Raw genomic sequence first — 537,321 nt, 5'->3', positions numbered from 1 at the left:
AAAGAGCATTTCCACACTGTTCTTTTATTTAAAAAAAAAAAATGAAAAAATCACGTGTGTTGCACCCAATTAAGACTTTTCGATGTTTCTTTTACCCTTTGTCCCAAAAAATCGGTTAAGCCAAGAAAACTTGCTGATAAATAAATGATGTCCACTGCTTTCTCCAGCATGGCTAAATCCATTCTCACCATGTTCAGCTCCCAGCTTTGTGTTTACTTCCCGAAGGGTTTTTTACTTTATATTTTGTCATTTCCTTCTTTGTGGTTTAAAATTTACAAATAAGAGGAAAAGTATTTGAACCAAACTTTGGTTGGTTTGCGTCATGATCTGTGTCTGTGTTGCCATTTCCCTCAGATGGTGGATTCACAAGTGCATTTCCATCTCTTGTAAACTTGAGGTTTTGGAAAAAAGCTTTCACTACGGGTGGGCTGAGTGCTTGGTAAAAACAAGAATGAGCATACATGAATTTCATGACTTTTGCTTTAACAATACGAGTAATTAGGGCTATGATCTGTACTTGGAAAAAGTTAAAGAGCTTGACTGTGACATCAGTAAAACTATTGGCTCTATGGAAGAGCTTGTCTTTGTTGTCAGTGGAAACTTGTTGGCTGTATGGAAGTAAAATCGCATTGAGTGTTTGGTAGTACCTAAACATAAAGTTGCAATCAGCTACAGCACATAAATCCTGTCAATCAAGCGGAGAGGACAATCTTTTGTAGGCAACATCATTAAACTGAGAGTATAACTGAATGACGTGAATTAATTCAATTTAGTATGACAATCTGTGATATTATACTGAAAAACCTGTACTATTACTCCAGTCTGTAGCTGGGAAGGGTAACCCTGCCGAAGCAGGTGTTCAGTTAAAGGTCACGCGAAGCAGCTTAATGAGATGAGTACGGCAATATGAATAATATATGAAAAATTAATAATATGTGCGCCATCTGAGAGTACAGGATGCCAGTACAAGTCATAACTCTGCACACCTTAGTAGAGACAATATATTGATTTACAGCATTGGCTGTGTGATATATTTTATGTAAATTCTTTAATCAATTGATTTTATCCCAAAAGAACTAAAAAAAAAAAAAATGAATTCGCGAGCAGCACTGACTGAAATAAGTTCTTCTTCCTCTTCTTTCTTAGTGCTCTGTTTTTGTGTTTCTACCAAGCAGGAAAGCCTGTGTTCATCTGCCCAGCATGTTCCAGAGGCTGCTGTTTAGAAACTTGTCTGGATTCGTCCGGATTTATTAGTCCTGAATTTCATCGATCATTTTGATCCAGTGTTTCAGACAAGGGCAGCACCGGGTTAAATTTACACAGCTGTTTTCACGGTATCATCTACGGTATCGACCTCGTGTCTGACCGTTTATCCTGAGGGTTTGAAGAGGCACCAGGGTGTTCGTTTTGTTTGCACAGCTCTGCTAACTCTTCAGGGTCTGCATGCTGTGGGGGGCTTGTGGGGTCCTGTGGGGGCCCTGGGCCTGCGGGCTTTGTTTGGGCAGCGCTGCAGGGCTGTGATGAGTCTGCCGGCAGTGCTGTGAGGTGTACCTGCACAGCCATCTTTAACCTGCACTGTCACACGGAGCCTGCAGAGTAATATGGAACATCACAGCGCTCAGATCGAGAGACAGCAGCAGTGAGACTAACTCTGTGTGTGTGTGTGTGTGTGCGCGTGTGTATGTGTGAGTGTTTGTGTGTAGCTCATAATTCCTTCTCACTGTAAATTGAATGAATCCAGATTTCTTCTCCTCTTTCTGAACCTCCGTGTGGTCAGTATTTTAGGAAAGCAGGGGAATTTCATATGGCAAATGGGACCTCATTAGGGCCTAATGACTCAGTCCTGCGACCCAGTTTAGTAACATCCGTTCAGTTCAGCTCTCGGTTTCAGTGAGCGGATGGGCACCATAAGCAACAGGCTGAGCCATGCCCGTGCCGTGAGACCACACTCGGTGATGCCTGCTCCATTCATTCTGCTTTTGAAAATCATGCCATCCCGTTGCACTGTCTGTTAGCCCTCAGTCTTTGCATTTTTATTTTCTCATGGTTCATTTTGTGGTTTGAATACTGAGTGTCCCGGTGAGCCATGATAGCATTCTATACCGTTGTCTACTCACACAGAATAGAGGAATTCTCCTCGACTGGACTCTGGTTTTTTTTTTTCAGTCCTGCAGGGAGCACTGTGTTCCCATATGCTCAGAGGACATCTGGAAGAAGGGAGAGACTGCTCTATAAGGCTTGGTCCAATACCTTTGAACCTTCAGAACAGACACAAAGAGGAAGAACTATGGGCAACTAAGAATTGCCAGTGTAAATGCAGTTATTTTAGCATCCACCATAAATGTGAGCACTGAACAGTTACCAGGGACATGAATGATTCCATTGCAGTGAAAAGTTGACTTGTAACTGGAACATCAGAATTGTGCTTTGAAAGAGTTATTTTTCAAATGCTTTGATTGGTCAGAGGTAAATATTGTTTTAATTCAAAATAAATGTAACCCTGGAGCATCAGTAAAATATCTCTCACCACAAAACGTGGGCCTTTCCACAAATCCCAACTTCAGATAAGCTTCCACCTACTTCCAAAGGGTGTAAAAGACTTTGTCTCTGTGGCAAAAATGCAACTTGTTACCCATTCTCTCTTTTGTACAATATGATTGCACAAATTAGATCCTTGTTGTTTTCATATGTTTTTATATGAAAATAAATTTTCAAACTAAGTACAAAAAATCCACTTTGTCATTTGACCTTGTGTAACGTGATCTCTTAATTTCAGTCTTCACTCATCATTACAGCATTATCAAAAAAGGTCACAGACAACCACAAACTCACCATACAAAGCACATCCAAGATTACCAGTCCCATAACCCAACCCCAACCCCCTTGCCCCCACGCCAAAAACAGACAAATGGAGAATACAGAATTGTCCCAGAAACCACCAGACGCCATATATGTCAACCAAATTTCTAGTTGTGCCTGACTATACAAGACATTAATCAGAACCACTCTGTAATACTGCCTAAAGGAGTGTGGTGGTCTAATGATAAATGCCCTAAAAAAACATCTCCCAATTTTAAACAGATGTTTACACACAGAGTAAACACATGTGGAACATCCTCGGGCAGAGCACAAAGTGGATACCCCTCCGTCACAGTCGGGTCTAAATATGCCAGATGTTGGTTTGTAGCCAGGGCTCCACACATGATCTGGCACTGCAAATCTCCCAACCGTTTTGGAGTAGGGAGCTTATAAAGAACCCTTCACCTGTACCCTGAAGAGGTCTGATCCACAAGCTCACACAGCCACTGGTGTTCTCTCACCTCCCATAAGGCCCACATCTCATGTACCTTAATGCAGACAGCTTACCCAAAACCTGTTTTAAGTCCCCAACTAATGGAGAAGCAAAAGATAGTCTCCCCCCACCTTCCTGCAATTCCCTTCCTGTAAAGAAGCGGGGATGGGGGAGGTTCCAAACTGGAAGCAGCTACCCCCTTTTAGCCGAAAATGGTACAGTTTGAATAGTCTAGTCTTCACAAACCTTACTAGTAAGGTGACTGAGCTGAAAGACTTCATCTGAACCAGAGGATCATGGTAAAGAGGCTCTTAAGAGGACCTAAAGGAGAGCACCTCACCCTTCCATCCCAGGGTGTCTAACCTATGTGGCATGCAGACAGAAATGATCATTTATCACACACCTTAGTTAAAGAGGTCCAGCAGGGATGTGGAGATATGTAATACCTTGTCTGATTTGGTCTTACTGTATATAGTTAATCACAGCCCAAAGGCCGTGGAGACAAGCCATCACTGTTCAATATACCATCCAGGGTAAAAGGTTTATTTTCAGTTTCCAGAGTTCCAGAGAGGACTGGTTAGTGAACCTCACAATTCATCATAAGATTACTATTGTCCATTAAAATATATTCATTCCTGAAAAGTCAGTATGGTCAGATATCCCACCACACTTCAGAAGGCATAGAGATTGTTTGTAGAACGATCATGAACTACCTGTCCTGAAAAAACTACTCCCAGCATCCCCCAAGATACCTACCCTACCACCATCTCCCAAATTTTCTACCCCTACCACCATACCCCAGGGATATATACTCACACCACCATCCTCCAGAGATATGAACCCTATCACTATGCCCCAAAGGATATCTACCTTTATTGTGAATTTAATACCAACAAGAGTGTGTGGAACATGCCTACATACTAAACACGCAAACATACATAATCATCACATTTACCCTTAGGATATCTACCCTCATCCATCACCATAACCCAAACTGATAGATAGATAGATGAGTTGATGATATTGATGATATTGGTGTTCTGAAATGCAAACAGTGAGGGTACATGCCACTGGTGTAAAATAAAATCAAAGTCAGATATACAATGCCCAACTCAGCACTAACAACCAACTGTTTTATATCCAGCAGGTCCAACTGGCACCAGGAGACAGAAGCTCTGGAACCGAGAGTGAAAGAACTGATTGAAACACAGAAAACATTCCTGGTGCAGAACACGCTGTGAAACACCAGGGGAAACTGTCATCAACATTCCTGTTCTAGAACACTCCACGAAACAACCCTGAGAATGTCCGTTTCCCTGCTCCAGACAAAACATCCACACACAAAGAATGTCATCAAAATTCCCCTGTGAGGATTTATGAAAGCCACACCAAGAGTGAATTCATTTCATACCAAGCGTTAAGTATGTCTCTTTATCTGTTTCCTCACAGTTATCAGATGGTGGAGCTTGATGGAGACCACAGCTGGGGAATCCTCCTGCGTCCCTTCACTCTGTGCCAAGTGGTCTGGTGTCTGATGGACTGAGGACCCCTCGTCTGCTGTTTTTTTTTTTTTTTTTTCCCAAATATCCACCTGTGGCCAGAATTTTTTAATTAATGAAGTTCAGGGAGCCCTGCTGAAGCTGGGACTGGGGGCAAGAGGTTAATGCTCTGGCAAGCTGAATCACACTGCTGACATTTGCAGTCTGGCATTTGGTTTTCTGAGGCCAATCTTATGCAAGCTTGAATGTCTCCCCCAGCTGGTAATGAGCTAGAACTGCATCAAAACACAGAAGCACATCCATCATGATGTCCACAATGTTCTTTTGTGACGGTTTGTTTTCACCTCACAGTTGAACAGGTTCTTCTCACGGGAAAAGCCACTCCCAGGTTTTTTAAGTTAAGGACCATCCATCGGTCTCCAGCCACATGTTGATCACATCAATCTTTCTCTTTTTTATGCTGCCCTGTATTGAATTTCCTTACTGTGGCAAATTAGATAAAGATATTGTCTGTATCGCTTCCTGGAGAATTTTTCCAGTTCATTATTCCAGATGCAATGCTACTTTGGAAAGAGGCAAAAACCCCAAATATTTCAATCACAAAAACACAAATAATTGGTAACTACAACATTTCACAGCTGAGTACAAGGAGACAGGGCAAGTGTGTACATGAAAGACTGAGTGCACATGTGACTGAGTGACGGAAAAGGTGAGAGGGTGAGCGTGGCGGTGTGTTGTAAACATGCAACCCAGATCCCTCAAGGAGCGTAGAGGAGTCTTTTATGCCAGCAGGGCTGAGGCCGAAAATAGAATATTTTTATTCTCAATCTCTTTTTGTACAGCAGAAAAAAAAACATGAGGAAGTTATTGGAGAGTTGGAAAGTGTTGGCAGAGGAATCAGCCTTCCGTTTCCCTTCATCTTTCAGGAGACGGCGTTGATGGCCAAGAGCGAGGGTGTGGAGGGAGGGACTTACGGCGGTCATCGTACGACAGAGAACGAGTCAGAACTGCTGTGGCTGTGGCTCTGCTCCGCCGTGTTTATGGGAGACCCATCAGTCCGTAAGGCATGTCTGTCTGCGCTCTCGATCACCTCACGCCAACTCCAGCTGTTCTACAGATCTGTGGAAGCTATCGATGCAGCAATTCACCTGGGATTCCCTCTACTGCTAACTGTTCCCACCTGCCACTTCGACAACATACACCTGTCAGTCAAGACTGTATGAGTCTCGCAATTCCCGTCATAAAACTGACCATCACTCACTCACCTGTCTGTCACTCTCAAACTTACTTTTATAGCTCGTTTACTTGTTCTCGCTCAAACTTGTTTATAATTCGCTCACTTGTCTGTTCCTCAGTAACCAGTCTGTCATTCTCTCACCCGTTACACATCTCATCTGTCACACTCTCACCCGTAACTTCTACATATGCCTGTCACTTTCTCACCTGTCTGTCACTGTTTCACCTATCTGTCTCTCTCTTACCTGTCTGTCACTCTCTCACCTCTTGTTTTGACTGAGTGCAACTATTTTCCTTTCGGTTTCTACACCTTGAAATTGTAACTTTTAATATCTTGCTTGAACACAACACTGTTAAAGATCAAGCTGGCAGCTTCTTAAATATCACAGGGCAGGCAAAATTTTTAAATCTTTTAGAGATGTACTCTTTCTAAATCTGTTTTTAATATTTTAATACTGTTCTGTCCAAAAGAAATAGACTGGAAAAGTAGAAGAAAACAGAACTGCATGGATCCACCTTGTTCTGGTTCTGACAAACCACCATGGATGAAAAATATCCCATAGACATGGGCGTCTACCAGGTAAACAAATAAAGTAAAAAAAAAAAAAAATGTAAGCCTACAGTAGTCACAGACATAATACTGTATGGATGGATGGCCATTCTGGACCACTCAGAGTTAAAGCGGGTTGCACTCTAGAAAGACATTTCTCTGGAATGAGCAACTTCCTGTATCCCTTTTCACAAAACACCACCATAAATCTGTGTCCCGCCCCCTCTCTCCTTCTCCAGCTGCTCTATGTGAGATAGAGAGACCACAAAAAGAGAGGGGGGGGGGGGGGGGTAGAAAAAGACATAGATCAAAATCCAGCCAAAAGGTTAAACAAAATTTTTAAAAAACCTAATGAAAATGAAAGATGTTAAAAATGAAAGAAAATGACCAAACATAAACACTGATAACCAAAAACCCCATGTGAACTATAATAACACAAAGAATCTAACATCGTGAAAACTCACACACCAAGAAAGGAGCAAAATGCCAGCAAGCACATACAGTGTACATACAGTGCACATACAACTGTAACTCAGGAATTCGCACACTGTAAAACGTAAAGAAAATCTGAACAAGGGTCAATAAAATGACAACACATGGAAGGCAATGGCCTTCATGAAAATCAGCATATTATTTTCGTTAAATTGCACGAGCAGATTTAATGGTGTCATAGTGCAAAAAGACGTGCTAAGAGACTAAAAATCCAGCAAAGCAGATGTTTCCAGTCACCAAAGAATCGCCACAAGAGCCATGAAGACACAGCTGGACAAACACACATTCATGAAACAGCTCTGGCATTAATCTTCAGGATTGCCGGTACTTTAGCAGACATTTGAAATGATTTAATTCAGAGAATTAACAGTCTCGCACAGTGATGTACAGGTATAATGTTGTTAATAAAACAGATGTATTGCAGAAGGTCACTTCATTATTGAAATGACATCATCAAAGACATATATAGGGATGCATTCTAAGACTTCAAAAAGGTTAATTAGGAAAAATATGAAGTACTAGAAGTAAGAAAATGCACTTTGATGTGTATTGAACAGATGCTGAGATGCTTGTATTTCACTTGGAGCTACAGCTGTGATTGCCACAATATTTGGGACAACTACCATGAAACACCTAACTCTTCACCTTTTATGCTTGATTTGAAACAGTTTTCAATGTCAACAGCACTCACTTGAACAAATGCACCACTTAATGATTCTACTTTCCTTATGACCTGCAGTTTATTACCTCAAGAATTTGATTCACATTTCATCTTTTGCCTGGGGTGGCCACATGCAATTACATTAGATGGCCATTAAGATTCCATGCATATTTAATTACAGCCATTTGTGAGAAACAATATATGGGGCATCATTTACTCATTTTTCAAAGACAGATGTCTGCACCTTTATTAATAGGTGTCTCAGTCAGCAGGGTGTTCATCTAGAGATCAGGCTATATCCTACAGCCTGGGTACTAAACCAGCTGTGTCCTCGAGTGACAATGCCCAGCATCAGTGGCCTTGAGGGGCACTGTAGGTAAGTTGTCCAAGATTCCCTTGTCACACCTCTTAGATAATATCAATGGAGTAGTTTCTATCCTCCAATGACTGCCAACATCAATACAGAGTATTATATATAATAATTACTATACAGCAATAAAATTATATAATACCAGTTGAATTACAAATGTCCTAAAAATCTCCTTCTCTCCTCCCTCACTCCACAGGTTATTTAAATGGAAACACCTGTTCAGGTAACTAAAGTGAAAGTAGTAATAAAAGGACTTAAAAGCTTTCTTCAGACTTAAAGTCTTAAAGGTCTGGAGCTTGTGGTGACCTTCCCTGGAGGATTATTTACAGCATAAACGTGTGGATGGATATATGAGTTTCCCCTCTGTGTTTTACCTGTCTCTTCTCTTCTAATGTTCCCTCTCTGGCTGTTGTCTGACGGCGGTGTACGCGTAAAGCCGTCACCACACTCCCTGAGGTACTGAAAAGTCTGTTAATTGCAGCACTGTGTTAGAGGCTGGCAGCTCTGCTTACAGAATGTGATGTTTTCCAACTTTCTTACCGCGACTGTAGCGTGCTGCCCGCGCCAGGTCTGCTCCGACTGAAACCTGCTCCTATTCAATAAGCACAGCTTTATGGCTGTTCCCATTAATATTTCCCCCAATGCCAAACACACCATCGAACTGTATGAACGCAAATCTCGCCAGGCATTAGGACCTGAGGCATAGCCTGAAAACTATATCTCATTCCCAACACACCCGGACAGCTGGAGTGTTAATCGGGGGGAAATCATACAGTATCCGGACTGTTGGTGTGTTAATCAGATGAAATCACACACTATTCAGACTGCTGGAGTGTTAATCAGATGAAATCATTCAATGCCTATGGCAGCTGAGCACTCTTCTGAAAGTGATAGGGTTCATCTTACCCACGATAGTTAGTAGTTCTCCGTGTGTGTGTGTGTGTATGTGTTCCCAGTTTTCCCTGTTGCTCATTTAACTTTAATGGATACACTTATGTTCTATTGTGTTGGATGTGTTGGATAAGAGCGTCTGCTAACTGCATGTAATGTAATATAAGGTAATGTAGTGTAATGTACTTTACCCTGACAGAAAAACGCTCAGTTTGTGCGCATGCGAAACGTGTGCGTGTACAGTACATGTGTTTGTGGTGCGTGTGTTGCCTGTTTTGTATGTCGATCAGAGCATTTCCAACTGTGTGCCATGAAAAGTTCTGCTCTGCTTTAATTGAAACATTATTCTGAATATTAAGCCGACGGGAGCTGAATTTGGGCACTTACTGCCGTCTCCTACTGCTAGTTCATCTGGATCTTTTTCTGTGGGCTGTGACGTTATATCCTGTCTTTTAAGAGCGGGCACTTTGCCTGTGAGAGACTGAGGGACTTGCTCAAGACTCATTAAAGCAACATGAAACCACTTCTTAATAATGAAATGATGAAAAGTTATGTTCTGTTATTTAGCGTACTCAGAATGAAAACTATGTATGTGATGGTAGTTGTTACGACTAAAGTCCGATACGAACTGAAAACATTAACTTTTTGCGGGTGCGTGCTATAGCACTTTGTATGCGTTCGTTTTTTATTAAAGTTAACCCAATCGTACTGTATAATGATTCTGGCAGTATATGTTTACTGATTCAATTATTGAATTCATTTGATAAACTAGAAACACAGCGTTACAGCAAGGCGCACTGCATCTGAAAACAAATCTATAACACAAAAACGTACCACAACAGAGTGCCAAGACTTATTTCCCCTGTCGTCACTATATTAAAGTTTTGCGATAGAACACTGGTGCGAACAATTTAGATTGATTCATGTGAAATGTAATGTTCCAAGAGGGCACAGTGTTGTGAGCGTTCAGCCGCATCGCCTGTGCAACGAACATAAAAGAAATTCATGAGAGAACATCTAGAGAGTATTACGAGAGGCGACATGCGTATTACCGTGGGCAAAGAGCCAGACTAATGGTTAAATACATGACCGACAGCTAACCCTGTACAAACAGATGAAAGACTCCAATCGCCATGCACCCTGAAATCCTGGAGAAATGAATCAAGCTGAACACGCCTCGTAGAGGCTATAATAAAGCAGGAAGAAAGTGACGCCCGCGGCGTGTTTTCCACCGATCTACTAGGTGATGTCACCGCAAGTTTTACTAAAATGTCCTATCTGGGTAAGGCACGAGAAAAACACGCAGAAAAGGAGGTCTTTGGAAAGCGTTGCTAAACATCAGCGTGAGGAGGGGGGAGACGCTGGGCACGGCAAGGAGAATTTTTTATTTTTTATTGACTTTCAATCGTGATTACAAACACGGAGGATTACAACTTTTTGGAATTACTTTGGCTGCTGGGAGATACATTTCGGAGAAATGGATTCATGTGGACCTCCTTTGAGTCATTATTAGACTGTCGCAGGTAGGGTAGAATGTAATTTCTTTTCGTCTGAATTAAAGGGAGTCAAGAATTCTTCAGATTCTTTCAAAAAAAGAAACTTACAGTGCTGCGTGCCTACAAATGTGGTTGAAAATGTCGATGTTTCTCCAGTTTACCCTATATTGTTACACACCTGTGTATCTCATCCAGTGTATTTGCCACCTGCGGTAGTTTAAAGTTTTAAAATGTATACTGTTGATCCGTGCACGTGTTTCTAAGCGAAACCTATAGTGTCTCCGTCACTGGGTTGTTGCTGTCCAGTTATGCGAGTTCTGTAAGAGCTGAGTGCAATGATACACTGAGCAGTCCGAGAATTTCTGGATGCGCGCGAGACACTGTAGCCTATGGATCTCGCGCCGCATGGGTGTTACAATAAACAGTTTGTTACGTGCGCAGTCCATGTGTCCATGATGCTGCGCATTCACGGGAAGGCGCTGAAAGGATTAAAATAACAGTTAAGGTTATCAGCTACCGTTCATAACATTAACGTTCACCTGAGCTTGTGGTACGAGGCCTCTCTGGCGCGAGTCTCACCAGCAGTTGCGCAATTTCTGAAGAAGGCATGTAAATAAAACGCTGCCTGCGTCATGCTGCTGAAACGTAAATCGCCACATTCGTTTTCCTCACTCCTATCTAGGTCATCTGATAGTGTTATGGTTTGTAATGCCAGCTCCATCTGACGATAAGAAAACCGCGTTGAGTGAAATTTCAGTAAATAGGGTAGTCAGATTTTTTTTTTTTTTTTTTTTTTTTTTACTTATGTCACGGGTTTGCCGATATGTTGTCGGCTATAGGACAATGAAGCCCTGGTTAAACATGTCATGGATGTGATAGTGTCATCTGTATGCATTCCTACCTACAGCCAACTGGAGTCCATGCTCTCACCTGCCTGTCTGCCATGTCTGATTGCTCCCATTTTGACAGCCTTTTACATATGCTTCCTGTCTGTCTGTCTTTGTTTCTCTCACACACACACAGGTAGGCATTAGGTGTCACACCAGTGATGAGTGAGACCATGTGGATCGCATGGCTCTCTGCCCTGTCCATTGTGGTGTGGCTGTTGGACACCCTGTCTCTGTGTGCTGCAGGTGACCTCATGCACCTTACAGGTAAACCACCAGCAAACTCTCTCAGAGGCGGGACAGATTGCTGTCTGATAACCCATACAGCCATCATCCTCACACCTGGTCCAGTTTAGGATCACACCAGTCAGGTGATGTGTATGGTTACAAGGGGTTGTGGTTGTGGTCGTGGTCATGGACCTGGTCATGTTTTGGTGCACATTTCAACCTCTGTGCTTAATCTATGGTCAGAATGTGGTCAGGGTTTGGAGTGATTTGGTCAAGTGGTTTCTGGGTTTCATCAGCACTTTGGTGAGGTACTTTTCATCTCATTGCGTCAGTTTCTTCTGTTCATCCACCCTGGTCCGAATGACTGTATTGCAGCTCTGGCTCTTAGCACCCACACTGTGGAGGTTCCGAGTCTGAAGGGAATCTAAGGTTAATCTCTAGGGAGTGTGATGTGATTTTGATGTGAGTCTGAGATGAGTCTTTGGTGAGTCTATAGGCAGTCTGCTGTAGTCTTCCCTATGGGATACATAAATCCATTGTCCCAGTCATGGGAACACTGCTGTTCATTGAGACATCAAACCAAGGTTGTCGCTGTAAAAGAAATCTGCTTTCTCTGATCACCGTACTGGATTAATAAAGGGTGATTTAAATTCATTAGGGAGAGGGCTGCTTGCTCCATTCACAACCACAAGACATTAGCTCTACTCGGCCAGAAATCACCTGTCAGTCCGAGCTCTCCACTGTAGCTGAGCGCCAATGGCATCACAGGCCTCACAGGGGACCAGCTCTCACACACATTGGTCACGTACATTGGTCTGATAACTCCAACAAGTAACAAGACAGAGAATTTCAGCACACACACACACACACACACACACACACACACACACACACACAAACACACACACAGCATCTCTCAGCCCCATAAATGAGAGAGTAATGCATCAGGCAGCCAAGTCTATTTCTGTGCAGTAAGAGACAGATGAAGTTTAATTCCAAACAGAACAAAGCTGTGGAGCTAAATGAGGCCTCTCGGGTCCTGGAAAGACTCTCTCTCTCTCTCTCTCTCTCTCTCTCTCTCTCTCTCTCTCTCTCACACACACACACACAAACACACACTCTCATAGACTCTCTCACAGACTCATTCTCTCTCTCTTGCTCTCTCTCTCTCTCTCTATCTCTCTCTCTCTCTCTCTCTCTCTCTCTCACACACACACACACAAACACACACTCTCATAGACTCTCTCACAAACTCATTCTCTCTCTCTTGCTCTCTTTCTCTCTCTCTATCTCTCTCTCTTACACACACACACACGAATGCACTCTCTCTCACACAAACACACACACACTCACTCTGACATAATGTCTTTCTCTGACTGACACATACTCTCACACATACACATGTACACACACACTGACATACGCACTCTGTCTCAAACATGTACTCTTTATCTCTCTCTCTCTCTCTCACACACACACACACAAACACACACACTTGTATTCCACACACTTTCAAGGCTTTCACTTTAAAGAGAAAAGCAGGCATAGACGTGTGTGTCAGGACATACGCTAACACTTCATGAAAGTCTGTGCTTACAGTATTTGTCTTTGTCCATCCATCCAGGTGTTTTACTGTCCATCTGTCTGTCTGTCTGTCTGTCTTTCCATTCCTCCCCAGGTGTCCAGTGTCCTCCCTTGCATGTGGAAGGCTGGATGTTTCCTCAGGCTGCCAGAGGCAACATCACAGGTGCTGAGGAGCCGTCCACCTCACATTGAGCCATCCACCTCATCCCTCTTCATCTCTAGAAACTGGGCATGGCCAGAGCAATTCTGCACATCCTGTTCCTCACTTCTGTTACACAGTATCTTAAACTCTTATAACACACTTAGAGACCCCTCACCACACTTATTGTTCAGGACAGGCAGATTTAGTCACCAGAATTTAAATGCATTTCCTGCAAGAGATTATTTAAGAGTTGCTCCCTGCAAGAGCCTTTTTTTTGACAAAAAATACAGTGCTCATGTGAAATTTCTACTGTGCATATGGAGCTGTTGATTTGATCCTGACTGATTGAATGGCTGATTGACTGATTGGTTGATTGGTCTGTTGGTCTCTTAATTAGCTGGTTGTTTGATTGATCTTCAGGTCTCAACCTAGTACAGCAGTTCTCGCTATTGAAGATTCCAGAGGTGGAGCAGATTTGGAACGCACAAGGCACCATGATTCTGAGGCTGGGCAAGGTTTCGCTCATACAACCCACTGAGTAAGAGACCTCTCCCAGTCTTCCTTTCTCCTTCTCTCTTTCTCTCTGCCGCTCTCTACCTCTGGTCTTTCTTCCTTCTCCATGTCTGTGTCTCCAATTCCCAGAATATTTAGATGGTGTGTGGGTCACATGCATGTGCAGTATGTCTGCAGGCAAGGGTAGTGACAAGAGTTTGACTCAGGAGCATGTGATACAGAGCATCATGGCATGCTCATCCAACAGCAGAAGGTCATTGATGATCCCATTGCCCCGTGATTTGTGTGGTGTCACTGTGGTTGTTTTGGTTTGTTTGTAGTCAGATGAGTACTCTGTCCTGTTTCATTTCATTTCACTGACAATTTAATTAAATTTACCAAGGCCTTCAGAGAAAAGACTTTCTTGTATTGCATAGACTTTACCAATAATTATTCGGCAAATATTACGTACTTCTTAAATAAATGAAATTGATCTTTGGCAATTAGATTAAAGAAATGGTATTCTCGTGACCCTTATAGGTCTGACATTCTCCGAGGGGTGCAGACAGTTAGTTCCCTGGCCTTGATTTTATTTTCAAACGAAAGGCCTTTGTCCAAGAGATCTGCTTGGTGGAGACAGAGGAACAATCCTCAAGATGTTTGAAGTGGCACTCTCCCAAAGGGAGAGAGAATCCCGCCCTCTCTCTCTCTCTCTCTCTCTCTCTCTCTCTCTCTCTCTCTCTCTGAGTGCAGTCCCTGTGAGCAGCAGGCGTCTGACGTGCCATTGATTGGACTGTAAGGAACAAACACTTGTGAAATGGAAAATTCTCCCTGGCAGCCTGCTCTCTGGGAGTGAAGGATAAACAGAGGAAAGGAGGAAAGATAGCAGAATGACAGCTGTGGAAGGGGGAAACGACAGAGGACACTGAGGTTCTAGAACTGACCCAGAGGGTCAAAGGTCATACCTGGGCTCGGTCAGGTGCAGGAGCCACCGGTGTGCCCCTATTTTAAAGACTTTTTCAGGCAATCCTCAGAATATAACCACAAAAGAAAGGCAAACACGACGGAGGTGGACATGAAAGTGTTTCTTTGCATTATGTTTTCAGTAGATTCTGCTTTGTTGTGTGTGTGTGTGTGTGTGTGTGTGTGTGTGTGTGTGTGTGTGTGTGTGTGTCTCTCTCTGTCTGTGTGCGTATGGGTTCACATGTATGTTTATTTCTGTGTACTTATGTTTGAATACATGTGTGCACGTGTATGCGCTTGTGTGTGTGTGTGTGTGTGTATGCGTGTGTGTGTGCGTGTGCGGGTGTGTGCATGTGTGCATGTGTTTGTGTGTGTACATGCAGATATGCACATGTGGGTGTCCCTGTTTGTGTGCATCTCTGTTTGATGTTTTTAGTGCCCCCTGGTGGTGGAATGTGCTCAGCATGCCTGTCTGACTCTCAGCCAGGTGTTTCCCCATGGCCTGCCACAGGAGTTCACCTTGATTTTCACTCTGCTGCTGAACAAGAGGACGGTCCAGGATGAAGTACACCTTTTGCACATCTCAGACAACCTCGGCCAGACACAGGTACACTTCTATGGGCTGCCATATCTGCTGGTGCCATCCAGTCTGTATGGCCAGACTATACTCTCTGTGTGCACACTGATGGTATTATTCACCACAGTCAGATAGCAGTATTCTCGCTTTAGGGTTAAATAGCACTTCTGCTTTGTGCTTTTGTGTTTGTCCCAATAGGTAATATATTATATGGTATCTCTCAGTTTTTGCCAGAACTCTGGTTTTGGTTACTTGAGTCTTCAGCTTTTGCTTTTGTATTTTTGCTTCAGTTCTTTGAGTTTTGTAAAGTGTGTTTTTGATTCTTCCTTAAATTTTGTTTGTACCATTTAAGGGTTTCACAATTTCTCTCTCTCTCCCCTCTCTATTCTCACACTCATCTCTCTCTCTCTCCCACCTCAGTTTTCTGTGGACCTAATTGGGAGGAACCAAACTTTGTCGGTGCGGGCAGTGGGGGGTACGGCACAGCATGGCACAGCGGGCTTAACTGGGTGTGTGTTCAGTGGGGAGGGGGTGCGGTCTCTCTTTGACTCCCACTGGCACAAGATTGTACTGAGTCTCCAGGTGGGCGTGGCCTCCCTGTATGTGGACTGCACCTCGATAGAGACCAAGCCCCTGCCCCCCCGAGGAGAGCTGCCCAGACAGGGACACGCGCTGCTGGCTGTCCGAGCCCATGACAAAGGCCCCGCCCAGGTGGGACACATGATCTTAGATGCATCCAGAAGCACTCCTCTTTACATTACATTACTGTCATTTAGCAGACACTCTTATCCAGAGTGACTCACATATCTTGCAATTTTTACATGTTACCCATTTATACAGCTGGATATTTACTGAGGCAATTGTGGGTTAAGTACCTTGCCCAAGGGTACAGCAGCAGTTCTCCAGTGAGGAATCAAACTGGCAACCTTCTGGTTACAAGTCCCGCACCTTACCACTGTGCTACACTGCCACCCCTCTTAAATGCCAATGGATATTTAATGCCAATGGAAATCAGCCTAACTCTGCTCTTCTTGCATTTTTTGTAGTTCACCTTCATATGCATCCTATAGAAACCCTAGGGTTTCTTTTGGACTCCTGTCCCATTTTTTATAATTCCATATGTTGAATGGGCCCCATACTTCACTCCCATTTAAAACAGTGGCCAGGATGATGCTCATCCTGAATTTTCTTTTTATTGGATAGAAAGAACCCTTGGCAGGTTTTTGTCTCTTAATGCAATCACTGTCTGACCAGAGTTCCTTTGAAGCACTGATTTTCAGGCCAAGGTAATCATAATTTAGCACTGTAGGGCAGTGTTGCCTAGAGAGAAGATGTATCTGCTTTTCTGGGATCTAGGCTTGTTTTGGAAGATCATTATTATTATTTCTTGAAATTTACTGCAAATTCCCAGTTCTTATAGTATGTGTCTAGGTGTTGCTGTAGCCCTTGTGCTGTTGTTGATCGCAGCATAAACTTGAACCCATACATCACTCTGGAGAATTGTGTAGTACGTACCATCATGCTAAATTTAATCAAATGCTTTTTTTTAAATCAATGAAGCATGCAAATATTTTCCGTGTGAATATGTTGCTTTATTAAGGTGTGTAAGGTGTAGACAGGATCAGTTATTTGGTGATTTGATAGAAAGCCAATCTGCCTTGTATTCCAGACACTGTGTTCTGTAAGGAATGTCGGTGTTCGGATGCCTCAGTAATTACTGGGGTCTAAATTATCTCCACTCTTGTATGTTGGGGATATAAGATCTTGGTTCCAGATGTCAGGCAAGCAGACAGCTTGCACAATCAGGTTGAATAATTTAAGTAAGGCTCTCAGCAGCTTAGTGGTGCTGTGTTTAAGCATTCCTGTTCTGAGGTTGTCAGGGCCACATGCTTTTCTGGTTTTGCGGTTTTTGAGTTTCTCTTTCAACTTTGTGAGCAGTTGAGTTGTCCAGTGGATTTCGGTTGTCCTTGTTTGTTGATTCAAGAGTTTTCAGTTTCTCGTGGATTAGTTTCTGTTCCAATCTGAGGTCTTTCAGGGCGAATTCTTTATGAAGTTTTTTAAATAGCTTTTCCATGTTTTACCATTTTCTGTCACTAGTTCCTGAGTTGTTTTATAACTCAAATTATTCGAAAATTTTCCCAGAACCAGTTTTGATTAATAGAATCTTCGGTTTCTTAGAGTTTTATAAACGTGTTTTTGTTTCTTATGTTTTAAGGTTTCTTTATGTAATTTAAGGGGTTTACAATGTCTCAAGTGTAAATCTCCATCCTCTTCTCTCTCTCTACCTCTCTCTCTCTCCCTCCCTCCCTTTCTATCTGTTCCTCAGATTGACATTCAGCAGGTATTGGTGTACTGTGACCCCGCCCTGGCCATGCAGGAAGCATGCTGTGAGATACCTGGATCCTGGGTGAGAGTGATTATATCACGCCTCATGTACTGACACCAATAGAGGAAATGATTTAAGATGATAGTGGTGAACATATCTCTCAGCATGCCTCTGTGCCTCAACCATGCCAATATATGCATGCAATAAAAAAGGAAGGTGTGGACATGTTGTGTGTCTGTGTTTCACAGTTCACAGATAACATACCTGAAATTATCCATCCCGCTGATATGTGGACATTTACGCAGAAGTCGTTGTATTTAAAACACATTAAAACATGAGTTCTCTTCGGTGCGGGTGTTATATCTCATAGGATTCATAACACTGTAATGTTGCTTACCTCCAGGATAAAATTTTGGACCTCAGTAAAGGTTACATTTCCCGTAGTACTGAGACACAGTCTCACAGAGGAGTCAGACAGCGAGATCCAACTTCAGTCCACGCCTTTAGTTTTTGACTTGATATATTGGCTCACATGGCACTGAGGAGTCTGGGACAGCTGTGCTCCAGGCTGCTCGGTAGCCGTTCTCTCTCACGACTGTCTGGGGTGCTGATGACATTGTTCTATTGGACCCTCAGACTGGATGGTTTTCAGCCCGATATTCAGTAGTGTGAGGGAGGGATCAGAGCAATACATACACATACACTCACACACACACAAATACACACACACACACACACACACATTCACAAATACACACACACGCTCACAAATACACACACACTTATGTGCACTGATATATGCATACAAATATGCACAAACACACTCATACACAAACACTTAAACATACACACACACACACACACACACACATACACACACACAGACAAACACACACGCACTCATGTACACACAGCTGGGTTCGGTTTCCCTCCCGGTGCTCGGAGGGGGCAGCACAAAGTAAGCAAGTGTGTAGGAGCTGAGCAGCGGGAAACAGGGAGAGCATGCACACAGACGGCCCTGAGGGGACTCCAGCGACACAGCCCTGCTGCTGTGACGCTGTGGGTACGAGAGAAAGGAGTATTACGTACCAGGTCCCTGTGACCTCATCATGTGCTGGAACTGCGCGCGGGTGAAGGGTTGGGTTCTGCCCATTCTGGGACAGTCGAATGGAACGTATTTCTACACATCTGAGCCCAGCCAACAGGAGGCTGTGCTGGGGCCAGCTCTGCCTAAGGAAGTATCAGGTGCCAGGCGCGTGCGCGTGTGTGTGTGTGTGTGTGTGTGTGTGTGTGTGTGTGGAGAGAGAGTGAGACAGAGGAAAAAAAGAGCAGGAATCCTCCGAGGAGAGGAGAGGAGAGGAGATGAGTACTTTTGTCAGTACAATGCATGCAATCCAACACTGTGAAAGCGAGTGTGGCTGGACCAAATAAGTAATGATTTATTATTATTCATGTTGAAGTTATTTGTTATTACTAATACTGTTATCATCAGTATCTTTCTTATTATAAGGATAACAATTTTTTGTTGTGGTTATTATTAGTCAGCTTTGGCAGTATGTACATGTGCATGTATATGATGCCAATAAGCAGTCTGAGTGAAATTGGATTGAGAGAGAAAAAGTCTTTGTGATGTGACGGTTTGTGTGTGAATGAGAGGGTATTCGGAATAATGAGAAAGAGGTTAGAGGGAGAGAGGGGAGATTGAGGCTGTTTAAATGTGCAGGTCGCATATGTACCTCACTCAGGAATGTAAGACAGGCAAATCGCTGGTTTTAATCACTCTCTGTGCAGCCGTGAGGAATTGATGAGCGGCTTTAAGAGGTGGCGTTGACAGGTTTCTGGCTGTAACTGAAGGCTCAGTGTCTCCTCCAGTCTGCCTGTCTGCAGCATTCCAAACAAGCTCATCGCCCCCTGGTGGAGAACCGTGGGCATGTCAGGCTAGATGTCTGAAATGGCCTAAAACTGGAGAAGTTGGAAGGGGGATTTGCTGACATGTATTTTGATTTTGAGGATTAGGAGATCATCACATCCAGAACCTTTTAGATCATAGTGAACACATCTGGGAATGCCCTCTGATTTTCCAATTTTCCAATTTACCTGGAACACAGTGTTTGTTTTCCTGGACCAGTGTTTTTCTTCTTAATACACTAGCATTCCTCTTCCTAGAACGGGGCATTCCGCCTCCTGAAATATAGTGTTCTTCTTTCTGGAGTATAGCATTCCTCTTCCTGGTACACAGCATTTCTCTGAGACACCAACCTTGATTGGACAAGAGAGCTCCACAGATCATTGCATTGCATAGTTCACATGATTGCAGTTTGGGTAATGGAATGTATCTGAGGCATTGCCTTAGTGTATAAGGTTTAAATCACCAGCACTCTCAGGGATAAATGAAGACAAGCTATTAGTTACCTGAATGGACCACTGAGGGGGTTGTGTAGTAAAGGCTTGTAACAGAGGGTGAGGCCACTGCAAACATGTTAATGATTAGGTCCACATCTCTCCTTACAGTGCCCCCAGGAGATCCTCAAGAGCCGACGAGACATAGGCAGTGGTTCCCGCGAGAACCTGATTGATCTGGTGTTACATCCAGATGGCCAGGTAACCACACCCTCTATGTCTGCGTAAACACCTGTCCTGCAGGTAACCAAGTCCCTCTGTTTCTGTGTAAACACCTGACTGCCAGGTAACCTCCCTCAGTACACCTTTACCAGTTGACTGAAACTGTGCTCCTATAGCAGAGGGGTAAGGCATTACGTAATGAAACACACATGGCTACTGTCCCCAGCTCCCTGAGGCCAATTCTCTCTGAACCCCCTGGCCCTGCAGCTCTCCCTGCTCTCACACAGCACTAGTGCAGCAGTTATCACTGCCTGTTGAGGTGGTGGAGCATCCAGGTCTCTGTGTTTCTGAATGTCCTTCAATGTGTGATTTTACTCTGCTTCCTGCGAGAGGGATGAGTCTGTTCTTGATCATTACCCTCATAAACCCGCTGCTGGAAACTCACGCCTGCAGCACAGAGGTGAATGCCCACATTTGCCGCCCCAGTGGGACACCTCAGTTTTAATTTACTGCCAAACACCCGCAGGGCTACATTGCAACATATTAGTCTTCTGCTAAATGCACGTATATGTAAAGTTTCTTCCGTGCCATATTTTATCCCAGAAAATCCATTTGCAGTTACCTGTGGATGAATTGTGTGGTTTGAGCCGGGTCCAGGGCGGGCTGTGGCAGATTAATGGCTGTTTGTGGGAGAGGGCAGCCATCCAGGAGCAGGGGAGTTTTGCAGGGGTTCATGTAGCACACTGTGTATATGACAGCACTGCACCTGGCCCCAGAAGCTAACCTCATCCACTGTGTGAGGAACATGTGCTCCTAACACACTGGGATTAGCCTGTCTCTCTTTGGAAAGCTGTACTGTGTGGTTACAGGCTTTACAGCCTGTGCTCTGATGCCATATTTATCTCAAGTAGCACGGGGCTTTTCACTGCAGTTATGAGCCCCATGTTTCAGAGGGGAGGTTTCTGGCCATTTGATTTACGCTGCTATATTACAAGCCCAGATCTGCTACAACCACTCCACCCCACCGCCTTTGATTTAAAGGCCCACTGCCGTCTGCTGGAGGCGGTCATAGGACCGTGGCCTGGGTTTTGTGGCGAAGGTTGGAGTGATGTTTGGGCCAGAAAGGCTGACTATTTATGGCTTGTTTATTTATTGGTGAGCTGGGTATTTATACGAGAGTTGAGCATTTATTGGAAAGTTGGGTATTTATGAAAGATTTCACTCTTTCTGAATCTGTTTGTTTTTTGGTGTTTGTTCTGAGTGTGGGCAAGCCTTTGTCTGCATGTGTGTGCAAGTGGTGAATTCCTCTTCCAGACATCTGTATCTCTTAGTTCCAGTCCTGACAATAAAGTAAGTGAAGTAAGCAAAAATATGCTAGAAAAAACTGCCAGGAGAAGGGAATGATGAACTCTGACAGCACAGCATTCCTGTGCTGGTCACTGTGTCAAACATGTCTCTCAACAATCCACCTGTTTTGATGCCAAGGAAAAGGTTTACACCACGACACCACACTGCTGCCTGAGGGCTCATAACCAAAAGGTTGCTGGTTTGATTCCCCATTGGGGCATTGCTGTTTTATGTTTGGACAAGGTGCTTAATCCACAATTGCCTCAGTAAATATCCAGCTGGATAAAATAGATAAAATTGTAACCTGTGTAAGCCGCTCTGGATAAGAGCATCTGTCAAATGACAATAATTTAATATAATGTAGATCACAGGCACAGTCTTTGTTTCCAGTCTTGTTTTTTGAAGGCAGGCTGTTTGCTATAGGGGCAGGATCAGCAACTATAAATCCGGACTGCTGAAATTCATTGTTTTATTCACTCAGGTGTTAAGAAGGGTTCGAAAAGGTAGGAATCACCCAGGAGACAATGCGGTACCTGATCAGTTAGTGCTCTCTTCATGGACTGTTTGTGCTAACCCTGCTCATTCACCTCCAACAGATTAAACATGGACACTCCACCCTGCACCTCCAGTGCATAGAAAACACAGACGAACATTTAACAGTGTAACAGACTGTTAAACTGCATTGTGTGTCACAGGTTGAAACCGTGTTCTGTGTTACAGGTTGAAATTGTGCTTTCTGTGTTTGTTAAAGCTGTGTTTTGTATGGTTGGGTAACAGGTTAACACTGTGTTCTCTGTGTTTGGGTAGCAGGGTGGAAGAGGCCTGGTGTCAAGACTGCCAGGCATTAAAGGGGAGAAAGGAGACCAGGTATGCAGGGTGGGGCAGAGCTGGGAGGAGAGGAGTTGATAGATGTACGTGGGGGAGGGGGTGTTGTTTTGTAAGATCTATTGAATTTCATCAGAAAAGGGAAAATAATCAGAAAATAATCATATATATAAATTATATAAATGACATTACATAACAAATTGCAAAATAGAGGGACTGAAAAAAAGGTCAGTATTGTAATAACTCAACAGCGTGTGTGATATGTGTGTTGCTAATCCTGCCCTTTCTCCTCTCTCAGGGTTGGGGCTGTGCTGCTCTGCCCTCAGATACTGTGAGTATCTCTGTTTAAAGGCAGAAGCAATCACTCTACGAAACTCACCATTCATGTGGGCTTTTGTCTGTAGTCTCAGGACTGGATCGTGATGTGGGATTGGGGGAGAACTGGTTCTAACTGGTTCTGACTGTGTGTTTCAGTGCTCTCAGGGGCTAAAGGGCGAGAAGGGCGACAACGGCGACAAGGGCGACAAGGGCGAAGCGGTGAGTGTTGGACATGAGTTGAAGAACAGCCTTGATGATTGTACTCTCCCGGCTGCCATTTCTTCATTGGGGTCAGCAGTTTCTCAGTGACAATTTGTCAGCATTCTCAGCACTCTTTGCCTGTTTTTTTCCTCTTCTCTCCCAGGGAGGAAATGGATCCTGGGTAAATTGGTCTCTAAGCGAGAAGGTAATGAGGAGTCTGTCAGTCTGTCAGTCTGTCTGTCTCTCTGAAACCACTGGGGGCACTATGACTGGAGGTCTTTATCCGTCTCAGTTCAATTCACTTTAATTCAGTTCAATAGTTTATTGGCAGGGCAAACAAATTCTGTGTTGCCAAAGCAGTGACATGAACAATAAAATAAATGATCAAATGCAGCTATACAAAGTTAAAGAAAACATATAAACATACAAGTTAAATTGTTAATTAACAAAAAATTAATAATTAATAATTAATGTTACATTTTACATTAAAGAGGAAATTATAAATTGATCAATTATATTGATCAAATGTATATATTAATCACAATTGATCATTGTGATTGATACAGTATATACATTGCACAATTCAATATTGCTGCAGCAGCACAGGATACTCAGTATCTCTCTTTCTTTCTCTCTCCCCCTTTTTCTTTCTCTGTAGGGGGATGGAGGTAAAAAGGGGGAGAGAGGTCCTTCAGGTGTGCAGGGGGTTCCGGGAAAAGATGTAAGTGACAGACACCAGTATGGAAATACAGTAAAGTCGTGTTACGATTGGGTGCAAATCTGTATAACATGTAGAGGAATGCTCCAATTTGCTACCAAAACTGTATGACATGTACAGAAATTTTCCAATTGGCTGCCAAACTGGATAGCATGTACAGCAGTGTTCCGATTGGCTTCAAATCTGCATAAAATGTAGAGCAGTGGTACTATTGGATGCCAAACAATATAACATGTACAGCAGACACAGAATCATGTAGACACAGAGCTGTACAGTAGGGTTTTGATTGGATCTCAATCCGCAGATACAGTAATGTTTTAATTGGCAACCAGCCTGTGGATACAGTGTAACTTCCCTCCAATCAGCCGTCAGCCCAGTACAGCAATGATCCAATTGGCTGTAAGCCTGTAGACAGAGCATAGCAGCACTTGGAATGGGCTTCCGCGCATCTCTAAGCCCGCTAATCACTGATGGCTGCTCTTCCCTGCTTCCCTGCAAGCCGTTAGAGCTCCAAATCTGCTATAGATTAAGATGGACTAACCACATTTACGGGAATCGATACAGCTGAATTGGCTGCTTTAAATGGACATGAGAGAGAGCTCACTCTGGCAGATTTAAACCCTCTAATCTGCCAGCATTACTGAGGTAAAACAGATGCATCAGGGAGCGAATCAATAAGAACAACACAGTCTAGCTGGCGCTGTTTTAAATTACACGCCGTGCTGTTTCACCGCCGTGTGTTTAATTGGTCCACGTCTGAGCGCGGAAGAAAAGTGAGGGGTGTTCACTTTTTAAGATGAGATATGATAAGATAGTGCTTCGTTAATCCAAAACGGAAACTGCTTTGCCGACAGTCAAGCGCGTGGAAAATGGAAGCATGCAACATAAAACAATAGAACAATGAAAAATGCAGGTGCATGTATTTATGCACGTAAGAGTAAATTAAGTACTGCACCAGTAAAATAACATTGAAAAATTGTACTAAGTGAGCTTATTACACTTATATAGTCCATGTATGTAGTATATTTTTATTCAGTTTTCAAAACTTAGTGTATTTAGCCAATAACACTGAAGTAGCTGGAATTATTTAAGGGCAGTTTTGTCAGAGTTGCCAGTGGCAGTGTAGTAAGGAACACACAGGGGTTTTTGAAACTCCCTTACATACTCTAAACAGGGAGTGTAAATGGGCCATTCTAGTGCTTAGGTAATAGGAAGCAGTAAACGCAACCTTGATGTAACCTCCAGGGGCCTTTTATGCAGCTATTTTCAAGCACAAAAAGAGTATATTTAAATATCAGCGTTTCAATAGTTTGAATCATTTGAACACTCACACAAAATACAATTTGCAAATGTCTTCTTTTTTCACATTTAACTGAGTATGCATACAATTGCAGTGGTTTGGAAGGTAACCAGAATGTTTCATGGTTGGTTGATGATGTCGTAGCTCCACTTTATTGCAGGTGTGTGGTGATAATGTCATATCTCCACTATGTTGCTGGTATGTGGTGATGTCACAGCTCCCTGTCTCTCAATCCACAGGGTGCTCCTGGGTCCATTTGTGTTGCTGGGATAAAAGGCGTGAAGGTATGAGTCCACATACTGTTTAAAAAAGCACACAGTAACCAGCATCTCACTCACTGATTCAGAAGAAAAGATGTCATGGCTTTTGTATGTCAGGCCTTCCTCTAGTATTGTGGCTTTAATCTGTGCGGCTGTAGGACAGCATTAGTATTACAGTGCCTTTGTATGTCCAAGTTGTCAGCTTGAAACAGAGGAAGGAGAAACCTTTCCTTTAAAACGGTAAAATCTCTGAACACGTTTTAAGTTCTTTTGTTTGCTTAACAATCAGGACATTCATTATATGATTCATCTGATTCCATCTGGCTTTATCGTAACTGTATTGGTGTAGTAGTGTTCTTTTTCTTTACCATAGATAACCAAATTATGCAGGATTCACACATTAGCACATCCCCTGATTATCTGGACAAATGTGCAGATACGTTTATCCTTTTATTCTCCGTGCTCCACTCCACTCAGAGCATCCTGAGAAGGATCTGTGCAGTTAATTTGTGCAGACGCCCACACTGTAAATGCTCATACGTCTTTGTCTTGTAATTTAAATTCGCTGACAGCAAGGGAATTAGCTGACAATGGGTACAGATTATTCAGTTAATTGCTACAATTGTTACTCAGACAAAACAAGCAAAAACAGGTCAAGATGTGTTTACATGTTTGTCCTTATGTGTTTACCTGTTTGTCCAGGTATGTTGCCTGTGTGCCCAGGTGTGCATGTTATGTGCAGTGATAAAAAACAGTATGTGTACATATCTGTACCTGTGTGACAGATCAAGCGATTTCTGTGGCTCTCTGCAGGGGGCCACAGGCAAAGTGGGGCCTGAGGGGAAACCCGGTTCCCGGGGACTTCCAGGATTACCTGGAGTAGGGATACCAGGGCCGCCAGTGAGTACCACACTGCAGAATATCGAGAATGCAATGCTGTCTCTCTCACCCAGAATGCAACACCAAAATGCAACAATGTGTTTCTTATCCAGAACACAATGCTGTCTCTCTCACCCAGAATGTAACACTGTCTCTCTCACATGTGCTGTTCCCTTGCATGCTACAAAGGCATTTGAGTGTAGTCCATACACACAGTTAGCTCAGACCCACCCAGTGGCAAGGATACAGCATTTGGTACAACAGGCCACCACAATCAATATGGAGTCTGTTAATTAATCCTGTATGTGCAAAATAAGGTCTAAGCTATCAAATAATACAGAGGGACTCTTCTAAATAAAACAGCTTGTCATCATTGCAGCTAAAAAGATGCATATTAGATACAGTGGATTAGGTACTTGATATTTATGATTTAAATTTCTGGAAGTCTAAAAAATAATAATCCTGTTTTCTGCTCTTAATACAAGATACTAGATTTGCTGACGTTTTCTTGTTTTGTAGATGTAGCTTTCTCTGCAGGCAAGTCATCCCATTTTAACCTTTGACAGCCAGTGGAACACCATGTCTGTGTTTGAGTTCAGTTCTGGAATCTTGAAGGTCTACATGGTGTTGAGCTCTTGCACGCTCACTGCTTTGGGTGGTGACATCTAGCATTTGCTAAGTGTTAATGAGCTGTAACTGACACTGTAACTGCATCCAGGGACCTCCTGGAGGACCACCCGGACTGAAAGGGCACAAGGTAAGGAGGGTGGAGTGAAGGAGGAAGGGTTAAAACCCCAAATTTTATTGCATATTTACATGTTGAGATCTTCGACCAATATCTTATGATAGTTTTCTTGACATTTAGTCTGCAACGCATTTTTCATAAACTTAGAATCAACAAAAGTAAGTGTTGTTATGACAGCTCTATCAGCATTTGCTTTTGATTAGAATATGTGTGTAAATATTTGTGTCTGAGTGCCTAGTCAGTATTTATTGTTAACAGTATTGATGACATTGTCTCCTTAAGGGGGATGTTGGGAGTCCTGGCATGGATGGCGAGCATGGAGATCCTGTGAGTCTTCCTAACCTCACTGATCCTGCATACAGCACCTACAGTCCTCCTGCTTATGATCTCACACTGATGTGACCTCTTGAACCCACAACATTGTACTGCCACGACCCTGTAAACTCGTGACCTGACACTCACATGACCTCATAAACCCATGACATCATTGTACACCTTAGCCATTTTTTTGCATGCGACCAAGAAGACAGTCTTCATGAACAAGTGCATTTTGTCATTTTTGTGTCATGGTCCTATTGAGCAATTACCAGCCAAGCAGATGGTAAAAAGCAAAAGGCAATAGTAAAAATGATGGTTCTTTGTGATGACACTGGTCACTGAGGATCACTGATCACTGATTTGAGGAATGTTGAGCATTCATATGAAAATGTTAAGGTTTTCAGAACTGGGGAGAGGGTGTACTTTTCTGTTTGATGAGTTTTCCTCTGGTGCACATTTACTGACAGGGTCAGGAGAGTAGGAGTTTCTGCTTCTATTTCTGACTAATGATGATAGAAAAAAACTTTTAAAATAAATATAGATAGAATAAATGATTAATTGTGATTTGAGTCCTTCATAGAAAATTTGGCCTCAAGCAGCGACATCATCTTACATCATGTTAGACTGAGTGACATAGCGTCATAGGTATTGTAATCAGCGGTACATTGCTTCTCCTGAATGAAAGACTGAGGTAGAGTTTGTGTCTCTGCAGGGACCTCGAGGACCAGAAGGGAACAAGGGACAGAAGGTGGGTAAGAGGTCAGAGACAGAAGGATTGAGGAGTCGCTCAACATGTTCGTGTATCTCTGTGTGGTGGTATGCATTTTTGTCAGAGTTTTCTGAGTCTTCCTTGTGTATTTTTCAGTTCCGGTGTGTATATGTGTGTGTGTATATGTGTGTGTGCGTGTGTGCGTGTGTGTGTGTGTGTGTGTGTGTGTGTGTGTGTGCGCTCACGCGCATGTTTATGCAAGTTTGAGTTTCATTGTCTCTGTCTTCATGTCTGGCTGCCTGCCTCAGGGGGAGCCGTGTGAAGTGTGTGCAGCCCTGCCTCAGGATTTGGGCAACACTGTAGCCCTGCAGGGTCGGCCAGGGGATAAAGGGGATCCTGGAAGCCCATCGCAAGGAGAACGGGGTCCTATGGTAAGTCTGAGGGGTGTGGGCACTATTACAGAGAGACCATCTGTCATCGATCGGAAACATGATATAAAGATACTCTAATAGCGTGCTGAATTATGACATCATAGCCCGATCACACAGGACGCTCCAAGCGAAAACACTGCAGGTGTCCCACCAAATAGAGTGTGTGAGAGTGTAATAATGCAAACTCCTTTCACCCTGCTGCCAAGAGAAACAGCTGTCAGTGCTCTGTGTCTGCGTCAGTGAAGGTTTTCCAGTCCTGCACAGGTTTTTAGTCCTGCCTCAGTTAAAGCCTTTATGTTAGTTCAGTTATAGATCTGTCTACCTGCTTTTCCAATGTGAAAGTAATTTTTGGTTTTATTGTTATATATTGCTATATTGTTATATATTATAATATTATTATATATCAATTTGACGTGGTTTATATCGATTATAATATAATATGATCATATAATTATCACAATAGCATATAATTGAAATGATCATATAATTAAAATTCCATATGGCCCACCCTTACCAAGCACCAATGAACTATCTTGAAGTTTGTCAACAGCTGTTTTTGCACCAGCCATCACGTACAGTTTCTACCAAGAAGAAGAAAAAATGTTCTCTTTCTATGTGTATTATTTTTATAAAGGAGTGATCTAGCCCCAGTGTATGGTTTGACGTAATGTGGGCAGGGCCTCCACCGTGACTGATAGACCACCTTTTGAAGCTCTCTGTAAGATGCAGTGATTGTTGATGATGTGCTGGGGTACAGCTGCTTGGAATGTCTGTGTCACTCAATAGTTAAAAAAGTGTCTTTCTCAAACGTAAACCAGATTGTGGATAAACCTCTCCTGAGCGTATGCAGGTGAGGCTGTCCATGAAAAGGGCTTTCAAAAAATACTGTTTCCAAAGAAAACAAGTACTGTTGTGCATTAAGTCTGTAAACAATATGATAGATGTTTACCACAGTCAGGTCCACTTTAGGGGTGAGCAATTCTTTGCATGCAGGGCCTGCGCGAATGCTCACACCGTTTCCAGTGGGGACGTATCCTCCCACAGAGGAAAGGGCATGCTGGGACAGTTATGCCAGCCTCTTCTGTCACTGTCGTTACATTTATCATGGAGATGCAAATGACATACTAATATTATAATAATCCCTGCACAGCAAGCAATCAGAGTATAGTACTCACTACAGAGTAAGCTGTTAGAGTATACTACTCAATCTGTAGAAAGTAGTCAGAGTAATCACTGCAGAGAAAGCAATCAGAGTATGGTACTCACTCTGCAGTAAGTAGTCAGAGTATAGTCATTGCAAAGTAAGTCATCAGACTATAGTAATCACCACAGAGTAATTCATTGGGGTATAGTAATAACTGCAGAATAAGTAATCAGAATATAATAATCACCACAGAGTAATTCATTGGGGTATAGTAATAACTGCAGAATAAGTAATCAGAATATAGTAATCCCCACAGACTAATTCATCGGGCATAGTCATCACTCCAGAGCTGTAAACATGCACTAAGGGACGGAGCTGTGATGGTCATGCTGTGTATCTGTGAAATGCCCATTCTGAACTATAGAGATGGCAGAAGCTGTCTCTCACTTTCTCTCCCCCTGACTCTGCCTTTCTTCTTCCTCAGGGTCACCCCGGTCTGCCTGGGACCTCAGGTCCTAAGGTACGAATGTGTTCTCTTCACCTTTTCCTGGTTTTTTCAGGTGGAGTTATTTGATGTATTTTTACTGTGTTTATGGCAGCATAAGTTTTGTCGCACCACCCTTTTTATCAAGCAGCTGCCGTGTTCTGGAATTCTCTCCAAGCGAAGACCACAGCACTGCAGTGTTAATCTGTGTTTTTTCTGTTTTTTTTCTGAGTGGAGCAATTTCTCATAAAGTTACAGACTTGGCAAAGTACCCCCATTCCTCCTTCTCTAAGTCCAAGTCATCGCTTTGCTAACAGTCTAATTTTAGAAGTTTGGATGTATTCCTAGCTTTCCATTTATTTTGCAGGGAGAATCTGGGTTAAGTGGGGTCAAAGGCGAAAAGGTAGGTTTTCCATCATGTTCATCTGGGTGTGTTTAACTTTTTGCACTGTCCCGTTTGTATGTAAACTGTGAAGTGTCCAGGTGACCCCTATGCTCCTCTGTTGTATCCACACCTTGTAGCTGAAGTGTGGAATGTGATCCTACAGTATATCTACACCATGTTCCTGTTCCTGTGTCCAGAATATGTTGTCCCTGTGTTAGATATTTTAATACCATGTTGTCCAATACTTCTACTGTTGTCTGTGGGTTTATCCACCCTGTGTAAGGTGTATTTGTACCCTATTGCCCCTGCGTGGGATGTGTTTGCAGGGTGAGCCGTGTGCCGTGTGCCCAACGCTGGGAGATCTGCCGGCCAATATAAACCCCATCGCCCTGAAGATCAGCGTGAAGGGAGAGAAGGGTGACGTGGGGCTGGATGGAAGGGGTGAGAGGGTGAGTGTTCTGGACATGGGAGCAGGCAGGCCCATGTGACTTCCTGTGCCTGTTTGTATGTTAATACTGTGCACCTTTCAGTAATAAAGCTTTACTGTCCTGTTACTGCACAGGGAGAGCCTGGCCTCAGAGGCCTGCCTGGGATCGAAGGGGTGGCGGTGAGTCCTCTGCACTTAACACATGTCTGCTGATTAGCCTCTGCTCCGAACACATTTCTGCCGTTTGGCCTCTCTACTGAACAGACTTTAGTTTGGCTGCCATTTCAGTTGTTCTTTGAGCCATAGCCAATACACAGCCAAAAAAACCCTTGTGCTACACTAAATCCAGAAAGGCAGAGTATTCTTCAGACAGAGCTATCAGCCTAGCCCATTCATAAAAAAACTACCTTCCAAGCACTTTCAAGTCATGTGAGACTGAAGACCCATGCAGAAGAATTTATGGCAACTCCTCCATGTAGTACCTTGCAGGTCTACACCTCCCTCAGCTAATGCTGAATGATGCAGCATTTTCCATGCCAGGACAATTTTCCATTGCCCTGTCCTATCTGCTTATCTGAATGGACAACCTTAACAATCCCCTCCATCCACCGGGCCCTCCAGGAGGATGAAGGCCAGGGGAGACACAGAACAAGGGAGACAGAGATAGACAGAGAGAGTGTGAGAGTGAGAGAGAGTCAGAGAGGCTGAGGAGAATGTAGAGAGGAGTTTGTAACCTGTTGCTGTTGTAACTGGTGTCACTTCTATTCCCCCATATCCAGGGAGAGTCTGGTGACAAGGGGCCTTTTGGGAGACTGGTGAGTCATATCCCATTCCCACACCTCATCCGTTCTGCCCATACCTCATCCGCTCTTTTGAGTCCCCCTCTGTCTTCAAGAAACATCTGAAGACACAGCTCTTCCGCTCTCACCTGAGCACCTGAAACACTACCCCCCTATCTCCTACTAAACTAAAAAAAAATGTAATGGTTTGGTTGTAATGGTTGAATGTAATGGTTTGGTTGTAATGGTTTAATGCACCCGTTAGCTTTACCTGCTAGTTTGTATCTTGCCTGGCCAACCTTTGGAACTTTGTCATGCAGTACTTCTAATATTGTTGACTCTGTGTGGTTTTTCACTTGTGCTGTATTGTACCTCACTTGTAAGTCGCTTTGGAAAAAAACGTCTGCCAAATGAATAAATGTAAATGTCATATGGAAGATGGTTGACATGTGCTTGGCACATTTGAGCTGACCAGTTACAGACATGCCCTCTATTTGGCATAGCAATGATCCCTTTCATGACCGTTTCAGGGCAAACCTGGACTGAGGGGACCGTACGGTCTGGATGGGGCTGAGGGAGGCAAGGTGAGAACGGAGAACTGCCCTGGAGTGACACCACTGTCCATAGAGAATGACATTACAGAATTCTAATGTGCAAAGAATGTTCTAGATCTCTGAAAAATAAAGGGTGCTCTAGAACACCAATCAGAGACATTATTGTAGAAGTCTAAGCAGAAAACTGCTGGAGAAATTTTGACGTACGGCAGCCTAGAATTGTGCTGCTAGCACTGATAGGAAAGCAAATGTTTCCAGCAAACTAACCAAATGTCAGTCCAAGAGCTTCAAAGAACACAGTTACAGAGCTATAAATCTAAAGATCACACACTATTCCCCAGCCAGAAGAGTATGCAGTCATCACCCTTTCCTGGCACAGTTTAAATGTTTTGAGTTTTAAACTTAAGTTACTGAAGAGTTTAGCAGAGAGAGAATTTTTATTGTAAAGAATATGAATTTTTGAAAATTTTTCACTGTAGTCAGTCTTGAGGTGCTTGAGGAACACTGAACAGAGAAGCTTGTTCAAGAACTCAGAAGAACAATACTATAAAGCTTTGAAGGACTGGCTCTATGAAATGTGCAGAGAAAGGAAGCCAAGGCAGAAGTCACTGGAATGAAATCCTGGATGAAACCCCTGGGTTTGTGTGAACTGGTCATGGTTTTTATTGGATTGCATATGAGAATAGTCCCTCCTCTCTCTTTTAGGGGGAAGCTGGACAGCCTGGCCTGCAGGGGGCAGCAGGGATCAAGGGAGCAAAGGTAAGCACAGCAGAAACCACTGTTCATCCAAGAGTGATCAGCAGAGTTAAAACAGATCAGGAAGGACGCACATAGCTTGTACATAGGGTTCTTGTGTGTGTGTGCTTTGTGCTTGGATTGTATATTTGCAAATGTGTGTGTGTGTGTGTTTGTGTGTTTGTGTGTGTGTGTGTGTGTGTGTGTGTGTGTGCGTGCGTGTGTGTGTGTGCGTGCGTGTGTGTGTGTGTGTGAGCACCTCTGTCTTTGTTTATGGGTCCTTGTGTGTGTCTGTTCTCAGCTCTTTGACTTTCTGCTCTGCTCCCTGACAGGGTGACCCTTGTGACCGCTGTACCCCATCCCCCGCTGAGGTGGGGAGCAGCATGGTGACTGTCATGGTGTCAGGTGGCCCTGGGGAACCAGGCCCTCCCGGACCTCCAGGAGTGGGAATCAGCGGAAGAGCGGTGAGTAACGCAGGAGAGAGACAGTCACTGTGTGTGTTGGGGGTGTGGGTGGGCACGTAGCGAGGCCACCAGCTGCTTTACAGGTTTGGATATGCTTCTGTGCATGTTTCTCACTCTGCCTACCCATCTGTCTCTCTGCCTGCTTGTAGGGAGAGCCAGGTGCTGCAGGCCCGCAGGGGGAGAAGGTGAGTCCTCACCTGTGTGTTTAATCTTACACTGTGCCAGATAACCCGATGACTTTTTGCAAGTGTGATTGATAGGTGTCTGTCCCCAGGGTGAGCCTGGCCCTCTAGGAGATCCGGGGGCTCCAGCATCAGCAGGATCCCCGGGTCTGGCAGGGGTGCCGGGGAGAATCGGAAGACCAGGACAGAAAGGGCAGAAGGTCATTCAGGGTCACTGTATTTATCCATTCACCTCATTCATTCATTCACTCAGAGCATCTCTGTATCTTAGGACAGTCTCCATTCATCTACCTCTCTGTGCCATCCATCTTTCACTGTGTGAGTGAGCATGTGTTTGTCTGTGTCTTTATGTGTCTGTCTCTTAGAAGCTGTGTGTCTGTGTGCCTGTGACCATCTGTATGTCATTGTGTATTATCCCTCTGTCTTACTGTAACTGTAACTCCGGTCTGTCTGTCCATCTTCAGGGCGACTCCTGTGCCAGCTGCCTGTTTCTTCTTAATGGGATGACAGATGTGGTGGGGTTGCCAGGGACGAAGGGGGAGAAGGGGGACCTCGGTCCCACTGTCCTGGGCACCCCTGGAAGAGATGTGAGTTAGTCTTGTCCTGCACCCCCCACTGGCCAAACATCGCATCACTGAGCACTGATCACTTAGAAATTACATCACTGCACATTGGCCACTTATAAACTACATCACTGAGTATTGGTCACTTAGACTTTATATCACTGAGCAGGACAGCAGGACATTTTCAGTTTGTCTTCCCTGCTCACAGGTAAAAGCCTGGAGAATTCAAACCCTGACCACCAGTTTAATAGTTCTTCCAGTAATAATCCTAACATAACCGTGAATCCATACTGCTTGCCTTGAATGAAGAATCAGCATCAGTGTCTGTCCCTTTCTCTCCTCTTTTCACCCCCGCCCCCCCACCTCCTTTTAGGGCAGACCAGGTCCTCCTGGCATTCATGGGCCTGTGGGGCTGAAGGGAACACAGGTGAGAGATTTAATCTGTGTGAAAGCCACCTGAGAGACAGGCAGGAATCAGTTCCACCCATCACCTGCACAGGACAGACTGACATGCAGGCTGGTTTGAGACATTTTCAGTTGCATACCAATGGATAAAGCCAGTATGGCCATGCACTATGAATGTAGGAGAGTCCTGTGAATCTTTATATGGTTGGCTGGTAAGAAGAGACCCCACTGTAAAACAGACAGGTATTTTTAAGCCCATTTCTGGATTGTGCTAGGAAGAGAAAGAGAAAAGCTTTCAAGCAGTAGAATCTCTACTCAAATTTCACATTTTGGTTACCCCTGCAGGGTGAGAAGGGAACTGCGGGTGTGGGTATCCCTGGGCCTCAGGTAAGATGTGGATAAGATGAAGAGAATGAGAAACTGAATTTGCAGTTGCAGCAGGATGCTGGATTGTCATCTGACCATTTTACAATTCCAGTTCTGAACACTGAAACATACATGTCCCCCACCTAATGTCCATCACTGCCTTCCATCAAAAAACATCCTCTTGGCTCTTGTTTAAGTTTAATGAGAACACAATAAGGATTGTGTGTTAGCTACTTAGTTTAACAGAATTATAAATGTATTTTGTTTTAGCCAGTAACAGTAATTCACTGAACAAATAGAATCATCAAACATTTATCTCTCTCTCTCTATTTCTCGCTCTCTCTCTCTATCTCTATCACTCTCTCTTTCTCTCTCTCTCTCTTTCTCTTTCACTCTCTCACACTCAGGGTAAAATGGGACCCCCAGGCCTTCCTGGTGATCAAGTAAGTTTATGTCTTCATAGTGGGGATGTAGCTCAGTGGTAGAGCGCATGCTTTGCATGTATGAGGTCCTGGGTTCAATCCCCAGCATCTCCAAAGCATCTTTTCAGCCCTTCTACCCAGCTCTGACAATATGCTTCTGATTGCAGTAATCTAGAAACCGCATGTTACATGTATGCTGAGAAAAAGTTGAAAGAATACATGCAGTCCCTTTGTCATCTGTCATCAAATGCCAAATATTTTTCATTTCAACACTGCCACAGTCTAGCGCTTCCTCACAACTACACTGTCAAATGACAATCAAATCCTTTGCATGCAACAACCTCATTAGGGACCAAACAGTAAGAGTTGCAACTGCTTTAATATTCTCACAAAGTAGATTACCGTTAACAGACGAGTGCAATACACATATCTTCAAGTATTGTGTCTCAAACTCTTACACATCGCTTTGATTGTACCACAAATATGATCACAACTCTTCAAAGAAACCCAGAAGCACTGTGGGGATGTAGCTCAGTGGTAGAGCGCATGCTTCGCATGTATGAAGTCCTGGGTTCAATCCCCAGCATCTCCAAAATACCTTTTCAGCATTTCTTGGCCAATCAGATACCATAGCTCCACCATTTTTGAGGCATTCTCTCAGACACAAGCGGCTCATATCGGGTGGGAAATGATTTCTGAATTCAGTGTAAAAGCAGGCCTGCATTCGTTCTTGCAGAGATGTGGTGCATAGCTTATGATCAGGACAACCTTGCATTTGGGAGAATATGTTAAAATTACCCTTAGATCAGGGGTGTCCAAACCTCTCCTGGAGAGCCACTTGTCCTGCATATTTTAGATCTCTCCCTGTTCCAACACAGCTGATTCAAATGATCCCCTCGTTATGAACTCCTGAAGCTGCTGAATAACAAACTGATCATTTGAATCAGCTGTGTTGGAGCAGGGAGAGATCGAAAACATGCAGGACAAGTGGCCCTCCAGGAGAGGTTTGGACACCCCTGCCTTAGATAGTATTGAATGTCCTTTACTTGTTAGACAGACGTTCTTCTGGAAAGTCCCAAAAGCACCACCTGCTTCCACTGGGGATGTAGCTCAGTGGTAGAGCGCATGCTTTGCATGTATGAGGTCCTGGGTTCAATCCCCAGCATCTCCAAAGCATCTTTTCAGCCCTTCTACCCAGCTCTGACAATATGCTTCTGATTGCAGTAATCTAGAAACCGCATGTTACATGTATGCTGAGAAAAAGTTGAAAGAATACATGCAGTCCCTTTGTCATCTGTCATCAAATGCCAAATATTTTTCATTTCAACACTGCCACAGTCTAGCGCTTCCTCACAACTACACTGTCAAATGACAATCAAATCCTTTGCATGCAACAACCTCATTAGGGACCAAACAGTAAGAGTTGCAACTGCTTTAATATTCTCACAAAGTAGATTACCGTTAACAGATGAGTGCAATACACATATCTTCAACTATTGTGTCTCAAACTCTTACACATCGCTTTGATTGTACCACAAATATGATCACAACTCTTATATATATCAGGAAGCACTGTGGGGATGTAGCTCAGCGGTAGAGCGCATGCTTCGCATGTATGAGGTCCTGGGTTCAATCCCCAGCATCTCCAAAGCAACTTTTGGTGGCAATGTAACTTAGTGGTTAAGGAACTGGACTCATAACCGAAAGGTTGCTGGTTTGGTTCCCCACTGGGGCTCTGCTACTGTACCCTTGGGCAAGGTACTTAACCATTTCCTCAGTAAATATCCAGATGTATAATTTGACATTGCAAAAAACAGAACACTGTCACTGATGTAAGTCGCTCTGGATAAGAGTGTCTGCTAAATGCCAATAATGTAAAAATGTAATAAATTGTGTGATATGAGTATGATTACAGTCTGATAGCCATGTCATTTATCATATGCAGCATCTCTTTTCAGTCTTGATAAATGGGTGATCTCCACAGGGTCTCCCAGGGGAACCTGGTGTTCCTGGTTCTCTTGGATTCAAAGGAGAGAAGGTAAGTAAAGAGTGTAATCTAGTTTGAGGATTTACAGGTGGATTACACATGTATTCGTGAGCAAATGAGCAGGCTGGTATCAGAGCACAGAGGTGAATGGAAGGGGGTCTCTCTTTGGTCTCTGCAGGGCGCAAAGGGGCCGAAGGGACTGCAGGGGCCACGGGGGCCTGTGGGCATAGGACCAGCAGGGCCTCCGGTGAGCATCTTCTGGACAGAGAGAGAGAGAAAGAGAGAGTGCGTCTGTGTGTGTGTTTGTGTGTGTGTATGTGCATGTGTGTGTGTGTGTGTGTGTGTGTGTGTGGGTGTGTGTGTGTGCGTGTGCGTGTGAGCATGTGTGAGTGTGTGAGTGTGTTGTTTGTATTGTGTGTGTTTATGTGTAACCGCTTGCTCTGGTGTTTTAGGGTAAGCACGGTTCTCCTGGACAGCATGGTGTCCCTGGGAGTACAGGCCAGCTGGTGAGTCCAACCCCCCCTACATATACACACACACACACACACACACACGCACACACGTGCACACCCTGACTCACATCCCATCACGCAATGACAGCTCTTCCTCTTCCTCTTCCTCTTCATTCTTCTGATACCAATAGTTCAGGTCATGAAGAACTGGAGTCCTAGTGCATTCGAGGAATGGAAGCTGTCATCAGATGTTACTGTGTGCTTTTATCACATCCTGTATGCTGCTTCTGTATTTGACTTGCCAGGCCTGCCTTGTATCTGGGCTGATGGAGTGTGGATTCTGTGTGTTTCAGGGTGCAAGAGGACGCAAGGGGGACAAGGTAAAAGAGCGCGATGAGGAAGAGCATCAGAAGGAGGAGGAGAGGAAAGAAAATGGGAAGGAAATTAATAAATAAAAGATCACCATTCTGTGAAGATATGACACAGGGTTAAACAGTGCGTGTCCAATGTCTCTGATGCATTTAGAATGAAGAGAGGCATCTTGTCCATTTTCGGAGGGACAGCATTTTGGAGAGAGGGTTCAAGATGATTTTGGGGCACTGGGTTTATGGTGTAGGTGTGAGGTGCTTAAGGATTGGGGCATGACACATTTTAAGGCAACAGTGAGGATTTTTGAGATGATGTGATGCTGTAATGTGATTTTTTTTTTGTTCAACAGGGTGACCAAGGAGAGTGTAACTGTGAAATCCCAACTGACACTTTCACTGGAGGACCTGTGAGTACTCTCTCTCCATCTCTCACTGTTTTTCTCTCTATCTCTGCTTGTCTCTCAACCGTTATCTCTCTCTTTGTGTGCTATTTATATACCACACTGTGCTGTATGTAATTAACACTCTGTCTCTCTCTCTTACTGTGAGCCATTCTCTAGGCTAAATGGTTCAGTCACAGTGGTGCTCCAGTATTTAACACTGTGAACTGTGCTCTGTTACAGTAAATATTGAGCACATAGTTCTTGGTGAATATTGCTCAGGTTTGACTAGGTTCTGTTTGTTTCAGGGGCCCCCAGGGCCACCTGGCCCACCTGGCCCCCCCGGGCCACAGGGATCCGTAGGGATTCCTGGACCAGAGGTAAGAGCCATGCAGGGTGCGGTTCAAGCTGACATTTATGGGGGTCTTCACTCGGAAACTTCCCTACTCTCCTAAACCATGCTATATTCACGCAGTCACTTCCCTCATCAATCATGCTATATGCACACAGTCACATCCCTAACCAACCATGCTATATTCAGACATGCACTTCCCCACCCTCCCAAACCAGGTCAAATTCACGTCATCATTCATATAATAATACTGTAGCTTCTTTAGTATTCTACTAAAGAGGCATTTATTCACATGGTCACTTCCATACTTCCTTAAGTTGGACCATGTCCCAGGCCCTACACTGTAGGCCTTTCTGTGTCTGTTGTAATCTGCTAAGTTGCTTCTTTAAATCAGTATCTTTTACCTCCCTAGGTTTTCTTCATGTTTTGTGAATTCAGTTACATACCTTCATTCCTTCCTACAGTATACTCTATCAGTTGAAACATCTGTCTGGTGGAATGGCAGATATTGGTGAAGCTCTGGTTTAATATAGGACTGAAACCCATCCATATTAAAAAAGTATGGTGTAAGAGGTAATAGTGTCTCTGCAGATCTCTCTGCAGTGTCAGTGGGGTGTGACCAGATAGTCATGTTAATTTTACAATCCAAAATCGAAAAGCTTTTACTCTGGATACAAAAATGTCCATCCATTAATAAGGGCATGAATGAGGATAAAAAGCATAATCATTACCTCTCAGATTTAAGATTCTCCAGGGCTTATTTAGGCCATGCTCCTCTCAGTCATTTTAGTGGTCTTCCTCAGACATTAAGAGATGGTCTGCCTACTGTGGTCAAAAGCACACCGCTGACTGCCGTAGCAATCACATAATCTAATAATGTGCTGATAAATGGAGAATGTCCCCATTTGGATGTACACGCTCAGAAAGATGACTGATCGCCCCGCGGCTGAGCCATTCACTAAAATAGACCTCCATACTTTATCATTAAACTAAATTGGGTTAAAAGCACTAAAACAGACCTCCCTGCTACCTGCCTGTAGTATTATAATAATTATGGGTTATATGTTATAGGTTACATGGGTTATACAGGTATGTTTTACTATATGGGTTTATGTGTGGGCAGCAATGTGGTCTAGTGTTAAGGGGCATAAAAAGTAACCCAAAGGTTGCTGGTTTGATTCCCTGCAGGGACACTGGTGCTCTACCCTTGGGCAAGGTACTTAACCCACAAGTGCCTCAGTAAAAATCCAGCTATATAAATGGATAAAATTGTAACCTATGTGAGTTGCTGTGGATAAGAGTGTCTGCTAAATGACAACAATGTAATGTGTGGGCTAAGATAACTAATTCTGTTCTTCTTTTCTCAGGGCTTCCCTGGCACTGATGGAGAGTCAGGGCAGCCAGGTACACCTGGGAGCCAGGTGAGTAATTACATGTGGGTAACTAGCTGACCGCTTTTTGGTAGGCTAAGGTACTGAAAGACACAGTATTTGTAGGTAGTACCACAGGTACTGATTCTAGATCAGTGTCAGCCTTTGGCTCAAAATGGGTGGAGTTTAGAGGCAATCCGTTTAGCTGATTCTGAGCTACCTACCCGATGCAAAACATGAATCATAGGTAAGGTTTGTTTTAGGAGTGTTATTTTCTGCACCTGCTGTCCAAACATAATGAAGTATACTTTCCTTGGCTCAGTATAAGATAAAGTGATTACATTTGTCTTATGCTCTCATAGCTTTAATCGTGCCCTGCCAAAGGCACATCCCTGACGAATAGGCTAAGAATGCTTCCCATGAGTTTTTAAACAAGTGTTTAATAGCGTGCTCATATATTTTAAGGAATGTTTAGTTCATGGTAATGTGCTTTATCATGAGTAGAAAATGAAAGCGAAAATGATGGTGTTCACATATTCATGAAGGAGGAGAGGCTTAGATCAAACTTGCAGTGCTTGAGTTGGGGGGTGTGGGTTCTGTGATGTTATGTCATGCTGTCCCATTTAACAGTGGTGTTGTGGTCATGGTAAACTGTAGTTTTGTGATCACGATTATCTGTGGTGTCATTATCATGGCTACCTGTAGTTTTGTGGTCAAGGGCGCTCATAGTTTGTTGTCCTGTTTATCTATAGTTTTGTGGTCATGGTAACTTGTATTTTTGTAGTCATGCTTGTCTGTAGTTTTGTGGTTGTGGTTAGCTGTATTTTTGTGGTCATGGTTTCCTGTAGATTTGTGGTGATTGGTACCTGTATTTTTGTAGTCATGCTTGTCTGTAGTTTTGTGGTTGTGGTTAGCTGTATTTTTGTGGTCATGGTTTCCTGTAGATTTGTGGTGATTGGTACCTGTATTTTTGTAGTCATGCTTGTCTGTAGTTTTGTGGTTGTGGTTAGCTGTATTTTTGTGGTCATGGTTTCCTGTAGATTTGTGGTGATTGGTACCTGTATTTTTGTAGTCATGCTTGTCTGTAGTTTTATGGTTGTGGTTAGCTGTATTTTTTTGGTCATGGTTTTCTGTAGATTTATGCTCATGGTTGCTGCCTTCTCCCTCACCCCTCCACAGCCTTCCTTGCCACTTATCCAGCCAACCCTCAGGGTGAGTGATCACGGTTTCCATGGTAACCACTGTGCTTAAGTAAAGCACTTGCTATAGTTCAGATCTGTCAAGCCACATGCATCAGTCCTACAGATTTAACCCACACACACACGCACACGCACACACACACATACACATTCTTACACACACACGCACACGCACACACACACATACACATTCTCACACACACACACACATACACACACTCACATACACATTCACATTCAGGATTTTTGAATGATTTTTTATGTACGTCTCATTGTCTGGTGAAGGTGTGTTAATGGCTCTCCCTGGTGCAGGTGGTAGTATTTGTGAGAGTGTGTGTATGTGTGTGTGTGGGTACAGGTGGTGTGTGTCTGTGTGTGTCTGTGTCTGTGTGTGGGTACAGGTGGTGTGTGTTGCTCTGTAAATATGTTAATGTCTCTGGCACAGGTGTTATGTGGGGAATGCGCTTATGGTCTCCCTGGTGTGCCTGGCGTGACGGGCGGTAAGGGAGAGAAGGGTGACCCGGGCGATCCATGGGACCTGGACACAGGGCCCTCAGACAACTGTGAGAGGGTGAGAACATGGGCAGGTGGGCGAAGGGGTAGGAGGCAGGGGTGAGTTAGGGGGGTAGATACAGTGGTCAGTGGGATGGGCACAAGGTAGTGTGGGCTAGGTTGGATATGGGGCTGTGGGGTGGGGAAGGTTAGGGAAAGGGTTTTGGGGTGATTAGGGCAGAGTGGGGAAGGTTGTGTGAAAAGCTTTGGGATGATCATGGTGGTCTAAGGTAGGGTAGGTAAAGGATGAGAATAAGGGCAGCAAAGGATCATGGGGGTGTCAGAGTCAAGTGTTATGGCAGTGTGGGAAAGGAGAATGTGGGTATGATGGTCAAAACTCAGTTCTGATACACTACAATGCTGAAAGACCACGACTGGGACTCATAATGTCCAATGTCTCCACAGTGTTTCCAGGCATTCAACATAGAGGTATCGGAAAGGGTATGTATCTCACCTGCCAAGAGTCTCTGATCAACAATCTCAGTCTCTGAGTTCTACACAGTCAGCATGTGTAAGGTTGTGTGCACATACAACATTTTTGGGCACTAAAGGTGATTTAGTGGACAAAGCCCCTCTTCAATAGTACTTGAAACCTTAAATGTCAGCAGGTTTTGTCTGTTAGACACCTATTTTACACTAACTATTCCTCAGATTGACCCTGTCTATTTATGATATCAGTCATTTCTGGTATGTCATGGCATTAATGGGTTAAATACTGATAGTCATGGTATTGTGTGATAGTCCCTGCATGGTGTGATGGTACATGTAGGGTGTGATGGTCCCTGTTTTATGTGTGTCTACATGAGCTTTCATCTGTGTGTCTGTGTGTACATATATTTCCTACCATTTGTATGTGTATTATGACTTTGTGGAAAAGGACCTATCATGTGCGCTATCTTGCAGCCTGGAAGGAACAATGAGGGATCAGGGTGCCCAGGAATGCCAGGAACTCCAGGTGTACCAGGATACCCTGGCCAGAAGGGGGCACAGGTGAGCAAGCAAGGGGGAGGTGCAATGTAGGTCAGGAGGGGAGGTGTTACTCCAACTTTCACTTATCCACACAAACTTGGGGATGGTTTGGCATATCATCTAATAGTATTCCTCTCTTTCCTCCAGGGTCAAAAGGGATTCACTGGGCCTTCAGGAAATATTGTGAGTGATCAGTTGCCATCACGACTGAAAGATGCATCATCTACTACACTTCAGTTTTACTGACCAGTTGAGCTGGCTGCAGAGTAGAGTCCTTTTCATTGCTTTGAGTAAGAAAAAGAGGCACAGTTTGTGGCATATGATATTTGTGTTTTTAAATGCCTAGACTTCTGCTGCTGATTGGTGTATTGCTTTCAAAAACAGCAGTCATCATCCCAGAGGTTTTCTGTCTCTCGTTCATGAGCAAAGCTTGAGAATATCTGCTGTTCTCACCATATAATTCCATTTGGTCACCTGTTTCAATTTTAGTAAACATACTGTATACACAGGCATTTTCAAGTGCTTTTAATTTCAGTGCCAGGATTTTCAATCATAAGGTATCAGGAAACAGCATCTCAAAAACAGTGTTTTGCAGCTAAGTCAAAATGACAGTATTATATAATTTTGTTGCATTGTTTGTGGACGTGACTTACAGACCAATTCAGTTCTTCCATCACCCACACATTCTGATAGTGTTGTCTTGGTTACTGTAGGAAGGCTGTCCTTCTCATTGCCTGATTCTTTCCTCAGGGGCCTCCTGGGCTTCCCGGGCCTCCCGGATTACCTGTAAGTCTGTGGCTTTTTTTCTCACGCTCTGACTCTTTTAATCATCCGCACAAAGCCTTTCTGCCTACCCAACTTAAACCATCATACTCTACTCTCTCCATTCCCACATCCCTCTTTCTCTCTCTCTCTCTCTCGCTTTCTCCTTTCTCTCTTTCTCTCTCTTTGTGTTTACTCAGTCGGACCGCTGGTGTATCACAGTAGTTACCATCCGGAAGCTCCTAGAGCAGAAAGGACAGAAGTTGATCTGATTATTATAAAGAATAGCATCCTATAGCACCTCATTCAAATCGACTGACCTCTAAATCAAATCCGCTGTAGTGCAGCTGCATGTGGTGTGCTTTTGGTGTTTTAAGAGGATGCAGGATGGCTGCCTCTACCCCTCCCCCCCATTTCTCCATCATTCTCTGTCTGTCTGTTGTAGGGACTGAAGGGGGAGAGAGGAAGGGTGGGAGAAGTGGGAATAAAAGGAGAACAGGTGAGTGTATTTGTGTTCCTTCTATGTCAGTATGTCGACCTATAAGCATGTGTTGCGGAGTGCCTGCTCTGATGTCACTTCCAGGTGAGGCATTCCTGTGTGCTCCTCACCTTCCTCCGCACAGTGTGATCTCACTGATTCACCCTCTCACCTGTTTGCAGGGCTCTCCAGGGAAGCCTGGGTACCCAGGAACAGCGGGGCCTCCTGGACATTACGTAAGGCTTTGTCTCCTCCATGTACCTCCCATAATGCACCCCCATTCACGTGTTTCCCATGATGCACTCCTCCCCTTTTAGTGATTTCCCTCCTGCACTCAGTCTCTGCTCCGCTTTTAACAGCTGTTCTAGTGGACAGATAGAGTGAAAGGAGGGGATGGGGAGGGATGAAGCAGAGGGTGGAGAGAGGGAATGATGGATGAACGGATAGGGGGAGGGGTGAAATGAAGGATAGAGTGACATTTATGATTCAGTATATTGAGTCATTCCTTCATTGGCTCATTCGTTCACTGATTCATAAATCTGTTCATACATTAATTTATTCATTCCATTCTTCCTGGTAACAGGGACTGAAGGGGGAAGCTGGAGAGCCAGGTGACGTGGGACGGAAAGGAGAAGCGGTAAGGATATTCTGACTCACCAGAGTCCAACAGTAATGAACGTTAACAGGAATGTATAGTACTATCTGTCACTAACCAGAGGTGCTTACCCCTCTAGAAATAAAATGATGTTCATTAATGCTATAAACATACAGAACCTCATAAGATTTCTTAAATACACTATATACACTATATCCAGTAAAAAGTACACTAAAAAGCTTTTAAACTTTTCTGACTGATGATACGGTCACATGTATCTTAAGCTGTGCCTGTGGTAATGTATATATGGTGCTATCCCTGACTGATGTTGTGGTTTATGTGCATTTAACGATGTCCTAGACTGATGATGTGGTTATGTACTGAATCTATGGCACTGTCCCTGACTAATGTTGTGATTATGTACATTTAACGATGTCCTTGACTGACGATGTGGTTATGTATATATGGCTCTCTCCCTGACTGATGTTGTGATTATGTCCAATATATATGGCCCTGTTCCTGACTTATGTTGTGGTTATGTATATATGGCACTGCCCCTGACTGATGCTGTGATTATGTACATGTAACGCTGTCCTTGACTGATGATGTGGTTATGTATGCATGAAATTGTCCCTGACTGATGATGTAGTTATAGAAGTCCTTCTCTGCCTGTCTGCTTTCATCTCTCTAGGGAGCAGCTGGAGCTCCAGGGTATCCAGGGTCATCTGGGCCTGTGGTGAGAGAGAACCTGCGGGCCTCCACGCTCTTACATCACTGACAGAGTCTGATCACAATGCACACGCCTGGTGTAGCTCCTGTCTTCTTACCTGTCATACCTGGAGGTCCTTACAGACAGAGAGAAGGAGGTGCAGGGCAGAGAGAGTGAAATACCCAAATATGTTCATGTTCAATTTCAAGAGTTGATTTTGAATCATGATCAATCATTGTAAAAAAAAAAAAAAACTGGCTTCAGCCTCAGTTCCACTGGCTGCCCAAGACGTCACATCCCTCTCAAAGTCAAAGTCTACCCCAGCATCCTCTGTGCCTGTCCCATCCTATCGGAGCCCAGTGCTACCCCAGCATGCTAGTGTTTTTAGAACTGTGTAGGAATCATCTCTACTTTTCTGCTCGTGTAGTTCCATTACACTGAGCTGTGCAAACAGCCCCATGGCTATATGAAGGGCACATAGCTCAATAAAATAAATTGGATAATTCAGTAAGAATGTATTCTACAGATCATAATAACATTGTTACAAAATTACACATGCAGATCTTAATCAAACATGACTGCCAGGAGGGCCTCCTTAAACCAGCGGTTTCAATTAACTTCCTGAGACTGTTCTTTCTCATAGCATTTAATTTTTTATCTCTATTTTGCTAATTTTACTCAGTTTTGCATTGCTTTTTTGAAACATACTTTTCAATGATCTTTATTACTATGTTAAGTAAAATGTGACTGCTTTGATTGACATTTTGCGGTTAATATTGTAACTCGTGCCACTCGCAGGGACCCAAAGGTGACCCAGGTGTGGCTGGACCACCTGGACTGAAGGGGGAGCAGGTAGGTCAACATAGGTAGGTAGGTGACTGCTGGATACTGTGCAGTTGATCAGGTCACTTGTTTAGCTGAAGCTGAAATAATGCAGATGTCCATGCTTTTACAACATTTTTGATGGAGTCAGATCAGTGTGGCAGACTGTCACTGTTCCATTGACACTCTTTCACCAAAACCGGGGGCCTGGGAAAATTGGGGGTGAAAGCACACCACGTGATGCAGTCACAAAACAGCATTCATTACTAAAATGACCTTTAGCAACTTCACCTTCAGTGTGCACCGCTCCTTTATCCATAGCTTGATCGGCGGAATACGGTTTGTTTATTGTTTATTTGTGTGTATGTGTGTGTGTTTGTGAGAGAGAGGGAAAGAGAGAGAGAGAGAGAAAGAGAGTGAGTGAGTGGGTGAGAGAGAGAGGGAAAGAAAGAGAGAGAAATAGTGTGTGTGTGTGTGTGTGTGTGTGTGTGTGTGTGTGTGTGTGTGTGTGTGTGTGTGTGTGTGTGTGTGCTTCTCTGCTGTACCTACTGGGCCGCCTTTGTTTTCTCTGCAGGCTGACTGTGCATTTCATTTATTTGCTTCATTTCATTATGGAAGTAGCAATGGTACTTGAATAGAAATGTGTTTCTCATATTTAGGGTACAGGAGGACAACCAGGTTTCCCAGGACAGCAAGTAAGTAACAAAAGACAATTATGTATTTTTCTGTGTCTGTGTCTGTGAGAGAGAGATAGATAGAGAGAGAGAGAGAGAGACAGAAAGATTGGGTGTAATGAGGTAATGACTCTGTGTGCTTTTAGGGGCCTCCTGGACTCCCAGGCCCAGCAGGTCCTTCAGGGGTTCGCGGACCACCAGGAGAAAAAGTGAGCGTCCATGACAACCATCACCTCACCAATGTTGATCATTGACTTGCATATAAGCATATTTAATAGGATGTTACCAGTGTTACTGATGATGGCGTCACAAATTCTGATTCTACCTGTAATGATGCAGACAGCTATCTAAACACTATAAATGCATTGCTACTGGACGTTTTCCTGATGCAGAAAGTGTTACTGATTGTACTATCCTCCCTGTCTCTTTCCTCCAGGCTAAGGTGGGGGAAACGGGCTCACAGGGCCCCCCAGGACCGCTCGGCCTACCCGGAGTACCAGGCACACAAGTAAGCTGGGGGAAGGGGTGTCAGGGTATCCCAGAATCAACCTCCCTGATATCCGACATGGCGAAATGGATCAGGGGCAGAATTCTGTGATATCCAGGAGGATAAAGTAAGAGTTTATTCACGTGTTGCTTTTCACCACTGTGTGTCTGTGAACCCCAGGGACCTCCAGGGAGTCCAGGCACTGACGGGAGAGAAGGGAAACCAGGAGTCAAGGTAAGAGACGTGTTCTGACATTAAAGTAATTGAAGTTGAAGTAATTTAAGTCATTGAAGTAATGTTAAGTACACAAGGCTCCAGTAATTCTGTGCACTGTGTAAGTAGATGTACAATAATAACTGCATTGAACATGTGTGAGTGTGGTAGAGACTGTATGGCACATGCATATTTGCGTGGTATGTTCACAGAAGTATAGACAGTGTATACTAGTGTGTGTTTGAAAGACTGGATGATATAGTATCAGGTCTTCAGCCCAATCATCAAGTTTCCTCAAAACTCAACTGTAACGTCTTCCCTCCACTTCTCCCCCCTACCCCCAGGGAGATCGTGGTGAAGTCGGCCCAGTTGGACCCATTGGACTCCCAGTACACAACCCTCTTTGCTCTCTGGCATTGTTAAATTGAGACAAAATCGGTCATTGTTATTGTTGCTGTTGTTGTTATGTAATACACATTGTACATTATTCACATTTTATGACTGTATAAAAATCTTGGTTACAACCTGCAGTAAAATATCTCAATAACATATTTTACATGTTAAAATGAAGATGAAAGTAATATTGAAATAGGCTAATGTAAAGTGTCCATCAGGGAGGATTGCCACAGGTTAGATTTAAGAAATGTAGTCTGTTAAGATGTAACAGACATGTCCTTGACATGTCTGTTACAGACATGTCCATGATCAGGGAATGACTGCTCTCTCTGATCTTCCAGGGTCTTACAGGAGAAACAGGAGATCCCGGACCACCAGGCCTGAAGGTAAGTTTATGACTGAAGCCACTGCCATCCCAGCTCCCTAAATGAAGGCCTGATGAGATAGCCTGGGATATAGGTTTGCCAGGGAGACCACCTGTCTTGCTGCTTTTGAGGACATCCAAGGTTTTGCCACAGTAGAATATGATGGTAAATGGTGGCTAAACCATGTGACTGTGTTTTCCAGAGCACATCAGAGGTAGCAATGAGACTCCACCCAGCCTGGCCACCTCACTCATTCCTTTATGAAAGAACTGATGACACTGTTGTCATGTGTGGAAATACAGATCTTGATAAATGCAGACCATTTTTGCATCAACCGGGAGAACTTGAAAGATGTGTTATACCTCAGGTTGTGCATTAGGACAATATATTATCTCTCAGAGATCCAGTGAGAGTAATTGTACAGCTCTGTCAGTCATACTCTGTTGAGTAGCTTTGATAGTACCCCCCACCCCCCTCCCCTGGGAATTTCTTTAAAACTACATCAAAGCAGGAAAATTTCAATTTTTCATAATTCATAATGTTATAATATTCATAATAATTTTAACATTTAAAAGATTAATACACATTACACATTATTAATAAAGGGCCAGAAATGTATCCATAAATTTAAATATTACACCAAGAATATGACCACATTTTGTGTGGATTAAAGCATCAAGTATTAAAATATCTTAAAAGATGTCTGGGTAGGCATAAAAATCATAAACCATATCTCAAAAATTATCTGTGACATTTTGCCTATCTTTGAATCTCTTCAAAGAAAACTATATTAGCAAAGTCAAAATCAATTTAACCTTTGCATGAGATTTTTGGTGAATGCCCTAATTTAATCCAAATTGTCTGGGGAGCTGATTTTAGAACACATTAAATATAGCGTGTGCATTGTTTTTTTGTTATTTGATGCTCAGGTAATGTTGTGTAGATTTCTGTTAGATCCAGATCTTCTTTGAAAATGGTTATTCTAGTCTTTTCCATGTTGCATGCAAGGGCCTTTTTCTGACAGTACTGCAACAGCCCCTGCTCTGTGGGTGACAAGGGAACCAGGCCCTCTGTGTAAAGTACACATTCAACTTATTTATCATGAGAAGTGGGAACAAGGATAATTGTTCTAATGCTGTGGATCTGTGGATCTGACTCACTGATATTGCACAATGCTGTTCTGATTCCCCGAGAATATTTAATTTAAATTTTTAGCTATAATTATATCACATACTTTACCTCTATACCACTGGCAGTTAGCTTGCATAATCAGCCGTCATGCTTATCTGAAGCAATTCCTTTTGGATGTCTATAAAGCAAATAAATATTTTTTTTCCCATAACGTTTTCTCAGGACATTCTGCTCATTGGAAATGTCTGGTAGTCTTGTGCCGGATATATTCCCTAAAATTGCTCCTACATATGCTTCAGTAATTGGTGGTGCCACAGTTATTTCTTCTGTTAGAAAAAGGTATTACAGAACCAGACTACATTACATTACATTCATTTAGCAGACGCTCTTATCCAGAGCGACTTCCAGCACAACAGAACATAGGTGTATCCAATCAAGTTGAATGAGCAACAGTCTCAGACCAGATTCCCAGTCACCACCAATCTCACATTGGTCAATGTTTTATGAATGTCCTGTTGAAATTTTGCTCTGGTTTATATTTATTACTGCATTTATATTTTTTTTATAATGTTTAATGTTAATGTTTTATATTTACATTATTACTATATTTATATTTGATGTCAGGGCCACACATTTCTTGGGTTGAAGTATTAGCTACCTATCCTTTATATAACCTTAATGTCCTTAAAGTGAAGAGCATACTGTTTGTGTTGAATTGCTCTCCCTCCCTTTTCCCTTCTCACTGTCAGTGATGCAATGCTGTTTATGCTGAATTGCTTTCTCTCTCCCCTTTGCTCCTTCTTTCTGTCAGGGATGCATCGGTCCTCGGGGCCTGTATGGTTTTCCAGGTCAGCCTGGAGCAGAGGTGAGCAGCTGCTTTCTTTTTTTCTGTACTGTCACTGATACATATCATGCAACATCCAGACAGAGCAATTGTGAGTGTAAGTGTAAGACCTTCTGTGTCTGGCAAAAAGCAGGCAGGTTATGCAAAAATCACAGTCATTGATTTGATGAGGTGGGATAACATTGTAAAAATCACAGTAAAAATCAGATCTTCTTTTTGATTGTTTGATTTCCCTGTGCCTACAGGGTGGATCTGGTAGCCCTGGGCTAGAGGGCCCCCCTGGACCTCCTGGAAACCCTGTGCGCATCCTAACTACAAGGCTATTTGTCTATCTGTCTGTCTGTCTGTCTGACTGACTGTTTGTCTCAAGCTGCCTTTCTGCCTGTGTCTGTGTGTTACAGGCTGTTTCTCAGTCTGTATTTTAAGTGTCTGTACATAAATGGACAAGGACATGTATGAAATTATGACGTAGTATGTAGTATTATGAAGTAGTATTATGAGTACTGTGGGATGTATTGATCCAATGTGTATGTGTGTGCAAGTGTGAGAGCAAGTGTGAATCTGGCAGTGAGTATGTTTGCACAAACACACACATGCAAAGATAAACTTATGTTCTTCTGTTTGTGGTGCAGGGAGCAGAAGGCCCCTTTGGTCTTCCAGGGCCGGCTGGACCCCCAGGACCGGTAACAAACCCTTTCATTTCTGAATTACACTCTGCACCCTGTGCTGCACTGTTATGGAGGGTGTGTTCTTGGCTTTTTAGTGTCTGTCTATCTGTCTGTATCTGTCTGTCTGTCTGTTTAAAGGATGAGAGGGGTTTACCGGGTGACAATGGCGAGACAGGAGAGGCAGGACTGCGGGGCCTAGCAGGTCCACCTGGGCCACCGGGACGTCCAGGACGAGCGGTGAGTCCCAGCTGGACCCAGACAGAACCAAACAACCATCTTTCCTTGCGTGTCATTCTGCATTTCAGCTGTAGAGGGAGTGAACAGCACATGTTTAGATTGAATTTAAGGTTTGTGAATTAGAGAGCATTTGACAGTGTGTCGAGTATACAGGTATCTGCTAACAGGTAGAAATGGTCAGTAAATGGTTGGGATTTTTTTCTTACCTCCTCTGTCCACCAGGGGGAGGCAGGCGCAGATGGCCCTCCAGGGGAAGATGTGAGTACCACACAAGTCCACCCGTGTGATGGGCTGGCCAACGACTGCCTGCTTCTTATGCTGTATTTCTGTTCTCAGTGGTCAGATTTGCTTCATTTGTTCCATACCAGCCTGATATTTTTCTGAAATCTGTTTGTGTCCCGTTCTTTTTTTCATGATGTTTTACTAACCCATAAATGTTCTATGCAACTATAGCTGGATTTGCCATCTGTCTGAAATTAAAGTTACATTTGATGCATGATGGAGAATGTCAGTTGTGAATATTTGAATATTTTCCTGCTTTGCATAAAAGCATACACAACAGAAAGGATCAATTTTTCTGTGTTGTATGTCTATATATACATATATGTGTATGCAGATTTATGCGTGTTTATGTTTGATGTGGGGTATAGTTCATGTCTGTATTGTGCACTGCAAGCCTTCCCCATTCTGTAACTCTCTCTTTCAATTTCAATTCTAATATGCTATATAAGCATGACTGCTGGTAATACAATGTTTCAACTTAATACCATAAATAATACATCTATGAGGATTCATAACAATGAGTAAACTAAACAAATTAATGGTATCCTGTAAATAAGCGGTCTATCTGTCCCTCTTCTTGTAGGGATCTCCAGGTCACCCAGGGCAGAATGGACCACCTGGTCAGAAGGTAAGAGCTGCTCAGAGGATGAGGGTACAGTGGATGGTGTGAACAGTGCCCTCTGCTGGTGGCAGTGTGGCAGTAACTGGTTTCTAATGCTGTTTATGCATCTCTTTTTCAGGGGGACACAGGAGTCCCAGGACAGAAGGGCTTCCCTGGGGAGAGAGGCCCCCCTGGCCCCTCTGGTTGGAGGTCCACCTCCTGGAATGCTCCCAGTGTGGGAGCCATGGGGCCAGCAGGTCCCCGGGGGGAGCAGGGGAACCCAGGAAAGCCTGGACCCATGGGGGCCCCCGGAATACCAGGAATACCTGGGGTGCAGGTGAGGTTCACTATGATATATATCACTATTATGGTGGCACTGTTCTTCTCAAATGTGAATTTAGACTGTCACCTTCCTGACAGTGTGTTAAATTCAGCAAGAAAAGTAATAAGTGTAAGCATTGCTTAAAACCCCAGACTTAGGATTTAAGATTTGGAGATTAAAAATGTGATTTACAGGTGTGTACAATGTGTAGTATTGCCAAAGCAGGCTCTCTCTCTTCCATCTTACCCCACTGACACTGAAGAAAAGTATGTGATCAATGTGAGATGTGGTTGCATTGATTTCAGTGAAATGTTATTCTAAATTTTGCCATTACTGTAAGGAGAACATGTATTGAAAGCTTCATCAAATATATACACATGTATGACTGCATCAGAAACCCAAAATTTAAAAAATTGAGAGCCTGTGTGACCACCACCTTTGACCTGTGACAAGACCAGAATTCAGTCATAAAGATCAAAGGCCAATGTTGCAGAGGCTACACATTTTCAGTTAAAAGAGTCTTTTTACTTCCTCCACCAGCACCTCAGTGCTGTTAAACATGCTCTGTGCACATGCTTTGCTTACAGCTTCCATTTTTTCCGGTTTACATGAATTGTTTATTCAGTGCTGTCTGAATTTCAGAGTGCTAGTTCTTACTCTGTTCTTTTCAGACAGCTGGGTATCCACCCACCCATGCAGGACTGCCTCTGTGGAATAATTTCCATGTGTCAGTGGATAATGACTCACATCATGCTCTTTATTAAAAGCATAATATTATGTTAAAGCTTTTTTTTGCTTTCACATCCTTTCTCTCTTTCTCTCTCCTTTTTTCTCGGCAGGCTGCAGTCAACTATAATGAAATCCAGAACCTAATTCGTCAGCAGGTCACAGAGATTTTTGATGGTTAGTACACTGCGCCTACTTCCTGTTTCCTGTTTCCTGTTATCTCAGCGGGATTAGCATCCTCCAATGTGTAATTAACTAGACTGGCAACAGTGTTCCCCGCCCGTGGCCACTCCAATATTCCTTTTGGACCCAGATAGTCTTTCTTTTCACAGGGTTATCTTCGGAAAATGGGAAGCTTTTGTGTCAGATGATAGTGTTCTAGACACAATGTTGAAGATAATAGTCATAAGATTCTCTCCTGCACACATGTGCTTTGCATCTTATCTTTGACCCCTTCATTCAGAGTATTCTGTACTGTAAATTACACATTCTCCATCTCAGACTGTTCACCTCATCAAATGGTAATCACACATTTGATGTGACATACATCAGCGGTGTGCCCTTAAAAGCATGTCTTTACTGAGGTTGTTTTAAGCACAATGCCTTTTAGTCAAGTCTTCACTGAGGTAGTTTCAAGTGCCTTTGTCCACTGCTGCCTCTTCTTCACCCTGCTGCCTCACTGCCTCGCTTTGCTTCCTCAGTCTGCTGTTATCCCCATGTTTTGTCCCCGGAGTGTTCGTTGTGGTCATGTGACCCTGTTCTTGCTCCTACAGAGCACCTGGCCTACTACATGTCTCACAGACAGGCGCCAACGGGCGTGGCATCTGGGCGTGGTCAGCCTGGCCCTCCAGGGCAGGACGGGGCCCCTGGTGAGGATGGGTGCCCGGGCGTGCCTGGCCTCCCGGGGCTTCCTGGCCGAGAGGGGCAGCAAGGGAGAGTGGGTCCACCAGGTCAGAGATGTCAGCATTTCTTGTGTGGGAATTAACCACTGTGGGTGACTGTGGGTGTATGCACGAAAATGCCACATATCTGACCAATCAGATCATTATTTCCCATCACCCAATGGGATATTCAGATATTCTTATCCGCTCTGCATGTGCTTAAGACCAGACAGAGCCAGGTTCTTTCACGTAACATTTAAATGAGGAATGGGGGTGTTTTGGTCAGTATTGCCAGCTTTTATGTCAAATGCCAAAGCAGCCAGAAAGGATCCGTGCACAGTAAGAAGTGTGTCCTGGAACTCTGCAGGCTGTACACGCAGCGCCTGCAGTATGCTCAGTGCCAGTGCTGCTTTTCCCAAGTGTCCCACTGTTTTGGCCGGCATAATTTGAGTTTGTGTTTTTTTTTTTTTTTTCCTAAATGGCTTAAAACAGAGAAAAATTCCATTTTGCTCATATCCTTTCCCTTTCTGGAATTTATTAGACATCTGAGTCATGACAATCTGTTTGTCCAAACAGTTTCTGCTTCTTGTCCAGTAAAATTACTTATTAGAATGTCAGATCTATTACTCAGAGTTTTCTTAATGTATGAATTCAACTTTATATTTCACCGCATGTAGACGCATATTTTGTGTTGGTGTCAGGGGGGTGGTTCCAGGACTGCTAAGCACTGTTTGGGTTTGTTCTCAGAGGCAGGTCTTTGAGAGGCATGTTCCTGTAGCTGTCTGTAGCTGTCTGTACTTTATGTTTTTGTAGCTATCAGCTGTCTGTACTTTATGAGTCTATAATTGTCTGCAGCTGTCTGTAGCTGTTCACTGCTGCACAGTGATGATACCATCCTGTCCTCTGTTGTTGGGTCTCTATCCCTGCAGGTGTGGAGGGTTTGAAAGGGGAGAAGGGGTCACAGGGTGTGTCACAGACAGGTCGCGTGGGATGGCCAGGTGTTCCAGGTAAGATCCTGTTCAGTCACAGGAAATAACACATTTTTATCTCCATAAAGAAGTGTATCAGTTAATGTCTTTATCTCTCCTCTCCTCCTGTCATTTCTCATTTTCTCCATCCCTCCCTGTCTCTCTATCACATATGATACCCCTCCCCCTACACTGTGTTCACTTCTATGCCACCCACCCTCCCCCACCCCCTGTTCCTCTGCTAGGTGCTCCTGGGCCTCCAGGCTATGGCCTGACTGGTCCTCCAGGTCCAGCCGGACAGCAGGGGATGCAAGGGTCTCCCGGAGCCCCAGGTCCCCCAGGACAGGCAGGTGAGCGGGGCCCTTGTAACCCCTCAAACTGTCTGGGACTGATGCCCATACAATACATCCCTAAGGGACCCCCCAGGAGGGGGTGATTGGAGGGGGGGGGGGGGGGGTGTGGGAGAGGGAGGGAGGGGGAGAATGAGAAAGAAGGAGGGAGGAAAAAGAATGGAGGGGAAAAGGTGGGGGGGAATGATCACGCTTGCAACCCACTGATAATAAGAAACAGCCTGATAATGCACCCATTCACCATCACACACATGCAATTCACTGTCACACACAGGTGTGTAATTCACTGTCACACACAGGTGTGCAAGTCACCATCACATACTTACATGCAATTCACTGTCACACACAGGTGTGCAATTCACCATCACATACACACACAAAATTAACTGTCACACACAGGCATGCAATCCACCATCACAAACACATGCAATTCACTGTTACACACACGTGCAATTCACCATCACACAAACATGTACAACTCACCTTCATGCCCCCTACAGACAGGATCTTCACTGCTCTGTGAAGGTAATACTTCCACTGCTTCATAAAAGGGCTTGACTGATGAATTAAAATGTCAGTTTGGGTTTTCCTCTTAATTTCTCCCCATGAAGTCCTGCCAGGTGTCCCAAGTTCACAGTATGTCTGTAAAAAAAGATCACTGATAACTCCACGCTTTGATCAGCAGCTAAAGGCTTAGCATACTGCTAAAGCCTGTCCATCTATGCCTCACTAACTGTCTGTACCTGCAGAGGGAGAAATTCTGCAGGTGCCCAACTCTCCTGCCTGGTGGTAGAGTGTTTTTACCAGATATAAACTTTGACAGTATTTACCAAGCTCCGTGTTGCACTGTACATATTTATATATAAATATATATATCATTTTTTTTTTACTTTTAACTTTGTGAAAAAATCAACAGCAGTGTAGCATTTCTCGTGTACATCAAATTGGTCTTGATTTATTCAGGAAATACAGCTACCTGTTTTTAGGAATATATTTTTGTAAGCTTGTAAAGTTCAAGGAATTTTCTTCAAAAAGGTACATTTAATGCTAATAGAGCAGTCAATTTTTGTATTATTGTCTAACTGAATAACATGTTCACCAGGGAAGCCTCTGAATTGTGTTTGCTTGAAATCAGTTAAATAACAGTGCTAATTTTGTAATGGGAGGTATTTCTCAGAAGTCTGAGTTTAATTTTAGTGTTGTGATCCTGTGTGCATTCTGCAGGCATGTACTGTATTAATCATCAGATACTCTGACCTGAATCACGTTTCATTATAAAAAAGACTGTGGTTCCCCTCTCAACTTGTGACGAGCAGAGCATCTCTCTTTCTGTCTTTATAAATGTATGGTTGTTGGTTTGCACATCTTAATACTTCAAGAATCACAATACCTGCCTCCCAGAAAAAGCTTTAGCATAGTTAATGATCTGTACACCATGTATTGTGTGTGCTGCACTTTATATGTTGTCTGACTATTGGTACTGTCCTCATGTGGGACACATTGTGTTAAAGCTATAATTCACAGATTTTTTGTTTTGTTTTGTTTCATGGAAACTGGTAAAAATAAAAGTTTCTGAGACACATGGGGCAGCTCATCTTCCTCTTTTTCCCTGCAAAGTGTCTTTAATCCTAACGTCTTAAAAAGTGGAGCTGAGGTCAAAGTATTAATAATTATATTGCACAACAGTACAGACATCCCAAAGCAGCTGGCCTCTGGGAAGACACTGAAGTTGTGGAAAGATGGCATGTATGAGTGTAGCAGCTGTTCTTTTAAGGAATTAAACTTCAAAAGGGGTGTTAAGTCTTTTGATGCTGAATCCTGTTTGAAACTGGTAGGGCTAAGCAAGGTGGAAGTTAGACGGACCTGTATGTGTGCAACTGAAAGTAAGGACATTCAGTTTAAAACCAGCTGTGCTTATAACCAGCTTTGCATCATATCCAGCTTGCATTAATGGAAACATTTACATTTTGTATCTATAATGCAACATAGAAGCACACTGTCAATGCAATGCAAATCATTATTCAGTGCTATAAAACTTCTTTGTAAATGTTGTGCTCACTGCGGACAGTGCAACCAGAAAATCCCTTGATCTGCAGAAGAGTGTAAGAATCTCATAGTGGCAGAAAACATATACTACAGTGGGAAGATGGAAAGCGGCCAAGGATAATAATTGCACTTCTGTGGTAATGCAATTCATTCTCGTTTGTACCATTTGTAAAAACAACAGACACATTGCATTTTGTTTTGACCCCATTTACTGAATAACAAAGCTGAGAATAAACGGTAAGGCAACAAAAGCAACGCTTCATAAATGATCATTGGCAAGCTACCTATTCAATTGCCAATTTAAATACAGTACATTCTGTATCATTTTCCTGCACATTGCTGTAAAATGTGGCTATTGCACACTTTGTGTATGGATTAGATGTATCCAGCAGATGGTGTGGGTGTACATTTTTATAAACAGATTCTGCACAACAGCTGTTTTTGGAAGGACGGCAAAACATTACACAATGTACAGGGACAGGAAAGGGAGGAGGACTGTATATTACAATAGCCAGACAGGAGGATAAAAACCTGGAGAATACATTGAGGTGTATTCTGGGAGTTGTTAGCTTCATAGGATACCTATACTTGTATGTCACGACTTGTGCTGCAAGAGTTCACATTATAAAGAGATTAAACAGCAGGTTAATAACTGACTGATCAATTCATAATGCTTTGCCACCAAGAAAAACATGTCAAAAAATGATTTGAATGTTCCATAAAAAGAAAGATTCACTCTTTTTCTCACTGCATTTTTGTGCTTTATGTGTGAGTTTCTTTTTTATCTCCGTTTCTCCTGCTGTGGAGTTAAACTTGTGCTAAACTTCCTGTGCAGCATGCTTCTGTAAAACATTGCAGAATAGTCTGATTGAATATTAAATGAAGATATGGGAAAATATAAAAATCACAATATTTTGTAGCTTTAAGCAATATTTTATTTCAAGAGAAAACATTTTATCATTTAACTTTATTTTTGCTTTGCACTCTTGACTTGTAACCCCCTAAATTTATTCTTCAAGAAACTGAACAAAACATGGCATCTTACCCCACCCTACACAAGAACATATAAATAAATATTACTCAATTTTACTCTATTTCATTATGTATTCTTTACAATCAAACACACATTTGCTCCTGACGAATAGTGATGAAAATCTATTACACAAAAAGAAAGGAGAAAGCAACGTAGAGCCAGAGAATGGTGGGAAAAGGCTGTCAATCATTGCCTCTGCTGCACGGTATCATCAGCCATCTTTAGTTTTTCAAACCATCGGCACAAAACCCTTTGGACATTCCCTTTAATGGCATTTGTAAAGCTGCAGCCACTGAAATACTGGGTAACAACTTTGTGAACAATCATTTACAAAAGTTACAGAGGCAGAGACAAGAAAATATTATTCTCCTCGTGAAAATGATATGATTCTAGACTGAGAAATAATTTCTTTATGTTAATAAAGGAACCAAAGAAACGACGAAGAAGGAGAATTACATTCACAATTTCGTTTTGCTTCTGTGAAGCAATGAAATTACCTCTTATTTCCACGACACAGCATGACTGAGAGACAGGCCAAGAATTATAGGGCACACGTGTTAATGGGGCCATCTTTTGTGACACCACAGTCATTAACCAGAGCCCCAAAATCCATGAGATCCCCTTGTCTATGCCCACATAGAGGTCACAGGGGCTACCAGAGACGAGGGAGCATGTCTGAAGTGCCTGAACAGACAGGATAAATCGTACGAGGCCTCACTGCCCATCCAACGAATCCACTCCACGAACCCCTCGACTCGTTCTGCCCCGCACTGAGGAACGCCTTACATCTGTGGGAGGGCACACACTCGAACGTCATTAAAGAGCAGGCGTGAAAAATGGTGCACTGCCGGTGTCTCAGAGAGAGACTGAGTGGATGAAATACACTCAGCTCAGGAAACATTCATGATATTATTTTTACAGTGCCTTTGTATGGAATTATCATTGAAGATTTAGCGTTTGTGTGTGTGTGTGTGTGTGTGTGTGTGAGTCAGCACATGTAAGTGTGTGTAAATGTATGTGTATGTGCATATATGTGTGTATGTTTGTGAATGTGTGTGTGCATGCGTGTGCAAATTTGTGTGTGTCTTTGTGTTTGTATGTACATGTATTTGGGCTTGTACAGCATGTATCTGTGTGCACATAAATGTGTGCTTGTATGCGTGTGTATGTGAGGGTCAGGCTCTTACCTCTGCAGGGGTCGTATTTAAGTAGGAACTCGTTCAAAGACATCCAGCCCCCTCCCACCTGAACCACCACCGTGCTGCACAGCATCCTCAGCGTACACACCCAATCAGAGTCTCCGAACTGAGGCAGGGGGAGTTTCTTGTCAATAAAGCTTTGGAGTCCATTAGGAGGATTTTATGCATAAAGTTGTTGGGTTATGAATACATGTGGGATGGACTCACCCTGTACTGGTTCTGCCCAATTTGTTCCACCTGGAACCTCTTCATACATTTACACTGCACCACCTGTCTCGTCACCTAGATGGACGGACAGATAGACGGACTTAGTCTGACACTAATTGAGTGTGTATCTCAGTAAGTTGTGGTCATGAGAGACTCGTAATACATTACAACATATAGCCATAACAGTGTGTCTGCACATGCATGTGTGCGTGTGTGTGTGTGTGTGTGTGTGTTTGTGTGTGTGTGCGTGTGTGTATGTCCAATTGCGCATGTGTATTAGTACAGGTTTGCGTATGCATGTGTGGACACATGGACTTGTTGTGGGCATGTGCGTGTGCGTACGTATGTGTATGTGATTGTGTATGCATGTCTGTGAAGGTGTGTGTGTTCGGCTCACCTCATCTTTAATCCTGTCTGCCTCAGGGGTGGGCGCATATGCATCATTATTGGAGTGCAGTGCAGACACAAACTCGTAGTAGTCAATGTGTCCATCACCGCCAAAGAGATCGGCCACTGCTGCCACCTCCCTCTGGCTGGTGGGGAAATCTGCAGTGGAACAGACTCAGGTAAAAACGCACTGCCTATCCTTCCGGTAAGGAGCCTGATTCCCATAATAAGAGTGCAGAATAGAGGTGTGTGCACTCGTACCTGTGGCCACGATGACCTCTGCAAATTCGTGGCGCGAAACCTTCCCATCCTGGTCCTCATCGATGCGGCGGAAGACGTCCATCACATGACACTTCCTGTGGTTCACCCACTGCACAAATTTCCTCCTCCATGTGTCAAAGTCAAAGGCTGTGCATTCCTCCAGCTGGTCGACAGAGAGAGAGAGAGACAGTGGGAGGGATGGGAGCGAGGACCCAAACCCAGGAGGCCTTCTCACTGCCCGAGTAAATAAGCCCTTAATTAATGTAATTTAAACAGTGTCTGACTTGAAGCTGATTTGTCTAACCACCCCATTCTATTCTGAGAGTGTTGGTAATTGAAAGAGAGCTGACAGCCCAGAGGCCTTTCTCCAAGACCCAGACTGGCCTCCACTGATGAAAACAAAGAGAAGACATGGTAAAAATCCCAGCAGGGGTAGTACCTCTTCCAGCCTGTTGAGGGCAATGCTGAGCTTGCTCTGGCGGTCAAGAGAGAGCTGCCACACCTGCTGCCATAGGGAACACAGCTGGGCAAGACGAGGGTTACCCCCGGCAACCTGCATGCCTGTGGAAGGAGGCAGAGAATGATTGTTACTCCTGGAGTGAAGATAGCTTTGGTCCAAACTTTGCACAGGAAAAGCTGTGTATCTAGTGTTTAGTGAGACAGTGTTTCTGGGTATCTATGTCTGGGTGTCTGTGTCTGTGTAAGTGCTCGTGCACGCGCATGCGCGTGTGTGTGTGTGTGTGTGTGTGGGAGAGTAATATCCTTCTGACCCTCAGCTGCGTCCGCCTGCTTCCTTTGGAAGGTCTTAGTTAGCCTCTCCACATCTGTCTGCTTCTGCATCATCTCCTCCATAAACACCTGAGAGACAGCGGTCATGAGATCATGGAACAGATACAATAACCAATGAGGATTGAGGAGCAGGTGGCTCCACCCACCTGGTGTTCTATAATCAGTGTTTTGAGCTGAAGGTTGTCGTGGGGGAAGGGCACCGATTCCCGCTGCACCAGCGTGTTCTCAGCCCACAGTAGCCATGACAGCAGCTCCTCCAATAATATTGAGTTGTTCAGCAGCTCTGCCAGACTGCCCTCCAGCAATTGCTTGTGCTGTTTGGCCCAGGTCAGCACCTGTAGAAACAGCAGCAGATTGAGCTCGGCCCACTTTATGGCTGTATGCATATTAGTGTGGTCCCTCTACACTCCTTCACTGTACATTGGCCCTAATAATGTTCCTCATCTCCTCAGCCTTACAGACCAACACTTGTTTCCATTTTGATGTCACTGACCAAACCTCCATATATTCGGGCCTAGATTAAGTGAGCCTATTCCCTTCACTGCTCCAATCCCTCTATCACCTCCTGAAATCGCGTTCTCAGGGTGGTCACGCGCTGCCTGATAGCAGTGATGCCGTCCGGGTGACAGTCTGACAGTATGGCCTCTCCCAGGGCGGTGGCCCTGTCCACCTCCTCCTTCTTCTCCTCCAGGGCCTGCATGAAGGCGGCATGGGCGTGGACCAGCGCCTGCAGAGACTCCGCGTCGTCAGGGAGGGCGCCGCGGAAACGCGTCTGCCCCGCCCCCGACAGCCACACCAGCAGCATCTGCACCATGTTCCGAAACTCCTGCGCCTGGGAGAGGGACATTACATTACATTACATTACAGGTGTTTAGCAGAAACTCTTATCCAGAGTGACTTACATAGGTTACAATTTTTTACATGTTATCCATTTATACAGCTAGATATTTACAGAGGCAATTCTGGGTTAAGTACCTTGCCTTAGGGTAGAACAGCAGTGCTCCAGTGGGGAATAGAACTTGCAAACTTTCAGGTACGAGTCCTGCTCCTTAACCACTATGCTACACTGCCGCCCACTGCCAGTGCGGTGGAAATTATTCAAATCGCATTCATCCATCATATATTACTGTTTGCATGGGTGGCATGCAAATGAGTCCACCTCCCACTCCGTCTCTTTTTTCTACCACACTAGCGATGCGCTGCCTGACCCCCCTGCCCCCCCCCCCACCCCCTCACCTGTTTGAGCGCCTGCTGTAGGCGGTTCTGCTTGTTGACGGACAGCGTGCAGACCCTGTCCCAGCGCAGGCTGAGCTCCTGCAGGAGGACCCCGACCCAGGCGGCATCGCCCCTCCCCGTCTCCATCAGCTCCCCGGCCGAGCGCTTCAGGGCCTGCACACTGCTGGTCCTCTTCCACAGCTCCCTCTGGAACACCTGTTACCATGGCGACCGCACCGCTGTCATCACCAGGAAGTCATCGCTGGAACACGCTGCCGATCCCCCTCTCTCTCTCTCTCTCTCTCTCTGTCTCATTCCCTTGTCTTACGCCCACGCGCACGACAAAAGCACCAAAATCTCAACAGCAAATCACTGCTCCGTGAGTGAGTCACACACCGCTCTCTGCTGTTGCATTACTGACTCATATCCCGCTCTCTGCTGTACCTTGTGTGCTTCCAGTAGATGCGCTACCAGATCCAGGTCTCCGTGGATTGGCTGGTCTTCACTCAGCTGGGGCTCTGCCCGGCACAGCCAGTCCACCATCAGCTGTATGGCCCCTTCACACTGACCTGAGCACAGCATAGACTCCTCCAGGGCCTGCTGTCTGCAGGGGGGGAGGGACTGTTAACACACACACACACACACACACACACACACACACACACACACACAGAAACATATACAAACACACAGAAGCATATACATGGTCACACCCACTTACACACGCATGCACACACACACACAGAAACATATTCTAAGGTCACAGGTCACACACACAAACACACACAGACCCACTCTCTCCTCACCTCTCCATACTCTTCACACACACCCGGTCCCACTTGTCTCGGACCTCCCCCAGAAGGGTGTCCAGTTTCTGGGTGTCAGTGGGCAGGGTGGCCTTGTTCCTCATGGAGCTGCCAGACCGGATTGTGGAGTAGTACAACGGCTGCTTAGAGCACAGAGCCTTCCGGAGCTCCTGCAGAGAGGAGAGGAGTGTGAAGGACACCTAGTGATGGACGGGGTGCACTGCAGGTACTGGGAGCCAGTTTAGCACTGGTTTTAAAAAGCATGTCCAGAGCGAAATGGGAGAGATGATGTCTATAGGCGGGTGCTGCCAATTACATGAGAACAGGAGTGAGGCACCATCACCTGTTGCTTGGCCAGCTCTTGGTTAACCTTGTCTGGCTCGTCAGAAATATTCAGCTCTGAGTCAAGCTGCCTTTCTGTTTCCTCCAGCCAGGCCCATAGCGCTCCAAACGCTTCATCGAACTGAGAGAGAGAGAGAAAGAGAGAGGGATAGAGAGGAATAGAGAGAGGAAGGCAGGTGGGAGAGGGACACAGAGAGAAAGAAGAGAGAGTGAAAGAGAAATAATATAAACTCTGTTCTATACTCTTCATTGTATACTTTTCTGATGGTAAATGTGTATAATAAACATTATTAGCCATAGTAGACATTTAAAATGAAATTTCTGTTGCATGGATACTGCTGTAGAAAAAAGGGAGGACTGTATAATTAGGGGGAATTAGAGTCTCCCCTCCTCGTGGGTCAGTGTATCTGTCTCTCCCTGGGTCAGTACCTCTGTCCCCTGGATCGGCACCTCGGCCTCTTCGTGGGCCAGTGCCTCTGTCCCCAGGTCAGTACCTGTTGTGCAGTCTTGCGAGCCTCCTCCAGATGCTGCTCCCGCTCCATGGAGCTCTTAGCCAGCTGGTGCCAGCGGGCGTGGACACGCAGCAGAAGGTTGCTGATCAGAACCTCGTCCTGTTCCAGACTGGCAGAGCGGAGCTGAGACCCAACTTTCTCCAGGAGCAGAACCTGCTCCCTATGGGAATGAACCTCGTTCACAAATTCCTGCACGGAAGGAGAAATGGAGTGACATCATCACTCACCTCTGCACAGGCAGGGAGAGACAGAGCGGAGATCATCCAAACACCCATCCATCTATCTAAGCTATTAAGACCCAAATAAAGCGCGACCCCATCACTGCACTGTCGGCTTAATGTTTTCCTGATCCAAATTCACTTTTTAAATTAATTTGAAATAAATATACCTCTGAGACCAGACTAATGAGACATCTGGCATACAGTACAGAGAGAGAGAGATCAAATTAAAGAGTATGGTGGGGGGCGTTGTGAGACATCTGGTGTATAAAGAGAGAGATAGAATTAGAAAGAGCGGGGAGCGGGGGGTTTGCACAAACACATTGGAATGAATTTCAGAATTAGTTAAATAGTTTTTATGATTATGATTAAAATAAATATCACTCAGCTTCCATTTACTCAATTGGAAAAGTCTCCAGAGCAACTTAAAGAGCAAAGGCACACAAGCACACAAAATAAACCCACATGAACAACAGCACATACAGAAAATGTTGAAGGTCAAATTAATGTCATATAGTGCTACAAAAGCTGGCACCATACTAAAAATACAGACTACAAGTGCTACAATAATTCTAGCAAGTGTAGCACCATCCTCAGGTACAATACAAAAAGGCCACATTTAAGTGCTCTAAGAACTAAGATGTACCAAGGGGAGCCAAGATTGCCAGCCAGCGTAGGTAACTTCACATGCAGTCTTGTACTTGGACACCTCTAATATCCTATCCCCCGCTCCTTGTCATCTCCCCCATCACCCTTCCTCCCCCTCCTCTTCCTCTGATACCCCCCCTGTCACCTTGTGCTGTTCGATCTGGAGCTGCACCATCTCCAGGATGAGGCTGGGGGGCGGGGCCATGTTGAGAGTCTGCTCTGCCTGGATCAGCCAGTTGACACACACCTGCAGGGAGCCCTGGAAACCTGTCGCCAGGGCGACCGCCTCCTCAAGCTTCACCTTGGAGAGAGAGGGAGCAGGGGGGAGGGGGGGAAGGGGGAAGAGAGCGAGTGAGAGAGAGAGAGAGGGAGAGGGAAAAACAGGCACTGGATGCCTGTATCACTGGGAGAGGGAGGAAAAGTCCTGAGCAAGCTGCCGAGACGGCAGGCCACAGACCAAGGGCCAGACGCCTCCAGCTCAGGGTACAGAGGGAGGAAGCGGCAGGAAGGCGAAAACGAGAGGAAGGGTAAACCACGAGGAACAGAGCAGAGAGCAGGCAGGAGTGCAGAGCCTCGCCCCGTTCGCTCACCCTCCTCTCATCCATCTTGGCGCTGAGGCTCGTCCACATCCTCTGCAGCAGTGCCAGGTTCGGCTGGGTCTGGGCCGGCCCCGCCCCCGCCCTGTCCTCCGCCCCGCCCCGGGACAGCAGCACGGCCTGCCCCCGCTCCAGCAGCCGGCGGAACTGCTCCTCCCGCTGCTCCAGCTGGCCCTGAAGCTCCTGCACAGGAAGACAGAGGGAAGCAAGAGGGAAAGACACACGCGGGCACATATTAATTAATTTATTAATAACGTGCTGTCACACATAATCCATAGGTTAATTGATTAACTGGTTAATTAATTATTGTCTGTTCTTTATCGGTTTAACTTGTAAGTGTATTTGTTTTCTTTAACTCTGTGTGGTCGTATTTAGATTTTGTTTACATTATTGTTTACGTTATTGCTTTGGCAGCACTGCATTTGTTTTTCCTGCCAATAAAGCACCACTGAATTGAACTGAATTGAGAGAGAGAGAGGGGGAGAGAGTGAGAGAGGTGTGGGGGGAGTGAGAAAGATAGAGATATGGAGAGAGAAAGAAAAAAAACTGAAAGATCAGTTGAAGAGAATCAGATCTTATTTTTATTATTCTTATTTCATTCATGTTATATATTCTTAAGTACTTTTCTGATATCAGATCTATATTTGTCTATTTAATAATATTTTTAATCTTTAATCTACAATGGGCATTTTTCAACTGTTTGGATTGAAGAGGAAAGTTTTACAGGAAAACATCCACTGCAAACACCGAGCAAACGGAGTGAATGACAGCATTGTAACAACTGTAACTTTACAGCAGCCTTTCTGAAATTTCCTTTATGAAATGAGAATATCATGTACATTCATGAATCAGTGCTTCTGAAAATGATTTTCCCTTTTCCAGCTCATTTGGAGACGGCTTGATGGCGTGGCAGTATTTAATTGATTATTTGGCTATTATCTGCCCCAGAGACTCCATCACAAGTGCTGTTTCAGTGGCATGTGAAAAAACCCCTGAGTGTAAAAGACAAGGTTCTGGTAATTAGGTGAGATTGATACCATGAAAATGAAAACAATGGGGAAATTCTTCACGACTGCTCAATCAAGGATTTATATATAGTGACAGAACCTGGAAGGCTGAGATTTAGACAAAATAAGAACCTAGTTAAAATGAGTCATGAAATATGGGATGCTTGTGTGTATCTGAGTTGTACATGCGATATATGTGGTATGCATGTGGTGTATATAAAGGGTGTGTACTCTCTGGAGAGTGAATGTAGTGTGGGTATGTTGTATATTATCATGTGTTTCTGCAGTTGATACGTAAGGTGTTTAAATGTAATGCACACTGTATTACATCCTATATGAGGTGCATACATAGGAGGCATACTGTGTAGTGTGTAGGGTGTGTGTATACTGTATTTTGCATGTATACTGTGCGAAATGCATGTGTGACGAACACTCTATGAGGTGTGTGTATAAGATATATAATGTGTGAGGTGTGTGTAGACTGTATGAGGTGTGTATGATATATATACTGTGTGAGGTGTGTGTATATTATGTGAGGTGTGTATATACTGTGTGAGGTGTGTATGAGGTATACTGTGTGAGGCGTATGTATGAGGTACAGGGTGAGGTCGGTATACTGTTTGTTACCATGTGCTGCTGTAGTTGCTCCCGTGCGGTCTCAGGCAGCCCCCCAGTTGGTTTGGTTGCTGACAGCTGTCTCTCTGTGCACCTGAGCCACTGCAGACAGTCCTCCAGCTCGCTATAGAAACCCTGTGCCTAAAGAAACACACAAATCTCTATGGATGACACGTCACCTCATCACCTTCATGCTGCATCTCCATGACTGCAGCTTTCTGGATCATCTTCTGCCCTGCCAGCTTTTCTACGTGTGACACTGCTTTCTGATTCACTCTCCTCCATCCCTCTCTGTACCTGCTGAAGTGCGGCCTCTAGCATGTTCTGACGGTCCAGGGTCTTGAGTAGCAGGCTCTCCCAGCTTTGATTCATCTTGTCCAGCTGGTCTCGCAGGTGGATGGCCTCCTCTCCTGGGCTGGACTCCAGGAGCTCAGAGCCTGTGCAGTTCATGGCCTCCATGGTGGGACGGTGGGAAAACACTTCATTCCTCAGTACCTGGGGGAGCAAGGAGGGAGGATAAATAGAGGGATTTAGATGACTGGAGATATCATTTTATAATTTCTCTAAGATACAAGCATGTTTCTGAACAGCACAACTTGTGCCCGAAAGCAAACTTCTGTTATTGCTACAAAAACATATAATGTCATATCCTTCAAGTGTGAGTCATGCTATGTGAGTCAGAAGAGGGTGGGGCCTACTTGGTGGCTGGCCAGCTCCATCTCAATGGCTTTGGGGTCACAGCTGATTGGCTGTAAGGTGTCCAGCTTGACATGGGATTGGCTGAGCCAAGACTCCACCTCCAGCAAGGCCTGCTGGAACTGACCAAGGCAAAGGAGTGCAGCCTCCAGCTGGTGCTGGGAAACACAGGGGGAAGGACAGGCAAATTAAAGGGGATTACCCACCTGCATATATGCACTGTATAGACATTCATTTACGCATCTATATGTGCGGGTGTATGTCAGGGTGTACAGGTGTGCATTTGCTAGTATCGTTTATTTGTTTCGAAGATGCACTGATCCAGAGCAACTTAGGTCATCATTACAGGACACTGTGTATAAATCCAGGTCACAAGAGTAGTGAAAGCCATATAGGTGCAGAATACCGAATATCAAACTATTGAGCAATTAAGTAATTGAACTAATTAAGCATCATAGTGTACCTGCTATGTAGGTGTGTATGTGCAAGTGTTTATTAACCTGTCTGTGAGTGACCTGGTCCCCCAGGTTCTCCCACAGGTGTGTGAGCTCATTGAGGGGGTTCTGGATTCGGTCCCGTTCCGTCTGGTCTAATACGCTCCTCAGTAGCTGCTCCCCCTTGTGGCGGACATTCTCCATGTCTACCTGCTGCTGGCACATCGCTGCTTTGTACAGCTGAGAGCACACACAAAAGGAGAGAACAGCTGAAGGCACAGAAACACTCTCATACTCACACACGCTCACATCCACCATACACACTACAGTACACACGCATACACACCACTAACACTCACACACATATATACACCACTCATACACACAAGCACGCACACACACATCAAAAAACACAAAAAGATACATACACAAAAACTGAAGTCTGTCTAGCCTGTAGTGCTGCAATGTAAACTCTTAAGAAACTAACATTAGCTCTATACACACCATACCATTAACACTAACAACACATTATTAATAGAGCACACCATATCACTAACACTAACACATCATTAATACTGTACCCTATAACATTAACACTATCATTAACAGATCTTTAATACTGCACACCGTGTCATTAACATTAACATATAATTAATACTGTACCCTATACCATTATCACTAACATTGAGATGCCATTGCTACTGTACCCATGTCATTAACATATCCTTATTACTGCGCACCAATTCATTAACACTAATATTAACACATCAATAATACTGTCCATACTATTACTACGTCATTAATACTGCACATCACAACATTAACACTAAAATTAATGAATCATTAATACTGTAAACATACCACTACGACATCGTTAATTCTGCACACCACATCACTAATACTAACATTAACACATCCTTAATGCTGTACCAATATCATTACCACATCATTATCACTAACATTAACACGACAATAACACTGTACCAATATCATTACTGTGTCATTAGTAGTGCACACCACATGAATAACACAAACATAAATGCTTTATTACTGTACTCCACATCCTTAAAATTAACATTAGCAAGTCATTAATACTGTACCCTTATCATTAACCTATCGCTAATACTGTACAGCATATCATCATCATTATCACATCATCAATACTTCACACCATATTCTCAACACAAACACGTCACTAGAGTAATTCTGTACTCCATATCATTGACACTAACAGCAATACTGTACACCACATCATCAACAATAAAGTTAACACATCATTAATAGTGGCAGAGGGAAGATTTGAACCTTGAGCTCCTCGATCTGCTGTCTGACAGTGCAGAGCTCCGCCCCCACGGTGGGCGTGTCCCTCAGTTCCATCACAGCGCTATCTAGGTAGTCAAACATACCCTACAGAACACAGACACAGAGGGACCTGTCAATCACACAGCAGGATAGAGAGCGAGAGAGAGAGAAAGAGAGAGAGAGAGAGAGGGCTGTCATGTGACGTGTCAATCATTCACACTTACCCTGGGCTCGTCAGCATGCTGGAGACAGAGAGAGCTAGGCAGTGTGTTACAGCAATGCATGCTGGGAGACTGACCTGCAATGCATCCTGGTATTGCACAGAGACCGTCATCGCTTCCTCTAGCTTCTCCATCCTATCGCCCCACATCTTGCTCAAGCTCTCCCAGGCAGCCTGCATCTGGAGGACGGAAGACCAGAGACGAGACAGAAAGATCAAAAAGATGAGAAAAAAGTGGCTTATCTCTGTGGCAGAATGCAGGGCTGGGTCCTAGTTCATTATTAATGTTCCCTTCATCTCATTTCCCCTCATTTTTAAAGTTGAAAGTAAAACTGTCACCATTTTCAGGGTGTGTGTGTCAGTGTAGCATAGTGTTAAAGGAGCAGGACTTGTAACTGAAAGGTTGCTGGTTTGATTCCCCGCTGGGGCACTGCTGCTGTACCCTTAGGCAGGGTGCTTAACCCACAATTGCCTCAGTAAATATCCAGCTATATAAATTGATAATATGTGAAAATGTAACCTAAATGTAAGGTGCTCTGGATTGGAGGGTCTACTAAAATTACAATAATGTAGTGTAATATAATATGTCCCAACCATCTGTCCTTTGACCCTCAGTGTTTTATCTCCCAGATCCAACCTGAAGAGAATCTACACTTTATCAACAGAAGGCTCCTTATCTGATATTGCTATATTTATAAATGCATATTTAAATCAATTTAAGAACTTCTTCTAATTCTGGATTGGATGGATTGGAAGCATATGGTAGAGTAGCTATTCAACAATGTCAGAGAAGCATATGTGTGTAGCTAAGCGTAATAACAATATTTTTACAGCAACTCCACATTGTTAATTGAACACATGTCTGATGTATGGTCTTTGCACAGTGGAATGGTTTTAAATGAATCGCTCAAGTCTTTTCCACAGTGCGTCTCAAATTAAAGGCCAAATTAAACAGGTACTCAAACACATGAACATTTCATATGCGTATTCCTATTTAGAGTACAAAGATGGCAAAATCAGGCAAAATGTTAGATACTAGTAAAACATACAGCATACAGCTTCAGCTAAACATACAGCACACAGCTTCAGCTAAACATACAGCTTCAGCTAAAATCACCTGGAGCTTCAGAAATATTTTCTAATGGTGTAGATCAATCGAAGATATATATTACAACATGCTATCTAGATATACCCAACATTAAAGGCTCTTAATGCAGTCAGCCTTATATGTTTTAAATAAGCCCTGTGATCAAAAAGCTTTCTGATGAGGCAAACAGTGCTGTAATAAAGACACTTCCTGATGATGTAAACAGATTTATAATAAAGACGCTTCCTTAAGATGAAAGTGAGAGCAGACATACAGGGAACTGCTTCCAAAAGTGTGTTTTTCTCTCTCCAAGCCCACTCTCACCTCCTTATTCAACCAAGATGGACTCGGTGACATCAGTAAAGCATTACACAAAGGCTTCACTCTAATCGGATGTGAGGAGAACAAGGGAGTACATACTGCAAATAGGACTCAGCCTGCATGGGCTGTTTACTTCCCTTTAATTGCAATTCTCTTCTGCCTTTTCAGGGCTCCTTCTCTTTCTTGCCCCCCTTCTCTCACTATCCCTCCTAATACTCTATCTCCCTCCCTCACCCCTTCCCCCACCCTTCGGTCTCCTTCCCTTTCTTTCTTTTTCCTCCTCCTCTCTCACCTCGTCGATGGCCTTCTTGACGACCGTTTTTTCCGAGTCTCCGCAGGCAGAGACAAGGTCGTCTCCCAGTTTGCGCAATCCCTCCAGCTGCTCCGACAGCCTGTCCATGTCTGCCCTAAAAGCCTGCGGGAGAGAGAGTCACCTCTCACACACACGCTAATACTGAAACCCTGAAGTGAAGACACATAGAGATAGCTAAAAAGGAGAGAGCACACTGAGATTTTTGATTGTCGTTTGAGGCAGCTTCTCTCTCTGTCTCTCAGACACACAGGGTCAGCCCCCCTGCCCCCTCCCCCAGTGTGCCTGCCTTGGTCGTCTCCATCTGCTGTTTGATGAGGGCAGGGTTGACCGCCGGTTCCTCCAGGCCCCTCGCGACGTCCTGGGCGTCTCTGAGAGTGCCCAGTAGCGCCTCTGAGTCAGCCCAAAACTTCCCGGCCAGATCCAGGACCTCCAGCAGCTTTGCCTCACGCTCCTGCGCGCGCTGCCGGATCTCCTCCCACAGAGAGCACAGACGCCGCAGCTGGGAGCGCACCACTGCAGGGAAACACACACACAGGCCTTCACTGTGCAGTACTGTGCAAACACATGGACAAGATCTGGCATCTGCATCACACGCAAACATTACATTACATTATTGTCATTTAGCAGACACTTTTATCCAGAGCAAATTCATTACAATTTTTACATGTTATCCATTTATACAGTTGGATATTTACTGCAGCTGTGGGTTAAGTACCTTGCCCAAGAGTACAGCAGCAGTGCCCCTGCAGGGAATCAAACCAGCAACCCTTTTGGTTGAAAGCTCCACTCCTTACCAAAACACCACAGTGCCACCAAAACACAGAGAAAATCACCACTGTCCACAATTACTCATTAAGTGCGCCCTCTGCTCAGTGTCTTTACTATATATTCCTACAATAACACATGCAAGGTAAATAAAGGGTTAAAAAGGAGTGGGGCCCGCACCCTGAGCGGCGGGGTCAGCAGGGTCAGTGTGGGGCATGTGGGCGGTCGGGTCTTCGCCCTGGGAGCACAGGGCGTTGTAGGACGGCAACAACTTGTCCAGCTCCAGCCCTGCTGCCCGGTGCACCGCCAGCTGCTCCCGGATCTTCTCCACCTCCACTGCCACTGGGGGGCGCTGTCTCAGTCGCTGCACTGCCCTCTCAAGTGTTTCCAACAGAGGGTCCATCTTATCATGGAACTGCAGATGAGAAAGATGTAAAACAGAGAGAAAGGAAAAGTCACTGGACCAGGATAGGACAGCATGGAATGTACGCATGTCTGCATGTCTACTTGAATGCCGGCGTGTTTGTGCTTCCTAGGATGCTAGAATATTACAAGGTAATTTGGTGTACAATGAGCTGAAACAAGAAGAGACTCTGAGTAGTTTTTATATCCTGTTTTCCTTTCCTAAGGGCTTAAATTTCTGAAAACTACATGAAAAGCTTTGAAAGTACCACAAAACAATTTAGCCTCCCCTTAGCTAAGACAGTGGTCTTGCTGAATATGCAACAAATTCATGTTTTTTTTTTTTTGGCTGACGAATTTAATGACCAAACAGACAGACACCAAAGCCCTGAAGAACATCCAGAAAAATAAGAGAGAGAATGGAGGACTAAGGCAGCTTGTTTGTTGAATTAATGCAGGCTGGATTCCCTGCATCTACAGCAGGTGTGTTATACAGATTTCAGAATTTCAGAATGACGGCTTTCCATTCACACCTTAGGTGCGAAATGTTCAGTCTCACATTTTCATCCACAGGGTCCAAGCAGATACCGCTGAGCACGCTCCTCTTTCTGCCAGCTGTCTGTGACTGGCAACGAGAGCATCATTTGCTGGCTGTCTTATTGATGCTTCCAATGACTCATCGACTTCCTTATTAAAACCACGTCTTCCAAACTCGGCCTCCCTGTCCCAGTCCCTGTGTGTGTGGGAGGAGCCTTCCTGGCCAGGTGAACGGAAGTGGGGTCACCATGGTGACCGCGAAGCCCTGTCATACCATAAACTGTAAAGTGTAAGCAGAATGGCTGGCAGAGGCCCTAGTGGGCCTGAAGACAGTCAGTCACACCGTCAGTCTCAGCTCATTCCAACAGACAATAACAGCTGATGGATGCTGGATTTTTCCGCTGAACAGAACGACCCCTCTGTGTCCCCTCTCCCTTTATTTTTCAAAACCCACACACCACTGTTATGCTGATGACACCCAACAAATCCACACTTTTCCCTCATCTGACACACCTATCATCACACATGTCACCTTGCCTTGCTGATGTCTCACCATGGATGTCTAATCATCACCTGAAACTCTACTCGCCCATGACTGACCTGCTCCCCCTCCCACCAAGTCTTCTCCCTTCCAGTACCTGACAGCCAGACCACCAAGATCCTTTGGGTGACACTTGACAGATGACTGACCTTCACAAACCAAAGTGATGGTTAGTGGGGCTGTAGGGGATTCCTGTACAGAAGAATCTGCCCCTTTCTCACCACATACTCAACAAAGCTCCTCATCCAGGCCCTGGTCAACTCCCATCCAGACTACTGCAACTCTCTCCTTCTTGTCTGCTCTGCTTGTGTGTTCAGATCCCTGTAACTCATCCAGAACCCTACTGTTTGGCTGGTTCACAATGTCCCCGGATCCTCTGGCTACCGGTAACAGCTCACATCCATTTCAGAACGCTGGTGTTAGGCTACCAGAGGGAGAGGGAGAGTGGGACGGCTCCTACTTATCTTCAATCCATCATCGGAACCCACATACTGGACAATTTTCTCTTCTCCCCAAGCATGAATAGATGATGTTGTACCTTTTCTATTAAGTATGTTGTTTTGTACGTTGTCTTAGTATAGGATATCTTGCATTGCCCTTATGTATCAAAGCTTGTACGCACTCTCTGTTTGGGTCTGACTCGTGTTTGAATGTGGTCGAACGTAATGTCTGTGTCTCTATCATGCCACTTTATTAGATGCACTTTGTAAAAATGTCACAGCCAGTGGAATGTCACGACCAGATACAAGAGTGCTCTGAGCAGGACAATATGAGACGTATGAGACGTTCCCTTCTGGGACAAAAATCCATCACTAGAATTGGTTTCTGGAATTTGACAGGAACAAATTGGTGAGGGAAGTAAACCTAAATAGCAACACAGGGAAAGCACCACTAACACTAGCACAAGAAATTATAGTACTACTCAGCCAGAATGGATAGCCCATATCAACTTAGCGTAACACCAGTTAAATTTGCCATAGTTGCAATTTCAGAACTGTTACCATTAGATAAACAGCTTGTTTTCACTGGGTTGGACTAACTGCACTTCAAAGCCCCTACAAAATGATTTTGAGGAGGAGAACAAATCCATTTTCTGTGAACAGTTACACTCAGCGGGGGCAACAGTCACCAGACAACAGCATCTGCTACGCAGTGGCAGGCCCGGGTGCTAAAATAGAAAGCGGCAGTGCCAGGAGAGAGGATGACACGGGCAAACATCATTCAGCACAAACGGAAAGCTTTAGGCTGACTGCTGACGACTGAGAGGATGAGCAATTAGAACACTGCCTTCCCTCACAGCGCATGCAGAAGAATACACTGATTAACCCAGATGAACAGACCAAAATCCAAATAAACCACACTGCAGATAATGAAACAGTACATGGAGGAAATCGGTACATAATCCCTAAGTGAATTCATTCTGGTAGGGCTGAGTTTTGAAGTTGCGGTGAAATGAACCTGTCCAGCAGTACAACAGCGTGGAACTGTATGTGTCAATGAAGGTTTTGACAAGCTGTAACTTGCAACTCCCATGAAGGTTATTATTTTTTCTATTTCCAGCTTAAGTGAATAACTGAAAAACTGGACATTTTTACAGTGATTCAACAGTAGCCAAGTATCAGCACACAGTGAGAGCAGGCTGGAGTAGGGGTATAAGGCACCAGGGCCTGGAAGGGGGGCCAGCGAAAGAGTTCTGTTTCCGGAAAGATCATTTCACTAGAAGACAGGTGGGCTGGTGGCCAGCAGTGCAGGTGTGATCATGTGAGCAGGTACCTGTGAGGACTGAGAGATAGCCTCATCCAACGCAGCGCTGTAACCTCTGACCCCCTCCTTGATGGCCAGGTAGCGCTGTTCTGCTGCACTATAACATTGTCTCATTGTCGCCCCCTCCTGGGCATTCTTCTCCGCCAACAGGGGGCCGATCAACAGGAGCTTGTCAATATGGCACTGGTGGTCTGTGATGGACTCTTTCAGGACCTTGGGGAGCAGAGAGAGAGAAGGGGGCGAAGGAAATAAAAAAAGGTTATGCATCTCTCTGTTCTATATACAGCTTGCAATAAAAAGGAAACGATCCATCCAGCCAACTAAATTAGAAGCAGTTGGTACACACACACACACACACATACACACATAGATCTCCAGCACACTCACACCATCTCACCCTAATTTTATCCTGCTGATGTCTCAGTGTCTCCAGGTCGATAGCAGGTGGGGGTAATTTGGCGATAAGAGCCTCAGTCTCGTCCAGCCAGGGCTCCAGCTCTTTGTGGGTTTCCCAGAATAGTGCAATCGGACCCTGGGCCTGATCCGCTGCCAAGACCCTCTCTGAGTGGCTCAGACTGTCAGTCTGAAGCTGAACGACGCCCATGGAGTCCACGTTCAACTGCGGGGGCGAGACAGGGGTTTAGATCAACACACACCACTCCTCCTGCTATGATCCTACCCTTCTCCCTCCGCCTCTCCTTCTCTCCCTCCCTGTGCTGCTTGTCTAGATCTTTGAGACTGTGCCATTTTCAAAATCGACAGGTCTCAGTCAGCCCATGGGAAGAATGACACATTTTCATGTAATGACAAAAAACTTTTTAATTAAAGTATTTTTAAGCTTTTACCACACACAGAATCTGTGCACCCCTTCAAATGGCATTAAAGACTAATTATATTTTTATTTTTAGGTATTCTGCCAATTTCATGTTGAAGATCCAGTCTCTGGTCTCTGGACTCTCTCTCTCTCTCCCCTACCCTATCTCTCCTTCTGTCACTCACTCCCACTCTGCATCGCTCTCTTTCTTTCTCTCTCACCCAAATGCCACACTCCCAGCATCCTCTCCTCTCTGATATGTTCTGTCCGTCTCCCTACAGCTTGAACCACGCGCCTACACTGTTTCTCTCTCTCCCTACCCCCCCCCCCCCCACAAGCTCAAGCCATACACCCACACTGCCTCTCTCTCCCAAACACATTTAAATTAAAAAAAAAAACCTTTTATTGCCACTACACAGTCACACAGTTACATAAGCAACATCTCTTGATCTTCCACCTCTAGCAACCAGCTCATACACACCAGCTTCCCACTCCATCACTCTTTCCTACGTGTAATTCATTCCCTCTCTCTTCTGTTAATACTGGGTCCAACAGTTTAATTTCCGTCAACACACCAGCAGCATTCACAGTGCCATCTGCGGCGCCTTCTCACATCACCTAGTTCCCAAAGTACGGAGACAAGAAAGCCTCGGTGTGGCAGCGTTCCAGAGCATCGCTCAGGCACAATGAAGGCCTTCATTACACCAACCAGAGAGCACCGAGCTAGTATCCCGGCGAATGACTCATCCAATCAGAACCGCCTACAGATTTGACCCACGCACATGAAAAAACAGTCTGTCTTGGGCACAGGCATAAAGTAGACATAAACACCCTAGACTGCACATGCACTCACAGAATGCCACAGCGCAGGACATGAGTAATACATGCAAGTACACGATTATACACCTGACGAGGGACGCAAGCCAAAAACAGGAGACAACTGGCACAGTTACAAGTACAACACAAAGATACCAGGAACCAAACAAAAAAATCTATGAAAACATGGCCAACGGCATGCTCCTTTCCCGCAGGAACTCCACTCCTCCTCCTCCTCCTCTTCCTCCTCCTCCTCCATCCACCCCTACTGACCCTCTCTGCTCTTTTCCCTCAACGCAGTCACTCTCTCCTGGCTCTTCTACAGCACTCCGCTGTACGCCTCACTGGCAATGGTGTTATTACCGTTGCCAAAACACCAGAACGTATTTTATTATTTTTTATTTTCTCAGCTGAGGGCCCTATTCAGTGTGACTTAGCTAGCTTTCACATCACCCGCATAAAAAGCTGGATGTTTTACTGAAGCAGTTCAGGTTGAGGACTGTGAACAAGGACACAGTAGGTGAGTGCTACCACTGCCCCACATTGGCCCTCTACCAGCTCTATACATCTGTCCCTAACCCCATAAAAGGACTGCTTGTGTCTGCCTGTCTGTTGGTCTCTAAATGACCAGTCTGAGATCGGAAACATGAGAGCAGCAGTGATATGTAACATGGACAGAAATCTTCTGTTTGCATTTTTAACAATTTTAGAAAATCTCTGCATTTCATTTGGTATGACTTCATAAAATTATATGTAAATAATAATAAAAAAGAAACAAACTAAATATGCAGAGGATGACAATAAAGTATTTTGACTCATTTCCATTGTAGCCCTTGTGAGCAGACAAACAAAAACAAAGAAATAGTTAATACATTAATATAGAACAGAAAAACAGCCACAATTATTAAAAATGAAAATGTTCAAAATGAACAAGGGAATTTTGACTCTGGACAAGAATTTGTGACATAAACATAGACTGTGACATCATTTTTTAAAGAACCCTTAGTATCTGTGTTTTTTTAAGATGTGTTACTCTCAATAATTCCACACAAAATTGACCACACACTAAACATACACAAATTATCAATCAAGACAGGGTGTAAGTAAGACAGTAAGTCAGGTCTCTGAGGGATAAAGCGCTTCTCAGGATTGTACTGTAATCGCCTGGCGTTTAACTGGCAAATTACCCACCTAATTATACCCCCGCCCCTCTCCCCCTGAAACTCCCCAGATCCCTGGCCCAATTCAGACTGAACTAGTTAATTTCACCATAAATAGACACAGAGGCTCGATTCCATTAGTACGGCACTACTGCCCTCCCCATTCTCAATTTCCCCTTGCCTATTCACTGGAGATCAGCACTGCATTCTGGGAAGAGAGAGACAGATGGACGAGGAGAGAGAAATAGACTGCTGCTGCAGAGAGAGAGAGGGGGAGAGAGAGTACACGCATGCTGTGAGGAGAGCTTGAGTGGGAATGTGCCGGTATATGCTGGTTGCTAGAGGTGGAAGATCAATTGATATGACTCAGTTAAATGTATGACTGTGGAGGGAATAAAGATTTTTTTTTTTATTTAAAAGGGCAGGAGATGTTGGACGGAGTGGGGGTGAGTGGTAAAGCTGGGGGGATGGTGGTCTAGCTGAGTGCTGGGGGCAGGGTGGTTTATGCTTTGAACTGGAAGAGGAATGGAGAGAATTAGAGAACTGGTTAAACTGATATAAGCATGGGTTAAGTGCCACAAAAAAACACTCGAAAAATTACAGTATGATTGGTTAGATATTGTCCTGACCTGAGGATAAGACAATATGGTTAGTTACACACTGACTGGTTATACACTGACACTTAGCTGTTCTGAGATGAAGATTCAACTGAATGATTGATTAGACATTGCACTGGGATAGAAATATTTCCAAATGATTGGTTAACTAATGTCCTTATGAAAAAGTAGGACAGAACGATTGGCTAGATGAAGACTCTGCTGTATAGCTGGATGACCCTGATGGACAGATTGCTTGAGTGACAGGCCGAGAAACTGTCTGACCCAGACACTGACTGTACCTCTTTGTGGGGCTCTGTGTCCTCAGGATCGAGTGAGGCCGGACTGCCCAGGTCTGTCCCTTCCTGGTCAGGAACGATCTTGCATTCAGGCCCTCCCGGTGCCCACTGACTGGGCTCTGATTGGTCGTCGCAGAACAGCCCCTGCAACACGTCTGGCTCCAGCTCGTCCCAGTGGTCCCAGGATGGCGAGGACCGTTCTGCTTCCGATTCAGACCTGTCCGAGTCGCTGTCCCCGGTCATGGAGCCAAGCACGAAGTCCACCCCGGACTGACTGCCCTCTGAGTCAGAGTCCTGGGAGTTTCCACAGGTGGAGCTGCCATCGGTAGCCAGGGGGTGGCGCTCCGGAGCAGCCAGGTACACAAAGCTGTCGGTAGAGAGGAAGTCGCTCTCGCCGAGCTCCGGACCTGGCTGGAGTAGGGGGCTTCCAGGTGCAGACTCCGCAAGGGGAGACAGGGGGAGGCTCTGAGAGAACGGGGGCAGCACCGAAACCGCAAGGTATACAAAACTGTCCGTCACAACAAAGGCATCCGCGTCCCCGCTCTCCAGCCCTGACCCCCGCACCTCGTGCTTGGAGGGGGACAGGGGAAGGGGGGAGTCTGTTCTGGAAGGTGGGGTGTCTACCCTGGGCAGTCCCTTCTGGTCCCCCATCTCCAGAGTCAAGGCAGGGGCACCGCCCCGTGGCGCCATTCCTTCAGCAGGCTTCGGGAGTTCAGAGGTCCCTTCCGTGATCCTCTCACATGGCACAGAGCCGACCACCTCCTCCTTACAAGTCTGAGCCTCCCTCTCCTCCGTTTCATCCACTCTTTCCTCTGTCTGTTGCCTTTCTCCTTCTTTTTCTCCTTCCCTTTCACTATGACTCACCCCTAAGCCAGGGTGTGTCTTTGCAGGCTCTTCCTCTAGGGGGCCCTCCTCCGTTGGCTCCTCCCGGTAAGGGTTCTCCGGGGAGGGGGAGTGGAGGGGAGGGAATTCCTGCTGGATCTCCAGCCATTCTCCTCCTCCTCCTTTCCCCTCTTTCTCCTCCTTGTCATCCTCCTCACGGTCCAGAGACGTTGCGCTACTCAGGTCCGAGTCGTACTCCGGCCGCTCGGTGTTGGAAAAGGTGTCGGAGTGGGTGGTGTGGTCCGGGTTGGACACCTGGATCCCGCTGGAGTCCGACTCCCGCGTGCGGTCAGAGCTGAGCTCCTCCGTGTGGTCCGTCTCTGTTTTGGGAGAACTCTTGCTGTCCTCCTCCTCCTCCTGTCTCCTCATCCCCATGTGGCTCTCCGTATCAGCAAGCTGTTGGTCAGGCTGGGACTGGACCTGATCGTGTTGGTCCAGACCAGGCTGAGCTCCCTCTTCCCTCAGGCTTGTGTGGGATTGGGATCGACTCGGTCCCAGGCCGAGGAAGAGGTCATCCGTGCTGGGCACTGAGCTGAGGCAGGAGGGTGTGGTGGGGGACTCCGGGCCCCCAAACCCCGATGGAGGGGGCAGGATCGGCCAAGGTCCCAAGGAGCCTGTGTTCTTAGACTCCCACCCTGGCAGGTCGGCGTCTTCCACGCCCCCCTCCCAGAGAGCATTCACCTTCTCCAGCACCTCCTCCCAGCCTTTTTCCATGCTCTGCTCCCCCTTGCCCCCCTCCTCTCCCTCTCTATCTCTCACTCTCCCTCCCTCCGTCTCTTCCTCCTCCTCTTCTTGTTCCTCCAGCCCCTCCAGAACTTTTCGCTCATCCTCCTCAAAGCAGAGCTCCGACGTGGAGCGCTCACGCAGCTCCCCGACACACGCAGACCAGGCCGGCAGCCGCCCCCCCACGGTGCCCCCCTGCACTGGTGGGGCAGAAGAGGGGGTGTCCAGAAGATGGAGAGACTCCTCGTCCACTTCGCTGTGCTCCGCCAGCAAGGGGGGCAGTGGCGGGAGAATGGGCAGCTTGTGAAGCACGCCACCCTGGCTCACTGTCCTCCTCCTTCCCATCAGCCTCCGTGGCCAGGTGCAGGTGGTGGGGCTGGCCTCGGCCTCAGGCTGGGGGGACACCAGAGCGGGTAAGAGGGGGGCAGTGTCATTGTCCTGTTCCGGAACGGGGGAATCTCGCTCACTTCCTGAGTCTGTGGCCTTTGCAGATGAGACTCTCATGAATCCTCGGTGGTCAAGTCGAGCCAAGGGGATAGCCGCCACTCCTCTCCTCTCCAACTCCGCCAGGATGTCCCGCCCACACTGGGGCCTCTGGGAGGAGGGCGGCGACAAGGCTGCTATCGTGGTGTGAGGCTGGGAGTGTCTCTGGGGGATGAGAGGGGCAGGGAGCGGAGCCGATACTAGAGGCTGCGAAGGGGAACAGGACACGGGAGGGGTGCGGGGACCGGAGGAGATGGGCGAGCCGGAGTAGGGCGATATGAGGGGTGGCGTGTGGGTGCTGAGAGGCAGGGGCAGTGGGGTCAGCGGCTTCTCCACAGCCTCCCCAGGGGTGGCCTCCAGTCTCTCCGCAAACTCGGGGGGCATGAAGGTCTTCCAGGAGCGCCGGCTGGCATGGTCCTTCTTGTCGCTGCTTTGCTGCCATCGCTTGTTCACAGCTGCGGCGCCACCGGGGCCAGAGGACGTGGACGACACGCTGGGCGAGACGGACCCCACGCCCCCCACCGGCGAGCTGCTCTGCCCTTCCACCGTCAGCTTCAGAGAGTCGAAGATCACCCTCTCGTCCAGCCTCTTCGTGCTGGAGGAGGTGGCCGACCGGCCCTCGAAGGTGCCCCCGGCGCCCGTTCCCAGGGTGCCGTTGCTGGAGAGGGTGCTGTCCTCGCCGCCCCCGGAGCCCTGGTCGATCTGCTCGTTGATGCGCATGGTGTCGTAGATGGAGCGCTGGGGGACGTAGCAGTCCTCGATGTAGCCCTCCTGGTCCTCCCGTTTCCCCAGGCAACGCGGCCGCTTGCGCAGGCAGTCTGGGCGGCTCAGGGGCTTCCCCATGGCTCCCAAAACTGCCCCTCACCCCTTGTAAAACTCCGCAACACTCACACTGGGTCAAGCCCGGTGTGGTTTTATTCCAGAACCACTTCAGCGATTTCCTAACAGTGCACACTTAAGCATGATATCACTCACTTCCACACAATCTCCACACACACACAACCACTCACACACATACAATCTCCACTACAAACATAAAACCACTCATTTTTACACAATCTCCACTACACACACACACACACACAATCACTCACTCCCACACAATATCCACAACACACACAACCACTAACTCACATGCAATCTCGACTGCACACAAACACACAATCACTCACTCACACGCAATCTCCACAACACACACACAACCACTCATTCACACACAATTTCTACAACGCACTCACACACACACACACAAAATCGCTCAGTAACACACAATCGTTTACAGAACCGCTCACTCACACTCGGGCACAAATGCTAGTGCCTGAGTGCTGCCAGTCTGCCTGGTCTTTTTGTGTGTTGAATGAGAAATGGTTTTGTAATCCATAAGCGGGAGACGGTGGCAGTGAATGGGCGAGTGCCGTGGGGTGCCGCACACAGAGTTTCTACTGCTGTTTTCCGCCGATCAGAGGCACAAAGTGTGTGTGACACGTCGATCAGCTCTGAAGCGCTACCATGAGAGAGAGAGAGAGAGACGCTCTGTTCCAGAGTCCAGGCGAGGAGAACGCCACTCCGCTTCCATCGGAGAGAGACAGCAAGATTCTCCCACAATTCCTCACTCCACAATCTCCCTCCACCTGGCTGTTACCTCCGTTTTCTGACCCCTCTTTCTCACAACGGGAACATTTCTCCGGGATGCAGGCATTTGAAAGAGGAGCGACAGACAGAGAAAGAGATGGGCTGGTAACGGCTGACAGTACACATGCTCCTCTTGCTTCAGTTCTTATTGCTTTATCATTGACTCTGCCTGCTTCCCATCTCCAAACAGCGGATGGAGCTTGGAAGTTCAGGGAAAACACAGCGCTTGCACAGTCCAGTATTGTATGGAATTGTATTTCAAAAGCCGTTACATAAAAGCACAACTTAAAGGCAGTTATTTTAAAACTACAGCACGAAACTCACTGTCCCTTCCGGTCCTGAGTCCTTGCAGGGTCGCGTCTCCTTGTTGCTCTTTGTTTCCACTTGTATCTTTTATTTCCATTGCAGCGTGCGTTTGATTCGTTTGCCCTTGTCGCTGTCCGCTGCGCCTCTTAGTCATTATCATTGTGAGTGATCTCAGACGGCCCCGCTGTAAACAAAGGTAGAACCCCAAATTCCTGCTTCGCAGAGGCGGCCACAGAACCCCGGGAACTTTCCCGCACGGGGGAGAGTTTGTCTCTCTTCCCCCATTCCCGTTGCCTCTGATTCCTCCTCCCTCCCCAGAAACTGACCCTGAGGCAGAAGACCCGGATTATGCTGCTGGGGCATCAAGCCACATGCCCAGAAAATCCGGCCAGCTCAGCGACGGTAGACAGCCTGGACGCAGTCTTTGTCCCCCTCTCTCTCCCTCTCCCTCTCTCTCTCTCTCTCTCGCTGGACGCACTCCGCCACGCGCTCGCTCCCTCGCTACTCACACCAAAACACAAAGCTTCCCACCAGCCCGGCTCCTCCCTCTCTCGCTGTGTCCTTCCATGTTCTCACGCTCCTACAGAGCGCAAATGGTCTGCAGCTGCTAAAGAAATCTCCCATTCTAAACCCCCCTCTCTCCCTCTCTCCCTCTCGCACTCGCTCTCTCCCTCAGCTCCTCTCTCTCTCTCTCGCTCATTTGCTCTCTCCTTCAGTCTCTCTGTCCCTATCCCTCGCTCATTTGCTCTCTCCCTCAGTCTCTCTCCTCTCTCTATCACTCACTCATTCCCTCCCTCTTTCTCTCAGTCTCTCTCCTTGCTTTCGTTCACTCTCTCTCACCCGATCTCCCCCACAATATCTCCCTCTCCCCGTCAGCCTCTCTCCTGTTCTCTCTCTCTCACTCGCTGTCTCTCTCACTCAGTTTTTTTTTCTCTCTCCTGTTTGCTGGTGTGCTCTTTCTCTTCTTCTCTCTCTCTCTCTTTCTCTCGGTCTTATTTGCAGACCCTCTTTTTCTCTGATCTCCAGACAAGACAATCCCAGTTAAAGCATTATAATGAGAAAAAGCTCAGGTTCTCATTAAATTCCCCACAGCCATCAGTCAGATCCACACAACAAGGACAAAGGGCAACAAATTACTGAGTGAGGGTGCAAAATTTCGCGTTTGGGGAGAAGGGGAGGTGTGTGGTAAAGTTCAGTGGCTCACATTTTTGCTTATCCTCTCTATACTTGCAGCATATAGAAATGCTGACGTCCACAGCAAACCAGGCAATTAACACAGCACTCTTTGTGACATCGCTCTCTGCGAGACTTCTTTTGCAGGTTTGTTAAAGACAGTAGCACAGATTAAAAAATAACTTCCACACATTGGAGCTTGCAATATAGCACTGTGTTAAATACTGAAAAGAACTTGCTCAGATGGATATTAACAGATCAAAATAGAGAATGCCTGGCTTTTGATGAATTACAAAAAGACCATGAAAGCATCTGTCAAGCGTGAATTAAGTAAGATCCAAGTATTAAGTAAGTCTATTATTCACAAGTCAATTAAATCACTACTACAACTTTTTATTTCTGGATTTTTCATATGCAGCAGAGGAGAACGGTTGCGGTGATTGTACATCCTACATCCTACCCCCACCCCCCACAGAAACGCCTTTGAAAAGGCATAAGCTTGTGTGACATAAAATTATACTGGAATAACAGCGACCAGAATAAAATGAATAAATTTAGGGAAAACAGCTCAGTGGTTAAGTCATTTGCTTTCAGTGCATGCTGAGGTTTACGATCGACGTTCGATCCCACCGCGTCAGCACCTGATGTCGACCACAGCAACGGGACAGACTTGCTTGGACGACGTCAGTGAAGCCGCGCCCATCCTCCAGTTGGCGCGTAGCTCCCTGCAGTGTGCTGGGTGACTTGCAGTGTGAAAAATAGCCACAGTTGGCGTGTGAGTATACTGAAGGGGTTGCATTTGCTATTCCCCTGCACTTCTGCCACAGTTGTTGTCGTGGTAAGACGAGCAGGGCATATCCAATTGGTGATTCCAAAAATAGGGCTACACAACCGGGAGAAAGCATTAGAAGAAAAAAAAAAAAAACTTTATGTCAGGATAATAGGTTTTCAACAAATTGTAATTATTTTCTTTTCCAGAAGATGATGTAGGCCGAAACCATCCCAGCATCTTAGAAGGCACACTCAGAAGAATCTGCTGCACTTCCTATGCAGTGGAGAGTATTAAAAGCAAAAAAACAATAGGTGTGAACAATAAGACATAAGAAGTCAAAAAAAGATTAAATCACAATGAGAATAGTTTGTATTGTTCATGACTTGTATCTTTCAAGTGTTTTCAGTCATTGAATAAAATATAACATAAATAATTTTTTACAGCTATGCATCACAGTCTACATTCCTACTGGAAGGGGTCATGTAGTCCTGACGATCACATTTAGGATTCATGAATGCGGGAGAAGCGATTTTGCTGACGATTCGTGACCACTGGAGGAGTGGCTTTGCTTCATGTTTTCACAGTTTGACTAAGAAGCAGACATTCTAGCTGGCAAGGGATGAACTCATGTCAAAATTATTACCCTATACTGAACTGGCTGTGTGTTCAGCTGCCAAACTTTGAAACGGCACACTAGCCAATGTGTAAAGGATTGGAAGCAGAAACCATGGTATGCCACCTTGACTCAAATTGCTTCCTACCAACAGGGACTGATCGTATCAAATCAGTGAAGCCAACAGGCACTGACAGGCATGTCACACCAGCTATCATCCACATCTGTTTCGTTTAGGAGAAACTGTGTGCAATGGGCATAAGCAGAGCCCAGTCACTAGAACATTTCCTGTACCTAAGTACATACACCCAAATATTATTCTATAGAGAAATATGATAATATTGGAAAAGGTACATTATTAATAACAGATGAAATGTAAAAGAAAAATACAACAGTTTATGTTTAGTCTCTGCAGAGTTAGTGTGAGTACAGTGAGTGTCTTGCAGATCATGACAGGCTGGAGCATATGGTAATCTAAGCATACGTGCATACACTTGCATGTGTGCACATGTACACACACTCAGTACAGGGTTCACTCTGTTATCAATTGTACTTTTCCATTTGTGTGCTTGAGGAAATATCACCTGTTGCAACAGAAGTCTTCCTCAAAGCCCCCCTCCCCCTCTCTATCTCACTCTACAGTTCTGTCCAGCTCTCTCTCTCTCTCTCTCTGACTGCCCCATCCCTCGTTTTTTTCTCTCCCCGCCCTCGGTTTGCTCTCATCCCTCTCTTCCTCTGGCCTCTCTCCCACACACACTCTTACTCAGGCGGTGCGGACGTGCTCTCCCTCTCTCTCACTCTCTCCCACACACTCTTACATAAGTGCTGAGTGCTTACAAGTACTTACTCTCTCAGAGAAACAGTATTATCATTACATTTGTTTTTATAGACCGGACTGAATATCTTTATTATTCTTTATTCTGGCGAGGGGGTAGGACTGGCACAACACAAAGGACACCTGCATTGCTGCACAACAACGTAGTCATGCACTGGGAACACCAAACTGTTGTCCATCAACCCAGTCAGATACTGGGAATACCACCCTGTTGTCAATAAACCCTGTGAGACACTAGGAACACCACACTGTTGTACAACAACCCAGTCAAACACTGGGAATAGCACCATGTGACCGGTAGTTCTTCATGATATTACTGGAGTGCAGTGTAGTGGTTAAAAAATGAGCAGGGAGGCAGGAAATGGTTTCATTCTTAGTTACAGCACTGCTGTTGTACCCTGTTTTATACAAATTGTTTCAAAATCCAGCTGTAAAATGACAGGATAAATACAAATAAAGAGCAATGTCTTGATAAGAGAGGAGACTACAAACAGACACCTACAGTATGGTGAGGGCCAGGAATACCAACTACTGTTTTAAAATATGTTTTAAAATTTTTTTTACAATTTTAAAATGACAAATACACAATACAATGTAATAAAAATGATGGTATGTGTATGAGTGTGCTTGCAAGCAGGCATATATGTATGTGCTTTTGTGTGCATGCATCATGCATGTTTGTGTGTGTGAGAGAAAGATAGGGTGAGTGAGTATGTCTGTGTGTGTGCGCGCGTGCATGTATCTGAGAAAGTGTAAGTGAGTGAGCATGAGTGTGACACACTCGTGTGTACACTGACCTGCAGTGGCTGCTCCCTGGTATACATACTGTATGTACAGCATGTGCTGAGGTTGTGGGGCCACTCCACTTGAATCCACCTGAGGGCGCCAGAGTTTGGCTTGGACTGCACTGGGGCAGCTCTAACAAGAGAGCAAAAATCAGACTTCACATTACACCGATAAAAAGAGGATGAGGTTGGAACATACAGACTCTAACAGTTACAATCATTCTGCTCTAAGCAGCTCTAACCAGTATTGTAATGAAAAGCCCTTGTACCCAGTAGCAACAGTAAAGACCAGGCAATACAGAGACAAAGGAGGCACAGTCTATTTTTTAAAAATCCTTTAACAAACAATAATAGCTAAACCGTTCATTAGAAAAACAGAATATAGCATATTGCTTGGTGATAATACAAATATGCCTGTTGATCAGCACCAGCTACCGATCCAAGCTATGTTCAGCTGCACAAACTGGTACTGACCAGATGACTGCCCTCTGCAACCTTGGGGCAATTGACGCTGCTCTCAGGGGTCACTCCTCTCAGCCACGATGCCTGCCTGCCTGCCCTGATCCCCCACTGGTTAAAAGAACTTCCCATGTGGGTCAGGACAGCCGAATCACTGGCCACCTTCCAAAACAGACTGAAGACCCCATCTCTGGATAAGAGCATCTGCTGAATGAATTTAATGTAATGTAACGTAATGTACACTAATGTTAATGAGTAATGTTATGACTGTTGGCTCATTTGTCTTATGTTGATTCCTGCAAGTTTTCAAGTCTTACCAGCACTGGATCTCTGATGCATGTTGTGCCTTAGCCCAGTTTATATATAGGGCCAATATGGCAGTTTACAACGACTTGGGACAATATATAGATTATTAACATAAATTCTATGTTAACACTGGGTTTCACCTGGGGATTTCAATCAGGTCCACTGTCTTCTATTTGTATCATCTGTCCAGATGTAGTGTCAAACTATGAACTTTGCAGTACAGAAACCCCCCACCCCCAATTATATATCATTGCTAACCCCGGGGTTTTTTGCATAGAGAAACTGCCACTATCTCTATATTGCATTAAAAGTCTTCATGTAACCAGGGAGTGTATTACCAATAAGATATGACATGAATATAACAGGAAACAAAGGCAAAGAGGAGGAGGTGGTTGCACCATGGAATTGTCTTGATCCTCTGTTGGTGAGAAAAGTGTTCAAGTGAGAAAATTCTACCTAGTTAAACCTACTTTGCCAGAAGGTGCCAATTGCTTCAATGGATCGCTAAATGAGTATAATCGCCCTTCCACTCATTCATGGAGTGAATGCTGGGAGGGCTTAAAAACATTTTATATCTCACAATGGCAGCTCCTGAGCATACAATGTAAGAGGGATAAATCTTGCTGTCAAAAACCCTATTCTCACAAAGACACACGGAGTCACAGTCTCCCTTTCACAAAGACAGGGATAATGTCAGCTCGGACAGTGTGAGATCTCAATCTCTAATAATTGAATGGAATGGACTAGATATTCCATATCGAGGACCTTTTAAGGTTATCAAAGTGCTTTACAGTAAGGAGAGAATGGGGGTGGGGAGGGGATTTCACTTCAACCACCACTAAGCACCTACCTGTGTAATGCACTGACAAACATTTTGCACAAATCAGCTGACATCGGGGGAATTATTTAGCCATTTAATGGGGGGGGGGGACTGGAAAACCCCTGACTCTTTGCCAGAAGTTCCATGGGACCTTCAATGACCACAGAGAGTCAGGGCCTTCACCTCTCATCTGAAATACAGCTTCTCCGATAACACAGTGTTCCCATCACTGCACTGGGGCATTGGTCTCCTGTAAGGTCAGGAGGGAGGACTGCCCCCTACTGGCCCACCAGTACCACTTGCAGCAAGTTACACTTCCCAGGAAGTCTCCCATCCAAGTACTTCCTAAGCCCATCTTTGTTTAGCTTCAGCCATCAGGCAAGAGTGAATTTCAGGATGGTATGGCTGCTGGCCAAATAATAATCAATAACAGCTAATAAATTAGGACATCAGCGTCATCCCATGGATTTACAGCAATAGTGCGCATTTTTTGGCAGAGTGACCACAGAAGAATTATGAATTATACAGTAACTAAAGAGTGGGAAATAATGTTTATTCATACAGAGCAGTTCTGATGCATACTCTGTCTACAGTGCCTGCTATTTTTTTCTCAAGTCAGACGCACAAACTGTCAGTCCATTGCTTAACGGTATTAGACTGCGAAGGATGAATTATGCATGATCCTGCTGTAGCTTGCCGGTCCGCTGCTTAGAGACGGAAGTGAGAGCGTAGAGAAAATGAATTATGCATGAAGCTTTCGTGGTCATACAAAAATCGCCAACAGCTCAGAGACGCAGCCGTTCAGCAATTGGAAGCAGGGGGGGTGTATGGCTTAACTGCGCTTTGAATGTATTAATCTTAAGATGAAAACACAGACTCCAGTGGGCTTGCGGTCAAGCATGCCTTACTTGCAAAAGTAAGCAGAGTAACGTCTGCGTTGGGCAACAGGTGTAGCAGGCCCACGCAGGCCCACGCAGTACTTCTTGTTCAATGATTATGCTGATGTGATATTTGCTCTATTGTTGGTAGCGAAGCGCTAACAGTAACAGAGGTGGGACAGAGAACATTGAGAGGTCCATAAAAGTACCTGAAACGACTGTTTTCCATATAATACACAGATGGAGAAACTATTAGAGACACAGTCGATATTGTGAAAACAGAACCAACCGCTTCAACTCCTCATTTTGCGTCTTTACATTACGTGATGACAGACTCACTAAAACCAGCAGATCAGGACCCCTGGCAGATCTCCTCTTATAAAATGAATTTGTCATGACAAATAAATCCCGTGTATCAGCAGCCAATATACGCGATTCTGTAAAAATGAAGCTGCCGCTCTGAAATGATAGCCTAATGATCCTGGGGTGTGATTTTCATTGAAGTGCAATATATGACTCACACTGCAGAATGTGAACGTCATTACCTGTAACTTGCCGTGACGATTTTAACTCACAGTAATAACTGAAGTGATCAAATCTTTTGACTTTTGTCAGGATAAAAATTCTAATTTGACAGTTGCTGATGGAGCTCAATGATGTCCACTGTTTTTGCACTGCACACCAAAAAGCTACAAGAAGAATGAATAATATGTAGTTCCACAACTACACCAGTGTGTTGAATGTTGAACTAGTGATTCAATGACAGAATTCTGGACATACACACAAACATGCGCATATCTTTTAGGAGGATGGGTTCCACTGACCACAACATGTCCATATCTCTCTCACCCATTCCAAGACCAGCATGAATAATAACAGTAGTAGTAATACCAGATCATTAGCAGGTAGTTTTTCAACAAGGTAATGGAAATACCAAGCTCAGATTGTGCTCCAGTTCAGTCCATAACAACAGGGGAAAAAAACAGGTCACTGAACTGTGTATGCTGTCTGTAGGGTAACTGTACTGACCCCCCACCATGACATGAAGGGTGGAGCAGTGGGGCCTCTGGGTTTGGGGTCTCTGGGATAGCACCCCATCAAACACGAGCCTTGCAGAGTGGGACATAACTAACAGCAAGAGTGACCAACGAATTTGTTTTGGAAGACTGCTCTCTGAAATAGTCTCTAAAGCAGGAGCACAGACTATTTCCAATCTGCTTCCATCCCACCTATGATTACCCATCTTTACCAATATTTCCAAGACATTTTCAGTTATGGCAGGCAATGAAGACAAGAAGTGTCTCCTTTTCTTAGGGCACCATGAACAGTTACAGCATTTTTTCAGATTTTTTGTGTAGACATTTTCATCCTGTGAAGTTTGAGTTCCCAAATAAGACAGTGGAAAAAACACATCATAAAGGGGGTAAAAATGTATTTTAATAACAGTATATTTATTGTCTCTTTACTCTTTACTCTAATTCAGTGTATAAATGCGGTGTAACACTGTAAACCTGGTTTAACTGCAGAAAAATAATAGAAATTACAGTCCATTGCATTATCTTTATATTCAGGTTGAACTTACCATGGATGTTTCAACCTGTTACCACTCTTCAGTCAGATAAACACAGTAAGTAAACACGCTCTAGATTCATCATTCAACAGCAGCTGCAATATTCTCAGTATTTTTATAAAATCAAATACTGCCATTTGTTAAGCTACTTGTAATATTATGCTTATCACACTACATATGGTTACTAAGCATGATAACACCACTGAGCATGTTGATCATCGCCAGCTTAACTTGAATACCTTTATAATTTGTTCCTCCTGAGAAATTCCTGGTATAGATGTACACCTTTACCTGAAACTATACCCTTATACCATTTCTTGCATCTAAATTCTCACTCCTGAATCTGTCACTAGACCCTATTTGTTGAGACCCCAACTACTATACACTCATATTTTATCTGCAAATTCACATGTATGTATACACACACACACACACACACACACACTCCTGCACACACATATGTGCCCATATACAAAGAGGAATGTCTGGTGCACATGCATACCTTTATCAGATGTGGAGACAGACACACACTTTCACCACCACACACATGCACATTCACACAACAAAAGCAGTGGCAAATGTCACACATCAGTGTTATTTTCTAAAGGAAACTCTCTCATTCTGAGGTTGACCAGTCTGTCTGTCTGTCTGTCTGTCAGAGAAAGTATTTACCACCATGGACTTTTGCCACATTTTGTTGTGTTACAGCCTGAATCCTTGATCAATTTAATGTTTTTTTTTCTGCTGATCTACACAATGTCACACCTGCTCCCAGTCAGCCAGTTCAACCACGCCCAGTTCAGCCCAGTTCAACCTCACCTACTCATCACGAGCACATGTAACTCGTTACTCAGTCAGTTCCTGGCTACATAAGGACTCAGTTTGTGTTGCTTCATCGTGGGGAATTGTTCTTATGACTCTGCCAAGCCTGCACTTTGCCAAACCGTGTTTTGACCCTTCCCTGTTCTTTGGACTTTGCTCTTGTTGAATCTGTTCTGTACTGCTGCTTCCCCGTTAACGACTAGTTTACGTCCCTGACTACGCTTTGTCTTTGGAGATTAAAGACTGTTGACCGCACTTGGATCCAAGTCGGTTTTCATTACACACAACCTGATCTACACTTTCAATGTGCTAAAAATGAGGGCTAAAAAATAAATTCACTAAAAACAAAATTCCTCAAAATTAACATTGGAAAAGTATTCACCCCCTTAATAATAACTCTACCCCACATTGCCTTCAGGACTCACGCAATTCGTTGGATAGTATTAACCTGTGCGTATCTGAAATGGTTAACATTTCAGATTAAACACACCTGTTTTTGTAAGGTTAAAGCACCTGTCTTTGTGATGTCCCACCATTGGGCATTCCATACAAGGAAATGTGAAGTCAAAGGAGCTTTCCCAACAACTCAGGGATAGAGACGGGGACAGACACAGACTCAGTTAGATGCGTGGAAGCCTCTCAAACAATGTGGAAGAAAAGTTCATGGTGTGATGAAACAAAAATTGATTTGTTTGGCCTTAATGCTAAATGTCACGTCTGGCGAAAGAAGGGCACTGCTTATCACTCTGATAGCACCATCTTCACTGTGAAGCATGGCGATGGCAGCATTGGGCTGTGGGGTTGCTTTTCATCGGCGGAGACTGGTACGTTTGCCAGAATCAAAGGAAGAATTGATGGAGAAAAATATCAGCAGATCCTTCGTTAAAACCTAGAACAGTCTGCAAAAGTCCTGAAACTGGGATGGAGATTCATCTTTGAACAGGCCAACAACCCCATAGAGCCAAAAAGGGGGTGTCCTAGAGTGACCAAGTCAAAGTCCAGAGTTAAATCCAATAGAAAATCTGTGGCAGGAGCTTAAGGTTACTGTACTCTGCCAATGCCCACGCAATGTGGAACAACTAGATCAGTTTTGCATGAAAAAGTGGGCAAAATGTGAAAAGCTTGTAAAAACTTACCACAAAAGACTTGACACTGTAACTGCTGCAAATGGGGGAGTAACTACGTACTAAATGCAAAATAACTCAAAGGGGGGAATAATTATCCAAGCTTGATTTTTCCGTTTTATATTTTTCATTCAATTTCCTTTTTCAATAAAAATGACTCTCCTCCATTGAAATATTGAGTGTTTTGTATTGTTACTGTAAAATTGATGTTTTATTTATTGTAAAAAAAAATCATTCAGATGCATTATATTACATTACATGCATTTAGCAGACGCTCTTATCCAGAGCAACTTATAGCACAACAGAACATAAGTGTATCCATTCAAGCTAACAACACTCACAGACCAGTGAATGTGAGCATAACACCATTCAAGCCCTATCACAAGTGAACTTATCCAATATGACTTTGCAATGGAAGCCAAGTACTCTACAATATTAAACTTTAAACTTCCAGGTTGTGACATACCAAAATGTGGTAAAAAGGGGGTGAACACTTTCTCCAGCCACTGTATGTATGTGTGTGCCTGTGTCTGCGAATGCGTGCCTGTGTATGTCTGTGTCTATGTTTGAGTGATTGTGTCAGTATGTGAGAGTGTCAGGGAGAGTGAGTGTGTGTGTGTGTGTGTGTGTGTGTGTGTGTGTGTGTGTGTGTGTGTGTGTGTGTGTGTGTGTGTGTGTGTGTGTGTGTGTGTGTGTGTGTGTGTGCGTGTGTGCGTGTGTCTGTCCGTGCCTCTCTCTTGCTTTGGTCACTCAGAGTTCTCCTCGTTGGACTGAAATGTTGGTGTCACGGGCTGCTCTCCCACCAAGTGCACTTCCCGGACAGTGAGTATGCGTGTGAGCATATTTTCCAGCATGGCACTCTCTAGTGGCTGGGAGGAGTACCACAGACGGCTGTTGGGCATGCAGGAGCGCTCAGGCTGCAGGTAGAACAGGTCTGTCCGCTGCTTCACCTCATCGGGGCTGGAGAGAGACAGAGAGCTGACAGTCATTCTCTACACCAGAGAGAGAGAGCCAACAGTCATTCTCCATACCAGAAACAGAAAGGTGACAGTGGCTCCCTAAACGAGGGATACAGAACCAAAACAGTCACTTTCTAAACCAGTGACAGTGTCAATACAGTCATTCTCTAAACAAGAGACAGAGAGCCTACACAATGATTGTGAGTTGCCCTCGGTAACTTTTGTGATCTTTAAATTTCAACAAGGAAAGAAATCAAACAGTTTCATTGCAAACAACTTATCTAATGTTGGTGGTAAAATAAATATTACCGAAAAATCAGTAGAGAATTTTTTTAAAAAGGAGGACACTATTCTGATCAGACCAGGGGCATTTATTTATGTAATGTAGCTGGCTAGCAATAAGAAACACTACTGAGAAGTCAGTAGTGTTGCTGAGAAATATGAACAAGGTTTTGTTTGTGTAGGAAACAGCAAACTGTCATGAGCTTGAATTCCCATATATAAAAAAAAAACTGACAGCCAAACCCCATAAGTATCAATAACCCTGAGACTATGTGGTACATACTGTAAGTAACTGCATCACCAGAAAATGAGCCCTGGATGACTGGTGCCCACTCTCCCCTCACACTCCTTAGCTCAGCGGATCTGGGGGCTGTGTGCATTATTATGCAGATGGCTTTTCGGTTCCGTGAGAAAGATGTTCAGCGGCGTGTGGGTGCAGCACCACGCAGACAAACAGCTGCCAATGTCAGGTACGCCTGTGCAGAGCTGCAGGGTTTCAGCGCTGCGCCAGATTCTGAAGCGAAGAGGGTGTGTGTGTGTGCGTGTGTGTGTGTGTGTGCGTGTGAATGTGCGTGTGTGCGTGTGCCTGCGTGCGTACGTGTGTGTGTGCGTGAATGTGTGTGTGTGTGTGTGTGTGTGTGTGCATGTGCGCGTGCGTGCACTTGTGAGTGTGTTTGTGTGGATACCTGTAGGATTCAAATGGAACGCCCCACGCACAGCCTTGTACAATAACAATCTGCTCCAGCACATCCATAACATTGCTAAACATGTTATTTTGTTACGTAGAAGTTTATATTATGTTATACATTTATATTTATGTTTAACTTGTTATATTATATGAAGCTTTGTATTATGCTATAATGCTACCATTATTACTTTATTTATTTATATTTGTTATATTATGTGCTGCTTTTGAAAGATAGCAGATCTATCAAGACGCTACTCCTTTCTCTTGCATTTAACTCATATTGTTTTTAACTGGACACACCAGGGACGGTAACTTTACCTAAAACAGGAGGAGAGGGAAGACACAGGGGTGAGGCAGCAGAGGAGGAGGGGACAGGGGCAGAGGAGAAGGCGAAACTCACCACTTGGAGAGGTAGAATTCATACAGTCTGACGGGACATCGTAGAGGGTTGTCCGTATTCTCTGGCATTTCCAACACACCCTCCTCTTCATCCTCCTCTATCCTCCTCTTCGCTGGTAACGCTGGTGTCTCTATGTCCACAGGAGGCACACAGGATACTAACCACGCACACTTACTATATACACACACACTCATACACACTAAGCACATCTACGCCACCATATTCACACGCTCATACATGTACACCCATGCATACACACACAGACACACATAGACACACAGACACACAGGTGTTTGGGGAGCAGTCACCTGTAGCTGCAGGGTCCCTGTGGGCGGGGCAGAAGCGCAGGTAGGTGGACTTGGTGCTGGTGCCCTGGCGAGTGCAGCGGGTGAGGTTGGCGAAGGAGAGGCGGCGGTGCTGGGGGAGGGTCTTCAGGTGGAAGAGCTTGGTGCTGAAGAAGAGCAGGGTGTTGAGCAGCACGGTGGGAGAGTACGCGCCCAGCTGCTTACACGCCCACAGGAACTCCTCCTCCACCCGCCAGGGCAGGTAGCCTGGGCAACAGTGCATGTCACAGGAGAGAGAGAGAGTCTGTCTAGTTTCTGTGTCTGTTTAGTGTGTATGTATGTATCTATGTGTGTGTGTGTACATGTGTTAGCACTTGCGTCTTGTGTGCGTCTCTCACCACTTGGCAGTATGGTTGGTTTCCAGTCTCTGAGCATTTTGGTGATTTCCAGGGTGAAGTTGCTGTACAGCTGATCAGTGAAAAGGTTCTCGATCCTTCCATTCTCAAGCAGGTACTGAGATAGAGAAAGAGAGCACAGCCACAGATAATGCGCTAAGCACCAAGCAGGGTGCTGGCTTTGGGGTGATGGGGGTTTAGGGTACCTGCTGGAGCCCCAGGCAGAGGTGGGTGATGCCTCGGAGGTGGTACCTGCTGCATGTATGTCTATTTATATTTCAGGGATGTGTGATTAGGGTATACTTGCTGCAAGGTAGTGAGGTTAGAATATACTTGCTTCAGGGTGGTGTCATTAGGATATACTTGCTGCAAGGTAGTGTGGTTAAGATATACCTGCCGCAGGTAGATGTGGTTAGAGTATACTTGCTGCAAGGTAGTGTGGTTAAGATATACCTGCCGCAGGTAGATGTGGTTAGAGTATACTTGCTGCAAGGTAGTGTGGTTAAGATATACCTGCCGCAGGTAGATGTGGTTAGGGTTAGGGATGGTTACCTGCGGTAGGGAGGTGGGGTAAATGTAGATAGGATATATCTGCTGCAGGTGGGGCGTAGGGAGATTGTACCTGCTGGAGGCCCAGGCACAGGTAAAAGATGCTGTCGGGGCTGTACGGCTCGCCGTTGGGCCGCCTGACCTCCCTGATGAAGCGGCAGAGACCAAAACTGAGCTCTGAAGAACTGCACTGCAAAACATCCTCCTTCAGTGCCACAGACCTTCCTGAGAGAGAGAGACAGAGAGAGATTCTCCTTCAGCACCATGCCTCACACTAACAGAGAGAGACAGAGACAAAGAGACAGGTAGGAGAGGAGGGAGAGAGATGAGGGAAGTAGATGGCGGCACTAACAGATGAGGTGACAGGGCTACAGAAAGAGAGAGAAAACTACAGGAAGGACTACAGGAAGGAGCAAGCCACAGCAACAAGAGAACTACAGAACAGAGAGAGAACGGTGCAAAACCTTAAGGAGCAACTGGACTCTCATTCTGACACCCTTAACACCTAGCATAACACCTAGACCACCCACTCCCGACGTGGACAGGATGGATAAACCCAAAACATCAAAAAGGCAGACACAGCATTAGCAATTGACTCCAATATTAAACTCATTTAAGAGAATAATTATTTTATTATTACAGGGAAACAGAGATAATTTCACAGCTGGCTCTACTAACACAGAACAAACAACCAACTACACATATTTAGGATTAAAAATCAATTCAATTTGAATTTTTTGCTTGGCTGTAAATGAGCTGAAAGAGAAGGCAAGAGGGGCTTTATATGCAATAATAAGAACCATGGAATTTGATATACAAATTAGGATCTGGATGAAAAAAATTCAAATCACAGAACCAACTGCAAAGTGAAGTGTCAGGCTGGCTAACACAGCACGATTTTGCAGAATGGGATACACATGCAGCTGAAACCATAAATGCAGAAATTCCAGGGTACATAACACCAAATAACACATGCAGGGCAAAGTTATTCCAACACCCTTTATGAATTTACATCCAAAAAGAGCCATCCGATACAGTGATCATCTAAAAACAAGCAATTTCCATTCATACCATCATAAAGCCCTGCATTTCCAAAAGGTTAAAATCCCTGAGAAGTACCCTCAGCAGAGGTTCACTGAAATAACTCCTCCAAACCCCATGTAGCCTCAGAACAGCAATACTGAGAAAATTCAACCCAACCCAATTATAAAAAAAGAAAAATACATAACCTGTTTAACAGAAATCACAAAAATTCAAAACAATCACTGAAAAAGGCTAGGTTAGATAGAGAGAGAAGAGACCAGGAGGAAGGGAAGGAGAGGGAAGACATGACTGGCACAGAGATGTGAGGATGGCTTAATGGAACCGCGCACCAAGCCTGTTTACACAAAGGACAAAGTGAAACAAAGAACAGAACTAGACCAACCACAACCACAGGCAATGGGCCACATATTAATAAAGAGGACATCACAGTCGCTAATTATTCTCATGGAGAAATTCAGTTATAAGTATAATAAAAGGGGCATAAATGAGGCTTAATGTTTCATTCTCATTTCCAATGATACAATATCAATATGAAATAATGATACAAAACGAGTGCACGTTAGCGGTGTGTGTGTGTTTTAGAATTGATGTGCTGGTGGTGTCTGAGTGTACGTGTGAGTTGGTGAGACTCACCACCCTGTTTGAGCTGCTCCTGCTCCGATTGGCCGCTCATCCCCTGGACCCAGCACCTCCAGGCATTCACTCCATACATGTGGTGCAGCTTGGAGCTGCCAGCAGGGGGCATCGCACTGCGCGCGACGCCCGCGGCGACCACTGCAGCACCCCGTTTCCGACCCTGTAGCAGTCCCAAACACACCCAGAGACACATGCTCAGTTACTGACACGCCCCGGTTATTGACAACAAGCCTGTGGGGCAAAGCTGTCAAATGGGATTAGCACAAAAGTGGAACTGCAGTACAGGCTGCTAAGTGACTGAGTGCAAAGGCACAGTACTGCAGAGCAACCAGTGCCCCCTGCCCTCTACAGAGAACAGCTGGAAACAACAAATAGTTAAAATATATTCCCAGCTGATGAAACAGCTGCGTATTCCACTGCTTGATGTGTTTCTGTGCATCTGCTTGAAGCAGCAAATGGAGGTAACATGAGGTACTTTAACTTTTCATTTAAGGACACTGACCTTTTCCCATCTGACCTCCTTTAATTATGGACTTGTACATTCATGCGTCATAACCTCCTCTGCACTACGTAGCCATCTTTTGGCCTAAAATAGGCATTGGTCTTTGTTTTGTTCTTGTTCAAAAAACTAGCCAGTATCATTTATTTTATTTGCTCTCAGAATATTATGAATACTTGATTTATTGGTCTTGCATCTCCAGAAAACAATCTGCAGCATTTGCATTTCTGCAAACCATTTGCAGTGATGCATATTTAAGATTTTAATACGGTTTTTTTTTTTTTAATTTGTTGATTGTGTATGCTAGTTTTCCTTTTGAGACCACCCATTGTGAGTCATTGTGCAGATATGATGTAGAGCATTTTGAGAGGCAAGCAACTGTATGTATGAAAAAAAAAAAAACTACACACAAAGTAAATCACATGGTCTGGCATTCATATTTTATTTCAACACTGAGAATTTATTTACCAATTTGTCACAAAATTTACATATACTAAACAACGGCACAGAAATTCCAAAACAGACATATTAACAACAAGCTTTCACGGTACAAAAGAGGCTCAAAGTCCTTCAGGGAGCTGGTGTAGCACTTGTTTATCCGGTCCCAGATCTTACGGCAGTCCGGGGCATTGAAACGACTGTTAACCATGAGCTCCATGTCCCGTTTGACATTCAGGGGAAGTCTCTGCTTCCCCCACTGACCCGTCCAAGGTGACCGTTTCCGCCCACTCTATGCTTTGGTCTTGCCCCATCAGACGACTAAAAATAAGATGAGCGTATTGATCTGCTTTACCCCCGCAGCTGCGTAAGAGCTCCTGGTCTTCCCCCAGGGTGAAGACGTTGAGGGCAATGTTGGAGCGGCTGGTCTCTCCACAGATTGCAGTGCTTGGGGTGGAGGGGTTAGGGGTGACAGTGGGTGAAGTCGGAGTAGAGTTGGCAGTGGTGTCCTCCATTGGTGGGGTTCGGGCCAGACTGTTCAACCTCCTTCCCACAGAGGTCAGCTGCGTAAGGTGGTGAACCTTCGCTGGGAGTATGCCTTCTAGAAAGGAAGACTCTGTCGGCGTCTGCTGGTCTTCTGCTCCCAGCCTGGCCTGGGGCTCCTGATATTCTGGCCTCGGAGTCAGCCTTTTCTCTGTGCCAGGAGTAGCCCCCTTCAAAACAAATAAAGGGTTACATTTTCAAAACCTTAACCTTAATGCATGCATAAGCAATAAAAATTACTTCAAAGCATTTTATTTGAAAACACTCAGAGCACACGGCAATGTCATGTTAGCAAGAGAGGAACATTTAAAGCACATATAAACCTGTAAGGTATGCCCACCTGTTTCTCACAGACAGCGTTTCTACTGGGATGTGCTGCCCGCTGTGCTGTAGCTTCCTCCACAGCCCTTCTCTGTAAGGATGAAACTACTTCAGTCCAACTGCAAAATGTTTCTCAGCTTGTCCAGCTAATCTAGCTAGGTAGCTACATTTCTAAATGCCTTTAGTTGGACAGCATAGCTAAATGTACGTACCAGATAATTAGTTTTGTGCTTGCTGATTTATCCAGACTCATTTTCTCTTTAATATCGTAGCAAGTCATTTTTCTGTCCCATAAAATGAATTTCACAAAAACCCGAACCAGCAACTAGCAATCCAATGAGCAGATGACATTTAAAGGAACGTTGGCGTGAGAGAACAATCCATTCTACAGCACTTAAGGTGACACTCAATGGAAAAAGGTTCAAGCTGCAAAACTTAAATTTGGCTAAAATACTGCAAAATACTCTCAAGGGGCTCCGTGACTGCTTAATGGAAATACATTTGCAGTGCGAAAAAGCTTAACTTTACCTGACAATAACAGAGCTGCTGAAGGAGGCACAACCTTCAACATCACATTAGAACAATTTGCATTCATGTGCCATTTAAACAGTGAGTCTAGCAAGAGACCCAAAGCCCACCTTTAACAGTGACTACAAGAACAGGCCCTGGACTTTTCTCTTACTGTAGTACAAGGAGTATCTGTACCTGCAGTACAATGAGTATCTGTGGCAGTATGACTACTCATAAGGCTGACAATGAATCTGTACTCACAGGCACTATGAACAGGTACTTTTTCAAGGATTTGCATTATAAACAAACAATAATAAACATTTCATGTCTGCTATGTAAAAACTATTTCAGAAAGCATTGTTCCTTTCAAGACATTGTAAGGTCATCTGCATATTTTGTACATGCATGTCCAATACTGAACGCACAACATAAGGATGCAAAGGAATATATCTGTCGTTCCCTTTGCTCCCAGATAGAAACTCTAAGCACAGAGCTGTCAGAGCAAGTACTAGTGGAACAAGCATAGGGCAGAAGGAACTAACCAGGACCTGCAGAGTGATTTTGTTAAAATGACAATGTTCATATAGTTTGTGTCCGTATTACAATTAATAGCGACAATACCAGAACACTACTTAACACAGGCTATGAAGACATTAAGCCATCTCAAAAAGGACAACCTAGCTGAGGCAATGGAAGATATTCTGGATTAAGTGTCTGACAGTAGCTTAATGCAGTCTGAGCACATATCATTTCATCAGAGATCAGCAAGTTATATCACAGAGCAATCAGAAATACTTTACCATATGAAATTATTATTATTATGGATGTAGTGGCAAGTCGGGTATGATTGTTTCTGTAAAACACAAGACTGCCGAATGTAAAAATTTAACCACCTCATGTACACATCAGGCCTATTCACACATAGTTCACACAAAGCCTTCTTTATAGTACTGTGGTCTTTCCAAGTTTATATAATTAAAATAAGCTATTCTGGGATAATTTAATATATGCTTATTAATTTACTCAACCGATGACTTCCCTAAACACAGCTGTGCTCGATAAATAAATAATGTTTGTTGTTAGAGCAGTATAGCATTCGGATGTAACATTGCATAATTACACATGAAAAGAACAGGGTAGCAGTTCATTCCCTGAAAGGATTATTGAAAATAATATAAAAGCTATGCTTCAGAGATGCATTTCAGAAAACCACCGTACCGAAGCAAGAGATATACAGGTTGGTTACTCTGGGTTGATTGATTTAGTTACTATTTATTATTATTGTTCTATATATATATATATATATATATATATATATATATATATATATATATATATATATATATATATACTAGAATTATTATCAATAATAATTCCACATAGTTATACAACAAAAAACTGTTTCATTCGCATAAATGAAAAACACATTTGCAAATCATTTTTTTTTCTCAAATGACATTTACTTTTAAAGGTCAAGTGCAGTAAAATACAACATCCCTCCAAGTAACAGCAAGTAACAAGTAACAAGTAACGAAATGTTTTCAAATTCATGTAACAGTAATAGCACAGTTGTATGTTGTAAACACAGCCTGACGCTCGCGCGGCAGTAGCAGCTGACCCCATTTTTTACCGACCCCGTTTTTAATGACACAGAACAGAACAGAAGAGAGTCACGTACAGTGAGAATATGCAGTAAGCCTCCAGTGCTTCTGCAGTCTTTATTCGGGGTGCCATACTACAGAGGCATATGTCTGTAACAGACCTCAGCAGCCCATTCATTCTGTTCTCTTCCTTCTTCAGACAGGTGTTTAGCCCAGGTCTTCAGTTGCTCCATCCCAGTGGCTTAAGTGCAATGGATCTTTCCACATGTCGCTCTCACAAACACAAAAGGGGCACCCTTTTACAAAGAGGGTTCTTGTCACATCGCAGAGTTGCTCCGCCGAGCACTAGGTCCAGCAAATCGTGGCTAGCAGCTTGGCACTTTGTGGTCATTTTTGTCCAGTTAGCATGCTTCCAAGGAAGTGCTACCTTTAAAATAATAAAAAGAAGTACAAAAAGATATGCTGTGATGCTGTTTTCTTCCAACGAATACTTCATGGCTATGTAGTAGGCAGAGAAAACTGACCCAGCAATACTCACTGGATTTCACTGAACTTCTCTCGCCTTCGTGGTATTCAGAAAGGAAGCATACCACAGAAACCTGCAGCACCTCACGACTTGGAGCAGTACTCCATGGCTTTTATCTGCGAAAAGCTTTGGAGAGATGCACCCTCTGGTGGCCAATGCTGTAATAGCATTGTGAATGTAGGCCCAGAAGTGTCTTCCACCTCTGTCAGCCTCAATAAACATGCACAACCGACAGATTATTACGGAAATTTGCTCAGCAGAGTGATGAGGTACACATTTCTGCAGTCTCTTCACATCCTGTCCCAACGTTCCTGAGCTCCAGAGAGTTTTGATCAATGTCTTTTAATCATGGTGTGGGGATCTGGTAAGGGTGCATTTCATAAGGTGAAGTAAGAGGTCAAGGAGCAAAGTGATGTGGGGGGTGTCAGAGGTTTTCAGGGATTTGGAGATTTTGGGGTATAGGGGACCCGGAGCGTACCCGTTTCCTGGGGGGGAAGCCATCTCTGGGCCTCCTGCGTCCCCTGTTTCTCAGCGTCACGTTCAGCTCCTTTGTCGACGTCGGCTGCAAGGATTCTGCCAGAACAACCACAGCAAAACATCAGAAATGCAGCGCATGCAAAGAGCTGGTCAGAGCATCTATTGTTATGGGAAGTAATGGTATAAGGCGCTAACCAATGGGAAAGTCCGCCTCCAAGTCGAGCTGTGTGTGTGTGCCGGGGGTCGAGGGGGGCCCCTCGGGGTCAGAGGCGGGGCCCAGTCGTTGGTTGCTGGCCGCTGACTCCTCTTCCCAGCTGTGGGGTGTGGAGACCCCCTCTGACTCCAAGTCCCCACTGTACGTGCTGCCCTGGTCTGAGCACAGTGATACGACAAACACAATGTTACAACACCACCATACTGAAAACGTGATGGCTCAACACACACAGTCACTGCTAACTCCCATAACAGGCAAATTCATCTTTTCACCCTTCAACAACTTTCTCAATCCCTCTCTCCCCCATCCACCATTCTCAAAATGCCTCTCTACCTCCGAATGAGATGGGTTTGTCCCTCTCTTCCTCCTCCTCCTCTTCTTCTTCAGTTATGTGGCGGTCACCCTTTTGAGGGTCACGGGGCGTGCTGTCGCGGAGATCCTGGACAGCGCGTAGAATGCTGTCTGCGCTGGCTGGTGAGGTGGGCAGGAACATGGGTACTGGCAGCTGCACCCCACAAACACACAGACAGTGAGCAGGGGGGGTGGAGGCACAGACCGGAGGGCTGTGGGTGCGGAGTGAGACTACAGGGTGTAGAACTGAGTGTGCAGCAGACAGTGTAGGTTTCAGTTTGCAGGGGATGGTGAAGGTGTAGGTATACAGTACCAGACAACAGTTTTGACACACCAGATTGAGATAATGGTAAACATTGCAAGACTTATGCTTAAATACTTGAAATTTGTTACTTAGACAAATAAAAACAGTGAAGTTGATGTCTATGTATGTATTTCCGGCTACTTTGAAGAATCTAAAATACAAGAGAGTGTTGATCTATTTAGTGACTGCTTATTGTCACTCCATGTGTTATTCCAATTGTGCTATTTTTTGGTCACTGCATAATTCCATTTGCGTTATTTCATAGCGTCAATGTCTTTCTAAAACATGGAAAATAGTAAAAACAAAGAATAAAAGTTGTGCCCGAACTTTTTACTGGTACTTTATGTGTGTAGGATATGGTATAAGGGTGTGGGTATAAGTTTGTATGGATTTGTAAGATGGTGTGGGTGTAGATGTAGGTTTGCAGGGAATAGTGTGGGTCTGGTTGTAGGTGTGGGCATGTAGATGTTGGATACACTGACATACCGGCACAGGCAGCCCTAGGGGCAGCGGTGTGTACTGGGTGTAGAGGTGCATAGGCACAGGGATAAAGACCGGCACAGGAACTGGCAACACCATGATCTTCTGATCTTTCTGCTCCTCTGGAAAAAAACACACACAAACTATAAATAAATAATGTGGACACCTGTCAGTAAGTCCTTCACTCCGTGCCCACCTATTCTACTTGTCTGTATTTGTGTTCTCTTTCTGGGTTCTGTCCTCTAGGTGTTTTGTGGACTCTACCTGTCTGGGACTCTGTGCTCTGTAGGTGTTTTTGTGGACTCTACCTGTCTGGGACTCTGTGCTCTGTAGGTGTGGCTTGCACAAGGTGCCTTTGTTCTGGCTGATGGGCTTGCAGAGCAGGGCCTTGTTCTTCAGCACTCTGCGGGGGGCTGCGGGGGGCTTCATCGCATCCGTCTGTGTGCTTGCCTGGGGGCACACAAAGCATTATTACCGCTCACCCACAGACAACCACACCAACAGACATGTAGACACTCCCACATACAGCATGTCCTTGTACACAGACAAGACCTGGAACAGACTAAAAAAGCACCCTACAGAACTGTAGAGAGAACCCTGCCCCACACTCACATCTCCATTGATCTTGGTCTGGCTGAATGCAGAAGGAACAGCCCCTGGGAAGCAAAGATGGGATGTTGTATTAATAGGCGGATTCAATGATGGGTCGTTTGCTTCACATGCATACACTGCTTCAGACAGGCAAGTGAACCCAGCATTACCAACAGAATGGCCATTATTCCTTACTACTTCCGAAGTATCACCCTCTTCTCCGCTCCAATGTGGCCCCTCAGGGGAGAGAATGTATGTAGTATGTAGTTTCTACTAAAAGATGCCATTTCTCAGAAAACAGCTTCAGCAGCTCTGATCCTTCAGTCATCTGGTGTTCTACTAAGTTTAGTTCTTACATCAGTAAAAATGTATATAATTATTTTTAAAATATAAACAACTGAAGACTGCTGCTATTTTTCTGTAAAGTACCCCACACGCTCATTAACACACCGATCTGAACTTCCAGTCCAGGCAGGTGTGGTTGTGTTCTGCAGAACTAGAGTGGGAATTAGTTGGAATTATTAACTGATTAGCTCTTCACGGAACCAGCAGGGCTTGCAGCCTTTATCAGGACAGCTGTTCAGTTTTCCATGTGTCTGTCCTCTTTATGAGGATGCTGAATGTCTTAAAGCACTACTTGCTGGGTTATGGTTTGTGGAGCTTTAGTGTGTGTGGTATGGATGCATACTGACCATCCTGCAGGATGGTATTAACAATGATTATAAGACCAATTAGCTTATTTATGAAGAGATTAATGTAAGTATGGTTTCTCTATGCTGCAATATTAAGAGTGATAGGGCTACAATCAGATTACCTTGCAGGGCCATGTTGGCAGTGATATAGGGCTGCCCAGTGGGGGCGCTAGCGAGCGACACCACATTAGCAATGACAGGCGTGGCCTCTTTGGACACATAGGCGGGATGGTAAGGTGGAACAGTGAGGCCAACATTTCCCAGCGCTCCTACAGGTATGGGTGGGGGTGCAATACAGGCAGGTACAGTCCCTGTAGGAACTGGGGGGGCAGAGAGAAGAAATAAGAGGGTGTGAATTAAAGGATAAAATCGGTCTTCTCACTTCTGTCCCCACTGTGAATTACCCACAGTGCAAGCAAGTCTGAAGACATGGAGAAAGAGCGTTATGGTGCAAACAGCAAAGCCGTACTCTGGGGTGGCAAGGCACCGGAGCTGGGCAATGGGTCGTAGGAGGCATGTTGGCCTGCCGACGGCTGGTCATAGGAGCTTTTCTGGCCCACCGTGGGCTGGTCGTAGGCACTGTCCTGGCCTGCGGATGGCTGGTCGTAGGAGCTTTGTTGGCTGGTGAAATGCAGCAGACACTGCAGGTTACAGAAGTGCTTCACTTCTCCCAGCCACTTCTGGGACTCCAGCAGCTTCCCCTGACGCTGGCACCAATCACACTTCGCCATCTGCAAAGGCGAGACGTACCCTGAGCTCACTGCAGGCAAGGGCTGTAGCTGACCAGCAGCTACCCTCCCATCCTATATAGGTAGTGCTGACAGACCTTTCATAGCTACCTGATACAGGTATGTCACTGACAGACCTTACACAGCTACTTTAAACAGGTGTATTACTAATGACACCTAAGAACAAGTCAGACATACTACTCCCATCATCACTGATAGTAATGCTCCTCTCCCTGTTAATGCAGTAGTACACTAATGTTACACTATGGTACTGGAACAGGAAGCCCTCCTGGCATGAGGTTCTGGTCCTGGTTCTAGTTCTGACCTGATAGTACAGCACCGTGTAGAGGGACATGCACTCCTCCCTGCAGAACTCCTCCAGCCTCCCTCCGAAGTGGTTCTGGATCATCTTCTGGGACATGTTTGTGCAGTAGGCACAGGACCGGCACGGGGTTCCACTGCGCTTGGACAGGTCGTGCTTAAAGAGCAGCTTACACCCTGACCCACAGAGACACAGGAACAGACAGACGGACAGATGGTCAGCTAAGGAATGAGCCTGCAGGTCCACTCGGAATAGGCAGATACATTTCACATACATGTTATGCAGTCTGCATCAAACAAGAAAATCAGGCACAGAGTGAGAAAGAAGAGGGTGAAGTGAAATCAAGAGACAACAGAGAAATACTGGTCTGGCACAGGGCAGAAATCACTGACCAGGTCACTGTGTGCATTAGAATCAGCAAACCTACTGATCTATGTGACACACATAATTACCCGTGTGACAGTGATATATATGCCAAATACAGCATACTTAAAGATGACTGACAGACTGAGGGGGGGAGAGGGAGAGACTGACCTTCGCTGCAGAAGGGCCGGTCAATGCGGTTGAATCTGATCACATCCCTGACCATCTTCTCCAGTTTGCAATACTCGCACCGAGCTGTCACAAAGTTCAGCTTCCTAAACTCCTCAGAGCATGTCTTCCCACAGAACTGAATCATCTGACCCTGATACAGAAAAGGGGTTCAGACCCAAGCACAGGCACAAGAGACTCGGTCAAACACACACACACACACACACACACACACACACACACACACCACACTAAACCAGTGTCATTTTAATTTGTTCCTTCCTGTGAAATGAAATTTGCCAATCGTAAATTACCTCTGAGTTTGAAATTTACAAGCCCTTTTTCAGAAGAAGCCTCACAGGACGCATATGCACTAGCGGCAAATCCTCATTCGTCTTTAACAACTGTCAGTACCTTCCCAACCTTCCTGTTTATGAGCATCTTTAACATAAAACTTCTGTGTGCCATTTGGAACAGACAGTGAGCAGACATGGGAGCAAAGTTGAGCATTATTGGGGAACCCACAGACAGGAACACTTTAAAATGTGAGACACACAGTGAGGATGGTATATTTGAGTGTGACAGATAGAGAGGGGGACACTTTAGAGCGTGACACCAGACAGACTAGTACCTTGAACTGGATGAGCTCCGGTTTGGAGGAGAAGGGGTGAAAACACTGTTTGCAGGTCAGCTTCACCAGGCCGCGGGTCAAAGGGCCAGGTGGGACCATGGGTGGTCCCTGGGTCAAGGAGGGCGGGGCTTGAGCAGGGACAGGCCCACGGGATATGAGAGGGGGAGCGACCAGGGCGTGACCGTGTCCTCGGGTTGAGGGGGAGGGCGGGGTCTGTCCAGAGCCAGGTCCGTGCGTCTGGGCAGGTGTGTGGGGCAGAGCATGCCCGTGGGGAAGGGCTTGGCCATGGGGTGGGGCGGAAAGGGAAGGTAAGGCAGAAGCTCGAGGCACAGTTCCTGGTGCCTGGGAGGGCAGGAAAGGCCCAGGAGGGGGAACAGAGGGGCCCTCAGGAATAGAGGAAGTGCCATTCATCTGACCCTGAGGAACTGTCTTAGTGAAGGACGCCTGCAGGGACACAGACATGGACAGACACAGAGACACACCAACACAAAGATATCAGTTAATGTCACTGGCTGTTAGGGTACTGTTTTTCATGAAAATCAGTGCACATACAAAATTTAACCACTGGACTGGAGATATTTTACAGCCAGAAATTTGACTGGCTGCCAAACTATCTGACCTACTGAAAACTTCACAAAGGACATGCCAAAGTACACACATTATTCACATCAACCTCTCTAGTTGCTCATGACTAACACATCAAAAATTAGGTTGCAAAATCATGAAGTTGTATTGACTGTATTTCTTAATAAGCAGCCTAAAGGTGACCCACATGCAAAATTTCATGCTTGTATCACCATCTGGACAATTTTGCACTTAGCTGCCCCACTAGAGTGATGGACTGACAGACCGACAGGACTGGCAGACTGATGATAGGAGTGTTACCTGGAAGGTGAGGACGCAGTTGTACGAGCAGAAGTTGCGGATCGTGCCGTCATTCAGGGCCAGGTGGAATTGTGGGACAGCTACAACCTTGCAGTTTGTACAGGGGAAGGAAGCACCTGTGGCAGAAAGAGGACAGAGAGAGGAAGAGAGAAATCAAAGAGAGAAACAGATAGGACCATCAGCATTATACAAAGAAAGAAAGAGCACCGTCTGTGTGTGCGTGAGGTTGTGTGTGCAGGTGTGTGTGTCTGCTACCTGCAATGCCCGAGCGAGGTGTGGCACTGGCCGCACATCCCATGGAGCAGTAGAGATGAATCTTCCCATCAGCCCCGGTGCTCTCCACCATCTCAGCCGACGAGCGGGGGGTTCCGCACTGCGCGCACGGACTCACCTTCGTTAACTTCTGAAACACATATGCAGCATGGGCATGGCGTGCTGTGTTGGTTCATGGGTTCGTTCAAGCATGGATGTACGTATGCATGGGAGGTAGGTGTAACCTGCTTATAGGTAGTGAGGCAGACTGGGCTGCAGAACTTCCTGGTGGTGCCCTCTATCTGCAGCAGGTGGCACTGCCCGCTGGCGCTGTAGCAGTAATTGCCGCAGGTCTCACAGCAGTTCATGGTCAGGTTGTTAGAGGAGCGGAAGCGAGAGAAGCAGGTGTCGCTGCACAGTTTGTGCACTGCACCCTGGTAGTTCACCTCATGACGGATCTGCGAGAGAGGAGGGGGGTAGCTGCCATTAACTGAGGAGAAGGAAGTTTAGGTCAATTTTAACATTCAGAGTTAACGTCATATGATCAATGTTTTCGACAACAGCCCCCCCCAAAACACACACTCACACATACACACACACACACCCTTTATCCCTTTATTGCTACTAGAACTTCATATTCTCAAATTACTCCCAGCTCTTGTGTCCTCTCTGTTCCCTGATCCCAGCCTGAGGCACCTATGCCCTCTAAACGGTCTGTGTTCCTCTGACCTTTAACCCATGTGTCCCCTTATGCCCTCTGACCCCTGAGTGTGACCCCTTACAATGGCAGTCTTGCGGCACATGCTGCATTTAATGGTGACGCCTTCACCGGGCAGCATGGATGCCGTTGTGTTCTTCTTAAAATCGGAGAGACAGCCCTGGCTGCAGAAGTCCTTCATGTTACCAGCTGTGTCCACAGGAGCGATGATCAAATCTTTTGGATTCACAATCTCTCTGGATGGAGGACCGACACAGAGGAGACAATAAGAAAATGCAGTTTTTATTTACATCCTGTGTTTTATAGTAATAACATTATCAATACATTCTGTTTGTCACACTCCTTTCATTAAATTCTCATGCTGCTTGTATCAGCGCTAGATAAAGAAGCAATACAGTTTTACTAAATTAGATAAAATATTATAAAAGCAAAAGTAGAACACTGAGAACAGGGAAATTATGTTATGTTACCTGCTGAACTTTTTAAACACATTCAGGAATGCGATACACTCATGAACAAAACAATAGTGTTGCACGCAAGTAAAGAAATAACATCGCAAAACTGGTGGGTTTGTGCACTGAGACAGAAATACAGTCTTCTTCCATGGGCACTGCAATGCCTTTTGAAAGAGAAAGAGAAAACATTGCCACCTTTATTTCTAAAAATGAACTGCATTAGATAATGAGAAAGCAGATGGTGTTTACACATATTATGTGAAGGGAACGGATGGTGCAACTTGCCTTTCCTTTGCAGCTAAGCAAAATGAATGAATTAAATTCCTTCAAGAGGACAGTCCTCAGGCTTTTAACATAATTGTCATGCTTTATATTGATGGTATAAAATAATGCTTGCACAATATTACTTCTGTCTCTTTTGCTGTTATGATCACAAAAAATAGAAAATATTTTTTTGGTTGCACAAGGTAGAAAACAGTTGACCAAAAATACTAGCACACCAAGCTACACCTTAACTGCAAAGCATGCGGTACCTTAAGCAGGGGGGTCTGGGGGTCTGGAGGAGGAACATAAAAATGGGGGTGAGATGGGGCTGTGGGCGAAACTCACTTCAAACATGCGTGGCAGGTCTTTTTGGGCAGGCTCTTGGTGGCGGGCAGGGTGCAGCCTGTGAGGCAGACGGTGGAGCAGAAAAGCTGGGAGGAGCCCTTGCGCTGGAAGGCCGTCTGGCCCTTCTGCAGCACCTTGGTGCACCCTGAGCAGGACACGCGCACCGTGCCGGGAGGGGTGCCGCCGCGGGAGGCCGACGCGGGGGCCGGCGGCGTCACGGTCTGCGGGGTCCTGGGCGGGACCGGCATCGCCCGCGCCACCTGGCCGCCGCCAGAGGCAGGCCGGGGAGCTGCAGCAGGAAGAATGTGATCACACACACAAACGCACACATGCACAGACACCCACACACACCTGCAAACATACCAGCACACTACAAACCAACATCTCCAGCCAGTATCACTCTTCCTGATTCAATCACTTTTTCCCCACATGCACAGACATTTCTACATCCCCCAGTCTCTCTCACCTATAGCGGAGGAAGCTGAGCTTTCTCCCACAGAAAACACAGAGCTGATTCTCAGCATTTCTGAGGTCTTGTGCTGCTGGACCAGCTCCTGCAACATAAAAGCAGCATATCAGACATGGAACACCATCACTGCTTTGCATTGTACGTGTGGCAATGTATTGAAGAGCGAGAGCAGTCACCCCACCCGGCCTCGAACCTGGGTCTACGAAGTACCAAACTGCAGCTTTAACCGCACCGCCAAAGAGCCAGGCCCATTGGTATGGCAGTCAGAGCGCATACTCAACCGTAGTGACAGCACTGTCACAGGCAGGAACAAAAATTATCATGTGACAATGTCACGTGAAATGAAAATAACTTCAAAAGAGAAACAATGACAAAACAAAGAGTAGGACTGAAGGAGGAGAGATGGCCACAGACTGACAGGAGCAGGGTGAAGGGTCACGACCCCTGACTGACCTCTGGGGCATCAGGTTCATCCTTGATACGCCTTGGTGGGGGGTGAGGTAAGAGGGCGCGGTCGTACTCCTCATCGATTGGCTCGTCTTTGATGTCAAGTGGTGGGGAGTAAGGTGCCCTCTCACCATCCCCCATCTCCAACTCCTGTGATGTGCACAGCGCCTCCTAGAGGTAAAAGCACATCACACGTGATTGGTGGATTCCTTCCCCAGTGGGACAAAAATTGTAACAGAGCAGAAAACTAACACTAACCTGGGCGATGGCACAAAAGGAAAAATGTGGTGTGGTGTCAGTGGAGTAGTGAGAGAGACTATTTTAAAAGCCTGCTAAAATCTCATTGGCTCTGCACAAATTGTGGCAGGGTTTGAAAGGTGTTATGCTCACACTCACAGGTCTGGGAGTGTTGTTAGCCTGGTCTGACACTTTTGCTCATTTAGCTTGAATGGATACACCTATGTCCTACTGTGCTGGAAGTCACTCTGGATAAGAGCATCTGCTAAATGCATGTAATGTAATGTAACTTTAACATGTCCTGTTCTGCTCCCCAATCCCCATGGAGAGATACTCACTTGAGTCTCCTCAGACAAGCGTCTGCTCCCCCCTGAACCGGAGAGCTGAGGCACTCCCCCACCTGAGAGAGAAGGGGAGAGAGAGATTACCTCTTTTTCCTCTTAAATACACTAAATTATTCATTGGGTCATTCCATGACAGCTCACCCAGAGTTCAGAACTTTTCCCAGTTCATGTCATGGATTTTCTTGAAAAAATTCATGTGAAAACATTATCTATTAAATTCATGGGACCTTGCAAAATCCTATAGCTCTACTCCAAATATACCATACAATTTTTTAATTATGAATTTCTGAAGTTTGGAGCTAAAGTTCATCATTTTTGCAATTCTTTGTATGTGTATTATAAGCCTCACCAATTGCTTATTTTTCACTGGATTGGGTTGAAATTTGTCCTGAACATCCAAGAAACCCTAAGGATAATTTGCAGCATGTATTCATGCCAACAGTTGTCGCTGAATGTTTCACAGTAATCAAATTAATAAAAATAAATTTCTACCCGAACGAAGAGTCTTCAATTTTCAAAAATTAATATCTCCACTAATTTTCACTTTCTTGCAACCAAATTTTGATTCTGTGTAGTATTAACATAGTTCTATCACATCTAGAAGTTACTGGTCCTGCATGAAAACTGAAGAAAGGCCTGAATTGAACTGAAGAGGGAGACACAGAAACAGAGAGGCTCCAGCACAAGATGATGCATAAACCCCCACACGTACAGCTGCCCAGGGAACAGTCTCTCACTCTCTCTTCTCACCCTGGCTGGCGTCAGAGTTCTGCGTTTGCCTCTCCCCGTCTGGCCCGGCAGACTCCGCCACAACGCTCATCTCCACATCTGCCAGAGGGGGGCGCTGTGCATCCCACGGGGTGGCCACTGCAGACAGAAGGAGGAGCTGCAGTTTGTTTCCCCTCTGCAGGTTTCCGTCCACCTAACCCGTTTAACCACCTCATTACTCAGGCGGCTTTGCGTTTTTGCCTGGTGTGGATAAAGCCCAGAACTCGCAGCCTTAAAAAGCCTAGCACAGCTAAGGAATTTCCTTCAAGCGTTTTTTTCCACATCTTTTTACTCATTCACTCACCATCGAGGGGAATGCATGGTAAAAAGGCAAATGTATTTTTCCACTAAGCTATCAGCTAACAATTTCACTTGTCTACAAATTCACTTGTCGCTTGCTGTCAATCCACACTGAACATCTGACACTGATGTCCAAAAGAAAAGCAAGCATTAATCAATTAGAGTCTGTTTAATATATTCAATTTTAATACATTCAGCAACCAGTCAGATACACATTTCACATCATCCAGTATTAAGATGAAACGACCAGCAGGGTTTCTCAAATGGCTCAACCAGTGAAAGCACTTGCTGTCACAAGTGCAAGGTTAAGGTCAGTTTCTCCAATGCCCTCAGATGTGCGGGACACACAATACAATTAGCTACAAAGGCTGCCTCACATCTGGCCATGACAGCGAAGACTTCACGGATGAAGCCCCATGAGTTTTGAATCACTTTTGCCACTCTGCAGTGGCAACCTGCAAGCTGAAAAATGACAGACAGCTTGACGAGAAAGGAAAGAAAGTGTAGAACAGCTGCGCTACACGATGGAACTCTATACTGATCATGCTGGACCAGCTGTATGAACAAAAACTTCCCGTGCAAGCTGGGCTCACAGACAATACAGCTACAAGAGAGACAGTTCAAAATCTCTGCTCATGAGAAGCTAGCTCCCAGTGGGGTTTCACTGAACACTCAACAACCCATGCTGAGGCCACAGATGAAAGCATATTCCATCATGTGTTTATGCAGTACTTCTGAATCTTATGGACAGCCCCTGCAAGCAGTACGATAGCAACCTAAAAGCAATTCATGATTTCAAATCTGGTCCACGAGCAGCTTTCAGCTCACTTCAGACTTGAGATGGGTGGGGTTGCAGCGTCAATCCGTCTTACAGCACACCCATGGACCCCCAGACCACAAGAATGTGACAGCAGGCAGACTCACCTGCACCTGCACCTACACCGGAGGTCGCTGTTTTGGCTGCATCCGCCTCCACTTCTGCCGGGGACCCCTTCTTTTCGACCTCTGTACGTGCATCAGCCGGTTTGTCTGTCCTTGTGTCCATCTGTTGGTCCATTTCCATGGCGCTGTCCAGAGTCTCACTCATGTCCATATCCCAGTCGTCCTCTTCGTCAGCTCCGATCACTGGAGCACCGTCCAGCTCCTCGTCCGCCATGCCCAACCCAGACACTTGGAGGGGAAAGGAGGAGAGGGTACCATGCTCCCACTCTGCGTCACTGTCCCTCGACTCAGACTGGGACGCAGGCGCCTCTTTCTCTCCGCCTCCTCCCCCCTCCTCATTGCTGCTGTGTTGAGACAAAGCAGGTGTGGGGATCTTGGGGGCATCACCCTGTTCCTCTTTAGCTGAGGGCCTCTCAGAAGCCACTGCTGAGAGACACAGTTGGACAGAGGAACACAGATGGGAAGAGCTTAGGAGAGGAGAAGAGAGGAAAACTATGGTTTTGTATTTTTGGAATGGGAGATGGAGAGAAACAAATGTGAGTAATGTGACTGAGGTACCTTCCTGTGTGTGTCTGCTGTGTATCTCCCCATCATCTGACTCTGCTCCCCGGGAATCCTGCAGAGAAAACAGATGGACTAACACAATTAACACAAACTGTTTCTAAAACACAATCACTGGTAACCACAAAGCCTTTCTAAAACAGAATTAAACCCATCTACTGAGTGTTCCTGAAATCCACTCTGCTTTATATTGCAATTCAGTCATTATTAACAATATTAGAAAAACTACTTAGGAACAGTAACTTTTTCAGCACCTCTGATGAGTCATTAAAAGCAGTCATAGACAGTTATGTTGTATCACTCAGTGCTTCTTGTGGGAGGCTGCAGAAGGGGTGTGTATGTCAAAAACATGTTCCTGACAAAAACAACAAACCAAAGGCTTGCACTCCCTAGCAAATAAAGGTTTATCTTTCATTATAAATGTCTGACACTACCAAAAAAAACCTAGCCTGTCCGGCAGGATATTTAGGTATAGCACAACTGTAACATCAGGACTGCACCCCTCAAGGCATCGCTGCTTCATTCATCCAAATGTAAGAATAAAGGGGCTGTTTGTATTGTTTTGTGAATACACACAAATCCCACTTTTAAAGAATGTGCTCAACGTGAGTAACAAAGAAAAACAAGCTTTCAGGCACCATTATTACCCAGTACGTTTGTGCACTGTGGTTTTGTATAGGGACGTGTTCAGCTCTTAGCCCTCACAGACAGTGTCCTTACACATGTCAACAAATCATACGTACCCTGAATGTATTTATGCATTTTTAGATAATTTAATAAGTCATTTGTGCACATTGTATATCCAGGCCACAGTGCTGTGATTTCAATTTAACGCAGTTAGGGCAGGATTCAACAGTTTTTGAAAATATATGTGATGCGTTTCTACCTTTAGTAAGCATTCCACAGCAAGGAGCCTTTATTTTTTTATACAGCAATTTAAAAAGGTACCAGAGAGAACAGTGTTTCTGCCACATTAAGCTTGCTGCAGACTGGAAAGATGCATTGTTAATCGTGTCGCTGCTCACACCAGGTAAAATTTAAATAATATCCCCATAAAATGGGCTCATGAGCAATATAAAAATACTGACTCCTTGCAGGTAGTTAGAACTCCACTACCCACTCACGTCATGAGAATGGAACCTGTAATATGCTGATGCTTAGGCTTCCCGCCAGTCTGCATTTTGCTCACTTACCCTAAGCACCTCCCCTCAAAACAGCATCATTGAGGGTATCCCAATCCGCAAAATAACATCCTCTGGCCCTCTGTTGCTCCCTTTGAGTGAGTGTACAAGCAGTGTGGTGTGGCATAACAGGATCCCTTTCGATCGGCATCCCAGGGTGCACGTTTCGGCAAACAGCTTTTTGTGAATTTAACAGGAGTTTGATCCAACCACAGGGACACCGAAAACACAAATCTTAGCACAGATAGCATTGAATTTTACTACATAAATGAACACTTCTTACAGTCACAAAACAGAGGTAACATTCAGTAATGTTACAAATGATTCCAGTGTGCTTTAATTACAGGTAAACAGAGACTATGATAAACATTTTATTTACAGTTATTGAAGAACTACAGCTCCTTCCAAAATGTTTGTGGCTGGTATGTAAGGTTCAAACTAATCTGTATTACCATATGTAGCTATGTATTATCGCATCTGCTTATCAAGCTACAATATCCATAATTAGAAAACCAAAATGTTTCACACCAATCTCAAAACTTTTTTCACAATAAAGCCAGATTTACAAGTGACTGCCCTTCAATGTAGATAGCCCATTGAGGGCAATTACAACGTAGCATTTGAATTGTTAACACTGTTAGTCTAAAACTGGAAAATTAATGAGAGCAGGACTATTGTGCTTAAGACGTATTTTGCACATTTGACCATATTGATATTTCCCATTTAACATTACTTCCTGCAGACTGATCTAATTTTTCCATACGTGCACTTGTAAATAATGGGAAAGATCAGTTTGGGAGATGACAAAATGTTTGTATATTATGTAGTGGCAAACTTGCAGATAAAGTTTCAGGATCAGATTCAGATACTTTCAGTACAGTTTCTCAGCATTGTTTACTAAGAATCCAATGTCTTCCAGATGTCACCACTTCTGGCGTTTCCATGGTGTCACGTAATTTTTTTTGCAATCGCTCTTGTTTCATCACAGGCCACAGTGTGTCTCAAACGCACGAGATAATGCCCTTCCCTTCCTCCTCAAGTATGTGTGATGTCACGGTAAGTTTAGACTGGCTCATTCATTCATTGGCTGAATGGGATGCAGCCTTAGTGAGCAGAATCTGAGAAACCAGAGAGAGAGAGTTCTGCCCCTGAGACCACTCAGGGCTTTTCATCTACATGTCAAATAGTGTAGTGATACGATTGTAAACAGAGCCCCCCCCCCCCCCCCCCCCCCCCCCAACACAACTATGGACTATTTGTTTTCTTACTCACCCTAAACCCAAGCCAAAAATCAGAAGGTAACACCGCAATGCAAAAACAAAGACAAATTTAACCAAGAAAAGAGCAGAGACTGACAACAGCCCAAAAACCCCCTTCAATCCATCTCAAAGCACAACTTTCACTGACTCACAATAGCAGTGGCTCAGCTACATCTGACAAACAGCAGAGGCATTTCCACAGCAAACTACCCAGCTAACCTCACATACAAAAAAAAAAAGTAGTTTACCCTGTGGTGTCGTTTATGACACCCACACTCACCTGCCAGCACTCCAATACATTTCGATAAGAAGCTTGTGGATACGAGGACAATTATGCCTCGCAGCCATTTCAGGGTGCGCTGAATGCTGAGGGCAGGTCATTTGAAGCTTTAGCTATGCCAAAATACCGGATCAATGATAATGATTAATAAATCTTCAACATGTTCAACACACTGCCAGTTCCTCATTGCTTTCATGTTAGAATATACAGGCCAACCTCATTTCTGTTCCTGCCACGGGCTACAATACAAATATGACAAAATCGATGTGCCTGACACACAACAGTGCGCACACAGAATTACCACACTGAGAAGAAAAAGATAAACAACTTGTAAGATAGTCACTGTAGCCTGTTAGCAAGAACTCAGGTAGCGTTCAAACCTTGCTCTGCCTGCCAAACAAGTACATAGACATAAATGCGACAAATAAGTTGAAAGGAACATCTGGTAGCCTGGGAAACAAACTGTTTCCCCATAGGATGTCTGTCATGAAAGATTTGTGAGTAAAGCTTGACTCGTCTATACACGCATGAAGACTTCACTGCTTATGGCAGAAGACATGCTGAAGAACTGTAATGTCCTATAATGTGAAGACAGATTTTTTCAATAGCATGCATGTAATCCATACACACAGTTAATCGTAAACCCACCAAGCGGCAGGGATACAGCACTGAGCACCACAAGCCACCAGAGTAGATATGGAGTCTATTAATCGGTCCTGTATATGCAAAATAAGGCCTACTCTATAATGAAACAGAGGGACCTCCCTAAATAAAACAGCATGTCAACACTGCACCTAAACAGCATACAGTTCAAAAGCTCTGGCCAATGGAGCATGCAGGACTGCACCTCACATTTGCATTCAGTTACAGAGGGTGGACTCAGGCGACTTCTCACACTCGGTGACGTCATCATGTGTTTGCGGACACATTTGTAAGCAGCAATGCAGCTCTTCTGCAGCAGCTAAAGAGTGGACAGAATATTTATTCATGCAGAGCAGCGCCAACACCGGCTCAAGTCCATCACCAATAGTCCAATACTACTGTGCAAAGGACTGCTGATCTACTGCTTCGCGATAGAGGTGGCATCTAATCAACGAAGCACCAAGTTCTGGTTGTGAAAAGATGCAGAAAAGATCACGCAATTATCACTTATGGCCAAAATCAGGGTACAGAGGTTGTGAATTGCTCTGTGCGCCAATGCTTTCCAAAGCAACATCTTCTGTGTCAGGGTGCCACAGCAATGGATTTTTACGTCAAATTATCAAACATTTGTCATTAGGCATAATTCTCCAGAATTGGGGGAATAACACCTTGTGCTGAGCATTAACATGGACCCATGCAGCCTGTTAGCCAGAAAAATATGAATTACCAATTACCGCTGCTATTCCTAAAGCAGTGACATGTTATGCACAATTGAAAAGCTGGACCACCCTTATGCTCAGAAATTATGAAAATTCCGAGGACTGCAAGCTTATAGTTCTCTCGCAGAATGGCGCATTCGCCACACAGTTCCAGAAAAGCACTTATTAAGCCAATCAACGTTGAGAACAGAGAAAGCTGGTGTCAGGTGACAGTTTATTTGGAATGTTGCCAAGCAGCCAATCACGCACAGGTGTGCATAGCTGCTGACAAAACGAATGGGAAAGAGATTTTACCCCCGGCTTTGAACAGTACGTTTTTACGTAGCCGTATCTCCCTGAATTCTGGTTCCAGGGGCATAAATTATACATCGCATGCAGGAAAAATTGTGCAAATTGTCACGATGTCTTCAGTTCAGCTGTGTGATGAACGGTTTTTGAGTTATGAGCCTAATTAGTGGCGGACTTCAGACACCGCTCTAAGTCACGTGGCCACACCGCTTTCTCTCAGGCTGCGCAGCAGCATCAGACACAAAGGGAAGGGGGTAAGAAGGCAGACAGCAACTCCAATAGTGACATTAAGCCTTTTGCGCGTATGGTCAATAATTCAGACATCCAAGTGAATTGCATTTTCTTCAGGAAATGCACACAAATCTAGTTAGGCTCATAACTCAAAAACAGTTCATCACACACTTTTTTTCCTAGATTTTGAAGTATAATTTATGCCCCAGAGCCAGATGGCGCAAATACTATAATGTTCAGCACTGTATAAAATAATGTATTAAAAAAACGTACTAGTCAACGCCTGTAGTTAAATCCTCCCACTGTTCGCTCCTATACTTTATAATGGGGGTAAATTGAGTGATTTTTAAAAAATATAATATATTATATATAATAATATAAGTATAAAAGCACAAGCACACCAATGCTGAACGAGTAGGTCGATGTGGTGTTGGTGTCTCTTTAGTGTCTGTAGCTCGAACGGTGTACGAGGAGTTACGTCTAAAAGAATACTTATTTATAATATTATTATTATTATTGTTATTATTAACAACAACAACAACAAAACGACAATAATAATGCCACTCAAGAACAGTAGCGTGCTTGCCCTTTGGGCAACCAGACTAACTACAAGTAATGCTTCTGTTGTATTGTATTGCCCTCTCCTGTTGGATAGACCTCTCCTGTAAGCGATGCTGTTCTAGCACAGAAATGTTGCATGAATATGCATTACTTCCTCCATTAAACAGGTAGCTTACTATCACAATTAAACTGTAAACAAGCTAGTAAACGCACGAACAGCTGACAACTTCGGCTGTTTTGCAACTAACAATTTGTAACTGCTACCAATCACGCGCACACGTTCATCTGCTCCAACAACACGCACGATGCACGCTCTACACTGACTTTGCCATTTATTTATCTATATACACTACAGCCAAATAATGTACAGTTGGTTAAATGTCAACTGTCATCTACAACAACATACTATAAAACAGACACTACTGTCATGGTATTGGCTAACGTTACTACCTAAACTAGCACAAACACGCAATCAGTCCTCGATCACTGCCGGAAGAAAGACGTCCCTGGCGTCTCATGTCTCCAGTTAGCTAGCCAGCTACTTGCTCTGAATGTGGGTAGTTAACTAACTGCATTTCAAACTCTTGTGAAAGAACCCATGCTCACGTTAACACACGCACACACAAACACTCACACACACAGCCCCCAGCCCATCGCTCTCTCACCTCAGAGCGCTTCGCCTCCTTGGACTCCGCCATGTTTACGTCCCGTGCGTCCGCCTGTCTGTGCAGTAACTCAGATTCGGAGGGTAAGGCCACCAGTTATTCTGTCTGCAGGTCACTTGCACGACAGATGTGGAATGTTAGCGAAGCGAGTTCCTGCAGCCAGCTAGCTACGTCCATGCATCATCCCCCCTTCTGCAGCGGAGCAGTCGCAGTGTGGAAAGAGAGCCGGGTACTGGGGGTTTAAAGCTGAGCATCAACTACAGAAAAAAGTAGCTATATTTCTGCATATAAGTCCACTCGGTTCTGGATCAGGAACCAGTCCAATATGGAGGGGTTACGGTGTATTTTCAGTGAACAGTTATAATACTTTGTTTTGTTTATTGTTTACTTTCCTCGCTATTCACACTCTCCAGCCCCGGCTCTGCTGAGATAAAGTACGTCTTCCGCGCGCGTAGCGATTGCGCATGCGCTCGGCTTCGTAAAGACTCGCCTCCCGAGCATGCGCGTGGCACCCCTGGCCCCTCCCAATGAGCATGCGCCACCACGCCCCCAAAACCCTGCTGATTATAGATTCTATTAATCTGTAGATAAAGCTGCTTACAAAAGAATTGGAGGAAACGGCGCCACCCAGCAGGAAGTTTAGAACAGCGATCTTTTTTTGTTTTCATTTAAATTCTGCATGTACTGTGTTGTGTCAGGAGTGCCAGATATGGCGTTTACAGCCATAAGAGCCATTATTTACAGTGACCACGAACCAATCAATTATTTGCACTGAAATCACATAGCAGGCCATGTATCTTAGAATGCTGAAAGGAAACAACTGAAACATTGAATACACAAAGGCATACAAGATCACGTGGATAACTCACGCTGTATAGCTGCTATATTGGCTGTTTTTAATATTGAAATATCTTATTCAGCTTGTAGCTACTCTGATGATTATACTGGTATTAATAAAATGCACTTTTTTACAATTCATATCAGTTTTACCTCTTGTAGCATTTTTTTAATTCAGTGTTTTGGACAAATATTCAGAGACCATTCAACAAAGACTCATGAATTTTCATGAATATGTAGTACAAATAGTCTTTATCACTACCTTAACACATACAGAGCAACTTGCATAGATTAGATTTTTTTTCTTTTTTCTGCTGGAGGGCTTTAGAGGTCCCGGATTTGTCTCAGGAGGTTACTGTAATATCTTTGAGTGAGGTGCTTTTCCTCCTTTGCAGAATTCAAAATCTAGCATGGCTTATACAATATGTGAAATATAAAACTGTAAAAAGAGCAGGCCACCCTGGAAGAGTACATTCGTAGAATCACCATTATGAACTGCCAGACGAAAACAAACTGGTGAAGGCTTAATTATGGCAAAATACACCTGACCAATAGAGTGAAGTCTGACCTAGCCATAGGGCTGCACTAATTATGATACAAGAAGACAGCAGCATTAATCACTTTTCAGAACATTTTAATAACAAATTGAAAGTATTTACATTACATATGAATTTGGGCAGTGTTTAAGAAGAGCACTGTCAGTAAATGCAGTTTGAGGAAAAAAGATTCCACATGAGGTTAACTGAGACAATGATGAGCCTGGTCCATCATGACCATCCCTGATGATAAAAATGGTGAGAGTATTACTGGAATTAGGCCTTTTACAGAACAAAGCAGGCATATTTAAAACATTATACTGTATGTTATTCTTTCACATTTACAACTATTACTTATTTCATGGCCTTTTCCAGCAGTGTTGCTCATTACATAACTCCATGTAGACTGTTGAGCTCTCTGCTGCTTCTAAAAGCATCTACAGTATATTCAGTTATCAAACCCCTGAATCCCATGATACTGCAAAACACTGTATCCCTTTTGTAAGAAAAAGACGCATTTCCCATACAGATTTAATCCCACATGATATGTATTTTTAAAAAATGACATCGGACTGGGCTCTGTCCAGCCAATCGGAAGTCCTAACAGTCCATTGCCAGTTCATGTTATCATGGAATATGACAGCATAGTTCACCTGTCCTCTCACCTTTGGACGTGTGTGTGTGTGTGTGTGTGTGGGGTGTGATGTAAAAATGCGGTCACTGAGTCTTGCTCTTGGTGCGATAACCCCCACGCTCCCGGATGGCCAGTAGAAGTAGCAGCCCCAGGAACACAGCTGGAGGGCAGCACATGAACAGAGGCTCCTGCAGCTTCAGCAGAGTGAATATAGCCACTGAGGGAGAGAGAGAAGAGTCAGAGAGTTAGAGCAGACGCGCAGAATACAACCAAATAAGACCACTCGACTATCACTCAGAGGCTGCACACTAGACCTAGTCACTGGGACAGACCAGTTCATGTCCGTGGGATTAAGTCCTGGTGTGTAAGGGTGGTCATCGGTGTGCAGCACCAGTCCCAGGACGTGGGACAGGGACACGCGAGACTCACCCATCATGACGACAGAGAGGACAAGGTTGCTGATCTCCTGCAGGATTCTGGGTCCGAAGGCCAGCAGAAGCCCGGAAACCAGCTCGATCCAGCCTGTCACTGTCAGGTACTGCACAGGGTCCAGCTCTACACCCACCACCCGCAGCGGGAACACGGAGGCGAACTGCACAAACTGCGAACGCTGAGGGAGGCAAGGGGTGGGGGTTACACTTACATTCCTGCTGTTGGAAGGATAACACGGTTATAATAAGGGTGAAGAGCTAAGGAAAAAAAAAAGATGATACACACATTACTACTGAATTGCTATATGTGAACATGCCAGAGGTACAATTAATCTAAACCAGGTTTCCAGATACATGTGCAACGGACCTGTTTTTATGTTGAGCTTCTGTCTGGACTTGAAGGGCCTGTTATTTGAAAACTAAGGGTGCATTCTATACAGGAAATACATGCCTAGCATTGCCCAGCAAACGGAAACAGCGCTAATGGAAAGTCCCGTTGCAATACACTCAGTATGGCAGACAGCGCACTTGGAGTCGAGCTGCTTAATTTGATGCATTACCAAAGTATGGATAACACAAGAGCGACCTAGCTACAATATCGTGACAATTTAATTTTATATTGAGTTGTTCTGTTGCGCTATCTAGGAAAGCAACAAATGCATTCATGACAGACGTGACACTGACTCACTCTCTGTGGTTGCGAACATAAATATATACCCCACTGACAACGCCTGCCAAAAACTGCATCCGTTGTCGCAGCCACCACAAAGATGGCCGACCCAGCGGGAGAATCGCGCTCGCCATCTTGACACGCCCCCACGAAACAATACAGAACTACCTCCGTCGAATTTGCTGAACGATGCAACCAGATGAAAGGGAATCGTCTGTTTATCAGTTAAACGTTGCGAAGCGCTACAGACACACAATGCGTCCCCTGATCTCCATCTGAAATCTCCTTTTGACCTGCTGAAACACTCCCAGAATCTTTTTAAATGGTTTAACACGGACAGGTCTTAGCAGATGGCTAATGTGTCTGTGCATTAGCCAAAGAACAGCTCCTCAAAACTAGTTAATCCGAGATCAGTGACAACAAAACCCAAAGCATACACACCAGCATGTCTGGGTTGAAAGTGGGAAGCACTGGGGTAGGTGGCATCAAAGAAGGCATTGATTGCAAAATAGCTACCTAAAACCAATTCAGATTTCAGTAACACAGTGGCAACATATCATGTAGAATTGCGTGAGTGCGCAAGATAATTAGCTAAATCGCCCTCACAGTGTTACGCGTAGCGGTTACAAAACGCTGTTGATCTACCTGCGCTATGTTGGGCAAAGGAACCCGCTGCGCTAATTTAAGTAACTGATCATCCTAATTTTCGAGGTACCGCGCATTTATTTTTGAGCATAATATTAATCTGTATACATTTGTACAAAATCACACAATTTCGATAACAAGAATAATCTAACTACGCAAGCGGCGTAGCTACTTAGCAAATTATTAATGCTGAACAAAACATTGGCAGTCAGTTTAAAAACCGCGCTCAAACAGGGAGCACACAAAGCGCGACGCAGAAAGACGTCCACATGATGTTTTATATTTAATTGGTCGTGCTCTAATCGATTAAATGGTGCATCGCCGTACGAGGACCTACCATCTGAGCGTAGATGTCCTCCGATATCAAGTCTGTGAGTTTGACAGCTCCAGCGAGTGCGAACGCCAGTCCGAGCAGGACACGGAGAAGAGTGTATACCAGCGCCATTGTAGTAACCGTACGTATGGTCGGAGGGGGAGGGCGTAAGAGAGAGCAATGAGTGATGTCAAAATGACAGTTTGTTGCTGTGGTTGGGTCTTGTTTTGAACAAAGAGCGCCAAGCTCGAAATGGGTGCGTTTTCAGAATTGTTTGTCACTTATTTTGGCTCCTGATTGGATCCTATCTACATTATTCATGACACCCTTGCGTCTGAGGTCGTCCAGCTGCGAAAAAAATCTGTACGGATTCGCTTGTTTAGAAGGGAATCCGTGCTCTTGAGCTGATGGTGGATACACTTAATGGAACGAAATAGATAGAAAAACTGCATAATTGAGCGTGATTTCCACAAACACAGTCTAAGAATATGTATTATTCACTTGGCAAAAATGTATTCGCCTATCTTTAAGCTGTGGACAGGAACCCATTGTGGCTGTTTTTAATGGGTGACCAGCCGCGAATCGCGGTCAGTTTTGTAAGAAATAGTATTTACGATGACCACAACACTTCCGCAACAATACGACAGCTACGTGATATTAACGGATTCTTTCGTTAAGTGTTTTGTTGTAACACTGGCATCTCATGTAGTCAATAGGAATGATACTCGCTTTAACAATAAAGGTAAGTTCCACCCTTTAATACTAAGTACGTTCCAACCACAACGTACCAATGATCTTTATCCAAAATCTGATTTTGCAAAGATACGACAAACCTCGTTTTTCACGTGGTAGTCAATCATCAGTGAACACTGCAGTGCATTACACTAAGCGGAAACTCCTACTGCCCAGTTTTCTCTATTCAAGTATCCAAATCCTTTTGTTGAATTAAAATACAAATTGCTTAATGCATTTCAGACAATAAGTTTTAATCCTTCAGCTCTTAACAATGAGCTAACTCCTGTAATCATCTTGTGGTTGAACACTTTGTCAACATGGTCTACATGGCAGAAAAAAAATGACATTTTTAGATTAGCCTTGTGGACACTGTTAAGGACCATAACCTGCAGCTGTGCATTCTGCTATGACATTAATTCTTCCACCTGCATGAATCATGCCAGATCTACTTACACATTATATTACATTTTAACACAAGGCTTGGTTTCATAACAAATGTACAAATTCTAACGTCTGTGTTGACTTCTGTGACCTCTAAGTTGTTGATTTGTCTTAATATTTATGAACTATTTAATACAAGCATATTTTTTTGTTTCACTTCATCAGAGTTTATATAAATGTGTTTCAAGAGCATTGAGGTCACTGAGAACAAGGGTGGATCACTGAACTTACACCAAAGCAATAAAGAAACACTTTTTGAAAAAGGTTTGAAATGAAAAAGGGGAAAAAATCTGTTGCATTCAATAGCTCATCTTTTTTCAATCTGCTGATTTTTTAAAAAACATATTACCAATCACTGATTTTTGAAATGTTCATGAGAAACAAGAGTGAGCCCCTGTGCATCAGCTCATCAGGAGTGTTATTACGAGACAGAATAATGCCTTTCAGGTCTTCCTGGCAAATGTGCAGAAACTGCAGAAAATAATAGATGCCATTTTGGAGGTGGCAATAAAAAAAGTACATCAGGCCATTTAATTCTTCTAGTCCTTCACAACACACTCACTCGTCATTGAAATAAACTAAGTAATAATGTAAATATAGTTATTACCAAATGTGACCGTAATAGCAAATAAATCAATAGTTGCCAATATGAAATACATATGGACACAACACTAAAAAGCTCAAAATAAAGAATGCACAAAAGATATGCACATACCTTTGTAATACAAATCACAATACACAACATTCAAAGCAGAAATTATAACTGAGTCTTGTTCAAACCCTAGACTGACCCTTACCTTTGAACCTATACACCACCTCAACACAGGTAAACACCCATCAAATATGCAGGCTGTACACTAAAGCTCTTCAATCAAGGGGAAATCTGCATTGCATAATAGACATACAATATTACAGGGATCCGCAATTAGGAAATGAACAAATGAATTTTCTCACTCGAGTATGTATTTTCTGATGAACTAAGATTATCGAGCCGACCGAAACACTTCCGCACACTCCATACAACCATACGGTCTTTCCCCAGTGTGAGACCTCTGGTGACGGATGAGATTATTCAATTGTTTGTAACAATTCCCACAGTGTGCACACCTGTATGGCCTTTCTCCAGTGTGAACCCTTTGATGTGAACTCAGGTGATGTTTTAGGAAAAATGCCTTTCCACATGTTTCACAGTACTGACTGAATCAGGCAACAGTAAACGATCAGAAACTAATATGAGGAAAGAGATTGAACCTCTTCCCCCACAAGGGCCGAACCACTGAAGTTCTCCTCCTCCACGGTCAAACAGTTTTTTGTTCCAGAGGCATTCTTGCACGGTCCAGCACTGGTCTGTCTGTGTCCATCGTCTGCCATGAGCTGGCTCTCTAAAACCTGTAATTTCCTTTTAAGACTTTCATTCTCTTCGTGGCTGCAATGTATTTCCAACTGCAAAACGGCAGTTTGCCTATTTCAGTGACAGCAACGCATCTAATATAGACTGTAACTGTTTCTGAAAATAAATGCTGAAATAAGTCATTTTACTCATCATTCTATGTACTTAGCAAATGGTAAACCATGTTTTTTTTTTTTTTTACAATAGGAAGAAAGCCAATTCGCTACAAAGAAAAATTTCCATCTTCACACGTTTTCAATTTTATAGATATCTGACCAAAGGTGTTTTTCCATGTCCAAGATTATGCTCAACCGTTCCAAAGCGTGCTATTTTACATACTGACTCAATTGCACTTGTTTGCACTTCACTACAGATCACTGTCGGCTGCGTCAATCAGCGTGAAAATAAAAACAATAAGGAGTACTTCAGGGTTACGAAAGTCCGGGTTGCGATACGTCAAAATAAAAGTTATCATTTAGACGAGAGGTATGACACGTTTTACAACGCAGACAGTAATACGACAAAATGCACTGATCAAGGTGTTTGGCAGTGGAGATATCGAAAACATGAATAATTTAGTTTGAATCAAGGGGACAGGACACATGGATAAAAGAAGGAACAATGTTCAAACCAAGTTGTAAAGCACAAACTTCATCTCATGTATATCACTATAAATGATGTACATACAAACAACACTTGGTAAAAAGTAAGGCAATTACATTGGGCAATTATTGGGCACTATCCAATGCCAGCAGATCTATAGGTTACACACATAGGCTACACACATACACACACACACATTTTTCAGGTTTTGTTTATACTATAGGCACAGGTACAACGTAAGGACTAATAAACACACACACACACACATACACACACTTTTCAGCTTTTGTTTTTATTGTAAGTACATGCTTACTATCTGGGAACAAATTTAGATAAAGTGTATTTAGCTTATATCAATTTGTTTAATTGAAATTTTAAACATTCTACATGGATCCACACCATTGTACAAATTCATCAGCAGTCCAAGAGGTAAATACATGCTATATTTACCAAAATGAGGTAGTTGCAGAGTTTCATTATGCTCATTCAAGGGTTCTGCATGACATTTTGACAATGATTCTTCTACAAATTTAACAGAACATTTGAAAAAGTAGTGTATTAACAGGTTAAAGCTTCCTCTTAAGAGCAGTGATCTGGGTAATTATAAAACTGAGGAGCAGTCTCTGTCTTTACACGGATCCACACTGTTGTACAAATAAAACAGAAGTGTGAAAGACTTTTTTTTACTAAACTGAGGAAGGTGTTTGTATACTTTTGGCATGCTCATTCATAAAGGTTCTGCTTGACATTTTCAAACTGAGTACTTTACAAATTTCAACAGAATATCATTTAAAGAATACTGTAACAGTAAAAAAAAAAAACTTTCCTCTTAAGAGCAGTGAGCTGGTTTTATTTATGAAAAACTGAGAACCAGTCTGTCTCTGTGCATGGATCCACACATACAAATAAAATGAGTGAATGAGTCAAAAAAAAAAAAAAATAATAACCAAAATGAGGTAGGTGTCTGAATGAGCATGCCAAACCTATATGACAAATGAGTACCTCTGCAAATTTAACAGAACAACATTTGAAGAAATACTGGAATGACACTTTAAAGTTTCCTCTTTAGAGCAGCGATCCGGTTCTTTACAAAAAACTTAATGGAGATCCAGTCTCTGTCTCTCAGAGTGTGGGGCTCCGCACAGATGCACGCCTCACAGTCCAACTTTCCTGGCAATTTGTGAGTCGTAATGAACTTTCCCAGGTGTTTTTCAATTGCCTTAATCTCAGTGTCTTCCCACTTTCTCCTTTTCACTGCCTTTTGTCCTAAATGTATATAAATATCTGTGGGAAAACAAACAAAAAAAAGACATTATCACTTTTTACAGTAAAGCTGGATTTGCAAAGCAAGATTCATATGCTTGACAATATATAAAAAATAGACCATGCATCGCTATAATGCTCCCATGAAGTTTTTTTTTTTTTTTTTTTACTTTCACCACCGAGATGAACATTCTGATCCCAAAGGATATTACAAAGAAAAACATACACCTCTGGTAAGCAGGTAAGCGGACATCAGCAGGATCAGGGCAGCGGAATAAAAGGTCATGTTTTAGAAAACATTTTTCTTCAACAAACTAGAACAATTTTACCTCATAGAAAAGGCCAAGGGCATATCAAATTCCTCATGACATGACCAGGATTCATGATAACATTTTCATTTAGACAAAATAGTTCTGAATAAAAAATGTATATGGCTGTGTGGATAACCATAATCCTGAGTATCTGTCTATAACTTGAGTAGTCTCTAAAAATTCAAGAAAGATGATAGCGTTAAAAGGGTTAAGTGCCACACATTTAACCACCCTGTGACTGGCAAATCTTACAAAAATGTCATCTCCTGCTCTATACCAAACATAATTTACATGATCAAATGTGTTTGTGGAGAGGCTTACTTTGGAAAATCATCACCTTTGAAAATAAGCATCTTTATGGGAGCATTATAGCCACCATATATACACTATTCTATATCTTTTATGGATGATTTTTGTCTGTCTGGCACCTGCGTACACTAGTTGGATACGTGTGCTTTATCTTTTTACCTTCAGAAATGGAGGACACACTGGTTACGGCTGAGTCTTGCTGTGGTGGGGGTCCACATTCTGCTTTTAACACAAAATAAAAACATTAACATTTGGAAACCACAAAAATAAGACATTTAAAGTGAAATATACTTTGAGGTGTTCAGTCTTTGAATGTAGTTATAGGGTGGGAAATGCTCACCTTCCTCTTCCTCTTGCTCTTCACTTGACTCATCCTCACTTCCTGAGCCATAATCATGAACCTGAAGTTTTTCTTTAAAACATAATTAAAATATTAACAAATATTTTAATTAAGTCATCAATTTGCCTTGTGACTTTTATTAATGTATTAATGTAATGAAATTTAAATTACCATTGGGATTAATGTCAATATCCTCCAGCTTCTTTCCTTTGAATTCTCCAAGTCTTCCTGTCTCTAGAGCCATCAGTATTTTACTTATTTTGGCCAGCTGAAGTGTACCTTCTGGAAGTCGATAGTATTCTCTGTGTACTCTTATATCATGTCCTAAAAAGTCAGCCAGCTGATCCAGTTCGGTGTCATTTAAGTTAAGAACCTTCGAAAGCGTTGCAACATGTTTGCGAAGCTTTGTCGATGACAACGCTTTGGGATATTTTGCTCCACATTCCTTTGCAAACACCCAGAGACAGTCAGATCCACTATAGTGTGACAGTGCATTTGGCCTTGCAAACATGTAGATGTTTTCCGGAGGGACTTCACAAGCTTCCCTTTTTTGTTTGAGAAGCTCTATTCCTTTCTGCATTGCTGGAGTTAAAAGGATTGGGATCTTCCTCCCCCTCTTTCCTCTTATTTCAATTCGAGTGAAGTAATGGCACAGTTTTTTTTCAAGCTCTGAAAGTGCCAAAGCAATGTCTTCATGCAGACCCTCCGTCTCTTTTGAAACAAATGAAGATAGCAGCATCTTTGAAACTACACCCTTTCGTCTTCGATTAAAAAGAATGATCTGCGTGAGGAGAACCTTTGCAAAAGCTGTCCAGTTCTTAGAAGAAGCCTCTGTTGATAGGCTGTGATAGTGTTCGTCTTGTTTTTTGTCTAGATATAAATGGATCTTTTTCACATCTTCTGTGAAGGAAAGAACTTGAGGGACATTCCATTTTTCCTCTCGCAGAGTTTTGAGTGCATTTGCAAATAAAAGTTCATTCCATCTTGATTGGTACATCTCTTTGAATTTGCGTGTTTTTTCCACCTTCCCACTGTCACCGTCAATCGTTGCTTGAATTGCCACTAGACTGACAATCTTCTGTAAACTATGGCCGAGCGTCATTGCAAGGGTTGGACTCTGGAATGTGCATTTATCCTCATCATAACCACTAACCATCTTAACAGCAGTTACAACGTGCATAAAGTTTGACGGGTCAATAAAATCTTCCATTTTGCACAACGGAGTATGTTTCCTGGCTTGGATCAGCAATTTCCCAACGTCTCTCAGTTTCTTACGGATAGTTATGCTAGCACGTGAGTCTATCTTATTGTAAAAATGCTCTCCCAACTTTATAATGTAAGTGTCAGTTTTAATTGCCTGCAGAACCTCATCTTGAGCCATGACACTTAACACCTTCCACAGTCCAGAGCTAACACCATGAGGCGCAGGACCTGCAGAAGCACACACAGACTGTACTCTGTTCCTTCCTGGAGCGGGTGTGGAATTTTTTCGTCTGCACTGTTTCATGTGACGCCCCAACAACTTTCTTAAGAAGAAGCCTTGACAAATGTTGCAACGCATATAGTCTTTGGAATCAGATTTGTTGTTGGGTGTCTTGTAGGGAACAACATCTCCACTTCCACTCTGCAAACCGTCAACATTATGTACAAAGTTTCCTCCGTTTCTGAGACGTTCTAGTTGAATCTTCCTCTCTCTTGATCCTTTTGGTAACTGTAGAGCTTTTGCAGCTTCAGGTTGATTGCTATGGACTTCTTCCAGATGCCCGGCTATTATTGATAATGACTTACTGCAGAACATACAGTCGTGTTCCTTATTATACGCTCGATTTCCATTTGGTGTTTTAGAAATTGCTTGGACATAAACCAGTTTGCGTTCATCAGGTACTTCTTCAGATTTTTGGGTTTCTTTAGCAGTGCTGCTGTCACTGACAAGATCAGGGAAACGGGACTTTTCCATGACTTTATTAAATTTGCTTTTCTTAAGTGGTTTTCTTTCCTTAAGTGACCTCTCAGGATCGTAGGAACTGTCACCTGAACTACCCTCATCCGCAGTGTCAGTTTCAGAATCATCTTTGCGGTTTTCAATGCTACTGCTGGAGCGGTCATCACGGACACCAAGTATCGTCTCATCACACTACAAAAACACAAATATCAAATATTTAATATTTAATCTGAAATACAATTGGCAATTATATAATGATATGAAATTATGAAAATGTAACTTAGGGGTTAGATTACACGAGTAAGATGGACACCTGGAGGTGTCTGTAATACTCCACAATACAGCATGGGGACAAACTGATCAGAAAAAAAGTGACTTCACCTGAGTGGAACACACTTCCATTTTCGAACTGCAGTTCTTTCCCTCCCCTGTGACAATACCGCGTGGGCAGACTGTACAGACACACTGTGCAGCAGAAGTGATCGTAAAAAAGTGACTCTTCACCTGAGGGGTGTGTGTAGAGGTCTGCTGTGAAAGGTGTTCAGTACTGTGTCCGCTGGACATTTCATCTGTCCGCTCTGCAGTAGGAGTGTAGGCTTCCTCCTTGACCTTTGAAACAGAACATAGGTTGCCTTCTGCACTCAATTGATGCCTTTGGTTTTCACAAGCATGCCAAGATGAATATGGTTTTCTACAGGATAATTTTGGCATTTTACAAGGTCATATACAAGTATTGAGAAAACTGTGAAGTCCAATTTTAGTTGGCTTGACAGAGCCAAGCTATCTGTAGTATTTAAACAAAAGCAGTAAATACATAAATAACAAATATATATCTACTAAGAGCTATTGAGAGAGAAAGTGATTTGGTGATTGAGGGAAGAGGAATGCATGAGAGGTGGAAATTTTGAGGTATAGGGGACGTGGAGCGTACCCATTCCCTGGGGGGAAAACCATCTCTGGGCCCCCTGCATCCCCTGTTTCTCAGTGTCGCATTCAGCATCTTTGTTGACATCGGGTCCAAGGATTCTGCAAGAACAACCACAACAAAACATCAGAAATGCAGCACAAGCAAGCACATGCAAAGAGCTGGTCAGAGCATCTATTGTTATGGGAAGTAATGGTATAAGGCGCTAACCAATGGGGAAGTCTGCCTCCAAGTCGAGCTGCATGTGGGCACCGGGGGTCGAGGGGGGCCCCACGGGGTGGGAAGCGGGGCCCAGTCGTTGGTTGCTGGCCGCTGACTCCTCTTCCCAGCTGTGGGGTGTGGAGACCCCCTCTGACTCCAAGTCCCCACTATACATGCTGCCCTGGTCTGAGTACAGTGATACGACAAACACAATGTTACAACACCACCATACTGAAAACGTGTTGGCTCGACACACACAGTCACTGCTAACTCCCATAACAGGAAAATTCATCTTTTCACCCTTCAACAGCTTGCTCAATCCCTCCCCCATCCACCGTTCTCTCAATGCTTCTCTACCTATGAAGGACATGCAGTTTCCCCACACATACACTTTACTTGGGTGGGCCGCCCAGGTATATTAACAGCGGCCAAAGTATATTTGGCGACCCATTTTAGCATTTTTTTAATCTTCATGTTTTTATCCATCCGAGAGAACAACGCCATCCACTCTGTAGAGAAACACAGAGAGAGAGAGAGATGTTCTCTCGTATTACGTTAGAAGACACGGATGCAGACACGGTGGATATTTTACAAGCACGGAGCAGACAAAGCAACTCCTTTTCTCCTTATTGAATAATTGTTCTCTGACTTTGGTAGGACCTTCGAATTCTATGAAAGAAAGCAGCAACTATGCTGCGTTGGTAGCTACAAGACTCAAGAGTGTATTCGAGCACACATAACTAGACCATTGCGCAACATGCAGGACAACATGAGTTGTCCTGGCTAAATATAAGAAAGATTATAATTTGTTTTCTCTTCGGGATATGGCAGTTAGAAAGACACAGACTAACTTTAGCTAAGGTTAGACTACTAATTTTTCATGCAATTACTCAGCAGATATGAGTAATCAAAAATATTTGAGAATACAGCGTGAGGAAGAGAGACGCACAGCACCACAGGTAACTTAGTCAACGTTAGCATTTAGCGTGAAATGGCAAAAAATAAATGCATAAGCCTCAATAATTACATGTGAAATTAATAGAAATATTCAATAAATCAATATATTGTGTTAAAGGTCACACATATTTGTTGTTTCTCACTTAAAGTAGACCCTTTTTGTGCCGGCAGGTAATGCTGGCCTTTTCCGCTGGCTACCGCCACAAGTATATTTCAGACCTGTGGGAAACACTGAGATGGGGTTGTCCCTCTCTTCCTCCTCTTCTTCTTCAGTTATGTGGCGGTCACCCTGTTGAGGGTCGCGGGACGTGCTGTCACGGAGATCCTGGACAGCGCGTAGAATGCTGTCTGAGCAGGCTGGTGAGGTGGGCAGGAACATGGGTACTGGCAGCTGCACCCCACAAACACACAGACAGTGAGCAGGGGGGTGGAGGCACAAACCGGAGGGCTGTGGGTGCGGAGTGAGACTACAGGGTGTAGAACTGAGTGTGCAGCAGACAGTGTAGGTTTCAGGTTGCAGGGGATGGTGAAGGTGTAGGTATACAGTACCAGACAAGAGTTTCAACACACCATACTGAGATAATGGGAAACATGCAAGACTTATGCTTAAATACTTGAAATTTGTTACTTAGACAAATAAAAACAGTGAAGTTGATGTCTATGTATGAATTCCTTTTCAAAAAATATTGCATTTTTAAAAATATATTTTTGGCTACTTTGAAGAATCTAAAATATAAGACAGTTGATTTGTTTAGTAACTTTTTTCAGTCACTGCATAATTCCATGTGTTATTCCAATTGTGCTATTTTTTGGTCACTGCATAATTCCACTTGTGTTATTCCAGTTGTGTTATTTCAAAGCTTTGATATCTTTACTATAATTCTAAAATGTGGAAAATAGTAAAAATAAAGAATAAAAGTTGTGCCCGAACATTTTACTGGTACCGTAGGTATGTAGGATATGGTATGGGTGTGAGTATAGGTTTGTAGGGAAAAGTGTGGGTCTGGTTGTAGGTGTGGGCATGTAGATGTTGGATACACTGACATACCGGCACAGGCAGCCCTACGGGCAGCGGTGTGCACTGGGTGTAGAGGTGCATAGGCACAGGGATAAAGACCGGCACAGGAACTGGCAACACCATGATCTTCTGACCGTTCTGCTCCACTGGAAAAAACACACACAAACTATAAATAAATAATGTGGACACCTGTCAGTAAGTCCTTCACTCCGTGCCCACCTATTCTACTTGTCTGTATTTGTGTTCTCTTTCTGGGCTCTGTCCTCTAGGTGTTTTGTGGACTCTACCTGTCTGGGACTCTGCGCTCTGCAGGTGTGGCTTGCACAAGGTGCCGTTGTTCTGGCTGATGGGCTTGCAGAGCAGGGCCTTGTTCTTCAGCACCCTGTGGGGTTTCATCGCATCCGTCTGTGTGCTTGCCTGGGGGCACACAAAGCATTATTACCACTCACCCACAGACAACCACACCAAACAGACATGTAGACACTCCCACATACAGCATGTCCTTGTACACAGACAAGACCTGGAACAGACTAAAAAAGCACCCTACAGAACTGTAGAGAGAACCCTGCCCCACACTCACATCTCCATTGATCTTGGTCTGGCTGAATGCAGAAGGAACAGCCCCTGGGAAGCAAAGATGGGATGTTGTATTAATAAGCGGATTCAGTGATGGGTCGTTTGCTTCACATGCATACACTGCTTCAGTCCCAACTTTACCAATAGAATGACCATTATTCCTTACTACTCCCAAAGTATCACCCTCTTCTCCGCCCCAGTGTGGCCCCTCAGGGGAGAGAATGTATGTAGTTTCACATAATCTACCGAAAGATGCCATTTCTCAGAAAACAGCTTCAGCAGCTCTGATCTTTCAGTCATCTGGTGTTCTGGTATGTTTAGCACTTACATTGGAGAAAATGTAATTATTTTTGAAATATAAACAACTGAAGACTGCTGTAAATTGTACTTGGTGGCTTGTACCCATATTTTTCTGTAAAGTACCCCACACGCTCATTAACACACCGATCTGAACCTCCAGTCCAGGCAGGTGTGGGTGTGTTCCGCAGAGCTAGAGTGGGAATAACTGATTAGCCCTTCACTCAACCATGGCATTCTGGATTTTATCACAGAAAATATTATATTCATCATTACCTTCACACCAGGTCACATGACCCCATGTGCTTGCCTGTCTATGACAGGTTATGGGCACATTTGTAAAACAAATGCTGGGATCATTCGATTACTAGGATAAGTAAGATTAGCCGTATTTTAGAGGTTGCTAAGTATAATATATTATTGTAATGTACAACAATAATTCTACGTGAGGTTTTTGCAAACAGACAACCTCATGTCACCGCTATGAGGGGTGTTTTCATTTGACCAGGGGATTCAGATGAGTCGACCAGCAGGGTTTGCAGCCTTTATCAGGACAGCTGTTCAGTATGTGTGCAGTTTTCCATGTGTCTGTGCTCTTTATGAGGATGCTGAATGTCTTAAAGCACTACTTGCTGTGTTATGGTTTGTGGAGCTTTAGTGTGTGTGGTATGGATGCATACTGACCATCCTGCAGGATGGTATTAGCAATATAAGAATATAAGAACAATTATCTTATTTATGAAGAGATTAATGTAAGTATGGTTTCTCTATGCTGCAATATTAAGAGTGATCAGATTAGTAAACAATCAGATTACCTTGCAGGGCCATGTTGGCAGTGATATAGGGCTGCCCAGTGGGGGCGCTAGCGAGCGACACCACATTAGTAATGACAGGCATGGCCTCTTTGGACACACAGGTGGGATGGTGAGGTGGAACAGTGAGGCCGACATTTCCCAGCGCTCCTGCAGGTATGGGTGGGGGTGCAATACAGGCAGGTACAGTCCCTGTAGGAACTGGGGGGAGGCAGAGAGAAGAAATAAGAGGGTGTGAATTAAGGGATAAAATCGGTCTTCTCACTTCTGTCCCCACTGTGAATTACCCACAGTGCAAGCAAGTCTGAAGACATGGAGAAAGAGCGTTATGGTGCAAACAGCAAAGCCGTACTCTGGGGTGGCAAGGCACCGGAGCTGGGCAATGGGTCGTAGGAGGCATGTTGGCCTGCCGACGGCTGGTCATAGGAGCTTTTCTGGCCCACCGTGGGCTGGTCGTAGGCACTGTCCTGGCCTGCGGATGGCTGGTCGTAGGAGCTTTGTTGGCTGGTGAAATGCAGCAGACACTGCAGGTTACAGAAGTGCTTCACTTCTCCCAGCCACATCTGGGACTCCAGCAGCTTCCCCTGACACTGGCACCAATCACACTTCGCCAACTGCAAAGGCGAGACGTACACTGAGCTCACTGCAGACAAGGGCTGTAGCTGACCAGCAGCTACCCTCCCGACCTATACAGGCAATGCTGGCAGACCTTACACAGCTACCTCATACAGGTGTGTTACTGACAGTTCTTATACAGCTACTGGAATAAAGATGTGTTGTTGACAGACGTTTCACAGCTATCTGATAGAGGTGAGTTACTGACAAACCATACACAGATATCTCATAGAGGTATGTTGCTAAAAGACCTTTCACAGCTAGCTGACACAGATGTGCTGCTGACAGACCTCACATAGCTACTTTAAACAGGTGTATTACTAATGACATGTAACTGTTAATCCTTTGGATTAACAGAACAAGTCAGACATACTACTCCCATCATCACTGATAGTAATGCTCCTCTCCCTGTTAATGCAGTAGTACACTAATGTTACACTATGGTACTGGAACAGGAAGCCCTCCTGGCGTGAGGTTCTGGTCCTGGTTCTGGTTCTGACCTGGTAGTATAGCGCCGTGTAGAGGGACATGCACTCCTCCCTGCAGAACTCCTCCAGCCTTTCTCCGAAGTGGGTCTGGATCATCTTCTGGGACAAGTTTGTGCAGTAGGCACAGGACCGACACGGGGTTCCACTGCGCTTGGACAGGTCGTGCTTAAAGAGCAGCTTACACCCTGACCCACAGAGACACAGGAACAGACGGACGGACAGATGGTCAGCTAAGGAACGAGCCCATATTTAAAGAGGACTGACAGACGGAGGGGGAGGAGAAGGAGAGACTGACCGTCGCTGCAGAAGGGCTGGTCAGTGTGGTTGAATCTGATCACATCCCTGACCATCTTCTCCAGTTTGCAATACTCGCACCGAGCTGTCACAAAGTTCAGCTTCCTGAACTCCTCAGAGCATGTCTTCCCACAGAACTGAACCATCTGACCCTGATACAGAAAAGGGGTTCAAATGAATGCACAGGCACAAGAGACTCGGTCACACACACACACACACACACACACACACACACACACACACACACACACACACACATCACACTAAACCAGCGTCGTTTTAATTTGTTCTTTCCTGTGAAATGAAATTTGCCAATCGTAATTACCTCTGATTTTGAGACTTACTGGCCTTTTTTCAGAAGAAGCCTCACAGGACGCATATGCACTAGCGGCAAATCTTCATTTGTCTTTAACAACTGTCAGTACCTTCCCATCCTACCTGTTTATGAGCATCTTTAACATAAAACTTCTGTGTGCCATTTGGAACAGACAGTGAGCGGACATGGGAGCAAAGTTGAGCATTATTGGGGAACCCACAGACAGGAACACTTTAAAATGTGAGACACACAGTGAGGATGGTATATTTGAGTGTGACAGATAGAGAGGGGGACACTTTAGAGCGTGACACCAGACAGACTAGTACCTTGAACTGGATGAGCTCCGGTTTGGAGGAGAAGGGGTGAAAACATTGTTTGCAGGTCAGCTTCACCAGGCCGCAGGTCAAAGGGCCAGGTGGGACCATGGGTGGTCCCTGGGTCAAGGAGGGTGGGGCTTGAGCAGGGACAGGCTCAGGACCACGGGATATGAGAGGGGGAGCGACCAGGGCGTGACCGTGTTCTTGGGTTGAGGGGGAGGGCGGGGTCTGTCCAGAGCCAGGTCCGTGCGTCTGGGCAGGTGTGTGGGGCAGAGCATGCCCGTGGGGAAGGGCTTGGCCATGGGGTGGGGCGGAAAGGGAAGGTAAGGCAGAAGCCCGAGGCACAGTTCCTGGTGCCTGGGAGGGCAGGAAAGGCCCAGGAGGGGGAACAGAGGGGCCCTCAGGAATAGAGGAAGTGTCATTCATCTGACCCTGAGGAACTGTCTTAGTGAAGGACGCCTGCAGGGACACAGACATGGACAGACACAGAGACACACCAACACAAAGATATCAGTTAATGTCACTGGCTGTTAGGGTACTGTTTTTCATGAAAATCAGTGCACATACAAAATTTGCCACTGGACTGGAGATATTTTACAGCCAGAAATTTGATTGGCTGCCAAACTATCTGACCTACTGAAAACTTCACAAAGGACAGGCCAAAGTACACACATTATTCACATCAACCTCTCTAGTTGCTCATGAAAAGATTACCACATGACTAACACATCAAAAATTAGGTGGCAAATTCATGAAGTTGTATTGACTGTATTTCTTAATAAGCAGCCTAAAGGTGACCCACATGACTGACAGACCGACAGGACTGACAGACCGACAGGACTGGCAGACTGATGACAGGAGTGTTACCTGGAAGGTGAGGACGCAGTTGTACGAGCAGAAGTTGCGGATCGTGCCGTCATTCAGGGCCAGGTGGAATTGTGGGACAGCTACAACCTTGCAGTTTGTACAGGGGAAGGAAGCACCTGTGGCAGGAAGAGGACAGAGAGAGGGAGAGAGAAATCAAAGAGAGAAACAGATAGGACCATCAGCATTATACAAAAAGAGAAAGAAACCGTCTGTGTGTGCGTGAGGTTGTGTGTGCAGGTGTGTGTGTCTGCTACCTGCAACGCCCGAGCAAGGTGTGGCACTGGCCGCACAAACGATGGAGCAGTAGAGATGAATCTTCCCATCAGCCCCGGTGCTCTCCACCATCTCAGCCGACGAGCAGGGGGTTCCGCACTGCGTGCACGGACTTGCCTTCGTTAACTTCTGAAACACATACGCAGCATGGGCATGGCGTGCTGTGTTGGTTCATGGGTTCGTTCAAGCACAGATGTACGTATGTATGGGAGGTAGGTGTAACCTGCTTATAGGTAGTGAGGCAGACTGGGCTGCAGAACTTCCTGGTGGTGCCCTCTATCTGCAGCAGGTGGCACTGCCCGCTGGCGCTGTAGTAGTAATTGCCGCAGGTCTCACAGCAGAAGCAGGTGTCGCTGCACAGTTTGTGCACTGCACCCTGGTGGTCATGACGAATCTGCGAGAGGGGAGGGGGGTAGCTGCAATTAACTGAGGAAAAGGAAGTTCAGGTCAATTTTAACATTCAGAGTTAATGTCATATGATCATTGTTTTCGACAAACCCCCCCACAGACACACACCCTTTATCCCTATAAAGGGTCACCTATGCCCTCTAAACGGTCTGTGTTCCTCTGACCTTTGACCTATGTGTCCCCTTATGCCCTCTGACCCCTGAGTGTGACCCCTTACAATGGCATTCTTGCGGCACACACTGCATTTAATGGTGATGCCTTCACTGGGCAGCATGGATACCATTGCGTTCTTCTTAAAATCGGAGAGACAGCCCTTGGTGCAGAAGTTCTTCATGTTACCAGCTGTGTCCACAGGAGCGATGATCAAATTTTTCGGGTTCACAATCTCTCTGGATGGAGGACCGACACAGAGGAGGCAATAAGAAAATACAGAAAATGCAGTTTTTATTTACATCATGTGTTTTATAGTAATAACATTATCAATACATTCTGTCTGTCACACTCTTTTCAATAAATTCTCATGTTGCCTGTGTCAGCACAAGATAAAGAAGCAATACAGTTTTACTAAATTAGATAAAATATTATAAAAGCAAAAGAAGAACACTGAGAACAGGGAAATTATGTTATGTTACCTGCTGAACTTTTTAAACACATTCAGGAATGCGATACACTCATGAACAAAACAATAGTGTTGCACGCAAGTAAAGAAATAACATCGCAAAACTGGTGGGTTTGTGCACTGAGACAGAAATACAGTCTTCTTCCATGGGCACTGCAATGCCATTTGAAAGAGAAAGAGAAAACATTGCCACCTTTTTTTCTAAAAATGAACTGCATCAGGTAATGAGAAAGCAGATGGTGTTTAGACATATTATGTGAAGGGAAAGGATGGTGCAACTTGCCTTTCCTTTGCAGCTAAGCAAAATTAATTAAATTTCTCCATCTTCAAGAGGACAGTCCTCAGGCTTTTCACATAATTGTTGTCATGCTTTATATTGATGGTATAAAATAATGCTCTCACAATATTACTTTTGTCTCTTTTGTTGTCATGATCATAAAAAATAGAAAATATGTTTTTGGTTGTACTAGGTAGAAAACAGTTGACCAAAAATAGTAGCACACCAAGCTACACCTTAACTACACCTTAACTGCAGGGGGGTCTGGGGGTCTGGAGGAGGAACATAAAAATGGGGCTGTGGGCGAAACTCACTTCAAACATGCGTGGCAGGTCTTTTTGGGCAGGCTCTTGGTGGCAGGCAGGTTGCAGCCTGTGAGGCAGACGGTGGAGCAGAAGAGCTGGGAGGAGCTTTTGTGCTGGAAGGCCATCTGGCCCTTCTGCAGCACCTTGGAGCACCCTGAGCAGGACAAACGCACCGTGTGGGGGGGGGTGCCGCCGCGGGAAGCCAATGCAGGGGCCGGCGGCGTCACGGTCTGCGGGGTCCTGGGCGGGACCGGCATCGCCCGCGCCACCTGGCCGGCGCCAGAGGCAGGCCGGGGAGCTGCAGCAGGAAGAATGTGATCACACACACAAACGCACACATGCACAGACACCCACACACACCTGCAAACACACCAGCACGCTACAAACCAACACCTCCAGCCAATACCACTCTTTGTGATTCAATCACTTTTTCCTCACACACATAAACATTTCTCCATCCCCCAGTCTCTCTCACCTATAGCGGAGGAAGATGTGCTTTCTCCCACAGAAAACACAGAGCTGATTCTCAGCATTTCTGAGGTCTTGTGCTGCTGGACCAGCTCCTGCAACATAAAAGCAGCATAACAGACATGGAACACCATCACTGCTTTGCATTGTACATGTGGCAGGAACAAAAATTATCATGTGACAATGTCACGTGAAATGAAAACAACTTCAAAAGAGAAACAATGACTGAAGAGTAGGACTGAAGGAGGAGAGATAGCCACAGACTGACAGGAGCAGGGTGAAGGGTCACGACCCCTGACTGACCTCTGGGGCGTCAGGTTCATCCTTGATACGCCTTGGTGGGGGGTGAGGTAAGAGGGCGCGGTCGTACTCCTCATCGATTGGCTCGCCTTTGATGTCAAGTGGTGGGGGCCTCTCAGCATCCCCCATCTTCAACTCCTGTGATGTGCACAGCGCCTCCTAGAGGTAAAAGCACATCACACGTGATTGGTGGATTCCTTCCCCAGTGGGACAAAAATTGTAACAGAGCAGAAAACTAACACTAACCTGGGCGATGGCACAAAAGGAAAAATGTGGTGTGGTGTCAGTGGAGTAGTGTGAGAGACTATTTTAAAAGCTTGCTAAAATCTCATTGGCTCTGTACAAATTGTGGCAGGGTTTGAAAGGTGTTATGCTCACACTCACAGGTCTGGGAGTGTTGTTAGCCTGGTCTGACACTTGCTCATTTAGCTTGAGTGGATACACTAATGTGCTACTGTGCTGGAAGTCGCTTTGGATAAGAGCATCTGCTAAATGCATGTAATATAATGTAACTTTAATACGACCTGCCTCCTATGGAGAGATACTCACTTGAGTCTCCTCAGACAGGCATCCGCTCCCCCCTGAAACAGGGAGCTGAGGCACTCCCCCACCTGAAAGAGAAGGGGAGAGAGAGACTTTCCTCTTAAATGCACTATATTATTCATTATGTTTACATATATATATCTGTACACTTGTATATTTGTGGTCACTGTAGCTGTAGTGCCTGACAGCTCTGGCAATACTCCTTTAGTTCAGACATAAGATGGGTGGGGTTGCAGTGTCAATCCGTCTTACAGCACACTAATGGACCCCCAGACCCCAAGAATGTGACAGCAGGCGGACTCACCTGCACCTGCACCTATACCGGAGGTCGCCGTTTTGGCTGCATCCGCCTCCACTTCTGCCGGGGACCCCTCCTTTTTGACCTCTGTACGTGCATCAGCCGGTTTGACTGTCCTTGTGTCCATCTGTTGGTCTATTTCCATGATGCTGTCCACAGTCTCACTCGTGTCCATATCCCAGTCGTCCTCCTCCTTGTTAGCTCTGATCACTGGAGCACCGTCCATCTCCTTGTCCGCCATGCCCAAACCAACTCCAGACGCTTGGAGGGGAAAGGAGGAGGGGCTACCAAGGTCCCACTCTGCGTCACTGTCCCTCGGCTCAGACTGGGACGCAGGCGCCCCTTTCTCTCCGCCTCCTCCCCCCTCCTCATTGCTGCTGTGTTGAGACAAAGCAGGTGTGGAGATCTTGGGGGCATCACCCTGTTCCTCTTTAGCTGAGGGCCTCTCAGAAGCCACTGCTGAGAGACACAGTTGGACAGAGGAACACAGATGGGAAGAGCTTAGGAGAGGAGAAGAGAGGAAAACTATGGTTTTGTATTTTTGGAATGGGAGATGGAGAGAAACAAATGTGAGTAATGTGACTGAGGTACCTTCCTGTGTGTGTCTGCTGTGTATCTCCCCATCATCTGACTCTGCTCCCCGGGAATCCTGCAGAGAAAACAGATGGACTAACACAATTAACACAAACTGTTTCTAAAACACAATCACTGGTAACCACAAAGCCTTTCTAAAACAGAATTAAACCCATCTACTGAGTGTTCCTGAAATCCACTCTGCTTTATATTGCAATTGTCATTATTAACAATATTAGAAAAATTACTTAGCAACAGTAACTTTTTCAGCACCTCTGATGACTTATTAAAAGCAGTCATAGACAGTTATGTTGTATCACTCAGTGCTTCTTGTGGGAGGCGGCCGACATGGGGTGTGTATGTCAAAAACATGTTCCTGATAAAGACAAGAAAACAAAAGCTTGCACTCCCTAGTAAACAAAAGGTCAAAATGTTTATCTTTCATTATAAATGTCTGACATTACCAAAAAAAACCTAGCCTGTCCGGCAGTATATTTAGGTATAACACCAACTGTAACATCAGAACTGCACTGCTAAAAGGCATCGCTGCTTCATTCATCCAAATGTAAGAATAAAGGGGCTGTTTGTATTGTTTTGTGAATACACACAAATCCCACTTTTAAAGAATGTGCTCAACGTGAGTAACAAATAGCTCGAATAGAAACGAATAGCTTGCAACTCCAAACTAGTACAAACACGCAGTCGGTCCTCGATCACTGTGCCGGAAGAAAGACGTCCCTATCTCATATCTCCCGCGTCTCATGTAGCCAGCTACTTGCTCTGAATGTGGGTAGTTAACTAACTCGACTAACACCGTTTCAAACTCTTGTGCAAGAACTCATGCTCACGTTAACACACGCACACACAAACACACTCACAGCCCCCAGCCCATCGCTCTCTCACCTCAGAGCGCTTCGCCTCCTTGGACTCCGCCATGTTTACGTCCCGTGCGTCCGCCTGTCTGTGCAGTAACTCAGATTCGGAGGGTAAGGCCACCAGTTATTCTGTCTGCAGGTCACTTGCACGACAGATGCGGAATGTTAGCGAAGCGAGTTCCTGCAGCCAGCTAGCTACGTCCATGCATCACGCCCCCCGTCGCAGTGTGGAAAGAGAGCTGGGTGTTGGGGGTTTAAAGCTGAGCATCAACTAGAGGAAAAGTAGCTATATTTTGCATATAGGTCTATCCGGTTCTGGTTCGGGAGGCAGTCCAAAATGTTGGGGTTATGGTGTATTTTCAGTGAACAGTTATAATAGTTTGTCTTGTTTATTGTTTACTTTCCTCGCTATTCACACTAGTGTTGCACGGTAAAACGGTACTGAAAAGTACCGCGGTACTCGAGTTTTGAAAACGGTTCAATACCAGCATTTTGAAAAAATCGATACTTTTATTATGGGAATTGCTATTTGATCTGGCTAATAGGAATCTGCCTCTTTAAGCACAACGCTGACAGCGGTGACGTTGCGCTAGAAGTTGCGGGAAACAACCCTGACTGAGTTTGTAATATGAGCCGCAGCCACAGTTGCCAAGTCCGCTTATTATAAGCGACTTTGGGCTTCTTTTGTGTAAAGTCGCTTACAAATAGTTGTAGTCGTGGGTTGCGGTTTTTTGGGCTTGTTTGATTCTAAAGTGTAGTTGTTTGTTTGGGCTTTTTTTTCCTGTCTCTCTTTCCACTATACCTGTCCAATAAAGCGAAACTGCCTAGTTTGTCCTGTTGCAGGACCCGTCCACAACCCCGTTCCCTCTGCCCCTCCCCTTTCCCATACAAATCAAAACAAATCAAAATCGCGCGATTGATGGTACATCAATGATGGAGTTTCTTTAGCTAGTTCGCAAACATTGCCAGGGACTAAGTGGGCGAAATACGGCAAAAATACGACAAAGTGTGGGAGAAAGAGAGTGGATTAAAAGACTGGATTCTGTAAGTGTGAAATACGTGCACATCATGCAGATCTTGTTCAACATGCCAGCACATCCATTAGTTCTGTTGACCATCTCGGCGAATTAACTGGATCTACTTGTGATAAAGAAATCAGAATGCACCGGACCAAATGCACATTAGTAATCAACCATGCAATTGCTCCATGCATGTTCAAGATATCTTTGTTTTCACTGATATAATTACTTGGCCACTTCGTTATATGCAACTTATTTACTTTCATTTTCATTCATTTATTCATTCCTCATTTTTTGTTGGCCAGTTTTGTTCAACTTCTTTAGAGGTAAAAAGAAAAATGTAAAATTGAAGGAAGCCCTGGATGATATTGTCACAGATTCCTGGGGGCTAGATATGGTCAAAATGTCTGGTATCACAACATATAATGCTGCTAACAACCACAAGGCTTTTGCTGACTACACCTGGATACCCTGTTTTGGCCACAAACTGCATTTGTCAGTCAACAAAGCCATAGACATCGATCGTGTGGCAAGCTGTCTGTCCCGAATCCGCAAGACTGTCTCTGGCTTCTCAAGATCTAATAAGATGTCAAGACTGCTGGAAGACAAACAAAAATCTTTAAAGCTGCCACAACATACACTAATTCACGATGAGGCCACCCGATGGGGTTCCACCTATGATGGCGGAACGATTTTGTGAGCAGCAGCAAGCTGTCTCTGCTGTTCTGGCTGAGGACAGAAAGAAGTGACTCCTGATGCCCAGAGACACAGACATGACAACTTTGGAAACAGTGAGGGATGTCTTGGCTCCACTCAGTGATTTCACAGATGCCCTAAGTGGAGAGAAAGAAACAACTCTCTCATCAGTCCTGCCACTCATGTGGAAGATAAGAGCCTGCCTGAAAGATGACAGAGGTGACAGTCCACTGGCACTGGAAATGAAGCCGAGAACCAGAGAAGACTTTGAAAAGAGCTGAGATGAGCACGATCTTGACACAAAACATCTCCACTTTCCTAAATCCAAGACTTAAGAGTACTTTGGTTACTATGGAAGAGGAAGTTAAGAGGGAACTGCTCCTAAAGGCTGAGACGGTTAAGCTTCCTAGGGAGCACAGTCAGGAGCAACGAGAAGACTCAGAGGACAACAGAGAAGCAGCTGCTGCAGCAAAGAGAAAAAGAAGTGATCTAAAAAGTTTGCTCTGCAGTATCAACTCAGAAAATAAGGGGGCAGATAGTTCTGGAACAAGGCAACATTCTTCCACACCCACAACACCCATAGATAAACTAAATGGTGAGATCACTGACTATAAACCGTTAAAAGACATTAGCCCTGCAGAGGACCCCCTGACCTGGGGGAGTCAACATGAGGCACCCCTGCCCATCCTGGCTCACTCTGCAAAACAGTATCTGTGCATTCCAGCATCAAGCTGTGCATCTGAATGCATCTTCAGCACATCTGGAAATATTTGCAGTCCTAGGCATTCTAGACTGAGTGAGGAAAATATAGACACCCTTGTTTTCTTGGCCAAAAATCTAAACAAGGCAAAGGGACAAAAATGAAAACGAAAACAGTGAACACATGAACAGTTTGAGATTATGCTGCTATTTTAGTTAACACAGAATATTGTCATTTTACCTTGAATGCCATTACTTTATTTATTGTTCTCATTGTTCTAAAAAGTTTGTGTTTTGACTGAAAACGTTGTCCAGGTTTGAAATAAAGCACAATAATGACATTTGAGAGTGTTTCCCCTTTTTTAGGCAAAGTATCGAAAAGTATTGAACTTCATGACTTGGTATCGGTATCAAATAAAAAAAAAACATTGGTATCCTGATAACACTAATATGGACACAATAGTAAACAGCTCAAAATATTTTTTTTTAATAATAAACAAAATATATGCACATGCCTTTGTAATACAAATTACAAAACACAAAATTCAAAGCAGAAATTATAACTGAGTCTTGTTCGAACCCTAGACTGACCCTTACCTCTGAACCTATACACCACCTCAACACAGGTAAACACCCATCAAATATGCAGGCTGTACACTAAAGCTCTTCAATCAAGAGGAATCCTGCATTGCATAATAGACAAGTAAAATGTAAAATGTTACAAGGCTCTGGGTGAAATCCATTATGTGGCATTAACTACTTTGTATTACATGAGCTAGCTGATGATTTCTGAAAAGACATTTCTGATCAAAGCTTTCCCTGCAATTAGGAAATGAACAAATGAATTTTCTCACTCGGGTATGTATTTTCTGATGAACTTTAAGATTATCAAGCCGACCAAAACACTTCCCACACTCCATACAACCATACGGTCTTTCCCCAGTGTGAGACCTCTGGTGATGGATGAGATTATTCAATTGTTTGTAACAATTCCCACAGTGTGCACACCTGTATGGCCTTTCTCCAGTGTGAACCCTTTGATGTGAACTCAGGTGATGTTTTAGGAAAAATGCCTTTCCACATGTTTCACAGCTAAAACGCTTTTCTCTGTTCTGTCTGCTTTGGTGAGCTGTGAGGTTGTGCCGACTAGAGAATTTCCTCCTACTCTGCGTGCAGCTGAGCAATTTGTCACCTGTGTGACCTTGCAGGTGCATTTTCAGTGAAACATTCCGGATGAACCTTTTCCCACAATACGTACAACTGAGCGGTCTCTCTTTCACGCGAAGCATCTCAGATCTGGTCTCACTCAGAGCTGGGTGGGGGCTCTTTCCTGAGGATGCCTGGCATTGATGGCTATCCTGCAGCATCAAACACTCCACTCTCACAGAGCAAGGCTTCACAAGCTGAAGAACATCCTGCATGGTACCTGTGTTAACACCGTATTCACCTTGTGTTGTTGCATTCCCATGGTTATCTCTACATAGCCCCTGATGTGGGGTTACTGTCCCTGATTCACCCTCTTCAGGGCATATCAGCTGGAAGCCAGCCTCCTCTCTGAAAGGAACAGAACCTGAGAGACCAGTCTCGGTGCTTAAGGGTACAGAATCTGAGAGGGGACTGTCCGGAAATGTTTCGCACTCTCCTCGAACCGTCAGAGCCTCTGCAGGGTGAGAGAAATCGGAGCCATCATCGTTATCGCCGTCCCCGTGAATTACGATGGTTTCTACTTGACCAAGCTGCTTGGAGTCTTCTGCAGAGGTGGACTGAGCTTCTGTAGATGTGTCCTGATTCAGGCTGGAGCCCCATTCCACTGCGGTGGGCTCATCAGCTTCTGTTGATAAAGACAACAGAAATTATATGCATGTTATAGTTAACTACACTAAATGACAACAAACACTATTACTATGATTAACCACAACATTGACCATCATATTTTTATATTAGAATGAAATCAGCTGAGAGCCACATTGTCCCCTGCAGGATCAATTAAGATGTTTGCGAGTCCTTTCTTGTAGCAGTAATGCATGTTATACATTATTTAATAAAATCTCCTTCAACTTACTCTCGCCTTCACCCCCCCACTCCTCTTCCAGTCTCTCCGTTTTGATGAGTGCTTCAGACCAGGCCTCCTTCTGCTCAGTAGACTGTAAAAGAGGAGAGGGGTGACGGGTGAACCCAAGCACTGTCACTGTGGACAGCCAACGTTTTACCAGCCCTTTAAGTATTCTGCCAGAAGACCCTCTTGATCTGAAGACGGATGAAAAATATTTCTTGAAATTAGCCTGATACATTCTGACCTTAATCTCAGTTTAAGTAAATCTTAAAAAGAACATTTTACATTGTGGATAATTAAAACAGCAGAATATTCCAGGGTCATTCAGTCTCATGAGTTAGATTTTGAGCCCCAAAGAGTGATTTGAGGTCAATGGCTAAGATTGGTTAATGACTGGTTTGTTATGTGATTTCCTTAAGTCCTCTTCCTCACTCACCTGAACATCTGAAACACTACCACCTAAAGCAATTTCTTCTGTCATAAACTGAAACCTGAACCCCTCTTTTTCTACACTAGTCTTGTTGCCAGATGTAAATCTACATATGAAATCCTGCTTAACTTCCTGTAAACTTTATGTCCAAATTCATCTAAAAGAAGGTAAAGAGACAGTATTTCGAACAGAAAAAGCACACAAATGAACTTTCTGCCACAGCACTAACTGAATCAGGCAACAGTAAACGATCAGAAACTAATATGAGGAAAGAGATCGAACCTCTTCCCCCACAAGGGCCGAACCACTGAAGTTCTCCTCCTCCACGGTCAAACAGTTTTTTGTTCCAGAGGCATTCTCACTCGGTCCAGCACTGGTCTGTCTGTGTCCATGGTCTACCATAAGCTGGCTCTCTAAAACCTGTAATTTCCTTTTAAGACTTTCATTCTCTTCGTGGCTGCGATGTATTTCCAACTGCAAAACGGCAGAACCATCCTCAATGATTTTGCCTATTTCGGTGACAGCATCTTTCGTCAACGCATCTAATATAGACTGTAACTGTTTCTGAAAATCAATGCTGAAATAAGTCATTTTACTCATCAAACTATTTAGCTACTTAGCAAACGTTAAACCACGTTTTTTACAATAGAAAGAAAGCCAATTTGGTACAAAGAAATATTTCCGTCTTCACACGTTTTCAATTTTATAAATATCTGACCAAAGGTGCTTGTCCATGTCCCAAGATCATGCTCAACCGTTCCAAAGCGTGCTACTTTACAGATTTACTCAAATGCACTTGTTTGAGCTTGACTACAGACCACCATCAACTGAGTCAATCAACGTGGAAATAAAAACAATGAGAAGTACTTCCGGGTTACGATTTTTTTTTTTTTTTTTTGGCGATTCGTCAAAATAAAAGTTATTTAGACAAGAGGTATGACACGTTTTACAGCGCAGACAGTAATACGACAAAATGCACTAATCAAGGTGTTTGGCAGTGGAGATATCGAAAACATGAATAATTTAGTTTGAATCAAGGGGACAGGACACATGGATAAATTGGCAATTGCTTTATTTATTGGGGAATTATTGGGCATTGGGCATTATTCAACACCAGCAGATCTATAGACTACTCACACACACGTGTGTGTGTGTCACATGTGAAACAAAACTGAAATATAAATTCGTTAAAAAATCAACCATGCAAAGTTCTGAAAACAAAGAAATAGAATTAAAAAGTCAAAGTGGGAGCTTGCGTGCTGGTCATTACGACGTGTCGATGAGTTTAACTGCGGCAAAATAAAGTGCATAATCATGAAAAAAATTTAAACCGCCTTCTAAAACATTATGAAGAGTATGAATTGAGACTTCAGTATGTTACCCCACTTTGAAATCAAAACAATTTGAATACACTGACCAGATAACCAGAACCACGTAATAAATAAGAAAATTAAATCACTTTGGCTGTAAAATTACAAAAAAAATGTCTTTTTTATTGTGAAATGCACTTTGTTTAAAAAATTGTGGGCAGTATTAAGATCAACAGAAAATATGTTATCAATCATTGTCAGTCAATGACTCGAGTTATGAGAAAGATGAGGTCATGGGTTCAATCCCCAGCATCTCCAAAGTTCCACCATTTGCGAGGCAAACTCCAACATTTGCGAGGCATTCTCTCAGACACAAGCGGCTCATATCGGGTGGGGAATGATTTCTAAATTCAGTGTAAAAGCAGACCTGCATTCATTCTTGCAGAGATGTGGTGCATAGCTTATGATCCGGACAACCTTGCATTTGGGAGAATATGTTAAAATTACCCTTAGATCAGGGGTGTCCAAACCTCTCCTGGAGGGCCACTTGTCCTGCATATTTTAGATCTCTCCCTGTTCCAACACAGCTGATTCAAATGATCCCCTCATTATGAACTCCTGAAGCAGCTGAATAACAAGCTGATCATTTGAATCAGCTGTGTTGGAGCAGGGAGAGATCGAAAACATGCAGGACAAGTGGCCCTCCAGGAGAGGTTTGGACACCCCTGCCTTAGATAGTATTGAATGTCCTTTACTTGTTAGACAGACGTTCTTCTGGAAAGTCCCAAAAGCACCACCTACTTCCACTGGGGATGTAGCTCAGTGGTAGAGCGCATGCTTTGCATGTATGAGGTCCTGGGTTCAATCCCCAGCATCTCCAAAGCATCTTTTCAGCCCTTCTACCCAGCTCTGACAATACGCTTCTGATTGCACTAACCTAGAAACAGCATATTACATGTACGCTGAGAAAAAGTTGAAAGAATACATGCAGTCCCTTTGTCGTGTGTAATCAAACACCACAAATGCCAAATATTTTTCATTTCAACACTGCCACAGTGTAGCGCTTCCTCACAACTACACTGTCAAATGACAATCAAATCCTTTGCATGCAACAACCTCATTAGGGACCAAACAGTAAGACTTGCAACTGCTTTAATATTCTCACAAAGTAGATTAACGTTAACAGACGAGTGCAATACACATATCTTCAACTATTGTGTCTCAAACTCTTTCACATCGCTTTGATTGTACCACAAATATGATCACAACTCTTCAGATCAATCCAGAAGCACTGTGGGGATGTAGCTCAGTGGTAGAGCGCATGCTTCGCATGTATGAAGTCCTGGGTTCAATCTCCAACATGCCTTTTCAACGTGTCTTGGCCAGTCAGATTCCATAGCTCCACCATTTGCGAGGCATTCTCTCAGACGGCTCATATCAGGTGGAAAATGATTTCTGAATTCAGTGTAAAAGCAGGTCTATATTATTCGTTCTTGCAGAGATGTGGTGCATAGCTTATGATCAGGACAACCTTGCATTTGGGAAAATATGTTAAAATTACCTGTTAAATGGTATTGAATGTCCTTTACTTGTTAGACAGACGTTCTTCTGGAAAGTCCCAAAAGCACCACCTACTTCCACTGGGGATGTAGCTCAGTGGTAGAGCGCATGCTTTGCATGTATGAGGTCCTGGGTTCAATCCCCAGCATCTCCAACATGCCTTTTCAGCATTTCTTGGCCAATCAGATACCATAGTTCCACCATTTGCGAGGCATTCTCTCAGAGACAAGCAGCTCATATCGGGTGGGGAATGATTTCTGAATTCAGTGTAAAAGCAGTCCTACATTTGTTCTTGCAGAGATGTGGTGCATAGCTTATGATCAGGACAACCTTCAATTTGGGAGAATATGTTAAAATTACCCCTTAGATAGTATTGAATGTCCTTTACTTGTTAGACAGACGTTCTTCTGGAAAGTCCCAAAAGCACCACCTACTTACACTGGGGATGTAGCTCAGTGGTAGAGCGCATGCTTTGCATGTATGAGGTCCTGGGTTCAATCCCCAGCATCTCCAAAATGCCTTTTCAACAATTCTTGGCCAGTCAGATACCATAGCTCCACCATTTGCGAGGCATTCTCTCAGACACAAGCGGCTCATATCGGGTGGGGAATGATTTCTAAATTCAGTGTAAAAGCAGACCTGCATTCATTCTTGCAGAGATGTGGTGCATAGCTTATGATCCGGACAACCTTGCATTTGGGAGAATATGTTAAAATTACCCTTAGATCAGGGGTGTCCAAACCTCTCCTGGAGGGCCACTTGTCCTGCATATTTTAGATCTCTCCCTGTTCCAACACAGCTGATTCAAATGATCCCCTCATTATGAACTCCTGAAGCAGCTGAATAACAAGCTGATCATTTGAATCAGCTGTGTTGGAGCAGGGAGAGATCGAAAACATGCAGGACAAGTGGCCCTCCAGGAGAGGTTTGGACACCCCTGCCTTAGATAGTATTGAATGTCCTTTACTTGTTAGACAGACGTTCTTCTGGAAAGTCCCAAAAGCACCACCTACTTCCACTGGGGATGTAGCTCAGTGGTAGAGCGCATGCTTTGCATGTATGAGGTCCTGGGTTCAATCCCCAGCATCTCCAAAGCATCTTTTCAGCCCTTCTACCCAGCTCTGACAATACGCTTCTGATTGCACTAACCTAGAAACAGCATATTACATGTACGCTGAGAAAAAGTTGAAAGAATACATGCACTCCCTTTGTCGTGTGTAATCAAACACCACAAATGCCAAATATTTTTCATTTCAACACTGCCACAGTGTAGCGCTTCCTCACAACTACACTGTCAAATGACAATCAAATCCTTTGCATGCAACAACCTCATTAGGGACCAAACAGTAAGACTTGCAACTGCTTTAATATTCTCACAAAGTAGATTAACGTTAACAGACGAGTGCAATACACATATCTTCAACTATTGTGTCTCAAACTCTTTCACATCGCTTTGATTGTACCACAAATATGATCACAACTCTTCAGATCAATCCAGAAGCACTGTGGGGATGTAGCTCAGTGGTAGAGCGCATGCTTCGCATGTATGAAGTCCTGGGTTCAATCCCCAGCATCTCCAACATGCCTTTTCAACGTGTCTTGGCCAGTCAGATTCCATAGCTCCACCATTTGCGAGGCATTCTCTCAGACGGCTCATATCAGGTGGAAAATGATTTCTGAATTCAGTGTAAAAGCAGGTCTATATTATTCGTTCTTGCAGAGATGTGGTGCATAGCTTATGATCAGGACAACCTTGCATTTGGGAAAATATGTTAAAATTACCTGTTAAATGGTATTCAATGTCCTTTACTTGTTAGACAGACGTTCTTCTGGAAAGTCCCAAAAGCACCACCTACTTCCACTGGGGATGTAGCTCAGTGGTAGAGCGCATGCTTTGCATGTATGAGGTCCTGGGTTCAATCCCCAGCATCTCCAAAGCATCTTTTCAGCCCTTCTACCCAGCTCTGACAATACGCTTCTGATTGCACTAACCTAGAAACAGCATATTACATGTACGCTGAGAAAAAGTTGAAAGAATACATGCACTCCCTTTGTCGTGTGTAATCAAACACCACAAATGCCAAATATTTTTCATTTCAACACTGCCACAGTGTAGCGCTTCCTCACAACTACACTGTCAAATGACAATCAAATCCTTTGCATGCAACAACCTCATTAGGGACCAAACAGTAAGACTTGCAACTGCTTTAATATTCTCACAAAGTAGATTAACGTTAACAGACGAGTGCAATACACATATCTTCAACTATTGTGTCTCAAACTCTTTCACATCGCTTTGATTGTACCACAAATATGATCACAACTCTTCAGATCAATCCAGAAGCACTGTGGGGATGTAGCTCAGTGGTAGAGCGCATGCTTCGCATGTATGAAGTCCTGGGTTCAATCCCCAGCATCTCCAACATGCCTTTTCAACGTGTCTTGGCCAGTCAGATTCCATAGTTCCACCATTTGCGAGGCATTCTCTCAGACGGCTCATATCAGGTGGAAAATGATTTCTGAATTCAGTGTAAAAGCAGGTCTATATTATTCGTTCTTGCAGAGATGTGGTGCATAGCTTATGATCAGGACAACCTTGCATTTGGGAAAATATGTTAAAATTACCTGTTAAATGGTATTCAATGTCCTTTACTTGTTAGACAGACGTTCTTCTGGAAAGTCCCAAAAGCACCACCTACTTCCCCTGGGGATGTAGCTCAGTGGTAGAGCGCATGCTTTGCATGTATGAGGTCCTGGGTTCAATCCCCAGCATCTCCAACATGCCTTTTCAGCATTTCTTGGCCAATCAGATACCATAGTTCCACCATTTGCGAGGCATTCTCTCAGAGACAAGCAGCTCATATCGGGTGGGGAATGATTTCTGAATTCAGTGTAAAAGCAGTCCTACATTTGTTCTTGCAGAGATGTGGTGCATAGCTTATGATCAGGACAACCTTCAATTTGGGAGAATATGTTAAAATTACCCCTTAGATAGTATTGAATGTCCTTTACTTGTTAGACAGACGTTCTTCTGGAAAGTCCCAAAAGCACCACCTACTTACACTGGGGATGTAGCTCAGTGGTAGAGCGCATGCTTTGCATGTATGAGGTCCTGGGTTCAATCCCCAGCATCTCCAAAATGCCTTTTCAACAATTCTTGGCCAGTCAGATACCATAGCTCCACCATTTGCGAGGCATTCTCTCAGACACAAGCGGCTCATATCGGGTGGGGAATGATTTCTAAATTCAGTGTAAAAGCAGACCTGCATTCATTCTTGCAGAGATGTGGTGCATAGCTTATGATCCGGACAACCTTGCATTTGGGAGAATATGTTAAAATTACCCTTAGATCAGGGGTGTCCAAACCTCTCCTGGAGGGCCACTTGTCCTGCATATTTTAGATCTCTCCCTGTTCCAACACAGCTGATTCAAATGATCCCCTCATTATGAACTCCTGAAGCAGCTGAATAACAAGCTGATCATTTGAATCAGCTGTGTTGGAGCAGGGAGAGATCGAAAACATGCAGGACAAGTGGCCCTCCAGGAGAGGTTTGGACACCCCTGCCTTAGATAGTATTGAATGTCCTTTACTTGTTAGACAGACGTTCTTCTGGAAAGTCCCAAAAGCACCACCTACTTCCACTGGGGATGTAGCTCAGTGGTAGAGCGCATGCTTTGCATGTATGAGGTCCTGGGTTCAATCCCCAGCATCTCCAAAGCATCTTTTCAGCCCTTCTACCCAGCTCTGACAATACGCTTCTGATTGCACTAACCTAGAAACAGCATATTACATGTACGCTGAGAAAAAGTTGAAAGAATACATGCACTCCCTTTGTCGTGTGTAATCAAACACCACAAATGCCAAATATTTTTCATTTCAACACTGCCACAGTGTAGCGCTTCCTCACAACTACACTGTCAAATGACAATCAAATCCTTTGCATGCAACAACCTCATTAGGGACCAAACAGTAAGACTTGCAACTGCTTTAATATTCTCACAAAGTAGATTAACGTTAACAGACGAGTGCAATACACATATCTTCAACTATTGTGTCTCAAACTCTTTCACATCGCTTTGATTGTACCACAAATATGATCACAACTCTTCAGATCAATCCAGAAGCACTGTGGGGATGTAGCTCAGTGGTAGAGCGCATGCTTCGCATGTATGAAGTCCTGGGTTCAATCCCCAGCATCTCCAACATGCCTTTTCAACGTGTCTTGGCCAGTCAGATTCCATAGCTCCACCATTTGCGAGGCATTCTCTCAGACGGCTCATATCAGGTGGAAAATGATTTCTGAATTCAGTGTAAAAGCAGGTCTATATTATTCGTTCTTGCAGAGATGTGGTGCATAGCTTATGATCAGGACAACCTTGCATTTGGGAAAATATGTTAAAATTACCTGTTAAATGGTATTCAATGTCCTTTACTTGTTAGACAGACGTTCTTCTGGAAAGTCCCAAAAGCACCACCTACTTCCACTGGGGATGTAGCTCAGTGGTAGAGCGCATGCTTTGCATGTATGAGGTCCTGGGTTCAATCCCCAGCATCTCCAAAGCATCTTTTCAGCCCTTCTACCCAGCTCTGACAATACGCTTCTGATTGCACTAACCTAGAAACAGCATATTACATGTACGCTGAGAAAAAGTTGAAAGAATACATGCACTCCCTTTGTCGTGTGTAATCAAACACCACAAATGCCAAATATTTTTCATTTCAACACTGCCACAGTGTAGCGCTTCCTCACAACTACACTGTCAAATGACAATCAAATCCTTTGCATGCAACAACCTCATTAGGGACCAAACAGTAAGACTTGCAACTGCTTTAATATTCTCACAAAGTAGATTAACGTTAACAGACGAGTGCAATACACATATCTTCAACTATTGTGTCTCAAACTCTTTCACATCGCTTTGATTGTACCACAAATATGATCACAACTCTTCAGATCAATCCAGAAGCACTGTGGGGATGTAGCTCAGTGGTAGAGCGCATGCTTCGCATGTATGAAGTCCTGGGTTCAATCCCCAGCATCTCCAACATGCCTTTTCAACGTGTCTTGGCCAGTCAGATTCCATAGTTCCACCATTTGCGAGGCATTCTCTCAGACGGCTCATATCAGGTGGAAAATGATTTCTGAATTCAGTGTAAAAGCAGGTCTATATTATTCGTTCTTGCAGAGATGTGGTGCATAGCTTATGATCAGGACAACCTTGCATTTGGGAAAATATGTTAAAATTACCTGTTAAATGGTATTCAATGTCCTTTACTTGTTAGACAGACGTTCTTCTGGAAAGTCCCAAAAGCACCACCTACTTCCCCTGGGGATGTAGCTCAGTGGTAGAGCGCATGCTTTGCATGTATGAGGTCCTGGGTTCAATCCCCAGCATCTCCAACATGCCTTTTCAGCATTTCTTGGCCAATCAGATACCATAGTTCCACCATTTGCGAGGCATTCTCTCAGAGACAAGCAGCTCATATCGGGTGGGGAATGATTTCTGAATTCAGTGTAAAAGCAGTCCTACATTTGTTCTTGCAGAGATGTGGTGCATAGCTTATGATCAGGACAACCTTCAATTTGGGAGAATATGTTAAAATTACCCCTTAGATAGTATTGAATGTCCTTTACTTGTTAGACAGACGTTCTTCTGGAAAGTCCCAAAAGCACCACCTACTTACACTGGGGATGTAGCTCAGTGGTAGAGCGCATGCTTTGCATGTATGAGGTCCTGGGTTCAATCCCCAGCATCTCCAAAATGCCTTTTCAACAATTCTTGGCCAGTCAGATACCATAGCTCCACCATTTGCGAGGCATTCTCTCAGACACAAGCGGCTCATATCGGGTGGGGAATGATTTCTAAATTCAGTGTAAAAGCAGACCTGCATTCATTCTTGCAGAGATGTGGTGCATAGCTTATGATCCGGACAACCTTGCATTTGGGAGAATATGTTAAAATTACCCTTAGATCAGGGGTGTCCAAACCTCTCCTGGAGGGCCACTTGTCCTGCATATTTTAGATCTCTCCCTGTTCCAACACAGCTGATTCAAATGATCCCCTCATTATGAACTCCTGAAGCAGCTGAATAACAAGCTGATCATTTGAATCAGCTGTGTTGGAGCAGGGAGAGATCGAAAACATGCAGGACAAGTGGCCCTCCAGGAGAGGTTTGGACACCCCTGCCTTAGATAGTATTGAATGTCCTTTACTTGTTAGACAGACGTTCTTCTGGAAAGTCCCAAAAGCACCACCTACTTCCACTGGGGATGTAGCTCAGTGGTAGAGCGCATGCTTTGCATGTATGAGGTCCTGGGTTCAATCCCCAGCATCTCCAAAGCATCTTTTCAGCCCTTCTACCCAGCTCTGACAATACGCTTCTGATTGCACTAACCTAGAAACAGCATATTACATGTACGCTGAGAAAAAGTTGAAAGAATACATGCAGTCCCTTTGTCGTGTGTAATCAAACACCACAAATGCCAAATATTTTTCATTTCAACACTGCCACAGTGTAGCGCTTCCTCACAACTACACTGTCAAATGACAATCAAATCCTTTGCATGCAACAACCTCATTAGGGACCAAACAGTAAGACTTGCAACTGCTTTAATATTCTCACAAAGTAGATTAACGTTAACAGACGAGTGCAATACACATATCTTCAACTATTGTGTCTCAAACTCTTTCACATCGCTTTGATTGTACCACAAATATGATCACAACTCTTCAGATCAATCCAGAAGCACTGTGGGGATGTAGCTCAGTGGTAGAGCGCATGCTTCGCATGTATGAAGTCCTGGGTTCAATCCCCAGCATCTCCAACATGCCTTTTCAACGTGTCTTGGCCAGTCAGATTCCATAGCTCCACCATTTGCGAGGCATTCTCTCAGACGGCTCATATCAGGTGGAAAATGATTTCTGAATTCAGTGTAAAAGCAGGTCTATATTATTCGTTCTTGCAGAGATGTGGTGCATAGCTTATGATCAGGACAACCTTGCATTTGGGAAAATATGTTAAAATTACCTGTTAAATGGTATTCAATGTCCTTTACTTGTTAGACAGACGTTCTTCTGGAAAGTCCCAAAAGCACCACCTACTTCCACTGGGGATGTAGCTCAGTGGTAGAGCGCATGCTTTGCATGTATGAGGTCCTGGGTTCAATCCCCAGCATCTCCAACATGCCTTTTCAGCATTTCTTGGCCAATCAGATACCATAGTTCCACCATTTGCGAGGCATTCTCTCAGAGACAAGCAGCTCATATCGGGTGGGGAATGATTTCTGAATTCAGTGTAAAAGCAGTCCTACATTTGTTCTTGCAGAGATGTGGTGCATAGCTTATGATCAGGACAACCTTCAATTTGGGAGAATATGTTAAAATTACCCCTTAGATAGTATTGAATGTCCTTTACTTGTTAGACAGACGTTCTTCTGGAAAGTCCCAAAAGCACCACCAACTTCCACTGGGGATGTAGCTCAGTGGTAGAGCGCATGCTTTGCATGTATGAGGTCCTGGGTTCAATCCCCAGCATCTCCATAGCATCTTTTCAGCCCTTCTACCCAGCTCTGACAATACGTTTCTGATTACGGCAATCTAGAAACTGCATATTACATGTATGCTGAGAAAAAGTTGAAACAATACATGCAGTCCCTTTGTCGTGTGTAATCAAACACCACAAATGCCAAATATTTTTCATTTCAACACTGCCACAGTCTAGCGCTTCCTCACAACTACACTGTCAAATGACAATCAAATCCTTTGCATGCAACAACCTCATTAGGGACAAAACAGTAAGAGTTGCAACTGCTTAAATATTCTCACAAAGTAGATTACCGTTAACAGACGAGTGCAATACACATATCTTCAACTATTGTGTCTCAAACTCTTACACATCGCTTTGATTGTACCACAAATATGATCACAACTCTTCAGATCAATCCAGAAGCACTGTGGGGATGTAGCTCAGTGGTAGAGCGCATGCTTCGCATGTATGAAGTCCTGGGTTCAATCCCCAGCATCTCCAACACACCTTTTCAACGTGTCTTGGCCAGTCAGATACCATAGCTCCACCATTTGCGAGGCATTCTCTCAGACGGCTCATATCAGGTGGGAAATGATTTCTGAATTCAGTGTAAAAGCAGGCCTACATTCGTTCTTGCAGAGATGTGGTGCATAGCTTATGATCAGGACAACCTTGCATTTGGGAGAATATGTTAAAATTACCCGTTAGATAGTATTGAATGTCCTTTACTTGTTAGACAGACGTTCTTCTGGAAAGTCCCAAAAGCACCACCTACTTCCACTGGGGATGTAGCTCAGTGGTAGAGCGCATGCTTTGCATGTATGAGGTCCTGGGTTCAATCCCCAGCATCTCCAAAATGCCTTTTCAACAATTCTTGGCCAGTCAGATACCATAGCTCCACCATTTGCGAGGCATTCTCTCAGACACAAGCGGCTCATATCGGGTGGGGAATGATTTCTAAATTCAGTGTAAAAGCAGACCTGCATTCATTCTTGCAGAGATGTGGTGCATAGCTTATGATCCGGACAACCTTGCATTTGGGAGAATATGTTAAAATTACCCTTAGATCAGGGGTGTCCAAACCTCTCCTGGAGGGCCACTTGTCCTGCATATTTTAGATCTCTCCCTGTTCCAACACAGCTGATTCAAATGATCCCCTCATTATGAACTCCTGAAGCAGCTGAATAACAAGCTGATCATTTGAATCAGCTGTGTTGGAGCAGGGAGAGATCGAAAACATGCAGGACAAGTGGCCCTCCAGGAGAGGTTTGGACACCCCTGCCTTAGATAGTATTGAATGTCCTTTACTTGTTAGACAGACGTTCTTCTGGAAAGTCCCAAAAGCACCACCTACTTCCACTGGGGATGTAGCTCAGTGGTAGAGCGCATGCTTTGCATGTATGAGGTCCTGGGTTCAATCCCCAGCATCTCCAAAGCATCTTTTCAGCCCTTCTACCCAGCTCTGACAATACGCTTCTGATTGCACTAACCTAGAAACAGCATATTACATGTACGCTGAGAAAAAGTTGAAAGAATACATGCACTCCCTTTGTCGTGTGTAATCAAACACCACAAATGCCAAATATTTTTCATTTCAACACTGCCACAGTGTAGCGCTTCCTCACAACTACACTGTCAAATGACAATCAAATCCTTTGCATGCAACAACCTCATTAGGGACAAAACAGTAAGAGTTGCAACTGCTTAAATATTCTCACAAAGTAGATTACCGTTAACAGACGAGTGCAATACACATATCTTCAACTATTGTGTCTCAAACTCTTACACATCGCTTTGATTGTACCACAAATATGATCACAACTCTTATATATGTCAGGAAGCACTGTGGGGATGTAGCTCAGTGGTAGAGCACATGCTTCGCATGTATGAAGTCCTGGGTTCAATCCCCAGCATCTCCAAAGTACCTTTTCAGCATTTCTTGGCCAATCAGATTCCATAGTTCCACCATTTGCAAGGCATTCTCTCAGACACAAGCGGCTCATATCGGGTGGGAAATGATTTCTGAATTCAGTGTAAAAGCAGGCCTACATTCGTTCTTGCAGAGATGTGGTGCATAGCTTATGATCAGGACAACCTTGCATTTGGGAGAATATGTTAAAATTACCCGTTAGATAGTATTGAATGTCCTTTACTTGTTAGACAGACGTTCTTCTGGAAAGTCCCAAAAGCACCACCTACTTCCACTGGGGATGTAGTTCAGTGGTAGAGCGCATGCTTTGCATGTATGAGGTCCTGGGTTCAATCTCTAAAGCATCTTTTCAGCCCTTCTACCCAGCTCTGACAATACGCTTCTGATTGCACTAACCTAGAAACAGCATATTACATGTACGCTGAGAAAAAGTTGAAAGAATACATGCACTCCCTTTGTCGTGTGTAATCAAACACCACAAATGCCAAATATTTTTCATTTCAACACTGCCACAGTCTAGCGCTTCCTCACAACTACACTGTCAAATGACAATCAAATCCTTTGCATGCAACAACCTCATTAGGGACCAAACAGTAAGACTTGCAACTGCTTTAATATTCTCACAAAGTAGAGTACCGTTAACAGACGAGTGCAATACACATATCTTCAACTATTGTGTCTCAAACTCTTTCACATCGCTTTGATTGTACCACAAATATGATCACAACTCTTCAGATCAATCCAGAAGCACTGTGGGGATGTAGCTCAGTGGTAGAGCGCATGCTTCGCATGTATGAAGTCCTGGGTTCAATCCCCAGCATCTCCACCATACCTTTTCAACGTGTCTTAGCCAGTCAGATACCATAGCTCCACCATTTGCGAGGCATTCTCTCAGACACAAGCGGCTCATATCGGGTGGGAAATGATTTCTAAATTCAGTGTAAAAGCAGACCTGCATTCATTCTTGCAGAGATGTGGTGCATAGCTTATGATCAGGACAACCTTGGGGTTCAATCCCCAGCATCTCCAAAGGGTTTTTTTTTCAGCCATTTTATTGTCACTAGCACAATGCTGACTCCACATCGGGTAGATGGGCCTCAATCAAGAAACTACTCTGCCACTCCAGAAACACACCACCCCCTCCCATCACAGGGCGTTGCCACATACTGTACTGCATATAGATGTAATGTGAAACAAAACGGTTTCTCATTGAAAATCAAATGTTTCACTTGAATATAGCTATCATTTACAGTAAAGTCAGAGGATCCTTTCCACAACACTAATATTGTGTTTGGAGGTGTTCATGCCATCAACAATAATGTAATTTTTCAGAATCAAAAATTTTGTCAGTTATTTCAGTGTAAATCCAAATTCTTGACATTTGTAATGATGGTTTCAGACCTTTCAATTCAATTAACTGGTAGAGCTGCCATGTTAGATGATCAGTAAATAATTTACATTATCTGTCTCGTGTATACATGCTGTTAGCTGGTTTTCCCTCAGCTGGTTTATTGTAAGGAGTACTTTCATCCTCCCATTCACCACGCTCTATGGTAAATAACATGGAAACAGCTAAGTAAATTCAATCCAACATCGCATTTTTCAGAAACACTGGAATAAAAAAAAAAAAAATCAAGCTGCATATAGTCAATGAAAAGCAGGACAATGAGATCTGGATCATTCGTCCAGTCAAGTTTTGAAAAACCAGTCTCTCAAGCATGCTAACTGCCTTAGTGAAGGGGATGACATAAAATGAGCAAAACAGTGACGCCTGTGAGGAATTGAGCAGTTTGTCAAACCCAGCAGTCACGCTTATTCCGTTCAGGTGGCACTCAATATGGTAGCACTACGAGCTTTTAAGCTGAAGGGACTCAGATCAGGGGTGGATAAATAACCCCAACAGCCAGCAGGCCTCCCAGGTTCCGTGGACTTGACACAGAAATGAGAATACATCCAACTCAATAATTCCCCCTCCTCCCTCCCCTCACCCACCCCACAAAGGGACTCCTTAGTTTGGTCATATCCATTCAGTCACTTGCACACAATTTCAGGCTTTTTACACTTTTATTTATACATATTTTTACAAACAATTTCAAAAATGCCCTATTACTTTCCAGGGAGGATGATGCCATCGAACTGAAAAAAAGATGAGTGGAAAAAAAACAATTAGAAACAATTTTTCTTCATACTAATTGGAAGCATAACAGATCACAAGATCACTACATGCAGTTTTCCAAACATTCCATCAAAACCCAGCATGACATTACTTATAAGAGCCAAATGAGTCAGGAATCTTGTCCCCTTTTTAAACGCACATGGCTTCTACTGTTCAGTTTACGCTGAAAGTCTAGTAAACACTAGAGCAAAATGCATTCAATCAACGAGCACTGTGGCGCACAGTACGTGACCCCGTTGGTGCTGGTTCCGCAAGTCCCAAAACAGAACCCTACGCTCTGTGCCACAGAACCTGGCCTAGTACACACACCTTCTGCTGGAACCAGCGCATGGCCTCCTCCTTGCGGATCCTGTGCCGGAACCCAATGCGACCCGTTTTCTGTTTCTTATCTGCGATACTGAAACCGGGTCGGCCCAAGACCTGACGCAGAGGAAGACACAGGGGGAGATGATTAGAGGGAGAGAGACAAAGCAGCTGGAGACCAAGTGGTAAACGCCACCATGAACCCACCTGGTGATATTCACACAGCACAACGTGAATGAGAACATATGCTCACGTTCATACCATTTTCTTCCCTCATTCAAGATTGGAGATGTTGCCCTGATCTGACCGCAAATTAGAATATCATGCAACACGGCTATAGGCCTCCCCTAAACACCGTTTATGTCTACAGAGCAGATCTTGTCCAGGGTGCCCCACACACACTTCAGCACCTTTCAGCAGTGCGTCCAACACATATCAGTGCGTTTGAATGTGAGTGCAGCTGCTCACCACATAGAAGTCGAGGCCATAGATGCCAATGCTGGGATCGTACTTGATCCCCAGGTCAATGTGCTCCTGGATACCAAAGCCAAAGTTGCCGGTGTCTGAGAAGTTGTTCTTCCTCAACTCGTATTCCCGCACCTGCAAAGTGAACAGGCAAGAGACACCTATCATAGCAGACAAACACTTCTTTTATGTACACTCCAGCAGACTGTACATCACCCCCATGCACACTCCCATCACTTTGATACATAGTCCTGCAGACTCAACATACTCTCCTATACCCCTATTTTACAGACAGCTCAACACTGCATATATAGTGACAATAGAGTGGAGAAGACTAACAAACAAGTGGAATGCTATTATTATGAGTTCCTAACTCTGGGTAAGAGTGGTGATACCATGGCATTGGCAGTGTGATGCCATGTGTGCACTGAGGCTATAGTGCTGGTGCCATGATGCCACGCTGTACCCACAGTGATATCAAAGCATTAAGTGTGCATGTACAGGAATCATCTCAGAGAACAAAGAATTCCTGTTATTCCTATCCACAGCCTCACCTTCAGTCCCTTCTCCAGGATCTCATCAGCCTTGGCACCCCGGACAGTGCAGTGCACAGCGATCTTCTCATTCCTGCGGATCCCGAAGGACCTCACAGTGTAGCGCGCTGGGAGAGGGGGAGGTTCAATATACAGGAACCCACATTCCATTAAACTGCATGACATTGTTCCAGTGTTGCCAGGTGAATTTCTCCCTCTAAACTATCAGCCAGCTGAGTGTGACTGATGCTGCATCAAGGTCCGGTCTCTTTTGAATTAGGGTAGACATCCATCAATGCTCATGGACACACCCCATAATCATTCACATTATGCAATTATGCAACACAAATACAGGGGTTATCACATATTGTTTTGCTAGCCTTGTGACAATTAGAAAAAAGGGGAAACTGTGCGTGGCAGAGAGTGAAATAAATTTTTCAGGCAGCAGTGATGAGAGATTGGGGGCACAGAGCACTCACCTTTGGAGAAGACAGGTGTCTGGCCGGTGAGCTGCTCCAGCACCTTGGCGGCCCGGGTCAGCCGATCTCCGCTCTCACCCACGCAGATGTTCAGGCACAGCTTGCGGATACGCAGCTCCCGCATGGGGTTGTCCTTCTTCTCGCCCTGATCCTGAGACCACAGACACAGCTACTCTCTCAGGACTGCCCATGCCACGCCAACATCATGTGTAAACATCGCACACGCAAAGGAATCACACCGGTCTCAACATTTCCCATCACTTAAAAGACCAAAGGGAAGACTAAGAGTTGATTGTAAACAGTGATGGTAACATTGTGATTTCAACATGTCTTTAAAAACCTGCCATTTATGCATTCCTCTGAAATAACCGATCAAACAAAAAATCCCAAGGTCCCTCACTTCAAAGACAATACTCAAGAGTCCATACAGAAAGTGCAGTTTGCTCTAGTACAGGTCATTTCCCAGGACAGTTATCATCAAGTTCATGGCTTGCAAAGTTTTTTCTGCATTTAACTTCTTTAGCAAACATGTGTGACTTCTTACTTTTTTCCATTTCGAATGTTTCTACAATTATCGAGCTACTGAAAATTCACATATGCAGTTGACCAGGTATTTTAGAGCAGACCTACAGACTACACAAGAAACAAAGTAACGTTTTAGGAGTAGACGGGTATCCAGACAGAAATTGACGGGTTAACGTACATCTTCCAGGTGGATTGTCACTGAAAGACAATTACAATTTATAATCAATCATAATTGCTAGCAACAGGTCTGGCTAGCTAGACAGCCACCACTACTACGCTGTATATGGATAAAATGACATGCTGTCAGAAAGCCTAAACGCCTCTGATTCTGACTCTTCATAATGTGCAGTATGTAAACACTATATATTCCATTCAGGCACGACAGAGGAACACAGTACTGGGAAATCACTAGACTACCTGTGAGAGTAGTTTGCCAGCTATGGCTATACTTCATAATCGCAACACAATTTAACACCGAACTTATCACAAGAGTTGACACCAAGGATTCGTCGCAACGTACATCAGAAACGTCTACTACCCAGGCACCATTTTAAACCTCGATGGTTATAGATTGAAAGTGTACTCAGACCCAAACCCGTGATTCTACGGAAATCAACTCACCGCCATTTTGGGTTGCATAGAAGAGAACGTACCACTTCCGGCGTGGATATTTATATGGCAGTGTCACCTTTGCAATGTTCTAAAGGCAGCAAGATGTTAAGAAAAATGTTCCCGGTACGAAGTTCGCAGCGTCTCAAAATTTCAGTATCCTGCACTTTTTTAAAAAGCGTAATTAATTAAATCAAACAATCGTACAATAAATATTCATGTAGTTGACAATTAAATAGACCCCCCTCCTAAAAACTCTCGTGATTTTGGTTGGTTCCAGTCCCCTTTAGAAACTTGTAAATTGTTCCATTTATAAATATTAAACACACATACACAACCAAATTTATTTCAGTGTAGTGACCTTCACAGCAAGAATTGTCAGAGTGCTTAAGAAGATGTGTTTTCAAGAAATTACAATTTTTAAACCCGGCGGGTTTAGCCACGTGGAGTGGCAGCCATTTTTAACTGACGTTAAGAATTAGTCAAGAGAGAGATTGAATTAATAGGAAGATCAACCACATAGTGTGGTTATGAAACTTTTTTCATTGTATTGGTTTAATCATATGGAAAGGCTCGCTGTTTACAAATAGTCTTTTGCAAATTATAATTTGAAGCTTTTTCTTTGTTGTCTTTGCTCGGAGATACTGTCTTGTGTTTGATTTTACAAGGTTATTTTCTGTCTGAGCAATATTTGTTTTGTCTTTTGCTAAAATACAGACTCTTATCCTTTCTGAAGAAGAAATAATAATTAAAAGGTACTAGCACATTATTACTCAATAATCAAAAAATGGATAAAAAATGAATGAATGAATGACAATGAATGGAAAAAAGTGCTATTACACAATGCAATGACTGGTAACTGTATGGTAAACAGTATGAACTGTACTGCAGAGCATAAATAAGTGATAGTGAGTGATGGCATGATAGAGAACATTCAGACAAATGTGACCAAGGTGAAAGAACAGCCTGAGAAATACTAACAGAACAGTAAGACAACTACAAATACCTAATGACAGATAGACTATGCAAAAGCACAGGCCATAATGATAATCCTGCAATGGTAACTATGAAGTAGTTACCACAGCGAGAGCTGCAGCATGGATGCCTCCTGTTAATGAACCTGTTCTCATGTCAAGGTTCCATTGTAAGGAAGCAACATACACCACTGTGGGACTTCATGATGGTTCTATTGTCAATGGCTCCGCACCCATAAATCTGAGACAGGAGTGGTGTAATTGCCAGAATCAACATGGCAGAGGACCGCAATGTTGATGTGGGTCTTTTCCTTTCCCGATTTCTTGTTTTCTACTGGTTAAAATGTGTGCACATATTGGTTTTATTATATGGAGCATTACTGCTGATGTTGTTACTGGTGTTCAGCACCTGTGGCGAACTGTATGCAGGTATATTGCAAACGATTACAACATAAACCTGTTTTGAATTTTCTGTCAGAGACAGAGTCCTAGTTTTGATAACCTGCGACAAGTTGCGTCACCCCTTTCAAAAATGCTTTTTGAAAGCAAGTGAGGTGCTAGGAATCACAACATCAGCAATCAGAACATCAACAAACCACATCCATCTCAACATGGCTCAATCCCATAAAGGAATAAAACAGTCTGGAAACAGTGTAAATGCTGTATTGAGTACTAGAATATTAAGACTCATTTCATTTTAGGATTAGTAGTATAAACTTTTCCCTTCTCTTTGAAAACACTTGCTCTCAGATTGTCACTGACCACCAATGAAGGACCAAAGGAGGAGGCAAAAACCAGACACAGGATTCAAATTAAAGACCTTTATTGTTGACAGCAGCTTCGTTCCAATGCATTTTCTGGGACACAAAGGCCACAGAGCTTCTTAAACCAAATTTAAATGGAAAGGCACGTTTAGTCACTTTCACCATTAAAAACACAGGAATGTACTGTATGTTTGTCAAGGCTTCCTTTTCTGCGGAAGGATCTGTGATGAGTTGGTCCGCTTAGCCAGTCTTTCAGGAATGAGCTGAGGGTGTCTGGATGGGAGGGGCAGCACTGGTGAGGCGACTTATTTTCCCTTGGCGGCCTTCTGGGCGGACTTGGTCACTTTGCCACTGCTGGCGGTCTTCTTGTCGACACCCTTGATGACACCGACAGCCACCGTCTGCCTCATGTCACGCACCGCAAAGCGACCTGGGGGACAGGAGAAATGTCAGTCTCAACGCCATGGAAACCACTAAAAAGATCTTCCTCTCAGTCCAGTTCATGCATGTGCTCATGGCATGTATTTCTTACATACATCACTTGAACAGTGCTACATGCAGAGTGTCCTTTGAAGGACACATGTGACTGGTGTGTACCTTAACAAAAGGCAAGGTTCACAATGAGACCAGCCCAGTCTCATACAGGAACTGTCAACCATCACCTGCACTGATGAAAGAAAACTCCCTCTCTCACATGATGCCTTTCAAGCATTAAGATACAAATGAGCTGCAATACTCACCCAGGGGGGGATAGTCAGAGAAGCTCTCCACACACATGGGCTTCCCGGGGACCATGTCCACGATGGCAGCATCTCCAGACTTCAGGAACTTGGGGTTGTCCTCCAGCTTCTTGCCAGAACGGCGGTCGATCTTCTCCTTGAGCTCACTGAACTTGCAGGCAATGTGGGCGGTGTGGCAGTCCAGCACGGGGGCGTAACCCTGGGAGATCTGACCTGGGTGGTTCAGGACGATGACCTGCCAAAAAAAGGACATGGGGTTAGAAACTGCCAAAAGCAGAAGGTCTAATGCCAATTTGAAGGTCTGAAGCTAGCTACAAACGCTGGAAGATAAATACAATAAAGACACAGCGAGACTGAACCAGTAACACTGAAGTGACCATTCCAGTGTCCCAAGTTCCATGTCAGCCATGTTGGCCAGGCAGGAGGCTCACCTGAGCAGTGAAGGTGCCTGCCTCCATCGGGGGGTCGTTCTTGCTGTCTCCAGCCACGTTGCCACGGCGGATTTCCTTCACGGACACGTTCTTGACGTTGAAGCCCACGTTGTCACCAGGCATAGCCTCGGACAGGGTCTCATGATGCATCTCCACCGACTTCACCTCAGTGGTCACATTGGCAGGGGCAAAGGTGACCACCATGCCGGACTTCAGGGTACCAGTCTCCACACGACCCACGGGGACGGTTCCGATACCTTGGGGGGGCAGACAGACGACATGCAACATGAACTCCATAGTCTCATCCATTACAATGCTAACAGTATCTGCACAATGAAACATTAAACACATATCACACCGCTACCCATATCAGCCCCACAGCTGCCCCAATGAGAGCATTTCAACAGGACTGCCATGAAAAATTGCCTCACTTCTAATTTCTCATGTAGTAGTTTAAACCATCGTTGTTTGCGTTACATGTAGATATGTCAAAAATAATTCCAAATACCTGACAAAACTCTACATGGAACGAGAACAATATGTACATTACTGCGCTGTCCACCTGGCAACATTACTAAGTATCAGAGATAGACATGCCCCACGAAAACAGTCACATCTGACACATTCTTATGGCACCAGTCTGTCTATAGGAGCCCTTAATTTTGGGCTTTCCCCAGGCAGCCTGGACACTGCAGTGTTTGGGGCAATACCTCCGATCTTGTAGACGTCCTGCAGGGGGAGCCTGAGGGGCTTTTCGGTGGGGCGGGAGGGGGGCAGGATGGAGTCCAGGGCCTCCAGCAGGGTGGTGCCGCTGGCATTGCCCTCTTTGCGCTCAACCTTCCACCCCTTGAACCAGGGCATCTGGAAATGAAAGGAGCAGGTTAGTGTCAAACCACAGGGGGCAGCAATGAGACTTTGAATGGCCAATTGTAACACTGACTTACGTTGCTGCTGGGCTCCAGCATGTTGTCTCCATGCCAACCTGAGATGGGCACAAAGGCAACAGTTGTCGGGTTGTAGCCAATCTTCTTGATGTAGGCACTGACTTCCTTGGTGATCTCCTCGTAACGCTTCTGGCTGTATGGGGGCTCGGTGGAGTCCATCTTGTTGACTCCCACGATCAGCTGCTTGACTCCCAGAGTGTAGGCCAGGAGGGCGTGCTCGCGAGTCTGTCCGTTCTTGGAGATGCCAGCCTCGAACTCACCCACGCCACCAGCGACAATCAGCACGGCACAGTCGGCCTAAGAGAGAGCACCCCAGGAAATGTTCATTATTATTAGGATAAGGCCATCTCGGATTACCATTTCTGTACTTGCAAGCAAAATGCTTAGACATTCAGGGAATCCAAAATGCCATGGCAGTCGGGTCTTAAAACTTTTTGCACTTGTGCCAACCTGTGCCACACCTGTACATTAAGCAGTACCTACCTGGGAAGTGCCAGTGATCATGTTCTTGATGAAGTCTCTGTGCCCAGGGGCATCGATGATGGTGACATAGTACTTGCTGGTCTCAAACTTCCAGAGGGAGATGTCGATAGTGATACCACGCTCACGCTCAGCCTTCAGCTTGTCCAGCACCCAGGCGTATTTGAAGGAGCCCTTGCCCATCTGAAAAAGTTGGGACGTCATGAGCAATGAAGACCAGACTTCCACCGCATTAAATGAAACTAAAGTGTGCAACTGTTACTGATGAACTAGAGGAGCACCAAAAACTAACAGCTAGTGCACTGGACAGACATTCATTATTTATTCATACACATTTCATTAAGCATATAATCTTCTATTGATATTATAGAACAGCTATTCCAACTACACAACAGCCATACAGCAGCACTAAGAACAGTAATCTCTACACACCAGCTGAATGAAAATTAAGGTATGAAGGCTGGAGGCAATGACCAAGGAAACTAAATTCAAAACTGCTGTGAAAAACACCGGCACAAGAGCTTATACCAGAAACAACCATCCCACTGGAAAAAACACATATCCACCTCTTGCCCTACAGCAGTTTGATTCAGTGTGACCAACCTCCTGCATAAACTGAGCAAAACTGAGCACTTGACCATGTTCCTGACTTAATGTTGACACATCTATTTAAGAGCAAAGTTTTAATCTGAATATTACGATGTCTCTGCCCTTTAATCACTCCTGAATCCAAAGTGTAGAGTCCATCTGGATGACATTTCACACATTTTTACAGGCCCGGGGGTTGCATGCCAGCTTATGTGATCTCAGGATAAGAAAATGCCATTAAATCCTACGGGACGTATGACACACGGACAGGATATTTCGAAATGTCATATTTTCGAAGCTTAACCATGAGCCAAATTTCCTGAGGCCGTTTGTCATACACAGTCGTGAGGTATCGATTCCGTCACAAACAGGCCTACATCATGCAAACGCATCCTGCCTAGTCGCCATTACGCAGTACGCAGCGCCAAAAGGCCTTCTACCCGTCGGCGCATGCCCCACCCACTCTCCCATGCAAACGCGATTTCTGGGCCTAACATCCACGCTTCCTCCGCCATTTTAATTTCACACCATACTTTCCACAGTAAACTACTACTCATATCACAAGACCAGCCGTTTTAACCGTCTCCACATCTTATTATCTTACCTCAGCGGCTTCTTTCTCGAACTTCTCGATGGTTCTCTTGTCGATGCCTCCGCACTTGTAGATGAGATGGCCGGTGGTCGTGGACTTGCCGGAGTCGACATGGCCGATGACCACGATGTTGATGTGGGTCTTTTCCTTTCCCATGGTCGTTTATTTCCGTTTCTAAAAACATTTATCCTTTTTTAAAGCACCTGAAAACCCTTATTCACTGACCACAAAATTGAAACGCAAACGGAAAGTGCGCCACGCTGTTCCACATAGCACTGCGAGTCGACACAAGTAGCAAGTTCGTCAACTAAAACTACTTTGGAAACAGGGGAGTGAAACTGCAAACCCTTTACCGACACTTTGAACGGATTCACAAGGTTTCTGCGTGAATTCGTCGGTTCGGCAACTCGACGTAGAGTCGCACCAGCGAAGCTGAACAGACGCGTGTTAGACCACGTCGTATTAAGTTACATAAAGACTCGTCATTGCTCAGATGATGAGACATGTGGATGGAGCTGGCTAAGGGAAAAAGCCGCCGCCTTTGGCTTTGTTCTTCCCAGCCGCCGGTTCTCTAAAGAAATCCCAAAGTTTAGCCTAGATGTCGAAAAAGTTTGCTTCTGTTAACAAATCCGACATGAATCAACTTAACCATAATAATGACCGCTTAAGAGTATTATTTGATCGAAAAAGCATACAAAATCTGAACAAAAACGTGGCATCTAATTTTTTGGAGGGGTGTGGAAGTACTGATCTAAAGAAAATCCGAAGCTAATCATATGAAAAGTGGTCACTTACCGGTGTTTAGAGTCCACGCGACCTTAGCTGCTGTCCCTACCCAGGTAACAGAAAGAGGAAGCGGCGCGGAAAAGGCCGCCGGTTTTATGCAAGGGGAGGAGGCAAGGGTTGCGCCTCGCATCCCCCTCCCCGGCCGATCCGCAAATCCCACGGAATGAGTCAAAAAAAATGTACGCCTTTCGAGATACGTCATTGCTACGTCTCAAAAGAAATGAGAAACTTGTTTCCATATTTCAACTGTCGCCTGCTGTCAAAGAATGATAGAAATGTATGATTCTGCGCATGTTCAAGTCCTTACACAATTTTCTTACTTTTTCAAAGATTTTTGTACTCGGATTAGTTTGAGTCCTGATAAATTATTCTCCTGAGGCTGTCATCTGCCATATCTTTCGTTTTTCTTTTAGACTGGAGGGATCATAGTATCAGTGGCTCAGGTACTCTGACACGTTTGTGGAATTATGAATCATATGATACCTTGATACCTGATGATTACCTTGATAACTGAATGCTTAATTGATCGTCTGTATTTTTCCTTTTTTTCATGGTGCGGTACCCTGAAATAAATGCTTTCTCAAGATGCATTCAGATGATGGACTGATAGACTCGCTGTTGTGTTTATCTTTTTTTCTCTCCTATAGTACTGACAGACACAGCAAAAAAAAAAACAAAAAAAAAAAAACTGCGTCGTTTAGTTCGTTTCTCGGGCTTATTGCTATCATTTGACAATATTGATATAACATTAACATGTGTAGTTATATTTTGCACACCATATTCAAAATTATTGTACTTCTCACTTCAATATGAAATGTGTTCAAGGGTGTCTTTGCATTTTTTAACTTTGACACAACCATCAGTAGCATATCCATAATGAAGATTTTGGCAGCCATTGGACTTTTGAACTTTATCACACCATCATAGCAGAGTGTATATACAAGCTTGCACCCATTTCAAATAAAGAGGCTGAATTCAGACTGTTTCATTTGGCACTGGCCCTCCTCCAGGCCTGTGTCTACATAGCAGAATGTAGTTTTTTATGTACCATACAACTGATCAGCTAGACTTTTATTACCTGGCCAGTGCTTGCTCTCACACTATTCTCTGGCACCCTGACCTTGGTCAGGTGCCTGCAAGTTCCTCAAATGTCATCATCAGAGAAGCACCTCTCCCCCAATCACTTGCAGTGTGAAAAACAGCCATGGGCTACATTCATGCTTATCAGAGGATTGTATTTGTCCCACTTTGGTGCACCCGCACAGGTTTCAGTGGTTGTCATGGTGAGACAAGTTTAGTAATCAATAGGGTGTATGTACAAAATACTGTAAAATAAGTAAAATTAAAAAGGAAGCAAATATACAAATTATGAAACAATCACTGTTATCTTTTACTTTTTTATTATGAATTTAGTTACATTAAAGTAATAAAATAAAACAGGTCACACATCAGTTGTACTTCCCAAAGGATACCTGAATATGAAGGGTCAGTGCGTGTGTGTATGTAGTGTGCGCGCATAGACAAGTGTCAGTCTGTGTGCGTCCTAGGCTGTGTGTTAGCATGAGAGTGCGGTTGAGGTTGCGTGTCACCGTCCCGTGTCTGACTGTCGCCCCCACGTGGTAACTGACGGTACAGCTGGTGGAGGTGCTCTGCCCAGGCCTCTGCCTCCTCTGCCCCCTCGCAGCAGCGCTGCCAGGACTGGGGGATGGCGTCGCTGCCGTAGTGTGCCCCCGCAATGGCGCCCGCCATGCAGGCGATGGTGTCTGTGTCGCCACCCAGGGCCAGGCAGTACGCCACTGTCCTCTCCAGGCCACCATAGCGCTCCGGCAGCCCTGCCCGCGGCTCCAGGCAGTGCAGCACACAGAAGATGGCCGTTGGGACTGAGTGTAGCGCTGCTATTCCATTGCCTGAACACGGGGGGAGGTAATTTTAACCTCAAACCAATTTACCACTGAAAGGCAGTTTTTTTTTTTTTACTACTGTGTATTGCTGGAGACCCATTGAAACCCGGATCAAACAGCACTGTTGCACTGCAGCAGTGTAGCATGGCAGTTAAAGAGCAGGGCTTGTAACCCAAAGGTTGCCAGTTCAATTCCCCACTCGGGCACTGCTACTGTACCCTTGGGCAAGACACATAACCCACAATTTTCTCAGTAAAAAATATCCAGCTGTCTAAGTAGACGAATGGATAATGTAGGTCGGTCTGGATAAGAACGTCTGCTAAATGGCAGTAATGTAAATGTTTCTCACTTGTAAGTTGCTTTGGATAAAAGTGTCTGCCAAATGAATAAATGTAAATGTAAATGCACTATATTCCCTATGGCATGGGAGCTATGCTCCTAAGCTTGGCTTAGTCAAATGGTGATTGCAAAAAGGCTAGATAAACATGTTCAGTCAAAACATTCATATAACATAAATACTACACAGAAGTGTAGATTTAAATGTACTTAAAACACATGAAGTACAGTATTAATATTCACCATTGACATGTGCACTGTGTGACAATTTAGGAAAGATGGGTCATAGAAAGTGGTGTTACCAGTGGTGTTAAAAGTGGTGTTTGAGGGCAGTGAACGAGACAGCACACTCACTCAAATATTCAGCTCTGCCTTACAAATTCACTGAATGCAGACAGGAAACTAAAATCAGAATGACAACAACCAATCTCAAAGAAATGGGAAATGGATTTTTTTTTTTTTACCTTGCTGCTTTCATTGATTCTTTTCCCTCACTCAACTTGGACAACTTGTAAATCAGTTTCAAGTCATAAAACAATTAACAAGCACTTCATCAATGTTATAAATTCAGATTGTCGCAATGTAGTGGAATGTGGTGAAAATGTTCTCTTCATGTATTGACTACTTCTGTACGAATTGCTTTTGTACCGATTCAGAAATGCACTTTTGTGAAAATTGCAGATCGTCATTTTGTGAGAACCTTTGGTTAACAACCCAATAAAACGATTGCACTATAACCAGTATTGGCCCTTGACCTTGTACTGTCCCCCGACCCCATACTGACCCAGCTCAGAGATGACCTCCTCAATGCTGACACTATTCCTCTCCATCAGATCCTTCACTCTGTGTAGTCGGGCACAGAATGGAAAATCCGGCTCATTCAGCCTGGGGAGGGAAAGGGTGTAAAAATGATAATTCTGCAACTGTCTGCTTTGGCCACAGTTTCATGCTGTACCAATAAAACTCTTAGGTGCATAAAAACATGATGTACCAGTAAACCTCTTTGGTGTGTAAAATCATGCTGTACCCATGAACATGACTAACTCCATTTGCTGACCCCAATAACTGCAGAGGCGTTTGTATCATTTTCAATGGCTTTCCTTTTTAGTGAGAGACAGGGAGAGCGGGGAGAGAGAGAGAGAGAGAGAGAGAGAGAGAGAGAGGGAGAAGGAGAAGGAGAGGGAGAGGGAGAGGGAGAGGGAGAGGGAGAGGGAGAGGGAGAAGGAGAGGGAGAGGGAGAGAGAGAGAAAGAGATGGCACATAACAGAAGGAACCCCTGCAGGTATGGGCAGAAAGGCTGGACTCACGCCCGGGCGTCGCTGCGGGCACGGTCCTCGTTCTCCACACCCTCCATCTCGGAGATGAGCCTGTTGAGGAAGACCTGGGGCACTGCTAGTGCACCATGCAGAGAGAAGTGCACGGCCAGCGCCTGCAGGACCGCCCCGTTATAACCCAGCGAGCAGGAGTGCGTAAGCATGGCTCCCAGCTTGGAGTACTGCAAGGGTACACACACATACATACACAAACATTACATTACAACACAAGCAAAGCAGTCACATTCCCTCCAGTACAGAGAACCTTCCCTGTCACATGAACTAGGCTGCAGAATAGGTCCCCTGATTGCCTTAACATTTCTTCACTGTCTAAGGTACAAATCAGAGGCCGATCCTAGCCAAATACAAGGTTAAAGATTGGACAGTGGAAAAGGGTGACAAAAGCTGAAATGCAGACCTAAAGAAAGCAGGTCAGGAGACTTACTCATCCTTTGGGATGAATACACAGAAACTTCAAGGAAAAAATGTCCAAATAAGATGAAATCCCTGTATTAACAGGAACAAATGACCAATTCAGTGTGCGATCAGCACAGAGCTTGGGGGAGAGCAGAGAACAATCCATTTGTGTTACTACAGTTCATACTCAGCGTTCTTGCTACAGTTCATTGTGATTGGTCCTGAATATTGCTGCATTACTTATCTGCAAACAGACACTTTGCATGCACTTTTCATGATCTGCCAATAAGTACAAAGAGACAAGGAAAGGGAGAGGATATAAATGGCCTTCAACTCCATACTCCTGTCTCTCCTCCATACTTTTCCTGTCTCACCCTCTTGACGTCCTCTATGTTGCTGAAAGCCAGGGCAAAGGGCGCAGCCCTCATTGCGCCCCCATTCCCAAAGGAGCCGCGACCGCCGAACTGGGCGCGTGCGGGCTGAAAGACGTCGCTGAGGCGCGGGGATGCCAGCTTCTTCAGCACCTGGATCACGCCTGCGCCGTAGCCCCGTCCAGGAGCCTGACGATACTCCTCTGCAAACCTGAGAGAGGAGCGAAATGCACCCGTTTCCTCGTGTCATCACATTACCACGGCCTCCTCTGACGGGCACTCCCCTGCCCATCTCTGTCTCTGTGTCCGCTCCTGTCTCACCTGTGTGCCATGTCTTGCTCGTCGAACTCCCCCCGAGCAAGAAGGGACTGGACCACGCAGCGGGTCATCGCCGTGTCATCACTGTACTGCAGGATACCTGTGGCACACACAGTTCTATAATAACATTTCTGATCGCTATCATTAATATTACTGTTACCAATCCAAAGAACAAACCTTAACACGATCAGCGAACTCACGCAAAATAAAGCTAAATGAAAGGAAAGTCACACAATACATTCGTTTCCGAAATACCAGTCCACTAATGAAGCCTGCGGCGACCCAGCTAACGTTAGCTTGTTAATCACATTCTCCAGAAACACCATGCAGTCAGGCGTATAGCCTGCTAGGCCGATTTCTAAATGTTGCAGACTTGCTAACTGCTACAAACACAGCTAACTAGATGACTGCTATTTTTTTAAAAGCGCACATTATTCCAGATGCTAAACACTCAAAAAATATTAACCTTGACTAAGTGCGCCTAGCTAGCTAGCAAATCGGATGCATATTGCTCTCACCATCGCCGCGGGTGTCCTGGTCTAACCCGTTCAGGTGCTGCAGAACTCGCTCCATTGGAAGCTCCTCCGCTCCCTCGAACTCCCCGCCTAAGCAATCTCCCAGAACTGCGCCGACCAGAGCCCCTCGAAACCGGGCGAGCGAGGCAGGCGCTCCCGCGCCGAGTCGTGTTACCGCCGCCGCCGTCATTGCCCCGTGAACTTGGACTTGTTTTGGTTTTGACTGCTCCGTAGGTTGACTGCACGACCCACTTTCTCTCTCGTCTACCACCGCCCACTGCCCCTTTTCCTGTCCGTCCAGCGCTGTCACAGTACAACCCAGTGCCACATTACCAAGCAAGGGCGAATACACGAGCACAAAAATCACTTTCTGTCGTGAAGATGGCTTGCCAGGAGCCAGGACTCTGTTTACACGACTCTAGCCCGCCGATCTCAGTTCAATGAGCTAGGGAGCTCCTTGAGTTGCTGAGAGTTGGGAACTCCGAGTATTTGCAGGATCAAATGCGCCTTGATCTTTCCAACCAAGGCCATCGGCGGTGCATATTGGTTTTCTTTTCATGTGCGCCGCTTTATTCAACTATACGGTACATTCTCTTGCGTCTCTCTCATGTTGCAACAACAGGGAGGCGAACGGACTAAATGGAACATACAGACACAATGAGCTACTGGCCAGCTTTGCTGTGTCCGAGCAACGAGGTGAGGTGACGCTTGTCACAACCCTCTCGCTTTGCAGTTATCTTGCAAGTTGCAACACACGACTTCCTCCATGCGCTGTCTCATTTTTTTGTACTTTACGTAATACCGCCCCCACGTGTTTTCATTTAAATGGGAGTTTCACCCCAAAATTAAAAACGCAAGAGTTGATTCTTGGCATAAAAGCAGCTGATCTCTCATGTTACATTACATTATTGACATTTAGCAAACGCTAAATGGAGTGCCTTGCATAGATTACAATTTTATCCATTTATTTTATCCAGCTCGATATTTTCTGCGACTACCTTGCCCAAGGGTATAAGAGCAGCGCCCCAGCAGGGAATCGGACCGACAATCCTTCTGGTTACGAGCACTGCTCCTGACCACTCTCCTTGCCACACTGCCACCCGGGGGCAAAATCAAATGCTTTAGTCCAGAACCAAGCTTGGCCTAATCTAAACCCAAATATATTCCAAACTACACTAAAGTCCAAATTGCCAGGTTCTTCGGACCAACAGTAGACAGTAATGAAACACACACAAAAAAACTCTGGTCAGGAGCGAGTCCATAGTGCTAGTGTTAATGTAACTCTCAATGCATGTCTTTTTTTCATAAACTGACGTGATAGTTGTTGGAAAAACACAAAACTACCAAATGGCTGTTCAATCCTACAAGTCAGTGAAAAATCAGTGACAAAATAAACTTGGCAGGCCTGCTGGATAGTTTGAATAGAGTCATTAAACCATGCCCAGTCGAGTAGACTGGGCTAGCCGGTGTGTAATAATGTGCTCTTATCTTAAATTTAATATGAGAAATAAAGCAGACAATACACGGGGAGCAGTACTGAAAGAGAAGGCTACCATTTCAAGGTTCAGTTCAACTACTAAAAGTAGTTCAGTTTTCTTGAATAGTACCATTTCAAAACCATTTTATTGAATCTTGAAATATAACACAAACACTCCAGAATATGACTGACACCATATATGTACTACAAGCACAGAGAAAACATTAATAATTATTACACATTACAGGGTACAACTTAGATGAACATAGTCAGGGGATGGCTCTTTCAGTTATCTCTGATCGGGACGAAACTGCTTTTTGTTTTTGAGAACATACATTTGTGAGTTACTATTGTCCAATCGTTTGCTATTTTTGTATGCTGGCTGGCTACTAACCAGCGCTTTAACTGGGCACGCATGCGCAGTTCATATCTCGTGGATCCGCATTTAATCACAAATCAGAGAGACAACGCTCTCTTCACTTTCTCAAATTAGCACCTTTCGGCCTCGACATACCACCCCCAATTTCAGCGTCGGTACGGGGCCGGCAGGCCGGGACAGCGACGGAGAGTGATTCCTCGGCCATGGAGGCGCTCGGACCCGGTAAGCAGTCAGTGTGGCCTGGTGCGGAAGGGGCAGCGGAGCTCGTGTTATCTCACTGGGGGCCGTGGATTGTAAGGCCTCCACAACACAAGGATGTATACGGGACTGTCAGGGCCTGTTTGTGTAGATCGCCGCACAGTGTAAACATAAAGAACCGGATTGTAAAACGCGATGACGGCTAGTTAGATGGCGACCAAAATGTTTTCACTGCGGAAGACAACGCGATGGGTTGTTTATGTCAGTCATGGGCTTGTCATCGTCTGACGATATGCGAATTATGGGGGATTTAAAAATTTCTCTTCCGTGTCTGAAGTTAGCTAGCTAGCTCGCTCCCTGTCGAGTTTGCTAACAGCTATCCACGATTCGCTTTCAGAAAGCGACTTGTAGGTGCAAATATTTGTTTTCTGCTCTTTTATGTACAACGAAATGTTACCTTGTTAACATTAGCTGCTTAGTAGCTATCGTAGCCACACATGTCAAGGTTAAATTATGCAGAAACGTCAGCGCCAGTCAATGTTTTGATGCGTTGGCGCACGTGTCTGGGATATTACTTTGCTGGACGCTGCCTTCCCGTAAATTCAGTGGAAGTGTAGCCAGCTGGATTCCCTCCGTTTCTCACTTTGATCGAATTTAATCCGCTGTTTCCTGGATTTAAATAAATGTTTTTAGATTTGTGTACTCGGTCATATTGTGTCGGCAGCATTCAAACTTGTATATCTGTGCCCAAGAGCGAGGATTTCCTACGCTTGTCCTTTGCTAGCAACAGCGCTAGATCCAGCTAACTCGACTTGTTGTCATGTATTGAAAGCATTGATTATTAAGCTATTTAAATAACAGTTCATCTTAACTGAGACAGTTGTTTCAGATTTGTTCATGGTGCAGATAATTACAGAATGCGTGATGACACCTTCATTTTACGACTAAGTTATACCCGATTAAATGTAGAAATAAAGACCAGTAATCAATAACCTGCGTGTTTAAACATATCAGTACGCAAGCATTTCTGGTGCGTACGTGGAAAAAAATATTTAATAATTTCTTTGTGAAATACCCATTTAAACACAAGTGCAGTCTTCCAGATGTTATTTCTTCCAGTATCTGCAGTGGAATGTGGAGCAATGGATGGTGAGAATGGTTTGTGGTTATTAAATTGAATTATTATCGGTTTCATGTGGTGGTATGTTTGTTTTCCTGGCAGGCCCCCCCAACACCGCCGCCCTGTTTCAGCCTCCCCGTCGTCCCGGTTTGGGGACCCTGGGAAAACCCATCCACCTGCTGGCCAACCACTTCCAGGTGCAGGTGCCCAAGATTGATGTCTACCACTATGACATCGACATAAAGCCGGAGAAACGCCCCCGCAGAGTCAACAGGTAGGTGCTAAGTAAAATTACACCTCATTGATAGCATCGATTGCAATTTTGGGTAGCAACATTTTTCAAAATATTTTATTGTAAGTAAAGTATTTTTCAGTGTAAGCATTGTGCAAGTTGGTGCTAAGTATGACTCACATAAGCTATTGGTTGAAGTGTATATTTAAAATATTGAACAAAGTTTCATTCTGTAAACTCAGTTTCTTTTTATTCTGACTTTCCGACTTGGGTGAATGGGATTCCAGTGCACTGTGATTGGCCGAATGGTGTCTGGTATTGGTTTAGTAATCTCTACTGTTACATGATTCCATGGGCTGGTCTGTCTCTGTTGTGATTGACCGGTGTCTCCTTCTGCACTGTGGTTGGCTGATCATTTTCATCAGTTGTGTAACTGGCCCGTTCTCTTCAGTGGTGTGATCAGTTTCCTGATCTGTTTTGTGTCAAAGGGAGGTGGTGGACACCATGGTCCGGCACTTCAAGATGCAGATCTTTGGGGACCGTCAGCCAGGTTATGATGGAAAAAGGAGCATGTACACAGCCAACCCACTGCCAATCGGGAGGGACAAGGTGTGTGGGAGGAGGAGAGGGGAGTGTTGTCTTCTGTTTATCTGCTTCATCGCCATATATGGTGTTATTGTTTGTTACTTACTATATCTGTTATTTTGTATGTTGTACATAATTGTCTCTGATGCATGTGGTGTGGCCTTTTGTGCAGTAGTCCTTACTTTTCTTTGTGCTTGGAAGGAAGTTTTTTTTGTTGTGGCTTGCCAACAATCATGCAGGTAGACCTGCTTAGTGGAACCTTAAAGATGAATATGCAACCGGGCATGATCCGAGGTCCCAGCATGAGCGTTTGGAGGAGCATGCGTTTTCTTGAAAAAAAGCAACAGCCTGTTCATTCTGTATGTTTTGTTAAAGTCCGATTAATGTTAAATCAAATTATGCCAACATCAAAACACACAGAATATTTAGCACTTCATGACCACTTGCTCCTTTAATGACAACAGCAGAGAACAACAAAAATCTCTTTCCACGAGCAAAATGACATGACTTCTCTAAGTGGCAATAGGTGGAGGTGTGATGGGGGAGTGTCTTCCAGAACCTCTTGTTTTGTGTTCTGTCGGTCCATTTCTCACCGCCTTGTTTCTCCAGCTCATGTCTGTCTCTCTGCTGTGTTTGCATGCTGGTCTGTCTGTACCCCTCCCAGTGTCTCGTGTGCATGGCCTCCCCCCCGTGTCTCGTGTGTGTGCTTGCGCGTCCCAGACCGCCTCTGACTGTCCCTCGTCTCGCCGGGCCAGGTGGAGCTGGAGGTGACCCTGCCGGGTGAGGGGAAGGACCAGACGTTCAAGGTGTCGCTGCAGTGGGTGGCAGTGGTCAGCCTGCGGATGCTGCTGGAGGCGCTGTCCGGTCACCTGAGCGAGGTCCCCGAGGACTCCGTGCAGGCCCTGGACGTCATCACACGCCACCTGCCCTCTATGAGGTACCGCACTGCCCTAACGTTCACCCTTCCCGCTGTGGCTTTTCTTCTGTGAAAGTAGTTTACCGTGGGTGTTGCTGCACTAGAAGAGCAAGAGTGGAGTAAAACAGCAACTGTGGGGCACTTGCATTGAATGAGATTTTGTAGCTAAATCTGTGAATGCTGTGTCTTTACCAGTTGTTACCATGACTTTAAAGCACTCTCCAGCATTGTTGTCACAGTCTGACAAGGAAAGGAAGATCTGAAAAAGATATAATAACTCATTTTAAAACTCAAAATGTACTGGTTTTCTCTACCTTCTTCTCCTCCCTTCTCCTCTCTGCCCCTCCTCTACAGGTACACTCCAGTGGGTCGTTCCTTCTTCTCCCCCCCAGAGGGATACTATCACCCCCTGGGTGGGGGGCGGGAGGTGTGGTTTGGCTTTCACCAGTCTGTGCGTCCCGCCATGTGGAACATGATGCTTAACATCGATGGTAAGAGTGCTGAATTACCCTCGCAGTGTCCTGAAGTGTATGTGTGTGTGTGTGTGTGTGTGTGTGTGTGTGTGTGTGTGTGTTTGCGCAGGTCTGAGGGTGGAGGTCACACACTGCAGACTGATGAAAAGGGTCTGCATGTTTGTGTTTGTGTGTGTCCATGCACCTTTGTTTGTGGTTTAATTTGGGCTTTGGTGCGTACGTGCATGTCTGTGTTTGTGTGGGTAAGTTTATGTGAGTTTGGATGTGTGTGTGTGTGTGTGTGTGTGTGTGTGTGTGTGTGTGTGTGTTGGACAGGAGCTCTTCCTAATGCTGAGCTGTGACTGGTGAGTGTGTCACATGTGTGTCCCACAGTGTCGGCCACAGCGTTTTACCGCGCCCAGCCCGTGATCGAGTTCATGTGTGAGGTGCTGGATGTGGAGAGCATCACCGAGCAGACTAAGCCCCTCACCGACTCCCAGCGCGTCAAATTCACCAAGGAGATCCGCGGTGAGCGCCGGCCTCCTGCTGCAGGGGCGGAGGGAGGCGGGGGGAGGAGGGGGTCTGTTCTATCTGTGATCAATCCATCTTAACTACCCCTTGGTAGATTAGTTTTATGGTATATACAAATACAAGACAGTAGATGAATATATCAGCTTGTTCTTTACACGGCAAAACCAACATTCCATGTTAATTCCAGAAAAGCTACAGACAGATGACTAAAATGATTCACAGTTTTACCAACAGACATGGTCACATCCATTTCTTCTCATATTGTCTTCACTGTACCTAGATAGTTGTATACAGCAAATGTGTTTAACAAACAGTGTGTTTGTGTGTGTGTGCGCATGTGTGTGCAGGTCTGAAGGTTGAGGTCACACACTGCGGACAAATGAAAAGGAAGTATCGGGTCTGCAATGTCACGCGTCGCCCTGCCAGCCACCAGACGTGAGTGTGTGTGTGTGTATTTGGCCGCTTGTATACATGTGTGGATGAGTGTCTGTATATGTGTGTGTGGACATGTTTCGGCACCTGTGCCCGTATTTGTGCGTGCATGTGTGTCTGAGTGTGCGTGTGTGTCTGTTTCAGGGTTTAGCCCTTGTGTTGTTCTTTTTCTTATCTGCAGCCCCAGATTTTCTGTCCGTGTCTGTTATGTCCTGTCCACCTGTCTGCAGGTCACTTTGCTCGTCTGTCTGCCTGTTTTTGTCTGTCTGATCCTCTCTTTGCCTTTCAGTTATATTGTATTGTAAGTCTAGACCTGTCAGTCTGTCATTCCTTTCACCTGCCTGTTTGAAAGTGGTCTGCCTGTGTTGTTGGCAGGTTCCCTCTGCAGCTGGAGAATGGTCAGGCCATGGAGTGCTCAGTGGCACAGTATTTCAAACAGAAGTACAACCTGCAGCTGAAATACCCCCATCTGCCCTGTCTGCAAGTGGGCCAGGAGCAGAAACACACCTACCTGCCCCTGGAGGTTAGACACACACGCACACACACACGCATACACACACGCACACACACACGCGCGCACACGCGCGCACACACGCGCACACACGCGCACACACGCACACACACGCACACACACACACACATACATACATACTCACACATATGCTCACACATATTGTTGGAGCCATTTATTTAATGTAAAGATTATTATGTTTAGCAGTTCATAATGTTGTTTATTATCCTCCACTGCTTACTTGTATTCATGTCTAGTTAATCTTTTTATAGTGTTTATTGGAGTAACTCCCTTTAAGTTTATTAATGTGAAGTGATGATGCTAAGGTGATTCTTGCCTACCTGTGTAACAGAATTGATGTGATTCCAGTTGACTTGCATAACTAGCTTGATGTGATTCTAGCTTACTTTGGTAACAAGATTGATGTTACTGTACCATATGTGCCTAACAAGATTGGTGTGGTTCTGGTTTGCCTGTAGGTGTGCAACATCGTGGCTGGACAGCGTTGTATTAAAAAGCTGACAGATAATCAGACCTCCACCATGATCAAAGCCACTGCGCGCTCTGCTCCAGATAGGCAAGAGGAGATCAGCCGGCTGGTGAGTGTCTCCACCCAGTGGTGGGTGGGGGAAACACAGGTAGACTGCAGGTAGACTGCACTGATCAGGGGTCAGTGATGGACCCCCTCCCACAATATAAAGACACAGTAATTCTGACCGTAGCTGCACTCTTACCTTTCAGCCTCTTTAACTCCTGTACCTCTTTCTTTCTCTCCCATTCTCTCTTTGTCTTTACTACTCAAGGTGAAGAGTAACAGTCTGGTGGGTGGGCCTGACCCGTACCTGAAGGAGTTTGGGATCGTGGTGCACAGTGACCTCACCGAGCTCACAGGGCGGGTCCTCCCGGCTCCTACGCTGCAGTATGGAGGGCGGGTGAGTTACAGAGCTGGGTAGACTCATCCAAGATCAAACAGCATGTCATGAACTACAACGAAGAGAGGGATGACTTTGACCTCGTTGTGTAGACCTGTGAGGACACCTGCAGTTCTACCCATACACCATGTCAACATGGAGAGAGGGAGTGTGTGTGTGTGTGTTTGTGTGTGTGTGTGTGTGTGTGTGTGTGTGTGTGTGTGTGTGTGTGTGTGTGTGTGTGTGAGAGTGAGAGTGAGAGTGAGTGAGGGAAGTGAGCGAACAAGTCCGTGCTTCACGCTGAATCACACAAGTACATACTTGAGGAGGAAGGGGAAGGGTTTTATTTGGGAGTGCATTTGCGACACACTTCTCTGTCATCATCAAGCACTGTGGCTGGTGATGAAACAGGAGGTATGGTATTTATGATACGAGTCACCGTGACATTTGTCTGGTTATGAAGTGGCATTTGTCAGTGGTTAGAAAAATAGAACATTTTACATAAGTCACTAGTCTTTTTTTTTTTTTTTTTTGCAATAAATGTGGAATTACAAGTGACAGCCCCTTCGCTACAATATACAGCTGACCCAATGAGTTGTAAACAGTGTAGCATTTAAATTATTACATTACAAAAACTTGATGATTAACAGGAGTGGGAGTCTCCTGTTCTAATGTTACTTACTGCAGATGTGTTAAATATAACCACAGTCCCCGCGGTCCCTCTACCACTTCTCCTGTTTCCATGGTTTTGTGTTGATTTTATTTTATTATTTTTTTGCGAGTCACGAGTCGCTCTTGCTCTGTCACGAGCTGTGGCACTGGAATGATGACAGCAGGGAGTGTCCCAAATGTGCTCCCAAAATAGCACCCTTTTCCCCGTGATCAAGTATGTGCTTAAAGGACATTGCCTGAAGTATGGAGTCATTCACTCACACCTCCCTCACTCAGCTGCATTGAGATTCAGTGATGCGAGTCATTCAATCAGTTCACTCCCCTATGACTGCTCATAATGGGCGGAGCTAAGACATCCAATCAGAAATCCTATCAGATGGCCTCATTCATTTTGGAGTTCTCCCACCTCTACTGCTTACGTTGGAGGAAGTCCAGTGTGTGTTTGAGTGAGGAGGAGGGGCTGGTCTGTGATGTTGGAGGTATTTTTCATAAGTGGGGGTGTGGGATAGGGGCTTACTAAGAGCTCAGGGCATCTCTCTGCAGAATAAAACGGTGGCCACGCCCAACCAGGGGGTGTGGGACATGCGGGGGAAACAGTTCTACGCCGGCATCGAGATCAAAGTGTGGGCCGTCGCCTGCTTCGCCCCGCAGAAACAGTGCAGAGAGGATCTGCTTAAGTGAGTCCTGCTCGCTCCCTCCTTCCTCTCTTCTCTCCCCCTCTCTCTGCTTCTCTCCTCCATCCCTCCCACCCACAGTCACAGTGTAGGAATCTCCTGTCTGTTTCAGAGCCTCAGATGCTGCTACACAGACATAAACACAACTGAATACGGTACAGTTTTAGCTCTGGTAAATGAGAAGATCATCTGAAGAGAATCATTCTTAGTCTAAAAAGAAATTAAATCAAAACCTGACACAGTGAAGACATTCTTAGCCAACAGATTGTTAATCGTCTCCCTTAAAAGACGTTGCAATGCAAAACACTACATGTGTTTGTTACTTTTCACTTGTAAATGACTGGAATGTGTTAAATGCTGTACAAAACAATCTGCGCCTTATACAAAATGTTCCCTTTGAAATCTGTCTTCTCTTCAATAGTGTTAACCACTTTTCTCCTCAAATAAATTTACTCCAACAACTCAATATATGTTCTTCATGGTAGATTACATTGATCTTATTCCATCAATTAAACATAAGTCTGGCAGCAACCTTTTGGAGAGAGAGAAACAACCCTTTCCTTTGAAGTTGTTCAGTACCCAGGAAGAACCAGTGAAATGAAAGAACCAATTTGTTTTTGTCTACTCAAATGAATATTTCATGGTTGTATTGGTATTTCTTGTTTTGTATGTAGCATGTGTGGCAATTTGTATAATATGCCTTCCCCCAGTCACTTCATTCCCCCACAATCTTGCAGGAGCTTCACAGACCAGCTGCGGAAGATCTCCAAGGATGCAGGGATGCCCATCCAGGGCCAGCCGTGCTTCTGTAAATACGCGCAGGGAGCAGACAGCGTGGAGCCCATGTTCAAGCACCTCAAGCTGTCCTACGTGGGCCTGCAGCTCATAGTGGTCATCCTGCCAGGAAAAACACCTGTTTATGGTGAGAGGGAAGGGGGAAATTCCAGTAAAGAAGGGATAAATGCCCATAACCAAGGGGGACAGTAACTGTAAAGAAAGGGCTAAAAACCTATAAACTGAGGAGAAATTCAACATACAGAAAGGGCTATTTACCTCTAAGCCGAGGGGAAAGTAACTGTAAAGAAATGGATAAAAATGCATCAACCAAGTATGGAGATCCCTGTGAAAGAAAGGGGAAGTTTCTGGTATCAAGCCAGACTGTTCTCAGTGACCATGTTTACATGGGTATAATATTTCAGCATACATCAATGTTAACGTGTTCAGACTATGACAGGAGCCATGTAAACGCATTATTCTGATAAACACAAACCCAATAAAACCAGTATTATAGTCACTAGAAACTCAAGTAAGGCTTTTGGAATATTACTCATTTTAATCATATTAAACATGCCTATGTGATGTTTCCTGCTCCCCAGCGGAGGTGAAGCGAGTGGGGGACACCCTGCTGGGAATGGCCACTCAGTGTGTCCAGGTGAAGAATGTGGTGAAGACCTCCCCCCAGACCCTCTCCAACCTCTGCCTGAAGATCAACGCCAAGCTGGGCGGCATCAACAACGTGCTGGTGCCCCATCAGAGGTCAGTGGCTCGGGGGAGAGAGTGAGCTCTGCTGTGGTAAGGATCGTAACCCAAAGGTTGCAGCCTCGATGCCCAGTTGGATTCTGCTGTTGTACCGGTGGTCAAGTCACTTGACCTGAACTGGCTAAGTGAATATCCAGCTGTCTAAGTGGATAGCATGGAAAAGTTGTAGAGTATGTAAGCTATTATGCATAGAAGTGTTTGCTGTATAAATGGATCCAGCTGTATATCTAGCTGAAAAATGGATAATATGTAAAATTGTAACCTACGTAAGTCCCTCTGGATAAGACCATCTGCTAAATGACAGTAATGTCACTGATGTCTCATAACATGAACGCCCCCCTTCAACCCCCCAGGCCCTCGGTGTTTCAGCAGCCTGTGATTTTCCTGGGGGCGGACGTGACGCACCCCCCAGCGGGTGACGGGAAGAAGCCCTCGATCGCGGCGGTGGTGGGCAGCATGGACGGGCATCCCAGCCGCTACTGCGCCACGGTGCGGGTGCAGACCTCCCGGCAGGACCTGTCCCAGGAGCAGCTCTTCAGCCAGGAGGTGGTGCAGGACCTGACCAGCATGGTGCGCGAGCTGCTCATCCAGTTCTACAAGTCCACCCGCTTCAAGCCCACGCGCATCATCTACTACCGCGGAGGGGTCTCTGAGGGACAGATGAAACAGGTGAGGGGGGCGGGGTCTCCGAGGGACAGGTGAAACAGGCGAAGGAGGCGAGGTGTCTGATAGATGAATGGGGCGGGATCACTTATTGACAGGTGAAGCAGATGAGGGGACCTTTGTGATATGACTGGTTGCTGCGTGGCAAGGTGTATGAAGTTCTTCTCTGCTCTCTGTCTCCCACAGGTGGCATGGCCAGAGCTGATGGCAGTGAGGAAGGCCTGTATCAGTCTGGAGGAGGACTATAGGCCGGGGATCACCTACATCGTGGTGCAGAAGCGTCACCACACCCGCCTCTTCTGCTCCGACAAGGCCGAGAGGGTGAGTACAGCGTAGCAAGCTGCAAGGGTGCAGCTCATGCTACCTGGGGCGCGCGTGTGTGAGTGTGTGTGTGTGTGTGTGTGTGTGTGTGTGTGTGTGTGATGATATGTGTGAGTTTAATGGGTGGGTCCTCTCTCTTGCACTCCAATAGGTGGGTAAGAGTGGGAATGTCCCAGCAGGCACCACTGTGGACAGCACCATCACACATCCGTCGGAATTCGACTTTTATCTGTGTAGCCATGCTGGCATTCAGGTGAGTCCCACGTCCGCCACGCCTGTTCAAGTGTGTGGCCGCGGCACTCCTGAGGTCCACGGTGAACTTAATCCCCTCCCCCCTCCCGTCCCACAGGGAACCAGTCGGCCGTCACACTATCACGTGCTGTGGGACGATAACTGCTTCACTGCGGACGAGCTGCAGCTGCTCACCTACCAGCTGTGCCACACCTACGTGCGCTGCACCCGCTCCGTCTCCATCCCCGCACCCGCCTACTACGCCCGCCTGGTCGCCTTCCGCGCCCGCTACCACCTGGTGGACAAAGAGCATGACAGGTGTGCTGAGTAGGGGTATTGAGGGGTAACCGGGGTAACCTGGCCACAGCAGCGCTCTGTAGGAGTGCAGGAGTGTTCAGAGAGCTGAGAGCCAAGAGCTGTCTTCTGTCGCTATACTTACTGTATGCACTTTTGTACGTCGCTTTGGATAAAAGCGTCTGCTAAATAAATAAATGTAAATGTAAAATGTAAATGTGTTCAGATAGCAGAGAGCTGTGTTCAGCCAGCTGAGAGCCATGCTCAGAGAGCATAGAGCCATGTTCAGAAAGCATGGAGCCGTGTTCAGAGAGCTCTGATGTGTTCTGTTTGTTCTCACTGCCAAGGTTACAGTGCACTGACATCCCCCTGCCTCTCTCTTCCCCTCAGTGCGGAGGGCAGCCACGTCTCTGGGCAGAGCAATGGGCGTGACCCTCAGGCCCTGGCCAAAGCTGTCCAGATTCACTACGACACCCAGCACACCATGTACTTTGCCTGAGAGCAGGCGCTAGGGGGGCGCATTTTCCTTCCTCTCTCTCTCTCTCTCTCTCTCTCTCTCTCTCTCTCTCTCTCTCTCTCTCTCTCTCTATCTCTCTCTCTGCTCTGTTACTCTCGGCACCAAAGCGGTTCGGAAGCCAGCGGGTCGGTCCATTGACCCAAATCGGACCGCCTCATCCCAGCCAGCCCAGGCTTCCAGCGTGGGGAGAGCCCGACGCCTGGAGTCCTTTCTGAGGTTTATTTCGTTGAATGTCTTTTTTTGTACGATACACTGAGTGTGACGGCTGTTGCTCTCACAGATAAACCAGGTCTGTTCTTACCTCAAACCCCACCGGGGTGCAAAGATTCATATTTTACAATACTTGGATCAATTTGGATGTTATTTCGTGTTTTAATGCCATCCTTTTACAAGCTAACTTGGATCAATATCCATTTCTCTCCTGCAGCTAATGCTGAGTGTATGTGTGTGTGTGTGTGTGTTTGTGTGCGTGCCACGTGGCTGCGCGCGTGTGTGCGTGTGTGTGTGTGTGTGCGCGCGTGTTTGTGTGCGTGTGCATGTGTGTGTAAAGGAAAATGTAAGTGTTCAACACTGTTACAGATTTTGCTTTACACACACACACAAATGTATACATTTGTATAAAGTTTTGTTTTATACTCATCTATAAATATATACATCTCTATAAAAGTGTTTTATATACACGCATAAATATTTAGGTCTTTTGTGGATAGCTGGTTGTGAATAGCTGGGAGAGTGTGGTTTCATGAACCTCATTATGGTCATATATTATTTGCTGTTAATCACTGACTTGTATAAACCAATCAATAGAAGAACACCATGTTTGGTTTAAATCAGCAAGTTACCCTATTCTGGGGTTCGTGAAGCCTCTCTCTCCCGTCACTTGTGTGTAGCAGTATCTGCCAGGTGAGGCATCTGTAGGGGATATGGAGAACTCATCTTATGCATTTAATTTTCAAAATGAAATGCATTAAAAAAGAGTTTAATATAAGTTAATTTGGGAGTATCATTATCTGTTATTAGAGTAGATTGTTACCATTGTCATTATCATCATTGTTCCATCATTTCATCAAACTGTTGCCAGTCAAATCAGAGGTGAAGCTGGGGGGGGGGGGGGGGTGAAGCTGGACCGGTTAAACTGAAGTTCAAGGGAACGTTTAGGTCGTTCCTGAACAATCCCAGAACAGCAAGAAAATAAAATGTGGATCAAAGTTGGAGAGCATCAGAACTCAGTGCCGTCTGATCCAGTGCAAACATGTCTGTGTCAGTCATGAGAAACTCACCAGCAGTCCAACAGGGTTACAGTGTTAAGAGTCAGTCTTAGAGACGGTTCAGAAACACTTCAGTTTAACGCAGTTCCTTATACTAATAACTATTAAATATAATAGTTGAATATTAAAGTAATCCATTACCACTGTGTCACTTTCGGTAACTTTTTTTGCAGTTGATTTAACATAATTGATAAAATTGAAACTTAATACAGTAAAAAGGAAGGTATATTTTAAATCCCGTGACTGTTGTCTATGGAATGCAAGCATGTATAATGTTATTATATTAGTGAAGTGTTCAGAGTGTTCATTCATCTGCAGTTAAATTTGGATCGATGTTTAGCTGATACAGAATCACTGGATCAGGCTGTTGCAGGCAGTGGTCATATGTGTGCGAGCTCAGTGGCAATATTGCTCCTCATTCATTTTTAATCTGTGATAGATGCTGTTTAGGTTTACTTTCATTTTTCTTTCAAATGAGCTCTTTCAAACGATGCTTTCTGTTCTGGTCCACAGAAATAGTTTCGTTTCCCTCTAGTGGCAGTGGTAGTGACTGATTCATTTAGTTGGCTGGTCTGCTGTTTTTCTTCCTTGTAACTCGGGCTGTTTTTTTGCTTGACCAAAAACATCTTGATGACCAAATGCATTATTTCACATTTTTTGCATCACAATTCTGTTGACCAGCAGTCAAGACCAAATTATCATAAAAAAACCTGCAGGCCACTGTATGCCTCATGTAACATGTGGATAACTGGACGGCTTCTGGAGCTGTGCTCAAATCAGATTCCTCTGACATGTATTTCTTAACAATGGCTGCACTTAAAATTGACAGTGGCACTATTGGTAATAACATGACGTCCTCAGGTTAAGAATCTTAAAAAGATCCACGCGATATGATTGCCATATAAAAACTGTTTCGGCTTTCATTTCACTTGCTGTTGAACAGTGTTCAGTTGGTGAATTTGCAAAAACACAGCCCTGAATCCGAGTCAGCCGTGACTGCAGACTGCCTCCATGTTAATCTGCCCCTCATTGATATTAGCCCACCATGTCTACTGCCTCTCAGCAGTGGTCTGGGTGTCAGAGCTTTCTGTCAGTGTGTTGACATTTTGCTAGCACCCGCAAGTGTAGGGGAGGAGGTATGGCATGGTATACACCCTCACAGTGTGGCTGGAGGGGGGTGATGTGATACATGTAAATGAAGCACGAGTTGATACCCTCTGTGCTTCAGTGAGTGGAGTGTTAAGATCATTTCACTAATGGCCACAAAGGATCCAGCGCCAAACATTACTGTCATTTGCTAATATCAGGCCAGTCATCACTTGGTGAACTATGTCTCTCTTTTTTTTAATGTACCAGTGATGTTTTCGTAGCACTGCTCGCATGCATGTCTGTCTTGTAAAATGGTTAAGATGCATAATACAAAGAAACTGAAAGAGGAAAAAAAAAAATGTAAATGTGTATGAATTTAAGACCGTTTAGGATAGCAATACTGTTGTCTTTTAATGAGGTATTTTTAAAATTCTGTGTCAATCTTTGTGTAAAACAGAACTCAAAACGAGGTCCTTTTTAACATGGAATGTGATGGCAACCCATCACCTCCAGGGGGCGATGAGGTTCCCCCTGGTTCTTGGGCCCTCCTGCACTGTGGTGCCCGCTCCTGGCTCCTGTTCAGCTGGTCAGGACCTTCCCACAGGCTCGCAGTGGAGGAGGGCCACATCAAACCATTTATCCAGTCTTTTTGTGCTCGAGTCGTGGGATCATGCTTTTTATAACACAGATCTCCGATGTGAGCATTTGTTCGCTGTACATTTAACAATGTTTCTGATAATTTTGTTGCTCTACATGGTCTGTACTGTTCTGTAGTGTCTTTAGCTGTGTGACTGTCCAGGTCTGCCAGACCACCTAGGGAGGGGTGGGGCATTGTAATGTGATTTTTTTTTTTTAAAAGAATTTTCTTTTTATTCTCTTTTTAGCCTGCAGGGAATATTTGTGTTAATGTGCAAAGTAATAAATTGGTATTTTGTGGCCATTCTATATTTTGGCTATTGTTTTTTTTTTTTCTTTTTCCCCGCACAAAGGGTAGCCCTTTGTCAAGTTTAATTTCAGTGTAGGTAAAAGGACCACAGGGGACTGGTTAAGGCACTCAGGCTACATGGCCCGGGTCCCAGCTATATCATTTGTAAACAATGACTGGTGAACAGTCATCCCAAGATGGTGGAACAAACGAGCTTTGCTCTGCTGAGGAAAGGGGCGGGTAGGCGCTCTTTGTGCTCAGACACCCTATGACTCGCTCAGATGTCTGTCACAACACTCAGTACATGTGAACCAAGGAACAACCTATTTAAACAGCAGCCTAGTTAAGGGTCATATTCGGATCTGCATGCGGTGCACTGCAAAAGAGAAAAGGATTGGAAACTATTTCAACATACACAATGACATTTTTAGGTTTTTTGTTTCAAAATAAAGATCACACAATTTGTTTTAGAGACAATCTACAACAAGAGTTACAAAAAATAGTTGCCCAGGCAGTAAGCGTACACAGGATTTTGACTTTACACATGGTTACAAGTGTGCTCGCAAAAGTTCATTAGAAATATACACAAGGCTTCGTAAATGTACAACGTGATAGTGTTCCAATCCTGTATTTCAACAAGGAAACAAAAGGACAGTATGTTACAATCACTTACAAGGAGAGAGATGCAGGTCTTTCTGTACAAAAAGGGGAGAGGATGGGGGGTCAAGGGTCACCAAACACTCTGTTGAACATACTGTCACCCCCCAGGCAGTGGAAAACCATTACTTTTAAAAGATCTAAAAAAGTCACTTCTTAAACAAGATGTTCTTTTAACAGTAAATCGGTTTTTAAGTTGAAAGTAGTGACATGTTAAAACCATGAAGCATTTCTGTTCTTTTTACAAGTACTATGCTGTATAGAAAGGGCTTTCAAAACAAAATTTCATATTACAATTTACAATATACAACAACTATATGCCACGACCAAAAGTCTGAATATACACTGAAATGCACAGGTTTCTAACTTTTTTTGTATTTTCCTTTATACCAAAAAGCTTGTATAAGCAATTCCAAGTTCTCCACATTTACATTACAGGAGGTTTACAAATGTACAATTATACAATCAGAAATATGTGTTCACTACTGGGATACATTATAGATACAGATTGAACATCAAAACCCAGAAAAAACTAGAAAGGTTTTATACATATATGTATATATATATGCAAAAGTCTACACCAAGTATACACTATATATTTATAGAAGCAAGACCAAAAAACTTGAAACTTCTCTCTCATGCTAAATAATCAAAGTGTTACAGAGCTCTAGGCAAGTTGCCTTTAAAGCTCCGGATTCAATGATTAAGTGAACAAATTCCATCAGTAATTAAATTAAAACCATAACGAAACTGAAGTCTTCATTTGTTTGTGAAGGAGCAGTAGCAAAACAGAACGGCTTCTTTGCTTCTCGGGCTGCTGCGGAGCCTGAACTTTGACCCTGTGGCTTTTGCTCTGCGGCACGCTCCTGAAGACGCAAGGCCAGCGGCACACGAGGGAGCACGCCGGGGGGAGGTGCCCCCCCCCATACTCACACACCTATGCGCAATCGTCTACTCACCAGCGAGAATCACTCCACCACTAAAGATAGCAGGACACAGACAAAGGGGAAAAAACCGCAGGAGGCAATGAAAGTCTCTAAGAAAACTAGAGTAAAGCATCATGAACAAAGTCGTCACAGAAGGTAAACGATGACAAGGCTGCTCTCGTAAAGACCTCAGAGGAAGTCCAAGTCGCTAGAAAAAAGGCAAGGGGAGGGGGGCCAGGGCCTGTAGAAACGGAAGCTGTGTGCGGTGGGCCATTACATAATGCCGTTTGGAGGGCCACAGATTGGGCCCAGGTCCACCCCGTTCTTCATGTAGTACTTCTCCAGCTTGGCCAGGATGTGCTTGCCGTAGGTGTACTTGCGCAAGGTGGCGATGTGGGGCCGGATCTGCAGAGTGACATCACATGTCAGGTAGTAGGAGCACACCTGATACAGCACAGGACATGAACGCAATGCAACTCCCTTAATACAGCATACCCTAAGATACCTCAGAAACGTAGAGCAATCAGCCTCCTTTAAGTGTGTGAAAAAGCCATTTATCTAGATGCTAAAAACTTGACTAACTCTGACAGCACCTGCCCTATTGAAGCAATTAATATCTTTGACCATCCTGGATAACATCTAAATGATACTGCAAACTTTCAAAATCAATACTCAAAAATACTAAAAACCCCCTCCGGACTTAATTTTATCAATTGTGCCATAGGGGACAGAGAGGGATCCATCACCAGTCCACTAAAACATACATCTAGGGTCCCACTTTGGACTGTTACATCTGAGACTTTCTCAACATATTTTCACCTGGACATTTATGGGACTGGCTGACTGGCACAGACACACTGGCACAGACACACAGACACACACCTTATGCATGACGATCTTGCGCTGTGTGGGCTCGGCGATGTCGATCATCTTCTGCACCACGTAGTTGGCGTACTGGTCCTTCATCATGGTGTACAAGGCACTGTGGGGCCCGTCGTTGAGGCTGCACACCTCGTCTATCAGCATGGCGCGCTCCGCCCGTGACGAGTGCGTCACGCACTTCTCCACCACGTTACTGCAGGGAGGGCACACGGGTTACTTCACTGCGTCACTGTGCAGGGTGCTTATGTGTATTTATGCCCTGGAGCCCAGACGTGCTCAGGTGTGCTGCGGGTGAGGGTACCTGGCGAATTTGTGCTGGCTGAGCCCCAGGACGCTGCCTCGGATCTCGGCCACGATCTTGCTCTTGTCCTCGGTGCGACCGTGCTCCAGCACGTGCTGAATGACGTAGTTACCGTACTGGTCCTGGAACACAAAAAGCTTATCAGTGTGTGTGTGTGTGTGTGTGTGTGTACAGGTGAGAATGTGTGTGTCCATACAGGTGAGTGTGTCTATGTCTGTGTGTCTGTGTCCAGGGGAGCGTTACCTGCACCAGTTGCTCGGTGTGCTGGTGCAGCTCCTCCAGGATGGACAGCGTCTGCTCTGGGAGGCAGTGCTCCAGGATGCGCTGGATCACACGGCAGCCGTAAGGGTGGGTGGACAGAGCAAACACCTAGGGAGAGGGACACCTGCCTTTTAACGGCGCGACTCCAACAAGTACCCAGTTTCGGATATATATATATATATACCGTATATATAATATATATATCAAATATACCATGACCACATGTTCAGGTGAGTAGGGGAAACAGCAGACAGACTCAACCACAAGTACATTTGAGAGAAGTCAAAATGTGTTTTCACTCATATATGCACAGCTGTATTAGCAGTAATAGCAGTCAACTGGAGATACAGAGGTAAATTTCTGACTATTATTCCCGACCAGCCAGCAGCTGGCATTCCTGTTGGAGGAAACGTTGAAATCAAACTTGTGTAAGAGTATTTAAGGTGACATACTTGGCTTTGACTCATACTTGGCTCTGGTGTGAGAGGAGTGTTTAAGGTGACGTACCTGGCCCTTGAAGGCATCGATGATGAACTGGAGAGCGTGGGGCTGGACGCACTCGATACACTTCTGCACAACATGGTTCCCGTTCTGGTCTTTCACACATTTCAAAACGTGTCCATCTAACTCCCGCACCATTTCACTCTACGACCGGAGAGAGGGGGTCAATACACAGCCTACACACTTCCAATCACACACACTCACACTCGCGCACACACACAGAGGAGCAGCGGCGGACACTCACGATGACCTGCTGGTCAGAGGGGATGAACTCCAGGGCCTTCTGGATGACCCTGCAGCCGTACATCTGCAGCGCCAGAGACAGGACGTGGCCCCGAATCCGCTCAGCCAGCGCCAGCTTCTGATCCAGACTGCCGAACTGCACCATGCACAGAGAGACAGAGATTTTATGCTTTAGTTTTTCATTTCTTGATGATATTGCTCAGACTGTGTGTGCATGCACAAGCTGCTATTACGAGTCGTTAGCGCACCTCAAAGAACTTCTGGATGACGTAGTTCCCGAACACATCCACCATGAGCTGGTACGCAGCCTGCAGGATCTCGCTGAACACCAGCTGCCTCTCTGCTGGGGTCGCCCGCTCCAGCTTCAGCTGAATAAACCTAGGATGGAGGGGGAGGGGGCAGGGGGGAAAAAAATCATCCACCATCATCGTTATCATCAACAACATCCTCCTCCTCCTCCCAGTTCAACATATTCCTGGTGGGAGGATGACTCTTGAAGGTGACTGCAGTCCCTGGGATTAAGGGTAGGTAGTGTCTTCCCTGGTTTTATGGGTCAATGGTTGTGTGGTCTCTGGTACCAGAACCATGTGGTGCATGGGGTTAAGGGTTGGCCTCTGGAGCCAGAGGTTAAGAATCATGCAGTCTCTGGGGTTCAGGGCTGTTAAGGGTCCCACAGTGTCTGGGGGGGAGGGGTTGAGGATAATGGGGTCTCTGTGGGATGTCAGGTACCTGGAGCCATGCTGGTCTTGGGAGAACTCCATGATGTGGCCGGCGATCTCACGCAGCTGCAGGTTGGGGTAGCGGTTGTTGCGGAAGTCCTCAAGCAGCCGGCTCCGCCCCGAGGGCATGACGTCGGACATGCCGTAGCGTAGCCGCGACGACGGGAAGAGCTGGCTGCTGGGGCTGAAGAGGCTGGAGCCGCTGCTCGCGCTGCGGAATTTAGCCTCCGCCCCCGGCGCCGCTGAGATGTAGCGCCCGCTCCCATTGGTCAGGCCTCCTGGGAGAGACCAATCACCATCACGACAGGCAGTGACATAACTAATCCATTCAATCAGAGCCCTAGCAAGTTTGTTAGGGGTAGAAACATACCTACATTGCTGGCCTTGAAAGTACATGGTATGAAGTTAGTAAGCAAAAAAATTTACTTTTGTCTGCATGTTTTGTAAGTTTTGTGCAATGACTTTTCTGATTTTTGACAGAGTGAAATATGACCATTTTTTCAGGACAGAAATGTTTCCATGGAACTGTTACCATGGCTACTGCTGTGTTCACCTGCATGTGTGTGTCGTTCCATTTCTTCTGCACAGAATATCAGCAAACATAACAGGAACCCTGACGAGCACACCACGACGGACAGGAAGACAGACTCACCCAGATTGAGGCTGGAGGAGGAGCCGTGTGTGGAGAGGGAGGGGGGTGGAGTCAGGGAGTGGCTGGGGGGCTGGTTGGGGAGGGGCATGCCCACAGGCCCAGGCGAGGAGGAGAAACCCAGCCCATTGTAGAAGCCGTGTCCAATAGGAGTGAGGCTGCTAGGTGTGCGCTTGTACAGCTCAGTACCCCCTGTCAGAGAGTCTCGCCGAGAGCCACCGCCCGTGCTGGAGTTCGCAACTGGATGGGGACAGAACACACGAACTGAACTACAACCGCCACACTTCAGAGACTCTCTCCTGAGTGTCTAACCACCTGTGAGGTTACAAGTCAGAAACAGTGAAGCATTTACAACAACTCAATTATATCTTAGTGGACATTAATTTAAATAGTGATGTTTCATGTTCTCATATTCAAGACTTGATATAATGAATTAGAACTGAACTTTAAACACAGTAAAGAAAAAATAAATAACAGAACATGCCATCAGAGAATCTCTAGCAATCATGATCCAAGCACATGGTGTGATGTAGGGGTCACATGACAAAGGGACCTGTTGTCCTGAGTCATGATGATGATTTACCCAAGCACTTACAGCTACTAAATACAAAAGCAATGGAGACTGAAACACCACCTATCAGCTGAACTCCGGTATGAATGAGCATGTGTCTACAAACTTCATTACTTAGCCTTTCTGCTGTGAACTCATATGTGTACTTCATCTCATCAGGGTTTTTTATACAAACACACACAAACACACACACACAGTGTTGTACCTGTGCGCTGGCTGGAAGGGTGGGAGGGGCTGGGGAAGGCCCCTGCGGTGCCGAACCCACCCAGGGCGGCCCCCAGCGTGGCCCCCAGGGAGGAGGTGCTGCTGAAGCCCAGGGAGGTGTTGGCGTGCTGGGCGGAGCCCTGGGAGAAGAGGGAGCTGCTCTGGGAGCTGGGTGGCATGGTCCCCGAGCCGTAGAAGGAGCTGGAGGGCAGGCTGCTCCCAGGCTGCTGCTGGGCCGGGGGCTGCTGGGAGCCCAGGGCGCGGAAGGGCCCGCTGGCCCCTCCCCCCATCCCTCCCGCCGGCCCATTCGCCGAGGCCGCCGCCGCCGCCACTGCTGGGTACAGGGGAAGAGAGGGAGAGACAGGGCTGGTAAGCAGTCTGGCACTGTTTCAAAACTGTCCTCTAACATTACTGAAGGCGTTTCCTGTTACATTCCTCACTAACAGTATTATAAGCAAACACAGCTGCACATACATGTGAAGCTGCACTGTAAATGTTGACACCGTCTTTATGCAAATACACAGCAAGAGCATGACAGAAACATGGACACACACACACACACACACACACAGGCCTAACCTGCTTGAGCAGCAGTGGGGCTGATGATGACAGGGGCTGGGGCCATCAGTCGAACGGGGCCACTACGCGCTCCTGTGTTAACCACCAGCGCCCCCGTCTGGTCATAGTAGGCAGCGGGAGCCAGAACTGGGTAGCCTAGGACACAAGAGCCAGCATGAGAACAGGGCTCGAGTCTGTCTGCCTAGCATAAGAACTGTGCTGGGGGCCATGTAGGTTACTCACCAGGCACTCCAGCGGCCAGACCTTGGCCAAAGGCTAGCGCTGAGTTCACAGCTGCTGCGGCAACCAGCTGCTCTGTCTGCTGCCCCTGCTGACTCTGGTTAGGGGTCAGAGGTCGCTGGTTGCTCCCTGCACGCAGCACCTACAGCAACACAGGTGTCAAAGGTCAAACCATGACAGCTCGTGAGATCCAAAACAGGGACTTAATACATCCGGCTCAACCAATTAGTGAGGAGACGGTCTAAACTACTGCTTACCTGCTGCTGGCTCTGCTGGTTCTGGTTTGCAGCCTGCTGATTGGCTGAGTTGGAGGCAGCGGCTGCAGCTGCTGCCTGCTGTTGGAAGAGGTTAGCAGGGTACACGCCCCAAGGGGTCACCCCATAGTACTGATGGGGTACCACTGCCGGACCTTGAGAGAGAGACAGAGCTGTTAATGCAGCCGGCAGAAAACTGTAAAGCAAAATGTTAGAAAAACACTGAGAGCCCTGATTCACCTAAAGTGGCTGCAGCAGCCAGGCCTGCAGTGTAGGGATCCGTACCGGGCGGGGCAGCACTTATGATGTAAGGGTTTGGCACAAAGGCGGCAGGGGCGATACCTGAGGGGATGAGCCAGGCCAAAGGTCACTAACTGCCCCCCCCGTCTCACACTCACACTCTCTCTCACACACACACACACACACACACACACACACACACACACAGATACAGATACATGCACAGAAGCGCGCACACACACTCTCTCACCGATGTGCTGCTGCTGGGCTGCTGCCAGGGCATATTGCTGCTGCTGTGCTGCGGTGAGCTGCTGAAGCGCTAGGGCACTGGGCCTCTGGAAGAGCTGCAGAGAGAGGGGTCAGAGGTCAAAACAGCAGGGGTCAGAGGTCAACACTGCAGGACAATTACAGATGATTCACAGGACTTGATGGGACGTAACTGACATTTCATGCCGCTCTATTCCTTCAGACTGGCTTTCAGTTTCCTCTCTATCATTACTTGTATTACTTTATCTTTTGTTTATATTTTAATTTGTATACTTGAAATCAACATTTGTTTGTTTTTACTTTCACTTTGCCATCTTAATTCCTAATTTATGCATGTTCATGTGAATGCTTTATCCGCCCTCCTTTCATGTGTTGGTGTATGTTCATTTGCTTTTGGATGGCACATTCAACTATACAGTCATTAACAAAGAGTTGTAGTCCTGTGGAACTTACCTGCTGCTGGGAGTTGTAGTCAAACAGCCCCACGGTGGCAGCGGAGTCCATGGGCACCTGGTTGCCGGAGTAGTCGAACTGCAGTGGCTCCAGGCCCACAGACTCCATGTGGTCGAGCGGCACACTCTGCGACTCCACCCCTGAGAAGTCCTCCACCGGCTTGGGCCCGTTGCTGCTCAGCTGGGACAGGCCATCAGCGGGGCCCTGCCCGGCCCCCAGCAGGTCTACCTCCGTCACCGTGGGAGGGCAGCTCCCTGGCGTACGGCTGAGGGGAGGAGATGGAGCTTCAGCACTGCAGGAGGGTGCTGTGGGTGGGTGTGTGTGTGTGTCTATGTGTGTGTATATATTTTCCATATGTGTACGTATGCACAGAAGATTGTGTCCTAGGAGGACTGGGCATGGTGCATTGAGCTATCTGTCTTTTCTCTGCATTTCTCTTTGTCTTTTTGCATCCTGTCATTCATTATGGAAATACAGGTTGCCATCTATTACACACACAGACGTTATATGTGTATATGTATGTATACATACCTATTTAAGTCCGAAATAAGAGTTTCCAGGGAAGGCAGAAGTGTGTGTGGGCGTGTGCGCACATGGGTGTGTATGTGTGCTTGAGGTACCTGAAGTCTTTGACGTCCACATCAATGCCGTTCTGCACAGGAAGTCCGTTGGGTTTGTCGATGACATCACTCTCCACCTCCTTCAGCTCTTTCAATTTGTCTGAGTCAAACGAGGCTTTCGCCTTCTTCTCTCTCTTCTCTCCATCATCCACCTCAGGATCTCGAGAACCCTGGTGAGAGCCAGAGACAGAAACCTCATCCTTGCACATGCAGTCACATCTGCTTTAACCTTCTAATCCCTGTCCTATCACTATACAGACAAACCCCTCTACTGACACTGCAGCCAGAACTCCACACTGTGCAGACAGAGCCAATCAGACGCAGACAGATGGAGGGACTCACAAAGGCTCCCTTGCGCAGACAGGAGTCCAGTTTCTCTCCGGGGGAGGAGCTGAGCACGTACTCCACCATGCTGACGCCGAGCCCCCCGCTCTCCGAGCGCGGGGACAGCACCGAGCCCACCTCGCTGCTGCCGTGGAAACCCTGGCCTGGCCGACGCTGCACCATGATGGGCTGTGACACGGAGTGGTCTGAGTGTGGGGGGAAGAGACGGAAAGCCAACGTTAGCACAGCGTCCTCTCCCCGCAGTGTTGCGTTAGCTGTGCAGGCTGCCGGCAGTCACCTGAGGCTCCCCAGGTGCTCTCTCTCCACTGGTCCAGGAACAGCCCCTTCGGGCCGTCCTTACCGGAGTCGTCTGCGTCCCAGAACTTCCTCCCCGGGAGGAGCTGCTGCAAGACACAGAGCACAGGGGCGGAGTCAGACTCGTACCACCCCTCCGCATCACTCATGCGTTCAGTCCTGACCCCGGTCCTTCCCCTTACCTCTCCCATGGCGCGCCCCTCCAGTGCCAGCGCCTGGAAGTCATGGTTCAGCTCATCCATTGACCGCACCTGCGGAGCACAACCAACCCACCAGTTACACACCAACCAGCACAGTCCAAGACACACTGATCGGCACAGTCCATTACATTACATTACACTGCAGGCATTTAATCAGACGCTCTTATTCAGAGTGACTGACACAGGTTACAATTCTCATGTGTTACCCATTTATACAGCTGGACATATCCTGAGGCAACTGTGGGTTTAGTACCTTGCCCAAGGATGCAGCAGCAGTGCCCCAGTGGGGACTCAAACTACTAACCTTCCGGTTACAAGCTCTGCTCCTTACCATTATGCTACACTGCTGCCCACAATTAGGGTTGTCATGATACCAGAATTTTGAGTTTCGATGTACTATGAGTTCAGTGTCACAATATACAATACATTTTTCATACCATGATCAAAAAAGAAAAAAAAAAAAAAAAAAAAAAAAAAAATTTTCAATACCCCAGTAAGTGAATTTTGCTTTAATAAAGGTTAAGACTGGTCGGGAAATCTGATCCCTGTTCAGCACTACAACATGAGCTGTGTGTATGATGTCAATGCATGGACATAAAAGGAAGCCATTTTTGTCCTGCTTTACAGGAATGCAAATATGCAATTTTCATACACAAGTACAGATTACTTATTACTTACTTATTCCAATACTCCCACTATCTTTGCACCACCAAACGCATGATTAATGAAGTCTGGAATGCATGATTAATGAAGTTTGAAATTTTGTATGTTGGTACTATCAAAGTATTAGTATTTTTTACAACTTTAATTACAACATATCCAGCACAAGCAGTTTACACATCAACCAGCAAAGCCAAGTTATGTACTGCCATGAGTCGGGTCAGGCGCTGGCCATGAGTCGGGTTAGGCGCTGGCCATGAGTCGGGTTAGGCGCTGGCCATGAGGCGGGTCGGGCGCTGGCCATGAGTCGGGTTAGGTGCTGGCCGGCACTCACCTGGTTGTCGGAGTGGATGCTGTCTCCAGTGGGCCAGCGCTGTTTGCTGTTGCCGTAGCTGCCGCCGGGCTGCTCGCCGTGTTGTCTCTGGAAGAAGTAGTCCACCATGGCGTCGTCCTGGGACCGGCCAGCACCCCCTGTCCCAGACACCTGGCCCAGGTGAGCCCCGCCCTGGGTGGGGGTCTGCCCTGCGGGGGGTGCTCCCGATCCTGCCGTCAGCACCACGGGCATGCTGGAATGGATGGTCTCGAGGGGGGGCTGTTTGAGGTGGGGGCTGAAAGAGTCCTGCCAGACCACTGCTTTTCTCTTCAACACACAGGCAACGCTCATTCCACCAGCACCTGCAGCGAAGAGAGCACAGCATTACACACACACACACACACACACACACAAAGCAGAAAGTGCATAGTGCACCAGCAGCAGAGAGAGGGACAGCATCTCACACACACACACAGGCTTCTTTCAGCCCTGTGAAAGAGATCAGCTGAGTTCAGAGAAGATGTAATGTGCTGATATCATGTATGTGGGGCAAATAATCAGTTGATCAAGAGCTTACTGTCCCGTATGGTTTGAGCAGCGCCACCAGTAAGTATGCAAAGGGAGGTTTGCAACTTAACACAGCAGGTGTTGCTCATACAACCATAAAAGACTCAAATGTTAATGGCCTGTCATGTTTGAGCACGTTGAGCAGTCATCCAGTTTAGCTTTATACATTTGACATTTACGAGACCAAATGAGAGAGAGATAAAATGGCTTCAATAAAGCAAACTAAAAAGGAACAGGAGAATCCAAATACAACCACGCTTCACAATAATTACAATGCCTGGAGCTGTGGCCACAGTAAGGATGGGAATAAGGTTTTAGTTTGTATAGCAATTTCACAACATAAATTCTCCTTTGAGTAGCAACTGTTACAAAAAATATATCAATTTCCTGAATGCATTTTAATTAGTTTGTATTGCTTGAAATATCAAGACTACTGTTTTTAAATGGAATCAGCCAAAAAAAATTATGTTAACTACATCAGTCTGCAACCAGACAGCCCCTCAGTCACATCTCATCAACTGGGAAAGGATGGAGTGAGTCCAGCATTAGCCTATTTTTAAAGAAAATAATTACATAACATTAATCATTTTGAATAGTCTGTGCAACTACAGAAAGCAGAACTTAGAAAGTCACAATTCCCCGAGACAGGTCCAATGGATCTCTGCACAGAGAGATTAAATCACAAAGAAAGCACACAGGTGAACGTATGACAACTGTTATTTTTTACATGCTTTACACTGCAGTTAATCTTTGCCATATCCAGACAAGTAGAAATTTAGTTTAGGCAAGACTGCTAAATGAAAATAATGTTGATTTGACCCCAGTGCCTGACTGGGAAAACCTTAACACTGAAAACTGAAGCGTCTATTGTAAAGTGAATGTACATATGGGCAGTTTTCCGGGGTCTGAACTCCTCTGGTGGAGCCTCTTATTAGTGCCTTCTTCATCTAGTGGTGAAAGCAGGTCAAACAGTGCAGGTCAGTTAGACGCACACAGTAAATAAGAGCACACACGGTCCCAGGACTGCCTCAAACTGTGCACACCAAGTGTATTACCAGCAGTGCAACTCAGACAGAAGCTGATATGCAAAGCTGTAGTTTATCACAGCACCATCACCTGATGCAAAAGGTAGGTAACCAAAAACACTGTCCTGAAATCCCCTGAACCATCTGCAGTTTACTTATGAACAGCATTCAGCTGCCCTTTCATTAATCTAGCCCTACTCGGCACCTTTTACAGATGGCATCATGAATTACAGAAAAAGGGCTTCTGACTGGCAAGCAATTCAAATTAGCCTGCTGCTTCTCTTCAACAGATACTTAAGTCTGAAATTACTGACCAGCTGATAAAGGACTTTTGATTTATGCATCTTAATTCCTGTTACCAGCAGCTGTTATAAAGCAGGTTGGACCTGGCTTCTTTTCACAGCGATGGCATGTGAAGTGACGCTGCAGATGATAAGAGACTGCGTCTGTGTTAATGACAGTCAGCCACAGCTTTAGATCTGAGATTAGCTAAAAGAAAAACACAAGCCAAACTTACACTTTGAATTTCAGACACAATCAGAACCATCAACTGACAACAGGCACAAATTCACTGACACTACTAAAGGGATGTGGGTAAGCTGCACCAGTTTACTTCACACCCTCCCCTTCTAAAATCTCTTTAGCTAGCTAGCTTTTCTTACAAACTTAAGAGCTTATGTATCCAAGTTAGTTTCTGCATACTTTGAATACATGAAGAAGCAACTTTTATGAACATTTGATATGACAAATACAACTGTATGATGAAACAGTCAAGAACTGTTTACAAACAACTTAGACCAGCTGAAAACACCATTACTTAGCTATTCTGTGTTACATAGCGTGTTTTCGAAAAAACCTTAACGGTGAAATCCACTTCAGCCTAAATCCTTTTAGCAAGATACCTCAAAATTACAATACAACTATTTTATTCAACATTTACATGTTCACATGACATAGGTCATTATACAGTTGACATCATAATGTTTTAATCCTTTTCATTTTTTACTGGTGAGGGCCCAGTAAACATCCTTCTGCCTCGTCAGTCACTTTTTGATCAGTAGACCTAAATTACTGTCTCTAACAGGGTATGGCATTAAGTAAATATAATTCACTTTACATTTTAATAGATGTTTTAATAAACCACTGTTAAATATGTAGCAAACCAGCTATGTAGCTTAGCCAGTCCCGCAATGCTGTCCCTCTGTACAGCTAGAGGGTTAGCCAAACTCACTGTAGGTATCTACATTTACATTTACATTTATTCATTTGGCAGACGCTTTCATCCAAAGCGACTTACATAGGTTACAGTTGTTTTACAATGTTATCCATTTATACAGCTGGATATTTACTGAGGCAACTGTGGGTTAAGCACCTTGCCCGAGGGTACAGCAGCAGTGTCCCAGCGGGGATTGAACCGGCAACCTATCTAGCTAGCATTGTTTTTAGATATAAACATAAAAAATAAAAAATGTCACTGTACTGTGGAAAATAACTTCTCGTTGCAGCAGAATGTTGGACAGATCATGTTCCTGTGGATAAACAGTTAATTTACTGAAGGTTGAACTTCAAGTCTTGATCAGTTATAACTAACACTGCCTTAAATGAAGACAGGTTGGCAAAAGTAATTCAAAACATACCTGAGATTACCTGGGGGCTTTGTACTAAATATTGGTGTCATGAGCTCAACTAAAATTCAAACTAATTCAAATGCATTCAGAAATTTCCAGACATGTGCCAAGAGGTGGTATTCAGACACTGGATTCCAGTATTACAGGGCCATTTTGCAATGAATAGTGACTCAAATTATAACAAGATTATAACAAGACTGTAATTTAAGATCAAGTCTAAAACTGTACAATCTGTGCTGTTGCCAAGATAGCTACTGTAAGCATATCAGCCATATGGAAGCTTTTTCAAATGACAGAAAGTTTCAACAAAACCACTGCTTCCAACACATGTTCTACTGCTGTGCTGAAGAGAGATCAAGGAAAGAAACCTGGAAAACCAACTTAGGGAACAGCCCTCCATTGAACACCTCACATTCTAAAAAAAGTCAGTTACTGTTACTGTACAAAGAAAAGACACGCTGCACTGGCCATGAAGCAATCACTACCGCCATCCCAGAAATTAGAACAGACAAACCAAGGGGAAAAGAAACTAAAAAAAACAGTGGACTTACTGCATGAGACAACCAGCAACATTGTATTGAAAGTGAGAGTCTAAGCAGCCTTATCAAATACTCCCCACTACGCAACACTCCATGACAGGTCGTTTCCCTAACAAAGCACTTCCGACAAAGTGCCACATGATAAGCACCCACATCTATGCACTCACAGACAGTCTCTGAAAGACACGCACACCTGTGTTCAGCTGTGGGCTTATGCAGGCTGGAAAAACAAAAAGCAGGTACTGTTCCATACATTGTCAGGGTCTCAGCTCACAGGGAGCTAGCACCACTAAAACCTGCTTCTCCAAGAATCCAAGTTCACCATACTATATGGAGACTTTTTTAAACTGATATAACCAATCATGTACTATTTTGCTAAGTGCATATAGTCTACATCATATTTTGTTTGTGTAACTGGTGTCAATTACGCTTTACATCTGCTTGCTTACACTGAGCTTGCTCATCCACTTGTGCAATAACAAGGGACCTGAAAGCAATGTTTCATTTATTTATCACGTACCACCTTCAATTATATGACTGTGTCACTTGGAACAACACATGGCCGACAATTTTAGCAGCACTTCCATGAGCAACCAACTTTCTGGAATACTGACGTCAGTATCAGTAAGTTTGGTGGAAATCACCTACTGGTCCTAAATTACACCACTGGAGAACGAGAAGACAATTAGGTATTTACCCAATTACAGGGATTTTTGAAGAGGAAAAGAAGTGTGTTATTGGCATTTTAATTTATTTTTGGTCATATTACACTCTTAAGAGCGCCGGCTAAATGAGTGAACTCAACTGCAAATCAACAACTCCACGTCAAACCAGACAGCTGTACAGACACACCATGTAAAGTGAGCATGTAAAGGCACACGTGCGTAAACACACACTCTATGTATCCTAACTTTATCCTGTAACTGTACAAATAGTGTGTCGTGTATATGAACATAAACGCATAGCAATCGCGCACACAGAGCGCACGCAGCGCACGTGCCTCACGCAGGCAGCCCGGTGCAACGCTCATAGCGTAAACATACACACAGCAACCGAGGAGAGAGAAGTGTAACTGCAATCCTACCAATTAGACGAGTACACTGCTAGATAATCTGTACATTACAGATATAGAGATGCTAATAATTCCAACAACCTACACAGTAGCAAAATTATTCACTAAAACGGAATGTCAAAATCGCTTTACCTTTTTAAGTTTAGCTATCCATCTACCTAGCAACGTTACTTTGACCCGTCGTGATCAAGACAGTGGCTCCAAACAGTCGTGCAAGTCTCCAGAGACCGCCGAGCTGCCCAACACTTCCCCTTTACCTCTGAGTTAACTGAGCGAACTCGCCATTTACTGCCAGCTAGCCTGGTCACAGACACCCGGAACTCCCCACAAAGCCCCGCGTACGTACGGTCCCTCTTCCTGGAGAGAACTGCATTCTACATGTTACACAACCCCCCCCCAGAAAATATCCCGTAAACCTGCTGTTGCTATTTTTAAAATCAAACCCAAGCTTCAAAGTTTCCTTACAGTGTAGTTACCCAACTGCATCCACTGTCGTTCCAACTCGCAAGCTAGCTGAAATGAAACGCAACCTCGCAGCAAATAAACTAGCCGCAAGATTGCTGCAAAATGCAGTTCCCGTCAGCTAACAACTGCTTAAATCAGAGACGGTAACATAGCTGCCTACACACTATCCTGATGACTAAGTTGCCTGGTTAGCAACATCAATAACTACCTATTGCCACAGGGCCTTGTGTTTGAGACACCTAGCTAACTAGACTAGCTATCTATCGATAAATTCAGAGAAGCCCGTCTCCGACAACAATGCATGGCCTTGCTTTGTCGGCTGACAGCACAAACTTGCACACTAAACAGCTCCGACACGGATCCCCGTTGTCAGGCAATGTTAGAGCCGAGCCGAGTTAAAATGCTTCTTTATTGTGTTGCGAGCTTGTTAGCAAACCATCTACAACCTGTTCTGTTGTGTACCAGGCTCGAGAGGTCTGCGTGCGGCAATAACAATAGAGGCCCGTTCCGTCCGACAGGAAGACGGGATCGGAAAGGAGGAAGAGACGAGGGAGGAGGGATGAATGCAGAAGATGTTGCAAATAAAATGAATAATCGTCAGATCCTGAAATTAACCCAAACGCGAATTCTTTAACGGATCAGAACGCCCTCCCGCGCAAATCTGGGCAGTCAACTTACAGGCGGAGTAGGTGGATGGTAACGGATTTCAGCCCCAAAACTCTCCGGCTCCAGAGCTTTCACTCCGACAACATGGCGGCTTGGTAGGGGCTGGCACCCGCGCAGCATGATGGGAGCAAAGACTAAGTGGCTATGCGCCTCAGAATGGAGAGGAGCACCAAGGGTTTTTGAATCAATTAACGTTAGTCAAGCACAACCAATGTCACCTACATAACATACATGGCTACACTTAAGCTATTCGCATTGAATATATCAGTGCTTGATCTGAATTTATAGTGACCACTGCGTAATCCGCAGAGTTTATTTGGGAATTTAAAGACGCGGAACTCTTGAGCATCCTACTGGTGTGCATTGATTATTAACGAGATTTACAACTTTTTAAAATAGACTATATAAGTCAGAGGTCATTACAGTAGGTCACGTGGGAAGTTTGTTAAGTAACTAAATCCAAACGTACACGTTCTAGAGAAAGCGTCCAAAACCGAGGTTGCATAGTAGGATTCTGGAAAATTGAGTGAGTTTGTTGTGACTGAAACTGACACTTTGAGAAGGCCGCTGCAGAAAAAGGGGAGTGGGGTTGGCATCTGACATGAATAGTGAAATTGGAGAATTGTGACAGTGTCACTTTTCAGGGCTCATCAACAATTTCATAGGCCATGAGGTGCCACCCTTTGGTCATTGATGCCACCCTGTGAGGTTATGCTGTAGCCAACTGTTTCTATGAATCAATCTAGCTATTTCTTAGTTTTTGTGTTTTTTGTGGCTGTTTGATCATTAATGTTATAATGCTGTAAGATGTATAAATGATAATATTAATCATTAATGATATTATGTAGTCATAAGTCTACACAAATGTATCAGTTTATTAAAACTAGATAGCATGTAGCCCTTGTGCAAATGGGGGCATGAAATAACCTTAATGCTGGCAGTAAGCAACATTGGGGTAAAAAGTGTGAATGTTGCAAAAAATGTTATACAATTGTCACAATTTGATGTATTGAAAGTAATAGGGTGGAATGTATTTTGAACTATTTTCACTCACACACTTACGCGGTTTATTTTCCCTCTAGACGGAATGTTATGTCAATTTGCATAACAGTTAGAAAGATTTGTATGGATGTAGCTCATGTTCTCCACAACAAATTTTCTAGATTTACATGGCAGTCAGACTGCACAATTCAAAATACTGAGGAACTGAGAAATGTTCTCTGAGCCACAATGTATTGACATCACACAGCACATGCCCTTGTGGGCGCTCAGTTGTCAGACGTGCCCAGAATTGACACTAAATGTGATTTTACTCAGAGATACTGTTTATTCAGCAACATTAAGAAAAGAAACTATTCTTTCAAATTCATATCCAGTCTTTCCCAGAGAACAACTGCAAAAACATAATTTTTAAAATCTTTGTGCAAAGACAATTTAAACAAGCAAAATCCATTTATTCTTTTTGATTCATATCATAGAAGTTGTATTTAGTGTTCTGTACTAGCATTTGGCAGAGAAAAAACTGCTCTTTAGGAGAGCTTGTATTACTTTTTTCAGACAGGAAGGCTGTAGCCAAAATGACCATTTGGACATCCTTTTTTCTGCCTTGGCCAGCATTGATGAGACAATGACAGTGGCTCTCAACATCTCTTCCTGTTTCCTGCAACAGCTGACACTTCTTCTGTAGAGTGGATCAGTTACATCTTGAAGAGCTTCTTTAAGACGCTCTTGCTCTTTGGCTTCTCCTTGGTTGCACCCTCGAGCTGACTGGCTGGAGGAGGAGGCGGTACAGAAGTTGGAGGGGAGGGCCTCTGTAGAAGGCTTGGGTTCTGGGGTAGATTCTCTGGAATGAGAGCCCAGAACAGTGGGTCATCACATTGATCTATGTTTACAAACACTTACACAGGAGAGTGGGGTGCAGAGGAGCCTGGCCCTGAAGAGGTAGGATAATCACCCCTGTATATGTGCATTAAGGATGGACAGTTTGGTGGACAGTGTATTGTTCTGCTGTCTGGTGAAATAATTTTCATGGTTTGAAGTAGTATTCTCTTTGTAATGGTCATACATCGACCCCTCCAGTGTGCTGGGGACACCATGCATCTGTGTTCGTATTTGAGTTTCTGGTTGTGGAAGAACTGTATGCAGGTAAGGGCAGCTGATGGGTTGGTTGTGGATGTACTCAATGCAGGTGAAGGTACCTGATTGGCTGGTTGTCCTGGAGACCAGACTTCTGTTCTCGCCCCCCTCTGGGTATCGGTGTTTGTTGTAGTATGTGTGGGGAGGCTTTGGGGGTGGCCCCTTCCCAGAGTCACAGCTCTCAGCAGCAGTCTTCTGTTCTGCTGAAGGCATCAGCACCATTTGGTTCCACTCCAAATACTGACTACATGCATTTTCTCTGACCTCTGCCATAATGAACATCACTTCACTTGGTTATATTTCTTTGAGCTGTACTTTCACTTAGCACTTATCAACTCTGAACTAAATCTGAAATATATTTTGTTGTTACTCCAGTTCACAGACACAAATTTGGACTTTTTTTATCATTTAAATGGATCTAATAAGTCTGCTGCCTGAGAGTGTCTACAGGCCACTTAATTATCTCCAGAAAAAAACAGACCTACACTGCTAAATCAATGCCTTTGAGATGTTCAGTCTTGTTACATTTACAAATATGTACTTCTTTTTACTTTCTGTTCTCTTTTACAGAAATACCTATAAAACTTTACACTTGTGGAGCCTGTGTTAACATGTGCACATTCTGTTCTATCTGAAGTGTTCTTATTTTTTTGTCAAAAATAAAAAAATCATTTGGATGTTGCAATTAGGTATTTACATCTAGTAATGTAGGAGACATGTCTATCCAGGGATACCTACAAATTCAAGAATGTGCATATCATAAGGAGCACAAACATCAATATTAAAACAGGAATAAGCCAGCAAGAACTATAAAGAGCTGACAACACATTTAGGGACCCAAAACAAAGAATCTTAGTCTGTGCCATGAAGAATCATAATCTGTACAGATCTGAACTGACTATATTAAACAAATGTAATCCAAACTGAAAATCTCTGCACAAACTACCAATATTCACAAAGATCTCAGGGGCAGAAAGCAGTCTGTGAAAGTAATGCATGATTGTAAAATACATTTCTGGAGGGAGAACGCCCAGTGGTAGTGTGCCAGGGTGGCCAGGTATGAAAGGATGAAAACAGCTTCTCTTACTTGTGTCCAGGTGGGACTCAGGGATGGGGGGCTCTGGGGTTGACACCAGCCCATCCACCACAGTTTCCTTCACTTCTTCTTTCAGTTTGATTGGCTGCGGTTTCCTGAAGAGCAGAGGGCATGAAGCAGGGATGGTGAAAAGCCATGCAGATTAGTAGTATGTCCAGTTACCACAGGCTTTTGATTGCATTTCCCATCCACCATCATCAAGTGAGCTTGCCTACTGAATGGCTGACCAGCTGGTGTGGGGGTTTAGTGATGTGAGGTCAACATCAAACTGTAGAAGCGCTGCATGGGTTAACTATGTGGTGTCAGGCATAATAATGTTGCAAACCTTCAATATCCATAAAAATAACAAAACTTGGAGAATGCAGTTATTGATATATTATGATCATTCTAATAATTTTGCCCATGTAACAGATGCATTCAGATCAGATACGTACAGTATATATATAATACATGTATGTTCTGCTCAGTCCACATTGGAATATGTGAATATAACCATGAACTGCCTGTTCTGCCTGTCTGTACTTCCCTGGGATTCAAGGCCTCCAGGGAAGTATACATGCTTCCCAAATTTCCATGCTTTTCTGTGGACCCGTTCACACACGGATGAGCCCTGCTTGTAAGTTTTGGGTGTAAGCAATTTTTTTTTTTTTGAATTTCCAATCTGTCAGTACACCTGTTTTCTGGCCCTTTTTTGAATTGCCACCAAGGTGTAGAAACACCCCCTGATTCAGCGTGTCCTACCCAAGAGCCTGCAGCTCCTCCACCCAGCGCTGCTGCAGCTGGCGGCTGGGCGCGGAGAACAGGTACTGGCTTCCATCTTCCAGTCTGTGGGACAGAGACACAGGCACCTGTTTGTGACCTGAGAGATTTTAACTCAGTAGTCTGAAACCACAGGCATGGAATGATATACCCTCATAAGCCATCCAGGGTCACCTTGCCTGTTTCTGCAGTTAGGAGACCATAAGTAATTGCCACTCTATGGCAGAAACGCTAGATCTTAATTTGGAATCACCAGAAACATTTGACATATCAGATCATTATCATTGAATCCCTCTTAGGCTGTATATTGTTAATCTATTGATGTTCAATAAAAAAACAACATTTATTCCTTATGAGGTCTGAATAATCAAATACAGAATGTACTGGATCCAAAATTAATTCACTGAACCACTCATGAAGTAAATTTAATGCAGCTGGAAAGGACATAGCATCTCTCCAACTACTCCAACAGCAAAATTCAGAGAAGTCTGTAATACAGGCTACATATTGCGGTATGCATGTATGTGGTGTGTTATTGTTAAAAAGACAAAGGCAGTTGATATACTAATAGCTACAAATGTCTTTCATGGATTTACAGTAGGTGCATAGGCATCAATATACATAGTTGACCTGAGAGTCCCCTGTAACATGTGAACTGAGAGTACCATGTGATATGTGACCTGACGGTGCCCTGAGCAATCAGTTACAGTGAAGCTTTGACCTGGGATGGCCGCCTTTGAAGAGCCAGCACATAAAGCAGGTATAGAGGTGTCATAATAAATTAGGCTGCTGTGCTGACCTCTGTGCTGATTTGAGCCTAACGTGACACTGGCATGATAAGAACACACTGTCACGTGACTACAGTCAGCAACAGCCTTCCACGCAGCAGAAGAGGCCAGTAACAGCTGCTGTACCACAGACAGGCAGCTTGGTGTGCACCGATGTCTATGTCAAAATCCTTTGCGTTTCCATAACCTTCACATACTGATGGGCTGAGAGGCCTGCACTCAGAAGTGTAGCCGGGCACAGGGAGGTGGGGGAGAGGAAGGAAATGAATCTGGCTGCTTGTACACAGCCCTCCACAGCACCAGGAAGGGGAGGAGTCTCACATCAGTTTGAAGGTGTTCTCCTTCCTCCTGTAGCTGGAGTTATCCTTGCACACTGCCCCAGCTGTCTTGATGGGAGGCCAGCGAGAACAGCCCTGCCGCAAAGCAAAAGAGCAGTTACATCTTTACATTCATCTCATTCTGGACTTGTGTTGAAGGGGCCTGTGTCATCCCCACAAGAAACCCCCAGCTGCCCACGTTAGAATCCATGCCATCCTGCAAGTGAGCTTCACATTAAACTGTAAACACTTTAGAATGACTGCAATAATTGACATTAATTCCCACGGGATAAACAATTGTTGTAGGTGCTGTAGTTAAGGTGTGTGGGAGTGTGAGGTGTGTGGGGGTGTGAGGGAGTGTGAGGTGTGTGGGCAGGTCACCACCAGTCTGGGTAGTACCTGTGCAGCTGCAGCCTGGTCCTGGTACAGGTGCAGAGACTCCCTCTCTAGGACGGCATATACACTGTCCCAGTGATCCAGACCCTTTCAGATTCACACACACACACATTCAATGCAGCTCAAATGAAGCAGCCCTAATGTCCATCCATAACAAACCAATATTTCACCTCTTAAATGCACTGATCTCACCTGCATATTACAGATCATGTAACATCATAACAAGGTCGCTATTATCTATTCTGTGTAGTAACATTGTAATTGTTACATTACAACCACTTAGTAATGGCCACACTCAGATCACACAAATCTGTGCCCCATCAGTAACTTTGTGGTTGTTACTATATTTAATAATGTGTTGTTACACCCTCATTCCTAATGTCATTAGAATATGGTTACATTGGTATACTGTCACTTTAAAAAACACCAAAACAGAAAACTAATACTGGGCTAAGATGTAACATTTTCATAACACATTAATGTAATGCTGAAAGGGGGTGTGAAGGCTTACTTTTGTCCCGCCTTGTTTCAGTTTAATCTCTAGCATTCCCTCCAGCACAGGGCTGTCTTTCCCCTCCTGGCAAATAAACAAGCACAGCAACCACTACATTCAGACCCAATCATTGCACTAACTACCACATGCAGAAACAATGTCTTTTTTTCAAGCATTGATTGTAGCCTTTCTCTTTTTAAAATAACTTGAATTGTGAAGGTCTCAATGTCAGTAAACCAGTGATCTCACCTTGGGATCAGACCTCTCTGATTGATTCACTTGCTTCCTGGCTAACCGGATAGGAGGGGCTGGGAGATCTCTGGAGGGGGGACGCCGGGTGAAGTAATCAGATGCCTCAGAAGGGGCTGGTTCTGATTCTTCCGGGGCCGGTGTTGTGGGAGGCATTGGAGGGGCTGTTTTGGATTTGTCTAGGGCAGGTGTTGTGAGAAGCAATGGAGGGGCTGGTTCTGAAATATCTGGGGCTGGTGTTGTGGGAGGTGTTGGGGGGGCTTCTTCTGATTTGTCCGGAGCTGGTGTTGTGGGAGGTGACGGAGGCACGGGTTCTGATTCATCCAGGGCCGGTGTTGTGGGAGATGTTGGAGGGGCTCTTTTGGATTTGTCCAGGGCTGGTGTTGTGGGAGGCGATGGAGGGGCTGGTTCTGAAATGTCTGGGGTTGGTGTTGTAGGAGGCGATGGCCTCTTCTCCCTGAGTGACAGGTTTGGCCTGGCAGTGTGAAGAGAGCGTGGCTTGGATTGAACGGGTGATGAATAAGGCAACTCGTCTTCAGTTGTAAGTGAAGGGCTGGATTCTGTGGCACCAGGGTCTGGAGAGGTTGGGGGGAGGAGGGTTTGGTCTGTGGCATCTCTTTGGCTGGAGCCAGGTTCACTTTTGAGTGACAGGTTAGCTAGCCCATGAGCGGTAATGCTCGGGGCTGTGTGGTTCGTAGGTGAGGAGAAAGTTGGTGAAAGGCAGGGTTTGGGAGCTATAACAGGCTTCTCTGTGGGGGCAGAGAATGGGCTATGAGAGGTGCTACGGGTGGTTAAGGACCTGGGGGAGGGGCTGGGGGTGGGGCCTTTGGAGGTGGGGCTTCTTGAGGTAGGGGAGAGGTCAGAGTCCGTGGGGATTGGAGAGGAGGTTGTAGCAAGGCTCCTGGAGGTGAAGGTGGTGCCCTGGGACCTGGGGGATCTTATAGATCGTCGGAGGGGGGAGATGATGATGTCACTGCTGCCGCTGTTGGTCCTGCGGTGGCCGCTGTGGCTGAAATTCAGGGGTGGGGGTTTGGTTGCGGGGGCACGAGGCGATGCTATTGGCCGGCGGTCAGACGGGTTCCTCTTGAGAGAAGGCACTCTGATAGGCTTGTCACGTGAGCCCTCTCCCCGGCCCTGCAGCTGCTGCAGCCTCTGCTCCCTCTAGTGGTTGGAGGAATGACAGCAAGGAAGAGCAATAAAGCATGTATAAAGCCTTTTTACTATTTGACTTTCATTAGAATGTGCTTTCTTTTTGAAGGAGGTCAACTTAGGTACTGAAAGAAAGTTTAATGAGGACTGGGAGAATGCAAGTGCAAGGCTAGCGCTCTGCCTGAGACCCGATACTCAAAACTTACTGAAACTAACATGAGGTCATAAATAGCTACTCTGATGAATAAGAACACAGGGTAACAGGTAACACACAATGTCATTGTGATATTGTGCCAGCAGGAGAACATTGTTAACAGTAAGAGCGTTTGATTGGTGTTACCACAGTAACAGTGTTCTGTGTTTGGCCTTTGATGGGTTACCAAACAGTGCCGCTCCGCTGCCCTTACCTGGGTCCTCTTCTCCTGCAGCAGACTGAACCTCTCCTCCTGGGCCTGCAGCATTGCCTCCAGATCCTCCTGCTTCTTCATCAGCTCCAAAACATCTGGAACAGAGTCCTGTGGGGGAACCACATGCACCAGCAACATGAAAGGTCTGCTGGACAAAGGCCATGGCTCATAGCTCGCCCAGTAAATGCTTAATATGAAACATCACTGACATCATTCATACTCTGTTTCACTTGGCTAGATATACAGATTATGAACATAAATACTTATATAGATGAGACATTTATATCAATGCCAAATATATAAACATGAGAAGTATAAACAAAAAGTATGAAAAAAAGTCTGGACCACATAGCATGCTGTATATTTTGCTGGAGCATGATCCTCTCTCCCCCCAACTCACCCCATACCCCTCTGCTGTCAACCAGCTTACTACAGTACTCATCCAGTACTCCTACAGTACTCACCCCCTAAATCACCAGTACTCATCCCATATTCCTATAGTGTTCATGCCGTACTCTGACAATACTCACTCACACCACCAGTACCCTAACTTTACTTCATACTCCATCACTATAAACAGGGTTTCTACATGATTCACCCCATACTCCTACAGTACTGAAAAATCACACCACCAGTACTCTTGCTTTACTCCTGCTGTACTCACCCCATACTCCTCTGCTCTCAGCGCAGTCTCGTGGCTACTGAGCCAGTGCTCTGCCTGCTCCAGCTCCCTCTGCAGCTGCAGGATCTCCAGCTCCTCCTGGTACAGCAGCCTCCGCTCCTCCCAGCTCTCCTGCACCTGCTGCTCCAGCTCCTGCAGCTCCACCAGCCGCTCCCCCACCTGCAGGGGGCAGCACCACTCAGCTCTTAAATTCCACTTACGGTCAGGGTAACACCTGAGGGTGTTGGACAGACAAAGTGATGCCTGAGAGTTTCAGAGCAGTTTGGGCTTTTGATACATGATGTATCAACCTATAATATCAACCTATAATTTTTATTTTACAGATTTATCCACTTATATTACCGATGATATATAGAGGCAATACAGGCTGAGTACCTTGCTCAAACAGCAAGGCATTGCCACAAATCACACCTGCAGCCTCTGGGTTACAGGCTCAGCTCTATAACCACAACATCACACTGCCACTCAAAGGTTTTAACATCTCTGATTGGAGGTTACCTCTTGACTCATGAAATTCCCGCCTTCCACAAGGTGTCGGCCCTCCTCTTTCACAGCCTGCGATTTGTCGAGCTGCCTGTCAATCTGTAGACGGTACTCTTCATGGCGTTTGAGGATCTGCTCCAGGTCCCCACCCTCCCCTCCTAGCCCCTCCCCTCTGACCAGAGATAGGGTCTCCTTCAGCCACGCCCTGTAGAAGGTCAACAACACAACACAGCCAATAATCATTTCTGCACAGCTAATGATGGGAGAATGAGGCTTTATAGTCCTGAATATACAGACATCATATCAACCACCACATGTGATTTGAAGCAATCATAATATTTTTGCTTTTTAAAGGAAAGTATCTTGATATGTTCATATGAATCTGATATTTGTGATATGAAAGTGACAAAATATTTTGCCTCCAATATTAATACATTCATGAAAGGATGCAGCAGTCAGTTTAAGAATCAGAAATTCAGTGTGCAATGCTCTTCTTAGAAAATGTTTTTTCTTTCTGTTTGGAGAGCTCATCAGAACACCCTTTTTCTGTGATTACATTACTCAGTCACTTAGCTGTACTTTGCCTGTGGGTCTGTCTGATGGAAAGGAAAAGGGTGGTGAGTCCATTTTATTCTTGTGACTGTCCTTATTTATCCAATTATTCTGCCCTGTTGGACACTAGTCATGAGTGTGTTCATCTCTCTGTCTCTGTGTCACTCAATCAATCGGTCAATCAATCTATCAATCCATCAGTCTGTATTGGGTGTAGCACCCTTTAATTTCAGATTGTCAAACAACACTTTATAGGGCATAATGTAGCCATGCAGAATCAAAAAGGTGATGCTGAATGGGGAAAAAGAACGAAGATATACCCCTGGAAATATCTGGGGAAAGACTTGAGCCATAAAAATATATTTGTGTTGTATTTGTCATAATATGAGTCACTAATTGGCCGTTGCTAAGGAGATGAGAGAGGCATGTGTAAGTTCAGTTGTGGGTGTGTTAAACTAAAAACTGTACATATTTTTCAAGTTGGTGTGTTGTTTTTGTCAGATGTATATTAACTTGCTTATGACAACTAGTTTTGCGCAACAATGCCTGTGGGGCCATTTGAACTGGTGTAGAAGACTCACAGCAGCTCCCTGGATTCAGTGAGGTATCTCTGTGCAGTCTCTGCCTGGCTCAGTCTTGCCCCGCGCTGGGATGCCTTCTCCTGCAGGCTGGCCCAGGTCTCCTCCACCTCCTGCAGCCTCTCTGCCAGGCTCTCTTGCACCTGGGCGTATCTGCGGCCGAGGGCCGTGCCCTCATCCTGAATCCGGGACACCTCCTCCCCAATGGCAGCCAAATCTCTCTGCAATGAAACACACCGAGCTCCACCAATCACATGCCTTCCCTAGACAGAGGGCAGGACCTAACACAGCTCTGTTCCCTGGGATAGGCAGTTGAGGGTGTCATTTAGACCAGACTGCTTCAGCCCAAAGTATCTTTGAAGGATAGTAATCGTTTTTCACAAGCTGAGTATCTCAAAGTTATTCTCCTAGTAACCATGAAATGATTTACACCTTCACTTTGTGTACCCCTGATGCATTATGAGTGTTCATGGTGGCTGCAGTTTTTGCTGTGGGAATCATTCAATTTCTCTTAAGAGGGGCATGTCCCCTGTGTGCCCTTTGACCCTCCAGTGTGCCCCAGGCCTTATGTACCTCCAGGCTGGCGTGTTGCCGTAGCAGCGCCTGGACGCTCAGCAGGTCATGACCATGATCCTCAGAGTCAAGTGCAGCCTCTTTCTCAGTCATCCAGCCCTTCAGCTCATCCACGTCGTGGTCAAACTGGTGCACCTCACGTGCCGAACGCAGGTTCTGCCAGTAAAACACAGACAGTGCTTTTAGCTATTTCAATCCACAGTAGTGCAACTCCCTGCAGCATGTTGCAGTAAAAGTATTCAGAATTACCTGAAGATTTAAAGTTCTGATTCAAAACTGTATACCTGGTAAAGCGTGCATATATCAAGCGACTGTACTTTGTAATTACACAATTTAGCTCATGGGATCATAAAAGGTATCCATGTGTGTCACCCCCATCAGTTCACTGGGTGGGGATTTGCATCCAAACACCAATCAGAAGTGAAAGACTGAAAAAGAGCAGCTCTGACCCACAAAGCTCATTGGCTTCTGGCTTCATTGGCGATTATTACCTCTGCTCTGCTTTCCACGGTCTGGTGTAACTCCTCCCACAATCTGTGAAGCTCCTCCTCTTTTTTCTGGCCTTCGGCTGACTTCACTTCCTGTGCAAGCTGCAGGACAGAGCTGAGTTTGCTCTGTCCGAGACCCTGCACTTCTGACAGGAAATCCTCAAACTTTTTCTGCAACACCTAGATGAACAGTACAGAGAAATTTCCAGAGTGAAATACATGCTGTGTGAAAACCACAAAACAGCTTTTTTGCATTTCTCCCCTTTTTCACTCATAACTTTTTAAAAATTTCCTGTCGTACATTAGGTTTATCTCGCCACAACATCCTCTACACTTGCACAAGAGTGCTGGGGCGTCGTGAATGCAATCTTCTGATAAACATACGCATAAACATGGGACTCAGCCTGTGCCTAGAATGAGTGCCTTAGATGACTGAACCACTCATGAGTGCTTTGTGCTTAATTTTTCAGTTTTGACTGCACCACTCATTATTAGAGTCCAACCTGGGGACAAGAAGGGATGAGAGCTGGCAGGAAAACATTGGAAAAAATAGATTCTTTCATTTTGAAACTCCATGCCAGTATCCTTTCCACTAATATAATGTATATTAATTAATGTTCAGAAATAACGCTTGATGATATTTTGAATATTGGATTAATAAATGATAATAATAACAACTAATAAATTTAGCTTGCACCAGTGACACAAATTGTAATAACCTCAGGAACTGTAGTGCAACAACTCATTGGTAACAAATACACACATGACAAATATGAAGCACTGTTGATTGGATTGTGAGATTTCCCAGGTTTTCTGATCAACCCTTCCTTATCCAGACTGTGAAGTTGCATTCCTCACTATAAGATAATCTCTTGATTTTGTATAACCTTTATTTCAAGAGGAAGGTACACACACTTGTCTCTTCGTTGTGATTGAGGGGGGAACCAAATGAAAGAGATGGCTAAAGTATGGCCAAACAGCTGTAGGGAGAATGATTAGATGGCCTTGCGTAAAGAGGCAGTATAACTACTCTTAGCATAATCGTGCACTTATTTGGAAGTCACTCTGGGTAAGAGTGTCTGCTAAATGATGTAATGTAATGTAATTCAGAAAGGGAAAAACACCAGGAAGTAGAGGTTACTGACACTCTTTCAGTAAGTGCTATGGGATTTTCCATTTGCTCCAAGAGAAAACCCTGCCCCTACTGGCCCACCAACACCACCCAGTGTCCCCCCACACCTCCACATCCTCCAGGTCCTGTCCGTACTCCTCTGACTCCGCCATGGACTTGCGGGTGCTGATCCAGTTCTGGAGCTCACGGGCCTCTCTCTCGAACACGTACAGTTGGAACTGCTCCTCCAGAGCAGCTCTGCGGTCAACAGAGAGCTGCAGCAGAGTCTGGTACTGATCCAGCACGGGCTCAAGGCTCTCACTGACCAGCTGACTGAAAAGACATGACACACAATCCCATGTCAAAACAATCAGCATCAAAAAGCCTCCCCCCCCCGTCTGTGAAATATAGACTTCCCACATGCATACATTACATTACATTACATCTTGCAGTACATTAGTCTGAAGGGATGAAATGAATCATCTTAATAGTTGTAGCTTAGTGTTTTTTGAAAGGGCTCTGTAAGGTTTGAGGTTTCCTCAGTACAAGAGCCCAGTCAAAGTGTTTGGTGGACACCCACCACATAAGCTTGGTCCATGGTGTAGGCTTGGTGTAAACTTTCAATAAGCCTGGTCCAGTAAGTCCATGGTGACATATCTGTATTGATATGAAGGCAGACTGATCATATTTTGTGGGGGGGGTTCTGTGTCTGTACCTGTTGGGGTGTCCACAGTTCTCCAGCTTAGCTCCTGTCTCCTGCAGTGACTCCATTTTGGGTCTAATACTCTCTAAGTCCAGGTCCAGAGTGTCCAGCTTCCGCAGGAGGGCCTGAGTGGACTCTGCACTCTTCCCAAAATCTGAAGACTCCAGCATGGGGCGTCTCTCTTCCATCCACAGCTCCATCTCAGACAGCTGGGAAGAGAGAGAGAGAGAAAGAGAGAGAGAGAGAGAGAGAGAGAGAGAGGGAGGGAGAGCGAGGCAGGGGGAGGCAGAACACGACATAGAGTGAGGGAGAGAGAGAGCGTTATCTGTGAGTCCCTGTGATCATTTCATAAATAAGAAGAAATTTGCCTTGCTGCATGACTCATGGCATTGTCACATAATACAAGCCCACAATTATGTTATTTTGACTAACAGAGAACAGAGGAAAATGAAAGCCAGGGTGTGGTGGGATTCTGAGGAGAGGGTTCAGGAAGTGAGGCCAGTGGAGAGAGGAAGCTGGGGTGTACAGAGAGGCTAAATTAGCCCAGAGGAGGTAGAAGTATTGGGGTCGGAGGAGACAAATTTAAGGCTATGGTCATATGGATACCTCTGCTAAGTATGTCTGAATTTTCAGAGCCTCTTGCAGCAGGCGCCCTCTCCTGTCTGACTCGGTCCTAAGGTTCTCAGAGAGCTTCCCCAGCTCTGCCAGTCTCTCTCCGATCTCGTGAGAGGCAAAATGGACGCCCCTCACCAGGCTCTGCCCTGCCTCCTGCACCGCCTGCACCAGAGGGGCACGGCTGGCGATGTCCTGCATCAGGACCTGCACACACAGGGGCAATACACATCACTCCTACTGAGCAGAGTGTCAATGGAAACAATGCAGGTTTACAGGGAGGAGCACACAGAGGCTGCTGCAATGAATAACATCATTACAACACATTATTGGCATTTAGCAGATGCTCTTATCCAGAGCAACTTACTTCAGTTACAGTTAAGTAACCCAAGGGTATAGCAGCAGTGCCCTAGCGCGGAATCGAACTGGCAACCTTTTGTTTACAAGTCCTGTTCCTTAACCACTATGCTACACTGGCATCCTATGCCATATTGTGTAAGAAGGAGACTCCCGTCACAGTGCGCTCTGACCTGGTGCTTTTTGACCAGTGACTGTGTGCTGTGCAGGGAGGAGCCCCAGTCCTTGGAGTAGGCCGAGGGCAGCTTGTCCTGGATCCAGACCAGCTCGTCCTCCATGTCGCGGTAGAACTGGAACAGCAGCTGCCAAGCCTCCAAGGCCTCTCTCCGGCTCTGCAGCGGCTCTGCCAAACTGTTATACCTGCAGTCACCACAGGGGGCAGAGCTCATGAATTGGGGAGAGGGAGGTTTGATGTAAAATTGAGTTCGCAAATAAAGACAATTCCATTTCTGAAGGTGAAACAGCATGATCTTCTTTCAGTTTTTAAACTCAGTTTAAAAAAACTCCTCTTGATGCTTCCCAATTAATAGCTGAAGTATTCCTCTGCCATGGTGTCATTAAATTACATTTCATTGCGTTAGCAGACGCTCTTATCCAAAGCAGCTTCCAGCACAATAGAACAGAAGTGTATCCACTCAACTTGAATGAGCAACAGTATCAGACCAGGCTAACAACACTCCCAGACCAGTGACTGTGAGCATAACACTATTCAAGCCCTGCCCTTAAGTTAACTTGTGCAACCTGGCTACACAAGAAAGCCAGGTATCAGCATTCTCGGGTGGGATGTGATAGTGCTGGTGAGGTGTGGGGATGGAATCCCCTACCTGTGCACGGTCTCCCCCACCCTCCTCTGGATTTCCTCGGCCAGGAAATTGCCCTGGCTGCGGAACTCCTTGGCCATGTCCACCAGCCCCTGGATGCGGTCCAGGTGGGCCTCCACGGCCTCCTCCAGCTCCTGCAGGGCCTTCAGCAGCTGCGACACGGACGCCAGGTCTGTGCCGCAGTCCTCGTTAGCGGCCTCTGTCTCCACGGAAACAAGCCAGTCCTCAATGTCCTCCAATGAGCGCTGGAACTGTAAGGCCTGCAGATGCAGACGCAGAGATTACAGTGCTGTGAGTGTATGTTTTAAGTAATTTTAGAGTGATGTTATCAGATAAAGCTAAAATGATTTCCTACTCCTTCCACCATCTGGAAATCCAGGTATAGGCCAAATCCTACATATTTCTCTAATCCAACTGGATTCATGGTATTTGGGAGGGAACAGTAGAACTTTACTTCTAGTAGCAACTTGTATTATCACATGTAATCCTTTGTTTTGGTGTGCAATACATGACTGTCTGGAACCCAATCCTATAATCAGCTCATGTAACTGCACACACACTGACGCTTTGTGTGCTAAGAAGCCTCTGCTCTCTCACAGTAAATCATAATTCAGTTTTCACAGCTGTGAGATGCACTACCCATGCCCCCATACTACAGCATCAAACAGCCCCTCCCTGAGCCAGCTGTGTTGTCACTGGTCAATGCCGCATTCAGGTACTCACTTGATAGGCTTGCTGCAGACGTGACTTCTTCTCTTTGCAGTTGCTCAGAAGCAGCTCCCAGCTGCCTTTCATCTCCTTCAGTCGGGTGTTGATCTTACCAGGAGCAAAGTGTCCAGCAGACAGCATCTTCTCCCCTTCCTGTCAGTAATCAAAGGGCATGTTATCCCCCCATCTCTGACCCCGACCTCATAAACCCACTCCCCCCAAACAACTGCCTATCAGCAAGAACCTCAATCACTTGTGAAGCGGCTAATATTGATTCAAACAGGAGTGGAAAGACAAGCGATTTTGCAGTGCTGTTTAGGCATGATGTGACAGACGTAAGGAATATGAAGTGGGTCTGCGAGCAAGGTTCATAACAATGTTCTCATCACTCAGCTAAACTCCAATGGCCAGTGTCGTTACCAGTTGAGATAAAAGCAACTTGCTCCTATCTCCATCGGCAACAGTGCTAATTAATAAGGTCTCAGGGAGTGACATTACCGGTGAAACCGCTCTCCTACCTGCTACCCTTCTGGCTTCACGTTAGACTCACACAAGCTACTAATTTCAGTTCTGCTACACAAGCACCTTCGTCAGAGTCCCCACGCGGTTCCGATTGGCCAGGATCTCAGCTTCAAAGCTCTGGTGCTTCAGCAGCTTGGCCTGGAGGTTGGTGGGATCCCTCCAGCTCTCGTCTAGGGCCACAGTGTTCTTCTCGCTCAGCCAGGAGCACACCTGTACAAGGAGCAGGTACCAGCCCACAGGAACAGGTGAAACCGCAGCTGACAGACATGCCCATGGACATGCCTCACATATGAGGGGAGGGGGGCAGGAGAGAATTGGAGGTGTCCAGACAGCTGGTATAAGTGTTACCAAGTTAGAGGCAAGTGTTATGGAGCCAAAATCTGCCCCCTCACCTCATGGCTGCTGCCCAGGAACTTCTGAAGCTGCAGAGACTCTTCTAGCTTCTTCCTGCGAGCTTCACTCTTCTCTATTAACTTCCTTTTTCTGGTGAGAAAAGACGTTCAACAGATTTAACTCTGTGGAAGGTGTTTATGCCCAGCACACAAAGTCATTATTCTTATTCTTATTACTGTACTAACACTGCTAATGATATTAATAAAGATATTGTGCACATATAATATATACATTTGGCACCAAAATCTTTCCCTGGCTTTTTTCCCCCACAGAAACACTCTCTAGGTGCCTTCTGACATTTGCAGGGCTTCAGTTTCAGACTCTCCCTCCAGGGAATTTCCATATGGAGAAACTGTTTGTTAGTACAGACAGAGGCAGGTGCATTAGACGCATAGAACAGGCTCAGACAGCCTTTGGAAAGGATGATGTGGTCGGCCCAGTCTCAGCTCTACCTGAGAAGCACTGCCTGGCTCTTGTTGCGGATGTTGTCCGAGTCGAAGTGACGCTTCTGGATCAGCTGTTGGGCCAGCCGTTCCATCCCCTCCACCTGTTCCATCTGGGCATCCAGTGTCTTCTCAAACAGGACATGCTTCCTCTGAAGAGCCTCCACATCAGACAGGGAGCCCTGCATGCACATGGTTTAACCGTCATCCCCACAGCACTCATCCAGGGACTCCTCATACATCCTCACAGTCAGACACAGTTAGTCAGGTGATGGAGAGTTATAGCTATCAATATAAATGTCTGTAATCTACAGTAACTGTGATTTAAATGTAAACCTTACCCCCAGGTCTTCATTGGCCAGGAAAGCTTCTTTGTTGCTCAACCAACTCTCACTCTGCTCCACGTAGCCGAGGAATATCTGAAACCAGGAAGAGCTCCAGACTTTAATGACTCATGGGGCACCAAGACTGAAATTTCAGCTGGTGTGCATCCTTAGCTCTTACACCAAAAACTACAGGATTCAGATTCAGAATTCAGCTAAACAGAATGTACCTTTGCAAAACCAAAAAGAGCATTGTCTGTACATATATGTGGCTTTACCTGGAGCTCCAGTGCCTGGTCCAATCTCTGCTTTCGATCCTGCCAAATCTGGTTAAGTCTGGCCTTAGACTCTTCCAGACTGGTCAAGGCCTTCCTGATCTCTGGGGATGAACTGTGTCCAGACTTCACCAGACTCTGCCCAAAATTCTTCACTGAATCAAAACGCTCTCCACGGGCATCTATCTCTGCCTGTAACCAAAGACACCCGCCAATCACCATCTGTTTAACATGCAAACCAGCAGGCTTGTTTTATGTCTTGATCTGTTGTCTTTTGCATAGCCTATCTTGTTTGGATGAAACCGAAGTGCGGAGATTGCCTCTGGGGCATTACAAGGTATTTTTTGGGGGACTGTAATGGGGTATATGACCTTTCTGTCCTGATGCTCAGCAATGAAGCTCTCCGCCTCTGTCTTGCTTTTGGGCAGTCCACTCTTCTCCATCTCGGAGCTCTGCTTTAGGACCCAGTCCAGCAGAGGGCGCTGGTCAGCTTTGAACAGCTGCAGCTGATGTGCTGCTTGCAGTCTCTCCTTCCTGCATGGGCATTGGTAAATTAGTCCTCAATCTACACAATTTCACACTTCTACCTGTTACAATATGTGCACTGCACTACAACTGAAACAGCAAATACATGTTATGCGTCATCTCTCTGAAAACCTGAGGTCAGTTTAAATATATATGAATTCCTCTGAACCTGTACATGCAGATGTAAATTAAGTAATAATTAGATTGTGGCCAGGGGGTTATCAATAGGAGTCAATCAAAATTGACTGTAGGTGGACTGTAGGCACAACCACCCTGTAACGTGACACAGCATTGTATTGTGATTATTTCATCTTTATCCTTATTGCTAAGTTATCAGGCACAGAATGGCTGAGTGGGTGGAGTCTAGGAGGCCTTGCTGATCTCCCCACACATGCTCAGTGTCCCTCCTGAAACTACAGATCCTTACCTGAGGCTGACTTCCTTCTCCAGGTTCACCAAGGCAGTTCGCACTTCCTGCTGTTTCTTGGCGAGCTTCTCTGCCATCGCTGATATGCTCCTCACTCGCATCCTGGCCTCTTTTTCCACGGCCTGGTTCAGAATCCAGAGAGAGGCCAACATTGGTCTGATTTCCTGCTGTAAGTACACTGTAGAGAACCTTGTAATTTTCCAGTACCACTGACTGGCTACTGACAGCTGACTGGCTACTCACCGTTGCCCTCTCCTGGATGACCCTGACCTCACGCTCTGTCTCTTCGTGTCGACGCATCAGATTCTCTACACTCTCCACGTCCTGGCCGCAGTCTGGGCCACGCATCAGAAGCATCTGCGTACCCACACAGAGGAAAATACACCTCAGTGATTAGGGTGTCTTATGGAAACCAGCCAAACAATGTGAACTGATTGGCTGGGCTTCCATGATGGACTCTAAATAATTGTCACACATACTCCTAATCATTCCCCTGTCCATTCAAACTGAGCATCATTTCATTTGCATGAATGTTTGAAAGTCAGGTTTCTCATGTAACTTTTCAGTCTTCAAGCTGAACATTTTCAAAGGCAAGCTGCATATTTTCAATGAAAAAAAGGTAAATAACGACAAGAAATCATGAAAATGATAAGTGCGTTGCTGAGTTCTGAACTGTTTCCATTTACAGTTGATCAGAGTTTTTAGACGAGCAGCATTTAGTTTTGGCAGGGTTTGATGTTCATAATATTAACATTACATTTAGCAGAGGCTTTTATCCAGAATTACTTACATGGTTTACATTTACATTTTACAGCTGGATATTTTAACAATCCATAATGTATCACATATAATAAGATAGTCATATTTACCCATAATACTCTGCAATTACCAATGACTCAATTAGTCCAAAAGTGATTGACACTCACTACACAAAGAAAAGCAAACCTGCATTCCTGTATTTGAGCTAAAGAAAGAAAAGATTTTGAATATTCAAAATATAAAGACAACTTACGTCAAATAAGGAAAGGCTTAACATGCACTGTTATTGCACTTGTAACCAGCAAACTGGACCCTTTGGCCTTTAGCCATTTTTGGTCACATTCATTTGACAGCTGACTTGCAGAGCGTGAGGCAGCAGAATGGCTCCTCCCTCTCTCCTGCAGCACAAAGTTGAGCTTGGTCAGTGCTGAGGGCGTGGCCTCACCTTTTCCCCAGTCCTCTCACGGATCTCCTCCAGGTCTCGAATGAGGGAGTGGACCCCCAGGGCCGCCTCCAGCTTCTTCCTGTAACTGTTCAGGTTGCCGTGGAAGTTGTTCCATCTCAGGTAAGGAGAGAGGGACAAAGAACTGTGGGTCACCAACACTGTCACAGAACAATGAGGAACAGAAAACTCCCCTTGGAGCTAACAGTCTCAGATCAATCAGCTGTCACTGCCTCATGTTCACCCTGTCACCTATTAAAGAGATCCCACTGACCCGTTCAGAGGCAGGCAAAGTGGCACAGCAGTTAGGAAAATGATATTGTTACTGTAAAGCTGCGGGTTTGACTCCAACTCCACTGGTGCTGTGCCCTTGAGAAAGGGAGGAACACTGTACACTGTGAATGTCAAGCATTAGTGGACAGGTGAATGACTGCTTCTCTGGCTTAATGGATGGGGTGACCCAAACCTCTTTTATTCACTTCAGTGGATTTGCAGTGAATATTCAAGACAAGGCACCCCTTGGACAGAATACACAGCCCCCTGTTCCTTACTTGGAAAAAATGGTTGCATTACAGATTTAGATTTGTTTTTAGCAATGTTTGAGTATATCTGACTATATTTTCCTTTGTCATTGTATGATTTAAAGTATGTTTATTGCTCTCTAATGATGCCATTATTACCGTTTATCTATCTGCAGTTGTACTCATATGTGTATATTTGAATACATACCTCTCATTGAGCTGCTGTTTCCTCTGCTTCACTGTGGCCACTTCCTCCCTGTTCTGCCGCTCCAGCCGAGCGGCCATGTTGTTGATCGCCTTGATGTGGGCATCATCCACTGTCACTTCCTGTGCACACAGGAACTGAAGTCAGTCTTTTCAAAATACGTATAGTTCACACTATTGTTACTTTAATTACATTATTTTCAGGACTTGTTATTCTAGCAGTATTAAGTGTTATGTTCTCTCAGTCTTGTGACAACATAATACTTAGCCCAAACTCACCCCCCGATCACCCAAAACTCACCCCAGAGCCGGCACCCCTGAACTCATTGAGCTTTTTCAGCAGCTGTAGCCCATGTTCATAGTCCTCCCCAACATCCCCCACATTGATCATCACTTCCTGTTTGGGGACAGGGACAGAACCAATGTGTGTATTAACCTCAACACAGGCATTCTGAAATCATAGCAGGGGTGGTTTGAAGCATTAGGTAGGGCTGGTACCTTCTGCCTGATCCAGGCCTCCACCTGCTCCACCCTCTGAAGGAACTCCAGGAAGTCTCTGTTGTCTTCTAGCATTTTCCCCCTGGCTGCGACTGCCCTCTTCAGTGCCTCCCAGTGGTCCTTCAGAGCTGTGACACTCCTACGCACCTCCTGGGACTTGGGGTGTCGCAGTGACACAAGCTCCGCCCCCGCCTAGAGTCAAAGGCACTAACTGAGCAGGTTGTCTGGTCGACACACACAACATTGGCCTGTTTACATCACAAAACCGGTATCCTCAAAGTCTGAAATTCATCCTGCAACGAACACAATGTTCTGTCTATCCAGGCAATGCTCCATTGCTTTGTATTCTTCTTCCACCTCACCAATATGGGGATGTCAGCATTAGAACAGCAGCCTCTTGTACCCCCTCTTTGTTTCTACCTCCATCACTGCATACAATATTGTGTCACTGCCCCTAGAGTTTACCCCCAGATATTTTGCCTCGACTAACTATTAATGTGAAAATACATTCATTGGATATTAATTGTGTTTCATATCTTCTGGGGGTATTTCTTATTCTTATTGGGTCTACATTTTGAAAAATTGTGATTAAAATGCTTTGTAAGCCATAGGAGATATGCAAAAAGAAAAACAGTGATATAAATAATCAATATAACATTTAAGAAAGACTGGTTTTGAACACCACACCTGCTGTACAGAGTCAATGATCTCGTTGTGGGCCAGTATCTCCGCCTCAAAGACCTGGTGTTTCTGAAGCAGCTTCATCTTCACCTGAAGGTCACTCAGGTCCTTCTTGGAGTCCTCCTGCATCTTGTGCATCCTCTCTGAAACCCACTCCTCCGCCTGAGGAACGCACACACGGTGATGGGTCACGTGGCCCCTTGGACATTAAAACCATGTTCTAACCCCTCTCATTACCCCACTTCCAGGATGGGGTACCAGCCAGCTCTTGCTAACAATGTAGTGTGGGCTTTGCAACACTATCTACTGTATGATACCCCAACTTATTACAGTCTGAATATTAGCCAAATAGACATGATACTACAATTCCCAGGGGCTACAATTCCCACAGTGACTTGTCACCACTCAGTTCAAAACAAGGGCAGCAGGAATTTACATTCAGTCATGAATGACAAAAGTGCATACAAAAAGGTATTGCTAACAGATTCACAATTCAATAGAAGTTGTTAGATAACATATCACATTCTGTCAAGTGTAATAGCAGGTGCAAGAATGGTTTAGCAAATGTGTTTTGGGATATGGGGATGTTCGGTACCTCTGCCGCGTCGCGGTTGAAGACGCACAGCAGTCTGGATATGGCAAGCTCCTCCGTGCGTTTAGCGGAGAGCTCTTTGATGCGGCTCCTCCTGTCCAGCAGAGCCCGGAGCTTGCTCTGGACCTGGCCAGCTCTGTCCCTCTTTATGCCCTCCTTCTGGAGCCTCTCAGCCAGCTCCTGCAGAGCCACCACCTGCGGGCACCGTTACAGTCGGGCTCCAAGTTAAGCACCATGCTGAAGTCTAAGTCTAATGCATCAAGGGGGCTGAAACCTTTTCTGTGGGTCACAGTAATTTTTTTCACTTGTTCTGCAAATCGTATGAAATTACACTGATTTGTTTGTTTGCTCGGCTTGACACAAATGTTTACCACATGAAGAGATATCATCGTTACTCTCTGGGGAGAAAAACGATCCAATTTATATAAACTCATGGACAGTTCTAAGGGAAAAACATCCATATGTTGGATACTCTTTCTCCTGCATATTTCCCTGGTGTAAAAATCATAACCTATAAATAATATTTCTATAGATTAGCTTGTGACTGAGACTCTTTCAGAGAGTCTGAATGGGCAGTGGAGGATCATGGGTATTCTGACCTTTTCATCCTGGGAATGGAGCAGCTTCTCAAAGGCCTCATGCCTCTTAATGAGCACTTCAGTCTCGTCCACTGAGGCACCGAGATCGCTGCTCTTCAGGAGAATCTGAAAAACCAGAGGTCCCCATGCTGAGGATATGGCTCTGACATGTTCTTCTTAGGTTTCAAAATGTCTGGATCTACAATCACAATTAGTCTGCATGACTTCTCCAAACCATCAATGCATCTTTGCAAAATCTTGAATTAAGTACAGTTATGGCCAAAGGCCTGAAGAAGGCAGATGACTATAGGGCACACTTGAAATCTAATGATAATTATCTCAAGAAACTGGAGAAACTGGACAGAAGATTAGATTAGATAGATTAGACTGATATGCAAATACATGCTTCAATAATGTTTCAAAGGTAACATGGAGCACAGGACAAATTTTCACAGGGATAGTTAAAAAGGGCTCCCTTACAATAAAAAACCCTGACATTCTGAATGGAAATCACTCAACAATAAGGCTGTAACAGATACTGACCTCCTGTGAGCTGGTGATCTTCTCCATGTGTCCTGCGTCTCTGTAGAACACCTGCTCCAGGTGAGTCACCTGCAGCCACTGCTGCTTCTGCTCCCAGTGAGCGTACAGCGAGTCCCTCTCCTCCTGCAGCGCCTCCAACCTGTCCTGGACCTGGCAGAGTCCCCATCACACTCATTACTCTGTAGTGTGTCATCTTCCACATTTTAGGATAATATTGAAGACATCAAAACTATGAAATAACACTAATGGAATTATGCAGTGACAAAAAGTCTAATGTTTTAGATTCTTCAAAGTAGCCAAAAAATATTTTTTTAAATATATTTATTTCTTTGGAAAGAAATTCATACATAGGCATCAACTTCACTATTTATATTTGTCTAAGAAACAAATTCCAAGCATTTAAGCATTCATCTTTAGATAAAAATGGCTCTGAATGCATGTTTCCCATTATCTTAATCAGGTGTGTCCAAATTTTTGACTGGTCCTGTACACACACTATACACAGGTGCAAATGCCTGTATGCAGGCATGCACACTAGCATGCACACAGGCATACAGGCATACAGGCATACATGCACACTCACCTCCCTGCTGTGAGGGCTGTTCTCCTGCAGAAGCTCGTGGCCCATGGCCACCGCCTGCTCGAAGGCCTCTTCGCGAGTGGCGATCTCAGCCCGCAGCTGCTGGTGCTGGGCCAGGTGCAGGTCGCTGGTGGACACGTCACGAATGGACTCCTCCGCCCTCATGCCCCCCAGGACCTGAGCGCACCACAAGGAGTAGTCCTGCACCTGCTCTCACAGAACAGGGAGGGAAGAAAGGAAGGGCCCATCAGACAGGGAAGCGAAGACACCTACACAGATTACACTCTATTCCTGGACTTATTACGTCTGCATCTGTTATTTATGCACCTGGATATTTCATTGACGCAATTTGGTAACAATAGCAGAGGCCCACCTTGGAATCCTTCCAGCAGCGTTTGGGTCACAAGCCCTGCTTCTTACCACTATACCACACTGCTGCCTTGTCACACTCTACACTGTATACACTCTGCACATTACAGCATTTACATTCTTAGTTGATAGTTGGGGTTAATTCTAGCTTAGATGTCATTAACAGTGTGGAACTGAAAACTGCGGACTTGTAATTGAGTTGTCTGACATGGTAAAGTAAAGCTCCACAGCCCTGTATGGTTAAAGAGTTCTCATTAAGAGGTATCTGGATAAAACAGTATCAACAGGTTAGTTACCTTTTGTAAACTGTGGTACTAAACGAGGATCAGATGATTTTTTTTTCTTTTTTCCCTTCATGCAACCCTATTTTGAAATTGCCAATTATATGTTATGTGAGTCTCACAGCAAAAACCTTTGCATTTGCTCAGGAGCGCTGAGTCAGAGAGATAAATGCAGTCCTCCAGTATACCTGCACACAGCCAACAGCTATTTTTCACACCACAAGCTAAACAGCACACCGCAGTGGAGGAATAGGGAGTGCCACTCACGGTGTTGAGGAAGAGGTAGCGTTTGCGCGCTTGCTCCAGGTCATCCCCTCTCTGCTCCACACGCGCTCGCAGCCTCTCCCAGCTCTCCACCACCTCCTGCTGGCGGTCCTGGAGCAGCTCCTTCTGTCCCGGGGAGCACAGCTCCAGCACAGCATCGGCCGCATCCAGCATCTCCTGGAGCTGAGAGACACAGTGCAGCAGGGCTTAAAAGCACAGTTAAACACAGATACACAGGACACAAGCAAACAGTTCATCACAGCCCCGCACTTAAACACAACCACACAGAACAGCGCTGAAGAGGACACAGCCATACAGTGAGACGCAGTAAAACATAGCCACACAGGAAAAAAGTCCCACAGCTGAACACAGTTGAACACAGTTAATCACAGACACACAGGGCACACTGCGTTCATACCTGCTGCTCATTGCCTGCCAGCTCATGCTCCAGAGCCTCATGTTTACGCAGCTGAGACAGCACCCCCTGCAGGTCCTTAGCGATGTCATCAGGAATGCTCTTGTACCTCTCCTGGAGAGGAGGGATGGGCATAGGTAAGAGACAATTTAACACCAGAAACACATTTACTCATTTTGCAGACAATTTTATCCAGACCAACTTACAAGTGTACACAACAGGGTTATTAGTCTGTACCTATCCTCCATTCCTAAGTGAGCTGAGTGAATGTAATGCAGCGGTCATGTGCTTCTGCCCACCTCAATGTGTCCCAGGGCCTCGGTCAGGTCTCGGTAGATCCTGTGATACTCCACAGCTTTCTGAAGCCTCTCCTCGCGCTCTCTGGCTAGGTCCTGCATCTCAGCCCAGGACACCCTGAGATATATATATAGATGTATTGATTTAATCTGCCTGGGCCATGCGTGATTACAGCTTCACAAGAACCCTTTTCAGGGAAATATACTCATACCACATTTTACATATTATGTATTTATCAATATATAATATTTGCTAATGCAATTCTGGTATAACAACAATGCTCAATCTGGGAATTAAAGCTGCAGTCCTTGGGTTACAAGCTCAGCACCTTAATCATTGACACCCCAGAAACTACCATATTGATCATTTGTATCATATGTTTGTGTTCCAGGTTAAATGTTGTTTCAGTTGCTGCTTGTTATTTGTGTTGGTAAATAATACAGATTCTGGTATTGCATGTAGAGCACCTGTGGAGCACCTGTGGACCACCTGTGTGGCATGTTCTGTGTGGTCTCAGCTACCTGAGCTCATCCTGCGTTTCCTGGATGAACCGAGCCTGGGCGTGTCCGCGTAGAATGAGCGAATCAGCAAGCTCCTGGCAGCTGTGCAGTCTCTCCGCTCCCCCCTCCAGCTGTCTGAGGAATGCCTCGAATGTCCCCTGCAGGTGCTGATTGGAGGGAGAAGACATCTATCATTTAAGAGAGCCCTCCCTCCACCAATTACACAATTCATTGTTACTTTTCTTCAAGTCCTTCTGGCTATGTTATTATTTTATCTGTATTCAATAAGACAGAAAAAGTCATTTAAGAAAGTTTTTAATTTGACAAAACAATGAGAAAGCAAATATATGTTACTAAAACAAGACAAAAGGAAGCTAATGCGGACACTCTAATGTAGATCCTGAAATGACCCAAGAATCCGACAACGGCCCAGAGGGTTTCTCTCACCAGCACATGTTCATGGTCATTCCCATAATCCTCAGAGGCAGCGACCTGAGTCTTCTGAGTGATCCATTCCCTCAGCTCTGAGGACTCTCTGCTGAACTCATGCAGACACAGGGCCTCCTTCAGCCGCTGGGCCCTGATGGACGACAGATCAATCAGTCAGACAGCCACAAAGACAAACTGCTGCATGCACTCACACGCAAAGACTGACCCTCACAAATTGCTGGTGCAGTGCTAACATATTCAGTTTGCCCCAAAAGAAAACAAATGATTGGTTATGGTATGTAATGATTGGTAATGATTGGTTGTGTCTGCTCTCTACCTCAGTGTGGCTGAATGCTGCAGTTTACTGAGCTGGCTGCTGATGCGTTCATGGGGCCAGTCCACTTCATCCTTACGCCACGCTCTGGCTGCCGCCTCCACGCTGCTCCTAAGGTCCTCCACCTGAGCAGCCAGCACCTCCATCTGCCCCTCCAGCACCTGAAACACAGGTAGCCCAGCATCCATCATTTGACATCATATCCTGTCTTGCTCTGTCACTTCCTCTAAACCTGGAAGTGTTTCATTAGTCCAAAAGGAGCAGTGAAGGCATGTGCTGTGGTACCTGGTGTTTCTTCATGAGGATGATGGTGGTTGGCTCGTTCTTGCCGTAGTCTTCGCTGCTGACCAATGGCAGCAGCTCTGACAGACGAGTCTCCAACTCTGTAGCATCCAGCAAGATCTGAGGAATGGAGAGGAAGACAGACAAGCAGGGAACATTAAAGGCACAGATACAGTAAATATTCAAGTGTTCACATTCCAATCCCCATTTTGTAAGTGTGTTTCCTATACTGTGAAGACTTAGACAGAAATAACATCTTTCAGACCTTTGAGAGGCTATGAAATATTTGCAGGTGCTATGATGGATGTGCATGAAAGCCTAAAAAAGGCCATTACAATAGATCACTGATTCTCAATCCTGCTCCTGGGGCCCCCCTGCAATCAGGTGTGTTTGGAGCAAGGATAGATAGAAGATATGCAGGACAGGGGGGCTCCAGGAGTAGCACTGTGAAACACTGCAATAGATTATGTGAGTGTTGGAGTTGTACTGTGTCAAGGTTCTGACTGGCTTAGAGGAAGTGGGTGGTACCTGTTCTCGAGTGACAGCCCTATTGAGATTGGCTGCCCTTTCCTCACATACGCCCTCTAGCTCCTCCCACTCAAGAGTCAGGTGACTGCATCTCTCCAGTACTTCTTCCCTGTGGCCTTGCATGGAGTTTCCCATGACCCTCCCCTTCTCCAGCACACGCTGCAGATGCTTTCGGTGGGCATTGACCTCTGCCTGCAACTCCTGATTGGACAAATAGCAGTGGAGGTCATGACACATGGCTTCAAAAATCATGGCAATATTTTTCTCACCAGATGTAAGAAATAACTGTACTATGAGTATACAGCACAAACTGTGTTGGATGACACATTACACAGCATTGTAATATTTCACAGAGCCCACTAGACAAAAAAAGAAAACTTATGCATTAAAGTATTAAAGCATCAAAATATAATGTTTATTTAAACAGTGAGGTCTACTAACAGCTCAATTCTCTCTTTCAGTGATAACCTTGGCAAGCAAGATAGGAGAGGAATGTGAAGGATTGTGTTGTCAACCAAAAGCACCGGGAATGGTTAAGTGGTAAGATATAAAAAGCCAGTTTAGGAATTTGATCAGGAGACAATACAATTCCCACTCTTCATATACATTCCATTGTATCTTTAATGACTTTAGTGAATCAGGACTTTGATCCCATCAGGACTAACATCAGGAAGATCCAATCTCTTGCAGTACACTGTTTCCATCACTATCCTGGGGTATTTATTTTCTGCTTGGTCCAGGGGGAAGACTGCCCCCTACTGGCCCACCAACCCCATTTGCAGCAGCAACATGGTTTCCTCAGACACATTTTCTGCACTTTCCATTAGCAAAGTTGTCTTTGATTGGTAGAAGCTTACCAACAGAGGCTTACAAAAATTCAAAATGGATATGTCAAGTCTCAAAACTTCCAGCACATTAACTGTGTGCAATGAATGGCAGCCCCACAATGCTCATAGTGAGACCCTGTCACAATGATTCTTTTTCATTAAGGTTATGGTTTCTGGACAGACCAAGCTTCAGTACATCCAACGTGTGTAAACCTACACACACTGACACCTGTTTTAGCAGCAAATTTACAGTAGTCTACTATCTGGTGTGTCCAATCAGATCTACTGATGATGGCTGGGCAGTAGGAACTACTATGAGCTGATACTAAAGAGCTGATACCATGGGTGAAATAACTGGCTGACAATAAGAGGTGTTACTATGGCTGATATTCAGAGCTGGGCTGTTACCTTGTGCTTCTGGAGCAGGTTGATGCCACTGGCCATTGACTTGCCGTAGTTAGTGGAGTTCGCCAGCGGGCGGCGCTCTGATATCCAGCTGAGCTCCAGATCCACATCGTGGTAGAACCCGTACAAAGCGACGGAAGCCTCCAGCTGGGCCCTGCGCCGATCCAGGGGGCGCTGTAGAGACTCAAACCTGCTCAGTGGTAAACAGATCAACAATGAGGTGAAATGAAGGGAGTCTGCCAAAACAGCCACTTTGGGGACTTTCTGCTAATACATGTCTCACTAGTGCAACAAGAGATCAGGACAATGGGTACAACTTAACCACAAGGCCTTTTGTTTAAAATGTGTGAAAGAAGTGAAAAGGGTGTAAACCTTTCCAAAAAGCACTGCAGAACACTTCACAATTAAGAATGACTCCCCTCATTTATGACCAGTGTATAGTAACTAGCTGATAACACACTGTAGTGACAGCCAAAGGGGTAGGACTAGATTAGTTTAGGTAGTTAGACTGGGGGAATATTAGAAGGCAAAACTGAAAAGGCAAGATTGGAAATGTATGGAAAGAAGGAACAAACACTTGGTGTTATCCCAGGAATTTTGATAAACACAGTGAGCTAGGGCTAAATGCCTAGTTTGTCTCCCCAGATAATACAACATCCAGATCATTCATAATTTCAGATGGAAGAATGCCACCTGCTGACAGCTCAACAACAAATGAGGTTTCCACCAGCCAGGACCAGGTTCCAGTGGTTTTCTCAGGTGGTTAACCCAATACATACAGCAATTCACCAAGACTACAAACTGCGGAAACTCACAGCTTCAGGTACTTCTCTGTCTCCCGCAGTATCCTCTGGGAGTCGAAGTGGTTGGTGGCCACATGTTTGGCGCGCGTGACGATGGCATTCATCTTGTCGGCCAGTTCCCGGGCCTCCTGCTCCAGCTGCTGGTGCTCCTTCAGCAGCTGCCGGCTGGACTGCAGGTTGTGACCCTTCCCAGCATCCCGCAGCATCCTCTGGATCGCCTCCATCTTCAGCTTGGAGTCCTGAGAACAGGGTTATTTTACTTCCTGTACAGCTGCTAGGGTCATTTCCTCAGTCTGTGTTCACTCAAAGTAGCAGTGGGCACTAATATTACTGCAGTAATCTTACAATATTTGTAGTGTAGAAGATCGTACAAATCCAGAAATAGTGACTCTTTAGGAAGTTTTATCAAGACTTTAACTGGGAAATGGCAGCTGCATTAAACCTATTTAAATATCACTACCCAAAATTAATTAAACAAAATAAAATACATGGTTTGTGTATTTTTGCAACATGGGCATTTTCAACACATAAGAAGCCAGTCAGAAATGCATTTTGTTGCTACCCAGATGCAAGTTTCAAACCTTTTTATGTGGACAGACTAGATTAGGCTCAGTGCAGATTATGACTTCTTCCACTGGTGCCATTGTTAGAACCCAGTAATGTGCCCTGAGAGCACTGCCCTCCCTCAGGTCACCCACCTGCAGCAGCTCCATCAGCTGCTCCTGCTGGCCCGCCTGCCGCAGCTTGTCCCCTCTCTCAGTCATCTTCCTCTGCAGCTCCGCCCACCTTTTGCACACCTGCGCGGACTCTTCCCGGACGACTTGGCGGTTGTAGTGCCCCTCTGCCAGCATCTCCTCCCCCATCTGAGACAGGCAGGCACACAGCCATTGGCAACTACACACAAGTGTTTCAAAACTGATACAGCAAGGCTGACTAATGGTGTGAGGTATCCTGGGTAATGCAGTCTTTGAGACAGCAGGCTTCATTCAGCCTCCCACACACCTTGAAAGGCATGGAAAAGCATGAGCTCACTGCTCACACACTTAACTGAGCAGCCTTCAGTCATACACAAGAGCCATTTCCCCACAGCCAGCTATTTGCATTTGTATCTGCCTGACTTGGTATTTTACATTTCTTACGTGTGTGAGAGGATATTTGCATGCTTATTCACCCATGTGAATTCTGCTTTTTCATAATCCAGGGCTCCCCTCCAATGGGTGCCCCTATGTAACTTACAGTTTTACATACAGTATCTCTCTTCAAATATGACATAATGTTCATGGATACAGTTCAAGTAAAGTATCCTGCTCAAAGATACAAAAGTAATGCCCCTCTGGGTCTTGAACCTGCTGATCTCTGCTATGCTGGGTGTTCCAGCTCATGTGAAACACAGCCTCCAGCGCACCCCCAGGCCCACCTCTCTGAGGCGGTCCAGCCGCACTTGGTTGGCTTGCATCTCCCGCTCCGCCGCCTCGTGCCTCTTCAGTTTGCGAAGGACGTTGGTGGGGTCGCGGTACGATTCATCTTGCGCAATCTCAAACTTCTCGTCCATCCACAGGAGCATCTCCTCTGCATCACGGTGGAACTCCTGCAAAGACAGCCTCGTTAGCATGGGCTGCGCAGAAGAATGCAAGTCTTCAAGCAAGAAAGTTCCACAAAAAATGAATGCTGGGGGGTGAGAGGTGATCTCTACAGCCTCTAAGTAAAAGTAAGCATGAGTGCAGCTGATTTATATAAGAAAAACATTACAGAGGCTCCTGCACATTCAATTACATGAACAACTGTTAAGAGCAGCACCACTAATGCTAAATATAGTGAAATGATATAAGCAGTCAAGCAGCAAACAATACTAGTGTTCTTATACTGTAGGGCTGTAGTATTAGTCTGTTGAGCTCATTTTATTAGGAATAAGTATCACAATGTAACTGTGTGACTTTCAGATAAATACAATAAAATAAATGCATCACAACAATCACAATAACTGGTGTAACTGTATTTCAGAAATGCCTGTTTTGTGATGATCCTAAATGGACTGATATAGAGAGAGTACCAAACAACCATAAACCCAAAGGCACAGCACAGGTGTACCTGATACTTCTTCGACGCCAGCAGCAGCTTCCTCCTCTTGTCACTGCTCTCTGTCAGCTTTCTGCTGCGCTCTTGGACAGCCAGCGCCCTCTGCTGGATCCTGAGAAAGGACGAAACGAAAGTGAATTTGTATGAATGAAAGTAAGTAATGAAAGTAAACGATAGCAATTCATATTTTTATATTTAAATGGTAAAAACTGCAAGTATGCTGAGTGCTGTCCTCACTGTTTGCAGGCAGGGTGGCGCTTGCGGGTGAGATCGCTGCTCTTGTCCTGCAGGAGGCGCACTCTCTGGTCAAGCGCCTTCAGCAGCCCTTCCACTTCCTCCTGCCTTCCCAGCAGGCTGTGCACGCTGTCCACGGAGTCCTGCAGGGCCACATGATACCTGTTCATTCAGACAGGATCCTGCAAAGCCACAGGTTTCCTCCTCATACAGACACAGATTCCTACAACACATTGGTGCGGCCCCACACAGCACTACTGTGAGCTGAGCACTATGGGAAATCAAGGAGTGTGGCAATGACTGTAACATGGTGTGGTCCGCCATCTTAAAGAAACTTTTTTTAGTGTGTACAAGGCAGTTGGACTGGATTCCCCTCTCAGGAATATTGTGTTGGGGTTCGGCATTCAGCAGGCAGATGCTACTGGCTGTAAGGATTTAGCCTGGCTGATCTGTCATGTGTCAATCCTGCTTTGTTAGGCCAGCTGTACACATCTGGTACATACCTGTGTAGATACGCAAGTACAGACTAATCACTGAAGTGATGAGAAGCACGTCCTGCTGATTGAGTGGATGAATTGCTCAACATTTATGGATACATTATCTCAGTTTTGAGTCTTCAGACATATTGGAAAACCTAACACTGACTGGTAAATGAGGCTAGTGATGGTAGGACAGCCTTATAGCTTCAGAGATTCAGAGTGAAAAAAGGAATAAAGCATGCTTATAGGTTTCACTACATACTAAAGCCATGTTTCATAGAAAATACGCACCTAAAGACTTCACATTTAATACAATGGGCAAATCCGTCCATGGGCTTTTTTGCAAATATGCTGAACAAATTTTCTTATCTTGAAATACTTCAACCCATCCATGTAAGATAACAGTTGATGAACGCATCCCAGTATGTTTGTAGGTGCTGGCTGCATTTGTGCAGTGATGGTGGTGGTGGGTGCTGTGTAGAGTTGTTCATGCAGGCTTTCATCAATCACACAAATGCCATTATACTGGTTGAGTTTTGCAAAGTGTCTTTCAGTCTTTCTCAAACTCACCCCAAGATCTTTTACTTTCAGCCGGGCTTCGTGACTGGACAGCGCCGCGTCGATCCGGTCCGCTTCTCGGTTGAACTTCTGCAATTCCAAACTTTCCTCGAGCCGTTTCCTCCGATTGGCCCACAGCTTGTCGAGCTCCGCCCACTCTTGGTTCATCTTGTGGAGCGTCTGTTGTACCTCACCTCTGTTGCTAGGTGATGAGCTGGACAGCGACTGCCCCAGCTTCTCCATAGTCTTCACCCTAAAAAGACACAAACTCTTTGAATCTGGCCAGTCAATCCTCATAGCAATAAGCTTATACAGTTCTTAGGTAATTGATCAGTAAGTGAATTACTTACTAACCTTACTAACTGAATCTTGCATCTTCTCTGAAACATGCAATACGGTTTGGTGCCTGTTCACTCATTCGTTTGGTTTCTCACCTTTCTGAGATTAGTTCAGCAATAATTTCAAATGAAGAAAATTGTACATCCAAAATGTACCACTCATTTAATTTAAACACTGTGTGCAGACTGCTACAATGTGCACTGCATCACTTCAGCTCATGTTAAAGGTTAAGTCACCCATGTCACCTGTGCGTCACTCGCACATCTCACCCGCCCCCATGCCAGCGCGTTGCTCACGTCTCACCTGCCCCTCTGGTCCTCGATCTCCTGCCACAGGTCCTGGTTCTCCTTCAGCAGCACCTGAGCGGAGGCCACGTCGGAGGCGGTCTCGTCCTCTGTCAGCCTCTCCCGGGCCACACCCGCCCACAGCAGCAGGTCCCGCGTCTCCTGCTGGAAGAGCTGCCGCCGCCGCGCCTCCTCCAGGAGGGCCCGCCTCTGCTCCGCCCGCCCGCGCACTGCCTGCAGCATGCGCTCCAGGCCCCGCACCTCCTCCATGATCGCCGCGCTCTCCGCCGGGCTCAGGTCCTGCTTCCTGTCCCGGGACACGTGACCCTTCAGCTTCAAACAGCACCCTCTTTTCATACTCCAGTAGTCTCTGGCTCCCAAGAATACTCAGATAATATGTAATAATGTAAAAAAATAATAATATCGCTGAATGACCTTATTTTATGGTTCTTAGACTGCGCTCAAAGATCACTGATGAGAAAGAATAAAATTCAAGATTTTTATTTATTTTTCTAAATAGCATCAATTTATATTTATTAATTTATATTGATAGTATTGCTGCGCTTCACACAGTCATATGTGATGACCACTGTCCATAACTTTACTGTGGTGAAACTATTTTCAGCAATTTTCAAGCATCAAGGAAACCAGCAATGTCAGAGGTTGTAAAAGGTCAACTAAATTGTCCTGGTAGTGTTAGAGGCAGTAAAGTGTAAAAGTCCTGTAACTGGCAGTGTGAGAGGTTGTAGTAAACTGCAAAGAATACCCACATTTTGGCAATGCTCTTCAGATACTCTATCTTTCGCTCCAGGGCCTGGATCTCCCTCTCGGCCTGAGCCTGCCCACGCTCCTCAGCCTGCAGGGCGGCCGCACTGCTGCCCACCTCCGCAGTGCCCAGCTGGGCCATCTTGTCCTCCAGCTGTGCCCTGGCATCCTGGCAGTCTTGCAGGAAGGACCTGACATCCGCGGTGCCCAGGAGCTCGTGGGCTTTCTCATCCTTAAGACCCTGCAGATGCTCCCACCTGATAGCAAACACACCCAATCACATCAACTCTCTGTGCACAACAACATCGAAACATATATACAAAGTTCAACATGGCTCTGTCTCTGTCAAAAAAGCAATTTAATTCATACAGATTCATACAGATTCATACAGATACAATATATTTACATTGTATACACTATATTTATACAGATGGGGGGAACTGAATAAGTGTGTTGTATTTCCTTCTGAAAGTTAGTGTTTCTTCTCCTGTGGAAGGTGCAAAAATGTGCCTGTATTTCAAAGAGACTATTCGTACGGATCATTCATGCAGGTCATTCCTTTAGATGTTTTCTTTTTTTACCCACAATGCACTTTTTGCAGTTTTAGAAACATGTGTGTGTGTGTGAGTGTGTGTGTGAGAGAGAGAGAGAGAGAGAGAGAGAGAGACAGTGTCACATCACCAGCATTCGGCATCACTATGCACAATTCTCCATGTACCTGTGGTTGACCTGCTCCTGTTTAGCACGGATCTCTCTCTGTTTGCTGTGCCCGCTCTTTACCAGCTCTGCCCCCAGCCGTCTGATGTCATCAAGCTGTCCCTTCCCACTTGCTAGTTCTGTCAGGAAGTTCTGAAAGGTAAAGATGTATTTGAATAGTTAAGAAACAGGCAATTCTCATGGTTTCTGGGAAGTCTTCTAAAACTCCAATGGCTGCTATAGTATAGTGTAGTATAGTGATGTAGTATAGTATAGTAAGTGTTTAGCCCATCAGCCTGTTGTTCAGCCCATTAAATGAGTTTGAAGTCTCACCTCGTACTTTGCTTGCATCACCTCCACGTTCTCTGAGCTGGGCCTGAAGGCATTCAGGACATTCTCCTTGTCTTCCATCCAAGACTCAAACTCCTGGCAGGTGTTATAGAAGCGGTACAGCCTAAATCCCTCTTCCAGGGCTTTCTTTCTGGCCTGGGAGGAAACCAACACAACTTTACACCCCTGTAATATCTCTGCTCTGTCACACAAATACACACATATCAGCACAGACAGACCAACAGACCACCACTTCAACATCTCTGTAGGACTCTGCTATGCAGTACAGTACACATCAGACACATGTCTTGGTGTGCTAACAGTCAAAAGGTTTAATATCTGTATTTGATGCTGCTATAGCACACACACACACACACACACATACACACGCACAAACACCTGCAAGAATGGCAAATGGCAAAATCAGCCTGTCGTGTTAAAAGACATTAGATGAGAGCCTCTCTTCTAAGTTAATATTGCATACTGTTGACATTAAACAGACTGATGAGCAACATTTGGGCGTGTGGGCTCAGTACCTGCGCCAGGCTGAGCAGGCGGCTGAACTCGCTGTCCAGGTCTCTCTGTGTGCTTAGGATGGTGTCCTGCTGGAAGTGCGGGTCGGGCAGTGCGCTGGACGGGATCTCCGTGGTGCCGCGCCGCATGGAGCGGCTACGCCGCGGCCGGCTCACCTTGTGGGTGGGGCTCTGCAGCGTGCCGTTATTCAGGACAGGCTGGGGCGGAGACTCCACCTGACCACACAGAAGCAGATTGCTGTCACAGCTGACCTGAGCTCATGACATCAATCAATCAACCGATCAATAAATCAATTAACCCTCTGACTATACATATCCATCTGTAAATATGTACTCAATGTTACACTTCTGTACCAAACATTTAATGACATGTAAAACTACTACAAAATGACAGTTTTCTGTGTATAGTTGCTTTGATAAATATGCAGTAAGAAACATCATTAAAAAGAAAGAAGAAAAATCATTAAAAAAATCTTGTTTCTGAGTATTGGAAGTCCAGCAAGGGCAGGGTGGAGCGGTTCTTACCTTGGTGGGGAGCTCTGTGATGTAGGTGGCGGGCACCAGCTGTTCGATGCCTTTGCTGTCCCTAACCAGCCACTTATCGCCCTGCTCCTTACTGAGAAGTCTCACCATCTCCCCGCGGTCCATGGTCACCTTCTCACCTGAACACAGGGGTCACAATCACAGAACAGAAGTAAATGTGTTTGCTAAAGCCTGAATACACTCCAAACTACAGATGGAAGGGTGCTGGGCTCAAAAAGCATCAAATCAAAGCTCAAAAAGCAAATTGCACTGTCTCCCTACATTAAATCAAAACCAACAAGTCTGAAGGATAAGTAATATTCAATCAAAAAAGATATCCCTCCACCGATACTTCCACCACCATATTATCCTGCTTTCTCTGAAGATGGTGTGGTGGTGTTGGTTGAATCCAGGGGTCCCTTCATTTTAGAACAATGCCTAGGAGAATATGATTCTTTAACTGTGGTTTTGGCTGAATCTGGGGATCACAGTCAGAATACAAACTGATGCAGCTGGATTGAAATGGTGGTTGAGGGGTGGCCTGGGTAGAGAACTTGTAATCTGGTTAGTGATTGAAACACCTTTGTGGACACCTGCCATTGCAGCCATGAACAGGTACTTTACTATCTCACTACATATAAAACTGTCTGGAACTGGATAACACATCTATGTAATTTGCAAGCTATGGATGTTCTCACCGTCTGTTAAGACAATGAACATCGCAATGTGGATTTATTATGCAGTGTATTTAGCAACCTCCATTTAGTCCTAACGAAAGGAAATCGACAGTCACAAACAGCAATACACTTCCCGCCCAAGGCCCTGAGGCTGTGATTTGCATGCTGGTACATACTGCTGCAGCTGAGTACCCAGGTAGTTATGTGTGACTGAGACAGTTCTGTCAGCACGCCTGCAGGGGGAGCAATCCTGCTTCGTGTCACAGAAAAACCAGCATCTCATGTGGTCATTCCAGACCAGGTGCTGTAGAACCACTTCACTTTTCATTGCCTCACAGTCCTGCTGGTCAGCAGTAGGGGTGTAAACCATCTGTTTCAGTGTACCCATCATCCATCGCAGATTACTATGATAAAAGACCCTTCCATTATCATCAATTTCCCTTAGAACAGCTACATGTTCAATGGAAGGTAAATTTTAAATAGCTGTTTTTAAAAGCCATTCCAGAATTGTGCAGCCCAGGCTTGTAGTTTTGAGATTACAGCAGTACTACATAATTAAGACTCTTGTCTTGGTGTCTTTGTGGTGAAACCATTATGCATATTAACTGTATAGAGGTCTATTTACTGTAACTATCAATGCTTACATCAGGTTAAGCTGGAGACCTTGTTTGCATAAGGCTAGGAATATACGGTGCAATTTTAGAACAATTTTGCTATGATTCACAGACCATTTTTCAAGATTGTTGTACCCACCATCACGACAGCAGCACATAGGTTTGCCGGGAATTTGTTATTGCACAGTGTGGAGGTCTGTGATGTTAACATTTTAATGGTATTACAGTAGCCTGTGTTCCTGTATATCCTGTATCCTGAATATTTCAAAACCCTGGAAGTCAAAGCAGGTAAAGGTGAGGCGGAAAGGGTGGTGGGGAGGAATGAGCTACCACACAGGGAGGACAGTACTACCTCTGTACTTGAACCTGATCTTGCCCTGGGCGGTGGGACTCGGTTCCTGAGTCCGGGGCAGCGGAGTCGCCTTTCCTGTTCTTGGCGTGGCCACCCTTCCCCTCTCCTTCCCCCCTTCCTCTTCCTCTCCTGAGGAGCCACTGTCCCGCGCCTTTGTGTTCTCCTGGGGCTCAGCCTGCAGTCAGAGAAGTGCACTCAGAGAGAACCACACTCAGAACTGCACTCAGAGAGAACCACACTCAGAACTGCAGTCAGACAGAACCACACTCAGAACTGCACTCAGTGAGAACCACACTCAGAACTGCACTCAGAGAGAACCACACTCAGAACTGCACTCAGAGAGAACCACACTCAAGAACTGCACTCAGACAGAACCACACTCAAAACTGCAGTCAGTAAGAATGACATTCAGAACTGCACTCAGACAGAACCACACTCAAAACTGCACTCAGACAGAACCACACTCAGAACTGCACTCAGTAAGAATGACATTCAGAACTGAACTCAGAGGGAACCACACTCAACAGAGAGAACTGTGTTCAAAGAGCACCGCACCCACAGAGAATTCACTTCGAACACATCTTTGGATGCTTCTGCTCTGACCTTGTGCCAAGATGAATATATTTCTCCATAAATAATTTTACACACTAAAAATGCATGCCCATATTTATCCAGCCTATTTCCATAACCATGACAGCACGATACCAGCCCAGCCGTGACTGCCCTTAACCCTGGTGATGGTTCTGTGTGTTTCAGGCAGCTTAAGGCTGAACACAGCTTAGGGGTTTGGCTTTGACAGTTTGGCAGTCTGCCTGCTTGGTGGTTTGCATTCACTGGTGTGTGAGCTCCTGCCTCAGACATGGCCACTCTGACTCACCGTGAGAGGTGCCTGAAGGGCGGCATTCTTGGCTTGCTCCCCCAGACGCTGCACCTCGGAGCGGTACGCCTCGATCTCCCTCTCCAACCGCAAGTGGCGCTGCAGCAGGGCCTCCGCGCTGGACTCATCCTTCCCATAATCCTCGCTGGCGAGCAGAGGCCTGCGGTCACTAAGCCAAGACTCTGCTTCCGCCACATCCGCAAAGTACTGAGAGAGAAGGACAGAGGGAGTCATAGAGAGAGAGAAAAAGAAAGAGAGGGAGAGAGGTGGGGCAGAATGGGAAATACAGATGGCTTTGTGAATCACGTTCTCTGTGCCAGTGCAATAGCTCTGTAACCCAGGCCATTCCCAAGCCTCTTCGTGTGTATGTGGAGCACCTGTTTGATGACGCTGCCTGCGTGCAGCCTGGTCCTGCGATTGGCCACTTCGTCCGCCAGGTGCTGCCACTGCCTCTGCAGGGTCCGCACCCACTTCTGTATGTCCTTCTCACTGGGGTGCCTCCTGCTGCAGAGGTCACGACCCCTTCCCACTACGGCCGAGCACAGAGACTCATGGGACTGCACCTCTGCTTCCACGGCCTGCAGCACACACACAGACACACTCAGTATCCACACATGATGCACACTATACGCACACACACATACACCACAGATCACAGGAGTGTTTTCATATCATGGAAGATTTGGGTCCATTATGCAGCCTGTCATCCCATACTGAGTTTCTCACTGTGGAAAAGAGCTTAGCCTGATATTACAGTAAACACGCAGATGTGACTGTCTCTGTGGGATCAACGTGTCCTTCGCTCAGCCAAAGAATGGCGCTAACTTGCGTTTCTCCATGGCCGTGTGTTTATCCAAGGGCAGGGCCCTACCTTATGCTTCTGCATGGCCAGCTGGATCTGGTTGAGGTCTCGGCCCAGGTTGGCTGTTCTCAGCAGCTGCCACTTCTCATAGATCCAGGACTCCACCTCCTCACAGTCACGGAAAAACTCAAAGAGCTTCAGCTGCTCCTGCAATGCCTGTCTCCTGTCATAGGATGGAGGAACCATCAGCTACTCTGTTTGAGCACCAGAGAGTCAGCATTCATATTCACCCAGCGTTCTCTCAGCCAATCAGCGTTCATATTCACCTGGCGTTCAGTCAGCTAACTGAAGAGATAGGGATGGATACATTTATGTTCTGTTGTGCTGGAATTCGCTCTGGATACAATCATTTACAACCATCTGCTAAATGATTGTAATGTAATGGGCGGCAGTGTAGCATAGCCATTGAGGAGAAGGGCTTGAAACCGAAAGGTTGCTGGTTTGATTCCCCACTGGGACACTGCTGCTGTACCCTGTACTTAACCCCACAATTGTCTCAGTAAACATCCAGTTGTATAAACAGATAACATGTCAAAAAACTGTAAACTATGTATGTCGCTCTGGATAAGAGCTTCTGCTAAATGACAATATTGTAGTGTAATGTAATAATGTAATGCAGTTCTCTTGTAATGTAAGGATCACGAGGACACACCTGGTTTTACTCTGGGCCACCAGGGAGCTGTACTGGGTGCTGAGCGCTCTGACACGGCTCTGGACCTGCTGGCGGTCGCTGTGCTGGCCGGCCATGGTGCTTTTGCTCAGGGCGCTCACAGTCTCTCCGTGGGAGGAGATCTGAGCGTCCAGGAGGTCCTGTTTCTGCAGCAGAGATACCACGTCTGGGAGCTGCTTTCCAAGATCCTTACAAGCTGCCAGCACCTGAGAGAGACAGAGGGAGAGAAGTGGAGTTATGACTGCACCTGAGCAAAACTCTGCATGCGTCAGGTACAGTACAGATTAACGAATAAATACTGTATATAAATATAGCAGCTACAGCAAGTAGGTGGAGAAACCGTGAACCCCACAGCATGTAATAATAAAATCATTAGTGTAATAATAATATAAAATATGTAACATATAATCATTATATAAACTATATAATATATAATACACAGCACACAAATATATAGCATATAATAATGGTAATCCTCATCATCTTTGTCATCATCTTTGTCATCAGTACAGCATAGTGAATGAATTCTTGACGAAAATAAGATTAACCCAAAAGTTCCTCACCTGTAGCTCCGCCAGGTCCTGGGAGACCAGCTCAACGTCCCTCAGAACACCCAGGGTGTTGACAGCACCCCCCAGGAAGTCACGGTGGCGCTGCAGCTGTTGGAGCAGATCTTTCCAGCGCTCCGTGATGATCTCCTGCCTGCCGGACAAGAGTGACAACAATGCAGATAAGCTGCCTTTAATCTCAATTCTATTTCATTTTCTTTTATGGCTTTTAAAATTTACAGTTAATATATATCATATTATAGACTAATATCAACAAAAAACAGTACTGCTAATATTATTATTACCACTATGCATACCGCCACTACTACTACAAGCAATCACAGCAGCAGATTTTGTGCTGTAAAAGAACGGTAAGATGTTATGATGACTTTATGGTACATTCTGGGTTTTAATGCAATCATATAAAGTGCAGCAACATTAATTAGTTGCTTAAAACAATAACAGTGATGGTCACAATGTAAGAAAATGTGTTTTTTTTAGCTGAAAATCCTGTTAAGAGAGTACATAATGATCCCCTCTGTTCAGACTTTTCTTCTCATTTCTGCTTGCTCCATCTCTTAGATTGGACCTACTATCTTGGAATTACACTTGAGCAACCATTATTAAAACAGACAGCAAAAGAAGAAAAATACTGTTAATAAGTCACAATCAGTAGATGATGTGCCTTGTCATTTTCCCACTTGCTCTTTATATTTCAGCAACTCTCTTCAGCTCAATACATATATATTGCATTGCATTCTTCTTGTTTCTCATTTTTTCTCGGGCAGGGCACCATGGGAAAAGGTCGGTAACATTTAGAGAGGCGGGTGAGCCTCACCTCCGGACCACCTGGGCCTTGCTGTGGTAGTTCTCCTTCTCTATGATGGCGGCCATGTCCCTGAGGGCGCGGAAACGGGGCTCGCGGGCGTGCACGTCAGTGCTGAGGGCCTCCAGCCTGCGGGCGGCGGCCTGCACCTCCTCCAGGCGAGACATGCCGCGGAAGTCCTGGCGCTGGAGCAGCTGCAGGGTGTCTTCCAGGTAGGCCTCCCGCAGCGTTGCCTTGCGCCCGAACTTCTGCGCCAGCTGCTCCAGGCGCTCCAGCCTCAGCAGCGCCCCCTGCAGGGCGCGCTCGCGCTCGGCCTCCGCCCGCTCCAGCAGGGCCCAGTGCTTCTCCACGTCGCCCAGGGTCCGGCCCTCCGGGGGGACGTACGCGTGCTGGTTGTTGGCCCGCAGCTTGGTGCGTAGGTTGAAGAGGTGGGCCTCGATGGCCCCCCGCTCCTGGTACTTTGGCGGCTTCTCCACCGTGCGGTATGTCTTGAAGGCCGCCATCAGCCGCTGCATGTCTTGCAGGGAGTTGGGGAAGAGGCGGTCGTTGAGCTCCACCACCTTGGACTTGATCCAGTGGAGCAAATCGGACACCATCCTCTCGTACTGCACTGTGAGGTCATCCAGCTCCTTCAGGAGGCCCACGATCTGACAGGTGTGAGTGAAAATCAGACATTAATAGCAGGAGATGAATACAGATAGACCAGAATGTAAGGGCAGTTTAGTCTAAAGGAATAGAATGGAGCCAGCCAGCATGGAGCCAGGCCCAACCCTAACTCCTAACTCTAAACCTGCCCCTTACTCCTAACCATAATCAGTAGCCCTAACCCTAAACCTAACTTCTGACCCCTAACCCTAGCCACACCCCAATGCTAAACCTAACCCCTAACACTGACCTTACCACAGAGCAGGAGCTACACAGAATTCAAACTGGGTTTCTATGACAACGTTCACGCAGAAGACTACTTAAAAAAGCCAAGAACATTAATGGAGACAGCATTACCTGCAGGCAGGGCACATGAATACAGTGCAGAGCATTAAATACAATTTACTGCTAAAAGATCACTTATACACTATTACACATTACACATTATTCATGTTAGTGGATGATCTACTGAGGGTAAAATCTTTGCTCAGCATCTTCTTGACCCTGCCATCTGATACTTCAATAATCACATACAGTAACGACATGGATAAGATCAATGTATGAAAGCACATACACATACACACACATTACACATACACACACACCCACACATGCACACACACAGAGCACACACCTTGCTCAAAGCTGGGGAGCACCTTTCAGGTCTAACAATTCCTTCTCTCATGTGCTGCCATCTCAGCCACTGGTTACTGAAGTTCCCACTGAGAGACATGGTCACCTGATGGCCTGCTGTTTTCTCTCAAGAACGCTCCAGTGGACTTGGGGCCCGGCGTCCCACCCACACTCAGGCCCAACCACCCTGCCCACCCTCAGGCTCTGTAGCCTCCCCCAGCCCTGGGTATGATAGCCCCACCCACACTCAGACTTGGTTACCCATGACCATTGTTGGGCTTGATAGCCTTACTCACACTCAGCCTCAATCGGCTACTACCACCCTCAAGGCCCCAGTATACCCAGTAGTGCCACCCACCCTGGGGCCTGAAGGCCCCGCCCCTCTTTGTCACTGTCTGTAGTCCATGCTTTTCTTCGTCAACTGGCTACCCCTATTCTCCAAACGCTCTTTCCCTGCGAGTAGCAGCTCTGTGCTATCTGCCTGGCAGCAGGGTCCACTCCACACGCCTGTGTTTCCTCTATCCAGCCTGTATCAGTGTGCTTCAAAGCACAGTCCTCTCCCCTGTGCCTCCTGACTTCATGTGTATCCAGATAGCAGCATGCTAATGTGCTAATAGTATTGCCGTGGCCTGGACCCTGGTTGACACCAGCATAGCCACCAGGTTCTCTGCTCTTCGTACAATCCCAGATTTCCCAGAATGCCCTCTGCTCCCACGGCAGATCCAAAAGTGGGTTGAAAAAATGGACCCGGTCCAAGCGCTGACTTCCTGTTGTAGAGTGTATCTGCTCCCTGCCCGTGTATGTGTGTGTGTGTGTTACGTTCGTCTGTAGAAGGAGCCCTGGGTTTCTGTTGATCTGATTAGCGTCTCCCCCCTCCCTCTCCTCCCCTGCAGTAAATCCTAATCCACAGGAACAGTTTCCCTTATTAGAAATTTTTCTGGGATTAGGCCCCAGCAGTTCACTCTGAAGCCTGTAGGGGGAGCCTGGGGTCTGTCTGTCTGTTCAGGCCTTCAGTATGGCCTTTACAGTCATCTGGTGTGTCTCTTGAAGCAACAATACATACCGAATGTAATTTACCAACAGACAGTGAGGTTATCATTGAAAGGGGTGCAGTCTGTCTCTGCCCAGATATTGACTTTGAACAGCTAGATAACAGGCGCTACTACAGTCTGATGAGGTGGTGTGCATGAGTTACATCTTACGATTTACATCCGCTTACCCCTCCTCTCCTCATGACATCACCAACAAAATTCTGCAGACTGGCCACCCAAATGCTGTCTGTTCTGTTACTATATACAGCATAAAGGACAACGCAATTGACTGGGACCCTGGATTCATAATTCCCTTTAGACACGGTGACCATCTGGTTCTGTGTAAAACGCTCTGCAGAGTGTACCTGCCTCTGTTCTGTGCTCTGATTCTCACTGTGATATTCGGAGAGAATGGAAACTGGGCGGTGGCATCGCACACACCTTGGCGATCCTCTTCTGCACGGTCTGCCCCTGCTTGAGGCGGGAGAAGTAGTGGTAGTACAGGGACACGTAGGTCATGATGGACTTCTCGTCGGGGTGCGGCACGGCCACGTCCTCGATGTCCAGCAGCCGCAGGATGCCCAGCTGGGTCTCGGCCACGGAGAAGGCGTTCTCCAGGTTCCTGAGGGGCTCGTTCGGATTCAGGCGGCTGTAGTTTAACAGGTCAGGCCTGGAGACACGCAGCAAATCTTTCAGTAGTGTGACTTACATAGCTTACATTTTTTACATGATATTCACTTATACAGCTGGATATTTACTGAAGACATTCTGGATTATGTACCATGCAAAAGGGCACAGCAGCAGTGCTGTTGTGGGGAACCGAACCAGCAACCTTGTGGTTACAAGCCCTGTTCCTTACCACTATGCTACACTGCTGCCACTTTCATCAAATTAACCATGATTTTCACTTTTGGTCCCTTTTCACACTTTGAGATGAATCCATTACATTACATTACATTACATTACATTGCATTACATTACATTACATGCATTTAGCAGATGCTCCTATCCAGAGTGATTTCTAGCACAACAGAACGTAAGTGTATCTATTCAAGTTGAATGAGCAACAATGTCAGACCAGACTAACAACACTCCCAGACCAGTGAATGTGAGCATAACACTATTCAAGCCCTACCACAAGTTATCTTGAGCAACCAGATTTGACAAGGGAAGCCAAGTATACTACCATATATCCAAGTCAAACTCAAAGACAACAGAACCAGCTCCCGCAGGACAACATGTACCTGTACAGCCAGTTCTCCCAGCTTATTTGGGGCAGTTAGTTAATTAGTTGTTAACTACACCCATGCATTTTTCAGCACAGCTGTGGGGTGTTTCTTAATAATTTGGCATAATCACCTTAAGATGTTTGTCATTAATGGAGATAGAATGGACTGAGTTATGAAGTGTTAAGTTTGGACATAACGTTAGGTTTGTACATAGCCTTTCAGGACCTGAGTTTCCCACAGCTGCTCTGGGTTTTGGGGAGTGAACGGGGCGAGATGCAGAGGGGTCGGTGGCTCTCACCGGTGGGCGTGGATGAGGGCGTTAAATGCCAGGCCATCCCTCCAGCTGCTGGAGAAATCCTGCACGTTGACGTTGGCATACCCGGCTGTCTTGCGCTGGCACCAGATGAGCAGAGCCTCCTTGGCGGAGCGGCGGGCAGCGCTGGCACCTCCATCAGTCTGGAACACACACCAGGCACCTGAGCCACTCCTGTGCCACACCTGCACATACCTGTGCTACACCTGAGCACACCCGCTCACTCTTGTCTGTCTACTGAACAAATTTCCATATCCTTATGCCTTATGTCTTTCACCGGAAAAGTGAGCAGAATTCATTTCTGTAAGCCATACAGAAAGATGTGGCCATATATAGAGGCCTGAGCACTGGTTTTCAACAGAAAGCTTCTTGAGTAAACAAAATCAAGGAATGCATTACATGCATTACATTCATTTAGCAGACACTGTTAATCAGAGTGATTTTCAGCACAGAAGAACAGAAGTGCATCCATTCAAGTTGAATAAGTAACAGTATCAGACCAAGCTAACAACACTTCCAGACCAGTGAGTGTGAGCATAACACTCTTCAAACCCTACCAAAAGTTAACTTGTGCAACCTGACAAGACAAAGGATGCAGGTTGTGCTTATGGTTGTGTGAATACCTCATCGATGTTGATGAATCCGATCTGGAAGCGCAAGATAATGATCCAGAGGAGGCCCAGGATGAGAGTTCTGTCTCCATCGACGATGTTCTCCGGGCCAATCAGATCGACCCGGATCTGAGGAGAGAGACATGGCAACGTATACTATCAACATACTCAAAGTGCATTATCCAAAGTTAAGGATGACCTTTTGGATTGAACAGGGGCCCACTGGAAATGGAAAATTGCCTCCAGAAGATGTGCTTATTAAAAAAATATATTTATCGAAAATATGTTTATTGAAAAAAAAGCAGAGCGCACCCTGCTGGCCACACCTTGGTCTTGAGGAAGTTGATGGCAATGCTATTGTTCTCCAGGCAGTGCACTCGGAGGGTCCGCCGGCTCGGGGTGGGCAGCTTGGTATCAGAGATCAGCTCCAGCAGCCGGACCAGGTAGATCCCGTTCTTCAGCTCTGTGTAGACGTCCTTCAGCACCACTTTTTCCTGGACGCAGGAAGCAGGAAACGGGGAACTGAAGAGAGCGTCCCTCTTTACCCGCACGGTCGCTTCAGTTCATCCGCTCCCGTTCTTTTTATGGAATTGGCACATTGCGTTCAAGTGCACATTTTTCATATGTTCTATTTTAGGAGCAGTCATCCCCAGTCCTGAAGAGATGCAGTGTCTGCAGGGATACTCTACTGCAGGGCCTGCAGGCATTCTCCCTTGTTCATTACTTCCCTTCACTGGTTTATGAGCAGTGACTTGTTCACAAAGGTTAGTGGTTTAAAAAGAGCTAGAATAGACGCTGGGCTGGTTTAAAGTCTTCCAGGATTGGAGCTGACCAGCCTTGTGGTATTCATAATGCTCACTAAAATACAAAGGCTGTGTCCAAGGACCATAATACAATCCAGGGACACAAATGGCTTCAAAACTTTGTTGGTCAGATGTGTTTTCTGGCAACATAAATCTTTTAAAACACGAACAATGCTTGGGAAACAGCCTGTTACCCTTTGGGGCTGGGTGGGGGACACAGGCAGAAGGTTTCACATCATTTCACACGTTACTGCCGTTATGTGAAACAGCCAATTCCTGTCAAACCCCAACCCCCCCCCCCCCCCCGAACTGGCTGAGACTTTGGGGACCAAGCGCACGCTCATCTCTCCCCTTGCCTGGTGTTAGCTTTCAGAGGAGCGGGAGGAACTTGGTGGGGTTCTGAAATGGCTGGCTGCTTGGATCTCTGCCATGGTGTAACGTAAGAGGGTGACTCAGTGGGCCCCACCCTGGGACCCTGCCTCCTGTCAGCTGTGAAGGGCGACCTCTCTCTGGCCCCTAGTCTGAGGGAACCAGACTTCTCCCAGAAGAATTGCTTCTAGCCTTTATAAGGGTCTGGCACACCCTCTCTGCAGGCAGGCAAACAACTACCACAATGCCATATGAGGCAGAAAAGCTTTACATCCACTTCAGCACTGAACAATTCTCCAACTGCCTGGTCGGCAATGACTTTTTAGTGCAGATTTAAGTAGACATCAATGATGGTGTCTAGGTGACATAACCCAGTCAGGAAATGAAGCAGGGGGATAATAATTTGTTTCATTTGCATTTACAGTTTTCATGCTGTTAAAGTGTCCCAGAGCAATATGTTTCCCATGACATGGATATTTGGAAACCCTTACCAGTAGTGAATTGCTTTCAGATTCACAGCAGTTTGAGACATTACAGCAGCCATCAGTATGCATTTAGAGCCTGAGAGCCTGAGAAAACACACTGCAGGCATCCACATGCCTCATCCCATTAGCAAAATACTGATATCCCTGGTCTACATTCATCAGTGATCTACATTGCTGTTATTGATCTACATCGCTATAACTGAGAGTGATTGATACTGATATCACTGGATGTAATTTTAATACAATTTCTCAGAATCCTGATCTGTAGAAAGGTCTTTTTAACCCTGGGGTTCCCCGGGGCTGAAGGCTGGCAGCTCACTCAACGCTATGCTGAGAGTGGACAGAGAAAATATATGTAAACATATACCTAAAAGGTTTTGGGCTGTTCTAAACAGTAATTCAAGTGGTGTTTGCAGCAGGAAAATTGATTTTGATGTTTTTGAAGGGCACACATCCTGGTCCTCCAGTTTCACCAGGAAACGTTAACAGGTACAGAAACAGCAGCGACAAAATGAAGCAGAGGGAAATCCTCCCCGCCTGCCCGCGATGCAGCGGCGGCTCACCCCGCTCTTGGCGAAGACGTTGTTCATCCACTTGGTGAAGGTCTTCTTCTGCACGGCCATGCGCTGCTCCTGCAGCTCACGAATGCGGCCCTGCTCGAACTCCCCCCCGTCCATCGCAGCGGCGGCCTCTCGAACCCTGCCGTGAGACAGCACAACCGCGTCCTCTCGTTTACACTGATAGAACCTTGATTACGTCATTGACACACAGGTCTGCAGGTTCAGATTTCAAAGTTTCATGTGGAGACACGCATGCCACCAGACTTCTAGTCAACTGTGCCTCTATCTACAGTACCAGTCAGAAGTTTGGACACACCTGACTAAGATAATGGGGAAACATGCATTCAAAGACATTTTGATCTAAAGACTTATGCTTAAATGGTTGAAAATTTGTTTCTTAGACAATATAAACAGTGAAGTTGATGCCTATGTATGAATTTCTTTCCAAAAAATATTTTTAAAACTTAAAACTTAAGATTTTTATTATTAGTCTTTACTATTACTTTAAAATGTGGAAAATAGTAAAAATAAAGAAAAAGTAGGTGTCTCCAAACTTTTGACTGGCACTGTAAATATACAAAAACACATTCTACAGTCTTTCTTTCTGTGTTGAATTTCTGTTCCTGTCATTACAAAACACACGTGTAAGATTTAAAACCTCTGCTGCGAAGCATTAGCAGCATTAGCATCTGCTCTTAAACAGGGCCAGCATTCATCTCCTCAGAATCATCACACAGTTTCGTCTATTTGCTGATGTCCATGGCATCCCTTCCACAGAGGGACCCACCTCTGTATAGACTCATTACTCTGCATTAAAACACATATTTATGCACTGTACAGTTATGACGGGACTGTATTCTTCAACGCTGTTTGTGTCCACACCAGCGACGCTGATAATCACCATGGTGGGAATGTTATGGTTAGCACTAGGCGATGCAAACAACACAAAATGATGAACAGCACCATAAAGTCACCAAACGTACCCTCACGCTCTCACACACAGACTGTTAAACCATTAAACAGGTTTGAGTCAGACTCAGCTCCTGTCAGCAAATCCCTGGCTTTCTCACAGAGAGGAAGAAGGCTCAATGAGGGTGTGGCATGTACCGGCACCGAGGTGAGGGTGGCTGTCCCTGTTCCAGGTGAGCCATGGGGCTCCAGAGTGTTCACCTGTCATAAAATGAACCTGAGAATCTCCTGACAAATGCGGAACATGAGAAGCCATGTTCTGGAGCTATAGCTGTACTATGGCTATGCTTATCTATCATACTTTACAGCCTCATTCAGCCTCACAATAAAAATTCTTCTCATTTTAATGTCAGATGATGTCATTCAGTCTTGCCTCTTTCACTCTCCTTTTCAAATCATGGCACCTCCTGATGCACCATCTCCCTGTTAATCAGTTACTCTGGATGGCTGACTAAACCACAGTAGACATTAACATCTTGTCACAAATGAAGGGAGAAAGCCAACATCTGAGATTCCACATTCCACAGCGTAATGCTGACATCGACTGAATTTCCATGGAACCGTATAAAAGAGACCCTCTGGCATAAGTACAGAATGTGCATTATCATTGGTATGCAATAACTTGTGATTGTAACAATGTGAATTATTCTCCTGTACTTGATAGATTACTGTAACAATGTTAATTCTTCCACATGTGATGGCTTACTGTAACAAAGTCAATTCTTCTCCAGTATGTGATAGATTACTGTAACAATATGAATTCTTCTGCACGATAGGTTACTGTAACAATGTGAAATCTTCTGCTGTATGTGATAGACTAATTGTTTAATTCCTGCTGTCCCCAGAAACATAGTAAATTACAAGCTCTTACCTTCCTCTCCAAAGTAGTCTTTTTCAGATATAATCTTGATCTTCTATGTAATCCACTACAGAATCGAAATGGAGAACCAAAGCAGGCATTTGATTCACTTCAGATCTGCACCTACTTTCAAAGTCAAGGCAAACTGGAGTCAACGAGGGCGGGGCCGACCTTTGAAGCCACGGAGAGTGGAGGGGTTTACTGCGTGCGCGCTCTCCTCACCTGACGACGCCCCGGGGGCAAAGGTCAGCACAGGCCAGCCGCGGAGCAAATTTGCAGACGTGTGGAGTTTAGAGGCAAGTGGCTCGGTGAGGCTCCTGCCCCATCAACATGTAACGAGACCCTGTTTGCGTTCCTACACTCCTGTCTCCATCACCCCACTGGGCTGGGACAGGAGGGGTGTTCATTCCCTGTCCTGTTCATTCCACACCGCTGACCAGGGAAGCAGTGTGATGTATGAAGGTAATAGAGCACAAGTTTTACTCAGCTCAAAGTTCAGCCACTCAAGAAAAGCCGATATCAAAAGGGTTGAAATGAGTAGCTTAAGTAACTTACTTTCTGTTTTGAAGGTATTGCTGATAAACCACACCTGATAGCATAAATCATAAATCCACATATATTCAATTTTCATTGCAAACCAAACCTTTGAAGGCCATATTGTAAGAAAGCAATATATTTTCAGGCAGGCATGAAGAATCTTTCAGTCTACTTCAGCTTCACAAGTTAATGACAGTATAATATCAAAATCAAACAATGCAACTAATGTCATATTAATATGCCAGCATGGTGTTCTTCACGTATACGTTTAGGCTGAGAAACAGGTCATGAAGAATTTAAAACACAAAAACCGATTTACACGACATCATTAATGAGCAATTCTACAGTACTGGGATAGAAGTCATCAGAATCTTTCTCGACATATAGTGGTGAATGCACAGTGTGGTACCCACTGTTTTTGGTGTTTGTTTTTATCACCTGTTGTTTCCAGACCAGTAAGTTGAGCCAATTTTCTATTAAGTGTTTCAGTCTCTGTTATTACCATTTTAAAATAATGATTTCTGCAACTAAAAAGTGCCTAATTATTTAAAAGTTAACGAAGATGGGTCTTGGTGTTGACCAAAAACAAAGAAAAGGATGGGGCTAAGGCACGATTTGTTGCCAGTTTAATGAAATTCATATTAAATACATATTTATGGGTATATGTCTTTGACCTGATACCAGGGGGAAAATTCCACAATAATAATATGCTATAGTTATATTGCATACTGATGATAATGCACATTCTATTGTTGAAATGCTATAGTTATTTAATAAAAAAAGCACCCAGCCATGATTTTATCTAGTCAATCTTCTGTGTAGGGCAGAATTCCCATTGAATTTAGCCATCCACACAGACATAATCACATTTCCATTTAAACCTGCTGCAGATGGGTTCCTGGTCCTCCAGGGAAACTCCATCACAGTTTTATAAACTTTATTAAAGTATTACTGCTGGTTTGTAAAACAGAGTATGAAATATGAATTTAGTGTGTGGTATATTGCTTTTAAAAGGTTGCACAATGTCTCATCACATGATTAGAGTGTATCAAAGATTGAACCCCTCTTGAAGCATAGTTGTTGTTGAGCCGGTATGACATTTGAGGCTATTTAGTAACAACTTTATGGAGCACAAAGTCCACATTTGTAAATTGTTTTTACCAGATCTTGCAAGTATACAATGCAGGATGAACTTCTGGGTGTAGTGTCCATTAAAAAGAAAATATACCTCTTTATCAGAGTCAAATAAGAGTCACAAGTTTCACATCACAAGTATTTATATTAATTCATGTCCAAAACTGTGCAACACTGACAATCAAAGTTTACAGAACCAGCACCACCACATCCCAAAAACTGCTGTTTTCCATTAGATTTTGTTCCACCAATCTATCAGTCTCTAAGTTCTGCCCCCAGCCCTGCCAATGTTCAGTATGTTCTAACCCGAGCTGCAGACCCTGTAACCCCAGCCCACAGGGGGCGCTACCTACACTTTCACGCTTTCTATCGTGCCACATCTCAGGTGAATCCACCTGCCCTTCTTCCCCTCACCTGCCCTTCTCTCTTGGCCAGGACCTTAGACCCTGCCACCACTCCCCTCCTGGGAGGAGTTGGTTTACAGCTCACATGGGGTGATGACACATTTATATCCGTTTCCTTGAATTTGCCCCTCTTCTGCTTCGCAGTGATTCCAGACATTGGTGACAGTGTCACTGAATTAGCACACTTTGATATTTCGGTCACAGATTTCCCCCCTCTGTCAGAACAGCGAGCCCTTTGCTGTTCTGACTCATTATGGGTTATGGACCTGCTGTATGCTGCTGTATTGCTGACTGCTGCCATCTCCACCTTCTTACTGCGCTGTAGTTACCCTGCCCTGCGACAACGCCAACAGAACTGACTCACATCGCTGGTTTCTCATCATCTCCTCTTGCCAACCATGAGTCAACTTTCTGCTGGTGAGATGAAATGGCAACACCCTGCAACACATCACAACCAGCCAATATACTGCATCGCTGGGCACTACTGAGGTCTGTCCCTGTCAGGCTCCAAGTTACAGAAGAAGCGAATACCAGCTGTGACACCAAAGATGGAACAGAAGGCCAGTTCCTCCTCACAGTTTGTCCCAAGAGTGAATTTAGCTCAAGACTGTTTATCCATACACCTCCCATTCTCTGGGTGTTCTTTACACTGAATATAAGACTCACACAATACATATTTTATACATATTTTAATATATGAATTCACATTTTACAAACAAATTGGTTACAAAGAAAGTTTCTTTGCAGTATCTTAACGTCCACACACATCAGCTGTGAGGGCCAGTGTTAGCTCAGAAAGTTAAATCTGCACATCCATGGCATAATCTCCATCGTTACATCATTATTACAAGACATGAATTTACAAACATTAAAAACAAAGAAATCACGATAGTTTTTCTACTAAAATAACTAACTACTGCTACATATGCGTAATGGAAAAAAGTACTAGCAGGATGGAAAAAAAAAACCTGAAATGTCACTTTTTGATAGATCACTACTAAAGACCAGTGGTTCAAACCAAGCAGACCAATGCAGTTATTGAGATGGGATCATTCACAGCTGTGAGTTCAGCATAGAAGAATGGGATCATTGGTAATGTTAAATACTGGCCCCAAGATGAGGGGTGGGGCTGTCAGGATTGCAATGAGTATTTGCTGTGTTCTGTAAGGCACTCCATATTTCTCTAAACTCTCAGCTCCTGCTCCCAGCTTGTTTAAGGCATTTGAAAAACTAAATCAATGTTCACGAAAAACTTGGGAGCTCACATCATGACGAGTACTGCCTGTTTGGAGAGTGATGCATTGTGGGAAACATGTTCAGCTCTGGCATGCAGAAGGAGTGTGCTAAACACACTAACTGGTCATATGGCGACTTGCAAGTGAATCAAAAATAACCTGCATTTATACAAATTTTTACAAACTCTCTTTTCACCCTTTTAACTGAAGGCATGCTACTTGCAGAAACAAAAGCCTTCTCTGAGGATTAAAAGCTTAGTGTGAATGGGAAGGCACTACATAAGCAGTATGCTGGAGGAGAGCACTCTGGTCATTAACACAAAGCGGAAAAAATACTACCCATTTGACCCATTCTGTAACAAGCCATTGCCTTCATTTCTAAACCCTGAGTGTGGTGCTCTTCCTGAGATGAAGTACAGGCAGACAGTTGCCCAGTCGGCACAAACCTGATGAAATCTCATGGCTAATAAGCTCACACAGATGAAAGGAGTCTGCATATCTGGTCCTTTTTTTTTTTTTTCAGGAAAAACATGAAATATCATCCTGGTTTGTAGTGTCCCCTACGGTGGCCCTCGTCTTCTGTTGCGATCACCCAAGATGAACGCTGACCTTTCCCAGACCCAGCACCCAGGTAGCCTGATGAATAATAACCTGCCCCATGTGACACAAGATGCAAAAATCCTTCAAAACCCAAGGAACCCTTCTGGAGCAGGAGTCAGTTCTCAGGAGTCAGGAGTCGCTGGTTCTGTTGGGAGTCACTGTGCCTCTGTTGGGAGTCACTGCATGTGAATAAATTTGTGGTTGAAAAGTCATATATCAGGTTAAAGCACAGAGAGTGATTACAGCTGCGAACAAAGCAGCACATGACGGTTATAATGCTCAAATGTTCCAATCTTTTAAACGTTTTGTGAGCTTGTATTATTACATTCTACTGGGACTTTCCAAAAGTGCAAAAAAGGGAAATAGAGAAATCCTCTCCAAACAGATGGAAAAGCCCTACTCTTGGCAGTCTATTTTGGTTTTAAAGTAAAAGAAAAAATGTATTAAATATACATTAACCATAAAAATCCAAAGAAAATTATAATTTAAATAAAAGAGACATTCATAATCAACTCATGACAAATAGGCTATAACTAAAAAATATAAGATGAATAATAAAAATAAATGCGATATAAATGTTAGTTAAATCAATCCAACTTTTAAAATCGGACACACTGTCATCTCCTGTCCAGATAATCAGTGGGGTCAGAGTTAACATTTCCCTCCACAAACATTTCTGATAAATTTAAGAATACATTTTTGGTCATAATAAAATAGGTTGTATCTCTCATGAAAAAAAATTATGAATGCAGCAAGGCAGGCAGAAATTTATAAGGCATCAGGTTTGTGTGAAATTAACATCTATCATGTCTTAAAGGAAGTCAGGATAGGCACAATGGTTAGTACAGACAGATAAAATTATTCACCTCAATAAACCAAAACATGGATTTAAACCCCAAACGGGTAATCAATTATCATCAACAGAAGGAATATATGTGCCAGCTTTAGAGGAACTGAAAAGGACCAGTTCAAAGTGGAGATGATGTTACACAGAACAACCCAGGTCTGCATTTTCCCAATGAGAACCGTAACCGTATTTATTTTAAACAATTCACACATTCCTGAAAGAAACGCATGTATTCAACATTTTAATGGATGCCACTGATATAAATCCTGACTTTAAAAAGAAGATCAAAATATGAATTGAAAGGCAATGCAGGCAGTGGCGAAGAAATACCGACAAACTGGTTACATTTGATTCATCTTTCTGGTACGGCTAGATTTGCTTTGGCTCGATTCAGAAGCAGGTCTGGACAAAAAAAAGAATACAGAAAGCGAACACATTTGGACACCCCCTAAAACAGATATTCAAAATATATTTATTAATTTAAAATTGAAGTATATATATTTTTTTATTTCTCTCATTTGACATGGATACGAGTAACCTGACTGCCAAATTCAGGGCCCCTGGGGTTATGATCTGAAAGCAGTAAGCACACGGAACACACCTGGCTGGATCTACACCTGTCTCATGAAACACTGATCTACATAATCATCTGGATAGGCTGAAATGACCCTCCTGCTGTTTGGAGAGACTCAAACCCATGGGAAGGGTTTTTACTGAAAGCATTAACCTGATAACATCCTCTCCTCTTAGTTTTTTTTTTTTTCAATTTACACAGTCACTAATTATTTACAAAATAAATAAAGTTATGCTCACTGGTAGAGAGCAGCCAGCCTATCCATCTATTACATATGGCAGCTCAGCCGTGTAAAGATTATGTACAAGCTCATTATGTGAGCTCAGTCGTAATGGTAAGGAATATCACTGATACTTCTTAAGAAACACAACCCCTGGGTTCTCCTCAGTGAAGCCACAACCCCATCCACCTCCCCCACCCACCCCCAAGGACACCCCCATCACTGTTTGACTCTTTCCCATCCTGCAGTTCTCACACACTCCACAGCCAGAGCTCCTTTGGTCCTGATGGTCACTACCTGCATTTCTGTCTGGTGCCTGCAGGGGGCACCGCGCTCCCCCCCTTGGGGGGAGTGGGCGTTGCTGCCTGCAGCCTGGTGTTTAGTCCTCCTCGTGGTTGTAGAGGGTGTCGGCGATGGGGTTCTTCCTGTGTGACGGAGGCACCAGGTGATCGGGCAGCTCTGTGGGCAGCTCAAAGCCTTCCAGCTTGATCTTGATGAGGTGCTGGGCCAGGGCGAACTCCTCGTCGTCCAGCATGCCGTCCCTGTCGCAGTCCGCCAGCTTCCAGATCTTCCCCAGCACCGAGTTGGGCAGCCGCGAGTTCATCATCTCCTTCTTGGCGTTGCCGCCGGAGATCTTTCCGTTTACCGGCATGAGAGTGTAGAAGATCTCGTCGTACTTGGGCTTGTCGCGGCTGACGATCCAGTCCTCGGCGTCCGCCCCTGCTCGGATGCCCTCCTCGTACCCATGTCCGAACGGCCCGTCCTGTGCACCCTCGAAGGCCCCTCCTGTCACCATCTGCGGCGGCTGCTTGCTCTCTTCCTCCCGGATCATCGTCATCAGCCCGGCGATCTTATTGGCCAGCATCTTGTCCACAGATTCGATCAGCTTCGTCTTGAGCGAAGGGAACTTGCTAAAGTCATAATTTTGCAGCTGCTCCTATGGAGACAGAGTCACACAGGGGATGAGTCTCACTGAACCGCCCCCTACGGGCCAATCACTCTGTTTATATGGATACTTTAAGTGCTTCCTTCTTGCCACATGACTCTGTACCAAAACACCCTGCTGTTTACAGCGATTAAGGTCTTTAAGATATTTCAACTGCACACACCTGGGACAGGTGTGATTGGGCCTTTGAGAAAAGCACTAGGCAAGGCAAGGACATGAACTCTCTACCCATAAAGCACAGGTTTACTGTATGGAAATATGTACAGTATGGAAATATGTACAGAAACTAATCAGTCAACTATCCTGTATACCTCTCTAGCTAACAAGGCTGATCCTCTTTCCACCTGGCACATTCCTCAGCAGGAGATACACTTACATATATAGATGGGAAACCGTTTGTCTCAGTGCCAAACATAGGTGGGGAAATAAAACACATGAGGCCTTAAAAAATCCATGAAACAAAGCGGGAGTCTCACTAGTACACCCACCTGTGCCTGTCTGCACTTTAAATAAAAAACCACCCGCAAAAAACAGCAACATGGAGACTATACTGACATCTCTCAAACCCAGACACACACCACGCCTCCATGGGAGAGCCAACTCTTCACTTACCACACGATTCATTTATAATACGTACTTAAATTACTTTTATGTAACTTTATGTAACTGTAAAAAAAAAGTTTGGACAAAATGCAAAATGCTGTTCTATGTTCCTCAGAGAAAAGCCCATTTAAACCTAATGACACAAACGACAGGTGGCTGTGGGATACCTTGATTGAGGATGAATAGCAGCTGAATTTGCTTTTGCATGGGGAAGGACAAGGCTTTTGAGCGTGGGACACGCACCTGCATCTTGGTGACGTTGGGGAAGTCCCCGGGGGAGATGTGGTGCTCCCGCTGCAGGGTGGTGTAGATCTCTGGCAGACGGCTGATCAGCTCCTCCTTCTTCTTCTCCTTCCCAAACAGAGACGGCATCTCCTTCTTCAGGTGACTGATGATGTAAGCGTGCACCTGTGGCAAGCAGGGAAAGATGGAACACAGTCAGGATAGAATCAACCGCACTGCAGAACAGAGAGACAGATGGAACACGGCCAGCCTAGCCTGACCAGAGCCAACACAATAAAACACTTCAACATGAAATCGGTTAAGGATGATCAAAATCTTAACAGGATGAGACCAAGTGATTCATGACACTGACTCATTATTTCCAACATATAGTAGCACACTGTCACACTTCCAACGGAAATATAAGAAAACTACGCTAAATACAGCATAGTACATTTACATTTATTCATTTGGCAGACACTTCTATCTAAAGCGACTTACAAGTGAGGCAGTATTGTTAGGCACTGTTTATTATGCATTACCAGCATACTCTTAGATTTTCTATGAGTAGTTCCATTAGATAAAGGTATTTATGTGTGCATCAGCCGTTATCGCTTATGAGTCAGGTATATATGCCTGAGCATCAACTATATGCAAATTGTTCCCGTTTTCTCTCTCCAGCTCAGGACTGCCTCTCACTGGCTGGTGGTGGTACTGCAGGAAAGCAGTACCAAGCACTAAAGAACTGACTAGAACTGTAGGAGTAGGAGAGTCAGCTCTAAATGAATAGGCTGAACTGGACTTCTCTACATCCAGAAATTTCCTCCTCTCAGAGCTGCTGTGTATTTGAGTATTTCCCAAAGTAAATCTGTGGATGCTGAATCGTGTGATCGTTTTGGAGTAGAGAATAGTCCTGCCAGTCAAATCACAGCAGGTCTCGACGGGCAGTCTGCCCAATTTAAGCAGCAAAATCAGGGTGTAACATTCCACATATATATCAACGTGACAAAGTTTACTTGTCCAAACAAGCTGGACAAGCATTAAAAGGGGAGTCTGGTGCTGTCTGACTCTAGTGTACTTCAAATAGTGTACATTCAGCACCATTCAGCTCCAACATCCACTCACCTCAGCGCCACCCCCACCTTATGCCTGGGGAAACTTACCTCTTAAAACATTCTAGGAACTTAACTACACCGATCCTGAGATACACAGCTTTTAGCATATTCAAAATGAAGCAAATTCCTATAAAAACAAAAAAATCTACAGTACATCTTACAATGAAAGGTAAAAATGGCTGATTACATAAATGCACGAAGACTACTTGGCAAAGCCTTCCCCAAAGCCGTTTAGGATTTGCTGGTTAATCTAAGGAGAGTCATACACGTTTATACAAAACACTTCCTCGGTGAAATGTGCGGTCCGGCAGGCCACCACTCAAGGTTTTTCCAGCAGCATTGTTTATTCCTTTTGGAAGTCACTCCGGACTGCAATGACGTAAACACCGGTGTGTGTTAGTGTGTGTGAGTGAGGGTGTGTGAGTGCGAGTGTGTGTGTGTGTGTGTGTGTGTGTGTGTGTGTGTGTGTGTGTGTGTGTGTGTGTGTGTGTCTGAGTGTGTCTGAGTGTGTGTATGTCTAAGTGTGTCTGTCTGTGTATATGTGTGCGTCTGTGTGTGTGTCTGTGTGTGTGCGTGTGTGTGTGTGTGTGTGTGACTGTGTGTGTGTGTGTGTGTGTCTGTGACCTCACGCTGGAAGCAGGGCAGGAAGGACTAAGGAGGGCTGCTGGATTCCTGTTCCAGTCTAATTGGAAAACAGTGCGGAAGAGATAAGAGCACTGGGCCCGGCACTGAATGTATTGTTTGATTTGTGCAGGCGCAAGTGCCAGCCACATCCACATCCACGCATTTAACACTGAATGACAGCAGGGCCGAGCGGCCTGGAGGAAACGCTCACCTTCCACAGAAGGGTAAAAACAACATGAGTGAGCTATGAGGCACACACACACACACACACACACACACACACACACACACACACACACACACACACACAGACACACACACACAGACACACACACACACACACACACACGCACACACACGCACACACACAGACACACACACAGACACACACAGACACACACACACGCACACACACGCACACACACAGACACACACACGTGCACACACCCACACACACTCATGCATACACACACACGTGCACACACCCACACACACTCATGCATACACACACACGTGCACACACCCACACACACTCATGCATACACACTCATACTCAAATGGGCATACACACTACATAAATACACACACTACATAAATAAAAAATAAAAAAAAACACACTTGCAAACATGGCTAAGGCACTACACACACAGGGCAGGTGGTGTGATTATTCTGAAACTCGCACCCACACCCAAGGCTAGTTCACACATTGTGGAGGGAGTGTCCACACTGCAGGGTGAGGAGAACACAGGGGCCGGCTTGTTTTCACGCAACACACTGAAGTATGAGGGGAACACGGGGGCAAGCTCAGCTCAAGCTACCAGAGCGACGGTAACCGCGCCGGTCTGACTCAGCCTCTTCCAGGTGTGCCCCTTCATCAAAAGCTACGTTCAATAACCACTACTCATGTGCTGCAATAAGCAGGGGCGAACAATACTATTCATATCAACATGGAAAGAACAGTTAAAATTAGCATCAAGATAAGGGAAGCATTCTGAGAAACACAGCGGCCAGGGCTGTTAGGCTGAGGGAGTCGGGCTGTAAGGAGGAGTCACTTCCGGGAGCTATCAAACACTCAGGTTCACAGGACCTCTATCTACAGAGCTGTGGGATTCACAGGAACCACAGGATCAGCAGAAACCGCGCGTTAAGTAATGTGATGATACAGTCACTCACTGTTCATCTCCAGTAAAAGAATTTCTCTAATTCTGAGAAAAAAATTTTCTCAAGCTTTTTTTAAGTGCAAAAGTCATGTACCACAGAGAAGAGTTTTGTTAAGTTCTGTAGCCTCGCAGTGGAAAAGTACGAAAGTTGGCAGTGGCACAAGTTTATGAACAATGGGAGGGGAGGGGCGAGATATGATCCCACACGTCGCTGAGGAGGCTGTGCGTGCAGGAGCGTACCTTAGCCAGACGGGCGCGCTTGATGAGGTCGTTGAGCTTGCGCAGTGCTGCGTTGCGGGGCAGGCTCTGGATGTCCCGGAACAGGTCCTGGGTCTCGGCCTCGAAGAGCCGCCGGTTGTCGGTGTTCTGCAGCGGCTTGGCCCAGAAGGAGCCCAGGTAGACACGCACCACCTCCGGCGTGTTGATCACTTTGCCCAGCGACCACATGAGGGCGCCGTACACGCGCATCAGCTGCTGGGTGTCCACCTGGTCTGCCTTGTTGAGCACCACGCGGATCTTGTCGTCCTGGCCGCGGAAGGCCCGGATGGCCTCGGAGAACTCATCGGAGATGTCCAGCTTGTGGGCGTCGAACAGCAGGATGATGCGGTCCACCCGCTCCCCGAACCAGCGCAGCACCTCCGAGAAGTCATAGCCTAAGGGAGGGAAACCACAGCGTCACAGAACCGCACTTTAACCCTTTCGCACACAACTTATTTTGTGCTATGTAGCGCGCATGTTACATTACATGGTTCGTTACGTCTTCAGTAGCGTTATTAAGCTTCTCATAGTTTTCACCGTCGCATTTGCTATACTTTGCAACGTTAAATCACAGTTTCCTCAAAGCTAACGTTAGCTAGAATCTTTTCAATCTTGTGTTCTAATCATACTGGTTTGACCGTACGCGCGATTCATTATTGTATGTGTTGATGTGCCCCTTAAAAATCACATATTCAATTCCTGCTGTCTGGAACACATTTAGAAATGCTGAAAAGTGCTTCAGAAAAATGGGTTTCTAAGCCTCTCGTGGCAAGTGGCCTTAATGCTAATCCAGACACATTTCTGTTTCACATTAAACTAGTGCGAGAACAGCGTGACAATACTGCAATGGAAACGTTTACCACAGAAAAGCAGTGTGTTTGCTTTCTGTACTGTCTCTGCTTACACTTCCCATTGTCAAAGGCGAAAAAGACAGACATAAGTTTTTTGTCATCTTACAGAAAAAGAAACTTGATGACCAAATCTTCCTTTATCATGTTACCCACTTCTGACCTCGTAGAGCAGAATGAACAATAAACACATGCGCTTATCTCCGTGGCATGGAGTTTCAGATACAGTACTACGCAAACAACTGTACTGACCCACTCTTAAATAAAGATTGAATTTCCCAGAATACCTTGTAAATGCCTCTTGATGCTTGAGGCCTGGAGGGCAAAAGCAGAGTCACTCAAAGTGACACACTGGGGTTCACTGCGCTCAGCACACTGCCTTCAGCTACGTCTCCCTACACCATGACCGACCGCCGCTCACAAGGCCTGAGGGCCTGAGAGATTACACCGGAGGAGGACATGCCCTCCACACAGCCTGTATACTAAACACAATGAGCAGAGGACCTTCATTTACCCTACACATGTGAAGAGTTTGTTGGTGAAACAGAGCAGGTATCACCCCTCCGTGCTGATGTGGGTGGTGGCTTCTCAGACAGGTGTGACAAAGAAGGGCTTGTCGCATGCGTTAACGCAGGCCTACGGGTCAGCGGCTCTGTTTTCACTCATATCTTCACCTCAAAGGCCGCACTGTTGTTCACATGTTACAGACGTGAAGTAAAACAGCCATGAGCACAGCCAGGCGAGTCTGCCTGGATGTGTGAAATGCTTACTGTGAAATATTTTATGAAATGCTGCTCGGTGATAATATTTCATGAACAGCTGCTCAGTAACAATACTTTAGAAAATACTGCCCAGTAACGGTTTATGAAATGCTGTTTAGTAATATTTTTTTGAAATGTTACAGAGTAATACTATATGAAATGCTGTTTGGTAACAGTAGTTTTTGAAATGTTGCTGAGTAATAATATAATAAGTACAGTAATTTTTGAAACCCTGCTCAGCAGCCGGTCGGCTAAAAGCAGCCTGTGATGGTGGCTCCGGGCAGGGTGCAGTGTGGCCGTGCTGTAGCTCCACTCAGGCACTCACTCAGGAACCTGAGACCCGCCACGCCCTGTACTGTATGCACCAGGATCCCGCTGCTCTAAAGAGCGATGGAAAAGCTGGTTACAGAGCTGCGATTGAGGCCCTCTCTAAACTGCCACTCAATATCATATCGTTGTAGGTAAATCTAATTTCACTTCCCGTAGCCAATTTAAACGCTACTCGTTTCTGTTCAGAGAAGACCACACCTCAATGTATACAGATAAACACACAAATTTACAAATGATAAAGTGTCTCAGCTCTTTAAAAGTAAGACATTCTGACCAAACTAAGCTGAGACAGAGCTCTGTCACTGTGACAGTGGGAGGGGAACACAAGGGACAGCAGCACAGTCATGACGTCAGTCAGCTGCATTCGTTTCAGAAGATCAGGCTCCAAAGGAAAACGAATTTTACGGCTGAAAACTGAAAGCACACTCATTTCAACGCTTCACGCACAACTTCCTCTTCTTATTTTCAGTCATGCTGAGTCCTGACTGGAATCCATTCAAAAGATCAAAATGAGAATTCGGAACAGGAAAGAATCAGATTGCTGTGAACACAATGAAGATTCCTATGACAGAATAACCCCCCTCGTGTGTGAGAGAGAGAAAGAGATCTAAGCCATCCTAAACTGCTAAACTGTGTACCAGCCGAGAACACGGAATCGGGTGTGAACCCTGAGATCCGCTGTGTGCCATAGCTGTAGCCGTACTATGTTTTACGTTCCTGATATTGCAGTGCCTTAGTAAAGTAGGAGCAGATGTGAAACGCCCATCTGCACAGCAGCCAGCCTCACCATCTGCCCCCTCTGCAGCACCGCTCTCCCCGCTGAGCCGTTTCTCTGTGTCCCAACCGCTGCGTGCCGTTTCTGTGTTCCTACAGCCGAATCGATTCGCTGTGCTCCTATACATACTGATTTTCTGTGTTCCTACTGCTGCATGCCATTTCAGTGTTCCTGTAGCTGCACTGATTCTCTGTGCTCCTATATCTGTACTGTGTCTCTGTGCTTCTATATCTCTATTGTGTCTCTGTGTTCCTAAAGCTGTACTGTGTCTCTGTGTTCCTAAAGCTGTACTGTGTCTCTGTGTTCCTAAAGCTGTACTGCGTCTCTGTGTTCCTAAAGCTGTACTGTGTCTCTGTGTTCCTATATCTGTACTGTGTCTCTGTGCTCCTATATCTGTACTGTGTCTCTGTGCTCCTATATCTGTACTGTGTCTCTGTGTTCCTATTGCCACGTGCTGTTTCTGTGTTACTATAGCAGCGCTTAGCAACAAGAACAGTCAGTCCTGCCAACCTACTGCCAGCCCACATTCTCCACATTCTCATGATAAACCCTGGACCTTGACCACATGTAAAAAATATTTTTATTCAATATTTATCAACTATAATTCTCTCAAAGCTAGCTACACTAACACTAACATAAATAAAGAAGCACAGTGCGTCATCGTACCATAGAACCAAAAGGTTATGACTTGGGACACCATATAATTCATTATACAAAACGTGAAATTTAGGATGAATTATGTTAAATTTGGTATCCAACTGACACCCCAGCAACAGACCCTCCATCCTGTGGGAGTTTGGAAGCCCCGGCCCTACACACACCAGCACTAAGACCAAGCTTTGAATAAGGAAGACTGATCACCACTGATGCAAGTTCCTTTAAACTGGCCTTTCATTATTTGTGTTAAGTTTTTATTTCGGCAACTGCTGACAGAGCAGTAGGGGAGCATTTAGTGCTTTAGAAGGAAGTGGCTGTGTTAAGAAATCCTGCTGTTGCTGCAGCCTTCATACCTGAGCCAGTTCCGCCGCTCATCTTCCACTATTTAGAGATACTGCACAGAGTACACACACAGCAATACTGTACAGGCTAGACACACAGCAATACTGTACAGATTAGAGGGGCACAGCGATACCGTACAGGCTAGAGGGGCACAGCGATACTGCAAAGGCTAGAGGGGCACAGCGATACCGTACAGGCTAGAGGGGCACAGCGATACCGTACAGGCTAGAGGGGCACAGCAATACCGTACAGGCTAGAGGAGAACAGCTCTGGCCAAGCTTCACTGGGAGTGTGCCTTTATTGAATTTCATTACCAAAGAAATGCGCTCATAGGGGTGGAGTGCAAATACAAACCAGGAATAAATTTCCTTTGAAGGCAGCCTGCAGTGATTCAGTGTTATGAGGGGAGTCTGGACTGGGTCTGGTGCTGGAGCGAGCCAAACCAAGCCACTCCATAAGCAATCAGACCCTGAGCTGTCCTGTGATCTACAGGAGGGCTTTACTCTCATTAACCCTGTTAACCCTGCCCTATTCGTGGACATTTTGATCTTCCGTCAGTTTTGAGAAGATTAATCAGGATCTGTAGTAGCTATCCACACATGCTGCGATTCATTTTGATCAGAACTAATTGGTCTAACAGAAAGTGCCATTAGGAGCCCTACCATCACATGAGGAATTTTTATGGCCTTTTATAAGAGGTAAAACGATTCTTGCTTGTTGAAAAATAATGTGTCTACTTGAATGCCTCTCCAAAAAGCAAATGGTATCATATTTCATATTCATCTTTTAGTTATATTAGGGATAAGAAGAAAAACTGCTTTCAATAATCAACAAATTTGCTCTTGTCATCTGCGTGGTCAGCTGACCTGAGCAAGACATGCTACAGAATATGCTGCAGCATGTAAGTCCCACATTTCCGGTACATAGAAACATTTTGTCTTTTTTGTTAATCACTGAAATGAATGAGATATTAAAGGGAGATTAATTTGAACACTTTTTAAAGAAAACAGTGGGGGCCACTGGTGATGCAAAAATACAGACAGACTTTGCACGTCTTTGCCAAGCCAATTTTACATTTACTGATGACGTATTCAATGCACTGGAAGCAAAAAGCTGTACATGGCAAAGTAGAAGAGAAGCTTCTGTGTGGAAAAATTACTGAGCTGTTCAGCAGAGAATGAGGTAAACTGATAAGGCTGTAATTTGTGGATTTTGAGGCGTCAGCATTAAAACATGACCGTTTACTCCAACCATGCATTACTGACACGTGCAGGATGCCGATAATCCTACTCTTCCTCTTCACACTTTCAGTTCCCTTTCCTTTTCTTAACTCTCCAGCTGTGGATCAGAGATCAGTGAGGACCACTCCTGACAGCCTGTTGTGTGCTAACTGTCCAACTCTGCTGGCTATGATGGTCAGGGCTCTTTTCAACACGTGTTACCCATAGTCTATTTTGACTCTCCTTATCTACCATAGGTAATCTCAGCGGAAGGGGCTGGGTTTAACTGAGTGTGAAAAGTAGCAGCAGAAGCAGAAAGCAGGACCCTTAGCATATGTACCACTGGCTGGAAAAAACAAAACACTGATCAGGACGACAGATCCTATTCATATTGATTCAGTATTCATTTTTACTTCAAATACAAATACAGTAACCTTGTCATTAGAGAGGAATACTGGAGATATTACAATTAACTCTAATGTGCGTAGTATTCTTTGGTCTGTAATGTTAACAGCAGAGATGGTACAATATTAGAGACAGTAGAATATTAGAGACAGTAGGGTTAACAGCAGAGACAGTGGAATATTAGAGACAGTAGGGTTAACAGCAGAGACAGTGGAATATTAGAGACAGTAGTTAACAGCAGAGACAGTAGAATATTAGACACAGTAGGGCTGACAGAGCGCTGACCTCGGCTGATGCGCTGCTTCTCTCCAGAGAGGATCCCTGGTGTGTCGATGACACTGATGCTCTGTAGCACCTGATTGGGCATCTGGGAGCAGATGAACCTGGGTGGGAGATGGACACACAAGCACAGCTATTAAATGGACACAAAGGCGCCATGTTAAAACCTGGTGGGTTTTCTGTTGCAAAATCAAAAACGCATTTTTTAACTAAGAAATACGTAGACACAGACTAAGATGTAGAAAACATGACCTATTGCTTATGTTTAGACCTATGTATCTGTCTTTCAAATTTCCTTGACAGAACATTTCATCATAAAATGTAATTTTTTGGAAAAAAAAATCTATATGCAAGTTAACACGTCACATCATATTATAACCATATGGTACAAATCATATGGGAAAAGTTCAATTACAATTAAAATGTGAGACATAAAACCCAAATTTGCTTCCATTTTGCTGTGTCATCTGAGTGGAAGATTGAAGCTGTGGCTGTGTGAAGGTTACACAGTGCATATGAAGGAGCATGGGGCTGTTTATCCTACTCATGGCCAAAGTTTATCCCTGTAACAATATGGAGATGCTGGCAGTGTCTGCCAGACAGAGGTCATCCCAGCACCAAAGCTGAGGGCTTGAGAGCACTCGCATTTTTGTCCTCAACACTAGGCTTCTGTTTTCTTTTAAATACAGCAAACTGGATCACGCAAATTCACTAAACAGAGTACGTACACCTAAATCAATGAACAAAGCAAGTTGCAACCCAAGAACAGAACTGCAGCTACTGTTCATCCCAGCCTACAATCTCTGAGAGGAAATCAGTATTCCAAGCACCCTGACCTTCCTATAGTGCTGAAACAATGAAGAGATGGAGAGGGCCATTCCGTATGCCTGCACTGGCGTGGGCATCAGAGACAGCACTGAGGGGGAAATACCTGTCTCTCATGGACAGACTTTATAACTGTCTATGTCAGCAGGCCAGGACAGTGTGTGGAAATACTGGAAGAAAAGAGGATGTATGCCTGGCAGTGGTGATCTCAGCTTGTTTAGGGCGAAAACAAGGGTGAAGAGAACATGTCAGAGGAGTGTGAAAATAACGCCTGGCAGTGGGCCGGCGAGGCTCCGGCTGCAGCTTGGAGGGGAGGCGCGGGCCAGAAGGACAGGGCAGGAAGACGGAGAGCGGCTCGCACAGCTGTTTACCTCCTTATCTCCGTCCCCCCCGTTTCCTCCGTGCCAGCTCCTGCCAGGGCTGCAGCCTGCTCTCTGAACTCCCTCTGATCATCTCACCGCCAGCCATCCACAGCGGAGGTCACGCAGCCCGCTGCGAGGGTCACGACCCGCACTGTGAATCACCGCTTACCAGCCTGGCTCCTGCGGTCTGATTCCGGCCAACGACAACGACTGGCTGTGACTCAGACTGACTGATGCGGTCTCCTTCGTTTACCAGACTCTCCCAGACTCTGACATGTCCCCAATGCACTGACACCTTTTAACACTGCCCTGCTCAAATGGACCTGGCTATCTGGATCTTGTGGCAAAGTAAATAAAACCAAACAGGAGCGTACAGCCACAGAGCGCAAGGAAATCACCTGTCACATTCTACACAGGAGCCAGCCACTCACTGCCTCAGTATTCAGAGCCAGATAAAAACTTATCTCCGCAGCCCGCTGTACGAAGGGTGGGCCGCTAAATATCGGCCGTTGAATGTCAGGCACTATCGTCTGTCCTCGTTTCACACTGCCACTGAATGACACTGCAGTTGGCTGTAGCCATTTGTGGGGGTTGCACTGGAATGGCTGTGGGGCTTAGCTTGCCTTCAGCTTGTTAACTGATCACATGCGGCAGCAGTTCCTGCAGTGAGGTTCCACACAGGCTTATAAACACACCTCTCTCTCACATGCTAAGACATCACCTGACTTGCTTCCAGCCACACATCCAGTCTGAGCTGGATACCCCTGCAGGACTTCACAGCGCTAGCCACTGCTGTCTGTTATCATGTTCACATCTGAGGGAAGCCCCCATGCTTTCTCTTAAAGGAACAGTCTCAAGAACATCCAGGTTTGTGTCTGAACAAATATCTTTAGAATGCCAAGAACGTGGTTGCTTTGAATAACTTTAACATAAATTTATTTTGCCAGGTGCACATGACGCAACAAACTTCGGAACCCAGAAGAGAAACCTGAGGCTAGCCACTGAAACAATGTCACAAATGTCAATGAGCCTGAGACATGTTCAAAGACAATGGGACTATGTTAGGAATGCAGCATTCATGATTTTCACAAACCAGGGTAACAATATACTGCTACCCTTTTAGCATTCACGAAGCTCGACTCAGAGTTAAACACAGCTAAGCTGGCCATTGTTTAAAGAGGACAGTTGACCTGAAACTGCTCATACAGTGCTCATAACAAGTCCACTTCATCAATTCTATAATATAATAAGCACCCTTAATAAATTCTTCAAATATGTGCCATCATTCTTTGCAGTGTGTAAAAAGAGGAAAAAGTTTTTTCAGCATTATATTTTGTTATTCCTAACATACTATGACTCCCAATGTGTACAGCATACACAAATTTTGTTGTTAAACACGGTGAATACTGTCTGTTCTTTTATGTGAGCCACCTCTGGGAGGATGAGGACTATGGCACTGACTGTGGTTTGATAAGGGCTGTGGTTGGGATTCCCTCTGGGTCTGTTACTTCCAATCTGCTCCATTTACACATACATGTAAAACAGACATGATGTACAGTTCAGGCTGTTTCTCTGCTGCTTGATAAACGCTATCATTTCACAACATCAGCTGAACTACTGTATTTAACTTGCACAGCTATATCATCCAGCAGACACTTAAAAAACATAACAAATATGATATGAATTGGCTTTGTGCAACAAGTAGCTACAACCTGTCAGTTAATCATTCTAGCCCAAACCTCCAAATTCAGCACTGGTGTTTTTTGGTGGGCCATACAATCAGAGAAACCTCACCAAACCCAAGGGGCTTTCCAGGTCTTCTACTAAGAGGCAGTAATCACATATTAATGAGTGTATGATTCAGCCTTTGTTTTTATCAGACTGCTCCTGAGTTCTGGAATGCGTGCGTTACTAAAAACAGCGATCAGGACAGCACACAGCAGCATAATCCAGGTTAGGAAGGAAGCAGAGGAATGTGACCTGATTGCGAGACCTTTGCGTTTTCCTCCGTGGTTCAGGAGCTAAATGCTGCTCTTTCACAACGGCTCAGAGCAGATCCCAAGCCTCTGCACCCTGCAGCTCTGCACAGAGGATCCAGCGAGCTCAACAACAAGCACAGTGAATCTGGGTCATGTGTGATTGTGCTATACAAATTATTATTTGAATGGCAGTTCTAGGGAAATGTGTAGCCATTTTTGGAAGGCGCTTAAACTAGTTGCAATGTTGGACCGACTGATATATCGCTGTATATTACCTGGTCCAACATTACTGAAGTTGCATTTCACACTTTGGGATTAACTCCTCAAAAACACCAAACTAATTTAACATTGTTAAGTAACTTTCTCAGAAGCTATTCAGATCATCACCTACTTACTGCAGATCAGAATGGTAGAGCTAAATGAAGTTTGTAGAAGTACTGTATATGCTACACTGTGCAAGTAGGATTATTCTATCATTTTCTTTTGTGATGTAACCCTATCAATGTACCAATGCGTTGTTTTTTTCACACCATGACACACTGATCCAAATCCTGAATCTGACACAGCTGGCTGCTGATTGGCAGGTCAGTCCCAAACTCTGTTAATGGAGCGTCTCCACTCTTGCCCGTTTTCAGGCAGGTCTTATGGAATGCCTTTGACAAGCTAGAGCAACAAAGGGAACAAGCTATTCATTCCAGAACTATCACATTTCCTCTGGACATAAATCTCCAGAATAACAAAGACAACAAACCCTGGCCGAGATCAAGAGCTGCCACTTCAAATAAGGCCTTTCAGGTCTGAGGCCCTGGCGGCTGCCGTCCGTGTGACTCAGCCCCTTCTCCATGCGTTTCAGGAAGTTTGCCCAGTTTCACCAGAGACCCTGAGCTCAACAGGAAACAATGAAACACGGCAAACCTCAAAACACCCTACACCTCCTATTTTGGCTCCCTTCAAGTAAATAACCGACGCCTCTTCATTTGAAGGCCGTATGCTACACTGGGGACTGCGAAGAAGAGCAGCACTGACCCTCTTCAAACCCACAGAAAAACAAACACCGCACACCTGAGCTACAGCCAAGGCCAGCGATAAACCACAGATGGGTGGACAGAAGTTGCAACTAATAAATACTTTTCATAAAACAAAGGGACGTTAATGATAAGCTACTTCTTTCCACCAGATACTCCCATCCTGTTTTGTACAGCCTTCTAGTAAGAGATACCAATGTTTTCACACATGCTGCGCTATCTCTATACAACAACAGAGACGGCAGAGACTCGTTTGTGTTCCAAGCCCCACATACGCTCTGACTTACCTGTTCAAGAAAGCGTTTCCAAAGGCGTTGAGCTTGCGAAAGGGTTTTTTAGGGTCCACGACCAGGGCGTTGCCTGGGACCACCCCCTCGTTTTCCCCGTACATCACAGCGATGAATCCATCCGTTGTGGGTTCTGGTCCGATCCGCATGCCTGGGAAGTCCTGCTCCAGCAGATACCTGCAGCACACAGCATATGGTAAAATCACCATTACTCACCTGCATAATACGTCCAGCTGACAGAAAACGTCAACTTTACTCATTTGCATAGAGATAATCCTCCAAGGTGAACAACATACTCAATCGTCTTCTTTTTGTTTACCAAATTATGTATTTGTTATATATGTTCCAACAGCAATATCCCAGCTTCAAGCCTACAGTCCTCCGGGCTGCAGCCAGAAAGGGTATTAGGACCATTCCAAGCCTCGAAACATTGCCTAAATCAAGCTGCAAAAATAAAAATCCCTTGAAAAAGTATGAACTAACGATCCATCTGATTCCGTAAAGGCAAAATAAAAGGGGAATAACTTGAACTGATATGAGATCTGATTCAGTGTGGACAGCCCAAGCTCTCATCTCACTTCACAGGTCCAGTCTGGAAGCACGGAGCGATAGATTGTGATGCTGGAGCAAACATGTAAGGCTCCTTCATGAAGATAACCATCTATATCCAAGCGGAAGACTACAGCAAAGGCCGCCCAATCATTTATAACCACAGTGACAGCATATTGAGGTGGAGGATCTAAAATTTCATTGCGGAGAATTATTAGCTATTATCACAGAGCCATCTGCCAGACTACAGAGCCGGGGTAGCTGGAGTAATAAAGTTAATCAGAGCATGCTTTCAGCACTGCGGTCAGTGTCCGCGGGCCTGCGGGACTTTGCTCAGCCAGCAACTGTCCGAGACGCAGAGCCGGAAGACGGAGCATTAAGAGCAGGAGCTTGAGAGAGAGAAGGTGTGCATTTCAAAATGAATAATTAAGGGCCGGTGGAATTCACCGCGGGGTGTCAGAAAACACGCACTGCCGCCTCTGCGCGGTCACTGGAGCGCGGCAGGGAAACCCGGCCCTTCCCTTGGACGCCTGCCTCCGCCAGGAAGGACACAGCCGGACACAAAGAGTTAACCTGCCGCAGGAGGATGCGGAGCCGTGACGCACAGGAGGGGGAAGACAGCACTAAAACACCAGAGCGGTGCCACCGGTCTGCTGCACACTCCACCCACAACAACTTCTGTCACCGTCTCCTTGACAGGGACGGCCAATCAAACGCGCAGCCTATGTAGCAAGTGGACGGTCGGGGGTCGAGGGGGACAGGGGTTTGATAAACAGGGCCGTTGTTTTTATCCTTTATTTTTAGAATGGGTTGGCGGGGGGGCAGGGCATTCATCACGAAAACCTCCATCCACTGACGTATTATCGTAAGCAAAGGAACACTGAACTTCTGATATGTTTATCTTCGTGTCGGAATCTCCCTTCTCCTTTCGTATTTGTTTTAATGCACTGTCTGCTACTGGAATTCAGTGCATTTCCTCTTAAATAACAGGAGGACACACAGTGCCTGAGTTCACAGAAGAGTTCTACTGCCATCCTGTATCACAGGCTGTGATACACAATGCAAAGTGCATATAAAAATGACAGAAAAATACTAAAGACAATTTTTTTTTAATTATAATAAATAATTGCCTGTTGCATGCTGCAGGCCCTGATGGTGTGCTGGGAGACTGCACATGGGGTCTGAGAACAAACAGCACTCACCGATGCATTACCAGTGTCAGTTCTGCCTGAGTCTTCAGGTCTCTGTACACGCGTGCTGTCTGATGCACTAGGCCCTTAATGCAAAGGTGATGGGCCAAAGCAAAGATAACGGGCCAAGGAAATATCTTTAACAGACACAAACACTATGCCTGCATCATATGCGAGTCAACAGTCTTGGCAAAGGATAGCTGCATTTGTAATGGAAAATCTCAAAGGTAAATGAAGTGTGTCACAAAAATAGACATATACATTTGAAAATGCACCGCAGTATTTGCCTTAGCAGTAGAAATATACACACTTTCACACAGAGCATCCCATATTGGGTCTGGTTTCAATATGGGCAACCTAGTAACAGTATATCACACTGCACTGTGATTTTGAACCATCAGCAGTTAGAAACTCAGATTCAGAGCTGAGGTTCTTAATATAAAATGGTGTAAGAAAAAGAAAAATGGTTGCCCTGTGATTTTCCCCAACTATACTGCAGATTTCTACATTAAAATTAATGTAAAAATGGATTGTGAGTAATCTACAGAGACAGGTTACTCACCACTCAAATAAAAAGTAAAACGGAGAAAATAAAAATAGTTTGAGTCTCATTTCCTCCTAGGTTACTAACATGGCAGAACTGAAATCAAGCCGGTGTATCCAAAGTAGGGGATTTCTGTGGTTGCATACATTTATAGAGACCTCAGAGAGACCTCTTTTTAACATGTGAAGTTGCTGGTGTAGTACTAAACTGGTTACTAAACCGGTACCTATGTAGTTGTGTTATTGCTTTGTTTCTCCGGATATGTTTCACGTATCTTTCCACAATGGCTTTCCAAGCTGGACTAGTATACACCAAGCAAGACAATCTGGTTGAAAATATTAATATTTTAAATATTTTAATCACCACGACAGTCTTAGTCTTAGCCATTTTATGTGGTCTAAAATTCCAGTCCAAATACACTATATAGCTAAAATGAGAGAAAATATGGCAAAGACTGGTCGGAATCATTGAACGCAGGCACACAAAAATAGGTTGCTTGAGATGAGAAGAGCAACCACGCCACACGACCTTCAGTTTGACGTTTCTTGCCGGTACGTGGTCTGCGTATCCTGCCTGGATCCGCGGTAGTGACTTAAGTGGATAGTCTACCCTGCAGCTATACCCGAACCGGCTCGGCGAGTCTCTCACTGGGTTTAGTCTAAACAAGCTAACGATAATTCATTCTTTACCGAGATCACCGTTTGTTACCTCGTTAAAATCGCGTTACGACACCTTTTACTCGCTTTACCGATGCAGCCTGAAGCCTGTTTTGCTTTACATATTTAAATCCACAAAATGCATGAACCTTTTTTCTATCCTCCAGCCGGGAGGCGGTGGAGCCTGAACACGTCGGTGAGCTCATATAGGTGTGGCGAGCCTGCGTGACTGGCGGGGTGCAGGCACGTGGACTGTACAACTGTCAAAATCCCACACACATCTTTATAAAACAACGGTTCTGTCAAATTTTCGATGTTTAGTTAGTTAGTTAACTGGTTACCCTCGGTTGTTATAGTTAGATGCCTCGCTTGCTAGGTACAGGTAGCGGGGCAAACGGGACCTGGTTTTTTTCCATTACCAACCACCACACCCCCAGCATGCTCAACAGGCTGTCATTGTGCAACCTGCTTCCAAATGAAACCAGATGTAATATGATGAAATGTTTTGAACTTAACTAGCTAGCATTAAAGTGTAAATAAATCATAATTATTCTCCTGTTATGTTCACACCGTGTGGTATAATATTAAATAACGCTAGTTTTTGCTGTCTTAGTTACGACATGACGCTTATAAGTGAAGTTTGCTGGCGAGCTACACAACACTATTTTCAGCTAACCTTAGCTGACAAGCTGATAGTGTAGGACATATTACCTTATAAATGTAGTTTTCCCCGTGGAGTACTGGCCCACGAGAAGCACCATGGGCTTGCTCTGAAAATCCGCCGCCTCCAACGCCGGCGAGTGGAACTCGTGAAAAAGGTACATTTCCTCCAAAGGCAGTAATTTTTTGGTGTAGAGACTCTGCAGACCTTCGGTAACGGTCTGAAACATCTCGCTTTCCTTATTCCTCCCGCCCTGCTCCTTGTTCGACCAGCTGAACATGATGTTTCTAAGTCGTTCAAATAAAAAAAAAAACACTAATTTTATAGTTTATTTCAGAACCCCGGACCTCGGAAGCGAATTACCGGCGTGTATTTGTTTAAACCGGGCCGTGGAATAAGGATGCGTGGCACCTCGAGCTCCGCCGTGTCGTTCTCACGCCCGTGCAGCGCCTCACCTGAACAGCAGACTCATCTGACGTCATTAATTAATATTCATGAGGAAAGCAGACCCAATCGGATTCTGACAAATTTAGCGAACCAAAAACATTGTGGTGGGAAAAAAACACACGCGCAAGTTTTATGTCTGTTAGTTTATTGAGACCGTAGATTCTCCGCGAGTGAGGATGAATCCAGTTAGCTATTTTTATATTAAAAAATATGTTTGTATATATGTTTGTAATTTTGTAACTCTTTTGTAACCTTTACACATCGCAGTCGTGGTTTATTTTGTAATCATTTTGAGATTCGAAAATGTAAACATGTCTCATTAAAAATTATCATTAATGGAAAAAAAATAACCGACAAAATACCCATTCTTGAGTATGATACGATAACCAGCCACCTAGCTTGTGGATTACATTTACATTTACATTTATTCATATGGCTTCTTACAAGAGAAGCAGAGTACAAAATGTAGTGGATAGAACAAATAGCTTGCAAGCTGCATTAGTTCATGGAAGGTATTCCAACTCTTGCTTTTTTAATAGGTAGTCTTAATACACTGGTGTACGTGCAAGCTAAAGAGCCAACTACAACAAATGAAATATGTGTTTATTTACTATTCATTAATACGTGATGCATACAGCACTTACACGCGCAAAAACTGTCGTAGTTCCAAAAACAATGTAACAGCGTCACCGTGCGATATGGATTGGAACTGTTACATCAGAGACTTTTTTCCCCACGAAGGTGACGCAGCAGTTTTGTATCGTTGCTGCGTAGCAGTGAGGGTCCAGCGGCAGGAAAAGACCGGTGATCGTTAAGCGTCACTGGAAGCGATGCGTGAAAGAGATACACAGTTTTCTGCAGAGAAGTAAATCCTCGAGAACCTTTGCAGAACAAGGCCAATTCAATTATGATCTGTGGCCCTCAGGCTTGTACAGCATGCTTACACAAAGCTGTGACTCCATCACAGGAAGGTAATGGTCTGCAAACGCGATTAACCTCACGAAACATGACCTGATCAGTAACTGGTCTACACCTGAGATGGCTCATGATGTCTGTACATATGTAAGCTGTAGGATAATGTAATTAATTATGTAATGCAATGCTAAGGTAGTCTGTTTGTATTATTTAAAAACGCTGAAATCATTGGATGAAATACTATTTTTCCTGTTGTCGGTTTCTCCCAGATTATTATAATGCTCACAAACAGTACTGTGTTGTCCCTAGTATAAAGTTAAATTCAACATATTCCTGTAATTTGATTTTCATTTAATGTTTTAGCCACTAAATTTTTTATCCCACCCACTGTTAACTGTGTCATAAATTTATACAGAATGGATTAAAGATGGAGTGATTTATTGCAAAACAAATTACCTAGAATGTTTATTTATATATATATATACATGTTTAGGCTAGTAAAATGATTTTTTTTTATCAAATATGTCTTGGAAAGCAAAAGAGCTCACTAAAATTGCAATGGAGGGCTATTTTACAACACTACCCTAACCCACATTGAGTGTATGATATCAGTCTTTCAGCTGCGATATTTTATCATTGCCCATAAGTAGATTAAGAGTTGAGTCATCAAAACTCTGTGATTTAACTGCAATGAACACTTCATTTCCACTAACCATTAAAGGTAACTGGAGGCCCACTGTCCTGCATATCTTCAATCTATCCTTGCTCCAAACACACCTGATTAGTGTGATTAACATGCTCTTGATTAAATCAGGTGTGCTCAGCTAATCAAAAGTGCCACTGATAAGTTCAGTTAGGTTGGTAGTGCAGGGGAAGATGGAAAACGTGCAGGACAGTGGGCCTCCAGGAGCAGGATTGAGAAACACTGGTCTAAACTGACGCTTTTCATGCAGTTGAATCATAGTTCTCAGCTATCTTGTACTTGTGCAATGACACGGGCAACATAAAAGCTAGTGACTCTGAAAGGTATGTGTTTACACAGAAGCAGCTTAATTACTATGTAGTGTCTATCTGCTCTTCATCATATATACATTTACATTGCCTGAAGGCAGAGGAAGAGCAACAGGTGGTTAAGGAGGCAATGAATAGCAGAGGGTTAGAGAAGAGAAGGGGAGGGATTCAGAGCCGAGGAGCAGGTGGATGTGGCATCCGCTGGTGGTTGAGAGCTCTCTAAGGGACCTCGGGCCAGTAGAGGGCAATAATGAGAGCTACCTGACAGTAACGTAATGACAGTGATGATATTTGAAGGAGGAGGCAGAGGTGAGAGGGGAAGAACAGAGAAGTCCCAGCCAAGAGAAATAAACAGTCCTGCTCCACCACCCCACCCAGAAAGAGAGAGCGAATGTGTAAAGGTGTTGGCAAATGAGAGGGCAACAGCGGTGACGGGGTTGTCTGGGGTCATCCATGCCCCCCCCCCCCCTCCCACAACACACACACCTGCGCACAGAATGATGGGACAGTGATGGATTTCCCTGTCCTTTATTATATATAATATAAATTATATATTTGAGCACATTCTGTCCCCTACATGTAAGGGTGAATGGAATTTTAAAAACGTTAATTGTTTCTCCAAAACTCCAGATGGAGTCTATCCTAATGTTTCCCATTAAGTAATCTCAGAGTCTCAGAGAATATTAAGAAATCTAACATGAGAAATGTTCTCCATATGACCCAAATTGCCTTTTTCTTTTTGACCTTTTTATTTTTTTTTCCCCAGATTTGTGATGACAGAGGGAGAGGAAAGTGGTTTAAGCCAGTTCAGAAGAATGTTCCGAGCACTACGGCACCAGGGGTGGATTAAATCTGGCCTCTCCCTCTATCCTCTGCCTGTAAAACCAGGGTGTAGGCCTCTGAGGCTGCTGGGACATGGAGTGGGTGCAGTGTTCTACCAGCACAAGTACAACGCAGGCATGACGGTGTTTATCCGTCCTAAAGTTTAAGGCAAATGGTTGAAATGGCTCTGTGTAGACAGCCACAATTGAATTCATGCACACTCATACAGATGTGCATTCTTCACACATCTTCACCTCCACAAATACCTGCTTTTCCCACAGCAACAACTTTGTTACCTGTTCAACAGCACCTGAACAATAGCATGCATTCTGTATACATTTAGTAAATCTGTTACTATACTGGCAGGCAGCGAAAAAGTGGGTGTTATCATTAACTTGGCATGTTTGCTCTTGAAGAGACTTGTGGGGTTCTGAGAATTTGAGACTTTCACATGCCTACCAAACCGGAAATGTGAGTGGTTGTGAGTGTGAGTACTTTAAAAAAAAAAAAAAAAAAAAACGTCAAGGAGAAGACACGCCCCTGAGGATAAATAAGGAAAGCTGTCGTTGACCTGCCAGTGCTCGGAGGAAAGCCGTTCAGTTTGCGCTATCTGAAATGGAGGGGGAATAAGAGTCTCGGGTCTGTGGTGATGTCGGCGAGGCTGGGCAGGATCACAGGGCAGGTGCTGCCTCTGCTCTCAGCGGCTGTCCTTCAGCAACGCCGCAGGGAACAGGAGACGCAGAAACCGGCGAAGGCTTGGGTGAGCTACTCCTCTCACCTGTCACAAACCTGCAGCGACTTAGTCACTGCTCAGAAGTCTTCAGCTAAACAAACTTTCTCAACTACTATGCAAATATGTTCATGAGTGTTTTTAATGGCAAAATTTATGTTCTGATAATACATATATGTTTTGACTATATGTATATTATCTGGTATGCATCTAAATGTATGAATATATGTATTATACAGAACCGGTCAAAAGTTTGGACGCAGTTTTCTTTCGTTGTTTTTACTATTTTCCACATTTTAGAATTATAGTAAAGATATCAAAACTATGAAATGACACAAATGGAATTATGCAGTGACCAAAAAGTGTTATAAACAAATCAAAACTATATTTTAGATTCTTCAAAATAACAAAAAAAGAGAAAGCTTCAATATTTATATATACTATGGAACAAATTTCAAGCATTTAAGCATAAGATCTAAATTTAGATAGACATCTAGATCTAAATGTCTTTAAATACGTATTTCCCACTATCTTAATCAGGCATGTCCAAACTTTTGACTGGTACTGTTTATGATATTGTTTTCCTTCTTATGGTAAACTGCTGAAGCACTTGGAACAGTTCAAAGGCTGCAGGTTATCTAGTGAAATAAGGACAACCAGAGTGAACAATACCATGTACTGCACTGGCCACTACATTTGCTTAATAACTTTCCAGCTCTGGCAGATTAGCAATCTTCATTACATTCATTTCCACATTCTGAGGAATAATGTCATAGTAGAGCCTCATTTTATTCATCTTAGATATGAGCCCTGTTCAGCCACAAATAAACATTTTTGTGTATCTCAAACAAAAGCACTTGAATCAGCAACTTTGTGCTGGAAAATAGTTAAATAGTAACTGAAATAGTTAAACTAAACAAAACTAAAAGTGACTAAAATAGTAAAATTACTATTCAGGACATGTGAAGCCGCCCACACCATCCTCGTTACAGCACTGTCATACTGAATGTGTTGCCTTTGTAAGCCATCCTTTAGAGGGCCAGAGAGATGACAAACAGGAGTCTAAGATATCAGTAAAAGGGGTGCAGTGACACAGTTTCCATCACCCTAGGGGAGCAGAGGATAGTGTGAGGCAGAGGCCAGTGTGGGGTAGAGGCTAGTGTGGGGCAGAGACCAATGTGGGGCAGAAACTAGTGTGAGGCAGGGGCTAGTTTCAGCTAGCACATCATAATGATGGGCTCATGTCAGCTGAATGCTTCGGCAAAGTCTCTGCCTGTAATGTTATATTCTGTTGTATTATAACAGTAGCAATTAAAATAGTAGCAAAACTAAGTTAAGTCATTATCAAAAAATATTAAACTAAAGATCAACTTACGTATGAAAATCTAACTAAAAAAATGCAGGTGTGCAAACTCTCACCATTTTTTCCCTGATTCAGAGAGATGTGGACCCTTATTGGAATGTGACTGTTAAGGTTCTGCGTGCCAAGAATATTCCCAAGCATGACACCTGTGAGTCCAGAGAGCGAAAGCGTTTCACACACACCCAGATATTATCAGCGTGCAAGACTGTACTGATATTTTTGTTTTCTACCCACCCGAGTCTTGTACTAACATTAGCTGTTCCCAGCCAATTATGATACCATGATGCCAATATGAACTTTGAGCCCCAGTGCAGCAGTACATAATAAGAGGGAGTGTTGGGGTGTTTGCTTTCCCACAGTTACCAGCATCGTTTCTCTCCTGTTCGCAGTGTCAGAGTCGGACTGCTACGTCAGCCTGCGTCTCCCCACCGCCTCCTCCAGAACCTACCACACACAGACTGTGCCCAACTCCCGCAACCCGGAGTGGAACGAGACGTTCCAATTCCGTGTGCACAGTCATGTGAAGGTGGGGAGTGGGACGCTTCTCTGGGTATATGCACTGAGCACATGATGGAGGAGTTCAGATAGCAAGTCATAAAGTTGCAAGCCAGTAGAGTGAACCTGTCATGCTGGGCCAAGCACAGAGCCATCCGGTTATAGAGCAGATTCAATGGGAAATTCTTGGACAACAATGAAACCTTTAGTGATTGCTGTTATTAACTAAAAACATGCAAGTAATGACAAAATGTATTTCCTTGCTTTTACTATTCAAAGCTAACTTACATCAAAGTTAGATTGAACTGGGCTTTTTTTGTGAAGACCCTTTAAGGCAAAGAGGAACTGCTTCTGTATCCAGATGAATCCCACCTGCACCCTTTTTATACCTCTCCAGAACAATAACAATGCAATAATTTACAGAAAATAATATAATATGTTGAAATAGCTATATATCTAAATGTATACAATGTATGACACTGTGTGGTTACACTGAAATAGAATCACAGCAGCTGGCTCTAACAGTATAAAATTAATACACCGGGGTATACTTTAATTTCACTGTTTGGTGAGACTGACTGCCCAGTACGCAAGGTTAACCTGGGCAACACATCATCAGTACTGTAATGCTCAGATTGAAACCATGATATACAGGAACAATGAGTGCATTCCAGCCGTCAGCTCATCCCCTCTGTCCTACACTCTCACCTGAAATACCTCTGACCCTGTTATTGATTATCCTACATAGCATTCATTGGTACAGAGAATGCCAGCGTTATCATAATGAGCAAGTTCAGTTTTCCTGTGGTGTAAACAAAAAAAATAATTAGCTGAGATAATACAGTTCAGAAATATGCAATCATTTCATTTAGTTGAACACAATCGATTTTCCTTTATGTGTAATATTTCCTGGGCATTACTTGAGGGCTTGTTACTATTGCTATTTGTTACTATTATTACAAAAAATGTGTAAATTGCTTTGGTGGTGACAGGGCACATTGTCACATTTAATTAGAATATTCCTCAATTAGATCTGAAAATCTAGGAAGGTGTTGAAATTATTATTTATGCACAGGCAATAAATTAAGTGCAGATAGACATAGTATGAGTGATATTTGTTTAAATTTCTCTCTCAGGGAACCTCATCTTTTGTTTGTCAAAACATGTGCACTTGAATTCAGACCTCTTCAGTCTTTTCCTATGAAATGGCTCATTTCCATAGTTATCTACACGACTGTCTTTGTGGTAGTCATGACTGTTGCTTTCAGTTGTGAATACAGCTAAGAACCTCCAGGGAGATACAACATAAATGACTTTGTATAAATGTTATAAATGTTTTATCTGTGGCAGCATCTATACTGATGGCCTTTGTGAAAAATTCTTGTAAGAGAAAACATGCCCAGTTGAAAGATGCTATAAATATTCCAAAGGAATGGGATCATTTAAGCATATACAAGTGTGATTTGGATCTCAGCGTGTGAGGCTTGCAGAAAATATCATTAAAACATGAGATGAAATGTGCTAAGCATACATACTGTGGAACGGTTAGTTACTCATATAATTTACACACAATCAAGGCAAAAACTCTATTTGACACAGGCAGGGGGAACCTCTAGTGTGGTTTGGTGTGATAAGTACGGTTTGGATAAAGGCTTGACTGGAAGCTGCATTTACTATCAGTGTTGGAACTGTTAAGATTCTGGACTAGTTTTCCAGATTGTTAACAGGAATTGACCATATAATTTTCATTTAATATAAATGCCTAATCTTAATATTAGAACTTAACGTCAATAAGTCTTTGAAACTGTAAGTCAGTTAAAGCTATTCCAGGCATATGGATGGTATATTACAAATGTGTTAGAGAACTGATTGGTATAATCCCACACTCCAGTGATATAACCCCACACTCCGGTGCTTTTTGTTTTCAGAGATCCATTCAGAAGACCTTTAGCATTTGATCAATCAGACGTTTTACAATAAATTAAACATACTATGTTGACAGTCCTTACAATAGCAATAACAATAAAGGTAAACTAGGCTAAATGTAGGTCTTAAATAAATGGGTGAATATGGGAAGGATAATCTGACAGACAAATTTTTCACTTCTGAATACAGATGTCCTTTTGTGCAATATTCCTCCACAGAACATTCTGGAACTGAATGTCCTTGATAAAGACTTGCTGACCTCTGATGACCTCTGTGCCACGGTGCTGTTTGACTTCAATAACCTGTGCCCAGGAAAGAAGGAAAGGAAGGTGTTCACCTTGGACCCTGAGGTATGATCATATCTCTTGTTTCTATTCAAAAGTGCATCTTTGGATCCAGCACTAGAATTAAACTACATGCAGTTCTACGCATCATTATATGCAAAGCATGTACCCAAAGAAATGATAGTTTATTGGTTAATATTGTCAGTCATTCTGTCATGATCAATAAAATCGGCTCGCTGTGTTGGCTTTTGCACAGGATGATTCACAGAAAATGATAATGAATAGATCAATGATTTTTCCCACTTTCAATTCCAACTTCTAAATCCAACTTACTTTCCAATAATGAACTCAAGGACAGCATGTATTGTAGTTGGCAGGGTCTTTCAGTAATGATTTAGCTAGTTCAGACTGATCTGAAAAAATATGCTGAAAGTCACTCTGATGTTACATTTTTATAATAACATTTAATACTGTGGGTGTCAAGTCATGTTTGTGAATTATAATACATGCACAACGTGATATATATAAAAGTTACAGCAACTCATATTTGTAATGCATTCATCTTTGACAATTATTAAATGTATAGAATATCTTTTTTATTTAACATATACATATGTTAAACATGACATATACATGTGTGTGTGCATGTGTTTCTTGTGCTCGTCTGAGTCCACCTCTTCCTTCACTGTGCTCTCAGGAAAAGGACGAGCTGTGGGTGGAATTCCAAATGGAGGAGAGGTGAGCATGTGCACAGACAGTGGGTACAGCAGAGAAAGAGGAGAGTGAGCTGAAAACTGAGCACAGGCAGTTTCACTAGCAGGAGCCTGTGGGAATTCACCATTCGCCCTGGCTCTTTAAAAGCCTTCCAGAGAGAAGCACTGCCGGTCACATGCACAGCAAGAGCTGCTCTTGTGAGACATGGACCCTCATCGTTGTTTCTTATAAGGGGGAGGTCAGCTTTTTGTGCCTCATCTCTAAACTCTTTATTTAAAGTTATTATGTTATTGTTATATTATTAAAGTAAGCCAAGTAGTAAGTAGGAAGGTAGTACTGAAACACGTCTCTGTCTTACATGCTGCAGGAATGATGGTCTTCTGTGTGTCTGTTTTTCTTTGTAGTGAAGACCCGCCAGGAGAGTACATCACTAATGGAGTCCTGGTGGTAAGCACTGGGCATTAATCACAATCAAACACAGTTAAGCTCGCACAGAACAGCATTGCATTAATCATAATGAAACACAGTCAGGTTTCCTCAGAACAGCTGTGCATTAATCAGAATACAACACAAAGTCTCATCAGTATTTGCTGTCTAAGGGCTTTCATTCTAATCAGTGCAAGTTGACGCTGTTTTCATACAACCACAGCCTTCTGTGTGATGTTTCTATGGTGTTTGTGTAATATCTGTGTAAAAATTTGTAATGTTTGTGTAATGTTTGCATATTGAAGTGTTCATGCTCCCTAGGCTGGGCCATTTTCTCTCCTGGAGGTGAAAGTGGAGGAGTCCTCAAAGGAAAATGGTAGACAAATTCATTTTTTTCCTTCAGACTAAGTCTAACACTGATGCCAATATATTTTCCCACTGCAAAGCAAAAAAAAAAAAAGCTGGAACAGTAAATAGACATGAAAGACATACTCAAAAAAATAGAGGGAGGAATGTTCTCTTTACCTTATCTGTGCTTATCAATGATCCATCAGCTTTGGTCTGGTTTAGTATCTGCTTGGGCAGCAACTGAGGTGAAGATTTGGTCTTAGATTCCTAGGACTCCCTCCCATTTCGGCTGTTAGTGCAGTTAGTGTTTTCTTAGATGCTGTTAGGCTCACCTGACCCGGTTCTGCTGTGTGATACAGAGAGACAAGACCTGGTTCTGAAACTGAATGGCGCATACGAGGAGGAGCAGGTGGTGCTGGGCTCTCACCTGCCAGCCAGTGTGGAGCAGCCAATCCAGTTCCACATCAACAGGGACCTGGAGACGGAGCTAGAGGTCCACCGCCTTACAGAGAAGGTGAAGTATCCGTGTCACTGCTGCCTGCAAGTGCAAAAAGAGGGGGAGAAAGAGAGAAACAGGGACAGGGGCACGAGGACAGGGACAAAAAAGTGTAGAAGTTGTTGGTCTAAAATGTAGTGTTTCACACTGTGCTGTGTCCCCAGAATGAAGAAGATACCCGGAAAAGTGAAGATGAAGCTGGAGGAGAGACGCAGGAAGTCCCGGACAGAACCACAGTCCCTCTGAAGTCACTTCCTCTTAATCATGAAGTAACACTGTCTGTGCCAGTAGGGAAGGTATGTTCCCTGATCCAGCAGGTCCATCTGCTTAATTTTGCATCTATGTTCTGCTCTGATAGACGTGAACTGTGCAAGTCTGGTTAGAAACACTGACAGAACGTTAAAATGGTTATTTAACAGGGGGTTTAAGGTAATTAAAGATTAACCTATTCTTCAGAGATGGGCACTATTGGAATTATTGTTGTTTCACTAAACAAATGGCATCAGTTAAACACCTTAATATCAGTCAAGTATAGGAATGTGAGAGTAAATCCAATGTCATTTTCACCAATGAAGTAATGAAAATCAGCTTGTTTTTATTAGCTGTGTTTCTTCAGTTGTCATCTTTGACTTAGCTTTGTGCTGCTTAGCCTCCTTTATGTAGTGGCACTTGCCCCACAGTGAAAGCTTATCAGATGCTTGATGGAAATAGCTTTTTCAGAAATTAAACACCAGTGCATTCAGATTGCCCTTGAGATTCCAGGTGACATTGTGCTGACTGTGCTTTGTACCTTCTCCCTGCCGGGGGAGTTTCTCCAGAGTTCTCAAAGACAGTTTCACTCTGCTGTTAATGTGCCACTCATGTCCCTTCTTTGAATGTTCAGGGAATTTAGTACACCTTATTTAGGCAATCAGAACGTTACCAACATGCAACAGCTGTGTCTCCCTGTGTCTGCTGCAGCATGGGCGTCTGTTTGTTTTGAAAAGTGCTGGGGACAATGACAGGTTTGACGTGTTCACACATTTTTAAAGCAGTGGGGAGGAAATGGGCCACGACAAAAAGTGGTGGGGACATGTCCCCAGCGTCCCCAGCGTAAATGACGCCTATGTGCTGCAGGGCTGGCACTGATCCTTTGCATTATTGAGAAATGTCTGGCAACTGCTATAATTACCAATTGGCCATGGAGGCACTATTTTGATTCAAATCTGACCAATTTTTTTGAGACATATGTTATGGGAATTGTGACTCTCAGCTCTGAATCCAGCATGTGTGTAAAAATGGATTCTATTCACAGGATGAAATTGATCTTCAGCTGAAGGCTAAGGACTGGTAAAGTAACTCTATAATCTGATACAATTCTAAAGAGCCATGCTCGCTCGTGTTTCCTGTTTCAGGAAAACTGTCCTGCATTTGAGTATTTGTTCATTCCCTCCACGTCGTCTCTGAAAGTGTGTTCATTCCCGGCGTGACTGGTTCTGAACTTGTGTTCATTCCGTTTGCGGTCAGCTCTGACGCCCTGGATGTGCGTTTGGGGTTTGATATCCCTAAGGAGGAGAAGGCATTTTTGGAGAAGAGGAAAGATCTGGTGTCCCGTACTCTTCAGAAAGCTCTGCTTCTCCCCTCTGCACCAGAGTCCCATCAGGTACGAGCTCACCTTAGCCCACCTAGGACAGCTAGGATACTTACCTTATCTTTGGTAAAACTCAGCGACAGCTGACAGTGACCGTTTTTTTTTATTAATTGCATAATTAGTAACAGAATTATTTCTATTAAAAAGGGTAATAAAACACTAAGCATGATGCAATGAAAATGAATCCATGCACAAGTAGTTTGCTTCATCGCTAGCTATTTATTGGTTTTGATTATATGTTTGGTGATTTTTAGATCAGGATTGATTTGTGCATTATGACACAGAGGTGGAGTTCCACATGGATTCTGTCTTGTGGGTGTTAAAGGTCTGGTTTTTCTAGAGTAGATCACTAACACAGGCTGTTTCCGCCAGGTGCCTGTGGTGGCGGTGGTGGGTTCGGGGGGTGGAACCAGGGCAATGACAGCCCTCTACGGGAGTCTGAAGGGACTCCAGACCCTTGGCCTGCTGGACGCAGTCAGCTACATCACGGGCGTGTCTGGCTCTACATGGTCAGTGTGCTCAGGACCCCCATCATTATTTAAATACATGGTATATATTCAATAAAACACATCCTTATGGACAGATTTTAAATACATCCTCTCTATGCCAGATCAACAAATGCTTGAAAATGCTCCCCCAACCAGATTGTGGCCTGAAAATAACCACTGGAACTGTTCAAGGTCTATGCTGAGCATGTTTTTAATCCTGTGTGATGGGGTTTTAGATGGAAATAGATGGAATGGTGTTTCATGCATCATGACATTGTCTAGTTTCGGGAGCATTTTATCTCCACAGCCTCTTGCCCCATGTGAAAATCAAGTCTGGTGGAAGTGTAACTGCTCCATTTGCAAAATGAGCTCCATGATGTGCAAAACTTGCAAGTTTTGTAGCAGCCAAATAATTTCAAACATTTCAAGAAATGCAGAAGAGGCATCACTTTAAAACTATTTTGAAGTCATTTGAATTGCATTATTTTTTCAATAGTAGGTTCTTGATATGTACAAAATATAGAAACATTGTAAACATTTTAAAATAAAAAAAAAACATTCTGTGCTCTAGCACAGAGCGATGAAGGCCATGAGATATGACTAATGAGAAATGTGACTATACATGTAAATATATTTTGCCTAGATGTGTACATAGATATACAAATATGCCATCTGGCTGATTAATTCTTTTCATTCTGAAAATGCTTCAGCAATGATAGTAGTAAATGATATTGTTTTGAATGAATGTTTTTTTAAGGTGAGGAGGGTCACATTTCCTTTGCTTGTGCAGGACGATGTCCAACCTGTACGCAGATTCGGACTGGTCACAGAGAGACATGGAGGCTCCGCTGTCTTCAGTGAGGTCAGAGATCAGCAAAAGCCTGTCTGGGATCCTCTCCCCCGGCCAGCTGAAATACTACATCCAGGAACTGCAGAAGAAAGCGTGGGGTGGCCAGCTTGTGTCCTTCATTGACGTGTTTGGTCTCATGATTGAGCACCTCATCCACGGCAAGGTGGGGACTTGCATTCTAACACAGTAAAAGGAGCACGAATGCAGCTAGCATGCTAACACAGCTAATGCAATGATCACAGCTGATGCTAACACAGCTACTGTGGCTAATGAAGCTAACATAGCTATCGCAGCTGATGCAGACACATACACTAACACACAATACATAAATGAAAACCTACCCAACACATATTTTCACTTATTTATATTCACTTACACATATTTACTTATTTAGTTAGTACATTCAAAATGTGTTTCTTTTTGGTTAGAAATTTGATGCACAGGATACACCCATTTAGCCAGTTTTGGGAAAGACCTCTTTTTCCCTTTGCTGGGTTTTGTGGACAAATCCAGGGGATGATATAACACTCCAAGTTCCTTGCTGCCTCAGTCATGTGTTAACAAATGATTTCCATATGTGTGACATACACTCCCTCCCCAGATATATGTTCCCTGTTTCTCAGTATGTTTTTGCACACTTCTTCTTTTAACTGCAAAGAATGTAGCTGTTCTTTGCACAGCCAACGCAGTGTCTCTGTTTACAGAGAACCTTTGCCCCTCACAGCATCTGCTTTAACACAGTAAGATGCTCAATCCAGCAGCACAATAGCACACAACTGCCTAAAAGTGGTCTTGATCAGAAACAGTGCTCCACTCGTTTATCTGTTCTGTTTATGCTTCCTGCCAAGCTGTTGATTTTGGCAGCCAGTCGTAAGCCAGTTCTCAGGATCTGTAAGTGAGTTCAGCAAGCAACGTTTCACAATAATGACAGGTGAGATTCCCAGGTAGAGGTAACAGAGTTCTTTTGACCCAGCGCTGGACTTAAGAGTATTTTACCTATTAAACTTTCCCCTGATCTACTCCAGCAGCTCCACTGTGGCCAGTGACCTGTAGGAGATTTGCATGTTTGATAGCTATGGGTGAGAAAAATACTACGTGAGGTTAAGTCCATTTATTGAGCTCTTGAAAAATATTTGCATTTTCTGTGGTCACAGTTGAGAAATTTCATTTATCTTGTTTTTCCTATCTGGTTACACAGGAATCAGGTGAACATCATGTCACATAATATCTAAAATATCCTTGTATCATAACTCCCTCACTGCTTACTTTGCCAAACACTGGCTATACTCTGTAACCCTTTTGGTGTCACATAGAACCACCTTTCATCTTTGGACCTGGCTACCCAAGCTGAGCTTAACTGGTGCTCAGAAATATATTTGAATAACCCAATTCAAGTGTTTTTTAATCAATACAAGCTCACTACTATAAACACATATTGGTTGTAGTGGTATTTAGACTAAATAATTTGAATGCGCTTTACAGTTTTTTACCTGAATATAATTAATATTGAAAGTATTTGCTGAGATACTCTCTCATCTGTCCCTGTCCTCTTGTGCACTCCTGCACGCAGAACCGTTGTAGCTCAGGTGAACGATCACTTATGTTTGTGCAGCACAATTTACTCAGTGTTATTAAGAACAGACAGCATGGTGTAGCCACCAGTGAGCTGGGCTTGTAACCCAAACATTTCTGCTTAGAATTCTGACTGTTCAGCTTCTGCACATGTTCAGCCAATTAGACAGATAAAAGAACGTTATTCTGGATAAATGCTAATCTGATAATCTAATAAATAAAGAAAATCTCTGGAATTCTATGACTAGAATTGCCTACCCCTGCTGTAGTGTGTGCCACTAAGTAAGGGTATCTGTTAAACAAACGTATAATGTAATGAAAATAATTTTTTTTTCCTCTGTTCTCATGTTCAAGACTAATTGCAGCACCCTTTCCAGCCAGCAGAGGGCAGTAGCAGAAGGACAAAACCCCTATCCCATCTACACAGCTGTAAACGTGAAGGATGGTATCAATGGCAGCACAGCTGTTGCTGGTATAATCATTCACGGCTCTGCTTTCACATCATTTCACATTTCACAAGCAATTATCAGGACCCGCTGGATTGCGTTTCCCACTGCTCATGTGCTAAGATGAGAAATCAAAGCTAAGCTGTTTGTCACAGTGCTGTCCCCTCCATCTCCCCCCAGAGTGGTGTGAATTTACCCCCTATGAGGTTGGCATCCCTAAGTATGGTGCCTTTGTGAGGACAGAGGATTTTGGGAGTGAGTTTTACATGGGTCATCTGATCAAGAAACACCCAGAAATGCGCATCTCTTTTCTGCTCGGTGAGTATGTGTATGTGTGTGTGTGAACACACACATATTTGTCTCTGTGCATATCCTGTGCATATCTGCGCATATCTTTGCGTGTATGTGTGCATGTTTGTGTTTGTTTTTATGTATGGGTAAGTATATAGACCATATTATATTTAGTGTCATTACCGAAATAGATGTCAGCACACATTTTTCATTATTCACATGACTTCGAGACCTCTGTTTTGGATGCTTGTATGATTATGGGACATCCTCCTCCCCCAATGGAGAGAAACAGGAGGGACACAAGCTGTCCCGCCCACCTGTCCCGCCCTCACACCCCTGGCTCTGTCTGTGTGCAGGGATGTGGAGCAGCGTGCTCTCCTTTAACCTGACACAGGTGGTGAGGACTCTCACTGGCTCTGTGCCCACCTGGATATCAGGGCTTGGTGAGGACATTCATGACACAGGTAAGCCTGAGTGATGAGCTTCAGGAGTTCCAGGAGCTCAAGAAGGGCCAGCATAAGACCGATAGCTGTGTGCACATGTCTGTGTCTATATTACACCCAGTGTGTGCGTGTTTCTGTTGTGATGGGACCAGAGGTGAGGCGTGAGGTTGTGCAATAACATGATGGCCCAAACACATGTAATACGAAAAGGACTATAGGACTTTTATTGTGACAGGTATCCACCGCCCACAGCAACAGCACAAAACAACAAAAAGTAAAGACTAAAATAAATCCTGGAGCCTTCCTGCACCTCCCTCAGTACCTCTCTATTACTGACCAGCAAAGCTGGTTCCCAGTGCAGCAAACAAATCCAAAGTAGCAGGCAAGAACGTAGTCAAACACAATGCAGGATCAAAGACGAATGCAGTTTCTCGTACAAAGTTATTCGGTACACAGATTCAGTTGTCAGCTTAGTTCAAACACTACTCACTCACTTACTCATTCATTCATTCACTGCACGCTTTTCCCTCAATGGCACCTCACACCCATTGAGAGATCGGGGAGCCACCTCAACACCTGTTGAGTTTATTGTCACCAAGTGCGTGGCCTGGCTCCAGTCGAGCAGGTCATGGAGCCCCTCTGCAGGCAGATAGTGCCCTTCTACCACCACTGTCCTGGTCCAGTTACAGTATGTTATGTTAATATCGCAAACTTCCCATATTCCGCCGTGTTTATTTTAAGAACACTCAGGAAGAGCATCCCCGCCACATAAGTCAAATAGCTCTTAACAAAGCAGATTACAATGTTGTCTTATATACACAAAATCATGCACCTGGGAGGGCCTGAAGTTAAAAATGAAACATCCTTTTCTCAAAATCCTTTCAGGTGTGCCCAAAGTTGAATTAAATGAATAGATAAAGGCACTATTTTTCCTTCCGTTAACTTTCCCATCCTTGACCAAGCTTCTTATCACATTCCTTAAACCTAGCATTCTGCAGTTCACACAGAAATAACATTTCACACTACAGAAACTAGAGAAACGATTGTCCACTCCCAACAGTTGTGTATCTACATTATAATCAGTGTGTGCATGTGTGTGTATCTATGTGATAAACAGGGTCCACACTCCGCAAGTGTTCATACAAAAGAAAAAGGAAAAATGAGACAGGAACAATGCGTTATATTTTACATATGCGTTAGACCACAGCACTTTAAATTCCAGGACAAACCTAAAATTAGGGGTACTCTGACAAATATGATATCAGAAAAAACACACCAGATACTCTCTGTGCTGTGCTCTGTAAAGCAGTTTGCAGCCCTTTCATTGTTAAGGGGAACTTTAATAAGAAAAATAAAGAGTGTTTTCAGGTTTAGTGCATAGAGCAGTGGCATCTTATTTCTGCAGCACAAAAACAGCTCTCCTTCCTGGTGAGGTGACACCCATCCTGTTAAAACACACAAACCCTCACAGGAGGGGATAAGTATACATTCATAGTGAGCCAGCAAGGAATTTGCATTGAGCGCAGCCTGAGACCTACAGCTGGGTTCAAAACTAGCTGGGTCATTTACTGGCACACACCAGCAATAGACGTTGGTAATTTGGCCTGGTTTTCCTGTTTTCACTGCTGTCCGGCAACCTGTAATTCATCAGGCACCTGTCAGCTGCATAGATGATGTCAGTGGAGAAACGCCTATCCAATATCAAGCGCTCACTCTACTGTGGTGATATGTATGATTTGCAACTTGGAAAATTCCTATTGGCTGCATAGGATTACATTGGATGACGCAGTCATCTCAATTTAGCGCTACTGTGCAAGTATGGAGGTTGTTGTGGTGAGACAACCACAATTTACAATTTGTGATTCCAAAATAGGGTTGCATGAATTGGGAAAAGGAGAATATGAAATATATGAAAAAAGAGAATATGTTGATAGTGTAATTGATGAAGAAATTTTGTTTAAAAGGGTATTTACTCAAAAGAATGTTAAACTGCCATGCAGACAGACACTGTCACTGGAGATGACATGTGTCCCTTTCCTCAGACGAGAGCGACGCCCACGGCCACCCACCATCAGCACTGCACACCTACTTTATCGAGCCCGTGGGCAACCTCACTGAGATGCTGGAAAACCTCCTAACTGACCGACCAATCATCAGCCAGACTTATAACTTCCTGCGTGGGTTCAGTCTGCACTGGAACTACAGTGAGAGCAATGGCTTCCTGACATGGAAAGGTATTTGGGATTCAAGGTTTCCAAGTGGCATTCATGCGCCGTCCATTCAACTCTAATTCATGTGCCTTTGCATTATCTGTACTCGATCATTTGCATTCTGGATTCTAACTATCTTTGGATCAGATTTTTCAATGAGTTTATCATCTTGCTCTGTATCTATGGTAAACTTGATTTATTAATTAGCATTAATTCAGCATTAATTAGCCCTAATTCTTGTGCTGTTACAGATACACACGTGGACGCCTTTCCGAACAGCCTGACGCCCTCAGACTCTAAACTCAAACTTGTGGACTCTGGGTTTGCCATTAATGTGGGATTCCCTCCCTTAATGAGGCCACAAAGAAATGTGGACCTCATCTTGTCCTTCAACTACTCATGGCAAGATGACCAGTTCAAGGTGATTAAGCTGCAATAGCTGGCTGTTGGATGCATTGGGTTCACCCTATCATTTGATTTGAACAAAACCAAAATAATGTTGGCTGTTCATTATGTGGGTGTAATATAATGTTGGCAGTTCACTACATGGGTGTAGTGTAATGATGTATGAACAGAGGGCAGGGTGACTCCTCTCTCTCCCCAGGTCCTGAAGCACACAGCCCAATACTGTGCTGATCACCGCCTGCCCTTCCCCAACATTGACTTCAGCTCCCTGGAGGGGAAACCCCTGCAGGAATGCTACCTCTTTAGAGATGAGGACAATCCCAGCGCTCCCATAGTGCTTCACTTCCCCCTCATCAACGCCTCCTTCCGAGAGTTCCGAGCCCCTGGTAAGCACATCCGGATGGCCTGTAAAGGGGAGCGTTTGGGATTCCTTCACAGTTTTAGATGGGCTATCATGCAGAAGTGAAATCTGTAATGCAGAGCGTTGAAGTTTAGGAGACCCATCTCGAGGAGCTGATGCACATTAATTCAAATCAATCAAAAGACAGCACACAGAACAAATCACAGAAATTGAACCTGCATAGACCAAGAACCGAGCACAATGTTTTCACACAGTGCATAGAATTCTGCTTTAGTTTTTCTCCATACCCAGTGTCTAAACTCTTTTACGGTCTCCTTGATCCAGGTTTAGTCGATCATGCGATACTTTGGCCACTGTCTAAAGCATTCAGCCTGAACACCCATTTAACTGAATATAATTTCATGAGTCAGTTTTAAAACTTATTTGTTTTACCAAGGAAAATATGTAACATGCCAGTTCAAAGACCTCTCTCAATTACAAATCAGTAACTCTTTACATCTGTGGCAGAGACAAAACTGTAGGAGTGGCTAAAGTGTGAGGTCAGTGCTTACAGCTCTGTTTCGGTAGGTGTGAGGCGTGTGGGAGAGGTGGAGCTAACAGAGGGGCAGGTGGACGTCAGCAGCAGCGGCTCCCCCTACAGGACTTACCATTTTACATACACCCCAGAGGAGTTCCAGCGACTGGTGGCTCTCACTTCCTACAATGTGGTCAACAACAAGGAGACCATTCTTCGGGCTCTACAGCTGTCTCTGAATAGACACAACCCTACCGAAAAAATGACCCAGCCCTCCCAAATGCCATCGGAATCACCGTCCTGCTGCAAGAAAAGAATGAAATAAAGTTTTAAGAGTAAGATATAGTGGTAAGACTTTACACCTCACTGTCAAACCATTTTGATGTCAAGACTCAAACTCACAACTTCTTTCACAAGATGAAGGTTTTCTGTCACTATATTACATTACATCCATTTAAAACACTCTTATCCAGAGTGACTTACATCACAAAAGAACAGAAGTGTATCCATTCAAGTTGAATGAGCGGCAGTGTCAGACTAGACAAGGGCTGTCAGTTATTCCAGGAGCCAATCACCACAGCCTCACATCGCCACTGAAGTATTTCTCCATTGTCCTCAGCCATCTTCAGCTCATTATTATGAGGCATTTGAAAAGAATGAGAGCAAAAGTTTTGTCTCACTATTTATTTCAAATATTTATACATAATGATAATTAAGGCACAAAATGTAAGCACACATAGCTGTTTATTTAAAACCTTTACCTAACATAGCTGTTGCCTGATGTTTTTGTTTTGGCTTCTGCAAAAGGTCCCTTTAAATAAACATTTTTTCATCTGTACCTATGTGTACTCACTTTTAACCCTGCAAAAAACTTTCATTATATTAATTATAGATTATGTAAATCATGACTGCGCCCACAGTTCTAACAATTTTCTTTGAAGGATGAAAAATTTTAAACTTTTTACACAATTTTTTCAGTAATCACACCATGGGAGTAGAGGTGAGCAAACTATTAATACATTGCTGAGAGAACACACCAACAAAGTTTTGTAAAAGCTTGTGGGTTGACTCAGAGAACAGAGAAAGTGTATAATCTTTTGTATAATTATACATGCAAACATACAGGGACATCACCCTTTGGCTCTAAACCCATTGGCACTTTGCTTTGCAATATTTAGGCAATATTTATACCTAGGGTGGGCTATACGATAATATATACAGACGGCAGAGTGCTAAAACAGATTTCAGCATATGTATCTCTTGTCTAAAGAGGGACATTGGATGTGTGAGAACTGTAGGGTGGTGCTCACAGGCTTCCCAAGAATTCAGTCTTTTGTGGCTTCATTGCCCTTAGGTGAGCGCTCCCCTCCTGCCTCAACCTTTGACTTTGTCTGGCCTTCAAACAGGTCCACAAATTCTCTTCTCTCCTGCAGATAAACACACACACTCACACACAAATATACAAAGACAGACAAACACAGAGGTCTTCTTACACTCCAACACCTTGCTTTCAGTATTTGATCCATCTATTCACTAAGGTAGCATGATGTGAAGCTCCAATTGCAATGTTTTCCAAGTTTCTTTTATCATTAATTTCCTTCACAGACACATGTATCCATACGTCTGTTTCAAACCGTTTTCTAACAGATTAAGGGCAAAACAAGGGCACAGCAGCAGTACGCCTTGGGATCTGAACATGCAACCTCCTTATCCCTGTGTTGCACTTCTGTTTATTAATATTATTCTGTTAATTAAAATCCCAGATTGTTTTCAACTAATATACTATGTGCACATGTGTAATGTATGACTAACAAATAGTATAATGTAATAAAACCATTTCATGATTATATTAACTACATGACAATCACAGATTTGAAACAAACTTTATTAATCACTTTAATAATCACATTCACTTGAGTCTTCCCTGGCGTGAAGTGACTGGGTTCATGCATTCCTTTAAAATGTAGATTCTAAAGGGTTTTCAGCTGCACAAAAACAGGCCTTTCTCGTCAGCAAGTGACTACATTTACATTACATGTATGCATTTAGTGCCCACTCTTATCCAGAGCGACTTGGAGAAGTGCATACAAAAAAAGCTACTAGTGCATATGGCAACTGGCTTATTGCTTGGCACGTGCGAGCCTAGCTCAGAGTTTGCTTTGCCTCTCTGCCTCCCCTCCTAAATTCTCACGGAAGAACTGCCTGATTCGAAGCCACGCCCTATCCTGGGCCGCCGCATGAGACTCTGGCTCGCCCCCCCACTCCACAGAGGTCCCGACAAACTTGTGGTAGGACGCTGGACAGGAAGGGAAGTAAGGCGGCTCCAGAAGGTGCCCAGCGCCGGGGAGAGCCAAGATCTCCGGGCGCATCTTTCCATGGGACAGTAACTGCTTTTCTGCTTCCCGGGCATATATTTCTGAGTCCCACACCTGGTCGTCCTTGGCCACCACGAACAGGAGGCGGGCACTCGCCCTCTCGATGGGAATCACGCAGGCCTGGTTCTCAGGGTCCCAGGGGTTGTCATAGCAGCCGCGGACATTCAGCACCCCGGAATCCCGAATTATGATCCTGTCTGCTGATAGGCCAAGGCCCGGCATGGTGTTCCCACGGAAGTGCAGCAGAGACTGCAGGTTAGCGTTGCAGCCGTTCACACACACGACTGCGGATACCCCTTCCAGGAAGCTGGCCATGGACAAGCACAGGTCAACCCCTTTGGAGATGCCCATGAGACCCACCCCACCCTTCTTCACCTGCGGAAACAAAAACAAGACTGAGCTGGGGAAAGCGGGTAGCAGTCAAAACCAATCAGAGTGCAGTTTCAAGGGGAACGCACCTGGGGCAGTTTTTGGAAGTAGTGGAGAGCCTCCTCAAAGTATTCCAGGTCAAGCTCAAGAAGGAGCTTTGGCAAATCCTCAAAGGAAAAGTAGGCTAATGACATTGTGGCAAAACCATGATTGGCCAGGAGACAGGCCCGATACTCCAAGAGACCACCCGCTGTACCTCCCAGCTCCAAAACTCCAGGGAATGGACCCTCTCCTGGAGGGAAAAACAACAGGCCATCCAGAACCATTACCTCTCACACCAAATGTGCACGATCTCCAGCATAACTATGAGCGCAACAGATAAGAAAACAGTGGCAAAACCTTCCCTGTGCAAACACAGCCCTAAATTCACTGATCTCTCAATCATGTGTATAGCTCATCCTAAGGCCAAACCCATTAAATAAGATGACCTACTTTGGAGCAAAAGGTCACAATAATTGCGCAGATGCTAGGTATCAAACATCGTCACACAACTCAAAGAAGGAACGCATATTTGTGACGTCACCCATAGGCGACCCGTATCTGGGGACGACTTAACAGGCAAAGTCAGCCAGTTGCACACATAAGTTTCAAAACTGTTGCAAAACTTTATAAAATAATTTTAAAATCAAACATCACCCCTCTCCCACACTCACCGGGGGGTAGAAATAATGTCGCTCGAATTCGGCCCTCTCTTACTGGTATTCTTCTCATCCCATTTCCAAGAAACATCCTTTCGTGAAAGCAAGACGCTAGTGCAGGTCCCACCTGATCTGTTCCTTTGTCATGCACAGAGAAGTGTACTCTGAACGGCGAAGTTACGTCCTTCTTAAACAGCCGTCCCAATTCCTTTTGTGATTTCATAGCCCACATAAATCCCATGGGGTGTACTCCAATATAATCTCCTCCTAGAGACGCAGAATTACTTAAATCCACAACACCTTGACTGTCAGCCTCAAATTGAGCGTTGGACACAAATATGTCCTGCCTCTCGTCGGCCAGAGTAGCTCGAAAAGTCACGAGCTGTTTGGGACGCAGCCCCTCCACTTTTATTTGCACGGGAGCGTCAAATAAACACTTATCAGAATTTACTTTTATTTTTACCGGTGTCATAGTGTTGTTGTTTATAAAACGACGCAAAGCAAGTTGAAAGTACCCAGCATTAGATTTTCTTGCTGCAAAAGCGATTTTTAAGCGCTGAGAGAAAAACATAACTGAATGCCGAACTACTACAAAGTACACGGAATCACCAGTTACTCAGTGACGTACACGCAGATGGACCTGCTGTACTCAGTATACAACGAAAGCATGCAAATGGTGGGTTGCGCTATCTGCGTAGCTTGTATGGCAGTGCTAAGATACGCCTCTCAATCTGCATTCAGGCATGCTGCCACTCTGAATCTTCAGCTGACCTTAACTCTTAAGGTTACTATTTCCGTTGAAGAAAATGATCTGCTGTATTGTTCCTCCGCGTAAACATTTCACATGCATTGTGAGAGAGGCAATCGCTTTTCCAGCGTCAGGCAAGCTACACCTTAATCATTTGTTAACAATTCGTGCAACGAAGAGTGCAACGCCTGTAATGTCCTTATTTTCCTTTGTGCATTATGCCACTATTCTACTCATCGTGGTATTTTACAATACAGAAGGAATAAATTCACTGTAATTACAACTACAACTAGTCAATCGCACAGACGGTCAATTCTCCCATGCTGGTATGCAACCTTAACTTTATGTGTGCTGTGACAGATAGCCCCGCGTCTTCTAAAGCGTTACCGTAACGGCTGTCAGTGTGTTACAGGCAAAGCATACAGAAATCACAACCGTACATGCACCATCCTCTGCTGTTGTTAAGTAGGCATCATAAAAAGGCTGGCTGTTAAATCGTGAAGAATTTCTATCTGAATGTGTTTCCTGCCACTCCAAGAGATCCTGCTATTGTGTTTTGATGAAGTCCCAAACGGTGTTAGAATGATGTTGCTGTCAAAGAGAGATTGTGTTTTTCCATCGTGGAGCCCTGAGCATGTTCGCATTCACAGTGCAAGCTCTAAGTGCAAAAAGGTACTCACAAATATGTAAGAAACATCATACAACAGGCTATTGTTTCAACACCCCTGTTGTTTTCTTTTGGAACAATAGACAATAACACACAAGAGGTACACAAAATAATGGAAGCACCAAACAATATATTAATAATAACTGATGATGAGTTTAGCCTTGTTTTGCATTCCAAACAGCTTCAATCCTACTTTGAATGCTGTCAGAAAATTTCAGCTGTTTATAACGAGATAATAGACCATTTTTCAAAAAGAGCCTCCAGTTCTTTTAGAGATGAAGGAGGAGGAAATTTACTCTGTGTTTTGTGTTCCAGAACTTCCCATAAAGGTTCAATAAGGTTTACATCTGCCAATTGGGGAGGCTGTGAAAGGTGTTTGGGTTCATCTTGGTAGCATGAAGCCACTCCTGAATCCATCCTGAATCCATTGTAACTCTTGGTTACAAGCAGTTTCTGAATGGCAGCCTGACCATAAACATCAGCGATGTGAAGCCCATGATGTATGGTTTCTGTTGAGACTGGGTCAAGGAAGTGAAGATGCAGCTCTGTGCTAATTTTTGAGGCTGCTTTTTTAGCAGCTATCCTGTTAAATGTGCATCTATCCCTGTCAGTGAGTTTCAGCTTGCGATCACTGTTCCTCTTTCCTGATGCAGTTTTTCTTTGTTTGGCATATGCCATTCCGATTTTCAACACTGTTCCCCTTGAGAACTTTGACAGTTCTGTGACTGACGCACTTGCAGTTCAGGCAAAAACTATTTTATATCTTTGAAAATCTGTTGTATCCCTTGTGTTGCTTTAGAAACGCACATATTAAAGTGTTGGTTGTAACATGTCTTTCTAACAGAAAAATACTTAATTAGTAATTAGTATTGACATTAATATGAAACAAGTGTAGGCTCATTTTAATTGTCATTTAGTTACTTCAAAATACAAGTACTTTTTTATTTGGTGTTTCTGTTATTTCGTTGCTCCCTGTAGATTGGAATAAGATATTTAGGAAGTTTATTTTAACTAATACTATGAGGGAGATGCTTAAGATACTTCACAGATGTTATCCTTTAAAACAAAATTTGTTAGGATTAAAAAAACTTCTCTTTTTGTAACAGTGATGATGAAAAATAAATTTTTTGGACATTGATTTTGTGATATCCAGCGATTATCTGGTAGAGGTCCATTCATTGTATATTATCAACCTTCTGTTATTACCAGCAAAGTACCACATTCACACCAGCATTTTTTGTTGTTGTTAAAAATCTGTATTTAAGGAAATTTTGAATCAATAAAGGGACACTGGGATTTTGTACAAACCTTAAAGACGTCAAGACAAATGTGTACATTCTACGGTTTCTAACTAATGTCTGTTCCCTGCTATTAATTCACAAGCTTCCAGTTTGTACTGTGAACTGCTTGTTTCCTATTGTTGTTGTGATGTTGGATATTGTTGTGCAAGGGAATTGCTCCTCTAATAAGACTTTTAAAAAGTTAAGTGTGCACCCAATTTATGACAGTATCTACATCAGTCACTTGCTGCCCTCTAGTGGCACATCCAAAATGTTCTGCACCATGCTCATGTAGTACTGAAATTCATTAATGATTTTGGGATTTTTAGAATTGATATGAGCTTACCCCATAGCTCCCTTATTTATATTTAAACATTTATTTATTTTTGCTTTTGTCTTCTTTAATGTGATTCTTGTTATGTACATTTGCAGTAACAATCGCTTATTCACTATTGCATTTCTTATACATGCTACATGCTGACCAGACCAGAATGGTATTTTGTAGAAACTGACTTCCACAGTCCTCTCAGGTAAGTAGAAAACACAATACATTTCCATCGTCACTTCGCATGGTACACAAAACAATTTACGTTCTTTTTTTATTAGTTTGCTGGCAGGCAACCCTCCTTAGAGATGCCTGTAGGCCTGCAGTAACAACTTCTTGTATAGCAGAACAGACATGCTAAATGGTACATCATTGGAACGGGTGGTGTGGATGAAAGCAATTCATAGTGAAGTATACTTTAGCATTTCAGAATGTGTAAACCTGTAAGGTATGCTTGTTTGACGTAATGTGTTTACTTTTGTATCACAGTGTATCTATTATTTTGGTTGTTTGTATGTAGACTACGTAATTTCAGTGTGTGTGACCCATTAATGTCTGTGTGCACTCACCTCAGTTTTGTGTTAAGAAAGTGCTACGTATAGACATTCCATGAGTGTTCGAGGCACCTCAGCTGTGAGTCTGAAATTAAACAAGCTTTTTGTTTGTATGTACATTGGTCTTATCCCTTTGACCAAGGTAGCTACATCAACTATTCCGCCTCCAAAAACTGTCTTTATCAATTATATATACGAATTTGAGGTACTATGTCGATCAAGAAAACAAACAGGATTCTACGACGCACGTTGGCGAATCCCCCAAACACTACACGTGGGATTGACTGTCCCGAACGGCGACCCATACTTTCCCCTCCTCCATTCCTTTGCGAGGGAGGCTGTACTTGATTGGCTGAAACAGAAGGGGGAGGATACGTATTTGTATTACGGAAATGACAGACATGCCAGTCTGCCAGTCACAGCTCAAGACAAACTTCTCCTCTGCGCCACCACCTCCTATGACGTTTTAAAAAAGCTGCGATAGTATTAGTTAGATCGTCATTTTTGTCATATTTTCAAATAATATTTACACAGATCGTCTTTTCCACGCCTCCCGTTTCTAGCGAGTTTAGTGTGGAAAAAGCAAAAAATATTTACTTTGTTTTGGTATCAACTCTTCCTGCCCTAACATTTACTCCAATCAAAATGGCGGAGAAAGAGGATGAAAGCGACATGACAAGTGGGGCCGAGGAGAGCGACTGCTACAGCGGGGCCCAGCTGCCTGCTGGCCTTGAGTTGACGTGCGGCGAGAACCCTGTCGTGTCGCCGCACGTGTCGGAGAACAAGCACGGAGCTAACGGTCACTGTGAAGAACTATCCGTCAGAGACGCGGCCGAAACTCCGGTGATTTCGGAGTACTTGCATGGCACTGCGCAGGAGGGGACGGTGCTGGGAAAGAGCTGCCAAGTTGTGAGCCCGTTCACGGGCGACGGACTGCTAACGGAACGGAACATTATAACCTCTTTCGTCGAGACACCCGGCGTTGAGACAGTTACGACAACTGATTTCTCTGCTGTGACCAGTGAGGTAGTAGAGAGTGCACCGTCAACGATGACCATTATTTACGTCCAGCCGGACGGCAGCTTTGTAGAGGGGACCGGGTTAACTGCGGAGGAGCAGCAACAGCTAGTGGAGCAGCTGGCGAAACAGCAGCTCGTTGAAGTTTCGGAGAACGAAGCCGCTCGCATTTTCGAGCAGCAGCGGCAGCCGTTCTTTCTCGGCGGAGCTCTGGCGCCAAACGCGTTGCAACAAGTGATAGAGCAGGTCGCCAAATCACAACAGTCGGTCACGCACGCTGAGGTGCACAACGTGACGCCCCCGGTGCAGCGGAAGGAGCCGGAGCAGACGGCGCCCGAGCCGCCGCCCACCTGCATCTCCCTCCAGCCGGGCTGCCTGCTCGCTGCGGGGGCTCAGCTGGACGCGGCGGTCCGGTCGCAGCCGCTGACCATCGTGCAGAACGCCTCCCAACAGCTGCAGAACGTCGCCAAGCAGGTGGCCCTGCAGCAGAGTCAGTCGCAGAACGGCACGCGCCTGATCCAGAAGGTAACGTTAGCCGGCTGTCTGAAAAAAGTTGTTCCTACGGAATCAAACTGCATGTTTGTGTTCGTGTAATCTGCGATCGTATGATTGCATACACACTGGCAGGCAGCTTCACCACTTCACAGTGAGGAAAAGCAATCGAATTCACGTCTTAGCTGACAAAATATGTACTTGACAGTCTTATCTCATAGTGACTTACAGGGTCGTCAAGGCAAGATTGCCAAGTTGGAATGGGAACATCTTGGATCAAATATGTAAACTCAGTTGTTAGATTGGGCCTCAGGCGTCAGCGAATTGTTGACTAGTAAATTCATTCAACTACTACATTGCTAAGGTGGTGTCATCAAATCAACAAATGGGACACGTTGTAATACGGAGCTTTAATGAGGTGCGCTTGTAACAGCTTACGGTTATAATGTCTCCACGGAGACTTTCTGATGTTGACTGGAGTGGCAACGTGGCGTAGGTCGACGCTGTTGTACTCCTGGGCTTGCTACATCACCTGAACGGCCTCAGTCGATATCCAGATAAACATGTAAAATTGCTTTGTTCCTCTGGGTAAGAGCGTCTGCTAAGAAAATGGAATGCAGTGTGATGATTTAGAGGTATACCGTTCTGTACCTCCTCCAGTTGCTGCTTTTTGCCTCGAATGGCGCGATATGAAACATTTCATTTAAAAATTGGTATCATAAACAGTGTGTTTACTTTGCTATTTGAAAGTAATAAATGGATCACATGAACTGTAGATTGTTAAAATAAGCAAGCACTTGGAGTAACACACTTGGTTCAAAGTAAACCAAGGGGCAATTTTTACAGGGCATCAGGTCTCTTTGCTCTGTGTTGTTTCAGAAACATTGTGACCAGTGCTGCCATGCAGCCAGTCAGCCAGTTAAGATTCTGGTGGTTGTTGCATGATGATAGCGACCCTCTTAATGTCTTGCTTTCTTTCAGCAGCTGGAAACCATCCGAATTCAAGTCCAGGTGCCCAAGGAGCGGCCCATGCCTCCCCGCGTCGTGCTTCAGCAGAAGGCCACTGCTGTGCCCGCCCAGCCCAGAGTGAGCGTCCAGCCCGGAGGCGTGAGCATCGCCAACCCCCAGATCATCGGGGCGCAGCAGCAGTATGTCCTTCACAACCCCGGGGACCCCCCCATTCAGCTGCTGCTCCAGAGATCCACCCCTGGGGGGAACACGTTCATCCCCCTGCTGCAGAGACTGCCCACACTGACGCCTGTCAACGGCAAGGCCGTCCGGCCGGCTCCCGCTCCTCCCCCTGCACCCCCGACAGAAAAGAAAGAGAGGCAGAGGGAGAAGAACAGGGTTAAGAGGCCCCAGAGGATAAAGACCCGCTCCGGCAGAGTGTCCCGGCCCCCCAAGCACAAAGTCAAGGACTACAAATTCATCAAGAGGGAGGATCTCGTGGACGGCCATCCGTCCGACTCCGACGACTACTCCGAGATCAGCGAGGAGGAGGAGGACGGAGAGGAGAGCAAGAACAGCCTGGCCATGACTAACTTCTACCTCAACTCTAAAGCTTTCAAGTGCAAGAGCTGTGACAAGGCCTACGTCGGGCACGGTGGCCTGTCTAGACACTACAGGCTAAACCCCACACATGGAGAGCAGGGGACAGAGCCCCTCCCAGGGGCTCCAGCAGAGAGCACAGACCCTTCCGCTCCACAGACTGCAGACCGCACATCTACATCCACCAGCCAGACTCTGCCAAACCCTGCACAAGCTGTCCCCACGGCAACCTCGGCTGCGGCACCCCAGCTGACAGCAGGGGGACAGAAAGTAAGAAGCTGTCCTGTGAAGGGTTTCATCCTCAGTGCAGTGATGTGCTGAAGTATGCAGCAGCACTAAATCCATGTCTTGTGGTTTAAGACACATGGAATAGTATTTGCAGGAATGTTGTCTCCTTCAGAGAACGATTGTTGCCTGTCACTGTCAATATGTCTTTATGGGAAACAAACAGCAGATCGAAAAACCCCCGACTTAGTTTCAAAACTTGTTCATTTTAATTTGTAAATTATGGTTTAATTTTGGCTGGAAAGGTTAATAGACTTAATGAGTATAAGTTGGTTTTCTGATTGTTTTAGAATGATTATTGGAATGGTTGCTTTGAACATTTTTATTACTGTTCATGTAGCTCATTACAAAGGGGCAACTGCAATTTTATTTTGTCAGTAGTAACAATAGGTAAAAGTCTGTGTTTTATTTTTCAAAGAATGCACACATTTTTATTGAACTTTATTACAGGGTGTTTTATTTTTAAGCATTACCAGACAGATACTTGTCCTGGGTGGACCTCAGGCAGGGTTATGGATAGTCACTTCTTGGAATCAGTGTAATTTATTAAAAATCTTCACTTTTATCTTTCTGCTCCAGCTGGTGACCTCAGGTTAAATAGTTTCACATCTCAAAGCTGTGCAGCCAGGGAAGTTACTTCAGTATCTTAATCATTTGTCTGCATACTGATAATAATTAAGAGAAGCAGTCCTTACACAGCAATTAAGCATTGCTGAAGGTTACAGTTGCTGTTTCTGTGAGGAACAGGAACATATTTGTATTCTTTGGTTTAAGACCTTAGTCAGATGGCTCTGTTTTATGGGACACCTTTTTGCTTTTGGCTTGGGGCTGATGTTGCTGGAATAGTTAGATCTTCCATCCCCAGTGAGGGTGCCTCAGAAAAGCTCTGCTTTGCCTTCCGCCTGCCTCACCAGCGCCCCCTGTACGCTGAGAGGAGTCTCTGTGGATTACTCAACCACCTCCCCTCAGATAGCAGCAGCCTGGGAGCTGACGGGCTTCTTCAGGGCAGGGATTTGCCAATAGAGCAGCCGCTGAACATCCTCACATGTCCTCTCTGTTCCATTACTCCTGTCTTCTCCAGATTACTGACAGGAGTTTACTTTGCAGTTCAAATTTGCTTAGCTCACATGTTCTCTCGTCCATAGTTGTAGATGATTTGATGTGTGTTCTTAGCCTCACTTTTAGGTGCATGTCACCTCTTAGCCTTGTCAGGTCTAAGCTGTATTTGCCCGTTGTGTTCCTTTAACTTTTAAATTGCAAATTGTGTGAAATGTAAAACTGAAAAGGGGTGTTCTTTCAGTGGGTGCTGTAGTTTCCAAGTTTCCAGCAATGTGATACAGATTGACTGGAACAAAAATGAACCAAAAAGAAAATGTTCTTGGTTTTTTTTTTTTGCACAGCTGCCATGGTTGGAAATTTCAGAACGGCATTGAAAAGGGTAATGCTGAGGTGTTTGCTGGTGCACTGGCAAAATCTTTGAATTTAGAAGAGTGTGATTTGTGAATCCAGGCTGTGAGTGAGTGTTTTGCCCAGGGCTATTATTTCCTTGCTGCCTGACTGAATATGCTGGGTGTTCACTGATGCAGTTACGCAGGAAGTTAGCACTCTGGCTTTTGGTGTTTGTAGTCCCTTTGACTCACTGTCAGGGGTAAAGATTAAAGGTTCTCAGACTCTTATGTGTGGTCCCATAGCACCCCTTACAGATGTTCTCTCTCCACCACAGGCTGATCCAGACCCCACCTGCACAGCGCCAGCTCTTCCCTCTGGACCGGGTCGGCCAAAAGGACCAGGGAGACCAGGTCGACCCCGAGCTGCAGGACATCCTGCCAGGAGAGGCAGGCCCGGTCGACCCCCAAAAAACCCAGGGGCAGCGAGTTTGGAGCAGCAGGCCCAGCGGAGGAGAGCACGGCTGAAGGAGGTACTCCTTGGAACACCTGTGTATATGTGTGTGTGTGTGTGTGTGTGTGTGTGTGAGTGAGAGAGAGTGTGTGTCTGAGTGCATGTGAGGTTTTGAACTGCCACCCATTTGTGTTTGTGTTTAAGGTGTTGCAGCAATGTGATGATGAGGAGCTGATGGAGATGGTGCTTCCTCGTTTGGCCAGGGTCGTTACCCTCTGGGAGTTCCTGCTTATGAAGGTACAGTGCTCAGACCCAGAGGGAAATTCATCTTAAAGGGGGGGGGTTGGGTTTTCAAAAATGTGTATTTCATGTACAGAATAAATAATGCTACAGAATACCTGCTTATATTACTGGTGATGATAGTAACAGTAACAGTTAAGTAAAGTTGCTTTGGATAAACTTGCTTTGGATTGTACTTTGGACAAAATAGTCCATACTGTTATCTGTTATCTAAGTTATCTGAGATACGTAGTAATGTGTGAAGGGAAATCAATTACCTGTTTACTGAAAGGGTGCTGTTGCCAGTTCCTTGTTTTTCAGGCAGGTGAGTGAAACAGAGCAGAGGTCATTAAGCAGAGGGATCCCAGCATAGCGTTTGTGTGTAAGAGTACTGTACTCGGGGTCAGATAGGTATACTGCAGATAATTGTTTTCATATGACTCTGAGGTGGAAATGATTTTAAGTGAATAAAGAAGCCCTCTCCCACCCCCCAGGTTGAGAAGGGGCGCCCCTCCAGACCCCAGTTTTCGGATGTGTACCGGGAGTTTGAGCAGCTTCACACCCAGGTGAAGAAGATGGCACATGAGCACTTCAGCGCGCCCCATGGGCCAGCATCCGTCACTGAGCTGGACACACGAGAGCCACAGGTACAGAATCGCACCTCAGCATTGCTAGGGCTTTACTCACCTCACCCGCATATGAGATCACACATACCACTGTGTTTCCAGTACCCTCCCTGGCTTTTGTGTTAACATGTGTGCAGGGTTTGTGTGTTTGTGCATCTGTCATTGTGAGTGATTATGAGGATGAATGCGAGTGTCAGCATGTTTGGATACATTTGTGTGTGTGTCTGTGTAATTGTGAAAGCATGAGGTGTGTGTCTGTTTCATAGTGGATGTATGTGTGTGTGTGTGATTAGGGGGAGGAGATGCCCTCAGCTTGCTGTATATCCACCTACATCCCATCTGTGCCAGATCAGCTATTGTCTTTTTTCACAGTTGGTTGGAAAGGAAGAAGAGAATGGATGGAAGAAAATGCTGCATGATAGGCCCTTGGTAAAATTGTGCCGTTTTGCGTTTAGGTGTTCCAGTCTCTGGGCCTTGAAGACCTGATGACCAAATCAAAGACCCTCCGCTCAGATCCCAGCCTACAGAAAGCTGCCGATGTCGTCCAGCACACCCTGCTGACCAAAAGAGTGGGCCAGCGTGAGGTAAAGGCGCAGTGGGTTCTCTGTCATTTAGCCATTTGAAAAAAATGAACAGAAAAGTGGGTGGATCTCTGCAGTTTGTAGTTGGGTCTTTTTGTGTTTTCCCCCCTATCAGGACTGCAAAACTTTGCCACCAGCAAAAAGGTTCAAACTGGAAAATGCTACTGGGGAAACCAATGGTATTGAGCTCAGCCAGAATGGGTCCAAGGTTGCTGAGGGAGGGCACTTGCTCATGGAGCCTTCTAGAGGAGGTAGGTTGTAACTGCAGCATACTTTCAAAGATGTTTGCAGGAAAAACTTGAATTCTCTGCTTGAATGAAATGCCAGTGATCAGATAGTTAGTTTCTGTGTAGCCCTTCAAGTTACTTTTAAATTTGACTTCATGTAATTGCACTGTGTGGCAACATGAATGGATATTATTTCTTCAGTGAAGCTCAGGACTCATTTACTTTCTGTAATGTACCTGTTACACAGATTTGAATGTCTGTTTATTAAGCCAAGCGAACAATTGCTGAAAATTTTGTGTGGGTATTAGATCTCATTTTAAGCGTTACCTAAAAAACACGGTAATGTCAATAAATTTGTAGTTAGTTAATGAATTTGTGAAGATAGGTTTCCCATGTTTGAGCTTCTTCCTTTCTGTCTCTGAAGGTGTAGACTTGGGTTTGAGTGAGGCCCAGGCACCCGTGCTAACAGGGGAGGTGCTGGTGAAGAGCCAGGCCCCGCCCCTGGCTCCACCTGTACAGCTGGAGCTCCACCCACAGCCTCAGATGGTCTTCACTGCCCTGGAGAGAGACATCACCCCAGAGGAGCTGGTGCAGGAACATCTGTCCAACAGCACAGAGAGGGCGGAGCCAACGGAGGTGATGACCGTAGATGGCGAGGGGCCGGGCTCTAACTACGGACTCTTGGAGACAACACAGGAAAGCCGAGGTGCTGCAGAGGAGCCGGCGGAGGTGATGAACGACTCGGACATCGCGGACCAGATGCAGCAGCTGGAGCAGGCCCTGAGCACCGACGCGGTGCCGCTCGAGCACTCAGACAGGACGAACAGCCAGCAGCCCGTGGAGGCTGTGAACAGTGGCCTGGAGCAGGCCCTCTCTCTAGGGGGGGCTGTGGAGTTCCAGCTGGCAGAGAGCAGCCAAGGGGAGGGGCAGGAGCAGATCTTCATCCAAACAGAGGACGGGCTCATCGTGCACCAGGCCACCTCTGAGCGCATCGTCATCGTCACGGCGCCCGATGGCACCACCATGCACATTCGCGCCCCGGAGGGCGTGCCCCTGGAGACTGTGCATGCCCTGTTGGGCATCGAGACTGAAGGCAGCCACACTGAGGGCATGCTGGTGGCAGAGACTCACCCCTAATCGCCCTACGCAACCCTCCTGCACCAGGCTGGCTGTTAAGCACTTTTTTTTTCTATTCTGGACAGTCTTTGTAAATTTGTATAAATTATCTTTTTGAAATGGTTTTCATATATAAATGTTCACAAACTGCCCTCCCTCAAAGTCACTAAACTATATATAGCAAAGTGTTCATATGTATAGATTTTTTTTAAATGCACATTTGAGTTTAAAAAAGAAAAGAGCAAAAATTGGTGTTGCACTATTTTGTACTTTTTTAATGTTACAAATATCAGGCATAACATGCCCCTCACTTCGGAAAAAAGTAAACCTTGAAAATGACATTGAAGGGAAATTAAACTGAAAACTATGATTTTAGCTCTGCAAGAGTCTTTCATTACTCTCAAACAGAGTTGAGTTCAGTGCAGTCATGGGTACAAGCAGAACTTTATTTCAGTAAACTTCATCTAATAACGTTTTCCTAATAATGTCTTATTTATGGTATATCATCAGTTCACATAGGAACATGGGTTATTTGACAGTTTAGCCAAAGGTTAATGTCTGATGCAGCACAAGTTAAATGACATTACTACAACATTACTTCCATCATAACTTATTTACAACACAGTTGCTTTGGAAGCACAGAGCCAAGGTCTTAATCCTGGCACTGAGTGAGAGTTCCTGTCACAGCGGTCTATGTCCTGTCTCCAGAAGCATACTCTCCAGCAGAAGCTTTGTACTGTCCCCAATGTAGGGCTGATACAGCCAGCAGGACAGATAGACCATGGACAGATCTGAGTTCGATGTGTGGGCGATTTCCTGAACAATGGTCTCCTTGAGGGCCAGTTCTTGCTTGTAGGATTCCAAGATCTTGGAGGAAACTTCATCTGAAAATAAAAAAAAATTTGATTAAAGAAAATCATTCATTCCCAAAGTCAAGAGAGTTACTCTTCGATGGAAAACACTACATACATTACAACATACATACAATACTGCATGTAGTGATCTCAGATTTCATATTACCATTAATGTTGTTCAGAGGCTAATCTGAGATGTAATGGTTACCCCTCTTCATTCGACTGCTCTGCTACATTAACCAATTTCTCATCCATCCTCAAATATGTTGACTTAATTACCCAGTTTTTCCATATTTACAAATTACCTTTGACATGTTTTGATTTAGCTATCTTCATATATGCTTACCAAAGTGTGACGTGGGCCATGTCTGAAACAGGGTTGTCGCAGCTTCTGATGCCCCCTGCTGGAACTTCTGTAGGTCACACACCCCCTTCGTAGTAGCAGATAGCCTCTCCATTTTAGATGCAAGATGAGTCTATACATTGAAAAATAATAAGATAAAAAAAACACGTGATCATGATAACTGTGCAATGTTTCTTGGTGAAACTGCCACTCACCATTTTGTCCAATATGGCGAGCAAATCTGTACATTTGTCCTCCAGCTCTTTGTTGGGTCCCGCGGTATATGCTGGTTGGTGGGAGACAGACGTGTCATCACATTCTATTGTGATGTCCGTCTCTTTCACTGACCTGATGGGAAAAGCAGACGTGGGGAGATCAGACGCACAAAGCAGTTAGTGGTATTCCTTACCGAAGAACGTTAAAAGGGGTTGCTCTGTTTCATGTGATTTCTTAAAACCTCGCCAGCATAGTGAATAGAGGTGTCAATCAACATTTGATGACAAGCCATATCTATAATCTTTTGGACTGTGGATATTCAGGTTAAGTGTTCTAGTTTTGAGTTTAGGTTTTCTTCCCATTTTGGTACGGATTGTAAGAATGTAATATGCAGGTCTTGGGTATGGTGGGCAGTTCGATTTATGTTGTGCAATGGATAGACATACGTACGCTTTGCTTAACGTCAGGTTGACAATTTGGTTTGCAATCGTGTATCCGTCGTCATTGAGTCGCTCCCATTTCAAAATGAAGTTGTGCCAATCTGCTGCGTTGTCCTTAATTTTCCGTGCGCTCCCAGTTAAAACAGGTTTTCTACTCGGTGTAGAGACCCCGGGACTTAATTCTGAAAAACATTGTGATATGTGGTATCTTTCGATGTAACATAACATCTTGATAACAAACGTATTTATCTAGGTATGTAGATATAAGACCAGCGTTCTCAGAAACGGGCAATGCCAATTCACTAGCCATCCATACCATGATCGAAGACTGCCATTTCAAATGCACGACTACAAGCTACAAATGAAAATCCATACCGAACTAGTTAGATATATTTTATGGCCTATCGACCAAGCTACTTTACTGGTAGCCGAATTACTGTAGAAATACAACAAAATATTGCCCGCTAACTAAATGAGGCGATGCCATACCTTCCATAGCACTCTTCCTGCGACCGTAGCTGCCGACAATGTATAACTTTTAGGCAATATACACAGTGCTTCCGCTCATACCACGGAGACTGGACAACACAGACAAGCTCAGCTCTCAAAACGCACGTTTCATGTTCACGTTGGTTTCCGAAAAAGATACAACCAGGGCCACTTTTAGGAACAACGACCCGCGGCGAAATCGTGTTTTAATTGGTCCTCGCCTAGCGATCCCTGCAATTTTATTGGCCACCACTGTGACAACACGAATCGAAAACATGTAGTTGCGTTTACAATAGATGACTCACTAACAAAAGCTTAAATAAAATTAATTTTCATCAGGGACAGGCCTAAACAAGCTTGTTTATACGCAGGAAATTATTACTGAAACAAAACAATGAATAATGTACGGAAGGAAGTCACACGAAATTCATATTAAGACATCTCATATAAATATTGTAAATAATAACATGTTTATCAATGTTACACCTTCATTGCACATACACATTGCATTGTGACCCGAAACATTTTCCGGATATTCAACATCAGCTTTTCAGTGTGAACATCAGCTACGGTGTGACTTTGACAGTGTTCAGTGTAAAAGTTAATGAAGTTCCATAGTTTGATGTGTAATGCGTACCTATGTTTTCTGAAGCACAGGTTGAAATAATATGTATTTGTCTGGCAAACATTATTGAAAAGGATAGAAGGACCTCTGGCAACTAGCTCTGTAGTTTATGGTCGATGCTACTTTGATTAAAAGGAAGAAAAGATAATAGCATCAGTAGGTAGCGTATGTTTTATGCAAATCGTTAAACCCGCTAGAATAAATGAGCACCTTGAAAACGCAAGGCTCAGGCGGTTATGTGTGTCTACGTCGGGACTGGACAATGGCTCGCAAATCCAGCAGAGGTTACCATAGGTTGTGTTTTTGAAGTCTGACCACAACTGGAGGTCAAGAGGACCACTGTTCATGGGATCCAATAAGGAGCCAAAAAATTAGATCAAAACTCTAAAACCGCACCCACAGTCGCATTGCGTTTATAGCGCAAAAACGCTGCCTTGTTGCTCGTTTACATCATTTCCGGGTGTCAACAGTCAACCAGCCGAGCCTCTTGGCTATGTTGATATCAAGTGAAAGAGAAACAGTTCCGAAAGAACCCACGATTTTAACCGTTTTAGAAGAGCTAGCTAACGTAGCAACCTAGCTACAAAGCTAGCGACATTCTCTAACCCCAGTGTCGATAAATGGATTGCCTAAATCATTCGTAAGAGAAGGGACTTGAATTCAATGTAAGTTAGCCTGCTAGCCAGCTGATTCGCTGCAGTGTAGCCTGGTTAGCTAGCTACACGTTTCCTCAATGTTATTGTGCATTTAAGTGTAACAATTTGCCAAGCTAGCACGCTAGGTACTAGTGTTAGCTCACTGACTGTTTAGTGAATAATATAGAATATGATAATGTTGGCGTCTGAGGTAGCAATATCGTTAGCTACCTGTCTAGCTGTCTCGGTTGCATGATGTTCAAGTTATTGTATTGGAGATTTAATCATCGATGATCTGACAGGTGACTGACGTAAATGATAAAATCTCAGCTATATTGTTAGGTGGTTGGGCAGCGGCATTTCACAATATCCCAAGTAAGTGACAAGTTTTTAAGACGTCGTTAGTTCGTTATCTGGCGTTAGCTACATGGACAGCTGTCTCAAACCTCATATTCTCCTGACAAGTTTGCTTGAGACGTTTATCGAATATCAGCACCGAGAGCCATAGGCATCTATTTGGCTTGCTAGATATAGAAAGCTGTTAGCGAGGTAATTCTTCATTAGATAGGCAGCAAAATATGCTTGAAGCGCAGTGCATCTTTTACTGAAATGAACGACGTTGTTGTAAATGACAGGGGATACATCGGGGCGTGTGCGAGCAACCCGCTAACGTTGGCTAGCGTGCATTTAGCTACAGTGCGCACTGCTCCGCGGTCGCATTTAACTTCAGCTTGAAGCTAAGTGCATGTTTTGTGAAATAGTATCAAGACTACAGCACGAGTAACTAGAACTATTCTTGCTTGGATAGCTAAGCTACATATCCATTCATCTGTGATGGCAGCGCACTGGATTGAAATGTGACTTATTCTGGCGAGGCAGGTGCATGAGTATCTCGCGAGTATATCTATTTTCGGTATTAGCCATATAAATTCGTTGGCCGGCTTCATACTCGGAGACTCAAATCACTTCTTTTAGAGAAGCTGGGGTTTCCAACACTGCTGTATGTCACTGCAAATGTCAGCAGAAAAGCCTTTTGGGCTCCAGTTACGTTTAGGCGGCACCCGACTTTTTGGCATATGTAAATAGCCCGCTGACATTAACTAGTTAGGGAGCATAATTTCTTTTTTTTTTCATTCTAGCTGAATGATACGATAGGGGTGGACGGCTAAGCACACCAAGCCTGACAGTTTTTCATGGTGCAGTTTGTTTTTGTCGTTGTTTCCGTAGCCCTCGTACCACCATGGCTGGCCACAGCACGCCGCCGGCCCTGAAGGAATTCTGTCCGCTTTACTACCTGCTAAACTCCATCCCCGCCAAGGTGCAGAAGGGCTTTCGCTCCGTGGTGGTGTATCTGACAGCTCTGGACACCAGCAGCGATTACATCGCCGTGGGCAGCAGCATCGGCATGCTCTATCTCTACTGTAGGAGACTCAGCCAGATGAACAAGTACAACCTGGAGGTGCGTGTGGTAGAAAAGTGTTCAGTGCTGTGAAATGTGATCAGTGCGTCTGCTTAACGGCAAACAATTTATGGTGACTGTCCACTTGAGGGCAATAACTACATTTGTATTTACTGAAGAAGTGCAGCATCATCTCTTGGCACAAAGTCATAGATTGTCTCCTATTGGGTGTGCCTGCGTGTGTGTGTGTCTATCTGTGTGCTTGTGTGTGTGTGTGTGTGTGTGCATGTGTCTGTGTGTGTTTGTATGGTTGTGTGTGTGCATGTGCACATGTGCATGTGTGTGTGTGGGTCGTTGTTCCCCCAGGGGAAGACGGAGCCCATCACAGCTGTGAAGCTGCTCAGCTGTTTTGATGACCTGGTGGCAGTGGGCACGGCATCTGGGCGGGTCGCCCTGTTCCAGCTGGTGTCTCCTCTGCCAGGACGGAACAAGCAGGTTTGTAGATCGCTGAAGGAGTGAATGAATGATTGAGTGAGTGAGTGAGACAGTCAGTCACTTAGGCAGACGTACAGATAGATCTGATATGCCATGCAACCTTTGGAAATAACAGGGGCTAGATCACAGACCTATACACACAGGCGGCACCATGGGCTAATGCAGGAAGCTAGTTGCAAAAACATCCCTTTGATTCCCTTATTTGAGCACAACTTGTCAGAGCCGGGCAATGTTTAAGCAGTTCAGTCTTTAAAGAAGCATATTATCAGTGCTTACACTGTAAACATCAAGTGCATGAACAGTCTATTTGATGAGGTTCTTTTATGCAGTTCCCAATTTTAATTATTTTTCCAAGTAAACATAGAAGTAAAAAATTGTCCCACCAGATAACCACAAAATGATTCTATGCAGCCTCCCTCCCTGACTAGATTATTCTGGATGGAACTGGTGAGAAAAGTTGCAAAGTGAATTTAAGTTACCAAGAGAAAAAAAACGTACTCTTACTTCTCACAGTAAGTGGAGTCTGGCTGTAACTGTAAACACTACAAACTTGAGAAATAACCTATTTGTACATTGGCGTTATCACAGCAAAAATACATCATCCATATAAATGGATGCATTCAGTGGTGAAACGGAGAGGACTGAACAGAGCCCAAGGTTCCCCCGCTGCTGTGGTCACACGGCTGCATGTTCCTGTCTGTCCCCACAGCTCAGGCGCTTCGATGTGGTGGGCCTGCATAAGGCTACGGTCACAGCCCTTGCGTGGAGTGCCAACGGCATGAAGCTCTTCTCCGGGGATGACAAAGGGAAAGTTGTGTACTCGGCTGTGGACCTGGACCAGGTAGGCTCACACAAGTCTGACATCGTAACTACTGCTGTGAATGAAGCCCCTGTCCCTGCCCCGACCACGTTAAGGTCCCATTCAGCCGGTCTCCTTGTCACTCGCCTTTCTTTTGGGGGGGCAAACAGTGGAACTTCACCTGAATGAAAGGGGCAGAACAGGGCAGGGAACACGAGTAGGCTGGTTCTGCAAGGTTACTCTGGGGTAAATGACTCTTGCCCCTCCTATTTTCTTTCTGTAATTGAATTATCCATTACATACGTGTAAACAGGAGAATTTGGGAAACAACAGAGACACATAGACAGTTTAATCATAGTATTGTCCTAATTGCAGTATTGACAATAACTGCATCATTGTGTCCATGTAAATGTAGTCATTAATGTACCTCCAAACACGCTTGCTGGCAGCTAGCTTAAGCAGCTATTTGTAGAACAGCATGGAAAATCAAAATGTTTGGAAGATTAGATAGCATGTTTTCTGGCACATAATTTCTCATATTGTGTAGGCTGTTAAAAATGATCACTTGTTTTCAAGACCAAATGCAGTATATAATTCAGTGTGTGTGTGTGTGTGTGTGTGTGTGTGTGTGTGTGTGTGTGTGTGTGTGTGTGTGTACGCAGGGAGTGTGCAGCCCAGTGCTGCTGCTGGAGGAGCCGTCTCCCATAGTGCAGCTGGAGTACAGTCAGAAGGTGCTGCTGGTCTCCTCCTACCAGCGCTCCCTGCTCTTCTACACGCAGGACAACTCTATGCAGCAGCTGGGCTCCAAACCCCGCAAGAGGTACTGAGCTCCTCCCTCCCTCCCTCCCGCTCTAATCCTCTCCCTCTAAACTCCATCCTCTAAATTCCACCCTCTAAACCTCCTCCTCTAATCCCCACCCTCTAAACCTGCCCTGCTTCACTCCATCCTCCACCCCTCCCCGTCTAACCCTCCCTCTCTGATCCTCCCCCTCTAATCTCCACCCTCTAAACTCAACCCCTTAAACCTCCACCTTATTCTAAACTATCTGAGGAGGTACCGTGAGCAGCAGAAATGCAGTCTTTAATTGTGTTGCAGATGTAGTAAAAATGAATGGTCCCCAGTGGTTTACAAAATAAACATTGTTGAAACAGATTGGTGCCACCAATGATCTACTCTATTTTTTATAGCAACAAATAATTAAGCCCTTATGCTAACTGTTTATTATAGGCTGTTTCTCACAGTAATTGTTGTGAGCTGGTTTTTATGCTGTGGAGAGTTAATGTGTAGCTGTACTGGTCTGTGGTTTTAAGCGGGGAATGTTTTAGGGCCTGTGTGAGTGATTCAGCGCTGGGTTTTGTTGCGGTGCTGAAGCAACGGCAGGTTCGGGGCGTGCTTCCACCCGGGCCTGTGCAAGCAGAGCGACCTGCTGGTGTACGCGGCACGGCCGGGGCTGCGTCTGTGGCGTGCGGACGTGCGCGGATCCGTGCAGGACACCTACCTGCTGAAGGAGCTGTTCACCCGCGACGTGCCGCTCTTCGAGCTGTTCCCGCGCCCGGGCTCCACCGGCGCCTACCGCCCCACTGAGAGGCAGCTGGGCCTGGTCAGCTGCTTCCTGAAGGAGGGCTGGGTGCTCACCTGGAATGAGTACAGCGTCTACGTGCTCGACTGCCTGAACCAGGTAAACCCGCCCTGACCGCAAACATGCTCCGCTATACACCTTTCTCACCTGGAGTGAGTGCATTGTAGATGTGCTGGACTGGTTTATACAGGTAACCCCACCCCGACCACAGCCTTGCCCCACTGTACACTCTTTTCAACTGGCACGAGTAGAGTGTCTACGTGCTTAACTGGTTCAACCAGGTAATCACACCCTGACCACAGCACCGCCCCACTATACACCTTTTTCACCTGGAATATGTCTGAGTGTGTTGTGAGCCTGGTCTGACACTGTTGCTGATTTAAATTCAATGGATACACTTATGTTCTATTGTGATGGATCTGCTAAATGCTTGTAATGTAATGTAATGGAACAAGCACGGTGTCAGTGTGCTGGACTGGTTTTAACACAAAAAGGGGAAGACTAGTGTGAAACAAGGTTATCGTTATTAGCATTTAAGCTTGTAACTGTCAATTGCTGCTAAATAAAGTTGCTGCCCCCGCTATGATACTACATATGGGCATGTGCTTCAGAAGCGCTGTATTTTTAAGCATGTTTTATGGCAGGCTTTGTTTTAACAGCACTACTTTGTGAGATGAGTCCCAGACCAGCATTGTGTTAGTGGCATATCAGCACTGAGTGACTGTTTGGATAAGACAACATGGCTTTTATTACAGCTGAGAGAAGGCATTGTTAGCTCCACCCTCTGTGGTTGCTGTTGCTTGCTCAGACTGGCTTTCTCTGATGAATAGTGCGTTTGAGATGCTGGTTTTGTCACACCCTGCTTATTTCTTCCTCTTGTTGGTGTATTTTCCTGCCTTTTCCCTGGTAAAAGGGAGAGTGGTCTTGCATGAGCTGTGTCATCTCCTTTGCCATTAATGTTTCTGTCCAATCTGAGTGCGGGGAGGACAGTGAGCTTTGAAATTTTGCTTTCATTTGTTACTAGTGAACTGTACTAATGAGCTTGGCAGTTTTTCATTTATTTATTCATGTATGTCATCCATACATGTTTTTCATGTCAGATTTCATGCCAGACTCAATTCAGTTAACTGTTGAGTGCTCACTGAAATGAACTGAGCATTGAAAAAGCAGCAATGACAAAGCAGAACTTCCTTAAAATATGGTTTCTAAACATGAAATTAGCCTACTGACCACATGTACTGGCTGACTTGACCATGACTTGACTCATAGTCATTTGGGGGGTGGGGGTGTAATTTGTTTTTGTTATTTTTGTTGTTTGGCCTGGTGAAACCCTACGCATTACCTCACATTACTCCACATAACATTATATTACATTACACATATATTTACTGATTTTGGCTGTGATCCAGTGCAACATGTAATGTAAGGATCAGTTGTGCATATTGTAAGACCACTTGAATGGCAGCAGAGAGAAAATGTCAATAACCATGGTGACATACTGAAAATAAAGACCTTTTCAATGAAGTATTACAACACCAGTAACATAAGAACTAATGTGTCTTATGTGTGAAACAGGTCTACAATGAACGGAGAGTACCGGACATTTCAGTTTCGGGTAAAAATAAAAATTAAGTCAGATACTGTCTCTCTGTGACAGCTTTGGTAGGAGCACATTGCATTCACATTACATTTATTCATTTGGTGAAGCTTTTATCCAAAGTGACTTACAAGTGAGGGCTACTTACAAGTTTGTTGTGCCCAGGGTGATAAAAGCTTGATAAAGCTTTTAAAATGTGAAACTAGTGAAGTGAAGTAATTAAGTAATTATTTCCAGCCTTTTGTGGTGGTTCTCATTCTCACAAACTGTAGCGGACCGGCAACAGTGAGACACGGTTCAGTTTTCTGCTCTAGCTGTTAGTTCACACGTTTCACCCACAGCTTGTTTTCCGTGTCCACCCAGGCCATCATTGGAGGACTGGAAGGCTGTGGTGACATCGTGTCTGTGTCCTGCACCGAGAACGAGATCTTTATTCTGAAGGGAGATCGCGACATCATACGCATTTCCAACCGTCCGGAAGGCTTGGCCACTAACTGTAAGCTCTTGCGCTGAATGCGCTAACAGCTCCATCGCTGTATCCATATGCAGAGGACCTGCAGTGCTGTGATACAGAGCCATGTGGTCACCCAGGACTGTAGGGGAGTCAATGAGCCAGCACACTCAGTGAAATGGGGTCCAGTTTACAGTGCTGCCAGCACTCTCTGTAGCTGAATGCCTTATCACTGATGTGTATCTCATTGTATCTATCCCATTGTTTTATCAGTTCTTACTGTATACCTATATGTATGTTGCCATGACAACTGTGTGAGTAGCTCAGGATAAGAGACTCTGGTAAATAAGTAAATGGGAAGTTACTGCCGTGTCAGAAGATGCTTTATCCCTTAACTCCTGTTTCTCCCCCCTCTATGCCAGTGTCGGAGCTGTCTCTGCGTCTGACATCACCACTGAGCAATCCCACCACCTTTCTCCCGCCCACCGGCGCCGTGGAGACTGCCCAGCCAATCAGGACAATGGCCATCATCACAGAGCAGGAGGACAAACAGGCAGTCGGGGAGGAGGGGGAGGAGATCGGGGAGGAGGTGGGTGAGGGCGGGGTCATCGTCCTGGAGAAGCTTGAGGTGGGCGAGGGGGCGGGGCAGAGGGGCAGCGCGGGCACCAGCGAGTCGCGGAGCCGCAGCAGCTCCGTCACGTCGTGGGACAGCGCCCTGGGCCTGGCGGCCGCCACCGAGCAGTCCGCCTCCGAGATGTCCTCCAGCCGCTACAGCACCATCACCCAGGAGGACTTCCAGCAGGAGCTGGTGGTCAAAGCCATCAAGGTGAAGAAGAAGAGCAAGAGGAGGAGGCAGGGTGAGAGCAGGCTGGACTGCACACAGAGAGGGGTGTATCTCACACACAATGCTGTACACACCAGACTGCTGCCTGTAATTTCCTTCCATGCATGCATCTTGTTTCTATGGATGTGTTTCCATTCATACAGAAGTTATAATTTTTTTACAAACTGCACATTTCCTTCTTGTTATAATGAAAATTGAAAGAGAAATACTTGTGCTTAGTCAAAGAAATACAAGTGAAGTTTCTGCAGGTGTGTCTGGTCAAGTAGAAGAGTAAAAACATGCTGTCTGCACGCTGCAAAAAAATGTATGTCACCTTGCGGATTCCCACGTTTCGGTTTGCTCTTTAAGCCTTTGAAAATAGCTTTTATTTGAGTAGCATGTTTCCACTGTAAGAGTTGCCAGTTTCCTTGCTTTGATGGGATGACAACAGTATCACAGCTTGAATGTGTGTGTTTCTCATGCGTATCTTTGGCGTGTGCTTGCCGTGCAGAGAGCGGGAACCGGCTGTCGGAGCACAGCAGCTGGTCGGAGGGCGTGTTCAGCCAGGACGGGGCAGGTAGCGATGGCACCAGCACCCCGGCGTGCGAGCTGCCGTCCGACCGCACCAGCCTCCTGGGCAGCAGCCTGGACCTGCACAGCAACGAGTCCCCCGACCAGGATGGCTCCATCAGCGGCGACTCCCACGGCAACGACCCCTTCACCCTGCTCACCTCGCCGGACCATCCCCCGGCCCCTCCCCTGGAGAGGCGGAGCCCGGCGCCCGACCCCGCCCCCGGCACCCCGCCCGAGGAGAGCCCCGCCCCCTCCCACACGGCCCTGTCTCTCCCGGGGCTGGAGGGTCAGTGCTGCCCGGGGGCCGAGCAGAGTGGAGACGACGCGTTGCGCACGGCGGACAGCTTGGAGCCCGAGCTGCTCACTCCAGACGTGGACTCGCTGCTGCAGTGCACCTTTGCATACATGCAGGCCGCAGCTGAGCAGGAGAGCTGCGCGGACGAGCAGGGCGACTGCGCAGACCAGCCGGAAGCGGACGCATACGAACAGGAGGAGGTCACACCAGGCTCAGAGCAGCCTGTGGAGCACCCAGAGCTCCCTCATCCCTCTGCGGACCTCCTCCCTCACGGCTGCCCCCTGGAGGCTGAGCTCTCCGCCTCCAGTGATGAGGAGGACATCTACGCGCCCGGCGTGCCCCACTCGCTGTCGGTGGCCAGCCTCGACGCCACACACGCCCCTGCCGCTCACGGGGCCCGCAACCAGGACGGCGCCACCCGAGACCAGGCCGGCCTCCACAAATCCGACCAGGTAAGAGCACCACACCTGCTGGCCTCTGTGAGGAGTGGCTGGATCTGAATAGCTAATCTTTGTAATCTGTAGAGATGCACTGTACATTGAAGTCAGCGGAAGGAAAAAATTTGGCTTTGGCTTAATGGTAAGAGAGACGGCCAGAATTTAGGTCCATTTTCCCCAAAACCTCTCCTACCACAATATATAGGCTACTCGCTTTTGGATAAATTATTTTAATACATCAGTCGGGGTGGTATCTAGCAGCTCTATAGAGGTTTATTCTGGTGAATCACTGTAATGTAGTGTAATATAATAAACTATAATGTAATAATGCTTTAAGCTTGTAATGTAATGCTGTAATGTAATATAATAATGTCTTAAGCTTTGGCTGTCAATTTCCATTTTCTCAGAAGTGGTGCATATCAGACATATCCTTACATTTAAACACTCATAGGAAGTATTCTGTGCTCTTAGAGATTACAGTTCTTTTTTCATTGAATTGTATTGTTTGTGTTAGCAATGACTAAATTCTACATGAAATACACGTGTGCACACACACAGGGACACACACACCCCTTCCTGGTTATTTGCTTGCCACACGCACACACACACGCATACACACACACCCCTGCACGGTTGTCTGACTGGCTCTCCCCTTCCCCAGCTGGCAGAGAGCTGGATGGGGTACTCAGGCCCTGGGTGCGGCATTCTCAGCCTGGCCGTCACCGACCGCTTCATCTGGTGCCTGGACTTCAAAGGAGGCCTGTTCTGCAGCGCCCTGCCTGACGGGGGCCTGCGCTGGCAGAGGTTCGAGGACAACGTCCAGCAAGTGGCAGTGTCGCCCTCAGGTGGGGGAAAGAGGAAGTGCAGCAGGGACAGGAGGGGAATTGAAGGGGAAGCCTTCCAAAGCAGAGCGTAATGTACGCAATTTGTCATGCACGAGATGCACAGATAAGACCTTTAAAGTGTGGCCGTGGACTCTCATAACCTCAGGGTGGAGTGTCTCAGCATATGGCTTCCTGTGTTTAATTGTATTTACATTTCTTTGCTGTCACCTGGGCTCAGTCATGGTGCTTTATGATATTGATATATTGTAGGATATATTCCTTTCGGGTTCACTGTCAGTGTATGGTGTGATTAGGGTTCACTGTGAGTGTATGATACGGCTGAGATTCGGGTTCACTGTGTGTATATGTTGTGGTTTCAGGCACTCTACTGTGGAAGGTGGAGCAGAAGACGAACAAGGCCTTTGCGTGTGGAAAGGTCACCATCAAAGGGAAGAGACACTGGTACGAAGCACTCACCCAGGCGGCCTTCGTGGCCCTCAGTGACGACACCGCCTGGATCATCCGCACCAATGGAGACCTGTACCTGCAGACAGGTGAGCTAATATAGAGACCATTACCTGTGGACAGGTGAGCTAGTGTAGAGAGCTCTAACTGCAGACAGGTGGGGTAGTGTAGAGACTTGTACCTGCAGACAGGGGAGCTAGTGTAGAGACCTCTACCTGTGGGCAGGTGAGCTAGTATGGAGACCTACCTGTCCCTGTACATGTAAACCCATCAATCACTCACACTGCATTCTGCCCGGTGTGTGTGTGCTGCTGCAGGTCTGAGTGTGGACCGGCCCTGCGCCCGCTCGGTGAAGGTGGACTGCCCGTGCCCCCTGGCGCAGATCAGTGCCCGGGGCAGCGTGGTGTGGGCGCTGAGCGAGCAGAGAGGCGTCTTCTACAGGGAGGGGCTGAACAGCTTCTGCGCAGAGGGGGAGCAGTGGAAGTACGATAAAGTCAGGTATGCGCATACACAACTGCGCACATGTGCACACTCGCGCACACACACAGCCACGTGAATGCACGCTTGCGTACGTAGCCCTGCACACAGAGTGCCTGGGCCCGCACGCACACAATACATGTATGCTCCCTGTAGCAGCCCTGTAGAACTCCACTCACAATTACATAAACACTCTCATGCTTTCCTGAAGGTATTTTAATTGATTACTACTGTAGATAGTCGTGCCAAGTGGTGAGCTGTCTGTATTCCGTTTTTAAACAGTAAACGGCTGATTCTGCACCGCCCCCTTATCTCTGAGCTAAAGGTCACTGGAGCTAGGAGTGGCTTCCTTATCAGGCAGTGCTGTGTGGCGGTGTGGTGTTGCCAGCCTGTTCCAAGTGTGTCAGCCAAGTAAATTTCAGCTCTGTGGCCTCTCTTACACTAACTTGTTCTTCGTAGAGTAGCTGTGTAAGGTATGCAATACTAGTCCAGTCAGTTAACCCTACTTTTGTATTGTTTAATTTCAATCGGCAAAGCATCAAATACCCTTGATTTGCATAATAATACAATCAGAATACTTCAGCTGTATAATACATCAGATATATCAGCTGTGTCATACTGTGTATGATCACATTTGCAATGAGCTGACACAAAGCAGAATATACCTAAAATGTCCGCTAGCATTTTGGTGGTATGGTAATTAGTACAATTCATTTAATACCCCCAGTAAGGTTTGGACCCCATACAAACTGAAGCTTTCCCTTTTGCCCGCACCTCTCTCTCTCTCTTTCTCTTTTTCTCACCCTCCCTCCTTTCTCCAGTGAGAGGCAGGGTCTGGAGCCAGTGTGCATTGCCCTGGGAGAGCACCAGACAGCCTGGGCCCTGGACACCAGTGGGAACCTGTGGTTCAGGACGGGAGTGACCGCCACAAAGCCTCAGGGGGAGGACGAGCACTGGTGGCAGGTAGGCAGCCGATTCGGGAAGAACATACCCAAGAGGGGCGTCCCATCTCCATTCCCGCTCACTCTGCGGAACCCAGTCTCTGTATGAGGATTTGAGTCAGTTAAACTTTTATTGCTCAAAGTCATCTTCTGTGATATAAAACAATGTGCTAGCGAGCTGTAGTACACAGCAATATAACAGTTAGCTTGCTAAAGTTTCCCAAATTATCTATGATAAATAACTAGCCGCAAAACTAACTAGGTGTCTCGTTACACCTGTATGTTTCAGTGGGTCGGTTGACCTCAATGTTAAAATGAGTCCTGCAATGCAGTAGAAGAGATCTCTGTTGTTAAACCCTTTGGTTGAAACTTTCACGTGTTGCTACATTGTAAAAATCAGCAGAGGGAGTTTTTTTTCATGACTGCCTTTAACGCATCTGGTCTAAAGCACCTGTCCTAATACACCTGCCTCTGTACTAATGCACTCTCACCCCTCCACACCTGTCCTCAGGTGAGCATCACGGACTACGTGGTGTTCGACCAGTGCAGCCTGTTCCAGACGCTGATCCAGGCCACGCAGACGGTCGCCACGGCCACCAAGGCGCCGGTGGAGAGGGTGGCGGACCGGCTGCGCGTGGCCTTCTGGTCCCAGCAGCCTCAGTGCCAGCCCAGCCTGGTCAGCAGCAACAGCAGCGGAGTCTGGATCGCCTCTGGCAGGAACGACTTCCACGTGGCCAAAGGCAGCCTCGTTGGTATGACCGCACCCTTTAGCCTCGCTGGCTAAAACTGAGAAGCATTGCTTGAGTCTTTTAACTCAAGCGAACATCCTGTTTCACTAGCTGACACTTTTAATATGTTTGTTTAATCGAACCTGTTTGCTTCACCAACTGACACCTTAAAGATGTTACAGTTACGGGAATATTTTGAGGATTTTTGGATCATTGACTGCCTGAATTGAACGGCTGTGAACAGTATTGTTGCGTGACTGTTGAGTCACTATGGCTGTGTCTGACTGCATTGATGATGCACTCAGTGTAACTGTATCTAACTGCATTGGTGCTGCATTGAGTCAGTGTGGCTGTTTGGGTTGAAGTGCATTGGTGCTGTACTCAGTGTGGCTGTATTTAAGTGCATTGGCGCTGTACTCAGTGTGGCTGTATTTAAGTGCATTGGTGCTGTACTCAGTGTGGCTGTATTTAAGTGCATTGGTGCTGTACTCAGTGTGGCTGTGTTTAAGTGCATTGGTGCTGTACTCACTGTGGCTGTATTTAAGTGCATTGGTGCTGTACTCAGTGTGGTGGTGTATAAGTGCATTGGTGCTGTACTCAGTGTGGTGGTGTATAAGTGCATTGGTGCTGTACTCACTGTGGCTGTGTATAAGTGCATTGGTGCTGTACTCAGTGTGGTGGTGTATAAGTGCATTGGTGCTGTACTCAGTGTGGTGGTGTATAAGTGCATTGGTGCTGTACTCAGTGTGGCTGTGATGTTTCCTGTCATTCTGGCTCTGCAGGAACATACTGGGAGCAGGTGGTGCCCAGGGGAACTGCATCCGCCACTAAGTGGGCCTTCGTCTTCTCCTCCGCTGCACCTACAGGAGAGGGTGAGTCCTGAGCGCCTTGCTCCAACCTTACGCTCGTCAGATCACTCCGTGTAAACATGCTAAACCCTGCTCTGAGACAAACCTGCTTTCTTGAAGAGGCCCGGCTGTCTTTCATTGCTTTTCATTGTTGGGTTTGTTTTTAGTGTCCCGCTCTTGTCCAGGAGTGTAACCTGGAGAATGAGCAGGGAAACTCTTTCTCCCTTACTGGCTTTAATGGGGTTTCCCATCTCTGAAATTCTCACTCTGAAAGTATCCACTGTGAAATAACAGGCACTATGATCAGTGCAAAATGGATGATTACCGGTGTATTGATGGATTGATTAAAACATTGCTTGATCAGGTGATTTGTTAATGATTTGGTTGATTTATTGATGGTTTGATTGTTGGAATGAATGGAGTGATGTATTGATGGGAGCATTGATTAATTGATGGATGTATTGATACAGTGATGTATTGATGCACTGATGGGGCAGCAGTAGCATAGTGGTAAGGAGCAGCACTCATAACTGAAAAGTTGCTGGTTCGATTCCCGCTGGGGCACTGCTGCTGTACCCTTGCTCAAGGCACTTAACCCAGAATTGCCTTATTAAATATCCAGCTGTACAAATGGAAAAAGTGATAATTGTAACCTATGTAATTGTCACTCTTGACGAGAGCGCCTGCTAAATGACAGTAATGTAACGTAATGCGTGGATGATGGGTGATTGGCAGATGACTGACGTCGCTGATTGGCTCTGCAGGCAGCTTCCTGTGGCTGAGGCAGAGTCGGAGGGACCTGTTCTGCGTGTGGGATCGGGACGCTCAGCTCCGCCCCTCCACGGTGCAGCTGCCCCCGGAGGTGGAGCTGACGCAGCTGTCCGCCTGCGGCGACGCCGTGTGGGGGCTGGACGCCCACGGGCGCATCCACATCCGCACGCTGACGGCCAGCTGCCCCACCGGCATGCACTGGACGCCCCTGGACCTCAGCCAGCTAGGTGAGTACGACTGCGCTAGGCTGCTATACCTGCATCTTACTGTAGGCTGGGGCTGTAGGCTATTACCCTCCATGTCCTGGGATGTCCATCAGCTGAGACAGACGACCCATAGACGGGGTTTATGTGCCTGTCTGTGTCCGGCAGAATGGCAGGAGCCACTTTGTCACTGCTAAAAGGGACGCTGTAATGTTTTCCTCTGTAATTGTCAGTATGTGGATGAGGGCATTTTTGTGATTTGTTTGTGAGATAGGAAAGCTTGCATTCTGTGTTTTTTGTATAGGAAACAGTCCTGACTATGTTCATTAGAGGTGCAAGAAGATCTTTTACCTGTTTAATATTGGAAATCCGTGTGTGGTTTTTCATGTGTGCTTGGGCTCTGTCAGTCATAAAAAGATGCTTACACGATTTTATTTCCTTTAGAATATTTGTTTACTTGGAATTTTTGTTTGTGATCACCCTTTTGTCACAATGACATTATGACATTTGGAATCTTGCTAATGTAATTACTGCTAGCCAGTGGATACCAGCAGTCTCTCTTCCTGTGTCTTAATTTTGGTTTTTGTGTTGTGGTTCCATTCTCGACCACCAGGGGGCGGTTGAATTTCACGCGATGTCCTTCCACAGTAATTATAAAGAAGCTGGATCAACAGTGTGCACCATAGCAAACGCGCTTGCTTTAGTGGTATTCATTTCTTACCTGTTAGCTAAAGTGCGTTTAAAGCCTTCTGTTCCTTGTGAAGCGCTTTGATGGGAAACAGACGGTAACACTGATACACAAATACAGTAAATGTTGTGTACACATATACACTTCCCTCCATCAAAACATGAAAGCAGGGGTGAGTTATATAAGGTGACAAGCTGGTAATATAAACCTGTCTTGATCATATATAATGTTAAAAATAAAGTTCCCATTCAAAATAGCTGATGCTAAATTGTGATGAAAATGCATATAGGCTATGGGTACCAAAGTGAAACTTATTCAAAGTAACACATTATTTCCTTTTAACAATCAAACAATTTTCTTTAGAAACATTTTAAAGTCAGTGACTGACATTTATAGACCTGTTCTCTGTGAATATACTTTTGCATTTGCTGTTTGATTTTACTGGACTGCAGTGAAAAAGTGATAATGAATGCTATATATGACACCAGTGCATGCTAACGTAGAGAACATTATGTAGCTGTTTAAATCACTCGTTCTTGGTTGTGTATCTGCCCTGACGGTCAGGTTAAACCTGTTATATGCAGATTGCAGAATTTGTCTGAAAGAGAGGTGGCTCTTAACGCAAATAGTCTTTTCCCTCAAAGTGATTCTTTCATCTCCCCATTCTTCCATAATCTGTCCCGGCTTAGTTCTGTCATTCATCCATCACTGTATTCTCATGCTGGTTGTGTGTGTGCACATTTCTTCCAAATTCACGTGGCTTCCCTGTGTTTGAAATGTTCCATAAGCTCACACGGAAGCTCCCAGCCTCGCCTCTGGCCTCTGGTTTGTGCTGCCTGAGAAACAGGAATTTCAGGGCTCTTCTGGAAGAAACTGCCTATTGATGCAAAGGATGACCCTTTTTTGTCGGTCAGCTCAAAGATCTAATGCTTCACTAAGTGTTTAGGCTACTTTGAGTATGTGATTGTGGCCTGTATTGCAAAATTCAGTTTGAAATAGTGGGATGCTGTTTATTTCCGTTGTGTTTGTACTGCTGTAACTGTGTCCGATGGCAGCGGTTAAAAGGAATGGCAGCAGCAGTGTGCTAATAGAGAATGCAGTTTGTGTGTTGGCTGCATCAGCTGTTCCCTCATGCTTTAGCTTCCACCTCCCTCTCTGATGCCTCGTAACAGCTGATTACGGCTGGAAGACACAGTTGGCTGTTTGCTGTTTGAGTCTGCTTTGCTGCTTGTGTGTATTTAGCCTAATGATAAACTTTACCCTTTGATGTGCTGGGCTTCAGGTCATCAGATTTGAACCTGGTTGAGATGGTGCAGAAGTCATTGAGGCGGCGCATAAGTGGGAGAACGGGCAGAAAAAATTTGTCAGATGCTTGACCAAGTTGCACAGTTCTTCATTCATTCATTGAATGTTAAGGGGCACTCAGTCTCGAAAACAGCCTTCATGCTGTGGCTCGTCTGACCCTTGATTTGGCATGCAGATGGAGAGCTCTGGAGTGCCCTCAGACATAGAGAGCTCCCGCTGGTTTCTCAGGTTCTCAGTGTAAAACGGGGACAGCCTGCATGTGGCACTCCGGTCTAAATCTGTAATTCCATATTCTGGGTAATCTGTGGGAAACATTATTTTGACGCCTGAGAACAATGCCTCCACAGAGCAGCGAGCCTGGCGTTACCCCCCCCCCCCCCCCCCCCCCCTTCAGAGCCGAGGCTGTTATGAGCTGTTGCGGCAAGGCGGTGCAAGGAAACAGGAAGTTCACGGCAGAAACAAACCTTTTGAAAGAACAAAATATTCATCAGTCTCCCTGTACACATGTATACACAGGCAGAGTATTCCCATGTATACACAGATAACCCTTCAGTTGCCAAAACCTCTTCTGCTGATATCTTTCTGCTTCCTCTTGCTGCCTTAGTTCCTGATGCTTGATGGCAGTGTGTAGAAAATGACTGTATCATGTGATGTGTTTGTAAGGCAATGAAAAGCCTGTTCAGTGGAGCTGCATCCTCTGGATGCTAATTCTGTGTCTGTCTAATAACTGAAGGACTGAAGGAAGGGTGTGGTGCTCATTGGTCAGATATTGGCAGCTTGCTTACTGGCTTGCAAACATTTTGGTTTTGGTTTCATCTGGTCATGTGCTGTTCCTGAAGACCTGTTTACCAGCAAGGTATGCATCTCAGATGACCCCCCCCCCTCCTGCTCGGGTTTCATGTCCCCAGGCCTCTGCATGCCAGCTTTAGTCTGACCCACATTTCCATGTGTCGTGTCCATTTGTCCTGCCCGGGTGGGACGCAGTTTTTGGGTGGGGGGGGTGGGGGTATCCCACAGGCAGGGCACAGCAAGCAGAAGAGCATGCACCCTCACAGCTACCTAACTACAGGAGTACAGATGTGATGGACATGACCTGTGCAGTGATTTGCGCTAAATTCAGTTTGCTCCCACCCTAAAACCCCCCCCCCCCACCACCCTGGTGTGTGCCCTCTCCTCTCCTCAGTGTGACCCCAAACCCCCTCCCCAGTGTGATCCCCCCACCCCCCCCCACCCCCAGAATGTACTTGGTGTGGAGGGAATTCATTACATAAGAGATTTTGTAATCAGTACCTTGGGGCAGGAGAATGTCAGGGATCAGGTTGGGAAGGATCAGGACTAGCTGTCTGCTTTCTTAATGAATACCCACGCTGGCACGTATCTGCTTATCTGCACAGTACTAACATCTGCTTATGTGTGGAGTGGCCCATGCACTCAGCTTTCCATATGCCTATATATGAAAACGTACCTGTTTATGTAGCGTGTTGGTGCATACACACTGACAGGAATGACCCTGATAAAGTCCTCATAGCTTCACTGACAGAAATGTGGATTTAAGGTGGATTTAATGTTATAATGGCAGGGTTTACTTAACACAGAAATGACCTTGCTGAACCTGTTGAACCTGTCCAAAATTCCAATACACTGAATATAGCTTAGTAAGTAGTAATCAGCTTTTCTGATCACTGGAATACGGAGAATCATGTACAGAAGCTTCTAGTGAGTGTGTCTGTGTGTGGTTTGTGTATGGTGATGGTAACAGTTAGATGTAGGGTGGGAGATAATGGAGACCCACCATAAGTCAGCAGTAGTGTCTGCTGTACAATAAACTTTTTCAGTGCAAAAAAGTGCAGTAGCAGTGCGGAGAGAGGTTACACAAAAATGTAGTGTAGCAACCATATTAGGCCTAGTCAGAGAACTATAGGCTCGACATGAAGAGCTCTAAACCGCATCGGTATGCACAGTAGATAGTGAGATGACGGTGAACACTGAGAACATTTACTGGTACGCAGGAAGTGTGCTTGGGAGCCATAAAAGGTGTGGCCTTGGATCTCAGGCAAATCTACAAACAATTACCTGCAGTTTAAGCAAAACAGGGCAATGCCATCAAAAATTATTTGGGGGAAAAATGTAAGCGAAGGGGAAACCAAATAAAAAAAAAATAAAACCTAAATAAAAGGCCCTCAGCCAATCAAGATAACTTGTGTAGACAAAATTCATAGCATGTGTTTTCCTGCTGGAGTTTACTTTTAAAGAGCAGCTGAGAGCGTTCAGGTGGGGATTAGATTTACTGGGGGGTGGCCGTGGCCTTTTGACGCACTGGGCGTACAAATAGACACCCGTGTGACAGGAACTGCGATCTTGACGTGCGAGTGACGGGGGTGTGGGTGTTAGGTGAGAGAGTGTTTGGGGGACCGGGGGGGGGGGGGGGGGGGGGGGGGGGGGGAGTGGTGACAGTGTGAGATGAGACACAGTGACAGCTGTGTGAGTGGGACCCATATTTAGCCCCAGTGTCGGTGTCACTGATCACATGGTCGCGCTCAGGGTGACAGAGACTCTGCGCAGAGATTCCCTCGCACTCTGTCCCCTTATAAGGAGATGGTAAATAACAACATTCATCTCCTCTGTGGGTGCGTCTTGCTGTGGGAAGAGAGGGAAACAGTGGCCTCTGTACAACTGCAGGGGTCCTGCTGAATCAGCAGCATGTAATCATTAGAGGAGAAGCACAGCCAGTTCCTCCAGAGGAGAATGGGGTCGGTTATTTGTGCCTGACAGTGGTAGTACACCATAACAACTCTACCATACCAGTCTGACCAAACAACACAGCTGTATACATTTATACTGTTACCATTTCATGTGAAGGATATGAGAAGTTAGATTTAACACGGATGACACGCATGATCTTTAAGAATAATAATAATAATAATAATAATAATAATAATAGTAATAAACATACTTGCTGTATGGTGGCCAAATGCTGCACCATGTCAAACAAACCTGAATCAAACTGCAGTTTTACTGGCAGTGAAGATGGAAGCTACAGATTAAAATCAACTGCAGGCTGCTCTTTGTTGCAACATGCAGTGGATGTTAAAGCAAGTCTTTGGGGAGTAGTTTTCTAACAAGTCAAACGTGTTGGCATTTTCACCCAGAAAAACAGTGAAGATTGGGGAGAAGAAGGCCCAGATAGACAGGCCCAGGTGCTTACGACTCCAACTAAAGGCACAAAATCAGAGGAAAGAAAGTTCGTCTGTGGTGTTGTATGTTTGCTTATACTATTTATCATGTCTGCTGTCAAAGAATGTTTTCTTAGTATCTTTGAACACAATATGGTGATGTGTGCTATCACAGATGTCCTGGTAAATCAGTGCTTCCCAGTCCTGCTCCAGTTCCAGCAGTCAGGTTTGGTTCAGCATCTTATCCAGTGCTACCGAGAATCTGACATCTCTGTCAGTAATAAAAAGATGTGTGTTGTATAAAGCAGAATCGTAACAGGGGATCATCGAGGGAGTCAGAAATGCCACATACGCATTAGGCGTGAAACTGAAAGGAGCACCCAAAAGCACACGCAGGGGTATGGACGGCTGCTGAGGGTCAGACGCAGGCCCTCTGGGCGCCAGCAGCGCTGACCCGAAACCACAGATGAGAACAGGAAAGGAAGTCTCACATACAGAAATTACCCAGCAATCTTTGTGGCACCTGTGTTGTGGCAGCCGTGCGGTTTGGTCTGGTATAAGCTGCTTTCTGCCCAGAGGCTGCGTGCCTTATGCTGCTCAGTCACCCGCTGCCACCATTCTGAGTCTAAGTTGTGTTCCTTCATGGTTCGGCATGGAAGTCCCCCATATAGTGAGAGTCTTGGTTGGCATGGGTGGGCCTTGGTTATCCCTGCCCCCGCAGACTGATACACAGGCTGGTGCCAGCCTGCCGTGTCCTGGCTGAAAGCTGATAAAGCTCTCACGCAGATGTCCTTTTACATCAGGGGCATGTGGGCAAGCAGGGACATTATGACCTACGGACTAGTGCATTCGACCTTGGGCAGGGCAGGGCGGGGTGGAGCGGGGCAGTGAGGGGGAGAGTCTGGTATCAGTGCCCTCTGACTGCATACGCTCCTGTGGAAAACCATGGCAGCCACCAGACTATTTACACAACACAGCGGAGCATTAGCGCGTGTGTGTTTCTACTGGCTTCTTGCTATGTACACAAAGGGATCTGTCAAAATTGGACATACTTGTTTCCCAGGTCCCGGTGGATCCAGCAAATGATAGAATGTAATGGACCAAATTTAAAAAAATAACTAAATAATACTAATGATAAAAAGCACTGTAATCTGCGGAAAAACAAAGGGAGGTGAATTGATTACGTTAATAAAAATACTGCAGAATGGTCACATTGATAACGTGAGTACAGTATCGCGATTTGAGTTCCAGTAAAAAAGCAAAGTATTTACGTCATGACCCTGAACATAAGTCTTCCTGACCTCAGAAAGGATTACTTAGTCCTCCTACGCTGCACGATTTCTGTGCTTAACTGATTAATTTCTCACACACAAACACTCACATCTGACGTATTATGCAATTAATACTATGAATTATAATAAAAAATAAGAATAATAATCAGTCCATTATTCGTTAATACTGTTCCTGCAGTGACTGTGTCTATCACTCAGCCATGTCAGCTTTCAAAATACAAGCCACCGACCGCAGGCAGGTGGGTACACCTGTCTCCAGCGGGTCACCTCTCCTTTCAGAGGATGTTTTTTGGATCGTGACGGAATGACACAGTCTTACAACCACACACCCCCCCAAACCAAAGCTCGGCTGCAGCAGTGCAGTTCATCTGAGGTCACCCACAGCTGATTAATCCTACAAGAGCTATAGCAGAAACTACTATTAATATACTTTTATTACAGAATTAATACCCAGTGAATATACTGTTATTATAGTGTTAATATCCTAGGCTTGGGGAGTGAGGAGAGGGTGGTGATAATACTGTAGGACAGTTGTTCAGAGCTTTATTGCTGCTATCCTGTACCCAAATATACAGCTACAGAAACATCAGATCTCTACACTACTGGTTTCCCAAAGGGGCTGATTGGACATACCAGTGCTGCTGTAGGGTCAGCTCTCTGTAGGCTAGGCGGGGGTTTTCTGTGCCATAAATATGGCAGTCACTGGAGCTGACCCGCCACATTCAGCATATGGAAGTGGCCAGATAGAATGTTCACCCCCGCTGTCATTTTGACGGGCTGAAACGGCGGCATGCGGGTCTAGGCAGTGTCAGGTGCCGCCTTCAGACTGGGCCTCTTGCGTCCCTTCTCGAAATAGTCACGGGTCACCAGCCTTGACCCGGGCGGATCATTCCTGGCACCGCTGCCCCTCAGTCAGGTGGGCGAGCCACCAGGCACGGCCCGGGCAACAGATGCTGTTGTGTCGTTATATAAGCCCCGCCAGTCACTCAGGCAGAGAGCTGATCTGGCTCTTGCCCTGTTGCTGTGTGTGGTTGGCCGCTCCCGAGGCTGCAAAAAGAAGTGTTGCACTATTTTCTTCATGTGCACACACCCAGATGTCTTGTCTTTTTTTTCTGTTTGGCTTTTGCTGGTCTACATAGTTTTATTGACATCACAGAGAGTCCTCAACAGACCCAATGAAACGATATTTTTTTTGCAGCATTGTTTTCACATAATAGGGCTCACTGGTTTCCCCCACCTCGCTACAGTAACCAAAACAGAGCACAAGTTACGTAATAAGAATAAACCGTACACTCGACACCTTCCCCATCCTGCTACAATAAATACTAAACAGGCTTAGCGCTGTCTCTGTGAGAGCAGACTTAGGGTGCTGTTCTGTCTGAGAGTGTGAGCTGTATGCAATGTGCTGGTCTGTGAATGTGTGCTGTACGCAGTATGTTGGTTTGCCTGTGAGTATACAATGCATGCTTGGGATTAGTTGCAGAGTATCTGCGTGAAGGTGTGGCATGGGTGTGACCTGGGAGACCAGGAAGTCTGGGGATGAGGGGTGGATGATTTATGGTCTGTTAGTTTGGAATGGGGAGTGGCATAGTGTGGAAGAGAGTGTTACACCTTATAGGAGGGGGACACTGCACAATGCTATTTGTAGAATTGTGATTATGCATACAGTGTTGTAGCATTGTGATTGGGTGTGGTGTTGTTTGGAGCACTATGATTAGGTGCTGTTTTTGGAAAATTGTGATTGGGTGCTGTGTCTTCTGGAGTGTTGTGATTTTAGATGTCTGTAGCATTATGATTGGGTGTGGCGTTCTTTTGCGTATGGTGAATGGGTGCTGTGCCGTTTAGAAAATCGTGATTGGCTGCTGAAAATGGCCAATCATTTTTCTTGCAGGGCACGTGAAGCTGGTCAGCATCTGCTGCGGCAGTCAGAATGTGTGGGCGTGTGATGCGAACGGGATGGTGTACTTCCGGGTCGGGACGCAGCCCCTCAACCCCAGCATGATGCTCCCGGCCTGGATCTGCATAGAGCCTCCGGAACAGGCAAGTAGAGACTTGAGAGCAAGGCTTCGCAGCGCTGCGAAATGACTTTATGATCCCTTCAAAAAGCGCATGAATCTAACCGAAAAACCCCCTTACCTATGTATATCTGTTGAAGTATTGTAACATACATGTTTGCAATAACGGAATGTTTAGTTGTGCTAAAAGTGCACTACAGTGTTGAAAGCAGGCTCAGTGCTAGGAGAAAATACAGAGGGGTGTAATTGCAATCCACGGGGGTGCACAAAAAATACTATAAATACTATGCAGACATCGGGATGTAAGGAGACAACTGGGGGTGCACTGATGTCCATTTGGGGGTGCCGTGCACCCCTTAGCACTCCCATAGCCCTGGCCTGGTTGAAAGCCTCAGCCGTGCTGGTTGTGGTGGCAGGGCATTCCTTTCCGATGTTCACGCGTGGTCTCTCTCCACAGCCGGTCGGGGTGCACCTGGTAAGCGTGCACACCAGCCCTAACGACCGCATGCTGTGGGCCGTGGACAGCAGAGGCAACGTTCATGTGCGCTGCGGGATCACCGAGGAGATGCCCGTGGGCACAGAGTGGGAGCACATTCCAGGTAAACCCCCCCCCCGAGGGAACAGATACAGTCAAAACTGCAGTCTGGACCGCATTCCAAATACCGCATTCTGATCACTACTCCTAACTGCAGCCTAATTACATTCCCGCTACATCATAGTCCATTGTGCTCACTACAGTTGCCATTCCAACCTCATTCTGTTTTCATTCAAGCCACATTCATTGCATTACTTTATTACTATGTAGCATAAATAAAGTGGCATGGAAAGTTGCGCAAACAGGATACCACTAGCCACACATGAACAAGCGTCGGTGCCAGACACGGTGCAACAGAATATGAGATAGAGGGACTATACCGTTCCACAATGCACACATACCCTGACGTAAACCTGCACATAAATGATTACACATAACCCTGAAGTACACTTCCATGTACATAATGACACATTCAGAATGAAAATAGGGTGCCCCCACCATCTGTGCTTGGTCACATACAATGTTGATTGTATGAAGCGTCTGGTTAATCGCTTCTTGTAGCAGTGTTTTAAGTGACAGTACATTTACATTTTACATTTATTTATTTAGCAGACGCTTTTATCCAAAGCGACTTACAGTAGCAGACTTATTGTTATGAGCAGTAGTACTCATATTGGTAGCAGCAATATGAGTAGTATTAATAGATGTTGTAGTAGTGCTATTCATTGTAATAGCAGCAATATTAATAATAGCAGTATCAGTAGCAGTAGTAGCAGGATTAGTAGTATTATCAGTAGCAGCAGTAGCAGAACCAGTGACAGTATTATTAGCATGAGCAGTGGTAGCAGTCTGTAACAGTCTTCCTCCTGCTTGCCCCATGCCAGGCCTGCAGGCCAGCCAGTTGGTTCTGAGTCTGAGGACGGTGTGGGTGTGCTGTCCCAATGGGGAAATAGCTCGCCGCTATGGCATCACTGACAAGAATCCCGCTGGAGACTACTGGAAGAAGATCCCAGGCCTGGTCACCTGGGCAGCAGGTGAGTGATGCGGGGACAACAGGGGCTCATAGAGACGCCCTCACCGGTGTCCTCTGTTATGCACCTGTATGTGTCTCTCTGTAACACCTGTATGTGGGTCTGTTTCACACGTGACTGTGGATCTCTGTAATGCCTGTATGTAGGTCTCTCTGTAACATCTGCATGTGGGTTTGGGGCTGGGTGTAAGGGACTGATGGTAGGCCCGCATTGGATGCTTGGAAAAGCTGAGATGTTGCTCTCACATTGATGCAGCACTGTACATGAAATTGTAAAGTAATTGTAATTGTAAGTAATTGTAGTAAATTATGGCAGTCCTGTAATTGTAATGCACTTACATTTATATTTACTCATTTGGCAGATGCTTTTATCCAAAGTGACTTACATGTGTGGCAGAGTACAACACAAGTGCAAGCCATACACGGAGTCACAATATTAAAAGTGCTGCATGACCAAGTTTCAGTAGTTGGCCAGACAAGTTGCAAGCTAGCTGGTAGAGACAGAAGTGCATTAAAACCACTTTTTAAAAGAAAACAGTTTAGGATATAAGAAATGAACGTGGTATTCTGTCCATGAAGTAACTCTCGCTCATTTCTGTGTGCTCTGCAGTGTCTCCACTGGATGAGCTGTGGGCGGTAAGCCAATCAGGGGCTCTCACCCGCAGACTAACCAAAACCTTCCTGCACACCGTCGCCAAGGCGAAAGTCAGCGGGGGGTCGGCGACCTGCGATGACCTGGAGGACGAGTGGGAGGTCATCTAGAGAGTGCGGGCGGCGGCCTCTGTGGCCCAGTGCTCCACACTCCCTTCCATCTGAGTTTCAGTTAGTAGTGGGTGCTCATTTTGCTCATCTCTCTTTACTGTGATGTTGTGAGTGGCAGTGGCAGTGTGGGGAGGGTGTGCAGGAATGGACAGCTGAAGTTTGGCGTGTGCATACTGTGTGCAAACTGACCGTGGGGCCCCCGGGCCCCCCCCCCCCCCGGCTCATCACCCCTGGAGAGTCCATTGTTCCCATGACAACCTGTCACCGGCTTGGATTGGTTGCTGGCCACTCGGATACACCGCTGTCTCTTTAGTCACCGAACTGCTTGCTGCTTATTTTATGTTCAGTATTATTTCGATGTTGTGTTTTGTTTCTTTTACCTAGCACACTACAGCGAGAGAGAGAGAGAGCAGTCAGAGAGGAGGGTAAGCGGTCTGCAGATGCAGAGTCCAGACGTGCCGAGAGTGATCAGAGTCTCCGGCACGTTCGCGCACTGCAGCGGACAGACAGAGGGGGCGCTAATGTGCCGGCCCAGAGGATTCCGAACGGCAGTCACAAACTGAGTTAGTTTATCAGTGAGCCACCTAACACACACTACTATTATATCTGCCTGTGACTTTAGTGCATATGCCTCAATCACGTAGATGACTATATCCAACGGTTTGATACATTTAATGCATCTTTCCCTCTAGCTTTATGTCATGCACTTTACAAAACAGCTTTATTGCAGCTGTCCCTGCATACAGTGTGAACGTGTCTGAGAGGCATCAGTTTGCTGTTCATCAGATTGAGAAGCAAAGAGAGCCACAGAGACCCAAACCCCTATGCGAAGTAAAGGGAAGCATTTTCAAACCTGTGGGACATCGATGTACATAGACGAGCAATGAATGTTTCATGTTTGATGATTTTTTTTTGTAAGTATGACGTTGTACACAGCTGTGGAAAAAGAGCAACACCATGACTGTATGTCCAACGAGACACACAAAGGCACACGGGCACTTGCACACATACATAAACGCATGCATACAGACATGCACTCAGGCACACGCACATTCATACATGCACACATACACACTAGCACACGGGCACATGCACATACAAACATGCGCACAGATACACACACACTCACACGTGCCCATGTTGAAAAGCGCTTGTAGTCTCTGGTGTTAAACTGGGGAAGCTAAGGATATAGAACTGGGAGGTACTGCAGGGGTGAAGCGTGATGTTACGTTTTACACAGGGAAAAAAAAACATTCACTTAAAAAAATCAAATAACGTTAATGGGACAAAGTCAGTAGTGCAATTTAAACATATTATTACTACATTGACATATACATAGTCCACAACAATATTTTGTAAATATTAAAATGGTTAATTATGAGACTAACCTGGAGATATGGCAGGGTAACTGCAGGGTGTGTAAATGTGTTTCTGGTGTGTGGTGCTCTCTCAGTTCCTAACCTCACCATGGTGGCAGGTGTAGTCCTAGCCAGGGCATTTTATGAAGATGGTTTTATGTAATTTTTTTATCATTCAATTTTAAATATGAAACAAAGTGAAGAATAACGTGACTGAAAGGGCCGTGTTGCTAAAGTACGCTTCTGTGTTTGGGCTTCCCTGGCTGTTTTTATACTGATGTTGTGCTGCTGTGTTGTCCCCCCCCCCCCCCCCCCCCACTCCCAAGGGAAACACACATACACACACACACACACACTCACACATGCGTGTGCAGTGCACTGCAGCTACTGCAGGGTACTTCACACAGCTGGGTTTTAAAGGGATGTTCGTGTTGGGAACCAACTCGGACGCTGTGAATGGCGCTCTCTTTAGTATGTACTGTATTCCTAAATAAAGCTGTTTACAAGGTGCCCGTGTCTGGCTGCTGATTTGACTCTGTGGAAAATGCCCACGCACCCTGTCAGCCCTGACCTACTGTGGTCTGGGCTCCCGCACTCTTGAAGAGTTACTTCACCTTTGGCCTGGGCTGCTTTCCAGGGGATAGAGCGCTCAAACGCACTTGCCAAGAAGCATTCAGATGTAGCTGGCCTTCACACATACCAGTGTGTCCGTGGGGAGCAGTGAGGAGCTGAGTATGGCCACATACGGGCCGGCACCACATGCCTGCCCTAGCGCGTCACACCTGGACGGTGGCCAGCAATATCCCTCCACGCCTCTGCATTCCTGCCGTTAGATTATGGAAAACTCGCTCAGCGTTGCTCTCAAGTGCCCCTCTGCATCCAGCATAGATGTGCCAAACAGGCTTCTCCCTGTGTTCATGTGACCACAGGGGCATAGGCACTGGGCAGGACTCCCCCCAAAACATCAGTCTGATAGGACAGGAATCTGGTCAGGTTAGGTGTAGGATTTCTGATGTATTAGTAGGTGACGTTTATATGAGTGTTTATGAGTGTCCTCAGCGGTGGGTGTTCCAGAGGAGTGTGCATGCAAGAGCCCATCGCTGAGCAGACCCCGCTGCTCATGCTGACATGATACAGTTAATTCAGATGTGGGGTTTGGGCTCCCAGACCCTCCTGCATGTCCACAGCTTTTGCATCATCTTACCGCTGTAGGTATGGACCAGTGGTGGCCGCTCAGAGGAGGCAAGTGAAGCCAAGCCTCCTGTAAAAATTAAATCAAATTAATCAGAGAAACTTTTTTTTGTTAAACATTCCACCCTTTGTTGTCACATAATCAAGATTGGATTTCAGTTGAAGTTAATGAGATGCTTTGTCTGGCTCTGATTAAATGACAAAAGCATTGTGACGTGAATAAAGCCAAGCCTCCCACTGAAATCAGTGAGAAAAACTGATTTCATTTGAAGTCAACCAGATGCTACGTCTGGCTCTGATTAGATGATAACGTCATTGTGGCCAGACGCTAGCTCCGCCCTGAAGCCTGGCTTCATGTCTACTTGTACAGAGGTCGTCTTGCAGGGGCGATAACACAGGACCTTATGACCAGTGGATTGTAGCCCATGTTCAAATGTCTTATAGACATCCAGTCATACCTTTTGATGAATACTACATCCATCACCCCGGTGCCCTATACATCCATAGTGAATTGAGGCAATGGAAAGCTGGTATGTCATAATTTATCTAGAGACTGGAGTTGAAATCAATGTTGTATTCTTGTTAAATTGGAAGATCAATAAATCTGTGTGGGCTGACTAAGGTTTGATTTTTTTTTTTTTAAATACAATTACAGTTGTATTTAGCTACCTAGCCTAGCTGCTAGATTTGTTTACTTCTAGCTATGTAGATATTTTGGCTAGCCGACTAACAATAGTTGGTAAATTGCCTACATGTTGAGTATTTTGGATCAGATTTTATGTGACTTGTTTGAATCCATTAATTTCAAAGGAAAAAAAAGAAGTAAATAATATACATTAAATGTATAGACCAAGAGCTGTAATTTGGTTCAAAAGTTTGGATGTATAAATCAAGCTGAATCCTATGATACTGTCCTCCTCAATCCTTGGTGGATGAGTGTTTTTTCCTTGCCGCTGTCACCCTGGTCTTGCATGGACATTAAGCATTTCAAAATGTCTGGGAAATGTTTATGTAAATTAATTAAGCAATAATCTTGCGTTAAGCAATGAGTGTGCATTGTGTTTGTTGCATTAATTATTAGAATTAAGCAATATCCTCTCTCCAGCAGTCACAAAGCCTAACCATTTAAGAGTGATTTGACCACAAATTTCATCTGGGGAGCTACCCACCCCGTGCCTCCTCAGTGCATTTGTGTAGAGTGTAGATAAAATGATAATCTCAAGAGTTACATAACATCATTGATGTAAAAGTTTTAACTTGGTGTTAAATTAACAGTTTTATTGCTAGGCATCACAGACTATCAAACACCATATTTTGTAAAGTGCATGGCTTTCTTTTCAAAAAAATAAATTAATCTTTTTTTCGTGTACTATTTACACTGGGAACAATCCACAGACTTACAAGTCTTCGAAAGGCTTTCGAACAAATACACAGTTCCACACAGGTAAGCACAGTTTGTTTCATAGTTCATGTTTTCAGTGCAATGTCCAACGCTTACTGCAACCTGAAATCAAGAGGTTTGAGGAAGTCCGGCAGCGGGAGAGAGTCCAGCTGTTCCACGGACACAGACCGGATCAGCTTCTGCATTGCCTGCACGAAGAGGGAGGGGGCCGACAGTCCTGACAACCACTGGAACGCCTGCTCCCCTATCAGTTTCTGCCACAGCGCCGCGTTGTCCTGCAGTTCTCTCTTCATCTGGAAACGGAAACTGGGCATGAAAAGTATGAGGTAGCCGAGACAAGTATGTTTCAGGCGCATATCTAGATCGCTCTGGCCTATCTGGGATAGCAGAGAGTCCAAGGGGGTGTTTCCCATTCTGTCCGTTACGTAGGGACACGCGTGATGTCCAAGCAGCAGTATCAAACATTCTGGGCGCACCAAATCGCACGCGAGGTGCAAGGCGGTCTTGCCGCCCTCCACGTGAATGCAGCCCCGACGATTCAGGTAGCTGAGCCGTTCCTTTTCGGAGAAGTCTTTTGCGCATTTCAAGATCATTTTGAGAATGCTGGTGCGATTGTAGCGCACGGCCATGGCAAGATGCGGTGTCGTGGACAGCTGGCAACAGCAGAAACTTCTGCTGGGCATCTCCAACGCGCTAACCGAGTATCTGTTCAGCAGGTACCTGGCGTATTGTTGGTGGTCATGCACCAGCGCGTACAGCAGCGCCTCCGAGGGGGAGTAGGCGCACGCCCGGCCGTCATCCTCCCAGTGAAACACTTCCATTGTCCGCATGTCTTCGAGCACCCAGACCGGTAACAAGTCCCTGACAGCTTGGTAAAAAGCAAACGAGGTTTTTTGGCATTGTTTCTCAGATTTGTAATCCGCCCGACTATCGAATACTCCCACGTCCCAAGGCATACTGTCTGCAACGTCTGAGCACCCTGCTCTCTGCCCCTTCCGTACGGTGTGGTGCTTCCCTGTAGCCTAGCCCTGAGTCGCAAAGCACTGGTTAAATAGCCTCTGTCCTTAGCACAGTTCTCTATGAAAATCGTGAATTACAGAAGACGGTCAATTCAGTTTCTAGGTATTAGTGTACTTTAACAAAACGACAATGTCACGCAGTTATATATTTGTTAAAACGGTGCAGTGTCCTAGTTTGTTTAAATGGTTGCATAACACACATCTAAATATTTTAGAAAAGGAGAAAAATCCTGCATAATGCATAAACAAAAACAGCAAAAAAAAATAAAAATAAAAAAAAACTATCGATTTGATGTGTGTGACGTAGTCTGTATCGCCGCCCCGCGCTGTATGAAATTGCTGGCACCAAACTGTGCCCCTAATGTCACTTACACACTAACACAGGAAAGATGACTACGTGGTGCACCTGCAATTTCGCATCAGTTAGGCTAAAGAAATGTCCCAAACGCTGTGGCTAATGTCAAAATAAATCTGGCAGAATATTTTTTTCAGGACCTGTGCCGCAACACAGAGTTGTTGGTGTTGTTATCTGCAGATCGCGTGTTCGACGGGTAATAATTTGCCGGGGCGGCTTGCTTCAAACCCCTGGCTGAGCCGTCGCGTTTCTTTATATATTCCACCGGCTGGAGGGAGACCAAGGAATTCCATCACCGCCGCTCCCGTTGGCTCATGAAAACGCCGCGAAATAGCTCATTGGCTGAGGCAGGCTGGAGTTATGAGCGTCCAGCGTTATTCGAGTGCAAAGTTCCATGAAACTTCTCTCCTTGAAAACGCTACGTGAGCAGACTGCAGCGGCGACGCACGACCACTGCGATCGAATGTCACTCCCCGCATAGAGTACATTCAGAACAGGCCAGCACTGTGCGACTGCGCGTTTATGACGGGTTATCATTCCATATTATGTAATTTGGCCCGCTGCGAGTAAAAACAGACGTAACCTATGAAAATATTCTGCTATGTTGGGGGGACATGAGCATCAACCGTCTAAAGTGGTAGAAGTGTGGTAGGTAGTGGTAGAAAATGAGTAATAATCTGGAAATCAAATGCGTCTTATTTTGTAAAACCACTGCACATTTAGGTGTTGCGAGCTGAGGTATCTTTAGTTCAAAGACAAAAGTCATACGTACATTTTTTCTAGTTTGACCTAAACAGCCTGTATGACATTAATAGTAATAACAATATCACACCAGCGACAACCATACTACTATTCTGCTCCTCCTCCTACTCTTCCTCCTCCTACTACTAATAATAATTGTCGTTGTTGTTTATAATTGTTTTTTGTTAATGCTAGCACTGCTGTTAAAATTACTACTACAATGGCTGCCACTACCGTTTACTGTCCTCGCAGTTGATGACCTTAGATAAAATGAACTGTTATAAGAAAATGCAGGACTTCGGAAGGCAGCAGGACGACATGTGGTGCTCCATGTTGGGTAAATCGAGAGCCCAGCAGAGGGCGCTATTATATCGCGCAAAGGTGGTTGGATTCAAAGCGGTATGTACAGTATGTAAATGGAGACAAAAGTACCTACTCGTGGGCCGGATTTTACTTATGCATAAAACCCCCCAAGTAAAATCCATCAGCAATGTGAATGTGTTCTGACGTTGAGCAATTAAATTTGAATGAGTTTCCTGAATTATTGCTTTTGTGGTTGTGCATCATGTACATTTTTTCCTCAGTCTTTAATGGACAGAAATCTAAATAATTGTTTCCAAATATATGGAATATTATAACTCAAACTAATATTATAACGATAAAATAAGTTTCATTTAAGACATTAGAGCTTGACCCTTTAAAACAGCCTCTAATGTAATGTCTTGTTCATGTCAAATTTACTTTCTGGTTTATTACATTACATTAGGCAGTGCAGGTCATGTCACCAATAAAATGTAAAAGAAAGGATGAATGTTCATGATTACCTTAGATGCATTCTAAAGTTCATTCTTATGTTCTTACAGGTATGTACAGTTAGCTCTTCCTGCTATGACTGGCACATGTAATCATGTCAGAAAATGTTGCATTCAGAAAAGGACAGAACTGCTGTACAAATTCACCATTCAGTTCTGATCAAAACTCTACTGGTTAATTACGAGATAATGAAAACATTCAGATGTTCAACTGAACCTACTGATTGAATGCAACAGCAACAGCTGATGAAATGAACTGTGTGTGTATATGAATATAGCCAAATATCAAAATACCCCCTCCCTTCCCTGACAGGGCAGACAATAGGGATGCAGACTGTACATTTCTGCATCGTGCTGGAAAACTGTTACCTAGCAACTCTGGATGAAATGTACATCCAGCAAGCTGCAGTGGAGGAGAGTGAGGCGTCTGGCTGGAGAAAGTGTTTTGGATCAAACAGCAGCCAAGAAAAATCAGGAACTGAAAATGTAAAAGTACTTTCCCCCCACAGACATTTGCTGATCATTTGCACCATTCCATTATCAAAGCCAAAAGGGGCTACAATGTAGCTGAGTGACACAAATACAAACTAGGGATTGTGTGTCTGTGTGTATGCGTGTATGAACATGCATATGTGTATGTGTGCATGCGTTTGTCAGTGTGAGCATGGATATATCTGAATGTAAAACCGTAATTGTACTGTGACACATTCTCGCACTAATTTGTGCTGTTTTTTTTCAAGACACTTTATTACTTTCTTAATCTCATATATAGCCTTGAAGCTAAGCATGTTTTAAATTTCAGTTTTATTTCTAGACTACAAAAATATTTCAGATTAAAAAATTACAATACAGTTTTTATTTCACCGTTGCATGCAAATACCTTGTATGCAACTGGACTGACCTCACTCAACTCAACTCTGACCTCTGCTGGCAATTCTAAGCACCTCAGCTGCATAATTTACCTTCTTGTCCCACTTACATCTTAAGCTCTCATACACAACTGTTGTCTAAACAACAAGACCACAGCCAGGGTCAAAATGAGTCCACTGCTTAGCTTAACTTGGGTGAAAACCAGGTTGCCCAGGGCCATTCCTGTGTAGTGAATTGGGTGAGCAATATTCAAGTGGTCATACACGTAAACACACTCACTGTGAGGTGAGCTGCAGTTTCAGATGAGCTATTTTGAATGTGTTTCCACTGTGTGCTAGCCAGCACCCAGACTGGGTGTGCTGGCCAGCTAGTTCAATCAAAGGCGATTGCTATGATCATATATATATATATATATATATATATATATATATATATACATACATACATACATATACATACATACATACACATTATATATATATATATAAACTTCACTGCACACTACAAATGCGCTGAACACCCAAACTGCGTGACGTCACAGACCTGTGCGAGATGGGACACACAATATGCGAGTTAAATCAGATCCGGAAGGGATTTGTAATCTGACCGCACCAAACTCTAGCTATATAGCTAGCTTGATACATTAATACTATATTTAAAAACACAAATAAAACTCCTTAATTACAGAGCCTGGATGAGCGTAAATACTTCAGGAATAACAATACCGCACAGGTATGAGCTTGCTTGCATGTCTCCTATGTCTTCACCGATGAAAAACGAGGGCGAACATAAATAAATGTGTGTTATTTAAAGAGCCGCTCAGCTATAAATCAGTCACTCATTGGTCAGACAGCCGTCAGTCTGTCTACGGCGGCCGTACACATGCATGTCATCAATTAACCACTCAGTGATTCCCGAAAGCAATGCACCCAACCCAGAAGGAAACAGACAGGTAGGAAATAATCTCAACCTAAAACAACCGCGATTACCTTAGCGGGCTTCGAAGTTATATCATAATCGTTTTCATTATGGATGTAAATTTTATAAACGCTTACTTAAAAAAATGTACACATAATTGTATTACATTGTCTGCAATTAGCAGACGCTCTTATCCAGAGCGACTTTACAATTTTTTTTTTTACATGTTACCCAGTTATACAGCTGGATATTTACTGGGACAATTCCGGTTTCAGTACCTTGCTCAAGCTTGCAACAGCAGTGCGCGAGTGGGGAATCAAACTGGCAACCTTTCGGTTTACAAGTCCTGCTCCTTACCACTTTGCTACACTCCCACCCGTTAGACTTCATACCCCTGTACCAGCTCTCCACTCTGCAGCCTCCTCTGGCTTCTCCTCCTCTCTGTGGCCACATCCAGAACTTACCTTGTCTGACTAGTCCCTTAGAGGTGGACAGGGTGGTGGTCCCCGTACCTGATGCTGTCCAACCTGAAGCATCACGTTCCATCTTCTGAAGTAAAAACACAGGGTCAGGCTTCACCTTGGCTACCCAAACTGGAATATCTCCTGGTATATTTTGACATACCTTGTACATTACACTGTAACATTGTTATTTAGCATTGTTTAATGATATGAATACATTAGCTTGAGGCAAGGTAACATTGGTGTAATACATCATGTTACTTTTTGGGCTCTTTGTGCATGTTAATATGCTGTATGCTTCTCAAAAGGATAATTGGCAGACACTGCGTGTACCCTGCAGCTGTTACTGTTGTATGCTTGTATTTTAAAACTACTGTCTTGTCTATGGTACTGGCTGTTCTATGCCCAGGCTCCTGTGGGTTCTGTGATATGCATGTTATTGCATCTTTCCATGATGATAAGTGCAACTTCAAAATAAATAAACGATAGCGCTTTTCTCTTTGCAAACAAGCTGCACTTGAATCTGGTGAGCAGAGTGCTGCAAGTGTGGGTCTGAGCCAATCAGAAACAAAGGAGCATTCACAGCTCAAGTGTGTAGGAAGGTCTGCCACTGAAATCTAATCAGCCAACAGTCTGACATACAAACACATACCATGAAGAATCCCTGAATGCCTATACTGAGTGGGCAAATATACACACATATGTATTTTGTTAATGTATTAGTTTGTGCAAGGTCTTCATTTAATAGAGTAAATATTGCAAAATGATCATAGAGTTGAGGTATGTGATTGTTTTCAGTTTAAGTAATGTAAGTCAGAAAGAAAGGAAATCTATACTGGAATAGGGTGTACAGTAGTTGGTCTGTGATCATTGTGCCAACAGAAACAGAAGATGCTGGCATTGAAGCAGGACATGCACGTTGCTCCTAGATTTAGTGTTTCTCAATCCTACTCCTGGAGCCCCCCTGTCCTGCATATCTGTCTTTGCTCCAAACACACCCGATTGAAATGACTAACATGCTCTTGATTAAATCAGGTGTGCTCAGCTAATCAAAAGTGCCACTGATGAGTTCAGTCAGGTAGGTAGAGCAGGGAAAGATGGAAAACGTGCAGAGCAGGGGGGCCCCAGGAGCAGGATTGAGAATCAGTGATTTAGACCAGCGTTTCCCAACCCTGCTCCTGAAGGCACACCGTCCTGCATATCTTCTATCTATCCCTGCTCTACCTACCTGACTGAACTCATCAGTGGCACTTTTGATTAGCTGAGCACACCTGATTTAGTCAAGCAGGAAGGATACATAGAAGATATGCAGGACAGTGTGCCTCCAGGAGCAGGGTTGAGAATCAGTGATTTAGACGAATGCATTTCAGGAGTTGATGTTTATTTCATTTCGATAAAAGGTGTAAGGGACAATGCACAATAATGAACATACCAGCAATTCTTTCAATACATAAGTGCCAGATTTAGATGCAAAGCTAATTTTAATCTGTAGTCCCTTGGCAGGTGAACATGTCTGGAGATAGATAATGAAAACATTACAGAGTACAAAGATAAAATGTCAGTATATAACAATAAATTAAGAGGGTTCAGTATGAGCAGACACAGTCAGACACATCACATGTTATGACAGCAATGGTAAGTTACATTTAGCCAGGGTTTAAAACATGGTAGTTGATGAATTCTGTGAGTGATTCTTCCAAAATTCTATGGGTATCATATGAAGGGCTCTAACTGAGAGGGCAATTTAAATAAATTTAAATGAACGCTTTCAGTAATTAGAGAACTCCAATGCAGAGAAAAGTAAAATGAAAACAGGAAGAGGTTACACTGAAAAGATACTATTTTCCACCATCTTTCTAACAAAATGATTGATACCTTTGACATATTTTAATTAAATAAATGCATAAATAAATATCACCCAAAACTTAGTGTGGCTGGTGCAGGACATCGTGTATCAGACATGACCAATCCCTGACACATGCTATTTTTAAACTTTAGCATATTAATGTATTATTATTATTATTATTATTATTATTTACGTCTTTCAAATGGTAAAATCAACAGCTGCACTCATCTTAATCCTGGTATCAGACTGAAGAAAAATCCATTTTTCCGATGGCGGAACATGTGACTGTAAACATATGTAAAAGTCATATGCTTTTCAATTTCATCCAGATTTGTGATTAGTTCTCAATGTTAAAATTCAAATATACAAAACATGTTTAGAGATATAGACATAATTTACCCCGACTGTCCGATATATTTATTTTTGCTGAACTTGCGCAATATCGTTTTCAATCGACTTAGTTTCACGAGGTCATTTCTTGTGGTTTTGTTGCGCCTACATTCATCCATATTTGACCAGACGCAGTCTGGTTGACTTGTCTTTTTGTCAAAAGTCGAAATTCGGATGCTTTTCTATTGTCTGCGTTGTAGAGAAGATTAGACACATATGAAATTTGTTTCAATATAACGTATTTGTTTTGATAAATGTTCTTATTTTAACGCGCTCATCAAAAGTCATCATTAAATTGATTTATACGTGTATTTTCATTATTTTACCGATGAGTCTTGAAAATGACAACTAATGACAGTTAGGTTAGTTAGGTCCGGAGAGCGTCAAAAATTTTAAACATTTCTATTCCATGCACAGACTCGGCTTTTTCTGTCTTTGCCTTTCAGCTGTAACTGTACTTTTAATATTGCACGGTACTTGGCATGCGTCATACCTCCTCATTTACACTAAACAACGGAAACTGAGAAGTCCTTCGTGATTGATGGGACGTTTCACTAATAGAAGCACTGACAGTTGCCAAAAATCTGATGGTATCCAATGATAAGGCCGGGGAGGCGGAGTTTAAGGCCGCTGTTTGGGGTTAGGTTGTGTGAGCGAGTGGCTGAATGAGGCGGGTTGCATTACCATCAGTGCGTTGTGCCGAGCCGTAGCCTGAGATGAGGCGGAAAGTTCGAGCTTCATTTGATGCAGCCAGTTTACATCAGAAACCTTTGTGGGATTTTTCAGATTAACGTCGAAAGTGAACGTTTCGCATTCATTTGAAGAAACTACACCGGAAAAGAAATAGATGTGCTTAGAAAATCGAGAAAACTGATGTAGCTCTTGCAATCGAATATTTATAAATTAAAATTAAAATATTAGCTTCTTAGCTAGGACACTGTATTAGCCCGCAATCTATATAAATTAGCTTGCTGGCTAGATAGGCATTTGCTGTCGCTAGACATTGGCACATAGCTATAGCTAGCTAGCTACTTGCTGGCTGGCTAGCCAGCTAACACATTTTCTGTAGCCTAACCAAGAACTCGTTTAGGTTAGCTTGTTTCCTCCCAGGGTCGTTTGAAAATGCCAGCAATGTTGGAGAAAGGTACCGCGGAGGTTTCGGGTAAACGAAGGGGCAGACATGCGGTTAATAACCCCAATAATAAAAGTTTTGCGGCAAATGGGAATAGCAGCAACTCTTGGGAAGACGGAAGCTCGGGTTCGTCCAGTGATGATGAGCACGGTAGGTCAACAGGATGGTAGCCTCAAACAATCCGGAGAACTTATTTTAACGAGGTATTTAAATACAGACTGCGCCTCATCACGGGCTGTGTCCATTCTCAGGTGCGGGAGGGATGCGCGTCGGGCCTCAGTACCAAGCCGCTGTGCCAGATTATGACCCAGGTGAGTCAAATTTGATTAGTTTTTGAAAATGGTAGAGGGAAGCTAACGAATGTAATAGCCTCAAACAGCCATCATCCAGATCTAGCTAGCTAGACAACTAGACGAGCCTTGCACTTTGTTAGCTTGCTAGTCTAGCTAGCTAGCTGTCTTGATATCGGAGGTATTTTAAAAAACAAATAAAAATATTTTTTGTATTTTCTTCCTCCAACTCCCGAGATGATCTAACGTTAATGGTCGCAAGCAGTTAGTATTGCAGGTTTCAGCAAAGTGGACAAATTAAACAACAATAAAAAATGTTAAACTTTCAGTGCTCACCCTGTCGTTCACTGTGCGAATAGCAGCAAAACGTGTTCTACAAACGTGCCTCTTGACTTAACGATAGCCAGCCAGTTAGCTGGCTAGCAAGCTAAATAAGAAATCGCGGTGGTAAGTCCACGGTTTACCTATTAAAATCGGTGTCACCGGTAAGTCTTTTTCACGAAGCTCCCCTGGCTGCATCACAGGCGCTAGATCAGGTGTTTGGTCCTCTAGCTACCTTGCAGTTCTGAGTTGAATTGTTGTGAAACAGACGAACAAAAAATATTTCCTTTTGTTAATAAGCAGGTTATAACCCCCCTCCCCACGGTCAAAAGACACCGATCTCGCCGTTCAACGGCTCACTGTATCCTTACACTTACAAAGCCGGACAATCTCAACAGTGGCAGTGTTTGTAATGGCAGGCCTTAAGGCAGTAACATCTTTTGGGCGACCCCACCCAGATTAACAAATAAACTTGTCGAACACTGAGGAAATACTGCTGGTAGCAAGTTAGTGTATATTTTAAAGATATGCATTCTGACATAAATATTCGACTCTCTGACCAAAGATGGGATGGAATGAATAGGAGTGAATCAGATCATCTGTATTTATCATTGACATTGATACATAGCGGGAGTAATGATTCTGCACACTTATTTTCTTATAACTTTTGACAGTGCTCTGCAGAGATTTTTTTATATTACTGCACAAAGTGCAACGACATGATCTATGTAGTTCATAGTTCGTATGAGTTTATTGCCAATAAAGGCTTATAATCAGGTTAAAACATTTGAGAAAACATGGCTGCATTTTAAGAGAATTTCCCAAGTCTATTCAAAGTAGATGTGGAACTGTGGTATGTAAATTTACATAGGTTTACTTAATGGAAAAAGGCAGGTTTATTAACTTTTAACGTGTTACCTAATTTACATGGAGATTTATATCTGATTACAGAGAGACTTAAATACATCAATTAAATGGTCTTGTATGCAGAATTGGTCATTGGTCCTTGTTAACCATTTCTGATTGTTATTCATAGACTCATGCAACATGAGTTTATATGCATAATTTGTAAATCACCGTTCATTATGGGCAGAAAAATCTGAATGACCTGTTCAGAGTCTTAAAGTACTTTTGGCTCTTAAAATGTAAACCTATGTACAAAATCTAATAGCATTATATTATATATAAAAGATAAATTTGCGGCCATGTTGTATGTATCAGTTGTTTGCGATGTGTTTGTTTCTGAGGAGAGATTTGGCAGTAGAAATTCCTGAAAATTTCTTAATTGCTCTTGTCTAGAGCGGTTCTGGGCTCTGTCTCCTTGTGTATGAGTTAGATGTGGCTGTGGATGAATTTATCAACCTTCGAGAAGTAGTTAACTTGAAAAATCTAAGTTCATACATGGGTTAGTCTGCATTTTCCCTGGGTTCTGAATTGCTTTTGGTGTTGAGCTGCTAGGTAAATTTTGGGTTCTGCTATTTTTACATTTAGAATATTTTTGCGCTAAGTTAGTGCAGTTCTTAGGCAGCACACTTGGGGCTACACAGACCTGTAACAAAATTTATTTATTTTTATTACTGGTATTTACATACTGGTAACCGCTTCTGGTTGTGAGTATCTAACTAAGCCAGATAACTAATTTGCTAGCTTTTTTGTAATTTGTAGCCTTTGTAACCTTCTTTGTTTGGTAATATCAGTTAGCTAATTAGGTAGCTAATATTTAAATTTTCTGCTTTTTAAAGCATTCTTTTAAACTTTTTCTGCATTCTTAATTTATTGTTTTATCCTTTTTATGCCCTTTTTGGTGTTGCCAGTATGCACATTGGTCTCATTTCAATGCCAAAAACCCTGCAGAAGAGCTGGGTATAGTGAATGCTGTCCACTGATAAACCCCAGTAGTGAGTTTTCACACTAAAAGTCCCAAAGTGTACTACAGTGAAGCAAATGCTGATAGCAGGATAGATTCAGCTCCACTGGTATCATCTAGGCGGTTCATAGGTGCCTGAAGAGTCTGAGTGCCTGAGAGTGGATGTAGTGAAACCCTGACAAGTCCCCCTACCCCACCTGCTTTGGCCTCCTGGATGACATGGCAGGTTTCAAACCTGGGCTGTAGTTCTCAGCCTGAGTGTGGAGCAAGGTGCCTTGCTCACAGGGCTGCTCCAGTTGGTTAGCTAGCTGGTCATTACTTCCACCTGTTTTAGCTGGTATGCAGTCTGCTCGAAGACTAAGCGTAAAAGGAGAATGAATCAAGGTCAGATGGAAGAGGAATAGATAGCTACACCAACACATGATGCACCTAGCCATAGCCAGCTTCCATAGCTAGCTCACTTCCCTTAGTCCTTAAAAAAAGAAAATGTCACATTGTCTGTGTTTATTCATTTGGCCCTGCTTTGACAAATTTATAGCTACATTGCTTGGTAACTGCCATCACACATTTTCATCAGTAGCACTAACTGTGAAAGGTACAGTGATGGCAAAATAATAGCTCAGTCAGGGAAGTCAGTCAGTTTCTGGAAGCATGCAGTGGTGGTGGTGGTTGACACTTTCAATATCTAGCACAGTGCTCATATAGCCTCATATTCTGTCATTGGCACCTCTTCATTCAAATATATGTTCACTTCATTCAGCTGCTACGTTTTTACCCAGACAGAGTGGGTAACTTCCTGCTTCCTACTTCCAGCAGTTTTCTTCCTCCATTTCCCCCATAGTCTGATTCTGGCCAGACACACAGTGCGGAGGAAATTTACTGTTACCATTTAGCAGGCCTGTAATAATTTCTTAATTAACAGCTTTGGGTGAGGTTTTTGCCCATTCTCTCTAGTTATGAATATAGGACATATGTCATCCCCTCGCATAAGTAAGTAAAATACACAGTCTGCTTTTAATAATATTTTTACAAGCATTTAACAGGCACCTTGGGATGCCCTGTGACGAAATAAACCCCAAGGGGAAATATTTCATTTTAAGAATTTGGCGTGTGCAGTATGGCCCATGGCCTTGGCGTGTGGGTGGGATGTACGGGTAAAAGCTTTCCCTGAGGATAATGTCCAAAATACAATCTTTCTGTAATTGTTTGACATGTGCAGATATGTTGGATGATAATTACAAGGTAAACTATTTTTTTCATGCTGTATGTATATTCTTGTACATGTAGTAATAAAACTACATATAATAATTGGTGGTTGTAATATGTAGTCCATGCAGGGGATGAGGTGAGATGAGATGGTGCGGTAGATGGATATGATGCGTGTGAATGCAGCCATCTGTGGTATGGCAGGACATATGGCTACGTGTGCCTGTACAGATATGTATTGAAACGTATGGTGTGGTGCGACACAGTGGGAGTGTGGAAGGGAATGCTGTGTGGGCCTATGTCAGAGCAGAAGGAGAAGGTAGGAATGCAGTCACACTGTGCCTGAAGCTCAGACTGAATACATTTTGCAACCTTTTTCTTTTTCAAAGTAGAAAGAAGGAGAAACTCTTAAAATAATCAGGCCAGACCCGATGCCGAGCGCTCTGAATCATCGTTCTTACATCCGCGTGTCACGTGCGGCGTTTTATTTTTAATTGTAGCGTTTCCGCTGCTTTGCCCCCTATTCCGGAGAGTTTTCTCGCCAGTGGTTTTGTAGTTATGAGAGTTGCTATTCCTGCTGCTGCTGGATGTGTGTTCTCACACCGGAGCGGTGCTGAATCACCGGCGGATCCAGTTACTCCAGTGCGGCGGCGGCGGCTTGCGAGACGCAGGATCTGGGTTAATATGAGTCACAGCGTGTAATAATGAAGGTGACACGCTTATCCAGTGCAACTTATACAGCTTACAGTGTTTACATTATCTGTTAATACAGTTGGATGTTGACTGAGACACTTCTGGATAGGTATCTTGCCCAAGGGTACAGCACTGGGGAATGAGACAGGCATTGTCTCATTACAAGGTCAGTTCCTCCACTCTCCCACACTGCTGCTCAGAGCAATGCAAGTGGCTTAGTAGGAAGGTCTAGATGAGTCCCACTGCAGTGGATGTGATGATGATGATGATGTATGTATGTATGTATGGCAGTTTTAGCAGGATGGTGAGGGTGTGTTGATTGGACTGGCTGACCAGCGGTTTCTTTTACCCCCACAGAGGTAGCCAAAGCCAGCCAGGAGCGTGAGAATTTGGGCATGCTGGTGTGGTTCCCCAACCAGAACTTACCGGAAGCCAAACGTGAGTCTGCTCTGCGTCCCGCCTTTGTGTGTGTGTCTGTTTGTGTGTGTGAAAACATGAATGCTCCTTGGTCCTGTTTCAAAAACATTGTACAATTGATCCAAGAAGTCGCCCCTTTATGTTGGCCATGCATACGACAGTAGGTAAGGACTTTGGATCTGCACTTGAGGCATATATATTTGAATCCTGGTTTGTAAAGGTCTGGAAAGTTGATTTTTGGAAAATATGTTTGTGGAAGACTGTCTAGTAATTGCAAGTAGATCGTAAACTTAATTTTCTGCTTGCTCAGGCCCATGCCATGCCAAAAGCAATTTTTAAATAAAAAATTAAGTACATTTTTAGCTCAAGATTTGTATTTATTTGATATTTGTATTTATCTGAATTATATTACATGCATTTTAATGTAATGTAAGGGATCTAAATATCTTTGTTACATCAGAATGAAGAAACATCAGTAAAAAACAATGTTATAAATGTGTATTTGTATAGCGTAGTGTGGTCTGTTGAATGTAAAAGATGAAAATATTTTTGTTCAAAAGTGAAAACGAGCTAGCAGTAGAGAAACTGCACAGTTTAGTGAAGGAAAGGGAAGGCTTTTGTCAGTCAGTGAATAATTAGTCCCTGAAAACTTAACCAAACGCTAACTAGTGACAATATTAAGCTACATGTTTGTGTTTATGACACTGCTCAGTTGAGGAGTTCTGGGTTTTAACTGTCATCATGCCATGCTAATTGGATCTGCCTGTATTAAGATGGGTCTTTAAAGTGGACTTGTATTCAGTCAGTGTACTGTAGGTGTTGCTAAAACAGCGTGCCTTGCTAGTTATTTCACAACTGTCAGCCAGGGTTCCCTCTTCTTGCTGCTCTCAGGTACCCTGCGATTCATTGGGCACCTGTGAGTTGCATCGATGATGTCAGCGGAATAGCATCTATCCTTCAGTGATCGCCCACTCCACTGTAGTGTGCTGTGTGGCTTGTAGTGTGAAAAATAGCTGTTGGCTGTTGGGGAGAGTATTGGAGGATTGCATTCATCTGGCCTCAGAACTTCTGCATGAGTGTAGACATTGGGCAGTGGTATACTTTGGTATACAGTTGGTGAGTCCAAAAAAAAAAAAATGAACCAGGTGCAAATGGAACGTCTATCCCTGTGGTGCACTTTATCAATTTATATGATGCAGTATGATCTCACGGGGTCACATGATTCGGTATGATCTCATAGGGTCGCATGATGCGTTGTGGTTCCCCTGGGTCTCATACTCAGAGCATGTGTCTTGAGTTTCTTAATTTTCAAGAAAACTGGAGCATTAAGCAACATTGGTAAGTAAAAGCAACGTGTGTGTTTTTACATTGTATCATAGGGATGGTTCTTGGTCTGAAGTATTCAAGACAGACACAGGGCAGATGTACGTGGCCATAACTAATTGCATGAAATGTTGCAGGTGTAGAAGGCCATGTTAAATTGGTGGTCTTAATATGAGTAGGTCCTTTTTTGTGGTTCTCAACATTGCTTTGACGTCAGCGTTTGGCTCTTTGCTGTCCTCATCTATGTGAGGACTCAGCCTCGAGTGTAGATCCGAGGTCTGGCTTTAGATCAGTTACATCATTGAACAGGCAGTAGCTTTTCAACATTACCTTGTGGGTGCCATTCAGATTCTAGAAACATATGTTCCATCAGACTGCTCTGTTCTGTGGCACACTTGAGGGAAGGCAGAGGCAGACTCATATCAGAATTTGTCACCAGATAATTCTGTTGCAAAGCTTAAATGTGATGCTTTCTTATTATGATAGTGATATTTGCTGATGCAGTTTTGCTGAGCTTAAATATCTGCTTTAGTGATGTATCAGCTTATCTAAGGAATGATTAATTGCTGTAGAGGTAAAAAACCAGCGTGGGGTATTTGAACTGTCTGATCGAGATTGTATCTATGAAACCCATCCCAACGTGACACTTGCCCGTTTTCACACAAAGGGCCTGTCTGGACTGCATCTTCTGTCGGCCACCACTAGATGTCACTATCACATAGTCTCCTCGGTTGGCTTTTGCGACCAAAGGCAGGTGTGTCTTGGGTGGCCCCTCTGCTTAACTGCTGTCACACAGCACAGTCAGGAGATTTCAGGTCTGGCGAATCATTAATTGTTAAATGGATGTTTATGAAATTGTGTTCAAGGGGTGTGACTGTTTTTATTGAATAGTGTGCTCTGCTCCCAACTTGGAAAAACTGGTGCCGAGATCAAGATTATAATGTGGACTGGATTTTAGAGGGTGGTTCACACAGTCAGATAGCTCTCTCTGCCCTCTAATTCCGTTCCACCCATCATTGCACAGATCCTTTGGTTTAAATGAGTGGCAGTAAGGTTTTTTCCCTTGTATTATTTGGACTGTACTGTAAGGCATAAGACAGACTTGCATATCTGATTGTATGCATCCTAATTTCCTGGTGTCCACTTTGGGTAGTTGTGGCTTTCACAACTGAAAATCACTTGAAATCAGTTTAAATTTATTTTGATGTATGTTTGACAGATACTTTCTCTGTTAAATCTATATTTAAAAATGTGCTCTGCATTTCAGAATGTTTCTTTGTGCAGTCATACAGAATGTAGCAGCCTCATGTGATTTGGTGAGCTGAATAAATGGGCAACAACATGAAATGTTATCAGCTTTTAAGCGGCCGACAGCGTGTCTGAAGAGGCAGTGCTTTAAACAGCAGACAGGGTGTCTGGAGGTAGTGCTGTACTTCTGTGAAAAAGAGAGACTGAAGATGGCACATCTGGCTCAGGAGCTGAGTGGCAAGAATCAGGCTAGCAGGTGTTCTAACTGTGTGTTTGTGTGTGTGTACTAGTGAGTGTGTATGTGTGTGCTTTTGAGTGCGTCTGCATGAGTGTGTGTACATATGTGCATGAGTGCTTGCGTGTGTGCGCTTTTGAGTGTATCTGCTTGTGAATGTATGTATGTATGTGTGTGTGTCTGTGTGTGTCTGTGTGTGTAGGTGTGTGTGTGTGTGTCTGTGTGTCTGTGTGTTTATGAAACCTGTGCTGTCTCTGGGGGCCTGGGTGCTGTCCCTGCCTGACTCAAAGGTGACTGCAGCTCATGAAGGTGAAACTACATTTGCACAAACATCCGGGTATTCACCAGCCCTCACCCAAATCGCAACTCATGAACTGCACATGCCACTTCTATTCTTGCATCATTCCCATTGGTGACACAAAATGGGTTCTGTTTTATAATATACAATTTTAAAAGCATTTTGTCAACAAGAACACAATGTACAGAATGCTTTAATATGAGTTCATACAGTTTTATGTTTCAGTCGGTGACAAAAATAGGTGATTACTTTTCTCCTAGTAGTCAATGAATTGTAATTAAATTGATCATATTGATTGTTTTTATATAGTTAATGTACACTAGTGTATTTGGACATTTTATAGGATGGTACACATTTTTTAGAACGCTACAGCCTTACTATATGTACATATGTATAGAAATATGTTCTTTCCATCTCTCGCCAGCACTTAGTCTGCTGTGAACCTGAGAGGGCAGTGATGACTTTCTTTAAGTTAAAAATCCTGTCAATCCTGTCAATTTCCGAGGTGGAATATGCTATTTTTTACTATGAGAGTTGGGTGTAGGGCCATCTTATATAAGTGAATGCTTGATAATTAAGCGGAATATGTGAACAGAGGCCGTTATGAAGTCATTCCTGTGTGTTTATGCCTATAAAGACCTGTGTCTGTGTGTTTGTATCTGCGAGTACCTGTGTATGTGTGTTTTTGAGGAGTGTGTGAGTGTGTGTGTGAGTGTGTGTGTGAGTGTGTGTGTGAGTGTGTGTGTGAGTGTGTGTGTGAGTGTGTGTGTGAGTGTGTGTGTGAGTGTGTGTGTGTGTCTGTGTGTGTGTGTGTGAGTGTGTGTGTGTCTGTGTGTGTGTGTGTGTGTGAGTGTGTGTGTGTGTGAGTGTGTGAGTGTGTGTGTGAGTGTGTGAGTGTGTGTGTGAGTGTGTGTGTGTGTGAGTGTGTGTGTGTGTGAGTGTGTGTGTGTGTGAGTGTGTGTGTGTGTGTGTGTGTGTGTGTGTGTGTGTCTGTGTGTCTGTGTGTCTGTGTGTGTGTGTGTGTGTGTGTGTGTGAGTGAGTGAGTGAGTGAGTGTGTGAGTGAGTGTGTGAGTGTGTGTGTGTGTGTGTGTGTGTGTGTGTGTGTGTGTGTGTGTGTGTGTGTGTGTGTGTGTGTGTGTGTGTGTGTGTGTGTGAGTGAGTGAGTATGAGTGAGTGAGTATGAGTGAGAAGTACATGTGAATGTCAGTGAGAGGTGAGGCAGATCAGGGCTGTTAACCTTGCAATTGGCCTCCAGCTCTCAGCCGGTGCTGCGCTGGCCCAGCAGACAGAAGCAGAGACAGACAGACAGACAGACAGACAGACGCACATGTAGATTCAGATTCTGCGAGTCTATGACTAGAGCAGCTTGTACTGCAGGTCATCAGATGACGCGGCAGTCTGTGGGGAAAGGAGGGGGCGGCAGTCAGCTGTGACAGAAACATTACAGAGGTGAAACCTGCACATTCCTGGCGGCTATGATGGAGCTGTTTCTGTATTGTACAGCCTTGCTGTGACAGGGGCAGAGAGTGACATTTTAGATGTAAATTTGTAGCTGTGGATTCATCTGAATGTTCACTTTATGAGCTGGCTATGGACCATTGGGGGCCGTTATCATCTTAAGATCTTTGTCTGAGGAGAGATGTCTAATGCTCTGGACTTGTTTTTCAATATGATGTCTAAAATGACATCTTGGAGTGTAAATTAGATGCCATCTGTGAAAGCTAACATACTTTGAGTATAGTTTTGTTTTTCATGAGGCTTTTAATACCAGTGGCTGTATGTTTTAAGCTTTCTGTCTCTCTCTTTTTTTTTTTTTTTTCTTTTTCTTCAGTGGATGAATACATTGCCATCGCCAAAGAAAGACACGGCTACAACATGGAGCAGGTAACTGTGTAAAGCTTCTCCGGGTCCCAGACAGGTGACCGTGCCGCGCCGTGCCGCGCTGCGCGCGTAGGCGTCTGCCGTGTGTGTAATCTGCGCACGGCGAGCGGCACTGCTGTGGGGGCGGGGTTTTCCCCTGGCTCCGCTCTTACTGGCAGCGGCAGCCTTCTCGGGCTGTGTGATGTGTCTATCAGCCTGTGAGAGAGTGGCTGGGTTTCGCAGTGTGTGTACTAGCCTCTGCCTTTCCACTCCCCCCTTTCCCCCACCCCACCCCCCGCCCCACGCCCCCGCACGACCGACAGCTCCTCCGCACATCCTACCGTTCTGATTTGGGGTCAGATTTGGGGCCTGTTGTGAAGTTAGGCTTGCATTTGCACACTTTTCCAATATCCCAGCATGCACTGGAGGGGCCTCAGATGGGTACATTCAGAACACAGGTAGGGCAGTGCTGCGCAGTTACTCTGATGTTTGTTAGGAAACAGTGAGCAGAGTACAGTGAATACACATGGTAGGAGATATCAGAAAGTAGTGGGCTCAGCATGATGTACAGATATCAGACAACTGAAGCACACGTGTATGGCTTAGTGTCTGAGAGGTGTGTATCAGATGAGTCCTCATGGGTGTGCTTCGCCCAAGTGTGATAAAGAGGTAATGGTTATGGGGAGGGATGATTGTGGACATGGTGGTGTTGATGATGATGATGATGATGATGATGTTGGTAGCTGTGATGTGGTTTGTATTCCTATAGTAGACCATGATGGTGACAGATGTCAGATAGATGTATCAGTGTTGGATGCACTACAGGCACTTGGCATGCTATTCTGGCATAAGCACAACATCGAGAAGTCTCTGGCGGACCTGCCCAACTTCACGCCCTTCCCAGACGAGTGGACAGTGGAGGACAAGGTGCTGTTTGAGCAGGGCTTCGGTTTCCATGGCAAAACCTTCCACCGCATCCAGCAGATGGTGAGAGGCGCTCTTTCGGTTGGATCTTATCTGCTCTTTCGCACACTCAAGCATTTGTTTACATACTGTCCATATTTACTTCCATGTATTTACCAAAGCTGTACAACTTAAGCACCTCGTTAAAGGGTACAACAGCAGTGTCACCATCTGGGATCCAAACCAGCAACCCTCTGATAACATGGCCAGTGGCCTAGCAACAGTTACATCCTACCAGACTCAAACTAGAATCGCACCGTTCAGGCTGGTGAGGTGTGACCTCTCTGCTTGCTCCTCCAGCTGCCAGACAAGTCCATCGCCAGCCTGGTACGCTTCTATTACTCGTGGAAGAAGACCCGGAGCAAAACCAGCGTGATGGATCGGCACGCCCGCAAGCAAAAGAGAGACCGAGAGGAGAGGTGAGCCTCTTCGCTGTAGAGTGAAAGACATTATATCACGTTATTGGCATTCAGCAGATGCTCTTAACCAGAGCGACTTACATTAATTACCGGTTTTTACAATGTTATGTATTTATACAGACGGCTATTTACTGAGGCAGCTGTGAGTTAAGTACCTTGCCCAAGGGTACAGCAGCAGTGCCCCTGTGGGGAATTGAACCAGCAACCTCCTGCTCCTTAACCACTACACTACACTGCCACCCGCTCAAGGTGCACAGTAGCCTCATGGCGGCCATAGCTGCGGGTTAGATGCGTCTGTAGGTGTTGGGGTGAACCCAGCCGTAGCTCTAGGGTAAACACGTTTCATGCAGGATTGGCGGGCAAGAGAAGCGCTGGATTATGTGATGAACTGTTTCTCAGACTACAGTCTTTTGCCCTTTTAAGGAGCTGATGAAAAATTTATGTGTGGGTTGCCTATCTGTGGCAGTGTTCCTCTGTAATACTGTCATCAAAATGTGGTTTGGTGGCCATGTTTATTGCGATGTGTTAACATGATCATTTGTTTAAAAAACAAACAGCATGCACTGTGTGTTGTGCCGGTAGATACATTCCACTGTGACTCCCCAGGGAGTCAGTTTGCATGAATCAGCAAAAATTAATTGAAATTAAATTTGAACATGACTTTGCAATGCTGGGCTACCCAAACCAGCAATGACTCAGTCATTAGTATAACCAGTATCTCACTTCTGCATCTCAGATCATGTAGCTATATGCATCATGACAGTAATTTACACCCGATGATTGTGTCTATGCCAGATCATGATTTATGTAAATTGTGGGATAGCAGCAAACCCAATGATAGACCTAACTACAGATTATTTTCTGTTGTTCTCTCAATGAGAGCATCAGGAAACCCTAACACTAACTGCAGTCAAAGCAACTGGGAATATGTACTGCATGTTAAAATCTACTGGGAAATATGCATAGCATGTTAATTCAAAGCCAATAGGAATATGCACTGCCCCTTAGGCTTCATTTCCAGACTTCTACTATGACTTAATCTCATGGATGTGTCGTCACCATGGAGAGATTTGTGCAGAAGCCAGTTCAAAAACCTGCTGTTAGTTGCTACTGTGTGGTAATGTGTGTGCTGTCCATCTGCAGGAAGCAGACACTTTCAGAGTGAAAGCTTCCTCACTGGTGTGTCAGTGGCCAAGCTTGGAAGTCAGCTGAAGCACAATAGACACAAGGGTCAGAGGTCATCTGGCACCTTCAGTTGAGGTAGCAGCCCAAGGGCAGGAAGTGACACCACTAATCCCACCAAAAGAACAGGAATTGTCACCTGATGCCCTCATGATAACTACCGGCCAGTCGAATGGCTGATTGCGTCAGGCTCAGGCTGTCCTAAGCAGCATGTTTCGCAGCCATGGGATTTCCACAGGCTTCCCTGTACTCTATGCGGTCTGTCTGCTTGGCTATAAGGCTCTCATCTGAGGTTATTGAGAACCACAGTCTCCAGTCGTCATATGCTCTTGTTGTCATTCAGTGACCTGTTAAAGAAAAAAGCACTGTCCTAAGTAATGAGACAGAATGAGGCAGTTGATTTAAGGGACTGAGATCACACTTGGGCGTATGTATGTCCCACCCTGTGAAAAAAGCGTGGCTGTCTGAGTGCTCTTGACAGATCTGCCGTTTCCCATTTCTCTTCCAGCGAGGATGAGATTGAGGAGAACGGTGGGAGCTCTCCCAGCGACACAGAGTACGACCCGAACAAGGACGAGAAGAAAGAGGTGTGGTAGTCTACTTCAGAAACACTGAGGTTTTGTCTGCTAGTCTTCGTACAGCCACCTGTGAAAACTTGATTTTCTTTTCTAGACTGGAGCTGGGCCAGAAAAACAAGAATCCAAGCCAGTGGTCACCCCCAAGGTACCATTGCACATACCCATACCTCCCCACTTCCATAGACATTTTGTTGATTGGTATAACGTACATTCCTTAGACCTTCATTCAAAGCAGTTGTGAAGTATACACACTCCTGTGACATCATAGTCTCTCTAGCTTAGGACACTGATATTTTGATCATTTTTTGGTAGGTTGGTAGTGTTTGAAATGCATGAATGCCTTACATGCACTACATTCACTGGGTGGTTTCAGAAACATTTCCCTTGCCTCATCCATTGGGCACACCATGTGTGCCATTCACTTACAGCTTTCTGTAAGCTGCTGCTACTTGTGATGCAACCTGATACTAATGTAGATTTGAAAATCAATCAGGCAAAAAAACCTTACACATGATGAGCATCTGATTCATTTTACAGGTGCAGATGCTGGAGATGCATTTGTTCAAACTGAAAGATGCAATTAAAGATAATTTTATCATCAGGTTGTCAACATATTTGAGCTCATTATTACAATTAATTTACACAGACAGGTAGTCAAATTTCAGTTGGTCAACAGGGCAAGAGGGCATCAAACTTGTTGATTGAACAAGTGGAGGTAAATTGAGACTTGCACTGAATTTGTTTGACAGGGAAGTGGGAACTTAAATAGAATGAACGGATGACTGTACTTTTACCTTTGTATCTTTTATCTTTGTGAACTGAGCTCCAACAGCATATTTCAGTATGAAATTTATAGCAAATTTAATGTAGCGATATCTCAATGAACAACTCCATCAAACGTCATTAAGCTTGTAAGGCCTTCCTCCAAGAGCTAAGAAGCGGGGGTGTGTGTTAATAGACAGTAGACAACATCACTAAGAATGAGTCACGTAATCCTTGTGTAATATACTCCTGTAGTTCACACAAGAGTAATTCCACACCAAATCAGTTATTCTCTATCTCTTGAGAGATTCACTGAAAATAAAATGCAGTTCATTCTTTAAAGAGAAAAAATCCCCTTCAGACTGAAGCCTCGCAAAGGTCAACCTGAAAAAGTGATTTTGACTCGTAAAATCGCCCCGGGCTCAATTTTGTGCCACGATTACGTGTATCTCCTCATATGATTCATAGCGGGGAGGGCTTTTGGAGGAGCAACTTCGGGAACCCAAAACGTGTTTTTGAGAAGCTAAGTAAGCAAACATTCAGATTGAGTTTCAGCCCCATGGCGGTATGTGGATGCTATGTTACTTTGATATGACAGTCTTCCTCCTTGTGTCAGGCGCTTGAGGTCAGAACTGTGTATTCTGGTAACCACTAGTGCTTTCACAGCAGTTTTTACTGTGGAGTAAAGTGAGAGGTCATGCCCATGCAAAGAGCCCCTGTGCGTCCGTGCATTCTGCCTGTTGCATGCAGTGACCCTGAGGAAGTGTTCCTGAACATGGGGTGGTGTAGGGAGCATCAGCGTATGCCTGCATGCCACCTCCAGGGCTCATGCACACGGCCCTGGCACAGGAGCCTGATTGGTCATTGATGGAGTCCTGATATTATGAACTGAAATCTGTCGGGGTTGCCCCTTCCCTGCGCACCTGTGTTGAAGCTCCAAATGTGCTGTACTTCTTGAAAAAACATCTAACACATTACTGACCAGAGAAGTCTGATGTGGAGCGACTGATCAGTCGATTGGGAGGAAGTGAGATATTTCTGTTTTTGGACAGTTGACAGTTTTTTTATTGTTTTACTCTCAGAATTACTAGTGTAATGTTGCAGATATCACAGAGTTCCAGAATCAAGTGTAACTCTTAATCCCCCCCCCCCCCCCATCCCCCAGTTGGCCACGGATAAGCCGGCCCACGTAAAGAAAGAGACTCAGGGACCCCCGGGGAAGCACCAGCACCGCGCCAAGAAGAAGCCTCCTAAAGGCATGCACCTGAGCCAGGGAGACGTGCTGGCCATGTCCAGTAGCACCCCCGCCGCCGTCAACGTCCTGCGGCAACTGGACATGGAGCTCGTGTCCATCAAGCGACAGGTTGGAGTGCCTGTGTCTGTATACATGTACATAAAGCACCTTTTAGCCCTGTGCATACACACGCAAGCAAAAAGCCACTGTTCTGAGTCTCTGGTGAAGTCTGTTATACTTGCAGTGTTTCTCAGTCCTGCTCCTGGAGGCCCATTGTCCTGCATATCTTCTATCTATCCTTGCTCCAAACACTTCTGATTGAAATTAGTGTGATTAACATGCTCTCATCAGGTGTGCTCAGCTAATCAAAAGTGCCACTGATGAGTTCAGTCAGGTAGGTGGAGCAGGGAAAGATGAAAAACGTGCAGGGCAGAGGGCCCCCAGGAGCAGGATTGAGAATCGGTGTGTTATAGTCCTCAGTAATACTGGCCCTGCTTAGAGGGAGTTTTTGGACTACTGCCTCTGAGGAAGTTCTGGTTGCTGCTGGAAGTGGTGCTGGTTGACCGGTGTGGCGCACTCTTGCTAAAATAAATCCAAAGCAATCCTAGGTCACATGACTTTGTTATGACTCAGCCTTTTCATGACTGAGCGTTGCCATGACTTGGCACACTTAAGCCCAAACTATAGACCTACCTACCTACCTCAGTCCAGCCATTTCATCATCCCTATTTTTGATTGGCTGTAGAATGTCTAGTAGCTTACTTTCAGCTGAACCCAAGATCGTCCTTGCCAAAGGTAATCGAGTGCTCATTCACCAATGAAGTTGAGAGTAAATAATGACAGCCCTGTGGGCCCTGTAGTGCTGGGACTTGAATATGAACAGCCAATCACGTATGACGGCCAGAGATAAGTTGTGGAATCTCTCCCCCAGATACAGAGTATCAAACAGAGCAACAGTGCCCTGAGGGAGAAGCTGGAAGTCGGAGTGGATATGTACAGGCTTCCTGAGGTACTGCATCACACGCTCTCGCCCTCGTATGCACACTCGCCCCCACACGCGTGCACACTCATGCACACAGACGCAGGCCACCTGGAGCTCAGGGCTGAGCAGCTGGGTGCGTGTGATGTTGAGTGGAGGGGACCCTGCCATCTGTAGCTTTCAACAGCAGACCTGTTGTGGTGCTGCACCAGACAAACCAGTGAAACTGATGTTTCTCATTTAAAAAGATGTGATTTTCACCCATTCAAACCCCCAACTCTCACTTGTTTAGTGATTAGAGTATAGTGATACTGATTAGACAGCTGTTTCCAGTATGGCAAGCTCGCTGTGGATCCAGTAAAGCACTGATATGGGACGGTTTACGAAGGGTTTCGTGTAGTGCTCAGTCGAGCGCAGTGGGTAGTTGTGTGCAGTGCGCCGTCCTGTGAATGGTGGTGAGGATGCCATTTGAAGTCAGGAGTCATGTCTGTGTCTTAGGTGCCTCAGAAGTTCAATGCTCGTTGGACTACAGAGGAGCAGCTGCTTGCAGTGCAAGGTAACCACTGTCTGTCACACTCTGGGCATGTCCCTCTGGATTGTCTCACAGTTGGGAAATACTAAGCAATCTATCTGCTGTGGAAAAAAAAAAACAATTAGAGACTTGGTAATAAACTGAGTTCTAAGAACTGCTGATGATCTGATACTCTCAGAAATGGGCTTAGAGTTTCTTGTCCACGTTACCTGCTACCATACCTTAATTCACATTAAACATTTAACACATTTTTTGTGTGACAGTATTAAGTTTTGAATCAGTACTTCAATGTGAAACCACAAGAGATCTCACCCTCTTTACTGCATTCAAGCTCTGTAGTTTTTCCAAAGTGCTTTCAGTGGCCCATGTGTTATTGCTAGCTACTTTCTCAACAGGACAAATCACTATAACCCAGCATGACATTTTGATGCTAGTACAGTTGCTGCATCCTTCCCTGATGTTGCATAACGCTTGTGTTTTTCTGGCTCAGTTTATTTTTGGAGAGCGTGGAAAATCTAGCATTTGCTTAGGAGTTTCTGTAGCGTTGCTTTTGAAATTTACTGGAGAACTTGAGACACCAGCCTCCTGTAGTTTCTTAACGTGTGCTCATTTGCTTAGGCTCAGTGTCTGCCTGTCATTCGTATAGAGTGAACACTTCATTTGAACCATTTGGTTTCCCTCTTTCAGCCATCAGGAAGTATGGCAGGGACTTCCAGGCCATCTCGGACGTGATCGGCAACAAGTCGGTGGTGCAGGTGAAGAACTTCTTTGTGAACTACCGCCGGCGCTTCAACCTGGACGAGGTGCTGCAGGAGTGGGAGGCGGAGCACGGCGGCGAGGGAGCCAATGGCACAGAGGAGGAGAAAATGGACATTTCGTCTGAGGAGGGCACCGCGAACAACAAGCTCCCAGAGGAGCAGGAGGAGGTGCGCTGATACCCCCCGCAACTCCTCTCACCTACACCTTTCTTCTCCCCCAAATCCCCCCTCCCCTCAGCTATTCACACAGGTGTGTAAGGCTCCTCTCTGTCCACAGGTGTCCGCTCCTCTAGATGCACAGTTCCCATCGGCATCATGAAGCCTCCCGCGAAGCCACCCGATTTATCCCTGTCGATTCAACTACTGTTGTGAAGTCACATGGGTGCCACGCAGCCACCTGATTGGGCTTCTTCACAAAGGACACGCCTACTCCTCCACCCAGCCCCCAACCCACACCCCCCTGCCCTCACCCCTACCAGGACAAAAGCAGCTGTCACCAAATAAAGCATCTTTTTCTATGGGATGGACCACACAGGACTTCTGTGCCCCGAACCCAAAGCTGTCCAGAGAGTCCTCTGTGATTTCTGCCTCTTTACCCCAGTATCTCATATCCTGTTCTGTCTCCATATGTGTCTTCTACAGATTACCCCTCTTCCTGCCCCATCCAACACACGTCCTTCACACATCCAACACAAGTATCCCTAAATCGCTTTCTTCCCTGCTGAACATTTCTGTGGAATGGACTGGCCAAAGCCTTGGATTTTATTTTTTTTTTCCTCCTTTATTTTCTTGAATCATGCCATTACAGAGGTGTTGCCGACGGCTTGTGTCCCTGCCCATGCTTTCCTACGAAGTGGCTCTGATCATGTGTCTAAGGCTGGGCCTCTGCTTCAAAAGCAGCATGAGCTGGGCTTCTTAGTGGCATCACAGCTGATAATCCAAACTAGCGAGACTATCACCAAGGCCTGGGCCAGAGGGGCCAGTGCCTGCAAGCGCAATAGGCTATGCTCAACATTCTTCAGAGCTGTGTGTTGTATTTTAGATGTGAGGTTTGTGGGAGTGGTGAGGTGTTTGTTGCGGCATTTGTAGTAAATCATAAAGTGTAGCAGCCCTCTTCCATTTGCTGAAATGCTTTTATCTTTTTTTTTTTTTTAATTTAAGTGTTTTCATTATTTTTTGATATCGGTTTCACCTAACCAAGATTGCTTTTTTTAAAACACACATTCACACGTACTGCTGTTTTTACTGTACTAGGACGTTTGTTCAATATATTTTTTAAAAGAAACGTTTTCTACATTAGATGTTATGAATGTAGGAAGTTTTTTTTTTTTTAAAGAAAACATACTGTATATTCTGTTGCAGTCATATACGATATTGTGCATTCCGTCTACTTCATGTGAGTGATGTGGTTGAACTGGAAGGATTTATGGTGACGCAAGAGATCTTTATGCAATTTTCATTTCATTCACATTTCAGTACAGTACACACAGTTGTTTGTGTGTGTGTGAGTGTGTGAGTGAGCGTGTGTGTATTCTGGAAACTGTATTGCTTGAAGGTTAGTATTACCTGCAGGTGCGTATTGCATGACTGATAGCTGCTCTTCTCCTCCACCTGTGCTGTATTCTGACTGTGACACTAGTATTCCATGTCAGTACAGCAAAGGCTAAAACTTCAGACCCCCCTGCTGCCACTGTCTGCAGGAGGAATGTGGTGTCTTCCTAATGCCTGCACTCTGGCTTCATCCCAGGAGCTTTCCTACTTGGAAGGAGGAGGATGGTAGTAAAGGCAGTCTTGTATTTGTTGCCATGGATAAGTCTGTCCTATTGTAGTGGAAAGTTAGTCAGAAGTGGCTTTTACCATTATTTAACAATTGAAAAGACATGTACCTTATTGGAATTATATATTACTAAAATATATAAATATATATATTTCCCTGTGTCTCAGTTGGGGCTTACTGTACGACGTAGAAAGGTTCTTTATGCAATGTCGATGTGAAGAGTGTTAGCAATCATGTGGGTCTCGCGCACTCGGACGCTCATGATTTTTCTGTGAGAGGAATGGGCCGACCAGCCTCGGCAGTAAAGGGAATCGCGTGGTGTTTATTCTGCGGGAGCGGTTCATGGCGAACCCAGAGCAGGGGAATCCCCCCCCAGAGACACGCCCGTCTGTCTCCGCGCAGTCGCTCCCCACGGATCCTCCGTCAGAGCAACAGGCAGGCATTTTGGAAACGGCTCATGTTTGATTCAGAGCTAAAAAGTCAGCAATTTGCAAACCGTGTGGAGTGGCGGTGTTGGGGGGGGGGGGGGGGGGGAGGAATCTGTAGCTGTGACTTTAGTTGTTAAGGGGGGCCAGAAGGTGAAACCTTTCGGAGAACGAGCACCTTAAACTGATATTCTCTTTGTCAACCCATCTGAAGAAAACCCCTGTACTGTGTTGTAGTGCATGATTACTATTCACGTCAACAGTGACATTGTTTTATTAAGACCACCTTGAGTGTCATTAGTGAACTGCAGCCTTTAATGGTTCCACAGGGTCAGAGTAACTGTGCTTGAAAGTGTTGGTGAAAATTCACCCCCCCCCCCCCCCCCTTCAATTTCTCCCATATCAAAGATACTCTGTGTCAAAACGGGGTTAATGTCATCCATGCTACATCCAGAGAGCAGGTCAAGTCCATAGCTGTCAGTCAATTCTAAGCCATGAAGTTTTCTTGACTGTTATGCAGTGCATTTGCAGTAAGATCCAGCATTCGCATTGGGAGCTCTGTCTATGCATGTTGTTGTCAGGAAGTTTACATTTCTATGCTTCTGAAAGATGTATGTGGATTATTATGTGTCTTATTTGAAGATTGAGTTGAGCTTTATTTTATTTTAAAAGCTATATATAGGCTTTTTTTAATTAATTACATGATAGCTTTTAGATTTAAAATGCCCCCCTTCCCAACATCCAGTGTTTACTGTTAAGTTTATGTATTGTTTCATAATTCTGTACTTCTCACACATTCAGTGGGTGAAAGTGTCACAAAAGTTTTATGAGCATTGGTTAATGACATCAGTGTACCAGAAAATTGAAGTTAATGTTATCCTACTGTACTTCTATTGTTGCGGTAATGATTTTGAGCCCAGGGTTTTTAAAATGCAAAGATAATAAAAAACTATCTCTTGGTGAATGCTTTTCAGATGTTTCAAAACACATGTGTGTCAAGTCCCTTGATGCTTTTACATCTCGTTTGTCAGTCTAGTTACTGTGCCCACTGTTAGAAAATGCTATGAACAATGTCAGACAAGGATGATGAAAAAAGCTACTAAAAATACTGCTGCACGGCATCTTTTAAAATAGAAATAGAAAAGCATATGGCCCTTGTATACCAAGTCAAATTTTTACAGGTGTAATTTTCTCAGGTCAGAAATAAAAAAAACAAGATTCCTGTGACCTCTTGTGCACAAGATGTGGAACTTTGGTGAGGTGGTGGACCCTCAATTTAAAAACGAACACAGGAAAAACTATGTTGATTTCACATATTGGTTGAACTGCTCCTGACCAGTTATTTACCCAGTCAGACTGAAGGTCCCAAATAGGGGTGGACAGCCTGCTTCAGAGGTGGAGCCAGGGTTTTCCAGTGTCATTGTCAAGGGGCCACAGCAAGAAAAAAAATTGACTTTAATACACAATCAATATCCAAGTGTCAGTTATCCATCCACGTATTAATTTGTATATTTAATTGGTTTTATTATACACTTGACATGACAGTAGGTAATGCAATAGTGACACTGCATTTATTGCACTCAAGAGCGCCTCGTATTTGTCTAGGATGTAATGGCGGTATTACGTGTTTCACAGTACCTGACCGTGGTATTTTATATGATCACATTAACACAGCTCATACTGAGTGCATTTCACTTCATTCACCTCAGGGGTAGCAGGAGGCCTTAAGGTCACAGGTTTACTACCCCTGGTCACCCTATACCCACAACAACAACAAAAAAAACATGAACTGTGATGAGGTAATTTTACACATAGATGCTGTTCCTGCAAGTTAAATAGAAATGGTGTGAAATGCACTTACCACAGCTTGCAAAAACTCATTTTTTAATAATAAAAAAGACCCATCTACAATAGCGCCTACTTGGAAAACGAATGGCGAGCCGAGACCAGGCTACAGCTGACATCCTCTTACAGAGCACCCTCAGTCTATTGTGAGCCGAAACAATATTGCACTCCGTGTATCAATGAAGACAGCTTCGGTAATATTTTTTGACAAATGCAACTGACTGTTCTCATCGGTCTGTTGAGCGGACCTTAGCAAATGAATTCAAGATTTCGTTTCTATTTTAGAAAATTACAATAGGTTAAGTGTGGTAATACGGCGTAAAACAAAAGGGGCTGGCGACGGGCGGAACACAACCTTCTTCACTGAGCGGGATTTTATTTTATAACCAACCCCACACCGCCCTAAACTCAATCCACCGAGCAGCAGTTAATTGCTACCGTCTTTAACGCGAAATAACCGGAGACTCGAAACATCCAAGGGTCAAACGCTGTTGTCACACAGGCAAATTTGTATCATCTGTCTGCGAGCTGCACGGGGAGGGCGGGCTCGCGCTGACACAAACTGCATTTTTTCATCATGGGGATTTCCAGAGGAAGTAAGACCAAAGGGGCTTTCCAGCGACTGAGAACCGACATCAACAGCACGGGGATGCGGCGGCGTCTCTAGTGCCAAAATGATTTTTTCGTATATATTTATGCAGTATTTGATCTACGCGCAAATTCTACGATGTCTCCGATAAAACGATTAGCCGTAGTCGTGTCTTTTAGTACACATGCCCGTTGCTAGATGTGCGATCTGACCATTTATCCAGCCTTCGCATGTGAATGTGAATGCCATTTGCCGAAGCTGAGTCTACCAAGATCTCTAAGAAAATCGCTGTTGTTGGATCGAACGACGTTAAGGATCTAATACATGTAAGTATAACGTCCATTTTCTCATTTGACAGCTAGATAACTCGCCAGTTAACTGTTAGGTAATATGCTTAAAAATTATGGGACCTTGCTAGCTCGCCGTCGGTGTGTAAAACTCGGTGAGTCGCCTCGCCAGTTAGTGAGTAGCGTGTGTTATCCTCGCTAGCTAGTTTGTGAACAGGTATCGCAGCCAAATTGGTCGTAGCCCATAGCTAGCTGGTTGGCTATCTGTACATTTTGCATGGTTCTGCTCTTTGATGCTAAACCAGTGATATAAATGTAATTGTTGAACTCAATGCAGTGTGTAAGTAGCTAATGTTAGCTACCGATAACACAACGTTTTAGTAGCCTATGTAGTCTAGCTGTGGGTGAGTATGAGCGCTTTCCCAGCGGTCTCAGAACGAAAACCAGTTGCATTTGCTCGTATCGTATTTCTTGTAACATGCATTCGGGGAAACGTTTGCATTCTCCTATTTTGGCATTGTATTACTAGGAATTAAGGTACAAACACGCAATGCTTGGTGTGGCTAATGTTAGCTAGCTACGTGTTGCACTAGAGTTAAGGTAATTCTCGGTTCAGACCAGCCTATGCACTTGAACAGTATCTGATGATTCAATGAATCCACCTAGTTAATGACACCTAGTTTCATTATTAGCTATCTAGCTGGCCAGACATATCTGTTAATGTGTATCCCAGCGCGTTCCTATGAACGGACTTCACAAAACGTTTGCTTTGATGAGCTGAATTTGGTTTTGAACATTTTGCTAGCTTGCTAGCCACTTTGAAACACTGATCGCGGTGTGCTAGCTAACGTGGCCTTGGCAGCGCATGGAAACAGTTTCTCCCGGATTTTGTGGTTGTAGCGCAGCTGCATACAATGCCAGCCTTAAAGTGGTTCTCAGTCATACCGTGACAGAATGAGAGTCATTTAACCCCTGTGTTCAGTGACCCGTGCTCAGTGTTACAGTGGACAGACAAACTTCCGGTGTTAAGGCCACAGAACCATTTAAAACGTCCAGTGGTATCTGTATTCGTAAAATTTACGAACAAATAAAACGGTGTTTTAACATATCAGCGGCATTGTCATGGAAAATAGTTGAAAATCAGTAAAAAAAAAAAAAAAAAAAGCAAGCATTAAAATGGATGCACGCAAAACTGTACGATTGGAAATGGCCAGCAGACACAGACTACCTATAGCTGACTTTAGCCGGGTGGATGGATACGTGTTTGGTACGTCCACACCAATGCATTATCTCTGTAGACAAAAGAGGTTGGAGGTTGAGAAGTTAAAACTCCACGGAGCACCGCTCTCAGAGCAACTCTTTCCTAGCTATAGCCCTTGGCGCAGCTAGACTGCACACCATATCTCTTCCCTGGTTGTCAAGCTAGATGAAAGCTGTGTTAGCTGTACACGTTAATATGACGTGCTATATTGGTGCATCAAATTGCAGTGAAAGTATGAAAACAAAGATAACAGTCTAAAACGTGTGGTAAAAAAAGATCCAACTGACAAATATAAAAGAATTTGCGTAAAATGGTAAATGCGTTGCGATAACTGAAAAATTGTTTGCGGCGTGGAGGAGACGTGGGTATTTAGGTATGTTTAGGTACATCTAGGTATGTTTTTGTAGAAAACGATATTTGTATTAGTGTACATTTCATTTTTTATTCAGTGTAGATTGAGGCAGTCTCTAAACTAGACGATTGAAAGAACATTGCTACAGTTAAGGCTGAGGAAAGCAAAATCATAGTCTTGATAAGTTCTGCTTTATTTGAGCTACTTGTGTTCACCTTATGCATCATGAAATGTCATAAACACCATCAGAAGTAGTTTTCCTTTTGTCTGAGCCGTTTCACTGTTTGTTTTGTGGGAGATGAAATTGTACAGTGTAATAAAGAGCAGCCTTACGCTGCATCCTGGTTTACCAACAGTGATTCTTTTGGGCAAAGGAATGTTTTTCATGACTTCGATTAGACAAAGTCACATGTCGCTTCAGACAGTGTTCAGTAGTGCGCAGCCTGCAGCGGAATAGGAGACCCATGATACGCGTGATAATCATACAATTAGAGATTGAGGTCTAAGTAAACAGCAGATTAAGTGTTTTCCTTTGCTTATGTAGATACATTTCTGTCCAAATGGTGACTGCTTTAAATTTCATAGAAGCCACTAATAAGAAACAGCGCAGCTGGGTGTGCTTCTGAAACCAGATTATAAGTGAAACATTAGGAAATGGTTGCTCCAGACTGTCAAAGGAAACCTGTCCTTGTTACTGCTTCAGTTTGTTAGATACTCAGTGATTTATTTCTTTACAAAAATGCATTTTTTGGCTTGACACTGCAGCACCACAAAATTCTACTAAACTGGAGTTGGACACCCATAACCACATCAAAGCATCTTAAAATATGTACTTTGAAGGTGCTGTCCATTGGAATCTAAAAAGTAAACACAAAAGAGAGCCTAGAAGTAGTGTCTAAATGACACAGAATGTTTTGGGTGTATCAGTGCGTGTGTGTGTGCATGCATGTATGTATGCGTGCCTGTGTGTTTGTGTGAGCGTGTGTGTGAGAGCGATGGACAGTGTGCTGTTCCTGGTTTGGGTGGCTGTGTGCTGCAACAGGGGGAAGAGCACTGGGATGAGGGTGAGGTGGCCTGTGGAAAAGTCCCTTGAATACCACCACAGAGCAGGAAGTGTGGAACTAGCCCCCCCCCCCCTCCATCGGCAGCAGTTGCAGTGACGGAGGCCTGTGGAGCACAGTTTCTGTGCAGGGAAGCCAGGGTCAGCATCTGTAAGACCCTGCAGTGTAGCTACAAAGTTAAATCTTAGGACTGCAGGCGGTACCTCAGAGGCTGCATTCATGAAGATAAGGCTATTCCTAGGAATATCCTTAAACCACAGAAAAAAGTCTCCTAAAGCGTCATAGAGTGGCCTGATAAATGGGCCAAGAATAGCTTTTAGTAGTAGTATGATATATTTCTGAGTATGGCATTAGTGGTGTTTATTTCATTGTCAAGGAAATTGCATCTTTTGAAGGGCAGTTTTACATATATTACTGTTTATATTGTTAAAGTCCTTGAAATGGATTGAGAATTTTAGATACCAAAGGTTTTTACAATTATTTTTGAAGATTATCAGCAGAACCATAAAATAAACTTGGACACATTGGGTCTTCCATTTTCAACAACTGAATTCAAAGCTTTTAGTTTCATCTTTGAAAATTAATATAACATTGTTGTATGGAAGTGTAGGCTACAGATGTCTGTGAATTTGATAAATGGTGCAAATTAGGAGACTGTTTAGCTAATCTTTGTATATTTTATTTAAGTGTTTATGAAATAGTACAGATGTTTTTGAGTTGTTCACACATTTGTTCCTATTTCTACTGATGAACGTTGTTGAAAGTAATTGATAAATATGTACCTCAAGCAAAGCAAAGGCGACAAGGAGACCTCAGCAGCAAGGCTCCAATAAATCCATACATCCTGAAAGGGCCTCCAATACTCTCACTATGTAATCTACAAGAAATTAAAAATGTTCTTAAAAGTTTCCACACTTAAGTTCTACTTTCAGTGTCTTTGAAATGCGCAGCCAGGTGATGGTAATAAACTGTTTTTTTTAAAAAGGTGGTGCCCATTTCTGCCCATTTGCCTCTAATCACTAACCTGTCTCAGGTATACTGCCTTGGGGTCAGCTGATAGGTTGGGTTAATGCAAGACCAGTCTTGTTATGGTTAACTTGTGGTGACGTCCTCTTAATGTTAACAAGAACCCAGGTGTCCTAGGTACATACTCTTGGTCATATCTGATTTTTAAATAATTGCTGAGCGCTTTGAGGAAAAGTTATAATTACGACAAGTTTCCCAGAATTAAACTGACTGGGTGAGCATATTTATATTAGTTAATAACCATAATAGTGTTTGTGCATGGGTTTTGAACTAGCTTTTGTTTCCACCTGATAATGAATTAGTGCTTTGCTTTCACCATTTTGTTGCTAGGTTTTTAGAAGGTTTTGTCCAATACATTGTCTTTTTGAAGTTCTTAAATGTGAAACTGTGCAATTGAATGAAAACTGGAAATTGGAGCTGTGTTAAGGCATTCAGAACATTTCAGAGGACAGTGAGTTTCATTCAGCTGGTTGTGTGGAGTTCCTATCTGGACAGGACTCATATGGACTATGAACTATGTTATTATTTTAAATGACTTTACAATGAAACATCCTGATTCCTTCCACACAGGGGTTCAAAGTAGACTTTTCATTTGAATTCTGTCATTGTTTTGAGTCGATAGTTGAGGGGAGCATCATATCCAGTGGCCAGCTGTCTCTAATGAATTCCATTTGTAAGAACTGAGCTGAAATCTGGAATATGTGATTTAGTTGAGCTTAATTTATTGTGTTCATATTTTAGTGTCCATAGTTTATTGTGTTCATATTTTAGTGTCCATAGTCATACTGTAAACATTTGGTCGAAATGAGGTGTAGATTCCAAGTTTTAACTTTTTGTTACACCACAACGATTCTAAGTTTTATTTTTGTCAGTTATTTTAGTCTGAAAGCTCGGTTTAGCTACTCCCATTCTAAATTTATTTAAATTACTGAAAGAGCTACAATAAATGTTTTTTAGATGTCTCTTTAGCCAGTTTGTAAGGTAGTTTAACTGTTTGCATTGTTGGTTTTCCTGAGAGATTACTCTAATTTTAAAACTTCCTAAAACTACTCTCATATATCGCTAGTTGTAATGTTTGCATTACATTTTGCATTCATTTTCCCTAACATTTTGTTCACTGCATAAATTAGTCTATCTGTGTAATGAACCAAAACAAGACAACAAAAGAGTGGCACTGGAGTGCATTTGGGGGAGAACTGTGATGAACTGAGATTCTTCAGCTATCAGAGCACCATCATGGGGAAACGGTTTGTATGGATATGGAATCTACTGTATGACCACAGTGTTCTCATCCTCGGTGTATCCGTAGGAGCTATAGCTTCAGGCGTCTCTGGTGCAGTTGTAGTCTGTGGGCTCATGTTTAGTTTTTTAGGGATAGCACTATGATGCCATTGGCAGCAGTGAACTGGATAAGCAAACCGTGGTGAGAAATGTAGCAATGGCAAGCTTGTGGGATGTATCTAGCTAACTTTCTATTAAAATAAACTTTTTTGGTAGTTCATACACTCTGTAGTTATTTCTTAACTTTTTGCCAGCTAAAGAGTGGTGGTGGTTGTGGAACCAGCTCCATAGCTTTCATGTGGACCTTTGTGATCAAGAAGCCCCTTTGGTATTCATTATTCAAAATTAAATGAAGTGTGTGTTTGGTTAAATTGACAATGCTAAATTGCAAATAATAAAAAATGTCGTCTTTTCATTTACTCCAGCACTTGCATCCTTAAACAGAAAGCTGTGCTACTTCTCCACCGCAAGCTTATGATCCATCATTGATTTAAAGGAAATTGCAGGTTGCAGGTTCAGTCTGGTGGCATTAGTACTGTTATACCCCAGGGCAAGGTACTTACCCTTGGACTCTTGAGAAAGCCAGCTGAATAATAAAATATGTGAGTGTTCCTGAATAGCAGTGTTTACCAAGTAGATGAGTTGTGTAGCAGGGTGCTGTTGAGAGTGTTTCTGGCATGGGCACTTGGATGCATCTCTGTTCAGGGGTTAACTGCAGATATAAATGATGCTATACCAGCCACATTAAAGGTAAGGAAGAATACATGACATTCTGTACTCTCTGAATGGGACTGCTTACACAAGTATGTAGAGCTGTGGAGCAGATGTTCCCCACTTTGCTCAGCCCAAGGTTTGATATCACTAGTGTTCAGTGTGCAGAAATTCAGTTCAGCATCACATCTGTTTGCACATGTCAAAGGACAAGTGTCAGTCATTACTACAGTTGTTTGGCAGCAAATTAAAGTACAGATTAATAATATGATTTTCAATGATACTCAACAATAAAGATGCGATAAGAGGCATTTGAGCCCCTGTAATGTGACTTTATTAGTGAGATTTGTTCCATTGTGGCTTTGCATTTATTTTCTTTTGAATGTTTGGATGTTGAAAAGAAATATGCAAGAAATACAGCATTTACACCCTTCTGGTGTAGATGTGCTCTTGCTGTAGGTAGGGTACTGGAGGCCACCAGCGCGTGTGCGTGTGTGTGTGCGCACACATGTCTCTACCAACTGGTGAAGATGGTGTTCAGCACAAAAGTAGGTATACACAGAGCCCAACCATAAAACACATTATTTTTCCAATCCTTTATGTTGTTCCTATGGGGGAGAAAAATAAGCCATGGAAGCCCTGTTCTGGAGAAGCTTCCATTCCCAGCAAGCATCACCTTCACCACAGATCTCTGCAGTTTCACACTGACTGTATTTGCATACTGTAGTGATTAAGTCATCTTCAGTCTTATCACTCTGTCACCATGACAACGGAAACTGCACAGGCTTGACAAAGAATGGTGCTGAATAGTGTTTTCCCTGTCTAAATATGCAGCTTTTACTGTACCTTTAGCAAACCGCTCCAAACTACTCAGCTCCCACAGTCTAAAAAAATGCTGAAAAATGATGGATACAAATTCACAAAAGCACCACCTGTACTATACGTCTGAAAAATAACCGTATTAATAGGAGTGATCAGACTGGAAAGGGTTTGTAGTCTTTTGCTGAGATCTTTGTAATCTGTGAATGGGACCATTAGACTACCTGCATGATCACTGGTGAGTGACTAACGCTTAACTTCTAGAACTTCCAGAGAAGTGATGACACTGAGCTGGCAGAGGGAGCTCTGCCTCGACAGTGCAGGAAGCTGCTGTGTTAGTCTGTGGTGAAATGAAATAATTGCATTTACAATCATGGCAGCTGATAAGACTGCTTTCAGTTTTGTTTCTGGTTGCAGAATCCCCTTTCCCCATTTACTGTTCACACCCTGTTCGGCGACCTTTCACCCCAAGCCTACCTGCTGTACCGCAGCACTGCCGTGCTCTCCGGTGTAAAGGTGTCTGTGCAGTCTGAAACGGGCTTGTTTTGTTCTGGCGCGCACACACACACAAACTCTGAGTGCTTAAGCCTTCCATCTGTCACAGGCTGAAAGCATTTGTATCCTCTGGCTGCGAATATCTGCGCAGTGTTGCAGGCGTCTGCGCAGCCCCGCGCTCCCTGGCTCCCCGCTCTCTCACACACAGCCATGCTGGAGCCCGGCCAGGTGCCGCAGCGGCTTCACCTTACAGCCCTCTGTGGTTTTCCCTTATAGACTGTACTCCTCCTCAGCCTCTTGAGGACAGAAGAACTGAAACCCTCTAATGACCACTACCAGCAGGGCATACATGTGGCACTTTCTTATTGGTCTGGTGCCGGAAGAGTTTCAGTTGGCTTTATAACCAGAGAGTTTCTTAATTATATGGTACACCATGTAATGGTACAATTAAATATTTTAGTTGCCTATTTTATATATATATTCTATATTTTATTTTGTTTGATAATAACCAAGCATGGTAAGCTCTCTGTGATCCAACTCCATTTTTGTAGGTTATCTCATCTCTTGGCGGGGTTTTGTGTAAACGCTCAGCAATGCTGGAAACAAAGTGAAGTCACAGTTCTCATTAGGGCCTGATCTCTGGCATCTAAAATGGGGTCTTTTTGGAAATTCTTGGAAACATTTTGTTAGTATTGCAGAGCCAGTGTTTAATACAGTATTTTTACGTGCGGACAAAGAGCAGTAATAATTGCTTATGGCACAAAGAAGCGGCACCGACTAGAACTGCTCTCTTTCTTCCAGCCTATAGTGACATATAAAACTCTTAAATCCGTGAAACAACGCTCTGCTGCTTAGGGATTAGAATAAGGATGACGGTCACCTGTAGTGTAGAACAGCAGAAATTCAGTGGTGTCTTCCCTTGGTTCTGCAAACCTTGTGGATTTGTGTATCAGACTGCTTTATTAGTTCAGGGACAGTTGATGTTGATGAGAGCACTTTTTTTCATAACATTCTGCTGCTGTGTTACTGTAAAAGATATACACTGTAATATTCCTTAAGTTGTCTGAATTTGAAGTAAAAAAAAAAAAAAATAAATAAAACTCAGCCACACAACCATTGCATTCAGAATAAAATGTTATGATTAAAACAGTTGTTTGAATTGTACTGTTTCTCAGATTCTATTTGGCGGACAATTGCTAGTAATAGTATTAGTAATAAACACTCAAAATGTGCAGTCCATTCAGATTAATTAAATTACATATACAAGTATGTTAAAAATAGGCATAATACTAGATACAGGGATGCAAACTTACTAATTATGCTAGCAAACGAAAACTTTAAGATTAAAAGCACATACTTGTGAATGGAAATAGTAATTTGGATGTAGGTGTTTGGTGATGTGTGTCATGCCAGCAGTACTGTACTGAATTTGTGAATAAGATTAGCATATTTTGCAAGTAAATTGTGTGACATTTGCTCAAAGCGTAATGCTTTGTCGTTCCTCTGAGTGACACAACAAGCAGAGCCTTGGGGTTCACTGTTAGTGCCCATCCATATGGCTGTTATTGAGAGTATTAAACTAAGCATGTAAATGCTTGTGGGGAAATATATTCACAGTACTCTAGGGTTTCTGACAGGAGACTGAGTAACAGGGTATTTGGTTACTTGTTATTTAGGTGAATGGGTTTAAGAGGGGAAGCATTACTTGTTTGGGGTGCAAACCAGGTCCTGCTTGAAATGGTAAGAAACGCTACAGTCCGAACGCTAAAATGAGGCAGAGGGGCGCTGCCCCTGAGCTTATGGTGTTATTAAAGTAGAGGGTAGCAACTCCTAAATGTAGGGTAATGTTAAAGTAGACTCAAGCTACTCTTGAATGTATGGTGCTGTTAAAGTAGAAGGGAGCTTCAGCTGTGTGTATAGCTCTCTCAACATAGTGTTGGGCTGCTTCTGAGCTTATAGTGGCTGCTTATGGTTGTAGTACTATGGCATGGTCCAAGTCAATAGTGACCCATTAATAATGCTGTGGTTTTTATCCTCCCATTTTCAGTCTATCCGTATAGCTATCAGTGCTGTGTTCATTTCTGTGTCGTGCTGTTGGTATATTTGTAAAGTGACGAAGCCATCGGTATGTTTGTAGAGATAAGATGAAGTGACTTAAATAAATTGTTTGAAATACTAAACTTTTTGAGGTGTAAGCAAATACACTTATATTTGAAATATTGATTGTAAAATGAAGTCACTATCTTTCCCTAGCGGTGTGAGTCTCACCACGTGTGAGCGGTGACAGGTTAAGCACCGGAATAAAACTAAATGACACCACATTGCTGTCATATCCCCATAGACTGTGCAGATTATATAAAATAAGCTTTATATTATTACTATAATGTTATAGAGGTTTATTCATTTCATTTATCGTCAGGGACTGGGAGCACATGGCTCCATGTTCTACACCCTGTGTCACATCTGCAGAGTAGCAGTATCAGGAAAATAAAAAATTGTTCAAATATCATCAACCGTCATGAATCATTCCATTTCCTTCTATTACCTACTATAAGTCACACTTCCCTAGCTGTTGGGCCTGTAGCGGCAGGCCAGATTCAAGCTGACATTTCCAAAAGCCAAAATAGCTATTGGGGACAGTCCCTTGCCTCGGTAACATGTGGTTAACAGGCACGTAGCTGAGCACTTGGAGGCCTTCTCCAGTCACTTCAGGTGAGGCTTGCTCGAGTTGCTGTAGGTGAGGCCTGCCCCATTCCAGGTCTTTACCTAAAGGCTGGTGTACTAGCTATAAATTTAAACACACACAGTCCCTCACATTATGCATCTTCACAGAAAATGAGGCTAATGGCTCACAGAAACCTGAATGTGTGTTGTTACCTTCATCTCCCTAGAAATTTAAAGGAAGAGTTTAAATGTGATTTGAAAGGGAAGAAAGTTAATTTTGCTTTTCCCCGAATACCTTCCTCACTTTTGAGTGTGGAATATGGGGAATTCCCACAGGTCTGCATAGTTGTGGAAAATGATTTTATATCTAGTAAAACTGGTCAAATTTGTAACACTGCAGGGAACTAAACAGAGACATGAAAGTGAGGGGAATTTAAAATGGTCACATGCAACAGAAGAAACACAAACATTTTGTATTCACAAGAGAGGGAGCCTATTATTGCAGTATTAGGTGTTTTTAAATATAATATGTAAGTATGTGCTTGTCTGAGCATGTATGTATTACATATATATTATGCAACTTGATCTTCACTGTTTGGTGAGCTAGGGCCTTTAATTTTTTCCCTCCTTTTGGTTTTTTACCCCCTAGCTTACTCCTGTTTTTTTAATTTCCTAATTTGTGCATATAGCCAAATGTCAACATGTAGCTTCCTCCTCCCTTTATTTTATTAGTTAAAACAGTTTAACAGTGTTTCTCTTTAACTCATATTCCACTTGCTGCAGTGCAGTATGGTCCGTAGGCGTGGAAACTGTTTGATTCCATTTTGAATGTCCAGTTCCATTCAAAAAAGGAAATTTTGTTTTCAAATGTCAATTCAGCTATTCTGTGTGTGACTGTGGTGATTGTCTTATGGTGGTAGAAGGGTGTGCTATGCATTGCCATGCTTTCAGGTGAAACTCTTCTTCGCCATTTCCTCTGTCACCCAGAGAAGTGTCTTAGTAATATTAGAGATGTGTGAAGCACCACTATTTAAGTAAAGGGAATGTGGTGGGTTATGAAAATGAGGTGTTTCACATTTATCAAAAATGTCATATTAGAATATTTACTTGTGATCAAAAAGGGTTATCACTCATCAGTTAGACTCTTGCATTCACAAACCATAAGGTGTCAGTTTCGGTGAAATTTATAGTATTATAGTATGAGGGTGGGTAGTTTAATGCATATCATCACTTGAGTAACAAACTGCCATTTCACTGTACAGGCTTAGTTCTTCAAATGTTCTCTGGTGGAATATTTGAAATGTGGAGTTCTTCCCAGTGGTTAATTCTGAGTCTTTTGTCTGTGTCACAGTGTCAGTCTTCCTCACTGTTGTCTTTTTTGGAGTTCATTCCATCTTTTGTGTAATTTACACTGTTGAAATCTCCCTTCTTCCCTGATGTGCTTTCCCAGTAGCACGGCCTGTTTCTTGTGTCCACTTGGCGTGTCCGCTTTGTTGAAATATGTCTGCTTAACTTCCCTGCTTGGTGTTGCCCATAATACTGACTGGCCGTTTCCTGTAAGCTGCTCCTTCCTGTTGGTGCATTTGAGGGGCTGAAAATGAATGGACAATCCCAGTGTTTTCTCTGGGACACTCAGCTGAATTGTAGGTATGGAGAATGAAATTGAAAGTTTCCTGCTTGTTGTTGTTGGAAATTCCCTGTGAGGCAGGTCTTCGTGGAGCTCCTCCCACAAACAGACCTCACGATCTTGCAGCTCCCTGCTTCCCTGCCGTGGCTGACGGTAAAGCCGTGCGGGGGCACAGCAGCAGTGCACTTCCTGCATGTTCCTGTAAACATGGAGATGCTCCTGCCGCTCTCTGGGAGTCACTTTGTTCCCCACATGACTTGCTTTTGATCTGATGTAAAACACACAGAGAGGAGGAGCGAAGGGCTAGAGGCATTATAGCATATGGTCTCCTGTACTCATTGAAAGATTGACTAAAAAAATCCATCTGAAATTGCTCTCAAATTTACGTATAAATTTGTCCTCATATGGTCCCAGGCGTGGCTTCTTCCACTCCCCCAGCTTGTGTGTCCTGACTGCACTGTTCAGGTTTGTGTGCCGTCTGTCCCGGTTTGCCACCCTTTCCTCTTGTTCTGTTGAAGTGTATAGAGGGTAAACTGCCTTGGTTTGTTGTGTTGTTTTTCAACACTCATCCCGTTTTTAAAGTGCCCGGTGTGGGAACGACCTGGCTGCTAGCTGGCTCGGCAGGATTATACATCTGTCCCTGTGTTTTTGTGGGGATGTGCCCCTAAGCTTCAGTGTTTTTCGTCGTTTGTGGTATGTACCTCATTTACAACGTATGATGCCTTCTGGACTCTTGGCTGGAGGAATCTTTCGGACCCAGATGGTGGTTCTCCTAGTAACCCGTGATGCTCGGTTGCTCGGTTGCTGTTCTTCCCCTATTGGAGCTGTGAGGGAAGGGGCTGCTGGGTAGTGTTCAGAGTGGAGTGGAGTGGATTTCCCTGGGACTTTCCTGTCTTGGCTGCTTTAAGGGGACTGAAAGTGGAAGGAGTGGCGCAGTCAGGTTCAAACTACTAGAGGTAGAGGAACTTGCACACGGACTCACACAAAGGCTCCACAGAGGTCAGCATGAGACGCTACGCGCTCTGGCCCTGAACACCGTGTGATCGGTGCTGATTTGGCAGGTGCCTTCTGAAGGCCTCTGGATCAGACTCTGCGCGTTGTCAGCCTCTGTGAAGCAGAAGGACACCGGCCTGCTGAGCAGCTGGGAAACCTGAACGCCGGTAATGCTGCTGCGTCAGGGAGGGAGTTACGCTACTTTTGCATGGGGAGTGCAGGGGACAGGCAAGGTGCGCGACATTGACTGATGCAACATTGGGGTCTACTCTTGTCTTCCTCTCACTCTGTTTTTAACACTTGGTTCCCATATGGTCTGGCTACATGTAGAATATGCGAACATGGCTTTGTGACTCAGAGGAGTTCTCTCTGCCTCAGAGCGGCTTGGGAAGTACAGGAATTGATTCACCGAAAATGTTTTTGTATCTGACTATGCATTTTGAACATTGTATTTTTACTTCAGGTGAATGTAATGTACATTTAATGCGGTTAATGTAACACTAAAAAGCCAAAGAGGAAGCAGATTGTTTTTGCGATGTGTTCTCTACAAGGCTGTGAATCCTGTTTAATGCTGTAAACCAGCCATGGCACAAGCATTGATGCCCCCACTTGTGATGTAAGACTAGTGGAGGTGTTACAAACCAGAAGAAAACTGGGCTTAGACTGGCTGAAGGGAACTCTAAATTGGCTTTACTTTGGCTTAAGTGCGCTGTGTGGATGTCGGCTTGTGTGTAATAAAACAACTGAAATTGGTCAGGTGTGAAGTTACACAGTGGGCGAGGGCGAGTGTCTGTGTATGATGACATTGCTTCATCAGCTTAGCTGGCTATGGTTGTTTGAATCGCACCTAAGATGTTGCGGTCACAACCATATACTTTGACTCAGCAATGTGTCAACAAATGTTCACTACCTTTATAGTTTAGTAAGCTAAGCAATACAGTTAGTCATAACTTGCTAACCAACTCTTGTATGTAATTAATAGCATGTCTGTCAGGCAATTTTTATCTGGGAGACAAAAATTGATTAAATTCGATTAAATTCACTGTTCCATTCACTTTAGGATTCTCATTTCTACAATGAAAAATCTTAGACTTCATACGTTTGGAGTTTGTGAAAAGGTGCTCTTGCATTGAAAGTTGAGTTATTGATCTTGTCTCAGGGGAATATACACCGTCCCTACTCTGCTGTAGGTGACGTGGTGTGGTTCGCTGGGGGCGAACATAGGCAAATGGCCTGGCAATCTCGAGAGAGATGTGTGAAACATCCCCCCTCTTACTGGAACAGCGGTCTCTCCCCCAGCCTTTCAGTGAAGGGGGAAGTTGTCATGTCCTTGCCTCTCTGGTTTCCATGGTAATCCAGTTGTGGTTTTGCTACCCTTTCTTATTGCCATTAAGTCATTGCTCACAGCCACAACCCCGCGGGTTGCCCTCGAATGCACAAGTACAGATTCCCATAAATAAATCACTACTGTTTGCTCTTTCTCGTTACACATATGCATACAAAGAGTGTTTTATGTTTCAGTGCATATGGAGTGTCTGGGGGGGGAGGGGGTGATTGTTAAGGGTGGTCTTATTGCTAGACCCTTCCGTCCTTTCAGAGCTCTCTGTGGGCCCCCTCCCTCTTTGTTGTCTCTTTGGCAGACAGCTCGGTTGCAGCGGTCAGGCATCGCTGGCCGGGTGCACTTTGGCGACACCGAGGCCAAACTCCATTCAGCCCTACGCTGCTTCTGCGCAGCCAGGCCCGTCCAGATCGCTTCTTCCTCTGAGCCGGGGTAAATTTAGCCACGGCGAGCTATTTGCGTGACAGAGGGGTTTCCCTGGCCGGGACTCAAAGTCAGGAGGTGTTGATGCAGCACCTAAAGTGCAGAATGAAAGCAAGTGTCTGGTCCAGAGGGAGGTTCTGAAACTGTGAAAGAGGGCTGACTACAGCTAGCTCCACCCAGTCATATGATATACACACACACACACACACAGGTAAAGTGTTTGCACCATTTAGTACAGTACTGTACTGTTGCACCCAGTCTTACAGGGTGTCGATTTAGAAGAAAAGAGCATTCTGCCTTTCCCTGTGTTTGTGTGAGTATTTGCTGTTTCTGTGCATGAGGTTGCATTGGTTGTCAGTGTGGGTGTTATTAATGTGTGTATGCTAAGTGTTGTTATACGTGTATGATGTCATTAATTGTGATAGTATGCATAAGGTAGTGTAAGTGTTGTTATAGTGTACAGTACCAATCAAATGTTTGGACACACCAACTCATAGAAGGGTTTTTATTTATTTTACTATTTTCCACATTTTAGAGTAGTATAATACAAATGGAATTATGCAGTGACAAAAAAAGTGTTGACTCTAAAATACAAGTTTGATTTGTTTTTTGAAGTAGCCAAAATATTTTTTAATTTTAAAAATTTTTTTGGAAAGAAATTCATACATAGGCATCAACTTCACTATTTATATCTGTCTAAGAAACAAATTTCAAGCATTTAAGCATAAGTCTTTCAGTCAAAATTTCTCTGATTACATGTTTCCCATTACCTTAATCAGGTGTGTGCAGACCTTCGACTGGTACTGTGAGTGTTGCTGTAGTGTGGTGGTGCGGTAATGTGAGTGTGGTGCTTATTATAGGTCATGTCCTCGGGGCGGAATGTGGAGATGCGGGAGGTCCAGATCCCCCTGCAGCAGCGGGCCCCCTCTCTGGCCAACCCCTCCCTGGCCCAGCGGCCCTGGACGGAGCCCGGCTTCCAGCCCGTGCAGGGGGGTTTCCGGGACCGCTTCGTTGTGTCGCCGGAGCCCAAGTACTGCTGCGAGGCCTGCCGTCTGGTGCTGTGCAACCCCAGGCAGACCGAGTGCGGGCACCGCTTCTGCGAGACCTGCATCGCCGACCTACTCAGGTGAGCCGCGCCCGGCGCCCACCGCTCACCTGGGGGGACGTGTCATCTGGTCAGATAGCCATAATCAGCAGGTCGAACACCATGGCAGGGATTCATACCCAGTTCTGGGCACTGTGGACCGCTGTTTATATTGTGCAAAGTTCTGTTAGAAGTCAGTATGTGCAATCACACATTTATTAACTTTTAACTCATAGCTGACATCAATAACTACTGTCAACATACTACACTGCATACTATACTATACTGCCTGAATGATATGATTTATTTGGGAATCTAAACACTGTCATGTCAAATTCACAAAATACAAAACTGCAAGTATTAGGATCGCTTTGCTGTTAGAAGCGGATTTTACAGACTTGCTGCTCAGAGGGTTTCAGGTGCCGAACTGCACGTCATGAAGCACGGCTATACTGTGCCATGCGTAACACCTATCATTCAGATCTGCCGTTGCACTCATGCCATCCATCAATGTAAGGTAACAGTATGTGTTGGTGTGTTTGGCATTTATAATAATAGGCGTTGGTGTATTTAGTATCAGTAATAATAGGTGTTGGTATATGTGGTATCGATAATAATACGTTCTGGGGAACTCCTGAGTGGCTCAGTGACTAAGGCACTGTCTTAAGTGCATGTTGATGCTTGTGGCCCGGGTTTCATACCAGCTGTTGTCATCAGCTTATAATGACCAGGATCCCACAGTGGCAGAACAGATTCACTCTCAGGCACTCTGTGACTCAGCAATTACTTGGATGACTTTCAGTGAAGCTGCACCTGTCCCCCAGGTGGTGCTTACTGCAGTTCGCGGTGCGACTCACAGTGTGAGAAGCAGTAGCTGCTGGGAGTGCGAGCGTATTCAAGAATTACACTCGGTGTGCCCTTGCTCCTGTGCGGGTGCTCGGGGCGTTGTGGTTGGGTGACACTACCATGTGTGATTCTGAATTGAGATAAGAAAGGAGGGGGGGGGGGGCGTGCGTAGAGTGAAAGAATAAATAGTAGCTGTTGGGATGTTTCATATCGGTAATAATAGGTGTGGGTATGTCTGGTGTGTGTGTGTGTGTGTGTGTGTGTGTGTGTGTGTGTGTATATAGAGTAGGCAATGCCTGTGCTGTGGCTGATCTTGTCTTTGGCTCACTCTCTGCTGTTGTTTGCAGTAAACCACACCCGGTATGCCCAGCGGACATGGAGCCGCTGTTTGAGGACAAGGTACCTGAGCCGGCTTTACCGCCCTCCTGTCACCCACTCACACGCAACCAGGTAACTGTGGATACTAGCTTTCTCTCCAACTCCGAGCTGAGGAGATCTGGCTCTGCCTCTTCGCAGATATTCCGGGACGTCTGCTGCAACAGGGAGATCATGGCTCTGAAGGTCTACTGCAGGAGTGAGAAAAATGGCTGCAAGGAGCAGATGAGTCTGCAGCAGGTCATGGTGAGTGTACATGTGTGCGTGCGTGCGTACGTGCGTGCGCCTGTGTGTCCTCAGCAGGAGATGTTGGGGAGCGTTTCATGCTAGTTTTAGTTTTTTCCTGTTGAATATACAAGTCCTTCCCCTATGTCTAAATATGTGTGCAAGCAGTCACGTACATGTGAAGTGTGCGTGGAGACCCGTCTGCAATGGGGGAATGCAGGTGGCTTTCGCAGTGCAGATGAAGCTGTGAGCCCCTCTCCCTGTGTGTGTAAACCCACGTGCATGCAGTAACATACGTGCGCAATGTGTGTGGAGACCACCAAAGTGGAGAGCAAGTGGCTTCCGCCATGCAGGTGAAGCTACGCTCCCTAATGCTTCCGTCACACGATGGCCGCTGCGTGAGCTTGACGGTGGCCTGTCCTCTCCCCTGCCCGCAGGACCACCTGAACGTGTGCCCGTACTTCGAGGTGCCCTGCCCCCTGGGGAAGTGCAAGGAGAGGATGATGAGGAAGGACATGCCGGAGCACCTGAGCTGGAAGTGCAAGCACAGAGAGACGACCTGCGAGTTCTGCAAACACAAGATGGCGCAGACGGAGCTACAGGTGAGCGCTTGCTGCTGTCTGAGGCTGTGAGCGTGGTTAGGGTTCTCATCTCACCAATACAGCGCTACCCTGTACCATTGCTTCTTGTGCTGAATACACTCTCTCAAAGAGTGCCCTGGCCTTTTGATGGGTTTTTTTGTTTACTATAGTTTAACAGTCATTTCATTTGTATGTCTCGTTTTGCTTGAAATGAGTTGTCATTGTAATTGTAATAATGTATTATTGAAGATATTATCTAGAAAAGGTCAGAGGGTCGGGAATAAAGGTTAGGGAAAGGTTCACAGACCAACAGCTTTGACAGCCTGATTTCTGAACGTCCATATGGCCCCCTATGTGACTTCCCAGGCTTTATCGTTCCTAGAGAACCACCTTATATTCTGTTCAGAATCACATGATTCTTACTGCACTGTAGTGTCCGAGTGATATGAAGATGCTCCGCCTTCACGCTCAGTCAGACGGCGTGAATGAAATGGAGCTGCATTCCATTCCAGTCTGACGTAACTCTGGGTTGCCCGTGCCATAGCAAGCCGACTTGTGCAAGAGGGATTGTATTTCATTGTGAGCTATAGCAGGCTCGTGGCTGAGTCATGACCTTAATTAGTCAACACACCTCACCTTCCAGATGATACATAAACTTTCCCTTTTGATGACTGCGTTGCCACGTAGGAATATAAATTATGAAACCTTTCCTGGCTCATTATTGATAGGCATTGTTGGCTGAAGCGTTATACGTCCGAACAGGAGCAGTAACTGAGATACACTTTTAACTTTTTCTCTTCCAGAAACACAAAGAAACCGTCTGTCCAGCATTCCCTGTTGTCTGCCCAAATAACTGCACTTATTCTTCTATTTTAAGGAGTGAGGTGAGCGATTTGCATGGGCATGTCCTTTCAGAATTATCTGGAGATTAACAGAGCAGTTAACGGTCTGGGTGGCACCTACTTGCCAAAGTTTGCGCATTTGTGCTCACATCATACCTCTTATTTTTACTTAATGTTTAAAAAAAAAAAAAGTAACTTGTGATTTAACAGCAGATACTGGTGAATTACGGTGGTCACTGACACAGTGTAGTAAAGAGATGTTTCACATGGAGGCATGAAGCAAATCTGTTCTGCCTCTCATTGCAGCTGCAGAGCCACCAGCATGACTGTCCGAAGGCCCAGGTCACCTGCTCCTTTGTGCGTTACGGATGCTCCTTCAAGGTGATAAAGGAATCACTGCCAGCAGGCGCCAGTGAGACGGGCCTGCAAATAAACTGCCAGACGGCAAGCCCCGCCCCACTCGCCTGTCCTAATCCTGTCACTGTTGGCTTCAAAAAATAAATAAATAAAAAATCCTGCATGTCTCAGCATGTCCCAGTGGGATGAGCAGCCTCAGGGATCCTCAGATGGAGGCAGTGAGATCTGACGGCTGTGTGCTTTGTCTTTAAGCACGCACTGCCTTATTCTTTCCTTTAATTCAACACCACGGATATGATAGCGGAAACTATGCTTATTCAAGATACTCAAAAATAAAGACAAAAGATGTTGTGATGAGACTATATGTAGGCCTCAGTTTTGAAAGCGGTATTAATGTGGCACCTGTCTAGGCTGGTTCATGGCAGACTGTGGGATAAAGAAGTCTTGCCTGCACTTATCTACATTATTCTGCAAATTGTTGAGGTTTATGTGGACTAGTAGTCACTTCATATCTTTGTCATTGACCTTATTTAATAAAGCCTGGTTGGCTGTAATCTGTGGAAGATGGGGTTTAGTAGCAAAGAGTGAGGACTGCAGAGCCTTACCGACCTCTGACCCATGCCTGCCCCCCCCAACAGGGTCTGAACCAGGACATGAAGGAGCACGAGTCCAGCTTCTTGTCCGAGCACCTGAGACTGATGGCAGCAAGGAACACCACTCTGGAGGCCAAGGTAGGCTCTGCCTTTCCAAGCCTCAGCTTCCTGTGTGTGAGGAGCCAGGGCAGACCCTGCACTACACTTAACCAGAGCACTGTGAGAGACTGCTATGAGCAGGTCAACAGTGTCTGTGCGTCTGTGATAGATTATAAATGTGTGCACATGTGTGTGTATTATAAATGTGGGTGTGTATCTGATACATTACTGTGCGTGCGTGCGTGCGTGCGTGCGTGTGTGCGTGAAGGTGTGGAAGTCCCAGCTAAGTTGTTGGTCACACTTCAGTCATATGCCCTGGCTGCAGGAGGAAGTGTGACTGTGCAGGTGTTGATGAGGAATGCTATCTGACTGCACCGTGCCGCTGCGCTGCTGAGGGCGATCTGTGGTAATCCCCTGGCAAACCTGCCGCAGTCCTCAGGCCGCCTGCGCTCACTGAACACAAGAGCTGCAGTGTGTGCCAGCAAACTACAGAGGAATCTAAAAAAAAAAAACTGCCATATTTATTCACTCCATTTATCCTTAAACTTTTGCTATCCTTTGGTAATAAACGGTTCTCAAAAAATCCACAGTTTAGTGTGTTTAACAGCTGATCTACACTGCATTTTTTTTTCTCTGATTTGCACAGTTACCAGATGAAATAATAATCATCGATAGGGTTACAGAGTATATCACACCATCCTGAGGATAAAGGAATTTGTTAGACCAGCATGTAAAACTGATGCAAGTGAAGAGCAGGTTGCAGCAACCACCCATACATCTTCAACAGTAAAAAAAAAAAAAAAAAAAAAAACCCTGTCTCTAATATTTTAGGGAAAGATCTGTATCAACATAACTGAAAGCAAATGAATATTAATGAAGGTGGAGAATCATCCTTTGAATTTGTAGTCAAATAGGTCAATAATATTTTTAAATGTAAAAGCCATTACTGAAGATTTTTCACTGTAAACAGTCAGAATGCAAATGCATTTTAATATCTGAAAGCCACAGCCAAATTGTCCCAGTGAAAATGAAGGGGCTTACCAACATTACCGAAAATCGCAACTCATTTACATTGGCAGGCCGCAGCAGTTTTTTTTTTTTTTTTTCCACTCACCAGTTGTATATAAGGCTTGATCAGTTGGTCAGGATTGCTGAAGTAAAATGAATTCGGTCCTCTCACTCTCACACAGCCAGCACTTAACGCTTAAAACTACCAGTCCCACAATGCACCAGAGTGATGTGGGTGCTAATCGAAGGATGGGCGCCACTCCAACTGATGTCATCCTAGCAGCTCACATAGAGAGCGGTGTGATGAAGAAACCCTGCTGACCTACCCATCCCTATGTCTGGCAGAACAAAGCCAGTTTGATCAGGCAGTGTGGGCAGATGACACAGCTGGGGTTGAAACCAGGGCTGTAGAACTGAGCCTGTTCTCATTATGAACGCCTGCCTGACTCAGCCGCTGGAGAGCCCATCAGCAGGCTTGATTTTCACTAAAACCGCTTGTAATTCATTCATTCATTCAGAGTTGTAGTAGCAACTTTTACATGTCAACGCAGTAATGCTGTGTCTGTGGTAGACTTGTACCTTGTCTGGCCAACTATTGAATCTTGGTCATGCAGCACTAATATTGTGACTCTGTGTATGGCTTTCGCTTGTATTGTACTCTGCCTCACTTGTAAGTCGCTTTGGGTAAAGCGTCTGCTAAATGAACAAACGTCCATGTAAATGTAGAGAGAAGCGCGGGACAGAGTAAGGGATCCAGGATCACAGGGGGCTGCTGCTAACTCTGTCTGCATGAGTGAGTTCAGGACAGAAAGCTAGAATGGGTGATTTGATACTGGAGTTCATTCTTAGAGCCCGAAAGAGGCCTCTGGTGTCTCCTCCTCATTCCGGCCCCATCCTAGTCATAGTGTAGCAGTGTAGGGAATAGAGGCTTGCAACATGGTGTAGCAGTGTGTGGCATGGAGGTGTGTAGCAGCATGTAGCAGTGTAGGGCATAGCGGCATGTAGCAGCATGTAGCAATCTAGGACATAGCAGGGTGTAGCAGTGTAGGACATAGCAGTATGTAGCAGGGTGTAGCAGCGTATAACAGTACAGGACATAGCAGGGTGTAGCAGTATAGGGCATAGTGGCATGTAGCAGCTTGTACCAACATAGCTGGTAGTTGTGTGTAACAGTGCGAGTCTGCACCCCTTATTCCTGTCAGGGTGTGCCCTAGAGACCTATCCGAAACCGCACGCACACACAAGATATTTCTGGAGATATGAAAATGCTCAATAGAAGGGGATTGAGCTCTTTAGCTCTGTACGCAGAGGGAGAAACAGGTGCACAGATCAAAAATCATTTCAGTAAAGCTGCACGCTCACTGTCTATCTTGTGTCCCAGAGACACTAAAGCGAAAATGAAAGGGAAGTGGAGGAGCCCAGGGGAGGCTGATGAATAGTTCAGAAAGTCCCCGGGCTACGGCACAGGGGGATTACAGCACTTCTCCTTTGTGTCAATGGCTCTAATTCAGGCATGTATGTGGAGCGTGGTGTCATAGGGAAGCCACAATGTGCTTTGTCATAGTTTATTGTAACATGCCGCCCTCAATTTCCTGCAGTTCATTAAGGTTGGTTTTACTGGGAAGAGCTCTCAGGGCTCCATGGAGGTTGTTAAAGTTCATTTCCGAGTGCGGGGGCTCCCGGCACGGCCCCCGAGCTGCCTCCCCCAGGCTTCACACCCAGAAACAGGTCCGCAGCTTCCACAGTGCTCCAGCTCACTCATCTGGCCTACTTATTCCTCAGAACTCATTATACGTGCACACAGATTAGAGCTCAGCCACTGGAGGCCAGTTCAGTCTCGCGCACACGTACACACAAAGGAAGGATGTTGGGTAAATGATGTGGTTCGTGGGCCCCGGTTTAATGTCGCCAGACGAACCTTGAGGTTGCTGCTGGCTGTTCATTCACTTCTATTGTTTTTTTTTTTTTTTTTTCTCAGTTGTGGACCTGCCAATTCATTTGTGTTTTCATATCATCCATCCATTAGGCCATTGTACATCGGTACAACACTAACATGAAATGTAACACAAAAATAATTCACATCAAGCAACCTTGTTTATGAGGAATAGTAGGTGTTGTTAACACAGTAACACATCCTAACCTTAATGCCTTAACACCCGTCTGTGTTATCTGTGTAACTGTCTGTGCCGCGCTGTACTATGCTTTGTCTTTTCCCCTCTGAGCCTCGTCTCTCATTTTTGATGGAAGATGTCGCAAAAATGTCCCACTCGCACTGCAGCTCAGCTGAAATGCTTTTGAGGACACAGTCAATCTGAGTACAATTTGGTTTCACAGCATTGTGCATTTACATCAAAGTGACACTGCACCTTCAAGAGTGGACTCCATAAATGTGGGTGTGGGGCCACCTAATAAAGTTTTAGTTCCACTGAGCTTATAAGAGTTTGGTTTGGTATAGTTGTAGTCAGTGTGTAGAGTAAGCCTGGTGTAGTTTTGTTGAGCATGTAGGAGAGTGTAGGCTTTGTGTTCTGTTGTAGTTCTATAGGAGGGGGTAGGCTGGACCCATGGAGCTTTTGTTGTAGCATGCAGGGCTGGAGATGGTGGAACTTGAGTGTGAGCCGGGTGCTGGTTGGGCCGGTTCTCAGATTCTCCAGTTCTGGCAGGTGTGGTCGTTAGTGTTCGTGGCCTCGCTGCAGGTGAGGCGGGTGCATTGTTGACGAGGGGGCCTGTGTTCTCTCACAGGTGGAGGACGTGAAGGGGGAGGTGCAGGAGCGCTACAAGGTCCTGCCGGGCCTCAACGCGCGGCTCATGGAGGTCGAGTCCCGGCAGGAGGAGATGCGGGAGAAGTGCCGGCAGGTGGAGCAGAAGCTGGCGAGTATGCAGGTGAGCTCTGGTCTCCGTCTCCCTCCCCACCACCTCTCTCTCACTCGCTTTCCCTCTTGCTCCATCCTGTTAATGCTTCAGACTGTGAGGGCAACCAGACAACTCTAGTTTCTATAGCAACCACTAGGCAACGGGGCGGCTAGAGGGAGAAGGCAGGTAGCTAAAAGAGGCCACACCTGGAGAGACTATCCACAGGCAGAACGCTTTCAGGACACACGGCCCTGTCCTGCCTTCTGTGGCTCACCAGCCGTTCTGAGGCCGTCCATCATTTGGATTATATTTCAGGCCCAACGTGTTGCACTTGAGGCAATTAAAGTAGTCAACCTTTAGAAAACATCTTGCCATGCAAGTCTCTGTGGATAGGAGGCTCTGCCGTAAAGAGCAGCAGCGAGGCCGGGCTGCTGTGGCAGTGGTGCTCACGTGTCTGTCTGTCCGTGTGTCTGTCTGCAGAAGCTAATGAGCTCGCACTCGGAGAAGCTCCTGGAGGTGGAGTTGGAGCTGCGGGCGCTGCGGGCGGCGCGGGAGGAGGTGGAGGTGCTGCGGGGAGCCGTGGAGAACATCCGCTCCCGCGTGACGGCGCTGGAGGGCGGGCGAGGGACCGTAAACGCCGGCACACACACGCTCGGTAAGACCCCTCTCACAGCCGCAGACGTCTGATACACAATGCTCCGTCCTATAGTGGGCCTTCAACACAGCTCGGTGTGTGAATATCGCACCCTGGCTCTTTGGTCTCTGACAGTTTCTGTGGAATCAGTCACTGTTTATCTGGAATATGGCTTGCTTTAGAGGAAATGCTGACATTACACTTTGGTAGTTCCCCCTTTCCCATAAGTTGTTCATGGGGGAGATTACAGTTTCTGTGTTGCTCATCACTGGATAATGAATGAACTTGTGGATCATTATGGTAAAACAAAATAATTGTTCTTCCTGTAGGTTTTGTACTTACTGCTCATTTTAGATACAGTAGTGTTATAAAAGGTGTTTAGAAAAATGTTATGGATACAATGTGCAGGCGTTTTTGTGACATATCTCTGGATGATGTCATTGACAGGAACCCTGGAGACGCAGCTCTCTCGCCACGACGACATGCTGAGTGTCCACGAGATCCGGCTGGCCGACATGGACCTGCGCTTCCAGGTGCTGGAGACGGCCAGCTTCAACGGCACGCTAATCTGGAAGATCCGGGACTACAAGCGGCGGAAACAGGAGGCCGTGGCCTCCAAGACCCTCTCGCTCTACAGCCAGCCCTTCTACACCGGCTACTTCGGCTACAAGATGTGCGCGCGAGTGTACCTGAACGGCGACGGCATGGGCAAGGGCACGCACCTGTCGCTGTTCTTCGTGGTGATGCGCGGCGAGTACGACGCCCTGCTCACCTGGCCATTCAAGCAGAAGGTGACGCTCATGCTCATGGACCAGGGCCCCGCCCGCAAACACCTGGGCGACGCCTTCAAGCCCGACCCCAACAGCAGCAGCTTCCGGCGGCCCGTGGCGGACATGAACATCGCCTCCGGGTGCCCGCTCTTCGTGGCACAGACCGTGCTGGAGAACGGCACCTACATCAAGGACGACACCATCTTCATCAAGGTGACCGTGGACACCTCGGACCTGCCCGACCCCTGACCCCACCGCCCCCGGCCCCCCCGCGGCCGGCGGCTGTCGGGTGCAGTCGACACGATAGTGGAAACAGAGCTCAGGGTACCTGTGAAGAGAGTGAGTGAGCGCATGAGAGAGAGACAGAGAGAGAGAGAATGAGAGAGAGATTAAAAGAGAAGATGAGATATGAGAGCTGGAGGGAAAGTGAAGGAGAGAATGCAGAGGGGAAAGGAGGGGAAGAAAGTATGCGCTTGAGAAGTGTGAGAGGAAAAGAGACAGATGGAAGTGGAGAAAATGGAGAGACAGATGGAGGCAGACAATGAGAGAGACAGGGAAGGACTGACAGAGGGATCAGATGTAAAGAGACTGAGGAAGAGAGAGGACAGATGGAGAGACAGAACGAGACATACGGAGAAATGAAGGAAGAGAAAAGAGAAGTTCAGCGAGGTGGAGAGAGGGAGCGTGAAAAGGGGGGCGGGAGATAAAGGTTCTACTGGCTCCTCACAAAACCTGCAGGAGTGATGATGGACCAGACGCTGGGCAGAGAGCTTGGCCTGGATGGAAAGCCACAGGGGACTGCGCTCTGAACTGAGGAGCTGTCCTTACCGTAGCAGCTACGCCACTGGGTACGAAGTGCAGAGTGGGACGGCCTACGGTCAGCGCTGTGCTCGGGAAAGGGCCACTGGGAATGGATTGGGAATAAAACTAATATCCCATCTTGCATATGTGTGAGAGAACCCGCAGCGGCGACCCAGTCAGGAGAAGGGATCGCCCAGATCGGAGAAAAGTGGTATTTAAAGAAAAAAAACTGTGCAATATTTAACAAGGGTCCACAGTCTAGGTCTGTATACTGACAACATCCTCCTGTGGAAATTTCCCCAGGAATAAGTGACCCAATAGAGCGAGGGCGGGTCATCCTTCAGTGAGCTGTTGACCTTCGGAATTCTTTTCAGAAGTAGATGTCAGTTTCCTAAACTCTTGATGGAACAAAAATGTTTGTTGTTTTGAGGCTTTTTAAGGGCCTGAAACACACCTGTGTAAGTTATGTAGACGAAACACGTGTGGAGTATTGCGTTTTTTGGTTTCTTTGATGTAATAGTGAATTATGGTCACTGACATTATTTGCAATGTTAACCTACAGGTTCTGCTGTGTTTGTCTACTTGGGGGGGAAAGTGTATATCTGTCATGCTTACATGATTTCTACATTGTGTTTTATACTTTACAGTTGTGACTATCTAATGTTTACGTGACGTTACAAACCGATTGATGCTGTGCATCGCGATTGGCTTTTTTCCAGTTGGAAGTGAGGCCTTCACCACAGAAACACCACATTGACCTCCTGCCAGACAACCTTATTTGCACATTTTTTTGAATGTATAATATGTGATGAATATCTAAAACACAATACAAATTTAATTTTTTGTCATTTGAAAGCTTGTTTATTAAAAATGTATGTAATTATATTATTTGTACTATGAAATGTGTTTGGGTGCGTAGTAGTGTTGTAAGGTTTCTAACTGCTTCAGATACTTTGCCTTTAAAGTGGAGTTGAAATGAATTATAGAAATGAGGGATCAGAGTCACAAGGGTAGTGATGACATTTTTAAATGGTCACACAAAGACCGGAACCTACCAGACCATGGCTACCAAACCAAGTCAAATTGGACACTTTAACTATGTGTCCACACACCATTCACTACCGTTCACCGCAGGTGGTACAAACGGAAGGTCCTCACTCTCTTTCATGTTTGATTCTGTTGGTCACCTTTAAAACAGCCAGCGAATGATTTGCAGATATTGTGTAAATGATAACAGGTTAGTGTTTACAGGCTATCCTGTTTTTAGTGGGTTGAGTTAAAAAGTATTAGACTTCAGCATGTTTCTAGAATATGTCCTACAAAAGGCATTCATTCCAAATGAGCTCTGCCCTATTTTAGCTATTTAGAAAATGTATTTAAATGTTAATTTTTTTTTTAGCTAAATGCCATATAAAAGAGAGACTAAATTAATGGATTTGTTTTAGTGATTGTTTTTAAGGTGCTAATTCGGTCAGCCTTGTATATATCCACTATGTGTCATCTAGGGCTGCTTTTTCCTCCAGTGTTATTGATCACTCACAGGAGACAGCACCACCTACTGGACATTTTAAGTAGAATACATTTACCCTAGCCAGTCACTGGAAGGTCTGCCTGTTTAGGTGCCATCAGGACCCCTGTGTATTATTGCTCTAGCTCTGGGCCACCAGAGAGTGGTCACTCAAGATCCTTGTTCCATGCAGTCTGAGTCCTACAGCTCATACCCAGGTCTGAGTCTGAGCTGTGTCATTAGCCAAAGCCTGGGAATCCATAGCAGCAGAATGCAAGTGGCTTCATTCTGCCAGGAAAGAGTGGGTTTCTTCCGCTGGGTCCCCTCTCCCTCGTCCCCTCGATGGAATGAAATCATGCCACGCTGCTTTGTGTCCACAACCCTCAGACATGCGCCCTCAAATAATTCTAGCTGTATTACACAGTACAGCCGCTAGATGGAGACAGAGATTCATTTATTTACAAGTGGACAGAACAATTTACTGAGAGCCACTGTAAAGCAAAGGGGAGGTCATGGCATATGTAAGTGCTGATTGCAGAACGTGACCAGTAAGATAATTTAAAAGCACAGGGCACAATCGCAAGGGTTCAGAACTTCCTTTAGGACTCTCAAGAAGACTTAAATGAACATGTACCATATTTGCTTGATTGAGGGTCAAGTGAGAGTAAGAAGTGTAATTTAACACATAAAGCAAAATCTGAAATCCTTCAATTCAACTGGTTCTGGACATGAAAAATCCTTCCTGAAAACAGATATTTCAAATATTGCCAATTACTATAGTGTATTGAAAATACACCTAAATGGTACACTTAAAATGGTAACAAATAAATGCAATAAGCTTGCATGCAATATTCTTGCTTAAATGTCATTCCAGAAATACAGAATGCATGGTATTCTTGGAGACAAGATGCATGATATTCTTGGATTATTAAAAGCATAAACTTTATGTACAGATCCTTAAAATTAATTCCTCTTCAGCAGTTCTAACCTGCCCACAAGACTCATATTACCTGCAAGTCATTTTACGAAATTAAATTTCCCTGACCTCAACATCGTTTTTTTCATTCTCTTCAGAGTTCATCATCCATCTTACCCTTTTAAATGCCATTTTGTCCAACTTCAAAGATCCTAGGTCATTTAAGAGGCTTTGGGTGGGCAAAACTAAGAAACCACGACAGATTCAAAGAGCAGTAAAGTTAGGACCTAGCAAAACGGTGCAGAAATGTGATCATTAAGAAAATGTAAGGTACACAAGTGCTTACTTCTATGTCCCTTATCTATCTCTATACATGTGACAGTCATATTAATTACTGGGTATATTACAGGTTGCAATTTATCCATTTCTACAGCTGGTTACTCAGGACATTTAAAGAGTCCACTATGGGAACTGATCTTAAAATCTTCTGGACACAAGCACAGTTGCTATGTCCGCTATGGACAGCCACCGTCTCCTGCACTGCTAGACTTTAATTCTGTCCTGGTAAAGAACCACCACAGCTGACTTACCATTTTTTATTCAAAGTAAGTTTGATGTTTCATGTTTTCATACAGCCAAAAAGCGAACAATTACAGACATAAAAATAGATATGATTTAACAACACTTCATGGTTTTCCATTTTTCCTGTACAAGTACCACATCATTAAAATTTGCTGCACATTTGTTCTTGAATTCCAGCAAGTGACCTCTTGCACTGTGCATGTTGTTAACACTGTCTTTCCTTCCAAAATACTTAGATGTGTGAAAGCTCAAACAGAAAGGGACCACTTCGATGTGGACGTTCCTCAGTGCAGTCAGTGTAGGTAAACTTCACAAGCATTTCCACTAACAAACCACAGTTACAACACAGAGAGGGAGAAACTTTGAAAACCAGGGACTGCTGAACTCTGATAGTAAGCAGACACTTAGAAAATGCCCCAGCATGTTCTCACGGTAAGTTCACAGGAAAGGAGAAATTAAGATGATTGTTTTTCCAGCCTTCAAAAAAAGAATCCAAGTAAAACAATAAATACAATATGCTTTGTCCATACACTCATATTTACACAGAAGTCTTTGGCTCATGATGTAGATTTGAAAAACAAACTGAGTCAACTGTCAGTGCACAACACAAACTGAATGATGCCAATGTCACACGCCAGCACTTATATTCATATATAAAGAGTGCATTGATATTTTTTTTCTTTCACATTTATGTTTGACATATGTGGTATACATTGTTCATTAAAAATGATAATACAGAAAACACTTTAGCATGCAACATCGTAGCATTTTCTTTAGCAGTGGCTGCATGTGAAATCAGAACAGATTGAAAGGACAGTAAAGAAAACCTGACCTAAAGCCAGCCTTCCACTCTGTGGCAATAAGTACAACAGGGACATTTCTAATCCGCTCACAGTACACTAGACGTCCTCTCCAGCACAAATGATAGAGTTACAATGTTTCCAACTGGAGGAGGTGTATACTGCATTCCAGAACATTCCCTCAGCTATGATGTCTCGATGTATTCCAGGGCGAGGTCATAACAGAAGCGGTATTGTTCCTGAAACAAAACAATTTTGACAGTGAGTGTGACACGGCTGAGTTTCATAGTGAGTGTGAGATGACTGTATTCTACAATGTAACATGGCTGCACTCTGTAGTGTGGGATGGCTATGCTCCATGGTGTGTACATTGGCTGTACTTCATAGTGCGTGTGAAGTGGCCGTGCTCCATAATGAGTGTGGTATCTCCGTACTCACCAGGCTCTCCACCATGTTGGGTTTGCTGTTGCGCAGGCTCTTCACCGCATGGAACACGTCCACCACATTCTGCCGCTTGATCATGTCGCACACGATAGTGATGGCACAGAACATCCCACAGCGGCCGCCTCCGTTCCTGCACCAGCATACACAGCAAGGTGTGTTAACGTGTGAAAGAGTGTGTATGTATGTGTATTTGTGTATGTGAGTGTGTATACGTATATATATATATATATATATATATATATGTGTATGTTTGTGAGTGTGTGAGTGAGTGTGTGTGAGTGGGTGTGTGTGTGTGTGTGTGTGTGTGTGTATATGTGGGTGTACTTACAGGCAGTGTATGATGGTTCGCCCCTCTCCCTCCTCGCACTCCTCCTGCCACTTGTCCACCTGCAGAATGAGCTTGAGGAAGGAGCGCTTGGATGCAGGAACCTCTCTGTGCGCCGCCCAGGCCAGGTACTGGAACTGCCGGACCATCAGGTAACCCTCCTGAGGCTGCGAGGGAACACAGGGTTCCTCAGGTAAAAACACCTTACAGACAGCACGTTTCCGCTCCTCATTGCATCTGAAGACCGCCACTTATCACACGTCACACTGTCAGTCCTGCACATGAAATTCTGCCTTAGTTGATGGAGCTGCTCACTGGCTGAGCAGAAGCCAGTGCTGTTGTGGAAGGAGATGCCTTCATTCAAAGGTAGCATTGTGAACGTTGGGATGAAAAATGACTGCAGACACAAAGATCTAGGCGCTGCACTTTACATGAGAGGAAACCATTACTTTCACTTATAGTGAATCACACTTAAAAACATGCAGGTGGTCTTTATATTTACAATATCCCTGCCATTACCCACTCACAAAGGCTGCTGCATTAGCCTCAGTATGTATGTCTGCATTTGTGCTCTGCTCAGTACCAGGTTCAGCCACAAGATGCAATTAGGGGGTCGTGGGCCTGCAATTTCATTTCACTCCAGTTCCAAACTGATAAAGGAAATTAGCATATCAATCAAAATATGCTCACCAAGTATATACAGATTATTATTGATCTGCTGAGCAGGCAACCTTATCCAGGCCAAAGCATTGTAAACAGCTGTGATAATTACTGAAGCAGTCTGAGTTCAGCACCTTACTGAGGCTACAACTGCAGGGCCCTACATGGGAACATAAGCCTCCAGCTGCTGACTCCGGGCAGCTGAAGCTGATCCTGCCATAGGCCCACTCACTCTGGTGAGGTTACATATTCTGAAGAGTCGGCTGATGACATCACAATCCATGGAGCAGGACATGCATTCCACCTGGATGGGCCCGTAGCGGAGCATTCCCTCCTCCGGCCAGTACTGAGTACAGCCCTGGCAGAATAAACAAACCACCACATCAGCGTGCGCATGAGACACTCATACTACAACAGGTTCACCGATTATTCCAAACTCACTCACAACAACACTGGTTTGTTGACGGTCTTCTTGTATCATAAGAGACATGCTCAGTAGCCTTACGCCTCAATAACATTACATTACTGTCATTTAGCAGACGCTCTTATCCAGAGCAACGTACATAGGTTACAATTTTTACGTGTTCCCCATTTATACAGCTGTATTACAATTCTGGGTTAAGTAACTTGTCCAAGGGTACAGCGGCAGTGCCCCAGCTGGACATCGAACCCGCAACCTGCTCCTTACTGCTGTGTTACACTGCCGCCCCAACTGAAGCAATAAGAGCTAAACGGTAGCAGTAAGAGCTAATGGCAAGCCTCATTAGTCAAAATAGTGAGAATAGCGTTAAACAGTGTTAAAAAGCATCTCCTCTGACCTGCGTGAGGTCGATCTCATTGAGCATGACGAGGGAGGTGCAGCCGTAGTCGTACACCAGCCTCCAGAAGTCCTTTATGGTGTTGGGCAGAGGGTGTTGGGTGACGATGAAGGCTGCAGGCTGCCTGTAACTCTGTCACATGGAAACAAAGTGAGCAGGATTGAGTGGCACAGCAGAGACTAAACCTGCCCCACAAATGCCTGCATAAATTATTAATGAGCCATCTCCTATGAGCTTATGATGAGTAATGTACAGGGCTGCAGCGATTAATCAATTGGTGAAACAGATCAATCAACAAAAGCATTGACCTATAAATGTTTGGATTAATCAAACTGAGCTGGCCATGAAGATGTTAGTTTACATTATATTTCATTAAATGGAAGCTACAATATGTCAGTGATTTGTGCTTTAAGAATCCTTTAAAATTAAAGCAAAACAAATTACACTAAAAACTACGCATTTTTAAATCCTGTAAAATAGTTGTGGTCTGGTTAATGGCAATACCTTTTTCTGTGGTGCCTTTGGAATCTTGTTTTTTCATTGTAAGTGGACTGACCAATCAGGAAATTAACCAGTGGACTAATCAGTAGATTAGTTCATGTCTTTACGGCATTAGATGGTTAAAGAAACAATCAACTCACAGCCCTGTACATGTGTGAATGAATGACCATGCAAGGGAGTGTATTTGAACCTTTCAAATAAACCATAAACCATAAACTTTAAACCATACAAAAATTCTGACTGAGCAGGTATACCAGGGCATTTGAACCTGATCTTTAGCATGCTACAGCTTTCCTACATCATTTTTATAAAATAAATTTCTTAGCTGATATGTCACATAAGCCATGAAACAAATCCAGTTTTAATAAAATTGAGTGAAAACAAAAATGGAGAAATTACCTGGTATACTTCTGAGGGCTTGGTTAGAAAAAGTCCAACAGTTTGTAAAGTGTATGAAGAAGTGATGTAACATTACCCGCAATATAAAAAATCAAAATTATTGAACTATCAGTCAGCACTACAAGAATCTAGATAACTATCAGTCAGCACTGTGTGCAGCTAGATAACTATTAGTCATAATTCTGTGCAACTAGAGAACTCTCAGTCAGCACTATGTGAAGCTAGATAACTATTAGTCATAATTCTGTGCAACTACAGAACTATCAGTCAGGGCATTGTGCAATGATTCTCTCACAAATTCTTTCAGTCACATTCAATCTAACTGCAATGAATGCTGTCCTTAACTTTAAGTTATGAATTAAATTTTAAGTAAATAGCAGGGAAAGGAATTTTACTTAGGAGGAAATGTTATGTATGAAGCACAAATGGTTTTTAAAATACAACAAAACAGCACTTTGTGATACATTAAATACTTTTTTTCACACTGGCTTTGGTTTTTTGTTAAATATCCTCCTGACTGAAATTGTAAAAAAAAAATGCACAAGTTAAGGACAAAGTGCACTGCTGCTAGATTGAATATGGGCCTGCGTCTATTTGCTGCCTTTCAGTAGATATGCTGTTTCTCTGAGACTCTGACACCAGTGCACCACAGCTAGAGAGGTCAACTCTGGAGGTCTATTTGATTTGGGACAATGTGCAGGCACCCCACATGAGCCTTAAAGTGTCTTACATGCGCTATGTCCTCGTCTGGGATTCTTTAGGACACAAAGAATCTCAACAGGCGATGGACTGCAAGAGTCACAGATGAATTGATTTCATCCATGACTCCTGCTCCTCTGATTAAAGAAGTCTCGGACAAACACAAAGGCTCCGAGAGGATGGAAAAGTTTCAGCACAACGTACAAAACTAAACAAACTGGCAGCTATTTTTACAATCTTACAGTGATACATAGTTTACCCACATTCCCACTTACCTCCACTAATTTAACTTTAGGATTCCTGAACGTTTTCAGTGTGCTAAACAGTCAGTGCAGCATACTGTTTATCAGCCATTTCGATAATCATGATGCTCAATAACGAGTGGTGAAAATAGAAGGACAAATAAATAATCTGAAATCTCTTGAGCAGCTGTAACACTTCACATGAAGTGGACTGTTCACCAATATAATTACAGTACATTTCAACTGAGAAACTGCTGTTTGATTGCCATACACGCGGTCATGCTTACACAGCTGCTAATTTAGAAAAGGTGCTTGCAGTTTGCATGCATTATGCATGCCACCCAAATAACCACAGCCCTCACTCAACCACAACCATAAACAAAACCCCTGACCACAACCCCAAACCTAACCACAGCCTTGAGGTTACAACCTTAAGAACATAACAGAACATAACAGAGCATCTTATACTATCAGCTAAATAAAGAATGTAACCCTGAGTAGCTATAATTGTTCATTTACAAAGAGATCATTACTGTCACCCCATGAATGAAATGGGTGCTGATATTTGAAATTATAAAGAAAATGATACCCATATTTGGCCAAATCTTATATCATAAAATTATCAAAATATACACCTGGATTTGTCTCTAGCCTTTGATTTCCATTTAACTATATAGAAATTTGAGAGTATTCCTTCAGAATAGTATTTATAATTCTTCCACATGCTTTTTTGTGTGTGGAGAGCACATATTTGCACTGACACTCACGTCCAGCAGGGCGGCGTTGATGTAATTGCTGCTCTCCCCGTCGATGGTGATGAGAAAAGGCAGGCAGCGGTCGGGGGGCAGCCCGTCCATGAAGCGGTTCTTCTCATGGTTCCGGGGCAGCAGGGCGATGCTGCAGTCTTCTGCCTGGGGCTGGGGGGTCACCGAGGTCAATGTCTGGGGGGGGGGGGGACACACGCCACACGTAAGTCATGCCCCAGGCCACATCTCTGGCTGTGCCCCAAACCACAGTGAGGCTCCGTTACACCATAGCTGCTTCATTACCCCAGTCTCCTCAGGCATTAGGCCTTTTAGTGACTAAGGAGCCACAGCTGACATTTCCGTCCTTCTAGGCTCCGCTATAGATCTACAAAGGCGTTCTACTACACTGAAATGTATAAGTCCTGTCCAGCACGGATGCATACACAGCATATACACTCATGTTCTAGAGAGGGAGGGAAGAGTTATGGGCAACAGTGTAGCATAGTGGTAAGGAGCAGGGTTTGTAACTGAAAGGTCCCTGGTTCCCCGCCAGGGCATTGTTTGTTTATCCTGTTAATTGCCTCAGTAAATATCCAGCTGTATAAATGGATTACATGTAACAACTGTAACCTATGTAAGGGCACTCTGGATAAGGACATCTGCTAAATGACAATAATGTAATGTTCTACATTTCTCACGTAAATTAAACAGTCACAGAACACTGAACAGGCAGTTAACATTTACATTATATTTTATCAAGTATCCCCCACACACTGGCTACCTGTCTCAGGTATGGCCACTGGTTTCATTGGGTGTGCCTCTCTTAATTCTGCCTTCCATGTACAGCCCCCCACTGCCCTCATGTCTTTACCTGGAATTCGTCTTTCAGGTGTGAGGAGTTGCTCTGGGAGTCTATTCTGATCATGTCGTAGTAGGTGGCCTTGAACTCGCAGGTGGGGATGGCGGTCTCCCCACAGAGGCAAGCCTCTAGAATAGCATCATGGATGAAGATGTACTGCTCCTGTGTACAAACATAACACAACACAGCACACACATGTACTCATCAACAGCAGAGCCCTCAGACCAGTGCTGCTCAAAGTCTTTTTTTCTTAAAACACAGTCAAACACGTTACTGTACATTAACTTTGAAGCTCTCCTGAGTCTCTTTAGTTTGACAGCATTGTGCATTCGCAGATGGTCCCTTTAAGACACGCCTCCACAGCCTGGTGCTGGAGCTATGCTGTGCCTGTAGGCACTACCTCAAGCCAGGCATTCAGCTGATTGTTGTTCACACCTAGCCTGTCCCGCTCCCTCCCCAGTGCTGAGAGTGTTAGTGGTTTACAGAGTGCTGAGAAACCCGCTGGACTCTGGACCTTGGGGACCCTGCAGTTGAGGAGACTGATGAAGGGGAAAGGGTGCAGGGCTCACAAATTACGCAGGATCGCTGAATGCCACACAGCAAGCGCAAGGCCTTCACAAGCTTTTCCTGTGATGACAGGCTCTCTCAATCTCTCTCTCTCTCTTTCTCTCTCTCTCTTTCTCTCTCTTTCTTACTCACTCTCCCTCTCTGTTTCTTTCTCTCTCTCACTACTGGAAGAGAACCCCAGATTAAACCCTGACAGGCAGACTCTGTTAGACGCACGGCTACCTCTGTCTGCACCATGTTGATGCGTCTCGAGCGCAGAGCCTTCACGCAGTTGTAGATGTCCACCACGCCCTCCCTCTCGGCCATGTCCAGCATGATGTCGATCACGATGTAGCAACCTGTCCGTCCGGCGCCGGCACTGAGCAAAGAAGTAAAGGGGAATGGGTGGACAGGAGAAATGACCTGGACGATGTACATGTGCCAGGATTTTACATGGGAACTGTGCACATGCAGGACCTACAGTCCCCTGCTGTGCCTTCACTCACATTCATCAATGCTGTTGGTCAGCTGTGGGGAACTGGGCTTGGAACTAGAAAGTTGAAAGTTTGAAACTCAAGTGGGGGGGGGGGGGGGGGGGGCTGCTTCAAGTGTATACATAGGTATGTCAACTGCCATCTTTGTAAGTCACCCTGGATGAATGTGTTTGCACAGCCAATAAATAAGGAAGATATTACATTCATATCTATGGTTTATTTAATCAGTTCTGAGATAACATGTTATTAAACTGGCTTCAGAAAAAGGGAACTGAAAGGAGGAAAAATAGGGAGAGACGGTGCTCTCCGCAACCTACAGCAGGCTGTGCCGTGATTCAAGCCCTCACAGATCTGATGTGTACACGCTGTGCATGTGGTCTGAGAGGAGTGAGCTCACAGAACAATTACCTGCAGTGCACCACGATGGGTCCGGCGCTGGGCGGGTTGGACATCTTGACCCGGCGGATGAAGGACAGAAGGCCCGTGGCATGGTAGGGCACGCCATGATCCGGCCAGCCCGTGAAGTGGAACTGCTTCACCTCTCGCAGCTCATTAAACCCTCTCTGTGAGACCGAAGGCCAGAGACATGACAGCACACCCTCACACACTGTCACACCCAGGTATGATTAACTGCTGTACTATGAGAGCACTAACCAAGCTCTCTCTGAGCACTAATTGAAACCTTACTGAGCTATAGTTAAGCCCTTAATGAGCACTGACTGAGCTCTAACTGGGCTTTAACTCAGTACTTACTGAGTTCTAAACCCTTACTGAGCACCAACTGGGATCTAATGGAACCCTCACTGCAAACTGAGAACTAATCAAATTCCAATAGTACACCTACTGAGCTGTAACTAGACCCTTACTGAGAACTGAGCTCTAACAGCCCTTACTGAACATTCACTGAACATTAACTGAGCCGTGACTGAGTATTTACTCATGTTTTTTTACTCTAGCATTGTTTTTTGAGGCCAAACAGTCTGTGTCATTTCTATAATCAGCATCACGAAGCACAAAAACTGAGAATGTGAGGGGACACCAAGCTTTTCTCACCCGCTCCAGCGTAAACGTTCTGACCACATATTCGGCAAGAGGCTCCACCTCCACAAAGGTCACTTTAAAATCCCCATAAAGCTCGGCATCGTCTGGCCAATACTTATAGCACTTGACCTAGATGGAAGGAGCAGAGGAGTGTGTCACAGCTGAGGAAGGGCCATAGCTCACCCAACACAGACACCTAGACTCAGACTGGAATTCTGACTAATGATATACATGCCCAGTTCACAGCATATTTTCATGGCAAATATAAAATGTGAATATAAAATATACATATGTACTTGAATGAACAGAGTGCTCTCCATATATATTCATACTCTGAGGAAAAACAACATGTACTAAAAATGTATGTGATAGAATTTTTGTTATATTACATTACACTATACTATTAATTGTGTTTTTATATTTACATTTATTCGCGTAGCAACTTACAAAGTTGCAGAAACAATGGAATACTCTGAACACCCACATGCAAATGTGCACCAGACCCTCACACAACACATGCTACCATGAATATATATGTGTTACTATAAAGTTATTTAAACAATATTTGTATTTGTGACACAAAGCCTGTATGATTGTTTTCTGAGCTCTGTGTAATACAGCATATGCAATTGAAACATACTGATAATACATTTAGATGTATTTTATTTAACCATTGAAGTTTTCATATTGTTTTAAAAACTGATATAGCCTAACTCATGTTTAAAGAAGTTGATTTTGTCTATAATGTAGTTGACTATTCTTGTTTGATTGTTTTGATCTACCACTTGGGTAGGATATAAGATGCTAAAAACACCTTTCAAATCTGACACAAAATTGTCTCAAATTTGAAAGGCTTAATGCTTAAAATCATGTTACAAAACACATAACTTACTCGTCCAACTTCCACCAGGTTGGTCACCATGACAACACAGGCAGACTGCTCCTGCCAGACCATTCTCCAGAAGTCATAGACTGTCTCATGGACTGGCCCTGCAACAACATATGACAATGCTTTACATGTAATATGAATCATAAACATCCCAGTCCTATGATCAGCTGTGATAAATTTTAAATTTGACACATTCTCACAAAAATGAACTCAATCTACATTTTCATTTAAAAATTAGACTAAATAACTGTAATAAACTCTAAAAAGTATCACAAGTTTATGAAATGTGAAGGTTTTTGTTTATACAATGATTTTTTAAAAATACAAACTTACACTCTCAAAATGCATTCTATTGATATTGAAATTAAATTCTTTCTAAAATATGCTTTCTTACCTTGCGTAGCAATGTAATGACTTGGCCTCTGATAACCCTAAAAAAGGGAAAAAAAAAGAAACAAAAAATTACAGCAACAGCACCAACTCAGGTCCAGAAACAAGCAAAACAAGCAACACAGACAATAGGAGAAAGCTAAAGAGCAGCTAGGAGCATTACAGTTATGGCTTTCATGAGAACAATGAGCTGTACTGCAGAACGGAAAACTGGTATACTGCTCAGTCTCTCAGACAAATTGTGCGGGGGGGGGGGGGGGGGGGGGAGCTCTGAACAGCAGCATATTCACCCTTCATTACTCAGAGCCTATGTAGGTATCCACATCAGTCTCACTGCTGCTGTGCAGCAAGGGATGTGGTTTACAGAAAGAATCTTTAAGCTTTACACTTGGGATAGTCATAGGATACTGGACTTCACGGTGATGCTAATGTATTCACAGATACACTTACGTACACGCTTTACATGTGAATACGAGATTGGCTTAGGGGAGTCTGCATTCATATTCTGTAGCACAACCTTTCATTAAGATGACTTGTTATTATTATTTACAAAATGACAAGTTAACTGCATTCCTGAAAATCTTACAGTTACACCACGGCATACACCAGACACACACAGACACAGAAACACAGGGACGAACGCCCCACATCCTATCAATGAAAACATCTGCTTAGAAAAACAAGGACAGAGTGACAGCGTTCACGAGCATGACCGACTCAAAAGAAAGAAAAGAAAAGCGCATGAAAGAATGGAGGGAGAAAGAAAAGAAAGTGGGGATGCAGGTCCATGCAGGTGTCAGCAGAGGGAGCAGGTGAAAGTGGGGGCCAGGTGAGATGAGGTGTGGTGTGGTGTGGAGGTTCCCCTACAGTCATATACTTACATCCCTGTACAGCCAAATCTACGCCCCCAAACCACAGCAGAGTGAGAGAAAGCACAACAATGTCAGTGAGAATAAGGAAACTAACTCCGTTCATATTGCTGACGAGTCATGCATACGGGAGGAGGAGGGGCTCTCGCCCAATGGGACGGAGGGGACGAGCGCACTTACATCAATGTAGTTGGCGTTGATGTAATCGGAGGAGGGGTCATCTGCCATTGGCTGCAGGATTACTCTGGAGTGGTCGTCTTTGAGAGGCAAATCAACATGTCAATCAAATGGCTGAGGAAGATGGCGAATGATTCCTGAGAAACTGGATTATGAACAACTGATTTTACTCTATTTCAGATGGGAATTTGTTCTGCAAGCATTTCACAATAAAACTACTTTTACATTTACATTTATTCATTTGGCAGACACTTTTATCCAAAGCAACATACAAGTGATGCAGAGTACAACACAAGCAAAAAGCCATATAAGAAGTCAACAATATTAGAACTGCTGCATGACCAGGTTTCAATAGTTGGCCAGACAAGGTACAAACCAGCTGTTAGAGATACGAGTGCTATTGTCTGTGTATTTATAAATAATAGTTTGTATGTTAGCTGTGCATAAGCTTCCGTTACTCTGATTTACTGCATGTGAAGTGGTACAACTTCAGGTACTTCACTGTGACAGCAATGCCCTCAATATTGAGTGACGAATTTAAGCAGGTGTTTGTTTTTTTTCGATACTTACACAACATCACGAGGTCGGCGGTTGCTGCAATTAACAAAAAATGTTGTGTGAGAATCAAAAAAAACACAGTTGACATTTGTTTAAATTCGTTACTCAAATGTATGGAGGAAGAACAGAACAGTTGAATGGTGGCCTTACATGCAATGATGTTTCCATAGCGATTCTTGGTCCGATTCTGCTCTTTCTTGGCCACATCCCAGGAGGCAGACTGGCCTTCAAAGAAACTCTGAAAATCAAAAAGAGAAAGACTGCTCAGACTAAGACTCCTTAAACACAGTATTTCATGCATCTGAGAGCAATTCCTATTTTCTGCACATGAAGCTATGATTTTGTATGATTTTGTAAATGTTGATATTGCTATGATGTTTGTGTTACTAATGAATGAAACCCAATAAGCCATTGCAGAGCACATTCCCTGTGAAAGGCTTTTGCTGTCATACCAGGGCTATGAACTTGTCAATCACATTTGAGCCACCAGGACTGTGAATGGGCCAACGATGTTTGAGATATTTTGTCCAATTTAAAATTTGAATAAGATCCACAACCGGCATACAGAACATAGGATGTTGTACTGCCAAAGTTTGATAAATAATCAAAACACTATAACCAAGGGGACGGGGGGAATCACTGCAATAATGTTAATGGCAGTAACACTGTTTAAATTAACAGTAATATTAATGCTGTTGGTAACAGTAATATCTGATTATTTGCCGGCATGTTTTTCCACACAAATGAAGGTGAGTTTGTTAGACAATTATAGAGATTAGACAAATATTTCACTGCTTGGTAGAGCTGTCTCTTTGCACACTGATTTGGATGCTTAAGTGTATTTTGAAAATAAGTGTCATTATTACTCCCCATTAATACTGACGGTCAGTGCTGGCTATGGGAAAAACATCATGTAAATATTGTTGTGCTTCAACGGTGTAGCCTGACCTCGTACTCCTCCTTGAAACCGTAGCTGTCCGAGGTCTTCATCAGGTTGATGTGCTGCAGCAGGTCCGCCACGCGGATGGCGGGGTGCAGCTGGCCCGTCTGGTAGGGCGACTCCGTCCCCTCGCAGTGGTACCGCGGGACATCCAGCAGGCGGCTGGATTCGGCAGACACCGTGTGGTTCTCGTCTGCAGAGGGAACACGGCGCTGTGAACACTGCGGTGTGGCTCAGCTGGCAACAAGGGGCTTAGATGCAGGGCTGGGAACTGCTGTTGCAACCTTAAGCAAGGCAGTGCCACTGAGCTGGTATATAAAACAAACTGCTCTGGTAATCCACGTGCTGTGCAAATGGGTAAGCTCTGGCAAGGGCATTTGCCATAATGCAAAATCAGGCTATGTGTTAAAGCCTACGCAGCACACCCCACTGGTCAATGTCTTTCACAGCACGACATCCTGCTGGTCTATATCCTTCACAGCATGAGATGCTGCTGGCCTGCTTCTTTCACAGCCATCATGGGACTGGCACTCGTCCTCAACCCTAATTTTTAATTTATGACAACTGAATACAGACGGAATAAAGTGAGACGTACATTGTATATTAAACGCCTTTCACATGTCTGTATCAATTTCAATTCCATTATGTACATGACAAAAATAATTTTCCAGATAGAAAAAAATGATCTAATCATAATATTTAATAAAATTTCTTTCATTATAAGAGCACACTAAAGAAAATGTATTTTTTGAGTCTTATTTTATGATACATATTTTCTGTCAGTCTCTTTTGAGACCTCTCCTCATCTCTCTCTCAGTCTCTCTCCCTCTCCCTCTCCCTCTCTCTTAGCTGTGATGTTACACTCTGGAAGCATACTACAGAGTCTGAGTCATATGTGCCCTTTAATATCTAATCTTAGGAATCTCAGCTCCAGAAATATAGCTACATCAGGAAGGTGTGGGTTCGGGGTTATCAACTTCAAGTATCCACAGGAATTATAAAAAGTAGTTCAGCTTCAGTATGGCACTGGCCATAGGTGTACAGTGCCAAATGTGCCAATATTACTCAAAATAGTACTCAGAATTAAAGAGCTATTTTGTGTGCGGTATTGGCAAAATATATGATTTTACATGGGTGTTCCACAAATGCTTAGACAGACAAGAGTAAACGTATGGCTTCTGTTGGCACAGATGATGCTGGTTGTCTTTAAAGGGGTCAGAGGTCAGATGGTGAGCAGATAACCCCCTGTAAGGCCATTTATTACCATGCAAACATATGCATAAGGGGGTAGCGTACACAAACAAACATATGCACAGATTCGCAACATACACACACACAAACACTCATATAATGTTACACATGTAAGACTCACGCTGGCCCTCACATGTGCACCTGGGAGAATACATACACACAATACACCAATCCTTCATTCCACACACCTCCTGGCAAACCATCAAAAAAATTCAATTACAAAAGAAACACATAATATTCTGTAAACTCCTGCAAAACAAAAAAACATCAATAATGCAGAATACGGTGCAGTTTTTGACAGACATTTTGATGGACATTTACAAGTAATAATGTTACCTAATAATGTGTCATAGTGACTTACCAGTTATTGGCACTTCATAAGCGAGGCAGCGAGAGAGAAAGGAAGGAGAAATACTGAGAATCATGGTCCACAGTGACAGGATCTGATGAGATCCACTAGATCACTGAGCTCACAGTCACATAAAAGGACTGAACACAGATTTGCACGCAACCACGACAAAAATGCAAAAAAATCCCAGTTTACAATGACAGATCACGTATGCACTGAAATATAACCTGATGGCATCTTTTAAAATCACATTACATTTCCACTCTAAAAACGTGATTAAATAGTGCAACACCATACAGAAACCAGAGGGATTGCTTCATTATTCTACATCAAATCCAAGCACTGGGAAACACCTAAGATGCTGCACAGTCGTTAGCTTGCTCTGTCAGTAGAAAGTAACAGACGGGTTTAAAGCGTTTAATTCTAACAATGAGGCGTGGTGTCTTGTTAACTGTCAGCTGTGCTTTTTCTGTTCGAAGCTGAAGGATTACACACAGATCAAGAGCAGGTGTGAGACTAGTACTAAACAGCTCACAACAATGGTTCAGCTGAAACTGTAGAATGTAAATGTAGATATGTTTGCAGTTTTAGGTCAGGGACATAACATGCACTGTCTCTGTCGCCCCCATTTAAACATGTAGTCATTTCCTCATTGGTCTGTATTTTAAACATACAGAGGAAGGGGAGCTGGAATGTGTGCAGGAGATACTGGCAGCATTACAGCATTTTTTGAGCTTTTCCCTGGTCCAATGTAAAGGGACTCATGCCAGTAATTTTGCATTATTTGTCACTGGTGTGAACTGGGGCCAGAGGGAAATGTCAGCAATGTCAGCGTTTTTGGTTGTGTCTCTCCTATGGCTCACAAACAGAGAATAATTATCTTCTGAGTAAATTCACCCAAATGTCTCCCTCTGAGTTCTGCCACAGAAGCATTATTTGGACGCATTTCAGATCTTCCCACAATTCGATGGAGTGAAAATGAAAGGACTGGCAGAGCCCCAGCTCAAAACTTTAATTTTGGCAGGGCCAACGCTAAAGTCCTGTCTGGAAATAATTAAAAACATTTTTTTTTTTGAATAGCAAATTACACTGGACTATTCACACAGAATTTTCAGGGATTTTGAATTGTTGAATTCTTTTTTTTTTACTTTTTATATTTTATATTCTGAATATTTTTATATTTTGAATTATTACATATGTTTATTAATGAGTGAAAAACTGCTCACATAGTACTATCCAAGCCTAACACAAAGACAATAGAATGCTAGCTTAGTTAACAAACTAACAACAGTGCGCACTGGGATATTTGTGGGTAAACGACACAAGCCTAAGTTCTCACCTAGCACAGCGGTTGGCACAAGAGGGTCACTGGGCACTGTAGGAAAATAAAGCAGGTGAGGAACTCTTCCTGAAACGTCTTGAATAAGCCACAAGTTGTTCAGTCCCCCAGGAACACACAATATGCTATGTTCTCAAAGCACACTATGACAAAGAAGCAGCTTTATACCCTGTATCACACTCTCTGGAGACTACAAACTCATGTAACATCATTTCAACAAATCCACAGCAAATGTACTGTAATAATCATACTCAGGAAAAAACTCTGACTAGCATACAATAGCCTTTTAATGTTTAACTTTTGCATGGATACTCATTTTCAGACAGTCATTACTTATTCACACAAATATTAATTGCTCTTATGTCAACATCTAATAGTCACCTAACAGATTTTCATTGCTGAAAATGCTGACATTGAATGCCAAATGGCTTGAAATTTTCTCAGCAATGTTAAACTCACTGATGTACAGATTTTAATATATAATTGCATTGTTACAGGATGTGGCTGAGTAGATCACTCTGTTTTAAGTGGTATTAGATTTTTACAAGTAATATATTCTACAGAATACAATATGTACTTGTATTCAGGAAATTGTGAACTTGTGTTTAGGGTGTAATTTAACTCTTGATTAAAATATTGAAAGAAAGTTTGAATAATTAAGGGAAAAAATGAAGAAATGTGTTCATTTACTTAAACAGAGATATCAAGTAATTTAGTTCAGTTTTGAAACAAATTAAGAATTCATACATATTCAGAATTAAAGCTCTTAAATTTTAAAGCACCCTCTGAGATAAAGAGGAAGCACTGAACGCCAAAGAGGAGTGAGCGTGACACACTGATCATTTCAAAAATATTTCTGGAGAAAAAAAATCAGTACAGGAGGTTACACCACTCTGGCAGGAAGACTCGTTCAAGATTTGCAGCTATAAAGTAAAGGGTTATGCAACAGTGCACTTTATTGCCCCTAGTATGACTGGGTGTGCCCCACGATTCTCCTTCAGGACCGCACTTACATCTGTTGTTAAAGTTGTGTGAGTCCATGAAGGTGACAGACATGGGGTCCTCAGCGTGCATGGTGCTCTGATCAGCGTAGCTCCGGTCCATGGAATTCACCATGTGGGTCATCTCCTGCCTTGTGTTCCCGATGGCATCCTTACGTTTCTTGGCAAGTTTCCTTCAGGATTAGAGACATGATTTCAAATGGCAGACATCAGGAAAATTCAGAATATGCAACTTCACCAGGGGCCCTTCCATGATGCAACCAAAAAGGAAGAATTCTTTCTATTTCTTTGTTTCTAAATGAAAACATTGACAGTAGCTATTGGAAAGCAGTGCTACCTTCAAGACACAGCAAGACATGGAATTCTCCAGCACTTACAATCCAGGGAGCTAAACATACTCTTGTGGCCCCAGGCGGTGATGTCAGTCTTGAAATACTCACACATGCTATCTCATGCTCCTTAGCTACATGTATCCTTGTAACAGTGTTATAGTCCTTGACACTACACCATGCTGAAGTTTTTAACAAACTTAGCCTCAAGGTCTCACACAAAGACATAAATGAATTCCCCTGTAAGGCTACATCAAAATTTTAAAACTGAAAAGCTGTTTCCTCAGGGGGTGCTGCACACCCCATTCACTCAGGTGAAACTCAGCAGTGACAGAAACAAGATGGCACCTGACAAAGGGACAGGGCATGAGGTGTTTGAAATCGATATGGTCCCTGCCTGAGTATTTCGTTCCTACTTCACATCAATAAGAGCATCAACATCTGAGGTTAGATTGAGTCATTCAGCTGGCAGCAGCTCTTTGTGACTGTTTTTGATGTAACTACACTAAATGTCCTCCCCCTCCCCCCCCCCCCCCCCCCCCTCATAACTTGTAAGGTCCAGTCCCTGATGTGTGATTAAATTTTGATGGATGAGAGAAGGGCTAGAGTGGAGATTATGCTACGCTTTTCTCAGTGCAGCGCAATCTGAACAACCTCTATTTGTAAGGACAAAATACCCAAAATGGCTCACCCCACTTACTCCAGCACAATATCAAAGACAGATCTTTCAATCCATTGTTCTAATGTTCCAAAGATCTAGTTGGCTGATGCCGAAATCAAAACCGCACTACAAAACCCCAAAACAAATGTGCTCTGCTCTCTCTGCGGTGATGAAGTCGACAGATGGATATTCAGCAGGAGGATGAAGCTTAATTGTGTCATTTCATGGCATGATAGTACAAAAGCAATTATCTGCTGGATAGAGCAATTTCCACCTATCAGGAAATCTAAATGAGCAGTAAATAGGCATGCATAGCCCTGTTAGTTACATCAACGACTGTCTTCAAATCATCACGCCTCCAAAAGTATCTTTTAATTACCTTTTGCTGTAAAAACAAGTCACATTTCCTACAATTCCATGGTAGAAAATAACTGCATGTTAATCATTTCTGATAAGCTATTTTCTCATAAAACTCTTTGAAATGTGTTTCTGATCAATCAGCTGGGAACAAATTAAAGCTGCATAATAAGGTGTTGACAGAAAATTATAATTGTGGTTTGGAGTATCTTAACACTAAATAACGACTTATGGGCTTTCAGACTAACCGGCATGCTCATGAATATTTTAAACCAATCAAATTACAAGACATTTTAGGTTCCCTCAACTGCGATGTTTTTGCAGAATGTCATATACAGTAGTTACATTTCAGGGTACTGTAAGTTCAACATTTTTTGGATGTTTTTTGGCACCTCAACAAAGACAGAACATAGAGCTCAGGGGAGCCACATGATTAAAAATTCAGAATAAACACACTAGTATGACTAGGAAATCTTGGGGTAGATTGATGAAAGAGTAATTGCCTATGTCTGGATGATCCTTTCACACTGCAAGAACACATACAGAGACTGCACATTCTCCCATCACACTATGGCAGATTGACTGTTGCTGTCATAGTGACTCATATATACGCAACACATCTTTACTTATTTCTGGCAGTTTATTTCAATTGCCTTTTGCAAGGGGTCAGGGGATTATTTTTCATTTCTCTTCCATTCAGTCTCATTTGGATTTTCTCTCTGGAAACAGTGCACTGTAAAAGCAACAGTGACAATATGACTGTAAAATGGATGCTACACCAAATAAAAGACGATGATTGATTTAGTTAGAAAGTTGACTTATGAGGAGCTGGAATTCAGAGGGTTTAGAATTACCCCCCTGGAGCTACTATTCCCATAAGCTGCAACACCCCCTCTCTTGCGTTGCAAGTTTCTATAGAAACTCAGATTCAGCCTCATTTATCCACTGACAAATAAACTCTCCTTTGCGAATCTGCAACTAACTGCAGGGGTGTCAGACTGCTTTTTCAGATGGGCCACGTGCACAGTGCTGTATTCTGTCTTTTGCACCAACACCTGCTTGTAGCATAACTAATTAAATCAACTCAGTTTCAAATTATTTTCAAATTTGTACCTTCGATGTGTATGTGTTATGTGTTTCTTCCAAAACACAAATATGTTACTGACAAAGTGCCCCTTTTACCAGGTGGTTAGATGGATGTATGAAAGAAGACACACATACACACATACACACAGACAGACAGAAACACACACACACACCACAGGCATATGCTCACACACACAAACACGCACACACATACGCACACACACTAAGACATGACACAAGTGCAGCATTCTTTTTTCAAACAACACCACTTGTAGTTTTGATCTGGTCTGTGGAGGGTGTGAGTCGGTCAATGGTAAATTGCAGAGTTGATCTGAACGACACATGTTTTTTTTTTATTGAAAAAAGGATACTGCATCTTTAAAACACTACAGCACTAGTGAAGACGAGGGCGCTGTATTTGCGCTTTACTTACAGGTAATAGGAGTAAGAATAGTAGGTCCTCCTGGCCAGCATATCAGAGACAGCAGAATAAACACATACTGGTGAACGCATCGTGGGACTCCATTATATCAACAAAAGCAGAAAATAATTCAACTTTCCAATATTTTTGTGGTGGTTAGCATTTCAATCCATTTCTTAAATATGAATTACATGCAGTTAGAGTTTATTGGTCAGGCTATCCGGTTGTTTGCATAAAATAAATGAGACACGGCATGCAAGTTATCTTTGAATCATTTGAATTTGAATAGTGTTGTATATTTGAAAATTGGCTCATTTACTGGTAAAAGGAAGGGATTTAATCCGATTTCTCTTAACTGGGCAAATCCTTAACGCACCCTGTCATTACCGACATTATGGTGTATGATAATATCACATGCAGGTATGCCTATGGTGCATCAGCTACGACTCGGATGAAAAAGGCAACATATCACACCTAGCTGTTTATCATCTGAAAAGTACAGAACGCTCCAATCGGGAATTTTAAAGATGCAGTATCTTCTCAGTTCATGTCAGGTATTAGAACCACATTCTTTTTGTTTTATGCACAGAAATGATAGTGCTTATTTGATCAGGTAATTATAGTTGACAGTTCATCGTCAGCATTGGTTGCATGGTCCCATTTGTACACACTGGTAAGACGTATGGGGTGAACCCTTCTGAGCAGAGACCCTTCATCTATCACAACTCTTATGGGTCACTGTTATTTCTTCTAATACCTCTTATTTGTTAAGAGATTAAACATGGAATGCACAACCTTACCTCCAACACCCATGTTAGGCTTCAGAGTTTAGAATTTTTTTTTTTTTAAATTGTGCTTCCTGGCAACTTTTCCTGCAAATGTTCCCTTCATCTGAGGGTGACTTCATTGGCCTGTTTGTCTGTCATACTGAAGTGCTCCATTATGAACAGGCAGTTCAACCCATTTCAACCACTTTAGTGGAGCATGGGTCGTTACCACTCAATATCATGTGATGCTTGAAAAGTTTTTATTTAAACTAAGAAACAAATCAAAATTTAAAAAGCTAGGTCTGCTAAAAAGAATAAAAAAAAAAAATCAGTAAGAACATTCTGTCAACCAAACCTCTTGTTATTTTCAACTAAGCAAAACTCAGTTGTTTATGAAATGCTCAGCCTCACACAACAGTGCTTAAAGCCCTGCTGGCTACACAGGGAAAATGGGATTTAAAAAAAAACACTTAAACAGAATCACACATATAGCGCATGAACACATACAATTCAAAACCAACTGGAAGAATATTAATTACAGAGGAAAATGTGCCAATTTACACCCCGATAATCTTATTTTCAAAGACATCTGCTTCTATACTTGCAAAAGAAGCCATCAGTAATATAAATAAGCTGTCAAGTTAAGCACACTGCTGCTCCATGTCTTCTTTCAATCAAACCCACACGAGAAACCAATATATTTCCTTCAATGCAGACTTTTATCTCTTTCTTGAAGAAAAAAATATTTAAAAAACACTTCAAATCCATATAAAAGCCAGTTATTTTTCTGCCAAATGAGAGTGGGAGTGATCATTGTCAGGTAAGTCACATCTTAAACTGAACAAATCTTTTTTTTTTTCATTTTCCCCTGTTGCAATCTCTCTGAAGCATACAGTAATTCCTCACTCTCTCCATCTGATCTCCACAAAGCCAGCGTGGGCCAGTCTCTCCAGACAGAGAGGCCAGGGACAGCATGAAGAAAGAGAAGAGAAAGGGTAGACTGGAGAGAAGAGCACACACAGTCTGTAGGAGGAGATGACTGCAGTGAAGGTGCTCTGGCCCGGGGAAGGGTGCGACCAAACAGCGAAAAACGAGGCGAGAGACAGTGTTAAATTAGCAGAGGGACTTTGAAATTGTCCCTAATTGGCAGAATGTTGAGAGAGGCTTGGAGACCGTTCTGCCAATTAAGAGTCATTTGCCAGTGTTTTCACTCCCCGGCTGTTAGAGTCACAGCGTGACTGTCTTTCTGTGTCCCCAGGACTCTGTGTTTAAAAAAGCTCTCCACACGTTTCTGCCGTTCTGTGTCCACAAGTCTCTGTGTTAAAAAGCCCTCCACACATTACGCTGTATAAACATCCCTCTTTCATTGTCAGTTCAGTTAAACTGTCTCTCCTCCTGTCTCATCTGGACATGTTGTGTGTGTGTGTGTGTGTGTGTGTGTGTGGGCGTGCATATAAATGTGTGTCCCTTTGTATATTTGTGTGTGTTTATCTCTGGACCATGTAGGTGTTTGAAAACATAGGCCTGCTTTCATGAGTTTTTCATATACATATGAAATGACTGCTTGTGAAGTGAAACAGTGATAATTGTCATCTTTCTTGCATTAGACATTTGTTGAAAACAAATGAAAATGTGATTACTGAAGCACCACCCCTTTGACATTTAGTCCACTTGAAGACGGGTGTACAGAGTAGAAATTTTACTACCTTTCTGATTCCATTGAACTTAATGTAGAATGCACATAATGTGCATTGCACTTGTGTAAATGCAGTCAGTACTGTATATCTATAAGAGGACTGTTCCTATTATTCCTGAAAAACATAGCAGATGGCGAACAAGTGATTTTAAAATGTGCCCAGAAGATGGCAGCATTGGTCACATTAAAGCATAGCCAGGGCTACAATCACAGGTTGCCTTGTTTGCAAAAAAAAAAAAAAAATACTCAGCCGCATGTCCAACTTCTAATGCACTTTTATAAAAGTGTACTGCTTATCAGTCGATTCTCCTGAATTGTGTTTGAACTGGTTAGTGAGTTTGCTGGCTGTGTTTGGGTTAGTTGTGCTCAAGTGTATTGGTTGGTTTGTTTACTGGCCAACATTGGGCTCATTGGTTGGATAGTTGGCTGGCTGTGTTTTGGTTGGTTGGATTGATTGTTGGTGGAGTTTGACGCTCTGGGCCATGTCATTGTCTCTCTTGTGTCACAGATGGGGAAGAATGGTCATTAATTTGGTCACCGTGGTGAAGGAATGACTATTCAGACTGTATCCAGACAGCCCTCTCTGGTCAAACTCATCATTACAGCAGTTAAGAGCTTCACTGTGCTGTGTAAAGTGGTGATGAAGGAACTGGTCTAACCATTGGGTTGCAGGCTCCAATGGGAGGCACTGCTGGCCAATACAGTGAGGCACTCAACTGTAATTAAAGTTTTAAAAAACAACTTCAAAATATTTGGCTGTATAAATGCATTATATGTATACTCTATGGAAAAGGCCATCTGCTAAGCACGTAATCTACCAAGGTGAGCTCAATACATGTAAGGAAACAGCTCAGATTTCTGTGATCTGAGTGGGTAAAGGCATCAGTAAAACTTATTTCTATGTGTGTACTTGGGTACTTGTATTAGGAAATCAGTCTCTATAAGTCATTCTTTAAATAGCCATGAATTACAGTCATTTTCTATCACTTTAGCAGTTAATCAACACCCATCTTTCAAGAGGTCAAATCTTCTATTCTACCCATGACAGATACCTATCATAGAAATCTGTGTAAAACCTTTATTTGACTGGAGGTCAGTAATTCCACCCTAATCAATGGCAGGATATTGTTATTGCTAACACTACTCCAGTACTAATGCTAATGGTATGGGACTGCAGGGTGTTCCCAGACAGGGGAAATGTCTTTTACTTCTGATGGCTCTGGGATGGAAGTCTTGGCATGTCATACTCTTGCCTAGACTGAGTGCTCATAGAGTACATATCTGCGCGCACACACACACACACACACACACACACACACACATACACACACTCAACACTCAACACTCATTTACCAAAGCAATCTTACACTCAAAGAGAAGAGCTTACTGACATACAGTACGCTCACAGAGACATATACACACTCACCTCTTTTTCACCAGCAGGATGGCGAGGAGGAGGAGGAGGATGAAGACCAGCACTCCTGCCCCAATGCCAGCGATCTTCACCACTCTGTCAGTCTGCTTGGCCGGATCCGGAATCACCTCGGGCTCCTCGGTCGCCCCTGGAGACCAAAAACACACACAGCACACATAAGTCTACACTCATACACACACACACACACACACACACACAGACTTTAAGACAGAGTATCCACAGAACAGACCCTCTTCTGCTAAAGGGGTTTAAAACCGTTTAAACTGTGACACATCTAACGCTGTTGAAACATAAAAGTTTAGACTTACAAGAATAGTTTTTAACATGCCAAATTTTTACAAATAACAAAATGTTCTTCTTGAATCAAATACCCGTTGCTTAAAAATACTGCTGCATCCACACTGCACTTGCGCTGAACAGGGAATGGGCCGTAATACAGACATATTACTGGGTTCATCACACATGAAATATGGGGATCATCACTCATCAGCAGCACCTGTCAAAGTGACTAATGCACTGCCTCGGCGCAAACGAGTCCTTTCACAGCAGTTACAGCGAATGCACATAAAGCAAAAAAAAAAAAAACACTCCAGACACGACAGCACAAGGATTCCTACTGTCACACACATGAGAAGTGTTCACACCTCTGTTCCAGCAAATACCCCTCAATCCGTGAGGCGCACAGGTCCTCTCATTCAGGACCTCTCAGTATCACTTATGTCCCCCAATGAGACATTTACTAATGATAAACTAACGACAAGTGAGTACACATGCCTCCAAACTAACTGGCCATGATGGTGTTAAAGATACTGTGGTCTCATGTCCTCCAGTCTGGCTTTGCTTTATTAGTGATGGTTAATCCCTAGTTCATGGAGGCCTGGCAGACATAGGCTCCCAGGGGAAATGGGCAGGCACTTTTTTCACTGGGTTTATACTGTGATTGAATGCTGTGCTATGTAATAATGCTGCAGTAATTCTATAATGCTAATTAGTGGTTTGTTCATTTCTTTCTTAAGACTTGAATATATTTGTACCATCCTGTTCATTGTCCAAAATAAAATGTGTGTGTGTGTACGCACACACTCCAATCAGAAGTAGTATAAAACCCACATGAACATCTGTGTTAAAAGACAGACTGGAAAGCAAAACAGAGATGCAGGAGGGTGTAGCAGTCCAAAGCGTGTGGCTGCACGGCCAATAGAAATTCATTCCACCAATATGACCATATCTCCAGATCCATGTACACAACAGAACAAATGTATGGCAAACAAACACTGGACTCCATTAATGAAAATCTTTTTCTAGAATTGACACATAATGACCATGACTTTTGGGTACGGTACGACAGGAAGCAACACGCAAAGACAATTTTCACCAATGAATTTGGGGCTGGTTAATGTACTTTCAGACACTCCCCCTCCTCACGTATCAGCAGTACAAATGTTTCTGTCAGTCCTCATCCAATAAATTTACAGAGAAAAAAAACATCTAAGCAGGAATTCAAATGAAATTGGATTACACTGATTCGGAGATAAAATTCCCTGCCTGCAATGAAAATCCAGTTTCAAATTCCCGACAAAACAGGAAAGAAGTCTGTATCAAATGCGGTTTGAATTGCTTTTATGGTCTCCGGACCTGTTTTCCCAATCCGTGAATAGAAAACAATTATCGACAGGGCACCGAAAACCCTCCCTCTCAGATTCCATTAATCAGGTGTGAGCTCTCTGCTGACTCTGGAAAAATCCACACTTTGGATGTAATAGCAACCGCCCTCCCCTTGAGCCCCAAGGTACTTTACTTTAATTGCTCCTGAAAGAATCTGTCTGTCTGAATGGGACACAGTGTAAAACTGCACGCGTTGTAATCTGTAGAAGATAAGAGTTTCTGCTTAGTGTATAAGGCACATGATGTCATGTAGCCTAAAACGATGTTAAACCTGTTTCCCACAGCACCTAATTACCCCAATTAAAGGCAATTAGGTCTGCAGATCAGCTGTAGAGGACAACATTACACCTGCTCAAAAAAAAAACAAACAGTGATAAAAGGAACATTTCCGTTTAGCACATTATATCCTCTTAATCAGTGCTGTGGCTTTCTTATTCGAAGACAGAGCTGTTAACAGGCCTCGCCACTGAAAACAAATAATGTGTTTATCCTCTGCGTTTAAAGGGATCTGCGGCACATGTTGGGTGCACCTAAGGACTCGTCACAGTTAGAGGGAGTGCTGCTTTCTCCCACTGTCAGTGCACTGTACAGGGGGTTACACCTACAGATCTCAAATTTAGACTGGAATAAAGGTAAAGTGTGCCAGTAAAAGTCACACAACTCTTTGATATTCTTAAACTGTAAAAAAAAGGCAAATACCCTGCAATGTACAATTCCCTGGCTCTCCATGGACTCATGGTTGGTCAATTACATGAGTGGCATGTTAGTAACAAATCTGCATACATTTTGCATCAAGATAATTGATATTTATCTTGATGTTAAATCTGCTCCTATTATTGCATCCATATGGGATTATATTGCAACAAAAGATCTGCAAGCGTATTTTGTGAGGACATTATGGGAATGAGATGAGAGACTAGGACACAGCTTATGGAAATAAGACACGTGAATGCAGTCGTGCTCTGTAACTGAGATGCCATATGCTATTTGTAATAAAATAGACAGAGTTGCAGTGTCTGATGTAAACCATACCGAACATAAGAGAGAGCACTTTCATTATCAGGGGATTAAACCACAGAGAGAGGGGTAATGCGTGAGATCTGTTTGTGTAAACCCACATGACAGCGTTTGTCTTTTCTGTACCCTCCATTCAAATGCCAGTGGTATATTGTTATTTTTATGGAAATTGTATTATTTTTATGACTGTTCCCTCTTAATCATTTCAAAAGCCTACAAACAGGCTTAATAGAGAAGGACTAAGCTCTCTTTGTGAAATCCCTGGAGCTGGCGCGTCCCGCCTTCCCGTCTCCAAGGCCAAAGCTGTACGGCAGTACGGGGTGCTTTACAGTCCAAATATCACAGATAAGCTTTGCCTAAATCCAGCGCCCGCCTGCTCCCTATCCTCCTGGCTGAGTGACAGAAACAAAGAGAAGCGCAGATATTACCACACAGGAGTTCTGAATTGAGGGGTTGGGGGTGGAGATTGTTTGGGCACGGTAAGGGAAAAAAAAAACTGAATAGAAATGTAATAAAATGTCTCATTACAGAGAGATCTTACTGGGCCAAAGACAAAGAGTGGAAAAAATATAGATTTTTTTTACCTTTTGTTGCAAGTCTCAGACACTGAGTCTTTGTTTCCTGCAAAAAGACAGAAATAAAAGTAGGTAAATTGTTTTATGGACATAGGTCTTCACTATGAATCATCAGAAACAGAAGACAGAATTATTCTGCTGCAACACTGTGTCAAAGTGGCATTTCAGCCGTAAAAAATAATGAAAACCTACATTTGTGGCTTTTTTTTTAACTGCTGCTGCAAAATGTAGGAATGAATATTTCTGATCCTCAAAATGCAAACCAACTTGGACCAAAAAAAAAAGACACAAAAGAATACACATAACGCCTACTGAAGCAGGAAGGTATCTCGCAACAATCCATGAATGCCTCTTATAAATAAACATATTGTTTTCTTATACAAGGCACTGTACAAAGGATAAATGCAAACTGCCTGACCTTCTCCACGCTGCTGACCGCCTGGAAGTAAATGTTGTAGTTCTTCCTGGGGGCCAGCGGAGGATTCCAGAAGCCCTGGTAGGTCTTGTTGTCTCCCACGGTGAACGGCGAGGGCTCGGGGAGGTTGCTGGGCGGCAGCTCGGCGGCGAAGTAATAGGGTGAAGCGCCGCTGGAGGCGCTCTGATAAGACACAGGGACCTGGTAGCAGTCCACAGAGCTGGCCTCCCTCCGAGAGCGATGGGGATTTAACTCCTCCACCACGATCTGGTAGGAGCTGCGCAAGGAACACAACACCAGGGTGACTTTTATTCAGATTTATCTAGGTAAAAAGACGAAACTTTACTTTTGTATTCTACTGAAGCAGCACAATAGAACCCTTATCTTCATATTCTACTGCACCAGTAAAGATACTTTATCTTGATAGTCTACTGAACTAGTAAAGATTGAATCTATCTTTATATCCCGCTTTTTTCCCCAGTTCCCTCTCCAGATCGAAAGGAAGGTTCTTCATCAGTGGCTGTGTTTAATATTCCTTCAACGAAACGAACGCTCTGAGGAAAAATAATTATTTCAGTCGACTAGCCTGAGAGTGAATCAATAAGAAGAATGAAGAGGTCTCTCCTGGGAATGACCTGTCTGTGTTCCTCATTTAGTTTTCAGTGTCACTCAGGCATTTCCCTTCCCCAGAGCCCAGTGGATGCGGTAGAGATCCACGGGCAGCTGTCTAAATGTGACTTACTGAGCTTTCATTTGTGAAGCTGGAGAACCATGATCCTTTGCTTTCCCTGCGCAAGACACTGTGGTCAACAGAAGGGCTTCTAAGCCCTGCCAAATGACTACAGAGCGACTGTGCTCATTCTGAATCAGTACTTTCTTCATCTTTCATGACAGAACACACTAGCCACTTCTCCTGCCATGGCCTCCATTTCGATTCAGAGCCCTACAAACCTAACACACAAGCACCCACTCGGAAATACAGACACAAAATGTCCCCTTTGTCACCACAAATGATCCATTTTACAGAAGCACTCGGGACAAACTCATTATAAAAAAAACAGCTCATCTCACACACACTTTCAACCAATTAGCAAACTTCCTGCTAACCTGCCATGTATTTATCCTTTAGCTTTCAACAATTCTGTAGCTAACCAAGTGAATTTAGAGGATGCCTTTAATAATGAATGCAGAACAAGACTTCCAGAAGGCTGCAATCTGTCTGCTGCTCGCCCCTGAGTGTCCCTGCCTGCCATGTCTATCTTTAAAGCTGCAAGCGTACACAATCAAGCACCTTTCATGAACAGCCACCCCACGCGTGTGTCACTTCAGATTATCCCATCAGAGACAATATTCAGGAACACGCACGTCATTCCTCACAAAAGAGGAGGGTCGGGGGGTTCAGCACAATGTTAGCTGTCACTCTGCGCAGTGTGCTTCAGCAAGGTCAGAGAGCTCCATTCAGCACCGCCCTTTTCTATAATACATAACACCGGATTTATTAAATCAGACTTCTGACAAGAAGATTTCAGATTTTCCCACACTTCTGACAAGTTTATGAAAATGTGTCACATTGATGAGTTCACAGGAGAAAAATAAACACCAATCTTCTCTGAACTTCATTTCCCACAACTCAGTGGGAGATATCAGCTGGCATACAGTTGCTTGGCTGTGAGAGCCATACTCCAGCCCCATTTCCCAAAAACTCATTGTCTTCTAGTCTTTAAGGGCAAAGGTATTCAGTTTGGTTTGTTTCCTACACTACCCTGAAATATTGAGTGGTAGCAGGGAAGTCAGGAAGTGAAGACTACAGGCACTGGTGTAAATATTGATGGTGTAACCAGTGCAGTGCACCGGGGCCCAGAGGCTGTCAGGGGCCCATGTAGGCAGGCGATTTTTTGCTGCTTTTGCTGGTGCCTTTTTGCTGCAAATTACTTGTAATTGTGATAGCTATATATACCACCTTCCCACCTTGTGTATCACACTTACGGTTTTGAGTCATAGCCTATTTTTTACGTATTTTTATTTGTCCTTATTGAAATGTTCCAAAACTGCATGTTTTATTAAAAATAAATATTATTTCTGCCCACCACTTACTTAATTTGGTTGCTTTCTTCTCAAAAGTACGAAGGAAGGAGGCTTGCTGGGAGATGCTAATTTGTTTGTCCAATGACCTTGCCCCCTGTCATTTGTGATAACTTGCGTGGACGTTGTGACGTCAATTTTTCCTCAACGGTTCAACCTTTTAGCAAGAAGTAAGTGTAATTCAGCAAATGGACAGTAAGTTAGCAGCATAAATAATGTTTAGCAAGCCCAAACAAGAGAGTGGAACAGGATGGGTGTACTGTAAACTGATGAAATTAGACTGTTTTTTTTCCATGCTTCATCGAATGCTAATGATAGTAATGTTGACGTGCAGCCGGAGGCTAACCTTAGCGCTTGTGTTTGGGGTGGGGGGTGGGGGGGCCAAGAAAAAATATTTGCACCGGGGCCAATCACAATTATGTTACACTACAGACTATAGGGCAGTCAAAGAGCAATGTTAAATAAAGCTAGTTTGCAATGAGACTACCAGTGTGCTAAAGTGCAGGTGGTGTGAGCTGAACCAAACAGAACCAGGCTTGGACCCACTCACCTGATGGGGGCGCCTTTGGCCTGGGCTGGCTTGAGCAGGACAGTGATTGTGGTGGCGGTCTCATTCAGAAATGCCTCCAGGCCATCGTATTCTTCTAATGTGGGAGCTGGGGACAAAATGCACCACTGAAAGGAGAGCTCACAGACGGCCAAACTGAGGAAATGGAATGCCTATGATGAGGGCAATTGATAGTAAAGGGTACAAATTTGGAGCTCCGTGAGACCCATCATGCGGTGTTCTCTGCCATTAGTGAGAAAGAGGAGAAAAACCTCGACCCAGTACATTTATATCACCATGAAGGAAACCTCCCGCTCAGTAAATGTTTTCTAATGGACTTCATAATCACAGGGCATTTTTTATTTCCCTGGAAAAATGGATTTAAAGTAGCGAGCAGCAAACCATATTTTATGGCATCTTACCTACAATATATATCAAGCATTAAGTTTACTTGGAGCTAAAAGCAAATGGCTCTCATTTAAAAAGGTTACTGGCTTCTTGTGCTATTAAGCAATATGTCAGAAAGCTTGGACATTCGCTCGCCTCCTCACTTTGATAACTCCTACTGCACAGTGCATCATGTTCTGTCATCTAATGATTGCCTCTGTTGTCATTTCAACTCATTTCAAATAAATTCCACCTGAAAACACTAATAAACACTGACCTCCTCTACAATTAGGAATAAAATCATGTGGTCTAGTGAATCATCAACATGTTTTCAGAGTGAGGATGTTAGAGAGGACACAGTACACTTGTGCCTGTTCACGACATCATAATGGTCACAATAAAGAGAAATTCACTGTGCAAAGCTATAGCACTCTACTCCAGAAGGCTTAGAAGCTTACACATCGCACTCACACATGTTCACGCACACGTGCACACCTGTAAACGCACGCACACATACAGGTAAAGGTCATACCGGAGATGTTGGTGGTGACGTTGAGGGTGGTAGGCGGGCCGAAGCCCTTGACGGTGCTGGCACGGATGCTGAACTGGTAGGTGGTGCCGGGGTGCAGCTGGGGGAAAACGTGGTGAGAGGCGTTCCAGGGCAGGGACACGGTCAGGGGGGGCTGCAGGAGAGGCACCGAAGGGTCGAAGGACCGCACGCTGCTGTAGCTGATCTGGGTTTCAACACAGAAGAAAAGAGGATTTTCTGTGGATACTCAAAAATCACAGAGGGTAGTGAATCTAAAGATGCTTTAAGACAAAGGGATCTTACTAGCTTATGGCTTAACACTAGAGCAGAATATGATTGATTACTCATGACTTACTATAGTAACTGTTGATGAAACTAATGCCTAAGAAACTGAATCAATATCTAGAATCAGTTTTAAACTTTATTTTAATAAACATTACATATACACATGAAGCACTCCACAGAGCTGTGGGTCAGGTGTCAGAGAACGATGCCAGAGACAGAGTTAGAGGGTTTGGTGTGGGTCTTAATACCTCATACTGAGTCAGAGAAAAGGGTCAGAGAACTTGGTGTGAGTCTCAGTTGTTCATACTGAGTCAGCCACAGTCAGAGAGATTGGTGTGAGTCTCAGCACCTCGTACTGAGTCAGACACAGAGTCAGAGAGCTCGGGATGAGTCTCAGTACCTCATACTGGGTGATGATACCATTGGGCTCTAGTGGTTCCTTCCAGTGCAGGAATATGCGGTCTTCAAAGGGAGTGGCCTTCATGGATCGGCTGGGGACAGCACTGGGCACTGCATCAGGAGACATGGGAGTATGAGCTCATACCCAGAAGGCTGCAGGTTCCAATCCTTGATAAGGTGCTGTTTTTTGTCCAGTCTTTTTCTTTTGATCAGAGTGGCTCAAACATTCTAAAGTGTTAAGCTGGACAAATAAAGCATTGATTTATTACACATACAAGAAGCACTGAGTTGTTAAGTGCTTTTGATGCGTCCAACTAAAGCCTTTCCCTGGGGTTCATGCTGGAACGCTTACTGGCTGATAAAGTGACCCACCGTCCTCATCTGTGTGGATGACCACCTCGTCGCTCTCCTTGCGTCCCTCTGGGTTGGTGAGGATCATCTTCAGGGTGACGTTGGTGTTGGGCGGCAGGTTCCCCACCACATGACGTGGCGCTTTTGGGTCCATGTCCAGGCAGTCTGCCTTAGTCTGGTTGTTGGCGCCGTGGTAATGGTAGCAGATGGTGAGGTTGAAGGTGTGGCAGCGAGTGATGTTGTAGCCCAGGGACTCCCAGTCCACTACTATGAAGCGGGCCTGAGTCTCTGCGATCTTTAGGCTCTTTGGGGTCCGCATCGGTTCTGGAGGACAGGGAGAAACAAAGCAGCCCAAATGTGAGCATGGCATGATAGTGCACATGTTACGTGTCCTTATTGAGGGTTACGTTATATCGCTACATTCAACACACATACTGATGGTTGTATTATGTTACATTACATTATTATATTTAATGAACATCTCGTTGCTGAGGCTTAAGTTTCATAATATTTGTTATGAATGCAGAGACCTACATCCACAGCAACTAGCACAATTCACATACGCTGGGTATTAACTGAAAAACGATACACGACTTATTCAAGGATGCAAGTATTTCACCTTGGATTCTAACTTCAAACCTGTACTCCTGGCAGGTATTTTTTAGTTTTAGGTAACTATGAGTGACAGGTAGCCTTCCTCCTCTTCAGTAAATCATCATCACACACTGATCCACTGATTGATATTAGCGACAGGGAAACACAAAAGACTGTCACACTCGGAGCTGTGACACTTAGAGAACAGATACCGGAGGGCTGACCAATGGGACGCTCCAATTGTCAAAACTCATCTTTAAGAGCTACTAAATTAGCCAATGCATCAACCTGGAAGAGAGTCAATATAACTGGACCTGCAATCATTCATCCCAGAAAGTCGTGCTGGGCACTAATTACCCTAACAGTCCATTTAGCATCACACGAAAGCAGTGATGCAAACACTGCCCCCGTCTCATCATGTTCACGCTGGCTCCAACTACAGCCACTGCCTGCTCCTGAGACTTTTCCTCCCCTAATTCAATTGCCCAGTTCTGGCCAGAGGCAGATGGGTTTCCCCCTTTGAGCTAGGCTCTCCTCAAGGTTGCTTCCTTTTAGCTAGGGAATTTTTCCTTGCCACTGTTGCCGTAGGCTCTCTCTTAGGTGCCAAGGCATGGGATCTCTGTAAAGCTGCTTTGTGACACCTTCCCTTTGTAAAAAGCATTACACAAATAAAATTGAATTGAATTGGAGTGAATAGAAGCAGTGGAAGATTCAAAGATGGCTTTGTGATGATTACCCTTGGTTTTACAAGTTTATTGGCACACATTGTCTGTGATCTAAATAATAGCTGCCATGAGACAATTAAATTGCAGCCTTTCCATCTAATGCACATTCTTTAAATAACCAGCGAATAGGCACCGCATTTGCACAAAATGATGTCCTACCGCTTATCTGATTCGCTTGTTTGTTCCTTTCCATGGCCAACACCCTTACCTAGCGAAAATAACACAGCCTTCAATACACAAAAAAATGTATACCACTGAGTATTTACTGAAGCAGGTTATGTAAGTTTCTCACGGGTGCAGTAAGGGTCCAAGGGTATAAGAATCATTTAAAGTTCAATGTGAGGGTCACAAAGGGGGCTGTAAAGATGATACTGATTGAAGAGTCTTTATGATCAAGCGTCCTTACACTTCAGCTACATACGTCTTCATACATGGAAAACTGTATTTTGTACTGTGAATTCTAACATGCTTAATATGCAAGTCTGCACAATTTTTTCTAATAACCTAGTCTAATTTGAGAACTCCAAGAGCTGCCATCATTCAGTATGTTAATATATCATTTACACTGAGTGTCATTGTATGGGGCTGCAGTAGATCTTTGACGTTATTATGCAGATTAATTGGATTTGTTTGCACTTGTGGACTCTTACATTTTGCTTCCATAAATTGTATCATTGTAATACATTTATTGCCTCACTAATTAATGTTGTAATCAGAGTTGTGATGCACAGAATGTCTTAATACAAAGAGGGATGTTTGTACTAGCTGATAAATAATATCTCTGTCTGATAGAATACATGCAGCTCTATTAGCAAAATTTAAAATCTTCCCTTTTACAAAATGTAAAATCTGAAAAAAATTAAATTAAGGTCAATTTGTTGAGATTTTCTGTTCTCTAATATTTTATATTATGTATTTAATTCCTTCATAATCTCTTTAAAATGATACATCAGCCCAAAGACAGAGGGGTTGTTAACACGCGATTTAGACCGCTTGTATGAATATTACGACTGCCACATTAGTCAGTGTAAGGGCACTGCAACTCTGAACACCATGAGGAGGAGGACTCAAGGCGGCAAATTCTCATTTGAGGGAATGAAGGTTTGAAATATAATTTCCTCTCCATCTTGTCCAGTATTTACACACGGTATGAGTTCTGTGCCCTCCAGGGCAGAGGCACAAATGATATTTGACAGAATGATTACGATCTATCCTGCAAACGCAAACTTAACATTTACATTTAAATTGCAGCTGACTGACATACATCAGATGCATTTACAAACACACTCTAAAATCATTTCTATTTTGTGCAATGATGCAATACAAAATACGCCAACACATACATAAGGTAAATAACAGCATGTAGATATTTAATACGTCATTTTCTGTGATTAGTGCATCGGTGTAGTAGCAAATAGCACATCTACCGGGAGGTTTTTCCTCAAGTGTCTACAGGTGATATGCAATAGAAGAACCTGTTCACCTGCTGGCTGCTCTTGACAGTTGAAGCATTTAATAAATATCCAGAGAATGGAGTGAACAAAATTCAATTTCTTCCCCTTTCGCCTTGGAGCCCATGACAGAGTTCAATACCACAGCCTTTTCTGCAGACAACTTTCACTCACTCAGAGTTAATTGCACAAATACAAGCGATGGAAAAGCAAAAAGGAATGCTAAAAAGGTGAAAACACACATCTCCCGTAGGTCCATTTTACCCTGCTGTCACTCACCTGGTAGGGAACAAAAACATTTAGGAAAAGCAATGACGAGATGCCTTTTTTGTAGATTTACTCGTGCCCAAAGACTAATAAATCTCGACATTTAGGAAAAGGCTTTTTCATTCGACAAAATAATAATAAAAACAAAAAAAACAAAAAAAAAAAAAAAAACAGAAAAACTGTGAAGGATGATTGATCAGTCTCTGGCTGGCCATTTGCATTTTATTTTAATGAAAACTTTCACATTTGTCCTATAAATGGTTGTGGTGAAAAGTTGAACTAAATGACAAATTATTTGGAACAACTAGACAGTCAAAGTTTAAGATATCTAAAAAACATAGTCTTTGAGGATGATTTCTGGTAATTGATATTTAAAAATGTCTAATTTTCTAAATGTATCCTATAAATATATAAACTTTCATAAACACATTTACTTGAACAAACTGTTTATTAATTTCTTCTTAAAAACTTGGCACCTCTATGATTAATCAGAATTTTTGCAAATATAGAACATTTGTGCAAGAGGGAAGGTTGTATCACAATGCATTCATATGAAAGTCATTAGTGTATTTAGACATCTGGAAACTGCTCGACTGAATTTATCAATAAAGGATTTGATTTACTAGGACCATATGCAGTGATTATACCACTGGTGTAACTATAAGCAACATGGTACGGCAGGCAGTGTAAAACGGGAAGTGTAATAAGATGAGTAGAATTCCCATTAATCAAAGAATATAAGTCTTTGACACAATTTAACAAAGTCCTTATCTGTATGATGCCAGGCAGGCCTTTGTGCTTAAAGGAAACCAGGTATGCAAAAGCATGATACCAGGAAACACTACTGGAAAAACTATGGGGAATTTATCTATCAGGTGGTGTTAGCCTGCAAGCAATCTAAAGTAGTAAGGCAAAGTTTGCTCTCTTTTAGCAGCTAGCTGACTTATTAATTACCAATTACTATGATTATCAGCCCTTTCCCATAAACAGAAGAAATAATATAACAACTAAATTTAAAAAAAATTCTTTAATAAAATTTGGAATGCCCAATTCTTTTTGTACATCTTCTTCCAATTTGGAAAGCACAGCTATGTCACAGACAAAGCCTCAGATCACTGCAGCCTCCTCTGGCAATCCTGGATGGCAAAGATGTACACGTGCTCTCCTCCGAAAAACATGATGTCACTGCCGCTTCTTTACACACCGCTGTTCCAATGCCAACCTATTGCACATATGAGTTGGAAGAAGACACTTCATGTGCAGCTTTATGTGTGAAGATTACAGGTACAGGTCATACTCTCCAATCCAGAGCTTCGTGAGGGCATATACAGCAAACCACAGCTTTGAGGCAATACTCTCCAATCCAGAGCTTTGTGAGGCCATACTCTCAAATCCAGAGCTTTGTGAGGCCATACTCTCCAATCCAGAGCTTTGTGAGGGCATACTCTCCAATCCAAAGCTTTGTGAGGCCATACTCTCCAATCCAGAGCTTTGTGAGGCCATACTCTCCAATCCAGAGCTTTGTGAGGCCATACTCTCCAATCCAGAGCTTTGTGAGGGCATACATTCTTCAAGCAGATACAGAGTCCTCTCAGAATGTTTCCTCCTTAGCCACAAAACTGTGCTGAATAGTAATGGGATCTTTGCCATATTCAATAATCTTTAACCCAAATCTCAGACTTCAGAATAGTCGATATCAAAAGATCCTGTTTCATCCTAGAAGGGCTCTCAGCAGGAGGAAGGCACAGGCCCAGATTCAATCTAACTGCAATTTACTGTCCTTAACTTTGGCTGGTTCATTTCCCCGGTGGAGCACTGCTGTTGTACCCATGGGCAAGGTACTTAACCCAAAATTGCTGTATAAATGGATAATGTAAAAATAGTAAGCTATCTCAGTGGCTTTGGATAAGAGTGTCTAGCCAAGCAACTGTAATGTAAAGCATTTTTTTTAATATTAACACAATGTCAGTTCAACTAAAATGAACAACAAACATGTGAGGATTGAACAAATGAAACACTTTCTGTTACTGGCAATTAAGGACAAAGTGCATTTGAGTTAGACTGAATCTGGGCCAAACTGCCAGAATAATAAGTGGAAATGCCTTTCACTGGCCGAACGACCTCATCACAGAACCCATTTCTGTGCATCATAACAGAGTTGTTTCTGTACATGATCACAGGTCTGCTTTCGTGCATCATCACAGAACCTTCTGTGTATCACATCAAAGAGATGATCTGTGAGTGGAAAAACTGCAATGGGAAAAAGAGGCAAACAAAAGAAAAAACATCCTTGACATCTTCTATCAATTCAAATGTCAAGTCAGTGATATGCAGCCTCTGAAATGCAATGCTTTCTATTCCCCTGGCCTTGCTGCCCCCAACACCCCCCTCCCCCCCTCACACACACACACAGCAGCCATATTTGCATGAGAAACAAAATCCTGTCTCTCCCCCTTCAGAGGTGTTTATTCCATTGCTGTGGATCGTGATTAACAGCTTGTGTACCCTTGAGTGTTGATCAATAGCCGTGAAGTCCTGCATTAACGTTAGAGATAAGACATCCCTCTATAATAAATTCCATCGATTTGAACAGCTTAGACACTTAAATCCCCATGCATTTTTCAAAGCTTAAATTAAAAGCCGATATATGGCGTTGAAGGAGCCAAAGTGCCAGAGTGTTTTGAAAGGGGTGACCTCCCTTAGCTTGTTTCTCCAAATAAACAGCTACTCAGAAAATGAAAAACATGTTTAAATAGTAGTGCCTTACTCTAAGGGCAGAGCAATGATTTATTTCTGAACTGTGATTTTCAATTTCATTATAGTCTATTATATTTACTTTACATTAAATTGTACAGTTAAGTGAGCATTTATTTGAAAGCTCTGCCTTCTCTCTGCCCATTGATCGACAATGCTATTGTGCACTACAGTCTTCCATTCATTCATCCACCCATGCATTCATGTTCACTCATTCACCCATTCATTCAACAGTAGAGCAAATGTTGCTCCCCTGGGAGTACATTGTCCCTTGATTGCTACAGCCCCTGTGATATCACTGCAACACCTGTATCACAATATCTGCCACGGGGAATGATCTGCTACAGGGTTTCCTCGTACTTTTTTCCAGGGGCACTCTTGATCACTTAAAAACCTGAAGTGTTTCCCTGATTTTGTCTTTAAAAATGACTTCAAAACAGGGATGGAAACAGACAGCGTCACATCACGATGTTCAAGTCTGATCATGAAAGTGATTCAGTTAAAATGCAGCTTGGTGGAATTTCCCGCCTCTTTCCACAAACTAATTGAGCCAAAATGACCCAAGAGAACTACTTTGTCCAATAGATGAAAATTTACTTCGCCTTCTTACAGTATCCATCTGGATTAAGTGACTTGATCCAGCCAATATATGGCTTCTCAGATATAAACATTCCAAAAGGAAATGAGGTGAAACATGCTGTACGGACTGTCTAAATATGAGGATAAACTGGAAAGCTTGAGAAAATACATAAATGCCTTTATCAGTGACATACAATGCGACTGCATTAAAAAAAAGAAACCATGAAGATGCAATAGGTTTGATTTTGAAAGATGAGTGCCATTTTCTTTCCATTTGTGTGCAGAAGACCCAAAATTGCTCCTGAAACGAGACAGGTGTCTTCTGTTTGCCCAAAGACGATTTCTCTCTGACCTCTCAAGATCTGGAGGTCCTTCTGAGTGCACACGTTATACCGTCTCCCAGGCTTGTACACAGAAGTCATTTCAGCTCAGTGCTGCAGTCTGTAATCTCTGCTGATGACAGTGAAACGAGTAGGACAAGTTTCCCTCCTCTGCAAAGCGTTGCAGTCTTTCTTTTATCTGAGGAAGGGAAAAGGGTAAGTGGAAAGGCTGAAAACGTAATTGAGGATTAGAGAGACTAATGACAAGTGGAAATCAAATTTAGTGGTGCAGACTCGTAAGGTTGTAAAGGTTTTCCCAAAGATTCTCTACAATAACAAGACATGGCACTCAATTTTCTTCATATGGAGAACTCCACTTGCCACTGAATATTCCATTTCTGGAGTTCTGTAACTCCCCAACAACTGGCAAGTAGTACACCAGGAAAGGAAGCAAAGTACGGACTCTTCCTCACTCTCATCGGTCAAAACTGCATGGAGGATGAGCCAATGCTCATTGGCCAAAATGGCAAGGAGGGAAGTGTTAATGTAGCTGGCCTATATAGAACACTGCCAGTTTGCACTGCTACAGTATGATTTTGTTTAACTTTCTTATAGAAAGCACCATGAATTACTCTGTCTTATACAAAAAAAAATATTCAATGAAATATTTTCTTTATTGACACACTTATTCAAAGCACCTTACACATCATCCATTCCTACACCTGAAGCAGGTTCAGCACCTGGGAATCAAAGAGACAAACTGTGGGTGACACTGTGACCCATATTCTCTCATACAAAGGTTACTGCAGGGGAAGAAAACATTTCCAACACTTTCAGAAATACACTTCAGGGCCTTCTCAGAGTTAAGAGATTTCAGTACAAGGCTAAAGTTACTGAAGGTGAGAAGAGATTATAGTTGATAGGGAAGCTCAGATTGTATGTGAGGCATTCTGGGAATCGATGTAATTCGATCTCTCCATCTTAGTCGAAGTTTCATTTCCTCACCATAAGATGTTTTCCATCTTTCAGGCTGAGAGAGCTAAAGATTATTCTCTATTTTTCAAATCAGAAGTCCTTTAAACTAATACCCATTGCCCACTTTTAAATGAAGATGTAAGACTGAAATATCAGGTACTGCCTGAGAGGAGATTGAGAGATAACTAGTGTTCTGTTCTGTTTAAGTCAAGAACATTAAAGATAGCAAAAAAATGGATAAATAAATAAAAAATATAAGGACTGAAAATCATAAGCTTTTCTTTTGAGTGATTAACTATGCCACTAAAAGAGAAAAAAACAGCTCTTATGCCTTTACTTTATTGAATTGTTTGATATACACACAAGCTCTAACACTTTTATGAATATAGTGAGTAATTATCACAATGATTATTATTATCATTACACTTAAAAATGAACTATTAATTATTCATCTTCCTCTTCTTCCTAGTAATAGCTGAAATTGTATTATAAACTTTAACAGGATTGAGAATAAAGTGACGTTTGTGGTAGTCCCACTGTACAATTTTATTCATTAAGCAGGTGAAACTCTGAAATCTGATTGGTTATTAAGATCAAACTTGATCACACTGGATCTTGGGGTATGGCACATCAGATAGACCTCTCTCCTGGGAGGAGCTAAAAATCCAGATTCTGACTGTAACTATATTTCTCCTCAAATCTGAACAATGAATTCCATGCATGTTCTACAACAACCATTAATTTCAGGGATCATCAGACCCATGGAACAGAACAAGGCGCTACTCCATATTCAGGACAGAATGCAATATGGTTAGACTACATGTGGGCCCGACACCTCACATTCCAGCAGGTGATAGAGAGTGATTTTGCAACAGCAGCAGGGCTCCGCTCTTTGTAAGGGGCAGGGGTTGGTAGAAGCTGTGCGGGCATGCGACACTTGGGGGAATTAGACAACACCCCTAAACAGGATCAATGGAGACAGGAGGAGGCAAACGACAACCAGCGTCAGTGTTCAGGACTCCAGGGGAACCGTGCTGTAAGCCAGAGTGCTGAAAAAAGCACTAGCCTGACATGACAGGATTACACATCACAGAACTCAGATCAGTGAAGCATGCCCCCCTGGTCCCCATGACGTCGAGCTGAGAGTAACGCAGAGCGGCCAACCAGAGTTGATCCCTGGATTAAGTGAAAGGCTGACGAGAACTTATCTGAGATTGCCAGGAAAGAGACAGATGAGACTTTCATTTGCTTAATTTCCCCTTTTGCCAAACTGCTGCGAGAATAAACAAACGAATGGGGTTGGCCTGGTTTTTAAAGAATAACCCTCCCTGCGTGTCCTCTCAGCAAAGCAGGCCTCAGCCCTCTAGACTTCAATCCGAAATGGACATCACTGTTACAGCTGTTGCTGGTAAAACAAACTTGGTAACGAGGTTGGGAAAATAAAGGATTAATGTGGTTTAAGACCTTCACCTCTCTTGCACTCTCTCTCTCTCTCACACCGATGTTTGATAATTCACTTTCCCTGTGACAGACAAGGCCGCGCCCTTTACAAAGACCTCAGCCAACAGTGCCCCCACAGACCCCTGGTACTCCGTGATGGGGAAGGAAGGGGATCCTAAATTTATGTGAACTGGTGTTTTCACTCTCCTCCATGTGTGGGTGCTAACAATGGTGTGGGCCGTTGTGTGCCTAGACTCTTGCAGAGGCAGAAAACAGATCCCCATCCACTAGCCCTTCCCAGCATCCCGCGGTCTGGACGAGTCGGCACATATCCACGAACTGCATAAACAAAATGATACGCCTCTAATCATATTCCGAAACACACCCTGTTAAGTAAACTGCAGCAGCCACATCACACACCTGCTGCAGAGACGTCTGAATGTCTCTGTTGGCTAAATATAAACCCAGAGTTTCCCTGCGCTTCCTGTTCGACCTAAACAACTGTCACCCTGTCAGCTCCGTACAGACATCACTCCGCGACGTCAGGAGCCGTAAACACCTGTACCGCTATTAAAGCTGCCAAATGCGCTTGGCTTAAGTGATGAATTTATAATGCCTTCTGCCATCTGTTAATTACAAAATTGAAATTAGTCAATTAATCATTTAAATCTTTTCATACATATAAATGGGAAAGTTGTTCGTTTAGACAAGTTTGGAAAAATCCCATTAAAGGAGGCTTTATTAAATCTGCCTCCTCCTTCTTCCTCTAGGGTGCTGAATATCCCGACCATGGTTTGGAACACCCTCCTTCATGGATATGCCTAATTACTACCCAGTGTGCACTGTCTGTCACCAAGAGGAAAAAAAAGACGATCACCTGAAATTACACATTATATATCAGTCTGTATCTGGAATGGTAAAATACTGCAGTACCATGGGTCAGACCACACTGATGCATTGTGGGAAAATTCAGCAACATTTGGCTGACAGGGGGGCATGTTCAATATAACTGCAACATTGTCCTGGTGCTGTGTTCATTATAACTCAGTGTAACGGATTTAAAGAAGTGGAAATGAATCTAGTGCAGACAGGAACACCATACAGAAATAGACGATGTTAGAGGATCGAATGCAGAAACGAACACTATACCGCAGAAACAAATGTTTCACAGAAATGCACAGGGTGTGGGCTATGCCTTTGTTCAAAGCCTTTTGCAGCTCTGAATTGTTGTACTTTGGAGGAGCTACATGTCCTGCTGGACTTATTTTGGCATGAAGCACAGGATTATGTTAAGCCTTCATCATCATATGTTTTCTGCTGTTATGTCCCAAATCTCTTCTCAAAGATAAAAAAAATCCTTAATGTGTTTTCCAGCAACTGGGGACAACAAAAAAAAAAACCTTTGTGTTTTAGAAATAAAGAGCGGGGAATCAGAGGGTGAGATTAGAACGCTGTAGATTTGAAGTGATGGATTGGTCACAGATGGGACACTGTGTTAATGATTTTAATACAATGTCCATTTCCATTTCCTCACTCACACGCAGGGGAGTCGCACTGGGGTGGAGTTCAAATCGTGACAAGCCCACTAATCAGCGTTTAGTCATACCGATGCCATTTTTTTTCCCCCCGATCCACAGCCCACCGTCAGAACCGTGCCTGTGATGCTTCTGAATTGCACAGGTCATTTAAAATTTGCCACTAAGCACCGTTTTCATGCTGTGTTCAGCTGTGTTCAGCCATGTCAGCTTCTCAGACTCCCTTAGAGATACAATCAATGAATCAATCAACCAATGAATGAACTGAACAATAAACAGATGAGTCAATTAGTCCACTAATTCATGCATTGATCAAAAAATAAGATGAATCATTTTGATAGCCACAAGTGGAATGTTATCTGCAGCTTAGTTCTGCATGTGGGAGATTACAGAACAGAATGCTCTTTGACTGTCCTGTCACCACTGGAGACTCATAAGGCATTTCTGTGCAAACCATAATGATGTTGCACAAGCAGTTAAATAAATACACTACTGGCTTAATACAATGATAAATACTTCTCAAAAAATGTAGCATCTGTGCCAACTAAACCCTGCTGGGTGTCTAACATTCTGTCTGTCTCTAAATCTCTACACTGCAATATGACTTCTCCTCCCCCACCCCTTCTCTGCTCCTGTACACCAGCAAGCCTTTCCACTGCTTCTGCTGCCATTTCCCGCATCCAGAGCCTTTTCTCGGTCTGTTTCAAATGGAAAACCCTGATTCCTCACACCACGGCCTCTCCTCTCCCCGCTTTCCACCCACAAACCCATCATCCTGTAAGGTGAAATGATCCATTCCTTCCATTCCGTTCTCCTGCAGTCTGACACCGCTTCATGTTACCTTTCATGTATTCAGAGTCTGTGCAAAACATAACAAATATCAAGATTTGTTTTTACTTATCCTGATCACCATTTCAAATGTAATCATACCGCAAAACCTATGGCTCCTCGGATTTCAGAAATACAGTGCAGAAAACTAAAAAAAAATACATCTAAATACAAAACACCTGCTCATATTTTTTCCTGTGTCCTGCAAGGTTTTTTTTCCCATCACACTTCAATCTGGACATCATAAATAAAGCCCATAATGTTCACAGTCAGAACACATGGCCCCGGTCTCTGTACCTCACGACAAATGAGTGGCCTTCTATTCAATGTATACAGTGCTTTCAGCGGCCGGAACCAATCCATTCAGCCTGGCCCAGCACTCTATCCCAAACGCGATTATATTTCACCTTTTCCTCCCCTCAGTCCAATAAATCACTTCTGCTGGACAAAGGAAAAAAACAGGAAGAAATATAATAGACGGAGGAGTGTGTCGCCTCCCTCCCCCACTTCTCCCCCGAGACTGCTACAAAACCCATTCCCACAATCGCCTCCAGCAAAATGAAATGCTGTGAGAGTCTTTCTGCTATCATATCAGTTACCAATATATTTACAATGGCATCGCATGGTTACAATGCCATCGAGCAGTTACAACAGCATCGCACAGTTTCAACAGCATCGCAAAGTTACGACAGCATCACACAGTTGCAGTGGCCCATGGGACACGGTCCAGTGGCCTGTGGCGTTTTACATCCTGTCCGACTACGTTAGTGACTTTATTAATCCTGCTTGTGCAAATATACACGTTGTGTTTTTGAAACCATTCAGGTCTGAAGGGATAAATGCTGGGATAATGAACAGCTCATACCACTCTGTAGTTCTGAACTGCTCGAGATGACCGGATCTGAGAGGGGGTACAGGGGTAGGGGGGAGTGATTGCAATATATTAGTTACATATTACACACACATACATAAGGCGTAGATGTACATGTATGTATGTATATGCGTGTGTGATATGTAACTAATGCACTGGATATGATACAGATTGTATTACAGTTCTACTTTCCCTGTATGGGTCATATATATCCACATACCACAATGTACTTCCATACGCTACCATGCGCCCAGTCTCAATAATGACTGCATCAGATCCTTTCCTGCTACTAGCATGTGTTTGGTCCAGGTGCATACTCTTTTAAGTGCTACACCATACCATAGCTATACCACACACCATTTGCCAAATAACTAAATCTAAGTGGGGGAGACCTCCTGGGGCTGGGGCTGGGTTTCCAATGCTCTAGTGTTGTGAGGGGGACACTGTGATATAGGAAATGCTGCTTCTCAGATGAGATGTTAATCTGATGTTTGTTAATTAAACATCCCTTATCACTAGGAATAGGGGTCCCCAGTCTAATAATCTAATAATCCCCAAAGTTTAATTAAATAAATCCTTGTTTCTTCACCTTAACTGATGTATATAGATGATACAGCAAAATGGCTGCTCTGCCATATACAGGCAGGGGATGAGAGAAAATGCTCACTGTGAAGCACTTTGAGAAGGGTCTACATAAGCACTATACATACATAATGCCATTGAATTCAGCACTGTATTTATGGGTATTTGATTTATTTACCAATTTGTTTCTATTTTTGTCCTCCCATTTTAATGTTTTATATTATAAAATGTTCCAAGTTATAAATGAACATTTCAGCTTTTTCCTATGAAAAGAATAAATGCCTTACATGGTTCCCATTTTCCTCCAACAGATTTTTGTACTCTTCAAAGATATATCTCCATAAGAAAAACTTTTTGGAAAAATGCAAGAACTTTTTGAATGGAAAAAAATTCAAAGACTTTTATATTGGGTATTCTTATCTTGAAATATGTTGTCCTGCAATGAGATACAATTGGAGTATGTTAGGAACATATTTCCTGAAGTGCTGGTAAGAAATGGTAATGAATAAAGTATAAGTGATGTGAGTCTCCCTGAGCAATACAGGAACACATAGAATCCCAATGTTAGAATATCACCATTAATCCCACCCCTGAAACCATGCACTCCGGTGCAAGAACATCACCACTAATCACAGCACTGAAACCATACATCTCAATGCAAGAACACCACCACTGATTACAATACTAAAACCATATATCTCAATGCAAGAACACCACCACTAATCACAGTACTGAAACCATGCATTCCGATGCAAGAAAACCTACCACCAATCACAGCACTGAGACCACATGTCCCATGGCAAGAACAAATCCTCTAACAACTGACACCCAAAGCAAGATCCACCACTGGCTGAGGGACTGATTATCACAACAGCCACTCAATGTTAATTCCATGTGGCCTTTTTCTTGATCATATCTTATGCCCTTTGGAAATATGAATGGAATGAAACTATGCAAACAGGATGATGAGCTGACTGCTGTTTACACCCATCACTGCAACAGATGCCTGAATGTCACATACAAGAACAAGTCTGAAACTCATTCACTTACTCAAGTACCTACGAACAACTAAAGAAAGCAGTCACCAAACTAGTTCTCAGAGTTGTTTCCCACTCTTAAATTGCACTGGCCAAAAAGAGAGAGAGAATGAGAGAGAGGGAGAGAGAAAAACAGAGGGGAAAATACCACTAGGTACTCAACAAGCAGCAAATCCATCCAGTCTCCTTTTTTGAAATTCAAATTGTGCAGCCTGCGAAGACGCTGATAAGCATTCTAGTGAAGTACAGAGTCAACACAGGGTTTAAGATCTAGCACAGGTGGATTATGGGTAATGAAGGAAAAGGAGTAAATATTATTAAGGGTGAACAAATCCATCACAGGCACTGGTCATGCAAGCAAAACAAAGCGCTGAGCGGTAGCAGACTTATGCAAAAATCAAAGTTCATAGAAAAATCACTCTGTTTTACTGCGCCGTTTCTCCTGTGGACTGACTGACATATCTTCAAGTGTGTGTCTGAGATCTTCAACAATCACAGTTCCACCTCTAACATGCAGAGACCAGGACTGCACATAACACCAAAATATGATGGACTCCATCAGGTCTATTGAAGATGAAAGACAGGTTCAACTATGTACACAGGTGATCCCTGTAGAGGTTCAAATGATGGGGTGGCAATCTATTAGACAAACCCTTAGAATGACACTATTAAAAAGCACAAAATGTTCCTACGATCCATTTCAGATGTCTGAGACTGATATTTTATTTGGGTAAAAAAAAAAAAAAAAAAGCTTCTGTTGTGTTCGTGTTTTCTGCAGCGGCGTAAGGGAAGCTGTGCAGCGTGGTGTTTCAGGGGATGAAAACACTCCGGTGAGTCTGGGTGTCAGAACTCAGGGAAAAAAAAAAAGACATTTACATCTAAATAACATTTCCCTCTCACAGACCGATAATCCCGCCACCTCATTATGCCCATCAGGTGGAACCGCAGGTCCCACGAACGTGTTGTTGTTTGCGGTGCCACACGAAAATTGGGGGAACTGTTGAACAAACATTCATCACGGCTTCCCCCGTTATCTGCGATCTTGACCGAATGTCTTCGCCCATGTGGCAGATTCCTAGATCCGTTCCAGCCCGGCGTTTGCTGCTGCCTCCTTCCATGCACGCCGCATTCTGATCAGTTTGAAAGGACTCCACCTGCTGAGATGAGATAAGATAGCTCACAGGGCCCGAGGCGTGAAATAGCGCCGCGGTAAATTTAGCAGTGCTGCTCAATCTCTGGCGGAACAATTGCTGTTTTACAAGAATGGGTCACAATAAAGCAAGCGCTTGGTACAAATGGAAAACATCTGACGCGTGTTGTAATTAGACTGCCATGCGTACATACAGTTTATCAAGGCATCTTCCTCAATAATTCAAACTGACTGGTGACTCTGTGATGATGTATTGGTGACGATGTCTGTGATGATGTATTGGTTATATGTGTCTGCTCAGCAACAAAGCCCAAGAGAACACAACAAACCATACAACCAGCAGTGATGTCAGAGCCACAACAAAAAATTCCAGCCTTTCTTTTCTCAATGGAGTAGTCATATCCAAACATCCCATATTCAGCTGTCATTCCCCAAGCCCTAACTGCCACCTGGGCCACCTGGCATATCACACCTTTGTGCAACACTGGGATTTTGATGGTGGCCAAAAAGACATTATGCAAATTACACACACACACACACACACACACACACACACACACATACACACACACACATACACACACACACATGCAGAGGCACGCACACACACATTCACACACACACCCAACTTCTTGAAACTGGTTCCTCAGAGGTAAAGATGAAGGGCACTGCAGTCAGATTGAACAGAGGCTGTGTTTCTAATCTGTTACAGCTAACCCCATTCTAATCACGCATGCATTATTGAACCCATTCCATCAAATTCATCAATGTCTCAGGTCTCGCGTTCTTTCGGGTTTTCAGTAAGCATGGGAGAAGGTGAAGTGACATGATCCATGTATGCACTGGAAGAGTAAGACTGAAAATCCATCTCTGCAGGGTGGATACAGTAATTGAGAGAATATCATGTGGTGCTATCTGATAGCTACCAGTACACAGGGCGCTTGCACATGCCTGTGGTGGACAGACACCCTGGAGCGCGTGAGACTACACCTCTCATGTTGGTTCCTCAAAAGGGAAGAGAGGAAATTGAACTGGAAGAGAAAAGCAGAAACATGAACTGGCAAATGACCTCTTTCAACCTTTTTCTGTAGTTACTGTAGTTTTTTTTTTAACGATCGTCCAACTCTCATAGAGTATGTAGGTTCTAAATTTTCACACAAAACAAATCAAAATGCAATACTAGCTGCAGACTGACATTTAAAAAAGACAAAAAAAAATCTAAATCTACACTCGGCAAAGCCAAAAAATTAAAATTAAGGGTTGCCTTTGCTTTTCTGAGTTTCTTTGTGCTTCCTTACATTATATGGCAATCTGAGGTTTGAGTGTGGATTATTAATAATATCAAAATCTGCTACCTGACATGATCCAAGCGCTCAGTACACAGTAGACTGATCACTCTGCTGTAACTCAGCACTAACCATCTGCTGGTCTCCCTGAATCCTCTTTTCCAAGTGGCATGGATTAAGAGGATTTTTAAAATGCAAATTTAACAATGTAATCTGGTCTGCATTGAAATGGATGGGGCTGGGAAGCTGGGACTAATACAGTGATGTACAGTAGTTGTACACAGTTGTATGTGTACTTACACATATATACTTATGTATATACTGTAAGTAGGTATCTTTCCTGCTGTGTAAAAATGATTGAACACAGGAAGAAAACATGAAGATGCATTACACAGACAGACAGACACACACACACACACACTCACACACACACACACACACACACATACACACATACACATAAACACACACACACACGTAACTGAAAGTCATCTTGGGTCATGGAGAGCTGTTAGACAACCAAGGGAGCTTTGCACATTCTCAGTTTGTGGTTCTGGATTTTACTGGTTCTGAATGTTACAAGACAAACATCAAGAAAAAGGTACAAAAAGTTCTATGCACATTGTACAAAATATAACTATATTTAGAACTATTTAATTGAAATAATGGCATGGTAAATGAACTTCAATTAAATAAAAGGGTCAGGTGGAGGAAAAACAGATGATCAGATAACATCATACCATATACACACAATGCTGCCAGTGCAAACATGGGAATGATGTCGAAGAGCACTTTCAGCTGTTCTAAAAATGCTAAAATGTTTAAATCATTATTACAATTTAACATATATGTCTAAATGTAGATGGAATTAAGCTGATGTGTTCAGGAAAGGAGCCAATCGGCATTTGAGGACAAACGACCTGGAAAGGCCACAGCAGTATGTGCTGAGGAAGAGGCTCATTACAGCTCTGTCCAACCATTTTCCTGGGAATTCTTTCCTCACAGAAGCACCCTGGCTGCCTTGTGACATTTGCAACGCTGAATAAATTTCATCATAAAATTCACACACAATGTTAAAACAGTTCGGGATTATAAAAAACCCCATTACAGGAAAATAAAAATTAAATTACTGGTGAAATAATATGAATACAAAGGGTAATGGAATCTTTGATCACCTGCTGAGTACAAAGTATATTTTTGGTTGAGATCCCCCCCTCCCCCCACATTCTGCTAAAAATATACATCAAAAGCTGTCACCTCAAACTCAAAGACTGGGTGAATGTTACAGGCTTCATAGGAGTTGTATTAATAACACACGGCACACTGATGGCATCGCGTGCTGACATCTCTGCTTTGTTGTTTTTCCACATTTCCATGCTAAAAAAAAAAATGTGAATCAGCTGCCATGGGTGGAGTCCTTCCTGGGCCAGGGAGTGTCTTCATACTGCATCTGACATATTTTAACTGGCTGCTTATTCCTGTGACTTTGCATACCCCCGTCTGCACTGCAGCTTCTGACATCATAGCTGTCAATCACTCCGCCTATGGCACTGGACCTTTAAAGATTCCACATGCACAGCCATCCACACTCCAAATGAACCTCATTGCTTTGGAGCACAGAACAACCCAAAACGTATTTTCTCATTTCATCATCACGATCACGATCATCATCATCATCTTTCACTTATCAACATTCTTTTCTATGCTGTACATCTCAAATGGCAATAAAAACATATTTATACACATACTCTCTGAACATTGTACCCTGAGCACTTATACCACTGTCATTATTTGAACATACCACCTTGTGTCATGACACCTGGCCTCAATGCAGAGACCACATTAGCATGGTCTTTATGGAGCTCCAGCACAGTGACTTTTCATGCTACAGTTATTAAAATCCATGAGCTCAAACACACAGATACACACATAAACACATACACATTTCACAGCGATTTATCTTCCAACCCAAACCTCAGAATTAGTTTTTCTAATTTAGTTTTCTAATTCTCAAAAAACGACAACTGTAGTTTTTCTTTTTTCCCAGATGCACTTAGTAGCAAAAAGCAGTGGTAGCAAAGTAGCAAAATTGGTTAAAAGGACTGTAATACCATAGCAAATAATTGCTGAATATATTGATTGACCGGCTGATGTTCCTTTTAGAAAAAAAAAATAGTTCAAGACATCATGACTTCACCCAATATAAGATATTTCTGTGATAAAAAAATGCCAGATGTACAAAAAAAGTTCAATTCATCCTGATTTCAAAAACCATTTTTAAGACCAAAAAACAATTATACAGCTCTCATGAAAAAAAGCACTTATCAATGCATATTCAAATTACTTTCTGGAACATCAATTTGAAAAAGAGCCTTTGAAGAGATATGAACCACCGCCCCCTGTAGGCAGAACTCAAATAATCAATGGCAGATAAAGCAGCTCCTTAATCGTATTTCAAGCTGCAGGCCAGATCAAAATCAATAGCGGCCTCTCAGGATTGATGCTGGCAGGAAAAGTCAATGCTCCAGAGTGCATGCAGCGCCCCCTAGGTCATTATTGAATTCTGTTCTGGAGAACGTTTTTGTCAAACATCTTGCTCGTCAAGTGCCTTGTAATCGCGTGCCCTCTTGGCCACTTGAAGTGCTATGTTTCTGAATAAATACATTGTTCCGTGGCCCGCTGACCCCTCGGGTGGCTTAGCTGTTGCAGCAGGGGCTGCTTGTGCGAGAGGCAGATCGCAGTTTAGCTGCATTCACTCGTAGCGCAGGACCACGGGCCAATCGCAGTGTGCGCCGTGTCACTGTACGAGCTGCATCGATTTTCCCTTCCAGCCGTTGGAGGAGAGGATCTCTGAGCAGGACTGCCTGCTCACCCATCCTGTCTTCGTACAGGCTCACCATCTGCGCTTTAAGATCTGGCTCCATTTCAGCACTCGCACAGAAACCCTGATTATTTCACTGCACTTCAAAACCTGCTGCTTACCTGAGACTTAAACGTTTTCCAACGGCAGGATGTGGTGCACTGACACCAAAGAGGATGTGCCTTTGTCTTGAAAACTGCACAAACAGGCAGGCGGTTAACTACATAACCCAGCCTTGCATTCTGACTGACAAGATCAATCAGTCAATCAATCCATCAGTCTTTATTTTAGCATAATGCCTTTTACAGGTTGTCACACAACACTTCACAGGAGACATTTCCCAGAGGGAATAAAAAAAAAAACACAAAAAACACTGATGTGAGAGCCAATGTGGGAAAAACTGTAAAATTATTCTCTGCCCTCTTGAAAGGTAATCAAGCTGATAAAGCTCCTAATAAATGGTAGGTTACAGGAAAAAAATAATAACTCAATAAACACAAAACAAAACACAAGGCATCTGGTGGCCAATTCCTACAAGGTGTTGTGCCTATACGTCACACCCAACAGTGCCTACAAACGACACCGACCGCTGCTGACCGCTGAGCTCGCCCCGGCCCCTCCCCCTGCCCCTCGTCCCGTGGAGCGGAGAGGAGGAAACTCGGTGCGGGCCTCGGGGGAGGCTCCTGCGGCGAGAGTGATTGGGTGGCTGCGTGATAATGGAGAGGACCACAGCTCTGCGGGAACGAGGAATTGCTCTCCCCTGCGTCCACCTGTTGTCTGGAACAGGTGTTAAGAGCGAACGCAGGACCACTATGGCTGGTCCCCTCACAGTCACCCACAAGTGATTAAATCCCCATGTCCTGGTTCTGCCATTAGCCCTATACACAACTCAGATCTCAGCTCAGATGTACACCGTAAAAGCCGGTGTACATCTGAGTCTTATCTATAATCTTCAGTTTTTTTTAAAATATGGCATAATATGATGCCTTCAAAGAAACAATGATATTCAAACTAGGCATTTCTACTGTTGGAGTTGTTGTAGTTTAATTGATTCAATTTTGTTTTTTTATTTCACACTTATTTTTGCATTTAGCAAATGGTTTGCATTTTCCAGATGGTTGTCCCATTGTGCTTTGGCTTGTAAAAGTGTTCATCTGCATATCCTCAATCACTGTGTATATTATTAAAATGAATGAAATATACTTCTAAGAAAAAATATCACAGATGCTGTGCCAACTCAAAAACAAGACTCAAAATATGAAAAATAATGAGTCAAATTTCATCCAATTATTGTAATAATTCCTTTTTTCCCATTGGAAACATTTTAATATGAACAGATGCACAAGCTACTGTGAAATATTGTACAGTCTGAGGGAACAGCAGAAAGGTATGAGAATGAAGAACATGGTGTAAAACTACACAGCAGTTTTACTCATCAATATTAAAACTAAATCATAATAAACATCCATGTTTCCATGCTAAAATACGTAAAAACTAAATGAAATCAATGTTATTTCATTTTCTAGTCATTACACTGGATCACAGTAAAACTGTGCTTACAGCTGACCAATTCAGCGCAGAGTGCTTGATTAAAACAATGATGTCATCACCACTGTAACATGGTGATTTCTACAGGAGGCAAATTTCAGGCCGGTGAGTGCAGACTGCTCTCAGAACACTGTTTATTTCTTGCAAATATCTACACTTGCTTTGGAAAAAACAAGTTGGAAGCAAACTTCCACATACTTTAGGATACATAACCGAGACATTTGGTAAACAAAAGTTTACTATCTACTAGTAATAAAGGTACTACGACTGTTACTATCTGCCGTATTAGCAGTACATAATGCTATTACCAAGGAACTGAAATAAATTAGAAATAAATCAGAAAAATTACTGTCTATTCACAAAGTTCAGTTTTTGCAATACATTTGTCTTTTACACATGCATCTCATTAAACCTCATAACATCAGATTCACTTTTTGATCATATTTCATTATGACACTACATAAATATGTCCAAATATTCACATAAGTCATCTCTTATCTTATCTTGAAAATAGCTACAGAGGTTTGGTAAGGCCTGGTTCCTGATATATATATACAGTGCATTTATCATCTATCATCTATCATCAGGATGTGGATTCCAGTTTCTGATTTTGGAATGAATTTCTGCATGGGTTCAAGGGAACCAATTTGCCACTGTTTGTTTTGGGATGTGCAGCAGTTCTGACCAATCAGGACTCCGGCTGCATAAGGAAACAGAAAAGGGGGAGGGCTGCACCTCCGCCACTCTACACTACTTTCAAGGTAAGAAAATGTTAAAGCCAGTTTGAAATTAGCAGGAACTATCACCTTAATACGTCAATCTTATCATCTTCTGCCAGCTAATCCATGGAAAAAAATTTGTTTCTGATGCACAGAAACAGTTTATTCAGTTTATTTATTTATTTTCAGTTTATTCAACCCGCTTCCACGTAAGAATATTCCTACATTAGCTTGCAAAGACAAGATTCAATTACAAATATGCGGGAAAAAAATGAAATAATTTTCAGTTGTTTTACTGAGATGGTATGGCATTTAATATAATGCTTCTAAAAATTCTTTCTGTTTCTGCATATGGGGAATAATCTACAGAGGCAAGTGCCTCCAGCATCTCCATGTGTTCTCTCAATCTGAACACTCTCCCTGAAGGAAAATCTACAGACCATTTACATTCCTAGAACATTTTTACCATAAAAATACAGTGAATATAAAGCCAAGCTTACAGTGAAAGTTCTCTCTCTCTCTCTCTCACTCACACACACACACACACACACACACACACACACACTCTGACACATATAATCACATGTTAGACTCTGCTTCCTTTAAAGAGGAAAAAGTGGGATCCATTTGCTTGTATCTTGGACAATCAAACTTCAGCAAAATATCAGAATAATATTTCCTGCCACACAGAATATGAGAAAGTTTATCCAAGCCTTCTCATCTATGAACTGATGATCATCATCTCCATTTCTCATTCCTTCCAGTGAGTCCTGATTAAGAGAGATACTCTGAATGTGCATGGCAACCACTGGCTGTCTCTGTAAACTCTAAATGGCCATATGAATCCAGACTGCTTTGTAAGTGCTTGCTAGTCCATAAGCATGGAAATAACCAGGAGGATCATGTAGCCAATCACTTATACCTGCCCCAGCTAAGAAGCCAATTTAAACACCAGCCTACAGAGCCAGTTTAAACCTTAGACTGCTGAGCCAGTCTAAAACACATTTTACACAGAGCCAGACTAACCTTAGCCTAAGGTGGTAATCTATACTCCTGGGGAATATATGTGAATCCAATGTCACTATCACTACATATAACTGAATGCATGTTAAACAATATAACAATGAAGAGTGTGTTACCCCTTTATTTCAAATAATAAAAATTTCACCTGCTGCATAACAAAAATTCCAATGCGTCTGTTTGCACAGAGGCCTGATGCCCCAATCTCTCAAATCCGGTTTACAGATGCTGAGGTTGTGAGGTTCTTTTTTTTTTTTGCTCTGAACAAATTATGAAAACAAAAATCTTACGCCCCATGCTGTAAAGCCTGCGCCAGGTGGGAGTTTGCTGCAAGGTGTCGCGGGCGGCGGCACACGTAAGGAAATTAAAATTCAAAAGCCGACCAGATCATTGCCAGGGAAAATGCAGTTGTGCGCATAACGTGGCTGTGCATTATTCACTTAGTCTTGGGTTTATGAAATAAAATGGTTTTTGCCAGAGAGGGATGAATGGAGAAAAATGAACGCTCCCCGCTGAACAGAACTGGGACTAAACCTGGAAAACATCCTTGAAGAAAAATGACTCCAAAATCTTTAACAGCAGAGCTGCCAAATCCCCTGCAGAATGCCAATCTGGGAATACAGCCGTCTGTGGCCTCGCAAGCAACTGGGGAATAGGACGAGAGCGTCTGGGCTGACAGAGAGCTATTGCGTGGAGTAATGAAACACTGCATACATTGTGAGTCAAACTTAATAACAACATTTCACCTTCAAACTCCTTTCCCAACACAGAGGAGGAGCTGGTTAACACCAGCACCATGGTTTAGTGCAGAGGAGATACTATATAAGGGTAACAGCTCCACATTTCCCCAGTGCAGATACTCACGTTTCATCACTACATGCCGGCTAGCCAGAGGGACCTTTTATTCTCATCAATCACAAAAATCACGTAGAAAAGTGTTAACAATAAAACAAACCCAGATGTTACAAAAACTGTTCAACCTTCTTTCTCCTTTTCCCCAATTACTCTCCATTTCATTAACAGCCAGGGGCAATTACCTTACCTTACCTTTATACCTGTTTAAGATATACCTACTTGATCTGGTATGAGACAACGGGGATGAATGCACAACACACAAATACACACATACAACAAAGCTGAGATTTCCCCTAGCTCTTCATTTCATACTGTTCTTAAACACAAGGGAAAGAAGGCACACTCTCATCACTCTTGAGAATAATGCACTTGGGTACAATGCAGCAACCTGGAGAGAAATAGAGTTAACACTGCTGGTAACTGTCTTTTCATCAGACCGTGGGATATCTCTGAGGCCTTCATCTGCGGAAGCTGCGGGCAAACAGTTGTTTCCAAGTCCTTCTCCGAGTGCCCTTTCAGGATTAGCTAGCTAATCCAAATCAATGAAAAATGATCAAATAAAATGAAGGTGCTTGTTTGTGGGTCCCATCAAGCCTTTTGAAAGAACTGAGGGAGGCAGAAGACACTACCTATTTTCATCCTGAAAGAAGCTGGTAGGGCCCAGCAACAACTAATAGTTTTCATACTGACACTTTTCTGATGTCTCTGTGTTTACTGCCCCATGTTACATTTGTCAGTATAAACAGAGTAAAAGTGTCATGACAGGAAGGGGAAGAGTCAAAGTGAGGGGGCAAGGAAAAGGAGTCAAAGCGAGAGCACAGGCAGGGGGAGGAGTCAAAGTGAGAACACAGGGCAAAGAAGCATCCCACTCACCTGCACACTTGGTCCTAGTGATGAGGGGGGGTCCAGGTTGGCCTGTGCCCCCTTCTCCGGGCCTGGTGAGCAGAACTCGGATCTCGTACTCAGTGTCAGGGTCCAGGTGCCACAGCTTGTAGGTGGGGGCGTTGACCACATGGGTCTCCGTCCAGCTGCCGGATGTCATGCGGTACATCACCTCCTTTGTGACAATGGGCCCATCCCCAAATATGGAGTTGGCGTTGAGTTGGATCTGGAGGTATGTAGGCCCAACTGCTAGCAGCTGAGGCGGAGCAATGGGCCGTGGTGGTTCTGGAGGAAGTTGAAAGGAGACAATGAGAAAGTCAACAGGACATCATGAGTTAAAAGCAGAGCTGAAACAGATTTCAGACTGAAGAAGCATTACAGCTGCTTCCAAACTACATGCTGACATGTTATGGCAGACTTCTATAGTGAAGACAGCCCATTCACCTGGTGTCACTGCAGTTTATGGTCAAACTAGTCTCACCTGACAGAGGATGAAGTGTTGGTATACATTAAAGAAAGACACAAACATGGACACAGCCAATGTGCCGTGAAAGAGACTACCTACAACCACAGCTGACAGCATGGACACTTTGAAGCCTAACTTTTGAGAAAATCGACAGTTGGCCGCATTTGCTTTTTGATTTTCCATTTTCCATTTAATACTTGCTTTTTGTTTAACAACTGATCAAACTGCATTTTTTAATGCGTGTTTTACCTCGGTTCCACTCTTTGGAGTAATAGCACGTAAAGTTCTACAGTAATTATGTGATTTAATTAGTCCCAAGTTCTGTGTGCCGTGCCAAACTATTATGCAGCTTCAGACAAACCAGATGGTTAGCGAGTCAGCCTGGATGCATTTGGACTTCCGCCCTGGAGAGCTTGGCAGAGAAAGAGTCAGCTCCAAAACACTGTGCTGGCAGCATGAGACTAAATAAATACAAATTCATCATTTACTTACATTCACTATTATTCCAAAAAACCAATAAAAACCAATGACAATGAATTACATCTAACTGAAAAATAGTGTGACACATATCTGGGACAAACCAGCTTTGCTCTGACGCATGTTTAATTTTCATTCTAGGTCTGCAGAATTATTTCTGCAGCAGAAATGCACAGACAGACCAGTGGTGTTGCAATGCTCTGATGAACATGGCCTGGGAAATTGAGCGTGAGGAAGCGATGTTAAACAGAGAGTTGTTCACGGGGAGCTCAATTCCTGCTCTCTCCACAGGTGCTGTTCCTCCTTCCAGTGGCTGCTGGCCCATTTACGCGCCGTAGATATTTCAGTGCCAGCAGTGATGACCGCAGTTCACCGGCCCAAACCCAAACGATACCTGCACACCATCAATCATCTTTCCACCTGACTGTGGCTTCCACACCTGCACACCTTCCTCTGTCTGTGGCCCAGTGCCACTGCCACACCGCTGGCACCCACACCTGCATGCACACCTGTCTACCTATGCTCAGATACTGGCCCTAGCATTCATCAGAGGATAAACCAGCATCAAACATCCAGAAATCCTGTCCATTTGCTTTTATTATGCATCACAAACATCAGCACCTCCATCAAGGTGACCCTTGCCATCTAGAATAGTCCAGTTTCATCGAGGAATCATTTCTCCATTTCTACAGCCTTTCTTTGGGAGTTCATAATTTGAGTTTGTTTGACATTGAACGTGTCATGGAGTGTTTAAGAAAGTAACAGGTATGGTTCACAGGTTTTGAGGAGTATAAAATCTTCCCAAGTATTATTAGTACTATTATTAGTAGTAGCATAGCTAACATTAACAGTAATATTAATAGTAGTAGTGGCAGCAAGAGTAGTACTGGCGTTATTATTGTTATTATTATTATTATTATTATTATTATTATTAGTGATAGTAGCCATAGCACTAGTAGTAGCAATACTATCAGCAGTAGCTGTGGTAGTAACAGTCATATTAGTACTATTATTATTATATTATAGTAGTATTATGAGTAGTTGCAGTAGCCATAGTAGTAGAAGCAGTATCATTCCTTCACAATGCAACATCTCCTTTTGCCAATTGGCATATATACAGATTAAAAATGTGTTTATGAAACAACTTGCAGTTTCCTTAAATTATGGATGCATTTTAATCAGTGTGTAAATGAGGAAGTAATTGTTTTGCAGTGTTATTAATATTCTGGCAAGTACCACGATGTGTGTGTGTGTGTGTGTGTGTGTGTGTGTATCACTGCAGTGAAGCTGAGGGTGTAGAAAGTGCAGAGGGGTGTGTGTGTGTGTGTGTGTGTGTGTGTGTGTGTGTGTGTGTGTGTGTAGAAAGTGCCGGGGGGGTGTTGATGCATGTAATCCCCTGGCCCAGGATGTACTCCTACACAGCACTCCCATTAGTTTTCAATTAATGTTCCTCTTCTTTAATTTCATAATCCAATCTATCTCTCTCTTATTAGCATTTCATAGAATGCAGAGCACAGAAATTGTTTCAAAATTACTTTGGAAAATCTGATTTTGTCCTCCTAATTCAATAATCACATTACAAATTGACAAAGTTACCAGCTCCACACCAACGCCATATTACCGGCTAAAAACACACACATTATGCAAATGTGCGCTTACATAAAATATGAGGGGCTTTACCCACGGTAATAGTTCCTGATTCAGTAATGTTTGTGCATGTATGCATATCCTAAGACCACGCATTTCATTGCTTTGCCTGAGCGGCAGAATGTTAATACCGAACAGGATGTGACATGGATCTTAATGCAGGCATAACTACACCAATGGGAAACTCAAACACACAGGAGCTCTTCAGCCAGTGTGTCTGTGGTTGTGAGGCCGTTCCAAAACTATGCCACACTTCCCTGTGTGTTTTTGGCAGATTTGAATTGTAACACGTCCAAAGTGTTCCCTTGTAAAGTGTTTTATTAGAATTCTGAGGGAAAAATGTCAAATTGCATATTAAAATAAAAATGAAACACGGAGAAATGTTTTCTAATTTTCTAACTTTCTTGCAAGGCAGACACTTCACAAAGCAATATGTTCTCTCAAAAAATAATGTATGCATCATGAGCTGCCACATTTATATACTGTTACTATGTGTGTGTGTATGTGTGTGCATGCATAAACACACAAACACATATACACACACACACACACATATAGTAACAGTATAAAAATATGGCAGCTCATCTCAGATGGCAAAAATAAAAACCAATTTCCAAATGGCCCACACACATCACTAATGCAAAAAGCCCACATCTGAACACTAATAGAAGACTGAAGCGAACGCAAAAAGTGAGAGCTGTTTCTTTGGTGTGGGTGTGTGAGTGGCAGCTAGGTTTACTGTGATTGGCATGTCAGTAGGAACTGAGGCCTTAGCTATATATATTCAGACATGGCTGCTCTTTTCGGAGTCCTTAGCACCTCCCCAGACACATCCCGCTGCATGTACTGCCAAAGAGGGCTATGGCCATAGCACCATGTAAAACCTGGCCAATGACACCTGCTGTAGTGTAGCCTCCATTCACAGAATGGAGACCAAGTCCGAGTCAGCACACCTAGTGCTATGATGTCAGGACTCTTGTTCTTCACACTGACTGCAAAAAAGCAAACAGTAAGTTTGCAAATAAGATTCGTCCTCTTCTAAAGTCAGTTTGATGACAGCCTTAAACTTGCAATCACACTTGCAAGCACACAAATATTTAAAAAGAAACTCACTGCAGTTAATAGCAATGCCTCAGCCCCAGGTCCTCTCTCAGTTCTCTTTACAGTGCAATGCCTTGAGCTGAATTAGTTGCATGTGCTAATATGAATGTTTCAGATAATATAATGTAATTTTATAATATAAAAGTGTTCATTGTAAATTATGAGCAATGCAATGTGTACTGAAAAATGGACTTTTCACCATTAGCCTGTTGCATAGGTGAGAGTGTGAGCTTCAAGCTCATAAATAATACTTCCTCACACAGCAATGACAGGAGGGATCCATCATGTTTAAAATAGGGCACAAACTTATTCTGCACACAAATGAGGGATGCCACCTTGTGTGATAAAAAAGCCATAGGTATTATTCTAAAGCAGTTTTACTTCTCTGTAAACATGCAAAAAGTGATCTAGGACTTCTAGTAAAATATATGGATTCAAGGACCTATTGTCCATTAGATTTCCACATAAGTGATGGCAAGGGTCGCTCATCGTATTCGATTACTCTGGATGCAGAAAAACGCCACCAAGACGAAATTATGAACTGCTGACAATGTGAGACCAACGTTGCTTTCTGCTACAGTAGGAGATACTTACAGGCCCTTAAATATGCGACAAAGACGTAATCGGTTTAGCCGCTAACTCTTTAGTAGCTAATTGCGGCTAAAGCGGCAGGAGTTAACACGACACATGACAAAGATTTGACCACAAAAGAATGTGCCAGTGGCAGCTCACGCAGGTACAGAGAATATTAAATCTTTTGACTTATTGCTTTTTTGGCAGCCTATCATCAATCACGTGGTGCCCACGAGCTCGACTGGTAGCGGTAAAACCTTCTATGCTGCCCTGCGTCGTCTACTCGCCAGCATCCTTCCCCGCGCCACACATCCACAGCCGTGCGTCTGCACTGCGTAACATTTCGCCCATCCTGCAGCACCTTTAACCACAGGAAACTGTTGGCACAAATAGATGTCCATTTATTGCTCACACAGAGTCTTCAGCCGCGGTACTCTGTAGCAACGGCATTATAAAAAATGATCGGGTTGGGTGGGGGTGAACACAATTCGCCAACTAAATGTCTGCAAAAAATTCTGTGCCCTTTTGAAGTTAACGACAAGCGGCAACAGCAGTGGGCCTGGCTCAAAAAAAAACATGCAATCAAGCGCCGCCTGACGTCAACAGACCAGTGGGGCGTGTCTCACCTGCCTCACCTCCTCTCAGCTACACATTACCTACTGCCTTTCCCCTAAATGCATTTTATCGTATTTCACTCTATACTCCCTGCAAAAAACCAATGTTTATCTGGCCTATTTTAGCAGGAATGAATTGTAAAAATTAATACATCAAAATCTCTCTAGTGCTACAATGCCATGCCGTTATAAAATGCAATTTAGTAGAAATGTAACGCTTTTTTATTTTTGTTGACACTATTTATATTGCATTGACGCTCGATTCTAAATTCTTCCTGTACCCAACCTTGCCGAGGCGTCAACCAGTCCAGCCTCATCAGCGCAGTTAAACAATCTCTCTTTGAGCGCGGGTTGTCAAACGGAGCGCTTTCTTCATGGGGCGAAGAGCTGACAGGTTGGAGGTTTTTAATCTACCTTTAAGCAAACATGTTCAAACCCGCCGGCTGGCTTGACAGTCGCCTCCGCCACCCGTCAGCTGCTCGAGATTACAGCGAGAGTGGCACATTGGCCCCCGCACTCACACGCGCACCAGCTCAGACACCCTCGCGGAATCCACAGTCATTACTGCATGAGCAGACAGATCGGGAGACGCGTGGAGGCCCACGCTCGCGCGCGCGCACACAAACACAAATAAAAGTACATTGTTCTAGACACCATTTTATAAAGAGACTGCAAACACAAAACGACCACAGGTTCCAAAGCTGTAAAAAGAAGCACGGCTTTCCCTGAAATATGTGAATACAATTTCATTTCTTATCTAAAAAAACAGAAAACTAGGTAACTGAAGGCAGGCACATTTTGTTGAAATGACTTCTAATAGGTGGCACTGTCAATAAATTTGATTGTACTAGCAAGGGGCGATATTATTACTCAAAAGGACCAACGCTAATCTGAGGACAAAATTGCGTTGAGTCATATTTCCTGCTACAGAGCTGGGGGACACATATATTGATACTCCTTAGGTGAAGGAATTCATCGCTGAAATTTTCATTTGTTACAAAGAGGACCAAAATAGCCGCTGGCGTTCTCTGTCACTTCCAGTTTGGCAGAGAAGCCACTAATAAACTGTTACCCTTAGGTCATGTGCGACAATGGGCTCCACTCTGCCAGTTCTCATTAAAGGCAAACCATGTCAATGCCCCCAAAATTTCCCTTAAAATTACCATCTTTTGTATCCTTGTAACGGGATGTCAGCTTTCAAGCCCAGCGAGATATCAAATCTGTCACCGCGGTGGATATTCAACTTAGTTCCAACACCGGGGGTCTTGGAGGGGGGTTGTTCACTGTCCATACACAAACACTCGGGAAAATTTGTTTTACAGTCACTCAGATAAACAAGACACTACCCTCTGTGCGTCTGCCCTTAGGTGAGAGTGAAAAAGCAAAGATTGTCAGGGTTTATTCACCATATGGTCGCAGAGGCTTTGCATGAAAAAGTCGCGCATTCGGAGCTGTCCGTTACAGCTGTCAGCAGGGTACACTGCCCTCGTGTCTCCGCTGGCCTCGTTTGCAAACGGCGAACGCAAACATACTTTACGCATCACAACACGAGACGCTCTGTAATAGTCTCCCTGTGGTAATATTGGCCTCCATATCATACATCTAATTTGTTTGTATTTCCTCAAAATAAACAGATGCTCGCTGCGGTTCCGTTGATATTTAAAATCTTTGATCTCTGGTTGAAATGTTAATGATCTCCGCATAGAATATTTATCATGACATCAAGTCCAAATATTTATAATTCCCAGAACACTAAAACTGTATGCCGTGTAAATACATATGTAAATTAAAGTCCAAGGTCTTTTACAGTTGGTCCATTCCTACATCACGGTTACAGTTGTACAGCTGTGCGATTTAATAATTTCACCCCGTTTCAAAACTTGTAATTGGGTGAGTCCCGACAGGAGGCAAACACGTGGTACTACATGAGCTTTGTCCTTGCCTACTGTATCTCTGTCGCAGTGACATGAGTTTGTGCCTTACATTTCTGTCCTGTAAGATTGTAGCATGCTTCAATTTTTGACAGCATTGTATAGGCCACTGTATAATTATGCAGGAATTGTTTGCTAATGATTTACTGTCCATTTATCTAAAACCCTATTTGTGCATGAGTTATATGTGGTAAATCACCCTGAATTATGCCATCAGCAGAATTACTCAGGTATTTGGCTGGAGGTGAAGAATATGTCTTGCAAAAGTAAGTCCAAGAATCCCCGAATAATATATTTTATGAGATAGATATCTCGCTCATTCCTCCATATGCCATAGCACAGTGCATCACATGATGCTGACTCCTGGTTTTCAGAAATCCTTTCCACATTGAGAGATATACCTATTGTACAGTCCCTGACGCATTCTCAGTATGCAAATGTTCTGACATTTCTCAAACATATTGTTCTGAACACCAAGAAAATTTGCGCTGTTAATCAATAAAGCTTGGCTGTTCAGCTATGAGCCTTGCAGGATCCCATGCAGAACATGTAATGTGTTTCGCTGATAATGATAATGTGAAAACAGCATGAAATTCAGGCAATTCCGAAATGGATAACAAAGTGCACTCTTTGCAAATAAAAAAAAATGGTCGAATATTATATAAATATGCTGTTTAGCCTGTTGCATAATTTGACTATATCTGTATGAAAGGAAGGTCAGCATTCAAACCCTAGCCATGGGCATCGATCCATGACCCTTTCATCATAAAAAGACTGCAAGAAAATGTAATTATGATAATTAGGATTTAGGAATAAAGATTTAAGAATCAGTGTTTATTGCATTTAAAACTCCTGAATATTCAAAACCGGGACATCACTGTTCATTTCATGCCTTTTTGAGTAATGACATATGTGGTGCAAACCATAACTAAGCGTATTCAACTTTTAAAGGAACACTGCTCCTGGAAATGTAATAAACACTATCCGGGCAGTATAACAAATAATTGGCAAAGACAACAGAAATAAGATCCAGAATGAACACGACAATACCAAAAATAGTAGCAACACCATCATGAACAACATAAAGAACAATACTAATAATATCATCAACAACAACATAACCACAAACAACACCAACGACAAAACAACATCATCATCATTATCACCATCATCAACAACTGCAACAAAAATTCAATATCACCTACAACAACCCACTACCAACACTGTCACCGCAAGCTGTCATTCAGTTTCAGGGGTTAGATGCTAGCTTACCATGGATAATGAGCCTGGCGAAGTTGGACACTCCTGCACCGCGCTGTGATTGGGTAACGCACCGATACAGGTCTCGCTCCTGACTGGTCACTTCTTTCAGCTGGAAGGAGGCGGCGAACCTCCTGTGGTTGATGTTCTTGGTGTATGTCACTGGAATATCCTCCCCATTCCTTCTCTGTTCACATAAAATACATTCACAAAAAATATTCAAACATTTGACCAGACTTTATAAGTGGTAAACAGCCACAGAAGAAAGTTATTTATGGTGAAAACTATTGTGAAAGGCAAGATAAAACATCATTTTTGTTTTCTCCATGGTAATATAATAATTAAAATAATCTATAAAAGCCTCTGTGCAATTTTATTTATATCAGCTGAAGTTTTCTAAAAGATGGTTTTGACAAGAAAAGTATCAGAAAATGATTAAAGTGTAGATTGGTTGAGGAAAAATAAGAATCTTTAAACAAATAATAATTTGCATGAGATTTGAACAGTGTCTAATGCATCACACACAATACAAAGAAAACACTCAATTGAAAATACAGAAATGACTGAATATTTAACAGCAGAGGCTGTACTTTATTGTTTGTTCTGTAAATTAACATATCTCCCTCTTAAAAGCAAAAGATGACACAAACGGCTGTCATCCATCATTGGCCTCTCGTGTGCTTGGGGGTGGGGGGGTGTGAGGTGGATTTTGCAGAGTTTTGATGTAAACAGTTTATCCCATTTGGAGCTGTCACATGCGTGGAGCTCATGACGTGTGCAGCTTTGTCAGGCAAGTCTGTGGCAGTGGCAGTTCCTCCTTCCCAGTTTCACCTCCCGGCCCCAGCATTCGGGGGAAGGTCACGTTGTCGCGGCACTACATATGCCCACTCATTCACCCGGGAGAAGAGCAGTCTGATTGGCTTGTTGGAGGCAGCTGTGGAGGTCTCGACCCCACCTGCCTCACACTGTGAACCCAGCCACCGCTAAGCTGACACCAATATTAATAAGCCAACAGAGGGGTAGGGCAGAGCCACGTTGGGTGGCAGTGACAGAATTAACATCCTTATAGCACAGTGCCACTGAACAACTCAGACAGTGTGCCTCAATAAATGGCTGGGAGTCTACTCCTCACAGCAGGCAAAGGTGCTCTGGTTCTAAAATAAGGCTGAAATCGACCAGAATGGACAGAAGATTTCTAACAGACGACATCTCTCAAAAGATTGTAGTTAAAAGGATTCTTGTCCTGTTTTTCTTCTGTTTCACTGACCTGTCTGCTTAGTGCATTTATGAATGTACATAACTGGATGTAAATATAAATGTAAATAATTTAGAAAATTATTCAACAAATTCTATAAAAAACACATGTTCAGTTTTAAAAAACATTTTCATTCAGACAGGCCTAAAACACAAATATACATTCAGACAAATAGCAGGAGAGCTGCATGCATCATATTGATGTTCAGGCAGTTTTCTCTTTCTTGGCTCTGCTGGCCCCACTCCCATAGTGACTTGATCCTGGGATTGACCCCATCCTGTGCCCTCCTCACCTGCAGCCACAGTCTGTTATTGACAGCGTCGCGGCCCGTGGCAATACATTGGAAAGTGGCGTTCTGCCCTGCGTTGACTTCCACATCTCCGAGACGCAGGAAGTGAGGCGATTTATCTGCAGGGAAAAAAAAAAACAGGACAATTCTTAGAAACTGAACACAGCCAGCAGGATCAATGTAGGCCTCCAGCCACGTTCCTGCCTACTCCCAAACTTGACTCTATGCCTCTTATTCCTGCCTACTCCCAAACTTAGCGCTGCCTCTCATTCCTGCTTCCAAACTCAGGCTTCTGCCTCTCACTCCTGCTCTCAAACTCTACTCTCTACCTCTCACTCCTGCTCTCAAACTCAACTCTCTACCTCTCATTCCTGCCTACTCCCAAAATCAGCTCTGCCTCTCACTCCTGCTCCCAAAACTTGGCTTTCTGCCTCTCAGTCCTGCTCCAAAACTCAGGTTTCTGCCTCTCACTCCTGCTCCAAAACTTGGCTTTCTGCCTCTCAGTCCTGCTCCAAAACTCAGGTTTCTGCCTCTCACTCCGGCTCCAAAACTCAGGCTTCTGCCTCTCACCCCTGCTCCCAAACACCGTTCTCCGCCTTATCTGTCAGATTAAAGCTGACAGTGACAGGAATGAGTACACATGAAGGTGAAGGGCTGAGGGAATGAAAACACTTTTCATTTTACATTCTCTTTATTCTGAAAACCCCAATTCCTTTAATGCCAATGATTTCAACTTTATCTGACATGTAATACATGTGATATTTATCTTAATATGGAATGATAACTCTGATAACACTGATGACTGAAAGCACCTTAAATCTGTGATTGGAGATCTGTATTCAATTTGAAATATGTTTCATTTGCACAACAATCCCCTTAAATTAGCCTGAGGTTGATAGACAAACCTGCCAATATCACATGTAATACATGTGATATTTATCTTAATATGGAATGATAACTCTGATAACACTGATGACTGAAAGCACCTTAAATCTGTGATTGGAGATCTGTATTCAATTTGAAATATGTTTCATTTGCACAACAATCCCCTTAAATTAGCCTGAGGTTGATAGACAAACCTGCCAATTTACAGAAGATCTTTTGTGTCTAAGATGCTCATTGTACTGCCACTGTGAGTGTTGAGTAAGAAAATGGACTTGGATGAAAGGATGTTAACAAACAGTTTGGGACAACACTCGTATTATGCAGGATGATTTGGCTGCGAGACGGACCAGATGTCCTGTCAGAGTCTGGAGCGGGGCCAAAAGTTTCTGAACAAACACAAGTCTGTGAAAAAAAAAAAAAAAAAACAGGAAGAAAAGGACAGAACGAGACCACACTATCACCCACAGAGATGATGTCTCGCTCAAAGGAACAAATGTAAATACATCTCTAGCAACACCTGTGGTAGTGGTGTTATGAGAGAGCCTCTTCTCATTTTCAGGAAACACTGCACAGAGTCAGGCATTATTGGCTTTCGAAAATTGAAACAAACCCTTCTAGTTTAAAAGATCGAGTTTAAATTCACAAGTGCACTGCGGAGGAGCACCTTCTCAAGAATTCTCTGTTATGTACCTTTGACAACTTGCAAGCTGAAGTTGGTAAGATAAATTATGATTGTACTATATAAATTGTATTGGGGAATAGATAAACCCATTTTCAGGGAGAGGTATAGATATCCCTACTCACTTTGCAGTCTGTCTCAACACTGAAAGTCATTTATTTGAAGAGGCAATGCAACAATAGTGAAATGCATCTGATCTACATTTGTTTATTAAAAATAAAGCCAACACATTTTAAGCATTAATTGTTTAAAAGCTTTATTTCTACCGATATCACTATTTCTACTCTATGTTCAGTGATAGTTCTTAACCTAACAGCTACTGTAATCACAACTGTGTCATTCGACAAATGAATCCACACACTATTGTGGAGACTTATATTATAGGATAAGACATTTTGTACGCATTAAAAGCAGAAGTGGTCAACAGAATATGAAAACGGTAAAAGAGGAGACCAAATATTTTTTTGCACCACCTGTTCCACCAGAAATTGTACAGTAATTTTGAAAAGATCTTCTGTTGGAAGCCCCACTTCCAACCATGTCTGCATGTGAAACCTGGTCAGAGCTTCAGGCTCATCTTCATTTTGGGGGAGGGGTTGAATCCTGTGAGGAAGGACCAACTGCCCTCATTGGACCCACAGGTGCTGCTAAACATCAAAGCTGTGAGGATTTACACACAGTGAATCCTGCTACATGACATAAATCATGTGCTACATAATAACTGCAAACTACGGCATGTTCACTGTGTTCGAGGTTCAGCTGATGCAGTCTCACTAGATGCTCATGTACCCTGGGCTCGCTGCTCCGGAGTCAGTATTAAATGAGGCTGGACTCATGCGGCATGTTGGTGGTAACTGTATCAGACAGGCGTACACTGTGGTGTGTTGGTGATACTGAAGCAGACGGGTCCAAATTGTGGCATGCTGGTGGTAACTCTAGCAGACAGGTCTACACCGCAGTGTGTTGGTGGTACTGAACCAGACAGGTCCAAACTGTGGTGTGTTGGTGGCACTGCACCAGAAGGGTCCAAACTGCAGCATGTTGGTGGTACTGTATCAGAAGGGTCAAAACCGCAGCATATTGGTAGTATTGAACCAAATAGGTCCAAACTACCATGTACCGGTGCTGGTGTGGAGTGTGAGGCACAGATAACATGGTCTCACTGAATACTGATGTACCCTGGCCTCCCTGCTCCAGAGTCAGTCCTAAATGAGGCTGGACTCTAGAGGGGCTGCGGGAAAAGGCCACACCACCAGAGGAGCCTGTATCAACAGCCATAATAACAGACCAGGTGGGAGCCAAGACGGCTCATCGAAAGAAGCCATCAGCAGCTCGAAAATCCTCCTGTGAACTCTCCACTCCAGAAATCACACATCCCATCAGACGGCCGACGGTTAGGTGGTATCTTCTGTTATTTTCGCTCTTAATGACACATCTCCTCTGTGAATTCCCCCTCCGTTCAGCTCGGATAGCAGGACGCTGTTGAGAGCAGGACGCAGGACGCTGTTGAGAGCTTGTTTAGTCCTCCTCGCTCAGCGAACGTTACCGGGCAGGCTTAAAGTAACTGCAAGGTGCACTGTCCACTGTCCTGAGTGAGAACGCATGTGATCACGGACAACGTGCAGCAGTGTTTCCCCATGGAAATTATCCTGCGACAGCGCTGCCACTGCTGGAAGGGGGGGCGGGGGGAGGGGGGGGGGGGGGCACTGTTACGATAAGGAGAAGCGCTACATAATTGTTGTTCAACTCATTTTTTGATGATCCTAATGGCCTTCTATAAGGGTTCTGGTGGGAGAGTGCTATTGTTACACAAAATGAGTGACTTATTGGGTTATGTGTAGACAGGCACTTAATTAGCTGGAAATCAGCCTCAGTAAGAGAGCTCACCCACTCCCTGCGCCCACAGAGAGCTGTCACCGCAAGTCTCTCTGTGGAACTGTCATTTCCCATTTCCAATTACCCCACGTGTTGGACCCGAGACCCACTTAAGGCCCGGATTACAATCCGCGGGCTTCCTTTCAACAGTTGTTAAAGGGCACAAGATCCCTTAACCGGCGATTATATCCGCCCACTACTTCATTTTAGTTAATTGTCACAACTAATCATGCGGGGCAGAGCGATAAAGCTTTATTACGCTGTGCAAAATCCTGACAGTTCTAGTTAGGAATATTCTTCACTTTAGCTGCCTTAGCAGGTGTCCAAAGATAATATATTAAATAAGACACCGTACTACAAATTCTATAAATACCTTGGTGCATGGATTGATAAAGAGTCACATTTTAAAGTTCATGACGGCAACTTGGCTAAAAAAAGACTGACAGCAAAGCTAGGCCTGTATGTGCTACTTTCCTGCCCACTCTTGATTATTGTGATTTAATGTACAGCACGCCACTTCTCTCGCTGGATTCATTGTATTACGGAGGTTTACACTTCAGCACTAATTGCCCCTTATACACTACTGTACGCTATAACAAAAGCCTGGATGGAATTAAAGTAAACTAAAGTTTATTGTATCGTATCGTAATTCACAACAGACTCTTACAAAAAACTGGTATATATCTGTTTACAAAGCCATCGTAGGTATTCTGTCATCATATCTGTGCTCGCTTTCTGTCTGGAAAGTACTCATAACCTCTGCTCACAGTCCACAGTTTCTTCCAACATGCCCTGTGCTAGAACTGAGTTTGGGAAAAGAGCCTTTGACCACTTCGCTCCATGGTCCTGGAAAAAATCTTAAGTTTAACTGCAAATAGATTGTTTTATTACACTTACGGAATCCAGACCGCACCGCTTGCTTCTTGAGCCGTGCACTTGTGTTTGGTAATGACTTTTTAAACAACTGCTTTTATATCAGGCTCTGTTAGTGTTGTACATATTGTTCTATGTACTATGTACTCCTTGTTCTCTTGGCCAAAGTCTCACTTGGAAAAGAGATTTCTTCATATCAATAGGACTTTAATAATAATAATAATAATAATAATAATAAGCATCATCATCATCATCATCATTGTGAATAATAATTCATACACTCGTTTGCTTTTTATTATCTTAGCAGATGCCCTTAAGACTGACTGACTGACATAGCCTTAAGTTTTTTTTTCCTTTTCAGTGGTTCAGTGGTATACTACTGAAGCTGTTCCAGAGGGACAGGGGAAAGTGCAGATCCTCTATTGCTCCTCCATGCTGCACCTGTGTGGGTGGGGTCACACGTCTGCCACAAAAAGGTGCCAGCTTCCTATTCCCACCCTCGGCTTATGCTCCCTGATGGTGAAAGAAACCACTCAACAGAATGGGATAGAATGTATTGCCTTACATATGCTGATCAGAGGTTACATTCAATAGCCTTACCGTACCTCTGTTAGAGGATTAATTCAGTGACCTTGCCTTGCATTCGTTAGAAGCTTCATTCAATGGCCTCACCTAACTTTTGTTAGAGGTTTCAATTCAACGACCTTGTCATTTCTTTACTGAGATGTTTCTTGATAGATGCTCCCCACCATGAGTTGTGCAGGCAAAAACATTCTGAACCTACAAACCTTATGGAATTTATTAGTCTTCAGCTCACATACTTTAAAAGTTTTGCGAAGAATTTGTTTTTAACATTTGCTTCCTCGTAATGTTCTTACACTTTAATATCCTTTACTCTGTGCGCTGTTTGTTTATCTCCTACGGCAGGCTTCCACCTGTCTCCAGGTGCCTCACCTTCTACTTATCATCGTTTGTGTGTTTCCACGCAGAGCCATCGGCGGAACACCAGGAGCAGGAAACAATTAGTAGCCCTGTAATGACTTACCACATGGATAGCTCAAAACCTGGACGTCATCAATCGCAATGTAACCACTCTTCCCATCGGAGACCTCTGCTTCAAATATGACCTGTCAAAACAAAATGGATGAGAATGTTTCGGTGCACATTTGCTCTGTACACCCACAACCGATCCCCTGGTGCCATGTCGTTCTGTCCTCCAAACACACTGGAGTGTTTCAGAAGGCATTATGACCATTTTTATGTTTCATCTCAACATTTTACTGCCCTTCTGGAAGTGACTAGTAATTGAAATCGCACACTGAAAATGGAATGTGCGATAAAATATTAACAAATGAACACAAACAAGCATATATGTCATAAACGTCAACAATGTGTATAAAGCCGAACATGGTGTGTGATGGTGTTGCTTGTGGTGCTGCTTGTTAGCCGCCCAGAAAGAAAAATGAACAAAAACATTGAAAGAATCTGTATATAACAGGGAAACTGATGTAACAAACCTTGACATAACACAGGGAAAATTACCAAATTTCAATGAAACAAAACCTTTTCAAACTTAGTTCCAGACAGTTGTGATATATACAACTTAAAAAAAAACTTTGCATAATCTTGCAATTCTGCTTACCTATGCAAAAGGCTATGAACTATTATCAAAGAGAAACAGTAAAGAAAAAAAAAACAGAAAATGTTACTGTCAGCATGAGTCAAACCAGTTGATATTACTGTGTCAGAGCCTCTAACTCTCAAACAGCAGTGTGCTCTGAGGCTTTACTGCTTAAAGCTTCTGCTGATGAGGAAGTCAATGCTGGAGCCTCCTGTTTAGGGCTGCACTGAAGCATTAAAGACCCCATATAACAGAGTGACAAATGACAATATTCACCCAGGCGCTGATCCCTTAAAGAAAGGAGGGAGAAACCTAAGCCTTACATATTCATATTGGTTTTTACACACAGTTATGTGAAATGCTGAAGGTGGCACATTCTTGGTAATTAGTTCCCATTGAACAGCATTGGACTGGACTATTAATCAAATGAGTGTGTGAAGAGCGCGGGGGGGGGAGTCCATTCTGCAGCAGCTCGCTCCACTCTCTGCTCTCGGACAGAGAAACTGACTGCTGACACCTCGTTTATGGTTAAGCATCCAGAGACATAACCGCTTGCATTCACTAGAAGGTTACCATGGAAGCGGAGATGCAGACAGGACCATCTCAGCTGTTTTGAAAGTGGCTATGCTTATTGGTTTTGTAAAGGGCACTGCACTTGTAAATTTTGTTTGTATTGAGCCAGTTATGATATAAGTCTGCCTTTTGGCCTATCTGTGCTTTACGGAAAATCCCTGTTCTCAATAATTCGAATGGACACTGTAATACTGCTGTCTCCAACCTCTGAAACTTAATTTGGTCAAACCAGAAATAACTTAAAATTCTGAAAATGCAGACATTAACATCCAGCTGAAAAGTTGTACACATTCATTGGTTAAACACTAAATTATGAATGAAACGTACATTATAAAACAAATGAAACATAATTAAACCATTGAACCAATGTAACATAACTAAACCATGAAACGAAGAAATTAAGGCAGGAGAATTCCTGCTATACTTTAAGCAAGCTTGTTCAAAGAAATGGGAGTGTTATTTTTTTATTATCTTATATCACTCTGTAAAACAGCATTCAAAATACACTGTAGTGTAGTATGCCACAGTGATGCACCATATGACACCGCACCTCACCCAGTGACAGGATTTGCCTTCATTTTTGGAATAAAGAATAGACACACCTGTGGACTGTGCAGCACTCTGACTGCTGACCCCTAGGGGATAGAGCGTGCTGTGACAGTGGGGAATATTAATGTCTCCGCCCCAGATTCTGGGTGCTGTTGCACTCTGCTTTACCTGAGCGTCTGCACCTGTCTGCACCTGTCTGAAAGCACAGATTTAGCACAGAGCTGTTGCTGCCGCCATTCCACTTTGCTCATGCGCCATTTGCTGTCCTATTTTCGGCTGTTGGTTTTATATGGGTTTTTATAAGGGCAAAAGGCGGGGTGTCTTTCTCTGGGACATTGCTGGGTCTGCAGGGTCCTCCATCTCTCTGACTGATTACCCTCAGAGAGCGCAGGGAATATGACCACGTACAATGTATTTAACTCTGCTTCGTTACCATTTCTTTAATTAATAAACCTAAAACAAGCAGGGGTTAATTGAAAACAGTCAGTAACCTTTATTTGTTGGGTTAATTATGGGATAAATGCTGGATGTAATTTATTGATTGGGATGTTTTTGAACATTTTCATTGCTTCTTACAACTGTAATACTCTAAAATGATGAAATTAACTCAAAGGAAGGAAGATTCAAACCATTTCTAAGCTTATTTTAGAGGTGATTCCATTTCCATCCAATTCCGATTCTGATGCCAAGGTAGTGGCTAGACCACAGAAATAAGTATAACTCCCTCAATCACAGAGCCTAGCTGCAGAGACTCTGAGTCAATGGAGAGGAACCGATACAGAAGGTAGAACAAAGGAACGAAAGAGAGTTGAATAAAAACAAACCAAAACTACCATTACTTATTGAATCAATTCCAAGTCTTGGAATCATGGAATTGATTCTGGCAACCAAAATGAATTGGGAATTGATTCTTTCGGAAAAGCTTCTCCGTCACTAATTATCTCTGTGGAGGTTGTTGTGACTAATTAACTCTTCCTCGCGTCTGGCAAAGGTTCAAGAGCCATGACAGGGGCTTTAATTATTTATTTAATTATGCTGCTTAATTAATGCTTCAATAAATGGAACTTATGAGAGGAATCAAGGGATCCAATTGTGCAAACTGTAAACTGATGACAACCATGTACTTCATGTCTAAAAAACTTTTTGTCTACGTGTATCAACTTATTCTCAGCTTGATGTAATGGTTTGTTTAATATGCTTAATATGTTCCATTTAAAGATCATAAGCTGTGTGTGTTTAGACTCTGATTGTATAATGAGTCTGTATATTTGATTGTAAACTGTACCCTGATGTGGGTGAACACTGGGTGGACATCTGCGTAAAAGTTTTTCTTCAAATAAAAAAATAATAAAATAAATACAATCCAAAGAAGAGAGTTGGAGTTCATCTTTTGAGCATGTACTGTTGTAGCCCAATAAAAAATGCCTCCAGGTTGATTTTGGAGGAGACTTTTGTGACCCTAAGCCGACCCCTGGCTTACACTTTATCACACTGAACACAGCTATGAGGAAGCGCTTGCTCTCATCACTGAAAACATGCTGAAATATTCCAAACCATAGCAGCCTAGCAACCGCATCCATTTTTGTTTTCCACTGTTAGCCAGATGTTCGGTCCTTAAGAAGACAGATTCACGGAGGTGGAAACTCTGCTGTTCCTCCCTGCCAGCACAAAGATCAGAGGGAGAAGGCGATTTGGAGGAACGCTTCACCGCCATTTCACACAGTTTGGCTCCTAGATAGGGTCCGTACTTTCTCCACTGTTAATCGCAGACCGCAGGAAAAAGGCAGCTGTCAGTCTGTGCATCTGTAATTAGGCTGTCAGAGGATAGAATTAAGTGGGCGGGGCCACAGGTAAATCACTACTCTGCGCCAGCTCTGCCCGCGGGGGGTTCCGGCCCACGGAGCAAGCCGACCTGTTCTCTGCCATTAAGTGCTTTCAGTACACTTCTCTCACTATTCCCTGGGTTACCTATGAAGTCTGTTTATTTAAAAGCAACTTCTGTGGTGCATTTTGAGGCAGTGTTAGTATTGCTCTATTCAACACCCACACCTCACCCCTTGAGCCCAAGCCACCCAGGACATCTTTCAGATTTGACCCTCAATTTCCTCAAACGTCTGCTTCCATACGGAATGTATGCAAAGGCATGCTTTGCCCGGTGCAGTCTAACAGAAAATAATTCAATTAAAACAAAAAAAGAGTCAAATGACAAAAATTTCACTGCAATGTGTGTCTTTGCTTAAAGACCACCAGTGGTCACATGATCAGACTGTCAGACTGGCTGATATGCAGCCTCACCAGTCCAGTGGAGGATGCCCGTTCACATGGTCTGCAGCACTTTACTTATTTAATGTTCTATAGATACCTATAGATATTTTATTTAAGAGAACTGTGTAAAGACATGAAGCATGAATTGTGTTTCATTGAAACAGATGATAAATTTGGAGTGAGAAATAATTGCGTGTTGCTAAAACAGGTCAAGTTGGTTGAATGCGAACCTGTTCTCGGACGTGATTCTCTGGGTGAAGACAAAGACCTGCTGCAAACATGCGCTGCATCGATCCAGCAAACACACCATCCGTACAAAATCATGAAATCATGTTATCTTGTAATTCCCCAGCGTTATTGTCAGACTCTCCTGTGTTATAGTATTGCCTGAGCACTCTTGTACTGCTGTTGGGAGGCTGTTCGTGGTCTTTGCTTTTTTTTTTTTTTTTGCTGAGAGCCATGTCGCTCACTGAAATCTCTTCTCCTAATGCCTCTGACATTTATAGAACAAAACTTCAGCCAGCATTGCTGGAATGGAAATCAACCAATTCTAATGTAAATCTTTGCAATGGTATTAAGTCACAGATCAATGCATGGCAGTCCCGCCAGCTGCTGTCCTCTGCTGTGAGAACTGTGGAAAACAGATGAATCCTTGATGACAGAGAAGGATGGGTTTCTACTGTGGGAGCTGTATTTTTTCCACTCTCGTCAGATTTACACTTTTACGATCTGGACTGAAAGAACACAGGAAATGTTTTCCGATCCATCAATTTTTCAGACAGCACAAAATTGAAAAAAAAAAAGAGTTTTGATTTGAATGATATCTATATGGTTTATATTTTAATTTTGTAAAATATATTTGAAAAGTGAGACGCTAAAAGGAAGATTTTATGCCTTTATATTTATCATAGTTTAAAAATGAAAACTGATAACAGGCATTCACAATTGATGAAAATGTATCTTTCAACTTTATCTTTAAAATGTGTCTCTGCTAGAAGCACGTCATCATACATTACAACCCTGTACTTAGAAGATACAGCTTAGCCACTTGCTATGGCTGCATTTACACCATTTAAGCAAACATTTGTCTCATTTCACAGAATAACAGACCTTTGGCAGTCAGGGCACCTTGAATGCGATGACAAAGACTCAGTTCTCATCTGTAAATATTCATTGAGGGTTTGGTTTCACTGCAGCAGGTAATGGCGGAGAGTATGGCCGAGGGAGATAGAGGGCATGGCACTGAGGATCAATGAGGAAATCCAAACAGGGCCTTCAAACAGATCAGCCACAGGACACTGTGCCAGATACTGGCCATGCTGACCTCCTGGCAAACTGGCATTTCTGGAAATGGGGTTACTGTATGTAGCATTGCTGGAAATGGGGTGACTGTATGTAGCATTGCTGGAAATGGGGTGACTGTATGTAGCATTGCTGGTGTGGGATGACTGTATGTAGCATTGCTGGAAATGGGGTCAATGTATGTAGTATTGCTGGTGTGGGGTGACTGTATGTAATGTTGCTGGAAATGGGGTGACTGTATGTAGCGTTACTGGTGTGTGGTGACTATATGTAGCATTGCTGGTGTGCGGTGACTATGTAGCATAGCTGTTGTGTGGTAACCGTATGTAGCATTGCTGGAAATGGGGTTACTGTATGTAGCATTGCTGGAAATGGGGTCAATGTATGTAGTATTGCTGGTGTGGGGTGACTGTAGCATTGCTGGTGTGGGATGACTGTATGTAATGTTGCTGGAAATGGTCGCATCACTGGTGTGGGGTGGGGTGGGGTCGCTGGGCTGGTTTAGGTGAGGCTGCACATGTCGTGGCTAATTCAGGTAAGGTGCTTATTGTGCCTCTCAGAAAGGTGATTTTATTTTCCCTGAAATTTAAAAAAAACGCACTGTAGAGACTAAAGGAAGAAATTTTACGTGAGTGTGAGTGTGTGTGCGTGTGTGAGTGTGTGTGTGTGTGTGTGTGTGTGTGTGTGTGTGTGTGTGTGTGTGTGAGAGTGAGTGAGTGAGTGAGTGTGTATGTGTATGAGTGGTGTGAATGAGTGAGAATACGTGTGTTACAAACTAACACCAGAGCATACCATTTTGTATTTCGGTTGGCAACAAAAGGGCCTTACCCATATCAATCACACATGTGAAAAATAATCAAGTATTACACCTCCAGAGACCCTCCATCTCATCAAAATGTTTATTACTTTCAGCAAAGTAAATCCATAAAACAGACATTTACAATTTCAATGAGAACCAGTCACCCTTGATTAAAAAATGAACGGCTATAACCCATACCAAAAATGTATTATCCAAAATATTCAAACTCACATCCAAGGATCCACAAAACTCTATAGACTCTAAAAGCTGGAAAAGGAAATTTGATAATTTTTTCATGTTTACCAACACTACAATTCAAAACAATTCACAAGGTACAACTCAGTATAAGCTGTTTAAATGGGGTTTTTTCACACATCTTTCCTAGCTTCTCTCAAATAAACTGAATTGAATTCTGTTCAATCCTTGATAATAGTTTACTTCAGTATGTGCCAACCTACTGATTGCAGCTTTTTGAGTAATTCACCACAGTCACCACCATAAGCAATGTGCTCTCTCTTTTTACAATGAAGCACAGCTGTTGTATACCCAAAATGCCCCCCTCCCCCCATGCCATATCTCTGTCTGTCTGTCTTGTTGTCTTGCTGTCTCCACCTTGCCTTGTCTGTGAGTGCCTGTCCTATTCGTTTTTGTCTGATATTGCTGTGGTGATGTATGGTTGGGTTGCAGCTGTGTGCTCTGGGATGAGTGATTGAGAGGTAGTGCAGGGGATCGCCAGGAAAAAAAGGTAATCTTATTTTATTTTCACTCTTCCTTTTTCACCCTTTCTTGTACATTTCTTCATACTTGTTTGTAAAATACTGTAAGTGCATTTTGTGGACTTGATTTTTATTTATTTACCAGCTATAATGAATCACTCGAATTTATGAGACGCCAGATCATTTCATGTGAACTTGCTTAATAAAGTGGTCCCCTGGAGAGGAGGGTGGTGGCAGGCAAAGAAAAAAGAAAAGAATGTGTGTGCAATGTGTGCGTGTGTGTGTGCGTGTGCGCCTGTCTATGTACGCACGTGTGTATGTGCATGTCTTTTTTCTGTGTGAGTCAGCCCGGAGTTCCTTATATGTTCCCTTTCGGTAGAATATCTGTCATTCGGATACAATGAGACATTCCAGTTCTACATCTTGCATCAAAGAGCATTAAAATCAATGTGACACAGTGTGTGTTGCCCCAGTGATGAACTGAAGCCACCGCTATGTCACAGCAGTTTCTGTCATTGGTTTCCCAATAGCATATCTGTAAAAAAACACAACTGTGCTCTATATAATTAAGTGCAGTTATTAGGATAAACTCTGGTCTGCCGTGGCAAGATGCACAAATATCTGTTCTTTTGGTTTTGATCTAATACACTAAAGATAGAAGCTTTGTGAAGTTCAGGCATGAAAATACAGAACATCAATTTCAGAGACAGGGCTGGTGCCTTGATATCAATCTTACCGCCTAACAGTGCACACAAACCCTCATGGGTCTTAAGAATATAGAGTATTTATTCATACCACATCAGCTGAGGGCACCACATATTCCATCTTAAACAGAAATATAAGCATCCACCTATCCCATTGCTCTTAAAGCAGTGACAGCAAAAGAGCCATGCATTCTCATAACAGACCATCACTGCCTTGGATCCAAACATCACAGCCTCATTGAGATACACTAGCATAATTTTCAATATTTTGAGCATTACTATAAACAATGTGCACCCTAGTCTAGCCATTGTGCACCAAACTAGCTGGCAAGCTAAAGAGACTTCCTGGTAAGCAATCCAAGCATTTTTAGTTGATGACTAGTCTGATTTGTGTACGCAGAGAATGTGAGGATGTGGGGAGACGAATATGCATTGCATTCAATTAACTACTATTAACAGTATTGAATTAGTAGCAATAGTACTGTTCTGTTGTGCTTGCATGGGTACTAAATGCAGTGTTGTTCTGAGTTTCATGCACAGTGAAGGTGAATGCATGGCTGCACAGGTGATAAAAGACAGGTAGACCTGCAGGTACAGCCTGGCTGTAGCCTGCAGATCCAGGACAGGCTGCTGTGCCCGCTGTTCAGCAGAACGCTCCAGCCCCGATCCTGGGGCTCCATGGCGTTCTTTCTGTGGTTTTATTTAAGCCCCCCCCACCCCCCCAGCTTTGGTTTGATTGAGGTGTTCATTTGAATAATGATAATCTGGTTAATCCCGCTGGAGATGGCTGCCTGACTAAGATGTCAGATGGTCAGATGTTAGCACATATGCTAAACAAATACTTAAATTGTATCGTTCGGTTAACATTTACACAGCTTCAACAAATTTCTCTTTTCAGGGACGCGAGGCAGGTAACTGTCAGGTGACGTCAGTCCCGGATTAGTGTTCAATCATCAGCGCTAGACAGTGGAACAGGGCCCAGTGCACACAGGGAGGCTCCAGGACCCCTTCTGGGACTCGCTATCCCAAATCCTGATGCGGAGGGGATCCACTGCATACACGGTGGCTGAGCTCAAAACCAACAAGGCAAACATCCCAAAATGTCTAATACCATGAAACTCTCTCCTGTCTCCCGTGTATGTTTTTGTGCGCGCTCATATGCTATGGGTATGTTAGCCTGGCGCCAGCTGAAAGCATCTTCTGGGAGGACGTCTTGGATGAAACCGGCAGGTGGCTGTAGATGCAGCCCATTAGAAACAGCCCTGGATCTGTCTGCCGTTCACATCAATGATGCCCTCTCATCATCTCACCTGTCATAGCTGCATCCAGAAACACACCGCCGCTCCCACACCTGCATCAACCCGCGGGTTATTACTGCAGCTCAGACTGCATAAACACTGCCTGCAAAAAGGCTACACACCTCACAAATGTGACGGGAGAGGAGTATTTATTCCCACGGGAAGCGATAAAATGTCATTTCTCATTTATAGGCTACCTTACAAAGTATGCCCAAATCATTTCCTTCTAGAGAGACACATTCCATTTTAACTTCCAGCTGCGAGAAGCCTCTCTTTTCAGCCGAGCTATTAAAACGAAATATTTGGAATTTGAGCTAGGTTTCGATTCCTGTGCCTCACAGTCTTCTCGTATATATTACTCTCAGCTGGAGAGTAATCTCTCAGCTTTGAGCGATCAATTTCAATCTATCATTTCGCCTGCCGCATCGAGGCACAAGAGTCGTCTCTCTCCAGAGAATAAGTGTCTATTACACTGCGCTTTGCTTTAATGCCAGGGAGAGACACACAATGATGAAGTGAGGACCTTCAAAAGATGAAAACATGTTTTGAGGTACAAAAGTAATGCTCTGGCTTATTAACATGGATTGTTTCCTTATTCAGATCAATGAAAGGCCGAGTTACAGTGATTGCCCTTCAGTCAATGAACTCTGTGGTGTAGTAGAGTGGATGGAGGGGTCGTAACCACTTGTTCATTGAACCTGTAACCAAAGGATATGCTTCTATAAAATAAACAGCTGAATGAGGAAACAGTACGTTCTGGAACGTACATATATACATCCATGTCTGAGCTTTCTCACAATGTAACAGCATCCACAGAACAGCTGCTGATTGGTGTCAGCAGGAACGTTGCACTGTCAATGTCTGTTGTTGTTAGCTATTGTTCTTGCTATTGCTGATTTATGTTATGTGTAAAGGTGTTTTTAATATAATTATGCATGTCACAGGAATTCAGGTTTGTCAACAAGACAACTGCCCATAACCCAGTTTCTTACAGACACAAGCCTATGCCAAGTATGGACCTAATTCAGAAATGTAATCCCCGCAGTTGACTAGGGGCATCTGTCTCACATGTCATTGTGATCATTTAAATAAATTTAACAATATTAAGCTCTTTTGTCTTATGTCTGTATTTTTAATACAGCTTAACATAACATTTATGACAACTTGCCTTCTGTAAATATATTCAATACTCTAGATATATTGTAACACAAGAACATCTTCAATTCAAATTAAATTTAACAAAATTAAGTCTTTTCTTTCCTATGTCTTAAATGTTAAAAAATAATGCTCGACTTACCTTCCAGCAATACACTCAGCATCTAAGATATAGTCTCGAAAAGGGGACATTATGTACACATTTTCAGGTGGATTACTTGCATTTAACTCACAATCAGGTACTTTAAGCTTTTTTCCCCTGTTATGCATAGTGAAAATTAAACAGTTTAAAGTCATTCTGTGCAGTTCCCCTCTGAGAATAGATTCACTATTCTGCCTGTAACTTCAGCAGGTGAGCTTGCACTTGTGCAAACATTCATTTCAAAGTGTTTTTCTGTGGATGAGACAGAGCACTTTGGCTGCACCTGTGCAGTCCACAATGCTGCACATAAGTATAGGTTTAGCGGATGCCCAGTCTCTATTGGTCACCTGGCAAGATGCGGCACAGTGTGTCAGGGGCCATTAACACTCATAATGCAGCCAAATTTAAAGACCTTACAACCTCGTTTTGACCTGTGTTATCTTCTGACTATGCTGCAAATTCAAGACTGTGACAATGGAAGACTATCATTTGTAGAATGATCAAAGTTTAAATGATCTTTTTTTTCCCCATTGTTGATGAAATGTTTTATTTCTGTATCACACACTAGTTTGCACTGCAGATAAAAAAAAGCAAAGCAATGGAAAGGAATTTTGTCCTCACTGTGTCACTGTGCACTGGACTCTTGACTGTTTTGACCATTTCATCCATTTTCCCTTTTCCCCAAAAAAAGAAAATGTGGGTGTTGAGAAAGCAACTGGCAGACAGTATCACAGAATATCGCAGACGGTGAAAATCCCACCAGGAAGTGTAAGTGGATGCTGGCCAACTGCATGGCGTGCTCTTCAAACAGTGATTTCAGTGCATGTGGAGTCTTTGTGAACACACTGCGAACTGTAAGGACAGAGTGCCTAGATGTGGTGCGGCAGACCAGCACAGAAGGAGGGAAGTCCCTGGCACACGTCTACCTCTACCCCTTATCCCTGCCCACATAATCTCCTCTTATCTGCTAACTTCACCCCCTAATGGCCCTTCCTTTCAGTCAGCCCCCCACCCCCCTCCACCCCAATTGCTCCTCCTCTTGCATTAGTACAACTCCTAATGCGAGTTCTGTTCCATGTAGAATTTCTTGTTACCAGAGCTCACGCTGCACTGCAAATAGAGTCAGCGAGTCCTTTTCCTTGTTCACATGGTCAATGTCCTAACTTAACACTAGTCTGTGAAAGTGGACAGGCACACAACAGCAAAGACTAAGGCTGCTGAGCCAAAGCATGTGTGGGTGGACGTAGCCATATTTTTTGCCTGTCAACTGCTTTTGAATTCGAATCACAAATGTTCTTCTGGACTTAGGTCTGAAGATTTCAATTTTCTGTGCAGAATTCTGATTTTATCTTCACTTATTCATTTCGTCTTCATGGTTTGGATCATAATCATGCTGGAAAGGCAATTTCTGATGAAGCTTCGTCTTCTTAGAAGAGGGTATTCATTTCAGTCCACTTTCCCCATGATTCTAACGAGGGCACCAGAACGCCAAAATGTAAGTCAGACCCAAACTGGAACAGACGCGCCTCCCTGTTTGAATGATGTCCTTCTCAACACGAACTTCACTCCTCTGGCGCCAAACACGCTGCTGATGAGCACGTCTGCAAGGCCTCATTTTCGTTTCATCCGAGCATGAAACACGGTCCCGACCGTCATTAAGATGCAGTTTTACAAATCTGCGCCGCTCCTCTCTGTGTTCCTCCTTCTGAGGAGGTTTCTCCCTTTCAAATCTGCCCCGAACCCCAGACCTATGAAGCCGATGTTATATGGCAGATTTGGCCACGCTGCCTGCATCCTGAAGATGCCAGATGTTCCTGAACAAAGAAACAAGTCGCCGATTGTTTGAGTTCCCCTCCTGCACAGCTTTTGGCATAGGTTGTTGGTGAAAAATTATCATCTTCTTCCTGACAGCATACCAACCATCCCAGTCTTGAGTCCCTTTCTGCTACAGTGGAAGCTGGTGTTTTTTTTAATAGCCATCAATCAACTTGTGTTTGTCAGTGACCCTATTCCCTTTCAGCCAGTGCTCCGACTTTAACCACAACAACAGTGCTAGTAATGGGCTGCTTCTATGCAATACGTGACTTTAACCACAACTACATGTATATACATTCTCCTTTGCAACAGACCTGCCCGGATAGACAGCGCTCATCATTTGAAACATTATCAATAATACATAATATTACCTCTGTGCTTGTGTAATGATTCCATGTCTTATAACTGTTTTCAAGACCCCGAGACCCTCCCACAGCCTCCAGCCCCCAAGGGGAAGTCAGTGAAGAAGCCCTCAGAGTTCTAGGTTTGACCAGACCTGATCTCCACTGATTCAAGCTACAGAGGCAGGAGAAGACGGCTAATGCACACCAAGACAGCTAATCAATCCTCTTGTAAATACGACTTTACAGTGATCGTTAAATGCAAATCAAACTGGCTGCTTTTGTAATGTTATATTCATGACTACTTCAAAACAACAACAACAACAAAAATCCCCCAAACACTTAACACATTCATAGACTATGGCTTGATATGCCTTAACACATGCTATTTAATAATCCAAGAAACCGCACAATCATAATCCAAACACATGAATAATTCTTTTTGACATCTTTAATCCAAAAAGCACTCTAGCAATTCATTTTATACATGCTGAAGCAGACATTCCTGTATTGTGCATTCTGTAATTTTCTACTTACTAAAAAAAAAAAAAAAAAGAGGAAAAGGTGTTTGCAGTGAATCAATGAGGTATCAGACAAGTATTTACGCACATAATGGAAAACGCACAGTGTGTTATTGTTCCAATTAGAAGAGTCAGCTCCTCCTCGTTTATAAACTGCTAATCATTTCAGCCCGGCAGAAATCAGCAGGGGTCGTACAGAGTGGGAGCACAGCCCTGACACAGCCCTGATGGAGCTGACAAGCAGACACCAGCTGTTTGTTGATACGCTCTGAAAGCAGGGGAAAAAAAAAAAAAAAACAAGTTTTAATTAAAGAGCATTCTCTAACCCCTGTGCTTTTACTTCTTATTTAGAAGCAGTTGTGTTTAAAATCATTCACTCGGCAGCGTGGCCTGTTCTCTTTCCTTCTGCTGTGAGCTGCAGTCTAGTCATTCCTGCTCTCCTATATACTCGTTTTGGGCGACAGCCCGGCGGAGACCTGAAAATGCCATCCAGCAAGGACAGCTCGGCAAGCTGACCCAAAGCACACTAGCACACACAAAACCAAAAAAAAAAAAAAGAAAAAGATTAATTTCAGCATATTGTGAAAACCGCGGTAATGATCAGACAGCACTGAATGAACACAGAAAATAATTCACTGATACAACAACTGTCTGTATCATCTACTTAAAATTCAGATAAGACATGCATAGATCAAAAGCATCAAATCATTAATTCCTTCCAATTAGCTGCACGGCAGGCCCTGGCTTTTTAAATGTATTAATGATACTGAAAAGAAGCAACACGCACTTGGAATCATACAAATATCACTTGGCAGAGAGAGAAAGGCAGACTTCTTATTGAAATACATCCACAGACTCCCCAGGCAGATTAATAAGGAATCTGAGGAATGAGTGATCGGTCTTCAATAAATTGATAATCACCAGCTCTCTCATACTGAAGCTGCTCCAGCAACATCAGAATTCACAGGTGCTATCAATCAAGGTGTGTTCTGAATATTTCAATCACACGCTCTGTCATCTAGAGCCAATAGCCTGCATCAGTCACCACCAGGCTTCAGCTGAGGAAAGCCCGAGACAGATGCAGATAGAAGCAGACAAGTCCAGTGGGGGTAGAAGAGAACAAATATCCTTTCCACATTATCCATCTCTGTGCATTCTGAGAGCTTGCTACATTAGTCACGGAGTTTGGGCCACCAAGGTGAAGAGGGCAGGCATGTCAAAGGTCTCCCAATCCACACCATAGTGCTACATACATGAAGTAATCCAGTCCACTGTGCTCCACAATATCCCAGTCTTTCCCGTAAAGGTGGGGGCATCACACAATATTGTGGTGGAAAAAAAGAGAATGCCCTTCATTGATCCTCATTTCATGCAGTCAAAGTAGAGAGCTTAATGGTGGAAACCAAACATTTGACGGAAGTGAGATGTAGAATGACCGGGCATCCAACACAATCTCAGTGGTGTACAAGGTTATGGAATGAATTTCATGTAATTAAGAAATGTATACTCTGACGTAAAACAAATAAATGAATACTTTCATTGCCACTGCATATGTACCGTTTTATTTACATTTACAGGTTTGGTAATTTTTCAATTACTAGTTTTGAAAGAATCTACTGAAAAAAAAAAATAATATTCAAAATATCTGAAATATCACTGCAGAAAATGCATTTCTTGTCACAGAAATTATGAGGAAAAACAGTGAAATCCTTCAGGGACTGAATATCACGACGGCCAAATCACTTCCCGCACTGTAAGACTGCGTCTCCAAAAGGGAGGCATCAGAGCCTGCTGTACACATGGCAGCCTGGTGCTGAGTACCTGGCATTAGGAGCACACACCCTGCCCAGACACAGACATCCCACCAGAAACTCCCCAGATGTTGCCGCGGTGCTGTGCAGAGTGAAAGCGCCAGGTTTCAGCCTGTCTCTACATGAATGCAGTGCAGCGGGGCGCCCTCCATGATGTCTTGCCCAAGACGACTGGCTGGGGGTATGATGGAATGGGCTGCAGAGCCTTTGGAAGGAGATTGCAGGTTGTTTGTTTTAATGATGATGTTCTCACTCATCTCCTTACTACCATGTCCTCAGGGTTACACATATGTGGCTGCATGTGGTCTGAAGGTGTTGTAGCGGTGGTGTATTTAGTTACCCGACCAGATTACATTACATTATGTTATTGTCATTTAGCAGATGGTCTTATCCAGAGCAACTTACATATGTCGCAATTTTTACGTTATCCATTTATACCACTGGATATTGTTGGAATTTGGTGAAATTGCTTCAATATTAATATACTTGCAAGCTAACTAATAAAACTGTTGACACAAAGACCTTTAACCTGGACCTCAGTTGGAGGAGAGAGAAAAGATTGTTTAATGATGGTTTTCAATACAGCAAGGCTTCACAGGCATTGGTCGGCTCAACAGAGTTTCAGATGTTACACTCACAAAGTCTTGCGCTAACAGTCTCACACCTTACACACTCCTCATCCCTCTCGTGGTCCCATTTCTGTCCCGTCTCCCTCTGCTCCCAAGGGCAACACAACAGCAGCCTAAATAGTGAGAACTGTTTATGTAAGTCTTGTAGGATATTTAATTTTGCTCGACCTTGCATGGCCTGTAGTCTGGCGCCTAATTGGAAAAACATTGCTTCAAAAGGTATCCTTGGATTGATAGTGAGCACACACTGACCCGACTCCTCTCTGTCACAAGCCTTGACAGGGGAGGCAGAGTGGGAGAGTAGGATATGGGGTACAACTAAGTGGTACCACCGAATGGTATGCATCTATATCACCCAGGATAATAATAAGAAGCTCCAAAGGTATGAGGTAGTATGGTTGTAAATTGTCTCAGCATTCTTAAGTGATTAAATATGGCATGATCAAACTACTAACAAGTGTATGAAAACATGGGCCTCTCAGCTAGTGGGCCTGCACCACATACACACAATCACAGCGTGCATGTGGGCGTGACCAGCCCAACATAGCAGCATCACATTGGACTGTATCATATAACCTGGTTATGTGATCACCCTAAAAGCTACATAAACACAATTGCCATTATACTGTAATCACTAAATAATCACCACTATTCTTCAATATTTACTGGGGCAGTTGTGGGTTAAGTATCTTGCCCAAGGGTACGCAGCAGTAACCCAGTGGGGAACCGAACCAGCAACCTTTTGGTTACAAGCCATGCCCCGTACCACTTTGCTACACTGCCACCCCAGGGACAAACCAATCAGAGTGCCTTTGTGAAAGCATCAGTCAACTTGTGCATCGTGACATTTACATTTTGCTGCTTAAGCAGATGCTCTTATCCAGAGCAATGTACAAGATGAGTACATTTAAATATTTGTTTACATTGTTGACATCAAGTAGATGCTCTTAATCTGAGTAATGCAGAAGTACATATACCATTAAATTTACATGGTTAATGTTAAGTAGACACTCTTACCCAGAGTGATTCTAGAAGTCAAGCACAAAGGGCATCTGGCAAAACGACATGAAATGTTACACAAACAAGGACACCATCATCCACTCATGAACAAGAGCCAGTATCAAATGCACGAGGCCGTGACTATGGCGACGTATGTTACTGAGCTGAGCAGCACTTCTCACAGAGTGGAAATATGACTTTCTTTAAAGACTCTTGTAATTTTGAAATCATAATGGGGGAGAGCACTGAGCTCATTACTAAAAATGAACAACACCATGAGTGCCCCATAGTCGCTAGGCAAAATGATCTGACAAATGCATTTTTATTGGTTGAATAATTTTGTCTGATCATTAGTTGCGTTCTTCAAGGATCTGAGGTTATGCAGTGATGGGTCAGAATTCTATAAAATAATGATGTAATGGTAATGCAGAACATGAAAAGAAAACAAAATAATGACTTTTCCAGCATGCATACGACAACTATGGTAAACTGCATATTTTGTGCAAAATGTGATTTCACTGAACTTCTAATATAGTGTGTCCTGTAATTCCTCATAAAGGACATGCTGGAACTGGTTAATACACACCATAGCAAATTAGGAATAATAATTCAGATTCAATTCAATAGCTATAATTTATCTATTGACATATCTGTCCATTCTTTATATTAGTCATAAAATATTTATGATAACATTTTTCATGAAATGATCTAAATTGTTTAAAATTTAACAAAACAGATAAACTTTATTTCATTTAATCAATCTAAGCAAATACATATAATTCAACATGTAATTATGTTCAATATCTCTGCATGCACTGTTCTGACTTAAATAATTTGTTTTATAATTGCTATTATTTATAGGGTAATGACTTTTTTTCTCCTTTCAGTCAGCGAGCGATGGCTAATTTGAAAATCTAATTGGGAGTAAAGTCAATTCTCTCTTGGATGTGGAACGACACTGAGTACCGGGGGTATTCTGATTTTTACAGTCTGACTGATCTGAACAAACACATTTATACACAGCTACTACAGTTAAAAATTGTGACATTAATATCCACAGCTGTCTTTGATGCAATGAGCAGTTGGAGGGTCAAAGTGGTCCTAGCCTCACCTGGTACTCGTTAGGCCAGAAGGTGCTAACGGCCAGCTCCGCCCGCAGCCAGTCATCACCTGTGTAGCTGGTCACATTCCAGATGGGATTGGCCAGGGGACCTTTGTTGACCTTCACCAAGATGTTGAGTGTGCCGGGGCTGGAGCCGTCCTCGGAGAACAGCAGGTAGTTGAAGTCGATGCAGTGCGTGTCATTCTCCTTCATCACCGGCAGCAGGAGGCGGGCTTTCTCCCCAACGTCGTGCAGGGAAGAGTCCACCATCATATACGATCCTGAGGGAAACAAAGAGGTATCCACCATCATATAAGACCCTGACAGATACAGGAAGGAGTTCACCATCATATAAGACCTTGAGAGGAACAGAGAGAAGTCCATCATCATATAAGACCCTGAAGGATACAAAGAGGAGTTCACCATCATATAAGACCCTGAGAGAAACAGGATGAAACACACCTGTAGTGCACTCATTTACAGGCGCAACACTCCAGCCTGGGGAAAGTGTTTGGTTGGGTGTGCCTACCTTTTAAGGGCTGCTGACAGTGTGACCTTGCATGTCCAATTAAATGATTTGCCGTGGGTTATTTTTCAAACATGTTTTGACATCTATCAAATGAATTAATTTCAAACTCCACTGAGGTATTTGTGTCATTGGGAAGCATACTGGAACTGACCAAACAAGTACAATGATTAAAAGGACAGACAAAGCACTATAAATGTACAGAGTAAATTCCAACAATACAGGATTCTTCTTGGGTATCATACTGTGAAACAGGGCCAAACCTCGCTTTTATATTGGTGCTAGTCCTTGTCTTTATATATCATAAAACATATGTCTAGCAGGATTATTCCCTGCTGTTTTAAAGGGAAATTAGGACATGACCTGCACACATCCAGCTGGACTACTGTGGAAACGTGACTTCAAACCCATAATAAAGTAGAACTTCAATCATGAACAAATTACGTTAATCAGCAATTCATGCAAAGACAAAGGTGCTAAGGCGTTTGAATAATACAGATTGACAATGAACTCCTTGGTACAACATACTGAAGCTTGGTTTGTGTTGTATGTATGTATGCATGTACATATGTGTGTATGTATGTATGTATGTATGTATACAAGCCTTTCAATACTATAGCAACATGCTTTTATGCCCATTGTCCAAACAGTCACCATTTTAGGACTTGGGAATGACTTAGACCAGCTTCACTGAACACGCAAGAGACCCTATTAAATGCATTTGGAATACGCTTGCATGTTTTAACATCTGAGAGCAATCTGAATATAACATTTTGCATGTCTCCACTAGAGACAGACAGCAGGTGTGGACAGATCAGAACCATTTGTCATGATCTGTGAGCATGTGCTCACTATTTACTCCCTGGCAGAACATTCAAGAGCATATTAACTAAATTAGCATGTACAGCAAAATCCTAAAAACTGAACAGCAGTAGAAAAATACATACCCACACTATTGCTATTGCGATTTTGAACTTAGAGCACTGAAGCCATTGTTACATATCCCTAAACTGAACGCAATGAATAGAAATGTACTCCGAGTGCAATGTTCATCAAAACAGGCAGAGACAAACTAAAGAGACCATGTGTGTCTTTTAGGCATCGTGCCCTAATGTTTTATAATGTTCAGGAAAGAAAGTACATTTCAAACGCATTTTGGCTGCTGCACTGTGTTTATTTGATTTGTGGGGTAATTCCCTATTCTCCTTCCACCCCACCCCCAATGCCTCATAAACGCCACTCTTCCTCACAAGAAAAACCTCCTGGAAAGTTTTACTGCAAACATCTGTAGTATTATTTACCCATTGTCTTTCTCCAAAGAGTTGAAAAGAGAAAAAAAAAATGAGAAGTTGGAGAAACTCCATGTCTCTTTCCCAGCTACAGAGATTATTACAGAGTGGAAATGATCCAAGTATAACACTAAAAACAGAGAGATGAGAATGATCCTTCAGAGAGCCAAGAAAAAAGGGGAAAGGTCTACAACGCCTAAAAAAATGTCTTCAATGTATGAGAATATTGTGTTAACCCTTCATAGCACAGATATTTTTTTCATGTTCAAGTTCATGTTACAAGTTTTTCATATTACAATTTTTTGATGCAGGGCCATAGATATGAATTTAATCCCCTGCACCTGAAGCCCCAAAGACAGCATGCATACAGGGACCTGATCCCAACACCAAAGGCTTCCTTATGAAATGCTTGCATGCTTCTAAGTGCAGAAGCAAAGAGAAATCCATGAAAAATTATAGGACTTGTGGGCTCCCCAGCCTGTCAAAAGACATATATTAACAAGGCGTGGAGCTGATATACATTTTATATGGGCTAGTTCTATTGCATGCATCATTTTAAAATTCACAATGTAAAACAGCAAGAAATTGAACTGTTCCATCAGTATTTTTCAACAATGATGTGTTCTGTATACAATATCGGGACCAAGTGAACTGTATATCTGGAGAGAATGATACCCTCTATTTCTTCTCTTTTTCAATAAACTGCTTTAATATTGATGCAGAGTGACTCGAACATATATGCCTACAAAACACGTAAAATAGGGTTACAAATATTTAGATTTTAGAATATAAATGAACAAACTGCATTTAGAGGCAGATGAATAAGGGAAATGGTCTTGAACTCACATGGGCCAGAACATGCAGATAAATATAATAGCCACAATTATCTGGGTTGAGTTCATTGTCAGCAAGAAAATCAATGTTTCTGAAATGAGTGAATTCAGCATGAGACAGCCTACCATACACATTGCTCAAAGACTAGCTGTATCATTAAAAGAAATAGTTTTCTGGTTCTTTTCTATTTATTGCTGTACATATATCATATATCACAAGGTGTCAGAACGCACAAAAACAATATTTGTCTGGAATGCAGTTAAGCAAGCTGAAAACTGAACTAATACCCATGAGGCTGAGCAATGCTGAAGGCTTCAAAATCTTTACAAGCCAGAATCACGAAAATCTGCTGTTTATATCTCAGATATTGATTCTTGAGAAAAAGCAACTTTAAAGATCTAAGGATGGACCACAGGAAAAAAAAAAGCTCACACCTGTTTGTTTGTTGTTGTTAATTGCTTCAAATGAGCATATGCACTCATACCTTAAGCAAGGTCATTCAATTTCTTCATAAGGAATGCACTGATTTCTTTGTACATGTCTTCTTTAAATGTAGACTATGGAGTGGAAACACATTGTTCTGTAACCCTTGTGTTAGGGAGGAAGAGAGAATGCTCATTTTAAAAAAATCATTTGTTTATAATTGTATAAATAATCTTTATTAAGACTAAAACATAAGTGCTTCCCAGTGGCTAAGCAAGGCATTCAATACAATCCTCCGACACATTTGCGTAGAGTCGACTCATTTTTCACACTGCAAGTCACACAGTGCACTACAGTGCAATGGATGCTCATTGGAGAATATGTGCTAATCCCCTCATGTCATGCAAGCAACTTGCAGGCGCCTGGCGAATCACAGCGTTCCTGAGAGCTTGTGAGATGAACAAGCCCTGCCAGTATGCCCACGCCTATCCCCGGTGGCACCAAGCCAACTTGTTCCACCTCGGCTGAGATCTAACCTGGGCCGTAGAGCTCAGCTTGCACTCAAGGTAAGCACCTTAACCACTGAGCCACTTGTGAGGCCAATTCTTTACCACATTACTCAGGCCTCTGCTGTTTCTCTTGCTAAATCATGCGTGCTGGGATTCTTTAAGTGTCAACTCTAAGCTGCAACTCCTGCAATATGGGACTGAATCCAGCTTCTAGGCACCAGGCATCTAGACTGGGTCTAACCCTGAGCAAGAGCAATGATCTTCACCTGCCCTGTGTTTTGTGTGTCTATTTTATCAGTTGGTTGACAACAACAACTACAATAACAAACAGTACTACTTGGGTATTAGTGATTACATCCACTCTGCAGCCTAATAAAAATGTTAAAAATCACAAAAACATAAGACTATCAATATGTAATGACTTTCCTAAGTCACTATAGTATAGTATAGTAAAGTATAGCATAGCATAGCACAGGATAGCATAGCCTTAACAGCTAATTGGACAGTGTTGTTTGAATTGATAGAATCTTGTAACCTTTCCTTCAAAACAACGTTTGCCCACAAAAAAGAGGAGTTTGAAACCAGAAGTAATTTTACTACATCTTCACAAACATGTGGAACTATCTGAGCTCAGCTCGCAGTTTCCTACATGACTCATTTAATTACTTTAAAATGTTCCCTGAGGGTTCTTGCAAAATTCTTACAAATAATATCATCAGAATAGTTTTCTTTAGAACACATAATTGATACTGTAATTAATTTTCTTATGCACCCCCCCCCCCTCAGTCAATGCCATCTCTGTGTAGTTAATCTTTATGTCTCTGCCTCCTTTGAAATTCAAAACATAGACTTGTGGGAAATCATATCCCTGTTCATAAACATGAAAAATGCTATAATTCTGTTTATTACAATTTCACTTCTCATACTCTCACAGGCCCAACAGAAATTTAAAGGCAACATCCATACCTTAGACATCCAATTGGTTCAAAGTTTAGCCCAGAGCTACCACTGGTCTTACTCATAATCAGATTGGTGACTAATTGGTAGACTGGATTATTATGGCAATAGCCTTGTTTTTTTACAGCTGCAGTCTGGCATATAAAGTAGTTCTGTGGATTATGTTGTAGTAATTTTGGTTATACAGCAGTACTGTTGGTTTTTACAGTAGTAGACTAGACTATACATTAGTAATATGAGTTTTTTTTTGTTAGTATGGATTATACAGTAGTAGCCTGGGTTATGCAGAAGTGGACTGTGCATTTACTGTACTCAGAGTTACAGTTAGGAAGTTGCAGCCTAGGGATCTACAGTTGTGGTCTAGATGACAACCATCAGCAGACTGACAACTCCTTGCATTGGAATGGTTTGGTTATTGGCTGTGTACAATCACTGGCAATAGGCTGAATTTTTGCCATAGACAGTGAGTGATGTACACTAAATACTCCCTGAATGGTGTTGGAGTTATCTTTTCCATGGCCACTGAGTGACTCTGAACACATTCAGGGAAATACTTGAGTCTGCATTCACTTTGAGTCATGGATCAAATCAATGAAAATGCACATTGCTCTCTCTCTTTCTTTGTGCATTCAGTGTGAGAAACTCATTACAGGCCCACCCTTCAGTATTCAGACCTGCATACTGGACTTACTCCACTGTGAGGCAGACAGAGGGACATACAGCCTGGGAGGACCCTTTGAAACCATTTCTTACCTGCAACATAAACCTCTCTCATATTCGTTGTGAGTTCACAGATAAGCCCCTTCACATAGCAGAACAGCTTTGAGTTTATAAGTTTTTCTAATTTCATCCTAATGAATTTCCTGTGTTAGTAGTCTCAGTAGTATTGGTGACAAAACTAAAATGACAAAAGCTACTTGAAGAAAAAAAAACCACTTTGGGTTTTCTTGCAATGCAGTCATGTGTAAAGCTCAAAGCCATGTTTAAATGCAAGACAATTAAGAATGTCTCTTTGTTTTAAATCAAAGAACTTCTTTTGCTACTCACTCCTTCCTTCCACAGGAATGTGGGCGCAATCAGACAAAAAAAAACCACAAGAAAATTAAAACTTGAAAAACTGTAATGGGTTTCTCTTTAAACTTCTAAATCAATAGATTCTATTATTTTCAGATTAATATTTCTGAGTCAGTTACTCCTTGCAGCATGTGATTCAATTACAGAGCGGCATCTAATGTTAATAGTAATCATTCTTAGTAATTATTGCTTTAAGAAGGTTCATGGGTATACCGCATTTCATTCGATTCCCCATTTCATTGTCCTTTCATATTAAGCAAAACAAAACCACACAAAGGAAGAATTTTATGGAGATGTATGAGTGAACTGCATTGTGTTCTGTAGATGGAACACCACAGACATGCCATAATTGTGAGAATCTGTACTCTTTGAGTGCAACAACCCTACAGCACAGTCTTTAAAATGGAGCATTATAAAACGCTTAACCAAATACTCCTTTCCAGCTCTACATGGATACATGATCACACCTTGAATCTAACTGGAGCTTCAGAGTAGGGTCTGTGAAAAATCCCCTGGGGTTGAGTTCAGCTAGATATGCTCCATACGGGCCTAAAAAGGCTGGTCTATATAGCCTTGGTGCAACCAGCAAAACATTTTCCCTGGGTTTTATTATCTCATAAATACCATTTAAATGGAGCACAGGACTTTTTTCCCCGCAACATGTTAATGGATCCTAAACTGAAATGCATCTTCATTAGAGAGGTGAAACCCTTCACTCTTTTCTTGTAGAAATTCAGCAGTTCAGCAGACTGAAAACCCCTCCCTGGCAACAAACTTTGAGCCATGTATAATCAACTGCTTAATGTCATTTAAGGGGAGAAATCAGCCAATGTAGAGCTGAGGTATGTGCTCACCGTCCTGTCTGAAAAAACAGGTCACGCCATGTTAATAAGCAAGGTTCCGAGGACAATAACCTTTTGTTACTCTCTGTGGAGCCCCAGCTGACCTTATTTAGATATTATGACCGTTCAGATGATGTGATCTTCAGACTTCATGTTACAGTATGAAAAGTCCTTTTTCTTTTGAGTACAAAAGTACTACCTTGGGAAATGAAATGGCTCATTTCCCTTCAGCCTGCAGTTATGACTGAGAATTGCATTGCAACTCTAAGAAAGATGAAGACTGAATCCTAATAATTCCCTCTAAATAAGGATGTACCGTGATTTGGGAACCTCATTCAGGCTAGGCAGCAGGAATTTGGGTTGATTGACTGTATTATTGTTGGAAGTGAGGTGATACAAATGCAATTATTTGTTTTAGAGCTTGGATGAGAACTTGGAATTGAACCTGCTTGAGACTTAAGGATGAAAATCCCCTGTTGTAGCTACAGTGAGAGTATTGTGATAAGAAGACACATAAATTGCAGAGAGACCCTTTTCAAGGAAAGGAGCAAACACTCAACAACATGACAACCACTACCATCACCACCACTACTATTACTACTGCTGCTACCACTGTTACTACTTATACTACTTACAACTATTAATGCCATTGGGAGTTTTCTTTGTATCAAAGAAACTACTGTGTATTTGACCCTATATTTACCTGCCAGCTCTCTTTGTGACACATTTGTCAGTTAACACTAACATTAACAGAGCTCATGCAATTCACTAGCAGTTCAGTAACAGTTCCTTATACTCAAAGCCTTGAATCAAAGTGAGTGCTGAACTGGGGAATTGCTGAGTGCTAATGAAATCACAACTGTTCTGTAACAGAAGGGAAATCAACCTGCACCAGCAGTGGTGATGAGCTGCTGGTGCAGTCAACTGTCACTCAGATCTGGGTCCTAGCAGATACCTGAGGGTATGGTGCCTCACCTTGCGGGAGCTGGGAGGACAGGTATGCCGCCTCCTGAGCACTGACATGCGTCCAATCAAAGTCATCATATGGCTCCTGCTGGTAGTCACACTGGGCAGGGCCGTCATCAAAGGTACAGCCCCCTGAAAGGTAAGAGCAGAAGTCATTCACAGAGGCATGCCTGTCAATAACTGGCAGAGGACAAGTCCTTGATCTTTTAACCTAACTGCAATGCACTTTGATCTTTGATTTTTTTGCAAATAAATAACATGAGTACACATTTTTGGTTAATTGCTCAAAATTATGAGGCAATTTCTAAGATTAACTTATGTGAAAAGTAATTAAAAACCTAAGTCTCTACTTCTTTGGTGAAATATTGAGAGAGAGAGCAGTTCAGCTGAACAGCTTTCTTACCTTTCATGCTGTGTATTTCAGCCACTGTGCAAAACATGTTACAATCTCCAGATAAGCTTAAATCTTATATAATAATATATATGGGGAATAGCTCCATAAAAGTACTGTTATTTAGGCTTTCCAGAACAAACTGAATGTGCTTTCTGATGCACAGAAACAAGGGTTGCTTAAATCCTGTGTGCACCATACTTGGAAAAATTTGCTTCTGTATATTCTGCAAAGTCAGGAAATGTTTTCTAAGGTGGCAGAATCTGAAAGGCACAGGCAGTTTATAATTATTTTCAAATGTCAAACGTAATGAGAATGCGTGTTATTCTGTATTTTACATTCTGTAGAATGATCTGAGAGTTTAAAAGGGGGGCAGTAAAGGAGTCCTTCTGGAGAACCTGAAGACCAATGAAACTATAGTCCATTTTGCACATTTCATAATAACTTCTTTAGTAGAACTTACATAAATTCACCAATGCCAACAAGATATATACATATATACATATATATATAGTACCAAACAATACTAAATTAATAACTTGTGTCCTCTTAGTGCAGCTTAATCTCCATTTAATAGGTGATGATTCAGCAGAGCCCAGGCCATAGTCTGTTCACTGGTACAGCCATCATAGATTAAATACATGCAAATGAAAAACGCTCACGGCAACAGAAAATCATTTATCACTGGCAAAAAGGTCCATGTGTTCCTCTAAATCCTGCTCAGGCTCGATATATGAATCTACAGAACTAATGCCCAAAGAGTCCTTTATCTATCTCACATCCCAGAATTGCAGTAACAATAATCTCTACATGGATAGCACTACACATGCTCTCGACCACGCAGCCCCCACTGCTTGCCTCACCCCATAAACTGGAAACAGAAAACAGGAACATTTTCCAAACTGAGGACTTGTGTATTACTATCAGCCTGCACACACCCTGGGAGGAGCTTGGGAATTGTGAAGGCATTCAGTCTGAAATGCACTTCAGCATTGTTTTCACCCTGGGTGTATGGCCATACTGAACACAGATGGCCATCTTGTGTGCACTTTTGTAAGTTGCTTTTGTAAAATGCAGGTGTCAACGTAGAGAAGCAATCCAGATGAAGTACCTTGCTGAAGGTTAACAAAAGCACTGCCTCCTTGAGAGTTCAACCTACAACCTTCTGGTTTCAACTTAAGTTCCCAAGACTCGACTCTACTTTTCCACATTCCATAAATGGACTGAAACGCAGTTAGGTGCAGGACCATCAGATCCAACCCTGCCTTTTCCCACTGTGAGGTTCTGGTGCATTTTATGATGGTAAAAACTTTTGAATCATTTAAAATATTAAGTCTGTTAAAGACAGGGATGCACAATATAAATGCTTCTTACTCATTTAATGAAAAAATATTTATCTCTCATCATTATGTATACAATAAAGAAATGGTGAACATTAATATTAATGATGCATGGGTGTCTTTTCAGCGAGGGGTAAACCCAGAAAAGACACCCCTACATGAACTACATTGTTCAATACTCAACATTTATCAGCTATCTTGGTAGAAAAGGTCTGTCCATAATGGTCAGCTAGCAGCTCTACTTGACCATCTAAAGCACACATCTCAGAGCAGCAGACTTGTGATTGCATTAACAGGCCGAAGACCAGAGAGCTGCAGTCTCCAGATGGGAAAGGAACAAGCTCTAAACTCACTCCACCGGCAAGGACACCGGCCAGATGATTTGCATACTAATCTGGGGACTCCAACTCCGCTAATGAAAAAATTGTCTGTACTTCATTTACATAATACAATAATTATTGTGGCTGATAAACCTCAGGGGTGAACTGTGTCCCCCTCCCCTGACGAAACTAGGTTAACAGCTCCATCAGCACGCATACATGAACCGTCTCTATTTCACAGCGGAAAAAAAAATGCTGCAGGCAGTTTTGGTCAAATATGATAATAGTATCTTTCCTGTAAAATACATTTATTAAACGGGGTAAGTTATTTTCATTCAGCAATTAGATGAATCAGACTGCAAGCTGGCAAAGAACCTATTCGATACACTCAGGATAAACATAATAAGAGCTCAGACAAATGCTTCTTAAAAATAATTTTCACAGGCCATCAGTGAATTAATTTAGCAAAACCAATTTGACTTTAAAATATGCGCTTCATGACCAGTTTAAGCTGCATTACTATAGTATCGTGTTTTATTAAAGCCTGCTGCCTTCTGCTTCCACCAACTGGAAAAGGCTCTGTCACCACACCTGTGTGTCACACCTGTGCGTGAGCGTGATTCATCACTTCTGGGCACCTCTTCTCCAAATGAATTTTAAATATGGCACAGACCTTCAGAGGGAGTGCTTGTGTATATTCAGTAAAGGATCAGTGTTTCGTCAAGTTTGATGCAATACTGTTTAAAGTTTTAAACAGTTACCAGTACCAGAGCCGAAATGGAAACATTTGACATCCCAGTATTGATAATACACAGCCCCAGAAGGGCATCTTTCATTTTGGCAACTTTAACAAAAATACAAACAAAACAACAAACAAGAAAAAACACATAATTTTTATTTTCACATTCAAACACACAAAGGAAATTGCACCATGGTAGATTAGTCATTTTAATAAAACAAGGGGGAATTTTGTGGCCTGTGGGCAGCAGTGTGGTGTAGTGGTAAGGAGCAGGGCTTGCAAAGGTTGCCGGTTCGATTCCCTGCAGGAGTGCTGCTGCTGTGCCCTTGGGCAAGGTGCTTAACCCAGAACAGCCTCAGTAAATATCCAGCTGTATAAATGGATAGTCGCTGACCAATAGACAGCCTAGATTTTGCCAGAGCCGTTGTAGTGCAGCTGCACACAGGACATAACCTGCTACCTGCCATTGCAGACAGAAAGCAAACCATAACTCTTTTCAACATCGGTGTGTTGCCTCCCTTTTAGAATCACTTCCTGTGATGCAGCCCTGCACTGACACAGACACTCATACACTGACTCACTCACTCGTAAAGTCACTTACACACTCACTCATTCATAATCTTACTCATCATACTCACTCACTCAAAAATACTACTGGTATGTATATATCAACCAATAAGAAACCCTGGTACAGCAGGGTTCTCTCTGTAGCTCTCTGTAGCACTGCTAGAATCTGACTGGGTGTTTCATTACTGTTTGCCTGCTTCAGTGGTTCAGTGGTTCAGTGGCAATGCATTCATATCCGTATATTCAGGTACTGCACTTCAACACTGAAGTTGGCTTCGGTTGGTTGATGACAGCCTTGAATCCATTTTCCACCCAGGGTTTCATATGAAGGCAAATTCCACTTCATCAAATATGAGATAACGCCACACTGATCAGAATGCACGGTCTTGCCTTTCTTTATTGATTTTTTTTTTCATTGTTTAATACAGCACATGTTGAACAGCAGAGTGTATGAGATCAGCGGAAAATGTTGAAACTAATGATCCCTTCACTCATATTCACAGAGAGAAAGGAACTCCTTTGTCAATAGAATTCAAACTTTGAGTTCGCTAACTTAGAAGTCTGTTCATCAAGATATGGTTTTGTGCAGATTATGTGGGGGGGGGAAGGTTAAATTATGCAGAAATAATGCAAGGTGACATTTGTCTGTCTGTTTGAGCGTTACGTCCCACTCACCTCCCTTTCGCTATCAGGCCATCGTGCTTCAGTACGCTCGCTCAGCGCCTGTCAAACAGGCAGCCCGCATAAAAGACACCGCACCTCCATTTTGTTTAACAAGAGAATGACATTGGCAGGAATGTAATTACAAGTGCAGGAAGATGAAGGGGAAATTTCTGTGTTTAAACTGCAAAGCTGGGCAATTAAAAACTGATAACTGAAACCCTTCAAGAGTCTGTCAAATATTTTTCCCCTTTTTTCTTTTTTCCCCTTAAATCTTCTGACAGTTTTACTTGAAGGGCTTGCAAAACGACCTCTCTCTCTCTCTCTCTCTCTCTCTCAGTTTAGCTGAATCAGCGCATTTCATTTAAAGCAAACACACAAACTGCTTGCATCTTAATTAAAGCTGCTGCTCTTTTCAAAGTTTTCCTGTGAAAATCCCAGTTTTTTTTCCCTTCAGTCCACCGAGCTTCAAAGGTTGCTTCTTGAGACGGGCCAAACTTAGCAGATTATGAAGTCGAGACGTGGCTTCTTCTCTGGCAATGTAGCATGCTTAATATGGATCTGCTGGAACTTAGTAAGGAAAATCTACCTTCACTGCACCCCCTTCCTGTGCCAGAATGATGCATCTCTTAAAATCAAAACAAGTCTATGATGGGAAGATGGTGCTTTGAGCCAAGGAGGTGTGCAGTCTAGTAACTTCCAGTGCCCTGTCCAGAACCATTCACACATGCAAATGCACACATGCGTGCACGCACACACACACACATCGGCACAGGCACGCACATGCATGCACACACACACACTGTAGTCCAGAGTCTGCAAGGATACACAGCAGTAAAATATATCAGAACAGACCTGTTTGAGAAAGAGATAGAGAGCACAGTGGCATACGAAAGCTGAGTGTCTGACTGGAATGCTAGCTTAGTGTGGTCTAATTATTGACTTAATAGAGCCAAAAAGGATCACTTGTTTTAACGCAGCACAGGCTTGTATTATGAAACACAGCAGTTTTTGAACACAACTTTTTCTGCACACAAGAGCCTGTCTCAATACTCTTGGGCCATCCTCTTCCAAACGCAACACTGTAAAAATAAGCAGATGCAATACAGACCATTTGGACGGCAGTCAGCAAAGCATACACTGGAGAGGTTAGTTTGAAATTTCTCTGATTCTATTGTCCTGGACACGCTATGCGATTTGGATTGTGGGAGGATTACTCTCAAAACACACTCAGGCCCAGATCAGAATGTCTAACACAATGTCTGGCTGTATGTCAGTAAAACATCATATTCTGTGTACTAAATCCGACATGTCATATTAAAACATGAAGAAAGCCACCCCTTCCTGATTCCCTGCAACACAACATCATTACAATACGACAATAAAACATGTAAAAAGAGGCATATAACACACTGCTTAGCAATGGGTATTTACAAACATAGGGATTTTAATCAATCCAGGGAATATATTTACTAAATGGAAATCCTTTCCCTTTATTGACTTCATGATATGATTCTGTAATGATTCTATACTATGAGGAAAAAAACCTGCTAAACTGCACTTAAAGGTTGTTCCCCCTCTGAAAACATGACAGTTAAATCTGAAGTCTTTCTATACAAGAGAGAAAGCAACAATAAGGAAATCGATTTTATAGTGAAGAGAGTGGATTGATTTTGGGACTTTGTGAAGGCACCGGTCTCTGAATCTCTCAGAGCTGCTGACAGCTGAAAGCACCTCCATTCTCTTCATGGTGCAAACTGTGTTGTACTGCCTATCTGTTTGTACTTTCATATCCACCTTGTTTCAATGGCTGGGGCCATCCACTGGACCTCAGAACCATTTCAGGCACCACACACCTGGAGAGTCTGAGGAAGCTCAGATACAGATACAGATATATTGTATTGTTGATGTAAACATATTGCAGTCCTTCCTATTGACCACGAACACCGCATCACTGAACCACTTATGGCAAACATTATCAAGAGGCTTCAAATGTGAGTGGTTCTCTGAACTATTGGACAATGCTTATTTTGAACAAGAGAAGTCCAGGAGACAAGTTGGAATAAAATAAAGAACAATAATAACGTCAGATGATAACAACATGAGAAGAATGTTGCTGTGTTCACCCGCCCCCCCAGGTTTCCATGGTGAAACAAGCTGATACCCAATCTTAGGACGGAGTGAACAGTTACAAAGGGCACACCTGCCCAGCAAAGAAAGCGGCCGAACATCACCGCACAGAATAACAGCCTTTTCAAAAGACGCTTCATAAAAAACAAAGACATAACAACCCTCTTTATCTCCTCAGGGCCTCAAACACACCTCCTTCTGCTGTTTGTCCAAGTGCCTCTCCTCTGTGGTTTAACCTGTCTCACTTCTGCGCTTTCACCATTATACGCGATCTTTCGCGAACAAAAGAATAAGTGAAGACGACCAGCAGCGTGTAATTAGAGAGAGAGGGGAGGCAGCACTGCATTTTTGGACACAAATAGAGTTTTCTCCTTTAAATTTGCATATTCCACAGCCTCGCCATGCAACACGCCGTCTCTTCTTTATTTGTCCATCAGGGGATAATGAAGACACTTTCAACACGGGCGCACGTCTGCTTATGAATATTAATAAACATCGTTAACACGGAGAAAAGAACCTTCCTGCAAACCAATGGCAAATCGGTCACAGAATTGAGTTTCACAGCTTTCATTTCTTCTGTGTCCTGCCAATTGGGTGTTTATATATTATATGCATATGCATGTATATATATTACACATATAATACAGATCCATACAGTATACAGTGAGTATATGTATTTTTCATTTTATGAGTCCATTTAACTGCATATCAGAGTAGTGTTTATCTTCAGAATAGTTTAGTGGAATGGCATGGTATATTATAACATTAATGTTGAAGTGAGAAGAGATCATAAAGATCACACTACATGTTGTACTCAGGTGCTGTATATGTTTAGCAGTCCTACTCTCCTTTCCGCTACACTCAGATGTGCCTGGTTCCAGCACGGGGGCCCTCCTCTCCTCAAACCCCACCAGGGCTGCCCACCACACCTTGTGTCCCAGCAATGCTGCCCAGGGCCAGTGAGTGGGTAGACAGTATGAGGAGGGTGGAAGGCAGAAGGCTTAAAATGTCTGCTTTCTTATTCTGGATTTCTTTGCATGTGTAAGCCACTGACTGCAGTGGTTTGAGCTGTCTTGGCATATTCTGCAGACTTACGGGTCATCAGATTCTGTTCCTGGTAACAAAGCTGGTGATTTTGCGCATTTGCTGGGGGGGGGGAGGGGTTGCAGTTGACGAGGGGACAAGCTCCCTCTTTTTGCCTTCTCTGGAACTCAAGACTCAATGCAATGTCACTGAAGCAACACTAACTTTGCCTCCTTTTAGAACAGATGACAAGTTGGGATATTCTTATCAGGTCAAGTCATAATCAATCAGTGCGGAAGTTCAATCATTTAGTACAGCATAGTTACTGGCAAATTTAATGCAGCTACGTTGCTCCCAAGTTTAGCTACCTGCCTGGGTTCTTGGTATTTAAAGGTTGCCTAGCTAGCTCGGTAGGCTAGTTACATTTATTTAAAGCAAACACATGCAACAATACCACTAATTTCACTTAAAATACATAAATTATCCTAACACATAGAGAATTTCAGACCGATTTCTGTCAGTCTGATAAATTGCCATGGAGAAAACTACCCCCATGGAGACATAAATCATCACTCATGAGTGAGCATGCTTTCACTTGCTGTCATATTCCCAAAAGCAAAACAATAATAAACTTTCTTCCTGTTTCAAGAAAGATACATCAGTTATACAGTGTCCGGCAAATTGACTTCAATTAAGGCATCTCAAAGTGACACTTTCAATGTGACCTTCCAATTGGGATGTGGCTTAACAAGGGGTATGTTGTCTCAGAAGGATACGCTCTCCTGCTGACATTGGAAATCTCCGGAACAGAACACAAACCAAACACTGAACATTCTCCTCATGTAAGTCTGACTGACCCTGAAGCCCCGCCTATAGTCTGGATGCATTGTGATTAACAGTTAACAATTAACATTGTGAGTGTGCTGGACCTTTGAGACACTGAGAAACTTCACAGTTAACACAGGCCTCCCATCCTGTAATTGCCACACAGAAACAAACTACAAGGGGGAAACCTGTCAATTTTACCCATTTTCTAAAGAAAAATGCTAAAAAAAAAAGTGACTAAAAGAGACTAAAAAAAAAAACAAATTAAATTTGCTGCTTAACATGGAATGATTGATATATTTCATGCTTGAAACAAAACAGATTGTTGGTCTTTGTTCTATACAGGAAATGCCAGACTATCAATAAAAACCATAACTCCAATAATGGCTTATCTCTGCAGCAAACCAGATGTACCTGACAAACACTGTCAAAATACAGACACTTTGTGAACTTAGGAATTAAGAAAATATGTAATTCCTTAAGACTGTGACTCCATTTAACATCGCATAAAAATAAAACGAAATGACACTGTTGTACAAACAAAAAACAATGTTACTACCTTTAAGCCCTTTATAGCATGACTGTAGCTAAATCATAGATGACACTGACAGGATTAAAGACAATTTCTTACTAGCCAGATTTTGCAATTTGAGGCAACTCATTTTAAGAGAGATCTCACAATCAGACACAGTCACTCAGTAGCAAGATCTCACAATCACAGACAGTCACTAATTAGCAAGATCATACAATCAGAGACAGCCACTCATTTGCAAGATCGTACAACCAGAGATGTTTCCTATTATTGAAATCTTGCAATCAGTGTGTACTTGCTGTTGAAGTCTAGTGACCATAGTTGATTAAATTTTAATGAGATTTCTTGAACAGAGACAGTCACTCATTGGCGATATGCCCTAATCAGAGAGGGCTACTCGTTAGTGTGATTCTCCCATAGGCGTTAGCCTGCCCTTGAGGTCCAGTAATTGTCACTTTCTATCCCATAGTGTATAGATGTTCATGATAAGGCAAGCCTGGAGTACATATTGACAAAGAGTGACTGATGGTCAAGATAAGTCTATACATATAAATAGTAATTAGAACTGTACAGGTTCAGACATTTCAAAGGGAATCTTCAGTTCATTAGCAGAAATGAAATGGTGGAGGTTTAGTTCATTGTAAGGAGAGATTTAGTTCCCTGTGTCACGCTTCTCAGTGCTCATTAAAAGTGGATATGGAGTAATGGTAATAGCACAGTGCAGCTATTGCAACGTATTTATATTACAAACACAATACAATACAAAGCAGTTAGTGCTCAGGCTGGTGTGTCCACCAAGCCAGAAGTGCTGAGGTCGGCGGATAAAATGGCTACCGGCATAGGCCATAGCTCAGACCCGTCGATCCATCGATCGACAACAGCTGTTACAGTGCACTAAATTCTGTAATGAGGACAGGAAGTCCATTAAGGTGCCATGGGTTAAGCACCGATCAGCTGCTTCCTGTATAAGTCTTCCTGTCTCAAAGACCCTCAGCAGTAGGGGAGCCGTCTCTGTGTGTGCCAGTCACGGGGCCCGTACGCGCCGCTAGGTGCTGTTTCTGTGGATGCTTCTGGATGTTACTGTCGATCAGAGGCAGGCTGCTGGCAGCCTGTGACGCTGATGCTTTAAAAATTTCCAGTTGTTCTCTGAGCTTGCTTTTGCTTTTCTGTGTTGCACACATTGTTTAGGGACCTGGACATAAAACCAGAGAGGTATAGGGTTGAATCCCAGGTGAGAAGCTGTGGAGTATCCTTTACTAAGGTACCTACTAACAGGGGAGCAGTGTAGCATAACGGTAAGGAGCAGGGCTTATAATCAAAAGGTTGCTGGTCCAATTCCCCACTGGCACACTGCTGCTGTAACCTTGGACAAGGCACTTAACACAGAATTGCATCGGTAAATATCCAGCTGTATAAATGGATAACATATAAAAACTGTAACACATGTAAGTCGGATAAGAGCGTCTGCTAAATGACAATAACGTAATGTTACATAATGTATGTAACCTGAATACATTCCGTAAATATACAGTAGTATATTTACGGTAATATGGCAGAACATTTATTTGGCCACTCCTGACCAAATATACAAATAAAATCTGAAAAATTTGTTGATTGTAAATACTATTTTTCCCCCACCACCACCACCACCACCACCCCTCTCAGAAAAACAGAGTGATGAAGGAGAATAATGCAGAAGAGTCAAGTTAAAAAGCACTGCTGTGATGTTGAGGTGGTGTAGTGAAGTATTGTAGTAGTAGTGCAGTATTGTAGGTGGTGATGTAGAGGTGGTGTTGTGTATAGGTAATGTAGAGGTAATGTAATGCAGGGTGGTGTAGGGGTGGTGTAGTGGTGCTGTAATGTTGTGGTAGTGTAGGAGGATGCACCATGAAAGGGATTTCTTCAGTTCCTTCTTCATGACTCTTGCCAGACTATGTCCTGCCAGACTTTGCCAGAGGGGCACACTTAAACAGCCTGAATATAAGAGTAAACCCACTCATTTTCAAGTCAAAAAATTATTGTCATTTAGCAGACACTCACATCCAGGGCAACTTACATGGGTTACAATTTTTACATTACCCATTTACACAGCTAGATATTTTCTGAGGCAATTCTGGGTTAAATACCTTGCCTAAGGGTAAAGAGGGAATGCCACAGTGGGGAATCAAACCAGCAAACGTTCAGTTATGAACCCTGCATCTTACCACTTTGTTCATTGCACGTACACACATACACACAAAAACATGCAGACGCACACAAGCAAGCATTACATGCATACACGCCCATGCACGCATGTGCATGCCGACCCACACATCCACAGTACATACAAGTGCACACAGATATACACACACACACACACACACACACCCATGTGCATGTGCACGCACACCCGCACACCCACACACCCATGCACCCCCAGATGCACAATATCCTTTTTTCTTTCAGGTTGTCTAAGAGGAGACGGTCTGAAAGAGAAGGAATGATTTGTTCATGTTCAGAATCCTCCTGTCAAACAGAGCATTTGTTCTTTTATCAGACGAGCACTACGAGGTACACATCCCTCTAACAATGCTTTTGTTCCAATTCAGCGTGTCACGCCTGCTGTAAGCTCAAACATTCAAAACAAATACAGCCCTCTTCCAGGAAGAGGGAGATGATCAACTGCCCGGCTGGCAGTGTGTTCCTTCTGGCTCATCCCCACTCACCCCTCAATACTGTGGGCTCAGAGAAACGCAACACTTTGGGAAGACAAGTGGAGCACGGCTAAGCTCTATATCCCCCCAAATATGAAAATAAGCTCTATACCCCCCCCCCCCCCCCACCAAAAATATGAACATATATTTTTTAATTTCTAAAGCCTCAGAGTGGCAAAGCAGCCAATGGTTTCTGCCCAGCAGCTGAGACAGACTGTTCTCCTGTGTTCCTCCTGTCCATCTTCATCCATCACATCAAAGTGGACATCTACAGAGGACACTTCCGCACACACGCTACACGCTTCTGTGGGAGGCAGGATCTACCTCTCGCCCCGCTCCCACCTCCCTGCATCTGCTGCATGGTCTTCAGCCAAATGCAAACCCTCTGCTGCGCAGTCATCGGCTAAACGCTAAGGAAGAGCCTTGTTGCACAGTCTACGCATAAATGCAAATGAAGAGCCTCTTTGCACGGTGTGTGCAAACAGCATCAGAACTGCCTCACTCTTTGCCTGCTCTGTTAAGCTACAGAAATAGGAAAGGGTAGGATCAGCCATCCATGAAGCTGCCCTCTTCTACCCATGCAGAATAGAGGCTTGAACACAAAGACTGTGTTTATGGATGTCTTCCCTCGCACATAAACATTTGTGGTTACTAAGCTACACTTGGTAACAAGGCAGCCACTGTGTGCTTAAGTAGGACTATGCATTTATGATTAAAATGAACTGTGCCTGTTCTACTTCCCTCTCTGTAATTACACTTTCTAATGCTGAAAAACTATTACTTGACTATGGCTAGCTCTTTGCAACACTACTGACAAAATATGTAATTATTAATAACAATATATACTAAGACTAAAGAGAAAAAGCCACGACTATTTGCAGTGTTGCTCCAGCACGCCTGAAACAGCCCACACTCACATGAAGAAAAGCAGATATTTAATCCGACAATTTTCACATATATAAAGTAGAGGTTTCATTTGACACTTTTCACATGAATAAAAATAGGTATTTCATTTGAGGCTTTCCACATGTATAAAATGCATAATTTATTGAAACAGGTCAGATTATACCTTATTCAAGGTTATAATAGAGGTGGCTGAACTGAACTTTGCACCTGCACTTTGTGCCCGATCACCTGGCCCGGATGCCAAACCACCACACCGCTGCCTACATCCACACAACGAACTCCCATTTAATGTAATGATGGGAGCGAAACCAGGCTTACCTGAATAAAAGATGTGCAAGTCTACAGAGGGAGGTGCTGATTTCATTATAGATAGTAACAATGCTTTCTACCTGTCCTTAATGTGAGAAAGGGATTTTTATTATTTAAATTAAGGTCACATGAATATTTCACATTCAAAAATGGTGAAAATATATGTAAAAAGAGAGCTACGCAGAATGGTAATATTTAAATTACAAAAGTTGCTGCTCCAATGCTCAATTTACAGCTGCAGCTGAGGCAATAAAAGTCAGATTGCTGCTCTTCTGCATGCAGTAGTGGTCAAAGCATCCCCTGGTTACATTACCATCCACAGTTTTCCGAAAAATACTGTTCCTATAAAATACGCCCTGAAAGCTCAGTGACAGTATTTTAAATATTGCCCCCTTCTCCCTCCACGCAGATATACTGTATTTATCATGCGCCGTAGCAAAGTATAAGGTAATGAGTCAAACTTTGAGGACATGAATGCTGACATCAGAGAAGATAACTGAGAAAGCGCTGAGCAGGAACACAAAATTCATCACAGAGTCTGGGACAGCACAGCGCAGCTGTATATTGCTCCAGGATAATAAAATAAAGCAGTCCGCTTTATTGTGTGTACACTCACAGGCAGGGCCAGCGGAATAAAATTTATATCCTGAGAGCTTTTATGGTGAGAAATGAAGTTCATAACGGCAGAGTTTTCCCTCAGCATCACCGGACCGGGCGGCCGTCTCTCTGCGGCTTTCCTGAACCCCATCTCAATGCCGCTCACACCAAGCTGTCGCGGAGCCAACGAGCGCGTCTTCCTGATTTATGCCCCATAATGGACGATCATATCCCGCAAAGTGCTGCGTCAGATAGGTAAGGGGTCACGACCTCCATTTCCTCAGACCCCCCCCCCCCCCTTCTCCTCTGGCCAGGGTTGGCGTTTTATGGCCAGCTTAAACAGTCATTTCTCTGCGGGCCTTGCGATGGCTGTCGGGCGCATGCCCTGCCTTTACTGAATCATTTGCATTCACTTTTCACTGACGTGAAAAGTGTGTTTTTACTGCCGCTGAAACATCATAACTTCCAAGTAGAATAACATCCAGCAACTTCCTGTGGCTGAGAATGCCACTGGCGATTTGTAGCCGTTAGGTCACTGGAAATGACAGCGAAATTTGTCCTCAGTCACTGGGACCCAAGGCAACACAAGGGACATCCAGAGTAACCTTTGACCCCTATTGCCCACAAAGACCTCCTGTTCATTAGGGCATTTTTGAATCTGGTGACCCACAATATCCCAATCAACTGCTGTTGATCATCGCGTCAAATCGGCTGCTGCAAATACGCAAACTGAAGCTCCTGTTCACTCCTATGGGTATAAACAATGGAAGACCCTGTCCATTAGAATCTACAGCTATGTGCAGAGATACTTAACATATCTCCAGTCATAAAGACTGGTGACATCTTAACACTTACTTAATGTGAATGTTTGAGTTGAGTGGACCATACCGCATGCTCAAGCTGGGAACATAACTCTTATTCCGGCATTTGCATTTTGAAATCTACTATCTCAGCCATAGGGAGTCCAATCCATTACCATTTAAATGCCTTTAAACCCCCATGTCTGGTAATAATCACCCTCCGCTAGACAGATGGAATCACTGAACAGAAACATCAACAATGATAAGCATGGCTGCCCACATTATCTGCACTGGAGTTGGTGGTGGGGTAGGAACGCGCCCTGTGTGAACTCGGCTCGCCGTTTGCTCAACGGGACGAGTGGAGCCCTGCAGCACAAAGGCAACCTAATGAAGACATGTATCTGCTACAGCAGAACACAGCCCTGGCAGCACTGGCACTGCAGCTGGGCCTTTCCACAGACACGCAGCCATTAATGGGGGGGACCTGTTGCCCGACTGACTGACCCAGAAGTTCTGATGGCCTGCCAAGTTCAGAACTGCAGGTCAAGGAGATGAGGAACATGCAAAAACAAATCTTCATAAACGGGGGTGATCATTGCTTTCCTCTAAATTTACCATTTAGATGAATAATGTCCGCCGTCCCCTTTGTGTACCGCAGTGTGCATGCCTTGGCCAGAACAGACAAGATCATACGTGTAGCTGGTAAACAACAACTCAACCGTCTTTAAAGAAAACTTCCTGTACCAACACCTGCCACCTTCTCCCACTGCAGACCGGATAAGTATAGTCTGGATTTGTCATCATGACTGACGGGGGTAACTGAGAAACAGCGGGAGCCACAGCAAGCCTTAAGTAAAGCCTCACTTCCACTGAGTCACGGCCGCTGGTGAGATGGGCTGCACTTTCCTTATGAGACAGACAGCACAGGACAGCACGGATCACGTGGTCACATTCCCTCAAAGCACAGAGCCAACCCTCCTGATGCTGCTCCCTCCACAGAGGGCCAGGCTGTGTGGAGCGCCGTCTCTTTCCTGATCATCTAATTCTGTCCTCCATCCTAGCAGCACTCCCTGCTGCTTTTCCCTTTCTTTCCAGGTTAAAGCTCACCTCCCCAAAAGCCTGCCCCCCAGACTTGCCGAAAGACAAAGGCCAGATTCAATCTTAATGGAAAGTGCTTTGCTCTTAGATTTCAGTGATAAATCAAAAGTAAGGTGTCACTACTTTTTCAATACTTACAAAACATCTCCCAATGAACTCAGCAACCACTCAACTTCAAATTGTATCGGAAGAAGCAATACATAGCAGTACTTGATTAATTCTTCATTCTGAGTAAGAAATTTAACAGAAATGACACAGAATAGCCTGTAAATATGTGATATTTCAGCCTTGGGGGCTGATATAAAAAAAAGATCACACATCCAGGGTATGATATTAAGGCCGTTTTATACATTCCATGGTCGTGTTAGAGGTGAAAAACCAGGCAGCACCAATCACACCCCACTGTGAACACCCACTTGACTGAATACACAGGCTGTGTGTGAGCCTTAAATATCAGACCATGCACCTTGAGTCACCTGTTTATTAGAATACCTTATGAAATCGTAAATGCGTGACCCGCTGCCTGAAACACAAGGTATTCTGCGCTAGCAAAAGCACTAAATCTCAGCACTCCTCTGTCTCTGCCTATACTGACATCCTGTAGTGATGTTTAACAGGCATAAGAGGCACTACAGTACATTTCTGTAGTGTATGCACTCACCCAGAGAGGCTTACAATTTTCACATTTCCCATTTAAACAGCTGGATATTTTACAGCAGTAATTCAGGGTAAGTGCCTCTCTTTAGGGTACAATGGCGGTGTCCCACCTGGGAGTGAACCAGCACCCTTTTGGTTACAATGCCTAGTCTTTACCAGTATCCTATCATGGCACAACATTCAATGGTACTGATCAGCAGAAATGCATATTTCGTTACTGAACATAAGAAACACACAGTTTAAATCCCTCTGCAACTGATCAGGAAGAACGCACACTCATTCTAAACCGTTGCCGGTCATCCTATTACCAAGCATGGGGAAAAGTCCACAAAGGCATTATTCAAAGGGGAAAATGTTTACAAATACTTAATTGAACCGGCAAACAATATGCAGTCTGCTTAAACATGATTACAATGCAATGTTTAAACATTTAGCATTTCATGTAGCATTGTTACAAAGCGCTTCATTCATATTATTCTTAGGACTACAGGGCCTCATGAATTATTTGGGCAAATTAGTCTGCTAAAGCTTTGATTTGTGAATAGGGGAAAAAAAACCCTTTTTTATTTTACACTGTATAGGTGATGTCTTGTGAGGATGGCTCTAGTAGAGTCTGACTGGACAAGCTAAAATGCCTTGTTGTGCAGCAGGACATCAGGGTATATTAATATCACACTGATGCTGGTAAATTAATTACCAATGTTACATATGCATTGTTAGACATGCAAGTTCTGTGACATCTGCAAGAATAACAACATATAAAAGTCTAAACTATTTGATCTTCCTTAATGTTTTTAAATTAGAATGAAAGAAAAGAAAAATGGAAAGACGTTTGAGAAACTTTTTAACAGGATTTAATAGATAATGTGTATTGCAGGCTATTTCACAGACATGATTACTTACAAAAATAATAGGTAAGAACAACACATCTATAATAAGGTCTGGCACAGAAGCCATCACTTGTCAGTAATTAAAACCCAAGAAATGACAATGAAAGCCATAATTAATTTCAGATATTTTTACATTCTTGGTTGTCTTTATTTGACAAGTATCTGATCAACAGAACTGAACAAAATAATAACTGACTGTCAAATCACCAGAGCAAAGAAATAACAGCAACAGACAAAAATGGTCCTTCATAATCTGTCTGATGATGTTTGTTTTACAACTGTTTTTTTTCCCACTAGCCATGTTATCACAGGGTGACTCTAGGCATTCTATTTCCTTTGTGAAAGAACTTCAAACGCTCCGGTTGAGGAAAAGGGGTGACATCTCACTATAACGTCAGTTGTAATGAGGCAGAGCAGTGATGAAGGCACAGTAATATTAATGCAGTCCGAGTTAAACCTACGAGGGGTGATGTTCACCTCGCACCACGGCGAGTTCTGCCTGCAGGGAGGTGACAGAGAAGACCCCTCGGCCTCACTACTTAAAACAATTTTACAACACATCTAGCCATGGGGGAGAGTTTATCAATCAAAAGATGCAGGCAAACAGTCCTCAGCTCAGTTTGTGACAGCGGCGATGACAGATCACAGATGCGGGGCAACGGTGACACGGGAGACTTCCCTCGTCTTCCCGGCTTTGCGCTGGAAGACTCTGCCATCCCGCATCAGGCGATTGGACAAGACGGCTTCCTCATTAGGACAGTCTGTCAGAGCGGTTACTGTACTCCGCAGTGCCACAATTAACACGAACGTCGAGGTTAGTCACCGTGAATAACGTGCTCAACAAACCAGTAATTACCAGCCTGCCCAAACAAGAGACTCCTTGTTTTTATACTGCGATGGAATTATGAGGAAAACCTAAACGATGCCCTTTCATCCTACAAAACCTCAGAGAGAGAGACACTGTGCTGTTTCTGCTGTGATATTGCAGTCAACACTGCAATGCATGAGGATTTAAGGGAATAAAAAAAGCTGTGTAAAATCGAGCAGAACATTTTGTCTTGCGAGGGAGCCCCTGCTCCGACAGTACATTCAGCATTTCAGCTTGGAAATAAACCGCACTTTAATAAAAGCACACAGCATTTACAAAGCTGTTGAATTTGTAGAAGAGCATTGACAGCATGCTTGAGAGATCCAACGTGCATCCGAGCATTTCTCGTGCGGTAAAGAAAACGCAAATGCGGTCCTGCGGTCTGGAAATTCTCCCTCTTCGCGCTCCTATCTATGCGGGGGGAGAGATTAGCACTCTTGTGCAACGCTGACATGATTGACACTTGGCGTAAAGCTGGAGCCAAGAACACATACGCGCAGTTTCAGCTTAGCCTGATAAGCTGCTTGCATATGTACAGGAAAGTGTCTACACTCGCTCTTTCAAGATCAAACTTGCACTGAAAGGTCAAAATATTTTCTCTCTGCTAAATGCTTATGTAAAAAAACTATGGTTCTTAGAGCAAGCAGAGAGAAAGTAAAGATAAGCATATGCCTCCACTAAGGTGAAAATAGTTATTCCTAAATATTACAGCATTAAAATTCACAGAGATTACGGAATTCCCAATCACAGACATTATACTACGGACATTCAGAGATTATAGCATAGGCTTTCATAGAGATTATAGCATGGACATTCAAGGAGGTTATAGCATGGGAATTCAGGGAGATTATAGCCTGGCCATTCACAAATATAGTTGACATTCAAAGATTATAGCATGGACATTCACAGACACTACTCCATGTACATGAACAGACATTACAGCTTTGACATTCACAGATTTTTTTTTTTTTTTTTTATCAAATTCACATAGATTAAAGCATGGCCATTCAAATCATATAATGATTTACCATAATTCTGACACCCTTCTGTGGGATGGTGGCATAGGGGTTGCCAAGACAAGCTGAAGATGCTGACAGTTTCATGCCATGAAACACCTCCTGCTTAAAGCCTTGCTGTGTCTGAAGGATTTGCACACATCAAAGGGTGCAGATAATCCTGAAAATGGCAGTCACAGGTGAAGCGTAGCACCGGGCTGCTACAGGCCAGGGGGACCTGGGATGGAACAGTACTCCTCTGCTGTCTTCATCCACTGGGAAGCGTCCTCTCAACTGTTACACTGGCAAAGGCAACATGAGAACAGTGGAAGTCAGCAGTGCTTGAAGACCTGCGTGTGTGCATGTGTTGGCAGACATCTGTGTGTGTGTGTGTGTGTGTGTGTGTGTGTGTTTGTGTGTGTGTGTGTGTTTGCATTTATGCGTGCATTTGTGTGTCCTTGTGTTTGAGGATGTCTGCCCATGTGTGTCTGCGTGTGTGCATTTGTATGGGAGTGTGTATTTGTGGATGTGTGAGTGTGAGCCTGTGTGTTCGTGGAAGTTTGTGTGTGCGTATAGGCATGCATTTGCGGATGTGTGTGCGTGTGTGTATGTGTGTGTGTGTGTGTGTGCGCGTGCGTGTGTGTGCGTTTGCAGATGTCTGCATGCATTTGTGGATGTGCGTGCACGCGTGTGTGTGGATGTCTGTCGATGTGTGCAATTTCCTGCGTAGCGCTGCTTGACAGTAATGGGGTGAAACGGTACGAGCGTGAGTGCAGCTCCATGGCCGGCGGGGCCCAGCGAGACTGAGAGCAGGAACAGCATCATTTCACCGCTAATGTGGTGCAACACTCTCCTAGGAGTGCAGAGGGGTGCGGTGCGGGGGGCGTTGTAATGACACTCCTGAGTAACACACATTTAAAACAGGACTGTGGAACAGGGGGAGGAGGCAGAACCCTCAGACTGCACTTCCCCTAATTGTGTTCTAATTTAGTGTCATCGCAAAACTTCATTCCACTGGTTTAACCTTTTCAGGATTTTTGTGGTCAAGCAGAAGACATCTCTGTGAACACAATAAACATCAATTGCTCATAACCTTTTCAGTTTCATTTCCATCAGAGAAAATTCAGCTTGTAAAACCTGATAAATATCATTGCTCCCTGCATGATCTGTCCTCACTTTTCTTTGCCCTCAAATACAGGGTATATACACACTATCCATACTTGTCACAGTGACTACACACACACACACACAACCCCCTACATAACAGTGACTACACATATTGTAACCTCTACAGACCATAGTGATTACATACACATGCGTGCAAACGCCCCCCCTACATAACAATGACTACACACACCCTATCCATTGCAGTCCACAGTGATGACACACACACTCACAAACATCCGATATCCCCAACTGACCACAGTAGTTACACACACAAACACATATATGCTCACACGCATGCTCGCACACACTCTCTCTCTTCCAAACCACAGTGATCCTCTTCCTCTGTTGAGGATCTGTTTTCTGGCTTCCATTGTACATCACATAACATGAAACCTCGTGTGTTTTTCCATCTGGCTTATGATACAGTGGTTCTTTATGACTTGTTTTACACGCAGGAAAAATTCTTTTTTCCCCAAGATGTTTTGGGATGGAAGCCAGAATCCCCTTTACATTAAGCATCAAGTCCCGAGGGTTGTCACTCCCTCTCTCATTTACATTTCAACCTGTTTTGGGGAAAAAGATCTTTTTCAAAAGAAAAAATGATCTGAGTAAAGAGATAAATTATCTTTAATAACACTCATGCATCAACAAGAAGTCACAACAACAACAAAGAAAAAATATCACACTGAGGGGGATGGACCCTCTGTTTGTCAAGAAGCTAAATGCATATGTGGTCATCAGATCACAGTTCTCCCCAGCAATGTCCATGCTATTTATTTCCAATTTCTTTATTAAAATTTGGCTGCCACGAAACAGCATTAGCCTGTCGCATTAGCCCTGACCCTATCAAAGCACTCAGCTGGATATAAATGATGTCACTGGAAAACAAGGGCTTACAATGCTGATCCTCTCTGTGCCGAATAGCAATGAGGAATGTAGAGAGCACGGCCGAGAGATTCGCACTCATCCCGCCTGCTCGCCGCACCAAGGAAATGCATGCAAACGTGCAGCGGAGAATCCCCCATGACGGAGGGTCTGATCTTTTAAAAACATGGCCCTTTGACCAAGGCTTGTAGGATCAAGAAAAGTAAACCTTCCATGCCCTGGAACAGATTCTTCAAAACCACTGACTTTGTTCAAATGAAGATGACCAGTAGTAGCAGCAGCAGAAGTTGACAACCGCATGCGGCCATTTTGTTTTCCATCCACAAAATTAGGTGATACGGTGTTACACATCTGTTTTTCCTCCATAAATCAAAATTAAACACACAGCTAAAACACAAGCTACAAATAAGTTTTGAAACACGAGCTGTCCTTGCACTGGTGCAGATGCTACTACAGGAAGCCCATGGTATTCATCACTATGGATCACTCAGAAGCTGCCATGATTCATTAATAATAATGATAATAATAAAGATTAGACAATATCACACACATCAGTAGCCAGTCTCTGGAGTAGTAGTGCTATTTACTTCTGTAGCATTGCAGCTAATATGAATAGTCAAATGAGGAGGTGACATTTTTTTTAAGTCCCCCACAGAGCATTCTCGGATGATGCTATAAAATTGTTTCAAAAACTCAGTGTACTCTGACAAGAAATGAAGTTAAATTAAAGTGAAAGAAATTAAAAAATTAAAGTGAAAAAATAATGAATAAGGCCTATTAAATGAAATTCTTTCACAAACGTTGGTCAGCAGTGCGGAGAGATAATCACAACTTGCAGCAACAAAACTACAAAAGTAAGTTTCAAGTAAGAGTTATGTTATAAAAATAATATACAAGCTATAAAAAGCAGTGAGTAAAATGTGTTGTTATGTTGCGAGAGCCGCAGTTATAACTCTTGTGGGACAGAGAGCGAGCGCCTGCTAATAAATAATGATAACATTGATAATAAACCTGATAATAAAGTCAGACTTTTTCTGCAGGAAAGGTACAGTCTTCCTTTATCATTCCTCTGTTTCACAGAGAAAATTTAAGAGGGGAGAGTAAAACAAGCTGAGTGTGTCTTAAAAAAGCTCATTCTAAGACAGTGAATAAATGCACAGTGAGTAAAATTGTTAATATTATTAATAACGATAATACATGTATGTACTTGCCGGATACATTTTTCCAGAACCTTCACTGCTATCATGGCATGATAAATGAAGTTCATAGGAGCACAAAGAAAAATGAGAATACAGGTATGGAACAGCCTGGCTGTGTAACACAGAAAATGAGTATCATGTTAAAGCAATGCTAAAAAGAATACATACAATGCTTACCAATTACCTTTAAGAGCAGCATGCATACATCACGACAACACACGAATGGAGCCTAACGATTCACAAGAGCAGAATTACAAGGTACCACACTATTCAGATTATGTTTTACAAAGATTAATAAAAGCAATATTCACTAGCATCATACTACCTTTTTTAATAGCAAAAAGACTAGAACAACAGTAGGAGTGATCAGGTACCAGCTGCTGCTGTAAGCTTATGTATATAGCTCTTGGCATCAAGGTCTGAACAGGCATCATTCAGGTTGCTGTCAAAAGATGTCTCCACAGTTAGCAGGTCCCTCATTCAACCACTAGGGGGCCAATGGAGAATAAGGTAAGTTGAATAGGATGATCAGAGGCTGCTGATACCAATGGCAGGAAGGAACGGTGCCCTTAAAAGCCCAGTTTATGACTGAGCCAGTGACTGGTCTACTGCACGAACACCAGTGATTGGTCTACTGCTGCAAGATCACCAGTGATTGGTCTACTGCAAGATCACATTTGATTCATCTACCACATGAACGCCAGTTATTTGTTTATTGCATGACATTCAGTGATTGTTCTACTGCACAAACAACAGCGATCGGTCTATTACATAAAATAAGTCAATGGTCTACCGCACAAACTCCAGTGTGGGCATGCTGCATAGGTCTGCAGCTGCAGAAGCGAGAGGCAGGACCGACTGGATCAGGGGCTTCGACCTGACTGAATCAATACCGCATCCGAGCATCTGCTACAAACGGGAGAGGGAAAACACCGAAGTGAATTTCAGCTAGCATAAAGAGCAGCTGATTGGCTGGACGAGGTGCGTTTCCTGCACAGAGCAAAAAAAGCGACCGGCTAAGCTGTGCGGGTACACAGAGAGCGGGAGGCCACGCCTACGGGAGCTGGCCTTCCATCACCCGTTAACGCCGGCCTGCTGTGTGACAGGGCCGAGGGCTGCGGGCTGCAGCACGCTGCACTTCACACGGACAGCGTGAGGGATGCTGTGCGCGCCGCGGCGAAGCTGAAGAGAAACACCGACGTGCTGCGTGGGATTCCGGAAGAATGTGGGATGGGGAGCCGGCTAACAATAGAGCGAAAAATTCGCTGCGCCCAATTAATTTGGACTGAATGACTGAAACCATGGTCACAGCACCATAATGAGGCTACTTGAAATGGAGAACGAAATATCTGAAACATTACGTTATTAACCTTTTAACTCTCTACTCATGCTGACCACTCCTCTACCTCTGTACCTTGATGCAGGCTTCTCAAACATTTTCATTTCCATATGGTGCTGATAATATGCCATCATGAAAACACCATTGGAAGGCTGAGGCAAATACACAGCGACTTGGGCGTGTATGGCGGGGTAAGCACTGTTATCACGATGCTCACAATTCTTCTGTGCTACCAAAACGTACCAGTCACTCACACTAATGCGACAACGATTACATTGTAACTGGTGCTTTCACGGAGAAGTGCCTTTTTCAACCCCCAAAGTAACCTTTTGGATAGTGTACGTCATTCTGACATGTTTCACTGGATAGCTAGCCAGCAAGCACAAAATTCATGTTTTCCTTATTTTTTTAAGGTAACGTTATGGTTAATTAATTCAGCAAATTAATTGCTGTTACTTGTAATTGCTTAACTATGTAAGAACAGTTAATAATAATAATAATAATAATAATTTTATATTTACATATAGTATATAAAAAGTATATAAATATATAGTAATTTTATATTTATATTTACTTATTGATTTATGTCAGTCAGTCTCTCCCTCCAGCAATTTTAAGTCTTTTTTGTCATGTTTTGCAACCAATCTGCATGCACATTTGCTAATTTGATACGCATGACATGAACTGCAAATGGCTCTATAGTCTCTCCTTCTCTTTTTATGTCCTTCACCAGCAACCTGGAAAAACAGCTAATAACTTAATAACTAATAAGTAAGACAGAAATAACAAAGTAAAAATGACAAAAAATAGTCATCCTTGACATAATAAAGGATAAAACCAATGCCCCCTACAGCACACACTGTGTGTGTGACCACCACACTAGACCAAATAACACTGAAACAAACCCAGCAGGACACAGATGCTGCTCGGGAGTGGTGAGTCCTCAGTGTGATTTTAGCCTCTTCCTCATCAGGCGCATCTTGGTCCCAATCACTTCTTACATGTGCATAATCTTCACAACTAAACGTCCAATCATTTTCTAATCACACCCCACCATTTTCATAGAGGGAATTCCACACCAGTCTCAAAACTTCTGCAACCTAATGCTCAAAGATAAGCAGATCACAAAAGCTAATCACTTCCTTCCTGGTTTCATTTGGAATCAAATCCCCATGTAGGGGGAAAAAACTGCACTTATGTGAATGGTCATAGTGGTACCTTTTCAAATGTGGGCTTCATGGTGGCAAATGTACCTATTTTTATCTTGAATATAAAAACAAAGCATAAGAAAATTACAAACATTCATGAAAAAGTTTGTTAAAATCTATGTAACTTTATGTGATTCTATTTTCAGGTCAGAAGAAGGCAGAGAAGTCACAAGCGGGAATACGTCACAAGCCTTCATTGAGAGATTGTGAGCTCCACGCAAGGAGGTGGGCCCAGTCCACAGAGAAGGGCCCAAAGTGGGGTCTAAAATGAAGGTCTTTTAGTGTTTGTACCTTCGCTTGTAGTAAAAAGAATCAGAATCACAGAGTAGGAGAGAGGTATGAGCAGGAGGTATAAAGGTTTCAGGCAGGACACTATCAGAAAGCGTTTCCTTCCCTCATAGTAGTGACTTTCAATCCAATACAGAGTGGGAGGACGCAGCCCTTTCTGGCTGCTGTGCAGAGGGGCGGGGGGGGGGGATCGAGTGGATGAGAGCGGTTTATCGTGCCCACGGTAACAGGACAGACAGCACCCGGGGGGTGGGGGTGGGGGATTAAGAGATCTATACTATTAACATTCATTTGCACTAACAGCTATCAAATCCTATCTCTCCCATCCTATTAAAATTCAACAAGCAGCACAAAAAGTGGACTCACTCACAGTGGCATCAGTTCTTGTGTTGTTTTTCTAGAGGAGGGTGATATCAGAAACACCCAGGCAACTGAACCAGGCTTAGTATGGGGGAAAGAGCAGATAAGATCAAACATTATACATATTAAATATTTATACAAAATATTAAAATGTGTATATTTGTTCCTCCTTAAGCTTTACTGATCAGACGCCTATCAACTTGAATTTAAAATAGGACATGAGGAAATTTACATTACAAAAATTAAAACTGTAAGTTATACAGGGTAAGAGGTGCATGGAAGTGCAGATGAATATCTGGCATGAGTGGAAGTACTCAGGTGAATTCTGACCACACTACACAGCCTACCCCATGGCATTCCTCACATGGGTCTCTGACCACTCCCCTTACCACACCCACTGCATCACACAAATCAGCACAATGTCCTGCATCGGGAAAAATTAAATCAAAGAGTAATGGTGCCAAAGGGTCAGACCGGGCTGGACTCCTGGTATTCTTGACCCTGATATGACCCTGCCCCTCCCCTGTAAACGGGCTTAAATACAGGAGACCATACAGGCTGGAGAAGCCATGGTTGGGCATCAGTCATGAGAGTGCTACCCAAATGCTGCTATAAATACAGACACAATGACAAGCGCAGGCAGCATGGACACCTTCCCGCTTCACACAGCATCCCATCAAAGCCCTGTTATTTAGACAGTTGGCAACAGATTCATCTGCATTGCCAGCGGCAATCTTTCATAAACATCTGATGTAATTGTTGTGACAACTGAAAGTGTCATTTTACAGCACTTTAGTGCACTCCTCGTGAAGTGTGGAGTTCCCTGAGTGAACAAGACACAGAAGTAAAATAAGACAGAGGAGACAGAACATGCTGGTAATTTGTCAGCAGTAACCTGCACGGAGGCTAATATAAACCATTCCAGGTAAATTCCCACTTAAATGGAAAATGCTGGAAAAAAAAACAGATACACTGATTCATCCAATTTCAAATCAAATTTAAAATGAAAATTCAAATGTAAAATAAAAATTCAAAACAAAACCAAAAACCCTACTCATTTTACTTATTCTCTGTGGTTATGGCAGCTATTATTTATTAATACCATCTATGATGCAAATTTTGACACTCACTTAACTGAGAGGAAGGTCACATAACAGCGATGGCAGTCATATTTTTTTTTTTTTCCAAAAAATCAAATCAATCACAGCTGTATACCGCACAGACGGTCAGTTCATGACATCAGTTTATTACATACATAACTGAAAAATGTAGATGCCATTTTTGGTCATAAAATAATGATCAATAACCTGCTGCATTACCAGAATCTGCAAAAGCACAGTCTGTGGTAAGGACGACATAAACATCACTACTCAAGGTTTACTGCATGAATGTTTTCATATGAATACAAATTATTCCTCCACGCATACACACACATTTCATCATCTTGCAGGCAATGATTCTTTTTTCACTTGCTGGCACACTGATTTCTCTAGACACACATGGTTTTGTTTATATATTACTTATGTTAGATTTGAGCTAGAAAGCCACGGAATCACCCACAAAGGCTGGGTGGAGGTGTTTCAGGGGAGGGAGATGTATGGGGTCAGGGGGGCAAGGATATTTGGATGTACATGGCGATATGGGGGTTAGGGGCAGCGGGGGTGAGTAGAAAGGGATAAAACCCTGATCTGTAGGTCTGGCTGTGGTTGCCATTTTGTCCAGCCCTTTGAAATGAATCAGACACACCTGCCCCAACCCCAACCACACACCCAACACATACACAGTCTTGCGGTTCTCTGAGCATTGCAAATAATAAAATTTAAACAATGCTCTTAGTACGATTTCACCTTTTCAGGTGTAATGTAAAGGACAGGCAGCCAATGGCAGTCACAAAAACCTCCCAGACTTCTCCAGCTGAAACTGTGTTTCCTACCCTTTGCTAGAATGCCCTGTCAGCTCTTAGAAGGGTCTTTGCGTGCCGTTTCAGAGGGAGGAACACATCACCCTTACTCCTGTAATGTACAAGTTGATGCCATGACAAACACCAGGCATACCGACCCAAGAGAATCACTGGCAGCCGCATATGAACACAATGTTCACAAAGGCACACAAACACAAGACCCAAGTAATGACTGAAATACTTTAGTATGATGATCTGCAGACTGTTCTGTGAACACAGAAAATTTCCCTGAGGGATCCCCTGGGTTCTGATGTCTGAGCGCTCAAAGCCTAAACTATGACATCAGCTGAGCTAAAAGCTGTTCACACTAAGCAGGACAATATTGATGCAGCCTCACTGAAAATGCTGGAAGAATACTGGGGTTGAGAAAAGCTGCACCAGACAAAATCTGCACTAGAGAAAAGCCACACCAAAAAAAAGCCTCTCCAGTGAAAAGCCCCGCAATCACCGCAGGCTGCATGTGGCATTTATTACGTGATGCAATAAAGTAGAATTCACAGCAAAGTCCTGATGAAAATGTAACAAAATGAGTGGGTACCTTAGCATGGAAGTAAACAAAATACCAGAATTAATTTTTTGTACATCATATTGTAAACACAATATCAAAATAAACATAGCCATGAGCTTCCTTTCTTTTATTAGCTATAACACAGGCAACCTAGCTGCTAGCAATCCATTAAATTATTTCCCAGTGACATTTTTAATACATTTTTTATGTTTTCAACAAGTGCTCCCTGAAGTTAGGCTGTACTGGACATTTCTGTGCAAAATCAGAACCAGAAACAGCATCTGCTACATGTGTAGCTACCTTAGCCAACATTAGTCAACTACTGGAGCTGACACTGACCTGTATCATTAAAACACGTTGATCTAAGATGTTTAAATCTATATTGTCAGTTTACCAGTTAATGATATTAATAACTGGAAGGCACAGAGGATCATTATGCACTACACAGGTCAGAATGATCTGTCACCCTTCCAGAATGGGGTATTTTCTATATGTTTTTATTGACAGGATTTTCAAGTGAATGCATTATTGCTTATTGTGAAAATGTCAACCTCTGTGGCTGCACGAATAATATGTATGTCTGAATGTTCACCTACAATGTAGCTCTAACATCTTCATTCCTACAAAGCTACTCCATGATCCAAGTGACTACTGCTGCACTCCCTCAGCTAACTAATACGGACATGCACTGTTTCATTCCGTTTCCAAATTCTGCCTAAAAAAGGTTTTATTTACAAACAAACCAACCCTCTCACCAGATGCATGCAAAAAATGGTAACTAAGCTAGCTTTGAATTATAAGTCCCTCCCTTTCTCCACTGCATGATTAGCACAGAGGGTGGGGCTTTTGGGAAAGGCTTGAAGTACTCTGATAGCCCCATTCATCACACGATACTGAAAAGGAAACTGGTAAATCAAAAGTCTTGGCAGGCCCGGGTCTGGACTAGCTATGGAAATGCAGCCATTGCACAGGAAAAGTTCTGTCCTTACAGCTGTGAGCCTGTAGCTCTGATAATGCCCGATCAAACCAAATTAAATGATGCTCAGTCATTATGCACAAGATGCAAAAATGTCTCTATTCTGCAACACAACACCTTCAAATGCTGGCAAATTTTAAACAATTATACTGAAAGTCCTGCAAAATTCTGGCATGTGTTCTGGCTTCCATTCACATTAAAGTGATACCAGCAAACTGCATGATCAATGCTGCTATTTTGCTGGAAGTGGGTGCAGTATGAATTGAGTCTGTGTGATCTGATAGTAAGTTGCTGCAAACTGCTGCGAGGATGATGCTTCTGACAGAAACTCCCACTGAGCGTGCTAGGTGTAAAGGTAGTGCCACCAGATGTCCTAGGACACAAAACAATTAATTAGGACAGAAGCACATGCGGGATGATAGCGCTATTCTGCAACTCATCTCATTACCGGTCTGATTTGCACACCAGCCAGATGCAATGGCAAATAATACATGGATTAGCGGCACAGTTTGCCTCTTAATTTCAGGGCATTACTGATAGATGTAACATGATCTTCCAGTTCATTTCCATAATAATGCAGGCATAATTGCACCATTTGCTAATCAATCTCCAGAATGTATAATTTGCAGTTTGTCATTCTGTGTTTTTATTACTCTAATGTAATTAATCCTTGGTTAAGACTTTCCTGATGAATTAATCAGTGATTACCTCGACAGCTGGGTTTTTTTACCCATATTTTCCCAGTGATGCATTACTCTAATGACTCAGCTAGGTTACATTTGAAGCAGATGTGGAATAATGAGAGGAACGTACTCTGTGCTTTTTGGAGGATTATTTTACAGTGTAGGCACTGTTCCTAATTCATATATAGAATACTGACATAGTTTCCAAATAACAACGGTATAATATAAAGTTTAAAAAATAGGTATCTTAATCACAATTTATTATATGTGGCACGGGAAACTATCAAGCTCATACACATTATTTGAAAGTTTTAAAATACCCATTATTCAGTAATAATGAATCACAAAACACAAAAGCGTTCTTAGATAAAATGGCACAAAACCCGTTTTCAGTGCAATTTAAATGAAACTGTATGCCATACTTCAATGCGTCAGCAGTTCAAACACTTTAGACACTAGACTCCGCCCTCCTGCAGATATTGCATCCCACGGGACAGTTCCAGATCAACAATTAGTTGTAAACTAAAGACATTTCTAACACAGCAGAATAAGGGACATACTTAAATTAAAGATTTATTTGGTTAACATTTGTCACACACTTGGGTCAGAAAGAAGCATGCAACATGCTATAATGGAAACACGATCGTGCCAAACTAGAGAAGTGGTTCAACAAAACGCTTACAACAGGTTTTGCAGGTAGTTTTACTGAGGCATTAGGAAAATTAGAGACCACACCAAATGGGGGGTAATGCGACAGTTAACAGAACTTAATTTAGTTAGTTAGTCTGATATATAAGTAAGTTAATCAGGAAATAGTATTTCATGCTAAATGCACATATTACCCACTTATTACTAGGTTTAGTTCTGACACATGACCCTAAACAAATCTGATCGAGGACGTGTTGCATTTAAACGGATTAACAACGCCTGACTCAAAATTATGTTGAATCGGTCATAGTTGTTGCTTTGATTACACTTAACAAAACGGACGACTTGACATCACTCCATTTTTGTCTCTGTTAAACCTTGCGGCATTCACGCACGAAACAGCCAAAAAGCGACTTCAACACAAAACTCAGTTCGTAGCACAAGGATGTGTCACGGAACTTGTTGTTTTCGTTGCATTTTCTCATCGTTTTCTTACAATAGATGAGATACACAGCAGACACATCGCACCTGTGCATTCTTTATACAAGACAAACAAAATATCTTAAAACATAACATGCCTATGTGCAGTCCTCCAGTTTAAGTGAGGCAACACAGAACGCGCGAATGTGTGCCCTATACCCACATCGCTAAAGATGTTCTGTAGCAAGTTTCTCTGGATATTTGCAAAGTTTATGAATATCAGTGCAATGTTTTTACTGACACGCTTGCATAAAAGTTGCTTAATGACAGTACTGTATTAAGGGACATGTTTGCTTAGAGTCACACGTAACAAAAAGTCGTTGTAAGGACTGACACAAATGTATTTTTGTGCACGTGCGACGGTTCACTCTACAGCGTTTCGCCTCCTTTGCACGCAGATACAAAACAATCGAACTCATCCAAACCACTCAAAGAAAATGTAGATTCAGACAACAGTGTAACGTGCGGCACTGTGATGTAGTAGGGACGCAAAGTTTTAACCTGTTTTACACACAATTTACGAAATTAGTATTATTATACCCAACGTCAAAGCAATCAGCAAAATACAGAAACAAACAGACCCAACCAAACAGGATATGCACGCAAGAGGGTTTTAGAAAACTTTACAGGTGCACACCTTGACAGGAATGCTTCCAACTCAAACAACTTTAGTGCGAAACCAACAGGGACATTTTGAGGGGGAAAAAAAAACTTACCAGCCGAGAACTGCGATCCAACTCTCAGAATTGCAGAACAGAAGAGGAGAGAATGCAGAACGATTGTATCCATGTTTCTTTATTGAACAAAACTCTTTTTCGGTAGCTTTGGTTATCCCTGCCTGGTCTAGCGCTCCATTCTCACGGCTTTGCACTATCCGCTACTTTGTTTCTCGGTGAGTGGAGAGAATGTCCGTGACGTCGATCCTCTCCCTTCTTCAAACGCAGCTGTATGGAAACGCAGCCTTGTCAGAGACTGCAAGCTCCCTCTGCCGGTAGAAGAATGTGTAACAGGTTGTCGGCTTTCTGGATGTTCAGGTACCACAACATGAATGGTGTGAGAGTGGAGAGGTGGTTTTTGAATTATCAACAGTTGACATTTTCGGAACAACCTAGTCCTTATTCAGTATTCAGGATGTACGAGATTCAGTTGGTTATGTGTTATGCTATTTTGCTA

The 537,321-nt window shown here is 44.0% G+C and overlaps 23 protein-coding genes and 28 non-coding genes across 56 annotated transcripts; 35 read left to right on the top strand and 16 right to left on the bottom strand.

Moving 5' to 3' along the window:
* The first annotated feature begins 11,519 nt into the window (after window positions 1-11,519).
* LOC118786883 (collagen alpha-1(XVI) chain-like) lies at window positions 11,520-55,435 on the top strand. Its single transcript, XM_036542231.1, has 67 exons — window positions 11,520-11,641; window positions 13,281-13,349; window positions 13,749-13,866; window positions 15,267-15,390; window positions 15,781-16,071; window positions 17,687-17,767; window positions 20,198-20,287; window positions 22,403-22,462; window positions 22,719-22,751; window positions 22,895-22,957; window positions 23,103-23,144; window positions 23,598-23,660; window positions 25,197-25,241; window positions 26,031-26,117; window positions 26,815-26,853; window positions 27,124-27,168; window positions 27,872-27,907; window positions 28,177-28,299; window positions 29,928-29,963; window positions 30,295-30,330; window positions 30,639-30,761; window positions 30,875-30,919; window positions 31,519-31,554; window positions 32,049-32,102; window positions 32,778-32,831; window positions 33,140-33,271; window positions 33,421-33,456; window positions 33,546-33,653; window positions 33,918-34,040; window positions 34,390-34,443; window positions 34,767-34,808; window positions 35,195-35,230; window positions 37,194-37,247; window positions 37,375-37,443; window positions 37,649-37,702; window positions 38,002-38,028; window positions 38,367-38,423; window positions 38,705-38,776; window positions 40,116-40,169; window positions 41,298-41,330; window positions 41,763-41,888; window positions 42,275-42,310; window positions 42,773-42,859; window positions 42,986-43,021; window positions 43,589-43,624; window positions 44,046-44,099; window positions 44,261-44,314; window positions 44,662-44,715; window positions 45,365-45,409; window positions 46,181-46,234; window positions 46,864-46,899; window positions 47,025-47,087; window positions 47,315-47,386; window positions 47,546-47,599; window positions 47,923-47,967; window positions 48,316-48,360; window positions 50,282-50,335; window positions 50,560-50,613; window positions 50,947-50,997; window positions 51,121-51,219; window positions 51,442-51,477; window positions 52,085-52,129; window positions 52,242-52,439; window positions 53,264-53,327; window positions 53,924-54,100; window positions 54,961-55,038; window positions 55,245-55,435. The coding sequence occupies exons 1-67, from the start codon at window positions 11,536-11,538 to the stop codon at window positions 55,433-55,435; spliced, it is 4,794 nt and encodes a 1,597-aa protein (XP_036398124.1). The 5' UTR covers window positions 11,520-11,535.
* trnaa-ugc lies at window positions 35,252-35,323 on the top strand. The gene has a single exon. It is a non-coding gene; the product is annotated as a tRNA-Ala (tRNA).
* trnaa-cgc lies at window positions 35,730-35,801 on the top strand. The gene has a single exon. It is a non-coding gene; the product is annotated as a tRNA-Ala (tRNA).
* trnaa-ugc lies at window positions 36,309-36,380 on the top strand. Its single transcript has one exon. It is a non-coding gene; the product is annotated as a tRNA-Ala (tRNA).
* Window positions 36,786-36,857, top strand: trnaa-cgc. The gene has a single exon. It is a non-coding gene; the product is annotated as a tRNA-Ala (tRNA).
* Window positions 55,436-57,603: 2,168 nt separating the features above from the next.
* LOC118786666 (microtubule-actin cross-linking factor 1-like) lies at window positions 57,604-80,924 on the bottom strand. The gene is made up of 28 exons (XM_036541885.1): window positions 79,301-80,924; window positions 76,010-76,231; window positions 75,622-75,825; window positions 72,549-72,783; window positions 71,890-72,116; window positions 71,583-71,705; window positions 69,961-70,062; window positions 69,666-69,767; window positions 68,427-68,600; window positions 67,929-68,084; window positions 67,528-67,725; window positions 67,243-67,371; window positions 65,603-65,791; window positions 65,158-65,313; window positions 64,129-64,335; window positions 63,636-63,755; window positions 63,293-63,462; window positions 62,931-63,090; window positions 62,508-62,702; window positions 61,834-62,103; window positions 61,418-61,606; window positions 61,253-61,340; window positions 60,922-61,043; window positions 60,483-60,645; window positions 60,232-60,380; window positions 59,835-59,909; window positions 59,616-59,733; window positions 57,604-59,216 (listed from the first exon to the last, which is right to left on the bottom strand). The coding sequence occupies exons 1-28, from the start codon at window positions 80,891-80,893 to the stop codon at window positions 59,143-59,145; spliced, it is 5,910 nt and encodes a 1,969-aa protein (XP_036397778.1). The 5' UTR covers window positions 80,894-80,924; the 3' UTR covers window positions 57,604-59,142.
* Window positions 80,925-94,140: 13,216 nt separating this feature from the next.
* Window positions 94,141-121,725, bottom strand: LOC118786485 (zinc finger MYM-type protein 4-like). 3 transcript variants are annotated; one of them, XM_036541544.1, is made up of 29 exons: window positions 121,290-121,725; window positions 115,461-115,518; window positions 114,885-115,328; window positions 113,643-113,759; window positions 112,887-112,948; window positions 112,318-112,482; window positions 111,862-111,949; window positions 111,396-111,684; window positions 110,396-110,567; window positions 109,859-110,071; window positions 109,617-109,764; window positions 109,362-109,477; window positions 108,477-108,920; window positions 107,849-107,999; window positions 107,318-107,490; window positions 106,734-106,995; window positions 106,387-106,584; window positions 105,594-105,637; window positions 105,290-105,431; window positions 104,988-105,103; window positions 104,180-104,351; window positions 103,828-104,004; window positions 103,634-103,728; window positions 98,715-98,877; window positions 97,111-97,262; window positions 96,492-96,606; window positions 96,118-96,360; window positions 95,810-95,939; window positions 94,141-94,440 (listed from the first exon to the last, which is right to left on the bottom strand). In XM_036541544.1, exons 1-29 carry the CDS (start codon window positions 121,320-121,322, stop codon window positions 94,227-94,229), a joined length of 4,896 nt encoding a protein of 1,631 aa, XP_036397437.1. In that variant the 5' UTR covers window positions 121,323-121,725; the 3' UTR covers window positions 94,141-94,226. The 3 variants fall into 3 exon arrangements, with proteins under 3 accessions (XP_036397437.1, XP_036397438.1, XP_036397439.1); XM_036541545.1 differs by having other exon boundaries at window positions 114,885-115,325; XM_036541546.1 differs by lacking the exon at window positions 106,387-106,584.
* Window positions 121,726-122,805: 1,080 nt separating this feature from the next.
* On the bottom strand, window positions 122,806-125,487 carry LOC118786487 (transmembrane protein 35B-like). The gene is made up of 3 exons (XM_036541549.1): window positions 125,380-125,487; window positions 123,726-123,906; window positions 122,806-123,513 (listed from the first exon to the last, which is right to left on the bottom strand). The coding sequence occupies exons 1-3, from the start codon at window positions 125,485-125,487 to the stop codon at window positions 123,380-123,382; spliced, it is 423 nt and encodes a 140-aa protein (XP_036397442.1). The 3' UTR covers window positions 122,806-123,379.
* Window positions 125,488-129,462: 3,975 nt separating this feature from the next.
* Window positions 129,463-133,693, bottom strand: LOC118786486. 2 transcript variants are annotated; one of them, XM_036541547.1, is made up of 6 exons: window positions 133,621-133,693; window positions 133,194-133,298; window positions 130,919-132,881; window positions 130,748-130,819; window positions 130,567-130,629; window positions 129,463-129,808 (listed from the first exon to the last, which is right to left on the bottom strand). In XM_036541547.1, exons 1-6 carry the CDS (start codon window positions 133,687-133,689, stop codon window positions 129,576-129,578), a joined length of 2,505 nt encoding a protein of 834 aa, XP_036397440.1. In that variant the 5' UTR covers window positions 133,690-133,693; the 3' UTR covers window positions 129,463-129,575. The 2 variants fall into 2 exon arrangements, with proteins under 2 accessions (XP_036397440.1, XP_036397441.1); XM_036541548.1 differs by having other exon boundaries at window positions 130,567-130,626.
* A 126-nt stretch (window positions 133,694-133,819) lies between these two features.
* LOC118786882 (zinc finger MYM-type protein 4-like) lies at window positions 133,820-143,045 on the bottom strand. The gene is given in 19 exon segments (XM_036542230.1): window positions 133,820-134,001; window positions 134,040-134,046; window positions 135,005-135,163; window positions 135,821-135,936; window positions 136,078-136,207; window positions 136,371-136,414; window positions 137,479-137,676; window positions 137,828-138,089; window positions 138,591-138,763; window positions 138,874-139,024; window positions 139,515-139,964; window positions 140,373-140,488; window positions 140,636-140,774; window positions 140,869-141,039; window positions 141,271-141,442; window positions 142,264-142,526; window positions 142,529-142,552; window positions 142,761-142,817; window positions 143,022-143,045. Coding segments are annotated over 19 exon segments (2,838 nt in total).
* A 4,378-nt stretch (window positions 143,046-147,423) lies between these two features.
* On the bottom strand, window positions 147,424-150,610 carry LOC118786880 (RB-associated KRAB zinc finger protein-like). The gene is made up of 4 exons (XM_036542227.1): window positions 150,491-150,610; window positions 149,788-149,869; window positions 148,580-149,556; window positions 147,424-147,432 (listed from the first exon to the last, which is right to left on the bottom strand). The coding sequence occupies exons 1-4, from the start codon at window positions 150,608-150,610 to the stop codon at window positions 147,424-147,426; spliced, it is 1,188 nt and encodes a 395-aa protein (XP_036398120.1).
* A 1,716-nt stretch (window positions 150,611-152,326) lies between these two features.
* Window positions 152,327-152,398, top strand: trnaa-ugc. The gene has a single exon. It is a non-coding gene; the product is annotated as a tRNA-Ala (tRNA).
* A 762-nt stretch (window positions 152,399-153,160) lies between these two features.
* On the top strand, window positions 153,161-153,232 carry trnaa-ugc. The gene has a single exon. It is a non-coding gene; the product is annotated as a tRNA-Ala (tRNA).
* Window positions 153,233-153,519: 287 nt separating this feature from the next.
* On the top strand, window positions 153,520-153,591 carry trnaa-ugc. Its single transcript has one exon. It is a non-coding gene; the product is annotated as a tRNA-Ala (tRNA).
* A 507-nt stretch (window positions 153,592-154,098) lies between these two features.
* On the top strand, window positions 154,099-154,170 carry trnaa-ugc. The gene has a single exon. It is a non-coding gene; the product is annotated as a tRNA-Ala (tRNA).
* Window positions 154,171-154,585: 415 nt separating this feature from the next.
* On the top strand, window positions 154,586-154,657 carry trnaa-cgc. Its single transcript has one exon. It is a non-coding gene; the product is annotated as a tRNA-Ala (tRNA).
* A 284-nt stretch (window positions 154,658-154,941) lies between these two features.
* trnaa-ugc lies at window positions 154,942-155,013 on the top strand. Its single transcript has one exon. It is a non-coding gene; the product is annotated as a tRNA-Ala (tRNA).
* A 415-nt stretch (window positions 155,014-155,428) lies between these two features.
* On the top strand, window positions 155,429-155,500 carry trnaa-cgc. Its single transcript has one exon. It is a non-coding gene; the product is annotated as a tRNA-Ala (tRNA).
* Window positions 155,501-155,784: 284 nt separating this feature from the next.
* trnaa-ugc lies at window positions 155,785-155,856 on the top strand. The gene has a single exon. It is a non-coding gene; the product is annotated as a tRNA-Ala (tRNA).
* Window positions 155,857-156,143: 287 nt separating this feature from the next.
* Window positions 156,144-156,215, top strand: trnaa-ugc. The gene has a single exon. It is a non-coding gene; the product is annotated as a tRNA-Ala (tRNA).
* A 507-nt stretch (window positions 156,216-156,722) lies between these two features.
* trnaa-ugc lies at window positions 156,723-156,794 on the top strand. Its single transcript has one exon. It is a non-coding gene; the product is annotated as a tRNA-Ala (tRNA).
* Window positions 156,795-157,209: 415 nt separating this feature from the next.
* trnaa-cgc lies at window positions 157,210-157,281 on the top strand. Its single transcript has one exon. It is a non-coding gene; the product is annotated as a tRNA-Ala (tRNA).
* A 284-nt stretch (window positions 157,282-157,565) lies between these two features.
* trnaa-ugc lies at window positions 157,566-157,637 on the top strand. The gene has a single exon. It is a non-coding gene; the product is annotated as a tRNA-Ala (tRNA).
* A 415-nt stretch (window positions 157,638-158,052) lies between these two features.
* Window positions 158,053-158,124, top strand: trnaa-cgc. Its single transcript has one exon. It is a non-coding gene; the product is annotated as a tRNA-Ala (tRNA).
* Window positions 158,125-158,408: 284 nt separating this feature from the next.
* trnaa-ugc lies at window positions 158,409-158,480 on the top strand. The gene has a single exon. It is a non-coding gene; the product is annotated as a tRNA-Ala (tRNA).
* Window positions 158,481-158,767: 287 nt separating this feature from the next.
* trnaa-ugc lies at window positions 158,768-158,839 on the top strand. Its single transcript has one exon. It is a non-coding gene; the product is annotated as a tRNA-Ala (tRNA).
* A 507-nt stretch (window positions 158,840-159,346) lies between these two features.
* trnaa-ugc lies at window positions 159,347-159,418 on the top strand. The gene has a single exon. It is a non-coding gene; the product is annotated as a tRNA-Ala (tRNA).
* Window positions 159,419-159,833: 415 nt separating this feature from the next.
* Window positions 159,834-159,905, top strand: trnaa-cgc. The gene has a single exon. It is a non-coding gene; the product is annotated as a tRNA-Ala (tRNA).
* Window positions 159,906-160,189: 284 nt separating this feature from the next.
* Window positions 160,190-160,261, top strand: trnaa-ugc. The gene has a single exon. It is a non-coding gene; the product is annotated as a tRNA-Ala (tRNA).
* A 287-nt stretch (window positions 160,262-160,548) lies between these two features.
* On the top strand, window positions 160,549-160,620 carry trnaa-ugc. Its single transcript has one exon. It is a non-coding gene; the product is annotated as a tRNA-Ala (tRNA).
* Window positions 160,621-161,035: 415 nt separating this feature from the next.
* Window positions 161,036-161,107, top strand: trnaa-cgc. Its single transcript has one exon. It is a non-coding gene; the product is annotated as a tRNA-Ala (tRNA).
* Window positions 161,108-161,388: 281 nt separating this feature from the next.
* trnaa-ugc lies at window positions 161,389-161,460 on the top strand. Its single transcript has one exon. It is a non-coding gene; the product is annotated as a tRNA-Ala (tRNA).
* A 507-nt stretch (window positions 161,461-161,967) lies between these two features.
* Window positions 161,968-162,039, top strand: trnaa-ugc. Its single transcript has one exon. It is a non-coding gene; the product is annotated as a tRNA-Ala (tRNA).
* A 414-nt stretch (window positions 162,040-162,453) lies between these two features.
* Window positions 162,454-162,525, top strand: trnaa-cgc. Its single transcript has one exon. It is a non-coding gene; the product is annotated as a tRNA-Ala (tRNA).
* A 765-nt stretch (window positions 162,526-163,290) lies between these two features.
* On the top strand, window positions 163,291-163,362 carry trnaa-cgc. Its single transcript has one exon. It is a non-coding gene; the product is annotated as a tRNA-Ala (tRNA).
* Window positions 163,363-164,590: 1,228 nt separating this feature from the next.
* On the bottom strand, window positions 164,591-167,693 carry LOC118787014 (60S ribosomal protein L11-like). Its single transcript, XM_036542399.1, has 6 exons — window positions 167,639-167,693; window positions 166,493-166,643; window positions 166,035-166,141; window positions 165,484-165,615; window positions 165,022-165,132; window positions 164,591-164,672 (listed from the first exon to the last, which is right to left on the bottom strand). The coding sequence occupies exons 1-6, from the start codon at window positions 167,654-167,656 to the stop codon at window positions 164,643-164,645; spliced, it is 549 nt and encodes a 182-aa protein (XP_036398292.1). The 5' UTR covers window positions 167,657-167,693; the 3' UTR covers window positions 164,591-164,642.
* A 1,876-nt stretch (window positions 167,694-169,569) lies between these two features.
* On the bottom strand, window positions 169,570-174,032 carry LOC118787350 (elongation factor 1-alpha 1-like). The gene is made up of 8 exons (XM_036542881.1): window positions 173,935-174,032; window positions 173,152-173,313; window positions 171,963-172,142; window positions 171,480-171,776; window positions 171,246-171,396; window positions 170,536-170,792; window positions 170,105-170,339; window positions 169,570-169,794 (listed from the first exon to the last, which is right to left on the bottom strand). The coding sequence occupies exons 2-8, from the start codon at window positions 173,293-173,295 to the stop codon at window positions 169,670-169,672; spliced, it is 1,389 nt and encodes a 462-aa protein (XP_036398774.1). The 5' UTR covers window positions 173,296-173,313; window positions 173,935-174,032; the 3' UTR covers window positions 169,570-169,669.
* A 1,370-nt stretch (window positions 174,033-175,402) lies between these two features.
* On the bottom strand, window positions 175,403-179,503 carry adprs (ADP-ribosylserine hydrolase). The gene is made up of 6 exons (XM_036542573.1): window positions 179,100-179,503; window positions 178,585-178,681; window positions 178,267-178,474; window positions 177,470-177,657; window positions 176,947-177,047; window positions 175,403-175,832 (listed from the first exon to the last, which is right to left on the bottom strand). The coding sequence occupies exons 1-6, from the start codon at window positions 179,284-179,286 to the stop codon at window positions 175,453-175,455; spliced, it is 1,161 nt and encodes a 386-aa protein (XP_036398466.1). The 5' UTR covers window positions 179,287-179,503; the 3' UTR covers window positions 175,403-175,452.
* Window positions 179,504-181,009: 1,506 nt separating this feature from the next.
* LOC118786580 (protein argonaute-4-like) lies at window positions 181,010-192,204 on the top strand. 2 transcript variants are annotated; one of them, XM_036541730.1, is made up of 18 exons: window positions 181,010-181,174; window positions 182,373-182,544; window positions 182,991-183,111; window positions 183,843-184,024; window positions 184,358-184,494; window positions 184,849-184,983; window positions 185,334-185,421; window positions 185,794-185,941; window positions 186,409-186,528; window positions 186,733-186,861; window positions 188,056-188,189; window positions 188,924-189,108; window positions 189,563-189,722; window positions 190,079-190,394; window positions 190,575-190,709; window positions 190,861-190,962; window positions 191,059-191,258; window positions 191,625-192,204. In XM_036541730.1, the coding sequence occupies exons 1-18, from the start codon at window positions 181,156-181,158 to the stop codon at window positions 191,731-191,733; spliced, it is 2,592 nt and encodes an 863-aa protein (XP_036397623.1). In that variant the 5' UTR covers window positions 181,010-181,155; the 3' UTR covers window positions 191,734-192,204. The 2 variants fall into 2 exon arrangements, with proteins under 2 accessions (XP_036397623.1, XP_036397622.1); XM_036541729.1 differs by having other exon boundaries at window positions 188,041-188,189.
* A 4,149-nt stretch (window positions 192,205-196,353) lies between these two features.
* Window positions 196,354-211,518, bottom strand: LOC118786732 (pumilio homolog 1-like). Its single transcript, XM_036542021.1, has 22 exons — window positions 211,366-211,518; window positions 205,413-205,753; window positions 204,401-204,469; window positions 204,202-204,307; window positions 203,922-204,109; window positions 203,580-203,749; window positions 202,960-203,224; window positions 202,490-202,583; window positions 202,240-202,341; window positions 202,003-202,154; window positions 201,749-201,887; window positions 201,527-201,661; window positions 200,949-201,281; window positions 200,176-200,412; window positions 199,534-199,801; window positions 199,053-199,182; window positions 198,806-198,940; window positions 198,568-198,705; window positions 198,043-198,168; window positions 197,800-197,921; window positions 197,499-197,691; window positions 196,354-197,021 (listed from the first exon to the last, which is right to left on the bottom strand). The coding sequence occupies exons 2-22, from the start codon at window positions 205,740-205,742 to the stop codon at window positions 196,890-196,892; spliced, it is 3,564 nt and encodes a 1,187-aa protein (XP_036397914.1). The 5' UTR covers window positions 205,743-205,753; window positions 211,366-211,518; the 3' UTR covers window positions 196,354-196,889.
* Window positions 211,519-213,050: 1,532 nt separating this feature from the next.
* On the bottom strand, window positions 213,051-259,889 carry sptbn5 (spectrin, beta, non-erythrocytic 5). The gene is given in 70 exon segments (XM_036542226.1): window positions 213,051-213,196; window positions 213,552-213,689; window positions 214,577-214,680; window positions 215,327-215,410; window positions 216,454-216,545; window positions 216,849-216,932; window positions 217,357-217,422; window positions 217,588-218,748; window positions 219,144-219,251; window positions 219,808-219,984; window positions 220,324-220,513; window positions 221,442-221,659; window positions 222,012-222,167; window positions 222,503-222,679; window positions 223,739-223,943; window positions 224,326-224,522; window positions 224,920-225,132; window positions 225,456-225,642; window positions 226,107-226,363; window positions 226,827-226,964; window positions 227,397-227,543; window positions 227,726-227,816; window positions 228,179-228,351; window positions 228,511-228,588; window positions 228,771-228,959; window positions 229,139-229,301; window positions 229,720-229,841; window positions 229,963-230,076; window positions 230,924-231,038; window positions 231,650-231,768; window positions 231,947-232,042; window positions 232,144-232,335; window positions 232,831-232,986; window positions 233,420-233,611; window positions 234,016-234,120; window positions 234,538-234,687; window positions 235,121-235,324; window positions 236,035-236,214; window positions 236,450-236,560; window positions 236,746-236,860; window positions 237,265-237,410; window positions 237,691-237,823; window positions 238,010-238,167; window positions 238,292-238,408; window positions 238,817-239,017; window positions 240,052-240,238; window positions 240,864-241,090; window positions 241,550-241,714; window positions 242,269-242,439; window positions 242,940-243,039; window positions 243,165-243,304; window positions 244,211-244,468; window positions 244,825-245,128; window positions 245,592-245,843; window positions 246,305-246,435; window positions 246,616-246,768; window positions 247,149-247,361; window positions 247,671-247,807; window positions 249,311-249,485; window positions 250,188-250,394; window positions 250,565-250,765; window positions 251,059-251,212; window positions 251,702-251,925; window positions 252,283-252,421; window positions 253,106-253,740; window positions 255,844-256,072; window positions 256,930-257,087; window positions 257,568-257,684; window positions 257,882-258,049; window positions 259,776-259,889. Coding segments are annotated over 70 exon segments (12,624 nt in total).
* A 6,186-nt stretch (window positions 259,890-266,075) lies between these two features.
* Window positions 266,076-286,200, bottom strand: ehd4 (EH-domain containing 4). The gene is made up of 6 exons (XM_036542962.1): window positions 285,825-286,200; window positions 282,175-282,351; window positions 277,703-277,800; window positions 272,062-272,474; window positions 268,944-269,108; window positions 266,076-268,088 (listed from the first exon to the last, which is right to left on the bottom strand). The coding sequence occupies exons 1-6, from the start codon at window positions 286,052-286,054 to the stop codon at window positions 267,531-267,533; spliced, it is 1,641 nt and encodes a 546-aa protein (XP_036398855.1). The 5' UTR covers window positions 286,055-286,200; the 3' UTR covers window positions 266,076-267,530.
* A 3,360-nt stretch (window positions 286,201-289,560) lies between these two features.
* On the top strand, window positions 289,561-305,959 carry LOC118786493 (cytosolic phospholipase A2 zeta-like). Its single transcript, XM_036541561.1, has 20 exons — window positions 289,561-289,729; window positions 291,138-291,210; window positions 291,452-291,588; window positions 293,702-293,833; window positions 294,465-294,505; window positions 294,886-294,928; window positions 295,229-295,283; window positions 295,615-295,769; window positions 295,916-296,047; window positions 297,046-297,080; window positions 297,258-297,393; window positions 297,754-297,890; window positions 298,660-298,882; window positions 300,646-300,763; window positions 300,918-301,055; window positions 301,385-301,492; window positions 303,514-303,705; window positions 303,933-304,102; window positions 304,286-304,472; window positions 305,015-305,959. Exons 1-20 carry the CDS (start codon window positions 289,619-289,621, stop codon window positions 305,284-305,286), a joined length of 2,595 nt encoding a protein of 864 aa, XP_036397454.1. The 5' UTR covers window positions 289,561-289,618; the 3' UTR covers window positions 305,287-305,959.
* Window positions 305,960-306,889: 930 nt separating this feature from the next.
* On the bottom strand, window positions 306,890-309,054 carry LOC118787363 (acyl-coenzyme A thioesterase 1-like). The gene is made up of 3 exons (XM_036542897.1): window positions 308,419-309,054; window positions 307,795-307,997; window positions 306,890-307,711 (listed from the first exon to the last, which is right to left on the bottom strand). The coding sequence occupies exons 1-3, from the start codon at window positions 308,972-308,974 to the stop codon at window positions 307,109-307,111; spliced, it is 1,362 nt and encodes a 453-aa protein (XP_036398790.1). The 5' UTR covers window positions 308,975-309,054; the 3' UTR covers window positions 306,890-307,108.
* Window positions 309,055-312,436: 3,382 nt separating this feature from the next.
* znf839 (zinc finger protein 839) lies at window positions 312,437-320,138 on the top strand. Of its 2 annotated transcripts, none has more exons than XM_036542373.1 (8): window positions 312,437-313,519; window positions 314,471-315,304; window positions 317,043-317,237; window positions 317,363-317,455; window positions 317,932-318,084; window positions 318,519-318,647; window positions 318,760-318,895; window positions 319,296-320,138. In XM_036542373.1, exons 1-8 carry the CDS (start codon window positions 312,623-312,625, stop codon window positions 320,006-320,008), a joined length of 3,150 nt encoding a protein of 1,049 aa, XP_036398266.1. In that variant the 5' UTR covers window positions 312,437-312,622; the 3' UTR covers window positions 320,009-320,138. The 2 variants fall into 2 exon arrangements, with proteins under 2 accessions (XP_036398266.1, XP_036398265.1); XM_036542372.1 differs by having other exon boundaries at window positions 314,468-315,304.
* Window positions 320,139-320,249: 111 nt separating this feature from the next.
* Window positions 320,250-322,466, bottom strand: LOC118787427 (cyclin-dependent kinase 2 interacting protein). The gene is made up of 5 exons (XM_036542986.1): window positions 322,330-322,466; window positions 321,851-322,022; window positions 321,400-321,532; window positions 321,188-321,317; window positions 320,250-320,871 (listed from the first exon to the last, which is right to left on the bottom strand). The coding sequence occupies exons 1-5, from the start codon at window positions 322,334-322,336 to the stop codon at window positions 320,669-320,671; spliced, it is 645 nt and encodes a 214-aa protein (XP_036398879.1). The 5' UTR covers window positions 322,337-322,466; the 3' UTR covers window positions 320,250-320,668.
* Window positions 322,467-323,351: 885 nt separating this feature from the next.
* tecpr2 (tectonin beta-propeller repeat containing 2) lies at window positions 323,352-348,315 on the top strand. The gene is made up of 20 exons (XM_036542225.1): window positions 323,352-323,619; window positions 324,817-325,048; window positions 325,355-325,483; window positions 326,193-326,324; window positions 326,945-327,102; window positions 327,655-327,961; window positions 329,823-329,955; window positions 330,333-330,767; window positions 331,245-332,053; window positions 332,700-332,883; window positions 333,243-333,416; window positions 333,645-333,825; window positions 334,626-334,767; window positions 335,257-335,497; window positions 336,256-336,345; window positions 337,086-337,319; window positions 345,645-345,793; window positions 346,226-346,367; window positions 347,188-347,337; window positions 347,944-348,315. Exons 2-20 carry the CDS (start codon window positions 324,830-324,832, stop codon window positions 348,093-348,095), a joined length of 4,161 nt encoding a protein of 1,386 aa, XP_036398118.1. The 5' UTR covers window positions 323,352-323,619; window positions 324,817-324,829; the 3' UTR covers window positions 348,096-348,315.
* Window positions 348,316-351,912: 3,597 nt separating this feature from the next.
* On the bottom strand, window positions 351,913-353,321 carry ankrd9 (ankyrin repeat domain 9). Its single transcript, XM_036542802.1, has one exon. The coding sequence runs from the start codon at window positions 353,000-353,002 to the stop codon at window positions 352,139-352,141; it is 864 nt and encodes a 287-aa protein (XP_036398695.1). The 5' UTR covers window positions 353,003-353,321; the 3' UTR covers window positions 351,913-352,138.
* A 6,821-nt stretch (window positions 353,322-360,142) lies between these two features.
* Window positions 360,143-378,900, top strand: rcor1 (REST corepressor 1). The gene is made up of 13 exons (XM_036542228.1): window positions 360,143-360,740; window positions 360,842-360,901; window positions 365,325-365,405; window positions 370,321-370,373; window positions 371,175-371,336; window positions 371,613-371,731; window positions 373,422-373,500; window positions 373,586-373,636; window positions 375,419-375,616; window positions 376,419-376,496; window positions 376,965-377,022; window positions 377,686-377,924; window positions 378,034-378,900. Exons 1-13 carry the CDS (start codon window positions 360,581-360,583, stop codon window positions 378,073-378,075), a joined length of 1,380 nt encoding a protein of 459 aa, XP_036398121.1. The 5' UTR covers window positions 360,143-360,580; the 3' UTR covers window positions 378,076-378,900.
* A 3,458-nt stretch (window positions 378,901-382,358) lies between these two features.
* Window positions 382,359-407,351, top strand: traf3 (TNF receptor-associated factor 3). The gene is made up of 11 exons (XM_036542331.1): window positions 382,359-382,718; window positions 397,592-397,857; window positions 399,009-399,060; window positions 399,178-399,282; window positions 399,699-399,863; window positions 400,646-400,726; window positions 400,991-401,065; window positions 401,680-401,772; window positions 405,481-405,621; window positions 406,072-406,246; window positions 406,673-407,351. Exons 1-11 carry the CDS (start codon window positions 382,635-382,637, stop codon window positions 407,242-407,244), a joined length of 1,809 nt encoding a protein of 602 aa, XP_036398224.1. The 5' UTR covers window positions 382,359-382,634; the 3' UTR covers window positions 407,245-407,351.
* Window positions 407,352-411,030: 3,679 nt separating this feature from the next.
* Window positions 411,031-536,989, bottom strand: LOC118786673 (receptor-type tyrosine-protein phosphatase kappa-like). Its single transcript, XM_036541900.1, has 34 exons — window positions 536,865-536,989; window positions 506,117-506,239; window positions 498,697-498,968; window positions 481,391-481,472; window positions 476,037-476,152; window positions 474,502-474,676; window positions 466,412-466,705; window positions 442,164-442,466; window positions 441,793-441,902; window positions 441,111-441,312; window positions 440,195-440,300; window positions 437,566-437,839; window positions 437,157-437,193; window positions 433,882-434,017; window positions 430,005-430,034; window positions 427,151-427,311; window positions 426,138-426,173; window positions 424,811-424,822; window positions 423,207-423,391; window positions 422,409-422,496; window positions 421,704-421,780; window positions 421,536-421,553; window positions 420,659-420,695; window positions 420,268-420,365; window positions 419,388-419,504; window positions 418,743-418,897; window positions 418,084-418,219; window positions 417,307-417,456; window positions 416,457-416,630; window positions 413,849-413,980; window positions 413,263-413,388; window positions 412,374-412,537; window positions 412,040-412,175; window positions 411,031-411,840 (listed from the first exon to the last, which is right to left on the bottom strand). Exons 1-34 carry the CDS (start codon window positions 536,935-536,937, stop codon window positions 411,787-411,789), a joined length of 4,389 nt encoding a protein of 1,462 aa, XP_036397793.1. The 5' UTR covers window positions 536,938-536,989; the 3' UTR covers window positions 411,031-411,786.
* Window positions 536,990-537,321: the final 332 nt, after the last annotated feature.

This window comes from Megalops cyprinoides, chromosome 12 (assembly GCF_013368585.1).
Source record: "Megalops cyprinoides isolate fMegCyp1 chromosome 12, fMegCyp1.pri, whole genome shotgun sequence".
Taxonomy (NCBI): domain Eukaryota; kingdom Metazoa; phylum Chordata; class Actinopteri; order Elopiformes; family Megalopidae; genus Megalops; species Megalops cyprinoides.
Note: the sequence above shows the minus strand (reverse complement) of the source record. Positions and strands in the feature narration are given on the sequence as shown.

What these genes read in the sequence shown, in the direction of transcription:
- LOC118786580 (XM_036541729.1), top strand. An exon ending in CGCCCCCGCAGAGTCAACAG is followed by an intron (nt 182,545 to 182,990) that starts GTAGGTGCTAAG and finishes TTTGTGTCAAAG; the next exon opens with GGAGGTGGTGGACACCATGG. An exon ending in CGCTGCAGTATGGAGGGCGG is followed by an intron (nt 186,862 to 188,040) that starts GTGAGTTACAGA and finishes CTAAGAGCTCAG; the next exon opens with GGCATCTCTCTGCAGAATAA.
- LOC118787363 (XM_036542897.1), bottom strand. Translation starts at nt 308,974, where the DNA reads ATGTTTTTCTCTCAGCGCTTAAAAATCGCTTTTGCAGCAAGAAAATCT. An exon ending in GACATTATTTCTACCCCCCG is followed by an intron (nt 307,998 to 308,418) that starts GTGAGTGTGGGA and finishes TTTTCCCTCCAG; the next exon opens with GAGAGGGTCCATTCCCTGGA. An exon ending in ACTTCCAAAAACTGCCCCAG is followed by an intron (nt 307,712 to 307,794) that starts GTGCGTTCCCCT and finishes TTGTTTCCGCAG; the next exon opens with GTGAAGAAGGGTGGGGTGGG.
- LOC118787014 (XM_036542399.1), bottom strand. An exon ending in ATGGCCTCGACTTCTATGTG is followed by an intron (nt 165,133 to 165,483) that starts GTGAGCAGCTGC and finishes CCTCTGCGTCAG; the next exon opens with GTCTTGGGCCGACCCGGTTT. An exon ending in TGCGCTGGTTCCAGCAGAAG is followed by an intron (nt 164,673 to 165,021) that starts GTGTGTGTACTA and finishes TCTTTTTTTCAG; the next exon opens with TTCGATGGCATCATCCTCCC.
- LOC118786880 (XM_036542227.1), bottom strand. Translation starts at nt 150,610, where the DNA reads ATGGTAGACCATGGACACAGACAGACCAGTGCTGGACCGAGTGAGAAT. An exon ending in CGGCCCTTGTGGGGGAAGAG is followed by an intron (nt 149,870 to 150,490) that starts GTTCGATCTCTT and finishes CCTCTTTTACAG; the next exon opens with TCTACTGAGCAGAAGGAGGC. An exon ending in GTGGGGGGGTGAAGGCGAGA is followed by an intron (nt 149,557 to 149,787) that starts GTAAGTTGAAGG and finishes CTTTATCAACAG; the next exon opens with AAGCTGATGAGCCCACCGCA.
- adprs (XM_036542573.1), bottom strand. Translation starts at nt 179,286, where the DNA reads ATGACGGCGGCGGCGGTAACACGACTCGGCGCGGGAGCGCCTGCCTCG. An exon ending in CCAGGACACCCGCGGCGATG is followed by an intron (nt 178,682 to 179,099) that starts GTGAGAGCAATA and finishes TGTGTGCCACAG; the next exon opens with GTATCCTGCAGTACAGTGAT. An exon ending in ACATAGAGGACGTCAAGAGG is followed by an intron (nt 177,658 to 178,266) that starts GTGAGACAGGAA and finishes GTACCCTTGCAG; the next exon opens with TACTCCAAGCTGGGAGCCAT.
- LOC118786883 (XM_036542231.1), top strand. Translation starts at nt 11,536, where the DNA reads ATGAGTGAGACCATGTGGATCGCATGGCTCTCTGCCCTGTCCATTGTG. An exon ending in CGGCTGGACCCCCAGGACCG is followed by an intron (nt 50,998 to 51,120) that starts GTAACAAACCCT and finishes GTCTGTTTAAAG; the next exon opens with GATGAGAGGGGTTTACCGGG. An exon ending in ATGGCCCTCCAGGGGAAGAT is followed by an intron (nt 51,478 to 52,084) that starts GTGAGTACCACA and finishes CTCTTCTTGTAG; the next exon opens with GGATCTCCAGGTCACCCAGG.
- LOC118786673 (XM_036541900.1), bottom strand. Translation starts at nt 536,937, where the DNA reads ATGGATACAATCGTTCTGCATTCTCTCCTCTTCTGTTCTGCAATTCTG. An exon ending in CGAACCATCATACACTGCCT is followed by an intron (nt 412,176 to 412,373) that starts GTAAGTACACCC and finishes ATGCTGGTGCAG; the next exon opens with GAACGGAGGCGGCCGCTGTG. An exon ending in CCAACATGGTGGAGAGCCTG is followed by an intron (nt 411,841 to 412,039) that starts GTGAGTACGGAG and finishes GTTTTGTTTCAG; the next exon opens with GAACAATACCGCTTCTGTTA.
- LOC118786485 (XM_036541544.1), bottom strand. Translation starts at nt 121,322, where the DNA reads ATGGCGGAGTCCAAGGAGGCGAAGCGCTCTGAG. An exon ending in GAACTCTGACGCCAGCCAGG is followed by an intron (nt 112,949 to 113,642) that starts GTGAGAAGAGAG and finishes CTTCTCTCTCAG; the next exon opens with GTGGGGGAGTGCCTCAGCTC. An exon ending in GGAGCAGCTCAAACAGGGTG is followed by an intron (nt 97,263 to 98,714) that starts GTGAGTCTCACC and finishes TCTCTCTCTCAG; the next exon opens with GAAGGTCTGTGGCACTGAAG.
- LOC118786486 (XM_036541547.1), bottom strand. Translation starts at nt 133,689, where the DNA reads ATGCTGAATGCGACACTGAGAAACAGGGGATGCAGGGGGCCCAGAGAT. An exon ending in GTTTTCCCCCCAGGGAATGG is followed by an intron (nt 133,299 to 133,620) that starts GTACGCTCCACG and finishes TCTGTTTCAAAG; the next exon opens with GTCAAGGAGGAAGCCTACAC. An exon ending in CCTCTACACACACCCCTCAG is followed by an intron (nt 132,882 to 133,193) that starts GTGAAGAGTCAC and finishes GTGTTTTTGTAG; the next exon opens with TGTGATGAGACGATACTTGG.
- LOC118786732 (XM_036542021.1), bottom strand. Translation starts at nt 205,742, where the DNA reads ATGAGCGTTGCCTGTGTGTTGAAGAGAAAAGCAGTGGTCTGGCAGGAC. An exon ending in ACACCGAGCAACTGGTGCAG is followed by an intron (nt 197,922 to 198,042) that starts GTAACGCTCCCC and finishes TTTGTGTTCCAG; the next exon opens with GACCAGTACGGTAACTACGT. An exon ending in AGCCAGCACAAATTCGCCAG is followed by an intron (nt 197,692 to 197,799) that starts GTACCCTCACCC and finishes CCCTCCCTGCAG; the next exon opens with TAACGTGGTGGAGAAGTGCG.
- LOC118787350 (XM_036542881.1), bottom strand. Translation starts at nt 173,295, where the DNA reads ATGGGAAAGGAAAAGACCCACATCAACATCGTGGTCATCGGCCATGTC. An exon ending in TGCTGGAGCCCAGCAGCAAC is followed by an intron (nt 171,397 to 171,479) that starts GTAAGTCAGTGT and finishes TTTCATTTCCAG; the next exon opens with ATGCCCTGGTTCAAGGGGTG. An exon ending in GGACGTCTACAAGATCGGAG is followed by an intron (nt 170,793 to 171,245) that starts GTATTGCCCCAA and finishes TGCCCCCCCAAG; the next exon opens with GTATCGGAACCGTCCCCGTG.
- ankrd9 (XM_036542802.1), bottom strand. Translation starts at nt 353,002, where the DNA reads ATGCCTTGGGACGTGGGAGTATTCGATAGTCGGGCGGATTACAAATCT.
- znf839 (XM_036542372.1), top strand. Translation starts at nt 312,623, where the DNA reads ATGGCGGAGAAAGAGGATGAAAGCGACATGACAAGTGGGGCCGAGGAG. An exon ending in GGAGAGCACGGCTGAAGGAG is followed by an intron (nt 317,238 to 317,362) that starts GTACTCCTTGGA and finishes TTTGTGTTTAAG; the next exon opens with GTGTTGCAGCAATGTGATGA. An exon ending in CATGGAGCCTTCTAGAGGAG is followed by an intron (nt 318,896 to 319,295) that starts GTAGGTTGTAAC and finishes CTGTCTCTGAAG; the next exon opens with GTGTAGACTTGGGTTTGAGT.
- tecpr2 (XM_036542225.1), top strand. Translation starts at nt 324,830, where the DNA reads ATGGCTGGCCACAGCACGCCGCCGGCCCTGAAGGAATTCTGTCCGCTT. An exon ending in TGGAAGTACGATAAAGTCAG is followed by an intron (nt 333,826 to 334,625) that starts GTATGCGCATAC and finishes TCCTTTCTCCAG; the next exon opens with TGAGAGGCAGGGTCTGGAGC. An exon ending in CCTGGTCACCTGGGCAGCAG is followed by an intron (nt 347,338 to 347,943) that starts GTGAGTGATGCG and finishes TGTGCTCTGCAG; the next exon opens with TGTCTCCACTGGATGAGCTG.
- LOC118786666 (XM_036541885.1), bottom strand. Translation starts at nt 80,893, where the DNA reads ATGGAAAAAGGCTGGGAGGAGGTGCTGGAGAAGGTGAATGCTCTCTGG. An exon ending in TGAGAACGCGATTTCAGGAG is followed by an intron (nt 61,607 to 61,833) that starts GTGATAGAGGGA and finishes CTGTTTCTACAG; the next exon opens with GTGCTGACCTGGGCCAAACA. An exon ending in GCAGGCGGACGCAGCTGAGG is followed by an intron (nt 61,044 to 61,252) that starts GTCAGAAGGATA and finishes CTCCTTCCACAG; the next exon opens with GCATGCAGGTTGCCGGGGGT.
- rcor1 (XM_036542228.1), top strand. Translation starts at nt 360,581, where the DNA reads ATGCCAGCAATGTTGGAGAAAGGTACCGCGGAGGTTTCGGGTAAACGA. An exon ending in AAGAGAGACCGAGAGGAGAG is followed by an intron (nt 371,732 to 373,421) that starts GTGAGCCTCTTC and finishes TTTCTCTTCCAG; the next exon opens with CGAGGATGAGATTGAGGAGA. An exon ending in AGCCAGTGGTCACCCCCAAG is followed by an intron (nt 373,637 to 375,418) that starts GTACCATTGCAC and finishes CCCATCCCCCAG; the next exon opens with TTGGCCACGGATAAGCCGGC.
- LOC118786487 (XM_036541549.1), bottom strand. Translation starts at nt 125,487, where the DNA reads ATGGCGCTGGTATACACTCTTCTCCGTGTCCTGCTCGGACTGGCGTTC. An exon ending in AGGACATCTACGCTCAGATG is followed by an intron (nt 123,907 to 125,379) that starts GTAGGTCCTCGT and finishes TGCCTCCCTCAG; the next exon opens with CGTTCGCAGTTTGTGCAGTT. An exon ending in CCTCTCTGTCGTCATGATGG is followed by an intron (nt 123,514 to 123,725) that starts GTGAGTCTCGCG and finishes TCTCTCCCTCAG; the next exon opens with TGGCTATATTCACTCTGCTG.
- traf3 (XM_036542331.1), top strand. Translation starts at nt 382,635, where the DNA reads ATGCCATTTGCCGAAGCTGAGTCTACCAAGATCTCTAAGAAAATCGCT. An exon ending in AGCCGCTGTTTGAGGACAAG is followed by an intron (nt 399,061 to 399,177) that starts GTACCTGAGCCG and finishes GCCTCTTCGCAG; the next exon opens with ATATTCCGGGACGTCTGCTG. An exon ending in ACACCACTCTGGAGGCCAAG is followed by an intron (nt 401,773 to 405,480) that starts GTAGGCTCTGCC and finishes GTTCTCTCACAG; the next exon opens with GTGGAGGACGTGAAGGGGGA.
- LOC118786493 (XM_036541561.1), top strand. Translation starts at nt 289,619, where the DNA reads ATGTCGGCGAGGCTGGGCAGGATCACAGGGCAGGTGCTGCCTCTGCTC. An exon ending in TATTCCCAAGCATGACACCT is followed by an intron (nt 291,211 to 291,451) that starts GTGAGTCCAGAG and finishes TCCTGTTCGCAG; the next exon opens with TGTCAGAGTCGGACTGCTAC. An exon ending in GCGCATCTCTTTTCTGCTCG is followed by an intron (nt 301,056 to 301,384) that starts GTGAGTATGTGT and finishes GTCTGTGTGCAG; the next exon opens with GGATGTGGAGCAGCGTGCTC.
- LOC118787427 (XM_036542986.1), bottom strand. An exon ending in AACCTGACGTTAAGCAAAGC is followed by an intron (nt 321,533 to 321,850) that starts GTACGTATGTCT and finishes TTTTCCCATCAG; the next exon opens with GTCAGTGAAAGAGACGGACA. An exon ending in ATGGCCCACGTCACACTTTG is followed by an intron (nt 320,872 to 321,187) that starts GTAAGCATATAT and finishes TTTTATTTTCAG; the next exon opens with ATGAAGTTTCCTCCAAGATC.
- ehd4 (XM_036542962.1), bottom strand. Translation starts at nt 286,054, where the DNA reads ATGTTCAGCTGGTCGAACAAGGAGCAGGGCGGGAGGAATAAGGAAAGC. An exon ending in GAAGCAGCGCATCAGCCGAG is followed by an intron (nt 272,475 to 277,702) that starts GTCAGCGCTCTG and finishes TCCCTCCCTTAG; the next exon opens with GCTATGACTTCTCGGAGGTG. An exon ending in CCAACGTCACCAAGATGCAG is followed by an intron (nt 268,089 to 268,943) that starts GTGCGTGTCCCA and finishes CTGTCTCCATAG; the next exon opens with GAGCAGCTGCAAAATTATGA.